Below are 503,304 nucleotides of genomic sequence, written 5' to 3' on the forward strand. Positions count from 1 at the left end.
GGTGTCCTGACTCTCAATGCTATATCCACTGGAACATGCTGCCTCTCAATATACTTACGGCTTCCTTTATATGGGACCGATTTTCTTTAATGGAGTCATGTCAGCAGATCATGTTCCATAATCACATTTGAAAATTGCCAGCAATAGACGGCCTGATTTCTCCAGCGATAGTCTTATTTCCATGAGGACAAGTGATGGATAAAAGACTGTTTATTGAAGGCTCATTTTTTTTTTAACAAAAATTAATGATTTGTGGTTGCAAATGAATCAGGAAACAATTTAAATCTGGCAAATGTGAGCAAAATTGCCCAGAATTATTGCCATAAAAATTCCTATGTGCTAATGTGTATGCTTGCCAGTGGAACCAGTTCTTATCATTCAGGAATATCTGTTCAAAAATTATCAGTTAAAATAACCAAACACAACTGGTGATAATTTTGCATCAAAATAGCCACAGGAATTGAGCTGAAAGATAATCCTCAGTTCCTACAGAATTTGTAAATATAGTCATGCTAGCCTTTTCAAAAGTTGTAGTAAATATTATATTGCTTTCTTTAATCACTAGATCTCAGAACGCTTTTCCAAGGTGGGTGTCCGTTATTTATACACATTTGTTCTCCCTCACCAGCTGGCTAATGCGTGTTCACCTGTAAGACCAACAGGTCCTGATCTGGCCTATCCCACTCACCACAGGAAATCTCAAGGGGGGGTAAGCCTGGCTAGCAGTTTCCTCATGCCTCCCTCTCCACCATTAGCACCAACAATAGTGCAGTGGGGCTTGTATGCCCACCACCTGTGACTCTGAGAAGACTTCCCAATATTGGAGAATGGGGATGTTTCCAGTGGCAGTTGGGGGCAGGGATTTCTGTGGTCCACCATCTATTTTGCAGTGTCTGTGTTCCACATGGTGCTGTTAAAAGGTTGAGAAATGTTTCCAGTTTTGTGAACTAGTGGCCCAGAGATGAGGCTCTTTATCGAGTTTTGAGACACATTCTTGTCTATATTTACAGCAGGGCTAGTTTGAAAACTGAACTATCCGGTGCAGAGATGCCATGGTATTAGTTGACATCCATTATGGTGACACAGTGCAATGGTTGCACTGATAGCTGTTGGCCTGTTTCGCACCCTTTGCCTGGAATAGACTTTTCATCAACTTCCAAATCACACATTATAATTTTGAAGGGGTCAAACACTGGATGTACATATTTTCTTGCCTTTCCTTCCACTTAAACACAGGGATGTGACCTGGGATTTTAAACCCTCTGCCTCCATTGCCATGTACAAACTTTAATTTGTACAAAAGCAGGGATTGCTCACCTTTCAACAGTACCTGTCATTAGAATTGGCACAATTCTCACTGGTTCTTAGTCATTGTGATGCCTGTGGCAATGAACAGCTTTGGATCTGCTTAGAAGTTTCTGCGGTTAGCAACACTGGCACTTGCTCAGGGTGTTCTTAATGTGTGATGTAAAGAGACAGCAAAGCATTTTCCATTTCCTCAGAAAAGATGTTAAGTAAATTCATGGTGAAAGATAAAGAGGCAGCAGGTAGGTTCTACCACTGGAGGAGGAGAACTGTATTTGGCTTTGATCTTGATCAAATTCTGAGGCAAAAATTGTGTGTCAATAATAAAGAAGATTCTTAGGTTTTTAAATACCAGAGATTTTTTTTGAAAGATCCAGATCGGATGAGCAAGATGAAGAATATATACAGCTGTGAGGTAAATGTAAGGGTGGCCTTCATTTTGGTGTGTTTACATATGGAGTCTGTTTCTGCATGGCAGTCCACAAATGTGTAGGACTGAGGCCAGTATTGCAGTATGCTTTGTGCTTCTACAGTAATTTGGTTGTATTAATGTGCATGTAACTTTCAACAAAACCTGAAAGCACTTAACTTTTTTTTTTTTTCAAACTTATTGATGGACCCTATAATAACCCTAGTATTCCTCCTTGTGAACGAGCCATAGGCTAAGCTGGAAGTTGTATACATGAACTGTTTGAGTACAAAAAAAGCTGAATGTGCTTTTTTTCATTTGAAGACACAGCTTTATTCCCCTGCTCATATAACTCGAAAATGGTGCCATGGATTATGCTCAAACTTGCGTGTGCACAGACAAAACCAGTATTTGGCTGAGACCAAGCATTTAAAATTTCAGCTGAAATGATATTTTTAGAAAGTGTTGAAAGCAAGTGAATGCTGGAGTTCTTAAAAGATTTTCCTTTCCTCACAAGGGGAGTTCCACGTAGAATCAGGCCCCATGTATTACATTTATGACAGTAGTGCTGGCAACTGCTACAATTGTTAAGGGGAATCATTTTTGTTACATGTAACTTCATCCAAATCTCGCTGGTAGCTTTAACACTTTTCTCACTCGTTCTGCATTATTTCGAGTTGCTGTCTTCCAAAGTAATCGGAATCAGGTGGACACACTGACACTGTGCTCTAGTTTTGGTGCTTTTCATTAGATTAACAAAATAATATTTAATTCTGTCCTTTGATTTATATAATTATTTTCCTGGGTTGTTGGGGGCTTTGCTGAGGACATTACCTCAGACTGAATTTATAAAGTGGAATGTGTCAAGCCAAGAATACTTTTTCATTAAATTCTGATGGAAAATGGAACATTATTTGTTGGGAAAATTCTAACAAAAAATATTACGGTTTTCAGATCAGATTTAGCGCTAGTCAAATTTTTTCTCAAAAATGGAAAATGCAATCAGAAAATTCTCAGTTTTCCCCCCACCCCCAGTATCCATTTAGGGCTAGGAAGACAGGTCTTCTGAAGCAACTGGCATTAGCAAGGCAGGATACTGGCTGAGAATGGACCGCTGGTTTAATCTCATATGGCAGAATTTGGTGGAAGTTATTACACACCTGCCTGCTTCCACATAAAAGATTCACAGTGACATTACAGTCACTTTGCCATGAGCAGGTGCGTTCAAAGACCACATTGGTTCAGAATGTAACTACCAAGGTTAATCTAGTGCACAGTTAACATTGTCTGAACAATTGAGTAAATGCCATTAGCTGCAGTCACTGCACCATTAATACAAACATGTCTGCTGCTGTCACAGACTTCCCCTGTGCTGTTGAGAACGCAGCCTCATTGTGCCCTGGTGAATGTAGCTGCACGAGGGGAAGGAGAGGGGGACGTCTGCGCTAAGCAAAGCTAAAGTGCTCGTGCATCAGTCATTTGTGCCTCTTCACTTGAATGAACAAGATACTTCTGCGTTAATCAATATTCATGGCAATCAGGAGAAACACAGAGAAGAAGGTTATTTAGCAAATGTCTGATGTCTGCTGGAACAGTTCTGATGAGCTCTCGCAGGGCAGGGACTCTCTCTGTGTGTGGATGATGCCAAGCATTCTCGTGGGAGCTGACAGAATATTTTAGTAGGAAGGGGTTTTTTGTTTTTGTTTTACCTTTTATTCCTTTCTTGAGAAGTCAGTGCTGCGGCTGGGAAGGTAGTTCATTAGATGCTTGTGGGGCTAACCACACCCATAATTAGGTGGTTATACTCAAATATCAGCTGTGCAAGGCTCTCTCAAGCTATGGGGTAGAGCTGGACAAAACATTGAGTGAGAGCAGGTGGGGGGCATGGAAGCACCTCTTGAGCCCCGGTTTCCCCAGGCTGGCTGTCCCCTGTAGCCTCTGTTCCCCAGGAGGAGGACTCACAAGTCACCCTGGTTTCAGTTTGCGTCACTCTCTCTGTAGTTGGCTCAGTCTGCACGGAGAAAGCAGCAAATCCGTCTCATTGCAACCTGTCACGGGTAAGGCTGTTTTAGCTCTGCCTACTTTCCGTATTCTAGCATTTTGTTAGTGGTTGGTCTACATGAATGTTGTCTTAGTTAAGGTGAAGGCCTGAGCTTGTTTACTTTGATGGTAAAACCTTGAGAGCAAGAAGTTATCCCATAAATACCATAGTGTGTATATATAGTGCATGGCTGCCATACTTAGGGTGACCAGACAGCAAGTGTGAAAAATTGGGACAGGGGGTGGGGGTAATAGGCGCCTATATAGGAAAAAGCCCCGAATATTGGGACTGTCCCTATAAAATAGGAACATCTGGTCACCCTAAGCATACTGCCTGGAAAAAACACAAGAAAACATTCTGTAGGACCTAGCCTGTACTAGGAGGGAGATAGACTGGAAGATGTAACAGCTGTTCTCCATCTCTCTAACTTCGTTCATATATTCTATGTACCCAGTTAACCCAGATTCCTCCCGATGGTATTGCAATGCCACCTAAAGCCACATGATGGCAGCACCATACAAATGTACTGAAAAGACAAGGTGGGTTTGAGGGAATATCTTTTAGGGGACCAATTTCTACTGGTGAAAGAGACAAGTATGTCTTTTCCACCAACAGAGGTTGGTCCCATAAGAGATATTGCCTCACCCACCTTGTCTCTCTAATATCCTGTAGCCAACACGGCTACAGCAACACCACAAACATAAATGTATTGAAATAAACCCTGCCAAATTTAACTCAGCAGAAGAAACCTGCCTTTGTCAGGCTGATTTCTCCAAAGCACAATGAGGTTAAAATAGTTATTTTATAGGAGAACTATTTTATTTCTAGCCACAAGATTGAACCTTTTGAATCCATTTTTTTTCCCTCTGCAGTAGGATAAACAAACTGATTCTCTGTCCTGATCTCAGAGACAGCATGTGACATTCAGGGCTCCATTGTGCTCTGACACACACTTGTGCAAAACTGAACTAACTTCACTGCAATTAACCAGGCAGCTACAGATTTTCAGCCTCAGAGCTGAAATGGGCCTAGTGTGTATTAATTAAAACTGACTTAAAGGCCTCAACAATGTCTGCTACAGGTCTTCTTTGTAAGCTTTCCATTTAACAATAAAGACATGATTTTTTTTTTATTCAAGCAGGCTAAACTCTCCCGTTATCTAGTGCCATCCATATCACTATTTTTCATTGTGACAGATTTATATGGGCTAGTAAAGAAGTTACTATACAATTAGTCACTTTTACATTTGGTAATGAAGGTCATCCATTGGGGAAATCTGGGTATTACCCCCCCTGGTTTTGGTGAGAACTAATGTGTTCTTGAGCTCAATATTAATTCCACTTTTTGAACAATTTCACAACTCCCTTTAACATAGTCTCTTTCTTTTTTACTTCGCACTTCAGTATTTCATACCAGATTTATTCATAAGGAGCCATTGGGCCCAGTGATTATACTGTATAGTGAATTCAAGTCATATGAAGACTGGTAGGACCAAATCTGCAGCCTAAGGAATGCCATAACCACTAGAAATGGCCAGTGAAAGAACAGAAATATTAAATATCTGGTCAAGATGTCTGCTTATCAGCTGAGCTGTTAATCATTCTCCGGCAAAAATAAATTATAGATCTATCCCAGTGATGGGAGACCTCCTCTCCTGTATTGGAGCTGTACTAAGGATGATTATGCCCACAGGTAACAAATCTATTGGATGGGAGATGAGAAGTTGCAGTATTAAATGTTGTTTTTCTTATACTTTGTCAACTGTCTGGGGCTGAATCAGTCTTTTTGCTCTGCATTTATACAGCACCTAACACAATGGGTCACAAGCCAGCACCTAGCATAACTGGGTCTCCTAGACATGGATTATTATACAAATACTAAATACACTTTTAAACCAGGTTTAGCTTCCCCTTGCCAGTTTACTGGGTGTTCTCTGGGATACCTAAATGCATGAAGATCCGGCCTATCTCAGCACTTCAACCAGACTTTCCTCTCTCTTTTTTTTTGTACATCTTTGGGTAGGATGCAATGGTTGTGGATGGTGTTGCTTTGCCCATCCTGGTGTCTAAATTTTTCTGTTTATCTGTTAAACAAATTTGACAGGACTAGAGGCAGGGAAAGCTTCCCATCACTGGTTCAGCGGGACTCAGTAGTGACCTGGAGGGAGCAACCAGCTTCAGAGGTGAAATAGGTCAGTCACTGGGTGCGTTGGCTCCGAAGTTTCTGTCCTTACAGACAGACGGCAGCGGTGCCAGTCAGGGCCAGTCATGGCTGTGATCTTTGTGATGTAGATGTGTGGCACTTGAGAACTGGCTAGAGAACATGCTTCAGCCAGACATTAAGCTAACTGTCTGTCCTGGCAGAATAAAGCTCTCTGCTTCCTTCACGGCCATTGATGGGGGGGGCCTAAATGCAGAGACCAAACAAAATAGCAAAGACGAGACACACAGGGCCAGGTGCAAACCACAGAATTTTAAAATCACCTGGGGCTCTAAAATTGCTCCCCCTTGTATTACCATTATTCCTCAGTATTACATTCTGGGGAAGGTTATTTTGGTGCTTGGTTTGTGTTTATAAACAAATAGCCTTCAAAAGATACCAGATCTTTAAACATAAAAACAGGGAAAAAGCTACTGTCTAAAATTTTCCCCGGGAGTTACCAATAAAGCCTGACCACAAACTGACTCCATAGGTCTGGGTAGTCAGGAGTTTTATTAAACCCTCCATGGAATTCCTGCATTTTAAGTGCTCAAATGCACTCGCTCTGCTTCGACTTTCCTTAAAATTCTCAGAGTGTCTAGGAGCGCTGTCTTCTGGAGGTCACTGATCACAATGTCTTGAATTCCTAACGACGTCTTGAGCGGCTCTTTCATATCCTTGGGAATCACTCCAAGTGCTCCTGTCACCACTGGGATCACCTTTGTTCTAGCTTTCCAGAATTCTTCCACTTTGTGGCAGAGTTCTTTCTACTTCATTGTTTTCTCTTCCTCTTTCTTGTTTGTTTCTGTCTGCTGGTCTGGTAATATCAATTACCATAATCTTGTTTGTTTTCTTTTCTACAACTATGGCCAGCCTGTTAGCCTGCACCATTCAGTCTGTGACAATTGTCAGATCCCATACAATCTCAGCTTCTTCTCTAAAGCACTTCCAATTCAGTGACTGTAATACTGCCTGGTGTGTTTAAGTCTCTGCTTGCCCCCGGGGCTCCAATGCTGACACTTGGTGACCTAATGATTATTATTGTTGTGCCCTGAGGCTCTATCTGAGATCAGGACCCGTTGTGCCTGGCTCAAACACACCCTTGGAGACACAACTCCTGCCCCCAAGAGCTGGCAGCCTACATAAACAAGACAAAGGGTGGGAGGGGACAAAGAGTCACAGAGAGAGGTGGTGCCTTGCCCAGGAATTAAACCCTAGGATCAGGTCTCCTGAATCCCACTCCAGTTTCCTATCTGCTGGGCCACACTGCCTCGTGTTTGAGTTTTAGTTGACTTTACCTTTCAGGAACACTGCTAATGACATTCAGATCCCGTTTAGACTTCCTCCAAAGGATGAATTCAGGCATTTCCAGATGTGACTGGGTTTTTTTATTATTATTCTTATTTTTTTATTCTTTCACCTCACAGATCACATGCTTCTCACATCATCGGGTAGGCGATGACAAAATAATTAAGCTCTGAGTCAATCAGGTCTCGGTATCTCCTGAAAATATCTCGCAACATTCGATCTTCTTCAATGGTTTCGTACCGATTTGTGTAAATCCTCACCTGTGCGGATGAAGCAAAATCATATCTGTAAGAAGCGCATTAACTGGCCAAAATTAAGCTCCAAAGTCCACAGGGCTACTGAGCTTTCTAGATAAGCCTAATATCTAATAAGATAGGTCATCACTGGGTCAAATCTTGAAGCCCTTGCTCAGTTTTTGCTCAGGCAAGACTCCCAGGCCTGCCAGTGAAAGTTGTGCCTCATGAAATGCTGAGTGAAAACGAAGAGGCTCACCAATCCCACCTTGGGGTATTTCAATGGTAGGCGATAATGGGGAAGGAAAGACTCAGTAGGCTGAAGAGGGCTTCTCCAGGAGCCATAGATTCCTGGGACCTGTACGTATCTTGGGGGATCTATAGAGGCACAAGCCAGTTCTGCTCCTCCTAGGACCCTGCTGGCTCCCGGGTAGCATAGCTCATTTAGACCAGTGTGAACACTGCTTCCTCTGGCTGCAGTTCGTCACAGGACTGTGCTTTGCATGGGGCTCCCTAGCCATTGTGAAAGAGGTAAGATCAGGGCTGTGTTATTTTGGAATCTGCTTCGTGGACCTGGTCCGCTCCAGGGAGATCCATGCCTGAATGGTCCTCTCTCAAGTGGATCTTGGAAATACATGTATGGTTCTTGCACTTTCTCGCAATCCTGTCCTCCTGTGTGTTAACAGTAATCTTAAACCAACATTCAGAGGAGGGGGTTGCATTACCCTGTTTATAAATCTGTGCTTCTACTTGGGTTTCTTTGGGTGGAATGCAACTTTTGAAACACATGATTTTACCTTCATGGTCCTCAAGGTGCATTTCCCTTCCGCTTGATTTTGTAACAGCCTCTCCACAAATGCGACATGGAGGAAGGCCCAGATTTTTAGGAAGAACAGTTTCTTGCATGATAACACAAGCTGCAGCAGCTCCTCATCCAGTGATTCGTGGCTGTTGTTGAATTCGAGCGTTAATTTCTAGAAAAGACAAATAGTAAATATCTATATCAATGGGCCAGGGGGTGTTACAGTTGCCATGGGATTCAATCAGCAAGCCTTTCCTTGCGCTGATGATAGGGTTGACTTACAGGCAGGTCATTTTTTTGTATCTTGGAGCTTATGTAACTTATAGTTCTAGCATAATAGCACCCAAAGGCCCCAATCAGAATTAAGCCCTGTTGTGCTAGTCACTGTACGTAGATAGCCCCTTCCACAAAGAACTTCCCATAGAGACGGAAAATGCATTAAATAATGCTCAGAGTCCCTGTAATGTGTCATTATATGAGGTTCTTACATGGATTTCCAGAGATCAATTCTGGAGAGTTTATTTTGATCCCCCAAAACATTTGTGTGTGGGGGAATAATTATAATTCGGAGGGCTGAATGTAAATTAAAGGAACATTGTGACAGTGGTTGATGCACCAGAGAAAGTTAACAGCAATCACTACTCACAGATGCAAATGACCATTTTCAATCGTTAGCCACAAAGAATGTCTGTCAAGGGACATACTAGACATCATTTTTTATCTTCCTATAGATTGATTTACATATTAAACCTAGTATAGAAGATGCAAGATTATAAAGTAATAACTTACACTGGTGCATATACTTATGCCTAGGAAGATCTCAAAGCTCTTTACAATCTCATATCCAAATTGTTTGAAAGGAACACTATGTCTTCCTCCCTCCACTAAACCACAGCCACCTCTGTGGTACAAGGTTGCAACTTTTTAAGAGGGCGCAGCAGTTTATGGAGAGGAAGTAATCTTTTAATGGCTGGGACCATGTTTTCTTTGTGTATGTACAATACATAGTTCAGTGGGCCCAATTGGGATCTCTAGGTGCTAGCTCAGTACAGTTAATAATTTAAGAAGAAGTAGAAATAATGTGTCCAACTGAAGCAGATGGAGGAATTTAGATGGGAAGAATGTAATTAGCTAAACTGGACCTTGGTTGGGAAGTTGGTGCTCACATCTCTTGTGGAAAAACTGCCTTGTGGAGCTCTAATGACCTCATGGGTCAGGGTTTCACTTTTACACCGACAGTTTGGTACAATGCCCACACGGCCACCTGGTTAGATTAGTGACAAAACGGTAAAACGTTGCTGTTCCCACCATACCTGCAGAATGTGTTTGTAGGCTGGTAAGAGATTGGTGAGGGTCGGCCTCATCGACCAGTCCGGGTCACTGAAATAGCAGCTCCGTAGACTGATGCTCCTGAGTGGGATCTCTGCTAAGAGTATCCTGGCTAGACTGTCGTGCTTCATGACTCTTTCAAAGAAGAAGTTCACTTTCAGTTTGGGTGCTCTCTTGGCTAGGTTGGCCCAGGACATCCCCCAAACCACCTGCCCATGAGGGTCATGGATGTGGCACTTGATGTTTATTGTCCAGAGAGAATGGGCGTTGTGCTCGCACAGGATTTCCAGCAATTCATCGGAGATGCAGTTGTAATTGAGAGTCAGGATGACCAGGTTGCGGAACGTGGACATAGTCTGATGGAACAAGGGGCTGCTGTAGATAGAAAGATAGTGGCTGAAGAAGTCTTCTATGTTGATTTCAGAGGCAAAACTTTTGTTTTTCAAGTAGCTCAAAGAGCTCAAAAGCTCACAGCCTTCTTCCAGCGTCACTCTTGCTCCTTTCAAGCTGAGATGAACAAGATGTATGCCCATTCTTTTCAGGAAAATAATTAAGTTCTTGATAAACTGGTTCCTAATTATGTTTCTCCAGACCAATCGGTCCAACTCCAGGTGCTGAATAGTCAGGGATACCAGACGGCTGTTACATTTGCCCAAGCGCGAGAGAAGCCCCCTCATAGTCACTTGAAATTTTCGGGTCAAGACAGCATTGTAAGGATTCAGGAACTTGATCTCTAGGTGTTCCAAGTACTTGCCAAATCTCTTGACGTACCACAGAGCGGATTCAAACTCTGATATGTTTGACCTAGATGGCCGTCCACTGAAGGTGATTGTTCTGGTTCTCCAGAGAAAGCCTGAGTACATGGCTTGATTCCATCTCTTACAGACTAAAGCAGCCCGAGATCTGTCCCTGTCATCTAGCCACCAGAAGACATGGCTCAGGCAGACGTTGGGCAAATAAGCCCAGCAACTCTGCTCGGGTTCATTGTCATTCTCCATCAAGGAGACAGTCAGTCAGTTCCTGTTGGGTGCAAACCAAAGCTTAGATGGTCTCTAGATCAGGAAGGCTGTGGCTAGTTTGTTTAATGTTACTTGACAGATCAAACACTTCCAAGTGAATAGCAAAACTCCTGCCTCTTTACATCCAAATGCTGGTGACCACATGAGCTCTTGGGTCTAACCTGAGATCTAACCTAAATAAAAAGAGAAAAGCAATGAGAAGAGTACAATCACATCAACAGCAAAGTGTACAACTTCAGTTCTTTGGCCTCGATAAAGCTTAAACATCACACGGTAAAATGATATAGAGGTTTCAGTATCAATCTGCTACATTTTTTGTCTCTGCAAACCCTAGAAGTTCCTAGAAAATACCAATAAAACTGAAGACATCTCTTGTGGGGGATCAGTTCTTTCTTGAAGCATGCTATGTGCTTGGAGCTGTACAAAGAGTTGCTTTCCTTTGCACTGCAAAGATTAACAGCACTGACTATCTAAATGAACTGTCTACATCTGCTGATCTTAGCTTTTCTGGGTTAACATCACAGCCTATTTCAGGTGGCCCTTTAAAAACCTGCGGAAGATTTTTAAAACATTTTTGAAACTGGTCTAGCTCTGGGATTAGCTCTGGGAGGCATAAGATCTGATGGAGAGTGGTGAAAATAAGAGACAAGAAATGCTTGGGATGCAAGAAGAGGTTAGTTACCCGTTCTGCTTAGGAGGCATTCAGACCCCAGCAGCCTTGCTCCCTACAGGGTTCAATGATCACCTGGCCTGTTCCCCCACCATAGGGAGCTCAGCCATTGTCAGGGAGCAAGAGGTAGCCTTTGTGATGTCATGGGCACTGACTTGACTTCATTGCAGGTGGGAGCAGTGCAGCCGGCTGAGCAGTGTTACACACTGCAAAGTCAAAGGGGAGGGAAAGATTTATTCTTTGGGGGTTCAGTGTGAAAAGGGGATCTCAGGGCTGGCTGCAGTACATATTTCTCCCTCCCTCACCCCCAACAGGTGATGTATCTGGAAGCTAAGTGGCAAACAATAAAGGCAGAAAGTAGTGCTTGCTACAACTTGTGACCTAGGAACTGCAAGCCTCGTGTGTAACGATTTGGGGAATCTATGTACAACTTACTCTAGTTGGATTTTATGAGCTTTCTGTATTCTTATATCTTAGACTGTCTCTTTCTGTGTTCTGCCGCATGCTCCTTGTGCTAAGGAGACCGGAGAGTGGTATCGGCTTGTCTGTCTATGAATAGGTTGGTCAAGACTATCAGCCCCTGAATAGCTCTTGCCTGGGAAGAATAAAGAAGTAACTATATTCTAGATAAAATTTCCTCCAACTTCTCTGTAGGGGGTGCTGGAGTTTGAAGGAATGGAATTTCCTGAGAAGCAGGGCAATTAAAAACTGAGAGGGACTCAAGGAGGCTTGGGGAAAGAGTGGGGCATGTTTTTGTAGCAGAAGGATCCTTTTTTACTGAGCGGCCATCTAAATAAGAAGGAAGCTGGCTGCAGGAGAGAGAGAGGGAGAAATATCCTGTGAATCAGGGGGAAAGCCTTCTGAAGGACGGGGGATACTTGGATGTCCCAGAGGACTCTGGCCAAATCAAGACTGGTGAGGAAACTGAGGCAGGAAGGGAGCGGGGCATAGGTCTTTATTGTTTTGTCTAAGTCTGTACATTTCTTGTGCTAGCTTAAGTCAGGAATAACTGTGTTACAAACTTTGACAAAGCCTGTTCGTTATCCCCGAAGAGGTAAACTCTAACCCAGACTGCCCACAAGGCTGGAGCTCTGGGAAAGGATGTGCTTACGCAACAGACCTGTCTTTGCGGGGAAGGGATCAGCTTTGGTCCTGGGGGCCTGTTGCAACTGCACTGTGACTTCCCTTCTGTGGTCGAATGTGAGCCAGAGAAGCCAAAGTAAAAGATGCTGCTTGAACCCACCCAGAGCAAGGGAAGCTGATGAGCACATAGGTCTAGTGTGGTGTAGGGTTGCCTGTTTTGTTTGTTTGTTTGGATGAATTCCTGGAGATTTCGTCACAGGACATTATCTTTAATTCCTGGAGACTCCAGGGCAACCCTAGTGTGGTGGGACCCAAAACCAGCAGCTGGGTGATTGTGCAGCAGGGGGTCATGACATCGTGCAAGCAATACAGACTGGTTCCCACTGGTAATGATAAAGCCTTGCTTTCATCAGAACTTTAATAGACCAGGATCTAACTTCTCTCCACTCAAGACAAAGGTGTATGCAGAATCCCGTGCTCTGTTAGTAAGTTTGCAGAGAAGCAGATCTGGAGAATAAATGTGCTTCTACCCAAAGCAGCCTCGCAACCTACAAGTCTTAGAAAGTGATTAGCTAAGATGATTAACATGCTTCCAGGAGAGCAGCAGATGGGGGGGGGGGGAGTGATTATTTCCCCAAACTCCACCTAAAACCCAAGCCCCACACACTTGTGACACCAAAATAAGATGCTACTCTCAAGCAGGTTGTGCAGATCTTCCTACTATGACCATCTCTCTTCTTTCCTGCTTTTTATTGTCACAGTTAACAAAACTACATGAATGGGAGCCATTTTCAGGTCTCCAAGCTACATTTTAAAGACTTTTATCTGCAGCCATAAAGGCTAGAAACTTGAGACTTTCATTTCACAAACAGGCTTTGAAATGCAGGTTGGCATTTTGTTTTTAATATCAATAGAACTAAGCCAAAACCCCAGAGTGGATGAGAGGAGAACACCCCTTAGTGTTGGGGAGTTCCAAATACAGATCTGATTGTAGCCTGAACCCATCATTTGTTCTTGTTGTTGTTTGTTTTTTAACAGCTGTCCTTATTACACTCAGAATGATCACTTGCATAGAGGGCAGTCAGATAGAGGACCAAATTCTGCCTTCAGATAGGGAGACTTGAATGCACATCTGTATCTCAAGGATTCTGTAGATAGAGAGATGTAGCACTCAAAAGCTGATTGAAGCAAGACAGATCCAGGTCCCCCTTCTCTTTCCTGTAGAGAAAAGGGGGGAAATCAGTCTGTAGAAATCTGAAGCTAAGGCACACAAAAGGACAGAGAGGAGTTTGAAATAATGCATGTGCGGGTTTTGCTGGGAGTGATGGGAATCGGGATGATATTAAAGGAAACATTTATGCACCTTTATGAACAGAGATGTATTGGACTATCAGATCAGTCTCCTGATTGGAAGTGGATGAAGCGCCATCACTTCAGACTTTTAAAATCAGAGCACACAAAACACTAGAAAATTTCTGTGCAGCCCAGTCCTTGCATGGGCGAGGAGACAGGGCTTTTCCATTTCTGACTTCTGTGGTTCAGAACTCATCGCACTCACTTCTTAAGCTATAGATTCTTCTGTGGTGGTGGTGCTGTGTTGTATAGCATCACTAGATGTCAGCATTGAGTTTGGTGAAGAGAGAAGCAATGCAAAATGGAGTTCACAGTGTGTGTGTGGTGGGGGGGAATTAATAGACAGCTTCGCACCACAATCCACCTTCATTTTTCAAAAGGAGGATAAAGTTCAAAAAAATACCTTGTGGGGAAATGGCTTAACAGTGAGTACTTGAATTATTTTCCTCTGCAGCAGCGTAAACAGCCTGATTCTCTGCACCTGTGTTTTCTGTGCATTAAGCCCTGATATACAGCACATACTGTACTGTATCTGATTTTGATTCAAAGCCTTGCCAGTTGTGGAATATGATGTTAAAATGGGATGTATTTCCCCTTCTGTTCATTATAATGTTCAATAGCCACATGGATTAAAACTCATTTTGAACACCAAATCCAGCTGTTCTTACTCTACAACACTGTTGTGAAGCCAAGGGGAATGCTCTCTGAGGAAGAGATACAGGATTTGGCCCTGGGTGTTAGCAATAGCAACTGTGGCTGGGGTTTTCAAATGGCAACCTAAGGTAGTTAGGCACCCAACCCCCACTGAATTGCAGTGGCATCTATGTGCCTAACTCCCTCAGGGTCCCAGCTTGTGTGTCAGTCTTGGAGCCAAATACTTGAGTTGGGCCAGAGGCGCTGCTTGTGGTTAAATTGTGGACACTTTATTATTCAAAGTGTGCACAAACCTACCAGTGGGTTAGGTCGCTGTCAACCACCAAACCACATCTGTGGGTTTAAATTGCTAAAAAGTTATAGCATCCTCACAGCAACTGAGTTGCAGATGTGTAAATTTTGGTTTGTGTCTCACTGCTCCCACTGCATCATTTCTGTAACTGTTGCTCCTGTCCCCCTGCCTTGCGCCCAGACCACCCAGAATGCAGGTAAATGACACAAAATGCCACCCCACCTCCCTCATATCTCAAGCACAGGTCAGATGCAACTCTTGTCTGCAACAGAACAAAATCTGCATAGAGGAGGTTTGGGGAAGGGGCAGATGAAGATGGCTGTGGTTTTACACGTTATACAAACAGCTTTCAGCCTGATGGATGCCAGTGTGCTTTGCAAGCTGCAAACGGGGATCGCATCCCTAAAACATAGCTTCCTCTGGGGTGAAACAGCGCAAGTATTTAACGGTGCACAGCAATGCTGCACAAAAGATATGAGAGGGTGCAGAGGGGCCAGCAGGCAAAGAGTTAATTCACTGTTCAAGTCTTCTGCAGGTGTAGAAGGGTGGCTAATGAGAGGGGAGCTGGTGGCCTAATTAGGAGGTCTGGTGCAAGCTGGTAGTAGGCTGGTCGTATGAGTGTTTGTAGTTTGAGTAAGGATGTAGCCTTTCTGTGAAAGCTGGTTAATGCTTGGTCTTCTCTTGGTAAGAGACAGCTTCTTTTTGTTTTACATCGATTCTGTGGGTTGGCTCTGTTTCATGGGTAAGAAAAGAACATCTTCCCTAATTGAAAGAGCAGTGGGAGTTTAGGTATGAAGTAGAACAAGCTAAACTGGAGTTTGGCTAGGACACTGGTGTTAATAATCCTGCCCTTATAAAGGGGGGCGGGGGGAGAATTTCATGATCCCTGCATTTAGGAACTGAGTATTTATGCCAGCTTTTGTTCAAAATATGTCCTCCACCCACCCCCCCACTAGTTCTGATCTAAATAGGTGAGGCGCAGAAGGCAGACTGTAACAGTTCATGGTTGTCTTTAATTATTCATAACTGGACCCTGCAGATAATGGGAACTTGTGTCTGTACAATGGGGGAATCCATCCGTTAACCAGTGTTTTGAGCTAGAGCGGGTGCACAAGGGATCAATAAATAGTGGCTAGTGCCATTTGAAAAGGACAGATGCCATTCCCCACTCAGTTGGACCAGGTGAAAGCAGGCAATAGGCCACCCTGCTATAGAATCATAGAATATCGGGGTTGGAAGGGCCCTCAGGAGGTCATCTAGTCTAACCCCCTGCTCAAAGCAGGACCGAATACAATCTGCCAAATAAATTGGTTAGTCTCTAAGGTGCCACAAGTACTCCTTTTCTTCAAAAAAACCAATGTTCCTCTTGTCTCTTACTAAGGTCCAGCACGAGGGGGCCCACCAACAGCCTGGAGGGGAAACCTGGGCACAGGGGTGGGATTTCTTTCACTCACACACACGTTTTCCTGTGTCTTTTTACTTGCAAGACTTGGCCCTTGTATTAAACAGTGAGTGGGGAGGAGGCTTACAAGGCGTGGCAGGATCATTGCACAAAACAGTCCCCTCTTGTGCTCTTCCCCTCTGGCCATTCAAATTGCAGTGCTTGCAAACCCAAACCCAAACCCAAACCCACCCGGACGGGCCCCAGGCCGGGGAGGGTAAATGAGCTAGTTGCTCGCAGACAGGGCTGCATAGCCGCATCCCACCGCCCTCCGCCGCTGCACGCCGCTCCCGCCGCAGCCGATCGCAGAGAGTGCACGGGCTCCCCCCTCTTCGGGGGGCAGGCCAGCGGTGGGGGTGGCTTTTTCCCCCATTGCACGGGAGCGAGCCAATCCTGGAGGAGGAAGGAGACCGCGCGCAATTTAAACCCAAAGGCGATTGAAGAGGCGCTGGGCAGCTGCTGGTGCGAGCGGGGAGCGGTGGGTGAGTCTGCTGCAGAGGGGGCAGCCTTGGGTGGGCACCGGCTCGGGGCGGGGGCTGCTTGGGGACCGCCGGGGGGCGGGGGGGAGGAAGCTGAAGCGGCTACAGTGTTGCAAGCCCGGGGCCCTCCAGGAACAAAGGCAGGGCAGGGCTGGGCTGGGCACGAGCAGGCGCCTCACCCGTGGTCTTCCGCGGCAACGCTTCACGCCCGGGGAGAGGTGGGGGGCGTGGGCCCCACACATGCCCCCTGGGCCCCAGCCATGTCATCAGCCTCTGCATCGTGCCCTGCCTGCCGCAGATTTGCTGGTTGGGCTGTTTGCTCCCTCTCTGCCCCTTCCTCCTGCCCTTAGAATCATAGGATCTCAGGGTTGGAAGGGACCTCAGGAGGTCATCTAGTCCAACCCCCTGCTCAAAGCAGGGCCAGGCCCCAATTTTTGGCCCTGATCCCTAAATGGCCCCCTGGAGGATTGAACTCACAAGCCTGGGTTTAGCAGGCCAATGCTCAAACCACTGAGCTACCCCTCTCTTGTCAGCATCCCCATCCCTTGCTTTCCCCCTGGCCTGCCCCACTGCCACCGTCCCTGCTAACAGGTAGAACAATGCATTTGCTGACCACTGCTCGTGTGGAGTGGGTAGAGACCTGGCCTGGGGCTCAGGAGAGCTGGGTTCCGGAACAATGTGGGGGGTGCTGCGAGCCATTGACCCAAACTGTTAACCCTGTGTATGATAGAAACCACTTCAAGCCAGGGGGTGCGGGAGCACCCCTAGTTCTAGCACCTATGCTGGGTTCTGTTCCTGCATCTGGATGACTGTGGGTGATGTCCCACTCTGTGCCTCAGTTTCCCTATCTATAAAATGTGGAATAATGATACAGACCTACCTTTTATCTGTAGATATCAAAGTACTCTATAAAAGCGAGGAAGCTGTGGTGTAATCTGTGAGTTGATTACAGATTACTTGCCCTGTCTGCTTTTGGTCCTCTATTGCGAGCTCTTCCCGATTTTGTGTGTCTGTACAGGGTCTAGAACAAATTGAGAGAGAGTTTATGAAGGTCCCATAGAACCTCAGAGTTTAAAAATGCCTCAGGCATGGAGGTTGTTCTTAACTCCGAAATGTTTGTAACTCTGAACAAAACGTTGTTGTTGTTCTTTCAAAGGTTTACAGCTGAACATTGACTTAATACAGCTTTGAAACTTTACTGTGCGGAAGAAAAATGCTGCTTTTAACCATCTTAATTTAAAAGAAACAAGCACAGAAACAGTTTCCTTACCGTGTCAAATCTTCTTTTTTTTAAACTTTCCCTTAATTTTTTAGTAGTTTGTCTAACGCAGTACTGTACTACATTTCCTGCTTTTTGTTTTTGTTTGGTCTCTGCTGCTGCCTGATTGCATGCTTCCAGTTTCAAGTGAGGTGTATGGTTGACCTGTCAGTTTGTAACTCTGGTGTTTAAGTCTGAGGCTCTGCTGTAAATGGTGTAATGTAACATGGGTTAACCAGAGGCAGAGCATGCCAGACTAACCTGATTTCCTTCTTTGAGAAAATAGCTGACTTTTTTTTTGTAAGGAAAGTGCAGTAGATATAATACACTTGGACTTCAATAAAGCATTTGACACAGTACCACATGAGAACTAATTAGTTAAATTGGGTACTATTGGGGATTAGTACAAAAATTGTGAGGTGGATGAGGAACTGGGTAAAAGGGAGAAAGCTATAGGTTTTGGAGAAAGGTGAATTGGATTGGAGAGAGGTTAGTCATGGAGTTCCTCAAGGATGGGTTTTTGGGACCAGGGATTCAGCCAGCCATTTGCAGGAGTCAGGAAGGGATTCTCTCCTTCCCCCGCCTCATCGCCCCACATAATGCATTATGGAGGAGTGGGTTTTGATCTCCTTCCTCTGAAGCCTCAGAGATGGCCACAGCTGGAGATAGGACATTGGACAAGGCTCTGAGGTGACACTGAGCATTCTCTCTCTCAGGTGCTTGGCTGCCTGGTTCTTGCTTACGTGCTCAGGGTCTAACTGGTCACCAGATGTGGGGCCAGGAAGGAATTCTCCCCAGGTCAGAGTGGCAGTGACATCAGGATGTTTTATTTTTTTGCCTTCCTCTGCATCATGTGGGTTGCCAAGATTATCTGGGAATATCTCATTTAATCATTTCCCTAGGTCCCTGTGGCATAAATCTAGTCTCCTGTAGGTTGTCATATTTTGGTCTAATTTCAGTTGTTGGGTTTAATGGGCGGGTGCTGGTGGCCTGTGATACATGGGAGATCAGAGTAGATAATCTGCGGGTCCCTTTTGGCCTAAAACTGTGACAGTGGGCCTCTAAGATATTTTTTTTTTCTTTTTTGGACACTACTGTAACATAAACAGGAAATAACTGAAATTATGGAGAGACTGAGCTTGTGTGAGTGCCAAGGAAGAAGCTGTGGGGTTATTTGTTGCCCACATCCAGTGGTGATCATATAGGGTAAGAGAACCCCAGTCAGAGATGGGCATTTGCACCACTTATGTTCACTATGCTTCTGGTGTTTGTTGCAAGACGCTCAGTGAACAATAACAGAAGGATTGATACACAGGGCCACAGCTGTATTAGACAGCTGTCATAAATATAAAGGAAAGGGTAAACCCCTTTAAAATCCCTCCTGGCCAGAGGAAAAATCCTCTTACCTGTAAAGGGTTAAGAAGCTAAAGGTAACCTCGCTGGCACCTGACCAAAATGACCAATGAGGAGACGAGATACTTTCAAAAGCTGGGAGGAGGGAGACAAACAAAGGGTCTGTGTCTGTCTGTATGCTACTTTTGCCAGGGACAGAACAGGAATGGAGTCTTAGAACTTTTAGTAAGTAATCTAGCTAGGTATATGTTAGATTATGATTTCTTTAAATGGCTGAGAAAAGAGCTGTGCTGAATAGAATGACTATTCCTGTCTGTGTGTCTTTTTTGTAACTTAAGGTTTTGCCTAGAGGGATTCTCTATGTTTTGAATCTAGTTACCCTGTAAGGTATCTACCATCCTGATTTTACAGAGGTGATTCCTTTACTTCTATTAAAAGTCTTCTTGTAAGAAAACTGAATGTTTTTTCATTGTTCTAAGATCCAAGGCTTTGGGTCTGTGGTCACCTATGCAAATCGGTGAGGATTTTTATGAAACCTTCCCCAGGAAGTGGGGTGCAAGGGTTGGGAGGATTTTGGGGGGAAAGACATGTCCAAACTACGTTTCCCAGTAAACCCAGTTAGAGTTTGGTGGTGGCAGTGGAAATCCAAGGGTAAAATAATTTTGTACCTTGGGGAAGTTTTAACCTAAGCTGGTGAAAGTAAGCTTAGGAGGTTTTCATGCAGGTCCCCACATCTGTAACCTAGAGTTCAGAGTGGGGAAGGATCCTTGACAACAGCACTGGGTACAGAAGTTTGTATCCTGGAAGAGAGTAGGTAATGAACTTAACAAAGGTGTATATAAAGCTACTGTCGGAAAATCGAAGTTAAATTTTATCAAGTGACTTGAAACTGTCTGTCTGTTGTTTTTTAACACCCAGAAACTGCACCTTTTAGAAGCTGATTACACTTTATTAGTAGCAGGTTATAACTGAACTTGCTGCACTCTCCAGCTACTGTGCAAAGACAATAACATGCAATACCCATTGGGACAATGACTCTTCTATCCCTCTTGAGAATCAGAATATAACAGGAGAGGCCCTTTGATCTGCACTTCACTCATCTTCGCACTCCACTGTGTGAATGCACACAATAAATTGGTCTATCACCGCTTCTCAGCAAAGATTTAATGGCTTGCTGAAGTGAGGTCTCTAAGTAAGGCACGGGTTATCAAACAGGTTTCTGGAGAGCTGATTGATCGCATGGTGCTGGTACATCCTCATTCCAGTGTGCAAAACTGCATTGAAAGAAGCTAAAAATATTAAATGCTTTTCTACTATTCCTGTTTCACGTAACCAAGTGCTGCAGTTGATGAGGGCATGTTAGCTGGAGGGGACGGGGTCCAGAAGACACTGTATGGGTGGGAAAGTATCTGCAAGAAACTCTAAGATGTGCAGCATGTTATTAAAAAATGGAGAACTCCTGCATTAAGACATCATCATGCTTACGCACTACAGTGCATTTATTAATACGCAGTGAGGTATTGAGAAAGCTAGTTCAGTTTTATCTCCGATCACATTTGGATGCAGTCGCCTGGCTTTTCTAAACTGTGTTTATGAATTGACACAGTTCATTAAGTCACCATGGGTGGCTTGCTTATTAGCAAGCGTAAAAGTAATTTTAAAGATTATTTCCCAAATAATTTTGAGCAAGCTACTGTACAGAAATCAGGAATGCATGGTTAACTATAACCTGTAGCAGATCTCTTTTGCTGGTAACACCATTCCTGCTCCATTGTGTGTGCACGCTACTGCAGTTGTGACTTAAGCATGAGCTGGTACCTCAAAAGGGAGTGATCTAATCAGCCCAAGTTCCAAATATAGGACATAATCTCAATATGACGGACATAACAAACTCTTGCCATTATAGGGTATTCATATCTTTAGTCTTTTATAGTAAGCTTCGGTCTTATGATTCACTGGGGCTGATGTCAGTAGCTGGCAATGCAAAGTAGAGGGATAATGGGCCTGTGGGGGGAAATGTAAAATCAGAGTGGTGTGAAAGACTGGAAACTTCACCGAATAGAAACAGAAGCCCAAAATACTGTTTGACTAGTAATGAATCACTTCTGTTGGCTGTCAGAGCTTTTAACCAGTTTCCTCCTCCAATTTCAGTCTTCTACAGAACACCTGGGGAAAAGTTCCTGTTTACATCTCTTTCTCTCCCCCCCACACAAAACCATTGGGAGTTACAGAAATGGACACAGTTTCCTGTTAAACCAATCAAGGATGCTCAGCCTCGTACTTTTTGCTGGTCTCATGTTTTGGAGGGGATTTGGGAAATGAGGGTGGGTCCTTTTCAACAACCTGTTGACTTTTGTGCTGTGCAATATGTTTATCCTTTTATCATCTGGATTGACTTGTGTTGGGGCTGTGTTCTCATTTGGTGCATTATTTTTCACAGCTTTGTCTGATCCCCTTAGAAGCAAGACCACTCCAAGAAGTGAAGAGTGATGGCATCCGTGTTCCAAAGTGTCGGGGCTACAGGTGGCTGGAGGAGCCACCAGCTACTGGCTGACTTTGAGAATGAGAGCCCAGTGCCTGACAAATTTAGAAAGAAGCCTTCTTCAAGCTCTCTCAATACCCTCCGCATGTCTCTGAGAAAGCGAATGCCCTTAAAGCAAGTAGAGATAAACCTCAGTGAGAATCCAACTTGGGAAAGTCTGGAAGCGAAAGAGAAGCGACAAACCCTCCGGGCTATCACAAGAACAGCAAAAAATGCCTTTGGAACAGTGTCCCAGGTAATTACCCTTGTAATGTACTGTGCATGGCAATTCAGTTCATAGCCTGGTGTCCTGTTTCAGGACTAATAATACCTAGCTCTTTTTATACAGCACATGTCAGCCATAGTGCTTTATTGCCGGACAGAGTAGCTGTATTTTATAACTAGTAAATGCTTTATAATATCAAGCTTGCTGGTTGCCATAGCAAAAAGGGAAGTGACAAAAAAAAAAAAAGTCTTGGTCATGTTGTTTTGAGCAAAACCTCCAGCAACTGGAGAACCGCTTTCCCTCTCCCAGACTGCATGACGTGGGACATCCATAGAGAAACACTTTACCAGGACTCCTCCATTTACTATTTTTAAACCAATGGATTTGCTGGGCTCTCAAAAGAACATGCTTTATGGAAACCTTGGAGCTCAGGGGTGAGGGAAATGTGGGACTTTAGTTATACTGTATTTGGAGGCAGAGGGAGGAGGTGCAGTAGAATATCACCCACTTTTATATATAGTCTGAATTTGGACTGACTGGTTTCACAAAGACCTACCTTATGGAAACTCCTAAAGCTCAGGGCTGTTAAAAATGTACAGCCTTATTTAGACTGCACATGGAGAAGAGGTCTAATTTTTAAAGCCTGATCTAAAACCAATTAGCCAGTTGCTGACCCAAGTCAAAGTGTTGCGTCGTTTTCAGACCCAACCATGAACGTGCACCAGTGCTTTGTGCTTGGAGCTCAGCCTGGCGGGGGCTTCACGCTCCGTCCGCCTCCTGCCTGTTGGGTCAGCGTGGCAGTGGCTGCATGCCCCTCTCCTGCCGGCTGCCACAGCCTCATTACGCTCTGTGCTCAGAGTGAAGGACCCTGCAACTCGTCAGCACCTGGGTCCGCATTACATGGTGCTGAGAGGCAGTGGTGGTCAGTGGGAACAGGGCGCACAGCTACCTATGGGCAGACTTGACCCTGAGAGAGCTAGGTTGTTTTCTGACCTGACTCGGACACATGTCCCTTTGGGTTCAGGTCAGGTTTCAGGGCTCTAGTTTGGAGTGGAGAGGGGAAAATATCAAATAGCATCCCTGAAGATCCTGCTGGAATTTAATCCTTTGATCTGTAAAGTCTCAGTTCTTCACCTCCATGTGACCTAGATCGAGAAGACTTCTCCAGCAACATACAGTCTTTGTACCCTTTTAAATTCACTGAGGCAAAGAGAAGCCGTGGAAATCCTGGGAATAGCTTTAGAAATAGCAAAACACTAGCCCCCATATGTTAGCAAGAATACCAAGGTCTTGCCATCTGCTTAACTATGAATTGTTTCTATAGTGGCATGCACATAGGGGGAAGAACCTGGAATAAGTGCTTCCTGCTAATTCTAAGCTTATTTTGCAGATGAAATGCCAAGCACTGGCAGCAAGGAATTTTTGCTTGAGTAAAGGCTGCCAATCAGGCCTGGGCACTTGTCTCATGGGACCAGCAATATTGGAGTTGTAGCAGTGGGGAGTTTTGCTGAATTTTTCATGCAGCCTATGCTAGGTTGCACAAGCTATTTTAGGAAATGCTGCTAGCCAGGAGCACAACCGGCTTGCTGCTACGACTCATAGTTTGCAAGTAGACTTGAAGCCCAGGGGACAGTCCTGCAGGTTGAGGTATGTTAGCAGGGCAGCAAAGGGAAGCTTGTTTGTGCTGCTCTTCTTTCTCTAAATGAAGGCCTTCAGTTTAAAGGCATCTTTAACTGGTTCTAAAGTCAGGGGCCTGATCCTGCTCCACATTGAAATCAATGAGAACTTTGTCCAGGGCTCCTGTGGGAGCAGGATCAATCCCAAAGACTAATGGGTCAAATGAAGCACGCTGCTCTATTTCAGTGCTATCCGAGGGAAGAGGCTTTAGCAGCAATGAGAGACGTGCATCCACCCTAGCCCAGGCCTGGCTCTAAGAACCGTAGCTGGGGTTGAGAGCGATCGTTCACGTGCTGGGATTTTGTTGGGCTGGCATATTGTAGACAGCAATTCATAATCCCAAATATGTCTGCCTTGCAGAAAATACAGAAGTCCTGCCAAAATCGCACGCAGTCTCTAGTCATCTCTCCAGCTAAAGCCCCTGCAAGGAGAAGTGGCGACATTAGCTCTGCCAAGAAGAGAAGCACTTCACCTCGAACTCCTAGTCGGAAGAATAGGCTGGCCACAATGACCACCCCATTGTCTGGTCCCAGTTGCAGCCCCAGGTCCAGCAAGAGAGCCTCCCTTTCATCCAGATCTGCAAAGAGCTTGGTGGGGAAAGAATGGAGGAGTTTCTCTTACTGGCTTGGAAAAGAAGCTGTCCCTCTCCGGAGATCAAGGAGAGCAGCTGCTCTAAAGAGCCCGTACTCATCACCTATGCCTGCCAGCAGAAAGAGGCAAGCTGCAATCATTTGTAATTCCTATTGCTGTTTATTATTGTGACTAGAGTGTCTGACTACCTGAGAGACAGCAGCTGAGCACTTTCCCACTGAAACAATGTGCTGTTGTTATGGTTAGGAAGGTAATAAAGTTGTTACGTGCCCCTGTTTACACAGAGAGAGAGCGCGGCGTAAAACTAGGCCATGGAAACTTAATTTTGCATGATGACGGGTCAATGAGCGCTCCTGCACCATCCCCATCCAGTGGGAGGGTGATAAGTTTATATCCTGTAATTATGCCAGCTCAAGTCTGGCTTGAGTTAAAGAAATGTTAACCTTCTAAACTCTGCATTGATGCTATTTGTTTGATAAATCACTTAGCTATCGATTCATCCTACTCTGCTCTGCTTTTCCCCAAGATTATTTATTTTGTATTGTGGTGGTATCTAGGGTCTTGGCCCAGAACTGGGGCTCCTGTGGCGCTAGGTGCTGTACAAACAGAAATATGGCCCCCTGCCCTGGAGAGTGGACAAAGGGTTGTGGGGAGAAAAAGTATTATTTCATGAAGCCTGGAGATCGTGCCTTGCCCAAGGTATCAGGTGAAGACAGAGTTGGAAGTTCCACATATGCCTCCTGGATCCCAGTCCAGTGCCTTATCTATGAGACCATCTTTTCTAGATGCGATGTGAATGGAGTTAAGGCATGATTAAGGCTGAACATTGGGATGGGGAGATAGAACCCTGTGGCTAGAGGCTTAAAAATTAACCGAACCAAGCACTAGGGTATATACTGTAAAGATGCTTTTGCAGTGGTAGGGAGCTGGGCTAGATCACCTATGTAACATTTGAATCCTCTAATTGCATGCTGCTTTCTCCCTTCAGAGAGTTTGACTGCGAGTTAGAATCAGTCTCTATGGGAATTCGCCGCCTGAAACGTCTTTCTCAGGTGTTCGATGATGTCATTGTGAGAGAGGAGAGGTAAGCAATATTGAGATCGGGGGAGATGTTTGTTTCCCCCCTCTAATGCTACCTGTATCACCAAAGATTCACCTCTCCAAGCCTGAGTCAATGATCACTGCAGCTTATAATCAAGATGAGTGAGAGCGATAGAAACGCCTTAACTGTAATACAGCCTCTCTGCTTTAAGACTCTGTATAGACATCTGCAGACCAGCTCGCAGCTCCACCGAAGCCTGTAACAAACATTCTCCTTGATTACATGCTGCTTGCTGTAAAAATCAGAATCCTCCTCACCACACTCGGCCTCTGATACTGTATCTTGCGTGGTAACTCCTTGCAGCAGTTCTAGGTGGGTTAATAGCCGAGAATGGGCCAATAGAGGCTTCTTAGAATCTTATTGTATAGGCACTTGACTTTCATGTCAATAAAGTTCTTTGAATGTTGCCTGAAAACTTGATTCAGATCCAAGTAACACCTAGGATTAGTTTGGCTTGTGCGTTTGACAAGTGTGTATAGTTATTATCACAATCTTCTCTTCTAGTTGAGGGTCTTCCACACACAATTGTGGGAAAGAAAAACCCTATCAAAAAAGGAAAATAACTTAAAGTGGCAGGATGACCTGGGAGCAGGTGTATTCACTGAAGCTGTTCCTAACTCACTTTGAAATTAACTAGATTTCAGGTTGAAAGGCTTGAAGTGTTGAGGGTCAAATTCGTTTCACAGAGATCATCAAAATGGTAACAAGATAAAGTTATTCTGTAATTATTATTGTCCATCCCCCACATCAAGATTTTTTACTGGGAACCTTTCTTTTGTAAGAGAATTACTGTGCAAGAATTTTAGTTCCTAATGTGAGAAGCTTTTGAAATGTGGGCGATTGCTGTGTTTTTGTAATAATTACCTCCTTTAGAATCAGCATCTTCAAAGTGCAGTGTGGTAAGAGTTTTCAAATTAAAAAGGTTGATGCCACAGTAATCTCCTAAACCTTCACAAGTTCTGCTTAAAGAACTCTTAGAATTAAGCCTAAATCTTGCAGCTTAATTCTACTTGGATCTGGTTACAAATTCTGCATCATCAGGGGACTATATCTAGACTACAGGGCCCTGTCTTGCAGATAACAAAAGCATCTGAATGTAGCTTAGCACTACAGATCTTCTAGATCAGGGGTTCTCAACCTTTTTCTTTGTCCTCCCCACCCGCCCTCAAAAAAAAACCAAAAAACCAAATCTCCATGGCCCACCTGTGCCATAGCTGGTTTTCTGCATATAAAAGCCAGGCCCAGTGTTAGGGGGGTAGCAAGCAGGACGGGGGGCCTGCGAAGCTAAGTTGCTTTGGCTTCAACCTCGGGTGGTAAGGTTTGGGGCCCTGGCTTTCTGCCCTGGGCCCCAGCAAGTCTAATACCAGCCATGCTTGGTTGGCCCCCTGAAAGCTGCTTGCAGCCTCCTGGTTGAGAACAACTGTCCCAGATAACTTGCCCCAGAAAAAGGCTTGTGGAAATCCCTCCAGAATTCCAACTATTTCTCTCTACCCCAATCGTATTTTTTCATATCGGTCACACTTTCAGCTGATCAGGTATGGACGTAAGTTGCCAAAATCCTAAAAGAGCCATGTGTCAATTAAATGATCGTAACCATTTCAAGTTCACTAAAGCCTCACTCCTAATATTCATTCTTCCATCTGTTAGTGATATGACAGTTTCTCTCATTCGTAACTGAAGATAGTACCAACCAGGTAAAGTTGTTATTCTTAAGCTTGCTTTGAATATACTTACTTCACTTGCATGTGGCTGAATGGAGAAAAACTGCTGTTTTCAAGGGAACAAGTACATACAAAACTTTGAGCACCTTTTAAAAAAAAACAAAAACAAACTTACTAATTAATGTACAGAACCACAGGCTGCTTTCTCAAAGTCACCAGTGTTGTGCATGCCTCTCTTAACTGCAGTTGTAATGCGGTGCAGCCATGAAACCCAGCTTCAGCTGGTGGATTATAGGTCACAGAGCCCTGAGTGGGTTTGCACTGAAAAAATAGTTTGACTTCTGTGCAAATAGCTGTTTTTCTCACCCCGGACCAGAAAACATCTAATGTTTTGTCACTTCAGTTCTCACTGGTTACTCACTAACAACGTAAAGCATGTCAGAAAAGTGTTCCTATGACTTGCCTAATTTTGTGTATGTTTTACCATTCTTAATGTCTCACTGTTAAGACAATGCTGCCTCAGTAGCAGCAGTTGACATCTTTCTCGCCGGTGTTTAAATACCGCAATTGCATATAAGTGGCTCTGGAAGAAGCAAGGTTCTCCACTGTAAATTTCTGAGCATTCTGTCTTCAGCATCACTTCTCCGAACCTCCCCATTAACAGATTGGCTATGGGAATTCCTTAAATGCTTAAATTATCTTCACTTAAGCTGCACTATGACATCTTTAAATATTTACACCGTTGTGTTGAAGGCTTTATGTGGGATTTTTTTTATTTAATGGGAAAGGGGCAGTGAGTTGCTGTAGGTGTTTTAATTAGGAACAAATACGCAAATAAGAACACTCTGGGGAGTGAATGCCCGTAGCATGGCATGGTAGAAAGTGTGGGGACTGACCGCTAAATGACAAGTTGATCCAGCATGTTACTTCCCATGGTAATGCATGCTACTTTCACACTAGCAATTCAATTCACTTTACTGCATACTTACACACCTTCACTTGCTGGCTTGAAAATCTTCTTTTTCTGTTGGGAAAAGCCCATTACTTTTACAATTTAATATGTTGGTAAGAGGGTACCATACTTAGCAACTCTAAGATAGAGACTAATTCTACCTTCTGATCTCCAATTGCCATGAGTAGGAGTCTGGAGTTTTTCCTCCAAATAGGTCCTGTGCAGATAAATTTACTTAGACAATGTCTGTTTTGTTTGTTTAAACTTTCCCTCACCCTTCACAAAACAACCACTGATGTAAAAGCTAGGTTAGACACTCCCTTGTTTATATAACATTTGTTAAACATTTAAGCAAAATTAGACCATCCCCATTAATGTTCTTTTTTCCTAATCTATCATGCTGCTTAATCTGTCTGCTGCTATTGCTGACCACACATCATAGCGGATAAAACATGACTGAAGTAAGAATTCTTTTTTTAATGGCCTTCATTAAATCTGCTCAATATACCAGGCACGGTTTCCTGACTTCTGCCCACTTTCCAGCAGCTTGTATATACTGAACTACCAATTACTTAACCTTGCCATTTACTCTGTTGTATTAATTGCACTCCTTTATTCTCCACAGAGAACAAGTGATATCAAATTATCAGCATCTAATGGCACAAAACTTGCGATCTGTGCATCGGTCTCGGAAACTCTCCCAATCTGCTTTCAGACGGCGTGCAAGGAGGCTCCAGCATGCAGTCAGTACTTGGACGGAGATGGCCATAAACAGTATTAACAATGCGTGAGCAAATGAAGGATTAACTGTCTATGGGAGTTGGAGGGGTGTATTGTCTTTTTGGATTTAAGTGACTGTGCTTTGAATAAGCCATTAACTTTTTAAAATACTACCTTTCAATTCAGCTCAGGTCTTTCCTTCTATGGACATCTCCTGCCAGTGGTGCAGGGATGATATTAAAAAGTATATCATATGACAACCCCTATGGTATTGCCCAACAATGGAACAGTAAACTGAACTCACTTAACCAGTACTTACACTAGACGATGCCTGTCTAATTTGAATTGAACTTTAGGGCTAGATTAAATACTACTGAATGATTTTAAGGAAAGACAATAGCATCTGTGTCTGACACCTGATCTGTGAAATTGGAATAATTGCTTCCTATACCTCCCCCAGGAGATGTTGAGGACTTAAATTTCTACAGAGCTTTGAAAACTGAAAAAACACCAAAGCTTATGCTTTTCCAAAGTGCATGAATTTCAGTGGGATTTAGTGGCCTTTGAAGACTTTATGCTGTGTGCCAGAGTATACAAAGTGGTGTCAGGCTCTGACTTCAGTTACTGTGGGTTGACATCGGAATTCTGTAGTTACTCCAGAGTGACACTGGAATTAAAGAAATTACTGCCAAAGTGAATTAAGAGAAATAGAATCAAGGCAACTTTAATTCTGAATGAGCGTGTCCACACAGGAATTTAACTAGTCCATGCCTTTGTTTATTCAGATTAGCTTTCCTGAATGTGCCTGTGTAGATAAATCCTAGGTGATTGAAGTCAGAATGTGTGACCCCATACAGTTCACAGGGTTTGATTGACTAATGTAACTATTCCATTTTAACTGCTAACACTTGGGGCTTCATTTGTCTTTCATGCTACTGCTATAAGACATCAACAGCTGAGGTAAACATTGCTCTTGAAACATGTACACACAACTGAAGACACTAACAATTAATATACTAAAGTTGGAAGTAACACTTGTTGCTTAACATAATTTTGTGCAGTGGCACTAGTTAAGTGTTTCTAATAGCTTTAACATCATTTTTATAGCAAAAGAAGGTCAGGCTCTATAATAGAGGTAATCTTAGTTTAGCAAAAATATTAATTCTCTAACATTTCAACAAAGCAAAGGAGGTGTGTTTTCCATAAACCTCTAGAACTCAGCACCAATGCTGTTCCTTGAGCTATAGCTTTTTTCTAAAGAGAATAAGTAAACGGGGGGGGGGGGAGAGGTGTCTTTAAAGCAATCTGTCAGTGTGCCACTACAAAATATTGACATTTAGAATTTTAAAACTTTATGACTGTGTGTGTGAATTCTGTTGCCACTTAGTGATAGATTTCAGATGGCTACAATATTGTCTTGCTTCATTCTCCCTAAAATATTCTATTGGTATCGAAGTCCAAATTTTGTAAGCAATCTTGCACGAATGCTGCCCCTATCTATATTTAAATTGAGATTAACTCTTTTTTTGCCTGTTGACAAACCAGACTGTTGAAAAGGTAAAACTTTAACAATGGGGTGGAACCCCTTCCTATTTTGGATTTAAAAAGTAGATAAGGTTTATTGTTTTAAACCAGGGGAGGGCTTTTATTTGAAGTTTTACTTGTATGTACTGATCCTTGACAAAATAGACCTTTCATTCTAGTGATGTCTTGCTGAATTCTATTTTCAGACTCCCTTCCCCTTTAAGAAAAACCTCAACCACCATTCACCTCGTAAGTGGGAGAAATGTTTGTTCTTGCTATTTCTTACAAATGCTTTATGTGCATTGAGTATCTATTATAGGTTTTGACTAATTAATTAAAATCAAGGGGACTGCCTGGGGTGTGTGACAAAGATCCCACATTTTGGAATACAGGGTCAAATCCTGCCCATCTCCTTTTTCTTTTTGAAGCTCAGCTGGCAATGCTGCCTTACAGCAGGTGAGGAGCTAGAGTTCTCTATTTTGACTAAGTGCAGGGTAGTTTTGAGCAGCTGTATCTAACTACCTTTTGGTATGTCTTGGAAGTGTACCCATTCTGAACAGGTTGATCAGGTGCATAATGCCTGAGGAACTTTCCCACACCAATGTAAAGAAAAACCCACAATGCTGTCCACTTAAAGGCAAAGAAGGTTTTTATTTAAGTGACTAGCTTTTTATAAGATTTTTAAAAACCAGCTCACATCAAAATCTAGACCAATTGTAAAAATCTTACTCCTTAGTTCATAATATTTTAAGAAATTCATTATTGTACATTTTTTTTAAATTTTTACAAGGCAGCCATAAGAAATATAAACATTTGTCACCATAGATAGAACCTTCCCACTGACACACTATTTAAAAGTATACACTTAGTAAAACTGTAGACTCAGAGACCATGTACAATTTCAAGTCTCCTTACAAGGATTCAGTTATAAGTAGACATTTTGTTTTCCCACATAAATAGAAAAATAAGTATGCATTGGGGTTGGGGTTCTGCTATGAGACTGCCATTCCTGACCCTTCTAGACCCAGAAGTATCTTTTGATATTTAAACTTGCCATTTTCCTTTTTAGTGTTCCATTCTGCATGTAAACCTGCCTGTACTTAGCAGTCAATATGCTCCAAGATCTTGACTACTGGTCCAGTGCTTTTCTGGGTAAGGAGAGGCTAACTCAAATTTTTCCACCTGTCCCAAAAGCAGGCCCAGTTTTAAAGGAATACTGTCAAATTTTAAAATAATTACAGGCCAGATCATCATCCCCTTCCCATGGATCTGAGCCAAAAGGGGAGTGTTAGCTGTGTTGTCATTTTAACCATAAACACCCCCCCCCCCCCCCGGGAGCTCCCTTCCACAGTGTTCCAAGCAGGATCACTGGCTGCTGTGTAGCCTGGGAAATGAGTAAGTTATCATACTCACCCTAGTCTGTATTTAGAACTCACTCCCAATGTCCTGTGGAACAGCTATGGTGGCAGGGTGAAAAGAGGCCACATGCCTAATTTCTCCACTACCTAAATGGAAATTCTGTGACTCCATATTCAGAGTTTTCAGTCCCTTAAATAGGAAAAAGCCAGTGGAGGAGATGATCCTACATAATGTAAACACTTTTCTTTACCTCTGTTACAGGTATCAGTCAATTTACTTTCTCATTTTTGCTTTTAGTGCTGTACTACAGGGAAATCTTGTTCTTTACCAATTGTTTTATATTTAGTCTTGTGCTTAAACTTTTCTTCTACTTGGGAATTTATTTATAAGGAAAAGTGCTCTTGCTATTTGCATATAATCTGGCTTTAAAAGCACACAACTGGATCTGTTTAAAGAGATGCATAGGCACAAAACTTTTGCAAAGTGGAAGCAGGGCATCCTGTTCAATAGAACCAGGTACAAGGGCTGTTTACATGCATTCTGTGCCCCCAAGAGTGTGAGAGTTTAACAGCAGTGTCACCATCTTGGCTAATACTGCTTAATGAAACAAATTAAGCTTTCTTAGCATATGGCTTGTTCTGTCTCCCCACAGCTCCTGAAATATGTCCTAGCTACTTTGAAAGCAGTAGCAAATAAGAGGGGAGCTCTGTATCTTCACTAATACCATCTTCTAAAGTCTGAACTCTCTAGTGTAAAAAAGGCTGCTTTGTGCACTAAATAGTGGAGAATGGAACATAATTTAATGCTTTTCTTCCCATCTAACCATATCAAAATGGCAGCTAACTCTTGAACCCCAGTGAGAGAGAGAGGGACAGTGGATGCTGTGTAGTTCTCACACCTAACAAAATAGTATGCTGGATAGATATAAAACATGCCACAGAATAAACAAGAATACTTTGGTCAAGCAAGAAGATTTTTGTTCCAACAGCACTAGTATAGGCAAACATGTACTTGAACGTTTCTTACGGACATAGTCATCAAATTTGGATTACCATTACTATGCATGTCTGTGGAATATTCTGCACTCTTTACAATGCTACTTTTTCCCCAAAACTTACCTAACAGGACAACAAAATAGACCAAACAGCCATTGTAAAAAATGCATATTGGTTACAAATTTGCTGTGAAAGCTTTACCAAAACTTCACATAAGGTTGTTATGAAGTCAGTAAATATACACACACGCACAACACACACCACAGCTATGACGGTGTCTTTTCACAATAGCTCAGATAAGTCCACCACTGCTAGTTAATCAGATTTTTTTTTTTACAGTAATAAACTGGGTCCATAAACTTGGCAGAGAAATAAGTGTTCCTAGTCACAGCCTACTTTACTTGTGCATTTAACTTTGACTGCTATGACTCCTCACTAAAATATTTTACATTTCCAATTACTCTCTCAGTTTACCTGGGCAGAAGACTGTGCTTTTCCATATCAAGCAGTCAGGAGGCACTAAGGTGCAGAAATTATTTATGTGCTCAAGCTGTGTTCTGTGAGCATCCAAAACTTCCACTGATGTCTTAATTCACAACCAAGATAGTTTTGAGTGTGCAAGGACATCTGGTAGTAATTTGATACATACCCACACCCAATCTGCTAATGAATGAGATTTTAAAAAGCACTGCTAATCCCCTGGGTGAAAGTTTAAGCAAAACTGAACGAAGACTTAAATTGATTTTGAAATTCCACTTTACTCAATGGGCTCTGAATTAGGAAAGTCTGCACCTATGAATCATAGCATGTAAACAATTTGGCAAGAAGCAAATGCTTTAGGATATAACAGGGATTGACAATTTAACATAATTGGGCCTAGGTCAGCCTCCACAAAAGAGCTACCTGGACACAGCGTAAGTTAGGTATGAGTTTTAATATACAGCTGGGTTCCCAAATTTCCAATTACATAATAATTTGTTTGTAGGCCTAGGTAGTTCATTCTTCTTACCATACTGATACTCTCAGCCCCACTGAAATGATGAAATCATTTTAGTGACTAATAATCTAGAGCAGAAAAAAACCCAGTTGCTTTAAATCTGAAATTTTGGAACCCCAGTTTCCAGCTGGTATGAAATATTAACCTCTAACCTGAATATGTTGTGGGATTGTTTGCAAAGGTGCTTAGTTGGAGGACCAGTGAGCAGAGGGTAAAACATTCAATCCCTGAGCAATAAGCAATATTGGAATTATTCTAAGGCCACATGAGTTCCAGTATCTCATGAAACCAAGTAGGGGAGTTAAATTATTCTCAGCTGAATTCTAACACTGTATGTAGTAACATTTAAAATGCTGACATTGTAATCATGTACACAGACTAGCACTTATTTCACTGCTTAAATTATTATACTGTTAGGAGAAGCCAGCACAATGGGTTCTAGTCAAGAGACCCAGGTATTAATGGAAAAATTCAAGTTAAAAAAACACATGGTTAGAACTTTCAGGCTCATTTCCCTTAATGATGGACACACAATTCCAACTAGATCTCATTCTGGAAAGAAATATATATAATAGGAGAATTAGATAAATGTATAGGATAATTGGTTTTGGAGCCTCGTGGCTGATAGAGGTAGACGTTAGCTAAAGCAACAATAGCTTTGAATTGCACAGCAGGCACAATAATTACCAGCATGCCGTAACACACAGCTGCTTTAAAAAATGGAATTTCGAGCTAAACAATCAATGTCCTCTTTAGCTCTGCCCATCGGATGACAGTTAGGAATTCAATAGACAAATCTGAAAAGTCTTATGCTCTCTTACCCGATTAAACTTGGAGTAAGCTGAAAAATACTGTATCACTGAGGTTTTACAGTGAAGAGAGCCTAAAACAATTAGGCCAATCACCATAGCCTCAAGCAAATAAAACTGCTCCAAGGACAATAAAGCAGAGAATCTCTAAACCATTAGTGGTCAGATGTAGATCACTGGAGCAAGCTTTTTACTGTATGTTCTGAGGGCATTATTTTGTTGGTACCTGTTAGTCAGAAGAGGTGCATCAGATAGGGATTGAGCACCAACCACCCATCTTCATTACTTACTTTTGCTTTCCCCTAGAGCAGCAACAGGGAGCCAACTTCATCACTGTGAATAAGCAGCCATGACTCCACTAAAGTCTGTGGAGCCAGGCATGCAGATACTAGTAGTCAGTTTAGGGCAGGGAGCTAGTTTCTGCCCTGCCCTGCTTTGCAGCCGGTGTGATTTCAGTCTGGTTGCAGAGGGTGGAAGAGAGGGACACAGAGGCTAAAGACAGAACACTTAATAACCATTTAAAGTGCTGTGTGTTAGAGGACTTGTGACATTACTCATAAAAAGACATTTGTAAACCTAAAAACTATTAAGTGTTGCTCTTGGAGATCTTACATTTAGCTTTTATATCCAAATGACCTTGCACCAAGGAAACACTGAGCAAAGGACATAAATAAAACAGTTACCTTTAAGTACCCGATCCTAAGTAGTGTGAGCTTGCAAAACATTTAGTGTCTTAATTAAACTGGAGTTTTGAAGTTAAAATTAACAGGGATAAGAGAAACATTAATTTTATTGTGAAATGCTATGAGATCTTTCAGGAAATATGAAGCTAAATTTTTGCATGTGGACTGATTATAAGTGTAATACAAAGGAGCAGGTAACTTTGGCATTCCTCCCTCAGAATAAAATACAGAAATGTACCTAAGGTGCTCCATTAGTAGAGCTAATTTGCTGCTTTCTTGGGTAGGAATCAGCCATCAGAACCTCTCTGGCAGTTTGGGGTCTTCAAATAATGCACGTTTAGGTTTTCCCTCTACTGCCTCATTGTCATTTCCTCAGAGCATTCCTTCTACATACTATATCTCAATAACTAATAGGCTCATTTGAGCCTGCATCTGGCCTGCATTCAAGATGGAGATGACTTGAAAAATGGGTAACTTTATCTAAACTCTCCCAGGCTCATAAACCAGTTTTTAATGCTTAGAGAGGTGGTTTTCCTGAGCACTTACAACACTGATGCAGATTGGAAAACGTGCTTATGTTAGGGCCTAATCCTGAAAAGTTTTAATAGTTCTACTGAATTCAGCTCAGTAGGAGTTACCACTGAGTAAGAATTTGCAGGTTCTGGCTCTTTGCTTCTATCCTAAAATGACTACGATATTTACCTCTGAAATGTGAACATTTAGGGCGATTCCCACACAGCTGCCTCCAGTAGATCCTTCTAACTAAGCTGAGAACATCTAAACGGAATTTTTCGATAATTAGAAAACGAGTACTTTAACTGGCACCTGCAATTTCATAGCATGCATCTAGGTCCTATGAAGCTTAAATGTGGGTATTTTAAATGCAGTAAGATTTTGTTACCAGAAACTGCATCTACAATTTCATAGCATATAGTTTCTTTAAACAGCAGGGGCAAGGGAAAAATTACCAATATAAAATTGGTGATGATTTTATCACTCATTTTCATCCATTGTAAAATTCTGGAGACACTACAGAAGAGGGGTTTTTTAGCTTACCTAAGAAGGATCCATGTCTTGTATCGAAAGGGTCAAACCCATCTTGTTGCTTGGAGCAATTCAAACATTTGTACAGTCACCAATCTCCACGAAAAATGTGTGATCTTTGTATATAGCAACACTATCAGTGCTTCAGACTGCAGTAAAGAGACTTTTTTTTTTTTCAAAAACATCAAGTGTTTATGATTTGGTTCTTAAGTAGATTTCTCCAGTGGGTATTTTAAGTCTAGCTACCTCACTTATAAGATGTATAGAGCAGAACTTGAGCTGATGCACATTCATCAACACCATAAGCCAAAGGAAATTTTCTTGGGTTTAAGGCACCCAAAGAGTTTGCCTTCCACATTCCACTCCACCTGCACTTCCCTTCTGTGTATAACACTTTCTCAGGAGTATAGCAGCAATTGATATTGCCATTAGGGTTTTAAAACATAAGCCTTCTCTTTCACTCATTTTACCTGCTCATGCTTTTTTTAAAGGTACTACTAGTTAACTGATGTCACTCCTTTAAGCATCTTCCATTGAGTAAAACCAACCTGTTACCGCTTTTCTCTTATTGCACATTTTATAATGTGTATTGTAAAAAAAAATTCTAAGACATATTTTTGCAGTTTTGATGTTAAGCACTTGCGATAGTTTTAGATCTGGGATTTTAAGTTTTATAATAGGTATGTTAAGAGGAACAAACAAAGTTCCCTACTTGGTTTAAGAAGGCAGATTCCAGAGCAAGGAAGCCTCTGGTTGTGTCCCACCCCATGCCTACAGGTTGATTGGCCGGCACCCAAGACTTATACCTCAATGCTTCCTAAGGTGCAGACTCAAATTTATGGACCCCACCTCGAACCCAGGCTATGGGGGGCAGGTGCCTGTCGTGATCTTTGTCGGATTCAGGCTGGCTCTGGGCACGCTCTGGTTTGGGGTTCGACGAAGGTGGGTCAGGCTGCTGCACAGACATAGTCCTGCGAAGGTGAGTCCTTTTCCGTAGAAACTCAGGCTGGGAGTGCAGGCCAAAGCTTCCTTTCCTCAAGATCATCCGGGAGTTGTTCTTCTTGGGCCGTGAATGGAGACTGAACTCCAGCAAGGCTAAGTGCGCCGCGTAACCTTCACTGAGGAACTGGAATCGGGGAGGGAAAGAGAAAAACACTATACATTAATGATCCATGTGAGCAGGCTTCCCATCAATGAGCAATCTGCCTGGTTGGAATGGTGGCCAAACAGACTCCCAGCAAACATGATCTTGGGGGCGGGGGTGAAGCATTCAGCATGTGCTGCTTTCATGCCAGCTAATGGACAAGCATTGTGTATTGACTAGGCACAGCTATGTGGTTCCTTCACAACAGCCTCCTTTCTGGAGTGATGTTTCCAACGTCAGTGTAACTAGTTAAGTCAAGGACATGAGAAGCAAGACTCTCTGAGATGGAGGGAACAAAATGGCCTTTCTACCACTTGCACTTATCTCCTCATACTTCGTTTGTAGTACTCTACTGTAATGAGGGCGGGATCCTGCTCCTCTCTGGGACCTGTCCTTTCATACTAAAGCACAAGAAGGGCCCAAATGGGTAACATTCTTTCCCCATGAGTTCAGCAGCAGAGCTGCATGAGAATCAGAGCAAGGGTAGAAAGAAAACTGAGACCCACCCCCCCTTTAGAGTGACTACACTCCTGATGAAAACACATGGATGATTAATTTTGGACCACTACGGCTAGAAGATGCCAATATTGAAGACATTACAGCTGTGTATCTTAACTTGCTCTTTCCATTTGGTCCTATATTGTATGTGCAGCTGTCAAGCAACCGGCACTCCTGAGATGCTAAAAGCCTTTTGCCCCATTCTCCTAAGTGAAAATGCCCTCTCTAGGACTTGTGCTGCCCTGGCCACAGTCAAGATTTATCTTCACTTTTCATCTGCTGTGCATGTCCCAAAAGACACTGACTTTTTAGCAAGAGTTACATACCTGACATTGAGTCTGGTATTTTTTTGTCGGACGTCCAACTATGTAAATCTGGGAAGGCGACAGACCCAAAACATTGTACACAGAAATATCCTTCATTGAGCCATATGCAGCAGAAATTTTGATGTAGCACTGAAAGAACCAAGGCAAATATTGTTTTAATTGCACATGCTCTGAATCGCTGACCCATAAATCTTATAGCAGGCATTTTCTTTGTGATGAAGCTCCGGATAAACTGATGTTACTGACCCAAATTTATAAACTTGCCTTTGTTTAAAAAAAAAACAGCAGAATTCTTGCCAGTAAAAGTGGTAAGATGACTGCGTTTTTAAGTAATTGCTGGGATTAGGGTGAAAGCCAATAGGAGTTGGGTGCTTAACTCCCACAGGCCTATTAGAATAACCCTCCCTTTATTTCTAGAAGCTGAACAAGAATTGCAATAAAAATAATGTTTCCATTTGGAAGGTCCGTATGAGCAGGGGGTACTTGGGAAGTTTGATCTTCAGAGGTGATAAACAACCATAATTTATACGAGTGAAAATGAGCCACATTTTCCCATTGGATGTGAATCCAAACCATAAACATGACTGACCAGGTTCTCAAAAGCAACATAACCCTAGTCTGTCCTCATATCTGCTCCCTACTGAGAAACCAGCATAATTTCCTGTAGCAACTAAGATCCTTAGTTTTGGGGGATTTTATGCAATCACAGCACTAGGAATGGAATTTAGTGTGAATCAAAAGACCTCCATATTTGTCTTATAAAAGTGAAGGTTTTGCTGCCAGATTCAGGTCACTGAAAATTATCAGGCAGAGGTAGCTACATAGCAAATTTAACCCTTCCGTCATCCCTCCAACGTGCTTCAACCATGACCCTGAGGGACCAGAAGCTTATCAAACTCAGCCTGGATTTTTCCTGATTCTTCATAATTAATACTTTTAGCAAACGGAAGGGTGCAGCAATTATCGGACATCATGATGGCTGGATTCTCTTAAATCAGGACAATAGCTTGGCTACACACATTTGACCTTGTACTGTTCATAGCTACTGGATTTATTTATATGAATCATCAAAATGAATAGCCTTGATCCAAGACCCTCAGAAGGCAGAGCAGCCTTCATTGCATCTGAATCTTAGGAAGGAAACCAAGATACAACAAAATACCTTGTAATGGACAATGGTCTTTTCCTTCCAAGGGGGAGAGACCCTCCCCTTGGGCAATGACAATAGAGATCTGACTTTCCAGCAACTGATCATTTGATTCAATATGTGCAAAACAGCCTCTGTTACCTCTTGCATTAGATTCCGGAGGAAAATAGTCTTTTGTCGTAGTGGGTCATGAACAAGCCCATCCGAGAAGAAAATCATCCCTTGAGGAAAGTTGTGCTGAGATAACCACGAGACCACTCTCTGCTTTTGCATATCAGGACGGCCAGTGATATAGATGATCAGGTATCCCAGATCCTGCCAGTGTCTGTTAGAAGCAAAAGCAGCGTGGGAGAGTGGAAAGCGGGGAAGAAGTCACTATCCACTTTAGTTTTAACGAACATCTTTGCTGAACATGGTGACAATTTAAGAAAAGCCAGGCATAATCTCTCACTAGGTAAAAGGCTAGCTGGGATGGGGTCAGGTTTTGATATTAATAGCTAACATCCTGGTGCGTTCATGCAATAATTTGTATGCCTCAAGAGGAACGGGGAAGAGCAATAGGTAGACTTGTGCAAATACTGTTGTATAAAACACCGGGGATATTTCCAAATATATTTTATCTTCAATATTCTGCACCCTGTGGATTCAGTCCTGCTGTCCTTGAAATGGATGGAAATTTTGCCTTTGACCTCAACAAGAGCAAAATCACAGCCTGGGAAGCTGTGATGCTCATCACTCCATTTTCAGGGGGGCTCAAGGGGCTCTGAGTTTAAAATGATAGACACCAATTCTTCGCCCAGTGCAGCATTAACTGACTTCTTAAGTGAAGGAATTAAGTGGTTCTTAGAACTTATTCTCACAGTACTTTACATCCGGAAGGTACAGCAGGCCTCAGGATTAAAATTCATTATAGCATAAAATCCTTCAATAACTCACCACTCTTTTTGATAATCAGAGTAATAAATGGAAAATTATCCATTGGGTCCATGCACTTTTAGGCCATGTTTCCTAGAGGCAGCCTTTTAACTTTAACTTATGATTTGCACGGTAAATTGCACCAAACATCTAAGTGCTATAAAATGTGTAAATTTCTGTGCAAATCAGGTATAGCTAGGTGTCTGAATGGTACAAAAACGTATCTGCAAAGAAGTCCGGGCTTTATGAACAATCTATTATTTCTTGCTTCCAGTTTGATCCCCTTTGTTAAAAAGGGATGAGGCAGGGACTCCAAAAACACTAATGTGTATGTGTCCCTTACCGGACAACGTCAACAGCCCCAGCTCGAACTTTGGGGTCACTACCCATGATTGAGACACTCGCTGCAAAGGAGCCATCAATGCTAAACACCACACACTCCATTCCCGGGGGAAGCACAGTCAGGTAACTGATTGCATTGCTCTGGTCACCCCTGCAGAAGAAAAACAAAGCGAAGCATCAGAACTCAAACTCTGTGAATTACAATGAAAACCAGAAATGATATCTGTCTGGAGCAAGGCATTCAGGGCTCCACAAGCCTAATGGGACTTACTATCCTGTTTCCAGTTTGAACCACAAAGTAAAAATGTTGGGACCCTTTAAGAAGCTAATTTTCCAAGTCCACTGGGCTAAAACAGTGAGACTTGCATAAATCTAATTAAAGCAGTGCAAGGCAAAAAAAATCACTGACAATACAATAAAGCCCTCTAGGCTTTGTCCCTTTTGTGCAACATTAGAAATAAAAATTACCCTGGGTTTTTTAAAGCAACCTAAAAATATCGGGCAGCCAAAAGTGTATGGGGAAAAGCGATGTACACGTCTCTCACTGTGCATACTTGCAAAAAGTCAACCTTACTATGCAACAGAAATGGACAGGAATTGACCATCCCTCTATCCCTGTTTCTTGTGCTGAAAATGCTGGCCCAGAAGAGTAACAAATTCACAAAAGGGGAGAACTCAAACACGAGGTGCCTACTTCCCTACATGGCTTTTCTCATGTAGAGCTCTGGCATCTGCAAGCTTCTACTCATTGAGTATTCTTTCACTGGAGTTTCAGAGTAACAGCCGTGTTAGTCTGTATTCGCAAAAAGAAAAGGAGTACTTGTGGCACCTTAGAGACTAACCAATTTATTTGAGCATGAGCTTTCGTGAGCTACAGCTCACTTCATCGGATGAAGTGAGCTGTAGCTCACGAAAGCTCATGCTCAAATAAATTGGTTAGTCTCTAAGGTGCCACAAGTACTCCTTTTCTTTTCACTGGAGTGCAGCTCTCAGGCCACCCGCAAAAGGCAGGGGCAGAGATCCCACAATTCCCTTACCTTTTCCTGCCATATGAATCGTGTTGCTCTGCAGCTCTGACCCAAGCCCTGCCCAACTTTGTCACAGTGAATGTTACAGCTACAGCGGAAATTATATCTGGTGTTACTGGCAACATCTTGCAGGATGGATTTCTGCTTGGAAATGTGCCCGCATCACATGTCAGGTCCAGGCATGACCATTTAAGGGTGAGGAAGTAATAACTACTTTCATTCTAGCGTGAAGCATATTAAACCTGCAATCTAAGGCCCAGGGAAGCAGGAGATTGGATCCTGAGTCAGCTGCAACGTTTTAAACTGCAGACTTCCCAGAAGAGACATTAATTTGTTTTTAAGCGGCCCTATCTTCTCAAATTGATTGCCTGCTATTCTACAATGGAATTATTATTAATTAAGAGAATATATATGTGGAATTGGAAAGCTGATCTTTCATTTGATTAGCTGCGAGGACACCTTTAATTCCATTTTTCTTTTAGAGGAGACGTTTAGTGGAATCTGCAAGTTATTTCCCAAGTGGGCATGAAGTTTAACTCCAAAGTGGAGTATTAAATTAAAACTTTATGTCAAAGCGTTTAGCAGTTTTCTGACTAAACATAAAAAGCTTTAGAAGCACAGCTGCCCCCATCCATGCACTTAGGCAGATTAATTTTATTTCACACATTTTTCCTCTTTATGCTTGACTCAGCAGAGGGCTTTTCATGAAACTCTTGAGAGCCAGGAGAGAGTCAATTGATTTCACTTCACTGAATTGTTGCTTTAAGGCTTGTGTTTTTCAATTTAAAATAAGCATGGCACTGATTCCAGAATTAAAGTGATTCCTTCAGTCAGACTGACATCAACAGATGAACTGAACTGCAGACTTGGAACAAGGCAATACCTTCACTATTCCTTTCAACAGGAGAAACTGGTCACCACCCAGAGGGATACAGATCATCCCTTCACCCCAGCCCCACCCACAAGCAGGCTCTGGATTACCCAAGCTACACCTTTGCTTGGGCCTTCAGATGGACCTGATCCCCTGCATTTACAAGACTAAACTCTAGTTAGTGGAGGCCCACTGGCTGTTGTTATTTCTATTACTGCTGTGTCTAATACATTGCAGCCGAGATCAGGGCCCCAGTGGGCTGGGCATTGTGTGAGACTCACTGCCCCAAAATGTTTAATAGGCAAAGCATACAAAGGGTTGGGGAAAGGAAGCACTGGGAAATGGACACAAAATGAGATGAAGTGACTTTTCCAAGGTTGCACAGGAAGTCTGTGGCAGAACTACCATGGCCACAAAACCATCCTTCCTCCAGTATCTTATTCAAATCTGTAGTGGTGACTCACGTGATGTGAATGACCATTACGAAGCCCAGGGGAGGCTTCCCTGCTAGTGAGGGCTCTGTGATACCATAAAGCACTTTGACTAGTTTTACTCTTAGCAATTAACCAAGTCTGCCTTCGGTCTAGAAAGCAAAATTAACAGGAGACTCGTCCCTCTAAAAGCACATCATCCCCCTTATGTGGATTAATTAAAAAAACATGGTTTGAGATGGCAGCCAGCGATCACATGTGTAGTTTGTTGCCAGTTATTACTTGTACTGCAGTAGCACCTAGGAGCCCCAGTCATGGACCCCGCTGTACAAAACACAGCAAGGCAGCAATTCCTGCCCCAAGGAGCTTGCCATCTAAGTAACCCCCTTTCCTCTGCTTCCGTCCATCCTCACTAGCTGACTGCTGACTGCCTTGCTCATCTTCAGAACTGCCACCCCTGAGTACATCAAATTAAAACATCTGTTCAGCGGGGCTTTGCCAAGAGGTCCCACCTCCCAGTGTAGATATCCTGATCATAGCCCCACAGTCAATCCCTTTAACTGATATTTTCCCCCATTCCCTCTGTCTATCCACACAGCAGCACCCATTTCCACAGCTGGAACAGATACGTGGCCGAACTCTGAATGCCCTCTCCATCCAGACATTTGGCCCGTATTGTCTAAAAGCACTGTCTCTTTTTCTACATATTGAGCCCACGATGGTGGAATAAACGTCTCCAGAGCAATAACTTTGCTCAGTGTTGTGGACAAACAATAAGTGCCTTTGCTCCGTTTGAAGAATGGCACTCATGCTAAATGCAGGTTTTTGTTTGTTAGTTTGTTCTTTTATGGCATAACTCTCTTTGTACTAGGGAATCCCACACCTTAATTATCCAGCATTCAAATCTGAAAACATTACCTAACCACCATTTTGATGGGATACACGCCAACTCTAAGCCTCTTCTGTTTGGGTATGTTGTAGGATATCCTGCCACTGCTATTGGTGATCTCTGTGTCGAAATACACCCACCTCCCCGAAGAGGGTTCAGTCATAATAAGGATATCAACCTGTAAAAGTAAAAAAAAAATCTATTAAATTTGTTAGACAACACCACACATCAGCTCATAGGACATGCCAGACTGTCTCAGACCAGTGGTCTAAGTAGTTTCATATCCTGTCTCTGACAAGGGCCAGTACCAAATACCTCAGAGAAAGGGGCAAGAAATCCTACAGTAAATGGTTATCGGATAATCTTCCCACTGGACAGTTTCTTACTAACCCCTCTATAGTTAGAGGGTGTTTTATGTCCTGAAGCATGAAGGTCTATTATTTACGACTTTTTTAAATTACTGGGCTCAATCTTGCAATATACGGAGTACTCTGGACTCCATCTTGTACAGCACTTCCTACACTGTGTGCGCTTAAATGCTGTGCAGGATTGGGACCAGAGTGCTCAGCATCTTGCAGAATCGAGTCCCTAACTTCATATATTCCTGTTATCCCTATAAATGTCCAGTTCTCTTGGCCTAAATGATGCCTTGTGGCAATGAGGTCTGAATACAATTAAATGCTAAAAACCTTTTGAAAGCTTACAACAGAAGTGTTACCAAAATCTACCAATGCATTTACACCCCCCCACACCCCCCCACCCCACCCCCACACCCTCCTCCGGCTGCTTTTAGACTTCAGTGTGAAGTCACAGTTCTTATATCGGCACGCAGCAGGATGTTTCTCAGGATTTTGTTTTTCTAAGTTCTGAAACTTTCTATTGTTCATTTTGTACCCTAAGTGGATTCTGTATCTGAATCTTTCAGGTACCCCCTTAGCACAAGGAAGGAATGGGGAAAACATGAGAAAGTTTTGCTAACAGTAAAGTGAGAAGAATCATTTCTCTACAGACAATCTTCAAAGGAGTAGTAGATCTATAAAGAAAGAAGAACTGTATTTTCTTTAGTGAATTACAGCTTGAACTTTCTTTTATTCAACCATTCAGTTCTTCCCTTTTTCTTTTATAAGGATGGGGGGGGGGAATCTTCTGTGGTGTTAAAGTAAAAAGCAATTTCACGGAAAAAGCAAACACTCAAACTGTTCGGTTTGCATCAAGCACACTCAAACAAGTCTCCTCAATCATATCCATTCCAGATCAAGGACTTTATGGAGGGAACATAAAATGCTACTGATTGCTATTTCTAGTCACTGTGCCTCAGTTTCCCCATATAAAATGGAGATAATGATGCTTGCCCTCTGCAAAGTGCTTTGAGACCCTTAAATGAAAGGTGTTATGTATAAGTGAAGAGTGGTACTTTTTCCACTGTGAGATTTGACAGCCCCCCAAATTAGAACGTTAACTACACTTGCATGAGTGAAAATTCCACACCCAAATGAATTCTTCAAGGGAGTCTGAATGCCAAACACTTCTTTTGCACCATCAAAGCCACGAGATTCTAAGGACCTTTACTAACGACAGGATTTTATTACACTCTAACACGTGCTTTGCTTTCCCCATTGCTGAAATGCAGCCCTTTCTGGGACATGAACGCAGCAGCAAGGCAGACCATGGGCACACAGCGCAATGTGGGGGAGGGAAGTATTGTCAAAGGACAAAGCCCCAGACTCATTAAAGCCCTTACAGGGAAAAAAAATCCATAAAATAACAAACACTGGGCCTAACCTCTGCTGGTGTAAATCGGCATACCTCTGCCAAAGTCAATAGGCTGATTTACACCGGCTGAGAATCTGGCTGAGCTTTCAAGGGAGCAGCTGGGGATTCTGTTTCTAAAGTTTTCATTTGAAAGTGCAACATGGGGCTTAGATACTATGGTGGCATGAATTAAGGGCTTAAGCCCTGATTCAGCAAAGCACTTAAACATATGCTTAAAAGAGCTCTGCTGCATTCGGACATTACTATGGTGATGGGCACTCTGGGAACCCCCAGCTTCGACAGAACAGACATGGAACTCCACTTATCTTCCTCGGAACTGGGGTTAAATTGACCTTAATAGGATGGCTGAAATCCTGGAGTCTCCCTTGCAGGAGAAAATAATGGGATTTGGGGTTACATTTAATGGAAGGACAAACTCTCAACATTACCCAAAAACAGTTATATGTTGTGTGGCCAGTCTGAAACTATTTATGTTACAGTGCACTTCCCTATAGAACACTGAGCATGCAGAAACATGCATAATGAAAGAGACACTGGAAACAAACAAAATATTTACAAAGCATGTGAAATGCCTTTCGACCATCCAAATTAAGCATCTCACTGTGATCAGAACAGCATTTCGTTTAACTGCACTACCTTATCCCTCACTCATCATCCTTGCATGAGTTTGTTTCCATACACATCTTTATAGCTTAATAAGTAATCTCTCTCCAAGTTAGTCTTTTTATGTCCTCTTCACACCACTGAATTTTGGGTCATACCAGAGACATACATTTAAATGGCGGTAGTGGGTCTGCAGTCTGAAAGAGGAATAAACTGGAATACGTTTTCAATCTAGTTAGTTTCATACTTGTACCTGTTAGAAGCCAAATGTGTACACTGTTACTGAGATGACAGAAAGTCAATGGGAATACAAATGAGCAGTCTGTAGAAATCCTAAATGGACTCTCTTGAAGAATTCCCTTGGAAAATGGAATATACGTGTAAGCTACAGCACTGTGCCTGACAGCAGCAAAGATATTCTTGCCCTTTTCAAGCATCTCAACCTCAATGTGAGGTCAGTAAATATCCACCCCCATTTTACAGATGGGGAAACCGAGGCACAGAGCCGTTGCATGACTTGCCCCCAAGGTGGCATGGCACTGAGCCAATGGCAGAGCCAAGTTTAGCCTCTTCGTCTCCCAGTTCTGTGCTCTAACTGGGAGGCCTCCCCTTACTAGCATCCAGCACTGATCCTCTAGTGTATTTTTACACAAGAGGCTGAAAGCAATCATAGCTCAAAGAGAATTTTTCTGTTTAATGATGAGAGCAACCTAAAGTGACGCTAACTACATCCGACTCCCAAATCATGCATAAAGTGATGCTTATGGAGTGCTCAAATCAGCACAGGATCCAGCTAATTTAAGAGTTGTCCTCCCCCCCACGGCTCCTTCTTGTGCCTCTATAATCAAAATCAGTATGGATTTCAAGTGATCTTGCATCCTCTGCTTCCCCCAGCTACGAGCCATTAAGAGGAGAGGGGGGATTTGCCACAATAGTATCTCTGCATCATTTCGGTTTGGACACCGTCTGCTTTGTTCTCTTGCATTGCTAGCAGAAGAATCCCAACTCCTGAGTTAGGCGCAGGAAGAGAGGGCAGAACACACGCTTTGGCTAGACTAACTGCTGCTGCAAAAGTGCACCAGGAAGTGGGAGTAGATGGCACGGAGAGCAGACAGCGTGTCAGTGATTCAGTTCTCTAAGCACAAGCAAGGGAACCTCAGGCATTCCACACGTGAAAGGGGCCGGAGCCAGCGTCTCACCCTCCCAGCACAGCCAGTGGCACTACGGGAACACATGCCGCATCATTGTAAAGCCTATATTATTTGCTGCTCCTGAAAACGCTGCCTGCCTGCCTCAGCACTGTGCAGGCAGAATGCCACCTGGGCGGCACACATGCCCCACCTGGAAACATGAGTGTGAGTGCAAATGCCACAATCTAGTCCTTCAGCAGCTCGAAAGGCCGGGTGGTCCAATGGATGGGGCACCTGAGTGGGACTCAGGAGACCTGCATTCTATTCCTGGATCTGACTTGCTGTGTAGTGCTAGGCAAGTCACTTCACGTCTCTGCTTCCTTTTCTCTCCCACCCCATCACTGTCTTGCCTATTTAGACTTTTAAGATCCTTGGGACATGGATTGTCTCTCTGTTTGTACAGCACCTAGCACAACGGGGCCCCTGTCTAACTTGGGGCTCTAGACGCTACTGAAATATAAATAAAAAAATGATGTGGAGGGGGGTGACTTCTTGAGTGGCTGGGAGTTGTAGTCTTCCTGAATGCATAACTGAAGCCTTTTAATACCAAGCAAATATACTCTGAGACTACACTGCTCACTCATATCCACATAGGTTCAAAATGTCAATTAATTCTACATTTGAGGAATGGTATGCATAAGTAGTAATCAAGTTCTGGAGCAATATAACTTATGTGTTTCTCATAATGCCAGCACTGATGCCCCCTCCCAGCTTCCTATTCATCACTACCAAAAGAATCTTCGCTTTTATTTTATATATACATAAAACGTGATCAGAATAAAGAGTGGTTGAAAAATCTAATAAAAGGGCTATGATAAAAATCTGCAATAAAGTTTGAGCAAATCTGTGATCTTATCCCCTATGTCATCTCAAGTAATAGGGCTGTTTTAGAGTTCTTACAAACCAAGAGACCAGATTAAAACAACGATCTTAACTAAATGTGACCTCACCCCACTTTAACAATTAAATTTATGTTGGCACGGGAAAGGCTGAATTCTGCAGAGAGATGGTAGCTGCAGCACATTCTTAGGAACTGTAGAGCAGAACAACCAAGCCCTGTTTAGGACAGAGAAATACTGTTACATGCACTCTACTGGGTTTGGAGTCAACATAAGGAGGCAAATTCATCCCCTGCTGTAGTTTACTTGATTTCAATGGAGTTACTTCCAGGATAAATTTACTCAGCTTCCACCATGTCACTCAACCAAGAGGTCTCTATGGCTGTGTTAGGAAAAGCCATGCAATTTTTGCCTTTTGCAGTAAGTCAGTTGGGAGGGACTTTGCTATTACATTAAAGGCAGAGGTGCAATGAGGTTCCCCAAGTTGTGTTTCCAAATGCAGTGGAATGGGGAACGAACCTGCTTTAAGAAGCCATCGGTGTGTGGGCACGCACACACAATTTTCTTTTGGAAACGTACCTGCCATCTGCCACCACCCCAGACAATAAAGATTGCTGTATTTGAGAGGGTTTGACTATAGGATCTGCATACCTCTTGAAATTAAATGCATTTTAATAGTTCACTCTCCAGACATTTCACCTTTAACGACACTATATTAACCAAAGTTCACTATGCAACCAAGGAACCAGTCCAGCAATGGCAGCAGAAATTCAAGCTTCGTCCTCCTACCCCTGCAATGGTCCTAATTTCTGAGGGGACAACCTTTAGATATGGATATCTGGCACCAAGCAAGCCTTAGCCTGTCTGCTAGGTTTTCAAGAAGGTGGCCAACTGTGCTTTTGAATTCTATAGGGTGGGAATCCAAATACTTACAGGGGAAAAGGAACCACTTCCAGCTCACGGCATTGGAGGGGCGAGCCCATGTCTTAAAGTGCATCAGAAATGCTACCAAAGGGGAGTGACACAGTGACTAAATTAAATAGCCCTGGTACATGCAGGGAGTGGCCCCATCTTCACTACAGTTATGTGACTGCCAGCATTCTATACACATTTGTCACAGCCAGGCTACTGGAACCAAGGTACCAGTAAGCCCCAGAGGTTCTTAGCCTTTTTCATACCAGGATCCCCACCACCTTCCCATCTAGCAATCTGAGAAAGGCAAGGCAGTATGACAGCCAGTTGTGACCCTCACATTGAAAACTGCTGCTGTGGCCAATTCCTATCCAAGGCCACATGCAATAATGGCTGTTTCAGGGGATTGGCACTCCAGGCAAGACGTCTTTTGTACTGTAGTAAGATTCTCACTGTGCCGTGAGGAAGTCATACTATGGACTGATTAGGGCTTATGCCTGATCATTAGTCACGGTTGGCTTCTTCAGCTCACTTTCCCCAGTTTAGCATATGTAGTGCAAGGGATTGTACTGCATCAGGTAAAGGAAAAATGAAATCTGCTCAATGGCTACACTCCATGAAACAAAGGAGGAGCATGGATTTCCTGGTAGCTGAGGTGTGAGCAGTGAGAGCACAAAGCAAGCTTCCTTTATGTAAACCAGTTATTAAGAGTGATTATTTAAGTGCAGATGGTTTCAAGAGCAAGATGCCTGAGGTTAAGAGTACAAACAGTAGATTGTGCACAGAACCCATTATTTCATTTCTAGCCTGTGATTACATTCAGCTCAGCTGTGTCACAACCCTGCTGGCAATGGCAGGGCTAGGGATGCTATCTGTTGCTTTTCAATAATTCAGCTACCACCACCACCAGCTTCATTTTCCTCTGACAAAACAGTGATATTTATGCCATCACAGATTGTAAATGAAGGCTGATAACTCATTTAAGGAAACAACTGCAAGTCATTCTTTTAAGGCTATTTTCATGGTATTAAACTACACACATCTAGAGGGGACACATTTTTGTTTATACAAGCTGATGGTGTAAGTGTAGCAATGTTGGACCTTGTAATTATTTTTGGTTACAGGCATTTGTTACTAAATAAAACTGCACTGATCATGAAATCTAAATATGACAGAGCCACTGTACTGTTGGGCGACTCTACTGAAGCACAAAAAAGTTCACCATTACAGTTTGCAATGAATCTGTGCCCCTCCAATGCTCTGCCCCTCCAGTGCTCATTGCACAATCAGGCCATACACACTAACTGGTATATTGTAGCTTAACGCTTGGCTTTATTAGCCTTAAACACTTCTATTGTATGAGACTTTTAGAACAGCAATGGCCCCAGCTGTGTCACATTACTAATCTGGTGCTAAAATTCATCTTCAGGCTTCCTTGTTTAAGAGAAACAACAACAATGTGAAACCCCCCCGCCCCCGAGTCCCAATTCCTTTATCTGAATGTCTCATCTGGGGTATATCAATTTTTCTTCCATGATTTGCCACTGCTACAGAATGATTTCTTTTAATTCTTGTTTAGTAAGTTAATTCAGTCTCCAGTAGGTGGTGTGATAGGATGGAATACTTAGTAATCACTTCACCCCTGACGCTCAGCATCAAGCTGCTTAGATGGCCAGGAGCGCATAAGAAAGGTGATGGGTAGAAAAGGTCAGATATCAGGAGGGCTCAATTTTTGCACATTTTTGCCAGCGTGACAGGAGATCAGACACTTTCGGCTACACTTCTCTAGTTACAAACTATAGAAACGATCCCTGAAAGTCAAGTCTACTAAACATAGTCCCCATCACTGTGGAGCCATCTATGGTAACACAGACAGTTAAGTGTGTGACTGTGCTCAACTCATGTAACCACTAGCGTTAATTTGGGGGAAATGATCCACAAAAGCTCTAGCTTTACCTTTTCACCCGTTAAAGCGACCATATCCAGGGGGCCATACATAAACCGCCCAACCAGTATCTGAGGACCGTCTTCGGCTGCAATGACATCGTTTGCTCTGTGATTGGCAGTTACGTTCTGAAATGAAAGAAAAAGGTTAGTATTTCCACGTTTTTATGCTTTTGGTAGGCTTTGCATTGGGTTGTTTGTATTATATTAGTGCCTATGCCCCGTCAAGGTCAGAGACTAAGCGGTAGTCTCTGTCCCAAAGAGATTGATTATAATCTAAATAGATGAGGCAGACAAAGGGTAGGAGGAAGGGAATATTATCCCCATTTTACAGATGGGGAACCGAAGCACCAAGAGATGAAGATTGGGATTTTTCAAAAACACATGAATTACTTAGGAGGAGCCCAAGTCACACTGAAAAAACTAGCGGGACATGTGCTCTTCTTAGGCGACTTAGGGTGGCATTTTTCAAAAGCACCTAAGGAAATTGTTCAAGGTCACACAAGGAGTCTGGCAGAGCCAAGAACAGAACCCATTTCTCCTGAGTCTCAGTGCAGCAGCTGAATCACTGGGCCACCCTTCCTCTCTAATGTTCTAGTGTTGTTTATTAGTATTATAATAGCACCCTGAGGCCTCAGCATGCCGGGTGCTGCACAGATCCAGACAACAATTAAACATTAACACTACTCCCTGGGGTTGAAATTCTGCCCCGACCCTTACAGAGGGCTAGGATAAGGCACATGAACCACGGTAGGCATTTGCCCTTGGAGAGCGGAGAATCAAACCCAGCTGTCACAATTCCCAATTCTCCCAAATCTCACCATTGGACCCCATTGCTCTTATAGTAAGATGATGATGGAGGACTAGAAATCACAGTCCCCGTGTTCTCTGATTTAATAGCACAGGGGAGGGATAGTTCCGTGCCTTAGCCACAGAAGAAAGAACCTGAATGTCCTGACTCCTATTCTCAACTCTGCCAAGTATGCACTGGTCACTTTACTTTTCTGTTCGCTCACGCTGAAAAGCAGGGCAGATGACCTACCTCACACCTGTGTTAGAGAGCTCTGACTTGGGAATCTCTGTGTTTGAGAATTAAGAAGCGAGACAAGGGCAAAATATTATGTAACCAATATCCACTATTCACCTGAAGATGCTTTCAGTCTACAGATCAACCTATTGTGCTTGGAATAATGTTGCTTTAATTTTAACACCATTTTTCTTGTTCTATAGCACTCAAGTTTTTGTTGTTGAAGCCTCAGGATTCTGTTCTTTTAGTTCTCATTTCTGTACTCTCGCAGTCAGTAGGATATACATACACACACACTCCCTCTCTCCTTCCCCCTAGCGATACTTAATGCTTTTCAATTCTTTACTAATCTGCAGTTATGCAACAATCACACTTCAGGTGAGAGAACTGCATTCCATTGAAATTGTTGCAAAGAAAGACATAGATCTGTATCTGCTCTGGGATAGTACAGGATACGTACTCTGAGCTTGACGTGTGTCCTCTTGCGTAGCCATTTCTCTCGTGGATTGGAGGGGCTTAGTGTTGCAGGGTCCAAGCTGTCATTTTCCTTGACATTCACATTTTCATACCTCATCACCTGAAATGAGATTAATGTTACAACAAATGATGGGCGGCCACCAGATTCATCGTAGCTATGCTTGGTGCGGGAGGAGGAAGCACGGTGCTGCAACAGTTTAGTTGCATTCCCCAGATCATATGGTAAGAATATGCTAAAGAAATGGGTAATCGGATCAGGAATATTAATGTACCTGCATATCATTCACCTTAAGTGTCAAGCAAGCAGAGGATGTTATTGTATCTGCACAATGCATGTCAGCAGCTTATTGTGTTGTTTTCCATTCCCAATGAAGCAAATTTATTCCTGCTTCAGACTCAAATCCTCAAAACCCACAAAAGCCAGAGTAAACAGTGGGAGTGTTACATAAGGATTGAGGACAGTTGCATCCTCTTCTCCTGGGCTGTGAAGCAATCCACAAAGCAGTCGTATGATCGCTCATGGACCATAGTAGCATTTGCTGCGACTTTCCCCTTTCCTTGATGGGCCTGGTGGCCAGCTCCCTGACCCCACTTGCACTGGCTTTCCGCACCTATCCCCCATGCGAGTGGTTCCACGTATTAGGTCCATATGCAGTAGCATAATGACAAAGATGCCAGCACCAATTCAGTCTAGTGGTTGAGCATGCAAAGCTTGATTAAAATACAAGTCTAGCTGCATTCCCATATGATCTAAATGTCAGCCCCCAACAGGGAGCTATTGTGCTCTCTCTGTGGTTCTAAAGGAACAGTCTACAAACTGCCTCTCCAGGCAGCAGGATGGGCAGGAGGGAGGGTCAGCCATTGAGACTCTATTCTCAGGAGCTGTGGATAGCACACATGCTGCCTGGTAGGTCAGATTAGGGAGACTCAGCTGGCTGAGGAGACTCCAGTGACACCAGCTTGGAGCAGGAAAGGAAGGGAGATAGCCTGTGGAGTTAAGAACAGGAGTACTTGTGGCACCTTAGAGACTAACAAATTTATTAGAGCATAAGCTTTTGTGGGCTACAGCCCACTTCATTGGATGCATAGAATGGAACATATAGTAAGAAGATATATATACACATACAGAGAAGGTGGAAGTTGGCATACAAACTGTAAGAGGCTAATTAATTAAGATGAGCTATGATCAGCAGGAGAAAAAAATCTTTTGTAGTGATAATCATGATGGCCCATTTAGACAGTTGACAAGGTGTGGGGATACTTAACATGGGGAAATAGATTCAATATGTGTAATGACCCAGCCACTCCCAGTCTCTAGTCAAACCCAAGTAATGGTATCTAGTTTGCATATTAATTCAAGATCAGCAGTTTCTCCTTGAAGTCTGTTTTTGAAGCTTTTCTGTTGCAGAATTGCCACCCTTAAGTCTTTTACTGAGTGGCCAGAGAGGTTGAAGTGTTCTCCTACCAGTTTTTGAATGTTATGATTCCTGATGTCAGAAATTTTGTCCATTTATTCTTTTGCATAGAGACTGTCCGGTTTGGCCAATGTACATGGCAGAGGGGCATTGCTGGCATGTGATGGCATATATCACATTGGTAGATGTGCAAGTGAACGAGCCTCTGATAGCGTGGCTGATGTGATTAGGTCCTATGATGGTGTCACTTGAATAGATATGTGGACAGAGTTGGCATCGGGCTTTGTTGCAAGGACAGGTTCCTGGGTTAGTGTTTTTGTTGTGTGGTTGCTGGAGAGTATTTGCTTCATGTTGGGGGGCTGTCTGTAAGCGAGGACTCGTCTGTCTCCCAAGATCTGTGAGAGTGAGGGAACATTTTTCAGGATAGGTTGTAGATCTTTGATGATGCGTTGGAGAGGTTTTAGTTGGGGGCTGAAGGTGATGGCTAGTGGTGTTCTGTTATTTTCTTTTCTGTTTTCACTTCCAATCCTGTGCTCTAGCTACGAAAGCATCCTTCTCTTATAGTATATAACAAACGTACCTCACTGGACTCTAAAGAGGTGACCTCCACCTGAGTTAATAGCAAAACTGAAAACAAAACAGAACAAATGTGAGATGCCGCTGGGAACAGTGGCAGAGGAGGGACTGGAAAGCAAATATTCATGACTCCCGGCCAAGTGCCTAGACACTGTTTCTCGGAAAGGATGAATAACTTTTCATCAAACTAAAGTTGCTGTATAGCTTAACATTCCAAAGGGTCTGATACAGATTATTACTGATTCATACTGAATTTTCCTTTAGAGAGAGATCAAGATAAAATTACCTGTCTTAAAATGAATGCCACAACATCAGTTGATTCCCAGTAGCTTGCGTGGAAGAGATGTGGCAGGGCCACTGTTGGGAATGCAGTTAGAACATCAGGACAGTACAGGGAATAATCTATTCGCTTTGTTCCCCACCATTTGGCAGTAACTGCAAATAACAAACAAGCAGTATGGCACCATGTTTCTAACAGATACCCTGTTAATAATCTCTATCTTTTTGGTTTAGGCAACTTGGTTAAAAAGATTCTCCCAAAATTTTGGTTCCTGTAAAAGACATTATAAAGCCTAACATTAATTGTAATGCTTTCATGAACCAAAAACAGTCTATCATTTGGTTTCAAACAATTGCTTGAGTGTTTTCAATGCAAATTGTACCGTTAATACTATGCTGCTTGGGGCGGGGAGCATCTTCACAGCTCCCAGCATGATGGGACCTTGATTCTAACTGAGGCCTTTGCATGCTACCATCACATAAATGATGATAAATTATAATGTCTTAACACCATAAAATTAAACTAGTCAGTTTCATTGTGTACCACTTTATATTAAGAATTCACTTACAAATAGCTCTTAAAGGGTTAATCATCTCTGAACAACAGATGTTCTCAAAAAGGGTAAATTAATCAATTATAGATTAGTTTTGTCCAATAGGCCAATAGGTTGCTTATAACCAGTGGTGAGCTGGAGCCAGTTCGCACCGGTTCGCTGGAACCGGTTGTTAAGTTTAGAAGCCCTTTTAGAACCGGTTGTTCCTCGAGGGACAACCAGTTCTAAAAGGGCTTCTAAATTTAACAACCGGCCAAAAGTGGCACCTTAGGCGCCAACTCCATGGGTGTTCCGGGGCTGGAGCACCCACAGGGAAAATTTGGTAGGTGCAGAGCACTCACCGTCAGCTTCCCACCCCGCGCCTAGCCCCAGCTCACCTCTGCTCTGCCTCCTCCCCTGAACGCACCATCCCACTCTGCTTCTCCACCCCCACAGTTTCCTGCGAATCAGCTGTTAGCGCGGGAAGCCTGGGAGGGCTGAGAAGCAGGCGGCGGCTTCACACTCAGGCCCAGGGAGGCGGAGGGGAGCTGGGGTGGGGGGGGTGGGCGTGAGGAGGGCTGCCTGTGCCGCAGCAGGTAACCCGGGAGGGGGGCGCAGGGGAACCAACTCCCGCGCTAACAGCTGATTCGTGGGAAGCCGGGGCGGGGGAGAAGCAGAGCGGGGCGGCGCATTCAGGGAAGGAGGCGGAACGGAGGTGAGCTGGGGGCAGGGTGCTGCCGAGCATCCACCAAATTTTCCCCGTGGGTGCTCCAGCCCTGGAGCACCCAGGGAGTCAGTGCCTAAGGCGCCACTTTTGATGTGATCAGTGGGGGCAGCGGCTGCTCCCCCTGCTTCCCCCCAGCTATGCTACCCTGCCCTTAGGAGCCAGAGGGACCTGCCGGATGCTTCCTGGGAGCCGCCCCAGGTAAGCGCCGCTGGGACTCCCCACCTCGCCCCCCAGCAGATCCCTCTGGCTCTTAGGGGCGGGGTGGTCACCCACTACAGTGGCCCATGAGACCCTCCTGCCCGGTTCTGGGGGCAGTCAGGGGACAGGGGAGGGGGGTGGATGGGGCAGGACTCCCGGGGGACAGGGGTGGGTCACGACCCCCTCGTGGGGTGAGGAGGGAACCGGTTGTTAAGATTTTGGCAGCTCATCACTGCTTATAACTATCTACAGCACTTGAAGACACAGGACTTTTGTACATTCTTTGTAAATAAACAAAACTGTATCAAAGAAACACCTGACTATCACCAAATTCTACTCCCAAATGGGACACCCACAGGGACCTGAACTTTGACTAGTTGCTTGGGTCAAAAAAGGGGCAACAGTAGTCATGACTGGAACATGCTCATTATACCTGTTAAAATTTACTCCTTATAAATGACTTAATAAAAAGCATGACCCTAATTTTATTACCTTATCTGAACAAAATGCAAAAAAAAAACCAACGATATAAATGGAGGACACTAACCTGGGTTAATTAAAATTCTAGCTACTTAAGCTCTTAAAAGCACTACCAGTATTCCTGGAAAGGGAAGATTTCCTTTTCAAAATAAACCTCCATAGGCCTGAGGCAAATGGAAGGATTGACACTGTATCAGAAATAAACAGCCCAAAGCCTCACTCACTACTGGAGATGTTTGTTGATGGCAAGCTCTCTGTCGACCCAGAGGTTTCACTGTTCATGCTGACCAAGCTTGTCCTCCTTGTCCTTCCTTGTGACTGACTCAGCGTGTCTGGAGATTCTGGAGTCTCTGGAGAGGAGGGTATGACCCTGGAGATGTTCTCAAGAAGCAGGGCGCTCTGGTTGTGGAGAGTGTCGGCTGCATATTTTAAACATGAAAATCAAAGAGAAGAGCATGGTTTTCTAACAATTTCACTGAGGTCAGTGGGAGTTTGCCTGAATAAAAAGATTATGCGTGAGGTTCACTCTGGAGAGAGCCAGTGCAAGCTAAGGAGCCTATATGAAGGAAGCTACCAACTCCCACAGAAAGTCTATGAGAATTGGTTGTCTTAGGCCTAGATTTTCAAAAGTGACTAAGTGATTTTGGGTGCCGCAATTTTTATGACCAGCTACGTCTTAAAGGGGCCTGATTTTCAGACATTGGTGCTTAGCTCTTAGAAAATCTGCCTTCTCTAAGGCAGGGGTTTCCCAAGCTTTTTCTTTCTGAGCCCTCCCCTCCACACCAACATGCTATAAAAATTCCAGGGCCCACCTGTGCCCCAACAACTGTTTTTCAGTAGATGAAAACGCAGGGCTGGCATTAGAAGGTAGCAAGCAGAGCAATTGCCCAGGGCCCCCCGCCACAGAGGACCCCACGAAGCTAAGTTGCTCGGGCTTCAGCTTCAGCCCTGGGCAGCAGGGCTTGGGATTCGGCTTTTTGCCCTCGGCCGTAGTGAGTTTAACGCCGGCCCTGCTCTCTGGTTTATTTTGCTGGACTCCCTGAAACCTGCTCACAGCCCCCCAGGGACCCTGGACCTCTGGGTGAGAACCGTTTCTTTCAGGTATCTCAGACTGGGCACCAAAAATTGAGGCATCCAAAAACCACTAGTCAGATCTGAATATCTTGGCTTAATTCCCTTAGGCTCCTTTTGCAAAACCTTGCCTAATTCCTTAAAATAAGACTGAAGTGAGTCATATGGTGCATAGGCCTTAGGCTGGCCCATTCCACAGGGGTGAATTTCACCCTGTTGGATGTGGCACATAGTTAATCAATCAGTGTAAGTGTTACATGCCACTTAGGCAATAGTACATTATTATTATTTGCATTGCTATACATGATTCCCTGTAGTTCAGGAAGATAGTAACATTCTCACACTAAGTGAATTTTGGGTTTCCTTCCCCACCCATTTTCCACTCCAATTTTAGTTTTAAAGTTTATTAAATCACAAGGACGCCTTTTTTCAATGGAAAAAATGAAACCCTTGTTATTAAATTAATGGAATCCTGGTAGTCATTCATTGACTGTGAAAGATTCATGTGAGCATCTTTCTTAGAGATTGAATTTTCTGACTCATCTCATATGCTCCAACTTATTGCATTAACGTCCATTAGGTTTGCCCAAATCCTGCCTGCTTTTCCACCAAAAATAAATTATTGCAAATAAAAGGAAGTGCGACTGAAGTAAACAGGTTTAAGGAATCCTCTCTGGGTCCAATAAAAGATCATGAGCAAGGGGTTTTACTGCTGACCTATTCCAACTGAGAAGTAGATGAAGTTACATTTGCAGCCTATACAATAATACTAAAATGTCTGATACCAAAATCGTTACCCTTAAATAAAAGAAGAAACAGGTTTCTTTCTACATATCTCACTACTTTAATTGCTCTGTTTGATTGCTGTATAGTGTGCATCCTAATAGTCCCAGTTGGGAAGCTAAATATATAATAGCCAAAATGTGGTGAAATCTATTAGACATCTGCCTCCCCAATTTGTACAAGTCTGTGCATAAAGACAAGTTTTTCCGCAAATTATTACAGGACTAAAAACGGACAGCAAAATAGGACTGCTTTGAAAATGACGACATATGTTAGCTTTCCGCGCCCTATTGAAGTCAATGGGAGTTTCACCCTCAGATTATCTAGGCAGTACCAATACGTGGAAGATCAAGGTGTAGGAGACTGACATTATTCCTGTGATGTTGATTTCTTTATTCCCCCTGATACTATCAAACCAATTCTGTAACGGCGTGACAGTGATGCTTTAGAGAGAGTGGACTGTAGGCATGTCTTCTACATACCGAATTCTTGCTTCTTTGTAACTCCTGTAAAAGGACTGGCCAACTACCAATGGACAGTTTGCAGCACAGCCGAGTATGGTTAATGTGTATTTATTTAATAAAATAGACCAACTTCCTCCCCCACCATCCCTACCCCACAAATATGAAATATAAAAAAATAAACCAACTCTGATGGTGCATCTCCCCCATCCTTCATATGCTGATTGTCTTCTTAGATCGTAAGCTGTTTGGGGCAGATAACATTTTTCCCTCTATGTGGGCAGTGCTTAATATTGTGGGCATTAGCAGAATACAAATAAGTGATAACAGTCACACTTTAAATTAAGAGTACATTTATAAGTAGCTTATAAAGACAAAATTTATGAAAACATCTACTAATCATGTGTCAAGGATAGTTAAGGCCAACAAGTCAATAGATTGCTTGTCACAATGGCTTATAACCTTGTACAACACCTTCTAGTGATGTTCTTGTAACCATCTATAACACATACTACCCAGGTCTGTAACATGCGCATAACATTTATCAACCATTTATAAATGTGCCATTAATATAAAGCGTGACCAATAACACTTTCTTTAAAGTGGCTTGTCCATCTTGAATTCACATATGAAGGGCAGGCATCTTAAGGTGTTTACAGTACCAGCTGCAAAGTGTTAAAGCACAACTTGTAACCAGTTGGATGGGATGTACGGTAAGGGAGGAACACTGATCAAGAGCAGACAAGGTGGGCAGAACCTGCCTTGTTTTTCAATGGATATCACAAAACCCCTAGTGATATTGGCAAGAGTAGAAAAATGGGACTCGATCCAGAGAACAGAGCAATAGAAGCAGAATGGTCTATTGCAGAGGTTCTCAACCTATTTACCATGGCGGGCCGCATATGTGTTACGTGGGCTGTATCCACGCAATATATACACTATCTGTATGGCTGCAGCTTTGTGCTGATTGGGTCGCAAATGGCTCACGGGCTGCGGGTTGAGAACCACTGATCTATTGCAAAAGGGAACTTGACAGGGATTCAGGAGACCCGAGTTTTGTTCCTGTCTCTGACATGTTGTGACACCTTGGGCACATTACTTCTCCTCCCACTCTGTCTTGTCTATTCAGATTTTCTTTTACCATGTGTTTGTAGAGTCTCTAGCACGGTGGGGCCCTAATCTCATTATTGTCATAGAAATAACACTGACGTGCTGGGTTTGCCTTCCCACATCCGGGTGTCACCACCTTCCATTGCACTGAACAGCACAACTATTTCATCACATCACAGTCACACAGAGGGGAGTGCAATGGGGCCTGCCCATGCAGTCATGATAAGTCCCAGTTTTTAAGGCCATAATAAAACCTCCCTGTAAAAAAAAAATGCACCTGAAGCTTAAATTTTCTGTACATTATTGGAACTGCTGAAACTTGACAAAAACACGGCATAATGGGTTTCCTGTGAACACGCACTGAAGCCATTTGAGAGAGCCTGGCTTATTTTGATTTCAGCCCGAACATCTCAACTGGGAGAGACAGCAACTGAACCCTATTACAATTGAGCCAGGGAAAGCAATTAAAGTCTAGCGCCAAATAATGGAAGATGAGATTCGGAGAGAATATGCTGAATTGTGGTTTCCATGGGAACACACAGTGTTTTGAGTTTTCTCAAACCACTCTGAAAACCTTCTTACAAAAGAATCCTGCTAAAGCAGAAGGGCAGGACAATCTGTGTGTGGCTAAGGGAAGGCTAGAGAATGCTAAAAGATGAATAACTTCCTTGCTGTTACTGTCCCAGTAAGCCATCCTGGTGAACTGGCTATAAAGTGTGACTTCTAACAGAATGCCTCTATAAAAGGATCTCACAAGAAAACTACAAACATTACTTTATGCAGCGTAGCTGTAGCTGTGTTGGTCCCAGGACATTAGAGAAACAAGATGGATGAGATAATATCTTTACCACATAGGCACTTTAGGTGCCTAAGTCCAACAAAGTCCCTTTTTGGATCTAGCTGTAGACGTTTTAGGATAATAGTTGGATTTCGATAGGGATAGGAAGGCTTACTAGGCTTGATCTATCCACCTGCACTTGGGACGTAGTCCACTGGTGGAGGATATAGCAGATATCAGGGTAGATTTGATTTAATCATGGTTTTCTACATAAAAGTGTATTCTTGTTGGTTGTTATAACCTTAATACATATTCTTCATAGGTAGAGGAACTTCATTAAAATATTCCCAAACTGGGTCTCTTTTATGGCCTGCTGCCATTATAGGTTTTCTCTTCTCATGAGAGAATCGTATGGTAGATCTCAGATCAATGAAGGCTACACTCAGAAAGACCTTCAGACTTCTGGAATATGCTGCTCAAACAGTTTCACTTTTGTTTCTACCACCTGTCCCTCCCTTCTACATTTATCTCCAGACTTCTTCTCCATGTCCAGATCTATTCCGCCCCCAACAGTCTTTTGTTCATTGAACTTTTTGAAACTTTGCACTTTCAGAGAGAGGTAAGGGATTGACTCTGGGTACAGAAACGTGCAGAGGGACAATAGGGTTGAGGTCTGCTATTTCTCACTTCTATATATTATTTATTTAAAAACATTTTTGCTGTTAACTAGCATGTTATCTCTGGAAACACAAATCCACAGTTTGAGAACTGCAAAACTAAGCATCTCTGATGATATCTTCTAGACTGAGCACTGAGTCCCATTGGGTAGAAAGAAAGATTAACCTAAATAATCTATACAGAAGCCCCTGGAACCCCATAAAATTGGGTCCCTAATCCATGAGCTATTGGAACTCATTCACAAAACTTTTCTTAAACATTACATAAATATATTGTCTCATACCATAGAATTAGAATTTGTAATCCCTATTCCATGATGAGATATCTTTGAGCTATAATGTATCTTAATTAAAACAATCTTTAGATAGGTTTTTTCCTTAAAACGCATTTTATCCAAAAAATCTGATTTAAATAAAAAAAATCCGATTTCTTTGATTTTTTTTAAATCATTGATTTTTATCCACCCTAGCAGATATTAAACTGATTCTACATTTATTCTCCTACCTTTTTATATATCATGAATGTCATGTTTCCCTACCATTGTCCCATACATTTCAAGTATCTCCATTCCTTTTCTTACTGAAATTTCCCTTGATAAATCAACAGCCTAACAAGGTAATCACATCTACATTAGCAACTGTATTGGTAGTTGCAGTCAGGTGAGTAATCATCAAGAAAAGGAATAGTTCTCAAGGCTAGCCAAGTCCCTGTGATTGTCAAAAAATCATCTGACAAAGGTCAGTCTTGATCACAATTAAATGCAAGGAGACAACTTTGCTTTACTGAAACTCTTAACATAGAATCATAGAATAGAATATCAGGGTTGGAAGGGACCTCAGGAGGACCCCTCAAAGCAGGACCAATCCCCAATTTCTGCCCCAGATCCCTAAATGGCCCCCTCAAGGATTGAACTCACAACCCTGGGTTTAGCAGGCCAATGCTCAAACCACTGAGCTATCCCTCCCCCAATCTCTCTATGCATCCCAGTAGGGACCAGGTCACTAAAACATGTTCTTTGCATGCTGTTTGTGAAACAATGGTGGCTCACTGGACTAATAATAGACACTAGGAACAGATCAATGCGGGCAGAGATTTGATATGCACATAAGCGATGCCATAAATTAACATTGTAAAATGAATTGAATGACCCTTTGAGTGGACTTAGAGATGGATGCTGTTGCCTATTGAAGAGAACGGGAGATCATCTGCATAAACCTGGACCACTTTTCCTTTCATGTTATCTTAATCTAAATGGAAAAAATAAATCAAATCAATAGGTCTGAAAGCTTCAAGCTAAATCCTACACACAGTGCAGTGGGCATTAAGTCTTTATAGTCATCCAGTTAGGAAGAATTGGAAGGTAGCTATAGTAAACTCAGTTTTCACCATGTTCTCCAGCTTGATTCATCTACATCCTTCCTGTGAGTCACATCATGAAGTTCCTTTTCTGGTCACTTCAACTGGGTTTCCAGATTCATTACCTTTTCACATAAAGGCACCAGTTAAGAATGCTAAGCCCACCTACAGTAGAACTGTTCTCATTTTTAACTATGTTCCAACTCTTCTGAAACAGGATCTGAAGAAGAGTCTCTTTTCTAATAGGACTGGTTTCAGAGTAGCAGCCGTGTTAGTCTGTATTCGCAAAAAGAAAAGGAGGACTTGTGGCACTTTAGAGAACTAACAAATAATTTGTTATTCTCTAAGGTGCCACAAGTACTCCTTTTCTTTTTTCTAATATGAAGGATTATCAGGAAAGGGAGTTTTGGACAGCAGTATAAACATCATGAAATGCATGGGATTAGGCTTTTCCATAAGGGCCTTGAAATCTTTCAGTTTTAAGACTTGCACTTTACATAAAGGATATTGCAAGCTGGTCTGCCGCAGGAAGGAAAAATCCATGTAATCAACAGAACGAATCCCATCTTCATATAGCGCCTTTCATTCCAAAAGATGATGCCAAAGCACTTTTATTTTGTTTAAATTAAATGAGAGGATTTCATCCTCCATTGAAATACAGCTCACTTTGGGGTAAAACATGGCAACAGCTTAAGTCTACCTAGATTTAAAGCCAGGAGTTTAAGTTGGCATTTCCAATTATTCTGGGATTAACGCAAAAAGTTCCATGGAATCTGTTATAATCACCAGAGTTCAGAGAGACTGTTTTACAACTCATGCAACAGACAGCACCTCCAGCTGCACACTGGCCTTGTCAGAGCGTTCTGGGGTGTGGGGTCAGCATGATCCCAGAAAAAAGATCTGCTACTATGAAAGCAGCAACACCACACAGTGCAGCACCTGCAAGGTCTCCCTTTCAGGCCTTCACTGTCTGAATCTGTTTCGCTTGAAAGAGCAGATGGGACCACCACGAAAGACAGCAAGGCTGCACTAATGCAATATTCTGTATCTTTGCTACCAGTCCTAGGGAAGTATTCTATGGGCCAGATATTTAAAGGGATCCTGACCCGGTCTCCTTTATTGGAAGGCACAGGTCCTGCCATTTAGATGTCTAGATACCTGATTTGCTAGGACATTTATGTAGAAAGGTGCCTAAATGATAGCATTTGCAGACACTATTCAGGGTTGGTGCAGAAACATGCCTGTAAGAAGGAGTCTGCACTGAGAATCCGGCCCTATATATTAGCCTGGGAATAAGCACTGGTACTTTGGAGTTAGCACATACAGGCTGCAGCTACACTAGACAAATCCAGAGCAGCTTCCAGGGAAGTGCAAAGGATCTTAAGAGAGATGAAGAAATAAATAAAAATGAAGAGAGATGCGCCTTTGAAAAGGGAACTGGATGGGTGAGACAATATTAAACAGCAACTCAAACTACTTGGAGTCTTCTGCAGTAAGTAGTGAAATAAAGCCAACTGCTCACAGTGGGGAAGTGTCTGCAGCAGAACCGATAGTCATTGAAAGGCCTCTCAGTCAGGCTGCTGCATAATTCATAATCTTGCCCACTGAGCATAGGAATGCTTTACAAAACGTAGATCCAATTCGTGTTCCGTTTTATACCGGAGAGAGACAACAGTTGGATAACACAGACTGCCAAAAACCCAAGCAAACACATCACACATATCCTAGGAAGCACATACAATAGACTTTAAAAAATTTCTGAGGCACACAGAGAACGATCTGGAAAAAAGGGGGTAAACGCTGAGGTGGCAAAATGTGCAGATGGTACAAAACTACTCGAGATAGTTAAGGCCCAGGCAGACTGCGAAGAGCTACAAAAGGATCTCACAAAACTGGGTGACTGGGCAACTGAGTGGCAGATAAAATTCAATGTTGATAAATGAAAAGTAATGTACATTGGAAAACATAATCCCAACTATACATATAAAATGATGGGGTCTAAATTAGCTGTTCTCTCTCAAGAAAAAGATCTGGGAGTCATTGTGGATACTTCTCTGAAAACATCCACTCCATGTGCAGCGGCAGTCAAAAAAGCAAACAGAATGTTGGGAATCCTTAAGAAAGGGATTGAAAATACGATAGAAAATATCATATTGCCTCTATATAAATCCATGTACGCCCACACCTTGAATTGTGTGTGCAGATGGATCGCCCCATCTCAAAAAAGCTATACTGGACTTGGAAAAGGTTCAGAAAAGAGCAACAAAAATGATTAGGGGTATGGAACGGCTTCCGTATGAGGAGAGATTAATAAGGCTGGGACTTTTCAGCTTGGAAAAGAGATGACTAAGGGAGGATATGATTGAGGTCTATAAAATCATGACTGGTGTGAAGAAGGTGTTATTTACTCCTCATAACACAAAAAATAGGGGTCACCAAATGAAATTAATAGGCAGGAGGTTTAAAACAAACAAAAGGAAGTATTTTTTTACACAACGTGCAGTATATCTGTGGAATTCCTTGCCTGAGGATGTTGTGAAGGCCAAGACTATAACAGGGTTCAAAAAAGAAATAGGTAAGTTCATGGAGGATAGGTCCATCAGTGGCTATTAGCCAGAATGGGCAGGGATGATGTTCCTAGCCTCTGTTTGCCAGAAGCTGGGAATGGGCGACAGGGGATGGATCACTTGATGATCACCTGTTCTGTTCATTCCCTCTGGGGCACCTGGCATTGGCCACTGTCAGAAGACAGGATACTGGGCTAGGCGGACCTTTGGTCTAACCCAGTATGGCCATTCTTATGTCCTTAGAGGAGCATGATGGGATATATGATTTCATGCCATTCAAGGGGATATATGTTCCCTAGCTTTGGGATTGCCAATGATTGTCTAAGGACAGAGCAGAACCATGGAAGGACGATCTACTATAGAGAAATTAATTTCTACATGCAAAGTATTTGGGAATCTGCTTTTTGTTTTAAACACTTTGACCAGCTCTATACCTGACCTTTGCTATCTTATTTCCATCTGACCAGCATAGTTAGGGGATTGAATAAAAATACACAATAGAGTCATGGTGGATGGACCTCAATTATTAGTCTTGTTCCAAGTGGTAAAATTATTCCATTTGGTTTCTTGTTATAATTCCTTTATCCCTGACTACACTTATGTAGGCATCATTTAACTGTAATGAAAAACATGGCCCAGTTTGACCTTGTTGGGGAAAAGAAATCTATAATTTCAAATGAAAAAACCCTGTCGTGGTTTAACTGAGTTTCTCCATGAAATTACTGAAAATGGACATTAAGCAGTTTGTCAAAGCTACATATTAAGTAATGTTAAGAGAATCAGTATTTTAGCTACTATAAAAAGGTTGACATTAAATCTAGTAACACTTGACTGATACTAGATTTAAGCATTAACCTCTGTGTTATCCATTTAAGTCATTGTGTACATTAAATAACTAATAATGGATAAATGGTAGTGCCCTGTATTAGTACTGTTATTTTGGGTTAATGGATGGAACTCAGTTCATCTGAAGTTCTGTTAAACATATGATTGTTTTCATTGTGAAATGGCATAATTTCAGATTTGCTGTAGCTTCTTAAACATGAAGTTAATCAGCATCAAATCTACCACAGTTTATTTACACGTTGGGCCCAGCACATGGTTTAGCAAACAAGACTGATGTTGGATTTATAGCTATGTTACTGAATGAGGAAAACAGGTTTGCACTGATTTGTGTTCTCATGAATCCAACAGATACAAAACTCTGCCATTTCATTCCTTTACCTTCTGAGTCGCAAATGGCTTTTGAAATATCCTGCTGAGGCTTGAATTTATGTCTGGGGATTTGTAACCAAAAAAAAAAAAAAAAAAAGGAGAATAAATTGTGGGCAATTAATAGAGATTTTGCATCATGTTATCAGTTAGAATGCTTCATCTCTGTGTGACTTTTTCCAACCTTATTTTCCATATAAAATTTTTACAAAGTAAAATATGGCACAATCCCTGCTCTCCACTTTTATTTTCCTCTGGATTCAGACACACAGACACAGGAGATGCATTCTATCCACCCTGGCTAGATCATGGCAAGCTATCTAGGAAAAGAGCAATTGCACAAATTTACACTTTTTTTTTTTTTTTTTTTTTTTTTTTTTTGGTTTAGAGAAGAGATGGAAAATAGACAATCTCTTAGGAGGTATGTGGGATGAGTCAGCTACAAATAATATAGCACAATGACATCTGAAATACCCATGTACATTTAGGTAAGTGTTTACTGGAAATGTACTTAACTGTTCTACCGACATAGGATTAGTGTTTTTAAAAAGGATTTTGCTCTGTTTTCTGTAGCCAACCTAACTATTTTATAAAACTGGCTTTGGAGGACTCTTTCATAGTAAACGAGGCATTGTTCACATGCTATAAGTGAACCTAGGTGTTAATTCACACCACATTCCTCCTACGATGAACCTGAATCTCTGTTATATTTACTGTAGCCATGAGAGTTAGAGAGGAGGTCTGGTCAAAAACATTCAGTCCAAATATTTTCCCTGATGCAAAATTGGGTTTTTAACAAAAAGAAACAAAAACTGTTGCATCTACTCAAAAATTGATTTTTTTCATCAAAACCCCCAAAATGTTTAGTTTTAGTATTTTTTTTCATTTTTTGTCAGCACTTTCCACACTATTAGAAATATTGAAGTAGGCAGACACCTAAGTTGCCGTAAGAGTACATGAAAGAGGGGGCTGTGAAGTGGCACAAAGACCGCAGAAAAGCATACATTTAGGAACCTTATGTCTTTCATTGCGTCCCTTTGGGCTTATAACTACAGAGTAAAGCAATACCCCGCCTGCCCTAAAGTTATCTGACTATCAGTATGCTGGTTGTATCGGTATCTAAAATCCTCTTGAACAGCGTAGCTGAAGAGCTCAAGAGATTAATGGGTGGAATCTCAAGAGATTAATTAGGAGCAGTGAAATCCAAGCAATACAATATGAAATCTTTATCATACCTAACTGGTGTGATCGTCCATCTCCCAGTGGAAATCTCTGGTACCTTGGGACGTTAAATGGAGGCAAGAGGTGGAATTTTTTCTCCAACAATGGCTCAAGCCTGGAGGCAGAGGGATCAGCAGAGTGAAAGAAACTGTACACTTGGCTGCAAGCTGGACGGACTTGGCAAACTGGAATGAAACAGAGAGAGAGAGAGATCAGCATTGCATCTTTATGGGTTGCTCACGTATCTTTCGAGAGATCTAGGTGGGGGTGTGATTAAATATACAGTCCCTTCAACTTCTACAAACAAACAATAGCCCAAACTACACACACAGTCAAAAGGCCGGAGATTCTTCAACTACATTGTTTCATGCTTCTTTGGTGACGAAATGAGCTTTGCTGTGAGATAATTTTGCAAAGGGATAACAGTGAGAAATAGGCAACCTGCTGAGGCTAAGGCCAGCCTTTGAAATCAATGGAAGCCAGAAAGTCAATACAGTTTTAAAACCTTCTAAATATATTATCGAACATTGCACCTACAAAAGCATGAGGCATCCTCTGCTTGGAATATCTGAAGGCAAAACTATTTGATGGGAACATTAAATCAGGAGGATTGAAATGGAGATGAAAGCTGGAGTGGGTATGTGAAGCAAGGCAGCTTCAGAAGTCAATTTCTTGAAGTTAATGCATAAAATGAAACTGCACACATTAAAACAGGAGAGCATGGCTTGTAATATTTGCTAGAGAGAGGCAGCTAATGAGAAATTCAGACAGCAATTGTAAAGGGATGTTTGAAAATCACCCGCTCGCTCAGCTAATGAGGCACTCTTTCAATCTGATATACAGCACTGAGATAGAGACATCTCTTGTACTCAAATGGGTGATCATAGAAGGCTGCTGGGGTCTGTAAACCAGCAGGTGCAGTCACTTCCCAGCTAACCAAACTGTGTTTGGATCACTGTGAATCTCTTCAGTGTGAGCAGATCAATCCATTATGGGCTAATTATGCTAATAGACTTAGTATATTACAGCAGCACAAATATGTTACAACAGTCAATTCATTAACTGTAGGAGTAAAGAACTGATTAAAGTACTTATAAACAGATGTTTGGGAATATTATGCCTGCTCCCATTGAACTCCATATGAGCAGGATCAGTCCCTTAATGTTTTCCAAACTGCTGTGCAATATAATAATCTCTCAAATCTTTTCTATTACAGTTTATTACTGTTCTCTTGCACTGATCCTATAAAACTGATAACCTGCATGGTGCTTTTCTTTAAAGCTCAGTTGTTTGTGCAACATTATTCTTGATCATCATCTAAGTGCTGGTGTTGTAAACACCAATGGGGGGGCGGGAATTGTTTTGGGGCACTCTATCACCCATCATCTTTAATGTATGTATTGTCACAACACACTTGGGAGGTAGGAAGTGCCATTATCTCCATTGGATAGATGGGGAACTGAAGCATAGAGGCAAAGGCCCAGATCCTCAAAGGTATTCAGACCCTTAACTCCCTCAGTGACTTTCCCTAGGTCACACAAGGAGTCTGTAGTGGAGTAGGTACTTAAACCCAGGTCCCCAGATCCCAGGCTAGCATCCTGATCACTGGACCATCTCACCTCACCTCACCTTAATAATCAAGATGAAAGATTCCCACACTCCCCCTTCCTTCTGAAAGGATTCCCAATGAAACAGGGCAGTGGTTTTCAACCTTCTTTGAACTGTGACTCCATCTTACAGCAGAATATGGTTTCCCTCACCCCCCAGTCTGGGACACATCTTCCAGAAAAAGAATGAAATTAGGGCTGAGAAGCCGGCCCCATGTTTCAGAAATAGGCCTTAGGCTGCTTTTACCTGGAGGGGGAAACCCATATGCCAGACTGATTATTAACTTGAGAACTACTCTGACAGAATCCACTTAAACTCAATTACTCCGTGTTGCAGGGTTTTCTGATGGAGTTTGTCTTAGGAGCCCTCTCCTCAGGACAATAGGCTCAAATTAAAGAAGGAAATAAAAACAACACATGGGTTCATTGTCATTCTCCACAGTTTCATATGGTGACAGCTGACGTGTTCAGCCAGCCGCTGGATAAAACGTGATGTACTTTGGTTCAGGCACTGCACATTCCTCAGCCACGTGTGCTCTTTGGGAGAGGAATGGAAGAGTTAAGTTGGAAAACACTGAAGCTTGACAGGCTTTGTAAGCCCCCCTGCTGATATGTGGCTTTGAAAATCCATGCCATATAAGCTGCAAGTCTAATCGGCATTTAGGGCCAAATGATGGTACCAGTGAAGACAATGGCGCCGTGATCTGACCCTTCAAGAATCCCCATGACCATCAATATGATGGCACTGCCCCAGGCAGACTGTAGCAATAGCTTATGGTAATATTCACTTTATACGGGCAGGATGCTGTGCCAGGAACAGCAAGGCAGAATGTTCAGACATACTCAGTGGGCTCCCCATCAGTTCCCAGGGTAATGAGAAAATACATTTTTCAGTGTTCTTACCAAGAACGGGCTGTTAAAAATGATCACTCATGAAGGTTTCAGTTCACGAAGGTGTCTAAGGAAAAGCATGTCCGTTGTTAGGCATTGACCTCCCGGAGCTGGGGCCCAAGTGCTGAAACTACGTCTAAACTGCAAATAGCACCTATCAACTGTACTTCCTACATTAGACCACATTCAGTGTAAACCAGATTTCTGTTCAGTCAGGGCTAACCTGAATTAAACAGCCAAACCACGTGACCTCAAATTAGCTATCAAAGCATCGCCTTTCCAGTTAGCCTCTGTTTAGACAGATGCAGTTGACTGCAGCCCTAAAAGGCAGGCACATATTCAGCCTATGGGGTTGGGCATGCAAGTCAGGTAGGTGGCCACCATTCTATGGCTGCCTCTACATTTGGAATTCACAGAAATGGGTAGGCATCTACTTTACAGGTGAATCCACTGCATGGGCAGAAGCCAGCAGGCAATGGCCACTACTAACAAATTTGCCCCAGACAGGCATCTCCATGAGTGAGAGTGTTGGGTGCAAGGAGTAGTAGCTCATGGATTCATTGACAAATTTCTAAAATACAGTGTCGGCTTTAAGTTCACTCCTTTCTTTTAATGACCTCTCTAGTTCATCTGGAGGAAAAAACCCTATTCTCCTGAGTTGTATGTCATGGAGATGCAGATACTGTGCTCTGGGACTATCCTTCCCTCAATGTTTGATCAAGGTCTGGCAAGCTGGGATCTTTTCTGTCACTGTGAATTGCATTATGCATCACATTCCACATTCACTGACTCACTCTGGGGGTGGTGGAACATTTGTTTCATTCAGGTGGTTTCTTGTCATTAAATTAAAAGTCTTCTTTGGGGTCTTTCAGTCAAACTTTGGCCCTTCCCCGGGCCCACTTTGTGACGTGTCTGGTTTATGATCTGTGTCTAATGCCATGTTTCCCAGCTATGGGGAGACCAAAACCTGCTCTGATGTCTGCTGCATGTTGTTTATTCTAGCAGGAAGTTATCTGAGCATCAAACAATTGGGGGGTGGGAGGAGATAATCAGAGTGTTTGCTTAAGACACTCTTTCTCCCTTCCCATTAGCACCTGAATATGGGCTACTCATTAGCCTATCCGGTGTTTTATGTATTATTCATTGCATATCATTTGCCTATATTACTAAAATGTAACTGAATTTGTAACCTTATCTGACATGTTCTAGGTCTCTTTCCTCTGTCCATTTTTTATGCCCCCTGTGTGAACGTTTGAGGGCGTATAACTGGATTGTAAGGACTAATAAGTACTTACAAAATGGCTGCTGTGTTTCTATAATTGCCATTTTTGGGTCTTTTTTTAAAAAATTGTAGTTCTTTGAACATTTTCAAAGCTAAAACTCACTGCAAAGCTTTCACTGTTCTTAAGAGATTGTCTGGAGTGCTCCAAATAGAGGATCCAGTAGCAAACTATGCTAGTCCTTACTGAGTTTCTGGTCACTGGCATTATTTTGGGAAGACCATGAGATGTATCCATTTCAGCAGTTCTGTGGACTGAGATCCAAATACTTAACTAGCTAAAATAATTGGTCAGGTTTAGATGAAAAAAGTTACCCATAAAGCTCTGAGGCCAGGGTCTGCATGCTCAGAAGAGTGTGAGTGCTAGAGAATATCAAACTTTGGGAAAGCTTTGATGGACTAGAAAACCATGAATGAGGAACATAGAAGGTGGAAGAGTGTGAAATTGAGCTGTAAATGATTAGTGATTTATAGGACGAGAATTGCGACTAGACAACTGGAAGAGCAAAGAAAGAACTGCAGGAGAGGACATTAAAAATTGCCATGGAGTGTCAGGGGAATGTTGGATGAGGGGGAAAATAGAATACCCCTCGAAAGGACAGCAAAATATGGAACCTAGGTTCACTTTTTAGCTAGATTCCTACTACCACAGAAGAAAAATCAACATTCAAAGCTATGATGCCTAAGCATATGACAGATGTTATATATATTCTGTATGTCTACATTATACAGCAGCCCACTACACCATGCGGTCCTATTTGCAGCAGGAACCCACAATCCATTGGGCAAATTTTACTTTGCCTGTAGACTCATAAAACGTTTCATTTTAGTAATTAGTAAAAACACAAAATAAAACTTTACATCAAAAACAAAAGGACATCTAGCCTTATATTTCTCACGTTTTCTGCTCTCTACCTCTCATCTCAATGAGGAGTGACCGACTCCACCACCTTACTAACTTCAGTCATATGTATGACAGGAGCCTTCTGGTCACACATTTTCCTTTTGGCAGCACGATTCAATTTTTTTTCCCCCTTATGGAATTCTCCTAACCAGAACCTCCCTCTGAGGACTGACAACACTTCACGTTGCACATAGACTGCTCGTGCTGGAAATGTCTTTGAAATACTGGTCAGAAAGGTTGCTCTCAAAAGCAGCTCCCTGCAGGATATTTGAGGGAGGACGGAAGTGAGGGCTAATGGGAAGAAATAATGTGCAATAGTTCAGAATGCTGTTAATTTAGCAGCATGTTGCTGCTCAGTATCGTAGAGTGCCTGAAGCGATGAAGGTTGCACTCTTCCAGCATTGTACTCAGATAGTGAGGAGAGAAGGACTGAAGGCAAGAGAGATTAGAAGACTATGCCCCCGATCCAGAAAAGCATCTAAGCACCCGGTGTAGCCCCCCTGAAGACAATAGGACGACTCATGGGCTTCAAGTTAAGCAGCATCTTAAGTACATTGCTGGATTGGGCCTTCACCAATAAAAACTGGGGCATTGTAAGAGATTTGAAAGTACAAATATCAGATTGGTAGTAAACATGCAGGTTGCAATAGAAAGATCTTTGTGGTTTCTATATTTTGCTACTGCAATAGCTCGGTAGGTAGTAAGGGTGGCCAGAAAACAACTCCATTTCATGAAACATGGAGGTTTTGAAATTTGTTTTCATTCTGATGAAGAAAAAAACCAAGACCTTTGGAAAATTGTTGTGAAAAAAACACAAAAAGAGAAAGAGAGGGCGAGGCCCACCCCAGAGTAGCCAATAGCCGGATAGTCAAGGCACTGACTTGGAATGTAGCATGTGCTCTCTCTCTCTCTAAATTCCATCTTTCACCTGGGAAACTTTCCCAATGAAATTTTCATTTTAAATTACACATTACTGCAAAACATTTCGCTGTGGCTGAAACTACAGTTTTTGATGGCAAAAGGTTCAACTGGAAACTTTTTGAGCAGCTGTAATGGACAGTCAATAGGAGCTTCTTTTATGTATCTCAGCTATTTGTTGTAGGTTTAAACAAAACCAGAAATTAACCCTGAAGACCATCTAGCTATACATTCATCTACCACATATTACTGCATGTTCTCACATTTGTCACCTGCCACAGAGCTCGGACACATTATTTCCCACATCACAGCACAGAGGTGTTATAGTAACAGAACCTGGCACAGCATGAAGATTCAAAGGATACAACTTGTCTCTTAGGAGAATGGGGTGAGTCACCAGAAATAGTATAAATATCCCAGTGTGCATTAAAAAAAATTGTGGGGTTTTTTTTTTTTTTTTTTTTTACTTTACTGGGCATTAAGCCATCACTAAAGAGGAAAAAGAGGTTTGTGACTGTTAAAAAAAGACCCAGATTCATCCAAATGCCACCTGGAATAATGGGTACGAATCACATGGAAGTCTCTGGGCCAGATTCAGAGGTGATTTTTGGGGCACTTTTTCAGGGACTGTTCCTACAATTATACTTACGTACTTGCTTGTAGCAGTATGACATTGAAATGCGTAGCCAGCAGTGATGTGAGTTACACATGAGGTGTGAATGGGTCAGAAAACAGGTGTAAATGGTGTAGGACCCTAACACGCCCCAGTTGTACAAAATGAGTGCAGCTTACATGCCAAGAAAACAAAAACAGGTGTGTACACTCCAAAAAGCAAATCGAGAGGAGGGTGTAAGATTAAGCAAGGTGGCTACAATTTATACTTGCACCATTTCTCAGTACTTCTGGGCCCAGTCAGTTTGAGCCCACTTATACCAGGGGCTGAATTTGCTCCCCATGGAAAGCTAAAATGATGTTAGTTATATTTTAAAGCCACATTCTGCTTAGTTGCACTGGGTTCATTAAAATGACTCTGAATTTACATTGGTATATAGTAGAGCAGCATATGGACCATTGGTTACAAATACTGTATACCAAAACAGTGCAAGTTTCACTGCTTAAGATGGCATTTACATGAGGTTGCCAAGCCTCCAGGATTGTCCTGGGGTCTCCAGGAATTAAAAATTAATCTTTAATTTAAAATTATGTCATGTGATGAAACCTCCAGGAATACATCCAACCAAAATTGGCAACCCTACATTTACATCACTGCTGAATTGGGACCGTTAGCATGCTGGTCCATTACAGGTAGGAATTCATCAGCTGTCTCATCTCTAATTTTGCTTAACGGAACAGTGTGTACCTCTCTTTGCCCGTATTAGGCATTAAGCAGCCAGTATTCTAACCTCGAAGAGCACTTACCATCCAGTCCAGGCAGAACAGTACTCCTCATGGCCAGTACTAAACCAAGAGGTGATCCAAACAGGAAGAAATCTGAAACTTCAAATTCAAACCGTCCCAGGTTTACTTCCGAGAGACTGGAGCTGCTCATAGGAGGAAAGTCTGCATCGTTCTTCATAACACTCGCGTGGATACTGAACAAGGAAAATGGATTGACTTAACAACAATAAACCAGGGGTCCCTTTCCATCTTGCTGTGCAAAGGCTCTACTTCAAAGAGGGGCTGCTTAGAAAACTCCAGTCTTGGTCTGTAGGTCCAAACTTTCTGCTTTAATAATGAGACACTCATACAGCAGAGCCAAACCCTAACCATAATGGCTTCCCATTCTCTCTGTTACAGTCATCTGGAATATTTTATTTTCTGATGCAGATACATAATAAATTTGCTACCGTTAAAGATCAGTAATTCCCTGCAGTTAAAATACTTGGCATAGAAGACAGCTGTGTGGGCATTGTATGACTCAGGACTACTCCTCCCCCCCCCACCCCGAAAATAATAATTAAAGCAGGAATTCACTGAAAAAGTGTTTGCTGCAAATTGTAATGGACCCAAGTTGTGTAAGAATATGACTCAACAATGTCATTGTACATGAGAGTTTTTGGTGTTACAAGGATCTTCATGTCCATGAGGGTTTCTCTGACTTTTCACCCCCACTTTGCAGCTATCTACTTAATAATAAGCAGCAGTCTAGCTTCTCATCTGCACTGCAAAGTGATTTACAAACTTTATATTAACCCTCAAACCACCAACAGTTGAGGTTGGTAGGTATCATTATCCCTTTTTTAGAGAAAATGGATTCTCTACTGACTAGCATCTTACTTCACTATTCACGTCTGTGCAAAGCTGGTGTAAAATGCTTCCAAATCAGAATGGTGGTGTGCTAGGCCCAGAGAAGTGAAGAGTTTAATTTTAAGAGATGCAGGACGTTCTGACTTCCCATGAAGTTCTGGGTGCTTATCAACTTTTGAAAATCAGGCCTCAAATTATTTACCATAGACCTCACACCATGTCAGAGGCTCAGCCAGGATTAGAAGTCAGGAGTCCCGGGCTCACAGTCCTGTGTTCAGAGAATAAGACCAGGCCTTTCTGACAACCTGACAACTTAATGGTACTGTCTTGAGCCCTTCAATGTTGTACCTGATCTTCTCGCTTAGACGAGATAAGACACTTTGAACCCAAACCACTAGGGACAGAGTTTAGCCCCTACAGTGCCCCCGAGTTTACAGTCATGCAGAATAGAATGAATCCAGGAGTCAAACTCATCTTCTGTTTGGGCATTGCAGAGTTACCACTCCATCCCTACGTTGCATTATTGGCCCCATGTCGCGTCATTGCTACACTACAAGATAAGAGAAGCTAGCACAAAGTAGCCAAGACAAACATGTCAAAGCACACAGAACAAGTTTCCATGCTTAGGAGGTATCGTAGTCATATCATTATCCAAAATGGGATAAGATCTCTAAATTAAAAAACAACAATTGTTAATAATCCTACATGGAACTGATATGTAAAAAACTGAAACTTTTTAAATTGCTGTACATGCTGGGGAACACAGATCTCAGAATATTTTTCATCCTCAATCTGTGCATTTCCAGCTATTTCCATGCTACCTTGCAATAGATTTGTGCAAACCTGGTGGTTGAAGAGTCAGAAATCTGAGTGGGGTGTAAAATTTTCAGGGGGAGGTTAAGCATAGGCAAAAATGTATTTGTAAGTGTAGCAGTTTTCAGTTTAAAACAATTGTAAATACCTAGAAACTGAAACGCGGAAGGTTTAAGGAGGGTTGTTGTGCTGCTTTTTTTATTATCTTGTTTTCCCCATGAGTATGAAATACATTTCTCTTAAGAAGCTTTCTCTTTACTACACTTCTGCCAATACCCACCTCTCCATCCAAGCTAAAATATATCCAGATTCTACTATTTAAATCAACCAGATTAGGCAAAAATTATAAAAAAAGATCATTCAGAACTACTTGCTCACTTAACATTATTAATGCTAATCAAATGAGTCTCTATCTTCACATTTCAAACTCTATTATGTTCCCTTTCCTATTTCTCTGAACTAATAAATCTCTAGGAGTGTAGCATTGTCTGCTTTTGATGAACAAAGACTGAAGTTCAAATGCTTGTCATTAGAACACAGGCATACACTGTTATTTCTATCTCGATTTTTTTAAAATAAAAAGATGGGCTTTTTTTTTCTTTTGTGAAAACATAAATAATGTACTTTGGGGGGGTGAGGGGGATTTTCTTTTATATATTTATTTTGCAACTAACATGCACCTGTAGTCTATAGGTATTAGGAAAAGAAGAGTGCCAATATTTTGATGTGTCAATTTGTAAGCAAGAGAGATCAGACGCCAAAACCTGATAAATTAGTTCAGTTGAGCCAGATTGTATAATAAATGGGTTGAATGGAGAGTTCAGATTAGATAGCCTGGGAGTTTCTTGCTGCTACACAGGGAGCTAAAAGTGATGGACTAGAATTCTTGACAAATTCTCTGACACAGACAAATGGAAAAAAAGACACATTGTTTTCTTGAAGCAGGAAGGTACTTTAAAATGTAAGGACCTGGTATCCAAAAAGGAACAGCAGCACATTGATGTGAAAACCAAATAGAATAATCAAGGAACCCAAAGCAAAGAATGCATTGACTGCAGCCAAAGAGATAGAATAAAATTACCTTGAGCTATTACTGACAAAACAGGCAGGCTGGAGTACAGCACTGTGGCAAGTCTGCACTGTACCTGAGCTCTCACAGAACTGAAACTTGGGAGCACACAATGGGGCTTTTCTCTCTATCGGCATCACCCCCAACGAAATAAAGGAAGAAAGAACAAACAGAAAGAAAAAATAAAGCACAAAGGATACAGATACTCAAGCAAGCAGTCAAACTAGGTAGGTAAAGACAGAGAGAGAGAGACAGACAAAGGAAATGATGAACCTCCCATGCTAGATATATTGTTAAAAGGTTTCCTTTTTAGGATTTAGGGAAGCTAAGTAAGCTTCCTTTAAAAAGATTACTTTTTATTAATTTAAATTGAAGATTTATGGAGGTTTTCAAAAAAGCCTGAATAGTTTGTAGACAGCTGAGAGCACCAAAAATCAATTTCCTAATTCTCTGGAGAATCATGCAAAGCCTCTAATGAAAGTCAGATGGGGCTAAATAATAGTAATAAAAAAAAAACTTCCAAAAAAATGCCAAGTCTATTTGATTTGACTTGTGAGAGGTGCATTATAAAAACTGGGATTTTTTGCATTCAGTTTCTGCATTCAAAATTCACACCAGTCAACAAAAGTTGAATTAAAAAATACAGTTGAGTGGGTCCAGATCAATGCCCCACACCCCAAAAATTAAATATCTACATTTTTCCGGAGTAGCTTGCAAAGGCTTAAACTAAGTCTGCAGCAACATATTATGTGGGTTATATAAATGATGCCATTACTCTCACATTGCCTGTATTAATACTCCACATTCAATTGTAATCCTATTGCTTTTACTGAATTAAGGACTAGTTACCTCGACAGAAAAGCATGGTGTTGGGAAATAGTGTCACAGTCATAAGTGGACGAGTCGCTCTGTTTCCTTGGCAATGGTTGCCTCGGTGCCTCATCCTCCATGATTCCCGAAATGTCAATATTACTTTTGCTTAGGCGTTTGCTGCCACCCAGACTGGAATCCTCTGCTAAAAGGGGATTATCCTTCAAAGAATGAACAAAGCAAAAAGGAGGTTAAAAAAGCGACCAAAATAAAACACAGCTAATATGAAGCAGTTCTATTTGTATAGTTGTCTTGTATTAACCAACAGAGGGTGGAATTGTTAGCTGTCATCTCTACCAAGGTAAGAATAAGGAGGCTGAGAAACGGCCTGATGTCTGTCTTAGCTGTGTGTCATGCAAACTGGGGGGAGGGTCACTTGTATGACAACTTTAACCCTGGTAACCCCCTTCTGGGCTTGGGGCCGGATCCAAAGTCCAGATCCCATTGACTTCAGTGGTCCTTTGAGTGCCCTTTAAATAATAGACAGACATAAGCAGCCTTGATCCAAGTGTACAGAATGCATTGAAATACATTAACGGAATAGGCCTTCATGCCCCATGGATGTGATAGGTAGATGTAAAGTTAAAATAAAAACTTTTTTGCTTAACATGAGCTTTTTGTGTGTTAATGTGGAGAACAATAGGGTCTCCGCTCAATTCTTATTACGCAACTCATCCTATTTTTAAATTTGCCTTTGAATCTCTTATCTGCATTGCAAATCAACATACAATCTTACAGTGAAACTCTCAGTTTCATAAGAATTATCAACAATCTTAACAGAAAAACAGTGAACTTCTCGAAGTCAAAATGCCTTTTGCCAAAATGCTTCCTGGCTGGATTTCTTTTACAGGTCCCTTTTGCAGCACTTTTTAACAAAGCAGCAATTCTGAACAGCAAAGGAATTATTGCTGTGGATAGCTCCTGAGTACTCCGTGAATCTCTCTTATTTCTGTTCATAAGATTTTTGTGAACAGACCATGATTATCTCAAATTGATTAGTTATTCAAAATTATTTGACTAATAACTTCTATGAAGAGATCTTGCGCTGTAGCTTGTCTACAAGCAACCGAGTTGTGAACAGACAACGTATTTGTGATATAATAATTTGAAATTTGCTTTCCACAAATATGTTGCAATCTTTGCTTTGATTAACTGTTCCTTCCTGTAAATTAATTTATAAGAATGTTTATGGCTACCACACACAAAAGGTGCTTAGGGTACAGTGCGCGCGCACACACACACACACACACACACACAGCAAAATCATTTATACCTCCTGCAATTCATTAACTTCAACAAGTTTTGGATAAAGCACTTAAACATCTGATTGAATAATAAGCTTTTTTATAATTCTCATTGTCACATTATCTAAGCACTGTGAATATCATCAGAGAATATCAGGTTGCCAACTTTCAAAATTTTATCATGAGCCTTGTAATATTTTGTGTTAAAGCCCAAGACCCTAGAGTCAAGTGAATACACAAAAATCTCAAATTTTGTTTGTTTAAAAATAAGTTTCTAGTCCTCCTGGGTGCAGAGCGGCTTCAAAACATGCAGCCTAAAATCTCCAAAATAGCTAAATTAATTTTAAAAAAAAAAAGCCAGAAGGCCAATCAATCCAATTTTTAAAAAACTCCTTATTTTTATGCCAATATCACATTTTTTCTTAAGGGCTAGGCTCAATTTTTGAATATATGGAGTTGGCAACACTGCAACACAAACGCACTTATTTCTATTTAATCCCACATCTGTTTTGCTGGTCTGGTTCTCAGCAATATTTAGACACTACCTCGTGCTACCACTGAACTAGGTCAACAGAATGTTCAATAAAAGAATGACCAGTGGCACTGGAAGTTACGGGTCTCTTCAGTCTGTAGGAAATTGGCAGCAGTTCATGGTTGCCCACGGAGCATCATTAACACCTGTGTCCAGGTTTCTTCCGCTGGGTCACAAGGCAACCACTGCGAGATTACTATTGGCACAGTTTGATGATCTTAGAACAATACTGAGTGGGAAAAACATCCAAACTCCTGCTGCAGGGCTGCCACCACCCTGGTTAAGTTGACATTTCCATGTGTGTGTTTATTTACTGGATATGATGCTGCTGTTTGAGCTGGATCCTGTTCAGATGTGGTAGCTGTTTTCTTTAGTGACAAAAACTAATCTAAGTTAATAGGGTACTGCAATTTTTGTTTTTTGTTTGTTTTTGTTACTCTACAGATTAGGAGGAAAAACCCCAGATCACCTAGTTTTTGGATTACATTGTATGTAGCTGCCAAAGCCCAGGCACTTCAGATGAGGTTTTGAAGAGGGAGGGGATTGTATGGAAGGAATGAACAAGTCTGGATGGAGAAGGGATTAACTACTTAGTAACTTTCTTCTCTCTTATCTTCCACAAGTCAGTGAAGTTTTTACTAGTGACCTCACTGAGGGCGCAATCCTACCCTGTCTCTACACAACTCTCCCCTGCCCCTGATTTCCGTTCTCTGTCACACTGTTCCCCTCAGGGTCCTCCTGGGAACATAATGGGATAATGTTGAAATGTTTTCAGAATCATTGTTTATGGTTTATTACAGTAGAGGCCCCTGCTGAGATCAAGGCTACATTGTGCTGGGTGCTGTACTAACACAGTGACAGTAGTCCTTCTGCAAAGCATTTACAATCTCAGTAGACAAGACAGACAAGGGGTGGGAGAGAGGAAGTGCTACTATCGCTGTTTTCCAGATGCAGAACTGAGGCTCAGAGAGATTAAGCCCTGGTCTAAACTACGGGGTTAGGTTGAATTTAGCCGCGTTAGGTCGATTTTAAAATGAATGCGTCTACACAACCCACCCCGTTCCGTCGACCTAAAGGGCTCTTAAAATCGACTTCTATACTCCTCCCCGGCGAGGGGAGTAGCGCTAAAATCGACAATTGCTAGGTCGAATTTGGGGTAGTGCAGGCGCAATTCGAGAGTATTGGCCTCTGGGAGCTATCCCAGAGTGCTCCAATGCGACTGCTCTGGACAGCGCTTTGAACTCCGATGCAGTAGCCAGGTACACAGGAAAAGCCCCGGGAAATTTTGAATTTCATTTCCTGTTTGGTCAGCGTGGCGAGCTCAGCAGCACAGGTGACCATGCAGTTCCCCCAGAATCGCAAACAAGCTCCAGCATGGACCGAAAGGGAGACACTGGATCTGCTGTATGGGGAGAAGAACCTGTGCAGGACAAATGCCGATCAAAAAGAAGAAATGCTAATATATATGCCAAAATCGCACAGGGCATGGTGGAGAGAGGCTACACCAGGACACACAGCAGTGCCGCGTGACAGTTAAGGAGCTCAGGCAAGCCTACCAAAAGACAAACGAGGCAAACGGTTGCTCCGGGTCAGAGCCCCATACATGCCGCTTCTATGATCAGCTGCATGGCATTCTCGGGGGGGACCCTACCACTACCTCACCACTGTCCGTGGACATTTGCAAGGGGGGAGTCTCACACAACAGGGAAGATTTTGTGGATGAGGAAGAGGAGGAGGAGAATGCGCAGCAGGCAAGCAGTGAATCCGTTCTCCCCGGCAGCCAGGACCTTTTCATCACCCTGCAGCCAATACCCTCCCAAGGCGGGATCCCCGACCCTGAAGCCGAAGAAGGCAGCTCTGGTGAGTGCACATTTGTAACTACAGTAGAGGGTTTAAAAGCAATAGTGTTTAATGTTTGATTTGCCCTGAAGAATTGGGATGCATTTGTGGCCAGTACAGCTACTGGAAAAGTCTGTTAACGTGTCTGGGGATGGAGCGGGAATCCTCCAGGGACATCTCCATGAAGCTCTCATAGAGGTACTCTGAAAGCCTTTGCAGAAGGTTTCTGGGGTGGGCTGCCTTATTTCATCCTCCACAGTAGGCCCCGTTACCACGCCAAGCCAATAGCAAGTAGTCTGGAATCACTGCAGCACAAAGCATGGCAGCGAATGGTCCTGGGTTTTGGTCGCATTCAAGCAACATTCAGTCTTTATCTTTCTGTGTTAGCCTCAGGAGAGTGATATAATTCATGGTCACCTGGTTGAAATAGGAGAATTTTTGTAAGGGAACAATAAAAGGACCCCGTTCATGCTGGGTTGTTTGCGCTTGGCTAAAAGGGATCATACCAGAGAATAGCCATGCGGTGGTGGGAGGGGTGAAGGGCTCATCCCAGAGAATAGCCATGCAGTGGGGTATGGGGAGGTGTATGCTGCACATCCACCCGAAAACCGCAGCCCCTCCTTTTAAATGTGAAACCCAACCGGCATTGCTTGCTATGGGAAAGGATGGCGCTGGAGTTTGAAATCATTCCCACATGTTATGAAGGCAGAAGAAGCCAACCCCGCATACCAAAAGGCTTACCATGGCAGCCTGGAAACCAAATTCTGTTGCCCAGCTGTGTGTGATGTATCACCATACCGGCAGGCACTCACCATAAAAGGCAAAATGCAACCTTGTACCTAAAGCACATGTGCTGTCTGCTGTGAATTGCTTGATTCACTGTGAAAGAGTCTCCCTTTTGTTCTCAGAAATGTATCATCCTAAATTTTACTCTCCCTTTTATCTCCCCCAGGTGCAAATGTTTCTATGCTCCCCCTATCATCTCCGTTCCTGAGGTTATTGCAGATTAGAAGATGAAAAAAAACGCACTCGCGATGACATGTTTTCCGAGCTCATGCAGTCCTCCTGCACTGATAGGGCACAGCTTATTGCATGAAGGCATTCAGTGGCAGAGGCCAGGAAAGCATTAAGTGAGTGCGAAGAGCAGAGGCAGGAGGCAATGCTGAGGCTAATGCGGGAGCAAATGGACATGATGAAGCGTCTATTGGAGCTGCAGGAAAGCCAACAAGAGCACAGCCCCCCGCTGCATCCATTGCATAACCGCCTGCCCTCCTCCCCAAGTTCCATATCCTCCTTACCCAGATGCCCAAGAATGCGGAGGGGTGGGGAGGGGAGGCTCTGGGCACCCAGCCACTCCACTCCAGAGGATGGCCCAAGCAACAGAAGGCTGTCATTCAAACTGTTTTGATTTGTAGTGTGGCTACAATAAGCAATGTGGCCTTGTCCTTCCCTCCTTCCAAACCCCACCCCACCCCATCCGGGCTACCTTGTCAGTTATCTCACTTTTTTTTTTTAATTAATAAAGAAAGAATGCATGGTTTCAAAACAATAGTTACTTTATTTCCTTTGCCAGCTGTGATCAAAGGGGAGAGAGTGGTTGGCTTACAGGGAATTAAAATCAACAAAGGGGGCAGGTTTGCAGCAAGGAGAAACACACACCGCTGTCACACTATAGCCTGGCCAGTCATGAAACTGGTTTTCAAAGCCTCTCTGATGCGCAGCGCGCCCAGCTGTGCTCTTCTAATTGCCCTGGTGTCTGGCTGCTCAAAATCAGCTGCCAGGCGATTTGCCTCAACCTCCCACCCCACCATAAACGTCTCCCCCTTACTCTCACAGATATTATGGAGCACCCAGCAAGCAGCAATAACAATGGGAATGTTGGTTGTGCTGAGGTCTAACCTAGTCCACAAACAGCGCCAGTGAGCTTTTAAACGTCCAAAGGCACATTCTACCACCATTCTGCACTTGTTCAGCCTATCGTTGAACTGCTCCTTACTACTGTCCAGGCTGCCTGTGTATGGCTTCATAAGCCATGGGAGCAAGGAGTAGGCTGGGTCCCCAAGGATAACTAGTGGCATTTCAACATCCCCAACGGTAATTTTCTGGTCTGGGAAGTAAGTCCCTTCTTGCAACTGCTTGAACAGCCTGGAGTTCCTAAAGATGTGAGCGTCATGCACCTTTCCCGGCCACCCCACGTTGATGTCAGTGAAACATCCCTTGTGATCCACCAGTGCTTGCAGCACCATTGAGAAGTACCCCTTGCGGTTTACATACTGGTTGGCAAGGTGGTTCAGTGCCAAGATAGGGATATGTGTTCTGTCTATCGCCCCACCACAGTTAGGGAACCCACTGCAGCAAAACCATCCAGTATGACCTACACATTTCCCAGAATCACTACCCTTGATAGCAGAACGTCAGTGATTGCATTGGCTACTTGGATCACAGCAGTCCCCGCAGTAGACTTGCCCATTCCAAATTGATTCCCGACTGACCGGTAGCAGTCAGGCATTGCAAGCTTCCACAGAGCTATCGCCACTCGCTTCTCAACTGTCAGGGCAGCTCCCATCTTGGAATTCCTGCGCTTCAGGGTTGGGGGAAAGCAACTCACAAAACTCAAGGAAAGTGGCCTTACGCATGCGAAAGTTTCGCAGCCACTGTAAATCATCCCAAACCTGCAACACTATGCGGTCCCACCAGTCTGTGCTTGTTTGCCGTGCCGAGAATCGGCGTTCCACTGTATCAACCAGCCCCACTGCCGCCATGATGTCCCAATTGCCAGAGTCCGTGTTTTCAGGAACGTCTGTGTCCGTGTCCTCATCACAATCGTCCTCGTGCTGGCGTCTCTTAGCCTGGTTCTCCACATACTCCAGGATCATAAGTGAGGTGTTTACAACGCTCACAACAGCAGCTGCTGAGCTGAGCGGGCTCCATGCTTGCCGTGGTATGGCGTATGCATGGGTAACCCAGGAAAAAAGGCGCAAAACGATTGTCTGCCATTGCTTTCACAGACAGAGGGAGGGAGGGGTGACTGACGACACGTCCCCAAAACCACCCTCGATAATGTTTTTGCCTCATCAGGCATTGGGAGCTTAACCCAGAATTCCAATGGGCAGTGGAGACTGCGGGAACTCTGGGATAGCTACCCACAGTGCACCACTCCATAAGTCGATGCTAGCCACACTATTGAGGACGCACTCCGCCGACTTAATGTGGGGACATACACAACTGACTGTATAAAATCGATTTCTAAAAATCGACTTCTGTAAAATTGACCTAATTTCGTAGTGTAGACATATCCTAAGAGACTTGCCACAATCTCTGTGGCAGAACTGGGAATTTGCCTCTAAATTTCTTGAACCACAAAGAGAAAGAAATTTAGAGTTAAGGAGTTCATAGTACTGAAGTCAAAACCTCTCTGATAAGGCAGTGCAGCTAAAATGGACCACAAAGCTGAGGCCATTATACGCCACAAGGAAAATGCTTTTCAGCAAGCATGTGGATAGGCCTATTATTGTTTCAAATCGGTATGTGAATCCATTGCGGGTGAATTATGCCAGATGCACAACCCCGCAGTGAACTCCTGTTTATCCCCAGAACATATACCACATGGTTAGCTTCATTGTAAACTTGCCCACACTCTCAAAAAAAGAGACTTCAACTCTGTCCTGGAAGGACTGCTAAGAGGGCAGCTTTGTCAACGTGTGCATTCAATAACTGGCCCTTCTGCTGAGATAGGCAAGCAAGGAAGCCCGGTAATACCCATTAGAAGGTTGGCTTTCATCATGTGGACAACCTGCCCAATGGGATTTGAACTGGGACCAAATTCAGCTCATGTATGTTACTAAATAGCCATTAGACAGGAAAGGCTTTTTGGTACTACTGACCCAAGCTAGATATTAACTGGTAACCTACAGGTTCTGTTACTCTGGAATGGATCCACTTAAGTCATCCAGTCATTTGCAGTTGTAATTGTGTTCTGTATCATTTGTGCCACAATATCTCCATCCATTTGTCAAGAAGGGCAGAAACATGTAACATCACCAGTATTTATGTGATGTTGTGCCAAAATGTCTAAACACACTGAGGCTAAGGCAAAGATGACTTGTTACATTTAATCCCATTCTAATACATGGGTTGTTTTCTTTTTAAATTTAAAACAACATAAATTCACACCTCCAAAGATTTCTGAAAAGATTTGCTGGAGTTCAAATCTCATTAGTTTAATTACTTGGGGTCAGATTCATAGCCATTTGTCTCTCCTACACTGCATGGGAACATTGTGTCACATTGATACATTTATTTTAACTGTACTTGGAAACTATTCTGAGAAACAAATTAAACTATTGTTGGGGGGAGAGGGGAAAAATCACCAAACATTCGCTGTTAAAAGAAAGCTGAGATGATTGCTGAAGAGACTATTTAGTTATTTCAACTTAATTAATAATTAAAACACCATTCTCCAAAGCTCTAGGCGCCCTAACATGCCGGTAATACAATTAAATCTCATTAAAATAATCAATTCAACAGAAGCTGAACCAGCCACCTACAAAAACTCCTTTCCACCCCTTTACTGCTACTGTAAGCAAACCCTAAGCCTCCTCCTAAAATCCTGTCAAACGTCTTTCAATAAGATCTTGAATGATATTTTAACAGCATCAGCAAGAGAGAACAAAATTCTCCTCTTCTAAGAGACAGTGTGTTCCAGTGGGGGAGGGTCCTGGCATGGGACTCTGGATAACCGAGCTGTATTCCCAGTTCTGCCATTGGTCTGAATCACTTCCCCGCTCTGAGCTTCAGTTTCCCCAACTGTAAAATGGGAATAATGATACAGACCTCCTTTGTAAAGCACCTTGATATTTACAGATGTACACTGCTGTACAAGAGCTAGGTATTATTACTACTATTAATCCGGTCAAAGCAGAATGTATTTATTTCCCTATACTCCCTTAGAATGTATAGTGAACTCCTTAAACACTTGTCTAGTAAGGCTTATACATGATAGGCAATGGGAACACATATTTTTCTCTGTGTATGATGAGAACTCATACTGTAATTCTCCACTGGTTATTCTGGGCATATTGGAACCCAAAATACAGCCGAGAAATTACAGTGGCCTATTCCAATGCCTCTGCAGGTGAATTTTGATTGGTATTTCTATTATAATCCCCTACTTACATTGCTATAACATATTAGCATACCCTTCTATAGTACAAGTTTCTAATGCTTAAGGCTGTGCGCTATTCAGAGAACATAACGGTCTCTGCAGTACCCTTTCTCTAACTTATTGTTATAAGGCACTTTGGAATAACGGGAGTATGAAGGGAGCTATATAAACCTAATTTTATGCTATTTTCAGGCTTCATAATCAGACCATAAAATTCTTCCCTGGTTACGATTCAGAACAGAGGATTCCCATACCCAATTAATTTCATTTCACAAATACCCTTGGGATTGACAAAACAAACAAATCCCCCCTCTCGCCCCCTGCAAACTCCTCCTTAAGGTCCATTTCTACTGAAACTCCAATTAATTGCTAGGCAGGGGCAGCTGAGGGTAGCAGATAGTTATTCAAAGGAAGAATATCTGGAATTCGTATTTCATCTTCTCTACCTGACTGTCTGATTAGACTGTAAGATCCTGGGGCAAAGACTGTGTCCTGTTTTGTGTTTGGAAGGCACCTAACACATTGTGAGGACTGCCACAGTACGAATAATTATGTAAACTTGTTATGATACCTTTTGCAAGCACTGAGAACCTGGGAAACTGACTTCTTCTATTTATCCCAAGAAGAGGTAAAAAACACAGGCATTATCATCAACAAACATTTATAGAAAGGTAACACCCAAAGGTCTTAGTGGGATGGGGAGCTGAGTGCAATACAAACAGACGAGACAACCCCTCTCCTGGAGATCTTACAAAAACAAAAATCATCTCCTCTCCACCAGAATCCGCACCTATTTGATCCTTGGCCTCTCTTCTCTCCACTCTGGGCTAGGCCTCCCAACAAGGGTACCAGTTGGTATGAATGTTAATGGCTGCTTTTATGATGTAGAAGAGTAGTGTTGTTTTTTAAAACAATTTTGCATATATTTACATATATTTGCACGTATTTAATTTCTTTCACAGTTGCTTCGGCCCGCGAAACCCCTTCAAAAATTAATATGGCCCTCGTCTCAAAGTTTGGAGACCCCTGATGTAGATTAAGGGCCACTAAACTCATATTCCGCCCAGGCCAGCAAACCAACATCAGTACCAACTCTCGGTCACAAGCAACAGAGATATCATTTACAACTATCTCCTCCTCACATGCCCCAGTCCTGAGAGGTACTCAAGCACCTGGCAACAGCTTCTGAGCATCTTTCGGTACCAAGTGCTAAATTCAACCGAATAAGCTCGAAAGGTTCCTTACAATTGCTTTCAGTTGATCTTACACAAGTCTGCTTTGTAGGTGAAATATAATAAAAATAAATGCTGCACAGATAAAGTAGCATCTTTTCCTCTCACATAAGGACATTGTGCTCCTACCAGCACTGCTCAGATTGCCAAAATTCAGACAAATGCCATGTCCCTCTGCCTGTAGGCTGACTGTTTTGCTCAACTGTACTCTGCATTCAGCGAAGTCGCTTTGACCTTCTACTCCAGGAAACAAATTGGTCTCCTAGTTAAGTGCTCTCAATCTGTCTGTGTAAGAGAAGGGAAAAGTTCAAAGCAACCCAAGTCACCCATGAAGACTGGATAGATGTATAGACCAGGCACAAATTCCAATCGATGATGATGATATACCAAGGATGAAACTGCCTTTGACTTCAATAGGACCAGGATTTCATCCAAGTGTTTTGTTTTGTTTGTTTGTTTAATATTTCCTGCTGTGGGGGGGAAATAGATGAATAGGTGTGGTGAGAGAGGATGAAAAGGAAAGGGGGAATAAAAAGAAAAAAGTGTGGGCAGGGGGAGAGGAAAGTGGGGATCATGACAAGAAGTAAATACAGAGAAGAGAAAAGGGAAATAAAGGAGGAGAGGAGGAGGAAGAAGAGAACACAGTGAAGCGAACGATGAGAGTCAAGCTACATGGCCAAGCCAAAAGGGTGATTGTTATGCTGAAAATATGTCAGTTTTTTAAAAAAGTATCAATAACTTGCACTTCCAAGATCCAATCCTGCAGTAGGATTCATGATGGTCCCTGCGGAATCCCACTGAAGCTCTTGGGCATCCAATTGCAGGATAGGGACCTATGATTTTCAATTCTTAACGGTGTTGAGTGACATGACAATGTTCAGTGCTAGAATGGCTAGCTGCAGAGAAATTTCAGCAATGTAGCTATGGGGTAATTTGTTTTAGGAATATTTCCTTTCCCACAAGTATTAGGAGGCGGTCTTTTTTTCTTAATAAAAATACCATTTAGCTTTTATATTGCACTTTTCATCCATAGATCTCAGAGTGCTGAACAAAAGAAGTCAGTCTCGTTATCCACGTTGTAGAGATAGGGAAACTGAGGAGCCAAAAGATGAAGTATCTGGCTCAGAGTCTCATAATAGGCCCATGGCAGAGCCAGGAATAAAACCCACATCTCTTGAACCCTACCTAGTCCACTACCTTGTCAACTGGTCACGTCTACGCTGCATTGTAAACCAGGGTCTGTGAGACCTGGGCTTGTGGACTCGGTATTTTCAAGCCTGCACTTAAGTGTCCACACTGCTTTGTAAACCTGGGTTTACAATTGCTGGATCAGGCCTCACAGCCATGCTAGCACGTCCATATTGCACTATGCAGACCTTCCGACTTGAGTCTGGGGCTTGAGCTGTGTCCGCACGACAAAACAACAGGGCTTGGATCCGAGTCACACTGTGACTTGGGCCCTGACCAACCCCACTAGCAGGGTCCTAGCATCCAGGGCCTGAGAGCTTGCTGACCTGAATCAGACTGATTTGCATGTGGACAAAAGGGGGAGCTTGGGCTTAAACCAGAGTGACAACCCAGGCTTAGTGTGAAGTGAAGACATACCCACTGCCTCTCAAGGCCTGAGAAACTTTGTTCAGACTACATAAGATTAGTTAAATTTATCTTTGATCTTTTTTTCTGAAATGGTACATCAATAATGCAACGTAAATATTAACATAATAGTAATAAAAAACCTAATTCTGCTTTTTTCTATCACAAACTACTTTCTAAAGCAGATTTATGTCTCAAAAATTATCTGAATTTAGAGTTTCTCATTAGAATAGGATTCATTTAGAGACTCCAGAGTGTGCTTAGTGCTCCATTCACAAGACCCTCAGCTGACTGGCATTCCCCAGTGTAACCAAGGCGTGCTTTCCATGAGCCATTAAAGCATGTCTTAATGCGACATTAGCCTCTAGCAGCAGCATTAAGAATTCCAGACTCTATGGGGAAAATGAAAAACAGTAGATTTTAGCAATAGACAGGAGCTGACAGATTATTGGGAGAGGGTGCCTTAAAATCACAATTAGGGATACACTGAAAGGTACTCCATGACCTCACCCCATGGATTTGCCAAAAAAGCATTTGTTAACGACTTGCAAGCATCATAAACCCAAAGTTGGAAAGTTTTCCTATACATCAATGACTTTTTACTTGAAAATAACAGCTGAAATATTCAGCACTACTGCAATTTACCAACGCTTTGTATTTGTTCTCGCAGACAGCTGCTTCATAGTGTCAGTTGGCTTCCGTACAGGGAATTAACCCATGGGAGTTTTACCTGCATGCTGCCGAGGCTCCCTCTCCTGCTACTGTTCTGACTCTCACCCGCAGGGCCAGCACTGTAGCAGATGGCATCAAACCCCAAAATTCCTCCAACACAGTCACCGATGAGGCACACCTGCCCATAATAAGAGATTTCATGTGAGTCCTACATAGTGATATTTATCCAGCCAGAGTCACTGACTCAAAACAGGAGGCAAAGGGGGGTGGCATCATGAAGCCTGATAACAGCTCCCTGATCCTGGGGACTAGTCTGCAGCAGCCAAGGGTTGCAAAGTTTCTGGTGGATCTCATTATAGCCACTTTGCCACTCCTCCTCTCCCCACCAACATGCTCCCTATGCCAAAGGCTGGCACAGGGGCTGCCTCCATCAGCTTTACACCAGAAGGGAACTAGTTTTGTTTGTTTTGTCATGCATCATGAAATCTGTCCATAGGTCCATGGCTGGAGCACAGCTGGGGCTGCACAGCCCTCCTCTCCCCAAATGCTGATGAGGTCCAGCAGCTCGACATTGCCCCAAACAGGGGATCGCCTGGTGCGTGGAGCTGGCATGGTCACCTGGAAAGATGCGCTGAGACCCACTGCCCGTGTCACCGAGAAAACAGGACGGGGACTTTCAAAATTCCCAAGGAATTTAAGAGGTGGGGCTCACGGTTGGTCACCTGAGGGCAGGGCAGTAGAATTCAAACCGATGACCAGAGGCAAGAACAGGCATTGAGGGACACCTCCTCGAGGCCAATCGCGGCGCTGTAGTCGACCAGGGTGTCTACACTGGCACCACGGCGCTGTACCCCCGGCGCAGAAAGCTCTACGCCTCTCATCGAGGTGGGTTTTTCGCAGCGCTGCTACTGCGCACTTAGTGGCTTGGCAGGGTGTACGCCTCGGGAGTTACACCGCAGGACGCTGCTTTACTGGGCAGAAACTTGCCAGTGTAGACAAGGCCTCAGATTCAAGTCACTGCTCTTATCCAAGCAACGCAGGGTTCTCCCACATCTCAGGTGAGTTGTTAATTTAATAATAGCATCCCCTCCAATGCACCCCACAAAGAACTGAAAATCCACCTGGCTACACAGAACCTGTAACCCTACACGAACGGCACATTTTGTGAGGGATTAATGGCATCTCCTTGCACTTACCATGACAACTCTCATTTTAATAAGAAAAAAGAAAAGGAGTACTTGTGGCACCTTAGAGACTAACCAGTTTATTTGAGCATGAGCTTTCGTGAGCTACAGCTCACTTCAGCTGTAGCTCACGAAAGCTCATGCTCAAATAAACTGGTTAGTCTCTAAGGTGCCACAAGTACTCCTTTTCTTTTTTCTTTTTACGAATACAGACTAACACGGCTGTTACTCTGAAACCTCTCATTTTAATGATGATGATGATGATCAGGGTTAGAGTAGCAGGATGTGATTCCCACCTCAGAGAGACATACCTGCATTACCTCGATGACAGCTAGTGTGCTACAAACAGAACGTCACTACGGTGGCAGGTGGGGCTAGCCACCCTGAGACATGCCTGTAGTCTGAGACGGGCACATAGTCTGGATAGCTAGCCCCTCCTGCTGTAAGAGCAAGGCAGTCCTTTGCCCCAAAGATTTTGTAAAGTAAGTAAACAAGAGAGGAAAGGGTGGGAGAGGAAACTGAGGCACAGACACATGAAGTGACTTGCTCAGGTCACACAGCAGGTCAGTGGCAGACCTGGGAATAGAACTGAAGGCCCAACTCCCAGTCCAGTTTCACTTAAATTATACTGTACCTATTTTGTAACTAGAGACCTATATATTTAGAGGTGAATTGGATGTTTTTATCCAGTTGCCAAAATGGAGGAGCATGAACAATACAGAGAATGACATCACATTTTCGTTCTAATGATATCAGCACTTCTCCTGTGTGGTGGAAACATGCAAAATATACTGAGATTGTTTACACCCTCCCAGGTGAATTTCCAATAGACGTTTTTCAAAAAGAGCCTTTTTTGTAGCTTTGGCCTAAAGAAAAACAAACCTCTTAACATTCAATTTCTACTGGAAGAGATCTGTTTTATAATTATCTCTGTAATTGGTATAATTTTTCTTTGTATAATCTCACCTTTCATAATGTTCTGTCATAGTAGCCAGGGTTTTTATTTTTTAAAAGCTCCAAGCGAGAACATTTTTACTATGGATATTAAACTGGCTCCAAACCAAATTTTAGCTTAAAAAACTGATATGCCACAGCATAATCCTATTATTGTTATGAAAAAAACCAATTTGTTTGTGTAATAAAACTCATGCTTTCCTCAGAAGATTACACTGTACCCTCAGATTAAAAATCTTTTCTTCTTTCAGAGCCTTTGAAACCTCACTGTACTTAAAACAACTGTATCTATCTAGACCTTTAAAGGCTCCCCCACACAAGTGTTTATAAGCACTTCACACTCAGTAATAAATGTATCTTCAAATAAGGTAGAGAAGTATTAGTAACCCCATTTAGAGACCAGGTAGCTACAGGAGAGTGGTGATCCCAAACCCAATAAATTCCATGCAAGTCTTTCAGCTGATTTAATTGGGATTTGTATCGGGCCCAGTGATACTGAGTGATTTGCCCATGGTCACACAAGGGAATGTGTGGCAGAGCCAAAATCTGAACCCAGATCTCCCCAGTCCTCAAGCATAAGATCATGCTTCCTCCCTGTGTTTTACTGACACTGTGACAAGAGAGGGGGATACCAGTACTTAAATGTTCGATTCCCTATGGCCTAATCAGAGACGTGCTGAGGTCCCTCAACTCCCATCATCTGCAATGGGGTTATACAAACTTGGGAACTGGACTGTCTGGGAGAGAAGGTACAGCTAGAGTGGAGTAAATTTTTCAGCTGAAACTTTTTCCAGTGAGAACTGCAGATTCAGCCACACCAAAACATTTCATGAATGTGTGTTGGTTTCGATTAATTGTTCACTTTGGAGTGGTTGTGGAGGGGGGAGAGAACAAGTCAGAAAAAAAAAAAACGTTTTGTTTTGACATTTGCAACATGAAGTGTTTCAAATTTTGTTCAACCCACAACAAAAATTTTCTTCAGCTTTTCAATTTGCTGACAAATTTCTATATTTTAGTTTTTGGTCTGACCTCAAATATTGATTTTAAAATGTTTAAAATTGCCAATGAACCAAAAATTCCAATATTCTCACACCTTTTGGTCCAGTCTTTCTATTAACTGCATGAGTTACCAGCTCAAACTGACACTGCTCAGGTTTCAGGAAGCTTCTAGTTCACCCTGGACTTGCTCAGAGGGTTAACAGAGAGAGAGTGTGGGTGAGGAACTTTTATTGAACCAACTTCTGTTGGCGAAGAGAGCCTTTGAGCTTACACAGAGCTCTTCTTCAGGTCTGGGAAAGGTACACAGAGGCTTAACAGACATTTTGCACTCCCATGCTAACACTGCTTCATCTTATTTGCTGTGTCATCCCCATACTAGTAACTTGATACACTCAACACAATGGCTTAAAATAATGGAAACTCAGCCTTGCCCAAAGCATTTTTCTTTGATATAAGAGGAAACAGTCTTACCTGTCCATTAAAACCAGTCCCATCTGGAGACTTGAGAAATTCATTGTAAACTTGGTTGGCTCTGCTAATCACCATGGCAACTGCATCCTGGTACTGAGGGGAGGAAATGGCCAGCAAGGGCAAGGCAGCCAGCGGGATGTGGTCTTCACTACTGCTCAGGCAGTTCTCATCATAGCTGTAGGGATTCAGGCTGAAGAAGAAGATACTGTCATCAGGAAAATGCAACAAAAGGAAGCGCACAGTATTACAGCCCTTATGTCAGTGTATTAAACTGAAATGATCCTGGGCTAGTCAGGTTTGGTACAAAACACCATCACCTTAAAAAATCATCTCTTTAAAAGCTAGGCTTTCCTTATCTGTGTTATTGACACTGCTTTAGATTGTTAGAGTGGAAGGAATTTTTATAAATCTGATTTATTCTTCACCATTTATGCTCCTTATTTTTACTAAAGAAGCCAAGACAAATGCAAGAAGGAAACAGATTCAGTTTCTGGTTTTCATACATTAGCACAATACAACGGTTGATAGGATGCAGCTGCTGCACTGGAATATGATAGCCTTCCAAATGAATGGTTCCCATTGAAATTTTTTTTAAAAATACAGAAACATTTCTGTCAATGAGATTTTGTAAAAGTTTGTATAAATTTTGGAGAAAATCTGACTTGACAATATTCCTTCCAAAAGGCAGAACAAGATCAGCCTATTATCTGATCAATTACATAAAAGTATGCCCCAAAACAACATTTAAACATTCATCTATTAGCATTATACAAAAGAATGTGACTGGCTTGAAAACTGATGTTTAGATTTACTAGGATACCAGTTTTATCTGAGGGCTTGTCTACATGTGAGGTAATGTGCTCTACAGAGGTTTGATTTCTAAAGCGCACAAACATACTGTGTATTAATTGGTCTGTGTAGAACCTGCTGGAATGCACTAAAGGTTCCTTAGTACATTTTAACGTAGTACGGTTTTAAACCCTCTATGTCTAGTCTAGATTTTCGCTCTGCACGTTTCCCCATACCAACCTGTCAGTCATGCTTTGGATGATCTTTAAAAGTGAAGGGGAAAAACAATTTCCAGAGAGCAGAAATTGCAAGTCATATCACCTCATGCCAGGTTCTCAGAATATATTTATGTACCTTTTGAGACTAAGATAAGGTCAGAAGTACTTTGAAAATTAGGCTGGATTTCAGCCAAGGCTGCAGAGGTAGAAAACAAAGACTTCATAAATAATAGTAGTTGGAGTGCAAAATACTCCAAAGATCTCAGAGCACTTTAATTAAACCTCACAACAAGGCAGGTAAGCATCACCATTTCACACATGGGGAAACAAGCACAGAGACGTGTAGGGTCAGATTTTGAAGTGAATGAGTTTAGACATTAAAAACAAACAGTATTTGCAATCTAGATGGTCAATCCCTGAAGTCTGCTATGATTAATGAACAAACAACTAAGAGGAAGGGAACAAAAGAAGCCCCGCACCTGAGAAACAGAAGGCTACAGTGGTTGGGTAATCTACATCTGGTAATCAGAGAGAAAAAGCAACCAGATCTCAGAGTAGAAAGATATGGAGAAGATATTTCTTAAAGTTACCTGCAGTCTTTTCCAATAACGAAAGTATAAAACACTAACTGGCCAAGATTACTGGGGTTCCTTCAGTATAATAATTTTTATACTACTGAGTATGTCTAAATCAGGGAAAGATAGCAAAAACCAAAACAAAAACCAAAAAACCAAAAACATCAAACAACCCCAGCGATTTCCTGTATAAACTTTAAGTAACACCATTAATAATGCAGTGTTGTTGTAGCCATGTCACAGTCAGGGTATAAGAGAGACAAGGTGGGTGAGGTAATATCTTTTATTGCACCAACTTCTGTTGGGGAGGGAGACAAGTTTCAAGCTTACACAGAGCTCTTCAGGTCCGGGAAAGGTACTCTGAGTGTCCCAGCTAAATACAAGGTGGAACAGATTGTTTAGCGTAAGTTGTTAACACATATTTCAAGGGACCATTCAAGGTGAAGTGGCCAACTAGCAACCCCAACCCTCCCCGCACCCGATGCGTTCCATCCTCTCCGTCGCCCGCACTTTCCCCCACTATGACCAGAGGGGTGTTAATGGACAACTTCACCTTAAATGACCCCTTGAAATGAAATGAGGCTGAGATTTTCAAAGCAGCCTAAGGGCTTTAGACATGCATCTTCTATTAATTGTAAGTGGCAGATGTGTGTGTAAATCTCCTAGACTATTTTGGAAACTTCAACCATTCAATCCGACAAAAAACTCTTTCCCTCTCTAGTAGTTCTCTCTCAGGTTGGGTTGACCTATGTAATTCTTTATAAGATACACTGATAATACCATCACACTTATGCAGCAGTACATACCCTTACCCCTGCAGATCTCAAAGTGCTCACCCCCATTAACCATGCATTGCATATTCAATTTTAGCCCATTTTAGCCACTTGAACGCAGAATCGTATTCACCCTGGTGGCGGGGGGGCGGGGCTGCACATCTCATAAATGCCACAGCTTAGACAGACGGAGAGAGCTGCCAGCAACACAGAAACATGACCTTATGGGCTAACAATGCATGGAAATGCTGCAGAGGATCCTGAAGGCTGAACAAACGAATGCTGGAGTGGGTCAGTTGTACAGGAACAGGAGCATAGGAATTGTCAGACTCAAGGTCCCTCTAGTCCAATATCCTTTCTCTGACCGTTGCCAGGACTAGATTCTTTGGGAGAAAGTATAAGAACCCTACAGCAGGCAGATGCGGGATGATTTGCTGCAGTTGGTCTCCACCTAATCTCTCATAGTAAGAGATTAGTCTAAACCCTGAAGCATGAGCTTCACTATCCCTTCCAAGCTTCTGTTAGCATAATCTATTTTAATTCTGCATTTTCTTGTGATCCATATAAATGTCCAAACCCTTTTTTGACTCTTCCTAAATTCTTAACCTCAATGACCTCCTACAGCAATGAGTTCAACAGCCCAATTATCCATTGTGTGAAAAAATATTTTGCTTTATCACTTTGTACCTTGGCCTCTGTTTGAGATTTGTGGGACTGGATCTCACCGCACTGCACAAAGCCCAAAGAGTAAGGTTTTGTGGGGGAGGAGGGGAGTGAAGGTGAAGGAAATTTCACTCAGATACGGTAAATGACTGGCCTCCAAACTCAAATAGTGAGGCAGTTGCTGAGTCAGTCATAGAACCCAGGAGTCCTGGGTTGAAATCCTTTGCTCAGCCTTAAGCCAACACAAACTTTTCAGATGAAATGGGGAGTAGCAAACATCGGGTTTTATTTAGCTGTTATTATTTATTTTTTATTGCATCAGTGCCTAGGAGCCACAGCAATCGTCCGGGACCTCATTGTGCTAGGCACCGTACAGATAACAAAGAGACTGTTCCTGCTTCAAAGAGTTTACAGCTGAAGTGATTAGTAGGTTGTATGTTCTGTTTCTGAAATGCAAATACATCACAGGTACATAATACTGTATTTTGTTTATGTTCCTCTCCCCATACCTTTCTTCTGTTGCTCATCCTGGGGGGCAAAAACCTCCAACAACACACACCAAAATGAACTAGCCAGACACATGCATATCACCATCTGTCCACTTGGCTGTATGTAGCACCCCTTTTCTTTGTCTGTCCCTTCTCTTTTTTAGAATATATTCTCCTCAGGGCAGGGACTCCCTGTTACTATGTGCTTGCCCTGGACTTAGTACAATGGGTTCCAGATTCTGACAGGAACCTCTGTGCTATAACAATATTAAACAGTGTGCCGTTTGAGATGGGATTAGCTCTATGGAACTATTATCACCACCACAGATGATACCAATTTAAAAAAACCAAAACTACTTACAGTTCTGAAATGCAGTGGTTGGTCTGTATTTTCCTCTAAGCCTCATGCAAAGTTCCATGTTTAGCCTGTGCTAAAGCACTCAAGTGACAGATATTTTACATCTTAAGAAGTTCAAAATTTTTAAAGACCCGGAGCTCAGCTGCTCTGCCAGGTAGCATCAATTTATCAATTAACATGACTTCACTCTGCCAGCGGATTAGACCATCCAAATGCAAAGCAGACAGATTGCTGAATACCAGTGCCAAAATAAAATAAAATAAAAACAAACTTTAAAAATATAAAATAAAAAGGCCTCCCTAGCTATATAACTCTCACTTAAAAAACAAAAATAAGCATTTAGAATGGGAATTTTCAAAAGAGAAAAAAGATCACATCTACATAATAAAAGCAAGATACAAAAGGAAATCCAGAAGAGAAATATACAGAAGCAGAGGGTAAAAAAAAATTAATAGCCAGCAACATTTCTCATGAGTGAGCAAAGAAATCAGGATCAAGCTGCAGTTCAGCAATTAATTCCTGCTAAATTAATTACAAATAATTACCTGGTTGGAAAAGAACAGTTTATTTTTCTTTTATTGCAAAGGTCACGGAAGGGGAGATTTTTGTTGTTATCATAAACACAATGAAAACGAAAAAGCAGCACTTGAAAAGGACACCCTGGAAAAGAGGAAGCTCTTTATCACAAGAGATAGGCAGGATGTCAGAGACAAACACAAAGCCTTGTTAGCTTGGTGCCTTGACAGAGCACTGCAGGAGGCCCTAACATGCAGCAGTTTGGAAGTGCTGCATTCAGGAGTGGTGGGGTGAGGAGGAGAGGAAATCACCAGGGGGCAGGTGAATCCATTAATTGTAATAATGTTGCAGATGCAGACAGTATCCCCTTCATTGCTGGCGCTGTATCCAAAACAGCCGGCGCTGTATCCAAAACAGATCCAGGACCCCGGAGAGCTAGGTGTTTGTATCATTTGTGCCCAGTCAACAGATGCCACCATGTCACAGAGCCAGCTGCTTGCAGGGGTAACAGACTGTATAATGGGGGCTGAGAGAGAGAGAATATTCAACATCCAACGCAGGGGATTAGCAAAATAGTTTCCAAACACTAGCTGATGCAGATCACAACCCCATGCTGGTCCCTTCTGACTGACTTCTTTGGGGAGGGGTGCTGGAGGCTTAACACTTGGGAAAGGAAAAGGCAGAGAGACCAATTTATGCGCCAATGCTTGTGCTAACCTGCCTGCTAGAGCTTCCCTCAAGTTATTGTTGCTTGTGGGAAAATTAGAAGTTTAGGGTCTGATTTGCTTGTAGAAGTGGCCTGCAGCTCCTATTGGCTTCACTAGGGAGTTGAGGTTGGTTTCAAAATCCAAGCCGTGTGTGTGTGGAGTTCCCTTTCTAGCGGAAAGGAGGGTGAGGGACCGATCGCAGGCCATGAATACTAGAGCTTTACGTGTGCTGGATAGTGTAATTTTAAAATTAGTTTTAAAATGGATTATGAACCCAAGAACTCATTTTAACTTCCAAGTTACGCATGTTGGGGCCCAATCCTGTGCGGTGCTGCGGTGAGGTGCTCCCTACCTCACCAGTAAAACAGGTCTAGAACAGGATTCCCCCTTCTTTTAAGAATCAGTTGTGCAAAGCGCTGACCGCCCTGACTCTGATCCAGCAAAGCACATGGACAGCGAAATGGGACAACTTACATTCTGAAAGTGCATTGCTGGATCAGGGCCAGAGAGTGCTTAGCACCTTCCAGGATTGAGCCCTGACACTAGAGGAAGCTAACAGCGTTTCTCTTTGAGAGTGTGAAGCTGCATAAGTAAAACAATAAAAAAAAAGAGGAAAGACCAGTAAGGTCTTGTCTGCGCTACAAAATTAAGTCAACCTCTGGTAGATCGATGTTCAGCCACCACAGTGATTACTGCAGTTTTTCATGTCCACATTACCCTCCTTCTGTCAGTGGGGTGTCTTCTCACCAGAAGCGCTTCTGTGAGTGGTGTGTCTCCTCACCAGACTTAAGAGCCCCACATGGAGCTGACAGCCAACAGACAATGTAAGTAACAGACACTGCGTTGCCCTAACTACGTCGACCTAAGTGCTACACCTCTCACAGAGCTGGAGTTATTAGGTTGATGAAGTGGGCAAATTACTTTGGTGGGAGCAACTTTGTAGTGTAGATGCTTATAGAGTTAGGTCGATGTAAGACGCCTTACATCAACCAAACTCTGTAATATAGACCAGGCCTAAAGAGAGGAGAATCAGGCCATTAGATTACAGTTCCAATAGAAGACCCAGATCCTCAGCTGGTGTAAAATGATGCAGCTACACTGATCTGACCCAAGTTCAGCCAAGTACCTGAAAGTAAAGCTATGTTCTTCCTAATGCAGACACTTCACAGTGGCTTCCCCAGCAACATTAGCACTCCATAGAGGAGTGCAGGAAACATTTGTTTTTAAATCAGTAAACTAAATGGATGTGATGCATAAGAAACTTAGGAAGCAAAGAGCAGTAAGAGGATAGCATTTTTAACAGTCTTTTTTTTTTTTTTTTTTTTTTTTTACTGTAACCCCATTCTAAACTCCCAATCGGTCAACCTCTGGGCAACACACAAATGAATTTGTCCATAGATGTTTGGGGGCTTTCTTAGGTAAAATTAGGAAGTAGGAGGATTGTAAACTTCCACCAAGAGTGCTGAAAATATGCAATTCAGTACCACTGCCTACAACCACATAACTAGGGAAACTCACAAGCCTGTTGGAAACTGGTGCCATTAAACTCAATGGAACTATTTTTTGTGTGTCAGTCATAGGACCAAATCTCAGCTGATGTAAATGAGCTATGTCCATTTACACCAGCCAAAGGTCTAGCCTTCAGTATGTGAAGTAAAGCATCAGCTTTTCATCCTGAGAGAGAGAGAGAGAGAGAGAGAGATTTGTCTCAGAGGACCTTTAGATTGATGGTTAGAAAAGAAATAGTACCTTTTGTCATTTGGTATTTTCTAGAGAAAAGGGGGGAAATGAGAAAATACATCCTAGATACTCTGAAAATTAAATTAATTACTTAATATCTACGGCTCCTTCAGAATGTCAGATATGGTCCATTAGACACATTGTCATTTCACTAAGTGCTATGGTATGCTTCCCCTCCCCACTTTTGCTTTTGTTGTTTCTCAAGAACTGTGTGCCCCTTTTACCAAGGTTAATTTGGACAGCATCCCATCCATTTCAGTAATTATTTTCATAAGTAAACCTCAAAGAAGTTCATACTTGTCAGGCATTACATTTTAATGGAGTACTTCATCTTGAACTGGCTTGTCACTTAAATCAATGCTGCTAAGGACTCTGGGTTAAACATCGAAAGTCTAGGAGGCTTTTCTGCACATCACTCACTAGATGAGTAGTATCAGACACTGAACCTAATAGCATTTTAAAAATTTCCCATAGACAATGTCCTGCAGTCCTTAGCTATGTGAATAAACCAATGCGAGCAATTCCATAAGGGCTGGATTCTGCAACACTGGAGACAATGGAGGTTTTGCCACAGGCCTCATCAGGAGGTTTTTATTTGCTTAAAAATAAGAAGTTTTATTAATTTTAGTACACAATTTTCAGAGCTGATGCATGCTTAGCGTTTGTTTGTGCCTTATAACCCCTTGAAGATTGCAGCCTCTTCTGAGATTTGCAAGACCATCCTTATCAGGGCAACCTTGCAGACCAGGAGTTGGGATTGCATTGATACCAATAGGCCATAAAAATCACAATCCAACTATGTCATGAACTGCAATGTCCCATCAGCAGGCCAGGTCTCCGAGTGATAAAGTTTTTGATGTCAGGTGACGATGGTGGGTATCAAAGTGTGCATGGGGAGGGTTAATCTCCTTTTCCTTATGCCATGGAACAGAGAGTAGTATCTTATTCCACCCACAGCTCTACTGAAATCAGAATTGGACCCTGGGTAATTGGCAGGGACATATCCCTGTACAGTTGTCTTATAGCCTCTGCTATGCAATTAGATTGTACAGTAGAATCCTGGATTATTTGGCATCATTCGAGCTGGTCTGTACTTTGTTCGTACCTGTGAAGTGTGTCAGCATTAGTATCGGCTAGTCGTTCAATTCCCCCTCCCACAAACAATCTATTATAGTTTTATAAAGGAAGAAACACTGGATGTTCTCCCCTTAAGTTCTGCAGGCATCTTACTTCAAACACTGTGTGATACAAAAAGAACATGAAGGCCATTGGTGGAAATAGTAGCGCAAAAAGCATAATGATGGAAGGATAAAACATTAGAGCCAAATGAGAAGCAGAGACTCTTTCACCTCAGACAGAAAAGGCTTTTCTCCTATTCATTCTCTAAACGCCACAAGATATAGGGAAAGGGCAGGCTTCAAAGTTGGTAGCAATATCCCATCAGTAATTTTGTTCAGTTTCCAGATCCCTGCAGAGCCTCATTCTGCTTTGATATACAAAAAATTAAACCTCTTTATAAAATACTGGCATCAGCCAACTATGGTCTCAGACAAAAACAATGCAGAGCTCCACATCGACTGCAAACTACCATTTGAGTTTAGAACATAACAACATAAGAATGGCCATACTGGGTCAGACCAAAGGACCATCCAGCCCAGTATCCTGTCTACCAACAGTGGCCAATGCCAGGTGCCCCAGAAGGAGTGAATCTAACAGGTAATGATCAAGTGATCTCTCTCCTGCCATCCATCTGCACCCTCTGACAAACAGAGGCTAGGGACACCATTCCTTACCCATCCTGGCTAATAGTCATTAATGTACTTAGCCTCCATGAATTTATCCAGTTCTCTTTTAAAGTTTCTAGGCTAAATGGGATGTTTAGGCTGTAAGAAGGGTGAAGAGGCAGGATGATCCAGTGGTTAGGACTAGGAGACCAGGGTTCAATCCCTGTTCTGCCACAGGCTTCCTGTCTGACCTTGGGAAACTCACTTAACCTTTCTATGCCTCAGCTCCCCCATCTGTAGAACTGGGATCATAGCTCCTTCCTGCCTCACAGAGATGTTGCAAAGATCAAGTGCTCAGATATTACTGTGATGAGGGCCACATAAGTACCAGACAAAGGAAGAGAACTTCAATCCTTTTGAAATTCATTACACGGTGGGTTGTGGCCAGTTTTACAAACAGGTTCAAATAACTCTAATTTGCAATTTAGAAATACCCGCACGGAGACAATGCCGTGGAGAGATTTCTATTTTTACTATAAAGCACACCTGGAAAACCATTCGAGACTGAGTGTGTCAATGTACGTTCAAACAACGTTGTCACTACTTGGGGTTTTTGCTCGATAGACATCTGTACATTTGAAAGCAGAACAGATTTTACAGACAAACTAAGAAAGTGGCTGAATCTTAAAGCCAATTACAAGTAATAAATGCCACCCCCCTGGAGCCCACTCACAGTCTCATCAACCTACCCTCTTCTCAAAAGCCTGGGAGAACAGACAGGCCTTGCAAAACAACTGGACTTGGACTCTGATAGACCAAGGAAGGAAACCAACTCTAAAGTCAATGTCTCTTCCCATAAAATAACCTGGCCACTAACCCACCTATGCTTAAACCAGGACACAGTGCACTCAAATGCCAACACTGGTCATCATTGCCACTGTATTACAAAGTAGAGATGATCCTAATGCAAGCAGGCCTCAAATTGTGTCAGAATACTGGTCCCAGTTCAGCAAAGCACTTAAGCACATGCTTAACTTTACACACATGCTTAAATTCCATTGATTTCAATGAGACTTAAGCATGTGCTCAAGGTGCTTTACTGAATAGGACTGGACTTAAGAACATGCTTAAGTGCTCTGCAGAATCAAGGTCTTAGAATTCAAAACCAGCTCCCTGAACAGCAACCAGAAATCACTTCATACTAAGCTCCAATCACTGCAGTACAATAATTGCGCAACTGTCTTCTAAAATTAACAACCATTATTTACTTGTAATAAATATTTTCCAGTTTACACAACAGCCTGTCTACTTGAAATTCTAGTCTGAGATTGGGAGCCTTGTACTGATGTGTGTATAAATGTACATTCCTGAAATTAATCTATCAAAAACATGATGGCTGATCTACATTCTGACAGTCTTCCTGAGAAGGAGAGAGATTAGCCACAAGTAGTATAGCTAGGGTAAGTGTGTGTTATCCTTGTCTCTCCTCACCAGTGAAGGCTGGAGGTGAATGTCACAGGAGATCAGTCATGCATTACAAATACATGAAGGTAACAAATACATGCGTGTATATATGCAGCCACTTTCTGATTTATGACAAGTGTGGGGAACTTTAAGTGAGTCATGTAAACGGAAGCAGACTATTCTAAACAACCTTGAGCATTTAACAGCTTGTGAAACTTTGCAGTGTAAATTCCCAGTTCCCTGCCCTTGCATCAGCAGCCACACTGACTTCCAGTGGTCTAATTGAGCAAGCAAGGGACTGCAGGATGAGAACTGTCTGTGTGTGTTAAAAATGAAAACCAAAGTATAATTCCTTCAAGTGCATATACACAGCATATGTGCATACAAGACAAGACCTCTTCTGATTCCATTGACAGTATGGTAGGACAATTCTTCTGCTTACCTGACCACTAATTATTCCTCCACATTCAGAAAATGCAAGATAACAGTATTTAAAATCAGATCTAACGCTGCTGGTAGAGCAGTCATCTGGCACCTCATGGCTGGAATACTGTGGTAATCAAAACACACCTCCTTCCCCTACAATTTACTAAATAAGATGTTTATCCACAAGTTATGCTGCTTAATTGCATCCTGGAGTTCTAAGCTCTGAACGTTCCAGGTGCAAAGCCGCACAAATTCAAAAAAAATCTGTCTGACAGTCCCAAATGTGCACATGACAGGCTACTCCACGCTACAAAGCATCAAGGCAGTGCTGGTATCACGCCAGATGCAGAAATTAGCTGCAGGAAGTCATTCAAACTTCTAGTTCAGCTCCTTTTGATATGGCTAAACACTTCTGGTGCCGTCTGCTTTGGTTAAGGGAAGGCAAAACAGAAAACTGCAGGAGCTTAGCTTATTTGCATCTTACTTCCACTGCCAATTTACTGGTCTTCCCTGCAGCCACTAGCATGGCTTTTCCTTTACCCTTCCAGATGGCTGAGCATGGATCAGACATCAGGGCACAGCTAGAGAGAAAGAGGAATGGGCCGTGGCATCCCATGCTTAGTGCACATGCTGCTGGCTTGCATGTGTGACTAACCAGACAAAATGAGCAAGCAGCGGGCAAAATAAGCAAGCAACTCCTTTGATCAATTGTCGATTCCTCCCCAACTTCCACCAGCAATCCTCTTCCCCAGCACAGCACCACCTTGTTCACACACACTCTTGCCCACCAACTCCATAACACAGCTCTCCCCCACACACATAGCCAGCCGCCACTCCCACCTGCAAAGCCCTAACCTCCTTTCCCATAGCCATCATACAGCTAGAGTCCAGATCACCTCCCAGAAATGTCATGTCTCCCCTCCCTCTGCTGCAACCTCACCTTACAGGCTGATGGACCTGGAGACAGGCACTTTATAGCAGAAGGCTCAGTCTGCTCACTTGCTCAACACAGAGAGAGAAGCATGCAAAGAAAAGACCTCATCTCATCTAGGGTTTTCTGCTCTGGTGATAAGTCCATGCATGCGGTCAGGCTTACCCCATTCATGAACAATGTGACTATTCCAAACTCAACCTATATACCACCCACACCAGCATGTATTCTCTCAACACGAATTTGTACATGTTTTGTTGGTGGTGGTGTGGTCCAGTGGGAAGAGCACTGAACTGGGAGTCAGGAGACCTGGGTTTTACTCCCACCTCTGCCAGTGACCTACTATGTGACTCCAGACAAGTTTCCCCAGCTGTACGTGCCTCAGTTTCCCCATCAACAAAATAAGGATTACAATACCTTCCTGCTTTTGTAAAATACTTCGATATTGATAGACGAAAGAGTTCTCTCCATAAGAGCAAAGTGTCTATTATTCGATATCCAAGCACTTTACAAACAACTGCCAATCCTTACAACCATCCTGTGGGTTTTTCTAGTCTACGAAAAGGCTAGTTAACCCTGACCTTCTCCCTACTGTAGGCACAGGTTCATGCCATTTACCTAGATAGACTTAGCGGTCCCACCTGGGCGACTAAATTGAGGTAAAAGGTGTTAAACCTTTATCTAACCTAGGGGAAAGATCCAGATTAGGTCAGGTTAGGTAAAATGTTAGTAAACCTGACCTCAGCTACTTTTCCTAGTCTAGATTAACCTGGAGAGGGATGGATTATCTCCATTTGACAAGTGGGGAAACTCAGGCAAAGAAAACCTACCAAGGCCACACAGGGATTCAGCATAATGGCTGAGATTAGACTGCAGGTCAAAGACCTTTGTTTAAATCACTAATTTGTTCCCATCCTCCTCTCTCGTTATTTTTAAGGGCCTAGCTAGCCCCATTATATAGTGCCTCAGAATCAGAAGGTGACGTACCTCTTTGGAAAGGACATTGGGATGATCAACTGGATGCAAATCAAGGGAATGCTTCTAAATGATGTGGCAATGGGAAGTCACAACCATTCCATGAAAATAGATTATGAGGAGGCACCACATTCCAGCAAACAGAACACTGGACTCCAGAGACCTGGATTCGAATGCCTGACTCCTGACAGAGTGACCTTGGGCAAGTCACTTCACCTCTCTGTGCCTCCATTTCCCCATCTGTAAAATGGAGAATATGATCTCCATGTAAGGAGCTACAGGATCTATAGATCAAAAACACTATGTAAGAGCTTGGCGGTATTATTATTGTCATCAGACTCCTTCTATGCCTACAATATGTTTTCACACAAATACAAGCGAAGACTGCTAATATGGATAGATTATAGAATCATAGAAGTGTAGGACCGGAAGGGACCTCGAGAGGTCTTCTAGTCCAGTCCCTGCACTCAAGGCAGGACTATGTATTATCTAGACCATCCATGACAGGTGTTTGTCTAACCTGCTATTAAAAATCTCAGATGACTGAGAGTCCACAAACTCCATAGGCAATTTATTCCAGTGCTTGACCACCCTGACAGTTAGGAATTTTTCCCTAATGTCCAACCTAAACCTTCCTTGCTGCAATTTAAGCCCATTGCTTCTTGTCCTATTCTGAGAGGTTAAAGAGACCAAATTTTCTCCCTCCTCCTTGTAACAATTTTATGTACTTGAAAACTTAAGTACCCCTTCAGCCTTCTCTTTTCCAGACTAAAGAAACCCAATTTTTTTCAATTTTCCCTCATAGATCTTGTTTTCTAGACCACTGATCATTTTTGTTGCTCTTCTCTGGACTTTCTCCAATTGGTCCACATCTTTCATGAAATGTGGTGCCCAGAACTGGGCACAATACTCCAGTTGAGACCTAATTAGTGCAGAATAGAGCAGAAGAATTACTTCATGTCCTGCTCACAACACTCCTAATAATACATCCCTGAATGATGTTCGCTTTTTTTGCCAACAGTGTTACACTGTTGACTCATATTTAGCTTGTGATCCAATATTAACCCCAGATCCCTTTCCACAGTATTCCTTCCTAGGCAGTCATTTCCCATTTTGTGTGTGCACAACTGATTGTTCCTTCCTAAGTGGAGTACTTTGCATTTGTCCTTATTTAATTTCATCCTATTTACTTCAGACCATTTCGCCAGTTTGTCCAGATCATTTGGAATTTTAATCCTGTCCTCCATCATACTTAAATGCATAGTTTGGAGCAACATACTGTATTACTTTTTACAAAGAGACCAAATCTGTGGCATGCTGTAAAAGCAACCATTTCTTAAATCGAAGTGCTGGAGGAAACCAACAAAAATGAGTTCTCAAACTTTGCTGAGAAACAGAAGAAAGAAAGAAACCCAACATAAAGTTTGATTCTCCTCTCACTATCACCAGTGTAACTCCAGGTATGTCTATACTACCCGCTGGATCGGCAAGCAGTGATCAATCTAGCAGGGGTCAATTTAGCGTGTCTAGTCTAGACATGATAAATCGACCCCTGAGAGCTCTCCCGTCGACTCCTGTACTCCAGCGCCACGAAAGGCTCAGGCAGAGTCGATGGGGGAGCAGAAGCAGTCAGCTCACTGCGGTGAAGACACTGCAGTGAGTAGGTCTAAGTACATCGACTTCAGCTATGTTACTCACGTAGCTGAAGTTGCGTAACTTAGATCGATCCCCCCCCCCCCCGCAGTGTAGACCACGCCTCCATTGAATTCAATGTAGTTATTCAAGATTTACACAGAAGTGACAGGTTTCAGAGAGGTAGCCGTGTTAGTTTGTATCAGCAAAAACAATGAGGAGCCCTTGTGGCACCTTAGAGACTAACAAATGTATTTGGGCATGAGCTTTCATGGGCTAGAACCCACTTCATCAGATGCATGGAGTGGAGGGGAATCAGGCCCATAATATGTATCCATCTTCCACCCTCCCACAAGCTTAAATACATTACTGCACTATTGTTTAAAATATTCATATCAGGGATGAAACAGTGAAAGAGAAAAATAAATGTTTACTACTAAGTAAGAATAGAATGGCTATCGCCCTGTCTCTGCAGAGACAGCCTGCAATTGAAATTTAGAATAGGGAAAGGCAAACATATGCTCACGCAGCAAGGGAGGATGATTTCATTAACCAAAGCCAGTCTCTAGAGAGGAAAGGGATAATACTGAAGTAACTCTGTTGCGCAGGAGTCTATCATGGCCTTTGATGCTTTGCTAATTTCTCATTAATGCTGCCAATGATGAAGTTTGCAGCCCATGCAGTTGAAGATGTAACAACAATCTGAAGACACGAACCAGAAGAACCCAGTGTTTGGTGTTGGAGGAAGAGTTATTTTAATTAAAAGTGGTTTGTGGCAGGTTACAGCCCCAAACAACTCACTTCGTACAAGAAGAAAGCCAACTTCTCAGTTGGATTCTCTCAAGAGCTCTGTTTCCAAGTGCCAAGTTGTGTATTTACAGAGGCAATCTTTGAAGCCTGGGAGCGCTATCTCTGGTGTTCCACAGGAGTGCTAGATGCCTTGGGAAATTGCTGATGATATAATGCCCAAGGGTCCCATTGAGATGGCCCATAAGAAAACAGGGGAGGCATCCAAGACTGGCCATAACAGGGAGGATGTTGAACTCATCAAGGTCGTGGAGGTCGCAAAGAGTTCGTGGGCTGAATAATTTCAGGAGAGTCTGAAGAGCTCTCATCCATGTAGAATAATGGTGGAGCAGATGTTGGATCTGCCTATCAGACTGTGTGGGTACTGGGGAACCATGCAGTGCCAGTGCTAATGCAGGCTGTGGTACTGGGAGTCTAACTGAACTCAGTAGAGGAGACTCCGGCTCATCAGAGACAAATAATAGGTCCCTGGAGAATCTGAACTCCTGTGGTACTGGGTGGGCTCATGCCTAGACCTGGTGAGCTCCAGAGGAAGAAGGCTGCAGTACCAAGAGTGGCATCAACATCAGATGAATTGTCAATGCGGGTGGTACTGACTTCTTAGGTGCAGGGTCCTTACCTCTAGTATTCTGCTCATGTTTTGATGGTACCGGGGGGAGGTACAACTGCAAGCGAATGCAGCTGTACACTCCATCTCTGGCTGAGGCAGTCGAGAATGAACTGAGGAGATTTGTCTGTTCCAACCCTGTATATCTTTAGCACTTGGGGGGCATCAGGATAGCTTCGGTGCATGCGCAGCCCCAACAGACACTGCTGACAAAAATCTCCAATTGAAGACATGCACACCTGAAGCAGAGCACCCATAGGGACACTACTCAAAGAAGACTGACTCTTCTCTTTTTAAAAATTAAATTCCTATTATACAAACTTAGGGTCCAATCCTGCAAACATATGGGCATAAGGGGTTGCAGAATCGGGACTTAATACAATATGACAATATTTTGCTGAAGCAGCTTTTGATCACCACTAACACTACCCTGGAAAACAAGCTTCCCCCAACAAACCAGCTGAGAAAGTCCTCACAGATCAGCCACTTTCATCCAAAATCCTAAATCTCAAGACTCATCTCTTCCTAACAAAACAATACATAATAATATGGTTGAAAAGTGCTAGGTAAGGGCTTAATTCAACTCCCACTGAAGTCAACAGGAGGCTTTCCATAGATTTAAATGCATGCTGAATTGAACTATATGTGAAAGGAGCTCCAGCTCCTACAGCTCTCAATATACATTAAAACCACCCATAAGCAACGTGAAGCACCCAGGAGAGAGAGGAATTCCCTCCCTTTTTTCCAACAGACTGTGGAACTCACTCCTACAATGAGACAAACCATGGACGTCGGGGAAAGTGGGGCATAGCAGAAAACAAAACAAAACAACCATGCCCACTCGTGGCCATGGCACCACCTGCAAACATGGAGAAGGGAGGATCTGCCCTAGGAACGAGACCCTCCTATGCCACCCAGGGTCCTTCGTTACCTTGGCCAGTCCTGGGTCTAGACCGCCTTCCCAGGATCCTCCTCTTCTTCCGCTATGGCGTTCGCTCTCTCTGCCTCTTCCTCCTGCCCCGCCTGGCAAGGCCTTGTCCAGCAGCTCTGCTGCCTTCACACAGCCATAGCCAGCGGAGTCCCAGAGAGGGAGCGAGAACCTGCTGCCCAACCCGGTCGTAGTGCCTGCCACTTCCCTGACCCGCCCTAGGGGAGCACTCTATTTCTACAGTCACTGTACCCTGTAGCTTGGGCAGTAAGTCCAGTGCCCTGAGCCCCATTGAAGATCACTGTGGCTTTGTTTCCTGTCAGACCTTGACTTCGTGGTCCACACATGGGGCTGTGGCGAATGCCCTGCTACTAAACACAAATTGCAGCACAGCAAATCTATAGCTTCCTGCTACAGCTTTGCTGTATTTGTGGTATGTATTTAGTCTCTCTCACACACACCTGGGTGGGGTATTGCCTCAATACCCTCTATACATGAGCCACCCCTGGACTTCACTACTTGTCTGAATTCAGAGTTCAATTCAGCCAAACACTTAAGCACATGCATAAAGGACATTGACTTCAATGGGCTTTGGATCCAGCCCTCTTTTTTCAAACTTACATGGACACAGGACAGAGTGAACCACACAGCACAAACAAATCAACCATGTGAACTAAACAGAACTAATCAAACTATTCAGAGGGAAAATGTTATTTGTGTTTTCGAAGACTAAGGATGCCATCATATATGCTAGTAGCTAGTTAATTAGAGAGATTCCCTTGGTAGACTGTGCTTAACTTTATAATAGCCACCATTAGGATGACCAGATGTCCCGATATTTGGGGCTTTTTCTTATATAGGTTCCTATTAACCCCCCACCCCCGTCCTGATTTTTTACATTTGCTGTCTGGTCACCCTAGCCACCATGTACAACTGGGTCACAGTGTGTACTTGAGAGCTACAGGAAAAGAAAATCTGATGACTGACCTTTAGCTGGAAATGGAACTGCCATAAAAATAGTCGGTTTGCAGAAGGCAATAGTAGCCCAAGTCATTAGGTGCTTTGTTACATGAATCTTATTTGCACCTTTCATTTAAAAGTACATATTGGCTCACATCTTCAGGCTCAGAGAATTCAAGTGACACATTATGATGGAGGTAACAACACTGTGGGAATAAGTGTATTACATAATATCCCCTCTATTGAATTTAAAGCAAGGCTAAGGGCTATCGATTGACAAGTAAGAACAGGTGTTCTCAATTCCTTTGTCACTTTCTCTCACTGTTGGTAATTTAAAAGGCTTACAGATATTTTAAACCATGAAAGTACTGAGCATTAGAAAACAAGTCTATCTTTTAGGTAGGCCATTATACTTCTAGGTCTTAGATGTCTTAGACCAAACACAGACCACTGATATAGCCACAAATGCCCATACTTCCTCATCTAAAATTTCACGAGTGTGTTTGGGTTAGTTTAGCTGGACCTAGATGCATAGAAGTTTAATACAATAGAGGCTGGGCAATATATTCATCAGCTGATGTAAAGCAGTGTAGCTCTAATGATTTCAACAGAGTTATGCCTATTTATATCAACTTAGTCACAAAGGGCCAGAGCCTTGCTATTAATTAATTAATTAATTAATGTATTTGTAATACCATACCACCTAGAAACCCAGTCACGGACCAGGATCCCCTTGTGCTAGGTGCTATAGAAACACAGAACAAAAAGATGATCCCTGCCCCCAGAGATGATCCCTGCCCCCAGAGAGTTTAGATTGATTGATTATATTTACAGGAGAAAACTAATTGGCTAGAAAGCAACATGAAACACTTTTTATTTGAAAGGCACCATTGAAACATAGCATTATATCAGATCTCTGATTGCATGTACTGGAACTATCCTAAATTGGCCTGCTTGGTATCAAACAATAACCATGACAATTCAGCATCAATGGATTGCAATATCTGAAAACCCCTACCCAGTGTAGATCCTTGGTAGTGTCCCTTGAAAACAGGGCAAAGATCTTTGGAAGGTTTATCATTTCCTGAGGGTATGTCCTATGATATGGCTGAGTAGTTACCAACTATCTGCTCACTGTCGAGAATATGCAGTAATGTGGCTGCATTTCTCCCAGGATATTAGAAAGGCAAGGTGCATGAGCTAATATATTTTATTGGACCAGCATCTATTGGTGAGAGAGACAAGCTTTTGAGCCTACACAGAGCTCTTATTCAGGTTAACTGTATGCAATGGCAGGAGTCCTATTTACTAATGTAGAGTTTACCTTAAATGCATGAGGGAATCAAATGGGCCATTGTTTTGCAAAATGATTGTTGTATTATTTGTTTAGATCATGTTACAGTATATTGCAATAATGATGCCTTTCCATTTTTATTGGGTATCGCTTTAATAGGGCGTAATGTGGCTACAGCCTTCTTAGCAGAACAGCTGCCGAGTGTTTGAGTTACAACGACCTGCGACAACTTGGGATACAGATTGCAGCATTGCTCTGGAATGCCAGAACTGTAGGTATTTATAAAAAGCATCCTATCACCATGCAGAAAAATATTACTCCTTGCAATGCAGTTAAGGGCTTGAAATATCTCATCTCTCTTTATTGCATTACTGGCTGCTGTGCTGACAAAGCACGCTCCTCAACTAAGAGCATATTAAAAATTTTATCCTCATAATAAACGTCAGAGAACTTTTACAAGGCATGAAAAAAAAGACATAATGGAGCTTACATCCATTTGCCATCTACAAGAAAGTCTCTATCTTATTAAAGGGAATAAATTAGGACAGTGTGTGTGTGTGGGGGGGGGGAATCTAGCACTCAATGGGAAGATGGGAAATCTTTCACATGGGGGATGGGAAATCTATCACATGGGGGATGGGAAAAAAATCAAACACCTCCTTTATTTGGTTGAAAGAGGAAAGAAATGTCTTGAAACTAATGAGAGTTAGTAATTTGAAGTTATTAACACACATCATGGATCGTGGCATTCAACCTTGTACTTCACTGAGCTACAATGTACTTGCACTGTAATCACTGGATTTGTGGCTTTTTTGAATGTATACCACCTGCTGGATGCAGTTTGCATTGTGCCTGTAGTTTGGGTCACCCTTCTAACAGGGAGGATAACTCAGGGCACTGGACTCCTAGAGAAAAGAGTTCACATTAAACACTAATGTGCTTGAGTGCAGAGCACTCATTAGAGGACCTCAAAGTGCTTTTAAAAATATAAATCAAACCTTATGGTTTTATTTTTAGGACCCATCATTGTAGCATGTAAGTGCAGCACAAGTAAATTACCTCTGCAGAGTGAACTCCATGGTGGACTTCATAGAATATTGGGCTCTTCTCTCTCTTTTTTAATCATTCCAGTTATGGTGGGGAATCTTTATTAAAGAATGGGGCCTGCAGCTAGCTTAAAATGGCTAGATGCTGGATCACTCTAATCTATTCTTCTCTGGAGCCCTCTCAACCAAGAAAGCTTTCTCTCTGCTTCTCATATGGTTTCTTCTGAGTTTTATTAATGGCACTGTCTCACAGGACTGCAGCCATATTTGCAGGGCATGGAGGGCATGCATATTTGCAGGACAAAGCGCGGGTCCTGCCATGTGATAGACACTCTGAAAGCTAGTCCCCGCATTTCAGAGTGCATTTCCAACTTTTCAATTTAGTGTTCACCATATGAATAAAGTGGTGTGTCTAATTTTGGCTTTCCAGCTAAATTACACAGGTTGAGGCATCATCTTAAAATTCTGCTGACCAATAAAGCAATTCCTGCACTGTAGGGAAAATTCCTAGAATTCCAAGACTTCATGCTTAGTCCGTTGGCGATAAGCGATGCAGAAGGCAGCAGGCAGAATTTCAGGAAAGAGATCTTTACTGAACGTGCTGGGAGACCTGGGTTTGGCTGGTTGTAGCCTGCGCTTGGCCACCAGCTCACGTTCCTGAGCTCCACCTGTCACACCTAATGAGGTCCATCCTGAAACCTGATCTCCTTTTTCCAGTCCCACCATGGCATCATACCACCATGACAGTAAGTACAAATATACTTCTCAACTTGCCAAGGCCCAAATGCGGATGCCATGTTTGACGAAGACCCAAAACAAGGGACACAAAAAACCGAGTCATGCAGGAAACCTAAGATGCTGTGGGATCTATTGCTTTAGTTTAAACAATCCTTTCTGTAGCCTCAGTTTCACGATTCTTTACTTTTGATGTAAATAATTTTCAGTAATAAAACTGAAAGGACGTCAAATATGCGTGGCACACTGATAACTTTGGGAGTTAAAATGAGTATCGTCCCTTCAAATGGGGGACAGTGGAAAGGCAGGATTATGAAGTGCTCTCAGAAAATAACTCCTGAGTTTTAGACAAACAAAGGGAAAACTAATCTGTCGTTTCTACAAATGAGCAACCATATGCAACAGATGATCAGCAGGGAGACGAATTTCTGTAAAAAAAAGATACTGAAGACCAAATCTGGCTGCTAATACAGCACTGATCATTCAGTTGATATGGACTTTGGTCTCAGCAATGGCATTACCAATACCACACATGGGGATGTGCAAAATACATATAATTTTTCCCTAGCTGACTGATCTTAAATGAGTTTTAGGACCATAATGCAGCTAGTTGATTACTGCAAAGTAATCCATAATCCATCTCAGTCACCATTAAAATACAGATGTGTTTTATAAGGATCATCCTAGTTGAATGGCTTTATATGGTCAGCACAAAAACGGAATGCCCATTTGACATCAAGTTGTCAGGTACTCTGATAGTTTGAAGAAAAATGTGCTTTTGTTAAAGAGGCAATACAACAGATTGATTCAATACAATCAGGAGCTAATGGAGTGAGAAACACCAAGGGCTAAAAGAACCACCTGCTTTTACAATGCAGTGAATGCCTTCAGCCAGTATCATACCTCTGCACATTATACAACACAGCAACCACCAAATAATCTACAGCTGGAATTCCATCTAAATAGCCTCCAATAGCAGCGGTATGGTAAGGTTACAAAGTCAGGCACTCAAAAGCCAGCAAGGGAGAGGGGTGCTTGTACAATCTTCATGCTTCCCCCTTGGTTTGTACACATGATGATACCATTGTTAATGATACATGCAGGGAAAAATCAGAGTGGCTACGATGCACAAGTCCTTTAACGATTTGAAAGCAAAAACTACTTTATTTCCAAATATCAGAAAAGACGCAACTTCCAAGGTATCAATAAGGGAAGAACAGTTCCCATTAAGATATTTAATCCAATACTTTTCTATTCTGTAAAAAGAAAAGGAGTACTCGTGGCACATTAGAGACTAACCAATTTATTTGAGCATAAGCTTTCGTGAGCTACAGCTCACTTCATCTGAGCTGTAGCTCACGAAAGCTTATGCTCAAATAAATTGGTTAGTCTCTAAGGTGCCACGAGTACTCCTTTTCTTTTTGCAAATACAGACTAACACGGCTGCTACTCTGAAACCTTTCTATTCTGTAAAAGCTAACTGCTTTTTCGAGTCTTGGATTAGGTAGAAGGACTGTAACTGACTAAACTAACAGAAAACTGAGAAAAATGAAGCAGAGGAGAGGTATGGGAATATTGATGGCGGACCTGTTCTTGAGCTATTGATTACCGTTAGGTATTCTTTGGTATTTTGCCATCATATATGTCTTAAAGTAGAAATGTGCTGTCAATGCAAGTGAGTGGTTTATATCTTTCATTGTAAGGAAAGCCGGCAAATAACTAGGTTTTGGGATGACAAGAGATTTGTGATTTTAACTGTGCCAATGAACCATTTTTTAACTATCTTTTGGAATAAATTCCTTTTGTCTTTTCAGCACCAGGATGATTAATCCTTCTATAACTTGCACTCATTCTTCAGGAAATTTGGGAAGTGGGGGGGGAGGGGGCGGAGAAAACAATATGGGCTCATAGCAGAAATAAAAAGGGACAATAGAAGCTGCCTTTGAATCCATTAAAGAAATTTGTCAAGATGAGTGGACACATCTAAAGAGTGCAAGATTCATTTTTACAAGGGTTTCATTGAAACAATTCCATTAGTCCATTATTTTGGCATACACACTGTGGATTGCTTTGTAACTTATAAGTAAATTTTCCCACGACTCTGTTAAATTGACGTATACACCAGTTTATTATGAATATCTGTACTGGACAACCTACATTTAAATCAACTGGTTTTCATTTTATTATTAGAAAAGCTAATTTCTGAAAATCAGTCATATCTTATTATTTCAGGTAGTTAGTTTTATGTTCCCCATTACCATAGTATCTGAGCAACTCGCCATATTTACAGTATTTATTCTCATGACCCCCTGTGAGGTAGGGAGATGCTATTATCCCCATTGTACAGATGGGGAACTGAGGCATAGAGAAGAGAAACTAAATAGCTTGCCCAAGGTCAAACAGCAGCCTGTGGCAGAGGAGTAAATTGAAGATGGGTCCCCCCCAGTCCCAAACTAGTGCCCTAAGCACTGGGCCTCATTCCTCTCCAGTTGTGATTGCCATATTAAGTATGTCATTATTGTTCAAAACAATGAGGTATAAATTAGAACAGAAACCATTTTCACTTTTCTTTGTGCATTTTACACAGTATTATGTTTATACAGATTGAAGGGCTTGTCTCCAGGGCCCTGCAGTTCAGACTATGAGGGTGTGAACTGCAGTGTGCTATGCTGTAACCCCCCTCGCCCCCCCAATGTGGATACTGCTAGCGTGAACTAAAAGGCAGCTAGTTCACACTAACCACAAACTATGCTCGCATCAGCAACATCTGCGCAAGGGAGTTAGAAAGCACAGCAGCCAGCGTGCACTACAACTCTCATCCTCACGATGCAGACTGCAGGGCCGTGGAGACATAGCCAATATCTACTAAACTGTAATGTTATGATCAGCCTTTTCATCTGGATTAGTCTCATGTATACAGGCATGCTCGAAAACCCTCCACTGTTTTTACTCTTTGGTGGAAGAAACAACTGAGTGCAGAAGTTCTAGGTGCTTTCTATCAGATTCCATTCAATTTCACATTCTCTGTGGAGATCTTACAGAACCAAACGGAGCCCAACATGGTTACATGTATGGATGTCCTGTCCTTTCAATATATTCACAACACTGTTCCATCATCCAGAACCCAAGTCCTTTGTGAGTCCATTGAGATGCATCAAAGATAGCATCTGGCTGGTTAGCTGCTCAGAAATGCTGGCTTAGAAAAGACACTTAAGGGTGCCATAAAAGGCATTTAAAATCACCAGGCCATATCATTCTATGAGCTTTTTCCAGCGCTACAGAACTCCACTCTGTACATTAATAAAAGATATGCTTTAATCCAGATTCTGGGGAAAATTCTATGGGTGGTCGGACTAGATGATCATAGTGGTCCCCCTCTGGCCTTCGTCTATGAATATACAGATCTAATGTTTGGGCCAGAAGCTGTGCTTTGCAAAGACCACCAACAAATGAATGTTTTCCACAATCTGTTAAGAGATCTATAGAGTCTGATTCACCACTGTCCTTGTTCAGTCATTTGCACCTGTACAGAGAGAGTATGGAATGCTAGCTATCCAATATGGTAGCATTTTTACACCCACTTTGCCCTGGTGTAAGCAACACATGCAAGATGCAGCACAAATAAGAATCAGCCCCCATAGTGCTTAAGTACCTATGGACTAGAATTGTCCCTGGAGGCTTAGCCTTGAATAGGGTTGCCAACTTTCTGATTGCAGAAAACCAAACACCCTTATCTTGCCCCTTCTCTCCCCAACCCTTGCTCACTTTCACCAAGCTGGGGGTTGGGGTATGGAAGGGGGTGAGGGCTCTGACTGGGGTTGTGGGCTTTGGGGATGAAGGGTGCGGGGTGCAGGAGGGGGCTCTGGGAGGGGGTGGGGCCCAAGGGGTTCAGAATGTGGGAGGGGCTTTGGGCTGGGCTAGGGGGTTGGGATTCAGTAGGGGGTGTGGGATGCAGGCTTTGGGAGGGAGTTTGGGTGCAGGGCGTTGGGGTGTGGGAGGTGGTGGGGGCCCCGGGATGAGAAGTTTGAGGTACAGGAAGGGGCTCCGAGCTGGGGCCGAGAGGTTCAGCATGCAGGAGGGGGTGCGGGCTCTGGGCATCACTTACCTTTGGCAGCTCCCAGAAGTGGCCGGTATGTTCCTGCGTCCCCTAGGTGGAGGCGTGGCCAGGTGGCTCTGCGCCGCTCCCACAGTTCCCATTGGCCCAGGTTCCCAGCCAATGAGAGCTGCGGAGCCAACACTTGGGTGGGGGCAGCATGCAGAACCTCCCTGGCTGCCCCTGCGCCTATGGGCCGTATGGACATGCCGGCTGCTTCTGGGAGCCACAGTGAGCCTGCCTTAGCCAACTGGACTTTTAAGGGCCCAGTCAGCAGTACTGACCGGAGCCTCCACAGTCCCTTTTTTCGAATGGGCATTCCGACTGAAAACCGGATGCCTGGCAACCCTAGCCTTGAACAGTGGGCGGAGTATAAGTGCTTTAAACCAGGGGCAGCTCGGGGGAGGAATTATGACTCAGAATCTTACTCTGCATCTTGAAAGGGTTCCGTTTTCTATATTCCTCATGTCTGGCCAGTTATTCTGTTTCTCCCTCCTTTCTCCACCCTCTTGCTCACAGGAGGGAGAAACTGAAGAGTAGGGACTGTGCTTCACAATGGATCTAATAGAGTAAAGAAGTTGGTGGGCATCTTTACTTTCCTGCAGGGCCAAGACAGACAAGGACACAGTCTAGCCCTACCTCTACAAGACCACAAAGACTGGGGAAAAGCACTCAATATAGGAAAATAGTAAGAATTTGCAAGCAGTGATGCAATGCATAGGGATCAATTTGTAGCAGTTCGGTGGAAACGAGAATATACTTTACTTACACTGTTACATTTTAATACTCACTCCTATCAGAGCAATAAGACTGAAGCATGTCACATAATTCAGGCTTCAGAAATGGGTTGATAGTGCTGCACTTAAAATAAAAATGCAGACTATGAGAAGATGTGTTGTTATAAGTGTGTTAATCCCAGGCTATGAGAGAGACAAGGTGGGTGAGGTAATATCTTTTATTGGATTGACTTCTGTTGGTGAGAGAAACAAGCTTTCGGACTTACACAGAGTGTCTTCTTTCGAATATCAGAGGAAGCATTTGAATGGGAGATTAGAATGCGAAAGCAAGACAGAATGAAATATTCAGCACTACCAACCTTCCACTTGCTTGCCTTCATCTAAACTTATTCCATCATGGTTTAGCATCTTCAGGAACATAAGAACAAGCCATTTTTTCCCATCCAACACTGACAACCTTTATTCATTCAGATACTTCGGTGTCTGTATCCATCTGTTGTCTCTTGTATTATACTTAGACTGTAAGCTCCTTAGAGGGGAGAAAGTCTTGTCAAAAACCTTCCTCAGCTTTATTGAGTACAATTGAAATTAATTTTTAGTGGAATCTCTCTACTGTGGTAACATTCTGTTAGGATTCTGGTTTTCAACAGGGAAGGTTTTTACAAAGTAAGAACATAGCTCAATATCAAAGAGATACTGGCATACACTACCCACTTCAACTCACTTCCATTTAGAGTTAGTTGAAAATTTCTCGGTGGAACAGTTTTCTACTGGAAAAAATCTGCTTTTGTCAAAATTGAAATTTATTGTGGGGATGTATCGATTCTGGTAAAATTTTCAATGGAGAAGTGTCAAAAGGAAACAGTTTGCTTTGATAGGTTTGAAACATTCCATTTTGACTTACATTTATATTTATTATTTTATACTATATGATAATGTTTTGACATTACCAAAACAAAACACTGTGATGTTTCTGAATCAGCAATTTTGGGAGCTTCTGTTCCACAAGAAATTTTGCCTTTTCATTCCAATTCATAGTGAAAACCAGTTTTTACATGTCAGAATTTCCCGTAGGATGGAAATTCCACTGTCCAGTCAGCTCTAGTTCCCATTTCATCTTTTCCAAGGACCAATGGGACTCTCATGATCTGCTTACAACACCACAGGACAGCTATACATAGTGGGTTGCTAACTAGTCACCAGCATCTATTCAAACAAAGGTCTGTAGGCATTAATGCCTTGATCAGGCACAGAGTATGCCCTTGACTTTGTGCACGCAAGCAGTCACACCAATTTCAAGCATAGTTGTACGCAGAAAGCTAACCATATGCTTGTGTGTTTTTGCAGGATGGAAGCCTAAACCTGGATTTACAGGTGGTTCAATTAGATAACTACTCCTCATTTAGGGACAACAGATTTTCAAAGGCACAAATGACATCTTGGCATCCAACTCCTATTGGCTCTCCCTTTATTCTTAAAATGACACTGGCACAAGTCTTTAATACCAATCTAGCCCCTCCATACAGAGTTCTATAAGATATCATTTTCATCCACAATATATTAATTGTTTCCCAGAGCGATGCTCCCCCCCCCCCCCCCGCAATAACTTATGAGGAAAATATATCTTCCACAACAGAACCATCTCAAAATTATTACTTTAAGTTCATTAAAAATAAAATTAACATTTCAAGAACAGGTTCCAATATGCTATCAGCTGAATAAATAATGAACAGTTCTGGCAAGCTAAATATCTCTGTTTTCAATACAAATCAACTATAAAAAATGCATCTTTATCCCTTTGCTCATTTATAGCATTTATTGTATAAACTGCTGTGACACAGATTATCTTGGATGGATAGAAAATGGTCCATCCATTACGTTGATTGCTGACTTAGAGCATGGCAATAATCAGAAACAAACTCTAAAAGGAAATATTTAAATAATTACATTTCGCTTTTTTACAGTCTAATGCCCACTGAAGTCAGTTGGAGTTTTTCTACTGACTACAAAAGGGCGTTGGATCAGCCCCTTAGTTGCTAAAGGTTGACAGGTACGTTTCTGGACTTTTAGATCCCGTTGATACAACTGCATACGTGTCAGAGATTCAGGCAGGACAGCATAAGAGCTTAAATAGTTGCAAGACACTCAGCAGCACTGGCTTTGTGGCTATGAATGATGATGTCCCCGGTGGCTAGCTAACATCATGGGTAAGAGACCGAATACCAGCAGCTACTAAAAGAAATCTCCTGTGACTTAAGTGGTAGTAGTCAGTGTTTTGAGGATTAAAGAATCAAGATTCTAGTATCTCCTTGCTGTATGTGTAAGTTATATAGAAACGGCATCTGTTTACCGTAGGTAAATCATTACATCATATGCCTTTTTAAAAATAGCCTTATTCTTATGTTTGGCCAATCTGTGCTTCGCCAAAGAGGGCTTTCTGCCACTTACTACTCTCTGATTCGGAGGTCGGCCAGTCTGACCTCCACTTTAAGTTAGAGCAGACTCAGGAGCAATTCTACCTGGCACCCTTGCCTATGGTCCCAAGGGCTCTTCCAGCACTGGTGAACAGAATTTCAGCCCGGCCCCCACAGTAGGGCCTGTGAGGCCAGGTGGTATAAAGCTAATATCCCAGCTGTCAAGGTTGCCACCTGCCCAAATTTTCCCAGGATCATCCCTTTATTGAGGTTGCTGTCCCATGAAATCTGTAAGGATGTTCAGTACACACTGCCAGCTGTCCAGTTACATGGGCCCAGGATCATCCTGGATGTTCCATTTTTTTTATACCTCAGAAGTGCCAATTTATGCCAACTATATTTCACCCAGGGATTCCCCCTTTATGGTGGAATTTCCCAGCTGGCCTGCTACGCTGGGTTTCTAGCCATTGTGTCTGCAGAGTGACACAAAAGGACCATAGCAGAATAAAAAATTTGGCCCATGGTTTGCACCTCTGATTTAATAGTATTAGTGGGGTATTTCCTATACTATCTACTTCCCCTCTGCCTTCTACTGATACTGGATTAACCTATCATCAAAAAGGCCAGGTCCCCCCGCAAATTTGCATTCCTTTTGTCTTGTATCAAACACAAATTTTCTTTTCTTAAAGGGAACAGAACATGGTTCTCAGTGTTTAGAGTCAAATTGGCCTAGAAAATACTGTTTACTGAATACAAAAGCTATGAGCACAGAAGAGGGAAAAAGGAAAAACATAAGGAAAAACCTAATTATTTACTTGAAAAGTTTCTGTCGTTTAATAAAAGAATTCCAGTGCTGCAAAAATAATGAGCAAAAAAAGGGCAATTAGGGAAGTGGATATGTTTTGACATGAGTCCCAGGCCAATAACTGCAAAGCAATTTTGTGGATGAAACCAAAAAAAAGCCACATCATTTATTTCTGAATTCATTTCACCCAACCATGAGAAAACAGGGAGGAGGTTGTTAAAGGTTTTAATTAAACCCATTACTGAACATTCTATATTTACACAGCTAGCCTACTTTTTGGAATGCTGCCTGGTCTAATGTCACAGGCAAACAGAATTATATGAATATAATTGGGGAGAAAAATCAACTACCATTACAATGATAGGAGAGCCAACCTTACTAAAGTCAATGGCAATTTTTCTACCAGATGCTAAGGAGGCAGGATTGGCCCCCTTTGCCTTAGTTTGCTTGGTGTGGGCATGCCACGTGGGAGGATGGTTTTGGCAGAGAGGGAAATCAAATCTGTTACATGGTTGCTATTAGAGCCCCAGTCCTACAAGGGGACTGTTACTCCTTCACCAAGTCCCATTAACTTCCCTTTGCAGAATCAGGGCCTAAGGTTAGGACCTGAAGTCCACTGAAGTCTTTCTGTTGATTTCTATAGGCTTTGTAACAGGTAAGTTAGTAGTAGAAGAGTTCCTTTTCTAATGCAGTTGCTTTATGTCACTGTTAATCAAACTTGTGGGGAAATGAGGCACAAAGAGATGAACTGACTTGCACAAGGCGCTACAGGGAGTCTGTGGCAGATCCAGGAATTGAACCCAGATCATCTGATCCCAGGCCAGTACGAAGGCCAGTGCCTTAACTACAAAGGCCAGCTTTCCTCTCCAGAAGGAGCTGCTGGATGTCATCTCTCACATCATACAGCTGTGCTGAAAGGAACACACATCTGGAATTATTACTACTACGATGATGATAAATGCTGAAGTTAATAGTCATGATAAACTAATTCAAGGGGAAGACATTTTTATATGAGCACACAGAATAGGCACTTTAGGATGTGTCCATTTTTAATGTCTAGTTAGCAGCTTAAAGTTATGAAGATTGGTTTTTGCTTTAAGAGTGCAGTAAATATTAAACTAAGCCTGTCTCTGAGGTGTAATTGCTAAATATCATCTCACTGAAAATTGCATTTAATTTTTCATGGTGACTTGTTTTTCTTCTGAAATATTATGCGTGTGTTTTATAGCACAACAATTTTCACTGTCCAGAAGAATTCCCACAAGAAATCTCAGAAAGCTACTGGCTTTAACGACAATATGATCTGATAGATTAGATGTACAAACCAGGCATAATATATTGCCCTGCAGAAAGATGGGCAGGAACTAAACTATCTTTGTGAAAGATTCTTTTAAAAAAATATGAACTAATGTTTTATTTCAGTCACTTTATAAACTGAAAGCACTGTCATTGCTAACTATACAAAGTAATGTGGTTCTCCTTTAGAACACTGCCTCAGACTGGACCTAGCAGCTAGAAATTTAAGGGGAATAACAAAATGCTCTCTGCTTTACACCCAATCTTTAAAATGGACACTACTTTATGTCATGCAGTGTTCACAAATAATTTGGGTTTGTGCATAGTTTATACTGACAGATGACTGTGTGGCATACTTCCAAGGATGGAGTTGAGCTAAAAATTATCTATTTTTAAGACATGAGTTTCCTAATCTATGTTACTAACAACATTTGGTTAACAAAATTGATTTTTAAAGAACAAAACTGCTTTTCTCTACTTGGGCTTTTTGTTTATCTTTTGTGTTTTTCTCAACATAAACAATGAAAAAAGAACCTCAAAGTGACTAGATACAAAAGTGAAACTGGTTAATCTATCTATCCATCATTCCCTGGAGTAGAGATAACCTAATTCCTGATTGAAACTTCTCTAGTTGCAGCAATCATGCTAGCCTCTCCTTGACATGCCCATTCCCCTTATCACCTCCAACACACCCCCTACGCAGAGGGCAGAGTGAACAGATGGCCAGGATTAGGGCAGCGCAACAGCCATCCATGAGACCAAGACGCCAGCCCACGTGTTCTTGCATAGCAAAGCCATTTTAATGTGTTTGGAATGGAGTTTTGCAAAGTAGTTAGGCATTCCCGCTGGTCAAAGAAATAAACCAGCTCAAGATTCCAGCATACTGTGCTCATGGCCACAATATTTGAATACCCTAATGCTGTGTCAATGGAAGCTTTGCTACCTTGTTGTTGCTGATTAGTCCATTCTAATTCAATGAATTCATTGGAGCTATGGGCCGGATCCAGTATCCATTGAAATCAGTCAGAGTCTTTTGCTATTATTCTCAACAAGTGCTGGATTAGGCTTTACATGCATTCCATTAACTAAAAATAGACTAGGAAAGAACATCCTTCATTTCAGCACACTAATTCCTTTCACAACAAGGAAATAATCCACTGAAAAAGTCTAAACCCTCCTGGACTGTGGTATTTCCATCACACCACTCCATCAGGACTATACCCAAACAAGGAAGAAATAGATATCAAAAGCAAATGTTTGTTCTATAAACAATTAAGTGACTTTATAATCTATTCCCATGATGTTCAAAGGTTAACTTTATTGGCCTAAGAGTTGAGCTTCATATTCATAATCAGGAATCAGAAACCACTTACTGCAGATTCATAGCTATATAGACCAAGAAGCGATCAACATGAGAAGCACCCTCTCTAATATAAATACAGGCACAAAGCACCATATCCATTTATATCCTCTAGCAAGAGCATCTGTTAAGAAAAATCCATCAGACCCAAAGTACCGCTCATGCTACCAAATCCTCCTTTGTAAGGCCAGTACCTTCATCATCCAAAGTCAATAGGTGTTCTAAAAAGCATCTTAATAGCTCATTCAAACCCTTGCTTTATCTTGCATTCTCAAAAGTTAATTATGATAAATGAATGCTGTACTGCAAAACACTACAGCATTTTGAGGTTACATTAACTGCCATTAGCAGGTGAATAGACACTATAATGCTTGTGTGTTTTAGTTGTGTTAGAGAGTTAAAAAAAAATGTTCAGACTTAATTTCTACCCTAGCAGCAAGGCTGATCACAAGCCACTAATACATGTTAAAGGCTTCTTCCTTCCTGCTTTTCCAGTGCTAAGGAGAGTTCATCAAAACTAATCATAATTTCTGTTTTAACTCCTCAGAATTCTCTTTCCACTTTATTCCTAAACCAATTTAAGCAATAAACCATCTTAGTTGTTTAAACAATGAAAATTATCTACCAGATTCTTCTATCGTGTCCAGCACTGCAACATCTAAACAACGAGCATGCGAGGTTAGATTTGTCAATGCCCGTTGGGACATTGGCATGCAGATCTAGCTGTCATAGCTTTTAAAGCAAGATAAATGGTGACTGCGGATTATTCACAGCAGTTGTCAGATATTAGAGAAAAGGAACATCAATGCTCATCCAACCTGTTTTCTTCTCCACTTATGGGATGTGGGAGTTTATTTTTAAAAGCAATTTGTACATCTTAAATTTCTTTTAAGTGTCAAAGGATGTATGGGTAATATTATATTTCTGGACATAGATGCTGGTAAACATTTTTTACTGATATTATTGACCATAAAGTAGATTTTAAAAGCCAAGGGATTTAGGAGCACAATACCTGTTAAAAGTCAATGGTATTTGTGCACCTTAATTGCTTACATGATTTCAAGTTTCCCCTGCCCACACTGATAGATATTATAGCTACAGAGCAGTTACATGGCTTTGGAGTTACTTTTTGAGCCTCCTTAAGGAAAGACTTTGGGATTGGGCTCTGTGGGTCTGAAACTGGTCATGATGTAATCCACACTCAAGTGTAAACACAGCAAGCAATAATCCATTGTTTACATCATAACTGCTAGTCACACAGTATAAGCTGAATCCCTATTTAAATCCCCAGGAGCTGAACAACTATTGAGGGTGGGAGCTGGGGACACATCAGTCACTGGAATTATCTTACCAACCCAACGTAGGATGGATGTGGGCAGCCAAGGGGTGTGGAGACAACATACGTTAGGTGTACCTAATGGTACCTGCACATCACAGTCCATGTACTAGACCAAGGACCTGACCAACTTCTTGAGCCAGCAGTGTGCACCTTCCCATGGGAGCCACAGTATTTCGGCACCAGTGGAAAGCCTAGCACAAAGCTGCAGTCACCACTGAGTGCTGAATGGGAAGGCAGAGTCACCCTCTTTTCTACTACTGCATCCATCCAGAAAAGGACAGGACCCTGTCCTTACTAATGAAATGGGCAAGAGGGTAAGGCGGACTTGCAGGAGTCCATGCCTGGCCAATTAAAGCACTATAACCACATCAAAAAGCTTGCGAATAGCATAGACCTTGAAGGGCCACACTTGACAAAGCTGTGCCTTAGAATGCAAATTAACTTACTTGGAAACAAGAGAGAAAGCCTCCAAACAAATGGCTGGGCAGTGGACAAGCCTGATTAAGATGTGGCCCAGTGCAGCAGGGAAATGGGCTCGGGTCACCTTCTCAAACACGGAACTGAAGGTGTTGATGTCAGCCATCTTGCAGTTCTGGTCCCCTCCTCCTGTATCTAAGATGTTGCCCCCATGTAGGACAAGAATAAGGACATGAGTTTTACAGTTCCTGTGTGGAGTTCCTTCCTGAAGAAAAGAAATAGTCATTTGAATAGGCTTTTGTTAGAACAGGCTTTGCAAGAGCAATGTTGGTGCACTTGGTGTCAATCTCCATAGACAATTAGTGATGTATTTTCAGGCTCAGAGTGATCTTTTGTATATTTTACTTTGAAAAAAAATCAATTTCATGCAAGTATCCCCGAGTTAGATACAGCACACTATACTCTAGTGTAGAAGCTTTTATGCCTGAGGCTTAGATGTAGAAGTCAGATCCAAAGAAGATTATGAATGGTTTTATGCACAACAAATGCTATTGGCAGTGTATCCAGATGGGAAGATGTCCAAAATCTTGAGGCAGCCTAAATGTCTAGTATCAAGAGCTAAACTAATTTCATTTTGTTGGATCTGTCAGAAAGATTTAAACTGAAACCCTCACCTTTTCTAGAAAAGAAAAATAATTCTGTGTCAGCAACATTCTACGTCAGCAGGGGTTAGAGTGCAGCCTTTCTCAACGTTTTTAGGTCAGGGACCTCTTGTTCAAAGTCAAAAACATTCATGACATGCTTCCATTGACGGGAAAGGAATGAAAAACCTACCAGTGAAACAGCGATAGACCTATATGTTGATGTGTCTGCTTTGAGAAGCTGACAGAGAATGTTTTGCCTTAGAACATAAGAACGGCCATACTGGGTCAGACCAAAGGTCCGTCTAGCCCAGTATCCTGTCTTCCAACAGTGGCCAGTGCCAGATGCCCCAGAGGGAATGAACAGCCAACATGTAATCATCAAGTGATCCATCCCATCACCCATTCCTAGCTTCTGGCAAACAGAGGCTAGGGACATCATCATCATCCCTGCCCATCCTGGCTAATAGCCATTGACGGATCTGTCCTCCATGAAATTATCTAGTTCCTTTTTTGAAACCTGTTATAGTCTTGGCCTCCACAGCATCCTCTGGCAAGGAGTTCCGCAGGTTGACTGTGTGTTGTGTGAAAAAATACTCTTTTGTTTGTTTTAAACCTGCTGCCCATTAATTTAATTTGGTGACCCCTGGTTCTTATATTATGAGAAAGAGTAAATAACACTTCGTTATTTATTTTCTCTACACCAGGCATGATTTCATAGACCTCTATCATGTTCACCCTTAGTTGTCTCTTTTCCAAGCTGAAAAGTCCCAGTCTTATTAATCTCTTCACATATGGCAGCTGTTCCATACCCCTAATAATTTTGTTGCCCTTTTCTGAACCTTTTCCAATTCCAATTAGGGCTATCGATTAATCGCAGTAAACGCACATGATTAACACAAAAAAATTAATCGTGATTAAAAAAGTAATCACGATTAATCACAGTTTTAATCACACTGTTAAACAATAGAATACCAATTGAAATTTATTAAATATTTTGGATGTTTTTTCTACATTTTCAAATATAATTATTTCAACTACAACACAGAATACAAAGTGTATAGTGCTCACTTTATATTATTTTTATTACAAGTATTTGCACTGTAAAAATGATAAAGAAATAGTATTTTTCAATTCACCTCATACAGATACTGTAGTGCAATCTCTATCGTGAAAGTGCAATTTACAAATGTAGATTTTTGTTACATAACTGCATTCAAAAACAAAATTTAAAACTTTACAGCTTACAAGTCCACTCAGTCCTACTTCTTGTTCAGCCAATCGCTAAGAGAAATAAGTTTGTTTACATTTAAGGGAGATAATGCTGTCCGCTTCTTATTTACAATGTCAACTGAAAGTGAAAACAGGCATTCGCATGGCAGTTTTGTAGCCAGCATTGCAAGGTATGTACATGCCAGATATACTAAACATTTGTATGCCCCTTCATGCTTATGTAGATGCAATGATATTTTCTGTCTAATTATCTATCCCTTTCCTAATGATTCCCAACATTCTGTTTGCTTTTTTGACTGCCCCTGCACATTGAGTGAATGTTTTCAGAGAACTATCCACAATGACTCCAAGATCTCTTTTTGAGTGGTAACATAAAATGATGGGGTCTAAATTAGCTATGTATAGTTGGGATTATGTTTCCCAATGTGCATTACTTTGCATTCATCAACACTGAATTTCATCTGCCATTTTGTTGCCCAGTCACCCAGTTTTGAGAGATCCTTTTGCAGATCGCCTGGGACTTACCTATCTTGAGTAGTTTTGTATCATCTGCAAATTTTACCACCTCACTGTTTACCCCTTTTTCCAGATCACTTACGAATATATTGAGTAAGACTGGTCCCAGTACAGACCCCTGGGAGACACCACTATTTACCTCTCTCCATTCTGAAAACTGACCATTTCTTCCAATCCTTTGTTTCCTATCTTTTAACCAGTTATTCATGAGAGGACCTTCCCCTTTATCCCACGACAGCTTACTTTGCTTAAGAGCCTTTGGTGAGGGACCTTGTCAAAGGCTTTCTGAAAATCTAAGTACGCTATATCCACTGAATCCCCCTTGTCCACATGCTTGTTGACCCCCTCAAAGAATCCTAGTAGATTGGTGAGGCATGATTTCCCTTTACAAAACCCAACAAATTAGGTTCATCTAGGCATCTGACAATTTTATTATTTACTATTGTTTCAACCAGTTTGCCCGATACTGAAGTCAGGTTTACCAGCCTGTAATTGCTGGGATCACCTCTACTTAAATGGAGTACATCATATTTTTTTTTAAAAGAAATGAGATTTTAGTAATGACAGACCCACTAAATGCTCTGCTGCAGAATCTTCGCTGAGAAGTAGAGCAATTACTGCCATGTTTGTTGTAAGAATTTGCTGATCAGCAAAGTGAACTTTAATAAGGTTCTATTCTTTTTCTAATTCATAGGTTTCCCGCCCCCCTCCCCAAATGTTCTTTACGTGATTTACTAATATAGAAACTCAATTTTGCTCAAAGGACAGGGTTACCTCCTTCCACAGCCAACACTAAATTCTCTCTCTTTGATCAGCTGGCACTGCAGAAGGCTGTTTGGGGGATTGGAAGGCTCAAGGAATCGGTTGCAGCATCTAGGTTACCAGTTAAAATTAGTAGGGACAGAAAGTCACTGTCATCAGATGGAATATGAGAAGCGAGTTAATGGACTCAGTCCCATTTCTATCATCACAAAAGCAACTTACAAGTCAATTTAAACTGGCATACTTGGCCGTCTCAGAATGAGCTTCATTCATGCCTAGAGGTGGTCCTTCTAAAGTTACAGAGAGACAACAAAAACACACTGAAGTCAGTGGAATGACGGACTTCAATGAGCTTTGGACCAGGCTGGGTAAGAGTGCGAAAGCTTGCACTGTTGACACCTGTACTATAACTACTGTGTGAATGGATAGACTCTGGCTAGCTAAAAACTGCTAGGGACAGTTGTGCATTTGCTTGGTTTCTGTTCTTTCTTCTAGAAACTAAATTTATTTTCTATTACTGCTACTGAGACTTTTACTAAATCTGCATTTCAACATAGGTCTTTACAATGTGGCACTAAATAGACTTGGTAATCTCTCTTTGGAAAATGTGTGTTTTTCAGCCAAACTAGTTATGCAACATCTCTGAAAGGCCACTAATCATTTCCAGTGACTGCACATGAACCTATTAGACAGGGGAAAGGATGCACTGAGCCATCAAAAGCGCTTATAATTCCATCAATATATTCTCAGAGCTCAGACAATTTGGAACTTTGGGGCAGGTTTGGACAAAGTGCTTTGAAAATGGAATTCTCTAGATGGGGTCATGGTGATAGAAAGATGAGCTGTTGCAATTAGCAGAATCCTAGAGTTACAAGGGGCTAGTTTCTGATACTTTTACTATGTTAGGTGGTACTTGATTTTTGCAAGCAGACCCAATATCAGCAAGGCCACTCGTAGAATGAAGAGCTACCTAGTATTAAGTAGAGGTGGCAGAGTTTGACCCAGGTACTGCTCAACACACTGATGCTGTTATACTCTGATTTTCTACTCCCAAAATTCATCTGGATATAAAGACAGCATTATATCACCTTGACAAAGTCTTGGCAGACCTAAGGACCTGCCTTCATGAGAGACTCCCTCCCCTCATTTGATTGTCTCATAGCTGCAAGAGCAGAAGCATGTGCTCTGGACCACCCTTGGTTTACAAGACCATCCGGCAGGACATTTTCCAGCAGGGTCCCTCACCTTTGACACTCACTCCCTTTTGTCCCCAAATAACCTGGACATGTTGACCTTCATGGCATGTTGCAAAGCAGACAGACTTTTGGGGAAGAAAGTGTGACGTGTCAATGTTTGTGGGAAAGATTGATTTTAGTTGGTATAGTAAGTTGTGGGATGGGTACAGGTGGCTCCATTTGGGGATACTGATGGATTTTATATTTGTGCCAAAAGCACCTAAAGGGTGTGGAGAGGCAATTGTTAATGAATGTATAAAGTGTAATAAACAAATAAAACAGCTGAAATAGAATATGGTTCTCAGGAACATTCAGATAAAAGTATTGATGTAACTGGGTTACCTAGACTTTTGTAATCAACACTTATTTCCGCATCTAGTCTTCAGATTCAGGAAATCAGCAAAGCTATTTATTGCAGGAAAGAATCTCACCTCATTGTCTTCATGTATTTCAATGCTGCCTTGTGCAGGGAATCTTTGTTTTCTCAAAGAGGCTCTATACAATTCACCTGAAAGGGAGAAAAAAATAGAAACTTAGCACTTTAGCATTTGGCTATCTGATTGTTTAAAGAGATCTGTAGAGATGAGTCACTAAGAGCTTGTCTACACTTACAAGTTAATTCAGATTTAAAGTGCAATAGCTATTCCTCAGTAGCTCCATGTGTAGACAAGACATTTAGTCTGGTTTTAAATTAGATACATTTCTGTTGGGAATCCTGTGATCAGCCAGGAGCATGGACTAGGTGTCTTGCAGTTCCACATGCAACAGAATCTTTCATTCTTATAAGAACGCTTAGCTCTCATTTAGGGCATGATCCAATACTCTCTGAAGTCAGAGAGAAAGGATGATCTTTTGGTTAAGGCACTGGATTAGGACTCAGGAGAGCTGGGTTTGGTTCCAGAGTGTGCCATAGATTTCAGAGATGCCAAGGCCGGAATGGACCATTGTGATCAGGTAGGCTGATCTCCTTTTTAACACAGGCCATAAACATCCCCACAATAATTTCTAAATAAGACCTTTTAGAATAGCCAATCTTGGTTTAAAAATTTTCAGTGATGTAGAATCCTCCATGACACTTGGTAAGTTGTTCTAATGGTTTATTACTGTCACTATTAAAAATGTACACTTTATTTTCAGTCTGAATGTGACTAGCTTTAAATTCCAGCCATTGGATTGTGTTACACTTTTCTCTGCTAGACTAAAGAGCCCACTAGACCCCCACCCCATTTGACCTTGGGCAAGTCACGTAATCTTTCCATGCCTCAGTTTCCCATATAATATTACTGCCTTTCTCCCACCATGTTTGTCTCTTGTCAATTCAGCTTGTAAGCTTCATAGGGAAGGGACTGTCTCTCCTTATGTGTTTCTATAGCACCTAGCCCAATAGGGCCCTGAATTCTGTTGGAGAACTACCTAGGCACTACTGTGTTGTAAACAATAATAATGGGAAGCCTCTCCACTGGCTTCAGAATAGGCTCATAGTGCCACTAACTTCAACAAGCACAGATTATTGATAGCAACCATGCCATGTTTTATAGAAGATGGTTTCTCTCATGTCTTATTTAACCTACAGGGATAAAGACAATTATTTATACTAAAAGCACTTGTTACATTTGTTAGCAAAGGGGTTGAGTCCAAACATCCCTGGAATATTTGTTCCCCTAATTTGCATAAATATACAGCTTTAACACTCACTACATAACAAACAACAGAAGAGCAGTGAATCCAGTTATAGTCTAGTCTCAGAGTTAGATATCAAAAAACCATCCAATCACAAAGGGAAAACCATCAATTTAATGTACTTTTTGACACAATATATAAACGTATCTGAATGTGATTAGGAGCCTAGAGGTTTAATAATAGATATTTATCTAAATACTTATTCACCATCCAATTTATAAAAAAATGAAATTTCAGAGTTTTCTGGTTTGTTTTCAGTGTAAACCTTCATGCTTCAGGGCATAAGCCAATCACTAACTTGCTGTGGTCAGGAAGAAACTTCCCTTGTGGCAAGTTATTCCATAAATGTCAATTACTGGATTTCTTGTAGCTTCCTCTATATACTTACTGCTTTCAAAGAGAGAGAACACTAGATGGACCACTGGTGTGATCTTATACAGCAACACTTTTGTTCATACATTCCACAAGTGACAGACCAGTAGGTAAGCTGCATTATGCAATATATCCTCCATCCATGCCCTAATGACCGTGTCTGCTGCAGATGTGCTGAAATTATTATTGAAATGGTGCTGAAGTTTTGCCGCAAAGTTGCACTATTTCTGTTCATCTTCTCTTCTCAGAAATTGAGGGATGAAACTTGTAAATCTCCAGGATCAAAACAGATTCTCAGAAAATGTAAATTGGTAGTATTAGATGGGTTTCCTGTAATGATCCTGTCATCTCTCTCTACTGCAGCCAGGTAGATTAAGTGTAGATTTACCCATACCAATGTCATAATCTTCATTTTTTCTCCTCCGTAATAGAGGAAATCCTTGCTGATCATGTGCAAATCAATTTCTTTCTTAGCTTAATAAAATGCTTCAGGTTAAGAAACAGATCTCATAAGCTGTTGTCACAGAGTGTGGGGGAGTCCAGGCCCTGCACCCCTCTTCCTGGGATTCACTGAGACTCTCAGCCAGCCAGTAAAACAGAAGGTTTATTGGACAACAGGAACACAGTCCAAAACAGAGCTTGTGGGTACACCCAGGACCCCTCAGTCAAGTCCTTCTGGGGGAGCAGGGAGCTTAGACCCCAGCCCTGGAGTTCCCTGTGTTCCTCCACCCAGCCCCAAACTGAAACTAAACCCACCCAGCAGGTTCCCTGCTGCAGCCTCCGTCCACATTCCTGGGCAGAGGTGTTACCTCCCCCTCCCCCTCCTGGCTCAGGTGACAGGCTCTCAGGTCTCCCATCCCCAGGGCACATTCCCAGGTCAACACTCCCCCCTCCCTGCTGCGTCACATCGTCACAGCTACATTAACAGACCCTGTGCTTTAATCAAAGTAATTGAGAGCACAAAAGTCTATAGAAATGCGGTTTTCTACATATTATTGACTCAACCTAAATTTAAATCTGCTCAACTTTCCATTTTTAGAGGAGCCCCAAATGCATGTTCTAAAAGAAAGGGAACCTATCTATTTTGGTGGTCAGGCAAGCAGGACACAAATCTGAAGATACCCTACAGCTTCACATCATGGATTGGAGAAACTGTTCCCACTGTCCCTATGGCTAAGGAAAGGGCGAGATTCTCCAGTCTGAACATTTCAGGGGGAGTGGGGGGAGACAACCGGATTGTGAAGCGTTGCTGAGGAAGAGAAAAAAAAATCTCACACACTGCTCAGAGCATCAAGAAATGTCTTTCCATTTATCAACCACAATGGAAGGAGGAAAAGGAGAGAAAAGACAGACAAATATATACCAAGGGTCTCAATGAGTATTACATTCATCCTCACCTCCTGAAGGATGGCTGGCTCTATCAAAACAGGTTGCCTGGGTAGCAATATACTAAGGATGGCAGAACTTACACATACTAGGGATGTGACAGTAACAATCGGTGGACATGAATGGGTCTCTCCTGATAAGCCTAGGGGAAACAAACCCCTCAAGCCTACGTGAAAAGAGTGCCTCACATTAAGAATTCCTTCCCCATGAGCAAACCCGGTAAGGGTCAATGGAATATCACATTGTCCATTTTGGGGGCTGCTTTTCTGAAGTATTCTTAAAAGCATTTAAAAGTAGATCTAGCAAGGCACTGTCTGGTCTCCACGCACAGTGTTCCGCACCTTTGCTCTGGCTATGTGTGTTGGTTACCTAGGAAACAGTTGTAGGATGGTATTTGATTAGCTCAGTTGTCAGCTTGATTGTCACATTTATACCTGGGGCCAACCACTTGCTGACATTAAGGGACACTCCACCCTACTGTGTTGTATGGAAGTTAGGAGACATCTGCATCAGAAGTGATCAAAGTCAAGCTTTGTGCAGGAAAGATCCACCTGTTCCAATCCTGATCTCCTCTTCCCCGGCCCCCGCACACAGTGGAATCTCAGATCCCTTCCCCACTGCCTTGTAAGCTTGGGATAAAACTGCAGAGAGCAACCAGCCAGAGACTTCAGCTGTTAAGGTGCAGCTGCAGAAGTAGCCAAAGCGGGGACCTTCAGACACTCTGAGAACTTTACGTAGTTCTGACTAGACTTTCTCTGCCCTGTGCTGATTGCCTGTTTGCTCCAACGGAAAGAAGGAAAAGAAACCACCAGGGCAGTCCCTACCGAAATGCAAAGTATGCAGCTGTGTAAGGCACCAGGAAATTTGGGGCACCACATTTCCTGGTGCCCTGTGCAGCTGTGTGCTGAGCCAGCCCCTGCCCCGCCTCTTCCTCAGAGCCCCGCCTCTTCCCCAGGGCCCCACCCCTGCTCTGCTGCAGCCCCGCCTCTTCCCAACCCTGCTCTGCCCCCGCCCTGCCCTCACGCCACCCCTTCCCAAAGCCCCTGCTCAGGCCTGCACTCAGCACGTGGAAAGTGGAGTGACCTGGCCCCAGCCTGCTCCGCTCCCCTGGCTCCCAGCCGCACTGCAGGCGAATGCTGGGGGACAGTTCCCCCCTGCCCTCCCAGCTTCCCCCGCCACATGGAGGCCTGGGGCTAGCCCCGCCCCTCCACAGAGGCCTGGCGGGTTGCGTAGGGCACCAAAATGGCTAGGGACAGCCCTGGAAACAGCACCCATTTCTTAAAGTACTTTGGAGAACAAATAATTAAAATTATCTTGACTCACTGTTTTCTCTACTTGGTGAATTCTACTGACTGTTTGCCCCGACATTAATATACTGGGATGTACTATATTGGTTTCTATTGCAAGACCGGCAGTTCTCCTAAAAGCATCCAGAGATTACGACACCCTAAAAGTCCATTTTATGTCCATATTTGCTACTATGTTCTTAGAGCTTCCAACAAAGGGAGCTTCTGAAGTTATTAAAACAGCACATTAACTTTACCTAACACAAAATTTTGCTGAAAGCCATTTAAAAGCAGTTAGAGGACAGAAACTAAGGTCTGACGGTAGTCCATGTAGAATCTAAAGAGCTTGTACGGTGGTCCCTTTTTCATTAGCAAAGAGTGAGGCTGAATACAGCTCAAGTTGAACAAGTGGAACTTTATTAAAACCTGTGCACGGCCACATCCACGTGGGTGAGTTGCATCCAGCCTAACTCCTCACCATATCCTGTTTTCCTGATGTGAACAACAGTCCCTTCAGGGAGCATGGGCCAACTCACTCCACTGATCATGACACATCTTCCCTATTTTACAAATATTTTAATATAAATATGACTAACAAATAACTGATGCCCAGACCCCCATCCCATGTCCCTTCAGCCAGAGTCCGCCGGCACAGCCAAGTTGGTGTCTCATCTTTACCACAGACTCAGGAGGTTACAGAGCCTTTGAGACAGTTCAGTCTCTTCAACACGCAGCCACATCAGGAGGGATGTATTTCTATCTCTGAGTCTAGAAAACAATCTGATACAGCCTCTTATCCTGCCTCCTCACACTTTTCCAGCAACAGATATTTACCTGACTTGAAGACAAATAATCCAGACAGTGAAAAATGAATTTAACCCTCAAGACCTGAAACCTTAATAAGTAGAGTTTGCTATTTGTCTAGTGACTTAATCTATAGAACCAACCAGGCATTGAACTAAGGGTGAAAAATCCATTTCCTTTGGTATATGCCTGAACATAAGCTTCAGAGAACTCTGGTACAAGAACAGTCATTCTGCTTTATCTCCTAAACCTGTTCATTTCCTCCTACAGTCTACTCCTCTCATGACCCTTGCTTCTATCACCCAAACTCTCATTACTCTCCAGCATTGCCCAAGATGGTTGTTCCACATCCTGCTAACCAGTAAAGCCTCCACATGCTGAAAGGGAACTTTGATTTAGAGTATTGGAAGCCCCAGATCAGTCACAACGCATGATGGGAGGGGAAGTTATGATTTCACCACAGGGCTCTGCAGCTCATCCTCATGATATCTCTTCTCCATTCTGCTGCTAGTAAGGTAAGTTCTTTTTAAGATTATAGACATTGTAAATTATAGCAGACTTGTGATTAAGAAGACTATGTTGCAATACAATCAAAGCATAATAAAGTTAAAAGACCATTTGGCTCTGGCATAGCACCTTTCATTTCAGGTTCTCAAGGGACTTTATAAACTTATTAAGCACCACAACACCCACGCAAGAGAGGATTATTTCAGTTTGAGGTGCGAGTACTCAGCATCCCTGGGGGGAAAAAAACCACAACAAGCTAACTATGTTACCTTCTTTTTCTTGTACAGGAAGGCTGTTAAACCCTGGGAGAGCAGAAATGTATAATCTCTAGTCTCTCTAACACTTTCTTCTCTGTCTCAGAGGGAAAGGAGACCATGAAACCCTTTTGAAAGTCAATGACAGAAAATGTGTACTTTATAACTTCACACATAGCACAGTGTTGCAGCCCCACCTGTTCTGCGGGGATTTGCTGCTTTGAAAGGTGAGCAGTGCCTCCTTCCTGTAAAAGTGGTAGAAGTTAAGGATCCATGAGTGTTTGGGAGCAATACTAAAAAAACCCAAGCAAACCCATAGGCTGATATTATTGAGAAAGTAACAAACCCAGTCACTGTTTAAGGTAGGTTCTCATTTTCTGCTGCTGCTGCGGGTTTCTGGTGGTTGTTCTACTGTTTCTGGAGAGTTTTAAGTGGCTATGAGAGCAAAGGGGAAATGTAACTTGCCAATTCTAAACAGAAAACATTTCCTCTGATCTGTCTCACCATGACGACAGAGAATGAACGCATCACATAATGCCTCAGGCACAAGGCTTGCTTTCATGTGTATATAAAAGCAAGCGCATACATAACACACATAGGTTTCAGAGTAACAACCGTGTTAGTCTGTATTCGCAAAAAGAAAAGGAGGACTTGTGGCACCTTAGAGACTAACCAATTTATTGAGCATAAGCTTTCGTGAGCTACAGCTCACTTCATCGGATGCATACTGTGGAAACTGCAGAAGACATTATATACATATATATACAATTATATGCACATTGTAGGGAGAGTGGTCACTTTGGATAAGCTATTACCAGCAGGAGAGTGAGTTTGTGTGTGTGTGTTTTTTGGAAAAAAGGGGAGGGGGTGAGAACCTGTATTTGTGCTGGAAATGGCCCACCTTGATTTTCATGCACGTTGTAAGGAGAGTGGTCACTTTGGATAGGCTATTACCAGCAGGAGAGTGATTTTGTGTGTGTGGTTTTTGGAGGGGGGTGAGGGGGTGAGAGAACCTGGATTTGTGCAGGAAATGGCCCACCTTGATTATCATACACATTGTGAAGAGTGTGGTCACTTTGGATGGGCTATTACCAGCAAGAGAGTGAGTTGGGGGCGGGGGGGGGGAGAGGGTGAGAAAACCTGGATTTGTGCTGGAAATGGCCCAACTTGATGATCACTTTAGATAAGCTATTACCAGCAGGAGAGTGGGGTGGGAGGAGGTATTGTTTCATGGTCTCTGTGTATATAATGTCTTCCGCAGTTTCCACAGTATGCATCCAATGAAGTGAGCTGTAGCTCACGAAAGCTCATGCTCAAATAAATTGGTTAGTCTCTAAGGTGCCACAAGTACTCCTTTTCTTATAACACACATAGAATGCCCTCATGAACTGGTATTGGACTTGAAACTAGACCACCAATAAAGGACTGACAGACACTGAAAGAATTAACTGTAGGTCTCATCTTCACCCGGAAGTAGCACAAATGATCTGTTCCCCGTGCCAGAACCACACATGGGTCTCTGCACTCTTTATACCCATCAGTATGACAGCACACCGCTAATCCATTTCCAGATTATGCCATTGCCATGCTGAGCGGCCACTGGCAAATCAAAGACATTTATTCTCTGTATCTCAGTTTCTTTATATGTAAAAATGGGATAATTATGCTTGCTTTCTTTCTAGGGTTGTTGTCAGGATTAGCCAATTAATGTTTGTACCAAAACCCCCCTGCCCCCCCCCAAAACAAACAAACAAACAAACAAAAAAACCCAGCAACCCTGAAACATCCAGCACACTTAGAACATAAGAACGGCCAGACTGGGTCATACCAAAGGTCCTAGTATCCTGTCTAGCCCGGTATCCTGTCTTCTGACAGTGGCCAATGCCAGGTGCCCCAGAGGGAATGAACAGAACAGGTAATCATCAAGTGATCCATCCCCTGTTGCCCATTCCCAGGACTAGCTGCTCCGAGAAGCAGTCATTTAAGGTGTCAAGGAACTTTATCTCTGTATCCTGACTGGGCACATATCACCTCAGGACAATATGGGGATAGTTGAAATCATAGAATCATAGAATATCTAGTCTAACCCCCTGCTCAAAGCAGGACCAATCCCCAGTTTTTGCCCCAGATCCCTAAATGGCCCCTTCAAGGATTGAACTCACAACCCTGGGCTTAGCAGGCCAATGCTCAAACCACTGAGCTATCTCTCTCCACAAATACAAATTTGCAAGGTCATAGAATATCAGGGTTGGAAGGGACCTCAGGAGGTCATCTAGTCCAACCCCCCGCTCAAAAGCAGGGCCAATCCCCAATTTTTGCCCCAGATCCCTAAATGGCCCCCTCAAGGATTGAACTGGCAACCCTGGGTTTAGCAGGCCAATGCTCAAACCACTGAGCTAAGGTCACACTTTATTATTGAGTTTTTTATTTTAATAGCCTCTCTAATCTCCCTGAGCATTTCACAGTCACTATCACAATCCTGGTCAGATGGTCGGTAATATATCCCTACTGCTATATCCTTATTATTCAAGCATGGAATTACTACCCACAGAGATTCAATGGTGCAGTTTGGTTCATTTAAGATTTTTACTTCATTTGATTCTACATTTTTTTTTCCACATATAGTGCCACTACCCCCCCCCCCCCAGCACGACCCGTTCTGTCTTTCCGATATATTTTGTACCCTGGTATTAATGTGTCCCATTGATTATTCTCATTCCACCAAGTTTCTGGGATGACTATTATATCAATATCCTCATTTAATACAAGGCACTCTAGTTCACCCATCTTATTATTTAGACTTCTAGCATTGGTATATAAGCACTTTAAAAACTTGTCAATTTTAGCTAAATATAAGTGCTTTCTGGAAACCCTAACAACATAAAAAGCAGCCATGGATTTCAAAAACTGGCTAAACTCCTAACAAAGCCAACTACTGCATGAATGTGAGCGGTGTGCAAGCCAAAAAGGATTATAAAAGGCCACTAGACATGTCAGATAAATTTTAGCTCAGTATCTATTTCATTTTATCTTAAACCTAAAACTGGAACAGGAAAACGATGGGTTAGACCATGCCAGGGGCAAGGAGTTGTGGAATCTTTACTGATAACTGGACAAGGTCTTGGGTTTACGTTTCACCTTTCTCTAGCACAGTAACACCAGTTGGCTTCGATGGGAATTGGGAGCGACCAGCATTTGGCAGGATTAGGGTCAATCTGAAGAATTCTCCCATTCCTGTCAATTCCTACTATTACTGTATGATAGCCTAATTAGTTCACACTATAGTGCTTGGATAATTAGCATGAAATAATTTTTCTTCAAGGTGTTTGTCACCATCAAACCCATCTCCACCTCTGTCTCCTGTTTGATCTTTCAACATCTCCCCCTTCGACACTAGCCAATCATAGCATCACATTTCACTGGGGTCTATACAGGCTGTTTGACAGGAGTGTTAAGTGGTTTCAGAACACTTTACCCTGTAGGGTCCCTCTCTAGGAGGCTGTCTGAATGTTTCTTCTCCTCGGAGCATGAAAATCCTACTGAACAGCTGAACTCTTTATAACACAAGATTTATTAAAAGGTAGAGAGAAAAGGATTTAAAACTACAGTAAATGGTTGTCTCGACATACCTAGATTTAGCAAAAAGTTAAACTAGAGAAGGTATTCTCACTAAGTTTCACAAAAGAAAGCATGCATGCTTCAGAGAGCTAACTCTGGGGTTTGATTCCCTTGTCAAAAATCCCAGCATCCAACCCCCCCACACTTTGACATAGTCTTCTTAAGTAGACCACTCTTCCTGCTATCCCAGTGTTTCTCAGAGGATAATCCATAAATATATTCACAAGGTACTCTTTGTCCATAGTTCAATTCCTGGGAGGAGATCTCCCTCCCCTTAAACCAGGTCATCAAGTATCCTAGGCTGCTTTTCCACGCATGGCCTGTGAGATCTCAGCTTAGCTACTGTATTTGAATAGTCCTATTCAGTGTCTTTAGGGTTCCATCCTCTGTTCTGGGAGGAGATGTATAAAGTGGTCAACATCCACTAGGTGGGGAGGGGGAAATCACACTCCAGACAACTGTGTTATTTTAGTTCCTTTGCTCTGGGCTTTTCTTTACTAACAAAGTTTGAAAACACCACCCAAACCACCTCCCTGTCCCCTCAGGGTCTTGTCTTAGCTGTTGTCTCCAGGTTCTACAGCCCTCCATCTGCAGGTGTGCCCCTCTGGGTATGTCGACACTGCAAAAAAACAAACAAAACAAAACCCAACAACCCCACACTGCAGCAGCAAGTCTCAGAGCCTGGATCAACAGACCCTGGTTCATGGGGCTCATGCTGCGGGTCTCGAAATAGCAACGTAAACATGCCCAGTTGGGCTGGATTCTGGGCTTGGAGACACACCCCCTAGCTGGGTTTCAGAGCCCAGGATCCAGCCCAAGAGGCAAACATCTACACTGGTATTTTTTTTAGACCCATAGTGTGCGCCTAAGTCAGTTAACCCAGGCTCTTAGACTCGCTGCTGTGGGTTGCAGTTCCCCCCCCCCCCCCGCAGTGTTAGCTGTACCCATTCAGGCCTTCTGCCTGACCAATGCACAGAACCTCCCTTGGCCCTAACTCTCTCATCTGCTTTCCAGCTAAGGAGGCAGGAAACTCAAAATGCAATTTCCTATTGGGCCTCAGACTAGGAGAAAGCATGTGACTTGCAACTACAGCTCCCAGTCTGGAAGGGAGCAAGGACCATAATGGGCCACTAGGAGGTACACATGTGCCCAAGGCTCAGTATCCTGGTATGAGGTGCATACCCATTGTCTGGGTGTATGTGCTTTACAAAAAACAACCTCCTTTCTCTCCCTGCCCCTCCTAGTCATAAAATATTACTGATAAATTAACAGAGGTTTATATAGGGGCAGAGTTTTATTCAAGCTCTGGATTCAATTGCATCTTTGATTCTTTAAGAGAAGCTGCTGGGTGCAGTGTTCTTTTGAAAACCCAGACAACAAAATACTGTGTTTTAATGGCATGGAAAATGTGCAGACTTTAAATAAGAGGAAGATGCTTGTTTGCAGCACTGATGAATGATTTTAGATGGAGCTGGGTGGAATTTTTTTATTTTTTCCAAACAGTAATTTTGCAGGAAAATGCATTTTTTTTTTCCAAACTCTTCACAAATTTGCATTGAATTCAGTTAATTGGGGTTTTTTGGGTGGGAGGAGTGAAGGAAATTTTTTCTTGAAAAAGTTGAACATTAAGTGAAACATTTCAACTTTTCATGACAGTTCATTGAGAAATTTAGCTATTTTTTTATTTTAAGCTCCTCTCTCCCCCATGGAATAAAACACACCTGAAAGTGATCCAAAACAAAAAGAAAAAACAACAACAAAAGTTTGTTTTGGGTCCACTGAGACATTTTGTTTGACCTAAAACTAAATCTTTTGAGAGGCTTCAAGTTGGGTCCCTGAACTGGAAAAAAAAATAAAATAAAAATCAATTATTCATTCAGCTCTAGTTTTAGCAGATAAATATTTCACATTTTGCTACCCAAACACGTAAATAAACTCTTCTGAATCCAAACATACCTACAGAAAAGTATAGAAAGAAAGGGTTTAAAAATCCAGCTCATCGGAAGGGACTTTTTGTTCCTGAGTTCTAAACGAGCAACAGATCTCAGGACCACACAGGCTTTATTGTACAGGCTAAATTATGGAGGCTTACATAATTGGAGGCCTTCTTTGTTATGATGGCAATATAACACAATGGTACTCCTGAAGAGTTACAGCTCTGTGGGAGAGAGGATTGTACAGCATGACCTACTAGAGAAAATGCCAGAGAAATTTCATTAGCCATTGAAATGAAGCTGATTACGGGGAAATTGTGTGTTTTATTATTTACTGAAAGCGTTTTAATGAGGTAAAATAATAACAAGGCTTAGCAGGACTGAACCTCTCTGATGAGATATCAACGTGTCACAGATTTTTTCTGGCATTCTTTATTTATACCATCATTATAGCAATTTATGCTAATTACATCATTATGTAAATTATAGTAACAAAAAAGATAATCAGATCCCATACAGAGGCAGAAACCAATGGACTGTAATGGCTTACATTCTAATTGCAAGTGATGGGGGAAGGTTAGAGATGAGATTACATTAACAATGATTTTTTTTCAAATTTAAACCTGAAAATGAACTAGCTACAGACTGCCCTAGGTCTCTCAAATCTTGGAACAAGCAGAGAAGTCACAAGGATGGGAGAAGATCCTGAATACTAGATTTTCAAGAAATCTCAGCTCCTATTTTGACATCTATAAGAGTGGCCAGATTTTCAAGAGATCAGTAGCCAGCAGTTACCAATGTGACCCTTCAGCACCTAACGTGCATGGAACATGCTGAGCTCTTTTGAAAACCTGGCTATGGATTTTGGTGCCTAAATGGGAGCTGTGCTCTTGAAAATATGGCCCCAGCTATGGGTGCTGAGCCTTTTGAAAGTTTGATCCACTCACCTGGCCCAATGCCTGGTGAAGTCAATGGAAAGTCTCCCACTGACTTCAGCGGGTGTTGGATCAGACCCTACTTCATACCAATGAGACACCTTGTCCTCCACTCTCTAAAAGTGGCTTCCCATAGAATATCCAATCAAGTTCAAAATCTATGTCCTCATCTTCAAGGCACACCCAAGATATCTAAAAGACAACCTGAAGCACCAGGATGAGGGCCAAGGTCAAGAACTCCTCAGGCACAATGGAACTTTCTACCATACGGTAAAGCTCATTTGTACAGCAGACAGAGCTTTCTAGGGGTCGGGTCAGAGTGTGGAACCAACTCCCACAGCAAGAAAAGACCATCACAAGCCTCAGCACCTTCTGCCTTCTTCAACCTGCCTTCTCTAACAAATATAGAACAGCCTGGACATTTATAAAAACAAAGTCCTACCACAACAAAACATTACAACATGCACATAATGTCCTCCTGCAGAGTATGAAAACAAAAACAATCCTCATAACAGATGTTAGTCATGTCACTTAATGCACTATTGGAAGAGGCTCAGATACAATGGAAATGAGGGTTATATAAGAATCGAGATGAATAGAATAATGATAGAGAAAGAAGGATGGTCCAGTGGTCAGGGAACTCTCTTGGGACACCTGGGTTCAAGTTCCTGTTCTACCACAGACACTGTGTGACACTGAGCAAGTCACTCACTGTCTCTGTGCTTCAGTTCCCCATGAGTAAAATGGGTATGATAGCACTGCCACACCTCACTGGGGTGTAGTGATAATAAATACATAATAAGACTGTGAGGCTCTCAGATACTATGCATTATGCAGGCCACATAAACACTTCAAAACCCATTGTGAATCACTGAATTCTGAGAATCAGTAAAGAAGAGAACACGTAATAAAAAGAGCAAAAATAAAAGCAGTATAAAAATGGACCTGGTCACTTATTCTGCAAACTGTAGATGAATAAATATTTCTAATAATTCTCCACTATTTTTCAGGATTACCCTACAGCGCATTTACTAGTAATCACTCGTATGCGTCTCACTACAACACTAGCTATGGAACCTTTGCTGAGTAGCTGGGAAAGAGCTGACATGTTTATGCATATTATGAAGTATGTGGGATTAACGAGCTTACAACATCTAGGTCAGAAGCAATTTAAAGAGTGGAAATATGTTGTTTTTTTTAAAGCTCACATTTCAAACAAAGATTTCAGACCACCTATACAGTCTTTGACACGTTATGCCTCCTGTACTCATCTCACTGACAGAAATCTGTTCTCCCCTTCACCACTCACACATGAATTTAATATATACCAAATAAAATCAAACGTTAAAAAATGCATTATTCAGTAAAGCATGAACCAGGTTGTCTTGCAGGCTGTTGTATTCCCTTTGCTTCAATCTGATCCTCTAAAAGCAATAAGTACGTAGTATTACTGAACTACATTCAATGACCAGCAGAGAATTCGGTCCATTGTATCAAATTCTAAGTGCAATCACTATTAGCCCAGTCCAGCAGAGGTAAGAGGAGATATACAAGCACTCTTGGAGCCTGTGTCATCACGAGTGTTTTTCTACCAATGTTTCTCTAATTGTGATCCGCTGGATCTAATATGGATACACTTCAGTGTGCCTCAAACTTACGTCTACCAGTGCCATGAGAGATATCAAAAGTCCAGTACGTCAACACTTAAACAAAAAAAAAGCCACCACCTTTGAGCACTACACAATTTGAAAGAAACTGAGCGTATTCAGTCCATTGTAAAGGGTAGGAGTCCATTTGCAAATTTCAAATCCAGGTTTAGGTTTTGGACACTTACTGAAGTTCAGAAGTAATCAGATTTAGCGTGGCACTTTGGGGTAGTCTCTAGTTTATTCAACATTAATAATCAATTATGATGTAACCTACCCTCAAATAGGCCCATTTCCAGCCTAGATTACGGACACCAACAACAATCACCAATCTCACCCATCCACTATATTAGATTAGAACAAGTGTCTTGGTTTTGGAGCAACATCGCCAAGATAGCAAATACTAACAGAATTAACATAAGACCAAGGGCTCAATTTAACTGACATAGCCCTGTAAAGAACAATCTATGCATAACAGGTGCTAATGTGATTCCAGAGACATGTTAGCTGCATGTTTAACACACTTATGATCCAATATTCCCTCCTCAATCCATACAGAACATGGATAATGAAACAGTAGGAGGTTTTAGTTCTACATGTCAGTAATTTATATACTCCAGTCAAACAAAGGCAAGCTGTGCCATGATTCATTAATATCAGGATATTTCTGGAATAAACAGCACACAGGAGCCTCCTCAGATGGGAAGTCAATAGAGAGTTTAAATGCCTTCCTGAAATTTTGCACATTTTTTCAGCCAAGATAGAGATCAGAGGTCAGAAAAAAAAATTTTCCCGATAGTCCAATTTGGTATATTTAAAAGAATTGTATGTCTTCCTCTGTAGCATCCAGCTAGAGAACATATTGGACTATGTGGACCATTAATCTATTCTGACATAGCAATTGTTAAACTCACATGCTGTAATGGTAAGAATCAGCACAAACTCTTCAAGTGGATTTGTAATATTATTTATTATGATGGCTTCCAGGGGCCCATCACAGAACCCAGTTAGTCTCTGCCCCAAAGAATTAATAATCTAAGTATAGATTAAGATTGTCATGAAATAAATCATATATAGGGAGACTAGGAGTACTCTAAAAACATGTTATACTCTGTTTGCGAGTGATATGAGATATCTATATCTAGCTCTCCCCCACATGTAAAACCAGGTGCCTTTACTACCAACTGTACAGGTTTAAAAGACAACAATATGAATGTCTAAAAATGCCCCAAGAAACTTTTCTTCCCCTGAAAATGTCACAACTGGAGAGTAAAGTCATTTCTTGGACCCTTCCAGAGTTACAAATGAGTACTGGGTCTGGTTATAAAGACGGGACCAACCCATTTTTCAGTGGCAGAAAGCTCATTTGTTTTTCTGCAGGGCTGTGATATATCAGAGTTTACAGCTGTGAAATGTGCCTAGAAAAGCTGTATCGGGCATATGGCTGCATGCCACTCATCCTGTGGCCCTGTGGGGGATGGAAGGGGGGACTTTCCACACTAGAAAGAAAGAAAGAAAGAAAGAAAAAGAAAGAAAGAAAGAAAGAAAGATGCAGTTTTGTTTGAAACTGGCAGAGAGGCGCAGCTGGCGGTGAAGGCTGCAGCAGAATCCCACGGAGAGGTGTAGCAATCGGCCGTTGACTCGAGCAGCGGCGCATGTAAGGTGGCCTCATATCTTCCCCCCTTCCACTCAGGCTGAGAGGTAAACTCTGCAAATGAGCTTCTGAACTCTGGGGCTGCGCTGGCCAAGGACAGAAACTGTGGGAGCGGTGACTTTTGGGTTGCTGGACTCCAGCACTGCCCCAGGGCTGCACTGACCAAGGACAGAAACCATGGGGGGGGGGCGGGGTGACTGTTGGGTTGCTGGACTTAAGACCCTGAGGGGAAAAGGACACTGCCCAACTTACTTGGGGGTGGGTCTTTTGCCCATGGTTTGTGCTGTGAATCCTGTTTGTGGTGTTTCCCCACATAATGCCGCATTGTTTCCCTCCTTTATTAAAAGGCTTTTGCTACACTCGGACTCTGTGCTTGTGAGAGGGGAAGTATTGCCTCTTAGAGGCGCCCGGGGGGGTAGTATGTAATTGTCCCATGTCACTGGGTGGGGGCTCGAGCCGGTTTTGCATTGTGTTATTGAAAAGGAACCCCTAGACACTGAACCCGGCCCTTGTTGCTGCCAACTCTGAGGGGCAGAAGGGTTTAAAATGTCAGAGTAAGTGCCAGACATGATGGATTAGTGGGCAGAGAGGTGATAAGACAGTCAAAAGTGTATGACAAATTATCACATGGCTCTGCAATTTATCATACAATCCCATAATTTATCACATGGTTTTCTCTCTCTCTCTCTCTCACACACTTTTTCCATCTCTATAAATGTAATATTAACATTCTACCTGGCCTAATTCAGTAAATTCAATGAAAATTACTAATGCAGATTAGAAATATTCTCCATTGCATTTAACTGTTTTCCCATCATATTGCCTGATAGAAAACAGTAAAACAAATTACTTAGAAAAGAATGAGGAGACTTCACCATTTTGTGATGCTTGGATCAGCTTTGTCAAGTGAATGGCCTGTCATATTTTAGTTGGTCAATTTTGGCATGTCACCGCCCCAGAGACAACTTATGCTATGCCTTTTGCTTCCCTGAGAAGTGTGATGCAGACCATAAAGTGCTGCAAGACAACCTGAAAAATGCTGATAAAATATCTGTAACTGATAAGGTATATACAGCAGTATTGCTTAACTATATTCCCATTTGTGATTGAAACAGTCATATAGGATATAACAAAACAGTGGCAAGTTTTATATTAGTACTAAATAAGTACATTCTTTCTGATCATATGTACAGACATACTCAGTTTCACTTAGGTAACCAATATCTGTGTGTATGATGTTCTGCTCAGCCCTGTCAGCAAAGTGGTTTCCAGTCTGCAGTTTCAGTGAATTTATCATATCATGTTAATCTCAGTCATTGTGCTGGTCCTGTGCATAAATGGCTAGGAAACCTGGATTGGATTAGAAAGACAGAACAAGCCATGTAGAAGCCAACAAGGGCCAGATTCCACAGAATGTAATGTGAGTCACCCCAGGGCTAATTTGGCCCAAGATGCACAGACACACTCATATGCTCGGGAAAGTAGAGGCAGAATACTAGCTATATTTGGCAGGAGCACAGCTATGGAAACCCTAACCCACAAGTTAATACAGTTTTGCCAGGACAAAAATTCACAGCTTGTAGCTTGAGTTGTGTTACCTTCTCCAGCTATTCCTTTGCTCTTTAAAGAAGCACATAAGTGAGCTTTAAAAAGCATGTACTGCCCACAACGTGCAAGTTCTCAAAACTGCTGTATAACAGGGTTATTCTTTGATTGCTTAACATAACCTTAATGACATCAGTGCTGTCACATTCATTTCATGCCTCCCATCTAGGTGAACTCTAGGATAAAGAGAGAAAACGGGATTCTAATAAAGACTGGCATGAATAACATGAATTAGTTTCCTTCTAAAATATTTTGGAAAGACCCCATATTTCACGCCAACTACTAGCTTGACTCACAATAGTCTCTGCTGATCCAATTTCTTTTATGGTAAAGACCACTGAGAATAAATCAGTTTTAAGTGCTGTTTTGAGAAAGCAGAGCACTGGACGCTTAGGGATCTATCACAGTTGAGACAGTCTGGAAACTTTTAGGGTACAAGTTATGAAGCCTTTACAATGAATGCTTGGAGAAGAAATGGTAACTGAAGCTCACGTCCCCTCTGCTAACGCTCCAATGCTGGAGGCAGTCATAATGGGGCTGTATATGCTCCTAGATCACAGGTTTGGAAGGCCACTAACGCTACTGGTAGTGTTATGGGGGCCAAAAATATATATATTGCAGGGTGGCCAGGGCTGCTCCTACTCACCATGCTCCAGTAAGCTCTTAGAGGCTGGTGCTGTTGTGGGAAGGAATGCTTTTGTAGAATTTTCCTCAGGTGTTATTATGTCTGCTGCTTTCCTCTTCAGACAGCTACTGCCAGACAGGTAGGGCACCCTCCCTCCACCCCATCGTAGCCCAAACCGTAGCAGCTTTAATTTGGTCCTTAGCCATCTTCCCACCCTGCATAAGAGGCAAACCTTCGCCTTTTGCAATAGTTTACAACCTCTCAGAGAATTAAGGCCCTGAAGAACTTAAGCATGTGCTTAACTTTTAAGCATGTGAGTAAGCCTATTGAAGTGACTGCTCTTATGCTTAATGTTAAATACATGCTTAAGTGCTTCACTGGATCGGGACTAAGAGAACAACACCATTATTAGATTCCTAGGGCACAAGGGAATTGTAAATATCTGCTGGTTTATCTTCTTTTGATGTGAAATATTGTTCCACAACCTCCCTCTACCTTTGTTTTATTTTAGGCTTTTAAAGTTATTTTTTTCTTTAAAGAAACCTCTTCCATGGCAAGTCATTCAAGCCAACATTAGTTCAAATAAGAATTGGTCAGAGACATTTTGAAAGAACCATTTTCCATTAGAATATGCAGTTCCATCAAAAGTGAAACACTTCACAAAATTGGGTTGATTTACCAGAATTTCATTTTGGAAGAAAACCAGAAGAAAAAAGTTCCAACCATGTCAAAACCTAACATTTTGACATTTTCAGAATGAACTGTTTCCATTTTTCATTTGAAATGATCTTTTGTTTCAAAGTTTTTTTATTTTGTATTATCTATTGATACATATAATAATAAATAAATAATAATAATAATATATATTATAGTACAAAATAAAGAAGTCAAAATAAAAATGTTTCAAACTACCCAAAACATTTTTTTAAAAAAATTTCTTTCCAAGAAGTTTGAAACGTTCAGTTTTTGTTCATTTGGAATGAAGTCAAAATTCAAAATCTTTAACCCCTTCACAAAATAGAACTTCCATCCTCTCCACAGCACTAGTTCAAATAGTTTTGTCTCCCCCCAACTTTAATTTCTTCAAGCTGCACATTCACGTGGCCAAACACAACACTAACCCTTCAGAAAAAGAGAACTCTTATAAGATGTCAATCTTAGCATAAATGTCAATTTCATACCTACTAAACAATTCTTAAAGTTTCTTTTTAACATACATTAATTGTGCCTTCCATTTTCCTTACACATAATCAAAGGGTGTCATGTCTCCTAAAGTTAAACTGTCATTCAAAGCTTTTAGGTCATTTACATTTTGTTCAAACATCTTTAAAATTCTCATGATGCTTCGTGTCACAGGTATCAAACTTTTTCCGAAGAGTGGATGAGAGATTGTCTCAGACTCTTTCCCTTTTCTTTTATTATTTCACGAACCACCTCAATTTCCTTTCACAATCAAATAGCATCCCTCTGGCAACATTAGCAATAATAAGCAAGAAATGTGAAGGAACATAAGAATGGCCACACTGGGTCAGACCAAAGGTCCATCTAGTCCAGTATTCTGTTTTCCATCAGCGGCCAATGCCAGGTGCTTCAGAGGGAACGAACACAACAGGAAATTATCAAGTGATCCACCCCTGGTGCCCATTCCCAGTTTCCCTTTTCTTTCCACTTCTTTATAATGCAGTTTAGCAGTTGGGAATGAAGAGGAGAGCCAATAACATGTGACCAGCCTGCTCTCCACAGATTATCAGCAAGTGCTCCATGGACCACACTTTGGGAACTGCTGCTCTAGGTTATGCTACAAGTTATAGATGGCCCCGACTCAAGATCCCGAATCCAACCATCACCATGGTTTGGGGAAACTTTGGGATCTGAACTCAACAGCTCAGATGCACATCTACTTTAACAGTAAGCATTGAACTAAATGTCTATTCTTTGGGTCCAGTCCTGAAGTTGTTTTCTCCAACTTCAATAAAAGTTCTTTCTATGGTCATTAACCTGAGCTGACACCACCACACAATACAAATCATTATTAACACGTCAAGGTCAGAACCTTTATCTTTGCACTTCCTCCATCTTTCCATAAAACAAGCAAATTGAGACTAAGTAGAATGCCCTTAACCTTTTTTTTTTAAATGCAAGATTTTCAATAGAAACTAGTGATTTGGTATTCCTGAGATGCCTAAAAAGGGGTCTGATTTTCAGAGAGTTGGTGCTCATCGTTTTCTGAAAAAATCAATCCTCTTTAAGGTGTCTCCAGTTGGAACCCAAACTGAGGCACCCAAAATAACTAGCTGCTCTTGAAAAGCATGGCTTCAATAACATTTTTTAAAATAGTAAGAGATATGCTTTTATAAAATAAACAAATAAAAGAATGCTGCATTCTGAATTTCATAGGCATCATGTCTAGATAATACTTAGTCCTGCCTTGAGTGCAGTGGACTGGACTAGATGACCTCTCAAGGTCCCTTCCAGTTCTATGATTCTATGTTCACGGAGTCAAACTCAGACAAAGTCCTCTAGGTTCATGAAGCAAGTTCACAAACTCTTTAACATTCACCTCTTCACAATGAAGGGAAATTAAAAACAGTGTCAATAAACCACCAGGTCACCGGAACATTTTGACCACTTTAATAGAAGGAGCTAGTGAAAGCACTGAAAGAGAGAGATAATATTCAGAATGATCTCAGTCCTGCTCTCATTCTGAAAAGAGAAGTAGGGGTAGGAAAATCTGAGACTTATCCTTTCTTTGTGTTGGTAATGCTCACAACCCACTACTCTGACGTGAAATAATCTCAGAGCTCTTAAGTGTATGGTCAGCCTTAAACAGGCCATGGTTTCCCCTCTCCATATGTATGTCTTTCCTTTAAATAAAAAATTCTCAAGGCTTGTGAACTAAACAACTGTTTTCTCTTTTCACATAAATCTGGCTCTCTCAAAATGTTTTCCTGAGCCTCCGTGGCACTAGCCTGGAAATCTCTGCATAGACAACACTGAAGAGGGTACATGTCTCAAAAGGAAAGATGCGGGTTACCACAATTACTGAATTACACATTTCCAGATCAGTTTCACTTGCAGCAACAGAATCACAAAAGGAGGCCTATCGAAACAGACAACAAAAGATGTCTCAAAACACACCCTATCTTCCAAACTCTAGCAATAATTCAGCGTATTCATCTTGCTGGTAATTTATTCTATTAATTTTTTAAGAATCAATACAGTAATTCACAGAAGTGCAATATGGAAAATAAATCAATGAACCCATAAAGAGTATTCCAGTAACATAATATTACATGGCTGAGATTGTCAACCCCATTTAAACAATCTTAATACTTAATACTCATTGAAATGAAAGGGAATTTGGTGCCTAAATCCCCTAAGTAGCTTTGAAAGTCTCAGCCTATAAGATCCATAAGGACCCTTGCAGGAATAATAGGAACTCAAGATTACAGGGCAAAGCCAACAAAAAAGCATGACCAAGCCACATCCCCTTAACAGTTACTGAAGGAAATAATGAAAAACAGAAAAATTTTAAAAACCCAAATCACAGCATAACCCTAATCCAATAAAGTACTTAAGCATGTGCTCAATTTTAAACACTTGAGCAGTTCTATGAGTGACCTTTCACTAGTCTATAATGTATTTGAGAAGTATATAACTGCTTCAGAGGTAACAAGACAAAAGACACTTTAGTAAAAAGTCACCCGAACTACTCAGGTCCTACAAGTTAAGCATTTAAGTACTTGGCTGGATCAAGGTCTTAAAATCTCCACTAGAGACTGAGTAAGAGAAACAAAGAAAGAAAGCCAAACTCAGACTGGAAATAGAGCATACATTTTTTCCAGTGAGGGTAATTAATCATTGCAATTTTTAAACTGAGATTGGATGTTTTTCTAAAAGATCTGCTCTAGTTCTAACGAGTTATTTCTGAGAGGTTCTCCAGCCTGTGTTATGCAGAAGGTCAGACTAGATGACCACACTGTTTCCTTCTGGCCTTAGGATCTATGAATCCAGTGGGAGCGCATTCAGCCTTTTCTATTTTATCCGATGAGATGCTCAAAAGCGTTAACCCAAATTTAAGATATCTGAGGTCCATTTTCTTTTCAGTAAACAACTTTTTTTAAAAAAACACTCATAACAAACCTTCTATTTTGTTTACTTTCATTAGAAGAGGTCTCATCATCTGACTGACAGAACATTCTGCTCCCGCTTTCTCAAAGGCTGCCCACCCCAGCACTGTCACAGAATGAAAACGTTATGGCAATTCTGGAGACTTCACTTCTCCTCCAACTTCCTGTCACTTCTCCCAGCTACTGACATTTGCAGGAGAGGTCAAGGACATAAGTAGAGGCACTCATCTGGTAATTTAAACAGCGCTACATCAATTTACAGCAGCAGTGAATCGGACTCCCCCCTCTCGCCCCCCCGACTCTCCATGCCACTAATATGTTAAAGTTTTTAACCTTTCTCAAAGGCTGCCCACCCCAGCACTGTCACAGAATGAAAACGTTATGGCAATTCTGGAGACTTCACTTCTCCTCCAACTTCCTGTCACTTCTCCCAGCTACTGACATTTGCAGGAGAGGTCAAGGACATAAGTAGAGGCACTCATCTGGTAATTTAAACAGCGCTACATCAATTTACAGCAGCAGTGAATCGGACTCCCCCCTCTCGCCCCCCCGACTCTCCATGCCACTAATATGTTAAAGTTTTTAACCTGGATCTATTTATTAATCTCAATTTAAATAATGACTAAAAAGATGATTATCCAAAGCTTTAGGTGCCCTATCACATCATTAACAATACAATGTAAATTTGCTGCACCAATAAAATCATCAGATGCTGAGCCAGCCAGTTGTCTAGTAAAACTCCTTTCCACCCCCTTCAGTGTTTAGGAAGCATACCCTTAGCCCTCTCCAAAAACCCTACTGCAGCGTGTCCAGGAGACCACCAAATCGGGAGTACAGTGAACCAAAACGGAGAGCAAGTCCCAGAGTCTTGGAGCATCACAGAGAAAGCCCTGCTGGCCACCTCCTCTCTTTTATAATGAGGAGGATTCAACTCACGCATCCCTGCTGACTGCAGCTGTAGCAGTGCGGCACGGGGTGAGAGGTGATCCCTTATGTAGACCAGTTAAGAACTGACATTTACTTAAGAACAGATATTTGTGTTGAATATTTACCAACAAAGGACTGTTTTTTCTTAACAGGCTGTTTCTTTTATTGCCAACACAAGAGACTAGCAAACATACCCCCGTCCTTGTGATGAAGTAATAATTCCCCTTTGAAGCAGTTATGTCCTCCTCTCTGATACTTTCTAGACTAGTGGAAAGGTCACCTGCCAAAATAATAAAGCAACAAGGCTGGCTAATCAGTAAGATCCTGGCCTTCAGCTTTCTGAATTGCTTGGAAGCGGGATGAGGATTCTTGAGACCAGAGTGCAAAGGACACAGACACCTTGAGGAAACAGCCAGGTTGTTTAACCAACAGAGATTGATGTTTAATCAATACTAGTTGCTCTTTAATAAGGCTCAGTGGCATCTTACAGAAAGGAATGTAGATTTTTAGGTCTTCAAGTAAAAGAGTGTATTGTCTGAGACGGCGGCTCTTGTTAATTTGGTCTCAGACAAAATGCTTTTTATGTATTTGCCCCCAGCAACTGTATAAATGCTTTTCTGAATACATCATTTTTTCTATCCACTACTTTGTTTTCCTGCGTGTATTCAAAAGCAGACATCAGAAGAGTTTATCCGCAAACACTCTTTGGACCTGTATGTTTTAGTGTGTTCATTCAAATAATAAAAACACACAGTAGAGCACTGAATATTTACACAGTAAATATAAGTAAATCTCTTGCACCAAGAGGGACATTTTCAAAAATGACTTCGGAGTCTAGTGTCAAGCTGTCTGGAGTGACTCATGACCATGAGTGCCAACCTCAGGGCAGACTGTCACAAAGCAGGGCACAAACTGGTTGTGAGTTCTATGCTTAGATTTCTCCAAAGTATCAAGTGTGAACTTCTCAAGCACTACAATAGCCTAACCATGGAGTCACATACAATCCCCTTGGGTACTCAGTCTATTTTGCCACCCAGGCAAACTTGCCTTTGTGATAGATGATCCCTTACCCCCCAAAAAATCACAATAATATTCAGGTTTCAGAGTAGCAGCCGTGTTAGTCTGTATTTGCAAAAAGAAAAGGAGGACTTGTGGCACCTTAGAGACTAACATTTATTTGAGCATAAGCTTTCGTGAGCTACAGCTCACTTCATCGGATGCATTCAGCGGAAAATACAGTGGGGAGATTTATATACATAGAGAACATGGAACAATGGGTGTTACCATACACACTGTATTTTCCGCTGAATGCATCCGATGAAGTGAGTTGTAGCTCACGAAAGCTTATGCTCAAATAAATTTGTTAGTCAATAATATTCAGGTCACTCTCTCCCCCAAAAGGACCAGTCACTTATCCCAGGTTAATTGTACCTTAGGTCTCTCACCAAAGATAATCCTCATAGTCAATCCTATATTGAATTAACTAAAGGTTTATTAACTAGTAAATAACTCATTTCTTTTTCCAAAGTTAAAGCAGGTTAACATATACGCACAAATGAGTTACAGTCTTAGGTTTCAAAAAGTAATAGAAGCTGCTGTAATTTCCTTTAGGGCTAACCCAAGCTATGCATCTTGGGTGTCCCTTGCTTATGCTTAGAAATATTGCCCTCTCCAAATTCCAAGCAGCACAGTAATGCAGTTCCTTCTGGTCAGGCATTTTTATTCCCTTCCCCCAGCATTCAAACTGTGATGGGACGAGGGTTTGTGCCCATCCCCATCCCCTCTTCACAGATGTTGCGGAAACAATCAACAAAGACTTTTGTCCACTGATATTCGTCTGCAGTCGACAGGCCTTCTTTTGTTGGGCAAGAGATGATGCCTCTTGTGGCAAACTAACATTTCACATTTGGTGATGCTTCTTTCCTGACGGTGGGGGTTTCCAGTTACAAAGCAAACACTTCAATATTACCTCATAACATGTGATACAGATATTATCAGTAAGGCTGCGAGTCTATCACAGAGGTCATGGGAGTCACGGATTCCGTGACTTTCTGGGACCTCCAGGACTTCTGCAATAGCCGCTGCGGCTGGCCCGGGGGCCACCTGAGCAGCTTGGGAAGCCCCCGGGCCAGCTGCACCAGTCTCTGGCCACCGTGCCCCGCCCCCGCAAGCAGCAGCAGGAGTTTGGGTGCGGGAGGGGGCTCAGGGATAGGGCAGGGGGTTGGGGCACGGAAGGGGGTGAGAGCTCAAGGCGGTGCTTACCTCGGGGGGCTCCTCAGAAGTGGCGATATGTTCCTCAGCTCCTAGATGGAGGCGTGGCCAGGTGGCCATTGCAGAGCTGGCACTTAGGGTGGGGCAGCATGTGGAGCCTCCCTGGCTGTACCTCTACCTAGGAGCCGAGGGACATGTCTCTGCTTCCAGGGAGCCACACAGAACTAGATAGGGAGCCTGCCAGCCCTGCCAACTCCTCCCCATCAGCAGCAGAGGGCCCACGCTGCCAGCCTGTGCGCTGCTGGGCTGCCCCGTGCCCTAGCGCACCCAAGATTTAGTCAGGGGTATATAGTAAAAGTCATGGATAGGTCCCAGCCATGAATTTTTGTTTACTGCTCGTGACCTGTCCATAACTTTTACTAAAAATACCTGTGACTAAAACGTAGCCTTCATCATCATAGAATCATAGAACTGGAAGGGACCTTGAGAGGTCATCTAGTCTAGTCTCCTGCACCCATGGCAAGACTAAGTATTATCTAGACCATCCCTGACAGGTGTTTGTCTAACCTGCTCTTAATAATCTCCAATGATAGAGAGTCCACAACCTCCCTGAACAAATTTATTCCAGTGATTAATCATGAAGTCCAAACATTAACACACATCTCTATAAATTTAGTATCTATTTTAACAAGACTAACATGCAGGTGAGTCTGACTGGTTTCCAGCTATGTATTTGACTGTGTTCAGTGAGGCTTAGGGACCTTGGAATGAGCTGGCAGCTGGTCTGCCAGCATCACACCTAGCTCTCACTTGAACTCAATGGGACTTAGGAGCCTATTTCCAAAAGTGACTTAGGCACTTAGGAGCTCAAGCCACTTTGACCCAGATCCTCAAAGGTATTTAGGTGCCAGACCTCCATTGAAATCACTTTTGAAAAAATTTACCACAAATCCTGGAACTCTTCAGAACAACAGGCCAAATCATGAAGATCTTACACAAAACTCTCATTGGGGTTTTACCTGAGCAAGGATTAGGGGAGGGGAGAAATGGAATTACACGTCGCTGCACACACACACACACACACACACACACACACGGTATGACTTTAGAGTTTTAAGGTATCAGTGCTATAGAAAAATACTTTTTTGATAATAAAAATATAGGACAGTGTGCAGCGGAGAAACTAGCTGGGCAGATGGGTTCAGACAGACAGTCTCTGAGCTCTGCCAATCCACCTAAAGATCACTCGGGTAGAGAGTGAACAGTACACACTGGTTCCGCAACAATGCGGATATTTCTCTCTTCCATGAAGAGCAGGTATTTCTGGTGACTTCTGATCATGTCAGTTGAGATTTTAATCACATGGCCCCAACATAACTGGACTGCAGGATAAAACAACACACATGTACCTGACAGAAATGGATTTTTTCCATTCACAGTAACAATGTAAAGTGCTTAGCCAAATTTTCAGTTGAAAAAACATTTTTCATGTCCCAGATCAATAAGCCACAACTGCACTAGTCATTTGGGGGGGTTTTCTTTGATGATTAGGCACTGGTTTTGTGAGGAAAGTTTTCTATTGTTAAGATATCCTGATTCAAGGAATACACTTCTGAAGAGAAAAATGGTCTCTCCCCCGTCCTCTCCAGTCAAACAAACATTTCAGGTGCCCTGCTTTTCACTGCAGTACATAGCTACACTGTTGCCACTGTAGTCAGGGCCTAAGATAGCAATCTCTGGCGTTGTTACTGTGTACACACACGCCACAGTCATCACCAGCTACACACATCATAAAAAGATGAGGCATCAGAACCTGACCTCTACATATTTGGCTACTCTTCGTGCTAAGCAAAAGGAGCAGATCTCAGAGCTCATCTTCTAAGGAAAATTGTTATAAATGAGCGAGCCGGTCACATCCCCTGTACAAAATAACACACTGAAGGGAGGCAATATCTCTCTCGTAATCCCAGCTGCAAGTGAACACCTGAAATTATGGCCTGCTGGAGGCGATCGCATAAGAAGGAGCAGAAAGTTGGCATAGGAAAAAACCCAGCTTCCAGCCAACATCAACATTAGAAAGTTAGGGTGAGCTTTTCAAAGCTGTCCAAGGCCTGGGCTACACACAGTTTTTGTACCAGGTGTGATTTTTTTTTAACTGAAATAATTAGACCACTACCACCCGTAACGTGGACACAGTTATACCAGTTGAAAAGTACTTATGTTGGTATAGCTTGTGGGAGGGATAACTCAGTGGTTTGAGTATTGGCCTGCTAAACCCAGGGTTGAGAGTTCAATCCTTGAGGGGGCCATTTAGGGATCTGGGGCAAAAGTTGGGGATTGGCCCTTCTTTGAACAGGGGGTTGGACTCTATGTTCTCCTGAGGTCCTTCCAACCCTGATATTCTATGATTCTGTACACCTTCCTGTACAGGAATAAACTATGCATAAACTCGTTTAGACTGGTACAACTGCATCTGCAATAAAAGGCAGTTGTACCAGTTTAACTATGATTACAATGGTGAAATTTGTGTGTGTAGAACAGACCTTACAAATTTTAGATGCCCAGATAGAAATGAATGGGAAGTGGCTGTCCAAATTCCTGAAGGCAGCTTTGGAAATCCCACCCAGAATTGCTATGTTCATTTCTTTCACAATATTTTAAGCGACCTGAAAAACTGAAAGGGATTTTTATAGCATTGCATTTCTCTCTTGAGTAAAATTGTCATCAATTCTGAAGCTGGAATCATCTTGTCTCTGTTCCCAACAGCCCAGCTATTCACCAATAATCCAGAATCCAAGCCATTTTAAAATTAAAAACATATTTATTCCATAGAATTGGATTTAGTGAAGAACAGCCTGCAGTAGACATAGAAAATAAGAAGGCATTATACATCTCCCAGTCCTTTGGACTATAAATTGCTGTATAATGGAGTCTGAGAAGAAACCTTGCTGATAAAGAGGGTGGGATGACACTAGCTTTTATGTAACTGAAATTCATGGTTTGATAATGGGGAACAACAGATAAAGCAGCACTGTTAATAAAAATGTAAATGAAATAGAAACTCCATACCCAATGCTCTGAATTTTTCATACCATTTGAGCCAGAGTGTATCCAGAAACCCACTCATGCTTTGCTTTAAAATTTAACGCTGAACCAGAAATGCTTCATTGGTCAATGAACCTGTTGTTTACTGTGAATGTCAGCAAGCATGCTGCAGCTGGGTGTGTATATGACATACAGAAGCACAAAGCCAGCTGCTGGGAGACAGTGAAGAACACAACAAAAACAACAGGATTTTAATGCTAGGACATAACTGCCTCAAACAATCATCATCAATACTTCCAGTATTCTGATTGTCATCACCTCCTCTCATTCTGTGATGGGCATTCGGAGTAGCTCTAGGAGGCAAAGAGACAAAAAAGCTGCACCCCTACAGAGGTGACGCAAGGTGTGTGGGGGAATCTCATCCCCCCCCCCCCCCGCCTGCTCCCGATTTGCTGCTTGGCTTGTACTGCCCTCCTTCTGTCCCCCCTCCCTACTATTGGTAGGTATGCGTCATCTCTGCACCATTATCTGTAGAAAACCAGATGGTCCCCTCTTCCCTCCAGTTGCAGAGCTACATACAGAGAAGTAAAAAGAAAAAGGAGGACTTGTGGCACCTTAGAGACTAACAAATAAGGTTGAGAGCAAAAGGAAGAACAGGATAGCAGTGCCACCCTGTCTCAGAAGTAAAATGGGCAGGATTACAGAGTACAACAATTACAAGTGAGTAACGTTCCCTTGTTATACTTCTCTCTTCTCCCATCCTCTGACAGGCAGCTTGGACAGTGACCATATGTAGCAAATTCCCCTGGAAGTTCTCTTGCTGGAAAGACTCTGTGCCCAAAGAAGGCATCCTAAGATGCAGAAAAGTCCAGCCAGTAATATGTATAAAGGTGGTAGGAGATGACCAGGCCATTATCTTACACTTACAGAGATGTATGCCTTGGTCTTCGCTACCCATAGAGTGAAACTCCTGCCTTATCAGCACAGCTATTCATCAGCTTTACTGTAAACTACAAGGATACAAGTGGGTAGCCAGCTAGCCATGGTAGTCTTTGATTCCTCTTTATCTGTTTTGAGAGTTGCAGTGAAGATAAACTAGTGTTTGTTTTCCTAAAACCTAGAGAGTAATGCAGCTAAAATATCAAAACTTCTTATGCTGGGGGTATATCAGGCTAGAGCAAAATGTAAGTAGAACAGTGGTCTCATGGAGATGAGACACTGTGATCATCTTGAGAATTGTGTCCAGAGAGGGACGCAAAGCTAACTTCTCAAGGAAAAAATAGAGGGTGGTGAAGAAAGGCTAGAGAACTTATGTAACCAACCCTCCTAACAAAAATGATGGCAGCTGGGAATGCTCTTTTAGAAGAAAGTAGTTTTCATAGATTCATAGATATTTAGGTCAGAAGGGACCATTATGATCATCTAGTCTGACCTCCTGCACAACGCAGGCCACAGAATTTCACCCACCACTCCTACAAAAAAAACCTCACACCTGTGCTATTGAAGTCCTCAAATCGTAGTTTCAAGACTTCAAGGAGCAGAGAATCCTCCAGCAAGTGACCCATGCCCCATGCTACAGAGGAAGGTGAAAAACCTCCAGGGCCTCTTCCAATCTGCACTGGAGGAAAATTCCTTCCCGACCCCAAATATGGCGATCAGCTAAACCCTGAGCATATGGGCAAGATTCATCAGCCAGATACTACAGAAAATTCTTTCCTGGGTAACTCGGATCTCACCCCATCTAATAGCCCATCACAGGCCATTAGGCCTATTTATGAATATTTAATTACCAAAACCATGTTATCCCATCATACCATCTCCTCCATAAACTTATCGAGTTTAATCCTAAAGCCAGACAGATCTTTTGCCCCCACTGCTTCCCTTGGAAGGCTATTCCAAAACTTCACTCCTCTGATGGTTAAAAACCTTCGTCTAATTTCTAGTCTAAATTTCCTAGTGGCCAGTTTATATCCATTTGTTCTTGTGTCCACATTGGTACTGAGCTTAAATAATTCCTCTCCCTCTCTGGTATTTATCCCTCTGATATATTTATAGAGAGCAATCATATCTCCCCTCAACCTTCTTTTAGTTAGGCTAAACAAGCGAAGCTCCTTGAGTCTCCTTTCATAAGACAAGTTTTCCATTCCTCGGATCATCCTAGTAGCCCTTCTCCGTACCTGTTCCAGTTTGAATTCATCCTTCTTAAACATGGGAGACCAGAACTGCACACAGTATTCCAGGTGAGGTCTCACCAGTACCTTGTATAATTGTACTAAAACCTCCTAATTCCTACTGGAAATACCTCTCCTGATGCATCCCAAGACCGCATTAGCTTTTTTCACAGCCATATCACATTGGCGGCTCATAGTCATCCTATGATCAACCAATACTCCAAGGTCCTTTTCCTCCTCCGTTACTTCTAATTGATGCGTCCCTAGCTTATAACTAAAATTCTTGTTATTAATCCCTAAATGCATGACCTTACACTTCTCACTATTAAATTTCATCCTATTACTATTACTCCAGTTTACAAGATCATCCAGATCCTCCTGTAGGGTATCTCTGTCCTTCTCTAAATTGGCAATACCTCCCAGCTTTGTATCATCCGCAAACTATTAGCACACTCCCACTTTTTGTGCCAAGGTCAGTAATAAAAAGATTAAATAAGATTGGTCCCAAAACTGATCCTTGAGGAACTCCACTGGTAACCTCCCTCCAGCCTGACAGTTCACCTTTCAGTAGGACCCGTTGTAGTCTCCCCTTTAACCAATTCCTTACCCACCTTTCAATTTTCCTATTGATCCCCATCTTATCCAACTTAACTAATAATTCCCCATGTGTCACGGTATCAAATGCCTTACTAAAATCCAGGTAAATTAGATCCACTGTGTTTCCTTTGTCTAAAAAATCTGTTACTTTCTCAAAGAAGGAGATCAGGTTGGTTTGGCACGATCTACCTTTTGTAAAACCATGTTGTATTTTGTCCCATTTACCATTGACTTCAATGTCCTTAACTACCTTCTCCTTCAAAATTTTTTCCAAGACCTTGCATACTACAGATGTCAAACTAACAGGCCTATAATTACCCGGATCACTTTTTTCCCCTTTCTTAAAAATAGGAACTATGTTAGCAATTCTCCAATCATACGGTACAACCCCTGAGTTTACAGATTCATTAAAAATTCTTGCTTATGGGCTTGCAATTTCTTGTGCCAATTCCTTTAATATTCTTGGATGAAGATTATCTGGGCCCCCCGATTTAGTCCCATTAAGCTGTTTGAGTTTCGCTTCTACCTCAGATATGGTAATATCTACCTCCATATCCTCATTCCCATTTGTCATGCTACCATTATCCCTAAGATCCTCTTTAGTCTTATTAAAGACTGAGGCAAAGTATTTGTTTAGATATTGGGCCATGCCTAGATTATCCTTGACCTCCACTCCATCCTCAGTGTTTAGCGGTCCCACTTCTTTCTTTGTTTTCTTCTTATTTATATGACTATAGAACCTTTTACAATTGGTTTTAATTCCCTTTGCAAGGTCCAACTCTACTTGATTTTTAGCCTGTCTCACTTTATCCCTACATGTTCTGACCTCAATAAGGTAGCTTTCCTTGCTGATCCCTCCCTTCTTCCACTCCCTGTATGCTTTCTGCTTTTTCTTAATCACCTCTCTGAGATGCTTGCTCATCCAACTTGGTCTACAACTCCTGCCTATGATTTTTTTCCCCTTACTTGGGATGCAGGCTTCCGATAGCTTCTGCAGCTTTGATTTAAAATAATCCCAGGCCTCCTCTACCTTTAGATCCATAAATTCTTCAGTCCAATCCACTTCCTTAACTAATTTCCTTAATTTTTGAAAGTCAGCCCTTTTGAAATCAAAAACCCTAGCTGCAGATTTATTTTTATTAATCCTTCCGTTCAGCTTGAACTGAATTAGCTCATGATCACTGGAGCCAAGATTATCCTCTACAACCATTTCTTCTATGAGGTCCTCACTACTCACCAAAACCAAATCTAAAATGGCATCCCCTCTAGTCGGTTCAGCAACTACTTGCTGAAGGAATCCATCAGCTATCGCATCTAGGAAAATCTGAGCCCTATTATTATTACTAGCACTTGTCCTCCAGTCTATATCTGGGAAGTTAAAGTCTCCCACGATCACACAGTTTCCATTAGTATTTACTTTATTAAAAAGATTAAAAAGGGCTCTATCCATATCCAAATTAGATCCCGGCGGTCTATAGCACACCCAAGCACTATCCCAGGGGAGGCTCTAATAGTTTTCTTCCCCAATTTAATTTTTGCCCAGACGGACTCAGTCATATCCATTTCATCGTTTCCTATTTCTTTACATTCTATCTCATCATTGATATACAGTGCTACTCCACCACGTTTACCTTTATTTCGGTCTTTCCTAAACAGCACATACCCTTCAATACTGTAGCCCAGTCATGACTACTATTCCACCATGTTTCTGTTATCCCTATAATATCTGGTTTCACTTCCTGCACCAGTAGCTCTAGTTCCTCCATTTTGTTACCTAGGCTCCTCGCATTAGTGTACAAACATCTTAATTTTTGCTGTTTGGCCTCACTCACATTCTGTACCCTATTAGGCACGGTCATTTTACTACCAGTTGTAAAGAGTCATGAAGGAAGGTCACATTAGGACCTGAAGAGTGAAGGATAGAGCCTACTGTGGGACTGTCTAACTAATAGCAGACCTCAGCAATAGAGATTAATGAAAGAACCTCTTGATTTAGGGGTTCTCAACCTTTCCAGGCTTCTGTACCCCTTTCAGGAGTGTGATTGGTCTTGCATACCCCCAAGTTTCACCTCACTTAAAACTACTTTCTTTAAAAAAATCAGACATAAAATACAAAAAAGTGTCACAGCACACTATCACTGAAAAATTACTTTCTCATTTTTACCATATAATTACAAAATAAATCAATTGGAATATAAATATTGTACTTACAGTTCAGCATACAGTATATAGAGCAGTATAAAAATGTCTTTGTTCGTATGAAGTTTTAGTTTGTACTGATTTAGCTTTTCATGTAGCCTGTTGTAAATCTACGCAAATATCTAGATGAATTGATGTACCTCATGGAAGACCTCTGCATACCCCCAGGGGTATGTGTACTCCTGGTTGAGAACCACTGCTCTAAATATCCCAACCCCCATATTCTCCTTGGATTGTAGAAGTAGCATACCTTCTACCTTAAGCATACTGACATCAATGCTCTTCTTACATCTCAATAGTAGAAAGTCCAAAATATTCTGGATTGTGCAGGAAAGGAATGGTGTTTCTGGTGGTGCAATATCTAACCAAGAGCTTTCAAAGGCAGAAGCAGAAGTGTGAAGTTGACTGTTTCTTGTTGCTTATGAGCCACTTCAGTTGAACCACTTTTGTTTGAAACTGTTCTGTTCAACTTCCAAGCAGCCAACTTACAGGGGTGGAAATGACTGCAGAATGCATGACTCTGGGGCAGAATCGAGAACCACAAGTACCTCAGAAACATTAATAATTTTTGCCCCTCAATACCCCTGTGAGGTAGGAGCTGATGAGCACTGTCCTCTCTGATTTAGAGACATGAACTGAGGCAGAAAGTGACTGGCCCAAAGTCACACAAGAATGTGTGGAAAAGCCAAAAATTAAACACAGATCTACAGAGTCACAGTCCAGTGCCTTAACCACAAGATTATCCTTCCAAGTCCCCTGCTTTGAGCACTAGACCACTTGGACACTACTTCTGGAAATAACGCACCTTAGCTGTCTGAAAGACCTTCCACAAAAGTGAGTGTTTGGGGTTATCAACAGGTAGAAACCACTTAGGTAAAAATAAAATCAGGACAGAAACTATTTATTTCCCATCTTAGAATTAATTTGATTCAGTTAACTTAGTTCTTTTAAACTCCCAAGAGCAACTCTATTTCTCAAGAGCTGAAGTCATTGCATCAAGTGTATTCACCTGTACGTCATTCATCCTAGTTTATTCAGAGACACCGAATTAATTATATAACAACATATAGCACTTTTCACCAGTAGGTCTTGAAATGCTTTACAAAGGACATCGCTATCATTATTCCCACTTTACAGAGGGAGAAACTGAGGCACAGAGAGGCAAAGTGACTTGCTCAAGCTCAAGGCAGACCTGGGAGTAGAACCCATGACTCCTCAGTCCCAGTCCAGTGCTCCACCAACTTGACCGCATTGCCTCTTCACCCTCCATTTTGCCCCTGCACATTCCCATTCCACAATAGTCCTAACTGATTGACCTCCAGTTACGAAGCAAGCTCTGTTTTCCTCCCTTACTGTGAGGGATTAGGACTATGTTAATGGGAAATGTTACACATAGTTTTGTCTAGGTTACTACATAGGTTAATGTTTTGTCAAAGGAGGTTAGTGGGGGAGCCTATTTTTATAACTATTTTTATACAGCATTAGGAGCATTTAAAGCAAAGGACAGGTGCTCCTCTGTGCGGAACGAGTGCACAAATCAAAATCAATAAGTAATTAAATACAATTATGTTATTTTTAAAGGAAACTGATAGATGGGAATTACAGTATTTCTGTCCTCTTTGTGAGACAAGGTGAGTGAGGCAATGTCTTGTAAGCTTGTCTCTCTCACCAACAGAAGTCAGTCCAATAAAAGATACTATCTCACCCACCTTGTCTCTCTAACATCCTGGGACCGACACAGCTACAACACTACAAATCCTTTTTGTGTAATTTCTAAATACTTTATTTCCCAGAACTGAGTCACCCATAGTCCAGTAAAGGAGACTGATGTATTACAAACATCATTAAACAGATACGCATATTTCCAAAATCTCTTTCCAGATTCCTGGAGGTCAGGTAACACATTGTATTGGTGATAATGAACCTGATTCAGTGCTCATGGAAATTAATGGAAGGACTCCCACTGAATTTCATGGGCATTGTATCCATTTTGCATTAGAATGAAGGGATCTGTATATTAAAAAGGGAGGTATTAAAAGAAGAAAATGCACCACATTCAGCCAAGAATAGCGTTCCAAATAGTCCTGTGTACTGTCTCTCAATGAAACACACATACACAGAGCCAGATCCTCATCTGGTGTAAATCATTCTAACTCTACTGAAGTCAATGGAGCTAAGCAAATTTACACCAGTCGATGATCCGGCCTTCTACAGGTATCTCTGAACAGGCGGAGTAGTTCATCTACACCACAATTGCTTGAATGACAAGGGTAAGACCTCCTGGCCTCAGTCGTTCAACTCACCTGTCATTAACCATCAGGAAAATAAATGGATACATTGAGCAGCCTTCTACTGAACTGCGATTAGTCTGTTAATCTGAAATGGCAGACCTAATTTTGAATTCCATGCAGCCAGCGTCAAGTTGTTTCTAATACACTGACTGATACATCAGAGTGATGTGTCAGCTTCATTTTATCGGAAATGGCACACATTGCCAACGTGAATTCAACCTATGTTGTTTATGCCAAAAGACAACAGTGTTGCCTTTTAATCTCTCATCACTCAAAAGGCCCTCCTGCATTGAGCCTGATGAAGCTGTTTAACTAACACACACACACACACACACACACACACCAGTATTTCTGCATCAATAAACCATACTTTTATATATTGTGAAGGAAAACAGGCAGAGATAATAATGCACTAGGGGAATCAGAGGAAGAACAGGTGACAGATTGCAACTATCAGATTTAACACACTTCATTTTTTCTGCAAGTGATTGAAATCATAAAGCAAATTCTAATTATTAAGAATGGAGTTGTGGAATTTACAGTGTTGTGCCAATCAAAATATTTTTATGAAATGAGGCTGGGGGGGAAAAAAACAAAACCCACTTTAGCAACAACTTACTAATGACCACAACGTTCTAAGGGACAGATTAAATTACTGCTACTCTGGAGATTTGAAAGCTTTAATACATAAGGCTGATAGAAAGTTAGCTTGTCAGGTGTCTATGAGAAACGAACAAAAATCTCACACAATAAGCCACTTAGATATTATTTATTAATCATGTTGCACGAGTTCTGCTGATTAAAAACACCGACAAAGAACTTTAAATTTCTCCTTTTAAAGTATTGATAAAACAAACTCATTAAGAAACAGGGAACTTTTTATAGGAATTAGCATGGCAATTACAGCCAAGAGAACAAACTTGCCAAGTAAGGGCAGCTTAAGAGCACTCAGAAGGGTCTGAACAAGGAGAATGGGTTGTGATTGCCGTATGGGAAGGGCTTTCCACGTGGGAGGCAGATTACAGTGCAACCAAGTGGCTGCGGCTTCTCCTTGTAAGCAAAGGACCAGCACTGACAGGGGAAATGGCTCTGTCAGGGCAACCTGGGAGTGAGGCAGTTTAGCATCTCCTTTGGAAGAACCATGGCAGCAGTTAAAGCTGCTCTGTCCTCCCCCCAGTGGAAACCACTAGAGATGATGGCAGAGGAAACACAGCCAACCCTTTACCAAGGTGACTCCCTAACTCCAGCTCAGAGGATTGGTGCAGCAATGTGGAATTTACTGAAGCTCATCCAATGGACTTCATGATAATAAGGAATGAGGGAAAGGAGTTGCGGAAAGTTATAAAAACAGAATGGTTTCTAAAGAAAAACGTTTTCTAGAGTTTTACTATCAGCTGCACTTGAATTCTGTGCTTTCACGGATACTAAGCCCAATGCTGATCTCATATTGTATAGAACTGTGTAACTACTGATTTCAACGAAATTCCTTCCGAGGGCACATCTACGCTTAAAACACTGCATCGGCTCTCCCATTGGCATATCTCCCTGATAAGCACTAGCTATGTCGGTGGGATAAGCTCTCTCACAGGGGGGATTAGGTCAATTTAACTATGTCATTCAGAGATGCGGATTTTCACACCTCTGAGCGATGTAGTTATAACAAAGTAATTCTGTAGTGTAGACCAGGGCTCAGAATGTCTGTTATGCTCCTCTGCAAACTGCAGCAACTACCTGACGATCCATGCTACTGCTATCACACTATCCCTGGATTGTTATGCAAACATCTCATGTTGCCACTGTAGAAGTCAGTTATGATTAAGGAGAAGATGAATTGTTTTATCTCGAAGAAACTTACAAAGGGAAGGATAGGTGGAGAAAATTCTTTGGGGCAATTATTAGCGAGGCAATTTGTATTGAAATGCTGTTTGGATTGGGGGAACCATGCTAGGGGAAAATGACAAAAGGGACAAAAAGGCATTCTTGGAAAAAGATGAAAGCGAAAGATTATGAAGACCTGAAAAATGTACAGCCTTTCAAGGGAAGGAAAGACAGTCAAACTGTCTAAACAACTATCTAGTAAAAGCTTTCAATAGCAGCTTTCCAGAGAAGCGAGATACTTTGGATTTAGTCTCCAGCTGACTCTATTCAAGGCTGACCTAAATATAAATAGGTATTGTCTGCCACCAGCAGCTAAGACGGTGACTGGGTGTAATATCATATCTGTAAAAGCACGTCAGATGCAGCTCAACAATAGAATGGGGGGCTTTATGAAAGAATAAAGTACACTTGTAAGGCAGCAAAATCACACTTTCTTTTTTGTTTAACAACACCAAAAGCTTGAATCTGTCAATTATTGGGCTGGAGTTTTTTATATCTATATCTATATATATAAAAAAAACTCCAGCCCATATATTTCTCCAAAGAAAATAACTGTTACTTTGATTTTACCTATGTTAGGTACCCTAATGGCTCCCCATTATCATAGTACCTAAGCACCTCACAATCTTCTAATGTATTTACCCTCACAACACTCCTGTGAGGTATGGCAGTGCTATTATCCCCAGTTTACAAGTAGGGAACTAAGGCACTGACTGACTAAGACCTTGTTTTCACTGGGAGGGAGGGGGAAAAGGTGTGTTCTTAATTCATGTTACCTAACATGTGGTAACTAACATGAGGTACAATCTTAGTGAAGACAAAGCAATTTATAGTTTTAACATGAGTTAGTAGGGGAAGGTAAAGTTTATTGGAGGAGCCTAGTGTTTAGCTCAACCTGCTAACATGTGAAAATGACAAACTGCCTTGTCTCCACTAGGATTTTAGCTCATGTTAGTCACCACGTGTTAAACACACACCCTCCTTTCCTAGTAAAGATGCACTGTAAGTAACTTGTCCACTGTCACACAGGAAGTTTATGGCTGAGCAGGGAACTAAATCCAGCTCTTCTGAGTGCCAGGATAGTACCTTAGTGATTGAACCATCCTCCCTTTTAATCATTAGCTCATGTGCATTTTCTGTGCATAGTCTCCCAAAAGGGATCAAGCCATCTTTCATCCAAGTCAAGTATCAGTTACAGGCCAACTTTTTCTATACTGAGAGAATATATCCTATACAGCCTCAAGGCATGCAGCAGTGATTCCCACCAGTTGTTACTAAGTTGTGTAACACTTCATTTCCTTTTATTAGTTCTAAACTTACTGCTTTGTAATTTTAATCAAGCAACAGTTTGGGGTTGAGGGGTGTCTTTTAGAATTTATTATGATGAAGAAGTGGTCATTTTTCATCATAGATTTCATGATTTTAAACAGCTCAGTCAAGTGCTCCCTATTTCTCTCTTTTTGTAGGTTTAAAAATCCTTAGGGGGTTGTTTGGTTTTAAGTGCCCTTAAATAAGAAATTTAAAATGGAATATCAATGCATCCTTTCATAACAGGATAAAAATGTAGCTTTCTAAACTTGCAAATCTAACATTTAACTCAATGATTTTCATTCCAAGCTGTGTAAAGATACTACTGATTCCATAGGTCATACTGTTCCTGGTTTGTGAAGTATCTGAAAGGTGCATTATCTGTGCAATGCACAAAGCCACTTCTGCAGTACAGCAAATCCAGAGTGGTGATTTACTGCATTATTGTAATTCCAAACCTGAAGAAGAGCTCTGTGGTAAACCTGAAAGCTCGTCTCTCTCACCAACAGAAGCTGGTCCAATAAAAGATACTATCTCACCCATCTTGCCTCTCTAATATCCCGGGACCGACACGCGTACAAAAACACCGCATACAACATTATTGTTGGAACACTGCTAGTATGCTTTAGTCTAAAGCAGCAAAATGCCAGAAGCACCAAGAATCCCATTTGCTTGGGATGTTTATGTATGTTCCACTCGAGAGTTTTCACTTGAAAACTGCTGAGACATAACATAGATAACGTAACATATTGGTCCTGGCAAGGAGCTGAGTTCATCCACTCCTCTGGACTTCAGTGGGAAGTACTGACCACCTCATTAATCTGATAAAGAGGAGTATCCAGCAGTTAAGGTGCTGGTCTAGGCTGTGGGAGACCCACAGTCCATTCCTGCTCTACCATAGACTTTAAGGTCAGAAGGGACGATTGTGATCCGACTTCCCGTGTGATTTTGGGCAAGTCTCTCCGTGCCTCGGTTCCCCATCTTTAAAATGGGGACAATAGCACTGCCCTACCTCACAGGGTGTTGTTGGGATAAATGCATTAAAGATTGTGATAATCTTGGATGCCAAGGTGATGGGGGCCATCTAAGTACTTCAAATGGACACAAAACAGGGCCACAGATCCCATCACACTTATGTATAATACAGCAAGGAAAGTGGGGGAAAATAGGACTTAGACTCTGTCTAATCTCAAAAGCTTATTTCTCTCTCCAGCAGAAGTTGGTCCAATAATAGATATTACCTCCCTACCGTGTCTCACCAATACACAATGTGAGATGGGTCACCTCAATTAAACAAGCTAAAACTCCTACAGAAGAGTAGATTCACAAAGGTCACCTTAAAATCTTGCCAACTCTGCCTTATATAGATTCATTTACCTCTGTTTTCCCCATAAATCCAGAATAGGGAATACTTACTGAAGGGAATGTTAATTATGTAAGGCAATCAGCAACTTTTAAAAGGGCCATTGTACAACCTGAATCATTAATGGGACTATTCCTATGAGTAAAGTTATGCATATTCAGCCACCTCTTCAGGATAGGGGCAATTGTTGCCCATCAGTGATAACATGGATATAAATTGTGACCAGAAGAGTTGGCAAACAGGCAGTTAACAGATGATTTGCCCAGGAACTTAAGTCTCCTGATCATTTTCAGTGAGAGTCTTGCTACATTTTCACATCTTAAATATGGGTATAATAGAAGAGGACATGATCTGCTACTGGCAGCAAGATGAGGAAGGAAAAGAACCAGGGAACAAATTCTGACTCTCAGAGATGTAATTAATTCTCTGGCCTAGGTCCTCAGGGGTTGTAGCTATGCTATGCCGCTTGCTTACTCAGGGCAGATTGTTTTGTCATGCTCTAGCTGTAAAGAATGGCAAAAAAAACCTGCCTGACACCAGAGCCTCATGAACTTATTCAAATTCTGACTTCTATCGAGCTGGTTGCAAAATATATTTTCTCTTTTCTCCACAACAGTTTTTCATGAAAATGAATTTTGTTCAGTTTTGTTAATATCTTTCTTTGATTTTTTTCACATTTTTGTCAAAAAAAGAAGCTAATTCCCCTTCCCCTCAATGTTCAGCAGCTAAAACCTGGTCTTTTTTTTTTTTTTTTTTGCGGGGTGGGGGGAGGGAACGGACAAAAGTTGCTATTACGTCATTCAAAAATATTGGTGAAAAATTCATAACCAGCTTTAACTCTATAGACAGCATGCTCATGACAGGTCATCAGTCCTTGCAGCTTCCCCAACAGACAGTGAGTCAGTAGGCTCGTGTTATTTCACTTGATGCTAATAGGGAACTCCTAAAACACAGGAAAGGGAATTTTCATTAGTATTTAGGCAGTTCTGCATCAACAACATCTACAGCTTGACTCAATCAAAGCTGGGGATTCAGAGAAATAAAATATCGCCAGCTTTTATAAATGTTACATGTGTTACTGGGGGATTTTTTCTGCAACTGACTTTGTTGAACAAATATTCATTATTTTCCATCACTTTTTAAAATATAAGCCAAAATAGAAATAGTCCTTTTACTCCCTCTTTAATGGCACTTAAGTGTGAATGAGTGAAGGTAAAAGTCAGCAGTTCTTCTGACCATTTCCTTATTTCTTAGTTTCAGAGATGATTTTTCTGCCTGTTTTTGTTCCAATGTTACAGTCTTTTCTCTGGAGAGCTTCATATTACTGGGAAAGAATACTGCTGCAGGCTAGTACCCTGTTGACTAAAAACAACAGTCCATTGCCTATTACAGAAAACAATGTGAAGAACTGATTTCTTTATCAACATCAACAAAAAAATTATGAGTTCTCAAAGCATCCCCTTTCTCCACTAGACCTAAGAAATGTCCACGAACTCAAGTAACAGTACCAAAATAAAAGCCCCCCAAATCATTACTGTGGATGATACCGCATCACCGAACCACATGACCCTTGTATACTTGCCAGAAAAGACCTGTCTGGCTACACAGATGCCCCAGCCATCTCAGATCTGATCTGCCATGTGGAATAAGGCCAGTAAACCTATCTAGGCCCGTCTTATAGAAGATCTGATCTGATAATTATCGTCAGGGTTTTTAAACAGCCTTGAGAGATGGCTCCAGCTGTTTCAAGCTGCCAATTTCCAATCTGTGTGCTAGAATCCCATACCAAGCAAAGGATCAATAGCAGACCAATAAGCAGAAATAAAAAATAAGTGGGCAGGACAGCAGATACCAGCTATTACACAATTCTGTACGTTTCTCATATCATCTGCAATGCTGGAATGTCAAGTGTGCTCAGGGCTTGATAACTTTTTTCATTGTCTTGTTAGGGTATGAATATACTCGGTGGAAAAGATGCATTGTAACACATTTTACAATCCTAGCCTAGACAGGGGAAACTGCACCTTTAATACATATTAGCTGGTCGAGGTCCATTGATTCCATGGCCAGAAGGGACCACTGTGCTCATCTAGTCTGACCTCCTGTATAAACAGGCTACACAACTTCCCTCAAATAATTCCTAGAGCGTATCTTTTAGAGAAACAGCCAATCTTGATTTAAAAATGGTCAGTGATGGAGAATCCACCGTGACCCTTGGTAAATTGTTCCAATGGTTAATTACCCTCACTGTTAAAAATACTGGCCTTATTTCCAGTCTGAATTCATCTAGCTTCAAATTCCAGCCATTGAATTGTGTTGTACATTTCTCTGCCAGACCAAAGAGCCCATTATTAAACATTTATTCCCCCATGTATACACTTATACACTGTAATCGAGTGACCACTTAACCTCTTTTTATTAAGCTAAAAAAAAAAAAAAAGCTTTTTGAGCTATCACTATAAGGCATGTTTTCTCAGAGCACCTTTTTTCCTAATGTAGATTGGTCCTTAAAACTTAATATGTTGCATAAACTCAGTTTAGTACCAAGTAACATTACCACGTGCTACAATAATGACTATGCATGCCAAGATCATTACCATTTAGCTTTATAAAGCGTCACCAGTTTGCATGTTTAACTCGTGCCTGGCTAGTAAAACTGGTTAGAAACACAGCTAATGTGCCACTTTCAGCGGCCATATATTCTTGGTTTCAGAGTAACAGCCGTGTTAGTCTGTATTCGCAAAAAGAAAAGGAGTACTTGTGGCACCTTAGAGACTAACCAATTTATTTGAGCATGAGCTTTCGTGAGCTACAGCTCACTTATTCTTGTGTATTCTCCCAGCCACAAATGTGCAAAGCTTAACTCCTGATCTCTGCTTCATTACCAACAGAACTACTGAAAGATACGTGTTGGGGACAATGAGGACAAATTCTGCTCTCGGATCCACTGGTGCAGCTTCACTGAAGACCTTGGTGACGAATTCAGGTAATTACATTGAGTTTCGGGACTATAGAGAAACAGAACCACCCTTGATGCACTGAGCAACAACAGCCTGATATATAGCATTGAACAGTTTAGCTCTGCAGTGTGAGCACAGGACTATACAGCCAAGACCTCTGGAGTAGGGCAGTTTGAAAAATGGAATTTTTTTTTCATGAAAACATTCAAGAAACATTTTTTTTCCTTTTTGCCGAGCGGAAAAATTTTGAAATTAGATTTTTTTCAAACCAGCTCTATTCTGGATCTGTAATCCAAGTGTTGTAGCTTTCTGGCCTCTGCTTCCCAATCAGAAAAAGGAGGACAATTATACTTATCTAATTCAAAGGGCTGTTGCAAAGCTGAAGTAGCGACTGGGACACAGGATTATTCCCATTATAGTGTGCCATGGATTTTAAAATTTGGATAGACAAAACAGATGAGGAGAAGGGCCCTTGGTGCTGCATCTCATCAAAAAGGATGGCACTTTCCAGTACACTCTGCTGAAACTCCAGCACACACAGACTAATGTACAGGGCCATTGTTAGATCTGGATTTAGGGTCTTGGACCTCCTGGGTCAGAGGCAAGATTGCTATCAAGATTGTTAACCATCTACTTTGTTTCTCTGTTATGTTATAAGGCATACGGTGAGTGGCACTGGACTTACTCGTCAGAGATTCAGGAGTAATTATGACCACTGTGTATCACCCACAGTGCTGCAGCATCCTCTTATTTCTGATGCCCTAGTGCCCATACCTTTTCATTTCCATTTTGAGGAATTGCAGGTGGGTAGTACTACTGCTATTCACGGAGATGTAGAAATGCTACAAGCCCATCAAGTTATGAGACCAGTCCCATGGAGTACAGAGAAAGCGTCAAGGTGCCAATTAAAGTCAATGGACAGACTGTCATCGAGTTGAATGGGACACTGGATCAGACTCGATCTATGGATAGAGCCTAAGCCTGCTATCTGTCCAGTGCCAGCAGCAGCGGTACCTGGGAGGGACCACGTCCATTTATACGGACTAGAAGCAGCAAAATAACCAAAAACTAGCACCAGTGAAGCTATTCACGCTATCACAGCAACGGAGGACTGAAAGCTGCAGTTGGAGGAGCAATCAGACAGAACCAGCCTGACACCGACATGCCCAAAAGGTCTGAGAACCACTGAGTCACCAAAAGGAACCCCAATTAGGGAGAATTACCATCTGCTTAAGCAGCAGACATTGCTAGTAACAGTCACTGGCTTAAATCAGCTCCCTGGGAGACTTCCCAGTTAAGCAGATTTCCCGAGTAAATGGAGTGCGCTCTATCCTGGAACAGCAAAGCAATTCAATTAAAAAACTTTAATGTGAAAGAAAAAAAAAACAACTTTGCCAAGACCTGCATGTTCAGTGTTTTGGGGGGTTGTTTTATTTTACTTTCAACAACTCTGTTTATTCCAAGTTTAAGATTCACAACTTTTGATCAACGTGTTCATTGTCCCTTCTCATCAACACTATGGCTTTTTATTCGCCTGTCGTTTACACTGGTTTTACATCCATTTGCTTCCTGACTGATACCAAGGGGAGAATCAGCGCCATCATCTTAAATACGAAGATTATAGTCACAGATTATCCAGAAAATTAAGTTTAATAAAAAAAAAGGCAAGTCACAGGAGGATTCTTACTCTTTTCTATGAACTTGTGGCAATAACTACGTTTTAAAGATCGATGCAGGAATTGCGGTTGCTGCTTTGGAGTCAGTCTGCACTGGTAAAATCAAGCTGATTTCAAGCTGCAAATATCATGGAATCTTAGCTAGACTTTGGTCAAATTAGTTGTTTCTGCTTTGAAAGCAGATGTTAATGATAAGTGTATTTGCAGAACAGTGAGAGACTTTCCGCATAGGTCATTAGCAGCATTTGAACTGTAGCCATTCAGAAAAGATTTTACCACTTGAGCTCAAGAAGTAACTCTATTAGTTAACAGCAGTAGTAGAGTGTTACCACCTTATATCCATGGTCAGCATCCTATGGAGGAATAGAGGTTATACATATTCAGGCCCTAATTCTGCAATGACTTGAATGATAAATAGGACTACTCACATACATAAAAGTTAATCACATGTCTTTGCAGGATTGTGGCCTTCCATAGTTTCTAAAGGTAGAATAAGGTGTACAGCACCAATTCAGAATAGATCCCTTGGCTGAGATTTAAATAGCTTGCTGAATCTAGGTCAGATAATTGTATTAACAGCAGCAAATTAAAAGAAGTTCAATCCATTTTAAGATAAAAAGATTTTCTTGTTTAAAAGATATAAGGTCTCATTATAAAAATCAGCAGGAACTAGTAAGCATCATTTGGCAGGACAACTGCTGGACTGCGTACCAGTTCATTAAAAACTATGCTAATACTTCTGCAATTGTTAGCAAAATTCAAGACCAACAACAATTAAAATGAAGTAGGGTTGACACAAAAGTATCAAATAGTTATCCATGGCTGAGAAAAGGAATTGGCAAATTATGAAGTTGCCAACTCACAGAAGTACATCAAATGTGACATGATAAATTAACTGTTAAGAAACTATTATACATTGTAGCCTAACAGTCAATATCAGGGCTTGATGGCTGCCATCTTGACCAACACACTGGGGGTTGACTAGGGACTTCCAAAGATAAGAGCAGGAGCTTCTACAGCTGGAGCTAAGAGGAATCAGGCTCTCTTGATGGCGCTGTAACAGATTCGTATCCTCTGTGGCTTGGGGACAGAGAGGGACTTGTAATACATTCACCAGTGGTTTACAAAGGTCTCTGAGAAAGCTGTTTCTAAGGAGTTTCATGGTCAGGCTGGGGATACAGCCAAACTGATCACTGCACTCAAAGTGCATCAGATTGGAAGATGACACTGTAGTAAAAAGAAGGATCTGAATGGGAAACAGAACAAGTATTTACACAGCAAGGTCAAGATTTTCAAAGCCATTTCAGGAATTTGGGGAACGGGGCATCCAAATCCCACAGGCAGCTTTGAAAGTACCAGCTCAAGTCTTAACATAATTAAATAAAATAAATAAATAACCCATAAGGGGGAAAAATAACTTAGCTGTTCCTTAGCTCCTTAAAGTTCAGATTCAGTTCAAGTTTGGATCAAAATTTAGGTCAGTTCTTATTTTATCCAGACCATCCCTAATTTCTTGATACATTTATTCAAGAGAAATTTAGAGTAAAACTGTCACAGAGAAAACTAACTATACATAAAAAAAAGTGTAAGATGGTCTCAATCCCTAAGAAAACTGTATTTCCATTGCCACACTCCCATAAGAAATCATGCGGTTCTTTGCCATCTGCTGCACTGTTACTAGCTGTTTATAACAACAAATCTGTCAAGAGAAATATGTTCACATAAAGCCGATGACATATGTTTTCTATTAACCAATGTAAAGAATATTTTAATATACTGGAGATTCTCACAGACTGCAATGTTTAGGGGAAAACAATGAAACAAAATGGACCAGATCCTTTGTTGGAAACTTCAAGGGCTGGCAGAGTAGGGCTGCACCATACCAGCTCTATGTTGCTCCCTGCATCAGAAGAATTCTCTCAAGTGCCACTGAAGCTTCCTTACAGACCCTATATGCTACCAATGTGGACTACAGGAGATGGAGCAATGCCCAGATTCTGGTTTTCTGTGAGCAGCCTTCTCCACTGGGACCAGCCCCAGACACCTATGCTGGGTGAGATACTACTGTCAAGGTGGAAGCGTTAGTTAATATGTCCAGACCTGCAGTGTGCATTGGTGGACAGAGTTAGAGAGATTTCCTAGTGAACGGAAAGAGGGGAAAACCTACAACATTTCCCAGCCAGGGCTCTGACAGAAGGTCAGACCATCCCAGTTCTCCAAGGAACTCAGAGCTCTCCATCATAACTCACTCTTCACAGCTAGCACCACCAGAGGATGAGCAATAAACACCAGGCTGGTATTTAAACCTATCCCTGGTGGGGTGGGGCACCAGGAAATGAAGATGCCTCTCAATTGCAGGTTTGGCACCATTGTCTGACCCACCCCTGTCTCCAGCAGGAACCCACATCTAGAACAGCAACATGTCTTGCATCTCTATAAGACATAAGAGTCAGCAGAGCCTGGAATACTTAATAGGGATCATTCCGAACTGTATGATCATTCTGAACAGAATCAAGCTGTGTTGTCCCAACAAAGACATGCCTTGAAACATGGCAACACCCCAACTTTCCAATTACTCTAGAGCCTCACAACTCTAACCATGGCTACAAAACATTGCTTAACACATGAAAAAATTAAAAGCTGCAGTAACTTGATTGATAAAATTTATCATTCTAATTAAATGTCAGACAAAAACAACTCCGATTTTCCCAGACCTAACATTTCAACAGAGCATAAAAATAGACTTAAAACTGGTCAACGTTTAATGTAGCCCGGTTTTCTGTATCTCTAGTTTCCTGTACAGCATGGAATACAAAAAAAAGGAAAGAACCTTGACTCACGTTGCTTTTCCTGGAGAAAGCCAGATGAGCAAACCGCAGACTCTTCACCTGCTAAGAAAATAAGACAAAGTGAAATGAGCCTCGTTTACATGAGTCAAGGTCTTTAACTTTTTCTCAGATACTGTGGTGTGCATATCACAATGGGCCACAATTTGACACTGGTTTACACAGTTCCCATTGACTTCAATGGGGATAGCTCAGCATGCAGAATGATGCTGGGAAATGACTAGCTTTTCATCAAATGCTCCTCGCCCGATTTTTTTTTTTTTTTTTGTAAAAAGGGATCACAGGTAGCTTTCCTACCCAGCAGTTTATTTAGTTTGTTTGTAACATCACCCCCTGGGATTTTTTCTTTCTATCTGCCACACAAATTGTAACCAATTTAGTGATATTATAAACCATCAGTCTCCATTTACAGGCTGAAAGTTGTAGACAAAGGGTTTTTTCCTTTAAGTCTAAATGGTGCAAAACTGGGACATGGAAATATTAATGACAGCAATAATCTGCTAGGCTCCAGTACTGCAACTGCTTCTACATAGACAGACCCCTGACCCCACAAGAGCCCCACTGATTTAACTGGTGCTTTGCATTGACTTTAGTGGGGCTCCATTTCGGTGGAGGGGTCCACACATGTAGTTTTCATTGCAGGATTGGGGCATTATGAGACACTTTGCATCCATGGATCTCAAAGCACTTCACAAAGGAAAAACAGTATCATCACCACCATTTTACCAATAAGAACAACTAAAGGTATGTCTACACTGCAGCTGAAGGTGCAATTTCCCGCTTGGGTAGACGTACAGGCACTAGCTTTGATCGAGCCAGTGGGCTAAAAATAACATTGTAGCTGGGGCAACATGGGCGGTGGTGTGGGCTAGCCACCAGAGGACAGTCCTGTCCAAGACACTAGGTAGGCTCATGCAACTAGCCTGTGCCACCATGGCTACGCTATAGTGCATGTACATCTACCCAAGCTGGACATTACATCCTGCAGCTCCATGGTAGATGTACCTTAAGGCACAAAGAGGGGAACTGACTTGTCCATGGTTAGTGGTAGAGCTGGGACTAGAACTCAGGTCTCCCATCCCTGCCCCACGGTCCCTATGAACCATACTGCCTCATTGTATTAACCTTTCTAACTAAGACACACACACACACACACACACACACACACACACACACACACACACGTTAGTAAACCTAACCTCAGTGCTGTGTACAATGCAATATATAGTTTTTAATGTTTCAAATAGTCTTCTGGAAATAATAAACCACAGAGGCCTATGTCCCTGGAAACTCTAATATCCTCGTAATGTCAGGTGTCATTTCCATTTCCTGTTATATGAACTTCAAGCATAGTCTCAGTTTATATCTAGTACAACCTTTACCAGGGGACAACAACATGCTCTTGAACAAAGATGGACTCAGTCTAGGCGTCTTTTCTATCTCTAACTTCTATGATCCTTTGAAGAAAAATAGCCAACGAACCAAACCCCTTCCAGCCATTCTGATCATAATTGAAGTTGCAAAGTCTCGCTCACATAAGAAGTCCTTGTTTCCACAATAACTTCAGTGTCTCAGCTACCACTTTGTGGTAACAATAAATATTTGCAAATAAAACTGACCACTGCAGAGTACTTCTATGCAGAGTTTTTGTTTTTGCAGCATTTTGCAGTCTACAGTTTTTTGGGCATTTACTGGACACTTTTCTGCTTGATTCAACTTATGGATTCTGCACATTAGATTTCTCACCATTTTATACCTTTATAAAACTCCCCGTTTGAAGAGTAACAGCAAATGTCAACTTATGGATGCACATGACTTTTTTTTTTTTTTTTTTTAAATAATAGCTGTAGGCACTACTCTGGAGAGACAGACCTGGCTTCAGTCAGAGACAGGATCATCGTATATGGACCTGTTAAATAGCATTTTAAAAGAAAAATCCACCGTTTAAATAGCTGCATATGGCAGAAACAAATTCACTCTTCAATAAGTGACAAAGCGCTTTGACCTTATCTGCATACTGGTATAGTCGAAGCAGTATAGAATAAGCTATACTGGTAGAAGGCATCTTTATCATGGTACAATTCTGTTCACGATAGGGCGCATACCGGCATAAGCCCTACCAGTTTGAAAAAAAAAAATCACACCGTAACGAACATAGTTGTATCGGTACAAAAACTGTGAGTGGACCTTCAAGAATACAAACCTGAATCTTTCATATTCCTTTTATCCTTCAGCATGGGAATGGATTATTTATTTATTTGTTTGTTTGTTTTAAAAGAAACTCAGTCTTACTCAATGGAATTATTCATCATGTAGTACCAAAAGCTTTTGAAGGGCCAGGAATGTATATTCCTGAATTTGGTTACTTGTGCCATCAACTTGTCAGTCTAGGGTCTAATTAATGCTCCTCTGTGTCTGTCTGACTTGCGAAAGTTACTAAATACACATCACTAAAGTCCACAAGTATAAGCATACCAGGAGCACCTGTTAAAAACTTAACAGTACAACTGTGCAGCGCAGACCTGCCCCAATGAAGCTAATGGAAAGGTTCCTGTTGACTTTGCTGGGAGTTCGATCAGGGCCTAAGATGAGAAAATCTCTAGCTGAAATTTCCTGAGTGTCAGGATTAGCAGGGTTGGTAATTTGATTCATAGCTTCCCTGACCAAGAACTGAACCTGTGCTGCAGCAGTGACTATACTGAATCCAGACCAGTAGGGAGGTGACACCAGATCTAACATGGAACCATAGACCATGAACTACTATGAAGCCCTTCAAATCTCACTGTCTCAAATTTAAATCCTGCTGATCGACTCCAGCTGGTTTATCACCATATCACTTTTTCAGCTTAGTACAGATTAAATGCTTCACCAGTCTGCCTTATCCGGTCTTTAACTACAAAGGTGACCTCCACTATCAAAAACTGCTAATTTATCAAGCATCAAACCAACCAAAAACAATTATGAGTACCAACACCCAACAAGCATCAATTACAGATAAATATTTTAACCGTCACAGGCCAAGAAAAATGTATGTCAGCGATATAAACCACATCTTGCATCTAAAGCTAGTGGAAAATCGTGGATGAGATCCCAGAGACAAGAGCAATTACAGTTTCTCTTTTACATAATCTGGTACTTTTTCCTAGGACCTATAGACTTTTTGGTGATTACCCATTTGGCAGACCTAATATTCTATAGCCTGTAGAAGGGAAAGAGCCATTTCTGGAACAGCTGTCAACTGCACATTATAATTTCAAAAAGCAGTTTGAAAATTTTTCTTTTGTCGGAATTATGACTTTTTGAAAACTTTTGACAATGCTACAAAAAAATTTCAATTGGGGTTTCAAAAAATTCCGACCAGCTCTAATAATTACTATTTATTGTTTGTACTGTAGTAATGCTTAGAGATCCAGTTGAAATACATACATATATAATGAGAAGGAGTCCCTCTTATATTACAATGATATTTCCAAACACAAACCAGCTTCCCCACATGCTTCTAGAGAAGGGCAGGGTAGTATCAGCATCAGACCTACCTACTTCTGCCTTCCTTCAGGCTCCCTACTCTCCTCCAGCCCTTCCTTCTTGTTTGCTCATAGGGTCTTGGCTGCTAGGGATAATGCTACCCAATTAGCCCCTCAGCTTTATCTCCATTCAGTTAATTGGCCTCCTCTGCTGACTGCCTGTCTTTCAATGAGAGTTCAATTAATATAAACTGGTGGGGCGTTGAGTGACAGGGTGCTGAGTTAGCTCCCAGCAGGTACTCTTCTTCAGCTAACATATTTTAAATAGATTTTGCTGTTACACTAGCATAATTAGAGAGCGGAGAGAGTGAACACCTTGAGAATCAGCCCCATAACGAAAAGGAATCCATGCCTTTTACCACTGATGGATGGACCAATTGAGGACAGCAAACTCAGTCACAGCTTTCTTTTTTGTCACAGGTCCTCAAGTTACCACAGCCAGCACCTCAGCTTTTAAATAGCCCTGCAGCATGGAGCATGCTGCAAAGAACAAGTGCCAGGCCCTCTAATTTACAGCAACAAAAAGCTGCCACTCTGCATTTTTCATGCTGAAATAGCAAGCAATGAAAGTCTCTTGGCATCTGACATTTGAGGCAAGAAAATTGTTTGAATTAACCTCTTTTCAATCTTCATATTCAATCTCTTTCACTTATCAGCGCCTCGTCGGGGCATTTGGCGGATTGCAGCACCGCCAAAGAGCTTGGTTGTAAATGTTATCTATTTTTAGCTTATTGGGGAGAAAGTGCTATCTGCAGTAGCTCGTAGACAGAGGAGTAATGGTTGAGGTGAGCCATCCGTCACTATCTGTGGAAGGGCTTCTGAAGTCTTCAGGAACGTGACTGTTAAAAACTAGGTCATCACTCACTTTGTGGCTTGCGTAGGCCATGCTTGTTATTCACACCAGGGGCTCCTTGAATAACTCCACTTTCCCTCTCACAACCTCTGTGTGCCATGCTCCCATCCCCCTGTATTTCGGGGACTCCCTGCAACTCTCCCCAGCCATCCCCCTGCCCATTCTCCATCCCATACTAATGGCTCTGTGTGCATACCACCCCCACTTCCCCCATGCCCTCATTCCCCCCACACCAAGGGCTCTATGTATTCTCTGATCCCCCGGCCTCCAGGTCCCCTTCACCGGGATTCCTCACGTCCCTCCCACCATGGCAGGGGTTTTATCTCCTACCCCCGTCCACACACACACAGCAGGGTCGTGTCTGCTCCCCTTTCCCATCTCCCCCCACCATGACTTAAGGGGAGGCAGACACACAGAGCCCCCACCAGCATCCCCCAATTCTTCCCTCAACCAGGGGTTATGTACACTCTATTCACTCCTTCCCCCATAGCAGGCTCCCCCATTCCCCACCCCATCCCATGCCAGAGGTTGTGTGTTCGCCCCCCATTTCACTATCTTTCTCCTCCTGCCACCTTATTTTTCTGTCTGGGAGTTAAATTGTTCAAGATGCCAATATGTTAAACTCTAGGAGAACAGGCGGAAATGAGATGGGGTATTGTTATGCAGGAAGACATTAATGGATGCCATCACCCAGTTTGATCTACAGACAACTGAAGAGGTGTTCGAGGCTGAGGCTGTCCTAAAGAGCTGGCAGAGGCTTAATGGGTTCCATTCCCCCCTGCTTTGCAGTTCCCCAACTTTCCCAGAAATCAATAGGGTTCTGGCCATTGCTGTATAGAACATTTTCTGAAATTTTGGAATCGATCAGATGCAGTGTTCAAAAGTTATCACATTACGGAGACAGAAATTGAGTCATGTTGAGCGTAAGGCCTTCAAAAGCTCAGCCAACAAGGACTGAGGCTCCATATCGTGAGCAAAGTGAAATGTTTCAAATCACTTGAGTCCAAAATGCACCAAAAATACATGAGGCAGAAGGAGGTGAGGTAATATTGTTTAATGGACCAGCTTCCCAAGCTTGTCTCTCTTACCAACTCATACAATAATGTTGTATGCAGTGTTGTTGTAGCCGTGTTGGTCCCAGGATATTAGAGAGGCAAGATGGGTGAGATTAATATCTTTTATTGGACCAGCTTCTGTTGGCGAGAGAAACAAGCTTGTGAAGTTGGATCAGTAAAAGGTATTACTTCACCCACTTGTCTCTCTAATATCCTGGGACCCGACTCAGACACGACTACAACAATACTGCGTACAAAAATACAAGATGTCCATTAAACAACAAAGGAATTCAGGAACAGAACTTTCCTCTAACAGCTATAGCTCACGGTGTGTGTAACTCTGCTCACCAGGTTCTTATATTCCCAAATACTGGTTTACTAAATATTAATCATGGAGGGAGGATAAAGATGCCTTAAAATTACACTGCATATAAGAAGTTGTCCAACCCTGAACAAGAGAGCTGGATGAATAATAGAAAATAGCTTTCACAAAGGCTTTCAAGCTCATTTTTGTTCTGCAGCTTTCAAAAAGGAACTTTTTTTTTTAATTCAAAATTTTGTATCAAAAATTTTCACTTTTGAAAACTTTTTTTTTTTAAACCAATGCTTTTGTTTTCCTTTCGCCTGCCTTTTTAAAAACTATATCCATTTTGCCAATGAACTAGAGGGAGGGGAGAGAAAAGGAAAAGGGGGGGGGAATTACAAATTGAAAACTGAAAAACAGACTAAAAATTGGCTGCTCACTCCAAGGGTGCTGAAACAATTTGTACAGTGGGGGTGCTAAGAGCCATTGAACCAAACTGTAAACACTGTATATAATGGAAACCACTTCAAGCCAGGGGGTGCAGAAGCACCATCATCACCCCTAGTTCCAGCACCTGTGGCTCACTCTCAAGTCACTAGATTTAGTCAACTCAAAACCTGCATCCTGTTTCCATTCAGTGTTATTTCTTGACAGGAGAGTCCTCCATGTATTTACGTAAAAAAGTATGAACTTGTGAATGAAAAGCACTTTGTCAGCTTAGCGTGTATAACAACGGAACACCACAAATGAAAAGAAAATAGAGAACGGTAGGAAAATTGTATTTAGCCAGCAGAGCTGGGATGAAGCTACAATCTGAACGCCAAGTCATTTCCTGGGATCTAAACTAATTTTTCTTTTTACAAAAAAGACATTTTCTCAGGAGCCACTAACCTTGCCTTAGGCTACAGTATCATCTGCAATGAAGACAAACGCTAAGAATGTGTCATCCCGTTATACCTTCCACTCCCAAAGTTCCAGTCAGTGCCTGCTCTAATACAGATTCCAGACACATCCTTGATGTTTAATCCTTTCGTAGGGGGAGGAGAGGTGAGAAGAGTTCTGAATGAGAAGCCTGTCACACTTTCATCCAGGCTATGAATATTTTTAAGCAGCACTGTAATTTTCTCATTTATAGCAAACTACTCCACAGAGCAGAGATATTTTGATGGAGTCACACATTCCAGCAGCAATGATCTATAATAAACATAAAGCATCCCTGATGCTGACTTGTAACACACTCACCAGCGGGTTACATGTGCACATAAAGGTGAGAGAGAGAGAAGGGGGTTCTCTTATTGGAAGTACAATTCTATTTCCACCAAAGGAAGTTAGGAGAAATGGCATATTTAACTGCGTCCTTTCATTTCACTTCACAGCCTTTGATCAAAGATCTACATAATTTATAAATCTAATTTAAAAATAATTACATTTACATACAAAAATAATCCGCACAACAGGCTTGACTTCATGGTGGTTCAAGGAATTTAATTTTATGCTGATGGGGTCTGTTTAAAATTCTAAAAGCTCATGTCAGTTCACATGGGGGCGGGGGGGGGGGGACGGACACAGACATGTATTAGAATGAAGATAACTGGCCATGCACAAATTTGCTACTGGGCAACGCATGCTGAGCACCGTTCGTTTTCCCCTGGGCTGAACTGCTAAAATGGGGGTTGCTGGGGGCTGAATGCTTTTGAAAGTCCGGCCCATATTCAGAAGCCTACAAGGGAGCTGGGATCTTTTGAAAACCTGGCCCCTGATTATGGGTGCGGAGCTCTTACAAATCTGGCCCAGTGCTCTTCTGAAAATCTGGTCTTAGAGATTTAGGGTCCAATCCAAAACCTACTTAAATCAATGGGATTCTTATCTTTAGCCCTTTGGAATGGGACCGCAGGTCTTGTCTTCACTGAAGATTTAACCACAGATTTCCCATTAACGCTCTCCATGTTCACACATGCACACACCTCTGTCAGTGCTGCGCAGTGTGGCTATATTGCAGACCCCAAGTTAGCTGAACTGAAAACATGCAGCCACTGGCAATCACAACAATCTAGATGCAATGGTCCTCCAAATCCTTTCTTCTTAACCCCCTGGGCACCCATTCCTGCATACTATCTTGCCATCTACCTGTGCTCAGACCCCTGACTGGAAGTAGATTATTCAATCAGTCTCTGCTCAGCACCTGCACTCTTGAGTTTGTCTGCTTGAAGTTTCTTCAGCCTCCTATATCTCCACTGTTTGATACAGCAGAACAATGCCCACAGTGAAACTCACAGGTATGCCTACCCATGTTACAATTACACCTTCTCTTGCCACATAGACATACCCTTTAGATTTCAGACCCTGCACGCCAAGTCTTCTTCCCTCCTTCCACCCATTTGCAGATTACTCTCAGTGAGTGACACGGTGAGTGACACAGTTGTACCGATCAAACTCCCGGTGTAGACAGCACTATGTTGACAGGAGGGCTTCTCCCACTGACATAATTACCACCTCTCAGGAGATGGAGTACCTACGCTGATGGGAGAAGCTCTCCCGTTGGCCTAGGTAGCGTCTTCACTACCTACTCTGCCTGTCCACACCGGTGCTATGTCCCTGGCACCAGGGAGCTGGACTTGCTTTAAACACAGGGGCCAGCCACCCTGTGACAGCTATTCAGTGAGTTGTTGTACTATGAATCTTGGCATACACTCCCAGATAGCTGTAATGCTGGTCCCGGCCTGACACAAGACCAGCGTAGACGCAGGGAGTGACAGTACAGTAAGCGTGGTTGTGCTCTTGTGGGCCAGGCTACCACAGGTTGACTGACCCATGGTGTCTTACCCTGTGGTTAGCATGAAGCTGAAGACAAGGCCCCAGTTAGCTCGAGACTGGACAGCACTTAAAATCATGAGGCATAAAAGTACAGCCAATTGTTCACAACTCCTTAAGGTTCAGTTATATCACAGAAAGCTACCATTACTCTGCTTTACTGTGATTATAAAGTAACCTAAGGCAGCTGTGAAAGTCTAGATGTTCCTAACAGATTTATAGGTCTCAAAAACATCATTCGGTTGCACAACAGAGCTGGAAATTTTATCCTCCACGTAAAGTTTGTTGCCCAAAAGGATGTGACAACATAAAAAAAGTCTTAAAAGTCTTACAACTGAAACCTGGTGCTACCGTAGTTACCTTCTTACCCAGAGCGCTGCTGGGGGATGCTTTGCAAGAAAGTGATATATAGGCTCAATCAGATCTGGTCAGTCATAGATTCACAGGGGTAGACTGTATAACCCATGCGCAAGGGACTATACACATGAGCGCAGTGCTCAACAACATGAATCCAGGTTGCACAACGTAGTCCACAGAGACTCCAAAAACTACGAGGTCACATAGTCCTTCCCCCGCCATCTCATTTCAAAGAGTTCAAGGAAAATCCCTTTGGAGTCCTTTCTGGTTTACATCTTATGTTCCTAGAATCTCATGCCTCAGGGCTTCAGCTGGTCACTTGCAGGAGTTAAGAATGGATTTTTTTTTTCTCCAGGGTATTCTGAGGTGATGGTGGGTTGGGTTTTTTGTTTGTGTGTTTGTTTAGGGATTTTTTCCCCTCCTTCCCCTGAAGCATTAGAGATGGCCACAGCTAGAGATGGGACGCTGGACAGGGAGGGCCAGCGTCTCGAGGTGGCACCGAGCAGTCTCTCTCAGGTGCTTGGCTGGCTGGTTCTTGCTCAGGTGCTGAGGGTCTAACCAATCACCATATGTGGGGTCAAGAAGGAATTTCCCCCCAGGGCAGATTGGCAGTGGCTCCTTCCTCTGCAGTGGAGGGATGCAGGTAGGGTTTGCCACCCATCCAGTTTTCACCTGGACAGTTCAGGTTTTAGCCTCTGTGCCCGAGTGCTATTTGACAAGTCCTGATGTCCATATTCTTTTTATTGTGGGGGAAAAGGTGGGGCAGGGTTTGGGAGGAAGAGGTGGAGAAGGGGACGGGGCCTCGAGGCGGAGAAGGGGGTGGGGCCTCGAGGGAAGACACGGAGTAGGGGCAGAGCTGGGGGAAGAGGCAGAGCAGAGGGCGGGGCCTCAGGAGTCCAGTACCAGCCATTAGAAAGGTGGCAACCATGGGGCAGGTCACTTGCCAGGATTATTCGGGTATATCTCACTTAATCATTTGCCTGCCATTGCAGGGGCCTTCGACACTGGTGCACCTCAGTTCCTCCTATTCTCTGCCTCTGGCACATAACCGTTTAATGTCTTAAGGTCTATAATACTTTAGTCCAATTTTGGTTGTTAGATTTAGTGCATGGGTGCTGGGAAGTGTTGGCAGCCTGTGATATACAGGAAGTCAGACTAGATGATCTGGTGGCCCACTTTCCTGAGCCCAGATGGATCCAAGGACTCTGGACAACCCAAGGGACTCAGACTCCAGCCCAAAGAATTCCCCTGTGGCAGGGACATTAATTTAGTGTTTATTGTTTTGTATGATCTGTACTCTCCTGTGCTTTACAAGCTCAAGTACAAAGAAGCACAAAGGTGTTAGGGTGTGTGTGGGGGCAGGTGAGCGGAGGAGCCCCATTTCTGAGAAGAGGGAGCTGGTGCTGAGGAAATGTGCCAGAGAGTGCCATGGGAGAAACCAGGGCTGCACCCTGCTGAGGCTCTAGGAAGCATAACACACACAGAGGCTTGGATTCCCCTCAGAGCCATCCTAGTGCATGGTCAGCAAGATGCGCTTCTTCAGATCTGTGACAAAGACTAGACTAGTGAAGTGACTGAAATTTATGCTACATTTAAAGAGCCTGATTCTGAAAGCTACTTTAGCATATAAGTAATCTCACTAAACTCAATAGGACTGCTCACTTGGTGAAAATTTGGCACATGCTTAAGTACTTTCCCAAATCAAAGGCCACTGAGATTTATGCTCTGAAAAGTAACTAAAAATAGCATCCTGGGTTCCCATGTTTATTTGTTTGGCAGTAATTTCCACATGATGTCTGCTGGTGCTGCCTACCCAGCTCTACATCTGAAAAGACGAGCTGGAATCTTTCTGGGTCACACCACCAACCACAGAGATTCTGCAGTCAAAACTTACAATACATCTATCTCACTCTCCCAGCACTGCATTGGCTCTGCAGCGCTAGCAAAGGTAAAGACTATTTAGTCACTTAAGTAAGCAGATAGGACTCAGAAAATACACAGGGGAAGGGTGCAATTTTTACATAGTCACTTTTCAGAGCAGAGTTACATTTTAATATGTAGTCATTATGCATGCAGCAACCTTTGCAGAAACCGTACTCCAGGACTCTGTACTCTGGTCTCTTGTGCTTACATTTTGCTATTCCCTGAGATTACATGAGTCTTGTGAGTAGCTTCAAAGGACAGAGCAGAGTATGAAAAGCCTCAGAATTGAGGGTCAAACAACAGACTTTTTCTGGCCTCGGGACATCAGCTTCTGGGGTGACAATCAGTTTCGCAGTCCGTTTGTGCTAGTGATCTGACTCTAGTTTACATTTTAAATCAAAATAAAATTGGGGTAAAACTATTTATTTTGCATTTCAGAATTCAGGTTTTTTCCCTCCTGGTAAGAATACTGAGAGATGTTGTGGTTAGATTAGAGATTAATTTAAACTTTGTTTTTAAGGTCTAAGTTTTGTTTTCTCATCTGTCCATGACAAATGTTAAACTGATAGGAATAGAATTGCATCAAAGCTTGAAGGAGAAGAGGCAAAAGAACCTAAGTGTGGAGGCAGCATGGTCCAAGGAGATAGGAAACTGGGTTGGGAGTCAGAGAACCCAGATTCTATTTCAAGCTCTGCCACTGATGTGTTATGTGACCTTGGGCAAGTCACTCATGTGCTTCCATTTCCCCGTCTGTGATATCAGGATAATAATACTGACTTTCCTTTGTAAAGCCTTTTGATCTCTAACGATGAAAAATCCTATATGGAACTGATTTCAGTGGGTGCTGAATTAGCCTTGAACTGCGCAAAAAGAAGAGGGGAACCAGCTGAGGGATTCATTGCAGGGTCAGGGCCTCAGGGACCATTTTCAAAATCATAAGATGTAACATTTTCTCATGTGCCAATCAAGTTAAGCTTTTTACATTTCCTATGCATTTGCTGATCTCTACTTTAGAACATAAATAAAACAATATTTAAAAATATAAGAAGATAGCAGTTGCAGAACAGCACCAGTAACCTGCACTGAGGTAAGCTGCCGTCAATTATGATCTGCACGTAAAGGACAGCAGGAATCTAATTCATTATTTATCTCTAGAACCTGCTGGTATAAGTAAGTCTGTTGTTTACATCAGCCATCTGATAATTTAATAGGCAGTAGCATTCCAAAATGTATCTGTCCTCTCCCTTCCCTACTTGCTGCACTAAGCCAAATATTCTGTTTGCTGTTCTTCACATCATTTGGCAACAGCAGATGCTATGTCAATAAAATTAATAGCAGCATAAACTGCACCGTCAGTTATATACAAACACCCTTTAAATATTTGACTCTGGGAAAAGATAAGGGGAGTGGGGGAGAGTCACATACCACCTGAAGGAAAAAAAAAATCAAGGGGCTTTTTTATACCAAATACTGATTCACTGTAGGCACAATTAATGTGAAGAGGGAAATAGGGGGCATGTGGGGAAAGGGAGAAATAAGCAAAAGCCATTGTGTTAAAAATAAAGTGCCATAAGGCTTCTATACTATAAACATACATCAGTATAACTACGTTGCTCAGGGTGTAAAAGCCCTGAGCAAAGTAGTTACATCGACCTAACCCCCGGTATAAACAGCGCTATGTCGATGGGACAGCTTCTCCTGTCGACATAATCCACCTCTGCAAGAGAGAGTAGCTAACTACGCTGATGGGAGAAGCTCATAAGCCACCGAAGAATTCTTAATGCACTGACAGACACAGCAAGAGAGGTGACACAAGTTTGCAAAAGCAAGTCTTTGCACAGCAGAGCTCCAGAAAAATACCAGGGCGTGAGCCATAACACTGGGGGGAAATGTGTTTGTTTTAAGTGATCTGCCTCAGGAATGGAGGGCAAGTCTACATGACAGCGCTACCTCAGCGCAGCGTCTCTGCCACAGCTGCACCGCTGAAGCGCATCTGGTGAAGACACACAATGCCGATGGGGGAGCACTCTCCCGTCGGTATAATTACTCCACCTCTGTGAGAAGCAGAACAATATGTTGGCGGGAGACCATCTCCCGCCAATATAGTGCCAGTGTGAACAGTGCAAAACCTGCATGGCTCAGGGGGTCCCTTTTCACACCCCTGAGTGACGTAAGTTATATTGACTTAGGCTGCAGTGCAGACCGGCCCTCAGTGGCTCCAATTAATTGTAGAATGGGTAGTGACCAAAATTAATTGGCATCAAATAGCTTCCCTCTGGCCTAGGTGAAATGAGATGGTGGTTTGGCTTCGGGTCCTGCTGGGCTAGTATTGCAACTGGCACCTGTCTTCGCAGAGGGGCTATGGACTGAGTTACACACCCCTAGAAGTGATCCCTCCAGAGAGGTTACATTGCTAATGTGACAATTAAGTAGGGAGGAAGCACAGAGTCATAGAGTTTAAAGCCAGAAGGGACCGCCAAATAGATCATCTAGTCTGACCCCCTGTGTATCACAGGCCACCAATATCACCCAGAACCACAGGTGCCAACTTTCCAAAGTGCCAGGGGGTGCTCGACCCCCAGTTCGGCCCCAGGCCCCGACCCCACTCCATCCCTTCCCCTGAAGTTCCACCCCTGCCCCACCTCTTCCCGCCCCACCTCTTCCTGCCCAGTTCTGCCCCCTCCCCAGAGCGGGCCACGTACTCCCCACTGGCCCCCAGAGCCTCCTGAACACCACAAATCAGCTGATCGCGGGAGGCGTGGGCAGAGAGGTGGAGGCGCGGGCAGAGAGGTGGAGGCGCTGATCCGCAGGGCCTGCTGGAGGACGGGAGGTGCTGGGGGGAGGTAGAGCTGATAGGCAACCACCAAATGATATCAAAGTATTACAGCCCACAGGAGACTAGACTGTCATGAGCCACAGCTGGAGAATAGGAGGGACCAAGGTGCATCAGTGCTCGAGGCCCCCTGCAATGGCAGCAAAGGATTAAGTGAGATACACCCAGTTAATCCTAGCAGGTCTATGTTACAACTTTAACCTTTTCCGTTTGCTCACTAGTTTCCAGATCTGTCAGTCCAACACTTTTCACAAACACAGAAGGCTTGTGTGGTATCCGATGAAGTGCATCCGATGAAGTGAGCTGTAGCTCACGAAAGCTTATGCTCAAATAAATTGGTTAGTCTCTAAGGTGCCACAAGTCCTCCTTTTCTCTTTTTACAGAAGGCTTTGTCTACATGCTGCCCCACCGTTTGTACTGGGGGGAGGAGGGGAGTTTAAATAGCAGTGATGTGTTGTAATTCCGCCGTGGGGACACTGCAGCCACAAATCAAAAGGTTCCTAGCTGGCGGCATATGCTGCTATTCACACCCTCGTAGTCCGAACTATGAGACAGGATAGTAGACATAACCTAAGGCTTCCAATTCACCATGTGCTTAGGAGCCTTGCTGAAGTGCCTGGCTGTACAGGGCTGGAACTGACTCATCTCCAAACTCACTGGAAATATTTCCTGGAAAATAAACACTCCTGTAATAATGATTTATTTGGCCTGCTGTGAGAAACAACTAATGGCCTAACTCGGACAGATTTCATACACTAGTAGAAATTGACTGCAAAATGAGAGAGGGGGAGAAAATATTCATTATACACTCAAGATGATGAGTGTATAATGTTAGAAAATCTGGCCCTAAATCTGGTTCTACTGTGCTACTGTACTTTGCAATTAACAAATTGCTGCCTGTCAGCTCCTTGGGGATTTTCCTCACCAAGGCATAATTCACCTCTGTACAAAGGGCAAGCACTACCCTGGTGCACCACTGAAACCCTTAAAAGGAGTGCTTAAGTAGGAATGAAAAAGTATGTGGGCCTTATTCTGGCCCTTAAGTACAGGTGAATTTCACCCCAAGAGACACAATAGAAGGTTTAATTGTTAAAAGGAGCTTCCTCTTTGTCTTTAGCTCAGTCAGTCTTTAGCTCATGAAAGCTTATGCTCAAATAAATTTGTTAGTCTCTAAGGTGCCACAAGTACTCCTTTTCTTTTTGCGAATACAGACTAACACGGCTGCTACTCTGAAACCTGTATTTTATATAAACATCTCTTGTGCTATACTTAAGATTCATATTTAACAGCAATCTAGTTGAAAAGTTGAGAAACACCTAGAAAGGCCAGTATTCAAAGTTCTCCTGTAGCCTTCCACTTCCTACTCTCTTATTCTTTTCAGAACACTTAATTGGATAGGCTCTTAAATTGGTGGAAAGCTAAAGCAAAATTGCCACCCAGTAGACAGTTAAAAAGTGCTGATGTTCTATTAACAACCAAATATTGAATATTCTGTCTTGTGCATCCACTTCTGAACCTTCATCTACAGTGAATCCGTTAACACCTCAATCATTTATTTTGTAGCATATTTTCCCTCCTTGCCTGATGTCATTTCTCCCTGCATCATGTCACATAATAGAAAACTAAAATCCTAATCTGGGGCAGAGAGTTGTGGCAAAATTTTTTTTAAAATGACTAGTGATTTTGGACACCCAACACGAGACAACTTAAAGGGGCCTAATTTTTCTGGGTGGTCTGAAAAACCAGGGCCCTGAAATATGTCTCCAGCTGGGCACCCAAAAGCTGTAGCGTCTAAAATCTCTAGTGACTTTTGGAAAACTTGTTCCCAGTTTCTTTATTCTGTCTGTAATGTGCTATGTGCACACACAACACTATTGACAACAGGAATTCCAAGCATTACAACAAACACCATCCTAAATCCCAGTGCTGTTAGGTTGCAATTTAAGTACTGAATAGGAGCTCATGAATGTTACCCTTTTGTAAGTGTACTGAATGTATTTTCATTTCCACAGAATCCAGAGTCCCAAATTCTGCCTTGGTTTACACCCTGTGAAACTCTACTGAAGTGACTAGGCCAGATTCCACTCTCAGTTACACTGCTGTAAATCCAGTGAGTTCAATGGAGCAACTCCAAATTTGCACTGTTACAACAAAGACCAGAATTTTCCCCGCTGGTGGTGAGAGTGAGGACCCACTGATTATGTGCTGCAATTGCAAGCAGATTGCTTTTCCTGGGGGCCTATATAAAACAGGCTTGTTTTGAACTGGAGGGAAATAGAAAAAAGTCTAATTAGCTCACTCCACAGATGCAATTCAAAATCAATCTCGTTCAAGAAAAATTACCTTAGTCTTCTGATTTTGTTCAGTGCCTTGCAGATATCATCCCTGGCAGGGAACCAGATGTGGCAGCTTGGAAAGTCAATTGGAAATTGTCCCTGTCATCACTTATAACTGCACCAGTCCACACATAAAACAGGCTCTTTTTATACAGTGGTGGGAAAAAACTGAGATCCAAAGATAGGACAATGGAGGGGAAGAAATCACAGCTCAATGGAACCATCATACCTTTGATCAAAAAGCATGCAAAAAAAGGGCAGAGGGAGGGAGTTACAAAGATCACCCTTTTTTAAAATCACAGCATATGGCAGGGATTCGGCACAATTTTATTCTCCACCTGCCGTAATCCCGTTTTTGGAGAGCAATCCCTCTGCGTTTTATTTAAAAGAGCATAATGGAATTTGTTCTATAAAAGGTCAGTGGGAATTGCATAACTGAGGCTACGTTTACAATACGAGTGCCATGGTGGCACATCTAGGCTGCTGTAGTACAATACCCATGGCACTGTTCTGTAGACACTTCCTAGAGTGACATAAGGAGTTTTCCCATCGCTGTAGAAACCGGAACAACAGACGTGCAACTGTAATGACAAATATGCGAAACAGAGCATTAAATTAACCCCAGCCCCACCCTATTGCATTATGGTAGCACCTACAGGCCTCAGATGAAGTCAGGAACCCATTGCCCGAGGCTTTGTACAAACCTTAAGGACAATCCCTCCCTTCAAGAGAGTTTAATCTCAATAGACAAGATATGCAAAGGGTACAGAGAAGGGAATATCATCATTTTACAGATAGGGAAGAAAGGCTCGGAGAGATTCAGGCTATGTCCTCGCTGCCCCACAGTTTGGACTGTGGCGGGTGAATAGCAGCGCGCACCTCCCCTGTCTGGATGTTGCCTGGGAGAACGACAGGGTTTCTAGTTCACATCATGTAATCCTGTTTGAAGAGGACTCCATTAATGAGAACTAGGAGCCTTTTAGGTTACGGCTACACTAGAGAGTTTACAGCAGCACAGCTGCACCGCGGTAAACTCTCTAACGTAGCCGCAAGAAGACATAGCCTGAGCTCACGCCCACAGTGTCCACATGGTGGGAATTACAGCACTGCACTTCTGTGCACGGTGCTATTCCTACCCGTTGTCTGAGCTGCTGGGCAGCGTAGACAAGGTCTAATGGACTTGCCCAAGGTGACAAAGGAAGTCTGTGGCAGAGACACCAATTGAACCAGACCTCCTGAATCCCAGTGCAGTGCCTCAACCACAAGACCAGCCTTCCACTTACAACATTGTTCAAGGAAGCAGCCAAGACCATATCTTTCAGAGTGATGGTGTGTAAATACACTGGTGCTCTGATACCACGGAGATGGGCACATAAAAAAAAGTTAGATATACTGTTCAAGAATACAATTAATTACCTGATCAGACTCCGCCAATTGCTTATTGCAGTTTCAGTAATGCTGTAAATGAATGGAGTGAAGCCTGATCATGCTTTTTCTCAGTATACAAAATACTCTCTCCAGAAGATTCCATGAGGCATTAAGACTTAGAGATTCCAGCATGATTCATTGTATACCCTTGTCTAGTTTCTTCTCCAGTACAGCCAGTTTTGTTTCATGCTATTTCAAATCTACTAGCCCAGAAAACCACAAAGTTTGGGAGTTCTGCCTCAGTATTCATGGTGGGGAAAAAACCTTCAGGATGATAGGTAGATAGTCTTTAAGTGGTCTTGACCCAAAGCTGACAGAATGACAGATGTCTCAATTAATAGGGACCTAGGGAGGTGACAGGTTAATGAAGCTCACACATACAGACTGCATGTAAGTATTCCTTAAATCATAGCATCATAGACTTTAAGGTCAGAAGGGACCATTATGATCATCTAGTCTGACCTCCTGCACAATGCAGGCCACAGAATCTCACCCACCAACTCCTGTAACAAACCCCTAACTTATGTCTGAGCTACTGAAGTCCTCAAATCGTGGTTTAAAGACTTCAAGGTGTAGAGAATCCTCCAGCAAGTGACCCGTGCCCCACGCTGCAGAGGAAGGTGAAAAACCCCCTGGGCCTCTGCCAATCTGCCCTGGGGGAAAATTGAAAATGAGACCTTCGAGCTAAAAATATAAATTAGTTCCATTGACTTTTCAAAAAAACAGTCATGATAAAATCATTGTGAAAATTTAGAATGACGAATTTTCACAATTTAATCTTGAGGTATTGCTCAGCCATATTTCAAAAACACCCCAACCACCAGACAACTAATATACAGCCCAAAGGATTAATAGATAACCACACACAGTAATGAAGACGATCTGGGCCTGGGTGCAACATAAAACTCACCCTCAAGCCAGCTAGACACCAGGGGTTTTACAGTGTCGTTAACATATATTAATTCCAATGCCTTTCTTGTAGGATGCAGCTACTGAGCAGCCTGCAGTGCCTGAATCCCCTTTGAAGGTCACTAGAGAAGGAACAACTTTAGTCAAAGACTTTGGTCTAATGTCTGACAGTTTGCCTACCTACAGAACTTTTGCTGATATAACTATGCCAGCTCAGCCTCCTAGTGGAGACACACAATACAGCTCAAGTCAATATAACTGATGCTGCCCAGCAGAGCTGTCGGTCCTGTTTTCGGCACTCTCCATTGTGAGCCACATATCAGACAATGTGACAGTAACTTATGTCACTCAGGGGTGTGAATAAGCCACCCCCTGAGTGATTTAAGTTACACCAACCTAAGTGCCAGCATGCACAGTGCTATGTTGGCAGGCGAGCTTCTCCCATTGACATAGCTACTGCCGCTCATTGGGGGTGGATTAATTAAGTCGACGGGAGAGCTCTCTCCCATTGGCTTAGAGCATCTGCACTAACTCACTAGTGTAGTTATAGCCACAGTGTATGCTGGCAAAAGGAATAGCTCTGCTGGTATAGCTACGCCATCTCCCTGAACGACAGCAACTATACGGACAAAAGCCCTCTTCTGTCAGCACAGCTGCATTTACACCAGGGGCTTTGCCAGCGTAACTATCAGCTAGGGCATGTGATTTGTTTTCCTCCGCACTCCTGCTTGACATAGCTAAACCAGCAAAACTTTGTAGTGTAGACTGAGCCTTAGTGTAAATACTGGGCTAAAAGTCCTTGGATATCCCAGAAGGAGAACGCTGGATGGATGGCCTAAGACAGTATTTCCCACCAATAGGGAGACAGGGACGGGCAGGCACCAGGTTTATCAAGAGTGGGAGGCAGAGGAGAGCAATAAAGAAGTGAAGAAAGATGCAGGACCCAGGATCTCTCTCCTGCTGACCATGGCATAAACACAGGGAATAAAGCAGTGGCTAGCCCCTCAGAAACCTTTCTTCCCTCCCTGTCTCACAGAAATAACCATATGAGATTGAGCCATCTCTAACCCCCAGCATCCTGTGTCCAAGAGTGGCTAATACAAGACACTTCAGAGGAGGGTGTGTGTGTGTGTGTGTGTGTGTGTGTGTGTGTGTGTGTGTGTGTGTGTGTGTGTGTGTGTGTGTGTGTGTGTGTGTGTGTGTGTGTGTGTGTGTGTGTGTGTGTGTGTGTGTGTACACGCACGCACGTCTCTGAAAGGACATAGTATTCTATTTTCTCTGTGCCAAAGCATCATGTAGCTTTCTGGTCAGTAGGGTGGAAGAGCCACTGAGGAAGGAAAATTGGAAGAGAATGCAAGAAAAAGAAGAAATAGAAAGCAAATATGGCATTAGGAAAACATATTACTGGAGCTTGATGAGATTTCTGTCCCTTGCCTGTAGCACTCAGTGAGGCTCCCCATTGTGAAGACTGGATTCCATATAATTTGAAAGAAAAGGGAAAGCAGAAATATGATGTTTTTTGCTTGAACAACGCTCAGCTGCAGGTACAGTGTGTTACCGGTTGTGCAAGTGCCAATTACAGCTAAGCATGATTTAGCCAACCTGCCTTTGTATTAAATGCCTAACGTATAATTTGCTGTCGTGGCGAGATGGAGATTTTGCTTCTATTTTCACGGCTTCACTTCTAGTTATTGTTGACCATAATGACCACAAGAGGAGATATCAAAAAGGATGATTCCAGTATATACCACCCACACCACATTTATCAGTGGACTCCAACAGTCTATCGCATGTCTCCATTTTTTCCCTGATCATGCAGAGACTTTGGGCTCAGTCATGACACAGGCAAAACCTCCCCAGCAGTCAGGAGTAGTTTTGCCTGAGCACCCATAATCAAGGCCAGATTTTCAAAGAAGCTCACTGCATTGAGTGCTGAGCACTTTTTGAAATCTACCTGCAGGTTTGGGCTCTGAGCACAGGACAATGCAGTTCTGAGCTCTGTCAAAAATCTAGCCCCACCAGTGCAACAAAACTTGCCATGTGCCAAAGCCTGAAAAGCGTTTGAGACGTCCGTGGTGTTGTTAAAGGCATTGGTGTCTTGGAACAACTCAAACAGCAAAGCTCCCAGGGACAGACGGTCAGATCCTAGCCCAGGGTACTCAGCCTCAGCATTTTAAACTATTTTTTAACCCGATACAGTTATTGGGAGTTTTTTTTTTTAAATCCGGCGGTCAGACAAACTCATCCTTCCTTAATGTGCTAAAACTTTGCTATATGTTTCGGTGGACATGATGTGTGGCTGCAATTTAAAGAAGTCGGAGCTGATCTGGAATAAATCAACTGGTGCAGTGAGACAAGTCCAAATGCTTCGCTCAGATGGTGTGAAAATTCCCAGGAGCAACAGCTGGACACCTCAGTCTATCTTACGGGTCATTGGGAAGACAACACATCAGTCTGCATTTGTAGCATACGGAGCACAGAAAAGGTGAATTTCACAGGCCTTTTACAGTCAGTTATATTTTAAATTACTAATAATTACATTTTGTCGTCAATTACCTAGCTGAGAATTCATCATCCTCTGCAGAATGTTAATTGAATTAGCTGCAATATTCAGAGTAAAACTTTAGTGTATTGCTGGCAAAATTGACTAATGGCTCTTCAAATTTAATTAGGGTGTATTGAATCAATAGGCAACCTCCGTGGCAGGCTGCGCTGCAGAAATCAAATTGCCATTTGTTTGCCTGTTTACTTTTTGTACTGCAAAAAGAATAATAAATGCTGGCCTCTATTTTGAGACTTCATACAGTAACAATGATTAGGTTGCAGTCCCATGGTATGCCGTGGCCTTTAGAATTTATTACCTTTGTGGCTTATGAGCATGGGAAGCATATTGAAAACCCCAACCCTATCAAGTCTCTAATGTTGTTCTGCTAAGGAATCAGAAGGGACTATCGTAAAGCAGTAGAGCTCCGCTTCAGCTAGATAAATGGCTTAGGAAAGGGTCATGGGCCGAACATGGGGATTGTATCCTCAAAACAATGGATGGCTGAGGGATTTGGGTAATGGAATGCACCGCCCCCTTGGGTGGTAGTTCCAATCCAGCTCATGTCAATAGCAACCCAATATGATTAGCTTTTAGTGGATATTTAGAAGCCTACATTAAAATGAGATAGTGGTCTGAATCTGCTCCTCATTACAAACACACCGCTGCATTTAGCATTAACTGGCTGCCTTATTCGCAATCTCAGCTGAGAAGACAAGGAGTGAATGGGCTTCGGAGAATGAATTTCTTTTACTCCTAGAGGTGGCTGATCCAGATGAGGTACATGGGTGGGGTTGTACAGCCCAATGCCCTGCTTCTGCAAATCAGTTCACTCTTTAGAGATGTGAGCCCAACACCTTCAGCCTGCATCACCAGTTCTCACACCCACAAAATCATCATAACAAAAATCCAACCCCAAAATTAATAAGCTTGTTTCCTTCAAAGTTCTCTCACTCACACACACACCACCAAAGCACCATCCAGCCAAACGTACTTTGTTATAAAGGTAGGTTATAATTGGGTAATCACTCATGTGGAAGACAGGGGAAGCTGTGAACAGAGGACCTTAGCTGCAGTTACATTATGTGCTATGACCAAGATTTTCCAAAAGTGACTAGTGATTTTGCACACTCAACCTGAGACACCTTAAAGGGGCCTTATTTTCACAGGGATGATGCTTAGCACCTTTTGAAAAATCAAGCAAGCCCCTTTAAGATGTGCCAGGACACCCAAAAATGGGCACCCATGATTGTTAGCCACTTTTGAAAATCTTAGCCTGTGATCAAGATTTGCTTGGGGAACTAAGCAGAGGCCGAATGAGATGGAATTCACCCTTCCGCCTCTAGCTAGGCTTAAAATTTGAAAGCACAGAGTCGCAACTGAAAATTTTATTAAAGTGAAGCAACAGGAGGCAGTATGGTCTAGTAGACAAAGCAGTGGACTAGAAGCTGGAAAACCTGTTAATTGCAAAATATATTTACTCTGAAATATTTTAATGGACTAAGGGAGTTAGGCACCTAGCTCGCATTCAAGGTGAATTAGAATGGTCTTAAAGTATAAAGAGATTGTAATTAAGGTTGGAATTTTCAAGAATGTAGGTACCTATCTCCCACTGTCAATGGGAGATGTATACCTAACACCCTTTGGACTCTTTAAAAATGCCAGTCGATACTTTTAAAAAGTCTTAACAAACCTGATTTTAGTTACACATAAAAACCTAAAAATTTTTTTTTTAAATGGAGCGGTCAGAGCAAAGAAATCATAGTAAGTGATTAAACTGAGCACATGAAGCATCAAGACTATAATTACAGAGGACTCTAGATTCATTTTTCTGAGCCAGAGAAGTCTGGAAAGAAAATATCGTACTAAAAGGACTACAATGATAAATAGACTAAATGGCAGTTTCCTGACCTAGCATGGCAGAAATCCATCCAAACATAATGTGTGTCTAGACAGAGACCTAATCAGCCACTGATGAATTGCAGCGCCATTGTTTTCAAGGAACTAAACTTGGTTACATTTGATGTGATCTTGAAATATCAATTGATGATTGCTATATACTTCAGATTATCCTTTGCTGCTAAAAATGGGTTATGACTAAGAAACTAGGCTGAGCCTATGTAACCCAGAGAAAACTTAATTGAGAAGAGATTATTTAAAAGTGGAGTTAATTATCACCCAATCTGGGAAACTGTATCTTCAAACAAGGAATGCATTTAAGACAAACTCATTACCCTCACTGGAGAGGATGCAAAGTTGAATGCAATTAAATGCCAGAGTAAAATGAAATTTACAAAAGTGTGTTTGACATTTCAGAAAGTAAGATTTTGAAGTGTAAGTGAGAGAATGAAAACAGCACAGAATGAGTCAGAGGAGGGTAAGTAAATGGAGGTATTTAACTAACAGCAGCTAAGTCTATTATGCACTGAAAGATAAATGTATTACCTGGAACAGTGAAAAGAAAAGGAGTACTTGTGGCACCTTAGAGACTAACCAATTTATTTGAGCATAAGCTTTCGTGAGCTACAGCACACTTCATCGGATGCATACTGTGGAAAGTGTAGAAGATCTTTTTATACACACAAAGCATGAAAAAATACCTCCCCCCACAAACCCACTCTCCTGCTGGTAATAGCTTATCTAAAGTGATCACTCTCCTTACAATGTGTATGATAATCAAGGTGGGCCACTTCCAGCACAAATCCAGGTTTTCTCCCCCCCCGCTCCCCCCACAAACCCACTCTCCTGTTGGTAATAGCTTATCTAAAGTGATCACTCTCCTTACAATGTGTATGATAATCAAGGTGGGCCATTTCCAGCACAAATCCAGGGTTTAACAGGAACATCTGGGGGGGGGGGAGGAAAAAACAAGGGGAAATAGGTTACCTTGCGTAATGACTTAGCCACTCCCAGTCTCTATTCAAGCCTAAGTTAATCGTATCCAATTTGCAAATGAATTCCAATTCAGCAGTTTCTCGCTGGAGTCTGGTTTTGAAGTTTTTTTGTTGTAATATCGCAACTTTCATGTCTGTAATCGCGTGACCAGAGAGATTGAAGTGTTCTCCGACTGGTTTATGAATGTTATAATTCTTGATATCTGATTTGTGTCCATTTATTCTTTTACGTAGAGACTGTCCAGTTTGACCAAGGTACACGGCAGAGGGGCATTGCTGGCACATGATGGCATATATCACATTGGTGGATGTGCAGGTGAACGAGCCTCTGATAGTGTGGCTGATGTTACAGGGCCTGTATTCTTTTCTTTTTGCGAATACAGACTAACACGGCTGTTACTCTGAAACCTGGAACAGTGAGTTAAATCAATGGAATTGTAACTATTCAATAGAAATGATCATGCATGGGTGCGGGGGGAAGAAAGGAGTTCACACAAGGCCCAACTATTGAAAAATCTCATGAGCCAGGTTTCTGCACACTCAGCACCCTGCAGCTTTTATTGCTTACATCTACACTGCAATAAAAAGCCGGCTTCACCGAGTCTCAAAGCCCGGGTCAATTAACTCAGGTTTGCACGACTCGGACTGCAGAGCTAAAAATGCAGTGTAGGCATTTGAACTTGGACAGCAGCCCAGGCTCTGAGACTCTCCCCCTTATCATGGGGTTTCAGAGCCTGGGCTCCAGCCCGAGCCTGAACATCTACACTGCAATTCTTAGCCCCACAGCCCAAGCCAGCTGACCTGGGCCAGCTGCAGCTATGCCACAGGTCTTTAACTGCAGAGTACACATACCCATTGTGCCCACATTTTCCAAACAGCTCAGCATCAAACATCCTACACTCTGAGAATCTGGCCCCAATTGTAGAGATCTTGCAGAGGTCTTTTGAAAATCTGCCCATAAGTATACATATAAAACCTTTCATCAGCTCTAGGTAAAGTTACAAGGTTAAAAGGTGCCAGGGCCATTCAAAACAGAAGAGTTGTCTTGAAAGGCTGGTTTGGAGAAAGAGAAAAGGTTCACCATGCTGCGTGTGTTGGGGGTCAGTCTCATTCCGAGTAGGGTCTTGGGTTCCACTGGACTGAACCTCCAGACTACTGAGGAGTTCCTCCTACAGGAGGTTCGACCAGCCTCACTAGCATCCTATCAAAGTCATAGCTGAGAGCATTGCTCAATACTGAGCAAGATCAGACTAAGAAGAACTATTTTACTGAACCCTGGCTCTGGGTTTTACTTCCAAACAGGTTTGTGCAAAGCAATTCCTGCATCCATACATTAAATTTTACTAGCCTGGTTCTTAATGTTAGGTCAAATCCGTTGCAAAATGTGTTTGCTTTGGAAGCCAATAGTCTCATAACCATTTTGTTGCCTAAAGATTGATTCCCACTGTTAAGTTGAATTGGAAACTGCTCCCGCTTGTTTTAAAATTAGATTTCTTTGGATGGGAATCCTTCCAACATAGTTTTCTTCTGCCCAGCTCTGGGCTTGGGCTGATTTACTAAAGCCAACAGCTTAAAAAAACAGATGGCATCAGTGCAAACTGTATACACAGGGGCCACAGGAAGAGAAGTGCTGCTATGAAAAAGGCACCAAAAAGGAAAAGGCACCATTAAAAAAAGAAGTGGGCCATTCCTCTTCCCATTAAGTGTTTGAGCTTCTCTTCACAACAACTTAAAATTTATGGAGCAAGTCTCTACAGATTCTGACTGTATTTAAGGACTCTAATTGAAGGAACAGCACCATCTGTTCAAGCGTGCACGGAGGTGCACGTTGGAAGGAAAGGAATTACTGTCTTGTGGTTACAACACAGCACTGCGAGCCAGGAGATCTAGGTATTCCTTGCTCCATAGCATACTTTCCACATCTCTAAAATGGGGATACTAATATATACATACCTCTCAGGAGGGCTTTGATGCTTAATTCATTTACATTTGTAAAGCGCTCAAATAATTACATGGAAAATGCAAATTCAGAGATTCATAGATTAGAAAGACAGAAAGGGTCATTGTGGTCATCCAGTCTGACCTCCTGTATAACAGAGGCCATAGGACTTGACTGAATTAATTCCAATTTGAACTAGAGAATATCTTTCAGAAAAACATCCAATATTGATTTTTAAATTGTAGTGTTGTATTCTCCATCACTGAGAACCCTTGGTAAAATTATTCCAATGCACAACTGTCCTCACTATTAAAAAGTTTCATCATATTTCATTTCTGAATTTGTCTAGCTTCAACTTCCAGCCATTACGTCTTGGTAGACTGGTCTTGTTTACTAGATTTATCTACTAGACTGAAGAGCCCTCTATTGAAGAGCACAGATTTCCGTTCCCCACATTAGTTCTTATAGACTGTGATCAAGTCACCCCTGAACCTTCTCTTTGATTAATTAAACCGACTGAGCTCCCTGAGTCTTCACTATTTGTTCATATGAATTTTGAGAAGAGCTGGAATTACCAGTTCAAGTCTCTACTGTAGGGCCAGTGTATCCCTTGATATCACTCCACTGGTGGTCTATCAGGATGGAAATGATCTAGCTCCAGTGCATATGTGCGCCCATGTTTGGAATCCATATAGAGACCATCACTCTAAGAAGAGCATAATCTTATCAGGAAAATAATCCCATAGCATCTGTTTTCAAACCAGCATCTTCATGCTTTCTCCCTTACTTCCACTCATGCTTTTGAGGCGCTCCGGATAAACATCTGCAAACCGAGCTCATCATAAACCTTCAAAACCCTTAGAACTCTGTTACCAAGGTGCCTACAAAAAAACCCCTTTATAACAGTTACACAGGTGGTGTGCTAAGATGACAGCCCATCATGCTGAACAATATTGTGTCAGTGTTTCCTTGTACTCTTCCATCTGTCTGTATTCATCATTTATCTCCAGTCTTATTCTTAGATTGTAAGCTGTTTGGTACAGGGACTATCTTTTTTGTTTGGTTTTATACAGCGCCTAGCACAATGGGATCCTATTCCATGACTAGGACTTCTATGAGCTATGGTAATATAAATAATAATAATCTAGAGTATCACTTCCTTCCCCACCCCGTGCTGTCTCACCAGCTGTGTGACATTTTTGTACTACAAATCCTAGTCCATTGTCCTGTTAGGTTTTGCTAGGTAGGGGCGGGGTTTCATCTTTATGCTGGGATTTTCAAAGAGCCTTTAAAGGAAGCAGGCAACCAACTCCCTTTGAATTCAAATTCCTGCAAGGCTTCTTTGAAAATCCCAACCTCAAAGACCAAAACAATACTTTGGCCTTAAAAAAATTCCTTACATCCAAAGCCCTTAAAGTGCTTCACAAATCACTGATGAATAAATACTCACATGTGAGGCACAGAAAAGTTAAAACAAGTTTCAGAAACATCCAATTATTTTCAGAATAACTGAAAATCAGGATTTGGATGTCTAAAGTTGGCCATTCAAAATAAGGTGGAACTTTGGAATATTTGAGTTGCTTAAGAGACCACAGCAAGTTTGAGAAGAAAACCCAGAATTCCTGACTCGTAGTTTCTTGTCCTAACTACTTCACAACCCTCCCCCAGGTATATAGATGTTCATGTCTCATTCACCTTCTATGGTAGAAAAACCCACATACAAATGATCTGACAACCAGGCATCTATACAAGAATGAAGAACATCAAATAAAAGATGATGTGCCATTAACAACACTGTACCAGAGCAAAAAAAAGTAAGCTTAATTTAAAAAACTCAGAGAAAAGAAACCAAGTAGTCATCTAATTTTCATTAGGTCTTCAATTAAGCCCTGTTTTAAGACGGAAAATAATGCACTTTTGTTACACTTTTGCCTACGCGGTAATTACCACATTTGTGAGTCATGTCAAATGAACAGAAGCATTATATCCAACATAAATAAAATAAAATAAAATAACAGCCAGAGTAACCTGGTTTGTCAGTCACTGTCCACTTTGCTCTCAGATCCTGTAATAGATGACACACCATGTTTAGGAGGACCTGTAAGTGTTTTACCTCAACACAATTAAATCAAAAGGCAAGGACGGATATTCTGTCCTTATAACCACTCATATGCCCCAGTGACCTCATTTGGGTCCCATAAGGTAACCAAGAGCAGGATTTGACCCACTGTTAAACCAGCACCTGGGGATTGCCATGGGAACAGAAAACTGATGGGCCATACTGCTCTACCAGAGCCCTTAAAACACACTCATGCACAAGTGCGGCACGAGCAGCCACAGTGCCAGCTTTCCCATTAGCCCCAACAACGTCCACTTGGGCCTATAGGGACTGCCACTAAAGGTGGAAGGGCAGCTTAGACTCCACAAGCCATTGAGTCTTTAGTCTCTCTGCTAAGACACCCAATAAGGAGCCAATTAGTGCCAAAGGAGGTGAGTTGTTTAAGGGTTGGTTTATTTTTGGTAACGTGAAGACTTCTCCACTAGCAATTCCACCAGACAGGCCACTGGTCAGTTTCTCACAGATCTCTGAACAGCCTCAGACATCAATGGCTGTCGGAACTCACATGGTCTACTTTTGAATTGGCGATCTAGAGGTTAAATTCTCTGCACCGCATTACCAATCCTCTGAACTATCCAGGCACCTTGGGTATCATTAAATAAAAAACGTTTTCATCTCAAGCTGCAACGGAGCCCCATTAGTGAGCAAATTCTTCCATGTACTCCAGTACGTTCTTTGCAAACAAGAATAAGGCATTAACTTGAATGCTTTCTATCTAAGCTATTAATTATCTTCTGCTATTTAAACAGGCAGAGGTCAATGCACCGTCTGTCACAGAACATGGCCCTTTGAGACAAGAGCACAAAAACAGATTCCTTTTCTTGTGTGTGCCACACTGACGTCAAGATTCATTTCTTTTGCTCCCAAGTAATGTGGGTAAACAGCTTCATTACCTCCCTGCAATAATAATATACCTTTGGGAAGGTTCAGAATGAGAAAAAAAAAAGTCACCTATTGCCACTTTAATCCACATTAAAATAATACACAAATGCACCTTCCTCCCGTTCAAATTTAGTGCATCTTTGGATAAAACATACCAGAAAAAAAATGTACTTGTGTTCACGAGGAGCAGGAGAAATGAAAGAGGGGGCAGCTGGCTCAAATAAACACATTAAACCTGTAGAAATGGTTCGTAGCCTTCCTGAGATGCCAGTTTCTTTGTACATCTTACAAGGGTCCACATAAAAGAGAAACCATTTCCATAGGAAACAACGTCAAGACATGACCACCACAGCTAGTTATTGCCCAGTAACTGTTCCAGGAATTCATGTCACTTCTGTATTCTGTTTGGTTCGTATAATCTACAATAAAGCTGCCCTAAACCTGTTCTCAGTCTCTCTCTCTCTCTCTCTTATGATCACCTTAAGGTCTCTCTAATCCTCACAGCATTACAAAGGCCACATTTATATTCTCACAGGGAAAAACTGTTAAACGGTATGAGCCCAAAATATCCACCTTTAAATCCAATGCAAGTTTTCCCTAAGGAAGACCACTGAAGTCAAAGGCAGTCTTTCCACTGACTTCAGCACTTGCGTGTGTGAATTTGTTTCCAGGAACACTGAATGATGCTGGATTAATAATCAGTTCACCATTCTATATTTGGATCTTGTATGGACATAAGGTACTTAGATAGTTAAATGATCCTTGATATGAATACTGCAAAGGTTGCCCTTATTGGCCTACTCTGGTCCTGATTCAGCAAAGTGCTTAAGCACTTTAAGTTTATATGTGTGAGCAGTCTTATTGACTTCAGTGGGACTGCCCAGACGCTTAAAGTTAAGCATGTGTTTAAGTGCTTTGCTGAAATCAGGCTCTTTATGTCCAATATTAGAGGCAGGGGTGGTAACTGTGTACTGAATGAGGCCCTGTGGGGGAAAAATACTATGTGATTGTGTAATTAAAGAGTGTATCATAATGCACACACACACAAGGGGACTGAAGTAGGTTTGCACAGATACCCAGAAGTCTGGTATTTCCTAACTCTTGAGTACTTGACTTTGCAACCTTAATGTAAGGGAGGAAGGGGCAGTTATGTAATTAAAAGCAAGTCAGTAACAGTACTGTCAACCCAAAATGTTCAAACACCATGAATCATGAGATTATTTAAAAATAATAGATTTGGTATTCTTTTTATTTGCCTTTTGCTTTTTTGAGCCTTTAGGGTGAACTAGGGTCACATTTTGAAGCTCTCTCCACAGCCACAAGGCCTAGAAGCTTACTTTTTCTTTAAGAACGAAGACTGAAATCATCACATATCCTCCAGGACTCCAGGAACTGGAGCTTTAAGCAGAAAAATTATCATGAGACTCATGACAAAATCCTGAGAGTTGGTAACACTGCAATAAGCCTTATTCAAAAGGAAAACTATTTTCCTGATGGAGTGCAGATAATTGTGAGAACAAGTAGCCAGAATAAGCCATTGAAAGGGTAATGAGGACAGTGGTTTAAAGATTATATTTGTACGATGACTTCTGTAAGCAAGTAACAAAACTGTGAAGTCCTTGAAATTTGTTTTTGATAACTCCCGTTGAAGTGACAGTAATTTCTTTCTATAAAGCTATCCTTTAATTTGGCATGTACGCACACTTTTCATGCTTGGTTGCAGAAGACACACTATGAGTAGTAAGAGGGTACTGTAGAGTTTGGCAAATAGAAAATCTCTACCAATTAACTGCAACATGTAGAGATAATGCATCCTAATCCATTCAGAGCCTGCAAGGGAATTCCTTCAAAGTTCAGAAGAGTTTTGTTTTGGTGAGAATAAACCGAGGACATTTCACACGACAAAACACATCTGCTTCTCTTTTGTCCTGGTGTGACCAGCCAGCCCTGTTCATGGGAGGTAGCTGTGCTGGGCTCCTGAAGAACAGGGCGTGACAAATTGTGGGTTCAGTCTTCTGAAATGCAGATGATTTTATGAAATTGTATCATGAAATTATTGAACCTGTAATGGATCCACCCAGAGTTGTGTGTCATGTCTCTGCCAGACCAAAGTGATCAGCTCTCAACGATGGTTTATTCAAAGACCACCACCTTGGGAAAATGGGTTTGCTGTAGCTGGGAGGAGACACTTCCTCCTATCTGAAGGGAAGCTTGGAATATAATGGAAAGTTATCAGGGCAGAACAAAAGAAGCAGGTGACCCAGCAGGAATTTTTAAATGGACTCATGGGAGGGGGAAAAGGGTGAGGAGATGGGGAGCCATTTTACAGAAGATCAAGATGAGGGAGGCTGCTGAAAGGGTAGGACAGGCAAGAAGGATGGAGGACCCTGCCTGACTGACAGAATGCAGATGATCTTCAAGGGAAGGATGAGCTAGAGAGGGACACTACACGTTCTATGGTTTTGTCTGATCTGTACTCTGTTGTGCTTTACACGGCTAACTGTAAAAGAACAGAACATTATTGAGGGGGCCATTTAGGGATCTGGGGCAAATTTGGGGATTGGTCCTGCTTTGAGCAGGGGGTTGGACTAGATGACCTCCTGAGGTCCCTTCCAACCCTGATATTCTATGATTCTATAGAATCATAGACCACCGGACCAGGGGTCTGCTGCTTGCCAGGGGCTAAGATTGCCAGGGACTGCTATAGACCACCGGACCAGGGGTTTGCTGCTTGCCAGGGGCTAAGATTCGCGATGTGACGGAGAGACTGCCGAGACTCATCAAGCCCTCGGATCGCTACCCCTTCCTGCTTCTCCACGTGGGCACCAATGATACTGCCAAGAATGACCTTGAGCAGATCACTGCGGACTACGTGGCCCTGGGAAGAAGGATAAAGGAGTTTGAGGCGCAAGTGGTGTTCTCGTCCATCCTCCCCGTGGAAGGAAAAGGCCGGGGTAGGGACCGTCGAATCGTGGAAGTCAATGAATGGCTACGCAGGTGGTGTCGGAGAGAAGGCTTTGGATTTTTTGACCATGGGATGGTGTTCCATGAAGGAGGAGTGCTGGGCAGAGACGGGCTCCACCTTACGAAGAGAGGGAAGAGCATCTTTGCGAGCAGGCTGGCTATCCTAGTGAGGAGGGCTTTAAACTAGGTTCACCGGGGGAAGGAGACCAAAGCCCTGAGGTATGTGGGAAAGCGGGATACCAGGAGGAAACACAGGCAGGAACGTCTGTGAGGGGAGGGCTCCTGCCTCATACTGAGAATGAGGGGCGATCAGCAGGTTATCTCAAGTGCTTATATACGAATGCACAAAGCCTTGGAAACAAGCAGGGAGAACTGGAGGTCCTGGTGATGTCAAGGAATTATGACGTGATTGGAATAACAGAGACTTGGTGGGATAACTCACATGACTGGAGTACTGTCATGGATGGTTATAAACTGTTCAGGAAGGACAGGCAGGGCAGAAAAGGTGGGGGAGTAGCACTGTATGTAAGGGAGCAGTATGAATGCTCTGAGCTCCGGTACGAAACTGCAGAAAAACCTGAGTGTCTATGGATTAGGTTTAGAAGTGTGAGCAACAAGAGTGATGTAGTGGTGGGAGTCTGCTATAGACCACCGGACCAGGGGGATGAGGTGGATGAGGCTTTCTTCCGGCAACTCTCAGAAGCTACTAGATCGCACGCCCTGGTTCTCATGGGTGACTTTAATTTTCCTGATATCTGCTGGGAGAGCAATACAGCGGTGCATAGACAATCCAGGAAGTTTTTGGAAAGCGTAGGGGACAATTTCCTGGTGCAAGTGCTAGAGAAGCCAACTAGGGGGGGAGTTTTTCTTGACCTGCTGCTCACAAACCGGGAAGAATTAGTGGGGGGAGCAAAAGTGGATGGGAATCTGGGGGGCAGTGACCATGAGTTGGTCGAGTTCAGGATCCTGACGCAGGGAAGAAAGGCAAGCACCAGGATACGGACCCTGGACTTCAGGAAAGCAGACTTCGACTCCCTCAGGGAACGGATGGGTAGGATCCCCTGGGGGACTAACATGAAGGGGAAAGGAGTCCAGGAGAGCTGGCTGTATTTCAAGGAATCCCTGTGGAGGTTACAGGGACAAACCATCCCGATGAGTTGAAAGAATAGTAAATATGGCAGGCGACCAGCTTGGCTTAACGGTGAAATCCTTGCGGATCTTAAACATAAAAAAGAAGCTTACAAGAAGTGGAAGGTTGGACATATGACCAGGGATGAGTATAAAAATATTGCTCGGGCATGTAGGAATGAAATCAGGAGGGCCAAATCGCACCTGGAGCTGCAGCTAGCAAGAGATGTCAAGAGTAACAAGAAGGGTTTCTTCAGGTATGTTGGCAACAAGAAGAAAGCCAAGGAAAGTGTGGGCCCCTTACTGAATGAGGGAGGCAACCTAGTGACAGAGGATGTGGAAAAAGCTAATGTACTCAATGCTTTTTTTGCCTCTGTCTTCACGAACAAGGTCAACTCCCAGACTGCTGCGCTGGGCGTCACAGTATGGGGAGTAGATGGCCAGCCCTCAGTGGAGAAAGAGGTGGTGAGGGACTATTTAGAAAAGCTGGACATGCACAAGTCCATGGGGCCGGACGAGTTGCATCCGAGAGTGCTAAAGGAATTGGCGGATGTGATTGCAGAGCCATTGGCCATTATCTTTGAAAACTCGTGGCGAACGGGGGAAGTCCCAGATGACTGGAAAAAGGCTAATGTAGTGCCAATCTTTAAAAAAGCGAAGAAGGAGGATCCTGGGAACTACAGGCCAGTCAGCCTCACCTCAGTCCCCGGAAAAATCATGGAGCAGGTCCTCAAGGAATCAATCCTGAAGCACTTACACGAGAGGAAAGTGATCAGGAACAGTCAGCATGGATTCACCAAGGGTAGGTCATGCCTGACTAATCTAATCGCCTTCTATGATGAGATTACTGGTTCTTTGGATGAAGGGAAAGCTGTGGATGTATTGTTTCTTGACTTTAGCAAAGCTTTTGACACGGTCTCCCACAATATTCTTGTCAGCAAGTTAAAGAAGTATGGGCTGGATGAATGCACTATAAGGTGGGTAGAAAGTTGGCTAGATTGTCGGGCTCAACGGGTAGTGATCAATGGCTCCATGTCTAGTTGGCAGCCGGTGTCAAGTGGAGTGCCCCAGGGGTCGGTCCTGGGGCCGGTTTTGTTCAATATCTTCATAAATGATCTGGAGGATGGTGTGGATTGCACTCTCAGCAAATCTGCGGATGATACTAAACTGGGAGGAGTGGTAGATACGCTGGAGGGCAGGGATAGGATACAGAGGGACCTAGACAAATTGGAGGATTGGGCCAAAAGAAACCTGATGAGGTTCAATAAGGATAAGTGCAGGGTCCTGCACTTAGGACGGAAGAACCCAATGCACAGCTACAGACTAGGGACCGAATGGCTAGGCAGCAGTTCTGCGGAAAAGGACCTAGGGGTTACAGTGGACAAGAAGCTGGATATGAGTCAGCAGTGTGCCCTTGTTGCCAAGAAGGCCAATGGCATTTTGGGATGTATAAGTAGGGGCATAGTGAGCAGATCGAGGGACGTGATCGTTCCCCTCTATTCGACATTGGTGAGGCCTCATCTGGAGTACTGTGTCCAGTTTTGGGCCCCACACTACAAGAAGGATGTGGATAAATTGGAGAGAGTCCAGCGGAGGGCAACAAAAATGATTAGGGGTCTGGAACACATGACTTATGAGGAGAGGCTGAGGGAACTGGGAATGTTTAGTCTACAGAAGAGAAGAATGAGGGGGGATTTGATAGCTGCTTTCAACTACCTGAGTGGTGGTTCCAGAGAGGATGGTTCTAGACTATTCTCAGTGGTAGAAGAGGACAGGACAAGGAGTAATGGTCTCAAGTTGCAGTGGGGGAGGTTTAGGTTGGATATTAGGAAAAACTTTTTCACTAGGAGGGTGGTGAAACACTGGAATGCGTTACCTAGGGAGGTGGTAGAATCTCCTTCCTTGGAAGTTTTTAAGGTCAGGCTTGACAAAGCCCTGGCTGGGATGATTTGATTGGGGATTGGTCCTGCTTTGAGCAGGGGATTGGACTAGATGACCTCCTGAGGTCCCTTCCAACCCTGATATTCTATGATTCTATGATTGTTAGACTGGGCCACGTGTGTGTGGACCACTTCACAATTACTACATGCCCCTGAAAGACAAACGGTCAATCAGGACTTTCATGCCATTTGGATGGAGTCCTGGGAGAGCAGTGTGTTCAAGTACTGAGAAGGGGGTCTTGAAGAGCACACTGCACCCAGAGGGGCTAGGCAGCAGGACAGTATGTTCTGACATTCAAGGAGGATGCCAGATAGAAGGTCCGTGCCCAGAGAGTGTGCCTAGGGATCCCGAGATTGGGTCAGTGGTTGGAGTCCATTTAGGCTCTAGAAGCTTAACACACACCCCAGGGGATCCATAGCACAAAGGCTTGGATTCTCCTAACAGCCATCCTAGTGGGTGGCCAGATAGGGATGCTTGCTAGGATCTGTGACACAGGGCAGTGTCTAGACATACCCCCCCCCAGAGCCACTGTTGCTAGCTAGCACAGATTAGAACAGCACCCAGGCTGTTCTAACCTGCGCTGAAGATGGGGACAAGCAGAATATTGGGGACCCTTAACCAAAGCAGAAACTCAGCACAGCAGAGAATCTAGTTCATAACTAGAACTGGATCAAAGTATGCAGATGAAGGCTTTTTTCACTGAAGATTACAGATTCAGGTCATCTGAAACATTTCACAAACTTGGGTTGAATTTGCCGAACTGTTTTGATCAAAATATTCCCCCGGCCCCCCAAAAAACACACAGAAAAAATACAATATGTTTCATTTTGACATATTCTAAATGAAATGTTTCAATTTTGATTCAAAACAACTGGTCATTTTGAAACTGATTCCCATTTTAAAAAATTTAACCCCCTCCCCCAAATTTTGTTTTGGGTCAAACAAAATGTTTAGTTTTATTTTATTTTGTTTTACTTTTTCAATTTGCTGAAAAAAAATTTAAAAAAGTGTTTCATGCTGAACTGAAACAATTTAAAATTTTTGTTTGCCTGGTTCAGCCACCAAACCATTAAAAAAAATTCAGTTCTTTGCACAGCTCTAACCTCTTTTTGTGCACGTTATCCTAAGTACTGTATTTGGTATATTTGCTTGCTGGAAAAAATAAGATCAAGCCACAGCATTTGGCTGACCCTAGTCTTTTCAGAACAGTTGGATCAGTCTGAATAAATACTTCCTGAACTCAGTCCAAAGTGTATTCTGTTCACAACAGCCTACATCTTGCCAACCTGATGAGAAGGGTGTCAGCCGGTCTCTGCGGCAGCTATAAACATTAACGCCTGAATTATTTTCAAAATATATAGGGAAGAGGAACAGAGTGGGAGGGGGGGCGCAAAGAACAGCCTTTTTGAGGTTGCAGGGGGAAGGTTACTCTGGAGAGAAGTTGGCTGGATTGTGGAGTATTCGTGAAGCAGCAACAGGTGGACAAGAGGAACGAAATGGCAGAGACAATATCAGGAAACCAAGGTCATAATCCAGCAAAGCACTTACACCATGTGTAAGTTGAAGTATGAAGGTACTGCTAATGGGGAGTATTCTCCGGCTTAACGCTATGCCTGTGCTTACGTGCTTTGCTGGATCTATGCCCAAGATCAAGATCTAGATGGACAAAGTTAGCCCCTGCCTGTATCTACGGATGAAACGGCAACTATTGCTGGCTAGCACTGCCTACCAACCAGCAGGGGGATGAAGAGGCATACCTGAAGGATAAATAGCAGAAGAGCCAGCCAGGTAGGGGTTGTTTGGTCTAAAAGGGTTGAAGTGCAATGGGAATATCATAACCCTTTCATTTTTGCAGTTTGATGTGGGTGAAACTTGTTCAGGCTCGTGGCTCTGTGTCATATACAGTTAGCTAGCAACAATGAGTGATGCTGGGGTGAATTGTGCAGGCCAGTCATTTCCCCTTAACCAGGGGATTTTTGCACTGGATGGTGGAGTTCTGAGACTCCAGGATTTCTCACTCTTGGAAAAATTAAAAAGGTGTTTCCAAAACCCAGAGCAAGGACATCCATCCCCTGCGGAGCCTGAATCCCAGCATGACTGCTAATCTCTAAATGCAATGGCAAGTATTTATTATCTCCCCACGAAGCTCTGTTTCTCTTTATCCAGCTCCAGATGTTTCTAGAGTCCTTGCTACTTTAATTTGGGCATCAGAGGGAGAGGGAAGTAATGCCATGTTAAGCTCTCCCGTTATGCTTTCCAGCTTGCGAGTACACATTTAATATAGAGCTTCTCACTAATGACTGCCTAATTTAAATAGCTGGACAAGAAAATGCTTGCTCTTTGGGGGAGCTTCCATAGAAGGTGCTATTAACAACCAAGCCAGATCTGCAGCTATACAAACCTACACATACATATCTGGCCCACTATTTACAGCAGAGCCTTGCTGATATGCATTGGTTACTGGGAGACCTATTGCTCATTAGCAAGGAGGGACCCAGTATCCTGCTCCTATTGAAGCCAATGGGAGTTCGTCATTTGACTCCACGGATCCTACGTGAACCATTTTAAAAGAAAAGTGAAGACTGAGTGAAATGCGATTTGATGACACTCACTTTGACAAGGATAGTTACATTTCAATAATATAATAACTCACCATGTCCTCGTGAAGTGTTTGGAAAAATAATTAAGTCTGAGCAGTAGGAGAGCAAGCCAGGTTTATGCCTAATCAAACATGGAGAAGATTTTTGCCATTAGACAAATTACCGAAAAAGCTCAAGAGTTTCAACACAGGAAGGATGAGGTGTATAAAGCCTTTATTGATTTAAAAGCTGCCTTTGACTCTGTTGATAGTTGCTCCCTTTGGCTCAGCTTGCAAGCAGCTGGTGTGCCTGGCAAGCTCCTCTACTGTCTCATAGAAATGCTTCACTAAAGTGAGAACTGTGTCCACTTAGGTACTAGGATGTCAAACCGGCCTGAGTACAACAGTGGCATCTATCTAGGGTGCATGGCTGCTCCTGATCTATTCCGCTCTATTACTGAGCGAATTATAGAAGCTGTCACTAGTCACATACCCGGGATGGTGATTCATGATTTCTGCATAACTGACCTGCAATATGCAGATGACAAGACCGTACTCACGTCCTCACAAACTAATGTCATCAATGACCTGAATATGTTTGTGGAAAAAGCAGTAAGCTTGCTTTTCAAGTCAACTGGAAGAAGCTCAAACTGATATAAGTGGGTTATGAATCTCTGCCCCCACACATCATAATCATCAACTCATTTCAGTACCTTGGCTCTGCTGTCACCAAGGAGGAAGGTTGCCTTGCTGACGTGAAACATCAAATCAACCAGTCTATAGTATTATGCACACTCTTTGAAAGGCTTTGTGGTGCCAATGCCACATAACTTAGACGAAGATGGGTGTCTATTAAGCAGCAGTGGTTTCTGTCCTTTTGTATGGCTCTGAAACCTGGGCCAACCCAGAGATTCAAATGTGCCAGCTGGACTCTTTGACCTGAAACAGCAACGGCTTATTGAAGGTATATGGTGGTTACTTTATGTTTCGAATTAGGTGATTAGGCATCAGACCAACCGGCTTCCAATGTTTTCTGAGGGACTCAGCACCCTCTCAGGTGGCTTGGCCATGTGTTCCATGTACCAGAGTCCATACCAGCTTTGATTCAACAAAAGCTGGTTGGAGAAGACCTCTCGGACTGCCTCACACACACTGTCGGGATGTTGTGGCTTTTGACCCAGCTGCCTCAGCCTTAATATAGAGCAGGACTCAATATTGACCGGAGACCGAGCTTTCTGGATGTGGATGATCCAAAGTTTTCACTCTATATTCTATGAGTAGGAGAATTAATGAATGAAGTGAATAGGAGAGCTCACTACAGGACTCTAACGTTACATTTTTGCTAAGAAGAACGTTAGCACCAAGAATGGGGAGGGATTATTTAGCAAGATGCACGGAAGCATAACTAGAAACAGGATGAGAGGAACAAACAGACTTAGTATCAGAGAAAACCTGACCATCAAGCTATCCACTGTAAGCCCCAATATGTAGAACATTTTCTCCATTCTAGTTTTAAAAAGGCAGCAAATGTTTTGTAGGGCCATAGTCCTGCACTGGCTGGGAGATGGACTGGATGATCTACCCCAGGTCTCTTCCAACTCTGACTTTTGGGATTCTCCTATGAAGTGAGGAAACGGTCATTCCCAAATTAAAATTACAAGGAGTGCAAATCAATAGAGAGAAGGAGGCCCGTTTATACTGTACAAGGGCTGAGATTCCACATGCCTCCAACATTAGCCAATCCCAAGCCACAGCCAGGAAAATTTTCCAACCATGATAGAGCACTGCAAAGGTAAATGCATTAGGTGAGAAGGGTTAAAAACATTATACTTTCTTCTGAAGTACTGTGTATTGGTTACCATCAGTGCAACGGCACTGGACCTGCTGTCCTGGGCTTATAAATATTTAGGGTAGTGGGGCAATAAGCTTGTCAGTTTTCCTGGCAGTAAACAGATTCCTAGTTTGGCCAAGCTGGTTGCTCCAGGAATGCAGTTCAGGATTTGCAACAATAAAGTCTGGCTTGTTCCTAATTCTTAAATCTCTCTGCTCCAGATATATATTATATTAGACAGTCATGTTCACTTGGCATCTCAAGGCAAAAGCTGAATAGATGAGCCATGCTCTGCAGACAGCTTAAACTAGCTCCTCTTTGACTTCATGATAACTAAACTATTCAAGACAAGTTGAGAGTCACATGAAATATCTATCATGGTTTGAGTCATTCCCTGACATTTTAGTTCAGCTTCACCTTCAGATTGATCAAACCTGAAAAGAACCTGATAGACAAGTCTGACAGCAGTTAAGTTTCTTGCAGAGTTTGATAAGAAATCATTTTAATGGTGATGGCATTGCGTAATTGTGTGATAATCCCATGGCCCAAAAATTGAGATAATGGGCGCGACATTACGCTGCATAAAATATTAAAAAAGGGGGAAAAATTGTTTCTGTTTCACTGTGTCATCCATCTCTGTCACTTGTGGGTGGAATGAGAAATTATCCACCACAGCTCAGACTAAGGCAGAACTAGCAGAAGAGATAAAATGGTGTGTGTTCCTATAGATATCTGAATATAAAATTGAAGTTCATTTGCCTTCTCTGTACCTCAGTTTTCCCACTTGGAAAATGGGGATAATGATCCCTCCTTTATACAGCACACAGATACTGATGAAAGCGCTAGATAAGAGCTAGGTATTATTAATTATTATTATTATTTATTAAACCAAGGCCCTGATCTTGCATGTACTTACGACTATTGCCAACCCCAAGCCTTTCAAAATTATGCATCGGGGCTCCCTTCTGCCTGCTTACTCCAGCTGGGTACCAGCAGGACAACCAGCATCTTAGCCAACACACTGGGGACTTCACGCAGGACATTCAGAACTAAAGAGACAAAGTCTCTGCAGCTTGTGACCAGCTTGTGTAGTTGGTGTTAGAGGTGCAGTTGTTGCTAAATACAAATCTGAAGCTATTTTCACCTGGTCAAAACATAAGCAAGATGAATGAGTGAAGAATAGAGGGCAAATTTTGCTGAAGTTTTGGCACTGTTTTTACCAATGGGAAAATGCTTATGTGCAGTTCCCACAACCCACTATTGAATATGGCTCATTGTTTTCACCTGCATTCTTTAAATTGCTGGTTTTCGGGTCTTGCAAAGACCTGGAAGTCCAGAAGTATAGCCATTATTATAGATAAACTCCAACACTGTGACAGCCCTGGGGAGGATTAAAAAAGGACTTAGCTTGTCAGCTCTTTTGGGGCAGGGACTGTGTTTTTGCTCTGTGTTTGTACAGCACCTAGCGCAATCAGGTCCCGGTCCATAACTACGGATCCTAAGCACTATCTCAATTCAAAACAGCATCTGAAACCTTCAGAAAATATGTGGGTTCACAAAATCATATTTTACTTTCAGCACTAATTACAGACTTTGAGCCAGGTATGAAGTTCTGCTCACAAGAGGTTCAGGTTCCAAAAGACCATGGTTTACGTGTGCCGAGTTTTTTCCCTCCCTGTTCTGCCACTTTTCTATAGAAGCACATGTCATAAAAATAAAGGGAAGGGTAACCACCTTTCTGTATACAGCGCTCTAAAATCCCTCCTGGCCAGAGGAAAAACCCTTTCACCTGTAAAGGGTTAAGAAGCTAAGATAACCTCGCTGGCACCTGACCAAAATGACCAATGAGGAGACAAGATACTTTCAAAGCTGGAACTGGGGGAAACAAAGGGTCTGTCTGTCTGTGTGATGCTTCTGCTGGGAACAGATCAGGAATGCAGTCTCAGAACTTCTGTTAGTAAGTAATCTAGCTAGAAATGCATTAGATTTCCTTTTGTTTAATGGCTGGTAAAATAAGCTGTGCTGGAGGGAATGTATATTCCTGTTCTTGTGTCTTTTTGTAACTTAAGGTTTTGCCTAGAGGGATTGTGTTTTGAATCGGATTACCCTGTAAGGTATTTACCATCCTGATTTTACAGAGTGATTCTTTTACCTTTTCTTTAATTAAAATTCTTCTTTTAAGAACCTGATTGATTTTTCATTGTTCTTAAGATCTAAGGGTTTGGGTTTGTGTTCACTTGTACAAATTGGTGAGGATTTTTAATCAAGCCTTCCCCAGGAAAGGGGGTGTAGGGCTTGGGGGGGATATTTTGGGGGAAGACATCTCCAAGTGGGCTCTTTCCCTGTTCTTTGTTTAACACGCTTGGTGGTGGCAGCATAGTGTTCAAGGTCAAGGCAAAGTTTGTATCTTGGGGAAGTTTTTAACCTAAGCTGGTAAGAATAAGCTTAGGGGGTCCTTCATGCAGGTCCCCACATCTGTACCCTAGAGTTCAGAGTGGGGAAGGAACCTTGACAGCACATTTGGACCCACAGCTGCCTATTGCACAAACCACTGTTCTTCTGAAATTACTTTTGACAGTTTCACCATGCAAGCTAAACAATGGTCTGCCCCGAGAGGCTATTGTTTATACACCCTACCTGCCATGTAAAGCACAAAGAAAATTAGTTTCTTTCCAGCTGAGAAGTCTAGGTGGGAGTCAACAGGCAAACAAATACTTACCTTGGTGGCACAATTTACAAGGTTTCACATTCTGAATCTCCGTGCTCACTGCAAGGGGCATAGATTTACTGCTGTCTCACCCCAAAAGCTAAGCATGGTAGCTGCACTGTCATCTAACTTAAGTAAATGTCTTTTTCCAAAGCTTCTCACAAAGCAGAGTTTCATTTACCTCTAGGTAGTAAGTGAACAGTAATGTCATGGGTATACAGTGTATTTTGTGTTCAAAACAACCACAAAAATACCCCTGCAATTTCTGTCATCATACTTTCTAGCACAGGCATGGTGAACAGCCTGTGGTTATGGTATCACATTTATGTCACTCATTACAGTACAGGGAGTATCCATATTTTCCAGTGACAATATCTATGTTGATTTTAATAATGGGAGCCGGGTATCCAAATTCCTTAGGCAGCTTGAAAATCCCAACTTAAAAAAAAAAGAAAAAAAAAAAAGGGAAATAATTTGCTCCAAGCAAAAACGTGACATCTTGGTTGCAATGGTTTTTCAAAAATATTAATGACATCAGTGTCACCACTATTAAGCTGACAAATATATGACAATATGGGTAGTAGATGCTTTGATTTTCACTTTTTAAAAGTTTCATTTTACTACAGTGTTTACAGAAAATTATGCAAACAAACTTCAGAAACATAAAAGTAATAATGTTATAATAAATAAATAATAAGTAATAATACTTACAAAGGAGGTCATCATCATCATATCTATTTTACAGATTGGGAAACTGAGGCAAAAAGAGGTGAAGTGGCATGCTGAAGGCCACCTAGCAGGTCACTGGCAGAGACCGGAATCAGACCCAGGTCTCCTAAGTCCCAGTCCAATGCTCTACATACTATGACACACTGCTTAACACGTGCCACAAACCCATTCTCATTCTAGATTGTTACATTCATGGTACTCTCATCTTTATGTATAGTAAACACTGTAAACACATTTTCAATATCGTCTTCTCGGGGCAGATGGTCCCATATAAAGATAAGAGAGAAGACAGCTTTTCTAAGGGAAAATAGCCTTATTTTCTTTAAGCTTGGTAATTACTGGCCTAACTTAATAAACGTGCTACATTTCAGAAGAAAGGAGGGCAGGGGTAATGGCAGAGTAGATAGCCAGGGTAAGTGTCTTTGCGGGTTGCACTTGAGAACATGAAGCTACCTATGAAATTCTTGTTGGTGAACGTTATTATTTTTGTTTATTAGTGTGATGGCAGGCCCCAATGAAACAGGGCCCCATTGTGCTAGGTGCAGTACAAACCTGCAGCAAGAGTGTCTCTGTTCTGAAAAGCTTACAGTCTAAACAGACAAGACAGACAAATGGTGGGAGGGGGAAACACACAGCAGGTCAGTGGCAGAACCACGAAAAGGAACAGGTCACTGACTCCTAGGCCAGGGCCCTATCCACTAACTAGCACTGCTTTTCATCACACAGTTTAGCCCAAGTCATCAGTAGGTTTCTATGACAAGACATATACTTTGATGTCTTGGAGGATATCTGTCCTAATCAATAGGAGTGAAATATAGACACATCCTTAAATCTGTGATGTCCCACTGGTAAATCTGGAGAAGGGAAGATACTTTTTATAAAAATTCTTCAGTTTGCTATAAAGTTAAAAATGAGAATACTGTGCATTTATCTATAGTAAACAAATCAAATTACAAATCAAGTATGTATGCATAGACATTATAATTGCATTGGAAATAAAGGTATCTGGACACAATACTGTTAGGGGTCAAAGATTTTATTTTACTATATCTCATCAAGAGTATGTCTACACTGAGCCACAGTGCAGACTGAGTGTGTGTGTTGCAGACCACACCAAAGAGCTGCACTCTTATCTGCCTCATGTGGATGCCTCAGGCGTGAACTAACAGGTACATAGTTTGTGTTAACTTAGTCCTCTTTCAAACCTTTTCGTTCATGCCAGCAGTACACACACCCTGTATTCTGCACTGCAGTACAAGCCCCAAAACTAAAACACAAACAAAGACCCTGATCTTACAAACACTTACATAGTAGCTTAAGCATGTGCTTTAAGTTCTTGCAGGATCAGGACCAAAGGTAGGGGGGTGGAGGAACAGAAAAAAATAAAATCTAATAAGCCAAATTAATTCCTGGTATCAAGCAGGTGCAATTCCACTGATACCATAGGTATCTGCTCAGCACCAGTCATGAATTTGGCCCTGAGAGTATATTTAATACAGTGCTTTGATTCTGCCACAGGAAAAGCAGCTCCCCATCAAGATAATTTATGCAGCTCTACAGGTTTTTAATTCAGCTTGATCGCTGTTTGTGTTATTCTCTGTTTAACTATATTAAGTCGGCATTACTGGATTCCAGATTTTCCCCTGAAGAAGTATTTCTAGCATTGATGCGGAAGTCTGTATTGGTCAAGTGCTCTCAGGTCTACTTACTGAGAAACAGCGACTGAATTAATTTATATACCTACTATTTATAAGGGTGCTAATAAGCTTGTCTCTCTCTCAGTGGAATTGTGACTATGCTGTTTCTTAAAGTTGTAGTGAGTGCCCAGTGTGCCTTTAATTCTGCCCAGAGCATACTGCAGCTTCCCATACATCTTCATTTGTTGAAAGAGCTCTTAATTGTGTGCTTTACTAGTCAATCTATTAAACCATTAAAAAAAAAAACAATGCACACAAACTTCAAAATTGCTGCAAAGGCAACTAGCAGAATCACTGGTCCTGGAAGCTGGTTTAACTACAACAAAGTGCAACACAACCACTTCCTTCTCAGCTGAATGCGTCGTTCATAACCATGGGTCAGATTCTGTGGTTTGGTCAGTCAACAGGAGTTTTCTGCACTTAATGCCTGGAGGATTTGTTCCTGTATTTTTAAAGACCCAGTGCAAATATGAGTGTTCATGAAAGCAGCTGGACTGATAGCACTAAACAAAGATGACAACCCTTGATTTAGGCCCAAAAAACAGGTGCACCAGAGGCAACAGCACTGCGCGCTGCCCCCCAGCATTCCCACTGTTTTCTGATCCTGTGTTGAAGGGTACAACCACAAAGGGAATTAAATGACACCCTCACTACCAACAAGAGGCGTCGGAAAGGGACTGAATCAGGGACCTTCAGAACCAACCCACAAGCCTCTATCACTTGAGCTAAAAAGAGCCAATATACACTAGACCCTCACCTCTTATGGGAACAATCCATTAGAAGGGCACATGGCACATTTGAGCTGGGATTTTCAGAAGCACCTAGGGGATTTGTGCATCCAGGTCCCAGTAAAAGTCACCTTACTCCCTTAGGCTCCTCTGAAAATCATAATTTAGGGAATAACCTTGCATCCGTCAATGTCAGTGGAAAGAGAGCCATTGACTTCAATAGGTACTGGATCATAAGAACAGCAATACTGGGTCAACCCAATGAGCCATCTAGCCCAGTTTCCTGTCTTCCAACAGTGCTGAATGCTTCCGAGAGAATGAACAGAACAGGCCGTCATTCAGCAATCCATAATCAGGCCATTAGCCAGTGGGTTTCAACCATAAGGGTAGTTTGTACACATTGTCAGCCAAGAGGATATGATTAGACAAGGTGCCAGTCACAGTTCTAGTTTGTGTCATACAGATATTAGCCTGAGATCAGCTATTCATTTCTCACAAACCACAGTACGGCTCTCAAATGGTAAAGGCTACACACTAGGGCTGGAGTTAACAGAGAAAATCTGGAGGCTATCCAGATTTTGAACTATGAACTATCCAGCCCCCTCAGGGCATGTCTTTAATGAAGACACATGGGCTTTAAAAATGCAACCTTATTTTGGCAAACACTGATGAGTTCTCCAAATAGTCTCTGAAAAGGTAATAAATCAATGCAGCTGTTTAAAAGGGTTTAAGTGGTAACAATGGGCCTGATTCCACAGTTTAGTAGCACCTTACTCCAAAAGCAGTTCCACTGACTTCAGTGGGACTACGTGTTCACTCTGAGTAAAGGTATCAGAATCCAGCCCTCTATTTTTACGGCTGAAATGATTCCGTTAAAAAAATTTGCCAGCTTTTTTGGGGTAAAGCTTTGAATGTAAACGGTTGCATTAACATTTAAATGCTTTTTTACTGCAGCGTTTTCAGAAAATAATATAGTTCCCCATCAAATAGATCTTGCATGCTCTTCGCCTTCATTATTTGTGTTTTGCAGTTGCCAATCACAGAGTGGAGTTCTAAAATTCCCGAACACGATTCATTCTCCAACAGAAGCCCTGCATAATTCGCTGCAGTAAACACACAACAATAGGATCTATATGCATTTGGCAGGTAATTTCACAGCAGGGAAATATCAATAGGTAGCTAATCAATAGAACTGAACCTTGCAGTATAATGTGGTGGAGTTCAAGAGGAGAAGAGGCATTGAGATGTGTGGCCTAGTTTAATCAGATGAATTTAGCAGGGGGCCAACCGAGTGAAACACCTAACGGGCAGCATGCATTACAGCTGTTGCTCTAGGTTTTTTTTACATTATTGATATAACAAAATACGAAATCTCATTCTGGCATGAGCTGCCTTGTGTGGACATACCGTAAGGTCTGATTTTCAGAGGTGCTTATTGCCCACAGCTCCTATTGACTTCAGCCGAAGTTACAGTTGCTCAGCACCTCTGAAAATAGACCCATAGTGTGCAAAGTCATACACCCCAGCACAGTGAACATTGACTTGAAGCAGGCTACCGTGTTGTGAAAAGCCATTAAAATGTAACTAGATGTTATAAGTAGGCCCGCTCTCAAACTATGGTCCAAGTAGACCAGTAATCCTCTAAGCCCTGCCTAGTATTCTCCAGAAGAAAGCAAGGTGAGCACCAAGCAATGTGAGACAAGAGGGCTAAGAAGGAGAGGTAACCATGGTGGTTTACTGTCTTACAAAGTAGTCCACAAAACAAAACAAAAAAGATAGGACACCACTGAAATAAGGGAGGGAAGGTCTCATGGTTAAAATGCTGGACTGGGGTTCAACTCCTGGCTTTGTACCACAGCCTTTCTGCGTGGCCTTGGGTAGGGCACTTATGCTCTCTGGGTCTTTGTTCCCCATCTGTAAAATGGAGAGAATAATAACCCTCCATTTATCTGTCTTCCCTGCTTAGATTGAAAGCTCTTAGGGGCAGGGACTGTCCCTTGCTTTTTTTTTTTTTTTTTTTTTTGTGCCTTAAACAATGGTGCCATGATCTTAGTGGGAACCTCTGGAAACTATCAAAACAATAAGACACAAAATCTAACATCATAATATTGAAGTAAATATATTAAAACTTTGCAGTCAGTGAAGAAAGTCCAGGAATAGTGGCAAATAGTCCAGAGTAACCTGCCTTTATGTGGTCATTAAAAAAAAAGTTATCTTAGTTGTGGTGCAACATTGGATCAATTTCTCTCAATAGTCTAACAGCAGAGAGAGGAGGCACATTTACAATTCAGTAAGCATCTCCTACGAATCCCCATTGAATCCCTGACTCCAACTGAAATAAATTGCCAAGCAACATGAAGGAGCACTGTATGTCACTGTCAAGGGCAGATGTAAGACAAACTTCTTCCCTCTCTAATTATCCACTTAATAATCTTTAACAACATGCCTTTTGGATTGGTTGGTCAACATGCTACTTAACCACTAGCAAAGGAAACACCCAGAAGATAAAGAGAAGAGAAGAGAGTCACTAAACAAAGATAATTAATAAATTAATTCCTTCCACAAGCAATTGCTGAAAATATGTATAGTTATAGAGAAATATCCCTTTCTTTTCCTACAGATGAACACACTCCAGTCCATACTGATCTTTCAGGACAGCTATTTGTAGTAAGAAACGGGGAAAGTCTTTTTAAAACAAGCAGCCTAAAAACACAAACACTCATGGCTCAGAATACATTAAATAAATTGTCTTTGTCGGGGGGAATCAGAGAAAAACCAAATAAATACCATTTAACTAACAATAAAAATTCTTTAAACCACTTGATAACATTCAACTAATCATCTGAAAACCCCCATACTTCATTGGACAAATTTACCAAGTTACTTAAAGGCAAGACTGACACCATTACTTACACTGAATCGTATCTTATGGTGGGATATTGCCTGACGAAGGTAACTCCTGTTTAAAGTCAGTGGGAGTTCAGGGATAACCTTTTTGAAAAACCTGTGTATTTGGGAGCCTAAGTCTCATTGAAATTCAAGGCTCCTAAGTTACTTAGGCACTTGAAAATTTTAGCATGGAGGCTTAACACCTTTATGTCCCTTTGAAAAAAAAAATCACACACTTACTACACAAATGGTTCCACTGACTTCAGCAGAACTACTTGTAGAGTACAGTGCTACTCACCTGTAGCAAAGATACCAGAGTCAGGCCCTGAGTAGCGACCTGGCCTGGGAGACAGTGACCCTAAAGCCCTTAATGTGTGTCATGGCCATGACAGATATACAACCATAGGCCTTGGTCATGCAAGCTATTGTGTGTGGATGGAGTCTTGTACCCAAGCAGAGCCCCAGGTGAGTATACCGTCTACCCACAGGGTGCATCTTGCAGAAATAGGGCCTGAATTATTTTAATAAAGGGAAATAGTGAACAGATGTATAACAATGTTAATTGTAATACCAGTTATGCTTTGTGACATTGTAAATGCCTTTTGTATCAGGAGTCTCAACAAAATCAGACAGCTTAAGTGTCAGCTTAAGTTTCCTTGTTAACCTAAATATATACATATAGCAAGTTAAATTTTACCTTGATTTTCTTCCAGCTTCCCAATTGTTTCGATCTGCTCTACCAAGTCATTGGAGTTCCACTGGCTCATTCCTATGAGAATGGCACTTTTCCCTTCCACCACCTCCTCTGCAGCAAGAAAACAGAGAAGAGGGTAAACTGCAGTCACAGGCTGGAGAATAAAGACAGGATTACCTTGTTACCAACTGTCAGAGAAATATGCAGCTCATTACGATCCCTAAAAGGGAATACACAGCACAGAGCATACGCAGGATTCTCTGAGAAGGCTTCCTGCTTACACATCCACAGCAGTTTGTGTTTGCATGCCAAATTCATTGCAGACTGGAAAACCACAGAGGGAAAGGGAATTTAGCAAATCTTTGCTGCTTACTTCTGCAGAATTATTAGCTGACTGAAATAAATATTCATAAGAGGTGGAAACCACTTGGCACTTTATACGTTCAAAGCCCTTTATAAATATTGATTGACTAATTCACATTGATTATCTAATTAACAGATCTGATTGGAAATATTTTCCCTCCCCCATGAAACAGTTCATTAGGAACTAGGGCTGTCAAGCTATTAAAAAAATTAATCACAATTAATCACACTGTTAAACAATAATAGAATACCATTTATTTCAATTTTTTGATGTTTTCTACATTTTCAAATATATTTATTTCAATTACAACACAGAATACAAAGTGTACAGTGCTCACTTTATATTTATTTTTGATTACAAATATTTGCACTGTAAAAAACCAAAATAAATAGTATTTTTCAATTCACCTAATAAAAAGTACTGAAGTGCAATCTCTTTACCATGAAAGTTGAACTTACAAATGTAGAATTATGTACAAAAAAAATGCATTCAAAAATAAAACAATGTAAAATTTTAGAGCCTGCTAGTCCTCTCAGTCCTACTTCAGCCAATCGCTCAGACAAACGAGTTTGGTTACAATTTGCAGGAGATAATGCTGTCCACTTCTTGTTTACAGTGTCACCTGAAAGTGAGAAAAGGCATTCAGACAGCACTGTTGTAGCTGGCATCTCAAGATATTTATGTGCCAGATGCACTAAAGATTCATATATCCCTTCATGCTTCAACCACCATTCCAGAGGACATGCATCCATGCTGATGACGGGTTCTGCTCGATAATGACCCAAAGCAGAGCGGACCGACGCATGTTCATTTTCATGAGTCTGATGCCACCAGCAGAAGGTTAATTTTCTTTTTTGGTGGTTCGGGTTCTGTAGTTTCCGTATCTGAGTGTTGCTCTTTTAAGTCTTCTTAAAGCATGCTCCACACCTCATCCCTCTCAGATTTTGGAAGGCACTTCAGATGCTTAAACCTTGGGTCAGGTGCTGTAGCCATTTTTAGAAATCTCACATTGGTACCTTCTTTGTGTTTTTGTCAAATCTGCTGTGAAAGTATTCTTAAAACGAACATGTGCTGAGTCATCATCTGAGACTGCTATGACACGAAATATATGGCAGAATGCAGGTAAAACAGAACAGGAGACATACAATTCTCCCCCAAGGAGTACAGTCACAAATGTAATGAATGTGGCAGGGCGGGGGGGGGGGGGCCCGGGCCCTTTTAAATCACCCAGGCCCCTGAGCAATTGCCCTCCCTTCCCCTGTCGGCGAGCCAGAGACTAGGGTTTCTCAAACCTCATTGCACCGTGACCCCCTTCTGACAACAAAAATTACTACATGACTCCAGAAGGAGTGACCAAAGCCTGAGCCCCATCGCCCCAGATGAGGGAGGGGGGGTCCAAAGCCCAAGGGCTTCAGCCCCAGGCAGGGGGCCTGTAACCTAGCCCTGCTGCCCAGAGTTGAAGCCCTTGGGCTACGGCCCCGGGCGATTGGGCTTGGGCTTTGGCTCCGAGTCCCAGCAACTCTAAGCCAGCCCTGGCAACCCACTTTGGGGTCCCAACCCACAGTTTGAGAACTGCTGCTGTAGACCATGATGCACTCCTTGGCAGACTTTTTTACTCAACTTTGATGGCTTGATGAGATTTAATTGTATTCCTTTGGGCAGGCAATGTGTTTTTTATTCTAGATTTGTAAAGGGCCATGTAAAATTATGATGTCACATAAGCAATAATAGAAATAATTTATCTAGGTCCATAATGTGTGCCATAGTGTTTTATCTCGTTAGACCGACCTAACACTTGGTAAAGCAACCCACATCTTTTCATGTATTTACACCTGCTCCTGTATCTTTTACTTCATACATCTGATGAAGTGGGTTCTAGCCCATGAAAGCTTATGCCCAAATAAATCTGTTAGTCTCTAAGGTGCCACAAGGGCTCCTCTTCTTTTTTTTTTTTTTTTTTAAAACAGTGTTTTGTAGTTGCTCTTCGTGCTTATACAGAAGAACATAATCCCTGCTCCAAGAAGAGCACTGGCTAATGATAGGAATGGGAACAGACCATGTGAAAGAGCCTTACAGAAAGTGTCTAGTCATTATAGCTGAAATGGGTTTTCGGAAGCTCCTTGAAAAGAGGAGGAGCTGCAAGCCTAGCCAAGAACAAGGAGAGTCCTGAAGGAGTACATGTAGGTGAGCGATAGGAGGCAATCAGGATAGAGGTTTGTACAGACCTGCAGGAGTGGGGTGTTGTGTGTAAAAGGAATCATTCAGAGAACCTTGAAACTAAATAGAATCTTGGACGTTATGAAGTAAGAGGGGGATGCAGTGCAGGGATTTGGGGAGTGGCGAGGGGAAGGAGAAGCCAGACCTGGGTGGAGTTGTGGTACAAGACGATCGTCATCCTGGCTGGAATAGAGGACAGACAAGAAAGAAGAGGGGAGAGCTCAAGCTCGGTCTACACTTAAAAACTAAGGTTTGCCATAGCTATGGCAATCAGGGATGTGAAGAATTCACATCCCTGAGCACTATTGCTATGCCGACCTAACCCGCCAGTGTAGACATGGCTAGGTCAATGGGAGAATGCTTCCATGAGCTTAGCTATCACCACTTGAGGAAGTGGAGTTGCTACAGCAACTGTAGCTGGGCAACTATAGCCACTAGCCCCCATAGTGTAGACAAGCCCTAAAGTAAGAAGGTGTAAAAGTCTAGGGAGGAGAGGACTAGAGCCTGGCCTAAAGTGCTGTTAGTAAGGGTTTTTGTTCTGTATCCATATTACAGCATTGGAGATTTACAAAGTGCTTCACAGACATTAGTTAATCCTCATAATAGCCCTGTGAGGTAGGCCATTGCAAGTATGATTATCCCGACTTTGCAATTGGAATGGATGAATTCTGCAGACATTTTACAGGAAGAAAAGGGGGGATTTGGCAACGGCCTGGATGAGAAGGGAGAAGAGAAGATGCCCCCAAGGTTTAAGTCCTGGGACACAGAAAGGATGTGTGTGTTGTGAACTTTTCCCTGTTGAACTGACATTAACCTTTGAATGGCTCCCTCCTCTGACAAAGTTGTCAGTAATTAATGAGAGATCTAAGTGCTCTTCAGTTATTTTATATGAAGACTGTGGTCAGGTTCTGCTCTTGGTTCCACCACTGTAAATCTGGGATAATTCCACTGAAGTCAGCTGGATTTACACCAGTCTAACTCCGGTTATGTTCCCTGCCTGACTCTGAATTCTCTATCTAGGTTCTTTTTTTTAACCCCAATTAATGTAGCATCTTACATATACATTTATTCTTACAAAACACCCTTGTGAAGTTTAATCCCATTTTACAGATGGGAAAATGAGACACAGAGAGATTAAGTAACCTGCCAAAGGTCACACTAAGACTGTGGAAAAGCCACACATTGAAAGCGGATTTTTCAAGACCTAATTAAGTGCCTTAACTACAAGACCATTCTTCAGATCATATAATCACCAGTATACTTGAATATACAACAGGTGTACTAGTCAAACACATGTTAACACATTAAGGGCTATGCTAGAAAATTTTGCTGCTTTAAATACACTGGCACAGGTAAAGCAGAACACAGCCCCCAGTGTGGATGCAGTTATACTGGTATATTACTACTATTTACGGTATAAAATGCTTTTACCAGTATAAACTTATTCCAGTTCAGGAAAGAAAATAAGCTATATTGGTATAATACCCTTTATTCGGGTATATCTGAATCCACACTAGGGCTTATACTGGTATGATTTTGTTATGCCGCTAATTGATATTATACCCAGGTATAAACTTTTCTAGTGTAGAAAAATCCTAAGTAAAATTCTCTCTCTAAAGTTTTTAACCCAGCATGAAAATTCAGGCATTTCAATACTAAAAAAACATAGAAACTGTACTTCAGATTTCACTGTTCTGGAATTTTGATGTTAGAACATTAATTTCTAGAAAAAAAAAAGGTGTGTGGGGGGGGGGGAGGAAATGGGCCCACCAGACCAGTTCTCATACAAATTTCAAGCATGTTTTATCCTTTCATCAAAAACCATCTGTGCTACATGAGCTATTAAACTTTTATCTGACAGCACGGAAGAGATTATGGAATCGCACAGCCCTGCCGCACAGCGAATGAGTTCCGTTAGAGGATTTGTTCTTTTATCAGGAGCTCATCTCAAAAGGGGGCTGGGAAGCACAGACAAAAATGGAATGTTGCAGATGTTCTCCTTTAATAGGCTTAGAAATCTGTAGGAAAACATTTCCATTCGGTTTACCAGCTGTTGAGGAAGTGGGGTGTATTAGTCCCTTCTGAACAAACTTATTTAAAAGCATTTCACTGTGGATTTATACAGGCTGCCAATGTAGACTATGTGCTGAGTATGAGTACAGGAGAATGCAAATGTAAAATGGAGGATTGGGAGTTCCTTCTTTGTCAAGATGATGATTCAGATAATGGGCCCTGGGTAGTACTGTGGATTACAAATAAAGGGTCAGCAAGAGTAACCAGAGCAGAATTGGGCCAGGAGATTCCAGGATACACAATCTAAATGTAAACCAACTTCAGCTTTACATTTCAAACATTTTTAAAAGGAAACTCATTCCCTGGCTCTTCAAACGCAAACACAGATAGCATCTTGTAGCTGATCTGTTTGATAGTGGTAGGTCTATTTGGAAGAAAAGCATTTAAAAAAATTTTTTTTGGAGTAACAAAGAAAAAAAAAATCCATCTATTAAGGTTTCATCACCATAGTCATTCATCACCATAGTATCTGATCTCCTACTGACCAAGAGGTCACCCAGACCTAACCTCTTTGTACATACCGATGGCCAGCCTTCAAACATCAGCAGAACCGATACTAATCATGATGTCTTTAGTGGACTTCATGAAATCTCTGGCAGTCTTTCACGGGTAAAAATTCTACTTGGGCTAGCTTTTGTTTGGTTTTAGTTTTATTAAATTTACCCTTTTCTCTAAAGGTTGTTTTGTTTCGGGAGTTTTTCTTTAGTTGTTTGGTTGGGGGAGTTTAGGGTGGGAGGCATTGGTTGGGGTGGGGGGGGTTGGGTAGAAGGGGCTGTCAACATAGCGAGTTTGCAGTGTTGTTGCTGTAGATGTGTTGGTCCCAGGACATGTAGGACATTGCGAGTTTGCAGTGTTGTGGTGTTAGATGTGTTGGTCCCAGAGACAAGGTGAGTGAGGGAATCTCTTTTTTTGGACCAACTTCTGTTCGTGAAAAAGACAAGCTTTTGAGTTGACGCAGCTTACTCTGTGTAAGCTTGAAAGTTTGTCTTGGTGGATTGCCCTTAGGCTGACTAGAACTATCTGAATCAAAAACTTCAGATTCTTAAGAACATAAAAACGGCCATGTTGGGTCAGACCAAAGGTCCACCTAGCCCAGTACCCTGTCTTCCAACAGTGGCAAATCCCAGGTGCTGCAGACAGAACGAACAGAACAGGCAATCAGCAAGTGATCCATCCCTTATTCCCAGCTTCTGGCAAACAGAGGCTAGGGACACCATCCCTCCCAATCCTTAGCTTAGGCTGTGAGTAGCTGGAAATGTCTAGGGACGGATGTCCAAGCCACCCTTGTGGTTGGGGGGTCAAAAGTTGGTTGGGTTGCATAGAAATCACTATAGGAACTCTATGTCACCTGAGGAATTCCCTTTATTGGGTCAATCTGCAAGTATCTCTTTAAGCTGGGTTTAAATCCTTCTTTGCACTGCCTGAACTGTGGTGTGGCATTATCATTTCACGAATGTGTCAGAAAGATGCTAAGAAGCAGTGTGCTGAAGAGAAAATAGAGAGTTGTAAAACTATTTGAGCATTAGAGCTAATATTATTTTATCATTCTTCCTGTTACGTAATCCACTAAGCCAACCATTCCAGATGGCCCTAATGTTTAATATTGAGATAAAGTAAGATGAAGCGGTCACAGACTTTCATACTTATTTTTATTGGATTTTGCAATGGACAGAAAGCATTTATTGCAGTCTGGAATATGATGGAATTTAACAAGATGCACTGGCTCTCAACATGAGCCATACTGTGACCCTATATCACAGCACAAAGTAGTTTTGAGACACATGCCCTTCCCATAAGTGTTGGGATCCTGACTCCTATCTAGCTGTAAAGGAAAGGGGGAGGCATGCACCCTGAAAGATATTTCCAAGCCCCAGGTTGAAAGTTCATGAACTGGTTAAATGTGAAATCCCAATATAAATATTGGATTTACTTTTTCCAACCTGGAGTCCTGATGGCCCTGCTACTCCACTGGAAGTTTTTGCACATTGAGAGTGGAAAATTCCCTGGTCTGGGACACATTTCAGTCATGACTCAATTCTTTAACTCAGTTCTTTTCATCCCATTTACTAGATGAACAATATCACAGAGAACAGAGGGGGGACAAGCACAGGGGAGGGAAAGAAAGCGAACATTCTCTATAGGCACAGTTTCAACAAGTCTATGGACCTGATTCTCCACCTCACATCAGTTTTATACGACGGCAATTCCACTGACTCCAACAGAGTTATCTATCTCCCATTCACGCTTTGAGCTGGGGTGTAATTCCCAGCTCAAGATGACATACCTTTGGTATAAAGCATATCCACGGCAGCACAAGGGACCAGTCAGCCTGAGTAACATACCCCTCCAAGACACTAGGCATGCACTCTGGGCAGCTAGCCCTGCCTGGCTCTTATACCACATGGCTACACTCTATTTTTAGCATGCTAGCTCGATCAAAGCTAGCAGGGGTATGTCTCCTTGACCTGGGAATCAAAGTGTAGATACACCCACTGGCACAAGTGAGAGAAAAGTCAGGCCTTTGCTGTTTGTACAGGCTGAATAGCAACAAAGGGCACGCTTCACACTCATCAGCAAGAGCATGTAGCACCATCACGAGAATATTAAAATTGTCCACAGAGAATGAAGACTTACAAGGTGATTTAGAGAAGTCCCATGTCAAGGGATACGTCTATGCTGCAAATCAAGGTGTGACTGCACCTTGGGTAAACATACCCTGGCTAGCTTCACCCAAACTAGCATTACTAAAAATAGCTAGATTGATGTGTCAGCGCAGGCTTCAGCATGGGCTGTACATGCTCACCGGGGACCCTAGAGACACCCTCACATCACTAGCATGTGCTGAAGCTTGTGCCACTCTGTCTACACTGCTGGTTTTAGCAATGCTAGCACACGTAAAGCTAGTGCAAGTACATCAGTCCAAGCTGCAAATACACCTCAGACTGCAGTGTACGCCTACCCAAAGAGGCTTTGGCCCCATTTCCAAAGGTTACTCAGCAACTACAATGTCCATCAGTGTCAGTGGAGCTGTGGGTGGCTGGCACTTCCGAAAACCAAACCACTCCTCTTTCCCCCTTACCTTCTCTTTGCACTTTGGACCAAAAGGCATTTAAAGTGGAGATTTTCCAAAGGTGGCCGAGTGCTGCTCACTGCAGAAATACCGAGATATACTCTCTTCTCCACTGTTCCAAATAAAACTTGGAACTGCATGAACGACAACCTAATTTACAACACTGATTTTGTTTCACTGCGTAGGAGCTTGCTGTTTAGAACCACTTCCCCTGGCCAGTGAACTATGTGCAGTCGGTCCTGGGGGAATTTATATGACAGGACATGAACGACGATATAAAGCAGCTCTGCCCCTTCCATAGGATTCAATTTGTCCTTTCGCTTTTATTGTTTCTTCCAACAGCTTCTCAGATTCCTTGAACATTCATTCTTTCGTGACAAACTTTCTCCATGATCCACAGCAGGGATGTAGCAGCAGATGGCTATGCACTTTTCTGATGTTATGTACAATCAGCTGTGTATAAGGAGCTCATTGCAGGTTCAGGGACTGGAGTTTAATGATACATGTATGAAAAGACTCATCCAAATAGACATCTACATGGAAAGGATACTCCATATGTGAACAAAGTGGATACAAACAAGATAGTTACACAAACTTATCATTTCAAAATGAGACATGAAAATAGAATATAGCTACCCCTTTGTGTTCCATCCCAATGAGCTGTGATATCATTTCAAAAAGTGTGAAAAGAATACATGTCAGGATGACCTGACTTGAATGCAACATCAAGAATACAAAAGAAAAACATATATCCTAGGACACGTTACTGGCAACAGTTAGGGTCCAAACTCGGGCCCCAGGTCAGAAGTCCATCCCTATGCAGCAAAGCACTTTACCATATGCTTAAAATGTTAGGCACATGCTGCTTCTCTGAATAGGGATGGACAAAAGCACAGGCTTAAATGTTTTGCTGTCATGGGATAAGAGGGAAGGTCCTCCCATGGATTGTTAACTAGTTAAAAGATAGGAAACAAAGGGTAGGAAACAAAGGGTAGGAATAAATGGTCAGTTTTCAGAATAGAGAGCTAAATAGTGGTATCTCCCAGGGGTCTGTACTGGAACCAGTCCTATTCAACATATTCATAAATACTGGAAAAAGGGGTCAACGGAGAGGTGGCAAAATTTGCAGATATTTGCAGATATACTCGAGATAGTTAAGTCCCAGGCAGACTGCGAAAACTGGGTGACTGGGCAACAAAATGGCAGATGAAATTCAATGTTGATAAATGCAAAGTAATGCACATTGGAAAACATAAATCCCAACTATACATATAAAATGATGGGGTCTAAATTAGCTGTTACCACTCAAGAAAGATCTGGGAGTCATTGTGGATCGTTCTCTGAAAACATCCAACCCCTCATCTTGCAATGTCTATCGCTCTCAAGGAAGCTAGATGGACCTTTGGTCTGATCCAGTATGGCTGTTCTTATGTTCTTAAGCATTATGCATTACATTTTGTTTTGGGGTAGGATGGGAACAGTTCCAAAAGTAAACCAGTTAGGCCCAAACCTGTAAATACATAAGCATAAGTATAGATTTGCTTACACAAGCAGTCTCACTGAAGTCAACGGGACTGCACACCTGATTATGTGCTTGCAGGCATAGGGCCGTTGAGATCAGAGGTTGCTAGACAGAAAACTCTTGCTTTTGCAACTGGCTTCTGCCAGCTAGGTTTTGAACACCGCTCTGTTTATATCTGAGCAGCTTCACTTGAGGCAACTCCGCAGTACACAGCTATATGAAGGACTAAACTGGCAAGGATATAGATAATTATATATTTTGAGTCAAGGAATATCCAGGAAGTGGAACATCAGTAATTGAACATATATTTGGAAAGTGCCCGACATCAATGGAAATCTACATAATAGTTTCCTGCACTCTGAGACATCTAGAACAGCAGAATAAACAGACACAAAAACATTTCAGATTCTGTAAGCAGAAAACAATGGCTGCAGAAACAACAGTGATTAAAAATGCATTTAATCTCTTTGGTGAATGTGTTACATTTGCAGGTGGTTAGATACTACAGCTATCAGCACTCATCCGATAGGTGCAGGTCACACAAAATTTCTACTGGCTTTAGTGATTTGTCTCTGCACCTCCTGGGATCAATTCTGTAGCATTCATAGGGACTTGAAAATAGGGAGATAATAAAGAGAGTTCAAAGATGTAATACACAGTATTCCAAACTCCGGTTGTTAAAAAAAAATCACGAGTCAGGCCTCAAAATCATGAGGTTTTTAAAAAATACGTTTGGGGCTTATTTTAATCTGTCTTCTAGAACTGGGTGAATAACTGCTTTTTGATTCCTTGGAAATTTTGAAAAATAGGGGAAAAGTGTTTCAGGTTGGACAAAAAAAGTTCGTGATTTTCAGTAGATCGAAAAGCTGGAAAAGAAAGTAGTTTGGGGTCAAATTAAACATTCCATTTCGACGTCAAGCATCTGTTGTGGTTTTTATTTTTGAAAAATAAAATTAAAAGAAATTTCGAAACAAAAGGTTATTTTGAACCAAAAATTAAATATTTTGATTTTTTCCCCCTCATTTTTTCCCAGGACAAACAAATCAGCAAAATTGACACAAATTCACATAACATTGAGGTGTCACCAAATCTTCACGTGTCTCCAGAAAAGAGTTTTGGTCAAAAAATTTCACCCAGCTCTATTTAAGATACACTTGGGTCACGTTTTGAAGCTTTTCTCTGGATTCAGAAGGGAAGGAAACTTACTTTTTAAAAAAATTAAAGCTGAGATTCTCTTCTAATCATGAGAGTTCAAGTGCACAGGCTTTAAGAAAAATACCAACTATCATGAAACTCACAATTAAGACACAAGGTATGAAAACACTGGATACAATATAGTCTCGCTCATTTAATTGTGCTCATGATATGTAAACTCTATAAGGATTAAAGAATTTTGTGAATTATCAACAAAAAAAAATAAAAGGTTACCATACCACAAAATGGACATTGTTCACCTGACAAGTTTAGTTCAGATTCCTTTTTGATTCTTCATAGTACAGCCATGATTTTGTAGTAATGAAGAAGTCTCAGGGTATATGAACACTGGAGCTCACGTACACACGTCCGACCTAGCTCTGATCTAGCTAGCTCAGGTACTGGTAGCAGTGAAGCTGATTCCGCCTGGAACCCTGGGTAATTACTCAGCCACGTAGTCCACTCTGAGACCCGTGTTGCCACGGCTTCACTGCTATCGGTATCCGAGCTAGCTAGACTAAAGCTAGCTCAGGAGAGATACGTCCACACGAGCTGCCATCATAGCCCATAATTGCAACACAGACATTCCTCAGTAACTTGAGACTTCTCTACTACACTATGCTATCAAATTAGGATTTCGGTAACTATTCCCAACTTTGCAAAAGTGAGGTTCAACGTTTTATAGTCAAAAATCAAATTACATCAAAGGAGATCAAGTGAAGATCTCAATAGAATAGGAATGAAAATTACTATGTAGCCTAAATATTTCCGGTTTCTTTTCATAATTTTCATCGTTCCCCCCCCCCCCGCCCGCCCCGCTCCATGCTTTTCAAAGAGTACTGCGCTCAACCCATATAACTGTAAAGGAACACTGAAAACTACTGGATATTTCGGTGAGCAGTACATTGATGGCATAGCCTGACATAAAAGAAAGGAGACAATGCAAACTGAGAGGTATCTATTTTTTAAATAAACGCAGCCCAGTTCAACCTTATACAGCACAGTGCTCCAACTCTCTGCGACAATCCATTAAATACTCTTTTCTACCTTACAACAACATTTCACAACGTATTTCAGAAAGCAATCAACGTGCTAAAAATAAATTGTGGCAGTGGAAAGGTGGACTAGCTGATCTCTAACTGTCTGCTGTCTCCTCCTTTGAGAATTACAGCCTTGCCTTTGTTTGAAATAGGCAATTTGTACAGCTGCCTGCTTGCTGTCTGTTCCTGGGACAGAGTGACAGGAATCTGTCCATAATTTAGATTTGATGTATAGTAGAATAAAGCTAAAGGGGAACTATGAGAAAACAAGAGCCCCATTTCTTTAGAGGCCGATAGTACAGTGGATTCAAGGTGGAGATGAGCAAAGTTTGGAATTTCCTACAATAAACATTTCATTATTTGTTTTTGCCCCAAATCAGGACAAAACATTAAAATTTGAAAATGTTCATGGAATGGTAATTCCAGAAATGTCAAAATGTTTTGTTTCAATATTTTTTAATAGAAACATTTCAAGATTCCTAAAATTGCAATATTTCATATCAGTTGATTGAACTGACCCAAAACACTTCATTTCGAGTCAGTTCAGTATTAAACTGCATTTTCCCCAAACTGCCATATGGGAATAGTTTCACCTCAAATTTTTCATTGAAAATAAAGTTTCAAACTACATGAAAAATATTAGAAAAATGACCGCTGTAGTTCAAAAAGCAGCTTTTACTTTAAAAAAATATGTTGATGCAGAAATTTCAAACAGCCTTTTAAGGGACGTGGATTTACATGCCATGCTTATACACCTTATATTAGGTGCTAGCATTCCACCTAAAGCTGAGTAACTTTTTTCAGACAGAAGATTTTCAGAGAAAATTACAGATTTGGCAATTTGTGTTTCGCTTTTGCCAAATTGTTTTAGTTACGAAAAAAACCCTTAAAATGTAAAATACTTCATTTTGACACTTCAAAATGAAACATTAATTTTTCAGTCAAAAGAACTTTTTATGTCAGAATTTCCTTTAATTAATCATTAAAAACAACCAAAAACCATTTTAAATGGCCAAAGCCAAAATGTTTTGTTCTACCCCAAACACTTTTTCGGAATTGCCAACAAAGTGAAAAATCCATCATTTGTACAGCTCTAGTTCCACCCCATAACCAGAGGAGACACCAAAAGGAAACCAATGAAACCACAAAATTGCATATAATGCATCCAGCTGAGGTTAGAACAGATAAAAAGCCAATTGAACAAAAAGCAATTCTCTTTCAGCTTTACTTTAAAACACACCTCTTTAGTTGGCAAATAGTATAGTCTTATCAAAGTCAAGGTCACTGTTATACATTGTGTGCAAAATGGATTCAAAATAAAACTAATTAAGATAAAACGATGATGCGCTACAGAGGCTTTCAGCATCAACTTGTTCAATGCTGCCCTGGCTTGATGTGGAATTCTAGCTTCCCTCACCTCATGTGTTCCAAATACAATACACAGAGTTCTTCAGGGCAGCAAAAACAGCTACTGACCTAAGATTATTGCCGATAATGGGCTTAAATCCAATGCTTGAAGTCAATAAAAAGATTCTCCCATTGACTTCAATGGGCATGTGATCAGGCAAAAATAACATTTGGTGTCTTAATTTTGTAAGTCCATCATTGCTGCAACAACAACAACATAAACCAACCTATGGTCTGGCCTAACAAAATGGCTACCATTTGGAGCTGTGATGCTTTCGTCTTGCAAGAGTCTTCATCTCTCAGAGTTATTGTTTCAGGCTCTTTTCAAACTCAGGCATATTCTGCTGCATTGGTTAAACTCATGTCAGGATTCCAAGGTTTTCTTTGTGTCTAGAACAACTGGAGGCTTATTCCGTTTTTATTTTTAAATGCATAAACTGAAAGCTCTGAAATACAACTAGGAGTTCTGTCTATGCATTCTCATCTAGCCCTTCTTACTCCCTTGGGATGAGTGTCCTACACTTTGGGAAACATTGTCATAGCATTTATTATTAGAGCTATGAGAAGAACTGAATTTTCAGTTTGCTGGCTGAACCAAAGAAAAAATTGTTTGTTCAAATTTTGGGCAAACTTAAAACGGTTTTTAAAAAACTTATTTTTGGTCAAATGAAATATTTAGCTTTTTTTTTTTTGAGGGTTTGGATTTGGATTTTTTGTTTTTACCTTTTTAAAATTAAAATTGAAGTAAAATTAGAAATGAAAAGTCTTTTCAAATAGAAAATTCAAAATTTTGTTTCGAAAATATCAAAACAAGATGTTTGGATTTTTTCCACAGTTTTGTTGGGGTTTTTTGTTTTGTTTTGTTTCTTGAGAGAAAGATTCCAGCAAATTCAATACAAATTCACAAAATGTTTCGGTCAACCTGAACCTGCATTTTTTGTTGAAAAAAGTTTCAGTCAAAACATTTCACCCAGCTCTATTTATATTACCAAAATAAAAATTCATTATAGTTTACAGGACAGGCAGGTCATTTTAAAAAATGGCTTTCATTTCTGTATGAAAAATAAAAAACAAAAGTATCTTGAAACCCTGCCAGGTTTACCCAGGGGCAATAAAATCTTTATAAAGATTCCTTTGGTTCAGGAAAGGATAAATCCTAGGCAACTCGCTGAGTTCAATCAGTTCAGTCCTCACAAAGCATTCAGCACAGCCAACCAATTAAAATGGTCACGGAAAGCATTTCAAGATGACATGGAGATATCTAAAGCCAGCCAGCAAGACCAGATTTTAAAAAATATAAACGAAAGTTGCATGCACAAGAAAATAATTATACAGTAAGGTAAAAATCAGATGAAAAATAATCTGGGTTTAAAACAATAAATGCATAGAGTATCATCGATATTGATATTGAAATGCATTCGTTTACAACACCAGACAGACAATCTGGACCGCGACGTGAGCATAGGAATTACAATTTCAGGGAGGGGAGCTGTTTAGCAGAAGGATAGTTTTATACACTCATGATTACCAAGAAGCTGCTGTTCACCAGACTGAAAAACCTAGCTCAAATTCTGTTCCATTGTTCAAGTGTAATTTGTCTCCATGCAAAGTAAAATATGCATCATTTTTATGTGCTTAGAATATAAATGTGTGATTTTCCAAATTCGGAAGACACTGAGGATTGATTTTTTTTTTTTTTGGTGCAGTTATCATGGACTTGTCTGCCTCATGAATATTGATTTGCACTTTACATTTAAATGTTTAGAAAAGGTTAAAGGGGGGGATTTTAAATCAAATCAAATGAATTTTAACTAATGAACAACACTGCTTGCTTTGTTTTACTTTACAGTAAACACTAGCATTTTTGCCGAATAAGATGGGTCCAGTTCTATTAGTCCCACTCCAGATTGGGGAAATTAACATAGAGGGTCAAACTCATCTCTACCAGTACCATTAGCAGGGGTATTTTTCAGCACTGGGAGTTTGTGGCTGCATAACTCACCAGTGAATTTGTGTAACAGCCCCCCCTCCATTCCCAATCTGCAGAGGATAGGAGTCTGTTACAGCCCCAGGCAGGGCTAAATTTCATCCTGTGAAATTAAGTGACTTGCTCGAGGAATCAACAGCAAGGCCAGAATTAGTGCTTTGTGGTTCTCGTTCCCATGCTTAGGCCACTAAAGCATGTTGGGTTGAAGCTCAGTAACTAGGAGATAAGGAAAGAAAATGCAAGCTATGGTATGTCTCCATTTTAATACAACCTTTCTAACAGCACTGGTTCAGTTCAGTTGGGAAGCTGTTAATGTGGGCTTCAGACCAGGAGTAGTAGTATCAAGAGAACAACCAAAAAGATGGTTTGCCAAGAATGCAACAAATAATCAGCTCAAAGGAAAAAGAAAGAGAAAGATTCTAGGAGGTAGACAGTGACTACAGGAGGGCAAGTAGATTCCTAGCTGCTGCACTTACTCTTGGAGTGACCAGCCTGGCCTCCTGACCATCCTTAGGAAGGAACTTTGGACTCACCCCACACCACTGTCACATAACTCTACCAAGAAGGTGGTTTAGATGCATCTACACTCCTTTCCTGAAGCGGGGGGGGGGGGGGGAGGGGGGAGGCGGGGAAAGGGGGGGCTGGCATGCATAAGGACCATCGCCTGGTTGGTCGCCATGGATTGAATACTGGATTTCCAGATCTAAAACATGATCCTCTCCAGTTTGAAGAGAAGGACTAAGTCTTCTGGCTGGGAGATACTAGCAGACCTGTATCCTCTGTGGACCAACCACTGGAGCAGAATGCATAACCCACACTGAACACATACAAGCGTATCAGTTGTAAGGGAAGATGAAAGCTTATTGGTGATGAAAACACAGAGACTGTGTCTTATAAAGAGGTAGCGATGAATTTAAATTGTCCCAAAACACTCAAGTAACGAGAGAGTCATCCTCTAGCTGTAGAGATTCCTCCATCCTGTCACATTAAGGGCATTACTGAGAGAAAGGGTAGCGTTATGTTTAAGGCACTGGATTGGGAATCAAGAGACCAGGATTCAATTCCTAGCTCTGCCCCCGATTACCTTTGTGATCTTGGACAAGTTAATTCATTTCTCTGTGCTTCAGTTCCCCATCTGTCAAACAGGAATGCTCAGACCTCTCTCTCATCTCTTAAGAGACTGCAAGCTCTTGGGGCAAGGACTGCCTCTTACTATGGTGTACACAGAGCATCTAATTCAATGGGGGTGCTGATCTCAGCATCTGTAGATTACGGGGCTACAGATGTTTTTACTAACAGTAGTAACAGTAACAATGATAAATAATTTGTTTAGGAGACTGTCTACTGGCCTTGGGGTAAAGAAAAATTAATCCAAAAATTTCTAACATATAAGGAGCATCATCCCAACCTGAAACCCTGCGAAGGACTGAGAATTGTGTGTCTGTAGTATTCAGTATCACTTTCAGAGAAGGAAGGGAAGCGTAACATACAGGAGGGACCAAAAGAGATCAGTGAGAAGGAAAAAAAAAAGAATAACCTCTCCATTTTTTTCTGCGGATTTCCCTAAACCAAGCAGCTGGCAAGGGCAGATAGATCAGTAGCCAATACACGTACAGCTGTTTCTATCCAAAACACAGGTGCATGATTTTGTGTTGACCAGGTAATCACTGGGAAACTGGATTAGTTGAGCAGGTGAGGTTTGCCATCAGCTGTTTTTCAGAAAGCACAAGTAGCTCACCACTGTTAAGATTTAATTGTGTCTACTGCCTCCTTGTTCAGATTAAACCTCACATGGTTAAATTAGACAGGGGCAGATGTACCATATAGGATGCTACACTAAGCAGGGTCCTTCCAGCCACAAGAGTGCCACAACAGGACAGAAGAGATGCTCCAAACACATGCTGGAAAATGCGTGGGAGACACAGGTAAGAAGTGGGTTACAGAAAACAAACGAGTTGGTTGCTGAACTCGAAGTGATAGAGTCAGGCAATGACCGGTATTTTGGGGGTGGAATTGCAAAACTGCTCATTGCAAACTTTCCAGACCCCAGGATAGGTCTTCCCTGACATCTGTAGTTCTTTCCATTGGCTAATGAGCCAATTAGGTTTGCTTGAATGATGGTTCTCACCTCTAAATGAAAATGCAGGCTTTCTATCACTCAGATCACTGGTACATCTAGCCAAGTATCACATTATGGCTTCGGAGGAAGGTGCAAGAAACCATGCAGTAGGCAGTTATGGGAAAGTTTCCTCCTGACCCCCAATAGTCAGGGATTGTCTTATGTCCTGAAGCATGAGGATTTATATCCCTTCCAAAAATCCTGTGTACAGCATCATTTCCCTCAATGGCAATTAATCAAAAATTCCAGGCTATGCATCATCTTCCCTTTCAAACATTTTGCAGATTCTGAACTTTGTCAACAGACTTGCAGCTAGATTGACCACTGGGACTCTACCTTGGCTTCAAAAGGACTGTTGCATATGGGTGAAATTTATCCCTGTACAGGAGTCCAGCACATAGATCTATGCATCGCTTAATTTTTTCAAGCTCTCTTCAGTAAGAAGTGCAAAGGCAGCTTATGGATCATTTGTTGGCTCCAGTGACCAGTTTTTATGAACAGAGGATGTTAATTAATGAAGAGGCAGGGTAATATTGTCCTTTTCACCCTTCCGCTTTCAAATAAGCATGTGCTTTTTTCTTGATGTCCCATAAGATTCTTACCAATACAGGACACAGAGCAAGGTGGATAAAACTCAATGATTTAAAAAAAAATCAAATTGTTTTATTTAAATCAGATTTTTTTGATAAAATAGGTTTTTCCCCTCAAAAACCTATCTAAAGATAGTTTTAATTAAGATTCATTATAGCTCAAAGATATCTCATCATGGAATAGGGATTATAAATTCTAATTCTATAGTATGAGACAATATATTCATGTCATGTTTAAGAAAAGTTTTGTAAATGAGTTCCAATAGTTTATGGATTAGGAACCCAATTTTATGGGGTCCCAGGGGCTTCTGTATAGATTATTTAGGTTAATCTTTCTTTCTACCCCATGGGACTCAGTGCTCAGTCTAGAAGATACCATCAGAGATGCTTAGTTTTGCAGTTCTCAAACTGTGGATTTGTTTCTCCAGAGATAGCATGCTTGCTAACAGCAAAAAAATGTTTTAAAATAAATAAATAATATATAGAGGTGAGAAATAACAGACCTCAACCCTACTGTCCCTCTGCAAATTTGTGTACACAGAGTCAATCCCTTACCTCTCTCTAAAAGTGCAAAGTTTCAAAAAGTTCAATGAATAGAAAAGATTGTTGGGGGCGGAATAGATCTGGACAAGGAGAAGAAGTCCGGAGATAAATGTGAGAAGGGAGGGACAGGCAGTAGAAACAAAAGTGAAACTGTTGGAGCAGCACATTCCAGAATGCATTTTTATGTAGAAATCTAGGATTAAATAAATAGTCTTCCCGATTTAAATCAAATCCACCCTGACACTGAGTTCTGAAAAAGAAGATCTAATGCTGTTGATATTAATCATAGAGTGAGAGCCGACTGTGTGCTTAGTGCTGTATAAATACACACTATGACATGGCTATACCACGACATGGTCCCTGGTCCAAAGTGCTTTCCATGCTGCAGAGAAGGTCTCTGTGCCGGCTCAAACAAGCTCAGTGTGAAGCGAGTGTATTAGTACCAGAGTAGAGTCGTGAAAGGAGAAGAGAGCATGGGATTGTCGCTTATTTAGATTTTTAAAATAGAAGAGATGCCTATCCAAGGCTTTAGACACCAAATAGCATTAACACCACAACAAATGAAATCCCGGCAGCATTAAATAATCACTTCACAAAAACTCAGGCAGACCAACAGACCCCTTCAGAGGCCCCCTTTCACTTCTTCATTCTTATAGGACACATACTTGCAGCCTTCTTGAAAATCCCAATTAAACTAGGTGGCCCAGGATCCTTTTACAGGGAGTACAGATGTACAGCAGCTGTCCACTCCAAAGCAGCCTACACAATGACATAGTCTAGAGAATAGCACAGCCTGGGTGTTCCCCATATCCTGGAAGAGCAGCATCAAAGGGGCTGCAACAGAATCCCATGGGCCACCAATAGGGTCCTAAAGGTGAGACTGCAGCCTGAGCGCCTACACCGCAATTAAAAAGCCCCTTAGCCGGAGCCACCTGGCACATGCCAGCCATGGGTGTCTAATTGCAGTGTAGACATGAAACGCCTCTGGGCCCCTGCACTCTGTGCTGGTCAGGGGAATAGCTTTCTACAGTTCCTTTGGGGATGAATTCTCTCCCCTGCCCCATCTAGTTTGCTGTGCAAACCTTAATTACTGAGGTTTATAAGCCAGTAGGTCAAATTGACACCCTAAATGCAGAATAGTGCATGTTACCTATGAAGCTTGTCTGGAAGCAAGATAGGACAGCGTATCAAACAGGACCATTTTTCAACATGCTGCACCTGCCAAGTCATCAATTGTTTGACTACCAAGGTTCTAGATAAAATACCAGATCACTTCAACCCTTCAGGAACTGAGCCGGACTAAATGCATCCAGGCTCTTCATCTATGGCTGGATTGTAAATGAATTATTTTGCTCTCATTTCTTTTTCTTCTTTGAGGGCAGGGGGTGACACCTTAATGTTATTGAATCTCACAATGAATCTGCCATGTGAATAAAGCAATAATAGCCACGCCACGGGGAATTTCCTGGGGATTAAATCACTGACTGGGAGAGAGGATAGTCTGAGGCTTTACCTTTGGGCCATTAATACCCTAAGAACTAGCCTGTGACAAAGCTCATCTCCCATTCATTTCAACAGGACTTTAATGGGTGTTTTCTACCTAGGGGCTTAGAGGGTTCCCCTTACTGAACCCAAAGCATTGCAGATTCAATGTCATTTGCAGCAAATTAAGGGTCTTGAGGTTCTCCAGTATTGTACCATCTGCACAGCTCTAATTCTGACAAAAGTAAAAATGAATCCGCCTCAGTTTTCAAAGCCTAAACTGATTTTGGTCTGTTATTCCCCTTTGTTTCAATTCCAGATGATTGCATTGGCTCCATATACACTGAAGAGCTTAACAGAATCGTGGCCAGGATGAGAGTAGGCATGCATGGAGCCCATACTTTGTCCAAGAAAAATCAGACACTATATATCCAAGTGGATATCAGAGTGGAGCTGGGCAGGAATGAGGTTTTCCTATTTCATGGGAAATTCCATCGTTTCAAAAAAAATTTCCATTCCAAAAATGGAATAAAAATCAAGACGTTTTGAAATTTCCCATGAAACAAAAATTCTTTTTAAAAAATACCATTTCAGATCAAAACATTTTGTTTCCATTTCAATGGCATTTTTAAAAATAATAAAATTGATAATATAAAATAATCTAAACAAAAAGTCTTTAAAAAAATAAAAACCACCTTATTCTAAAAATGTCAAAATGGAACATTTCAACCCTTTCACGGCACTTTTTTCATTCCCCTACCCCCATACCTTGAATCAAAATTTTTGAAATCTACACACTTCCAGGAAACATTTTGCTCCCAACTAACACACATTTTCGGATGGAAAAACATTCCATCAGAAAACTTCCAACCTGCTCTACCCCCGAGATATGTACACAGCTTTCTTACAGAATTATTTACAAAGTGAGTAAAGATTTCATCCAGGATTAAATCTTTGCCTGGGGAACTCAAACAATAATTAATGTAGGTTGTTCAAAAGTAGTTGAATGAAAAGAGGTCTTTGTATGTTTAACATTGTCCATAAATACACAAATAAATTAGAATCATTAAAGTAAAGTGAAGTGGCAAGGGAGAGCTGTCTAGTGAGAGCAGAAAAGAAACTAGATTTAAGAACATCTGGTTACAGTCATCGCATTCTATCCAATGCACATAACAGCTTCCATCATGCTTTAAGAAAGGTTATGCCCTGGATCAAAAAGATCATCATGTGGGTCCTTGCGTGGGTTAACAGCTCATACGTGCAGGCCCCCTGGACTACATCTATCCCTAACAGTCTACCAGTCTATATTAAACACATACCTACCTGCCATGTCTCTTTCTAGGGATACGGCTACTCCATTGCCATTTTAGAATCAGACCCTAGAAGTTTATGTAGTGTTCTGTTTAGAATGAGAATTGGTCAAAATTATCCCTGGGATGCAACACAATCAAGTGGATGGAGAACTGGACTGGAATTGAGGAGATCTAGGTGCTATTCCTAGCTCTGCCACTGACCTGCTGGGTGACCTTGGGCAAGTTACTTCACCTCTGTGCCTGTTTTTTGCACCCTTTGTCCAACTGTCTGTAAGGTCTGAAGTGCTGAGACTGTCTCATCTCTTAGGCTCTGTATATACACATAATATGTCATGAGACCCTGATCTTGGTTTGAGCCTCCAGGTGCAACTATTGTACAAATAATTAAGACCATCGTACCTAAAGCTGAAGAATGTTGGCCAACATTTTTATTTAAAAAGAGCAGTGAAACCTTCTGTAGAAATGACTGAGTAAAGTAGAGTAAAGAAGCAGTTTTGAAAGCTAGCTGCAACGGTTTCACAACAACAAACCATTCTGGTGTATTAACCCCCTTCCCAACATTTTAGTCTTTTACAGCCTGTAATGTTATGTTGGTTTCTTTACCACTTTAGCCTTAAATACCAAGATCACATTCAACTGTCTCCGAACACAGTTTCTCCTCTCCTTGCTTTATGATGAATGTCTTGACAGCTTGAAAAAAACCAGTTGCTAGGCTGACCTTTAAAGTGTTCTTTGCACAGTAAGCTCAGACAGAGCACAGGCGTATTCCCTAGTTAAATACAGTTCATGGTCATATTCCCAAAGCTGGTGTCTAATAATAACACACTGCCTTTCACAGAAACTACCTCATCCACATGCTGGAATCACCAAGTCCTTTTTAATCCTCCATTTAGATGGAGATTTCGTTTTAATAAGAGGAGTGGAAATTCAAACTCTATTCGAAATTTGGAAACATTGCTGAGTACCTCAAGACACCAGTGGCAAGACAGTGGTTTCAAACACACAAAGGAGACGTTTTCAAAGGCACAAAGGGGGCAGGCAGGTGGAAAAAAAAAATCAGTGGGACTTCGGCTCCTAACGTCCATTTATTCCTTCTGAAAATATCCCCCTCAATGAAGGTTGAGATTTCAAAGGACCCTATAGAAGTTAGGCGATGAATTGCCATTACATTTCAATAGAAGTTCAGGGCCTAATGCCTATAGGCTCCTTGGAAAATTCCGGCCTAAAATATCTCATTTAATTTTGATTCTTAGAAGCAGTTTATTAAATATTAATTAAATTATAATCTCTTATTACAAGCCTATGATTAGAGGATTAACAATTACGCGACAGATGTCATCAATTATCTATACGCCACAACAGATTATGAAAAAGAACTTGCTGTTAGAGGCACCTCTTTCAGCAGACGTACCTAAAGCAGACTAATCCCAATATTAAACAATGGATTATTAAAAAGTAGCTATTGAATAAATGCTATGTAAAAGCAATGCACCCGATATATAGCTGTCAGCATGCAATAGTTGGGTGTATTATGGAATTTCTCTCAATTATATCTAATATATAGTTATGCAAAACACGTACACATCTCCCAACTATTTAAAATTTCCCATGTTAATTCAGGTTTCAGAGTCGCAGCCGTGTTAGTCTGTATCCGCAAAAAGAAAAGGAGGACTTGTGGCACCTTAGAGACTAACACATTTATTAGAGCATAAACTTTTGTGGGCTACAGCCCACTTCATCTATGCATCCGAAGAAGCGGGCCGTAGCCCACGAAAGCTTATGCTCTAATAAATTTGTTAGTCTCTAAAGTGCCACAAGTACTCCTGTTCTTCATGTTAATTCAGTGCTTATGAAAGATGCTGGATTCGCTAACTTGAGAAATAAGGGCCTTTACATAGGCATAGAACAGCCACTTTGATACTCATTTTAATTTCAGTGGGGGTCAGGATTTCACCTATGTTGTTCAATCTAAATATCACAGAAGAAACCTACATCTCAAAGTAATTTAGCAACTTAAATTAAAAAAAAAATTAGCATTTACTGCAAGTTTATAGAAACCTTCTCAGTTACAAGATAAGATTCTATGTATTAATCTAACAGGAGCAAATATTGATGCTCCACACTGAAAACTTACATGAGTATAGCTATATCTTGAGTGTGAAAGATCCACACCTAGACCTAGCTATGTGGACTTCACGCCCAGTGTAGACAGTGCCAGGTCAACGGAAGAATTCTTGCGATGAGAAAATCCCTCCCATTGCTGCAGTGAGTATCTACACTGAAGCGCTTAGAGAGGAACAGACAGTTTTAGCATTTTAGGTGTAGATGTACCCGTACTAATATAGGGCCTGAGATCTAAAGGTTTTTGAGGTCTTTCCATTGACTTCAGTGGGCTCACTAACAACAGTTGCCCTGGTACTATAGCTATGGGCATCAAGAAAGAAAATGACTAGACAGATGAGACAAAACTGGGTCGATACTACCGACAGAGAATAAAGAGAAAGCAATAAATGCTAGAGAAACATGTGCTATTAGCAATCCTGGCCAGATTCTGTATTATTTAGGGCACAAGAATTTTCAAGAGTTCAATGAAATATTTTATTAGAGTTATACTCATCGATGCTTGACTTTTATTTCCTTCTTCTTTTAGATGGATGCACACATACTTTGGGCATCTTATGATCTGCTTTAGCTCTGAGGTTTAGGTTGGTTATACATACCAAAAGGATAAAATTGCAGTCCTGATGGAGCCAATGGCAAAAACTCTGTTGGTGTTAAAAAAACATCTGATGTTGGTTCTCAAAGCCAGCAGAAAAATCCAAGTAGCAGCCTGCAGGGTTTTTAAAAAGAAAATTTGCTTGTGTGTTTTACTGCCAATTATTATACACCTTTATTTGAAACCATCGTTAATCTTGAATGAAATTATGGATCAGTTCCTTCAGTCATAACATAGGCAAAACGCCCACTAATGTCAATAGGAATTTTGCCAATGTAGGAACCCCAAGAATAGTCACATAGATATTAAAGTTCCCTGTTTTCCTTTACTTATTCAGAACATCAGTGGCAGATCTGGGACTAGAACCCAGGACTCCACTGTGGTAGGGGTTGTACAAACAAAACAAAAAGGAGAGGGTAATGTTTATAACCCACTTTTATACAGAGATATGAGGTCTAGTCTATATATAAACATCTGTAATTTTAGTCTTCGATTTACACTATTCTTGTATCAGTTACTCAAGCCAACTGTGGTTCTATCACAGTGGAATAATATGGGAGAATTTAAAAAAAAAATTAGAACACCTGCCACCCCCCCACCCACAAATTAAAATCCCAAACACTGAAATTTAAATTATAATCAGGATAGTTCTTCACACAAAAGCAACAGATACTGCCCGAAGACCAAATATACATAGTCCTCTACATTATTTTTCCTATTGATTATGCAGAACAGTACAGAATTCTGATGTAACCCAACAATAAGCTATCGTTTTCTCTAAAAGGTTGTATAAATACACAACATGAGCACCACCACCACTTAGAACTTTCATAGTTCCATAGAAATCTGTAGCAAATTTGGAAACAGCACCCAGACATCCTAGTCTTGTACTTTAGCCACACAACCACCCATGCCTCTCCCTGAACAAGTTCCTGGCACTGTGATCTTTGCATTACCCCTTAGACCTTTTGTCTCCAGGTCTAAGAGTTCCTTGCCATGCATGAAACATCCAAAATGAGTGGCACAATAGCAAGAGCAAGCTATAAGCATAGCTCATAATATGGACCAATGATTGCAGAGAAGTTTACACAATATGCCTCGGATTGCCGCCAGGCATTTAAATAAAATAAGCCAACACACAAATGCCAGCCTAACCACAGCTCACAACTGGTGGCTTTGGAAATAATCATGCCTCAAACAGCTGAGTCAGTGGGGAATAAGCGGCATCCGCAGCAGATGAACTTGCTCAAGAAGATACTATTTTAAAGGCGATTTCCTTAAATAAGAATGAGGGATTGGGAAAGATGGCCTTGCGATTAAGGCACCAGACTAGGATTCAGGAGATAAGGGCTCATCATCTGACACATGTGAATTCTAGCACAATACATATATGGTCGTAACCAATCCAACATTCAGCCGGAAGCAGCCACTGCCATAAGGTGAGACAGGTCTCTAGAGATTCTTGGTGAGATCACTGGCCTCCTGAAGTCAGTGGCAGAACTTCCATTGACTTTAAAGGGCCCGGCACTTCACCCTCTACATTCCATAGTGTGGAACCACAAAGAGTTTGACAGAGGTGACACAAAGAAAAGACAAATGCTGCTTCAAGGGTTTGACTGACATAAGGGAAACACTACTTGATGCTTGCGTAGGGAGGCAAGCTGGCCTTGTTGGAGCCTGGAACTGACTGAGACAATGTTCAAAAATCAGTAGTGAGATTTTTGAGAACTCCGCTTTTTGGATGCCCGTCTAGAAACACTTTCAATGAGCTTGGTTTTCAGTAGGCGGGTGCTCAGCACTTCCTGAAAACCAGCCATCTTTAAAAGGTGCCTCCAATTGGGCACCCAAAAAGTTAGGCACTTTAAAATCACTAGCAACTTTCAAAAACGTAGAAGTCTTTCCATTTGTTTGATTGGATAGTTTTCCCCATCAATAGTCTAGTAGCTCCAGTCAGTCATCAGGTTCTTTTAAGCAATTGTAAGCTCTTCAGGGCAGGGAATGCATCCACCCCTTAGGTTTGTGGTGCGTTGTGTAGACTGATGGTGCTATATAAATTATCAATACGTTAACATCATCTGCACTAAATTGAATGGGATGTGCGTGTTATACCATCCAAGAATAGATAAAGTGACTATTGTCTGTGTAAACTCACTGCGCTGCTCACTGATGAACTGTAAAAATATTTTTAATTTTAGATCTTTTAGCATCAAAATATTGAAACTGTTATTGTCACGGTGTATTTTAGTTGCTATGGAGCAGCTCAATTCCAGTGTTAAAGCCACCGTCTGATGAAAGATGCTGTACCGGCTTTCATTTATATAGCTAACTATGGGAGACCAGACTGCACCTGATAAACACAAATCCTCATGTGGCATGTGCTGTCTGTAATTATGCGACAAACATACATTGGGAGTTTTACCATTTTCTTCTTTCTTAAGACTCAAGAACTAACGTAAAATGAAACAAAAATGTTGTATTTATAGAAATTGGTTCCAATAATACAAAGTAACTCATTATCTGGAAAAAATAATCATCCTCCAGGATGGCGAAGATTTATCCCTTGGCATTAAGAGACTCATGCAGCATCACTGCAACATAACCTATCAACATTTCAGGAAAAGTCTAACTAAAGCGAATGCCATTTACATACATGGCAGGATCCATACTGGGACTGGTATCAGTTTACCCCTTCCACCTCTACCTTAAAAACACGAACACGGAGTTACCTAAAAATTAGAGGAAAGGCGGTAAGGTGATTCTGTCCCCGCAACCAACAATCAAAACATAGATGGTATCCTGGACCTGGATTTCAGTTGGTGCCTTTAAGCATTACGATAATACAAAGAAGAATCATCTTGCTCCTAAAACCACCTTCTGGAACACTAACTGAAGTTCATGAAAAATGTGAAAGTTCTCAACCTGAAATGTTAATGAAAGGAGCAGTGCTCCCAAGGAGAAGAGCTTTTGGGGCAAATGTCACACACACTTCAACATAATAGTTTGAGATTCTTATGTGTGACAAGTGTCCCAAGTGCTGTCTCTTTAAGGCTTGCCAGGAGACTGGGAAGTTGCCGGATTAAATATGACCATGTAGATCATTGTTGCTACCACTGTTATATAATTGCAACAAATCTTGTACAAATAATGTCAAGTAAGGTGTCTATGGAAAGGTTATGATTTGCTGAATATGATTATGTTATTTGTAGTTATGAGAATTGGCTCTATCCTTGTATTTCAAATATGTTTGCTCCTGTGGTAACACTCACAAGGTATTTTGCCTGCATATCTTGAAGGGACTATTCAAATTAAGTGGCCCATCAAAAGAATACTTAGCTCACAACGGAAGGTGCCCATCTACACTGAATGAACTTTCCTGTGAACATTCCAGCTGAAGTGTAGGTAATGGCCTCTCCTGTGACTAATTGAAATCATGCATGGACATGTGACTTGCCCATGTGACTCCAAACACCATCTTGCTACCTGTAATTTTTCACTAGCTGTGCTGAGGGCTTTGTTTGAAACAATGGATTTCCCTCCACATGGCAGAAGCTATAAAAGGCTCTGGAAACATCTGCATTTTGCCTCTTTCCTGCTCAAACCTCTGGACTATGAGGAACTTGTAGTAATGGGAGCATTCTAACCAAAGGACTGAGGACCTTCCAAGGATTTGGAAGCAACCAGAGACTTAACAAGCCAGCAGTTTATTCCATCACTGCTACAAGCCTGAACCAAGAACTTTGCAATTGTTGTACATATTTGATTCCTTTAACCAATTTTTAACTCTCACCTTTCTTTCTTTTTATAAATGAACCTTTAGATTTTAGATACTAAAAAATTGGCAACAGTGTGATTATTGGATACGATCTGAGTTGTATATTGACCTGGGTGTGTGGCTGGTCCTTTGGGATCAGAAGAACATTTTATTTGATTAAACTGGTTTTTAAAAAACCACTCATCTTTAAGTCTAGTGTTTTTGGTGGTGATACAAGGACTGGAATACCTAAGGAAACTACTTTTCTGACTTCTTGCTAGCCAGTGTGGTGAAACAGAAGTTTATTTTTGTTGCTGGTTTGGTATATCTTACGGGAGAATAACCACCAGTTTTGGGGTGTGTCTGTCCTATTTCTCAGGGGTTTGTCCTGAATTTGGTATTCTCAGTTGTGACCCATGGAGGCACGGTGACAGAGACATTTTGAAGAAGCAGTTGCAATGAGTAAATCAGCTCTTTGCTCAAGAAGTGAAACAAAAGGGGAAGAGGGCCTGGGCATCAGAGGCCAAGGGAGGCCTAGCCTAGGCCATGGCCCCACCCACATTCTGCCCCGAGGCCCCTCCCTTGCTCCCCCTCTACCCTGAAGCCAGCAGGGGCTCAACTCCAGCTGGCAGCCTGAAGCTCGGCCACCAGCAGCCAGGAGTGGCTCGGGCCACCTGGCGGCCTGCGGGGGAGGGATTCTTGGCTCTGGCTACCGGAGGAAGGGGAGACCCTCAGGCAGAAGGGACAGAGTTGGAAGGATAGCCTCCCCGAAGGGGAGAGGGGGTTCACCCACCACCCATGGAAGAGGGATTCACATCCAGGATCTGTTGGGAGTATTTGAAGGAAGCAGGGGAGTTGAACAATTTTTATGGGGGGGTGAGGGGCGCTAAAAGTGGCAAGCATATATGTGGTTATTACTACTTCAAGCCAGGGGGTGCTGCTGCACACGCAGCACCTCAGTAGGAACGATATATGATGGCAGTGGCAAAAGGTGACTCACGTAGCAAGTCCAGCAGCAAGATTAGAAGAGGGTCTCGAGCAGAGAGAGGAAAGCATATAACTATGGGAAAGGATTGAAGAGGAGACAAATACCTGGCAGCTATGGGGAGGAGACACAGAGCTGGGACTTTTGAAGTATAACTAAGAGAGAGACAATGACTGCAGCAAAGAATTAATTCCCCAGGCAACGTGGATCTCTGCCATGAGATTATGCAGCCAAGATTCACAGCCACTGATGGATCACTTTGAGGCACTGCTGTGAGAGACAAGAGGATGATGCAGTGTCAGCCCCAAAGTTATTTTGGGACGTAGAAGCATCTCTGCATGGGAGAGAAGTCAATCCTCCGTTTATGAAAATAGGAGTCTAAACACAGAGACAGGAAAAGTTCCTTAGAAGATGAGACAAAGGGCCTGGAAAGCAGACAGTTTGCCCAGAGACAGAAGCCCGGAAAAGCAAGCAGACCAGCAACTGTAGAAGTCCTAAGAATTTTTTCTGTTGTGAATATAAAAACATATGTAGACTGGTACACAGGACCTTGTATATTCGCTATGCTGCATAAAGAAGATGACATTACTGAATATGGTGTGATGTCTCATATTAATGCAGCTTCTTATACTGACATAAAAATAACCCAGTTATTCAAGGTTTCAGAGTAATAGCCGTGTTAGTCTGTATTCGTAAAAAGAAAAAAGAAAAGGAGTACTTGTGGCACCTTAGAGACTAACCAGTTTATTTGAGCATGAGCTTTCGTGAGCTACAGCTCACTTCATCGGATGCATAGCATATTGTGGAAACTGCAGAAGACATTATATACACACAGAGACCATGAAACAAAACTTCCTCCCACCCCACTGTCCTGCTCGTAACAGCTTATCTAAAGTGATCATCAAGGGAGGGCCATTTCCAGCACAAATCCAGGTTTTCTCACCCTTCCCCCCGCCCCCCCCACAGACACACATACAAACTCACTTATTAATAGTAAAATTAATAGTATCCAATTTGCAAATGAATTCCAATTCAGCAGTTTCTCGCTGGAGTCTGGATTTGAAGTTTTTTTGCTTTAAGATAGCGACCCTCATGTCTGTGATTGCGTGATCAGAGAGATTGAAGTGTTCTCCGACTGGTTTATGAATGTTATAATTCTTAACATCTGATTTGTGTCCATTTATTCTTTTACGTAGAGACTGTCCAGTTTGACCAATGTACATGGCAGAGGGGCATTGCTGGCACATGATGGCATATATCACATTGGTGGATGTGACTTCCCAGAAGTCACCTACTACAGGACAGGCCTAACAAAGAAAATAACAGAACGCCACTAGCCGTCACCTTCAGCCCCCAACTAAAACCCCTCCAACGCATTATTAAGGATCTACAACCTATCCTGAAGGATGACCCAACACTCTCACAAATCTTGGGTGAAAGGCCAGTCCTTGCCTACAGACAGCCCCCCAACCTGAAGCGAATACTCACCAACAACCACATACCACACAACAGAACCACTAACCCAGGAACCTATCCTTGCAACAAAGCCCGTTGCCAACTGTGCCCACATATCTATTCAGGGAACACCATCACAGGGCCTAATAACATCAGCCACACTATCAGAGGCTCGTTCACCTGCACATCCAGACTCCAGCGAGAAACTGCTGAATTGGAATTCATTTGCAAATTGGATACTATTAATTTGGGCTTGAATAGAGACTGGGAGTGGCTAAGTCATTATGCAAGGTAGCCTAACCCCCCCCCCCCCCAAGACGTTCTGGTTAAACTTGGATTATTGCTGTGCACATTGTAAGATGAGCTATTGCCAGCAGGAGAATGAGTTTGTGTGTGTGGTTTTTGGAAGGGGGATGTGTGTGTGGGGGAGGGGGGTGGCGGTGGTGAGAAAACCTGGATTAGTGCTGGAAATGACCCACCTTGATTATCATGCGTATTATAAAGAGAGGTTTCAAAGAGGGATGGGCTATTACCAGCAGGAGAGTGAGTTTGTATGTGTGTCTGTGGGGGGGGCGGGGGGAAGGGTGAGAAAACCTGGATTTGTGCTGGAAATGGCCCTCCCTTGATGATCACTTTAGATAAGCTGTTACGAGCAGGACAGTGGGGTGGGAGGAAGTTTTGTTTCATGGTCTCTGTGTGTATATAATGTCTTCTGCAGTTTCCACAATATGCTATGCATCCGATGAGCTGTAGCTCACGAAAGCTCATGCTCAAATAAACTGGTTAGTCTCTAAGGTGCCACAAGTACTCCTTTTCTTTTTTCCAGTTATTCAAGAATCTAGGTTACGATTTTCAAAGGAGCTTAACTGCCTTTAGACTGCTTTGGAAATCCTTGTTTCAGCCTTTGTAATGGCACAGAAAAATGGTAATTTCCACCCAATTTATTGTCTCAATATCAATAACATTTTGAAGTACCATATATACTCGTTAATTAGCCTGTTAGTTTATAAGCCGATCTCCGAAGATGGTTAGGTAAAAATAGCAAAAACTGTATGACCCTTTCATAAGCCGATCCTATATTTCAGGGGTTGGCAAACTTTGGCTCCTGGCCCGTTAGGGTAAGCTGCTAGCAGGCCTGGATGTTTTGTTTACCTGAAGCGTTCACAGGCACGGAGCCCCTCAGCTCACAGTGGCCGCGGTTTACCATTGCCAGCCAATGGGAGCTGCGGGAAGTGGCGCCACCTCCCGCAGCTCCCATTGGCTGGGAACAGCAAACCGCAGCCACACGCAACTGAGGGGCTCCGTGCCTGCAGATGCTCCAGGTAAACAAAACGACAATATATTAGATATTCAATTCAATGATTCCATAGAGTTTAAAATCATCAAATTTTGGTGTAGACCGGTTTATAAGCCGACCCCCGCTCTTTGATGCGTCACTTTTTTTTTACCAAAAATATTCGGCTTATGAACGAGTATATACAGTACATAGTTTTCTCACCTAATGCCCCAAACCAAAGCCCTTTGAAGTCAGTGGGAATCTTTCCATTGACTTAATGACTTTGGCTCAGGCCACAAATGCACACCAGTGTGGAAACGCTCTAGACAAAACGAGCATATACGTTAAGATGTGTAACCAAGGAAACTAAGAAGCCGAGATGGGACCTGGAGCCCAGTTCTACCCTCAGTTATGTGCATACAATTCCACTTTTTCTTCAATGGGATCCGTGCTTGCACATCAGACAACTAAGTTTGGTTCAGAGTCTATAGCCTCCGGCTGGTACTGAAGAGGTAAAAGTTATGTGTGCAACTTGAGATATTACCATACAGAGCTATCAGGCCACTGATACAGTACTGTATATTAATGGAAAAGAAGCTATTGAAGGGACATACCATAAAGAAAAATCAATAAGGGCTCTGTGATTACCAAATGGGAGTTACCACTTCCACTCAAAAGCAGCCAATGGAAGGCAGTGGGTTTAGTTTCTTGACCCCAAATATCTTCTGAAAATAGGTCATTAGAGCTGGGCAAGAACTGGATTTTCCATTTTGTGGGGAATGCCACAGGTCTGAAAAAAAAGATTCCATTCTGAAACCAAACAAAAGCAAAAAAATGGAAGATTCCCACTAAACACTTACATTTCATTTTGGGTGGACTGAAACATTTCATTTGTATGAAATCAAAATGTTTCCTTCCAGTTTTGACTTTATTATATTGTATAATAATTTTTTTTTAAATTGAAGTGAAAAGTTGTGTCAAAATGAAAAACTGAAATGTTTTGTTTCAACCTTATTGAAACACTTCTTTTCCCCCAACTTTTCTATCAAAACTAAGATTTTTTAATCAAAATCTACATGTTTCTGCAAAAAATGTTGCTTTTGACAAACTGGCATTTTCTGATGGAAAAAAGTTCAACTGGAAAGTTTCCCACCAGCTCTACAGGTAATTTTGGAGGATTCCTGCAACTGTTGACATTGATTTTCAGTAAGTCTGGGAACATCATGGAAGTGCCAGAGGACTGGAAGAAAGCTAATATTGTGCTAATATTTTTAAAAGGGTAAAAATGGGATGACCCAGGTAATTACAGGTCTGTCAGCCTATCAATAATCCAGGGCAAAATAACGGAACACTGATAGGGAACTCAATTAAAAAAAGAATGAAAGAGGACTAATACCTTACGCCATCAACATGGGTTTATAGAAAATAGATCTTATCAAACTACATGACACCTTGATTAGTGAACTAGAATGATACAAAATCAATATGGCACACATTAAATAGATTAAAAACTGGGGAACTCATAGGTCTCAAAATGTAGTTGTAAATGAGGAATCATGATAGAGCAGGTATGTTTCTAGTGGGTCCTACGCTATTTAACATTTCTATCAATGACCTAGAAGAAAACAAAACCATTACTGGTAGTTTCCCGGCAACACAAAGATTGGAGGAGTGATAAATAACGAAGTAGACAGGTCACAGATACAGAGTTATCCCGGCATTGTTTGGTAAGCTGGGCACAAGCAAATTATATGCATTTCAATATGGTCAAGTCAAGTCACACTTCGAGGAACAAAGAACGTTAAATAGGAGGGGGACTGAATCCTGGGAAGCGGTAACCCTGAAAAGAGATTGGGGGTCACGGTGTCTCAGGTGGACATTGCTACAGCACACTGAAAGTTGTGGAGAGCAGCTACAGCACAGTCCACATGGAACATTACTGTGCAGCTGGCACAAATCATACCCTGGCATACCATCCTCTACATACTGAGATTGTGAGCTGATGCATTGTCCTTCTCTTATATCTGCGCTTTCCCATTATAAAACACGATTCCTCACCAAGTTTTCAGAGGATTGTCAAACTATGCTTTTTTTTGTTTTGTTTTCAACACAGCTTGCTTGGGGATACGTATTTCTATTTTAAAATATCCAGGGACACTGGAGCAAGCTACTGTATTGTCAACAAATTCTACAAGCGTTCTAAATATTTCAAGGTACTTGAAAATGAATTTATTCTTTTGGAGATCTGTAACTAATTGCCTAAGGTACAGCTTGAAAACTGAAACAAACTGAATTATACCCTTCCGTAAAAGGCTTTTCTTGTTTTCTAAATTACACAGCTTGATTTCCAACTAACGAGGATTATTTTGCAGCAGGGAAGAAAGGAAAAAAAAAAAGACCCTAAACAGTCTGTGTCAAATAAGATTCTGAAAGTAATTTAATCAGCTTCTATAAAAGTATGACGACAATATAGCATTACTGGTATGTGCTCAATGGAATAATTAACTGCACATTTATCCCTTTGTTTTGTCATTTTGTGGGTTCTCTTTGAAATTTAACAACAAAATATTACTTTAAAAGGTTTGCATAAAATCACTTGCTCTGAAGCATCTCCTGTTAAAAAATAATTTTAGTGCCATCTATACTGCTGTCACAATGATAGTATGAAGTAATGTACTGGGCCTGATCCTGTCAGCTCCCTTCAGATGAACTCACACTGACTTCAATGGGCACTTCATAGTCAGAGCTGGCAAGGTCAGAGAACTCCTAGTGTGTAAACAAGTCTAGATGTTAATTCCCAGGTTCATGTTCATAATTCACATGCTCCTTTCCGCATCAAGCTTATTTCTTGTATACAAAGAGCTCTAGCAACTTCCATAATTATTTATTTCAGAGGCAACTCCAGGGGTACTGTGTTGACCAATTTTCTATCATGCCAATGGTTTGATCCCCTGCTGGAAAGGTCAAATTATGCTTTAGGTATGATTTCATGTGACTGTATTATAAACCATACAAAATTTAGAGCGATAAACATGCCACATTTTAATCAATATGTTCTAATGGCAAAGATCACCAGTCGTCATGGGATTTGTATAACATTCATTATTATTGCACTCATCATTCCAGGATAACTAATCACACAGAGCATTAGGTATCAGCAAATACCAGTAAATATCAGTAAATACCGGAGAGGGAGAGGAATTATTTAAGCTCAGTACCAATGTGGACACAAGAACAAATGGATATAAACTGGCCACCAGGAAATTTAGACTAGAAATTAGACGAAGGTTTCTAACCATCAGAGGAGTGAAGTTTTGGAACAGCCTTCCAAGGGAAGCAGTGGGGGCAAAAGATCTATCTGGCTTTAAGATTTAACTCGATAAGTTTATGGAGGAGATGGTATGATGGGATAACATGATTTTGGTCATTAAATATTCATGGTAAATAGGCCCAATGGCCTGTGATGGGATATTAGATGGGATGGAATCTGAGTTACCCAGGAAAGAATTTTCTGTAGTATCTGGCTGATGAATCTTGCCCATATGCTCAGGGTTTAGCTGATCGCCATATTTGGGGTCGGGAAGGAATTTTCCTCCAGTGCAGATTGGAAGAGGCCCTGGAGGTTTTTCACCTTCCTCTGTAGCATGGGGCATGGGTCACTTGCTGGAGGATTCTCTGCTCCCTGAAGTCTTTAAACTATGATTTGAGGACTTCAATAGCATAGACATAGGTGAGAGGTTTTTTGCAGGAGTGGGTGGGTGAAATTCTGTGGCCTGCGTTGTGCAGGAGGTCAGACTAGATGATCATAATGGTCCCTTCTGACCTAAATATCTATGAATCTATAAGAAAGAAGAATCACAATGACGACTATCATCTAAAGAGGATTTCTAGGATTAAAAGGCATCCTAGTAAAGCATGTTCATTAAAGAAACATTGTGCATTCTATTCTACTCTCTGTAGGTTCTTATCCCATGCTCATGACTGTAGTATCTGAGTGCTTTCCAGCAGTGTATTAAGCAATGTGACTACACATCTGTCACATGGTGTTTATTCTCACATCTTAAATTTTTTTGTTCTCAGATCTCCCCTATTTCTGAGGATTACAATAGCGTATAGGTGCTTCCTCCCAGACCAGCTCCTGTGTCCATCTATTCCTGTAGGAAAGTCATAACCCTAGGTGTTTGACTGCACAGTTTGTTATCATATGATCATTTCTGTGGCAAGTGCCATCACAGCCCCAATTAGTAAAGCACTTAAGCATATGCTTAAGCCCATTTCTACTTAGGAATATGTGATATCAGTGGGACTTCAGCACACACTGAAGTGCTTTCCCAAGTAGGAATGTGCTTAAACCCATTCCTAAGTGCTTCCTAAATCTCACCACAGCTTACTGATGACTCTGCACTCTGCCAAACCCCGCCCCTGCCTACCTGTTCTCCACCCATAAGAGGCTGGTGGTTGCTCTCCACCCCACACAAGCTCTGGCAACATGGATAGCTCATGCGGGGTTCATACTCCCCTAAATGTCACAGGCCTTATAACTGAGGCCCAAGTAACCTATTAAAGGATTTCAAACTCAATACAGTCTTCGTCCCGCTAATAAAACACACCAGGAAAAATGGGTGAGTAGCACAATAATTGTTCTCTTCCACTTTTGCTGTGTTGCTGCTTAGTTTATATAAGCCATTTGGTTCTTTTAACAGAACAACTTGAGGCAGAATGACTTATGGGGCTGCCCAAAGGCAAAAACAGCATTCCATTTATATGCTTCGCTGTGGCACTGAGCAGCAAGTGCCAGACAACTCCTGGTTTAGCAGCGTTCTTCAGAAGCTCGAGTTCTCCCCTTGCCATCCAGCCACGGCTCAATGCAGTTTTTCCAAGCCATGATGAATGAGGAAATTGGTAATGTAGAACCATTCACTTGTGCAGAACTCAAAGCACAGTCGTGCACCAAGCCCAAAGTAGTAGAGCACCGAGGAACTTTACGAGCGCTTTAAACAATGGCAAATTATGAACAGTAAATGGACATTTGTCCTTCATGATTCCCTTCAGTTGTTGCTACTGATAGGCATTAAATATAATTTATCCACTGCACCTTTGCTTGTTGTGGCTGCCCAAGCTATAATTTTCCTAAAATAACTACTCTACTTCAGTGAAAAATCCCAGAGTGGGAGGGAAAGGCAGAAAGAGAACAAGATTATTCAATATGCAGGTCACGCTAACATTTTTTAGCCTCTCTCTGCATCAATACCTTTAGCTCCCAAGATATTTGTCTATAACTATCTAGTTTGAAGCCACTCTGCCAAGATCATAGGCTTCTGGAAGAGTTTGCATCTAAAATTCTGTATTGCATTGGGAGGGTCTAAATATAGATTTACTTGGTTAAAAAAAATCTGAATTAAAAGAGTGCATGTGTTTGTGGGGGTAGAGGGTGGGGTTTAGTTGGCATCACCTCATTAGCTAAGAGAACAGTACAAGAGCCTTGAAATTATCCTTCAAATCTTGGTGTTTTTGAGGGGAATGTCCAGAATTTCCCTAAGATAGCCATACTATTTCAACCTTCTACTTTACATGGGACATCAGTGGTACATAGGACCTGAGCTGGCTCTGTGCACAGAAGAAAATTTCACCCTCTGTGACCAAGGCATGTAGCCCCAGAAGTTTAGAAGTATTTGGGCACCTATAGATGCAGATAAGTGCCTAATGGGATTTTCAGACATGCCTAACTCACACTGCACGAAGGTGCTTTTGAAAATCCCACTGGGTGCTTATCTACACTTTTATGTGCCCAAGTACCTTTAAAAATCTGGTTCACAGTTACTTTCCACTTATTCTATGAACAGACCATGCCAATTCCTGCTCCCCTGACTTGCCACAAGCTCTGAGTAAGAAGCAACCTGTAGAGAGGTGCTGGCCCCATTAGCAGACCAGGAATCAGCATGTATCAGAATTACACTCTGGCCTCTGGCTCCCCCTTGCTCCAATGGGAAAGAAGCAACCTGCACCAACACGATAACTATGCTAACAAGTGCACTGGGAGAGGTGGAGCCACGGTTCTACCCACCACCCATGCAGGAAAGGGAGTAGCAGCCCCATGAAGGTTGCTCTCCTGCCTCATTGCAACCGATGAAGATGAGGCAGGGGTGTAACAGCAGCCATAGATCACTGTACTCACCCGTGCCACCCTGAGGTCAGTTGCTGATTAGAGCTGTGCAAAAGAAAAAAAAAAACAAAACACAAGTTCTTTCTGTACACGTGCCGGTAATACACACCAGGGGAATTTATACAGGCACCAAGGCACCCAAAGCCAACGGAGAGCCAACGGGAGTTGGGTGACTAACTCCCATTTGTGCTTTTGAAAATCTCCCCCCGACCCTACTCTACCCCACTCCCCATGTGCATGCTTGCGCACGCACACACACACACACGCTCTGTTTTGGAAAGTTCACAGCAAAGTGTGACCACTACATTTCACGCTGACCGCTTTAGTTTCATCAGTATCTTGTGCTCCCCATCTATATGCCGTATTCATCGTTTGTATCACCTTAGATTGTAAGCTCCTTGGGGTAGGAACCGTCTATCTCTTCGCTATGGTGTTTGTACAGGGCCTAACACAATGCCAGACTGGTGTATAACAGAGTCCTTAGTTACTACCGCAGTACCAATAGCAATCACCATTTCTTTTTACTCACCAGAATGTGTGTGTGGAAATGAAAGGCAACCACCAGTGAATAGCTTTCATTTAAGCTGCAAAATATGTTTTTGCTGTTTCTACAACCTTTCCATACACACACACACACACACACACACACACACACACACACTTGCTTTAGCTGTGTCACAATAGTGTTTGAAAGGACACTTCATTTATTCACTACTCTGTGGCTCTGTATACTGTACCAAGGCCAGGAGATTGAAAAATATGTTTCTGCTTCCCCCGGCCATGATAAATGAGCCTGAGTGCTGCTCCCAGCTAAAAGGGTATGTTCTGTACACGAGCAATTCTAACTACTTCTCTCACCCTCTAGATACTTCAATCTCACTTCAACTTATTCCTTTGTCAACTCTCTGAAAGAATCTATCAGCAGCTGATGTTACTGCAAGAAGCGCTAAGGGCAAAGAACACTAATAGTAACCTTTTGAGGATGACTCAAAAGCAGAAATTCGAGACATTCAAGGACTTTTTAAAAAACTCATTACTATCCTTCTAATCATAAAAAGTTATGGAAGCTCATAGTAGAAATGATGCCCAACCAAAGGCCTTTGGCTTTTAGGGAATGAAACACCAGTTGTATGTGTATTCAGAACCAATACCTAGCTCCCGATTCATCAACATCACTCGAGGTATTCTCTTTCCAGTGCAGCATCAGAACCCCCTCTCCTTTTCAACTTTGGCCGTAGGCTTAACCAAAAGCAATTTTAAACAACAAGTATAATGAAGCGCCTGTCTCTACTACAAACAGCAGAAACAACCCATTCAAAGGTTTGACACAATAAGTGGATCTGCTCTGAGGCTGTGGCCTTGTGTAACAGAGAGTGTTCTGTCCCTTTAAGACTGGGGGGGCCTGCAGCCAACCCAGTTTGGAGGGAGAGCCTTCCCCCTCCCCCAAACAAGCAATTAAGCCTAGAAGACACATTCAGACCCAGCTGGGAAGGGGTCAGATGATTCTTATCAAGGCCTGAAAGAGTTCACTTACAGAAGAGCTGCAGAAAGTTAAATGGATCCTGTGCCAGGACCCGACACAACAGAAAGACACACCAGGGGAAAGACCACTGTGCCCCTGCAGAAGACCCCAAGTCAGGAGGAGAGCCCAGGTTTATATGTGGAACTGTTTTATTGTGTTAGAAGACCGGTGCCCTGAAGGAAGGGCCTGAACAGACTTTGGGCCTGGGGTTAGTCTTTCCTGGGCTGAAGGAGACAAGCCAGTAGCCCTCGCAGTGTGTGGCAGTCTGGACCTCTTTCCATCAGCTCTGGAGAGAGTGGTTTGAACTGGGACAGTGACAGATTTGAAATGTTTTTTTCAGGTTGCATAACCTGAATTCTAGCACATCAATGACATCAATCATAAATAGAAGCTGATCACAAGGACAGAGGTCTTCCCATCGCCAAACCCACGGCAACTGCAGGGGATGGATATCATGGGATATGCCCACCCAATCCTAAGAGCTGGATGTTCATTCTTATTACATTTTCACAGTGTCCGCATGCTTCTCCCTCGGTCCCCACCCTCCAACCCTGTTGCTGCTTAGTTCAAAAAGATCCTTACATATGTTTCTATGAGCCTGTCTTGGCATTTCTATATGAAAATGAGACCTCCCACTCACGTAGCTTCCCTCTTCTCCATTCTAGAGCTTGGGTGTCCTTGGATGAGATGACCTATCTAAATTCCACCTCTCTCTCTCGTTTATTTATAGGGTGCCAGCCACTGCAGTATCTACAGTGTATGGCACCATTATAGTTACACAATTCAGTTATCACCAACTTATTCAAGACCCTCTATCTTTAATCAGTTTGGTGGTCCTGCTCTGGACCTTCCCCAGGATATGCACATCCTGCTTTATCTTGTAAGCTATCCCAAACTGAACAGTATGTCCTGTGCTGGGTCCAATTAGAGCTTTGTACATTGGTATGAAATGATTTCACCTTTAGTTGATTACAAAACCCTGTTTGATGCCATCTGAATCCACTAACCTGGGCCTTCTTTGTTTCAGTTCAACTGTCAGCGACACCTGCCAGTTACAAAAGGATATTGGTTAAGATTTTCATAGCTGCCTAGGGGACCTATTGGCTATGGGTTACCTATGCAGCGACTAGTCAGTTTGTGTTACATGTCCCCCTGCGTATCCACTCCACAGAAGATGAGAGTCTGTTACAGCCACAGCTACAGAGGCTGATTCTTTAGCTCAGGCTCTTGAGACTCTTGCTTTTAGCACGAGAGGTCCACGGTTGAATCCCTGGTGTCAGCCAAGATGGTGGCTGTCATACCTATATATAAACACCATACAACTTTAAGAAAGCGGTCCAAGCTTTTCAAAGGTGGCTAGTGATTTTTTGGATGTGTTTGTATTTGGGTGTCCTATGCGCTAACACCCCTTAGAAAGGCCTGATTTTCTCGCAATGCGGGGTTCCCACCGTCCCATGATCAGGCACCTCAAGCTGTGCACTCAAAATCTGTCTGTAGCCCTATGACCCTATGCCCAGGTTTCAGAGTAGCAGCGGTGTTAGTCTGTATCCGCAAAAAGAACAGGAGTACTTGTGGCACCTTAGAGACTAACACATAGAATCATAGAATATCAGGGTTGGAAGGGACCTCAGGAGGTCATCTAGTCCAACCCCTGCTCAAAGCAGGACCAATCCCCAATTAAATCATCCCAGCCAGGGCTTTGTCAAGCCTGACCTTAAAAACTTCTAAGGAAGGAGATTCTACCACCTCCCTAGGTAACACATTCCAGTGTTTCATCACATTTATTAGAGCATAAGCTTTTGTGGGCTACAGCCCACTTCATTGGATGCATAAAATGGAACATATAGTAAGAAGATATATGTATACATACAGAGAAGGTGGAAGTTGCGATACAAACTGTGAGAGGCTAATTAATTAAGATGAGCTATTATCAGTAAGAGAAAAAAAACTTTTGTAGTGATAATCAAGATGGCCCATTTAGATAGTTGACAAGAAGGTGTGAGGATACTTAACTCGGGGAAAGAGATTCAATATGTGTAATGACCCTATGCCCAGACTGCCTGGTATGAATTGCACCTGCTATAGGATACCAGTGATTTTCGTCTTTGGTATTCTGAATCCATACTTCTCAAAAAATATATATTTCCTTGTCTTTAGGCTGCATACTGCTTCCATTTTCATGGTAATGTACTACTAATCAAAGTATTGTGCAGAGTCATTAACTTTACAAAAGAGCAGCTAATGGGACCTGTACGCAAGCTGTGGGGGAAATGAATGCATCTGCTCATAGGAGATGTGTATAACAGGAAGAGACATCATTTAGCTAAACGGGTGTCATAAGCAAAATCAAAGAAGCTATGCAGGGTTAAGGAACAGGATCTCACACCAGTGATGTCCCCCTCCCCTCTTCTCCAAAGGCAGAGGTTTCCAACTGAAAGAGGGAGGTTTTTGTAAGGAAATGAGAGGACTGCAATACAATTTCTCTATGGGCTCCTCTCCCAGAAGCCTGTCACACTGGATGTAAGCTTCTACCATGCTGTGAATCCAGGTCATCTTGCCAGATTCTGTAACTGAGGCAAGTGTGTCAATCTAGCAATGGCTTTCCAGGAATAGTCATCTAGGCACGTGTGTGTTTAACTGTAGATTTGACTGCACTGCAACCGGGAGTGCGATTGCAGAACATGTCGACACACTCGAGCTAGCTTACGGTACCCAGCTCGGGTACCAACAGCAGTGAAGCCACGACACCATGGACTTCAGTGCAGGCTAGCTGATCGAATAATTATCAAAGGACCCAGGAAGATTTGTACGGCCTGTTTGGAAGCCTGGACTGCCATGGCTGCACTGCTCTGGTACCCAAGCTGGGTTAAAGGCTGCTGGGGTGGGGTATGTTTACACATGCTGCAGTTACAGTCCCTGACTGCAGTATAAACATAGCCTCGGTCTCCTCTCAAATTGACAATGAAAAGTAACTGTAGCTAAGCCAAACTGAACATCTAGGTGCTCGTATGGCCCCATCACATCAGTGTCTAAGTATCTGCCAAGTATTTACAAATAGGTTTATTTTAAAAGGTATATTGAAATGCCCCATCTTGAGACAGTTGCTGCATGATGCACTGACTGCTGACCTCAAAGCAGAGAGACGAGATCGTGTCTCTGCCAGCATCCATGTTCATACAGGCATGGAGAAAGTGCAGCTACCAATTCTGTGCAAAGACTATTACGGCCACAGACCTAAGGAGCATGAAGCAAGCATAACATGACACCCCTGTGGAGGTTGTCAGCAGCAGGCAATGAACCAGTGACTTCTGGGTCTAAAACGATGAGCGTCTATTGCCCAAGCTAAAAGTCCCGCATGTGTGAGCTCAAAGGCCATAACTGCCTCTTAAAGCTTCAGATGGCCCTTCCACTTGAGGGAGACAGAGAGCCACACTAAGGATGGGTTACCCAACCATTACAGAATGCTATACAGAAAATCTCACATATGGAGATTAGCTTCTGCACCATGAACCTAAGGAAGAGCAAGGCTACCTGGAGTTGCAGTTGTATTTGCAGAGTAAAATTATCCAAGACTGGCACACAGGGAAAAAGCAGCAGCACCACTGTATTATGCATCAGCATAAAATGGTAGGAGGAAATAACATATCCTATTTAGTGCCAGCAAAAAGGGAAGAATTTTTAAAGAGAACTTATTTGATTTCCCTGGAAATCAAAGATCTCATGCACACACAAAAAAATATGCTCCCTTGTCATGGGTTTTTAAAATCCAAACATTGAAATAGAACTTTTAAACGCAACTGTACATGTATATTTCATATAAGATTATTTATTTCCAGGGAAAGTCAAATAAGTTCTTGACACCTCTTAAAAAAGTGCTTTCCCCTTATTTCTAGCACTAAATAACTATCCTATTTCCTCCTATCCTTTTATGCCGGTGCAGTTGGCTCCAACACAATAGCACTGAAACAACTTCTTGGATGTGCCAGTCTCTGTTACTTTTATTCTGAAAATACAACTGCAACTCCAGACAGCCTTGCTCTTCCTTAGGTTAATGGTGCTTAATAGATATGGATTATGGAAGCATAGTGAGACTGGGTCTCAAGTTCAAATCTCAGATGGCCACATCCATTGCTACATGGATTGAGCATCACTCCTGTGATTTATCTTCTGCTTAATTGGTATCACATTCCTCGGCTGAGCCTATTTAGACTTAAAATGAAACCACTGAAAAATAAACCATGTGTTTTCGGTGCACTAAAAGGAAAGACCTACTAAGGGAAAACCTATCGCCGCAAAAATATGCTAGGTGAAAATAGCACATTCAGGAAAGTCAATAAGTCATTTTCAACTGTTAAAAGCTATGCAGGAAGCCTGGCGATTCTTCTCTTAGGGCTCGTCTACACCTAAAACGCTACAGTGGTGCCAACATAAGTAGTAAATCAGGCTCACTCTTTTGACAGTTAAATGTGTATTTTTACACTCTCCTCACCTATAAGTGAAAAAAATACACACAGTTAAACAATATAGGTCAGGTCCCTCAGCTGGTTTGAATTGGCATATCATCATTTACATCAACAGAACTATGCTGATATACATCAGCGGAAGATCTGGCCCTACACTTCCACTGAACATTCAGAATCCTCCTCTTCCTCTTTCATCCACATCACTCTGTCCCAAGAAATAACTCCTTCTTTGCGTTAGTGAGCTCGTGGGAAGAGAGATTTGAGAAAATATATCTCAAATATATATTTGAGAAAAGTTTGAGATACACATTTTGATTGTTTTCCATTTCCTTATGGGATAAGACTTTCCCTGCTCTGAAATCTGCATTAGTCAGGAATTATTCCTTCTAAAATCCATCCTCAACAGCCTGAGCTATACAAGCCACCCACCCAAGTACCCTGCAGCACTCTTTTAATCATGTTCTAACACAACTGTTAGCATGGTTTCCCTGACAAATATGTACAGGGATTTTATGGCTAATATTTTTCTAGCAACAACCTTGTTTAAACATGATTGTTGCTGGTACAGCTCTGATCCACTACATTACTCATATACTGCCAAAAAGTCAGCCGCGTATACTCATGAAAGCACCAAGTCAACACTCTAGTTGGAAAAATGTTTTTCCAAGTTAGCAAAATCACTCTGGCTAAGAAAACATGCCACTTCCAAGAAGCACCAAGATCTTTCATGCTTTTAGGGCCAAATATTCAAACATGCATAACGCAGCTTGGGTAGATGCATACCAACCACCATGCAGGTCAGGTTGGCATGGGTACAAAGTTTCATGTATGAACATACCTCAACTTCAGTAGCTAAGGGCATGATCCAAAGCACATTGAAGACTGAAATCACTGGAACTTCAATTGATTTTAACGGGCTCGGAGTCAGGCCCAAAGTGGATTGTGTGGAAGTGTGCATGCAAATTTCTGTCAACTTGGCTGTAGCTTTTTAGCTAACCCTGCCACTCTTGTTTGTCACTGGACAAAGCATGGGGAAAGAGGAAACGCATCACAGTGAGCCATAAGAGAAATCATCTACTCTGCCTAACATATAGCGTTCCTACTGCTTTGCACAATGCAAATTGCTTTGGTCCCACCTCATGCAGCTATTACGCTGAGGAATGTTTTAGTCACTTGAGTTGGTTTTTCATATGCTAGCAGTGACCTGCTCTGTACAATGTCCCACTGCAGCAGTTGAGATCTTGTAGTTAACCTCTGTACAAAATACTGCAACCGTGCAGGGCTCTTCCTTACAGAAAACATTCCACCTGAGGAGCCAAGCGAGCTCAAGTCCGGTAACCTAAAGGGCAAAATGCAAATGCTTTTTTGTAGAATGGAGATTTCAACTAATTTACTGTTTACGAGTTACCAGGGTGTCTCCCCACACACACAGCAGATTTTAAAGAGGTGCCCGATGGGGTGATTCACATTTTAAAAAAACAAACAGAGTGAGTGGCTGAGCTGCCATGCTTACAGGCTCGGTCTAAATTTCTAGTTGTATCATATAGACTAAAGGCTGAAACTCCTCTCATAGCCATCCTTTTGTGCCTAAGTACTGGTATTAAACGAGGAAAAAGAGGGAGGGGAATAACACTGAGGTACACAAGGTCATTAGGCAACTGATGTCCACGTATATTAAATATTCTCTCAGATTTATATCCAGTGGCACTAACCCACCCAATGCATAACAATCATCACCACCACCCATGAGGAAAAAGCAACTGCGTGCTCTTTCAACTGCAATCTGTTTGTCAAGCCATTTATCTTCTGAAAAATGCAAAAACCAGTTCTTGATTAATAACCCTCAGATTTCTTTTTAATAGTTGTGCAACTAAAGCACAGCTCTATGCCAGGAGATCTGAATTCTATCCCCAGCTCTGGCAGCGATGTGCAGTGTGACCTCAGGCAAGTCACACATCAGTCTGTGCCTCAGTTTACCCATATATAAAAGGGGGTAAATAATATTTATCTACCTTTCAGGGGTGTTGTGGGACATAATCCATTAATTATTTGTAAACTACTTGAAGATTTGCAGATGGAAGGCCCTATAGAACAGCCAAGTAAATATTTTAAGTCTAATTTACAGAAGCACAGAAGAAACCTGCAACACTATGTACTTTTCTGAGAGTCAGAAAAGACCCTAAACAGAGTGCTCTCATTAGCACTACATAATACTAATACTATGCAGAGACCAGGAATAAGAACATTTTGTTCTATAGACTGCGCTTACAAATAAATGAAGGGGGAGGACATAGACGTGTCCCTCTGGATGAAATTGCAGAGATCATCATCAAAACCTTGCCTGAGCTATAGCTGTAACTTTACTGGGAGCCCATTTCTATCTTCTGTGATTCCATATGATGTGAGAAAGTTTCATTTGAGAGTCATGGAAACAGATTCCCAGGCCAATTTCATTCAGCCCAATAACTTATATTTAGTTAACACACATCTTCCAGAAAGGCATCCTGAAGAAGAGCTCTATGTAAGCTCGAAAGCTTGTCTCTTGCACCAACAGAAGTTGGTCCAATGAAAGATATTACCTCACCCACCCTGTCTCTCTAATATCCTGGGACCAAACACAGCTACAGCACTGCACAGAAAGACATCCATTCAAATACCCTTGCAAACTCCTTTGCAGTCTTCTGCTGCCCCACATACCCCATGGTTAGCAAGCGTCCGAACAAGAATCAAATTTTGTCCCAAATTTCACTATGAAATTTTATTTTAAACCCATTTTTAATTTATTTGATTTAGAAACCAAGGGTTTGCCATTCAACCCTGGAATAAATATAGGTCTTAGGCAGGCACCTTGTCTTCCAAGTATCAAGTTGGCATTAATTTTACAGCTACCGTAAGTGATTCACAGGAAAGGAAAATGGAAAGGGAGAAGCTAAGCAATTTGTTCGAAGCCATAGAGGAGCCAATGTCAGAGCCAGGGAGAGAATTCAAAAGTTCCTGGCTCTCAGGCCTGTGCTCAGACCACACTTCTCCCCAGGTAATATGTCAACTGTACTAATCGTACATATATAATGAAACAGCCAGTGTTAGGGGGAAGGATATTTCTGATTTATGTTCAAGTAATTGAGATCAGAATAGCTGCACTGAGGTCAGTTCAGCTATTCTGGATTTAACGCCTGTGGACCTGGGGCCAGAATCTAAAGCAGTGGCTGTATCTCCTCTGAAGTTACGCTACTGATCATGCAAACAAAAAGTGCTTGGATTTTCCTCTTCCTACGTTTGCCAAACTGCCTACCCCATTACACTACTTTACTCATGTTTATGACAGATTTTCATATTTGCACTGTCATCTTCTTTGCAGCAGCTTTTTCATCTTCTCCCCCTCCCTTACATTTTGCAAGCAACCAAAAAAACCTGACCAAATGTCTCCTTCATACTGACTTTCAACTCAAACATATGTCAATGTGAAAACCCACAAAGTGGTTCTCTAATGAATGCAGGCTGGTTCTCCAATAATCCCACCAACGGAAAAGAAAAACCATTTTAAGCTATGAAATTGTATTGCAAGACAGCAGACAAAGCAGTCAAACATGCATGCCTGGATACTACCTAAAAACACCAATTACCTTTTGTAGCACCATCAAGCATCCCCCAGACATCCAACAGACACACAATAATGAGGCAAGAACCTAGAAAGTTCAGAAAATTAATTCTATCTGCTCAAGAGAAGCCATGTTCAAATGGAGAGTGGAAACATTTGGAAAATGTCAGCTCTTGTACTATAAATATCGACAGATGGGGAAATTTAACAATCTCAACCATTAGAAATAAAATATCCATCTTCTTTGTTAAGCATTGAATGTTTTTTTTTCAAGTAGTCATCAGAAGAAACCTGCTGAATATGCCATTACCCAAAACAATCACATGGAAAAAATTGCATGTGTTTTCAAACCAGCACTTGGACATTTTAGCTTTGGCCTGTGGGGTGGTTGTTTCTTCATTATTTCAAACACACACGCACACATGTGCGTACACACACTATAATCAACCAACTTGGGGGGGGGGGGAAATCCTCTTGCTTCTGACCAGACAGATTGCTCTGCCCTTTAAAATTATCACGTGCTAAAAATCCAGTAAGCTCACTGAACCATTTTTCTACTCCTCTTAACTCCTGGAATTCAGGCACCAGTGCAACTTGAGGTTGCATCATCTATTGGTGTGTAAAAGAATCTTATTCCACCTCAACAGCCCACGTTACAAAACTGTTACAAGTAGATTTCTCAACATTGACAGACTCTGTCATCTCCTGTGGGAAAAGGCCCAAGGGAAGCCTGCAGTTTAGCTGTTCACATTTTTAATTTCCTGTAGACAAAACCACATTGGTCCCAATCCAAAAACTCCCCAGTATGTTACAGAAGAGAACCCAGTATTCCATAGTAAAAGTTGTTCATGGTCTGTCTAAGCGCCCCAGGAGGTTACAGGAGGAAGTTAGCCCTTCAGATTAACCAGTTGAGTACGTTCATTGTGGCTCATCTCCGGAAACTCTATTTATGAAGTTTTCACTCATCCACAAAACTCTAATCAACGTCAGTGGAAGTTTTGCCAGAGTAAAGCTGGAGGGACTGATTTTCAAAGGTGCTGAGCACTTGCAACTCCCATGGACTTCATTAGGAGCTGTGTGTGCAAAGTACTTCCGATGCTCTGGGGATGGGTGACATATGAAGGGATGATTAGTTGATAGGCTAAATAATCAGGTCCCTCAGGATTTGGCTTTTAGGTTCCAATCCTGCAAAGATTCAAATGTATGCTTCACTTTACACACTGAGTGGCCTCATTGACGCCAATGGGAATATATGCAGTGTGCAATTTAAGCACACGCATAAGACTTTGCAGGAGAGAGGGCCTAAAGTCTATAAAACTTGACCTGGCAGGTAGAAGATTAAAAAGCAAATCCAAATGTAGTTACTTATGTTACTGCCGTAAAATTCTGGAGGGAAGAAAAAAAACTGTACATACCTCGGGCATCAAAGAATTCATCGTCTGAGCTCTCCACAGAGTCATTAATGATGTTCTGCATGTGCCACTTAGTGCCACTGAATCTGCGTGAACCAGCTGGAAGTAAAGACAGACTCACATTAACAAAATGAAATGATGATCTGCTCGCCAAGCTAAAAAAGAAAAAGTCTAATTAAGTCCTCATAAATTGTGCGAGATGCTCATTTTAGCCAATTCATGTTTTTTAACCTAATGAGAGGGCCACTCAGAACATGTGGGATGACAGCAAAAATTATACCTTCTGCAAAATCTGAGTTAGAATGATTAAAGCAAACCCTTTGTTCAGGTTCAGTGTGCAATGCTCTCCCCAAATGGAGTGACTTAAGAGACAAAGAAAAATTCCACTCATTTGAACTTGTCAGACCATTACATTCCAAGCTCGCCCTCAAGCTGTGCAAATACGTCTAAAGGCAGAAAGAAGCATTTCTTAGGGACAGCGGAGCAGCTCACATTAGAACTGAATTTCTTCCATAGCTCTTATGAAGATGCACCCTTCTGTTTGGCTTGCAGATTTGCATGCAGACTACTGAATTTCCTCAAATGAACATCAAAGAGCTTTGGTTTTCTTTATTATTAACATAAATGTTCCTGTAGCTTTTGACAGAAGCTTGACATTTGAAGATAAGAAGGCCAAAGCATTTTGGGAGAGCTAAATAACAGTGTCACATTAATATAGCTCAGACACATTATATAACCTTACACTGATATGAAAACATGAAGCTATCTGCGCAGTTTGCATCATCCATTCCTCATATGTGATGGTGTGTGGTACCTGTGTATGACAGAACTACACCACACTTTCAGATAGGATGTAAGAAATGTCTATAAGAACTGAACCATGCAGAGATACACATAACTAGGGAGAAAGCTAGAATTTGGCCAGCATTCTCCTGGGCTAATATTGCCACAATTTTCATTCCATTTAGTGCATTCATATACACAGGCTGTATTTTATTTCTGCAAATGAGAGGCTGTATCACAAGACATGTACACTTGCAACCCCGCTTCAAGCCAATGGGAAGGCCAAGGGGAAAAGGTCCATCATTAACATTTTAGAACTAAATTAATCTTTTCATGAGCATCTACTTGCCATATCAAAACAGCCCCCTAAGTTTTAGTCACTTAGTGAGCCCTGAGAAGAGGTGGATTCAAACTATGATGGCCCAATTGGCCCATCTTAATTTGAGGGCCTTCTGGCAAACCTTATGATTACCTAGTAGTAATACTTCACTCTTGTAATAGGGCTCTTCATGCTTAGACCTCAAAGTGTGTTACAAAGGAGGTCAGGATCACAACCCCCATTTTTACAAATAGCAAAATGGAGGCACCGATTGGTGAATCAACTCACCCAAGGTCACCCAGTGTCAGAGCTGGGAAAAGAACCCACCTTTCTCCAAGTCCTAGTCGAGCACCCTGTCCAATGGACCATGCTGCCTCTCAATCTTTATAACCCTCTCTCTCTCCCTGGCTGTTCCCCCCCACCCCCACCCAACTCAGAGTGCCACAGAGAAGAGGAGACACCATCCTGGCATTAACTAACATGGTGGGGATTTAATAGCCAAACCAAATCTTTTCCCCATCTAGCATTTTGGTATAGTCCTTGATAAAGAGATTGGGCCAACCACAGCATTTGGCTTTTGATCTGAACTCTGTCCATCTTCTAGTTGACATCACCTTTCTGGTACTCATTAGCGACAACTGACGTACCTTGTTAATGCGGAAGGTTTTGGACTCCTCAGAGAAATCCACAGTCACCAAGATATGTGATTTCGTTGTATGATAATGTAAGTGCAGAGCTACCCACTTAGCAAATGCCTAGGCAACAAGCAAGCATGGTAAGCTTTTTAGCAATCTTCATTTCTATGTGGCCAGAATCAATAATGCACCGTGCTGTAATCAAACCCTCCCAGAAAAAGCCTTTGTCCATTTCACTTTAATATAAGTCAGTAACATCACTGCCACTGACCAACAGAAGTGTTTCAAAGCAAGAGGAATGATTCAGTACTGTAGTCTCACTGCAGGACTTTTGCGGGGAGTTTACTTTATGAATGCTATAAAGGAATTTATATTAGTACATATTTTAAACCCCCCCCCTTTCTTCACTCACACACAGAGTAGAACCCATATTTTACAAATTAACAGGACTGAGGGGTTCATAAAAATTGAAAAGCTCATACAATTGAACATGTCAAAATTACAGTAGATACAGTGCAAAGGTAGCAGTACGCTGCACTGCGTCACTTTCTCAGTGTCCTTCAAACCACTGCGAAACAATTTCCAATTCATTGGGATGTGCAAGGATGAGAACTTGTTCTTCATCAACTATCTTTTTGAAGACAATGTACCTCAGAGCCTTAATAGTTCCCTCCATCCCTTTTAGGGAAGTTGTCATTCAACAGCAAGTTTTCAATCACACTTAAGTTTTGTATACACTACATACTTACTTCGGTATAACTACATCACTCAGGGATGTGAAAAATGCACACCCCTGAACAACGTTGTTATATTGACCTTATAGAACTGTCTACACAGGAGGTTATCGGCAGAAGAGCTTCTCCCAACAACATAGTTACCACCTCCTATCTGCTTAGAGTGTCTTCACCAGATACGCTACAGTGGCATGCAGCTGCACCAATGTAAACTTGTAGTGTAAACCTGCCCTCAGTCAGTGAATAAGTCACAATTAACACAAATGCTTCAGCTACCAGAGGAGTTGTGCAGCAATACTCCATTCCAGAGATGCTAGTCTCAATCTCTCTCATCTGCATACAAACCTCCTTTCCTTCAGTGATAGTTAAAGTGCCATGCCAGGCAACCACCCTATTACTAGGGACATTATCAAGTTAAAAATCATTTGAGCTGGCCAGAAGACAGAATCCCTTCCTGCCTCCACCCGCATAGAAAATTTCAACAAGAAGTTTTTTTGGTTTATTTTTATAATGGAAAAGTTTTTGGCCAAACCCCCACCCCCCACACACATTTGGGCCAAAAAACAAATAGTTTCAATTTGGAAATGCTGTCATAGTGCCTCACGGGAGCTGTAGTTCAAGTGGTTTATGCTCCTATTCTATTCTATAGGCAGAGCTCCCTGGTCTGACTACATTTCCCATGATGCAAGACAGTGATGTGAGGCAGTTGCATCATGGGAGTCTTTGGTCACGGTGCATCATGGGAGATGTAGTCCACTGCCAACAATGAAGACACCCTTACCCACCTTACTAATAACTGGAGAGAAGGGCCTGTGCTGAAGTTCTGATCCAAACATGAATCTGAATTGTGCCAAAAGGCCAGGAGCAGGAAGGAGAGTTCAGATCCAGCACCTAAGATCAATGTTTTTTAACCTTTCTAGATTGGTGATGCCTTAATTTGAAGTCAAAAATCTTCATGACCCACCCTCCCTTACATTTACTATAAAGATAAGAATAAAAAAGTATCAGTGATAAAAATGATAAACCTATACAATGTAATTGTGTGTTTCAAGAGATTGACAGAGAATACTTGACCTTGAAGGACAGGGGACTATGGGAAGTGAGATTTTCTTTGCTTTAGCTTGTAATAAGATTTTCAGCACCTCACAATCTCCAATTATCTTTAATGACGCTCCCGGGGGGTTGCAACTTACCTATTGAGAAACACTGCCTTCGATCATCAAACGTGGATATGAGGGTACTTCATGCTATATATGCCATCTGTAGTTATTTTTGTATCTCTATAAAGTTGGGAAAGGGAAATAGACAAACAAGGAGCACTCTGGTGAAGTAGCCCAAGGCTATGGTTACCATCGCTGAGGGAGAATGTTTATTTGTTTTTAAAACTACTTTTCCCAGTGGAATAAAAATAAATGATTCAAACATTTCTAAAAGGCTTCGGCTTTAGACAAACTTGTTTTGTGAAACCAAAGGGCTAGATCCTTATTCCCTTATCCATGCCGAGTAGTAGAGCTGGGCAAAACTTTTCTCAGTTAAATAACTTTATTTGTTGAAAAATGCAGTTTCAGGTGGACTGAAACAATCCACAAATTTGACATGAATTCACGGAATAGTTTCAAACAACCCCCTCCCCCCCCCGCCCCTTTTCAGGTTAAATTTACGAGGGGACTCAAGTGCCATCCACAGAAAGGAAGGAGGAGGAGATGGTGATATCCTCATATCTGAAAGCCTATGCTGTCTCCTGGGTGTAATTTGTAAAGTCATATGTAAAAAAGCCAAAAATGGCTCAGAACTTAAAAAATTGGATGGTAACTGACCATGAAACCCAGTGATGATTCAGCCTGGTGATATTCTGAACAAAGATCTCTCACTGTGCTTTTAGCTGCTTCCTGTGCTTCACATTGACTCAACAGAAACTGTAGACTTAAGAGTGACACACAGAGTGACATTCCTGGACTCTTAATATACAGATAGCTCAGTGCTTAGGGCACCCACCTGCATTGGGGAAGACCCAGTTTCAAATCCCTGCTCTGGAGCAAGGATCTGAACCTCAGTCTCCCACATCCCACGTGAGTGTGCTAACCACTGGGCTAATGGGTAAAAGGGGGACACTGCCTGCTCATTTCCATTTACTTTTGTTTATAAAAGATTAAAATGCCCAGAAATAAAAATTTTCTTTTGGATCAAAATGTTTCATTTGACCTGAAATGAAATTTTTGTTTGCTTTTTGAATTTGTTAAAAATTCTGAATTTTTTTAAATTTTGGTTTGAGTCAAACTGATTTTTATTTTTCAGAACTGCCAGCAAACTGGAAAATCAACTATTTGCCCAGTTCTACTCAGAAGCACCTGATTGCACAGGTAAACCCATTGGTTTCAACACTATTGCTTGTGGAGGAAGTAGTAGAATCTGGCCCTAATATTTGACCTGACCACCCCTTATTTAAACAAAGGAGCTTCCCATGTACATTGATGCTCAGATTGCAGAATCTGGTATGACACGGAGAGCTCTAAAGATGTTTTACCTTCTGGTTTCCTGTTTATCTCACATAGAGAAGGCTGAATTGGAAGAGATACTGTAATGATTTTACTAGAAAGTGGCAAGTCTTCCTTCCCCAAAGGGAAAAAAACATGTCTGTACCAAGGGGATATGCTGATGTTATCTGAACTGCTCTTTCATTAAGGAGCTGCCTAATAGCTGTGTAAACCTCTCATTGAGGTCCACAAAGGGATTAGGAGTGCTAAAAGATTTGCTTTAAATGACAACGTTTATTACAGTAGTTCATTCGCACCTGGTTGTGTCAGCACTCCCATTGTAAGCCTTTATCTACAGGGGGTTTATATCTTGGCTGTAAGAAGTCTCTCTGGGCTGAATCTTGGCAAAAGAGGGGTTTTTTGGACTTGAATTTCAAAAATATCAGCCTGGCTTTTGCACCAGAACAAAGGTTTTAATATACATTTTGCTGAGTCTGGAAAACACCTGTGACTGCCAAGTTAAGTAACCACATATGACACTACCATTCCATTTTCCTCCTTTAGACAACACAGCACCGATTAATGAATCCTAGACTGCAAGTTCTCTGGGGCAGGGACCGTCTTTGTATAATGCATTCATACATTGCTCAGTACAACAGGGCTTGGATCCACAACTACAATGAAAATATAAAATGGAAGGGGTTGTAGAGTTGTACAGGATGATATTTATTATGACCCCAGAGGGCTTTCACACAGCTGAAATAGTGTATGTTTGGTTTTACAGCTGAGTGAAGTCATTTATTTTTCCCACTGATGAGAATTTTGCGAAAACATTTTAATCTGTGAAAAATATCAAGAAGCAAAGTAAAATTTTGCTATTGTAGACAGCCCTTTCAGGACAAGCCTACAGGGGACTGGGATTCTTTGTCTCAGGTCTGAACCAACTAAACCTACGTTGCATACAGGGCAGTGTTTCTCAACCAGTGGGTCACGACCCCCAGATCACGATCCCAGGAGTTGTGGGGCATCAAAAATGTTATTACAGTCTAATGCAAAGAAATCCTTACTCCACCACACCTTTACCCTTTAAGTTTAAGTACTCTGCCAACCTCTCAAAACACACATACCTGCATATAAATTGTACAGACTTACCACTGTTCTCACTGACACTTTTTTACTCCTATTTATTTTTTAAACTCAAGTTTATACTATATGTAAGAGAGCTGTCAACATATTTTTATTTAGACTAAGGAGTCTCCAGCTCCTTGACAGCGTATAGCTTCTAGGTCTGTTCAAGTTCAGGCTGCTTTGTGCCAGACTCCAGGCGCCAGGCTACTTGAAGGGGAATCCTGCACAGGGAATCCTCCTGTAGCCCAGAACAATCATAGCAGTTCCTATGACATCCCCACCTATCCTCCTTCTCTTGTGGCAGTGTCTGGGGAAAAGAGGTATCCCTACAACCTAACAGTCCCTGGCTGTTGGCATTTGGGTTCTGCTGAGGACGTAGCCCTTAGTTTTTAACCTTGGTGATTCTCAAAATATCATACTTCGAAACAGTGACTTGTCCTTCAGAGCATGAAAAAAATATAAGGCTGTTTATACCAGGCAAGGATACTTTCAACACCCTAAAAAGTCCTGGACCACTATGACCCTAAAAATATGGTGTTTTACAGCAAACCCATAATGAGGGGGTGCTCTACAGACTCCTTCAGCCAAGTCTGCTACCCTCTAACAAAGAAGGAGAAAAAACCTCCACGGAAGTACAGATCTCGGAGGAATGGATGATCTAACAGAATCACAAAAATTAGTCATGGAAGAGACCAACATATTTCCTATGATTCACCTTGTCCATGTCGGGGGGAAAACAGTGATTAATTAATGGTAAAGGCAAATTTAACCTTGTAGCTAAACAATATTCAGTCTGTCACTGGTCACAGTACTATTATTACTTTAATCAATCCCATCTGACACAACAGGCGGTGTTCTTAATGTAATGTGCATAAACGTATTGTGTCCCATTATTGCTAATGAAAATGGCACCCATGGAGTAACACCTTGATAATGTAGACTAATACGCATGAACACAAGGAATACTAATGTTGTTTCCTATTAAATAGCACCCACTTATGCTGAAGTGCTCCCAAACTCCCAGTGCTCCCTTTAATTTAAACTGGAAAACCTCCAAAGCAGGAGTTAATTGAGTGCTGCATCTGATTAGTAAAAATGTTTATGACTTGCTTTGACTCCCTCTGCTGCATATAGCAAGATGCCTGAAGGACAAGTTATTTTCCATCTCATTTTAGGGTAAGGACTGTTTAAAGCCTTTACATTTAAAATGTGAAAGTTGTTATAATTAATTCAGACACCAGAATCTCTAACATCACTGCTGCAGTTTATTTTATTACCTAAATGGGATGTTACATGTTGATTTAAGAAACACATAAGCAATGAGCTAATCCTGAGCCTGTCGGAGACCAACCATGCCCAAAATTTGAATCTTCACATTACACTTCTTTTCAGCGACCCCCTAAACCATAACTGCTTCAAAAAGGGAATTTCCATCCCACAGGAAATTCTGATTTAAAAAAAAAGTTCCAAACTGGGATGAAAAGTCAAAATATAGCACAGAACAGAAAATTCAAAAAAAGAAGGCAGAAACACTTTGCACATTTCCAGTTGAAACATTTCAGCATTTCCAATTTAAATATCTTGTTTCGTTTATTGAACTAATTGAAATATTTCGTTTTGGCTTGGTTTAACATGAATCTCCATCTTCCTGAGCTGCCGCAGCACTTTATAGGAATCTGATGGGGCCTTGAAGCAACACTCCTACAACTTCATGAGCTGGGCTCTCTTGACCAACTACATTTCCCATGATGGACCACGGTCACATGCCTCCCATCACACATCACATGAATTCAACAAGAAGGGAACCTACATTGCTTCTTGGGAGATGTAGTCCAGCCACAGAGCCCGGTCCATACAGGAGAAGGCAGTGGGGGGACGGAAAGAGACTCCCAAACTCTAGTTCCCATGAGCTACCATGGCAGCTCAGGCTAACACAGATTAATGCCAAACTGATGCCCAACGAAATCAGAGACACAAGGTGGGTGAGGCACTATCTTTTATTGGACCAACTTCTGGTTAGTGAGAGAGACTAACAAGCTCAGAAGCTTAAATTTTTCCCCCAAACAGAAAAAGTGAAATACTTTGGCATATTGAAATTTTTCACCACAGAAAGTTTTAATTGTGGAAACTGCACAGTGTCCTATTGAAAAGGACACTGATGGAAAGTTCCTGTCCATTCTCCGTATTCCATCCCTCCCCCACCATTCAACACAAACCATGAGTTCACTAAACCCAGACCGCCTATATCCCCTGCACATCCTGTACCCACCCAGCCTCCCACTTCTCCACCAAGCAACATCCTTCAAATCCTTCCTTTTAACTCATTCCTTCTAGGAACGTTTCCCAACTTCTTCTCAAGTTATGTCCAGACTACAGTTTATCTCGGCATAATTTATGTCAATCAGAGGGGTAAATAAATCACCCTCTGGAGCGATAAAAGTTACACTGACATAAACGCCGGTGTGGACAGCGCTATGTTGGTGGGAGAGCTTCTCCTGATGACATAGCTGCCACCACTAGCAGGAGCAGGAGGAGTTAAACTGACAAGAGACCTCTCTCCCTTCCGTTTAGATCGGCTACATTAGAGAGCTTACAGCTGCACCACTGTAAACTCTCTAATCTGCTCTCAGCTAAACCCTACACACCCTTCCTTTTCCTGAACTATTGTCCTACATTTCATCTTGTCTAGCATATCCTCAGCTCCTTAGAGAGGTATTATGCCTGCATCGAGGGGTCCAATCCTGCAAACGCCTACTGCCATGTGCTAGCATGCAATAGAATCATTTAAAAGAATAAGACTACAATTAGTAAGTAGTAATCAATATTGTGTCAAATTCTCTGCTGATCTATATTGGCAAACAGCTCCAATGAAGTCAGTGGCGCTGCACCAATTTACCCTAGGAGATGATTTGACCCAACATCAGGTTGTAAGTGCTTGCAAGATCAGGCCTTACGTTTATCAGCATTAGGCTCTAGGTCAAGAGCTCTGTGAATTGATGGGGCTGTACTGAGATTGTGGCCATTCATTTTACTTATGTTAGGCTCTTGCATTGCAGGGTAACACTGCATCAGAGAAGAACAGTACCTTGCTTTTAATACAAGTGAAAAATTAAAAACTATCCAAGCCCAGTATCTTGTCAACTCATTAAATACCACCAGAGCCTCTTTCAACATTTTCCTTTATTACCCTGGCTTTAGAGCAGGGGTTCTCAAACTTCATTGCACCGCGACCCCCTTCTGACAACAAAAATTACTACATGACCCCAGGAGGGGGGACCGAAGCCTGAACCTGCCCGAGACCCATCACCCCGGATGGCGGGGCCAAAACTGAAGCTCAAAGGCTGCAGCCCCAGGCAGGGGGCCTGTAACCTGAGCCACGCCAGCCAGGGATGAAGCCCTCGGGCTTCAGCTCCAAACCCCAGCAAGTCTAACAACAGCCCTAGCAACCCCATTAAAACAGGGTCGCAATCCACTTTGGGGTCCCAACCCACAGTCTGAGAACCGCTGCTTTAGAGCAAAAGTGTTTACCAACATAAAAGTACTCAGCTGGGATCATGAACCAAAATAGTCTATTTCTCAAACCCCAGCCTTTGCACAATCATAAAGTGGTTGGTGTCTTTTCATTCACACAGACACAAGCCCCAAAGTATAATTAGATGTCTGCTCAGCCACTCAGAAATGGAAGCAAGACAGATTTTTTCCCTCCCTTTCTTTTCAGTATCTGTGCATTTCTGCAATTCATCCTGTTAATTGCTGTCAGAGCTACCCATCTAGCTCATCAACATTAACAGCATGCAGTGATAACCCTTTCTCCTACTATAAATAGGAGGACAGTGTGACAAGTGTGGGACCAGAGGAGAAAGCCTGGGATATAATCAATGGCTCATACGGTAAAGCAGCAGTTAGTCACTTCCATTGCTACTGTATTGTTTACAGATACAGACCTGGCTGAAAATCTAATTTCTGTCTTTAACCCTCTTGTGGTTCTTTCCAATACCAGCACTCTCTCCTGCTTTTGAAATGGGCTAAAGTGGATTAATATCAATATTTTTATCCCAGCAGCAAAGCACAAATTTTCAATATGAATTAACAGGTTGTCAGTAAACACTGCCTGTTTCTTATTTTCCGTCCTTATTCTGAAAGCTATCCCCTCCTTCCCACTATGTCATTCGGATTACTTGGAGCTCCAACAGGATCAGTGCTGGTGGCCCAATTTAAATTGCCTGAATATGGATTACTTGCTGTAGTAAATATAATGATCATTAGTAAAAAGTCAGCACTTGCCCACCACAGGTTTCCATAGTTACTGGTATGCATGGGGGGGAAGGGAGGGCGATGAGTGGAAATATGGTATCTCAAACACACTGTGCAGTAATTCTTAACAAGAGGCGGCTCCTTTTTCCTAGTTTCATATTGAAGAATATCAGCTTGCCCCTACATTATAGCTAATACCAATGAGTAGAATTCTCCTGATAAAGTCTCTTTCTGCTTTGGCTTCCATTAACAATCATGGAAAATAATCTTTCCATCCAAATGTCCCATCTAGAATAATTTAGCAAACCTAAGTAATTTTGTAAATGAACCAAATATTAATTATGGCTACAGGGGAGGTCCTTTTGTAACTAACTTCTCTAATCTGAGAGGTTTCAGAGTAGCAGCCTTGTTAGTCTGTATCCGCAAAAAGAACAGGAGGTACTTGTGGCACCTCAGCGACTCTAATAAATTTGTTAGTCTCTAAGGTGCCACAAGTACTCCTGTTCTTTTTTCTAATCCGATACAACCTTTTAGAATTTACATTCACTTCCTAAATGAAATGTTTGCAGGTGTGCACATTTCATGTAAATAGAAGTCCACTGTCATTACATTTCATTCTAGAAATAAACCGGAAGCAACGCTCTGGCTCTGAACTCATCCCAAGCCCCATAGGAGGGGTAGGAGGAGAGGAAAGGGGAGGCATTTGACTGCAGATCCAGAATTTGCAGCTTTGGTCCCGCCTCTAATTTATTCCTTTTGTCTAGCTTTTAAGGGAAAATTAGAAAGAAAAGATTTGATTAAGTCTCTCCTTTAAGAGCACAGAGGAAAACTTTGCTCAATTTCAGCTTTTTTCTACGTAGTGACACCAATCAATGTAAAAATGCAGTGTATTGTAAGCTAGATGACTGTTCTCTCTGTTTCTGCTTTGCACCGAGAGAGATCTGGGCCAAATCAATAGGCACCAAGAGAAAGACAAGTGTTAATTTTCAGCTCTTATGGGAAGACAGGCAAAATACCTTCAATTATAAGGGAATCTCTTTATAAGAGCTGTTACAGCACTGCTTCTTCTCCCAAAAACTGCAGTGCTGTATTGCTCACAAACGGCAATCCCAGAGGATAGGGACAATAAATGATTCTAGGGTGACACTAAGATGGACCTAAGCAGGAAAAATTCAGGTCCAGATTTCTGAACATCCTAAATTTCAAGCGTGTTTGGAATTCAGGATTTTGATTCGGACCACTTGGAAGATTAGGTCCAGTTGCTAAAGATTCAGTTTAAAGATCTAAGAGTCTGGATCTTGCACATCTGTAGGACAATTCAGTTTATTGAAAGAAACAAAAAGTTTGCCAAGGTATTTAAGTGGAGCTTACTGGAAAACGGGCTATTCCCCCACCCCCGCAATGAAAACTTTGACAAAAAAATTGCCATTGAAAAATTCAAGATTAAAAAAAAAAAACCACTGAAATATTCCAATTAAGAAATGTTGCTATAGTGCCTCACAGGAGTTGTCGTTTGGGTGCCTCATACTCCCTTTCTCCTCTATAGGTTGGACGCCTTAGCTGAATTACATCATCCATGATGAACCACTGTGTTCCCTCATTGTGATGGGACGTGTTTTCATCCTGAGAATCCCTGGCTGTGTTTCATCACAGGAGACGTGGTGCAGCCCCAAGAGAAGAACTGAAACATGAGGAAAGCAAATCCCAGCTCCCATGAAGCGCTGCAGGGAGATGTCCAAATCAAAATTTTCACATGCATTTTTTTAAATGAAAAAAAGTCAACAATTTCCATAAGAAGCTGACTCAATTTTAGACTAAAGTGTGTTCTCTCAAAAAAAAGGAGAACAATTGATTTTTTTGGTGTGGGGGTCAAAATCAGTTTCAATCCAACCTTTTTTGACTGGCCTTACATTTAAGAGCCAAGGAACTGAACACCAGCACCAAGAGATTGCTGAAGAGTTCGCAATTAAGTTGTGCTAATCAACAGGATAGAGCAAATCTGACTGCAGAGACATCAATTCAGGCATCAGCTGCTTGTTCATTTTGTCTGCACGTTGCTGAAAAAAAAAAACACATGCAAGCTGACTTTTTTTTTTTTTTTTTTTTTTTTTTAAAGTGGCATGTTTACAACTCTACTGCACACCCCCAACAACGGGTGCAGTCTAGCAGCAAATTATATAATAAGCTCCTGTTTAGAAACATTACATAAAATACATATGGTGCAAAAAGTTTTATATTTAAAGATGCGCTCTCTTTTGATCAACAATACATTAAAAAAAACCAGTGGTGACTGACACCTCGCTGGTACTCAGGCTAAATTCAAACGTAAGGAACAATCCTGCAGCACTGCGGAGTCTTCTGCAAGGTGTCTCCGAATCCCAGTGAGGCCACAGAATTCAGGGCGTTCAGCACCTGGCAGATAAGGCCCTTATGGAGAGAACTAATGAAGCTGGAAAAATGCACTGTGGAGGCATTCACATCTAGGTCACCACTTCAGATCTGCTACAGACTAGCAATTCTCAAGAGAGTTGCTGAAACAAATTGGTGATTGTCTCTATCCCTAAACCACCACCCTCAGTTGGCACTGGCTGGCAAAATGCAAAAAGACTATGAATGGCCCTTGAAGGCAGAACTCCCTTCTAGCCCATACAGATGCTCTTTCCAGAGGCATGTTGACAGGGCGATATAAGAAAAGCTTACACTTACTACTGCTAGCTGTGCTAAACCTATCCCACGGAGGAGTTCTGGGCCAAATCCTCAGCAGGCATAAAATCAGCTGACTTCAGTGGAGCCATGCCAATTTACACCAGCTAAGGATCTGGCCTTCACTTTGCCGGGGTGTCAGTCCGGAACCTCCTTCTAGCCCCACATGTTCAAAATTATAAGATAAACTCATAATGGGTTGAGGTAGGAAGGCTGGAGTATGCATCAATACAAAAAGTGCTATTCTAAAGAACCTGGCATGTCCCAGAGTCTTGAAAATGCTGCTTTAAAAAGATTGTAATTTCTGGCTCCACCACAGGCTTTTCCAAGACTGAACTACAGCAGCAGACTGAGTAAGAGCAGACCACAAGGGACATGAAACAACCATCCATCACTTCTCCCATCCCTTTCCCAACAGTTCAGTTCTGGAGGCAGTGCATGCCTTTTACTTCATTAACTCACATGACCAGTCACATGTGTTCAGCTGCCAGGTGTCACACACTTGAAAGGAAGGAAATGCTCTCCTTTTAAAACGTTAAAGATTTTAAAACATGCCTTAAGTAGTAAAAATCTCCCCCTTGTGCTGAAAGATTCTGCTGTGCACATTTTGCAATGAGATTTAAAATCTCACTCTGGTTTCAGCAATCTCCCTCATTCAAATGGTCCCAGCTCAACAATAGATTGAGCAAATCACTGATGGATATATATATATATATATATATATATATACACACACACACACACACACACACACACACACACACACACCCCAGTATTTACAGCCTTTTTGTTAAGAATGCCACTTATGGGCCTAATTTTTAAATACACCAGGTACTGCTGAAGCCAAGAGCTTAGCAGGATTCAGACCAGGTTAGACATTTAGATGAGTAACGAGAACATCCACAGCTACATAATACAGGATGATAACTGATATGAGTATGCCATTAGGATTCAGGGCATAAACCAATCAGTATCTAATTGGGATCGGAAGAAATTTAGCTTTGGGAAGGATATTCCACAGTTGTCCATTATAGGATTTCCTGCACTGTTCTCTAAGCCTCTAGTATTGGTCATTGTCAGAGACGAGACAGGTCACCTCACTAGATAAACCATTGTGCAACAATTCCTGTGTTCCTAATTATTCATAGAAAATGTATATACACTGAACACAGTACACACCCTTTCTAAACATAGTGCATGACTGGTCAAAATAAGTATCATTATTTATTCTGTGGTCTTAATATCAATTCTCCACTGGACAAATGACAGGCAGAGCATACGAGTTACACAGATGATTAATGGCTGTCGCTTCCTCTCTCTTGCAGAAATGCTTTTCTGATATGACAAATTGCTTTCTTCCTTGCTTTTGATCTCAGCCTCAGTAAGGAACAGCGAGGTCTGTACTAAGCCAACATCAAGCCCCCTCTGATCTGAGAGAACCAAGACAACATAATACTCTTCAGGTCACGATTCAGGCTATCCTACAACATACTATAAATGGTAACTTGCACGGTCTGCAGAAGGACTACATCGGCTTTGTGATCTTGCTGTTCTAACTGGCAGAAGATTTTATAGCGGACTCAGCCATTGAATTCAGGCCATCATTAGAGATGAAGAAGTTTCCGTCTAATATAAAAATGATCAAGGTATTGTTTAGAGACCTATTAACAATAACTCTCTATGTACATTGTGTATCCCCCTACACACACACACACACACACACACACACACACACTCTTAATGTGACAGGGTGGAGGGTATGTTGCTGAAGCCAAGGGGAGGGAAGGGCCTTTCTGTTGCTTTGATTTCCTGGCTGGCTGCATTAATTTGTTAAATATATATGAGTACTGAATGCTGCTGGCTGGGTTATCATTATGACCCTGATTCAGAAGCCCATTCCTATTCAGTAAAGTGCTTATTTAAAAGTTAAGCATGTGCTTTAGTCCCATTGACTTCAAATGGGAGATTCTAGATTGACTCAGTCAGTCAAAGTTAAGCATGTACTTAAAATGCTTTTACTGGCAGATTAATTAAGAGTTAATACTTTTCATTAACTTTTATATTGTTTAAATCTGAGGAACAAACAACGCAATATTATACATACACACACACACACACACACACTATCAGAAGAGACAAGCAAGTAAACTTTACTACAGACATTACCAGCAGCTGTACCTATAAGAGTCATCATATTTCTTGCCAAATGGCTATCCATCCAGGAATCTTGCCCTGGCTCCTATTAAATCAGAAAGGGCTCTTGCATACCATCCAAGCAGTGCATCAGATTTCAATTGTTGAGAAATATAATGAGCTCAGAAACTCCCCTCTTGAAAGAGAGAGTCATTAATTTAATGACTTTCTGCATGGCTTTCCGTATCCCAGAACAATTTAGCCCACAGACTTTTGGTGCATTTAGAAGGAGCATGTCAAAATAAGGCAACAACTCGCACATCAGTGTCAAATTTAAAGGCTTCCAAAAATCACTTGGAGTCAGACACTACAGCAAGCCAACTCTTCCCAGAAAGATGACCAGCAATCACAGCAAAAGGAGACAAGTAGGCATAAACTATATTCCAATGAACTCTTCGTACAAAATAACTTCTAGGATCACAGTTATGTCTGTGGATGACTTAAGTTTCATTAAGAATACCTCTGAGAGGGAACATTTGTTTAAATGGAATCTAAAAAGGGCCAGTTTTGGGGAGAGGAAACCCAGATGCCTCAAGTAACTATGTTGGCAATTCAGTAGACAGCGCTCGTCCTTGGGAGTCAGTATTGAAACCAGTATTGAAACTGTGCCCCAGCATGGTGCTCATGAGCACAGCGCTGCTGCAGGTGCAATCCGTTGAATGAAATGTAAAACAGATCCTGACCTCTTGCATTTATTGAAGCTGCCTCATCTACCTTTATAAGAACCAAAATATTAGCTACAGTCCCTGTCAGAGCCCCTGTCCCATCCTAGTCTACCTAAATTTCCCTGCAGTTTCGGTTGAATACAATATTCTTTTCCCCCCACTTCCTGTCCTAAGTCATTCTGTGGCGTCACTGTTCATTATTCAACAGCTAAGGTCAGTTCTAGAGGTGTCTGTATTCCAGCAAGAGATAAAGAGATAATTTTCTGTATGTACTTTGTAAAGCTCTTTGGCGTCCTTCAAAATGAAGAAGATTACAAACGTAAACTAGGATCATCCTCATACACTTGTATGATCCCTGAATATATTTTAACTGCATTCTTAGTGCTCACATAGTAAGATCAAACAAAATTTGAAAAATTGCAGCTTCCTGTAATGGGGTGATCATCGCTTCTTGAACGGGAGGGGGGAACCCTAAAACAAAACCATTGTTCACAATATCAAGCCACAAGCCTTTGGCAGTAACTGAAAGTCCATCAGATGAAGATGCTAGGTCAGAAACAAAGAACCACACTGGCAACCTACATTAGCCAAAATGCTTATAGTAGTACTGGTTGTCTAGTTACTGACCACAAGCACCCATTTGGATTTTCTTACCCAATTCTATCATTTATTAAATGACCCAGAAAGTTTCATCACGGAGAGAGAAATCAAAAGCTGCAGCCTCCATTCATCCATTTTGGTATTAAGAATGCACATTCTTAGAAGAGTGTAAGTTATTAGCAAATATGGACTTCATAGCATCTTCAATGACCATTGTCTAGCATTTCTCAGTGGAAAAAGTGACGTTCTGTATACATGGATTTTAACTACAGGAACCATGGAACAAGCCACTTCACCTAGAAACCAAGGCTCTTTATTTGCTAATTTAAATAACTCTCTAATATTAAATATCATAGATTTTAAGGCCAGAAGGGACCATTCTAATAATCTAGTTTCACTTCCTGCGTAACACTGGCCATAGAACCTCACTCAGTCATTTGTACATCATGAGAACTGGACACAGTAGCCAACAATGGTCTCTCTAGCAATGCACTGTATTCGGTGGTAACTCCATTTCCCTACTTCTGCTTGACATTCCCCTCCTTAGATGGCCACGGATCACATCAGCCCTCTTAGCGAGAGGGAACTGCACTGCAAGCTCATGTTCACTGGTTACCTAACACAACACCAAAGTCCTTTTCAGAATTACTGCATTCCAGAATGTAGTCCCTCCAGTCATCTACCAGTGTAAGTACTTATAGACCATGCTCATATCATCTCAATCTTCTCTTCCCTAAAGTGCCACATCTTGACCCAGAAGAGACTGCATCTTGGTGGCAGGCAAAGTTATTCCTATATGTGGCTTGTGATTTTTGGGATTCTACTGGAAGAAACTCTTTAGAGAAATGTAGAATCAATGGGCCAGATCCTCAGCTAGTGTACATCAGCATAGCTCTGTTGAAGTCAATGGAGCCACACAGATATACACCAGGTGGGGATCAGGCCCAACTGTTGCATTAATCACTTAAGATAAATGATTTTCTTAAACATCAGATCAAACCAAGGACTAATATTTTAAATAAAAATAGTTTTCCATTGAACAAGTGGTGATGATCTACAACTAATTTTGCTTTATTTTAGGAAGATAACATGGGGAAACATCTAAAAAGCTCATAATGTATCTTAAAACTCAAGTGTTCCCCCCAGCCCTAAACTTGTTTTTACTCAAATTCCTACACTTCCTTCAACATCCATTCTGAGATAATTACTCACTTAGTAATTAACGACTAGTGCTGCTATACTTCCAGGCACCTCAGAATCCAAGGCCATACAAGGTAAATGTTTATTTCAAATCAGTGACCAATAATTCAAAATAGAAAAAATAACACTCCTTTCTCTTGTTATTTTGAATGTCCGCATCTGTTTTCACAATGACGGTCTATAAGCCTTTCTTATTAGACTAACAATTCACAGCCCAGACCCTTTGACAACTCTAAGGTCTTGTCAACACTACCAGGGTAAGTAAGTCGATCTAAATTATGCTACTCCAGCTATGTGAACTAAGCTATATGTAGCTTAGGTCAACTTTACTGTGGTGTCCATACTGTGTCGACGGGAGATGCTCTCCCGTCGATTTACCTTACTCCTCTCATTCCAGTGGAGTACCAGAGTCTATCAGACAGCACTCTGCGGTCGATTTAGTGGGTCTTTACTAGACCCGCTAAATCAACCCCTGCTGCATCAATCGCAACAAAGTCGATCACCGATAAGCGTAGACATGGCCAAAGGCACAAAACTTCCTGACCTTGAATGTGCTAAGTTACCTCATAACTTGGAGCCAAATATATAAATTCTTTATGAAGGGCAGAACCTGTCTAAACTTGGCTGCCATTCTGTCCCCACATATCTGTAGTTTTACATAACGTTTAATGTGCTTCTCAAGGACAAGCTTTTGTTTAACTTGCCTGCATAAGTCTTCAGACAAATCCAGTATCAGCTCTTTGAAATGGAACAGGAGTGCACTTGAGGCCAGCTATCCTCCGCTTTTCAACTATTGCTTTATCTTGAAAGAGCAGATTCTGCCACCAGTTACTCACAAGAAGTGCCTCACTCCACAAAGAGTCCCACTGATTTCAGGTAGGATGCAATTTTGCATTAATCCAATCGAACCACTCCCATAGTGTGCATTACTCAGTGTGAGTAAAGGTGGCAGAATCAGGCTCTAAGTACCATATGTACTTGAACAAAGCTTAATTTTTTAAAAGAAGGTGCTGGAATTAGGTAATTAACCCTATTTCCATGATTTCCAAGGCTTTGTCTAATTTGAGAAAATTGTACCAATTAAATCAGTACAGAAACTGATTTAACTAAATCAGGTGCAAACCCCTTGCACTCTTATTTCTCTTCAAGGAAGTCCATACAAGCACCTTGACTAACGTAACTAAACTGATTTAGTTTAATCAGTATGATTTTTCTTGTGTAGACAAGGCCTAAGAAAACAACACCCTGAAGCATTCTATGGCATTTTGGGCCTGATCCTAAGTCTATTGAAGCCACAGGAAAGATTCCCAAATGACGTCGATAGCTTAGCTTTGGATCAAGCCCCATATGAGATAAAGAAAGAATTACTGTTAATTATTTGTATTATAATAGTGCCTACAGTCCCTAATAGGGTTCTCAACTTCCTAATCGCACAAAACCGAACACCCTAGCTCCTCCCCTTCCCCAAGGCCCCGCCCCCCGCTCACTACTTTTCCCCCTCCCTCGGTGGCTCACTCTCCCCACCCTCACTGGGCTGGGACAAGGGTTTGGGGTGCAGGAGAGGGTGAGGGCTCCAACTGGGAGTGCAGGCTCTGGGGATGAGGCCAACGGATTTGGAATGCAGGATGGGGCTGCAGGTTGAGGCAGGGGGTTGGGGTGCAGGAGGGGGTATAGGCTCTGGGCTGGGGGTGCAGGCTCTGGGGTAGGGCCAGGGATGAGGGGTTTAGGGTACCGGAGGGGGCTCCAGGTTGGGTGGGCTCAGGGCTGGGGTTTGGGGTTGGGTGCGGGCTTACCTCGGGCAGCTCTCGGTCAGCAGCACAACACGGCTAAGGCAGGCTCCCTGCCTATCCTGGCACCATGCTGCACCCCAGCAGTTCCCGGCCAATGGGAGTTTGGAGCCGGTGCACGGGGTGGGGACAGTATGCGGAGCCCCGTGGCCTCCTCCCCCCAACCTAGGAGCCAGAACTGCTGGCCACTTCCAGGGCACAGCACGGTGCCAGGACAGGTAGGGACTAGCCTTCCTTAGACCCGCAGCGCCGCTGCCCAGACTTTTAACGGCCCAGTCAGCAGTGCTGACCGGAGCCACCAGGGTCCCTTTTCGACCAGGTGTTCCAGTTGAAACCTGGACACCTGGTCACCCTAGTCCTTAAAGATTGAGCTCCATTGTGCTAAGTATTTTATAGGCAAGAGAGAGGTTCTCAAACGAATTGCTCCAAGACCTCCTTCTGACAACAAAAATTATTGCATGACCCCAGGAGGGGGGCCTGAAGCCTGAGCCCACATGAGCCCCACCACCCCAGGCAGGGGGGCCAAAGCCCAAGCCCCACTATCCAGGGCCGAAGGCCTTGGGCTTTGGCCCTGAGCGGTGGGGCTCGGGCTTCGGCCCCGGCCCCCAGCAAGTCGAACGCCAGTCCTGGTGACCCCGTTAAAATGGGGTCACTACCTGCTTTGGGGTCCCGACCCACAATTTGAGAACCGCTGTTAAATCTAAATAGACAAGACAAAGGGAGGAGTATTATCATCATCTCCTTTTTACAGATGGGGAACTAAGACACAGACATGAAGTGTCACAGAGGGGAACTGGAAATTTAACCCAAATCTTCTGAGTCCCAGGCCACAACAGCATCCTGTCTTCACTAATAATATAAGGATCATTCAGAAAGAACTTGCAGTATCCTGGGGAGAAAAATCCCAACATCCTTTTGTTCTTCTTTCATGTTATTTATCGATGAAACAAAAAACCAACATGAATGAGAGGTAGAAAGAGGAAGCAGATTTTAGTGGGCTATACAGCAGAAAGTTCAGCTTTTTAAAAAAAAAATACAGATGTAATGGTTATCAAGGAGTCATTGTTCATTACTACAGTACAGTGTGTATTACGAAAGCATCAAGGGAAATTTATGCTTCTAGCAAAATATGCCCAGAGATCATTACATTTATTAGCACGTCAAGCTAATGAGAGGGAATTGCAAACTGGACGGAATTGGTCAGCCTTGGAATTTTTTGCCAATGACTGGGGTATCTCCCCAAATACCCACCCACATCTAAGAGTTATCACACCAGCGGAGGAGAGAAAATGTTGCTAATAATGTGGGAAAAGCAGGGTCAGCATATGGCAAGGACCTGGATCAGAGGGGAGGAGACCAGGAATTTTTAAGGAGGTGTATTCCAAGCTGTAAGCTTGAAGAATGGGAAGGATAATGGAATTTTCAATCATGACAGAAGAGGAGAAGGGATAAAGTTGATTTGGGACATATGACAAATTTTGCCTTTGGTAACAGCCGAGCCATCTTTCAAAAAGGTGGGAAAGGGGGAGGGGGAATCTGCCCCACATTTGGAGATGGTGATGAGACAGAGAAGAGCAGAGGGGAAAAACATGATGCAATTATGCTATCAGATTTGATGCAGGAATTACTGCGTAGAATTCTCTGGTCTGTGTTATGCAAACTAGATGTTCGAAATGGTCGCTTCTGGCCTTCACAATCTATGAATAGGCAGAGGGAAAAGGTAAAAGGAGTGGGGAGGTATATTTCGCATGGTAGGTGACAGCTCAACTCATAGGAGCATATGAGATCAGAGAGAGAAATGTCATAAGAAGGCCAAGGACTCAGCCCAGACAATCTCCAGGGTTTTCTGTAGGTTTCCTCATAGTGAGCAGCAGTCCATGGTTCAGCTGCCCTGGTAATCAAATAACTGATGGAAGCTGAATGTTTGTGCTATGGCTACTCATAAAAAAGCTGTAGTATTCAAACTGACAGGCTTTGTTATTAGCACACTGACATTTTGCAAACAGGCTGTCATACACCCCCTTATAGCTTTGGGGGCCTGGGGATTCAGAAGCTCCCACATTTAGCACAAAACACACTTAGAAGTCTCAGTCAAGATTTTCAAACACAGGTGCTTAAAGTTAGGCACTTAACTATGGACTTAAGACTATGTAATGGTGCTCAGACACAGAATCCAAAAACCGGACTGTCTGGGTAAAACCTGGACGGGTGGCAACCCTAAAGGAGTCTGATTTTCAGAAGTGTTGAGCATTGTAAAGTACTAGAAAAGCCAATGGCCTACATTTTCAAAAGAGACTAGCAATTCTGGGTATCTAACTTTGAGATGCCTTGGCGGTGCCAGATTTTCAGCACTTCTGAAAAGGACACTTTAAATAGGTCTACAGTTCGGCATTAGAATACTGAGGTATCCAAAGTCACACGACATTTTAGAAAACGTAGGTCACTAGGAGCTACTGAGTGCTTGACATTTTGGAAAAAAAAAAAATCAAGCTACTCACTTACGAGCCTACATATGTACTTCAGAGGCTAGATTTCAGTTCTTATTGTTTTTTAATCTCAGCCTTAAATTCCAGCATCAAGGGAAGAAGGTTTAAGACCAGCTTGCGTTTGAAGATTATGGTGCAGTAGATAACAAAACAAACAGCATTGTTTTGTTTTATTTTATTTTATTTTTAAAAAAGTAGTATTTTGGGGACATGCTTGTTAATCCCTTATTTTGGCCAGAAGCAATTTCTTTCCACATAACCAAGGAAAAGATCTATCATGACATCCTAATGGGCTCACCATTTTTAATTATATTAGTCAAGACCAATATGATAGGATGGCCTCAGCCAGTTGTTATATCGCCAATGGATTTGTCCAATGCTAGTAATTGCTACCAATTGGGATTCTTAATTGTTCAGTAAAACAGTCCAAGAATTGAAGCAAGTGGCATATCCACACATCAAGTACTCCTTTCTACCTTCCCACTTCCCCCCACCCTTCACACTACATTCCCTTGTCTTTCCATTTAGCAAATCCCCTCCATAGAGAATCCCCAGGCCCCCAAACAATCCCCAACTTAAAGAATCTTTTTTAAAAATCATGGCACTAATGACATTTGCACTCTGTTCACTCTGCTTGAATGCCCCCCCCAACCTCATCTGCTTAAACTGTAAGATCTTCAGGGCAGCTTTAAATCTAGCTAGCTGGGGTGCCGACAGCAGTGAAGCTAAGGCAGTGCAGGCTGTATAGGCAGCAAGCCGGCCTGGAACCCTGGGTAGTTACTTGAGCGGCGAACCCAGGCTGAAGTTCACAGCTGCTGCAGCTTCACTTCTATCAGCACCCGAGCTAGCTAGGCTAAAGTTAACTCAAGTACATCATCATCTACAGAAGATGCAATTACACCCTCCTATTGCAGCATCAACCTAGCCTTAGGCTGCCTTGCTTGTTCTGCTCAAGTGTACAGCTGCTACCAACTCTTTAGTTGCTTGCTCCATAACAGACAACCACAAGAACATTTCTCCAAAATTCTAACCCTTACTACAAACACAGAAGGTGACATTAAAAACAGCAGACCTGATCTTCCACTTCATTACAACAGTTTTACTGATGCCAGGGGAGTTACTCCCTATTTATACCTCTGAGAGTGGAAATCCAGGCCCACTATAGATCTCTCCACTGTGACGGAGGCTCCCGGTTCCCAGTACAGAAGCACCCATAGGAACCTGAGCCTGCAAGTGCTGAACTTTTAACATCCTCTCTATGCCTACAGAAAATGTCTCGCTGCTTAAGAGCTATAATAGTCTAACAAAATATTATCTTCCAGTATGAACAGCAAATCAAAAGGGCAAGAACAGCCCAGATTGGGGCAACGACTCAGACTGTTTTAATTGATTCTCACCACGACAGCTGAGTGTCCCCAGTGAGAAGGCTGGCCAACTCTGCTTGAGTATGGACTTCAAGGGGCAGCTATGAAACTGAAAACAGAAGAGAGTCTGTTTTTGGTGTACTTCACCTTAAAATGTAGGAGTCGTCCCACATCCTGTATGAGAGGCAGCAGATATCTGCAGGAGAGTCCTATTTAGCGTCTCTTTCCCACTGGTGAAACGCCGTTAAATTGAGGGCCTGATGCTCTGTTCCTTTTTGCCAGTGCAGCTAGTGTAACTGCACTGGCACAAGGAATGGAGAGTCTGGTCCGTCAGTTCAGCAGCAGAATGCCGCTCTGCATCCCTGCCACTTTCCTGGAAATTCTGTGTTGGTTCTTCTTCTGTTGTTTTTTGAATCTGAAATGAAAAGTCATCCAAGACTGAGAACTACACAGCTTTGCTCTTTGTGCAAAAGGAAAGCCTAACTGAACTGAGCTAAATATAGAACATGTTTCTCAATGAAGCCTCCTGGCAACACAACGAAATCAATGTTCCATTCAAGAAATCACTCGGTGGTGTTCGCAGAAATAATCGGACTTGCGTGAAGGAAGCCAAAAGTCACTACCAGCTGCCAATGGCCTTTTCTAAAACACTGAATCCAGCCTAGCAATTTTGCACTGAAACACAATATCCTGCAAAACGTCCAGGGCCTTAGAGTCCAAGTGATCGTTTAAAATATTAGCTGCCTGTGTAGCTTGCTATATCTGCTTGTGAGACAAGCTTCTCCCATTGAAATACATACATCAGACCTACAGTTCAGTACCAGCAACATCTTATGGCAATGCGAGCCGCATATATGAACCATACATCTTGAATGGATGTATCCACACAATCCTGAGGCAGAGTAGCACTAATAGCCCCATTTTACAGATGTGAAACTAAGGCACAGAGAGTCTAAGTGGATTGCCCAAGCACACAAGAGCAGGGACTTGAGCCCAAGTCTTCCAAATCTGAGGCTAGTGCCTAACCACTGGACCATCCTTCCTCTGCTTGAAAACCGACCACCATAAGCAGCAAAGAACCATAGCTTTTCCTAGTTTAAAAACAAAAAACCCCACAATTGTTTCTCTTTAGGAAAATGTTTTTTCTTATATTGTTTATAGAGGAGCGTTAGTTAAGGAACAAGAGCAAACCAATTAATTCAAGTGTTCTACACAGAAATAAAGGTATTTGACAGATGAAGGTTAATGTTTTAGTGCTTTAGCACCTAAAGTTCAACAATGATCCTTGGGAACAGTTTTATACCAAATCAATAATCTGCAGTGTGCGCTGCTATCCAATTACAGCGCTCAAAAATGTCAACGCTGGAAAGAAACCCCCACAGGAACAGTTTTTCAATGGAGTAGCTCTTCCATCTTTGCTGGGGCTGTGTAGCTGCACTGAAAACAGTAGTTAAGGATGGCAAGGAAAGAGCTATCACAGTCCCCCCTGTGCCTTTGTGGCACCCCATGGGTGATAATTGAATGATGGAAAATCAATAGTCAAAAATCAGCTCATACAGAAGTGGTGGTGCAACCAATGAAAATCACACTGATCTGCAAACAGGTAATTAAAATGTAGGTAATAAAGTGAGAGACCATGGAGGTAGCAAGCAAGGCGGTATTTCAGGTTATATCTACATTTAGCAACAGGTAAACTAAAAAGATACACAGGTATACGTTCTTAAAAGTGCCATGGTGTTGGGTGCCCATCTTAAAAAGGTGTTCCATTTTCAGAACATGCTGAGCACTCAAGTCCTGAAAATCAGGCCTCTTTTATGGTGTCACCAAATTAGATACACATAAACTTGAATATCCATAATTCCTAATCGCTTTTAGGAAGGGGGGAAAAAAAAACCACACATAGGCCACAGCATTCAGGAATTAAATAGCAAAAATCAAGAAAAAGCCAGAGATGGGATGCAGCAAGAGGTTCGTGACCTGTTCTTCGTGCACTTGCATTCTTTATTCCTTTGGAACATGATCAATTTTTCATCTTCCTAAATCAGTACCCTATGCTTGGAAAACCACTCATCTGGAAATGAACTTAATAATGCCACCACCTAGCTCTCATACAGCACTTTTCATAAGGAGATCTTAAAGCACAGTCACAAAAGGAGAGAGGTAGCGTCACTCTCCTCATTTAACAGATGTGGGAAATGAGACAGAGAGAGTTCAAGCGATTTGTTGAAGGTCACCCAACAGGAATGTAGAACAGAAGTCAGTCCCAGTGTAGCGCTCTATCCACTAAACCACTCTGCCTCAAGCTATATTTAAAATGTTTAAGGTTTAGGGCAGAATTTTCAAGAGCACCTATGGTACTTAGGCACCTTTAAAATTTTTACCTGTTGACTTAGGCTTTCACATTGAAATGATCAATCCAAGCCAGAAAATTCCTGGTATTGTTTTTAATACACTTAATTCATCCAGGTTTATAGATTGATTGTGCTATCTTAAATATATGACTTGCAGCGGTGAAACAGATCCTGTGCTGAGTAATGTCTCCTGCCAAAAAAAAAAAAAAAAAGTTACAGTCTGCTGGCTGGCAGATATTGCTGGTGAGATACAGGTCTGTAGATAGAATGAGAACAAGCCGCGTACAGCATCCATTTTACTGCTGATAACTGGCCCTTTCAACTCCTAGTCACGGCAATTATATTAAATATTCTGAGGCGGACAAAAGCATCAATCAGTGATGCACTCTGTCAAGGAGGTTTCACTATTTTCTAATTATTAAGGAGGCAGCGGGGGAGGAGAAAGGGTGATTTCATTCATCTGTTGCAGAATAAAAATTTATAAAAAATAAATAAATAAATAAAAATAAAAATTTAAGGCAAAATATGATGTTTACATTCATAAAGTTATAAACAATGGCAAATTGACAGATTATTTTTTTTAATCACACAGAACCCAGGCTGGCATCATTTCCAAGCACCAAAACACACATCCGCCACTGCCTATTAATTCATGGAAATTAATCAGCTGCAAAAGACCTTTTAAAAAAAAGAGAGAGAGACCGAAGAAACAGACTCTGATTTTAATTAAGCTGGAGAAACCATTTCACTGGGAAGAACTGAGAGAGAAAAGGGAGGGCAATATTTATTTTTAAAAGTCCAAAGAAATAGGAGAGGATGGCGGGAAAGAGGCCAAGGGGCATTAAAGCAAACCATTTAAATGGACATGGAAGAAAGAGGAAAATGGTGAAGAACAGTACAGAGAAGGGATGGGGAAGCCCCCAAAAGAGGACATATTAAGAAAAAATTCCTGAGTGCCCAGATTAAAATTCTTCATTCTGAGCAGCTCTGTGCAAGGAGGAGAGGCAGATCTATGTGGCAGAACACAAGGACCAGAGGTTCACGTGGCACAATGGAGGGATTTTGAGAGCCAAGGGGAGCGTAGCCATCAGACTGTATCAGAGCAACAGGCCAGAGAGGCTTAGCATAACAGAAAGAACATTTGGGGTGGGGTGAAGGAAGACACTAATTGTTAAAGAACCGATTAAGCACGGAAAACACACAGCTTTCATCAGGCTCAAGGCGGTGGGGAGGAATTGATACAAACCAAGGAAAGTTGCGGATTAAAAGGCAAACAGAACTAGTGGGCATAAGCTTTCAAACGGGAGGCCCCTCCACTGATCGATTTCTGCTGTAATCTTTACTGGAGATAATTCCAAGGCAGCTGCAATCTCTTGCTATCATGCTGCAGAGGGAAAAAGGAATAGGGGATGCCATCTGGCATTTACTTAGCTGCCTTGCTCTCTATGAGTTGTGTCAGCTGCCAGGAGCAACACAGAAACACCCATTTGCCAGACTTCTAGCGGCCAAGCTGGTCAAAAAACGGTGTCATTTTCCCCAAGAAAGATGCATTATTGTTGCCATTACAAGAAGCATGCAGGGCCCAATTCAGAGTCTAGCAAAGTGGATGGACAGGATCGGGCCCACTGAGAGCAATTCCGGGCCCCGGGACAGAACAGTCAATGGGCCCCCATGCACGCACAAGCCACGCCCGTGGTCCACCTGACATTTGGGTGGTGCTGCTCTGGCGCTGGCTGGTGCCCAGTGAACTGCTGGGCGCACTCTTCCGGCACGGGCTAGGGCTTACACATGCCCCCCAGTAGGGTTGCCAACTGTCTAATCGTGCAAATCCAAAGACCTTTGCCCTGCCCCTTCCCTGAGACCACGCCCATCCCTTCTCCCATCCCCCGCATTGCTCGCTATCCCCCAGCTTCACTCACTTTCACCAGGCTGGGGCAGGGGATTGGGGTTCAGGAGGGGGTGCAGGCTCTGGGATGGAGTTTGGGTGCGGGAGGGGTGCGGGCTCTGGGCTGGGGCGGGGTCCAGGAGGGGGATCAGCACTTACTTCAGGCAGCTCCTGAAAGCAACCGGCACACCCCTCTGGCAGTGGCTCCTAGGTGGGGGGGCCTGGGGCACCGCAGGCATCACCCCCACAGCTCCCATCGGTGCTCAGGGCGGGGCAGCAGCGCACAGAGATCCCTTCCCCAGGGACATGCCAGCCGCGTCCAGGAGCGGTGCAAAGTGAGGGCAGGCAGGATGTCTGCCTTTAGTGCCTTAGTCGTGCTGCACTGCTCAGGTCCCCAGGCCCTTTTAAGTCACCCAGGCCCCTGGGCAATTGCCCCCTTTCCTCCTCTTTACCGCCTGTCGGCAGACCTGGGTGGGATTCCCACTGACCTCAGTGGGCGTTGGATCAGGGCTATAAGCATTTTGACCCTATTTCTTCCTCCCATGGAGCATAGACAGTTTTGAGAATTTTCAAGAAAGACCTACTGGATCAAGAGATTGTTTTTCTCTTTGTTTACTTAGTTTTTAAAGACGTAACTAAAGTTGTTATTATTGCAAAGCTGGTAGCAACACTTAAAGGTAAGGTCGCCTAATGCTTTCCATTATAAGACCCTGTTTTCAATTGCTTATAAATTTGCCAAATTTTAACTTTGTGGCTGAAATTTTCCATGAGGTGTGTTGGCCCCTGATGTTGCTCTCAGGTTAAAGGTGCAGATGCAAACTTAATTCTCGCAATTCTTAGCTTTTAAGGCTTGACTTTGCAACCTCAAGGCTCTTTTAATGTAATATTTTGGTAAGTAATATTTTTATTACAGTAGTGCTTGGAAGCTCCAGTCAAGATGTGCTAGGTCTGAACACACAAGTAGGCAGAAACACCAAAGAGTTGATCATTTGCAGGACTATTGATTGCCTGAATTGGATCCATGCAGGCAGACCTTTATACCTGCACAGACCACCCTCGATGGGGCTCTGCAAGGGTACATTCACACAGATCTGATTGCAAGGTTGAGGCTTGAAATGACAAGCAGCAGACAAATGACATTGGAGTGGGAGACAAACAGAAAAGCTTCAGAAACCATAAATCACCATTTTGAGTGGCTGAACACATTTTAGACTATGCGGTTCATTTACAAACAGTTTGATCCCTTCTAGAACATGCCATTGTTCTCATCAATTCTACTCCTTCAATTCCATGAGAGATGATTTTAGTGAATTGATTTCAGAGTAACAGCCGTGTTAGTCTGTATTCGCAAAAAGAAAAGGAGTACTTGTGGCACCTTAGAGACTAACCAATTTATTTGAGCATAAGCTTTCGTGAGCTACAGCTCTCTTCATCGGATGCATACTGTGGAAAGTATAGTATACAGTATATGCATCCGATGAAGTGAACTGTAGCTCACGAAAGCTTATGCTCAAATAAATTGGTTAGTCTCTAAGGTGCCACAAGTACTCCTTTTCTTTTATTGAATTGGTTTCGGTTGTCCCTATGGCGATGCCTCAGATTCTTTTCTGGCTTTGAAATGAATCAGGAAAACAGTCAGCAATTACCAGACGGTCACTAATCAGAAGGGACATTTGTCCAACCTAGCCTCACAGCAGTAGTTCCTGAAAGCAGTCTTCACTACTGTTTGCATCTCACCAGTGAGTTAGTGTCAAACAGCATGGGTTAGCTCCTCAGCTGGTATAAGTCAGTGACTTCGGTGGAACTAGGCCAGTTTATGCCAGATGAAAACCTGGCCCTTTGCCTCTTAGAAAAGATCAAGCAATGCTCAACAGATTGCCAAGTGTAAAATCCAATTTAAAACAAAAATAAATAAAACTGACCCACTAAGTTTATTCTCAAACCATAAGGAGTTTGCTCCTTCCCATGCATTCCCTCTAGGAATTCTGGTAAAGTCTGCCACACAGTACCTAGGGAATGGCTACCATCAGAACAACAGACTGCAAGAAGCAGGATTTTGATCTTCACGCAAGAAGCCTTTCAAAGCTTCAGACCTTCAACAGCAAAAGGGTGAAAATAAAAATGTATTCTTAGTATCTCAGCTTGCCAGAAACTTGTAGGCAGGGGCAGGCATTTGGTTTGTCTGATGTTCCTAGCCCTCTCCACACCAACTCTACTCTTGTTCAAGCCATGAAATCTAAGGAGCTCTGTAGTCAAACTACACATCTTCATTGACTACTGCCTTCTGGATCTTGAGTGGTCAGCATGAATACAGATCATCTCATTTTATGATCCTTGTCTTGGTCAGATTGCAACAATCTAAGAAGAGCCAGAAACAACAAAAGCATCTTTCAAATCTTCAGAATACTCTTTCAATTTTAGTTTTCTTAAAAAAAGCAGGTCGCTTCTAATTAATGCAAAACCATGTTTGCCCTTTGAATTATTCATCAAAGTTCCCTTGCTTCCTTACTCTGGAGGCCATAAAACGCCTGCTGGGATGGATAGACAAGGACACGGAGGCATTACTCTCGCTCATCTATCTTAACTAGTCACGTCATTTCTTCCTTCCAAGCACTGCAGTAACCTAATTCAGATTCGCAAAACAATTAAATCATCGGTTTCCTGCTGTTTCTCAACTCTCCTGGCTCAGCGACTCACCTTCACTTCACTTGCAATTATTCTAGATACTGCCAAGCTTATCACTATGGTTCACTAGAAGTTAGATAGCCCATGGGGTTTTGCTGTCCCAAAGAACTTAGGATGGTAAGTCTGACTCCCTACCTGAACTTGGAGGCATGATTTTCATACCTAAAGGATTTTCTCTCCTTATGATAAAAGGGAAAGTTCTCCCAGGTGTCATTACAATTCCATTGGGGGTGTTCTGATCACACAAAGAAACTGATAGTCACCCACTAAGGGTGAAATTCCCCACTGTGCAGTGGAACAGCACACGGTCCAGGCTCCACTTAAGCTGTGATGCATATAACTTAAGCTGGCCTTCTGCACTGGGTGGAATCCATCTTTTTTAGTACATTCAAATGTATTAAACATTTTAAAAGAATAAAAATTATTGAATTTTAAGATCCATACACTCATTTATTCCCACTCCCTTTATTTGTTTATATTTCTGCATTTCACTCATCTCTAGTAGAGCTGATATGGCGAAAAAAATAAGAATGCTGTCCCCGACCAAAAAAGTTACATTTTTTTTTTAAAAAATAAGTGTATAAGGGAGGGAAAGAATCTGTTTTCCCCACACTTTTACTCACTATTCCCACAGAAAAAGAAGTGGGCAGGAAAAACGAGAGAGGGTAGATAAAGGAATACAAAAATTTAAAGAAAAAAATTGATGACCATTTTTTCATTAAAAAAATGAAATGGATTTAAAAAATCATTTAGTTTCATTTCAGTTTTGTTGAAAAATTGAAGTTGAAAAATTTCATGAAAACCAAAGCTGTTTCAGCTGAACAGAATTTCAGTGGAACTATATTTTTCACTGTAAAATTTTTCAGGCAAAAAACTTCAGCAACAACTAATGCTGTCCAATCAGTTAGACATTTGGTTTTCTAGCAGGTTTCATTTCCCAGTTCCTGGGCACTAACATAATATAGTATGGGTTCACAAAACTTTATGGAAATATCTATTTAAAGTTATTGTACTTATCAAATCACACCTACACACACACACCACAATATTTCTAATCATGTTCCAATAGTTTTTGTTAAACCAAATCTAAACATTTGGCCTTAAACTAGTTGACAAAGTCCCTTCAGTTGTGTAAACTGCCACAGTAATGATATCATAGGCTACATATTCCAGAGACCATATTTACTTTGTCTGATCGGTACCTGCTTTAGACACGCAACTTTACACAATCAGTCTTCAAAAGGAATGGTCATGCATACAATGAGCGAGGTGCATCAGGTTATGTGGTTTTAGATTCTTTTTTAAATGGTTTTGGATTCTTTTTAAAAATTAAATTAAAGGAAATTTTGAAGCAAGAAGTCATTTCAACCTGAAAAAACTGAAAACTTTGTTTTGAAAATGTCAACATTAAAAACACATTTCAGTTTTTCAGGCTTTCCCCCTCCTCCGAAGTGAACAATTTGGAAAAAAAAATCATCCTGAATTCACAAAATGTTGAAGTGTCACCACATGTGCATTTTTTACAGAAAAACATGTTTCAGCCAAAAAATTTCACGGAGCTCTACCCAGGAACGCCGGTGCATAATCTTGAGCACCATCTACTGGCATCGATCTATCTATCATCTAGAGATCAAAATAGAGGTCTGTTTTGTAGACCACTTTCAAACACACTTCATTTTCATGAAGACAGACTAGTCTAGTCAAATGCGTCCCTGTTGTAACTCTACCAAACACAACGGAGTTACACTAGAGAGAAGGTCTATTTGTAATGTCTGCCGGGAAGTACCTTGCTTTACGGAATCGTGATTCCAGATTAATTTAAGAGCTCTGTAAATGAGGAATGAGCAGCCAGGACCCAATTCTGCAAGACACTGTATGCTCCTCTGAATGTCCATAGGCTTCACTGGGAGTTGAGGACATTTGGGCCCACTCAGGATCAGGTTCTGTATACTCCTGCAAATACACTGGTCAGCATGTATTACATATCTCACTCTGTGTCTGACCCACAGAGAATAAGTGTCCATTACAGCTTCTAGCTACACGGTCTAGTTCTTTAGCTTATATTGTAGAGACTCATGCATCTAGCCCTGGGGCCGTTGGTTCAATTCCCGATGGTGGCCACCACACTCAGTTTGCCCATTTTGCCTCTCTTATACTCTCAAATCCTACTGAGGATTCTACCTGGTCAAAGCTGAAGTACATTACCAACATGCAAAACAAAGTCTACTGTACAGACACCAGTTCTTAGTTCTATCCTTCTTATTCAGACTAAGGACACCATGGGTGAACCTTCTACCTCAGGAATGACATATCCCCATCAAGTCTGTGAGGTCAAGCATCCATCCCCAACCAGGGTAGAGGCTTTTGGGACTGATGGTGCCAGGATCACATATTTATCAGTAGTGGCCTGAGAGTTGTTCTCCTGTTCCAAGGAATGAAAAATATGAAAAACCTGATCTAAAGCCCATTAGAGTCAGTGGAAAGAGGTCCATTGACTCCTATGGGCTTAGGAGCAGCCCTAAGATACAGTGATACCGTACTAAAAGGGAAATTTAATCATGATTCCTGTGCACAAGAAAGCATTACATTGAAACTTAGTAGAAACAGCCATCAAAGGGACTGTTGGGTAGATGGCAGTATAACACAATGCAATTGATATGAAGCAACTCCAGGACTGAGATCTTAGTGACCATTAAGAATAGGTAGCATTTTTCAGAACTTTAGAAAGGAGAAGGAAACTCCATTTGACAGGTAGGGGAACAGGTTAAGTGACCTGACCAAGATCATACATCAAATCAATAGGCAGAGCGAGGAATAGACCCCAGGTCTTCTAACTCACAGTCTAGTGCCCTATCCAGTCATGTGACGACAGCATGACTGTAATACATTTCACCACACTTGCTAATTTGCAAAATTCCATAATGCAACGCGTCTCCCAGTAGTCAGTAAGCATTAGTGCATCTCTATTGCATTTAATGTGGACTCCACTTACACAATGCCTTGGTAAACAAAAACGCTTCTTTCCCATTATATCAAAACTGACAGCCACCATGGTGATTTCAGCACTGAAAACCCCTGCAATTATATGCTACATATAATTAGCAACCATGCTATTTTTTCTCCCCGCTAAGCTTGTCTCTTTTAGACTCCTCTATGTTGCCATCGTAGCTCCTAATATCACAAAATGTTAATTTACGTTTTCAAATTATGGAGCCTCCAACAGAATTTCAAGGGCTAATTTGCATTTTCAGATAGCAATTTTCTAAGAGGAAAAAAACAGTTTTTCTGGTTAATTGTTTTGCAACAGATGCTGTTCACAAATTTTACTTTCAGCTCACCTTGCTAAAGCTCTTCTTTTCCCTTGGATACAAGTCATTCAGCTTTGTACATCCTCAGTTACAGCCCTCCTAGAAATCCTTCAATGGAATGTGGAATAGGAATTCTAGCAACTGGAGCAGTGAAAAATTATTCATGTCTGTGGTGTAAAGGGCTTTTTTTTTAAAAAGCTAAGAATAATTTGCAGTTTTCCACTGCATCATTCAGATTTTGAACATAAGAATGGCCATACTGGGTCAGACAAACGGTCCATCTAGCCCAGTATCCCGTCTTCCGACATTGGCCGGTAACAGATGCCTCCGAGGGAGTGAATAGAGCAGAGCAATTATCAAGTGACCCATCTCCTGTCATCCAGACCCAGCTACTTTCAGTCAGAGGTTCAGGGATACCCAGACCATGGGACTGCAATCCCGACCATCTGGTCTAATAGCCATTGATGGACCTATCCTCCATGAACTTATCAAATTCTTTTTTTGAACCTGGCCATCACAACATCCCCTGGCACCAAGTTCCATAGGTTAGCTGTGTGTTGTATGAAGGAGTACTTCCTTTTGTGCCTATTAATTTCATTGGGTGACCCCTAGTTCGTGTGTCATGTGAAGGGATAAATCCCTGTTCACTTTCTCCACACTATTTATGATTTTATATTCCTCTGTCATATCCACACTTCATCATCTCTTTTCTCAACTGAACAGTCCCAGTCCTTTTAATCTCTCCTCCTGCAGAAATTATTCATTACCCCAAATGATTTTTGTTGTCCTTTTCTGTACCTTTTCCATTTCTAATATATCTTTGAGATGGGCTAACAGAACTGCATGCAGTAGAAAAGATGTGGGCATACAGTGGATTTCTATAGTGTCATTACATTTTCTGTCTTCTTATCTATCCCTTTTCTACTGATTCCTAACGCTCTGTTAGCTTTTTTGACTACCACTGCACATTAAGTAGATGTTTTCAGAGAACTGTGAATATTTTTATTCAGAAACTATCTTAGTTTCTTTCATGGCCCTCACAATCTTCAATGCATTTATCCTCACAACACCGCTATGAAGTAAAGAAGTGCTATTATCCCCATTTTTACAGCGAAGGAACTGAGGCAGAGAGAGACTTAGGGTAGGTCTACATCGCAATCAGGAGGTGTGATTACAGCATGTGTAGACATACCCAAACTAGCTTTGATCAAAACCTGTGATGCCACCACAGCTTCACTGCTACGGTTACTTGAGCTAGCGTCGATCAAGCTAGGTTAAAGCTAGCCTAGGTATGTCTGCATGTTCTGCAATCACATCTCCTGATTTCAGTGTAGGCATACCCCATGTGACCCACCCAGTGTCACACAACATCTGTGGCAGAGCAAGGCAGTAAACGCAGGTGTCCCACGGCCCAGGTCAGTGCCTTAACCACAAGACCTTCCTTCCCTCAGTGCAGCACCCTGGTGCGGACACTCAAACTGAAATAAGAGAGCATCCACACAAGGAGGTTGCATCAGTTTAACTCAGGGGTTCTCAAACGTCATTGCACTGTGACCCCCTTCTGACAACAAAGATTACTACATGACCCCAGGAAGAAGGACCAAAGCCTGAGCCTGCCTGACCCTCGCTGCCCCAGGAGGGGGGAAGCCAGAGCCCGAGCCCCACCGCCCCGGGTGGGGGGGCCAAAGCCAAAGGGCTTCATTCCAGGCGGAGGGCCTGTAACCTGAAGCTGAAGACTGATCCGCAGGCAGTGGGGCACAGTCTTTGGCCCCAGGTCCTAGCCACTCTAATGCCAGCCCTGGCGACCCCATTAAAACAGGCTTGCGACCCACTTTGGGGTCCCAAGCCACAGTTTGAGAACTGCTAACTTAACCAAATAAGCTTCTGACCAGACTTAGTTAAATTGGTACAATTTTCTCATGTGTGCAAGACCTCAGTGTCCCTAATGACTCCACTTCTCCTTGTCTCAGTTAAACAGGGGGTCCCAGTTTTCAAACACACATGTACCCACACCCTGCACTTGAAAGCCTACAGTTAAGCAGAGGTTAAAGTGCTTTACTGCACTGGGCCGAAAGGCATGGGAGATGAGACCTCACTTGCTCAAGTGCCTCTCTGAGCATGGTCATTATTCAGGTTTCTCCTGATGACATATGTATCATGAGCTACAACACATTACTGGAGCTGCTTTCTACCAAGGGGAGGTGGGGCTAAAAAGCAGAGCAAGAACATGTTTAGTTGTAAAGGTGAATGCAAGAATCTTTAGAGAACCCCACAAAATCCTAGAGTGCATAACCAAGTCACAAGAAGTGTGTTTGGATGGCATTGTTCACCCACCTCTACTGACTTATTAGCATCTTCCCACTGCCCCAGGACTAGAGAGCACCACGTTAGTCAGCTGCAAATTACCATAAGTGAGGGCCTGCCTGGCTGATATCTATTATTAAATTTGTTAGATGCTACAAGTGTACTCATCTTCACAAAGCAGAGAACAGCCTTCCTCTTTGAATGACGCACAGCTCCAAGGCCACCCCACTCAGAGTAATTATAGAATACGGATGATTGCACTTCAATCCCTGCAGGATACATATAATGCAGGGTCTACACTGTTAGAGAAGTCATGTTTGAGTCTCATTAGAGAGGCTACACGCTCGCAAAAGCCCAAGAAATTGGCTCCTGCCACTGAGGTGATGGTATTTAGGAAGTGTTTATGTCAGTTATTGATCCATTGCCTATTTTTCTGTGTATGTGGTGCACAAAGGAAAGAACTTTCTTTGCATTATTTTTTTTTTCAATTTAAATCTGTGTAACAGTCTAAAATTATTTTAAAAGCCTCATGTTTTTGAGTCAGTGTCACTATGATGGGAGAGTTATTTCCAGCTTTAAAGATAACACAATGACGTATAGCTTTAAGTTGTCTGTCAAGAAAATGAAGACGTAGTTTACCAGTTAAAATGCGATACACATTTACACAGATACAAGAGGAGTATCTGCTGAAAAGGGCACTTTATAACAAAATGGTCTCAAGCGGCTGCTTTGAGAGACACACTCATGTGAATATACAGTACCCGTGCATCCTCCTCCTCCATTGTAATTAATGGCAATTGAGTTTGATCATTATGATACCAGTCAGACAAAAATAAATAGAATATGCTTACAATGTATTTCAGATTTTTGGAAACTTACCATGAAGAATGTAATCCTACCACTGAGTGTGGCTTGTTGCCTTCACCCCCATTCTTTAAGTTTTGGGGTTACAGTGATCATCTCAAAGACCTGATAGCCCAAAGTGCAGACATTATTATTATATAATATATCCTCACATTATGAAAGCCCTGGGGAGGGGAGGAAATTACTTAGATTTAAGATGTTTGGGGCAGGGACTGTGTTTTTGTTCTGTGATTGTACAGAACCTAGCACAACGGGGCCCTGGACCATGATTAGGGCTCCAGGGTGCTACTCCAAAGCAAACTCATATACAATAATTCTGCAGACCAATTGAAATCAATGAGTAAGTGCTACGTCAAGTGTTTAAAAATAATTCTGAGATTGGGACCTTCATCACAGAGAGGGTGGGTAAGGGAACTAAAAAGGGTGCTACAGTCCACAAGTGATGGCTGCATTTGAAGCCATGACAACTAGATAGGCCAAAAAGCCCTACTCAATCAGTGCAATTTTTTGCTCACTCAATGCTGAATCTTTCCTCCATATTTTGTCGAGCATCCACTTGAATAATTGCCCAATTATTCATTCACCCCAATAGAGTAAGTATGATTCATTGAGGACTCATTCTTGATTAGGATGATCATTCATTTGCTATGATTCATTGATACAGTAAATAAAGCACTTAAGACTTCCTAACTGCTAGTATTTCTTCCCCTCTCCCCACCTCCACAGGAGGTGAGCCTAGCCTTCTTAGTTAGCTGGACCCCTTCTCTTCCTAGCAGCCCTTATTCCTGGAGCAGCAACTCAGTCAAGGAAGGCATGCATTCATCTCCAGGATGCGCATGGGCCCTTACCCTCAACCGGGAAAATGGACACAAACACAACCTCTGACTCACAATCAGTTTGCACAAGCACTTGTGATAGAGCCACCAGAAAGGAAGCTGTATAGCTTCAGTTTCAAGATTACATACAAACTAAAGTCACTGGGGAAGTTCTGCCCTGCTTACTGATGCAACTCCAGGGCACAGATGGACAGAATGCAAGTCACTTTCCTCTGGAGAGGAGCTTGAACCAAAGCCTGAGTGAAGTAAACAGTTCAGACCTCCCTCTGTAAACGGGCTGAGTTAGAGACCCTATGAATTTGGGAAACCTAGGTCATCTGGTGAAGTCAGATATCATTCTGGGATGTATTAGCAGGAATGATGTAAGCAAGATACAAGACGCAATTCTTCTGCTCTACTCCACACTGATTAGGCCTCAACTGGAGTATTGTGTCCAGTTCTGGGCACCATATTTCAGGAAAGTTGTGGACAAACTGGAGAAAAAGTCCAGAGAAGAGCAACAAAAATGATTAAAAGTCTAGAAAATATGACCTATGAGGGAAGATTAAAACAAACCCAATTTTTTCAGTCTGGAGAAGAGAAGTTTGAAAAAAAAAAAATGGGTTTGTTTAGTCTGGAGAAGAGTGAGAGGGGCCATGATAACAGTTTTCAAGGTTGTTACAAGGAGGAGGGAGAAAAATTGTTCTCCTTAACCTCTGAGGATAGGACAAGCAGCAATAGGCTTAAATTGCAGTGGGGGGTGGGGAGGCAGGGTGTTAGGAAGTTTTTCCTAATGTCCAACCTAACTGTCAGGGCAATTAAGGACCAAAATAAATTGCCTAGGGAGGCTGAGGAATCCCCATCACTGGAGATTTTTAAGAGCAGGTTAGACAAATACCTGTCAGGGATGGCCTAGAGAATACTTAGTCCTTCCATAAGTGCAGGGGACTGGACTAGATGACCTCTCGAGGTGCCTTCCAGTCCTACGGTTCTCTGAAAACATCTGCTCAATGTGCAGTGGCAGTCAAAAAAGCTAACAATATTAGAAGCCACTAAGAAAGGGATAGATAATAAGACAGCAAATATCATACTGCCGCTATATAAATCCATGGTATGCCCACGACTTGAATAGTGCATGCAGTTCTGGTCAACCCATCTCCAAAAAGATATATTAGAAATGGAAAAGGTTCAGAAAAGGGCAACAAGAATGATTACGGCAATGGAACAGCTTCCACAGGAGGAGAGATTAAAAAGTCTGGGACTGCTCAGCTTGGGGAAGAGATGACTAAGGGGGGGGGGGGGGATATGATAGAGGTCTATAAAATCATGACTGGTGTGGAGAAAGTAAAAAAGGAAGTGTTATTTACTCCTTCTCATAACACAAGAATCAGGGGCCACCCAATGAAATTAATAGGCAGCAGGTTTAAAAACATACATAAAGAAGCACTTCTTCACACAATGCGCAGTCAACCTATGGAACTTGTTGCCAGGGTATGCTGTGATGGCTGAAGGGTTAAAAAAAGAATTAGATAATTTCATGGAGGATAGGTCCACCTAGGACTATTAGCCAAGAGGTCATTGAGGCAACACTATGCTCTGTGTGTCCTTAAGACTCTGACTGCCAGACGATGGGAGCGGACGACGGGGATGGATCACACAACAATTGCCGTGTTCAGTTCATTCCTTCTGAAGCATCTGGCACTGGCCACTGTCGGAAGACAGGATACTGGGCTAGATGGACCGTTGGTCTTGCCCAGTATGGCCATTCTTATGTAGGATCAGTAACCAATACGTCTTGAGTAGCCAAAACAAACTGTCAATAAGATAGATAGCCACATTTTCTGACACTTCCCCCTTACTTTAAATCAGAGACACAGCATTTTTCATCCAAATCTTAAAGTTTTTTCTTTCTTTTTTTCTTTAAAGGAATCATTTCTCACATTCTATCATTATGGGATCCCACACTCAGGTCTTTAGCTGAGACTAAAGAACTAAAACCTCAGGGAAATTTGTGAACCAATCCTCTTAAAAGGTGATGGTTTCAGTGTTTCTTTCTCTATGACTCATTTCAAACGGATGTCTCTCTTCCCAAATAAAATGCAAGAAATTAGATATTTTGTTGGACCTGAGCCCCCACAGAGGGGCAGCACAAGCTGAAATAGACAGTAATTTACATCCAAAGGGCACCTAATTATAGCCTTTTTAAGACAGCAGATAAGAGATTAGAGAGTCAAAACTATTCTGTCACCGGTAATTGAACTGTTTATGCTCTAATGTGAATTTCACTTCAATCCATTCCAACTGCTGTTTCTATAGGCCTATAAAGTGCATGCAGGTCAACTCCAATTTCAAAAGGCGGCTTTGGACAATATTTAAGTCTGTATAAAAATGGGGTTTTGGCTAAACAGACAATTCGGACCTTCAAAGCACCTCCATTCCTACTGTGTTTTTACTCACTTATCATTACTATTTATATTCTAGTCTCAGCTGAAATCAGGGCCGCATTGAGCTAGGCACTATAAAGATACGTACATACAGTCCCTTCCCCAAAACAACTTCTAGTTTAAGGGCCTGATCCAAAGCCCAGGGAAGTCAGTGGGAGTTTTACCACTGATTTCAATGGGCTCTGGCTCAGACGCTAAACGTATAAGGCAGACAAAAGACTGGAAGCAAGAAAGTATTATCAACTCCATTTTACCGATGGGAAACTCAGGAACAAAGAAATGAGGGGACTTGTCCAAGGTCCCAAGCAGAGTCTGGTCAAGCTAGGAGTTGTTGATCCTAGACCCGAGTAACACCTCAGCCACAAGACCATCCTTCCCTTTTCCATACAGTTCTCTCATAAGGAAGCTACAGCATATTTACCTCCAGTGTAATCGATAATAGCTCACTGGGACAAAGTTAAACAGGATTTTGATTGAAAAAAGCAAAAGGATAGAAATCAGACACTGCATATAAATGTAGACCAAAGTTTCTCGACGTGGGTTGCCTAGATCCCCCTTCCACTTTTGATACCTGTTATTGATCCTCTGATCAGAAACAGATACAATTCATTTTCAGATTGCAAGAGGAGACAGGGTGTTATTTTCTGACGACGCATTTGAAAGCTGCACCCCGGAAATACATGACAAAGGAGAGGCTGATACATGGGCAATGCAAACAGGTAGCTGGAAAAGCTGCAACTTAAACTTAGGTTTTCAAAGCCAGATGAAAGATTTGGATGCCCAAGTCTCATTAAATGGGAAAAGGGTGTCTAAATCCCCTCATCAGCTTTGAGAAATCTTATCCTTAAGCTATACACGCAAAACTTACAAACATGAGTCAAATAAGAAACAAGTCACGGTGTGATTCTAAATGGGTCTCCGATAAGACCACAAGCCGTAAATCTCAGGGTCTGGAAGCTGACAGGAGTCATCAATGGACATGCACACTGCATCCCAGCACGCATCAAAGTGATAGAATACTCAGGGAACACGTGCGTGCCTTTCATTCTCAAGTCTCTTTGGCAAGGAAGAAAGGCACAACTCTTACAAATTTGTCTAGAAAGCTGACAGAACTTTGATTGACTGCTGAAGCCGTGGGGATGTAACAAAATTCCAGCCATTCAGAATGTAAATCACATTGTTGGCTTCTTCAGGCTTCCACTCAGTTCTTCACCAACGTGGTCTACAGAAACAAGACCCCTTTGCCCCACTCAAAAAGGAACGTCAAAGTCATTACAACGAAGAGTTTTGAAACAAGCTACTTTTCAGGGTTACGCCATATGTCATGGGAAGAACAAATCACAACTACTAAGTATTAAGGGCTTCTGACCCCTGCACTAGAGGGGAAATGGATCTTTTCTCAGAGGGCAGAACTGACATCTGATCTCATGGAGGAAGGATGCCGTTCTAATCATCATTCCCCTTGGCTATGTTCCAAGACACTAATTATCGAAGGAAGCTTTGACAGAACAGCACAAGAGGCGGCAGGTATTTCGCATGAGCGGCAGCAATGGACAACTCCCTTTGGCAGCGCCTACTCCAGCTGGAGCATGTGCAGTTTTGAGAGCTGAGCTGCCAGCATGGGAAGGAGGAAGCCCCTAGCAGTGTTGATCAGTGGCTAAAAGAAGAGCATCTTCTCTGCTCGATGGTGCTGTTCTGCAGAAGCAGCACCTACCGCTGGCAACTCTTCCTCAGACTCTGCCCGGTCTCCGAACAACAGCTGGGTTCTCGTCCTTCTTTCTCCAAAAGGCGGACATGAGACATGGGTCGGGGGAGGGTGATCTCTGCCCTTCCCGGATTGACTGCATGGGGGAGTAACAGCCTGGATAGCTCGCCAGACTGGGAATCAGGGAGAGTTGGGTGCTTCACCTAACATTAAGTATTAAGAACTGATCCAAAGCCCAGGGAAGTCCGTGGAAGTTTTGCCATTGACTTCAATGGGCTCTGGATCAGACACTAAACAGATAAGACAGACAAAAGGTGGAATCAAGAAAGTATTATCCGCTCCATTGCACAGGTGGGGAATTCAGAAACAAAGAAATGAGGTGACTTGTCCAGGGTCGCAGAGAGAGTCTGGTCAAGCTAGGAGCTGATCCTAGAGTAGAGTACCAGTCCAACACCTTACCCACAAGGCCATCCTTTCTCTTCCACATTGCTCAGACAACTTATACCTCCTGCAGCTAGGCACCAACATCCTTGGCCCCAAGCGAAGAAGCAGAATTAAGGGCCTTGACAGGCAGATGCAAAATTCCATACAAAGCTAAACACATACAAAAACAATTAGGCCAGTACCATGACTAGGTGTGGTGTATTTTTGAAAAACTGCTGGGGATCACAGAAAGACCCACATGCTGGCACAGAGCGAAGCATGTCTTTTAAATGTTAGGCATATTCTGTGCCCATTAGTGAAGATAACATTACCCAGACAGGGCTAAGGGAGAACAAATGGAAGCACAAACCCATCTCTGGCCCATGCTAGCCTCGGCTTGCACATGTCCTTCTGCACGGGGCCAGAGCCCAAGGCAGGATCAAATGGCACAGTTTAATGCTGCTTACATCATCAGCCGATGCAATGGTGCAGCAGGTACATGGTACAAACCTGCTGCCTTCATATGCAGCTAACCCATTCCTTCTAACCCTACATTGTTGAGCTCCTGTCGCACCAGTACCTGCATTCCTGGCACAACACGGAGACTGAACTAGAAGCTATGGTTCAACGTGAGAGAGGAAAGGCCAGTGCAGAGCTTGGTATGAAGGAAGGAATGGAGATGACTGTTGGTGACCATACCATTATATACAGTGACTAGAGATTTTAAGAAACGCTTTTGCTTCATTAGTGCCACCAAAGCAGTTGTGAAAGAAAAGAAATTTTAAGTAATTAGAACAAATGCCTCAAGCTCTATGGTGGATATTTTCAAAGATGCCTAAAGGATTTGGATGCCCAATTGCCATCCAAATCCACTAGGCCGCTTTGAAGATCTCAACTTAGGAACAGCGAAGGTGTGTAGGGCCTGGGAGAGAGTAGAATTACTGTCTGAACAAAGGGGATTCATCAGTAAGGGTAGAACTGTGAGTGCTAGAAAGGGTAGAAATGGGAAAGCTCTTCAGAGCAGCAAGAGAAAAAGCTTTTTTTTTTTTTTTTTTTGGGGGGGGGGGGGGACACAACCTCCATAAAGAGAGAAAGACTGTGTGTGTCTTAGACAGGTTCACAGAATGCTCAGATGTGCTTAAAATGGACCTGGATGTGCAGCATATATTTGTAAAGACTGAAAGGATTAAGAACTACAGCAGGATGACTGATATTTGCACACAGTGTCCCAATGCTAGTTTTCAAGCAAATGCTAGACTGGTCCTGAATATGGGCAGGGTGAGGTGGCGGGACAGGGGGAGAAACACCATCATTGCTCCATATCCAAGTAGATTATGGCAGCCTGAAAAACCCCTCTTCCTACCATGCAGCCAATGTGCATCAACTAAACTGCTGAGAGCTTCCCAAAACATTTTAATTATCCACACTCTTAACCCCGGGATTTCTCAAAGCTGGTACTGCATAATTACTCACACGTTGTGCTGCTTTACAGGGAGAGACTGCAGATTTCACCTAGGCCATTTGAATTGGTTTTGCTCCTGACTTTCTAATCCCTTTGGACTTTATGCACCTCAGTATTCAGATATCTGAATCTACCCTTTGCAAAAGGTCTTATAAAGCCACTTGCCCTTCAAAATACAAGTCACCCCCCTAGACATACCCTGAATGAAATGAAAAATCTCAGCTGATCTAGCATATTGAAAATCTGAAATCCCCTTTGGGCTGAAGCCTCCTCAAGGAGGATTGCAAAGAAAATTTACAGGTGGAGATTTTTCATTTCATTTTGCAATTTTTAATTTCAAATCCCTTTGGAAATTTTGAAAACTCTCAGCTTAAAAGGTATTCAGGATTATAAAATGAATGGAATCCAGAGAGATGAGTCAAGCCCTGTCTGGCTAGGATACATGCCAGATTGTGACCCTCTTATTCAAACAAGCAGGCCCACAGACTAACAACATAACAAAGCTAAATCACAAGCTTTAAGTCAGTGAGTTTGCACCTGCAAGTGAGCAAGACTGTCACAACCTAGGCATTAAGTCTTAAGGAATGACCCATGTATGCAAAAGGAATGGGTCTTATTCCAGTGCCACTGCAGCCTGAAATAATTAAGGCCATCATTACTAAAAAAGGTACTCCCAAATGTCCAATGTGACAAAGGCCTATATATTATACATAAGCACTGGCCATTATCTTGGTGGGCAGGAACCCGGGGATGCAGCAGATGGAGAATGCATGTCAAGAAGATCAAAGTTGCGGTGTGGCAGAAAGTTAAAAGGAATACATTTTTCCCATCCTCTTGACAGAAGAATAACGTGCTATTTCGCTGCTTTTCAGGGCCTTCTGCGAGAAGGTCCTGAACTTCCAGAAGAAAAGAAAGAGGCACCTGGATGAGCTGCTGCAGGAGTGCAGGACTTTGCCAGCAAGTTGGCACCAGTTCATGAAAGTGCAGAGGGAGATGTTGGAGCAGGACCAGCACAACCAGGCTGCAGCACATGCCGTGCTGAAGAAAAAGACGGCAGCAGCCTACGATCACGCACAGCTGGACAATGAGGGACCAGGACCACCAGCAGCAGAGGAAACTGTTGGGGCCACATGATGGCTAGCAGAGCATGCCAGCCCAGACTCTAGACCCTGACTCAGCCCTGGAGCAGCCTGCTCCATGGCCTCCACTCCAATCTACTGCATCCTGCAGCCACTAGACAATTCCAGTGGAGAATGAGCCAATCAATTCAGTCCATGAATGGACGTGCACGTGGGCAGATGGATCAAATGCGCTCTACCCCTGTGCATCCACAAGAGAAGGAGAAGAGGTGCACTGATGCTGTGCGATTCCATTACATGGGACATTGCACTTTAGCTTTATTTTTTGTTGTTGTGATTTCTTGGCACTTGGGTTTTGTTTGCAGCTGTTGCTTTTCCTGTCCAGTCCCTTGGCGTGAAGTACTTGGGGAGTGAGAGAGAGATGAATTTGAAAGCAAAAGCTTTCGATAAGGTATTTTGATAACAATACATAAAATCCATGATCTCACAGTTAAGTGGATACAGAGCACAGATATGCTCAAACCATCCATTATCACAATCACATTATTCCATTTTAACCACATTCTCCTCCAGACAAAGGATGGGGCCACTCAAGGCATCAATTCCCTCACCCTCCAAGACCAGTCCCCAGTTATTAGAGATGAAATGTCAGGATGCCTGTTCTGGGTCCAGAATAGGCATTGACCCACTCCCGGTCAAAGTACTCTCTCTTATCCTTACAGTAGTTGTGCAGTGTGAAACATGACCCAATAACACAAATGGCATTGGGCAAACTGGTGTCTAAATAGCTTTGCAGGCAGTACCATCTTCCCTTCAGTTGGCAAATGCTTATTCTATCACCACCCTGCAACCCATCGGCGCATAATTACATCTTCTACCATGTGCTCTCATATAGGATACAGCTTCATGAGCCAAGGCAGTAACATATTTTAGGGGACCCAGACTAACTGTGGGCACAGACACCGCATTGACATACATATTGGTGAATGGGAACAAAGTCCCAGCTTGACCAAATTTGAAACCACCAGATCTCCAGAATAACTTGGCATCATGCATCCTGTTGGTGCATCCCACATTGGTGCCCTCTAGTGTTTCATGCCCCATATCTGCCTCCTAAATCAGAAATGAGAGAGTTTCACCAAGGCCAACAGTTGGAACAGGTAAATCCTCCTGAATAGGATCCCTGAGGACGGGGGACAAAAGTTTTTCAGCAAAAACATATCCCTTTCCTAGCCAGCTATAGTTTCCCTCCATTTTTTGTTTTTTAATAGCAGTACCAACACTAATGGTCACCATTTAAAAAGTCTGCACCCTTCAGCAGTTTTCACACTACAGTATCGGAGAGGATTATTTGTACTACAGTAGCCCCAAATCAAGGAGTAGATCCATTGTGCTAGGTGCTGTACAAACACACACACACACACACACACACACACACAGTATGACTACACAGCTGCTAGGAGGGTGCTTCCCAGCACGGGCAGACACATGCTAGGGTTAGCGGGTGCTAAAAGTAGCAGTGTGGCTATGGCAGCACAGGCCGCAGCTTGGGCTAGCTACCCAAGGACGTACCGGGGGCGAGTGGGGGTAGGCAGATTTGTCCTTGGGCAGCTAATCTAAGGCACCAATGGCCACACTGCTATTTTTAGCGCACTGTCTACCCACACAGGGAAGCGTTGTCCCAGCTGCAGTGTAGAGACAGACAGACAGACCCTGACCCCAAGAGTTTATAATCTGTGCAAGCGTAAGAGGGCGGGCAGTTTCATTGGCCAGAGAAGGGAAATAAAGCTCCAAACCTGAATTCATTTTAAGGCCTTTTCCTCAGCGCTTGTTTTATTATCCACAAAACAAAAGCAAATCAACTGAACGCACAAGGTAATAATTACCATCGGCTTTCCCTGCTTCAGCCAGCCAGGAAGAGAGAGAGGCAACACCCTTCTGACCCAACTTCCCTTTCCTTTCAGTCTCTGCTTCAAGCAGCCATGCAACTAGCCAGGGTCTGAGAAAGGTGCTGCAGCCTGGAGAGAGTTATCTTGTCACAAAGTTAACTAAATCACATAATCCCGTTCTGCAGATTTAAAAAAAATGTTATTACACAGCAAGGTTAAGTCCTTGCCCACGCTTACACCGGCAGCCTGAGGAAGAGCTAGATTTGGCTACCAGGAGCTCCTGGCTCCCAGTCCTGTGCTCAAACTACCAAGCTATTTTTTCACTATTCACACTACTGGATTGACTTGGGGCAATAAAACTCGATGGAACAGTTTTGCTATCTGAGTCTCCTGTGCTACCACAGTCCCCTTGCTTTTGGCTGTAAAGTGTTTAAAACCAAAAATAACTTGACACTGAGTTTGCCTTTTAAAAAAAAAAAAACTTCTATTCATCTAACTTAAAGGGGTCAGCCCTTTGGGGCAGGGTTTGTACAGCACCTTGGTCCATGACTGGGTCTCTTAGGATGCAATACTAATGCAATACAAACAAGAGTACGTTCATTAGGGATTTTCCACCTTTAAAACACACACACACACACACACACACACACACACCACTAAACTTGGAACTTAAAACAATCACGACAGTTAGGAATGAGCCCATTCCTGTTTCCACTGAAGACACTGGAAGTTTTGCCATCACCTTCAATGGAAGCAGGACTGGACCCTTTATGCATGGCTGGGCTGCATTTGCCATGTAGCAGATGGGGCAGAAGTCTCCATTATTGGCACAGCTCTACACAGCACTTCCCACATCAGACCATGTGGCTGACACCTGGAACTTATTTTATATTGAAGAAATTTAAAAAGGATTGCAATCAAACAAACACAAAGCATTTTGATGGACCCAAAGCTTTTTAGAATTTTGTGAAATTCCATTTTGTGAAAAGTTTCAAAAGCTTGGCTTTTCATCCCAATTTGGGACCAAAAAAACAAAAACAAACCTCAGTTGTTTGCAGTATGGACAAATCCACTTTCTGAACAGCTCTCATTATTATCCTCATTTTATAGATGGGAAAATGAGACCCTAAGGGTAAGTCTACACTGCAGCTTGAAGTGAGCTTCCCAGCCCGAGCAGACAGACCCATGTTAGCCAGGCTCGAGGTAATGGGCTAAAAGTATCTGTGTCGATGTTGCTACTTGGGCTGGAGCTTGGTCTCTCAAGCCCCCTGGACCTGCTAGGCTTGAGAGCTCAAGCCCCCACTAGCGTGAGTCTGTCTACCCAGGCTGGGCGGCTTGCTCCCAGCTACTGCGTAGACATCCCCAGAGAGATTTAGTGACTTGCCCATGGTCACACAGCATGTCTGTGACACAGCCAAGAATCAAAACCAGACCTTGCAAGTCCTTGTCCAGTGCCTTCCCCACAACAGCATCTTTCTTTTCTATACTATTCATGTTTAGTACATCACTTTTTAAATGTGTTTTTAGGTCTAAGTGGGTTAACTTGTTCATGCCCAGGATCAAGCCTGACTGGTTTCACCATCAGCCCAATGATAAGCCATAAAGGGTGGAAATTTTATTAAGTTATGCCACCCTGAAAACATGGGAGGATTATTTTCCCACACACAGAGAATGACAATTTAGCTGATCACTGTATATTCAATTATTAGACCACCAGATTAAGTTAGGCTCATTATTTAGGCAACCATGCAGATCTCTTGTTATTCATCACCTAAAATGCTAGCTCTCCCTAGTGAAAGGCTTTAATGTTGCTATATCATCTCAGTTTCACACAAGCTACAGAACTGGATTAGGATGCATCTAAAGGAGAACTGTAAGAACAGCAGAAAAATCACTAAAATCAAGGGAAACAGACCCTTTCCCCAGGTAAATCAACATTCACGTCATGTCAAGCAGGGCCTACATTTGTTTTGGAAAAGAAGGCTTTGCCCAAGTGCAGTAGACAGGCAGCTGATGATGCTAAAGCTGGGATTCTTGAAGTTCTTATTTTCTAGTGCTTAATTTAGCAACAGGAGTATATGCTGCCTGGGCCACAAGGAGTCAGTTCAAAAGCAAACACTTCCTTGGACTCATTGCTTTTAGAGAGTGGACCCATTTAAATGCTAATATTCTGAGGTCAAATTATGCACCGGATGCATGTGTTCTTTAGGAGACTGTCGTACAATAGATAGGGGTACTGGGCTGGGAGTCAGTAGACCACCATTCCATTCCTGACTCTGCTTCTGACTCATTGCGTGATCTTGGGCAAGTCCCAGCTGCTCTGTGGGTCACAGGAACAAAGATATAACAAACAAACAAACAAACGAGATACTTCAAAGGTATCAGAAACAGGAAACCTGCAAGAGAAAAAGTGGATCCGAGCCAAAGAATACATTAAAGATCAACAAACCCCTGGGACTGGACGTGCCCATCCAAGAGTATCCAATGGATCTGAGAACCAAGTGACTGAGCACCTGCATGCTCTGAGCATCCCTAGCTTCTGTTGTCAGAAGCTGAGCGTGAATGACACAGGATGGATCACTTGATTACCTGTTCTGTTCATTCTCTCTGAAGCATCTGGCATTGGCCACTGTCAGAAGACAGGATACTGGGTTAGATGGACCATTGGTTTGACCCAATACGCCCGTTCTTATGTAGCTGTTAACAAAATGAGAAACTACCTCCACTTAAAAGGAACCACATTTGGCTTTTTAATTATTATTAATCACGCTAATTACATTAGTGCACAGGGACCAACAAAGATCCGGGGGCCCCTGTGCCAGGCACGGTGCAGAAGTGCAGACAAACTCTATCCCAAAGAGTTTACAAATCTAACTATCAAGACTGAATCTGTTCCAAATTTCCCTAACCATCATAACTGAGGAAGGGAGGGTCTGCTGCTCTGGCTCAGGTCCATTCTTATGGAGATTGTTTACAAAGCTGGCTTTTATTTGGAATATATGATTCACTCTGGACCTGATAGGGCACCAGTCTGAGTGACAGAAGACCTGAATTCTACTCCGAACTCTACCACCATACTTGCTGTAGGAGCCGGGACAAGTCACTCTACTTCTACATGCTTCTGTCTCAACCGGTATAGAATGGGGATAACGGAAATACCTTCGTAAGGCGCTTTGATAGGTATTAATTAGAAGTTCTCTGTAAACGCAGGGTGTCATCAGCTCTCAGTATTGCACTGTAACTTCATAATCCATTAAAATGCTACTAGCATACTACTACTTGGGATTCATTAGCTATGGGGGCGGTGTCTTAAGACAATGGAAATTAAATGTTTCTAAGTATTAGAGCTGTTCTAATCAATTCCTCAGCCAGTTTTCATTCCTGCATCTCTGGTGAAGATTAAACACACACAAGCTCATAATTTTATTGGAGACACTACCTTTACTAGTGTGCCCCTTACACTTACACACACACATGCACACACGCCATATAGAGAGATAATAAGAGAATAATTTAACAAAACAAAAACCAAACAAAACCACAGCAAGATTTAAAATAGTTTCTTTGGAACACAAGTTAGAATTAATAGACTAAGATTCCATTATGATATGATTATTATATACAGCATGTAGGAACCCCAGTCAAGCCCCATTTTGCTAAAACAAGTAACAAAGATTATGTTCCCTGCATCAGGGAACTGTCAATCTGCACGGTGCAACTGGTGAGTGAAACAGAAACTGAGTGGAGGTAGGTTGAAATATATCTTACTGAGAGCAGCATGTGGAGAAATAGTTTTGCTATGCTTTAAGCGTATGTAAATCATATTAGGAACAGGTAGGTCTTTGTCGTCCCCCTCCTGGTTCACGTAAGAGGATAAATGTCTACTACAGCTGACAGCTAGTGGAATTAATCCTTTGGTTCATGCAATACAGGCTCAAGATCCTGAGTTCAACCCCAGCCCAGGTTGGGTCAGTCATACTTCTAATCAAGAGCTTTTAGATTCAACTGCTAGAGTTCTTGGTTGCAGGTCTTTCAGAAATTCCAAGTACACACACCAAAATATGATTACACTGGCCATCTAAAAACTCTTTTCCATGGAAGGACTAGTGTAACCTTAGACTTCACATGCACACACATCCCCTAGTGGCTAAGAAACTGAGGCACAGGGATGAGTTGGCATATTAAAAGGTTTAAATTGCAAAAGTGAGCATTTCCTTGATGGAATTTATAATGCAATCAGCTTCATCCTATTCAGGTTAGGGCTTTAAAAAAAAAAAAAAATCTACAGCGCAACAAGATTAGGGACTCTTACTAAATCAGTTTCCTTCCCCCGCAATCAATCATTTTTACCTCAGTGTACTTACAACTTTACATTGAAAGTTTAACTTGCAGAAATCTGAATGAACGCAAGGTTTTAAACAAAAAAAATCTCTACAAGCAGTAAAGAGCACGGTACAGAAAAGAAATGCGCTATCTTCCTAGGCATTGCACTATCACATCCAATCAGCATGCCAGAGGTGAAGGTGAACTAGGCACCAGCAATGGAGGGGCCCTCAAAAAGGTTTAGGGGTTCAGCTGGGATGCTTACTTGAATCTCCTGGGGTCTGCAAACACTGGCCGGTAAGTCACCCAAGAATAGGTTTCTCAGTCCATTTGGTTTGCAACACTGTCACTAGTACATTCCTGTGGAGGAGGGCTCCTTAAAGTGACAGAGGATTGGGCAACCCTGGTGCGTGATGTGGGAATACAGAAGCCCTTGGGAAGAAGCACATACCGGTTTAGTGACCTTGGTATTTCAGATTTGAATTGTGGTGAGTTAAGAAAAAAACTGTGGAGGTTTAGATTTTGTGTAAGGAGTTTACTACCAGTCCACTGGTCTAGCTTAGGATCTTCTCATTAGCATATAGTGGTAGAGAGACAGTTCTTCAATCCAAACAAGGAACATTCGCACATAATCATGGGAGAAGCCTCTGATTTGGCACACACAACCGACAAATGGCTGGGCAGCTCTGCAGATGCCTCGTATCAGATACTCCAGTCACCCTAACTAGGATGTGGTTAAGGGTGATGGTGGCTGCAACCGATGTAAGTCATACGAGATCTCCCACCTGCCCCAAGACGATATAGCTGTGGATAGGCCTTGGATGCAAGCACCAGGATGGAGTTAAAATGGCAAACAGGCCACCCTATTGCACCACAAAGCCCCTGCTGGAGTTAACAAGATCCCTTTCCCCAGAGAGCTGCGCTAGAATTGCTGTGTGACTTCAGAACCCATACCAAGGGGAGGCTTATCCAGGTTGGCACATGACGTAGGCAGTTTTCTGGCTCAATGCAAATGGCTGGACAAGCTCGCTGGATCCTGGTTTGGGGCTGGGATTGCAGATGTGCGTAGCTGAAGCGGTAGCAGACTCAGGCCTGGTCTATGGTTCCACCGGTATAGGTATGCTATGGCAGTTAGGGGGTGATGTGTTTTACCACCATATCTATGCCAGTGAAAGTCCAAGTGTGGATAGTTACACCAGCATAACTGTTTAAACCTGTGTCTCTTATGTTCCTCAAACCAACATAGGCTACACCAGGATAAAGGACCTTTATACCAATATATCTGGATCCACACTAGGGGGATTTGCAGGTTTAACTACACCAGTATAACTATATTGGCAAAACCCTCTTAGCGTAGACAAAACTTCACTGCAGATGAAAGGAAGAGATAAAACTGTGTTGCACAAAATTGCTCCTTCTAATGGATACCAGCATTGGATATTTTACATTAGTGAATAAATGAGAGGAAAGACCAAGTGGAAGTGGGGAAGGTACAAGCACATTCTTGACACAAACAAAACGCAGTGAGTAAGTCATAACAGAGGAATCATCTTCAAATCAAATGATGAATGTCTTCACAGCTTTTTAAATCCCCAAGGTTAGAATTGTTGCATGTATTAAATGCTGACTTTTAAGACCAATTAACCAACGTCAATAGCTTGTTTCAGACAAGTTCCCTCTCCCATTCCGATTGCTTCTATTGCTACAAGGAAGCCAATTTATCGTTCAGTGATCTTAGAAAGCATGTTTTAATGCGAAATCTTGATTTTGTTTTGTATTGACCAGAGTTCCACTTGAGGCTGTTATCCATAATAAATGCATGCTAATATTTACGCTACCACACATCCAATTGTTTGTCTTCAGTTAAGCCACGGCCTTCAAAATAAACCAACTCCCTAGCTAATAGGTTTGCCATTCAATAAGGTTTGAACTATATCTAAAAATGTGGTTTAAAGTACAAACCTTGCAAATGCTTTTGCAATGCATCCCAAGATACAAGGTGTAGCCTTGCAATTTTACAATGCTCAGTGAAGATCTTTTGCAACATATCACAAGGCTAACTGTCACTTTCAAAACAGACAGGTAAGTGCAAGCAACAATTGTATCAAGTTGAATTAGGTCCCATTGCTTTGGCTTTTCTATCTGTTGCCAACCTATGAAAATTCACCCTGTGAATCTAGGACAGTCTACTTAGTGCCACATGAATCCAAGGACATGCACCTAGGAAGAAATAATAGAAGAAAGAAAACAAAAGGCAGTTAAGTTTTATAACATAGGTAACATTGTAATCAGAACTAAACTGAACATACCATGCTGAATTGATTACTACTACCTGTATTTATTGTTTCTATAGCCTAGAGGTGCCTGCTGAGAACAGGGACCAACACATAGGCTATGTCTACTGCAATCTGGGGGGGGACACTCCCAGCTCAGGTAGACACACACTCTAACTCTGCTTGCGATAGCACCTAAAAACAACAGCATGGCTGTAGCAGCACGGGAAGGGGCTCAGGTTAGCCATCCAAGTACATACGCAGAGGGTCAGGCAGGATTGTACTTGGGCGACCTAGCCGAAGCCACTGTGGCCACACTCCGATAGTATTTTTAGGTGCAAGACAGTTCCTGCCTCTAAAAGCTTCCATTCTAAAAAGACAAGACAGAATAGCAAATAGGCAGCATAAGTGAACTTGTTTACATAGCTAACAAGTTTTAGCTACTCATCACCTTTGCCTTCCCTTCCCGTGTCCTCAAGCCAGAACCAGCATGCAGTGACATTGATCACCACAGACCCAATTGATCTGTGTCCACAGTATCTATATCAGGGTGGGCAAACTTTTTGGCCCCAGGGCCACATTTGGGTATGGAAATTGTATGGCAGGCCATGAATGCTCATGAAATTGGGGGCTGGGATGCAGGATAGGGTGAAAGCTCCAACTGGGGGTGCGGGCTCGGGGGGGGGGGGGGGCTGAAGGGTTAGGGGTGCAGGAGGATGCTCCAGGCTGGGACCGAGGGGTTCAGAGGGAGGGAGGGGGAATCAGGGCTGGGGCGCAAGAGGGGGCCAGGGGTGTAAGCTCTGCACAGTGCTTGCCTCTGTTTCTGGGAGCTGCTTGAGGTATGTCCCCGCTCTGGCTCCTACACAGAGGTGTGGCTAGGCAGCTCTGCCCCATCTGCAGGCACCGCCCCTGTAGCTCCCATTGGCCATGGTTCCCGGCAAATGGGAGCTGTGGGGGCAGCGCTTGGGGTGGGGGCAGCGTGCGGAGTCCCCTGGCTGCCCCTACACATAGGAGCCGGAGGAGGGACATGCCGCTGCTTCCAGGAGCAACGTGGAGCGGGGCAAGCCCCTGACCCCGCTCACTGGCTGGAGCGCCAGAGCAGGGCAAGCTCCGGACCCCACTCTCTTGCAGGAGCTCGAGGGCCAGATTAAAACTTCTGGAGGGCCAGATGAGGCCCCTGGGCCATAGTTTGCTTACACCTGATCTCTATACTAGAAAGAAGGACTCTGCATTGGTGCTGCAGACAGAACTAAACTCCATTAGACTTCAGTTCAGTTATTTCAGGTTTGTGCTCCTGTGATGGATGTCAGAATCTGGCTCTAGGCAAGACCACAAAGCAGCAGCATATATCCTGGCACCATGTCTTTCTGAGGAGACCCTTTAATCATTTCATTGACTTTATCAAAGCATGGACGGCTTTTTAGATAACTGGGAAATCTGAAGATAAAACAAGAAGGGGGAATAAGGGAATTCCTTAACAATGGATGGGGCAATGAGTCTGGAATTGGGGAAATCAAGAAGCTGGTATAGAAACAGTCTGCAAAAGAGGTGGCTTTCGGAGGAGAGAAAAGCAGGTCACTGCAATGTCAGCTTCAGCCCAGAGGCGGTGGCTGGATTTCACGGTGTTCCACGGGGTCCCTAGAGTAAACATTACATCTAACAGAGGCTTTGCTTTTACAGCACACCGGAGGAAGCAAATTGCAACTCCAAAAAGGACAAAGCTGTAGGATGTTATACCAGGGTCTCAAAGCGAATTCAAGCTATAAAAAGACAGTGTGGGCTTCAGTTCATCTTCACAACCAAAATCCTAGAACTTTTAGGCCTATTGGTTCAATCAGGGTCAATATTTAGAAGCTTTCAGAACAAGTATATTTGTGGACATTTGAGAATCACATCTCTACTTCTTATCTGTTTCTTGGAATATATTCCCTAGGAAGAATTATCCCAAGCAAAAATCCAAGCAATTTTAAAAAAACTGAGTTCATGGCACCAAATTCTTCCCTGGTGTAACATCCCTGGAATCAATGCTGTATCGCCTCCAAGGATTTATCTGTATGCATGGGACCAGTTTTTCAAAAGAAGAGCTCAAGGCCAGGTTTTGAAGCACCCAGCAGTTCCCATAGTGATGCCTATGGCCAAATATTGCCATTTATTAAGGTGCCTCAATAGGCATTTGAAAATGTTGCCCCAGTTTCAAGCACTGAGCTCTTTTGAAAAATTTGGCCCTAAATGGGAACATGTAGCGAGCTTTCTGATACATTCACTGAGCCTATGAAACGCTCCCCAGCACCTGTTACTCAGCTTCCTAACACCTACCAGGAAAACAAGCTGGTCAGTCTAGTTATTGATCTTTTCAACAAGAGCAAATTCTCCTAAATGTTTTGCAGCAGAAAGGACGGACATGAACGAATATGATCATTAACGAAGATCAAGCCTGAATCTGAAGCGATCTGCTGGCTCAACAATCCGTATGTTCACAGCAGATTTATGTTAGCTTTATAAGGCTACACGGAAGCTCCAGGAAAACAAGGGACAGCTGTGGTAAATCCTAATTAAATTTCAGCAACACGTTTTAAAAAATACACTTCATCTGTTTCCATCCAAGGTGGAGAGCATCAGAGCTGCAGTGCCCCTCTGCACGGCCCTTTTTTGCCAATGGAAATTTGACCATTTAGCTTGCAATACAGGAACCAATTAAAAATTATTCATCAGCAGCCTTTGTTTTCTCACTGTCCAGCCTAAATGCAACTGGTATTTTAAAAAGTGGAGCGTATAAAAAATAATCATCACGATGGAGACACAATTCTGCTAAAACTTGAAGGATAAAAATACTTGCCGAGGTGACACATGGTGCATGTTGATCAAGGGAACGCATAGAAGAGAATGCCAATAAGCTGCTATTGACGCAATTGAGCGGACTGCATTTCTAAGCAGGCCAAGTTTCTGCATGACGTCAGCCTCTAATTTAGGGGCAGAACGTGTAACTTTGCTCCATCTCAGAAAGGGGCAGGGAAGGTCACAAGAGACTGATGCACAGTGAAGACAGGGTACCAGAAAAGAAATGTACATAGGATAGGTAGAAAGCATTTACTCCTCCTTCACAGGAAAGGCATTACACTTCAGATCCCTGCTTCTGGATTCCAGACCGCATCTGCATGTAAATTAAACTTCTTTGCCTCCAGTGCAAAAGGGTTAATACCTACAATAACGGGAACCAGTTAGGAGACTGATAATCTACAGTAGTGGGATAGAGTTCCTATTCCACTTCTCAGTGAGCCAATCACCTTACTCAAGGACAAGTCATTTTAAAAGCCCAAAAAGGTGTATGGGGCTGAGGGGAAAGAGAGAGCTCCTCAGTCATGTTGGCTTCCGCACAAATGAGACAGGCTTATTACAGTGCTGGTGCAGGGGGGGTCCCATGTGCTAGTAAAGCCATTTCAAAACTGACTGCACCACAGAGGAGCAGAAAGACATGGCTGCTCAAAGGTGAAGCTGCCTAACTGCATCATTAACATTTCCTTGTGCCTGTCTATTTCCATTTTTCACTTTTATTGCCACTTTGAATGTATTCTCTAAAAATAGACTGCATTTTCTCGACTTCCTGCCAGTTTATTCTTAGGTTTTTAAACCTCTAACACGCAGCTCTCATGTCAGGTTCCAAGGCACTTGGGGTATGTCAATTAAACACCCACGGCTGGCCAGTGTCAGCTGACTATGGCTTGGGCTACAGGGCTATGAAACTGCAGTGTAGACATTCCGGCTAGGGCTAAAGCCCAGGCTCTAAGACCCTCCCCATCATGGAGTTTCAGAGCCCAGGCTCTAACCTGAGCCCGAACGTTCGCATTGCACTTTTACAGCCTGGCAGCTACACAGACCAGTTGCAGGTGTTTAATTTCAGTGCAGATATACCCATAGCCTGTCAGGATATCCCAACCGATTAACCCATCACATAGGGAGGCAAAAGTGAAGAATAAGTACGTGACTCTGCTTAAATTGTTAATCACAAAGCAATCTGCATTGTCTGGAAAGTCACAGGTGGAAGCCAGAGTTGCAGTCCTGTCATATTAAAACCAAAGGCCAGGGCAAATGCTTAAATATAGGAGAGAACAATCAGAGTTGTACATTCTACCCATTACATGGAAAATTAGGCACGAACTCCCACTAACAATAATGGGAACAAAGAGTGCGCTGCTTCCCTATGTCCAAAGCTGAAAACCAACCTTCCTCTTGACGCCAACATCTGCTTCCTCTGACAGACCAGCTTAGGCTTTATCTATACTAGTTTTGTTGACAAAAAAGTCAGATTTCATCAACAAAACACTGCAGTGCTTCTTCTGCCAACAAAACTCTCCTGTATAAGAGAAGAAAGATTACCTTGAGCCGGGGGGGTGGGAACGTTTGCATCAAGAAACTGAAAACAGTTCCTAGGGAACAATGTTTTACTGCAATATTAACAGCAGCTTAGCCAGCCTGTTCTAAGGAAAATAAACTAGTTTGGTAGAAAATTGGGGTGATACCAATTTCACTCAAACACTAGGAGCCTGATTCTCATTCACATCAAGCTCCGGGAGTTTGACAGTGGGTGTAAAGTAGGTGTTAACCATAAAGGCCCTTTTACAAAGCAGCACAAGATTCTCATTTACCTCAAGGCCCCTGGTCTTCTGTTTAAAAATGTATTTTATTTATACAGATGTGTTAATTCAGATCTCTAGCTGGCAATCATTACCCTTATTTTCAGAAATGTTGCTGAAGACTTTTCCTACTTATATGCCATTTTATTGGTCGCTATTGAGTGACAATGGTTCTTTGTGCCAGTGGCACTAAGGAATTGTTTTAGGTTTAGTTCCCTCCTTGATTTCCATTTCTGTTTCCATGAAAAAACAGGCATAAAGGAGTATTCTAGAACTCGGCAGCAAATAGAAGGAACGCTGAAAGACTTCAAATTACAGTAGCTGTTATGTCAAGCACTTGTTATTCAGTAATTAAAAAAAGGTTTCTTAATACAAATTATAGAATTAGAGCTTTCTTTTGCTAAATGTAGGACTTAAAATACAGTTCATCCTTCTGTTTGAAAGATCTCTTCCAAGGGTCCCAAATGTTGCTGTTTCAGAGTTATGCTGGACTTTGAGATTTGGTTTGGATTTTCCATAATAGCAACAGGGAACAAAATCTCCATCAGCAGAACATCACATTTCACCTTTGCTTGCAGAGGATGTGATGGAAATGCATAAAATCAAAACCTGACTGATTAAAGTAGGTTATAAAGGGGGTAACTAAACATGGTCTTCAATCAACTCCCTTACCAATGCTACTACACCAAACATAGGCAACTAACAGTGTTAGGAGGGGTATGCAGTGTCGTTGTAGCCATGTTATTCCCAGGACATTAGAAAAAACAAGGTAGATGAGGTAATCTGTTGGGGAGAGACAAGCTTTCAAATTTATACAGAGCTCTTCTTCAGGTTGTTAAGAGGGAGAGCTTAGCAAACGGGCAAGAGTAGAAATGCAGATGAGAAGGGAAGAGTTAAGACTCCGGTGTATATGTTGCCAACTCTTGCAATTTTAAATTGACTCAAACAACTTCATCAAAAGTACAATTTTCAGTTGAAAAGCTATTCTGGATGGACAATTTTGATCAACACTACTATGACTTGTGTCTCTATGTGCTCTGGAAGCCGCTATCTGCTGCAATAGAAGTTCTCATATATCCTACCACCACTTTATGTTACCCTAGAAGTGTAAGGAGGGGGCTAGCTGTGGGTGGAAATGTAATGTAATGGCAGTTTGACACTGCCAGAGAGGTGGAAAAGAGAATCAGGCCTGCTTTTAAATAAATCAAAAAAATCAACACCCTCTGATTTCACATCCCACTGCACAGTAACTGTTGGCAAATGTTGTAGGTTTCTTTTTAAACTTGTATATTTTGTATGCGTGCTGCTTTATAAAAAGAAAATAATTACAGGAAAGTGAATTCATTGTGTTTAATACGTCTCTATTCTGTTGCATTTCACCTATGGTAAAATCAGATAATTTTTTTTCCTTTCATCTCTGATGCAGATATTAATTGAGGACACTAACAATGCCCATCCATAAGCACAGTGTAAAAAGTCCTTTTTCACTTGAACTCCTTTTGTGGTGGCATTCTTTGGTCTAGACATAATTGGGAAATAGAATTGTTCCATTTCAAACAGCTGCCACCAATATTCAGTTAGATGTAGGTATGATATATTTAACAAAAGGTCGTCATTCGATACATGAGCCAAAACAAACAGAGTTTGTTTTTATTACACTGGTTGTTGCTTCAAGAATCCTCAAACTGGGAAGGGAACTAAAAAACAAAACTCCGTATGATCAATGAAAATATTCAACCATATTTGGTCTATTTTTCTTGGTAGCTGTTGTGGTAATTCAAATGATAGAGTGAGTATTATAAAGGTGTTAAAGATTAAATCTTGACCTTTTTAAACAGGGAGTTGACTGTAAGATGTTGGACTTTTTTCTTACATACCTAGTTTTTAATTCAAGAAAGCATCCCTATTCAGATAGCACTTAAGCATGTGCTTAACTGCTTTGCTAAATTTGGCCTCGGATTAGTAACTTTCCATGTCGAAATGGCTTGTTTTAGCTCTTGCCTCTCAGAACATTCTGAACCCTGTTTTCTCCAAAGCTAGGATAATGCACTGTTTGAGTCAGTCAGTTATTAACATTAGTCAGGAATAAATATTTACATAGTTAACTTTAATTTGTAGAGAGAATTGAATGAAGGAGCCTCTAAGTAGTACCAGTGCCAACAGTGTGTGAGAGAACCACTAGCCTAGCCAAAAAACTAAGAGATTTAAGCAATACAATCATCTTGTGCAGCAAACATCTTACCACACTTATTACTGCAGTAGCATCAAGAGGCCCCAGCCAGGGGTTGTGCTCTGCATTGTAAATACACAATACAGTTGTGCTAAAAAGCAAAGAACCAAGAAAATAAGCCACCTAACAATACATCCCTTCTACTCCTCCATCTCTGGATATTGGGGGGAGGGATAGCTCAGTGGTTTGAGCATTGGCCTGAGCATTGGCCTGCTAAACCCAAGGTTGTCATTTTAATCCTTGAGGGGACCATTTAGGGATCTGGGGTAAAAATTGGGGGGTTTGAGCAGGGGCTTGGACTAGATGACCTCCTGAGGTTCTATGATTCTATGATATGCCCCTCACCATAACCCTACACAGTACTACCAATTTTCCACAGAAAATTGTGATTTTTCATAGCCCCTTCCCCAACCCAAATAGCTAAGCTGCAAAATATTTTGCAGCTTGGAAAAGCTGCTGGGGTGCCCCCTGGAAGCTCTACTTCATTTACCTCACATCCCCATTCTCCTTTCAGGGCTGGGATCCCCAGCAGTATATTTCCCGTAATGCGCCCCAACCAAGGACTCCCATGAGGCATTGCCTCCCCTCCCAAAAGAGGAGCTGGTGAACTCTCATGGAAGATGTAATCCAACCAAGGGCTATCAGGTGTAAAGGGGTCGGCACCACTACCATCACATCCTCCTCCATTTTGTGAATGGTGCCTAAGTCCTCTTGGGAAACTAGCCCTTTTTCTAAAATTTCCCTACCCCCCCCCCCCAAGCAAACAGTTAAAAGTGCCTGAAATTGAAATTAAACACCAAAAATTCAGAAAAATGTTGGTTTGGGGTTGACCCAAAATGATTCCCCTCCTCCCACAATTTTGCAGAACTGCCAATGGACCAGAAAGAAGTTATTTGCATGGTGTTGCATAAACTCACTGTCTTAGCTTAAAATTGTTCCATGCCTATAAATAGTAAACAGCATATACTAAGTCTGCACAACATCTTCCTGCATTGATAAGCTTCCCCTTCCCTTCGATTTCTCTGTGGATGCCTCTCTTCTTCTTGGCAGTGATGAGGTGGGTCTGTGTTTCATCTGATCTTATTAGCCTTGGTTTTTTGGGACTTGATTGTGGCGGTATTTTTCCCCTAACACACTCAAGAATGAGATTTTAAAATGGTTAAATAAAATAGCCTCTTAAATCATGCAAACCTCAAAGTAAATTAATCCAGCCAGGAAGAAAATATGCCTGTATCTATGGCTGTGTGCCACAGTGATATATGTGCTGATTTTCTCGTAGTCTGTAATAGCCTAATATAGGCAACAATGGGAAATGCATCTGTGTATCTGGAAGACAAAGTTGGTCCCTTATGCCCTGGTTCAGCCAAGCACATAGTTAAGCCCATCCCTATTCAGCAGAGCTCTGAAGCAGATGTTTATGTGCTTGTCTGAACTGGGGGCAATAGCGGAGATCCTCTCTTAGTGGCTAGACTCATTGTTCAAGAGTTTCGTTCTTTGCTACAGTTGAACCAGGGCTCTCATTGTCCGCTGATAGCAACTCAACGGGAGCCAAGAGAAAGCCTGAGCTGTACAGAGGTTCCCTTAGCTGGAAGTTGCTCTCTCCAGATCTTCCTGCTGAAGTAACACTAGTGACTGCCTTGCAAATTGCCTGACCTTTCTACTTTGGCTACTTGGAGCTTGAGCCAAGAACCACTGAAGTTAGAGTGTATTGACTTCAGTGAGCTTTGAATCAGCCCATGAAGAGCTCCGGGCCAACACAGTCATGAAACCTAGTTCCTCCAGCTGTTCATCGATACAGTGGACAAGAGCTGCAAGGTCATTACTATGGCAATTATCTGCCTTTGAAACAAAAAAAGAATCTGTTTATTAGAATATAAACCCACATGTAGCACAAATGCTGTTACCAAAACAGGGAGAAAGGAGTAGAAATGTAATTTCCATGGCCAGCACTCAGGTTACATCTGAGCTAAGGACACTTTTAAAAACAAACACTGGAGAGCTAAAGAGAAAAAAGAATCTTTAACATGCATATCACTAACCGAAAAAAAAAAAAAAAAGGGTCAGTCAACAATTTCTAGACATCCTAGTATTGCTTGAATAAGCTGAATCAAGATTCTCAGTTTCCACTTGCATTTTAGTCTATTTCCCAGCTTAAAAAGTTATAATATGCTCAATAGCATGGCACGCGTTCAGAGTCTTGTGACCAGTGATTTCTTAGACATAGCTAAACTGAGGATTTTAAGCACCTGTTCTCTCCATTGCTATGTCTGATCTGAGACAAGCGAACGTTTGTGTTTGAAATGTTCCAAGGAATATCCCATGAACACGAGAGAGCTACTGGGCTAATCCAGATCAAAACCTTAGAGCACACGGAGGATGGTACGGGGCTTGCATCCATTCACTAAGGGGATAATACATTCAGGTATTTGATAGACTCAGAACTAGTCCCAGTTATGAACCTTCCATAGGCCAAGCCACATCTACAGATTTAGTACTACAGAGAATTCATGTTGACCTATAGTTGCCATACACTCCATAACAGCTCCATAACAGCTTTCAAACTGCAGTACACACCAGTAACTGAAGCCACAAATGCAGGCTAATATACATTCAGGTTGTATTTTCACCAGAGTTCTATAAGAAAGCGTCATACAAAGGCAGCCCATCTTCTAGCTTTGTGGAAAAATCCCCAATTGACTTCAGCAGGAGCAGGTGCACACCCCTGGAAATTTTTAAAAGTATTTAGGTGCCTAAAGATGGAGACAAGTGCCAAAGAGGGATTTTCAAAAGCACTTAACTCTCACCAAGGGATTGTGAAAACCCCACCAGGCAGCAAATCTGCAGCCGTAGGCACTTAAATACCTTTGTAAATTTGGCCCCTGGAGTTTCCTAATTGCACAATTTAAAAAAAACCCTCAGCTTTCTATTTCTGGTATTGCTTGAAACAGCAGGGGAAAAAATGTGACTAGCATCTTCCTAAGGACACTGCTCATGAGACTGAAGTTACCCACATGCAGAACGTAAGTTCCCATGTGTATCACACAGATGCAGTAGTACTACAGCTCGCAGAGTATGTATCTCAAGTAGATTTTCATTCATGAAATTCTAAGATTCTACCAACCCTAAAATATAGTCTTAACACTCATAGCAGAGAGGGAGGTCACAGACATTGGTCAATACTTCATTGTTTTACTATGCTTCATAAAAAGCATGAAAAATTTTCATTCACATTCTCCTTCTCCCTGCCTTGCTTTGCCTTCTTACCCTTGTGCATGTTAAGATTTGCAGGGAACAGGAGCTGGCCTTCAAAAGCAAACTGGAAATACAATATATTCTGTACGAGTCCCAAAGAGCAATTGAACTCAACCATGCATTCTCCTTTTTTGGATCCATACCACAATAAAGTTTAATTATTTTAGGTGTAGAACCCATTTTGTGTTTCCTCTCAGTAAAAAAGTAATTATGTCTTCAAAAAAAGAAGAACACACTAGTCTCTCCCCATTTATGTTCAAGTTAATAACTGTCTACTGTAGAAACAGCTTCTTCATAAGAACCATGAGATGCCTCCTTGTTATATCATACTATACCTGCTGGTCTTCAGGATGATGCTTTGAATTTTCAAATTCCAGAATTTATTTTGATGCATTTAAAATTTAGTTTTAAGAAATAACAACATTCTGTCCACAGCAGTGGAACTAGGGATGAATAACTTTCTGAGAGTTAGACTGAGCCATGCATCTATGCTGTTGCCTAGACTAGGATAAAGTGTGCTATTGGCACGTGTAAGCTAACATGGGCCAGCACCACACCTTTTATCCTAGTCTAGACAGGGCCCAAAAGTTCAGATGCTGATGTGTATTAAAATAAACCAGGTCCAACTGTGATCATGGTCCCATTTTGCTAGGTGTTGTACAGATACATGCAAAGCTGCACCAGTATAACTTAAGATGTGATTTAGTTAAACCAGTGCAAAATGCTGTGTGGAAGTTCTTATTTTGGTTTAAATCAGGCTCATTTCAATTTATCTTAAATCAGTTAGGAACCTAGTTTAAACTACACTGAAATAAGCTATTCTTAAAATCAAAGCAAGAGTGTTTGCACTGACTTTATTAAGCCAGTTTTAATTAAATTGATCCAAGTTTGTGTGTAGACAAGAAGCCAGTGTCTGATTATATATGCACCTCCCTAGCTGTCCCCTTCCAAGTGTAAGATACTTTTGAAATACACAAAACACACAATCCCAGGCTATTCATTCAATTGCAGGGGAAAATAGTCCCTTCTACGCCTTAAAAACACAAGGAGAGCCATACCGGTCCATATAACCCAGTTTCCAGTCTCGGATGGTGGCCAGTACCAGATGCTTCTGACAGTTGGAGATTTAGGGACACCTGGAGCATGGGGTTGTGTCCCTGACCATCTCAGCTAATAGCCATTGATGGACCTATCCTCCGTGAACTCATCTAATTCTTTTTTGAGCCCAATTATACTTTTGCCTTCACAACACCTCCTGGCAACAAGTTCCACAGATTGACTGTGTATTGTGTGAAGAAGTACTTCCCTATGTTTGTTCCAGGACAAGCTGATACAAGAAACAGTCATTCATGGTGTCTGGAAATTTTAATTTTACATCCCTTTCCGTTGGTGACATACACCCAGTCAATATGAGGATCGTTGAAATCCCCCATTATTATTGTGTTTTCTGCCTTTGCAGCCTCTCTAATCTCACTGAGCGTTTCACAACAGTCACCACCATGGTCAGTAGTATATTCCTCCTGCTACACTCATTATAGATAGAATCTCTGTTCAAGCATGGAATATCTATGATACAGTTCGATTTAAATATTTTACTACATTTGACTATCCTCTCTTTCACATATAGTGCCACCGCCTCACCAGAGCAACCTACTCTGTCATTCCTATATATTTTGTATCCTCATATTAACATGTTCCACTGACCATCCCTTATTCCACCAAGTTTCCATAATGCCTATTATATCAATATACTCATTTAATGCCTGGCACTCTAGTTCACCCATTTAGACTTCTAGCACTTGTTTTCAATAGTTTCCACATTCTACCAGTTACAGCATTAGTCAGTCAGGATGCAGTCATTGTTTAACGCAAACAACCAGAATTTTAGCTACATCTTTGTGTCTTTATCACTCCTATTCAAGCAAACGTGTACCACCTCATTGAGTGACTGATAGCCTTGACTTGCCATTTGATTTCTTCATTTACTCAGCCAATTAGCATTTTATACAGTTATGAATTAATTAGTAAAGCAAACCCAATGTTGCTTTATCTAGACAGACAGACAACTCACATGTTTAGCGTCTTTCTTAAGGTCCCAGCTTCTAGAATCATACTATTGCATGACAATCTCCATTTTTATTTTTTTTTAAATAGTAAGTTTCTAGCTCTTGTGGTTACAGAGAAATGGTTTAAAACATGAAGCAAGTGCACCGTAAAGGCTCAGAAACAAGCAGACAAATAGAAAGAACGCAGTGTGTGACTTAAACAAAAAAATAAGAACTCATTTTTAAAATCCATCTCATGACTGAGGGCGGGGGGAGGACCAGACTCTTGGTTTTTCATTATTTGGAGATGGTAATACTGTAGCCTAGGTATCCAGATTATGTAAAAGTCAATGCTCTGCAATCAAGGGGAAAAAAAAAAAAAGCAAGCCACAAACTAGGCCACATTAAAAAATTCTAGGATAGGAATGGATGGGGAAACAGTATCTAGAAAGCGTGAAGCCATCACAGTGAAGGATGACGATTCCCAAAGTTCTAGAACTTTGAAAGTGCTCATTACAGCCAGAAGTCATAAGAGTCAGAGCGTTGCTGGCCCCCATGCTATTAGAACAAATATACAGTGCTAACCTCATAACAGGAAGCAGCAGCAACAAAGGGTAGTGAAGCTTTATTGAATGGTTACATAATATGCCATTTACATAAAAGAAAACACAGATACACTAACTCTGTGTAATTGTGCTACATATTTTATGCCTGAAGATGATTAAGTAAAGAGATTGGAGGGCACACGAGAATTAGGAATGAGATTCAGACTCTCCCCTACAGGCCGAGGTCAGCAGTTGTTGAAAGTAAATTACCATCTACCCAGAGAATCAGTTCATGTTTGTAAAGCACTAAGTAAGTGAAGCAAGCAGGTAGGCTCAGTTTAGCTATTAGCTTTACCAGTTTCTACATTATAATTTCCATCCACCCAAGCCAGCCCCTGGGGCCCGATCCCCCCACCTAGATGTCAGCTGCATTGATGGCAACCAAGGTGTGTGAACACAAAATTAAAGTCTCAATGATTTCTTGCCCACTAATGGTTCTCTGTGAATTGTGAGATTCCTACCTTGGAAACTTACAAGAGAGGAGGCACCATTTACTTGGCTATACAATAGAAAGTTCTCTCAACTATGAAAAGAGCCAACCTAGGGAATTGTTGGAGAAAAAACAAAGACAAAATGGGCAGGTGTCTGGAGAGCGTGAAATATTCATGAGATTGCACAAATGAAAGCAAAAAGAACTACATTATTACAACCAGCACTGAAAGCAATCAAGGTCCAGACAGGTGGTTCACAGACAGTAAAGCTGTCTAACTAACGAGACTGTCACGCCTTTTGGCGTTACGTGAAATCAGCACGACGGACTCTGCAGCCTGAAGCAAAAGTTCACACTGAAAAGCCTGGAGACATTTTAGGAAAGCTTTGGGGAAAGGGCAGTGACGCTTTGCATGGGAAGTTATAAAAGATGCATTGGGTCCAGCTTTCTAATTCATGTGCTGTTTAACACCGGCTGCCAATAAAAATCCCTGAAGATCACACACATTATATTCACTGCTTTGCCTTGCAGTCTAGACAAAAATGTTTACAAATCTGCATATAAAGGCATACGTGAAAGTTGCTTTGTACAGAGCTTTCAGACTGTTTGCTACCAAATTTTGAAGACCCAATTCAGCAAAGCACTTAAACATGTGAAAAGGATTGGATTGAAGTTGCCAGCTGTAGTACCAATTTAAAAACCAGCATTATACAACACCATTGAAAATTCTTACCCTGTAACCCACAGCTGCAACGAGTCTAAGGACTTGCAAGCCAGAGCATACATATCATTTGCCACCTGGGAGAATATTCTCTTGTGTACCCATAAGCACTAATGAGATGTTCGGTGGTTCAAAGCTTCCATTTAAGCCATCATAAATATTAATAAAGATTAAAATGTATGGGCTGTGCTTGAAGAACAAGGAAGACTGATCATTTCATATTTACTCTGTGTTGGATACAACAGCCTTTGTAAATATGGCACAAAAGGAACCTGGACAGTATTACACAGAGGCCTGAAAAAACTTTGAACAACAAACCTCTTGCTGTGGCTAGTAAGTCTCCAAATGTGCTCTGACAATGGTAAAACACCAAGTCAGCTAAAACAAAGTAATAGTTCCCTTGGAAAGCAATGCCATTAGAAGGGCTGGAAACGAGTAAGAACATTGGCACAAAACGAAGGAGTTGGCACGTCCAGCAGGATTGGAATTCTGATGCAGGAACTGGGTGGGAAAAGTTATCCCTGGGTGGGAAAAAGTTAAACCCCTTGCAGAAATTCCTACGGGATGATATTGGATTTCTTTTCCATAAGAAGAACAGCCAAAAAAACCCTTGGGACCATCACTTATATTATATTCCATTAGGAATGCTACTGGTTTTAGAAATAGCTTAAACAAAGTTGCAATCTGCAGAACAAATCTCTGTATACTCGTTGCAGCAGTTCATAACATCAGGGTTTATTTGCTGGCTGAGTTTTTTAGCATCCCCCTCAGTGCCTTTGTTTCATTCCACGTCAATGAATTATCCATCCTAACAGGGCTCTATTAGTCATTGGAGATGCCTGGATTCCCTGATTCAATTTAGGCTGTCGACTGGCTCATATTTTATTTCATTCCTTTCATTTCATTTCCAAGATCAAAAGACCAGATTTTCCCCAAACGTGGGCAAACCCCATGGAAATCATATGTGCTGTTGCTCATGAATCAGTGAGCTCTCCTTTAAATTATCAGATTTACTGACCAGTTAGCAATCAGATTAGGGCAACAACTGTGCAACAAAATTCATGTCTGACATTAATGTCTCTCTCCATTTATTCAAAACCATGACCAACATGGATATTATCAGAGCATGACCTGTAGGTGCCAATCACTTGTGTGACACTAGCAACTGTTATGAGCATGTGTCAGAATTTCATAGAGCAAAACTGTTGCTGATACACTATAGACTCTCAAAATTGGACATAAGAAGGCCCATAACTCCCACTGAAGTACGAGTGTGTGGTCCGTGTCAGAATCAGGCCCCAAATTCCTGGGGTGAAATCTCTGCTCCATAGAAGTCAATGGGAATTTTGTTATGGACTTCAATGGACTCAAAATTTCTCCCATGCTTTTGAAAAAAATAAATCTACTTTTCATTTCTTCCTGCCTAAGAGCAGCAGCTGTGAGGGTACGGATAGGCCAGTGTAATGCATCTCATTTAACTGCAGACAAATTCCAGTTTGATCTGAACTTTACTGGGTTTGCATTCTGCTTAGGAGAAACTAGAGGGAAATGGGGGCACGGAAGGGGTAAATTCGTGTCACTATTTTCATGGCTCCGTAGCTCAAATTAAAGCTTTCTGCTCAGTCATTTATTAGCAAAAGTCCAAGCAGCCAAGTGAAGCAACACATTAGGTCTTGAAGTTGCAGGCTTAAGTAAATAATTTGTCACAATGTATTAAGCTAGTAGTATTGCAAACCACCGGGAGCAGGGGGTAGATTTCCTAGCTGGAAAGTCTTTACAGATTTTTAAATTAAAGAGGAGAGTTTCTGAAAGAAAAATCTCTTTAGATTCCCTCATCAACAAGCAAACATTACCGCTGCATGGCAGAGGAAGAAAGGCAGTCCAGCGCTCTACGATCTCAAAAGGACTCCTGGTCGTTCTGCTGCAGCCTGCATGCCAATTCTGTGTGCCATTCACAGCTGGTGAAGGAGCACATCATATTTTCTTGATGCAGAATCTGCATGGGGCAGCTGTTCCATCACCACAGACTGTTCAGTCCGAGTTCCGGTAGAGGGCTCCAAAGCAGCAGCATCAAGTCTACTGAACAGCTTGACAGGCACTGCAAAGGCACTTCAAGCCGAGCAGGCCAGAAGACAATCAATCAGTTTTATAAAAAAAGATTTCAAGGGCTCGAAATTTCATTTTGTTCCACACCAGGACAAAACTAAGACCTTTCAATACATTTTCATGGGGAAAAAAAAAAAAGAAAAATGCCTGCGTGATTTGAACCAGGGACTTGAATCCGGGTCTCCCACACACCCGGTGAGTGCTCTAACCCCCAGGTTATTGGCTATTCTGGGGTGTCTCTCTCAGCCTCCCTCCTTCCTTCCCACGCTGGACCAGAGAACGCTTTCCCAACAAGAATGTCATCAAAAACTGAAACGTCTCCACAAAGGTGTTTTGAGGAAATCAGCATCTACTTTTAAGCATACCTTTAGATAGCGAGAACACCTGCTGCGGAGACAACACAAAGGATCCCCTCTAACTTAAAGCCATCACTATAGGGCCTTGCCCTTGCTCTTGGCATTAACGAGGGAGCTGCAGTTACCTCCACTCTCTCCTAAATTTAACTCCTGCACGGAGGGTGGCACATATATGAATAGATGGGGACGGGGCAAGCAGTGTAGAGAGTAGCTGAGAGCTAAGCAGAAGTATGGAAGGAGGCAGGTAGGAAATTGGGCGTGGGGGAGGAAGCATGGAACTACACCAATGCACACACTCAGGCAGAAATTAATTCTGTAATGTCTCCAATTTAAAAACTGCCCAAAAAAACCCCCCACACCACCACCTAATATCAAGTCACTAGCATGGTTCATCCAGTCACATGGTTTTACAATAAAACGCTTCTCACAGCCACTATTTGTCATCTGACACCACCTGTCACAGACACACACCTAAGCAAAGCCAGGCAGAGCTACCGATGCTGTAAATGTATGCAAGCCCCCAGCAACCCTCTCTGAATCATCTCTGAATCATCACAGCACATGAACATATAACCGGGCGAAGGCTGTGCACAGAAGCTATGTAGGTAATGGGTGGAGGAAGGGATGAAGTGGAAGCGGAGAGCAGTGACTGGAGTGATGGTGCAGGTTTTTGGATGTCTTAACTGCTTGCTTCTTACTTGGACTGTAAGCTCTTTGGGGCAGGGACTGCCTTCATGCCCTGTGTTTGTACAGTACCTAGCAAAATGGGGTCCTGACCAATAACTGGGGCTCCTAGCACTACCACAGTGCAAACTGAAGTATAGGTTCTGCGTGATGGTGGGTTATACCATCTAGCAGCCTTGGCTAGATGCTCACAAAGGTTCTCTGTGTGGGAATAGAAGTCAATGGTGGGCACTGGCACCAACATCTCAGTTTAATCTTCACTGCCAAGTCAGGGAAAGAGCAGCAAACCATGAGAAAGTTCTTACAATCCCTTCCCAAAGCAACTGAAAATATTTGTCTGAGCGCCAAAAAAAAGTCGTATTTTGATTACTGAAGTAGTGTTGTTACTGTACTTGCAATCAATGCTATTCAATACACCCCTATTTGCCTTAACAGCACAGGAACCATATCCCAGAATCTGTCAACAGATCTATGAACGGTGATACTTCTGCTTTCAACCACTGGGCCATTCCAGAGACACTGTCTCTATTCTGGATTTTGCAAGCTATAATGAGTTAAACATATGATGTGGTTCCCTTCCACCTCATCTCTCCACTTCCCACAAAAAAAAATAAAATAAAATAAAATAAAAAAAACTCAACACTTTCAGGTACTTTGACAAGCCTTAATTTGATTAGATAATATACTAGCACTGAATAATTTAGAGTAACTCTGTCAGAGGAAAACATTGAACAGTCTAACATGAAACGCGAATACACAAGTCAATTATTTCCACTCCATTATTAAAAACAGACAAATTTGAAAATTAATGTACCATTTACAAAAAAAATACCACCCTGACATTGCTTACCGTAATGAATTACAAAGGGAACACCTGACCCAAGGCAGGCTCACATGGTCTCTCAAAGAGAAATGCTGACATTTGCGTATGATTGAAATGTGCCTCCCACACATACCCCAGGACACAGGCTAGAACCAAAATCCCAAAGCCAAACCAACCTGAACTCTTTTGCAAAGTTTGGATCCAAACTCGGTGGCACAGATGCATCTCAGATACACATATACTGAGATTTTTTCAAAGGGGCATAAAGGAGTCAAGTGCCTAAGCACCTTTGAAAGTTCCAGCCAGATACAGAAGTTAAGTGGATTTCATTAGGAATAGTACACTATTGGCAATGACAGGACAAGGCCCAGAAGATTTCCAGGATCCTAGCAAAAGAAATGGACAAATGAAAGATCTGTGGACTCTAAAATGAATAGGCTAGAGCCTCAGCTGGCATAGACCTATTGACATCAATAGAGTTACACAGATTTGCACTAGCCCAGGGTCTGTCTCAATGGTTCTAGAAGGGGCAGATGATATTTTAGGAAGGGGAGGGTGCTTGAAGTTCAGGGTTGGAAACCAGTGAACATGAAAAGGTCATATATGGCAAAAAGGTCTCCTAAAGCAGCACGCAAAAGCTTCTGAGGAACTGCCACAAGCTTGTTTGCAATTTGAAGATTGAGCTTAAATACACAAAACAGTCTTTTTAAATACCCTTTTTCTCTTATCCCACATATGGGATAGGTTCCAAAACGCTGAAGGATGTAAAAATCTACTACCCTCATTTTTCAAGTGGTGAAATCCTGGATCCATTTTTAAATGAAGAGGAATCAGTCAGTTCAAAGAACAACAACTAGATAACCAATCAATTAAAAGGGATGGCTGCAAAACAAAAAATATGGTTAATTTAATTTAAAAAATAATCTAACTTGTATTGTCATCGAAGCAATTAGCTGGTAGTAACCAGACACACGTATGCCAGGGTTAAGTAGAGTGGAAGAGGTAGAGGTTACATCATACATGAGTTTGATTGGTCAGCTCAAATTAAAATGAAATTCAAATACTCCTTCGATCCACCCTCGATGAAATCCAGGTAACTTGCTAGGGTGATTAATGCTACTTCGCCTTAATATGCATAAAGCCATGAAGTTCTCAATGCCTTCCAGAGAAGTTGTGAGTTGTAACAACATACATAAAATTTGAAGGGAGGAGGGCAGGTTGCAGGAGGGATGAGTTTGGAGCAGGTATCAGAAAGTCAGAGCGTGCACGTGGCTAGAATGCTAGCTGCAGCATTTCTGTTCCTAGTTGCTTTAATAAAGAGGCAGTTTAGTTTTAAAAGCATGGAGTCCTCATGTTATGCTGGAAGTAGGATTCTTTTTTATTTTTTTAAAAAACAAAAACTCCTCAAACTGACTCTGAAAGAAGCAAGAGTTTGATATGCACTGGTACTAATTATGGTCCTCAATGCTAGAAATATTTAGCCCCTTCCTTGCCTTCACTATGGCAGTCTTCAACCACAGTGAGCAAACTTAGGTGAGGGATAAGCATTTGCAGGACTGGGGCCAACAACATAACATATATAAACTTAATGTACTACCTCAGCTCAACAGGTGACTGCTGACTACTAGAGGCAGGAATTACCACAGCAGTGAGGAGAATTCTGAGGGGCTGGGTAAATACATATGTGCAGGGTGGCTACACCTTTAAAAAGCATCTTTAAGCAGCTGCCAAGGTAATACCCCATTTTATTTGATGCTGTTTCTGTCATAATTTGGTGCAAGCAGTAACATTTGTCATAGTCTCCCACCTGCTGGGTAATACCTTAATGCTAAGAGGTGGACATTTATCTTAGCATGCGCTTTTAAGATTGCCCAAGCAGGGAAATTACATTTTGAAAACTTGCATTCCAATAGATCTATAATAAATGGCAGGCAAAAACCAGGAAATTTGCTTAACTACAGAAGAGAATACACTAAAATTCCTTCCTTTCCAGCAACAGGAACAGATTGTCTAATAAAAAGTTACTGGGGCATGTAAGTTGTACAGAAATTAAAATGGACTTAAATGCATAATATACATGTTCAAAAGTAATTAGTCTTATAATTCTGTAAGTGAACTTTAAATAAGTAGGGGTTTTTTTAAAAAAAAAACTTATTTTTATTCAATTTAAATTTAGGATCATCATCATAATATACAAAACTTCTAATGTGATAGATTAATTTATTTCTGGTTATTTGGGCTGAACCCTGCAAGTCAATGGAAGTTTTGCCATTGACTTCACTGGATACAGGATTAGGTTCTCAGATAATAGACACTTTAATAAAAGTAGTCAAGGACTGAAAAAGACAATTGGGGGGGTGGGCTTTTTTGTTTGTTTGTTTGAGGGTGGGGTTTCCTTCCTCTGTCAGAAGCAGCAAGATTTTGTTACAGGGAGACAACTTCACTCAGCTCCCTTTATAAATCATAGGGGATTAGGGTTGGAAGAGGCTTCAGGCGGTCACCTAGTCCAACCCCAACTAAATCATCCCAGCCAGGGCTTTGTCAATCCAGGCCTTAAAAACCTCTAAGGATGGAGATTCCACCACCTACCTAGGTAACCCCTTCCAGTGCTTCACCACCCTCCTACTGAAATAGTTTTTCCTAATATCCAACCTAGACCTCCCCACCACTGCAACTTGAGACCATTATTCCTTGTTCAGTAATCTGCCACCACAGAGAACAGCCGAGCTCCATCCTCTTTGGAACCCTACTTCAGGTAGTTGAAGGCTGCTATCAAATCCCCCCTCGCTCTTCTGCAGACTAAATAAGCCCAGTTCCCACAGCCTCTTCTCATAAGTCATGTGCCTCAGCCCCCTAATCATTTTCGTTGTCCTCCACTGGACTCTCTCCAATTTTTCCACATCCTTCCTGTAGTGGGGGGCCCAAAACTGGACGTAATACTCCAGATGTGGCCTCGCCTGTGCCAAATAGAGGGGAATAATCACTTCCCTCAATCTGCTGGCCATGCTCCTACTAACGCAGTCCAATATGCCATTAGCCTTCTTGGCAACGAAGGCACACTGTTGACTCATATCCAGCTTCTTGTCCACTGTAATCCCTAGATCCTTTTCTGCAGAACTGCTGCTTAGCCAGTCAGTCCCCAGCCTGTAGCAGTGCATGGGATTCTTCCTTCCTAAGAGCAGGACTCTGCACTTGTCCTTGTTGAACCTCATCAGATTTCTTTTGGCCCAATACTCCAAATTTGTCTAAGTCACTATGGACCCTACCTCTCCCCTGAGCTTAGTGTCATCCGCAAACTTGCTGAGGGTGCAATCCATCCCATCATCCAGATCATTAATGAAGATGTTGAACAAAACCAGCCTTAGGACCAACCTCTGGGGCACTCCGCTTGATACTGGCTGCCAACTAGATATCGAGCCTTTGATCACTACTCGATCTAGCCAGCTTTCTATCCACCTTATAATCCATTCAGCCAATCCTTACTACTTTAACTGGCTGGCAAGAATACTGTGAGAGACTGTATCAAAAGCTTTGCTAACATCAAGGTATATCATGTCCACCACTTTCCTCATATCCACAGAGCCAGTTATCTCATGATAGAAAATTCATTTGGCCTGGAAACTACCAGATTTATTCTAAAGGCCAAGAAAGTGTTTCTGCAAAGTATGATGAAAAGTGCATCAAACAATTTGTGTACTGTAGCCTGCCAGGTCCCTAAATAAGGCCATGGTCAATGAAGTAGGTTAAAGCAGATCCGATTCGGGTCAAACTTGGTAGACTGGTCTACTTCACTCTCTGCTCCCAAGAAATCGACTATTATTGCATAGCTGTAGTGAGACAAGAGACACACGACAGTTCTATTGATATGAAAAAATATCACCTCCTTGAACAGTTCTGGATGTATTTCCGAGCATACTAGGAGGTAACAATTGTTAGTTATTCGGTCTTTCAAAGCAGAGTTCCCCGGAAGCATGAAATACTGGAAGTGTGACATAGCCAGTCACTATTCTTTAATCAAATTTCAGGTTGTAGGGTCTCTCTACAGCTACATATATAGTGGCCAGAGCGACAACATTGGTATGCTACAGTCCAGTATTTAGTATGAAACTTAAATCACTTCATTGACAATCCAGCACGCTCATCTAAATATACATCCATGTCCCTTTGCTTCCTGAGGCGTGCTATGTTGCACCACCTCAGCCTAGGTGCATGCTTAATGATAAGCATCACATTACCAGCATGGGAGTGTCTATGCTAATGGCACCATTTAATGCTAGTGTCAGAGCAAGTATTGTTATACCCGTGCTAAGCTTCCATCCTTGCCACCTGTGAGCTAGTTTCCAGAAGCCTGAGAAGAGCCAGACTGAGCCAACTACTGATGCAGTCAATAAAAGTGCTGATATCGGCTTTCCCGGGAAGACAACCCATGAGTGGTTTTAAACAGTGCAGAGGTTTGGTCTCAAAGTTCCATAGGCTGATCACTGGATTTAGAATTTTCGTATTTATGCACACACACACACACACACACACACACACCCCTCCGACTTGAAAACAGACATGAAATTTCTCAGACACACAAGGTGGGTGAGGTAATATATTTTGTTGGACCAGCTTCTGTTGGTGGCACAGATATAAGGATTACCTCACCCACTTTGTCGCTCTAATATCCCGGAACCGACATGGCTACAAATACACTGCATGCATGGAACTTCTCAAACAGGCAGGGAAACAAGAGCTGAAGTCATCCAACAGACATCAGTCAATAGTAAAGCATCAAGAAACGAAGAACTAAATCGCAAGCATTCTCGACAAAGCGTCAGTAGTCTTTCCTATCTAAAGCCTATTCAGAAGGCCACACCTTAGTTACCTGTATAACTCATCCATCACGCTCATTATACTGCATACAAAAGGATCTCTCTCAACCTCACACTGTTTGAAACATGGGCTAGCGTGGGAGGCTGCTGTCAGCCAGGAATCAGCACAAGAAGTGCAGCCAAAAGAGATGCACTTCGAAAGGACTGGGCTGCTCTCCCGCTGGTCGGACTAATCTGAGCTGGAGCTAGAGGGAGGAAGGAATGAAGAACAGACCTGACATGTAATGGATTGTCAGCTCCCAATGCTTTTCTAGAGTCAACTGCGTCTGTTATTTCAAAAGGATCTATGTCTCGGGGGAAACAGCTTCAGGACTCATTTGATCACACAACATGTATGCCTTTGGATGCAAACAGACGGAGGATGGTATGCACTGACCTACCTTGGCTTTGGAGCTCTAGGGTATAATTTTCAAGAGCTCATAAGTGACTTAGGAGCCAAAGTCCTATCAAAAGTCAACAGGACTTAGGAGCTTTTGGAAGTTTTACCCCAAGTCTCTTTCCATTTGTTTCCACGTTGCAGTTATATTATATTTAAGCTCCCCCTGCCACACATACACTGACCAGACTGAGGCTTTCATTCCCTTTCTAACAGTTAATAAGAAACCTCCAAAAATTTCAAGTAAGCAGAGACTGCACATTAGTTTCAGGCTCCCATGGTGGGCCTTACTGAAGGTATGAAAAGGAATTACTAGTGCAGCTTATTGGTACTCATTTAAAGCGTACAATAACACTGGGTTGAGAGAAGTAGGCCAGACACAAAAACCTCCAACCCAGCTGTCCCACTCCAAGTCATCCCATCCATCCATCCATCACTCTCCCAGGAATACTTTGGAAAAGATGTGAGTATTGCAGTGTGACCTGGCAGTGAAATCTGGACTCTTGCAGCGCAAGGAAGCAAGAGTTCCAAAGCAACATCCCAACTCCATCTGAGGTACTTGTATGGCCCCCCATTACGGCAGTATTTGAGCGCCTCACAATCTGATGTATTTATCCTCACATCACCCCTGTGAAGACAGGTGTGATGCAGCTCCACTCACCACACTGGCACCTCCTGCTGGCTGTCTTGGGGATTAGCTCTGCAGGTCAGCATGCGCTCTCCTGAGGGTGCCTCACCCGCTATCATTTCTGCTCCTGGACTCACGTCACTCCAAGGCCCGCAGCATCCTCTTCATGACACAGCCCTCTGGCCATTTCACAATCTGTAATCCCCGCTTCCGGAGGCAAGTGTTGCAGTCCAACTGTCCCACCACTTCCGCAGTGGTGAATGGGGGAAAGGAGGGAAAGAACCTGGCCTGCCCACTGCTCCGCCACCCGATCCAGGGATCCTGTAGATGGCAGCCATGTGCTGTGTCCCCTTTAACTCCTCAGTACCTCTCCCTGGCCCACTTCCCCACTTTGCCCTTACCTCAGGGCATCAGCCTGCAAATCCTAGCAGACAGCCAAGAGTTCTCTCTAGCTCCCCCAGTCCTTGCTAGCAGCAAGGTTCTGTCCAGGGTGCCAGCTTCCTTCTGCCTGCCAGGCACCCAGTTCTCCCTCCTTGAGCTCCAGGGAGTAACTGACTCTGCTCTGCCCTACAGCTCTTCTTATAGGGGCCTGCTGGGCCCTGATTGGCTGCTTCTCTCAGCCCCTCTCTCATTGGCTGCCTCCTGTGCAGCCTTCCTCGGGCTCTATTCGCCCCTAAGAGGCCACTGTGGGGCCAACATCCCATCACAGTAGGGAAGTATTATTTCCCAGTCTGTACAATGGGGATAATGAGGCATAGACAGATTAAGTGGCTTGCCTTAGGTCACACAGGAAGTATGTTGGCAGAGCCAAAAACAACCCAGATTTCCCATGTTCAGGGCATAACTCCAAAACTGCCTTTCCTTTCTAATTCATCCATAAGACAACCAGCATTTAGGTTATAGCTTTGGCTTCACTCAAATAATATACAAGCTGATTAATATTGAAAAACAAGTCAATATAGTGCAAAACCCATCCTCCTACTTTCCACAATACACCGAGGCTTTCTGCAATACACTCCAAAGAGTGGTAGTACTTGCCCACAAAGTCCCACACCACTTTCTCCAGCACATTGCAACTGTGCATTTCATGTGGGAGCAGTAGAAATGTTGCCTTTAAATGAGTGAGATTTTGTACAGCACTTTGAAATATGCAACATGAATGTTGTTGCAGCCGTGAAGATTATACTGAGATTTGGCAAAACAAGCAGCTTTTGACTTGACATTTGTTTACCAAGGTTCAGCCTGTGGCAAGTTTCCAGTGGTTTGTTATGCACCCCTGAAGAGAAGTGTTTAATAATAGAAGTCTAGGCAGATGAAAACACGTCCATTCCCCCCTTCATCTTGATGCCATTTAAGTCAACAGCAAAATGTTCCACTTACATCAGTGGAAGCAGGATTGTGTCACAAAAATAAAGAACATTCAAGTTGAGGGTGAGGGCTATTCATCAGCTTCCTATTCCCAATCCTCACCCAATGCCAGCTCCATCATTTTCCACAGCTTGGGAGCCAGGCAAGTCCCATCACCTCTCAGGGAGCAGCCACATTGCTAAACTGGTTCAACCTTCTACTGAATCAAGCCCTTGAGCTGTTCGACATTCCTTGCATATTTGATCTAAAGTAACTTCGGAAGGAACTTCAGCACAAGTTTTTACATGTCCCTTGACTAACCAAAAAAACAAAACAAAACAAAAAAACACGACCAAACTCGTTTCCTTTTGTTAAGGAAATTACAGTTCCACTTGCAGAGAGTACTAATGGTAGGAGAGTGTTAGCCAGCTTGCAGGGAGGAAAATGGCCTGAAAATTGCGTCTCACAGTTTAGCACCTTTAGCTAAAAATTAAACACACAGATATATCAGTACATTTATTCTTACAAGAAAGAACTACATTCATCAGAACAGAAAGATTCAGAGATTTTTTTCCCCCCCAACTTTTGTGCTTTTGACACACTATGTGTCCAGTCAGTTTCTCCCTCTGTAGCCTATTTCCCCTGTTTGTGTAAGTCTCTTCCTCAGCTGCAGGGCACAGAAATACATTTTTTGGAACAGAGAGAAAAACATGTCTGTACAAACCACAAAACATAGCTGGGGGGAGGGGCTCAAAGGCATGTGTAGCATTGGGAACTACTTTTAGCTTCTTTAATTTCGTAATTGATTAGACCATGTGGATACATGTTCACTTAAAGATTTGAGACTATTTGAAAGTTTCTGATGAAGGTTGCACCTTGAGTGGTTTGGTGAATAAAGAAAATATAAATTATTTCATGGGCTTGACTTCACACTGGGCAATCTAACAGGATTAATGGGACAGACCTTTTGGTTTTGGGGAGGAAATAAGCAGATATGAGCAAATGTTTGGCTATTCCCCTCCGCCCTCCCCCCCCCATGCTCTCCAGTCTCTTGAATGGTGCCGGAAGCTTAATGTTTGCTTCCTACACTTGCTAGATTAATCTGTATCTCACCAAAGGCCATAACCCAAACCTTTCTTTTGTTGTGAAGATAGCTCCGTTGTGTGTGTGAATAGATTTGACTTGGCGCCATTGATGATCAAATTCTATTCAAGGGTTGTCTCTAGATCACTGAAAATTCAGTTTATTTTAGCATTGTGTGCTTTTGAGTCACAAAAACCGCTTTGAAGATTGAAGGGGTACTTTTGCTAATTTAGTCCTCGCAACCTTCCAAACATGTAAAGTGTTCAGTTTCCATTATTGCATCGTACTACTTTCTTCTTGTACGGGCATATGCTGTAGATTTTGATTTAAAAAACCACACACATACTGGCTTCAATTGTATCTCATGAGGTATGTCTCCTTTAGAACGGTTTGGGGTTGTTTAGATCTCTGTCACCACAGTCTTGGAGAATAGATACAAGAAGAGTACAGCCATCCTTTGCTTTCCAGTTAAAAAAAGAAGAAAAAGAAGAGAGAAGGGATATAATGGAACCTGCCAAATCAACATCTGTTGGAAGCAATATAAGATGAGCCCATAGTGTTGTTAAAAAAAAACAAAAAGCTCCCCCTCACCCCCAAACACACGCATCTTCAGGCCAGGCGTAAGAGGGCAGAACTAGCAGTTATGGTTGAATTTGGTCCAAAAACCTAGGAACTGGTGGAATAGGCTGAATGCAGAGAGGTAATGAGAAAAAAAATAATTTCTGAAATATGAAAAAAAAGTTCACAGATCAAATTAGTGTAGCTTTGGCAAATGCAGTTTATCAGCTTTCAGACTCCTCTAGATTTTAAATGTGTGGAAAAACAAAAATCCCTCTTTCAGAGGTATGCATCATTCTTTCTTCACAGTAACTCTCTATTTTCAAAGTATTCTTTACATCCTAAAGATTTTCAAGAGAGACTACACCTGCTGAAGTTAAGAAACAGATTGACAGAGCCAGAACAGTACCCAGAAGTTACCTACTACAAAACAGGTCCAGCAAAGAAAATAACAGAACGCCACTAGCCATCACCTTCAGCCCCCAACTAAAACCTCTCCAACGCATCATCAAGGATCTACAACCTATCCTGAAGGATGACCCATCACTCTCACAGATCTTGGGAGACAGGCCAGTCCTTGCTTACAGACAGCCCCTCAACCTGAAGCAAATACTCACCAGCAACCACACAACAGAACCACTAACCCAGGAACCTATCCTTGCAACAAAGCCCGTTGCCAACTGTGTCCACATATCTATTCAGGGGACACCATCATAGGGCCTAATCACATCAGCCACACTATCAGAGGCTCGTTCACCTGTACATCTACCAATGTGATATGTGCCAGCAATGCCCCTCTGCCACGTACGTTGGTCAAACTGGACAGTCTCTACGTAAAAGAATAAATGGACACAAATCAGATGTCAAGAACTATAACATTCAAAAACCAGTCGGAGAACACTTCAATCTCTTTGGTCAGTCAATTACAGACCTAAAAGTGGCAATTCTTCAACAAAAAAATTTCAAAAACAGACTCCAAGGAGAGACTGCTGAATTGGAATTAATTTGCAAACTGGATACAATTAACTTAGGCTTGAATAAAGACTGGGAGTGGATGGGTCATTACACAGAGTAAAACTATTTCCCCATGTTTATTCCCCCCACACACACTGTTCCTCAGACGTTCTTGTCAACTGCTGGAAATGGCCCACCTTGATTATCACTAGAAAAGTCCCCCTCCCCCCGCCCTCCTGCTGGTAATAGCTCACCTTACCCGATCACTCTCATTACACTGTGTATGGTAACACCCATTGTTTCATGTTCTCTGTGTGTATAAATCTCCCCACTGTATTTTCCACTGAATGCATCTGATGAAGTGAGCTATATCTCACGAAAGCTTATGCTCAAATAAATTTGTTAGTCTCTAAGGTGCACAAGTCCTCATTTTCTTTTTACTGGTTTCAGGTTCCACAACAGTTGGAGCCAGTTTTGAGATGCTTTGAAAGGCCCCAATCTTAAGAAAGCACTAAGCATACACCCGCTGGGGTGGTGGACACAATAGGCCTCTTAGTGTCTCTAGTAATTGAGACACCCAAAACAACAAATTACTTATGAAAATTTGAGCCTATCTATAGGTGTCTTCCCCCCCCCCACCCCCCCGGTCAATTCAGCCTTGTATTTTCCCAAATGCTTTTGAATAGCTGCTAATTGCACAACAGGGACTCAAAAAGGATTGATTGTTTATTTGTTTTTTTTTTAAAGCCACGTATTGTTGAATGTAAGGAAAATAAAAGCCTCTAAAACCTATGTACAATAGCCAGCTAAAAAACAGCTAAGGAGAGCAGTCTAAGAAAACTTGCTGGTATTTAATCAAATCAAAAGTGAACTTGCTATCTGTCCACCACTGAATCAGTAACTTTATAGGTCTGACTTTTTTTTATTATTGCTATTGGATGCCTACGTTCATGGTGCCTATGAAAGTTCTATGCCTATGAAAGTTGCATCTATGATAGTCACTTCCCTGCACCTTCATCTGTTTACACCATTGCCCATCTGATGGCTGATCACATTCCTTCCATCACAGCTCCTCTGACCTTCAAAATATTTGACACACAAGGTGGGCGAGGTAATCTCTTTTATCGGATCAACTTCTATTGGTGAAAGAGACAAGCTTTTGAGTGACACGCAGTTCCTCTTCAGGTCTGTTATTACTTGCTATTTCTCAGTCTGCTGCATTATGCATCAGCTCTGCTTCTTGCATAGAAAAGTAACCTAAAGGGGCCTGTTTTACCATATATTTCTTTGAACAGTTAAGGTTATAGTTCCACTGGCCCTCTCCAGCACTTTAATCTTTCAGAAATTAAATAGTAGGGTTTGACTTTTAAATAGTTCACCCAGAGTCAAGCTACCTTTTCATTTAAATTCTCAGGAGCAGGTCCTCGGTTGATGTAAATCAGTGTAACTCTATTCAGCCACACTGATTTACACCAGCTGAGGATCTAGCTCTCATGCAGTGTTTTTGCTGCAGCACAAAACTTTTACAATGCAGAACGCAAATATTTATTTTCTGGTCTTTGCCAGTGAACGTTTATTTTATCACGCAAAAGTAATTCAGTCAATAGACTTTTGATATAGAGTCAGCCCTGTTCTCTCAGTTGGATACAATCAAATGTTTGGTGAATCAATTACTGAATCCAATAGGGTTGAAAATCATCTATCAGGTACGACAGATACCAAAGGCTTGAAAATTTAATACAAATTCTCAAGGAAAGCTGACAAAATTCATTAACATGAGTAGAAACTATTAAAATCAACCAACCAGCCCATGAAATCTCTGTGTACATTAAAATAAGCAAACAGATAGATGCATGCCTTCCTTTCAGCAATCAGAAGTGCCTGTACCAGACTCAGCATGAACTTAATATCTGCTTCTTTTCAATTTACTTCATCTGCTCAACATCCACCCGTTTGTACAGCTATGAGAACATCATACTTTGGAGGCTCTTGGGGCAAAAAAGTGTCATAGGGTACGTCTACTCTGCAATCAAAAATACGATTGCAACATGTGTAGACACACCACAGCTAGCTTCGAACAATGGTTATGAAGCATGGCAGTACAAGCTATCACCGTGAGTGCATACCCAGGGGGTCATACTGCCCATGCTGCCATGACTTCGTTGCTATTGTTATGAGCCTGGTAGATCAAAACTAGATTGAGCAGGTCTACACATGCTCCAGTCACATACTCTGCAATGTAGACCAACCCTGTGTGAGATAAAGCAAGGACTATGTTGTGCTTTTCAATTCGAAACAAAAGTGCAACATTTCAACCAAAAGTTAATTTTACTAATTCTTGGATGACATCAAAATGAGGATACTCACACCTCCTTTGTAAAGCACTTTTTGATCGATGGATGAAAAGTGCTAGAAGAACTAGGTATTGTTTATTATTTTTAAACATTCAAAACAAATCAGCATTATGAATTTAGAAGCACTGAGAGCAGGAGAATTATGAGCCCTTTTGTTGGCCATGACAGAAAATGTTTTTCCCGTTACCCTCTTCTTCCCCTGAGTGGCCAAGCCAAAAACCAAACAAACAGAGCCAACCAGAGAGGAGCAAAAATCACCCCAAAACCCACAGCTAAGCAGAACAGTGGTACAGCACCCCTGGAAGAAGATACTTACAGCAATGCAGGGCCACTCCTAGAACCAGCCCTACATTGGAGGCTAACACTTCCTAAAGTAAAGGCTTTGTAAATAGCAAAGCCAAGGCTAAGCTACAAATCTGAAGATCCTAGTTAATGCTTTTTTTTTTTTTTTTGGGGGGGGGGGGGGAATGACATGTAACAATAATATTCTATTTGTTACTATAAACAGATTTACCAGTTCACGGGGGGCCTGATCCCTAGCCCATCTAAGTTAACTGGAGTCTTCCTATTCACTTTTATGAGCTTTAGATCGGGCCCTCAAAGTTTCGCTTTTCGACTGACAATCCGACATGCCTCCCAAAACACTAAGTGTTAATGAAACATTAAAGATATGAAATCAAGAATTCAAGGATGAGACTAAATAAAGCTAGGACTAGAATTTCAATTTTAACGATGTCCCTGTCTCCTTACATCTAGTCTTTTTAGACAATTAAAAATAATGAACTAACATACTTTCTGCAAACCTCAAATACATTAAGGTGCAGTTCTCAGTCTTGACTAGGCTTGATTTTCAGAACTCAGCAAGATCTACAAACAAGCCAAGTTGCAAGAAGAAAATTACTTGGAGAGAATTGTAATGTGGATCCTCTTAAAGAAACAAACCAGAATTAAAATGTCCTACTGATGCTCAGCTAATGGAACCTACTGCATATGAATATGCCTGTCTCCTGACTAATTCTCCTTTGTATAGGAGACACAGATTTGTGGCCTTAGATTTAAGCAGCTAACTACACAGAAACCAAATTGTAAGTGACAAAATTCTCTCTACATATTGCAGTGTTTTGAGAAGAAAATGTTAAATACTGATGTCAGGTTTTCCTTATGTTGTTTTGTATGGATTTGCAAGAGAGGGGCTCCAGTAGAACTAGATTTATGCACTTTTCTTTGCCCTTTAAAATACTTTATGATAATCAAGATTACAGTCAGCTATTTTCTTCTGTTAACAAAATTTCAGTTGTCACTTCAGTTGTCAAAACAGGGAAGCACAAGCGTGCGTGGCTGCTGCTCGATTAGGATTCTACTGCAGACACATTGTACTGTTAGCGTTAAAATGCTAGTTCCCAAAAACACACTCTGGATTTCCTTTATGCAAGTCCAGTTTTTACCTCCACTTTGCCACTCCCATTGTCACATGTGTGCACAAACACAACTCATTCAGGAACCAAGCAAGGTTATTTCTCTTTACATATTTTGGATAATAGCGTCCACATAGTAAATTAATGGAGTTCTTAGGATAAAGCTATCATGCCTGTGAAATATGGCTACATTTCTTGCATATCTTCAGTTTTCATCCTTCTGAACATAGCATGAATGAACCGTGTCATTCAGGATTTTAAACTAGCAATGTATAATGACGACTCCCCCATCCCTTAGCATTTAAATGTACTTCTAAAATATTATCAATCTCATGCAGCCACGAAGAAAATCCAACGGCCTCATTTTGGTTGTAGTCCTCAGGCTACGTCTACACTACTAGCACTGCTGCAACTGTACCGCTGTAGCGCCATAGCATAGACGTTAAAGGGGTTTTTCCATTGCTGTGGTAAATTCGCCTCTCCAAGAGGCAGTAGACAGGTCAACGGGAAAATCCCTCCATCAACCTAGCCGTGTCTTCAGCAGGGGATTAGGTCCACCTAACTATGGCACTTGTGGCACAAGATTTTTCACAGCCCTGAGTGACATAACTTGGTCAGTCTCATTTTTAAGTGTTTACCAGGACTCGGAGTTATTTTCACAATTACAAGCAGCAAATATTTGTCCAATCCTAGACTCGCTGGTTGGCATTATGCTTCCCTCTCCCAACAAAAGCTATTAAAAAAAACAAACAGGATTTTTCTGCAAAATATTTGCCAATTTATTAACTTAATCCTGCAAAACCTTATTATATCACCAGTCCTACTGACTCCAGTTTGAGAAAAGGAGGGCTTTGTGGTTAAGGCACTGGACTGGTCAGGAGACCTGTATTCAGTTCCAAGCTCTGTCAGACTCTGTGTGACCTTGTGCAGGTCACTCAGGCTACAGCTACATTTGAGAGCTTAGCAGCTGCACCACTGTAAAGCTCTCTAATGTAGCCACTTTAAGCCAACGGGAAAGCTCTCTCCCGTCAGCTTAAACTACTCCATCCCTTGCGAGTGGTGGTAGCTATGTCAGCGGGAGAAGCTCTCTCACCGACATAAGCAACGGTGTGGACAGCACGATGTCAGTGTAACTTATGTCGCTTAGGAGGGTGATTTATTCACACCTCTGAGCAACATAAATTATGCCGACGTAAACCATAGTGTAGATATAGCACAGTCTCTGTGGGCCTCAATTCCACATCTGTAAGACTGAGATAATAAACAAGATAGGCAGCTTTGTTTAGATTGCACAGCAGGGACTGTCTCTTAATAGGTGCATACACAGTGCCTAGCATAACGGGGCCCAGTTCTCAGTTAAGACCTCAAAGCATTGCTTTAATAGCAATAATAAAGTAGTAATCATCTCTCACACACACACATATAAAGGCTATTCACGAGAGCAAGGCTTGCATAACAGGGCCCCTCAAAGTTGTTTGATTCAAAACACTGGAAGAGATCCCTAGATCTTAATGATGTAAGATGGCTCGGGGGAGGGAGGAGCGATATGACCTGATTCTTTGTGCAGATCGTGTAGTTAGAGATGAATTTGGCCCTGTTGATTAGAATTTGCAAGAGATCAAGAGTAAAGTGGTTGGACAAGGATGCTGTATCTGCTAATTAAAGCTAGAAAGGAAGTTCTCTCTCCTCTCAGCTTGCACTGCTCCTGAAAAATATGATACTTGAGCTCTTCACAAATTCTATGGCAAGAGGTTGGATATCATCAGATCAGATATTGTGAAACTTTAACAGAATTATAGAAAAAGGGAGAGATAGGGGCATTCCCTTCCCAGACTGTTTTATTCTTGTTGCTACTGAAACGAGATCACAATTTACAATACAAGGGATGTGTGACCGAATGCACCCCTGTATTCACATGCTACATACTATTGTAATCTTTGTGCAAAACACACCTTATGAGATATCATTTGAAAACTAATAACTCACTGGTCAGTAATAGTATGGTGACATGTATGCAGCAACATAAGTTATGAAATCCCCCCCTTTGATGTGAAAAGCACGTGTTCAAACTCAAGTAACCCCAATTGGGTAGGTCAAAACACACCTGTCTTAAACAAAGGGCTGTAAGATGTAAACAGAGTCCTCAGACAACAAGAGGGGGAAGAGAGAAGATTAAAAAAATATATATGCATTTCAGCATACCCGTGTGAAAAGAAACAGCACAAGACCTCCTGCCTCCACCAGGCTCCAGGTCCCCTTACTCTCGGCTGGAAAGAACTAAGGGTCATGCTCTGGAAGATGCTTTTCGAAGTGTGACTGAGCTATAAAAGTGAGGGACAAAAAACACCTCAAGGCATCTCTCCCTTCCCATCTTTCTTGACAAAAGAAACAGCCGTTAGACCTTGGGAGCAGATCCTGACCTGAAACTTGGTCAGCAATGCTGCTGAAAACCCATGGTAAGAATTTCACCTTGAACCAAGTCTAGTTTGATAAGTTCAGTACTAGGAAGCATTTTATCTGTATTTTTCATGTAACCATTTCTGACTTTAAATTCCTTAATAGCTGTACTCACTTAAAATCCTACCTTCTTTTGTTAAATAAACTTATTTTGGGTCTTTAATCAAAGCTAAGCCAGTGTTGTGGTCAAACTGGGCTGTGTGGTATCTCCTTTAAAAGAAACAATTTTTTGTATATTGTTCCATCACAGGGACCACACACCTAAAATATCTGAACTGTCCAGGAGAGGGCTGGACAGTACAGAACACATTTTGGGGGGAGAAAATTCAAGATTGGGAAGGTGTTGGGGTCACACTGCAAGCAGTAACCAACGCTGGTGGAGGCCAGGGTGTGACTGGTGGGTGCTGCTGGGGTCAGAGTTGCTGAACCAAGGCTGCAGCGACACACAGACGTTCAGGATGTGACCTACATGCTTGCAGGCTGTTTGTGAGCAGCCAGGTGGGAACTACACCAGCAAGGCATTGAGAGGCACCCACAACTGCAGGCGTGACAGCCCCTCACTGGTCTGGATTGCACCCCAGAATATCATAGGATGGATGATCTGTATAATAATCAGTGCATTAGATAAGGCATCTGATTTACTTGTTGCTGTGTTTTCTGAAGCAATGCAACCAGGAAATATAACTATTAGCAGCTTTCATGAAAACAGGTGTCTTTCAGAATTGTAAAGTAATTACTAAGTGTACTAATTTATCATGTTGCTCCGTCCCCTCCCCTAAAAAACACACACTTCACGGCTGCTCTCCTAGTGTAAACTGGTAATTAAAAAGAAAGTCACTCCTGAGCAGTGTTAAAATCAGTTAAAGTAAGATTTCCAGTGTATAATAAGCTCATTAACCAAATTTACCCATACTAGACTTTAATTTCCTTAGCATTAAGATGATTAAGTTCACAGCTGAAGTCTATAACCTATAACCATAAGGCAGAGCACCATACACAGCCAGTTGCATTCTCTCATGACTCACTGGCAACGAAATGGCTTCACATGGCTCAAGGATACACAGAGCCAGTTCCAATCTTCTTGTCCCTGGGAGAATACCGTTGCACCCTGCAGTTGGGTCAGGCAGTAGATTGCATTCAGTGGAGGCCCATAATTTTTTGGCTCAACATCTGAATATCTCCTTCTCATACTCAAAAAGACAATTCTTGTCTCTCTCTTTCCAAGGCACTGGCTGGCAGAGGATTGTTGAAGATCTCGATCCACACCTGCTAGCAGGTCATTATTAGAATCCAGTCCCTCAAAGTCAGGCCTGGTGTAATTAGACACAACTCTGCTGCTGCTGCCAAACAGAACACACACCAGGGCTAAGTTTCATCCCAGATATTTGGGGGCCATAAATAGCTCTCACCTAACTGCTTATATGAAATAAGTTCGCGGTCTCAGCCCAGTTCCTGTGCGTATTAACCCCACAAAAGTTACCGCCATGGTGGTCCACGTCACTGCCAGTCTCAGCAGATGAGGACTGGAATGTCCAGGTAGACTAAATTCCCCTTTCTTCCACAAACTAGCAGGCCACATTCTGCTTTCAGTTACAAATCACAAAAATGGAGCGCCACCCATCCACGTGAATGGAAGCTGCAACTTGTGTTACAGAGCAGCATTTGATCTGGTTTCTCCAGGTCACGGCTGAGGCACATTGGCAGGGCAGCATGAGATGCTAGATAGAGGGCTTCAAGGGACATCAATTCAGTTTCTTTCTCTGTCTTTTAACATACATTAAAAAAAATTGGCATTTAATAACAATGCACCATTAAAGTTGTGAAATCAAGTACACAGATACTCAGCCTCATAGGACTGACATTTTATATATATATATATATGTCAGTCCTATCAGCACACGTCCAATGTGCCAAATTGCTCTGGATTAAGGGAACAGACACCCAAAAAACTACAGGGTTTTGTTTTGGTGGGAGGGGGGCAAGGATTGAGGCTGTGAAAGTCACCAAGTACCTTAGAGACCAAGCCCTTCCCCTGAAGTCAGTTGGAACATCAGACATGTTCCCCTTTACCTCAAGTTGTGCACAAATAACAGAACCACTTCTGCTCAAGCTTTCCTAAAAGAAAAGAAAATAGTTACCTTCAGGCAATAAACAACGCACCTGCAACTGTGCTCTCTCTGCATTTTCATGAAACCAATTTTCTCCACAATTTAAAAACAACCCCCCGCCCACCCGCAAAAAACCCAACCCCAAACATTCACCTCCACACTAACGCTGAAGGGCCCTAATTTACTATGGCATGCTATTGTTATTCAAGAACTATATGGTCTTAGCTAATGACACCTAGAAATATTGTTTTAATAAGTTACTTGTTATGCAGCAAGCTTGTTTATGATGTAAATTAATTCAAGTAATGAAATTCATTCCCCTCAGGTAAGCTATTACCTTCCAACTAGAATAAACAGAGGAGAGAAGTGATGGAACCTCACCTTTAAAAAAAGAATAAATCTGAGGTGGTATTAGGTTTGTGTTTGGTGCACAAAAAACTTCCTGCAAAACAGGAAGCATGTTTGCCTGGGGAGGCAATGTTGCCTAGTGAATGCAGCACTGGACTGGGATGCAAACCTGGGTTCTGTTTCTGGCTTTGCTACTGGAGTGGGAGAAGTCATTTCACCTCCCTGTGCCTCGGTTTTCCCCCCATCTGTAAAATGGGATGATACTTGCTCTCCTTTGTAAAGATCGATGGATAGAAAGTGGGGAATCATTGAGATTGATGGATAGAAAGCGGGGAATCATTATTTGCTAGCAAGGTTTCTGTTCTTAATCCAAGTTTGACCTCAGTCAAATTCTCCAATAAGCATCCCCTCTCAATCACCAGTCTCCAAAGCGGAGGCTGAAATATACCTCAAAAAGGCATTATTGGGTGTTTTAAGACAAGGTCTTAAGGAAATGTCTGTGGCAAATCACTTGGTGTAGTAGGAAAGACCTACAGGTGCCTAAAGTTGTTAAAGCTTTACTCACACATCTTTGCATTTCTCTTTAAGAGGCACATGCTTCTGTCACATGCATTGGCTTGTTTGAATACAAGGTGCTCATGTACCCTAACACAAATTGTATTTTGCCCACCAGATTTGTGTAAAATAAATGGCTGGCTTATACAATATGACAGCAAAAAAAATAAAAAAAATTGGGAAGAGAGCATGGCGTAGTGCTCAAACCTCGGAACGAAGGTACATCTACAAAGCAAATAAGGAAAACCCCACAGCAGCACATCTCAGAGCCCGGGTCAACTGATGCAGGCTCACACTATGGCACTAAAAATAGCAGTGCAGATGTTCCCACGCAGACTCTTACTCTGCCACTGAGATGCTGTGGAACCTTTTTAGATCTCCTGTGATGCTACCTGCCCAGCTGAAAAAAAGCTTCTACAAAAATTGCTCTTTCCAGTGGAGTTACTCAAACAACGTACATCATGATTGTTTGTTACAACAGTATTGGGCAAGTGAAATGAAGGTTGACGTAACGGAAGTGCAAGGAACACAGTATTTTCACGACTGTTTATTTTGTATTCTATACTTACCTTGAAAATGACAAAGAGGATTTACACATTTAGGGGAAAACCTGCACATACTACTGAACATAAGGCTTACCACAGTGGAACTCCCCAACGGCTAGATTTTAAATCATCGAAATGTAGGGCTGGGTGGGACCTTGAGAGGTCACCTAGTCCAGCCCCCTGCACTGAGGCACGGTTAAGAATATTTAATATGTATCGAAGTCAACAGAGGGACTTGCATTGACTTCTAGGTGCTCTGGATCAGTACTAAACCCTATGCTTGGCTTTGTTTGCAGAACTGGATCCTTACGTATACCTGTATCACACAGAGAAGATTATAGAAAATGCAGTGAGGCACATTACTTCTTTACCAAGCTAGATAATGGAGATAAATCAACTGACAATGTTTCCAAAGCTGCCGAAAACACTACCATGTTCATAATAGAATTATTGAAGAGCATGAATTAGTCTCAGTAGAAATTAACTGAAAATAGATGCCATTGCAGCCTTTCCCCTTGTTAGAAATTCAAACAAAACTATGATCAGTTTGAATTCAGGAGGCTTTTTCCACTATAAAAAAAAGGGCAAGTTGCTTTTTCATTTGGAAACAGACTTGGGATGAAAGCAGTGACCTTTGCAGTTAGAACATAAGAACGGCCATACTGGGTCAGACCAAAGGTCCATCTAGCCCAGTATCCTGTCTTCCGACAGTGGCCAATGCCAGGTGCCCCAGAGGGAATGAACAGAACAGGTAATCATCAAGTGATCCATCCCCTATCACCCATTCCCAACTTCCGGCAAACAGAGGCTAGGGACACCATCCCTATCCATCCTGGCTAATAGCCATTGATGGACCTATCCTCCATGAATTTATCTAGTTCTTTTTTTAACCCTGTTATAGTCTTGGCCTTCACAACATCCTCTGGTAAGGATTTCCACAGGTAGACTGTGCATTGTGTGAAAAAATACTTCCTTTTGTTTGTTTTAAACCTGCTGCTTATTAATTTCATTTGGTGACCCCTAGTTCTTGTGTTATGAGAAGGAATAAACAACATTTCCTTATTCGGGGCAGCAAGTTATATGGGCCTGTGGTGTCTGTGCTCCAGGAATATTCAGGGCCGGGTGCCCGGCTCCACAAATGTTCGGGGCCGGGTCTCTCCCCCGGCCCCGCCTTAAAAGGGCCCGGGGGGCCCCAGCTGCCACCGGCAGCACAGCAGAGCTAAGGTAGGCTTTCTGCCCAGTCTCACTCCGTGCCGCTCCCGGAAGTGGCCGGCACATCCCGGCAGCCCCAGGGGGCGAGGGTGTCTCTGCACGCTGCCCCCGCTCTGAGCGCCGACTCCTCAGCTCCCATTGGCCGGGAACTGTGGCCAATGGGAGCTACGGGGGCATGCCTGCAGGCACCAGTGCGCGGAGACTCCCCGGCCCCCCCTGCCTAGGAGCTACTACCAGAGGGGTGTGCCAGTCACTTTTGGGAGCCACCTGAGGTAAAGGCGGCACCCCTCACCCTCTCCTGCACCCCAACCACTCCCTGCCCCAGCCTAGACCCCGCACCCAAATTCCCTCCCAGAGCCTGCACCCCGCAGCCCCTCCTGCACCCAAACTCCTTCCCAGAGCCTTAGGCAGGTGGGTGGGAGAGATTCTGTTGCCTGCGTTGTGCAGAAGGTCCCTTCTGACCTTAAAGTCCATGATTCTAGGTGTGCTGGGGGGTGGGACTTGGACCCGTTCTGGGCACCACCAAAAATTATACAAACCTGCCGCCCCGTCCTTATTTACTTTCTCCACATGAGTCATGATTTTATAGACCTCAATCATATCCCCCACCTTACTTGTCTCTCTTCCAAGCTGAAACGTCCCAGCTTTATTAATCTCTCCTCATATGGCAGCCGTTCCATACCCCTAATTTTTGTTGCCCTATTCTGAACCTTTTCTAATTCCAAAATATCTTTTTTGAGATAGGGTGACCACATCTGCACACCGTATTCAAGATGTGGGCGTACCATGGATTTATATAGAGGCAATATGACATTTTCTGTCTTATCTATCCCTTTCTTAAGGGTTCCCAAAATTCTGTTCGCTTGTTTGACCGCCCCGCTGCATATTGACGGGATGTTTTCAGCGAACTATCCACAATGACTCCAAGATCTCTTCCTGGAGTGGTAATAGCTAACTTAGACCCCCATCATTTTATATGTATAGTTGGGATTATGTTTCCCAATGTGCATTACTTTGCATTTATCAACTTTGAATTTCATCTGCCGTTTTCTTGCCCAGTCACCCAGTTTTGTGAGATCCTTTTGTAGCTCTTTGCAGTCTGCCTGGGACTTAACTATCTTGAGTAGTTTTTTTTATCATCTGCAAATTTTGCCACCTCACTGTTTACCCCTTTTTCCAGATCATTTATGAATATGTTGAATAGGACTGGGTCCAGAACAGACCCCTGGGGGACACCACTATTTACCTCTCTCCATTCTGAAAACTGACCATTTCTTCCTACCCTTTGTTTCCTACCTGTTAAGCAGTTACCGATCCATGAGAGGACCTTCCCTCTTATCCCATGCCAGTTGCCACTGAATGCTGTTACATAATATTCTTTTTCTAGTCTGCTTTTCTGAAGCTACAAGAGCCTTCCTGACTACCCACTAAGTTACCTAACAGAGCTGTCTGCATAGCGCTATTTAGCAGCTATGCTACTAAATCTTACTAGAGGCCAAAGTAATACATTGTTATTTTCCAGTGGCTTCATTTTAAATTTGCCAGATTACATGTATAAATACTAAACAGTCACTTTAAAATATACCTTTACAGTTGGGATGTCCCAGCTGAGATCAAGACCTCCATGAAGGAAGGCACCATTCAAACATATAGTAAGAGACAGTCACTGCCCCAAAAAGCTTAGATAAAGCAAAGGGAAAAAATAATATTCTCTCCCTTTTTTGCAGATGGGGAACCCAGACAGAGAGAGATTAAGGCCTCAGTCCTGCAAAGAGCTGCATGCAGGTCGACCTACTGATTTAAGTGCAGCTATGTGGGACCCAGCCACATAGACCTCATTGAAGGATAAGGATTTACACGACTTGCCCAAGGTCACACAACAAAATCTGTGGCAGAGATTGGGATTGAACCCAGATCTCCCAACTCCCAGTCACAAGGCCAACAGCCATAATGGTGGCACCGTACGAACCTAAGGAGTTGGGATTTATTTCTCATTTGAGAATCTCTCTGATCTAACATATTGTGATGAAATAAATAAATATATCTATGTTCTTAAAAGTTAACTCTGAGGCCAGGTCAACACTTCAAAGTTAGGTCAACCCACCTACATCACTTAGGCGGGGGGGGGGGGGGTGGGAATCCATGCCCCTGAGCAACTTAGTTAAGCCTAACCACTGGTGTAGATGCAGCTAGGTCAACAGAAGAATTCTTCCACTCACCAAGCTACCACCTCTCTGGATTAACTACAACCCATCGCTACAGTAAGTGTCTACACTGAAGCACTACACTGTACCACTGATATGTCTTCACTAGGCATTTCTAGTGAAGACATATCAGCTCAGAGGGCCCAAGTATTCCTGTGTGGCTTCATCTAGCACAGGGCTGTGCTTAAGCTACCACAAAGTATGTTGTGGGTTGCTCAGACACACTGCCATGTGTTTTTAATATCGTGTCAGCAGCTTTTCCTTTTAAGTAATAAAAGATCTACTACACGGCGAAGAGCACAAGGGAACTAATTATAAGATACATTGAACAAACAGTTATTTGCTGTCAGAAAAAACCCTCAAGGTCTTGTACAGCTCAGAGACATTTGATTCAGCTTTTAGCTGTTAAGCAATAAATCAGCTGAGGTGCTCTGTGCATCAAGCAGGGGACAGGCATAGCTCATCTTTACTAAGCAAGCTGCAGACCTTCCACTGGTTGCAGCTCTCAGCCCCAGAGGGAGGACTGAACTGAAATTGTAAACCACTCTATAGTTATGTTAGTGAGAGAAGGGGAGGGAATAGTCTTTAGGACCAGAATTTTCTAAAGAGCACAGCTCCTATATTTAGGCATCAGAGTAAGCAGCCAGACTTTCAAAAGACTCTAGCACATTGGGCAAGAAAGTCTGGCATTGAGTATCACAATGGGAACTACTGAGTTCTAAGTGCTCCTGAAAAGCTGGCCTTTATTTCAGGCTTTCATTGGGAGCTGAGCTCTCTGGAAAAATCTGGCCCCATCTCTGGGTGCTGACTGCTGAGCACCTGAAAGTCTGGCCAGGAGCTCTTTGGAAAGTCTGATCCAACCGGCCCAGGGGTGGCCAACCTGTGGCTCCGGAGCCAGATGCGGCTCTTCAGAAGTTAATATGCGGCTCCTTGTCTAGGCACCGACTCCGGGGCTGGAGCTATAGGCGCCAACTTTCCACTGTGTCAGGGGGTGCTCACTGCTCAACCCCTGGCTCTGCCACAGGCCCGGCCTCCCATTCCACCCCTTCCTGCCCCCTCCCCTGAGCCTGCCATGCCCTCACTCCTCCCCCGAGCCTCCTGCACACCACAAAACAGCTGATCGGGAGGTGCGAGGAGGGAGGGGGAGGCGCTGGTCAGCAGGGCTGCTGGTGGGTGGGAGGCACTGGGGGCTGCTGACGTATTACTGTGGCTCTTTGGCAATGCACACTGGTAAGTTCTGGCTCCTTCTCAGGCTCAGGTTGGCCACCCCTGTGCTAGATAAAAAACCACAGTTCCAACAGCAGTTGCTCTCTGCTCTGCTGTGCTCAAGATTAAGGTTCCAGAGTGATGGACAATATCCTTGACTAGGGCTTTGTAGCAGGAAAGTCTGGTGACCAGCTGGCCTAGAGGTCAGCTCACGGTCTTACAGTTTCTGCCGGCCTAGTCATCCCACAGGGGGCCCTGGCTGTGGCCTCAATCATCCCCTCATGCTCCGACTGCTCCCCCAAGAGACTGGTCACTACAAAGAAGCAGTGAGGCAAGGTAGGGGAACCAGGGCCCACCCACTGCACCGGGTCCCAGCCCGGGGCCTGAGGCATATATCAGAGCATCCAGCCAAGTTATGTTTCCCTTGGGTCATTTCCTACCAGTCGGAGTGCCTCAGTTTGGGGGGCAGTTGCTGTCTTAGATTCTCAATGTCCTGTTCAGTCCGTCACTCTCTCTGGGCTTTCAACTCCCAAAGAAGGCCAGGGGGGAGTGGGGAGCAGAAGGGAGGATACAAGTCCTTGCTACTAGAGTAACCTTCACAAAGCTGTTACACCTTCTTGGCACAGCTCTCAGCCTGGCTTCCTGGTGCCACATGCAGCTCATTGCCTTTCTCCTGGGCTACCAGCTTCTTTTTAATCGGTTCCTCCACTGGGAGCATGCCTTGAGGGGCAGCACCTCCCTAGCCCAGTATTGCTCTGTTCCCTGCCCTGGTTCAGTGTGGGGCCCGTAGATCCCATCACAGACTTGATTCCCCCACATTTGAAGTCAGTGGAGATTTGCCGTGGAGAGCGGGATCGACCTGGAAAGAACAGCAAGTGGTACTGAGCAGCTGGACTTGGTACACTACATGAGCAAGAGAAAATTAACTGAAGAACAGACTTGGTTCAAAACAGTTGTTTACTCTCTTCTGCTTCACATCAAGGGGGTCATCTGCTAGTCATGACTCGTTCCCAGGCTTGTGGAGTTAAGAATGAAAACCAGATTGCTTCAAAATGAGTTCCCACCAGACAGATGCCCATATCACAAAAAGCAATCACAATGGGTTATCTTGGTGGCAGTCTCTGCAGACAGAGGCCAAAAAGATTAAAATGGGCACGGTGAATTATCTTCTTGCCTCCTTTGGAAGGGGCAGCTAGATCAGGATTTCAGCACGCTAGCATGGGGAAGCTTGGACAATGGCTAGAGGATCTCACTCTGTGGTCAAGTGCAAAATTCACATGACCCATCTAAAAATATTAGTCATTACTCCAAGGCAGCACCCGGCTAGAGTTGCTGGGGTTTCTCCTTATGGTAACAGAGTATGATCAGTTAGAGCAGGGGATGGGGCATTAGGACTCCTGGGTTAAATTCCTGGCCCTCTCATCCATAAGTGCTCCTGTAGGCAAGCCTGCATTTCAGCTGCCCCTCTAAAATGAGACAACTCCTGAGATTGCTGCATATGAAGACACCATCATAAAGTGATGACTAACTAGTCATCCGCTGAGCATCACGGGGCGGGAGGGAGGGGGGCGGGGGGAGAGAAAAATCATTGGATCAGTCCATTATACTAGGTGGCTTTAAATTTGCACCAGATTCTTCCCCTATTTTATTCTTCATCAGCCTCCTAGTCATACGTTGTCTCCTCTCCGTGTTTTGTGCCATAACAGTGCTAACTAATAGCCTCATTTACTTCAAGGACTAGGTGACAAGAGGAATTCATTTCCAATGGCATTATTGGTATATGCCATGCTGTAAATTTGCACTGCACTTCGCAAACAGAGCAGTCTTTTCAGGAGGGACAGGGAACATATTATTTCAGTAGCACCCAGGACTGCCGATCATGGACTAGGACCCCATCATATGAGATACTGTATAAAATACCTCTTCCAGGCCAGTCCCTCAGCAGGTGTAAGTCAGCACAGCTCTTTAGCCCTACAGTCTAAGGTCCCAATCTTGCAATACACTGCACGGAAGCCAATGGCTGCACCCCACTGAAGTCAAAGGTGTGCCCATGAGCAGTGATTTGCAGGCTGAGGGGCCAAGTCAAACATTAGGGGTTCATAAAAGGGTGAAGGGAGGACACAAGGAAGGAAGCATCTCCTGGAAGTAGGGGTTTACAAAGAAGAAATTTTAAAAGGACAAGAGGGAGTGGGAGCTTGGCAGACAAGAGGTGGGAGAATGTTCCTAGCATAGCAGGCAACAGAATGAAGGATAAGAAGCCAAGTGTATTAAAGAGACAAAAAGGAGCAGTGAGGCAAGGCTGAATGGGGAAAGGGGAGGAAGCCAGAAAGGATCCATTGTGCAATATCACGTAAGGCTTTAAAGGTTAGGACAAGGAGCCTGTATGCAACACAGTGACTGACAAATTTAGGCAGATGATTAGAGGAGGACATGGCCACAGTGACAGAAGAGGATGTGGACCATAACCATGGCAGATAGGGAAAACCAGAAAGGAAGTTACAGTAATCCAGCCAAGAGATGGTCAAAGTCCAGACAAGGGGGTGAGGGGTGGTGTAAAGACAGATGCGTGGGTTTGGGGGATGCTGAGGCAGTGTTTGGAAAGAGAGACTGGATATTGGGGGAGATGGGAGAAGAAGGGAAGAGGGAAGAGTCAAAGAGGACACTGAGTCCAGAAGACTAGCAGAGTTGTCAGCAATGAGAGAGAAGGAAACCAGAGGGAAGGGGGTTATGGCAAAAGTAAGGAGTCCCATTTTTGAAAGACTGAGCTCAAGAAAGCCTTGGGACACACAACGGAGACATCAGGGGATGTGATACCAGACAGAGGAGGAGATGTCAGGGACAGGAGTTGACTTTGGAACCATCTTCTGGACAGAAGTAGAAGTTGAAGCCAAGGGAGCAGATTAAGAAAATCAAGGACCAAGCCTTGACAGCCATCAGATTGGGAAGGGGAACTGAAGAGGAAGAGGAAGAGCAGCAGCAGCAGCATCTGAAGAAAGTCATCAAACTAAGAGGAGAACCAGGGGAGCCCACTGCTGCTGAAGCCAAGAGTATGGTTGGCTCTGTCAAAGGCGGTAGAGAGCATAAGACAAATTAAGATAGTCAGACTCAGCCAGAAGGGCTACCCTGTAGAGCAGTGGCTCTCAACCTTTCCAGACTACTGTATCCCTTTCAGGAGTCTGATTTGTCTTGCATACCCCCAAGTTCTACCTCACTTAAAAACTAGTTGCTTATAAAATCAGACGTAACATACAAGTGTCACAGCACACTATTACTGACAAATTGCATGCTCTCTCATGTTTACATGTAATTAATGAAATAAACCAATTAGAATATAAAATATCGTACTTCTATTTCAGCATATAGTATATAGAGCAGAACAAAACAAGCCAGTGTCTGTATGAAATTTTAGTTTGTACAGACTTTGCCAGTGCTTTTTATGTAGCCTGTCATAAAACTAAGCAAATATCTTGATGTACCCCTGGTTGAGAACCACTGATGTAGAGGGATGGTGACAAAACACTACCTAGGGCTCGAAAGAGTGCAAGATGCAACTGTTCCTCATCACCACCACCCTCAGTATTTTGGGCTATCACAGTCTTTTCCCATTGGACCCAATGTTTTCCCTCTAATAACATTTCAACAATGACTTGTCCCTGGCTATCTCCCATACTTCCTTCGACTGGCAATTTTGCAGCAGATGGTGTAAACAGGCCAGCATACATTTGCTGAACAAGTACAGAAAACAAAAACATCCACATCTGCCTGTGAGCTACTATTTTAAGCAACAATTGACATTTTTGCTCTTGCACCCTATGGTGTCTAGTGGCACTGGGGGGGGTGGGAGGGAGGAGAGAGACGACAAGCTAAGCTGCGAATCACAGACTGAACTTTTCCACAGTTTCTCTCAAATGTGGTATATGTCCTAGATCTGCTTCTTGAATCCTTAGACAGTGACTCCCCCACAGTAGAATTCATTTCACCATCCTCTCAGCCAGCACCACCGCCTCCTCTGACTCTCTCTCCCCAAATCCATAGAAGATATGAAAAGGTCAGAGAATATTCAACAGGTTGGGCTGCCTGCGCCGTCTTTAAAGTACCCAGCTTTCACCACAAAGTACCTGTATTTGGCTTTCTGGGTAGGAGTGAACATTGGAGTCACGGCAGCATGCTGTAAAGTGATGCAGAAAGGGAAGACGACAGGTAGTATGCTGCAATTGCTGTAGTGCTATCTGCACTCATGGGCCCGGATCCTGAAAATCCTAGGCTCCAATCTGCACATGCTTAAGCACATGCCCCCGGGGAGACACATGCCTGAGTATTTGTAGGATTAGGGCCTCACTCCAATTGCTCAGCATCTGAAGAACCCACCCCTAAGTCAGACCTCCCGATCAATTTAAAAAAAAAAAAAAAAAAAATCAAGTCACACCTTTTACTGATGCAGCCTAGGCAAGCAACAGACTGAGTCTGCCCCTCCAAAACTCATTCTCCCTCCCACCATGATCTCACATGTAATTTGATATTCTGATCAAATGCATGAGTGGGTGGACCTGAACCCCTACCATGCTAGGAATTGAAAGCAGTGGCCTTGGAAAGGTCATTTCCCCTGTGTTTGCAATGAAGTCTCAGATCTGAGATGGCTCGACACCAGGAAACAGCGATTGCCATGCAGGTAAGGTACAAGCAAGTCACACACACATTTCGGTACATTTGCATAATTTCTGTTCATACCGATAGGCTCAGCAAGATTTCTAAAATGTAGCTCATTTCCATTGCTCCTCACACAGGTAGCTCTGGAACAGTCCCTATAGATAGGTTATTGATTTTTTTAATGCCTCTTTAAAATAAAAAAAGGGGGGGGGGCACCAGCCTCTTAAATTTGGCATAAAAGTTATATTTTGTTTAAACTCCAAGATCAATAAAAATGTAACCTTCATTTATAATCTTTTAAAATTCTGTGCAAACCTAGCTGAGTTTAAACAAATAAGCAAATCCCTGCAGTGAATGCAGCCCAAACATCAGTGAAAGACTTTCCCAATTTTCATTGTGAAAGGGGAAAGAAATGCAAATCAACGTATGAGAAGGTCAACTGGATTTTTTTTCCACTCTTTCAAACAATTATCTCCTTTTGGTTTAATAAGTTTGTTTTGTTTAATAGCATGTTTGCATTTTGGTTGATTATTACTGTTCTCTATTTCAAGGGCATCATTTCTCAGGGGCTGCCATCTGCCCAATGTGATTTTTCTCCTGCAAGCTAAAGACTTTTGCTTTTGTTTATAAAGATGACAGTGTCCCTTTGAAATCTGAGATGGAGAAAGGTGTCCTCCCCTCTGTAACGAATCCATTTGCAGACAACAGTGGTCACAAATACCAGACAAGTCTGGCACACACAGACATTGCTGCAAGCCTGGTTTTTAGCCCAAGTGAAGTCAGGCCTTTTGCCTTCAAAAACACAGGCCTCTCTGCACAGGAGCTAGAAGAAATCACCTTTTCCTGGTAATCCTCATAGGTTCCTTATCTTCTCCGCTGGCAAACCACTAGAAGGCAGCATCATCATCAAGTGCATTGCACCACCTGCCTTGTCTCATTTCAGTGCTCTTTCCCAATGCATTTTCAGCAGCTGATACCTAGTGGAGCATTCCTAAATCGATCCCTGCAACACACAATCTAATGGTACATGCATGTTTCTAAATCCATTCGATGGGTAATCCAATCCAATGGGATGTGCGGGGGAGGAAGAAAGATAAAATTTACAAGATGAACCAAAACAAAAACCCCAGCGCCTGCCCCATCTCTTTGCCTCTTGGCAGATAAAGAATCAGCACTTCGTCCTGCAAGCCTTTTCTGAACACATGGGTTAGCTTAGTAAGTCTACGTGGGGAGAGGCACCAGTTTCACTGAGGAAAGAAAATGTATAAAGTGGTGTTATTCTCAAAAAGCAGGGTTTCCTTCCAGATCTCTTAAAAACCCATTTCAAAAAGCTGCTTCTACTTTCTAGTTCACTCACTCTTTCCCCCTTTTCAGCAAGGGGGTAGAAAATAAATAAAGGAAGTCATGGTGGAGCAGAAATCATTTAGGAAGCCAGTCTAAATTAAAAGTGAATCTCAAGCGATATAGCCGTTGATCCTTGCACTCCCTCTCAGATTCTTCCCCCTCCCATCCCCCAAAAGAAGCCGTACTCAAGATTTTCAACAATGAAGTGTAAAGATGAATGAAAACCACATGCGAGGCTTTCAGCTAAATACTAAAGGCACCGATCAAGAGGAAACAGCCTCTTGGGAGCCCAAATAAACTTTGCTGGGAAAAACAGGAGCTACTTAAGCGGCGTTTCCATTCAAGGAAAAGTTTGTGTGTGTCTTTGCACCTAGGAAAAGGGCTTCATAGCTCTATGTATACAAGAGAATGGTCAGGCTAGCTGCCTGTGGAAGTAATGGCTGGCTAGATCCCAGGAGAAGGTGCATGCTACCAGAAACCATGCAAGTTAACACTACGTGACTTGCAAGAGATTTCTGTCCTGGTGGGGCAATATGACAAGGCAAAACCGGAGGGGGGAATGCTACAAAGGGAGCTAATCGTGCAATAAAACTCTGCCTGGAGCCCTGACTCCTGCAAAACCACGGCTAGGAATCAGATGGCCGAGCACCGCAATTTGGAGACGTGCATTGGGGAAAATGGACACGCAGCTGCCCCCACCCCACAGCCGGGAGCAATGCGATCCATTCAAACGCCCGCTTCAGGAGACGAAACCAGAAGCTCCCCTCAAGCGAGCCCGCCGTCTGGCGAACTAACAAGGAGCTCGCACCCTGGAGGCATGTGCCCAAACCATCCCCCGCCGCGAGCGCCAGAGCGAGCAGGAGCGCTGCACCGGAGTCACACACCCCGGCCCCGAGCGCCCACCCAGGTGCGGGCCCCTGGCATGCAGACCGCGCCCCCTGCGCCCCCAAAGGGGCAGCGGTCCCATGCGCTTGGGCGCACAGAGCGCCCCGGCGCTGCAGCCTCCCGCAGCACCCAGGCGTTCCCTGAGTTTGGCGCTTCCTTCTCCCCCCACCCCGCCAGCACCTGCGCCTCCTCGCTCGGCCAAACCCGCCCCCACCTCCTCGGGCAGCTCACCTGGGCGTGAGGCTTTCGCCATCTCCCCGGGGCTCCTGCCGCCGAGCCGCGAGTCCCGCACCTGCCCGAGGCCGCCGCTCTCCAAGCCCGCTGCGCCCCGGCGGCTGGAGCTCTCCTAGCGCGCAGGGGAGACGCGGCGCCTTGGCCACATTGGTTTCCTTCGGCTGCCTCTAGCGGCACCTCTCCCGGGGCTCAGGCTGCAGCGCCGGGAGCCGGAGGGGAGCCGCCGCCAGGGCACCAAGCGCGGCGGCGGCGGCTGTTTCTTCCTGCAGCTCAACCCCCGGTGTAACGACACCCGTTAAAGGCGCAGCGGACAATTCCTGCCCCGGGAGGGAGAGGTTAGCAGCCGGCGCTGCCCTCGCCCAGCGGCTGGGACAGTTTGGGATGCGGGGGACTCTGTGTGCGTGTCTCTCGCCAAATCAAGATGCTCACGAACTGCGGTCCTGAGAGACAAATACATACAACTCCCTCTCCCACCGCAGCCTTCCCTCTCCAGCGGAGGGGACTCTCAGGAGCGCCCCTCAGCCACCCCGTCCCACCCCACAGGCTGGGGAAAGGCAATTGCTAAGGACAGCGTTTGGAAGCATGCGGCTGCGACACTGTCCCCCCCCGGGCCCAGCCCTCCCTCCAAGAGCGATCATGCCAGGGTCTCACACTGAAACAGAGCGGGAGCCTTCCTCACCAAGAGAGGCTTTTACGAGCCTCTCCACAGGAGAGAGACCGGTAAAGCCTGCTCTTCCCTCCCCGAGACACGGTGATCTGTCTCCCTAGTTCGGATTAGGTCAGCAAACGGGTTTCGCCCCTGCGTCTCTTTAAAGCAGAGCCGATTCCTCCCCTAAGGAATTCAGCAGATCTGCGACGATCCCCTTCCCACACACTCCCGTCAGAAATAAGCAATTCCTCCCCCCCACACCCCAAAAGTCACTCAACGCCGAATTGGGATTTGATTCCCTTAGTCCCCACCACCAACTCCTTCCCGGCGTGGCTGGGCAGTAGATTTGTATGGAGGAGCCGATGCAGAAGAGCCCCCCATCCTCGAGTAATTTTTCTTCATTCCCAACAAATGGATAGCACAGAAATGACAGGAAGCAGCCAGCCAGTGGTTTGTGGTCCTTTTTAAAAAAAGCTTTCTGAATTAACAGTGCTATTCCTCATGATGATTCAGGGGAGGATCATGTACCTGAGGATCTGGTGCAGAGCCTCAGAAGAGGAGTACTCAAGACGTAGGAACTTTCACATTTTGGTTTATTTAGGGCTGAAATGTCTTTCCGTTTGACCAAGCTATCCCCTCCACCGCGCCGTCCCCCATAAGCCTCCCATACATTCCCCCCCCCCCCTGAATTCACACGCATCACTAGCTGTCCCTAGGTGATGGTACAGTTCCCAAGTCCCAGCAAGGGACCCTAACTGCCCCTCTGTTGCTCTGGGAAGATGACACAAGTCCCCACTTGAATACCAATAGAGAGACTCAGCCAGTTTCCTCCAGTCTGACGTCAATGGCCAGAAGAGAGAACTGGGAAGCTCTGACTGATCAGCTGCTGAAGAAAATAAAAGACCACATGGGCTAAACCCTGTCCCTCAGATTCCAGTGAGAGTTTTGCCCTGGTAAGGATGGCAGGATTTGGCCCAAGTATTTATGAGCAACAAAAATAGAACAAAGCTAAAGCTCATTCTGCTGCAGCATAAAAAAAACCCCTACCCTGAGAGGAAGTGACAAAGCAAAGAGGCGGCAGCATTTTGGAAGAGTTAAGGATATAACAAAACCAATAAGCCAGATCCTCTAATTGCCTCTTTGATCACCTTTTAATCGAAAGTCTTCAGGTTACATGGATCTCCAAAGGCAGCCAGTGCCCATGCAAAGGAAGAGGATGCCAGAGTCATTTAGGCAAACAAAAGGAATGAAGCTCTCTTATAAATAAAATCTGAGGTTTTTTTTTAAATGTACAACACCACACACACACAGAGTGACCATCACACCCACAAAGAGCAGAATGAAAAAAATCATGCATTTTCCTCTGCTTGACGTGTGTCAACACACCAACACACAAAAAGAGGAAATTGCTTTCCTCCCCCCATTATGCTTTTTGCGGGTGCGATGTGGGGTTGAATATTTTGGAGTAAAAAAGGGGGCCCACTCCACAACTGGGAGAACTCCTACTTAATGTGGATTAGGAGAGGATGTAGGTCCAGAGCTGGAAGCAGGCTCAGTGACAGGTAAAGGATTGCTCTATGGATCCAAGAGGATGAGGTGCCTGCAGCCAACACTTGAAATCTTGCAGCTCCTCCTACCTCTTCTCCTGCAGCTGTGAGGGATCAGGTGTATCCTATGTGTGCCCCACTCCCAACTGTAAGGATCTGCCCTTAATCCACTACAGCTCCCAGTGATTTCTGGGACAGGATGGGCACCCCAGTAAACATTGCATCTTGATGTCTGCACTTATATGTACTTGCTAGTGTACTGGCCTAGTGGATAGGGAAGAAGCACTAAGTGTGATAGATCTTGATTTTATTAAGGCTTTTAGCAGTCCCACAGGACGTTCTCATAAGCAAACCAGGGAAATGTGTTCTAGATGAAATTACTATAAAGTGGGTGCATAACTGGTTGAAAGACTGTACTCAATAGTTCACTGTCAAACTGGGATGGTGTTTCTAGCAGGGTTCTGCAGGGGATCAGTCCTGGGTCCGATACTATTCAATATTTTCATTATTGACTTGGATAATAGAGTGAAGAGCATGCTTATAAAATTTTCAGGCGACAACAAGCTGAGAGGGGCTGCAACCACTTTGGAGGACAAGATTAGAATTCAGAACGACTGAGAAATTGGAGAATTGCTCTGAAATCAACAAGATGAAATTCAATAACTATAAATGCAAAATACTACACTTAGGAAGGAAAAAAAAAATCAAAAGCACAACTCCAAAGTGAGGAATCACTGGCTAGGCGGTAGTCCTGCTGAAGAGGATCTGGGAGTTAGAGTGGATCACAAATTGAATGAGGGTCAACATTGTGAGTCTTTGCCCTAGGGAGCTCACAACATAAAGGCACAGGCAGTCCCAAGGCAGGCAAGTTGTTTGGAAAGTCTTCCAGCGACTGACCAAGCTAGTCTTGGCACAAAGCCTGTAGATGCAAAATGAAGTGTGCAATCACACAGTCACTCACAATAAATGCCACTGAGATCAATATTTAAAAGCCCAGAGAGGTAGAGTGACTTGTCTAAGGTCAGAAGGCAGAGCTGGGAAAGAGACACACTCCAGGAATTCTGAACACCAAATCCCTGACTAAGCTAAGCCTACGATTTACCTTCATTCACCGATGGGTGATAGTGCTCACCTGGACAGTTGGCCCAAAGCCACCGGTTCCCCCCTGCTGTTTTGCATGAAGTCCTGGTTAAGAGATCTGACCAAATGACTATTTCTTGAGGACATTCCAGCATCACTATGACACAGGCCAAAAGAATTCTAAAAGATGACTAGACAAGCAGATGGGTCTATGGGGCTGTGTTACCGGGGGGGAAAGGGGCATTCAGATAAATAGCTAGCTACAAGGTCTGTGCCACTACTAGGTTTGGAAGTTATGCAAGTGACCCCTGTACCAATTTAAAACAAACCACCTCCTAGGGAAGAAGGCTTCAGTAACTGACAGGCTAGCTCTTTAGGATATCATCTGATCAGAATTGATAGTGCTTGACCAGCACTAGTTAAACAGGGCAAAAAGGAACAAAAATAAGTGTAAACACTGGCTGATTTTAAGAAGTGCTTGAAAATGCATGAAGCAGCTGAGGGATAAATCATGCATGACAAATCTGTCTACTGGAAGAGTCGATTTATCATAAAGATGATCATGAAGGCAGATAGCATGCAAAACAATATGGACCCACAGCGATCGTCCTCTTCCTCCTTTTCACCAAGAACAAGCATGAGCGCCAGGCTTTGCCTTCTTTTATGCCCATCCAACCTCTCTGAAGTCAGCAGGGGTGTAAGCGAAGGCAGAATTTGACCCACTGCCTTCTAGTTTTACCCCACCACTTTTAACCCACAAAAACTCATTGGCTGGCATTCATCCCTGTGCAGAAGGCCAGCACAAAATATATGCTCCACTTAAACCCTGTTTTGATGATTAAATTGGGACTTATTTCTGAGGAAGTCTCCACTGCAGGCTAAACCTTAGTCTGCTTGAATAGTCTTTGATCCTCCCCTAATTCTACTGATCAGCAGCTTTTTATTGTTCAGTTTTCTCCTGTATTTTTTTTAAAATCTCTCTTTTGATTCACTTGTGCATCAACTTTTCATTATACATCAACATCAGGATTTAAACAGACTAGCCTCTCTCTAGTTGAGTCCTTTATACAGAGGGGAGGATAATTTAGTATCCTGCCACGGGCCAGGTTTTCTTAGCAATCTTAGAAGGCTTAAAGAAGTTTGTTTAAAAGAAAAACAAAACAGCTTTTGCCTTCTCTCCCTCCACCCCCAGGAAAATAGATCAAAATTATTATTACTCAAATTAAATGTAACTGTTCCGTCAAATGACCTGGCTCATATGTGGTAGAAATACTAATGGCATTACTGAATTCACAAATCTATTGATTTTCTATAAGGGATTCCCCCAGATCCATCCTAATCCATACACAAGATCATGTGCTGGTTGAACAGCAGTGAATGTGTTGCCGATAATAAATTTGCACTTAGATAAGGACTTTTCATTTGTAGAACTCAAAGGCAGATGGAGAAATTGGTGCGCAAAGAGGCTACAGTGAATCATTCCAGGTTACACAGTGAGTCAGAGTCCAGGTTTCCCAACTTCCAATCCTGTCCCTATCCACTGGACCATACTGCCACTCACTTCATCTATATATGCTGCTGTTCTTACTTTGTAACCAATTTGCCGGGTCATTGTCTTAAGAGGTTCTAGGATTTCTCTGACCACAGAAATTTTAACACTGAACAGCTCAAGTTCAGTGTAGAGCACAGCATATAAAATTTCCCATCAGCCATGTGTGTCCTTTCAGCTCTATGCTGTTTGCGGTGTTCATGCAGTGGTGTTGGTCCCAGCACATGAGAGAAGACAGCTCCGGCAGCTGCTGTTGCAGGGGGAGATGGGGACTGGAAATGTAATAGAAATGGGTGAAGGCAGAGTTGGAATAATAATGAAATCAGAGGATCTAAGTGGGGCCTTGTGAATCATCACTTGAATTCCTTTGTTGCCATGCAAGTTTGCTGCAGAATCCTTCTATTTTAATCAGGATTGTGGTTGTCCTCCCCATTGTTTACAAAGGCACTCAGTAAAACAAAAAAAGCCTTAGCCTCTAAAGAAGAGAGAGGAACAGGCTCAGCTCAGGTAGAATCACTAGTCTGCAGACACAAATAGGATCATACCACAGACCTGTCCCACACAAAAGAAAGTCATGACTATAAACGCATAAGCTCTGTGCATGTTCCTTTAAGGTTTGGGAGTCCCACAGACAGATTTTAAAGAGCAAGAGGTCCAGTCCCCTGTTCAGATCCGGACAGCAAGGGCAACTTAAACATGCTAAGAAACTGCTTGGAAGACCCATTCTGGGGATGCCCTTATGAAAGGGAGGACGCTGTAGAGAAAACACTCTGCAGAAACTTTGTTATATAGACACCATCTTTCCAACCCCACGCCTTCAAAAATTCATGAATCAGGACACCTGCTTCCCCCCCCCCCCCCAAAAAAAAAAAAAGGTTTTTATTTCTTTGTTTTAAGTCTCAGGATTTTTAACCCAAATATTACACTTATTTTTAACCAGGGTCAAAAACCAAATATCTAGGTGGTTGTTGCTGTTTTTTTAAACAAAAGCTGAAAATTTCAAAGCAAGAAAGCCCAAGCTGGGATCATAAACAACAATAAAAAAACCCCAAGTACTGAGAGCCTCACTGTGAAATCCAGAGGGTTGGCAACACTGTTTAAAAAACTAAAGAGACATTGATCACAGTTCTAAATTATACCAATGTATAGAAAATCCAGCAGAATCAATCCATCCATCCCTTCCTACACCAATGTAAAAAAAAATAAAATAAAACAAAAAAAAAAAAATCAGGGACCCAAACCTTTGGAGCAATTTACAGGTTTGTTTGCTCTTACAGTCACCCGGCCTGATGTCTCTCATTGCCTCATCTTTCAATAAGGAAGAACCCCAGTTTCCCTTCCCCATTGTGATGAAGCATAACCTGGATATCATAACCTCCAATATTACTACCATTAGTTCTGCTTTATCAAGCCCTTTCTGACTTTTCCATTAAAAGAGAGGAAGACAAAGATAAATGGCAGAGCCCCTTGATTTCACTTAAGGAACCCAAGGCATCTATTCTTTCCACCTGGCAAAGCTTGACAGCTTCCCAATGTTATTTTCTATGAAGGCAGCCTGATTTTCCAAAACATTGCTTTCGTGCCTTAAAAGCGTTGCTAGGAAGCCTTCCTTCCAGAGCTGGGTTGTGTCCCCATAATAAAAATGGGATGTCGGGAAAGATCAGTGACAGAACAGATCATAATAAGTGCATGCAGAGTCATTTAAGAAAATCAGAGAAGGCTAGTTAATATTTAACAGGCCTGATTACAGGAGGGAAAGAATGGGTGCCAAAGGAATAATCAGTTGGTCTGACCTTCCTGGTATTTTATACATTAGCCTATTTTCGTCTTTGAAAATTGATGTGCTGAGAAAAGTTGTGGCTGAGATTTTTCAAAGCGCCCAAGTCTACTGAGAATCAATGGTTTTGAAAATCATCCCCCAGATGAATTGTGAACATATGACATAAGCTCAGAGGGGATTATTCATTCAATGAATTTCACCTTTGTTTTTGCAGCCTGTAAGTGATCCCCAAACACCTGATGAAATTCTTCAGTGCATTCAAATTTGAAGAATGTCTTTAACAAACAGTTCTTGGTTTGGTGATCATTTGCAAGTTACAAACATTCACCATTCATACTGTGTTGGTTTCTCACCCATGTAAAGAATTTAAGAGGAGGGTTCTCATAATTCATTCCCTGTTCTGGAGGTAGGATTGTCTAATGGCTTCAGATTGGATCTCAGGAGACCAGGATTCTATTCCCAGCTCTGTCACTGGTTTACTGGGTGAACTTGGGCAAGTTGTTTCACCACCTCATGCCTCAGTTTCTCCATCTGTAAAATGGGTATAATGCTACTTTCCTCCTTACAAAAGCACTTGGACAACTAAGGATGAAAGCCAGTGTATAAGAGCCAGGTAGTATTAATTTCCACAAGATCTTACAGTAATTTCCATAGGACCTTCCTGGTTTCACCCTATTATATTCTAAGGACTTTTTCCTCTTAGAGGGGGAGAGTTTATCTGATCCCCACTTTGAGCCTTTAGGAAACAGTCCCGCCCCCCCAACCCATTCACACTCTCCTCCTATAATAGGTAATTATCATTGTAACGCTTGTATATGCTGAGGCACACTGGAGGAAGAACACATCCTGTAGTTATCCTTTTGTCAAGCAGCTCTGATTCCCAGTTTACACTGGTTCCTTTCATGTTATCAGGAGGTATTTAGGCTTAATGGTTATTTCAATACCCGTTCTGTTCATCTTTGGGAAGGGAGTTAAAAAAAAAAATCATAGCTATGAGCACAGTCAAAGAGAGCCGCACAAGGGAGAGAAAAATCTCACCCTTAATTAAAAACTTCCCTGGGTGCCAAGTCTGATGTAACAGACTGTGTGAGTTTTGAGTAAGTTAGCATTCTAGCTGCAGAATTCTGGCTAAATATGCTGTAATTTGTAAAGTAAATTGTCTAGAGGGTCTGTTAAACAAGCTGATGCAATAGTGCTGCAGAGATACAATTAAGACATGATTAATGACTCAGCCTCCTCACGAGACACCATTGTTTGCAGTGTCACTAGCTTCCAGAGATGACATTCTGCTTCCACAGTGTTGAGGCTATAGATTAGGAGTGACATGCACATGCCTGTCCCACTTAGAGGGCATGGCCAGCAGTACATCACTCCCATTAAAGAGGAAGCACATAGCAAGAAGCGCCATTGAGAAGGAGATGAAAGTGACCAAAGCAGCAGCACTGTTTGCTCAGCAAGACATAAGGAAATTTCAAACCAAGCAAGAGTGAACACCCTATCAAGTTAGGCACCCTATCAAGCTAGCAGTTGTTTTCATGGGTATTTGCCAAGATGGAGAAGCAAAGCAAAAATCAAACCATTATAACTGAAGGACAAAAGCACTTTAAAGTGCTTTGAAGTCTAAAAGCACAACATCAGACATCAACTAATCCTCACTGTATGCCTGTGGAGTAGTTAATGTAATACTGTTCCCATTTTACGGATAGGGAAATTGGCGAAGGGAGATTAAGAGTCTTTTTGTGCAGCACCTAGCACAAAGGGATGCTGATCCATGACAGCTGTGTCAGCACTACAATAATAATTTTCCAAAACCACAGAAGGAAGTGAAAGGTCGGGTTGGCATTCAGGAGACTTGTGCTCAGAACACTCTGCAACATGGAAAGGCAAGTAATGTAGAATAGCATAGTAATAGTGATGTAAATGTAGAATAGCATGTTAAGAATCCATATCAGATGGTCACAGGATGACAGTTCACATTCAGCCAGAGTGAAATTCAGCCCCAGGCAGGTTGTCAGTATAAGGCCTATGTATCATTTAAGTCCTCAAAATAATGTTGCATAGGCCTCATACTGGTCCACTGCCCATGGGCAAATTTCACCCCCAGTGTATTTTATCTTAAAGGGTCCCAAAGCACTTCACTGATTAATGTTAAATGGTAAAGATAGATGGTTCTAGAACCAGCTATATAATACAGGCAAGAAGTCACACATTAACACACTAGTATTACCAACCACAAACATTCAAAAATCACGAGCAAGGCCCCCATGTAGCTGGTAAAGTTTACCTGATCAAACCAAATAGTGCATCAGACGCTGTTTTCTCACTTAGTCCCACATAAAATTTATAAGCAGAGAGAGTCGTGAAACAAAATTACAACTTTACTTATTGCTTCCATTGAAGTTTGGCTCAGGCCCTTAATGACTAAAATAAGAGCCAGAAACATTTTAATAACATCTGGGAACTGGAAATCAAGGAGTTCTGAGTTCCTGCTTGCTTTTGTACTGCATATTCTTTACACTTATTTCTGAATGTATAAACATTCTTTTCCTTCCCCTGGCATTCAATAATGGCACCACACACATGTTTAAGGTTATGTATGAATGTAAGTGGTGGCAAAATCAGAGCCTTAGTCACTTGAATATGTTCTTGGTGAGGACCAGCTCCTGTACCTTTGCTGGGAATGAAGGGTGCTCAGAACCTTGCCATGAGATTAGCTTATAACTCATGAGATTTAAAAAAAAAAAAAAAAAACATACTAAAATTTCAGGGGGGCAGGGGAGAGGTTATGTGCCTCCTTGTTTTTGACCCATTAGGGGTCACATTGTCATGCTTTTCTCAAGCCCTGGGGCCAGCAGGGGCCACTGGATTTTCAGAAGTGGCAGTTTGGGAAGTTCTCTGTCTCTGGCCCCTTGCCAGAATCCAGTTTTTGCTGACTTTCAGCCCCAAAAGCAACTCTGTTGGTCAAAGTATTTGTTGGACTTTGGGGGGCTGCTGCACAGCTTTTTATGGTGAGTTGGGGTAGCGTAGAGAGGGATGTCATCTGTGCTCTCTTGTGGGCAGCATAACCCATCACTTAATGTATAGATGACATGATGGGCACACTGAGAGAAAAACGAATCTGCTGCACCCTTCTTACTCAGCTGAGATGTGCTGATTGATAAATGCCTGCCTCAGGGTTTGTGCCACAATAGCATGCTAGCTCTGATATTGGAGGGCAGACCTTTGCTAGTCTTACACTGGTAATTATGCACAGGCACTGCTGCCAAGAAGGATTATGCATCACAGTGCAGAAAAATCTCTTACAGCTAGCATCTCCAGTTCTCACATTGCTCTTATCAGATGTCCTTCTGGACAGCCAAGTTCATTTGTTCTCAAGTAATACATACGGGATTGCCAAAATGAGGATTTGATCAAAATGGGCCTGGCCCCACTGCTATCTGAACATTTAAGTTGTATTAGAGGACAATGAATGGCAAAAGACTGCAGCATGAAAATCTCTTATACAATCTACCTCAGGCTTTGATCCCCTTTTTGCTTAAATCAGTGGGAGCTTTGCCATGGTCTTCAAAGGGAGCAAGTCAGGGTGCTCAGTGTACTGTGAATTTATTCTCGCTGATCTTTTGTAAGAGCCTTGGCTTGCTGATTGCAAATAGAAACTGTAGGGTGTTTTCAAGTAATACCCACTCTCCTCTTCTCTGCTTCCTCCACGAGGGGCCAAGAGCTACCAACTCTCACTGGGACCTTTAGAGCCTGCATTTCATGCACACCCAACACCCATTCTCTCTCCCCCGCCCCCATTGACTTCAATGAGAGTTTACAGCAGAACCCAGGTTCCTCATTCATTATTTTCTGATTGTTCTCCTGGAATTTCTGACCCAGGTTCAGTTCTATTCCAAATAGCTTGTTCCAAGGTGTTCTTGCAGATAGTGCTTAGATACTAAGATAGGCGCCCAGGACAGCTACAGATACTGACTTGTTATATTGGTGCCTAACTGTGCTAAGTGCTTTGTGAAAACAAAGTTTAAGAAAAACAAAAATCCCTACCCCAGTGAGCTTACAATCTAGAGCCACCATACAGATAAGCATTGCGATAGAACACTACCGCCATGAGTGGTGACTGGTGAAGTCTAGCAAAGGAATCAAGTGTGCGCTAATGGCTTGTGCGTCTTGTATGGTTTGCATAGTTCTTTGGAGAGTTTTCATCTCCTTTGTCTGGCCTTCTCTATGAAGAGATTTCAGGACATGAGAAGATCAGAATCAGCACAAGTCTCAAGCAGATTAGACAAGGGACAGCCCAGTTCCTTCCCCTAGAGCAGGGGTAGGCAACCTATGGCAAGCGAGCGAAAGGTGGCACGCGAGCTGATTTTCAGTGGCACTCACACTGCCCAGGTCCTGGCCACCGCTCCGGGGGGCTCTGCATTTTAATTTAATTTTAAATGAAGCTTCTTAAACATTTTAAAAACCTTATTTACTTTACAAACAACAATAGTTACATATTATAGACGTATAGAAAGAGACCTTCTAAAAATGTTAATATGTATGACTGGCACGCAAAACCTTAAATTAGAGCGAATAAATGAAGACTCTGCACACTACTTCTGAAAGTTTGCCGACCCCTGCCCTCGAGTCTAGAAATCTTGGCTCAGAGGCATTTTCCTCTCCTTCCCAGCATCAGCTTAATGCTATTCTATTTAGTTAATAGTGCAGATTTTTGCACTCTGTCAACTCTAGAAGGGATGCAGACTGCACTGCAAGTTACTACCAAAAAGACACCAATCAGGGTATGGATTTTTAAGAGTTTTACTAATAATCAGCATTGGTGGCACCATATCCTGCTGACCTAAATCAAGGTCAACAGTAATGTGTGCTTCCATGGGATGGTTAGAATTGCAGTCTGGAATGCTAACAATAGCCATTGCCTTAAAGAAAATGGAAAGGTTATTCTTTTAAATAAAGTTACATTGCCCCACCCTAGTTCCATCAGCTGTGTTCATCTCAGCTCTGTATAGTCAAGTCAGTTGCAGCAGGGCGGGGGGAGAGGAGGGAGCGTATTAGGCCTGTTTAGTATTAATCAATTGATGCTAGTTAATTTCTTTATTCAAAAGAGCTCTTTAATTGGGAAAAGAAACAACATGCAATTTGGAAAGTGCAACTTCTGTCACTGGATTTCAGCAGCTTTTATAAGCTCAAGAGACATGGGGTGAAAAAAAATCCATAGAAAACACCTTGATTGTTAATACTGCTCTGACTGCCTATGTTCACACATCACAAAAATAAATCCAAACTGGTTTCTTCTATCTATACTGCCACTCCATAGACTGGCAGAAACCAAGGCTTGCAAACCTGCAAGGTCCTGAGCACTCTTCATTCCCAGTAAAGGTACAGGAGCTGGTCCTCACCAAGAATGTATTCAAGTGAGTAAGGCTCTGATAGTGCCACCACTTACATTCATACATAACCTTGAACATGTGTGTAGTGCCATTTTTGAATGCCAGGGGAAGGAAAAGAATGTTTATACATTCAGAAATAAGTGTAAAGAATATGCAGTACAAAAGCAAGCAGGAACTCAGAACTCCTCGATTTCCAGTTCCCAGATGTCATTAAAATGTTTCTGGCTCTTATTTTAGTCATTAAGGGCCTGAGCCAAACTTCAATGAAGATAGTGGAAGCGATAAGTTACGTTGTAATTGTGTTTCACAACTCTGTCTCTGCTTATAAATATGTGGGACTAAGTGAAAAAACAGCATCTGATGCACTGTTTAGTTTGATCAGGTAAACTTTACCAGCTACATAGACTTATAGAGACAATGCCTTGTAGAAAAGGTATTTAGCTATATTAGTAAATTGAAAAGTGATCAGTGCTCTCTGCATTTCATTTGGGAAGGGGACTTCAAATGCATTGTCGTTAGCCTTTGAGATTAACCTTCACTCACCACATAAACTAGCATATCAAGATTCAGACCTTCTGAAGAACACTATCAAAAAAGAAGCAACATTATAGAATTTTGGGGACATATTACTGGAGGCATTAGCCACTAACAGACATTTCAAAGCAGAGAGTTATTTTTCCCTCCAATTCCTACTGTGACTTTCCATAACACTTCTTCTTTCAGACTTTACAGGGTTGTTGTTTTTTTTTTTAAACTTTCCATCTGGGATTCAAACATAGCACGGTATTTGAGGGAGTAACAAAACAGGCAGCAGTTGACTGGAGAGTAGATTAAGCCAAGTACAGCACCTCACTTATCTCCAGGTACCGCCATAGTTTTACTGAGTACAGAAAGATTGGCCCACATCCTTAAATGCATTTAGGCTCCTAAATTAAAAGGAAGTTAGGAGCCTAAATACTGCGGATCCTCAAAGGTAAGAAGTAGTGAACAGAGGACAGTGAGTCCTGCCTTAAGAATACTACACCTATTAATGAAGCCAGTGGTATTGATTTTTATTTTGCAGCAGCAGCTTCTCTAGTTTCTATTCCTAATGCTGATGCCCAAGGTCAAACGCAGGCGGCAAGTCACTCAGTTTGCCTGCCGCAGTTTCCCCAATCTTGTCAAACCGCTCCAATAATACTTACTCAGCTCTGGAGTATGTTGTGCGTCTTAACATTAGTTTGTCAAGCACTTGGCTATGCCCAGATGAAGGGCACTCTATGAATATTCTAAGTGATCCTCTGTCAAGGTCAAGAAGCAATGAAGGAGAGTGGCCTTGTGATTGAGGCAGCAGACTCGGACTCAGGAGATCTGGGTCCAGCTCTTAGCTCTGCCACAGACTTCCTGAGTGACCTTGCCCAAGGACACTTTAATCTCTGCCTTGGTTTCCCCATCTGTAGATATCCCAGTGTCTCCTTTTTCTATTTAGGCTGTGAGCAGTTTGGGGAAAGAGTCTGTCTCTTTCTAGGTGTTTGTACAGTGCCTAGCACAATGGGGCAACGAAGGAACACGAAACAACACACAAGGTTTCCCCTGTTCCAAGGGCAGCCTGTGAGCAGAGCTACCATAGCAGGAACGGGTTAAGAATCCATCTGAAACTGTGTGTTCATTTGCTGTGCAATCACAATCCTTTTACTTGGAGCTGGAGATCTCAGCAACCGTCAGCCCAAACCTACCTACTTTCTTTGGGCTAAGTCTGGCAAAGTTCTCCCTCCTTCAAGCAGCAAGTTTCAATTTCCTCGTTAGAGCCTGCACAGATTACTCAGAGGATGCAGCCAGCATCTGAATGCTCCCCGAGCATAGGGGTTGATGCTTTAGTCATCCAAGGTTTATGAAAGAGAATTGACTCCACTTATTAAAGAGGCACTGGATTATGTTCTCACTGACAGCATACTCCTGGGAGCCTGGCACTCAGCTCAGCTATTCCACACTGAGGAAACATCCCACTGTGGCTACTCTTGACATGCCAGATCCCTGTTCAGTATCACGGAGGAGGTGGCAAGGACCATACTTCAGCTTCCTGAGGCAGGAGAGGGGAGGACTGGGAAACTCTAGGAGATGTTTTCTAAAGTTTTTGATCAATATTCCTTGGTGTGCGCTTGCAAAGGCGGGGGGAAGGGGGGGAGGCAGGAAGGCAGGTGGAAAATACATCCTCCAAATCCCATGGGGAGATGGAGCTCCAGCCTCTATCTCCTGGCACCTTCTGCTGCACTCCCCAACCTTCCCCCTCTGCCTAGGCGGCATGGTCCCCAAAGGAGACGTGCCACTGTTGGCTCTTCTGTCCCGAGCTGCATAATACCCTCCTCTCCAAGGGACAGCAGGAATGGCATGGAAGGGAATGCTACTTCTCATTCCCAAGCAGATAGGCCATAGACCAGTGGTTCTCAACTTTTCTAGACTATATTCAGGAGTCTGATTTGTCTTGCGTACCCCCAAGTGTCACCTCACTTAAAACTACCAGTACTTGCTTACAAATCAGACATAAAAATACAAAAAAGTGTCACACTATTACTGGAAAATTGCTCTCTCTCATTCTTACTATAGAACTATAAAATAAATGAATTGGAATATAAATATTGTTCTTGCATTGCAGTGTATAATATATAAAGCAGTATAAAGAAGCAATTATATGAAAGTTTTAGTTTGTACTGACTTTGCTAGTGCTTTTTATGTAGCCTGTTGTAAAACTAGGCAAATATCTAGATGTTGATGTACCCCCAGAAGACCTCTGCATATCCCTGGTTGAGAACCCCTGCATTGACAGCAACTATTCCCTAGCCTAACTCCAGCTTCCTAACTCAGACACACATAGCTTGAATAAACATGAGTCATGCTCCTCAGCCAGACAATCACTAGAATCTAGAAGACAGGAGGACCAGAATAAAGCAATTCTGACCAGTTACTATACACCAGAATAAGCCTTTATGCAGAATTTTTTTTTATAAGATACAACATCTCCTTCCTGAAGTCTTGTCAAGCATATAAAGAATCTTAGATTTATAGTTGGAAACAACTTCAATGTAGCAAGCTCTAGTGTTGACTAGAAACCAGCCTATGGAGTTACTGTACAACAACAAAAGACTATTTTGAAATGGAGAATAAAGGGTTCAAGGCCAAGATGTTCAAAGGTGCTGAGGGGATTTGAATGCTTGATCTCCACTGAAGTTAATGGGAATCCAAAAATCTAACAGACAGCTTTCACAGTGTCACCCCACACTCTACTCCAGCAAAGTTACAGGTGCTCAGCACCTCTCAGGATCAGGCCCTTAACAACAGGTATTTAGCAGTGATTGTTATTCCCAGAGCATCAGCTTTACAGAGAGTCATTAATGAAAAATTAATCTAAGTTATTACACAAACCCAGAGACCTGCTCCCCTTTCTGCTAATAGGCTGGCTGTAGAAGGTTTGACACTGGATTACACTTCTTTTGTAGTCTCTTCACTTACATCCAGTGCCCCTTAATTTATTTTGCAAACATTTTTTAGTCAAGCCTTTCCCTCACCCAGAGACACACTACTCGAGGACACCCATTGGTGGGCTAGCCCTTGTCATGGAGTGCTGCTTCACGAATAGCGAATGTGAGCTATATCTCAGCACAGGGATTGTTCATAGAACTATAGCTGTAACTGGCACATGCCCAGTTTTCTGTATGAGGTCAGGCGAGCAAGCAGCTTTCCCAGATCTCAGACAAAACAAACAAGTGAAAGCAATGGCTCTCATTGACAAAGGTTTAAACTGAAAGTTCAAAGAGGGCCCCAGGTCTTCAAACAAAGTCAATCCATGGATGGTTTTTTACAGTCCACACACACTGGTAATTCACAAAGGCAGCTTTACCCCCAGATTACTTTCTTCCACAAAAAAAGTCTAGCTCCTACTGCACACTAAGCTTTTAAAAGGGACAAATTAACTCCAGCTGGGCCCAGCCAGATCTCCCATGGACTGATAGCTCCATTCCTTTAGTAAGGGCATGCAGCTGTGATCCTTCTAGTCCTTGGGGAGAGTTAACCCTCTCCCTGCCAGCCTCTAGATAGGAGTTTATACACCCTGATACCTTCTGCAAATCATAGACAGTCACGCTAAAAAAAACCCACAAAAAACATCCTGGCAAGGATAGTCCTTGGCTTAGTTATTCTTGAACACATTGGTTTTAGCTTGTAAGCTTTTCAGGGCTGGGGCTGTCCCTTCTCTTGTGTTTGTACAGCACCTAGAACTAGCAGAAACAGATGCAAATAGTCATAAATGCAGAAAGAATTAAGAGAATATGGAATCTTATAGATTCATTCAAAAATAGAGACAGCTGCCTTTTCAAGACTGAATTTTTAAAAAAGCAAAACAAAAAACTTAGACATGTTACAGTTGAAACTTCACTGTTAAAGGAAAATTCCAGTGTTGCATATGAAAGATTGACCAGGTAAATTAAGTCCCAGCAAGATACTTAAACATGTGCCTAACCACAAGTACATCAGTACTCCCAGGACTATACATGTGCTTGGAGCTATGGACATGCTTAAGTATCTTGCTGAATCGGGGGAATAAGTATGCAAAAAAGCAATATATTAAAAAGTTAACAAATTACTTCAGAAATACCCCTTGAAGGGTCAAATTCTCTGTGACTGTGGAGGTGCCTAAGTTTATTATTTATTCCTTAGCAGCAACCATCTTCCTGCCAACAGCCAGGCAGAAACTATCTGCACTGAAATCAACTTGAGAAGACCATGAACTTTGAGCACCACATACTATATATATAGTGATTAATATGGCAATTTTCTACAATATCCTTGAAAGACCTTCTTGTATTAAGTGTATGTGTGTTATTGGGAGCTGGGAGCCTAAGGGGATGCCCTTGGCGGAGCACAGAAGGAGAATAAAGGTGCAGTTACCCTGAAACTGTGACATATACAGTGGCAGCGTGCGTGGGATCTGTGACAGTGTGAATTGCCGTAAGTGCTAACAGCAGTGAAAGCAAGTAATGTAAGGGGGGGGAAAAGCACAGAGAAAAATCTCATAGTTAGGCTTGGAAGCATTAGAGTTTTATTACAAAATGTCAGTAACTAGCAATTTCACTGTCGGCACACAAACTGACAAAAATATATTTCCACTGATCATAACCCAAATGCACAGAGGCAAAGTCAGAAAAATGCTGCTTGAGAACTTATTAGAGTTTGATTTAAGGATATTTACCTTATATATTTTGCATGTGATGTTGACAATGTGTGTTTTAACAGTTATAAAGCTTTCCCTTTTTGAATCGCCACATCTACTGTCATTAAATAATTACTGCCTGATTTCCACTGTTGTCTGACTGCTCCCTCTTAATTTCCTCCAAATGGGAAAATTTAAATGGATAAAAGTAAAAAAAAGTTTTAAAACATCTATATTATTGGTCAAAATTATAAAAATAAAAATTTAATTCTACACTCATAGCGTTTTCGGGAAAGGAATAGTGAAACGAGAGACAGGAGAAAATGAGTTATAAACAGTTGATGGGAAGTCAGCTAGTTGAGCTATGCAGAGAATGGCAGCTGCACATTGAGGAGTGGACAAAGACACAGCTAGTCAACTTGTATTCTCATGACCAGGAGAGAACTGATGGTCCAGGTTCTCAGGGAAAGTCCAGCAGGTGAGGGAAATCTTAGAGCCAATGCCCTAGAGAGAAGCAGGGAAGATGCTGACAAAGGCAACATCCATGCTCCGTCTAGACCAAACACATCACTGCAACAGAGATCGCGGACAGGTCTACAGGTACACCAAAGTGGATACCGCTGGAAACGGACAGGCTGCATGTAGAAACCCAGCTGCTTGCAGACCAGGAGAGCCAGCACAAGAAAGAAAAGAAGTATAAGGATCGTCAACATCAGTTCAAGATGGGGAATCTGTGCCAGCAAAACCTTAATCCAGAAGGCCGATCCAGACTCCATATACCTGTCCCAATAGGTGACATAGACTCCAAATTATTTCTTCACTTTAAGGAGGTGGATGAGATGGATGTGTTTCTAAAAGCTTTTGAAATGAGGTATGAATTGAACAAAGTGGGGCAGGAGGATATGATCTGGTGTCTGGCCCCACTGCTGTCAGGGACAAAAGCCTTAGACATTTTTCACCCTAACGGACAGAGAACTATAGAGATTATGGGCACTGCAAACGAGCTTTGGTGCAAAAGTTTAAACTGATCCTGAAGTGTATAAGGCAAGGTTTTGGGGAGTTCAGAAAAAATGGGGACATGACCTATGCTGAGGTTTCAACTCAAATTAGGGGTTACAAAAGAAAATGGAGAACTGGTTGGGAGGTTACCACAGGTGATGAGGCCTACAAATTAGTGGGTTTAGAATAGGGTTGCCAACACTGTATTTCAAAAACAAGAGACTATTTTCTTAGTACCCCCATTGCACCCCTCCTTCCAATATCATCATCGTCAGTAATAATGATACTAAGCCGTACTCACCTACATTCACCAGGGGTATTTCTTGCTGCTTTTCACAGCACTCAGCAACTCCCAATCTTGTTGTACAGAGGTGAAAATTAAGGGACGTCCCTTGTAATAAAGGACTGTTGGCAACCTGAGTTTAGAATAAAATTCTATAAACTCTGCCACCCTGACCTACAATCTCAGTTAATACATAAAGATCCTAGAGATGTCGTTATGGCTGGGAAATTGGCAGACCACTATGTAGATGGTTGGTTGGGTTTGATAGAAAACCTATTAGGGAAGGAAAAGGGTCAGGGGAAAGGGACTGGGCCCAAGCACAGACCCGTGCCCAGGGGGAAGGGAAGCCAGCTCCGAGAAACCCCAGGACAGGTGGGGCAAAGTGGTGTTCCATACGTGGCCAGCAGGGCCACTTTGCCCACTCAGTCCCAGCGCGGTGCTGGAAAGATCAACTGCACCTCAACCTCATAGAGGGAGTCACACAGCCAGCCTGCCGACGGTGTAATATGTTCCCCCAAAACACCGCTCACATGTCCGGCTGCACCATGCTGGGTGCAGATCCAGCAGAACTCCAGTGGGAGCAGCCGGTGGTAGTCAGTGAGGAGACATTCATTGGCTGGAGAGATACTGGGACTCCTCAGACTATAGTTAAGCCTCATGTTGTGAAACCCCCATCAAATGCTCTGCAGGTGTGAAATTGGAGTTAAAGTTTCTGGTGTAGATGCCTTCGCTCTACCTACAGCACAGATTTCTACACAGAAAAGCTCAGGGGTTCCGGCTGTAGCTGTGGCCTGGCCTGAAAAGAGGGCGCAATTGGTGCCCACTGCCCAACTAATAGCTAAGCAACAAGCAATTGAGGATAATATTGTTCAGGCAGTAGAAATATGATGGTGGGCTGTATCAGAGGACGTGAGCTTACACCACCTGGTTCATGCTTTAAGCCTAATATTAATAGTGGCTCAGATGAGAACCCCCCACTGTACTCTTGAAAATGCACTGCTGGGTAATAAACTTGAAAAAGAAAGCACAGAAAGACAGAAATATAATGCAAATGAAACAAATGCTAATATAAAAAGCAGGGGAAGGTAGGTGAAGCCTGGGCCTGACGTGAGTAATTAACACCTAGAGCGTGGCCTCATTTTTTGGAAGAGAGGATTAGGGGAGGAAATAAATCATTAGGTTGAAAACAAAATGTTTGTGCTAAATAAGGTAAGTGAACAGATCAGCAGGCTAAGACGACAGAATGGCTGAGCCAGCTAAGATAAGGGAGAATACACAGGGAAATATTTATAATGAACTAGATAAACAAGGGATAAATAAGAAAGGAAAGATGAGGTAAAGAGGAAGTCGAAATCATGGACAGTGCATGGTCAGCATATGCTGCACGGGGATTGGCTCCTGCAAAACCAATCCAAAAATGTGTAATGCAATGTATAGTAAATGCAATAAAATGTGTAATGTATTTAAAGGGAAAGGGTTTTTGTATAACTTTGGAGTGGTGGTGTACCCTGCATCCACTCCTCACCCCCCGTGTAAAAGTCTGATCAGCTCAGGGTAGCACTGCTGTATGCCAAATAAAGATACCTGAGTGGCCAAGACTGAAGACAAATTGCGTTCTTGGAAAGCCAAGTGGAAAGAGGTCTCGGAGGGAATCCCAACAGGTGTGTTGTCAGATATTTCATATTCTTTGCTTTTGGGGAGTGATATTATGGCTTTAAAAGCGTACGGGGTAAATCAGACCCGCAGTTAGTCCCTTGAAGGTCTGGACCTGTGTTAGCCAAAATGCAATGGGGCAGCTGAGAGGGAGGAGGGGAGATACAAGTGCAGTTACCCTGAAACTGTGACATATATATAGCAGAACTTGCCATTTCAAATTTAATGTTTTAAAACTTTTAGAGTCAACTCTTGCCCAGGAGTTCCAGCTAAATAAGACAGATAAACATGGGCCAGCCTTCCTGATGGCTGGTGGCTCCTTATTATAGTGCTGCCATAGTGCAGAAGAGCCCCACTCCTGAATCAGGATCCTATTGTGCTAGGCGCTGTACAAAGACAAAAAGCCCCAGCCCCAAAGAGTTTAGAATGTAAGATAACAGATGGATACAGACAAACAGGGGAGTACAAGGAAACAATGAGATCCTCTGATCTCAGCCCCCCCACACTTGCTTCTTTAGCCCCATACTCTCAGAACAGATCATTACTCTAGAATGTAAGTGGAATCTAGTCCTCAGGACTGGTTGCAGGGAGGAAGGCTGGTTTTGTGGGAGGAACATTTATGTAACTATTCAGTAACTACTTCAAGGAAAGCAATCAAAAGGAGCAAAAGAAAGAGAAGTGGGCTGTCCAAAAAGGCATGATCCTGGAGTAATATAGTGACAGATCAATGAATCCAATCTTGCTCCCAGAGCCATCAAGGCAATGCTCTTATTGGCTTTAATGGAAACAGAACTGGACCCAGCATCTGTGGGAAGCACTGGCAGAACACACACAGTTGCGACCTCACTCCCAGAAGCCCACTGACTTAATTTCTACAGATAAATATTTACAGAGTGAATTGTATTTATTTTCACAAGGGGTGGAGGAGCCACTTAGAGAACACGAATGAGTAGTAACATCTTTGGGGGCCTCTTTCCAGGTTTCTCAGGAGTAGCCCCTTTGCTCACTTCAAGCCATATGACGGCTAGCAAACTCCCCCTCTCGGCCCTCTGCCTAGGGCTGCCCCCTGTCCAGGTTTTCCCAGAATTGTCCCTTCTTTTGAGATAACCGTCCCAGGCAATCTCTAAGAGGGCTCAGGACACACTGCAAGCTGTCCAGTTTTATGGACTCGGGATCATCCTGGACATCTTAGATTTGTTTTGTACCTCAGAGATGGCAAACCTACTGCCATACTGCCCCTCTCTCCCTTCGAGTTGCTCCTCTGATGTTCCCATTTCTCTGACAGGGCCTGTAAATCTGAGTCCTCCCTCAACCACATAGTAACTAAACAACAAATATGTGTCAAGGGGCAACCCACTGGTGAGGGAACCCCCTACCACCCAGGCGTGACGAAGCAGCGTTTCTACCTCTCGGTTGCTCCTGCTGGATGTCCAGGAGTCCCCTTCCTCTTCTGACAATGTAGGCCTCCAGGCAGGTCACGCACTGTGGTTCTCCTGCTTCAGGGTATCAAACTCCTACATTCAAAATGGATAAATCAACCACCACAGTCGCACAGACGTGGGGCCCTCGTTCCTGGCCCTCCCCCGAGGATCCCTGCGACACAGGCCACTCAGTCAATACTAGCGCAGATATTTCCCGCTCTGACTGACTCCCCAGCCCAGTGCTGTTCCAGTCTCTTAGTCCCTTATTTCAGGCTCCTCACGGCACGTCTCAGCTCCGTGCTGGCTCATTTTCAGGCTCTGTTCCAGGTTTTCCTCCTGTCACCTCAGGTTGTGTAGGCTTCCCAGCCTCCCACAGGCTTCCCACTAAGCCCAGAGCTTCAGCCACCTACCACCTGGGCCTCTCTGCTTCGGGCCTGGCCTTGGGACTCCCTCACCTTCAGGCCCCTCTGCTTCGGGGCTGGCCTTGAGACTCCCTCGCCTTCAGGCCTCTCTGCTTCGGGGCTGGCGCTCTCACTCTCATAGCCCTGAGGGTTTCCTTGGTACAGGCCTGCCCTCACACACCCCTCCTCAGGTGTACCACAGCAATCCCAATTAAGACCACACACTCGCCCCTCTCATTGCCAGGTGTCGCCCGGCTGTTCTAATTAAGACCCTCTTCCTTTCATTAACCCTTTCCTGAGTCCTGTTCCTTCTACCTAAATTCCCTGGCAGGGGGAGGCCTGTGCTGAGACATTTTTTTTTAAATAGCACTGTTCTCACACATCCTTAATGCCACTGCTCTGTCACTTGCTTTTGCCTGCATTCTGTCTCTAGCCCTGCCCCTGCCGACTTACGCACATGCTTAGCTTTAAAGGTAGCGTGTATAGTCCCCTGGACAGCAATAGGGCTACTCACCAGGTACAAAGTGAAGCACATGCCTAAGTCTCTGCAGAACCGGGAACCATTTAGGACCCACTTACATCAATGGGATTTCCTCATGCAGAGTGGCGACAGGTTGAGGGGCTTAGATTAAGTGTTTCTCAGCAGAGGCCTCTTGAGTCTATCATGTTTAGCATGCACGGTACTATATTAATAAAAATCATATGGACAGTAAACATCCCTCAGTTCTTGTATGAGGAAAGGCAGGAGGATGCTACCTTTCAAGGCCTTACTCCTGTGTGGATCCCAGGTTGAAGGCAGCACTCTTAGTCTGGGATCAGAGCTCAATGAAGCATCATCGAATTAAAGATGCAGTTAGTGGCACAAAGCCTAGTGGGAATTTGTGCAGTGAGAAAATGAAGCTACGTTTGGACAGACTGCATCAAGTTAGTAAGGGCCAAATCGTGGCCCGGCCAAATCGTGGCCCAGCCATAACGATGGCACAAGCTACTCTCTCAAATCCCTCTGCTGGCAACCCACCTCACAGATAGCAGTGTGAGAGGAGAAGCAGCGTCCATGTGCAGGTGGCTTGGCCCCACATCCCCAAGGCACCTAGATGTTATGACAGATATAGACCTAGCACTACTTGACTCCTTCTCTGGAACAGGGGGAGACTGGTCTTGGAGGTACAATCTCCTGACCAAGCTGCTCTAGAGGTAGTGTAATAATGCTGTTCCTATATGTGGTATAAGGCCATAATGGGATGATTCAGCCCTCTGTTAGCATCTCTTCTTCTGACTGTAAAGATTAGGATGGCAGAAATGAAGAGCATTTTCTTAGCAGGGAATGCAAACAGGTCTTACTGATTATTTACAATAAACATGGGATTTAGATCCAAATTATTCTAAATTTAAAAAAATCCTCAAAAATCAATATAGTTTATTTGAAAACAATTCAAATATTTGAAAATACTGTTGCACATATACACTGCTGTTTTAATGAACCCAGAATTTTTTAAAATAAATCTCTCTATACATTTTGAAAAAGGTACCAGTTTGATGTATTTTGTTTTAAATTAAAAAACCACACGGAATCCACCAAATAAAGCGTACATTGATATAAATAAATGTTATCAAAACAAATCACAAAACACAAATTACAAACTTTAATAAAAACAATTTGGGGGTTGGGTTTTTGTTTGATTTATTTTTACAAAAATGTGTTTTGACTTACAGAAAATAAAAACTTTGATATACTGAAAATGATGCTATAATGGGTTAAACATTATTGCACAAAAGGAATTTGTCACAGTAAATAACGTGTAAAAAGAAATGTGAATGCTAATTTAAGGAATGGACCCATGTTTTGGCCCATAAGTTTTATCATATACCCTTTTTTCTTGTTTGTCCTCCGGACATATATTAGCAAAACTCAACCTAGGACACTGATTATTTGAAACTAACAAATGAGGCCAATATAAAAGAACCAGGGATGTCGGTTATTCTATTTATTTTTTATTGTGCAATAAGACAATTCTGTGCAATACCGTCTCAACACAAATCAATAAAATCAAGGACATTTTACAAGTCTCCCATTCCATCCCTAACCTGCTACTGAGTCTAGAGTATTCAGGTACATATCATACACACCATACCCCCAAAAAACTAAGAACATCTCTGAAAAGTAAGAAAGACGCTAGAATGCCCTAGATGGTTTGATGTCACAATTTTGGGGCTGAATCCTGCATTCCTTGTTCACCCATAATTCTTATGGACTTTAATGGGCATTTTAAGTGAGTAAAGAATGCAGGATTGGGTCTTTAAATGGAGCTGGTGCTAGAAGAATGGTATTGTTTTAGGCTAGTATTGAAAAAAAAGGGGGGGGGGAACCTGTGCCAGTAATTTTTTTCTAAAAAAGAAAAAAAAAAGTCTTGTTTGTCTGGACTGTTAAATCGTAATGCAGATATGCATACTGCTGTAAAACATTCAGAAAACAATGTTACAACCATAAGGGGGTTGCAATAGTACAGCAGTACAAGCTTTCTTGCAAATAGATCAAGCCACTTCTAGCTATTGTTCAAAATACCCACTTAATGCTGTGACATAAGGATCACCCCTCTGGATTATTGCATCTAGTCCAAAAAACAGCTAACAAGACTGTGAAGAATGTTAATGCAGTTGGTCAGACAAAATAAACAGTATCTTTCTTGTGTGATACTGGAAACACTGAAGGCAAATCAAACAGCATTTACTCTTTTGCATCAGCATTTTCAATTTGGGTTTCAGACGCATATGAAATAATACTTTGTATTTCCAGCGCACCTTTCAGAGGAGCTCAAAGTGCATTCTGAACAATAATTTATTGATTAAGCCCCACAACAACCCAGTGAGGTAAGTAAGAAGCATTACAAAGGAGGAAAGTAAGGCACAGAGTGGTTAAGTGACTTGCCCAAATCGTTAACAGATCTGGGGATGGAATCCAGAACTCTCAACTCCCAGTGCTTTGCTCGTACCACTAGATCACACACAAAAGAGTGAAAAACTAATCACAGATATAGAGAAGGATTGATAATGGCTCTGCACACATATGTAAACTTTACTGTTAAGTGTTTACTTCTGTTATAGTAAACACTTTTTCAGCACCTTTATTACACTGAAATCTGAAAAGGAAAGCATCTGTATTGTGGTTTTTAAAAACCACAAGATGAATCCCTTCCGAATTTCATCCACACATTGAGCAGTTTCTTCCACGTGTTCAGTAAGAACAAAGATACTGAAGAAAACCTAAACACCCAATATGCTCGGTAGGCTGGGATTTGACATTCCATTAGCTGATGGCACAGATTTAAAAGTGTTTACTCTGTGGGCTGCAAGAACTCAGAAGTGAACACGGCTTCTGCATAATCCTCACATACATCCTGCAGCTCTGCTGCCACATCACATAAGGCTTCTTCGGTCAGTTCTTCTGCAAGGCTAAAGGAGAGAAAAGCAAGTTTAAAAGCCAAGGATAGAATCCTGGGGTTTGTACAAACAAACCCAAATATGCACCAATCATTTCATCCATTTATATCAAAGCTCTGATCTCAAAAGAGAAATGTTTGTATTTCTTTTCACATTATTTACTATAGGGAAAACTCTTGTACTATAGAACCATCCTGTTTATACCTCAGTTTTGTGGAGCATCTGAAATTTTTGCATCTATCAGCTTTCTGATAAAACAGGGGTGAATATACGGTGGCCATGGAGGATTGGGGAATGTGACCAACCTTCTGTTAACTGGTATATTTTTTTCCTTTTTAAAAATGTTAGATGCAAACAGGCTAGTGAAGGAGAAATAGAGCTCAAGAACAGGTTTGCAGAGTTGGAAAATGAAGAAGGGGCTCAGCAGGCAGTCACTGAAGGTGGAAGGGCAAGGAAGAAGAGAAGAGCGGCTAGTCCTATAGGAAAAGGGGAAGAGTCAATGGAGACTACACCAAATATGAGCCCCAGGAGGATACAGGATGAGTTGAACAGGATTACAAGGGAGAATAGGAATGGAAAGAACTTGCAGGGAACAGGGGATAGACTGGAGAATAGCACTGTCACCAGGAAAAGGCAGGTCTATGTGATCGGGGACTCTTTACTGAGAATAGACAGGCCTGTAACCAGAGCTGATCCAGAGCACAGAAGGGTATGCTGTCTTCCAGGTGCTAAGATACGGGATGTAGACCTGAGGTTGAAAAGGATCCTAAAGGGAGCAGGAAAGAATCCCCTAATTATCCTTCATGTGGGAACAAATGATACGGCTAGATTCTTGCTGGAAAGTATTAAGGGAGACTATGCTAGGCTGGGGAAGACGCTTAAGGAAATCAAGGCTCAGGTAATCTTTAGTGGGATTCTGCCTGTTGCTAGAGAAGGGCAACAAAGATGTGACAAGATTATGACTATCAACATATGGCTTAGGCAGTGGTGCTATAAGGAGGGCTTTGGGATGTATGTCCACTGGGAGGCATTCATGGACAGAGGACAGTTCTCTCGGGATGGACTTCATCTGAGTAGCGAAGGAAATAGACTTCTAGGATGAAGGCTGGCACAATTGATAAAGAGAGCTTTAAACTAGGTGTTTGGGTGAGATGTCCAGGTAATCTCCACGCCGGATTTTAGCATTGAGAGGGAAGAAAACAAAGTAAGAAAGGATACAGCCGTGGGTAGGAGAATGTATATCAGGAGGAAGGGCAGTGTGGATACCAGTTTAATAGGTTATGCTGGCTGTAGAATGACCGTGCCTAATAGGGTACAGAATGCGAGCGAGGCCAAACAGCAAAAATTAAGATGTTTGTACACCAATGCGAGGAGTCTAGGTAACAAAATGGAGGAACTAGAGCTACAGGTGCAGGAAGTGAAACCAGATATAGGGATAACAGAAACATGGTGGAATAGTAGTCATGACTGGATTACAGGTATTGAGGGGCATGTGCTGTTTAGGAAAGACCGAAATAAAGGTAAAGGTGGTGGAGTAGCATTGTATATCAATGATGAGGTACAATATAAAGAAATAAGAAGCGATGGAATGGATCAGACAGAGTCCGTCTGGGCAAAAATTACATTGGGGAAGAAAACTATTAGAGCCTCCCCTGGGATAGTGCTTGGGGTGTGCTATAGACCGCTGGGATCTAATTTGGGTATGGATAGAGCCCTCTTTAATGTTTTTAATAAAGTAAATACTAATGGAAACTGCATGATCATGGGAGACTTTAACTTCCCAGATATAGACTGGAGGACAAGTGCTAGTAATAATAATAGGGCTCAGATTTTCCTAGATGCGATAGCTGATGAATTCCTTCATCAAGTAGTTGCTGAACCGACTAGAGGGGATGCCATTTTAGATTTGGTTTTGGTGAGTAGTAAGGACCTCATAGAAGAAATGGTTGTAGGGGATAATCTTGGTTCAAGTGATCATGAGCTAATTCAGTTCAAACTGAACGGAAGGATTAACAAAAATAAATCTGCAACTAGGGTTTTTGATTTTAAAAGGGCTGACTTTCAAAAATTAAGGAAATTAGTTAGGGAAGTGGATGGGACTGAAGAACTTATCGATCTAAAGGTAGATGAGGCCTGGGATTACTTTAAATCAAAGCTACAGAAGCTATCGGAAGCCTGCATCCCAAGAAAGGGGAAAAAATTCATAGGCAGGAGTTGTAGACCAAGCTGGATGAGCAAACATCTCAGAGAGGTGATTAAGAAAAAGCAGAAAGCATACAGGGAGTGGAAGATGGGAGGGATCAGCAAGGAAAGCTACCTTATTGAGGTCAGAACATGTAGGGATAAAGTGAGACAGGCTAAAAATCAAGTAGAGTTGGACCTTGCAAAGGGAATTAAAACAAATAGTAAAAGGTTCTATAGCCATATAAATAAGAAGAAAACAAAGAAAGAAGAAGTGGGACCGCTAAACTGAGGATGGAGCGGAGGTCAAGGATAATCTAGGCATGGCTCAATATCTAAACAAATACTTTGCCTCAGTCTTTAATAAGGCTAAAAAGGATCTTAGGGATAATGGTAGCATGACAAATGGGAATGAGGATATGGAGGTAGAGATTACCATATCTGAGGTAGAAGCGAAACTCAAACAGCTTAATGAGACTAAATCGGGGGGCCCAGATAATCTTCATCCAAGAATATTAAAGGAATTGGCACCCGAAATTGCAAGCCCCTTAGCAAGAATTTTTAATGAATCTGTAAACTCAGGGGTTGTACCGTATGATTGGAGAGTTGCTAACACAATTCCTATTTTTAAGAAAGGGAAAATAAGTGATCCGGGTAACTACGGGCCTGTTAGTTTGACATCTGTAGCATGCAAAGTCTTGGAAAAAATTTTGAAGGAGAAAGTAAAGACATTCAAGTCAATGTGAAATGGGACAAAATACAACATGGTTTTACAAAAGGTAGATCGTGCCAAACCAACCTGATCTCCTTCTTTGAGAAAGTAACAGATTTTTTAGACAAAGGAAATGCAGTGGATCTAATTTACCTAGATTTCAGTAAGGCGTTTGATACCGTGCCACATGGGGAATTAGTTAAATTGAAAAAGATGGGGATCAATATGAAAATTGAAAGGTGGATAAGGAATTGGTTAAAGGGGAGACTACAACGGGTCCTACTGAAAGGTGAACTGTCAGGCTGGAGGGAGGTTACCAGTGGAGTTCCTCAAGGATCAGTTTTGGGACCAATCTTATTTAATCTTTTTATTACTGACCTCGGCACAAAAAGTGGGAGCATGCTACTAAAGTTTGCGGATGATACAAAGCTGGGAGGTATTGCCAATTTAGAGAAGGACCGGGACATCATATAGGAGGATCTGGATGACCTTGTAAACTGGAGTAATAGTAATAGGATGAAATTTAATAGTGAGAAGTGTAAGGTTATGCATTTAGGGATTAACAACAAGAATTTTAGTTATAAGCTGCTGGGGACGCATCAATTACAAGTAACGGAGGAGGAGAAGGACCTTGGAGTACTGGTTGATCATAGGATGACTATGAGCCGCCAATGTGGTATGGCCGTGAAAAAAGCTAATGCGGTCTTGGGATGCATCAGGAGAGGTATTTCCAGTAGAGATAAGGAGGTTTTAGTACCATTATACAAGGCACTGGTGAGACCTCACCTGGAATACTGTGTGCAGTTCTGGTCTCCCGTGTTTAAGAAGGATGAATTCAAACTGGAACAGATACAGAGAAGGGCTACTAGGATGATCCGAGGAATGGAAAACTTCTCTTATGAAAGGAGACTCAAGGAGCTTCGCTTGTTTAATCTAACTAAAAGAAGGTTGAGGGGAGAAATGATTGCTCTCTATAAATATATCAGAGGGATAAATACTGGAGAGGGAGAGGAATTATTTAAGTTCAGTACCAATGTGGACACAAGAACAAATGGATATAAACTGGTCATTGGGAAGTTTAGACTTGAAATTAGACGAAGGTTTCTAACCATCAGAGGAGTGAAGTTTTGGAATAGCCTTCCAAGGGAAGCAGTGGGGGCAAAAGATCTATCTGACTTTAAGATTTAACTCGATAAGTTTATGGAGGAGATGGTATGATGGGATAACATGGTTTTGGTAATTAATTGATCTTTAAATATTCATGCTAAATAGGTAATGGTTGACAAGTTTTATATGGCCCTCTGATGGTAAAACATTCACCAAACAGTGCTGTGAATTGGATTACATTTTTAGTTTGATTTCAAATCATATGTATCATATCATACATAAGAAGAGCTGCAATTCAGCTGCAAGAAGGAAGGGCTCATTTCCATTTTGGCCTTTTGGCAATCATGAAGGGGGGCCAGTGTTTGAGCTGCTGAGGCTCACACCAATGCCAATTATGAACACTGTATTGGAGTTTATAAGGATAGTGCTGAAACATGCCCAGGGATGTTTTAGCGGTCTATTCTAACCTTCCTCGGGTTATAGTGACCAGTCCAAGGTCATTCAGCTCTTGCTCACGTAGGCCCCGCTCCAGCAAAGCACAGAAGCATATCTGAACTTTAAGCACGTGAGTGGTCCTATTAAAATCAAAGGCACTGATCCGGCAGACACCGGTGTTGATGCTTAATTTTACTACAGTAAGCCCATTGATTTCAATAGGACTAGTAGAGATAATAATATGAAGCATTTGCTTAAGTGTCTGTAGGATCAGGGCCATAGAGACTACACACATGCTTAGAAAGTTAATCCCATGTTTACGCGCTTTGCTGGAGTAGTGCCCTAACCACAACACCAAGACTTCTTGGTAGTTAATTTCTGAATGATGCTATTCAAATACTGAAAATAAATTCTGGGGAGAAATGGCAGAACTTTTTGCTGGACATTCATTGAGCCATGCTTGGGAAATGATAACAGATAACGTTATGCTGCACCTGTTACTTAGCAAACCAAAAATGCTTATTCAAACTTTGCTGGTGAGACGGCTATTTTTTATTTATATTGTAATCTTTCAGCCTCCACCTCCCTCCTCGTTTAGCAGACTTGGAAAAAATGAATAAACATTTTTTCTTTGCTAAGGAATGAGCAGCAAATAGACATTTATTACTTTACCTCTCTTGTTTGCATTGCAGAGGACTAAGTGGTGACCCAGCTATGCCATACACTATTTATATACCTCGCTCTGTACTCTGCAAAATATTTCCTTTTTCGAATCTCCTGTTCAGTGAAATTTACAACAAGGCCAGCTGCCATTTTAAAGTATTTCTGTTGTTATTCCAAAAACAGCAACATCCAGCCCCTGCTTTGTGAAAATTAAAGGTTGCCAATGTGTTCTCTGCTACTTTGAATACCTTGATTGACTTTTTATTAATAAAATTTATAAAAAGCTTGTTCATTCCTTCCACCCATCATTGGCCTGGCTGTTCTTTTACAGTTAGCCGGGCAATGTTTTCTTTTTAATCAAATGGCAAAAGACAATCATGTTGTTAAATAGTCTCAGTTGAATGGATCAAGGCTCTCCAGAGCAGGTTCTCCAGCCTTACCACTGGAACTTGCATAAAGACAGAAGTGGATAAGGAAAGCAGAAGGTGTAAACTTCCACATACAGTTTTCTAGAGCAATAAGAGCAGATTGTCACAAAACGATGTGGAGCGGAAACGGAGAATTACACGCCCCTCTGGCTTAGACTCCTTTTGATAGTCTAACCCAAACTGTATTTCACACAGATGACAGAGCTGGCTCTGTGGTACCACTGTATGCTATGGAACAGAGATGGGCAAACTATGGCCCTCCCACCCGGCCCCTGAGCTCCTGGCCCGGGAGACTAGTCCCCGGCTCCTCCCCCGCCGTTCCCCCTCCCCTGTAGCCTCAGCGCGCCATGCGGCCAGTGCAGTGTATTAAACTGCTCTGTGAAGGAATGTGCTATTGGTAGCAGTTGCGGAGAGCAATTTACACACCGGTGCAACTGTAGCGCCGCCAGCCAGCGTGGTAAGAGGGCAGGGAGCGGGGGCGGTTGGATAGAGGGCAGGGGTATGGATGGGGTCGGGGAACGGGGGGGAAGACAGTCAGGAAAGAGGGGGGGTTGGATGGGGCAGTGGAGGGCCGTCAGGGAACAGGGGCGGGCCGGGCCGGAGGCACAGACTCCCCTAACCGGCCCTCCATACAATTTCCGAAACCCAATGTGGCCCTCAGGCCAAAAAGTTTGCCCGCCCCTGCTATAGAAAGACATGAAAAATAATTGCTCTTCCAAGATATTCTGCTATCACTCCCTTTAGTTTTCTGTGAACACTTTAAAAGGTCCACAAGCATCAAGGATCATTGAGAAACAACCCAGTAGCTACTGTCATACGCTTTCTGGCTTTCAATTCGGAATTTAAACCATCCATTTCTCCCGTGTGTTTCTAAGAAAGCACAGAAAGACAGGTCTGGAACAGACATTTAATTCACAAAATCAAACACAACAATAGTTCGCGTACCTCTCAGCAATGTGCCATGGATTGAAGTGCCCTACTGCCTCATGAGAAATAAGTTTCAGGTGCTGCTCATATCTATTGTTATAATCAAGGATGTCCTGGAGCATGTGCTTTGGAACAGAGAGAAAAATACAGTGCTCCTTCTGCTGAGATATACTGCGAGTCAAGGGCTGCCAAACGTCATTTCCAGTCTCCAATTTCTCTTCCACCTCCCCATCTTCTTCTTCAATAGCACTGGAAGCACAAAACAGTCAATATACCAGAACTTCTTGGTTTTAATGTCCTTTTCCACATGACCTAAAGCCACAAAGCCTCTTTAAATAATACTCACTCGGGCATTTACTCTTAATGGAAAACATATTATATATCCACAGTAAAAGCACATGAGCATTTTAGTTCATGACCAAATTCTCTACTCACTTTCCACTGAAAGGTCTTTCGAATACAATATCCACTTGTGACTCTTTGTGTCCTATCAATTTGGTTATTTGGAGTGGGTGAGGAGACACAGGCCTTTTCTCTATTGATGCACTCTCTCTTTCTAGAAGGAAGAAAACAACATTAAAATATGTTTCTTTGGGAGCCAAAATCCAACAATATAGAGAAGTCCCCACTCTAAGCATAGCTCCCTTCCAAAATTAAGTCCTTTGGAGAAATGAAGAAAAATGTTACCAATGATGAGCCTCTAAGCTACAAATTTAAGGGGGGTACTTTCAAAAGAACCAAATGTTTCAAACGCGAGCACTTTAGAATATGTCACTTTTAGTACAACTCATTGAGTATTTCTAAAGAGGTGATAGGAAACATTACATTACTATGGCAACCAATCTATTGAGATTGTCAGTAAAAGGAAAAGGGAAATAAAACTAAAACAATTGAGCCCAGATCCTCACCTGGTGTAAAATGGCATCGCTCCCATGAAGTCACCATGGGCCCGAGCCTCCTCCCCAGAAAATTCAAGGGCAAATCTCCCATTGTTTTCACTGGTGCACGATCAACCTCTATATGGTCAGGTGCTTAGCTGCTGTAAATTGGCATAGCTCCACAGATTTACATCAGCTGAAGACCTGGCCCTATATTGAGACTAAAGCGGGGAGAGAAATCACAGGCCAAATTCCTTCCTATTGCCACTTGGCTGAGGCAAGTGGGGCTACAACAGGATCAAGGTGTGTGGGAAATGGTAGGAGAGGTTGTTTGGAAAGCTGACTTTCTTTAGCAAACAGCTTCCTGCTAACATCCCTCAGGTTCTCTCTTCATCCAGTTAAAAAGCTCTTCTGATATGAAGAGATACAGTAAAACCTCAGAGTTACGAACTGACCAGTCAACTATACACCTCATTTGGAACTGGAAGTACACAATCAGGCAGCAGAGACCCCCCACCACCCAAAAAAAGAGCAAATACAGCACAGTGCTGTGTTAAACTACTGAAAAAAATAAATGAAAGCAGCATTTTTCTTCTGCATAGTAAAGTTTCAAAGCTGTATTAAGTAAATGCTCAGTTGTAAACCTTTGAAAGAACAACCATAACGTTTCGTTCAGAATTACAAACATCCATTCCCGAGGTTTTCACAACTCTGAGGTTCTACTGTACAATATCAGTCTGGGCAATTAGATTATTTTTCTTTACTCTCTATTACTGAAAAGTAAGGAGGAAAATATTTGTGAATTTTGAATTAAAATCTTCAAGGTGATTTTTTTTAAAAGCAAGATTAAGAACTCCTGATAGCCGCACATTGGGCAGTATACTCTGATGTAAAGAAAACGTAGCAATTCAGGGAGTTCAGGGTCTAACCACAGATCTATGGACAAGAACTGAAAATTCGCCTTTTTCCTTAACAAATCTAACTCCATTGTTTTTATAACTTTTCCATCATTTGATTTACATGAAAGGTGGAATGGGGCAAAAAACCTGTACACTTAATGATTAAATTTAACAGTGTTCTTTGCGTGGACAGAAAACCTACACTGGCAACCAATGCATCGTCTTGTTCACTGAGGCATGGACATGACATATACCTGACAGATCTATGGAATCTGTGCCATTTAAATTGCTTCATTTAAAATAAAATAAAATAAAATAAAGAGGGAAGAAAAGAGCCAATATGACAATAAATATTCATTTGTTCTTTCCTAGGGAAAACTCATTAGATAAATCAAGTGAGAGTGTTTTGCTGTGTTTTACAGATAGTGTCTCAGCCTGTGAACTCTGAACTTTTCTACTACTAGAAATAATCTTTTATATGCTGGAGTGGAGTGAGAAGGATTATTGCTAGGTTATATAGAGGGAACTGGATTCTCTCTCGCTCCAGTTTTGGCTTTGTTCTCTAAAGTGCAGGGGGATTTAAAGGCTTTGAAATTGATTTCTCAATCACAGTGGCAACAGATGGGTCTTCGAGAGGTGTCAAAAGAGGTTTAATGAAGTAGCTCTAGTAATTGCTCAGTCTGAAGATGAAGAGGTGTTACACATGGATCTAACAGAACTGTTATTCTACAAATCACTCTAAACAACTCTAGCTTGTGCGTAGCCCTCTCAGAAGTGGACTCCTTTCCCTGTCAGAATCCAACTGGCTTTAACTAATCAAATCAGAGCCAGGAACTGTATTTGTTCACAAAGTGGGTGGCTTCAGAGAAGTTCAAGATAAAGTTTATCCACTCCAAGAGCACGTTGCATAATATATGGCCTGGGTCAGGATCCTCATTCTTTCTCCCCAATGTTTGAAACTACTGAAACAATAAAGTCAAGTGTTGGCGCATTCAGAAGTTAAGCACGCTTTGAGAAGGCAAACTAGATCCTTCTGGAGTATGACTAAGAACGTCTGAGCTAAAATGTGAACTTGAACATTTGACAGGTTGCCTTCTTGGAGGATCACAGAAAACATCACTTGATAAAAGAGAGTGCCGACAACTCATTCTCCATCACTTGAAGTCTTTAAATCAAGACTGGATCTCTTTCGATGTGAAGTGCTATAGCTCACACAAAAGTCATGGGCTTGGCGGAGAAATTATTGGGTGAGGTTCTTTGGCCTGTGTTATGCATGAGGTGAGACTAGATGATCATAATGGTCCCTTCTGACCTTGAAATGTGTGAATCATTGAGAATTCTGAAACAGATTAGCAAAGGGGAAAGAAGAGAGGAAAAAGTGATTTATACAGGTCTGTGTTTTTAATTCTTTTTAAAAAAACCTTGTGTGTTTACTTGCATCTATATGTTATTTTCATTTTTTCCTTGTCCTTTCTGGCAATGGTGTATGAAAAAGGAGGCCAAAAGAATAAAAGAAAATCCACCAATTAAAGCTTCAGAAAAGGGAGGTAGACTCAGTTACACATGGATCAATAGAAAAGAAGTGAAAATAATTAGAAATAAGCAAGCAGAAGTCGGCAAAGACAGAGAGAAATAAAGTTGAAGGTGGTCAGTAAATCCATTATATCTTATTTTTGGAGAGATCCAATGGAAAAACTGCAAGGCTCACATTTACAAAGAAGGGATGAGGTCACAGAACATACCAAAATGTTGAGAACCAACATTTAAGTACAACATTCTCTCTGGTTTGGGACTGAATGTGAGACGTTTTAGGCCGACTGAATTTCTGGTAAATTAGAAGGAGGTCAAAACCAAGGTTTAGAATGGAAAGAGTACCTCAGTTATGAAGTCATTATCACGACTCCATAGTGGAGCAGTGCTAACCAGACTTATCTTGAAGCCCACGCTGCCACCTCCTCCTCCTCCCCGCCCACCTAGCTTAACTGATATGGGCTATAACAGGGATGGGCAATCTTTGGCATGCGGCCCGCCAGGGTAAGCCCCCTGGCAGGCCGGGCCAGTTTGTTTACCTGCCATGTCAGCAGGTTCAGCCGATTGCAGCTCCCACTGGCCGCGGTTCACCACTCCAGGCCAATGCAGATGTGGCAGGTAAACAAACTGGCCCGGCCCGCCAGGGGCCTTACCCTGGCGGGCCGCATGCCAAAGGTTGCCGATCCCTGTGCTATAACAGGGTAAATTCCTATCTTCCGTGCCATGTTAGCACAATAGTACATGGTGTAGGAGGGGTTGGGAAAGAGTGCTTGGAGAAACCATCACATAATGGGGATGTCCACACCTTTTACACACTGGAGAGATGGGCTCTGTTCTCGTTCAAATTAGGCTGGAATGAAGAGAGTGTTAGGGCCAGGACCTGAGACAAAACACATGCTATTGTAGCCCATAGGTGGTGGTTGCTATTGCTGAGTTGGGGGAGGACTGGAGGAACCCATTTCCTAAGATTTTGTGCATGGCAAATTGCAAGTTTCACCCACACTCAGAAGAAGAAAGGGAAAGAATATCGGTGCTACTAAGAAAAAAAAAAGATGAATTACATTTTTGTCAAAGAATAACTGGAAGAAAGAAGAAACCAAACTTCACTTAAATCAACATCAAATATCCCCTGTTAAGACTCAGGCCCTAGTCCTGCAACTGGATCATACAGGCAGACTCTTGCATCCAAATGCTGCTTCAGTGACTTAAATCAGATCTATTCAAATCAATCCAATTGTAGCACTGGTACTTTAGCTTGCAAGCTTCTCAGTAAGCCTCTCCTGCTTTTAGATATTAATTTTTAAAGCAACAGTTTGTAAACATTCCTTTTGATATAGTGTTTGTAACATACTTAAGTCCAAATGGGTGCTATGTGATTAATATTATCAAATCTAATCTATTAATTTTGTTTAGGAGATGTTAACATCTGAAGATGGAGACTGCAGCAAAAAGAAATTGTATTAAAAAAAGAAAAGAAAAAAAAGCCAACACTTACCCCTTTTCTCTTCCTGTGCCCAGAACTCTGAATCAGCATAGACAATCTGACTAAATCTCCTGCAAACTGCATCTTGGTATCTCTTAAAAATTTACAAAATTAAAATCAACCAACAGATATTTAATCAGTTCAACCGTGCTGGTGATAGCTTGATGGAGAAGCAAACAATGACTCATTTTGATCACGATATAAATCTTCCACCCCCACCTCCCCCACTACCATTCCTAAATATAATAGAGACAGAAAAAATAATCGTTATGAAAATATCATGATTGAAGTACAGCACTGTAAGTCTCAAAAAGCACACTGCCAGTATGGAGATTGATTGCAGATTGTACATCCTATGGCTCAGATCCTACAAACATTTAATACAATGAATAGTCCCACTGAAATCAACGGGGCTACTCACTGCACTAAATTTTACCAAGTGCATAAGTGTTTGCAGGATCAGGGCCTATGCCCAGTCTATAAGTCCCCTTACTTTTACTTGTAATATAGCTGTATTTTTAATGTAGCTATATTTACAGATATTCTTCTTCAATTGCTTTGACTAGCTTCTGGTTCCAGGCTCATTTCTACTTTCTTTGCTATGTGAAATTGACCATAAGTTGGAGATCCATATAGTGTGTAAGCTAAACTGCTGTAACATCTTGTAAACCCTTACTCTCACTGGTGAGCAGTTACTCAGAAGAGTTGTTCCATTGACTTCAATAAGTCATCTCATTCTAAAGGAGACACCTCAGGGAGCACCACTAGCACCATTCTTGGACTTTCTCTCTCTTATGTAGTTAGATAGCCCCTGTATCTGTTGTATCTGAGACCTCACAATTATTGAGTTATTATCCTCACTGTACAGATGAGGAACTGAGGCACAGAAACACAGGAAGTGTGATGAAGCAGGAAACCCATGTCTTCCAACTCCAAAGTTAGCCCCTTAATCACTGGACTATCCTTACTCTTATTCCATGATCACTGGTCCAGTACTGACTCAGACGGAAAGTGTCACATATAGAATCAACGGTTCTACTTTCTGCTACATGTAGACACTCCTTCAAGGCCTTCCGTCCAAGTTCTGGCCCAGTAAGACCTTGCTTAAAAAAAACAATGTACCGGCTCAGGTTGTAAGGTATGGACAGATACACAAGGTGACAATGTTGCAAACAACCAACACTTAGACACATGCTTACTTCGATTTCTTCCATTCTTTGCAGCATTGTTTCCAGACTAGGACTGTCATGCATGGCTACAGCCTCAGCTTGCATCTTCTTGTGTTGCTCCATATTCCAGAGTTCCTGAGCTGTATCTTCCAAAAGATCATCCAATAACTTCTCACTCAGCATATCTGCATTGGATGCAGCCTACAGATACAAAACCCCCAAAACATATATTACACACACACACACACACACACTTTAATTATAGATATACATTTGAACTGGCTTTGTGTGTGCGGTTCAAATGTATGTCTATAATTAAAATTTCTAAAAGCAGTTATTAGCTTTGATAAATGGGCTGTCATTTCTTTCAACTGCTTCCTTTAATGCAAATCTAATTACATTCTTAATACTTTTCTTTCACACATATAGTAAGCCAAGCTAGTAAAATTAATTCAGCATGTACAGGACCCTATGAAAAGGGTATCACGCAAGCCAATGGGAGTTGAGGGAGATCAGCATGCTGAAGGATCAGGCCCTCAAATTTAGGACAGTTGATCCACTCACTCCCCAAATTCAGGAATCCCGTAGGAATTCACAGAACTTGAACTAAAACACAATCATGCAAACACTTACAGACATGCTTAACTTTACTCGTGTGTGTTTGTAGGATCAGAGCCAAAGTAAATCTCAATTATGTCTTCTTAGCTTGACCATTTAGCTGGATAACTTTGCTCTAACAGGACTATTTTCCTAGCTATACCTTTCTATATTTCAATTACTTTTTCTAACATATCCTTAGAGTGTGAAATATTTTGGGTCAAATACTATACATAGTAAGGATGTCTATAACAGCCTTATATACTAATTTTCTGAAAATGATTTTGCTTTTTTTAAAAAATACTTAATATCTATTTTCTCCATGTTTAATGAATTCACACTTTGTATATTTAAAACACGATAGCTCGTCAACCGACAAAAACGTTTCTATAATCAACATCCTAATTAAAGAGGTCATTCTATTTAGTTTCCACTGACATAAGCTACAGTTTAGGAAATCAAATCTAATGTCCTATCCTTTTCACGTCACATACAAGAGAAAACATCATCATGCATTTTGAACAGCTTTACTCCATTATATCCAAAACAGAACATACTTTTTCAGCAGCCTGGGATGACAGTTTGTTTATAAATGAAGAATCCTTCAAACAAGTGTTTGTTTCCAAAGAAAGATTGACCTTCTAATGAAACAGAAATAGGTTAATGTTTACAAAATACTTTTTATACTGTATTAGCACAAATTCATTATGTTATTAAGGAAAGCTATAACATGAATTCCTAATATACTCTGAGCAACACCAGTAATATTGAACATGGAATGCTCATAGTTATTCAAAACTATGTTCCAGTTTATCTGCTTGGCCACAAGATAGCAGGAAAAACATTAATTTACTGCAGATATGGCAAATTTATTCCAAATTTATTCCAGTCAAGGACCACACTGAGAAGAAAAATATTCTGCAAATGAATGTCTAAAATTGCTTGGATTGGGTGAAAAATTTTGGACATGTTTTTCGCTAATCAAATTAAGGCAACCTGCCATTTGCTTTCCCCATTACAAATGTTTTATAAATCTAAGAGAGACTCTTCAAAATGTCAGCATAAGCTTTGATTGCATTACCTGAGCTTTATCCAAGAGAGGTTCTAAACGCTCCCGAACTGCTTTCTCCACCTTGTCTGCCAGCTGTGTAGGAGAAGCACCTTCTGACCTATTTAAACAAACAAAAAAAAGTGATGATGCATTTTAGTGAAAATCTGATGTGACAAAAGAACATAAACCCACTTTAAGAAAACAGGGCCACGTGAGAGATCTGCTACCAAATCTGCTTCTGTGCATCACACTTTTAAACTGGATAATTACCTCAATTTTTGTATTTTCTCCATTTCTTCTCTACTGAATTCCGTTAGTTCCTTCGTTCTTCTTGAAGTTTCTGCATCAAGCCACGCTAGTCTTCAGATATGAAATAGCAAGACAGAGAAGTTAAGAAAATAAAACGTATGTTTGCATAGACTAGCTAATGAAATGATGTAAATTCAAGGTAAATGAAAACCACAAAGAATCAACAATGAGAAGTTAAATATGTTAAATTTAAGGCAAGGAAAATCTTTGTTCTGTCTCCCAGAACATCTTTAAGTGAAACTTTGTTTCAGAGGCAGAGTTGTCTAGTGGATACAGCACAGATGTGGAAGTTGAGAAACCTGGATTCTAAACCCTGCTCTAACATTGACAGTGTATTACCCCGGTTGTGGCTCTGGTCCACCCTAAAAGATGAACAACATTTATGTACCCCAGAGGAGTGTTAAGAGCCTTAATCAATTCATATTTGTGGAACATGATGGCATGAAAGTGGGAGGTATTATTATTACTTTCAGATACACAATGATGGGCCTTCTTTTGACCCTGTAATGCCTCAGCTTTCCTAACACACTCTACTCATTAAATATTATAGTAGACATGGTACAGAAGATTCTGACATATGTACCACCAACTAGGTATGTTAAGAACAGATTAGAAATTTTTATCCTTAGGCCAAGATTTTCAAAAGGGATAAGTGATTTTAGGTGCCTCAACTGTTGAGTGCTAAAGTTGACTCCCCTTAAAAGCAGCCTTAATGTCAGAAAGTGCTGCATACCAGCCCCCTGAAAATCCTTTAAGGTGTCTTATATTGGGCAACCAAAAAAAAAATCGTTAGGCATATTTGAAAATCTTGACCTTAATTTCCTTATTGTGGTGGGCTAAATTCACATATTCAAGATTACTTTAGCCTAGTTGGTATGTTATTGCAAAACCCAGTCTGGATTTCTTCCATGCTTATTTAAAGTTTAAAGGATGTTTGCGCCATGATACGAAGCAAGCTGCGGTCTCCGTATACCAAACCCCAAACCTTTTTTAACACTGTTTAATGTTGGACTGTGACTGGGTTATATTAAAAACACCTTTGGCCCATATATTCCATCTAATACAACATTTTTGGCACTGCAACATAGGGCCTCAAGGGTTAATACATGCTCCGAAACTTGCATCTTGGCAAACAAGCAATTTCAAAGTTAGTTTAAAACAAAAGGTTTTTTAAAATTCTTTAACGTGTTGCGCTTCTTTGAGGTAAGCATGAAAAACAAACTATTAATATTTTAGCTTAAAAAAGAGCTTAATTGTTTTAAAGTTTTTAATTGTTCAATAATCTTTTTAACAAATGCTTTTGATTTCTTTTTATTCTTTTATTCTGAGGTGTCATGACCATACAGCTAAGGGTAGCCTAGAATTCCTCCTGACCTGTAAGGGGTTAAGAAGCTCAAATAAACTGGTTGGCACCTGACCAAAAGGACCAATGGGGAAAGAAGATACTTTCAAATCGGGGCAGGGGGGAGAAGAGAGAGGCTTAGTGTGCACACCCAAAGTTTTTCCTTGGGATGTAGGTGGGGCCTTGCCTTATTTACTTACTCTTTTTGCGATACTGAGACTCATTTTAAGATGATTTTAGGAGGAGGAGTTTTCTGACCTGATGCTTCTCTGCTTCCCCAGAGAACACACAAAAACAAAAAGCACACACAAAGCCTCCCCCCTCAGATTTGAAAGTATCTTCTTTCCCCATTGGTCCTTTTGGTCAGGCGCCAACCAGGTTATTTGAGCTTCTTAACCCCGTACAGGTAAGGAGGAATTCTAGGCTACCCTTAGCTGTATGGTTATGACATGAGGTTTGCAGTTTGTGTGATTGGTAATAATTTTGCTGATTTAATGAAAAGGTATTTTTAAGAGAAAGCAAAAAAGAGGTAAAATTAAGTGTTTTAAATTGTTGAAGGTTAAATTGCTATAGAAGACATTTACTGAAATAACATTTTAGATAATCCTCTTATTCACAAAATGCTAGCTTAATTCAGGACTGCTACTGCATTGACTATGAATATAATCTCAAACCAACAGAGCCAAGGGCTGCTGCAACACCAAACTGTGATTTTTGTTGTCGTTTTATGTTTTTCCACCTGTTTTGTTTTTGAAGTGTTTTTCCTTTTTTTTTTTTTTTTTTTGGCGCAGTTTTATGGTGGTTTTGTTTGTCACTGATTTTTGTTGTTGTTCTCTGCATGTAAGACAGCACTGTGCTAGCGTTGTAAGTTAGACTCCCAGAATGGGTTAAGCTGCCACAATAGCAATGTTGTCCTCACAAATATTAATAGTAAAACAGGTGGGCAATGTCTGTCAGACTAAAAATGCCTGTGAATTTAATGCCTTTGTGTGTTGCAAGCGTTGCAGGAATGCAAAAGTGGCTCCAAAACAACATAATTTTGTTGCTTCTTTTTAAAGGAGGCAACACACCTGGGTAAGAACTCCATCAGGGCTGAACTCCCTCCCCTCCCCCCCCACCGCGCAAGCAAGCTTAACCACTAGTGCATAAAATTTTCATGGTTTGTATAAATGAACAGCTTTAATTGTGTAAGTGGCAAAAGAGGGGGGAGTTTTGCCATACTTACCCATTCTGGGCCTACAGCCAAAGAAAAGATAAGAGATGGCTTGTTTCTAAACATCTTACAAACACATAATTGCAGCAGTTTTAAGTTTTCTTTTAGCTACAAATGAAATGAGTTGTAAATTCTTAAGCTTGGTTAATATCTGAAAGGTTAAATTGTAATCTTTGTAATATCTGCTCAAGTAAGATTTGTAAATCCCAATTTTGGGATAAGGAATTTGCAAACCTTAAATTATAACCAAGCACCTTTTTCTTTTCTTTTTTTTTTTATGCTTAAACTTTGTAACTGATTTTATGAACAAGCTTCCAACCCTAGGTGGAATTGTTTCATAAAGAGAGCGTTATGTTCTGATAATTAGGTCTATAAATTTACCCTAATTGTGAGCTCAACTGTAAAAAGTATGTGAAAGTTCATAAGATGTCACAATAATCTATAACAACAAATGTTGATGGGAAAAGGTACAAAAGAGACAGAAAAACTGAATCAATCCAAACAAAAAGGCCTACTGAGGTAACTCAAGGACTGTGTTAAGATCATGCTTGGTAAGCAAGAAAATGTGAATCTGGAAATTAATGAATCAGTATTGGTGTGTCAAATATTACGCCTAATTGGCCAATGAAATAATGACTGGACAGGCTATTCAACGCATCACTCCCTTTTTGGGGAAAAGATGGAAGAACAGATTGAGGCTACTGAAGCAAGCTTCGCCATTATGGCTGCCACCCACCATCTCTTGGATCACCAGACCCTCTTTGTCCTAATCCCAGGTGATGTCCTGATCAGACAGGGCCAGAGATAGAGACCAAGGCCTTGTCTACACTACAAGGAAAAGTCGATCTAAGCTAGGCAATTTGAGTTACGTGAATAGCGTAACTCAAGTCGACATAGCTTAGATCTACTTATCATGGGGTTCACACTACACGATGTTGACGGGAGACACTCTCCCATCGACTCCCCCTACTCTTCTTGATCCAGTGGAGTACAGGAGTCAACGAGAGAGCGATCTGCGGTCAATTTAGCTAAATCGACCGCTGGTGCATCAATTGCCACACGTGGATCCCCCGGTAAATGTAGTTCCCGATGAAACCTAAACACCAACTGGGAAGATACAGGATCAAACTTTAACAGGAGCTCCAGCCCATCTCAATTAGTGTCTTCTGTTTTCCCCAAAAGTACAGTTATTACCATCTTTGATATCATCAAAGAGACTGTCAAACAAGGGGGCCCTTTTCCTTTTAAAATCTCTCCAGCAATAAGGAAAGGGAACAAGAGATGTTGTTAAAGTGAAAACCTTACTTACTATTTTACATTTCAAATGCTTTAACTATTTTTCCTTCTTTTCTTTATATTTAAGAACAGGTTAAAAACATGATTAATGGTGTTTGTGCCATGCTACTAAGCAAGCTGAGGTCTCTGTTCGCCAAACTCTGGACCTTATTTAACACTGGTTAATGTTGGACAATGACTGAGTTATGTTAACATTTTTGGCACATATATTCCATTTAACACAACATTGCTTATCTCTGTATCCCTGTACTCAGGGAAAGTGAGCCTAGTGCTAACTGTGGAGCAGTCCTCAGAGTGGGGCAACTATTGGAGGTGCTGGATAGGAATTAGCAGGTTCCCTCCACCCTGTGGGAGAAGAGGAAGGGAAAAAAAATGAAAAGTCTCCTGACAGCCAGGAGGGGCTCAAAGGAGAACAAATGAGAGTGTAAGACCCTTTACCTCCAATCAGTCAGGTGGAGAGTGAGCTGCAAGCCTAACTTGATTCCTTCCTGGGGTGGCAGGAGAAGGAGAGCAGAGAGGCTCCTCCCATTTCCTCACAAGAAGATGACTCCCTGGTTCCATAGGACAGTTTAAAAAAGTGGTGTGGTTTAGCCCTTTGTACGAAGAAGTGGCCTTAATTCAGTTTTGGCCTGACTAAAAAGTGTTAACTGTTTTACCCTAAAAATGTAATTAAATTCCGTAAAGTGAAAAGAAAAAGATATTTAGAAAAATAATATATTATTGTTTGCGTTTCTGGATAAAGATATCCAGGCCAACCTGACAGCTTCTTTTTCAATGGCTCCCAATCTTCCTTCTTCAGTTCCCTCTTTTTGCAAAGCTGACTGTTCTCTGCTGGAAGCTCTGGGACTAGCATTCATGTATCCCCAAGGAGCACTGTAAAGGAGGAATATATATATTTGACTGAGATCCCTTTCCCACTTCTGTTCATAGCAGGCAAAATTATTATATCAAAAACGACTCAGTTAGGCCTCAGTCCTGCAAGAACTTGCACACATTTCACTTTACTCACTTCAGTAACCCCACTGAAGTGAAGGGGTGTAGGCGTGCTCTCAAACTTAAGCATGTGTGAAAGTGTTTACAGGACCGGACTGGAGTTAAAAAAAATGGACATTAACATGAGAAGTCTGGTAACATTAACCTTGAATTTCCTCCCTTTTGTCAACATAGGGCCTGCAATGGGCTCCATGCAGAAGCAGAGTTACGCCCATATGGAACCCACTGCAGGATCAGGGTCCTAGTTACTTTAACGTGTTGGAGCTATCACTTGTTCTACAGGAGTCTAGCTAACATTTTTTAAATAGTGGAGAAGGGAAATAAATTCAAAGAACCACATTTAAGTTGTAACAGAACTTGCCCTGCCATCTTAGGATCTACTTTTTCAAAAGTTTATCTCATATTCATTTTGTTATCACATTCTGAATTAAACTTCAAATAATTTATATCAATTAAAAATATAACGACTATTTAAAACATGCATTCAAAAAAAAAAATTCTATATTAAATCAATTCACGCATTTATTCCTGGATCCCGCAATGAATCAACAAACACTGCTTGTTAATCTGTAATGTGTAAGAACATGAGAATGGCCATATTGGGTCAGACCAATGGTCCATCCAGCCCAGTATCCTGTCTTCCAACAGGGGCCGGTGCCAAATGCTTCAGAGGGAATGAAAAGAACAGGGCTATTATCGAGTGATCCATTCCTTGTTGTCCAGTCCCTGCTTCTGGCAGTCACAGGCTGCTTCCTATCTTGTAATCAATTATTGATCCATGAGAGGACCTTCCCTCTAATCTCATGACTGCTTAGTTTGCTTAAGACTCTTTGGTTAGGAACCTTGTCAAAAGCTTTATGAAAGTCTAAGTATACTATATCCACTGGATCACTCTTGTCCACATGTTTCTTGACCCCCTTCAGAAAATTCTAGTAGATTGGTGAAGCATGATTTCCCTTTAGAAAAGCTGTTTTGGACTCTCCTCCCCACCCCCCCAACACATTGTGTTCATCTATGTATCTGATAATTCTGTTCTTTACCATAGTTTCAATCAATCTGCCCGATACTGAAGTTAGATTTACCGACCTACAATTACAAGGATGGCCTTTGGACCTTTTTTAAAAAAATTGTCATTACATTAGCTATCCTCCAGTCCTCTGACAGAAAGGCTGATTTAAGTGATAGGTTACATACCACTGTTAGTAGTTCTACAATTTCGTATCTGAGTGCCTTCAGAACTCTTGGAAGAATATCATCTGGTCCTGGTGTCTTATTACTGTTTAATTAATCAATTTATTCCAAAATATCCTCTACCAACATCTCAATCTGGGACCGTTCCTTAGATCTGTCACCTAAAAAGAACGGCTCAGATCCTCTGCGGTGAAGACTAATACCAAGAATTCATTTAGCTTCTTCACAATGGTCTTGTCTTGTGTGTTTCTTTAGCAGTTCAGTCATCCAGTGGCCCCCGACTGCTTGGCAGGCTTCCTGCTTCTGATGTACTTAAATTTTTACTGTTAGTTTGTGTGCCTTTGGCTAGTTGCTCTTCAAATTCTTTTTTGGCTTTCCTAATTATATTTTTACATTTGACTTGGCAGTTTATGCTCCTTGCTATCTTCTTCACTAAGATTTGACTTCCAAATTGTAAAGAATGTCTTTTTGCCTCTAGCTGCCTCTTTTACTTTATTATTTAGCCGTGGGGGCATTTTTTTGGACCACTTACTGTTTTGTTTTATTTGGGATATACAATTAGTTTGAGCCTCTATTATGGTGTTTTTAAATAGTTTCCATGAAGCTTGCAGGCATTTCATTCATGACTGTTCTTTTTAATTCCCATTTAACTAGCTTCCTCATCTTTGTGTAGGTCCCCTTTTGAAGTTAAATGCTACTGTGGTAGGTTTCTTGGATATATCCCCCCACAAGGATGTTACATTTAATTACATTATGGTCACTATTACTGAGCAGTCCAGTTATATTCACCTTGTAGACCAGATCCTGTACTCCATTTAGGATTAAATCCAGAATTGACTCTCCCCTTGGAGCAGCCAGTCCTGGAACCTACAAGAAGCAGCCATTAAATGGTGTCTAGAAAATTATTTCCATGCCGTCCTGAGGTGACATGTACCCATTCCATATAGACATATCTGAAATACCCCATTATTACTGATTTTCTGTTTTTGTAGCCCCTCTATTTCACAATCACCATCCTGGTCAGGTAATCGATAGTATATTCCTACTGCTATACTCTTGTTTGAGCATGGAATTTCCTATTCATAGAGATTCTATGGTACAATTTGATTCATTTTAAGATTTTTACTATATTTGACTCTATGCTTTCTTTCACATATAGTGCCATTCCCCCACCAGCACAACCTAATCTGTCATTCCTATATATTTAGTACCTTGCTATTTCCGTGTCCCATTGATTAACATTGTTCCAGCAAGTTTCTGTGATGCCTATTATATCAATGTCCTCATTTAATACCAGGCACTGAAAGTCAGCCATTTTAGTATTTAGACTTCTAGTATCTGTATACAAACACTTATAAAATGTGTCAATATTTAGTTATTACAATATAGTTGTGCATTACAAACATAAAAAGCCTGTCCCACTTGAATGTTAACGTACCGTTTAGGTGAAGCAGATGGGGATGTAGGATTTGGAGGTACCCAAGTTATTCTACTCTCCTTAACAAGTGGTTTGCTCTCTTTTAGCCTGAAAGCTACAGTGGTCTCTTGAAACCGGGCATGCTTTGCCTGAGGCTGCACAGGTCTTGATCTTGGAAGCTTACGGATTCCCTTTAAGACATGTTAACATTCAAAAGATGTTCAGAGTTTAAAAAATACATATTCCACACTGTGGATCAGAATTTCTTCTCTTAGGGTCAGGTCTAAGGGATTGATTCTGCAGAGTTGAAGCCACTGGAGGTTTTAATACTGACTTTAATGAGAGTATGACTGCACCCAAATAGAGTGTGGGGCCAATCCTGAATCCCTTACTCATGCAAACAATCCGATTATTTCAGTGGCAGTATTCACATGAGTAAGGGCTTTTTACATTTGGGATATTTGTAGTACTGGTCCTGCTCATGAGCAGAGCTATTTAGAGATTTATTAGGACTTCTGCAGAAGGGAGTGGCACAACTGCTAAATTTATATTTACTAGGCTAAGAAACTAGACAATTGTTCTACAGGGGGTAAATTCTGAAAGCTTCTTTTCACTCACAGGTATGAACTATCCTGAGGTCTCGTTGAAACACATGGACTGAGTCATGTTATGGATTATTAAAATACTTAACCTAGCTGTTCACAGGCCCCACTGATATTAATATGGCACAAATATATATATATTATATAAAAATAAATAAATAAATAAATATATAATTACACCAAATCTCCTGATTTTCCAGGCTGAGGTGAGTGAGAAAAAAATCCATCCATAAGTGCCCAAAAATTGAAAATAGATATTTTTGGATGCATTTCAGAAGATTTTTAAAGAAGGACATGCCAGTAACATGCAAAAAGAATGAATGAGTTTTCTTGCACCAAGGAGGCCATCTGCTGGTTGCAAATGGCATTTACTAAAACACAAGTGGTTATATAATTACAAATAATTATTTTAATAAATACATCATTAATGTCATGGGATGAAATATTTCAACTTTAAGTCCAAGATGAAAAACAGCAGTCCAAATCAAATACCGTACAAACACTTACTTGCACGCTAATTTTCTATAGAATTGTTATATGTTATTTCCAGTTATGCAATTTATTTCCAACTGGTGGTAATGCTGCTTTTTTAGGGATATGTTTTTTTAAGTGATCACAAGAGCAGAACTAACCAAGAAGCAAGGAAATGCAGAACACTCAGACTCAGGGGTGGCCATTCAGGTCCCATGGAGTAATAAGGTCATTTTTTCAGTGTTTGGAGTGAGGGAGAGCATTTAAGACCTGATCCAATGGCCACAGAAATCAACAGAAAGCCTCCCAGTGACTCCAACCAGCTTCCCCATGAAACATGCCAAGTGTTCTCCATTCCCCCTGAAATGAATGGAACTTTACAATAGTGCAGCTGAAAGCAGTTGGCTTTAATTAGTTTTAATTGAATGTACCTATCTCAAGGGCAATGTTAAAGCCCTTCCCTTTCCTCCATATAAACTACATTTATTAAGGATGCTAAAGGGACACCACTGACTGAAAAAAAGACAACAATGCTTCTGTCTGAAAATGTGCTACCTACTACTATTGCCAACATGAAACAGAATTCTCTGTTTTCCCCAATGCATTTACTAAAAGCATTTGATAATACTTTGTAGATAGTCAGTTTCGCATTTCTGGCAGTCAGTTAGCTTTTTCTACGTGCATTGTGAAAGAACCATGGAACAGAGGACAGAGAAAACTATTTTTAAAAACAGGAACATGTGGTTATAAAGAGAAAATCTGGCAGGGACACCAAGAGGCAGATATAGAGTCTGAAACCGCTTTTAACTTAGTTTTTGAAAGTTACTTGGTTTCATGCTGATTTAACAGTGCCTTACATTAAGTTAAAGCTCCCATAAGAGAAGAGGAAAGGGTACATTTTAAGTGTCATATTTGTACCTGTTTGGCAGGTAATAATACACCTTTCTTCTTCAAAGGTCCACTTTCAAGCACAGGGACTTTTTTCACAGCTCCAGCTCTCATCAATGCATCCTGACTTGTTTTTAAAACTGCATCTCTGTCTGAGGTGTGAGAGTCATGCTCTTGCTGGAATTCTTGATCTGATAAATCAGCATGACTGCTTAGCTTCTGTGCCAATGGCATATTTGCAACATGTTGATCTTCATCTACATAAATAGTTAAAAATAAACCTTAGATTGGAAGCTCTTTGGAGCAGGGACTATCTTTCTGTCCTGTGTTTGTACAGAGACTAGCACAATGGAGTCCCGGTCCATGACTGGGACTCCTAGGCACTACTGCACTACAAATAAACAACCACCACCATACTGGTAAACTCCAAACGTTTCCGTTGCCAAATAATACACAAGCTGAGTCTCTGCTCTGCTTCAGTAAGCAGTTATATGCTTGAAAGCAGTTTATATGCCTATATTCAAGGCCACTTGAGGACTAGAAAGAGACGACCACACACACTACTAGCAGCAGGAGACATGAAATTCAGTAGATAACTAGGGACATGCTCTCTCTTTAAGTTCATGAAAAACAGGATCATCACACAGATTATACTCTCAGTAAGAAAGGAAAGGAAGTTAGCATATGCTACTCTAAGAAACAACCCTTTGAGGAAGACACTACACATTATAATACTAATGTTATACTTTGGACTGCTTTCAGGATGCATCAAACTGTTTTAATGAAACCTCACAATATAGAAAGAAAGTGTTATTAAGCCTGTATACAGAGGTTAAATGATTAGCCCAAGGTCACACAGCAAACCAGAGGCAAAGAGAAATAAATCCCAGAACTTCAGATTGCCAGTCTTCTGTTCTACCCATAAGCCAATGCTTCTTCTCTATGCCTTGAAACTCGGAGGAAGGAAAAGGATAAAGTTATTGTGCGAGGGGAAAACAGTCTAGAATTAAGAGATAGGCAAAAAACCCAAGAACCTACACAAAACTAAGGAAATTCTGAGCTAAAGCTTTGACACCACCTTTCATTCAATCCAACTGTGTACCGACATTGCTGCATCTATGGTGCAGATTCCCCAACAGTGGGTAATCCTATATTCCACTAGAATGTATTTCATAATTAGCTATGTAGATAGTTAGATGTATTTTATATACATCATTACAATCAACTAGTAAAGAACCACCTCAGCTATATGCTGCAATATAGACATTTGAGGGTCTCTTTAGATGAAAATCTAACTGTGCTCCAAAAGCAAAAAGTTAACAGCATGGCGAAGATATGTTTAAAAGAAAGTCAAATAATGAGGTTTAAGTTGGTACATGAAGCTGGAGGACCCTCTTATGGCAACAAGTTGTCATTTCATGTGAAGCACTGAAGGAATTGTGTACAAAAGCTGCAGGGTTCTGGCAAGCACACGATGAGCAAGACAACACTCTTGTACCACGAATGGGCCATTCTGCACCTCAGACATAAAAAATGTATTATGACATGTCATTGCTGATCACTATGCTGCTTACACATTAACCAATGAAATCATTTTAATTAAGTATTCAGAACACATACCAGTCAGGAGTTTCCTAGCTACCGAAAGTTTTTTCTGTTCTTGTCCAAGTCGCTCCTTTGAGACGGGTGGTTTCTTCTCTTTCTTTGAAGATGCAATCTGCTCTCTGGTTGGAAACATCTCACTGCTCACTGGAGATTTACCCTGAGATGCCGAGAGACATTTCTTCACTTTTCTGGGTGATCGTTTCTTCTCCAGCAGAGAATCCAAGTCCTGCCACAATTTTTTTTTTCATTTAAGTTAATCTCTCATTAAACTTGGTTTGTTAATGTTGGCAGACTGATGAGATCCAAAGCTCAAGGCTACTGATTTTTTTTTTTAAATTATCACTCAAAAAGCTTTGTCATTATAATTACTGTAACAACTGTACATAAAATGCCTGTATCATTTACATCGTTATTTTTTATTGACTAAGCTCTCAAAAAGCATTTAAATGTAATAAACATTTGAAGAATATAAACTAGTTTTCACAACAGATATTAGAGCTCCACTGTGAAAAGAAAAGTATTTTATCAGATTTTAAAAAGCAGACAAGTCCTAAAAACTGCTGTTATAAAATGTGCCCAGACACATAATCCTAGCACAACTACTCGATTTTTGATGGTCAATACGTGGACACCAGTTCATATCACAAAAACAAACCATCACAACTGGCATTAACTGACACCTTTGTTGGCAAGTACTGAACGGGCTACGGAGACTGAATTACTGTTGCTACTACAGGTAGACCTTCAGGGCCATTTGGGAGAATAGTACAGGGGAAGCTTGTACTTCTGCTGCCATGTTATACCCACCTTGTTGCTAAAGAACAGAGAACAAAGTCCCCTGGGAGGTCAAGCCAGCACCTTTCACTAACACTGAATTCGTTATTTTATTGAAGTCCATTTTCAGACTGTGCCCAATCACCTTCAGAAGCTAGATCAACCAAGTGGGGTCTTCAAACCTGAGAAGGACTCTGAAAAGCTTCCGATAGGAGGTAAGCAAGAAAACTACCTGACCTAACAAGCAGCTCTGACCATTTTGGTGGGCATCATCAGTTCTTATTTCGAGTGTCCAGAAATCATTCCAAAATGTTTGAACGTTATAAAATCCTTCTTATCTGATCAATAAACAAGGTAGCCTACAACAGGTTAAGTATTTGTGACATTTACAGACACATTACTGGTGTTCAGATACTACGGTGATGGAGCCGTACAAGTACTCAGATAGAGTATTAGATAAATGGTATAGTCTTAGCCTAACATATCTCTTGCTTGCATAACTCATCTGTAATAAGCACTGAAATGGTAGTATCAATGAGACTTCTCTGGCCTCAAATCCAACATGGGCAAAAAACAAATATCCATGATTGTGAGGGGAATCACAGGATAAAACTTTTGTGCCTTATTCTTGGTTTTCTCAGAACCTACAATTCATGCTTCATAAGTCTTCTGTGCTGAAGCCACAGAGGGGCATTCCAGGATGAGGCTTGGCATCAGGAGACGTGGTTTTAACACGCATTCCCCATAACCAGGCCACTACACTTCTGGTATAGATTATTCTTGCCAGAACCAGACTTGAAATGTATGTCCTTGCTAAATGCATTTAGGGCCTGAAATTGGCCCTTCAGACAGACAATTTGATATTCATCTAGAATCTACCTAACAAATAATGCCCTATAGTTAAGTCGATTTAAAAATCGCTCTTAAAAAGTGGACTCATGGGCAACAGATTAAAAGCCTTCACCTTCCTTCCAGAGGGAAGGAAGAAAGACTTTCCAGTATGATGTCATAAGTAGCCCACTGTTTTTTCCCCTCCTGAAGCAACAACGACTATCACTGCTTTCTGTAGGCAGTCTATAGCACTTTAAATAAAATTATAGCCATTGTAATCATTATAATACATTAAGGTGGTTAAGATATTTTCAGAAAAATCTCTCACGGCTGCAGTGTCAGTTCAACACCTAAAATAAGCAACAACAAATAATCCACTTTTTTACATGGCCCACAGAATCTTGATCAGTTTAAAAAAAAAAAATCACTTGGGGTTAAAAGGTTACAACCGTAAGGCTGATTCTGAGAACTTCTGTATTGTATCAACTGGAATAAATAAGTATTTAAAAAATTTAGAGCTGCTCTTTTCCCACCGCACACACTCCTAGTGAACTTCTACTTGATATTCATATACATGGCAGAAATATCTCCAACCAAAGTGGTTATGGAACATAGTGCTGAAGTAAATTTTGCAGCTATATCTTTATCTTCAAACTAGGTTCTTATATTACCACCATTACAGCAGCATCTGAAAGCCATATAGCCACAAACCCTGGCAACTGCAACATGCACTTATTAAGCCATATTTTTACTGGTAATATTTTATCCCCCCCCCGTGATATAGTTTGCACCCAGAAGTTAAATATTTCATCCAGCCTCTTCTACATCAGCTTCGAAGAAAAATTAAGCACTTTCCACACCTCAATTTGTAGCAGAATGTCTATGATGATGTCAGGAACAGAAGAATCCATTTCTAATTTGGCAGAACAGAGAGATAGTTGTCGAATGAGATTGCCCAACTCCTTGTAATGAACAGGAACCTGCTGCTCTGATTGATCAGTAAATTGTGTAGCAAACACCTGCAAGGCACGAATGGCTCCTCTGTGGGCAGCTGCCACTCTGGACATCGCTCGAGACTGTGGCACAAAGGAAAGACATGGGTGATTAAATATCCAGCACTTTTCAAGTGATGTTATTCAGAAAACCGTTAGAAGAATTTCATTGATCATTTAAGTAACTATATTTTGCCCTCAGTTAATTGTGATGGAGACGTATCCACCCTTGTGATGAAATTTGGCAGCTGCTTAAGCAGTGCAGAAAAGTTTAATAGATTCTAAGGCTAGAAGGGACCACTATGATCATCTAGTCTGACTTCCTGTATAACACACGCCATAGAACTTCCCCAAAATAATTCCTAAAACATATCAATTTTGATTTAAAAATTGTCAGTGACAGAGACTCCACCATTATCCTTGGTAAACTGTCCCAGTGGTTAATAACTCCCACCATTAAAAATGTATGTCTTATTTCCAGTCTGAATTTTCAACTTTCAGCTGTTGAATTTCTCTGCTAGACTGAAGAGCCCATTATTAAATATTTGTTCCCCATGCATATCCTGATACACCATAAGTCAGCCAGCCCTTAACCTTCTCTTTGTTAAACGAAATAGATTGTGCTCCTTGAGTCTATCACTGTAAAGGCATGTTTTCTAATCCTTTAATCATTCTTCTGGCTCTTCTCTGAACTCTCCTGAATTGTGGGCACCAAAACTGGACACAGTATTCCAGCAGCAGTCCCACCAGGGCCAAATGTAGAAGTAAAATAACCTCTCTACTCCAACTCCAGGTTCCTCTGGCTATGCATCCTAGGATCACATTAGCTCTTTTGGCCACAATATCGCATTATCCACTGACACACCCAAATCTTTTCCAGAATCACTGCTTCCCAGGATAAAGTCCCCCATCCTGTAAGTTTGGCCTATATTCTTTGTTCATAGATGTGTACATTTACATTTAGCTGTATTAAAATGCATATAGTTTGTTTGCTCTGAATCAGTGACCTGTCCTCATTTTTTGTGTCATCTCCAAACTTTATCAGTGATTATTTTACATTTTCTTCTAGGTCATTGATAAAGATATTAATAGCATAGGGCCAGGAACTGATCCCTGCAGGACCCTACTGGAAACATCCATTCAAGAATGATTCCTGGTTTACAGTTACATTTTTAGAACTGTCAGCCAGTTTTTAATTCATTTAATGTCTACCATGTTAATTTTATTAGACAGACAAGATGGGTGAGGTAATCTCTTTTATTGGACCAACTTCTGTTGGAGAGAGACAAGCTTTCGAACTTACATCGAGTTCCAATAAAAGATATTAGCTCACCCACCTTGTCTCTCTAATATCCTGGAACCAACATGGCTAAAACAATTCTGCATATCACTATGTTAATTTTATATCATTTTAGTTTTTTAAAGCAAAATGTCATGTGGCAACAAGTCGAACACCTTACAGAAGTCTAAGTATATTAGGTCAACACTATTACATTTATCAACCAAGCTTGTAATCTCAAAAAAAAATATATATATATATATTATATGAAAGTTAGTTTGACAGGACATATTTTCCAAAAATCCATGCTGACTTGCATTAATTACATCATCTGCCTTTAGTTTTTATTAATCAAAGTTATACAGTCAATATACCAAATACTATGCTAGCCTGAACTAAAGCAGCTGAGTTATAGATATAAATCCAAGACGGAGGGTTGATGGAAACATTTAAAGTCTCAGAATACTTCTCCAATAATGTTGTACTTAAGGAGCCTTTGTAATGGATACCTAGAAACTGAATTAACCAAAAGTTCATTCAAGATCCCAAAAACTTGTTTTCAGAAAGATTCAATCCAAGTTCAATACATCTTACCTTCTTCGTGTGTTTGATTTTATGAGGACTCAGCTTCTCCAAGTCTTCCTGAATTTCTTTTACCTGTTTTTTCAGAAAACAAAAATCACAGTCAGAACCAGCTGTGTGTATGTATAGATTAAAGACAGGCCTGTGTTGTAAAGTCTAGGTTCAGATTCCAACTTTCCAATTCAGAGGTGTTTCGATGGCATTTTGGTTCATCCTATTATAATGGTAGGGCTCAGCCATGAAATTCAGATCCAGATTAGAACTTCCCTGAAGTTCAAAGGCTTTTGTTTCAGGCCAGTTCTATTGCATACAAAATAGATCATATTTTATATACACCCTTTTAAAAAATGATCTGTTCCTACCTGTTGCTGGAGGACATACAGCATCCGAGCAGACCGTGCAGCTTGCTCCTGCCTCCTAATGCGAACTCGTCGCTCTTCATCAGGATCCAAAATTTCTTCACATCTCTCTAAAAAGTGTTATTTTTGCAAAATGCAGAGTTATAGGTCTTGACAACCCAGTTAATCTGAGGAAATCCTGATTTAAGCAAGGGAGCTTCCTTCATGCAGGACCAATTCACAGTGCACCTTTACCTTGGCAAGGCATTATCTTGAACTAATACAGAAACTATTTTATCTACACATTCTGTATCATTTTAGGATGTTTTTACATATTCTTATCCAATATTGATCAGGTAAATCTTGCCAGCCCCATTATGATCTCCCAAATCAAATCATAAAGTTGTGGCAGGAATGTACAGAAAGTTATAACTCTTTAAACCTCTTGCTAAATATTACAAACAAGTCAATATAGTGTCAAAACTAAAAAAAATTAACCACTCCACCTCCCATGTGTCTCAACCCTGATGTAAGTGAGTCACTTCTAACAAGCAAGAGTTCTGACAGCCATTGGTCTCTTTCCTGAAACTGCTAAGAATGGTTCTAGCTGTGATACTGTTTTTTGTAATCTGCAGATCTATCCAATAGGAACAGGACTAACAGCATCACCAATGCATTTCACACAAGCCATTAAATGGCAACAGTGTTTTATTTACTATCAACATGGCTTGGATTTGAACCCATGTTACAAAGGTGAAAGGCTCCATACCACCTTACTAATACCCTGAATGGATCATCCATTTAATTTTGTCTTTAAAAAAAAAAAAAAAAAAAAAAAGGCTTTAAAAAATAATTATTGTGTCTTTCACCTTTTTTAGCCATTTCTTCTATTTTCTGGATGCAACATCTCAGTTCTTTTTGCAGTCGTCTGACTTCCTGTGTACTTTTATCTTCAATTTTTTTCAGTCTTGGCTTGGGCCCTGGTCCTGGATCATGGGTGGGCGGAGAATCTGAAACAGGTGGCTTTAACTTGCCCTGATTTGGAGTATAGAGATACACTTTTGCACCAGAGTTGGTAATCTCCATTTTGGAGGGTTGACCAAGTTGCTGATGATATTTCAAGCATGTCCGAGACTTTGATGCACTCCTCTCTGCAGGATTTTCAGATACTACACTCTTGCACTGCTCCGATGTCTGGGGGAACACTGATTTATTTTCAGCTTCTTTCACTTGTTCTTCCAGGTGTCTTCGTTTTACATCCCTTTTAGCTAACTGGATGGCCAGTTTTAGTTTCTCTTCAGATATGACTGAAAATGTGACAGAACTTCTTAAATTGGTGTCATCACCACCACCTAGATCTCTCTGACCATCAGGTGGCTTCAGCTTTTCTATTATAATCGGACGAGGGCTGGAGAATCTGACAGCCAAGTTCTCTGGAGCTGCAGGAACGTTCCTGTTAAACTGGAGCTGTTCCACAGATTAAATAAAAAGTCCACATTATATAGCATATTGCACAAATGATGCACCTCGAACATAAAATAAGAAGGACAAATGTAATTCCCTTCACATTACAATTTATCATATCGCCACGCAGGTAATAGCTATTTTAGTCCTAAAGCATCCTTCCCACTCAAACAAAGGGCCAGATATTTAAAGGTTATTAGACACCTAAAGGTGCAGCTAAATGCCTAGTGAGGTTTTCAGAAGCATTTAGGTGCCCAGTTCCAACTGAAATAACAAGAAACCTTTAAAAATCTAGCCCAAAGAGCTTTGGCACAGGACCATGTCATAATAAATATTTAAAACATTATAAAAGCAAAATAATCACAGGCAGAACTTACAAGTGAGAAGGAAAGGGTGAAGACAGATATTTACATTTATACATTTTCATCTGCAGATTTCAAAGCACTTTACAAAACAAGAATAAATATCATGCCAATGGATGCTGGTGACACATGAAAGAAGGCAGGCAAACTTGACACTATAGCTGTGCACAGAACCAGCGTCAGGAAGTAGGTTAAGTTTATCATATTATAAAACAGGATGGCAAACCCAACCCTGAGATGTCATCACTGCAGAAGTCAAATAATACCTGTGTCTGGAGAATCCTCGCTTCATTCTTTTCTGCTTGGATATTGGATGCAAATGGATCATACGACGTGTCTGGTTTGCTTGGTCCCATCACATTGAATAGAATATAAGGATTCTAAAAATCCACAGTCATCTGTAAACTGGCCTCTGCTAAAATTATAACAAGTAGACAAGATTTTTGGGTGTGAGGTTTTGTGTTTAAAAATAAGACAACGCCTAACAAATGTAATAGCTTAACAGGCAAAACACTCACTTGTGGAAGTAATTTTGAGAACATGCTCTTTGTAGTGGTACAGGCTGGAAGCAAAGTGAGGGATATATTCACATTTTCTGATGCACTAGATACAGCTTACATTCTTCTTTCACACACTGAAGCAGCTGACTGTAAAGCAGCATTACAGACTGTGAAGGGAATGCTCACATTAGCAGCCATAAGGAGAATACAGGGTTAAGGAAGAACTTTTGCAGCTCTTATTACTAGAGCAAGGAAACCGTGGTCTACTGAAAAGAGGTGGGTGGAAAAAAAACCCTTTGTTTTCTCAAACTTGCCCCAAATCATTAACCACAAGAGAGAGATGGCATAAAGTACAGAATATATTGTTGTCAGAAGGAGATAGACCAATGGAGAGCACACATCCGGATATCTTACATTTCTTCAGTGGAAAGGGAAATAAAATAAAAATAATGGCTCAGGAAGCCCTGATATATAAACTCACCAGCAATTAATTTCAGCGAGAGCCGAGGGCTCCTGAGGGGCCCCTAAATTCAAACAATTTCAAGATCAGGTATAATGACTTTGCTGCTTTCTCTCCAGTTTAAATCACAGACTGCCTCGCTCTGCTCCCCAGCTCCTCTGGACATTACTTCTTCTCTATTTCTCCCAACCGTGCTGCCCACGGTTGGAGCAAGTGCCAGTTCCTCTGCAGCTCCTGCCAGGATTACTCTGCTCACCTGAATCTTTATAGTGCTCCATCTATCATGTGAAAACAAATATTTCTCCCTTGCCTGTAACAGTTAATTCCACTCTACCTCTACTACCATTTATAACCAAACTAGATAAAGATAGAGACTTCTGAATCAACTTCAATTTCCCTCCTTCTCTATTTCAAAGCCCTGTACAAATCCACCCTGCTCCATTTCACAGCAATCCTGGGCTGGAGAGGTCATCTAGTCCAGCTCCTAAATTTCAACTCCTCCTAGTCCCTATTTCCTATTCAAGAGTCTCCTGGTTGTTCTCTGCCTCATTCCACCCACTCCCAACGCGGCGCCCTTTCGCACCTTGGAGAGCTTCCCAACTAGGATTTGCCAAGCCCCCCTCCCACTCACAACTCCGGAAGGCCCACAGGTGCTCGGAAGCGTCCCGGCTATAGGGCCCACACCTCAGCTGTGGAAGGCGCGGGACCCACTGGGGGCTGCAGGCCGCAGTCTCGGGGCGGCCGGGCGCGATCCCGGCAGTGGGGGAGCAGCCACGCGAAGGGGGTGAGAGCGCACGGCGCGTGAGGGGGGGGCTGAGGGGCCGCGGGGAGGGGGGCGCTGAGGGGCCGGAGCCCTGCCCCAGAGCAAAGGAGAGGACATGGGGCCCTGGTGCTGTGGGAGGCAGGGGGGAAACAGGGTCCGGGGACCCGCAGCCCTGAAAGGAAAGCGGGAAGGGCGGGAGCGGACGTCCCGGGGCGTTGGCCAGCGAGGCCACCCAGGGGCTCCCCTTGCTCCCTGCCGCCCCGCTCCGAGCCCAGGCGCGGGATGGCCCGGGGCGCACCGGACCCCGGCTTCCCACAGTGGGGCGGGGGGGACACCCACCGCAGAGGGGGGCGGGGGACTTGGCGAAGCGCTGCGGTTCAAACCCGCCCCATGACAACCGCCGCCGCTATCGCGGGGGCTGCCGGGAATGGAGGAAAAGGTACGGGTGCCCGGGGTGGCCAATCCGAGCCGCGCGTGTCCTTTCACGGCCGCCGTAGGCGGGGCCTGTCCCCTTCAAGCCCCGCCCCGGGAGGTGGCGCTTCGTGCGCAAGTGCGCTGCCGCCCCGGAAGCAGACGTTAGGGCTGCGGCGGGGCCATGGGCTGGGAAGAGAAGGCGGCGCGGGGCTATGGCGAGTTCGTGCAGGCGGCGCAGCAGAGCCGCGGCCGGCCCGTCTTCGCCTTGTTCTGCGGGGACAAGGATACCCAGGGCAGGAGCTGGTGCCCGGACTGCGTCACTGGTGAGCCTGGAGGGGACCCCTCCCCCCGCTTTCTAGGGCCTGGGCGGGGCTCCCGCTGTCCTGCCCCCTCCTCTACAGCGAGCCGGTGTAGAGGAGGGGGCATCTGCTCCGCGCCCTCGCCCCCCACGGGTATCTGGCAGCTGTATGGAATCACTCTGCCTGGGGGTGGCTGACCCTCTTTTTCTGTTTCTCACTCGGTGTGGTCTCCTAAGGCGATCTGTAGTTGTTGCCTTGGGTGGGGGATTCAAAACACCGCTTCTCTCTTTCTCTCCTGTGCCCGCCTCCGATCAGTGCCCCAACTCTGGTCCCCAGCCACCAGTTATTGCTGCCAGCAGTGTTACACACACCCTTGTCAAATCTTCGACTTGAATGGTGAATCTCTGCTGCTGAGATTACATCATACCCGTGAATGGGAGTTTAGTTAGCAAACTTGCCCTGCAGCGTGAGCTACTTCAGCCGCCTACCTTGGCACTTGAACTGGCCAGATGCCAGTTTATGAGCAGTTAGTTGAGCCCTAATATACCAAGGCATTGCAACATACTGACTTCCACTAGGAGTCCTTAGCAGTAGAAAACCGACCTGGCTCGGTGGCAATTATGGACTCGTACATCCCGATGAATTCATGTACAGTTGATGTATGTATGTGTGGTAGTACTTACTAAGCTAAGTATGTTGCTGCTTGGAGGAGTTTATATTCCCAGGTCATACAGACAAGGAGACAAAGGTTTGGGGAAAACACTAGCCAGTTTTATACCTCAGTCATCTCTGGTCACTGAGTGATACTGCAGTAGCAGGACTTCAGATGCAACTTAAATAGGTGCTGAGTGAGTCCAAGTAAGTTGTACCATACACAGGAGGCTGAGTAGAGGAAAGCATGTTGACTAGTGCATGAAGCAGACAAATGAACAGGAATATCTGGAAGAATGAGCAGCAGAGGTGACAGCATAAGATGCCACAACTGTAAAATATTAATACTGTTATGTAAACTTAACTAGAAAACTCTATTCTTTAGCTGAACCAGTTGTGCGGAGTGAATTAAATAGCCTGCCTGATGGATCTGTATTCATCTACTGCCAAGTAGGAGAACGAGCCTAGTAAGTGCTAAAAAAGTTACATGTTTTAATGGCTTCTTGTGCTATTTATGTTGAAATAATTCTTTAGTTCTAATATATGTACACACTGTCCCATAAAGCAAATCTTAAGTCATATGTTCAAATTGTTCTCAGTGAGCTGGTCCAGGCAGTGGGAAGCCATATCCATCTCAAATGTGTAGTCTCTAAGTCTGATTACCCTTATGCTCATCCAGAGGACTTGTAAAAGCTTGTTACCTTTATGCCTAGGGTCATCCCTCATCACAGTAATGTAACAGTTGAACGGAACATTTAAGCCTCCTAATCTAAATGCAGCCATTTTGTGCTTGTTAAACAAAATACTTTAAATCCAAAGTTTGGACTTCAAGTGGTATTTAGAATGCAGAGAATTAGCCACCTGAAAGTTGCAGAATACCTCACTGCTAATGTTGCAGCAGTTAATACTGATTTGATCCAGAATTCCTTGCAATGTATATTTCTACTTATTTTGGTGGTAGCTGTATGCATTAAGAATACAGAATCAGATTTCCCCTTGGGCTTTCAATAGTACTGATTATGCATGAAATAGTAAAAGCTATCTTACCCTCCAAACAGAATGTAGAACTTTTGCATAAACTTAACTAACTCTTTCAAAACAGCTGGAAAGACCCCAACAATGAGTTCAGAAAGAATCTGAAACTAACTGGAGTGCCAACGCTACTTAAATATGGAACAGTAAGTATTTTATTTGAATGTGTGTACGCTAAAGTGAGATGGAAAAACAAGCTTGAGCCTGGCAGAGTGAACCAGGTGCCCTGCACTCCACTACTCTGCTGAAGTATTCAGGAAAATTTATTCCTGACCTACAATAGCCTGGCAATTCCATTCTGGAAACTCTAAAGACACAAACCATTGGAGGCTGTGTGTTGAAAATGGAACCACCACAAAAGCATAGTATTTGGCATTCTTAACCTTTGTACTTTATGCTGTTTTACTACTATTTGGGAAAAGGTGAGCAAGAAAGCTGGGGGGGTGCGGGAGGGTAGAATAAATCAATCTTAACTGGACATCATAAATTTCTGCAGCAGTTTCAAACACCATTTTCACTTGTGTATGACATCTGGAAAAACCCTACAAATTAAAACTAGTTTATTAGTCTCTAGTTTATAGAGTTAAATACCATTATGCTGAGCAAGGAACTCTGTAAAAGACTTGACACTTTGAACTCTCTTCTTGAAACCACTTTTTTTTTCTTTCAGCCTCAGAAATTGGTAGAAGAAGAATGTCTTAACAGAGAGCTTGTGCACATGTTGTTTACTGAAGATTAAGTTTTCTCTCTTCTTTAGTCAATCATTTAGCTAGAAAGTAGATACCCATATCTTCAAGCTGCTGGTCATTTTCATTTAAAGGAGCCATCATGTATTGCCTTATCTCCATTCAGACTTTTTAAACTGTCAAGTGCATTGGCTGAGTGGCCAGAATAAATGCCATGAAACTGCTGGTACAGAGCATGGGAAGGGATCTTGCAACACTAGAAAACAGTAATTGACCCTTGTGCTGAATTAAACTCCTACTTGCAACGAATTGTGTTTTAGCAATCTTTTCAACAGGCTGAACGTTCTCTATATTGATCAATAGAGGAACTGAAGTGTTTAAGAAACAAGCAGAGTCTGTAAGATGTAGTTGCACACTCAACCACAGGATGGGCAAGGGCTATCTAACTTATTGAAGGCTACTTGCAAGAAAATACTAGCTTACTACTTAACTACCCTGTAGAAGTAAAGGTCTATAGTTGTAGCTCAACACTACCCACTACTGTGATGTAAAAAGGCCTCTTTTTAGTCTGCCCTTATTTCTGCTTTCTGTGTGTGTTTTTTATAAACCCCACTATGTGATTGTTTGTTAAATTCTATATTATTTTACTATTTACCTTATATACCACATTACAATGTCCTCTTTTGATTCTCTACTTATAGGAATGACTTATTCTCTCTCTATAAAGGCATGTAGTCAGAATGTATAGCAGGCTACTCATGGGGAAATAGTGCAAACCCAGCCTTTGGAAAGTCTTTTTACTCTAGCAAGAATGACACTGTACCAGCCTCCCTCAACTGTCCTGTTTCTTAAAACACCTACCCCACCTGAAAATTTTAATTAAAAGTGGAAGAACCACCAGAGACTGTCCATTTGACTTATGTGCAAGGGGCACAATATAAAACTTTTATAGTTCTAGTTTCACGCTTTAGTAGATTTTACTTAGAGCTTAGCCATAGCTGTTTCATTTAGGTACAGGTTCAGTACTAAAATAAGTAAATTTTGACTAAACTTCTCTAAATGTTACACCTGGGGTAATTCTGTGCCAAAAAAAGCTGCACACAATATTTTAAAATTTTATGTCAAAAACAACACTACATAATCATGCCAGTTTCAATTATTCTGGTAATTTATTTCAAAATACCTGTCAGCAAGTATGTCTAACAATAGACAGACAAAAATCCCCCCAATAATGGAGAGTTAAACTCCTGTGAGAGCCCAGTTCCTGTTTCTCTTTCCCCCTCTGCCCAGCCTAGCTCAGGGGCCAGATATCCACAACTCTTCCCTTCCAGAGCCCAGCCATGGGCCTCTCCGGCCAATACACCTGAATCCCCTATCCTCAAGAGCCTAGCCATGGGCCCTCCACCTGAGATAGTTGTATTCCCCTCTCCTAAAGAGCCCACCTCTGGGGCCGCTCAGCTCTGGGGCCACCCAGCCTGGATATCTGCACTCAGAGCTCATCCGCATGCCCCCCCCCCCCTTTGCCCAAATGCCCACCCCTCAGAGCCCAGGGATCCACAGCCTGATGCTTAGTCCCAGGCTTGGGTGGATTTTCCTATGTGCCACTGCCTCTTTCCCTCAGGGCATGTGGGGAACTGCAGCTGCTAGGAACCCTCCCCCTGGCTGTGTCTTCAGTAGGTGCAAGCTGGGCTCTGCCTGGTTCAGTGGCCCCTTGTGGCAGCCAGCAACATTGCAGCCCATTTCTGTGGAGTGGGAAAAGGAAAGTCTGTACAAAACCCATTAATTTTTGCAAAATTGTGCAATGGCACAGAATTCCCCCGGAAGTAAGATGTGGTAGAGAATTAAATGGGATATGCTTAACTCAGTACCAATTGCCAAGATGGTAATCTCTCTCTACTCTTCCTGTCTCCCATTTCACTGCTGTAATGCAGTCACCTCTCTATAGTGTGCTTTGCAGATGCATGGCCTACTAACAACTGTTGACTTATGTTTTAAAAAGTTTGTCTCTCTCATTCACTCCTCAAAGGTGTGCACAGAGAAGGACTGATATACAGACTGTATACAGATTTTAAACATTAACTTAAAGGCCAACAGTGTTTAGAGGGTTTGGTCACTACAGCAGTCTCTAAACCTTACCAATCTTTTGAAAGATTAAATAGGGAGAATATACTCCCTGATGTGGAATAAAGGGAGAGCTACATGAAGTAGAGTTAAGCACTGTAGATGTGAGGATGAAATTCAGATGTATCAGTTTTGATTTTTCATAAGTCAACTTAACAGAGTTATTCTAGAAGTCCTTAACAGAAGGAACATGCAATATCGCGCACATACTGTAGAAACATTTCCAACTTTCTGCTTACATAACTAATTCAAAAGCTGGCGGGCAATATTTGCTGTGCTCTTATAGGCGCTTGTTACATCCAAGTTATTTTTTTCTATCTAAAAGCATAAGTGTTAGTCTGGCCAACTGCTTACAAATTGCCTTTTACAGTGGAAAATAGCCAATCTAAGTTTAACCCTTTTAGAAGACAGCTACATTAGTTCTACAGGGCATAAGCCCATTAAAACTTCAGGCAGGACAAAGCTTTGTTATTTTTTATTAAATATAGTTTCAACAACAGCCACAGTCTTGCTGAAAAGTAACATCAAAGTCCATGAAAAATAAAAACCACTTCACTTTCTACTTCTAGTGTCAGAACTTTACTCTTTATAACTGACATTCACCTCAATTAATGGCCAGGAAGAAAAAGTATAATCCCTACCTTTCTTCTACAATTAGGGATAACTTACAACAACTGTGTAATAACCTATTTCTTTTTTATTAAGGCTTTAATTGATGTCTGTAGGGGTTGTCACCTTCTTGTAATAAAAACAGTCATATTAAAGATAAATATTTCTCTACCTATGACCTTTCATATACAAGCCTTAAAAACATTTACAACTACCTGAAATATACTTACTCCCTTTAAGCTTTCCTAGCAGCAACTGGTCAAGCTTGCTGACACTGAAGAGACAAGATAACTGAATGGGTACAACTGTCACAGTTTATCTCCCCTGTTTTGTGTCTGCACTGGTTATTTCCCACTGAAGGGCTTCTCAGTTGTTAGTACTAATCTCCCCTCATCAGCTGCAACCTCTGTTATTCTCACCACTTTGGTTTATGCTTCAAATTTTGGTATCAGCAAATCTGCATTAAGTTTACAGCAAGGGCAGTAAACAACAAATCGTTAACAGACAAACAGAAGTGCAGCCATAGGACAGCTCTGCTTCAATATGGATATGTGCACAATTAAGGTTTTCTGTAACAGATCTCATTTCAATTGTGCATACCTTGCCCTTGTGACAGAAATATCTCTCTGCATCACATGGGGACTCTTAGCCCGGCTTGTAGAGTCACCTTATACAATGCCACTGTCCTCCACACGCTGCAGTTCAGAGAATATGCCTTCAAACACAGGCTTTTCAACTACAAATTCTTTCAGTAACTCCATGGTTAGATATGAAGGTAACAGGGACCTTAGACAACCACATTTAGTTTTCAAAATAGATACATGCATGAAGGCCAAAAGTGATCTTAAGACTGTACTCTTTCTTCGGAAAAAGACAAAACCACCACTGAAGGTTCAACAAAGTATACATCGGCTACATCACGTTAACGTGGATACTACTTGTTGATAGGAAAACAGTCACTTGATAAACCAAAAACGTTCTCTGTCTACATTAGCACATGAGGTTATGTATATCACTAATGCCAAAGCTACAAAAATAAGTCAAATTTTCCCTTGCAAATACATGTATTGACATGAAGTAAATGTTGCCACTGTGTCAAACGCTCTCATTTTACAGAAGTATTGTTCTGTTGCTGCTGCTCTGCCAGTGTTTGCTGGAGACGCATTCTTTTCCGTGAATAATGCTGCCAGTGAAGGATCTGTTGCTCATCAATAAATTTAGCACACTGAGCATTTACCAGTTCTTTACGGAAGTGTTCATATTGGAGCAGCTCTAACATGTGCAAACACTGAGGATACCTAGATTAAAAACAAACAATATATTTTAATACAAACTTTTACAGGGTTTACCCAGATTAGATTTAATATACTGCCACTTTCTGTATTAAAAATCCCATATTCTTAGTTTATTATTTTACAATATTTATATGCAAGATATTCATGTTTTGAGAAGCTCTGCTACTTATAATTCAAATAATTAATTATGGTAATGCATTCTTTAAGATAACGTGGACAATATTAGAGAAGGAAAACAGCCCCAAAATCTAAATGAGGCTGTCTAGATCAGTGGTTCCCAAACTCGTTCCTCCGCTTGTGCAGGGAAAGCCCCTGGCGGGCCGGGCTGGTTTGTTTACCTGCCACGTCCGCAGGTTTGGATGATCGCGGCTCCCAGTGGCCATGGTTCGCTGCTCCAGGCCAGTGGGAGCTGCTGTAAGAGGCACGGGCCGAGGGACGTACTGGCCATTGCTTCCAGCAGCTCCCATTGGCCCGGAGCAGCAAACCGCGGCCACTGGGAGCCGCGATCGGCCGAACCTGCGGACACGGCAGGTAAACAAACCAGCCAGCCTGCCAGGGGCTTTTCCTGCACAAGCGGTGGAACAAGCCTGGGAACCACTGCTCTAGATTATCCACTTATTTAAACATTCTTATATACAGTAATGTACTCAGATGATCTCAATCATGTTGCTGATAATTTCAATCTGAGAAACACACACCCATACCCCCCTCACCCTTCTCTTGGAGTGACTTTTCTGAGGTCACAGATTTCCATTAAAGCTTCTGTGTATCAGCTGTAATAGTTATCAGTTTCAGAACCTCATGTGGAGAAACAGAAGAAGAAAGAAACTCCTTACACAAAATGTGAAACAAGTCTGCAAAATTAAGAAGTGTTCAAAACCATGCTGTACTTTATACCATTTCTTTTCTGTGTTGCAAAATAACTCTGAGTGTTCTTTCTGTGCCTGACTCAGGCTTTGTAGTACCAGAGCGTTCAAGAATATTTACTATCAGCAAACAGTGAAGCTTCTGTGCGGGCTACCAAATCACGATTTACTTGCATAATTGAGGGAAGGTAAGTGCCACCCTCTTATCTAGGTAATTAAATAGAAGGTCTTCTCATGAGGCCTGGACTGTGTATGTATCAAACTTTGTAATACAAATCAGCAGACTGGAAACAAATCAAGTACTGGTACACAGTTATATAACGCACAATATAAGGTCCGTATTACATTATTACAACGCAGAACACAAAATAATTTAACACTTACTTTAGGTATTTGGCATATTCAGGTTCTTTCCAGTAAAGTAAATATTTAAGATAATTTACAAAAGATTTGTCTTTGAAGTACCCTCTCTGTGCAAGAACTGAAACAAAACAAGAGTATCAACTGCACTTGCAAGAAAGCAAATTACATTTAAAACTTTAGAAAAGCACATACAAAAGCTTCTTTCTGTGTGGCTTAGTATATATTATTAAAGAGCACTTCTATTTTTAAAATGTTTTAAACCAACAACTGTTACAAATCACTCCCAAGAGTCCTATAATTGAGAGATGAAAAATCCTCCTCTTTTCAGTATGTTTATTTTGCATTTGATAGCACTGTGTTTATAGCAACTTAGTCACCTTTCCCCTTTTGTATAGGTCTATCACAGAGCAACAAGGCAGAGAACAGACTTTTAAAAATAGGATATTGTGTTTGTAACATCATAAAAATTGTCAAAAAGGTTGAGGGGCAAGGATAGGGGTAGCACCTTAAAATTACTTGAATTCTCTTTTGTTTTTAATTGCCTAATCTTTAAATTGATGGTGTCCCTTTAAATAACTTAAAAATATTTTAATATGCCCTTTAGCTGCTTCTGCTATTTATTTAGGAATTTATATTGGCATCCAAGGAGTTTCATCAATGAAAACAATTACACAAAATAGAACTTATTACTTAAAAAAAAAGCTATTCCTGCTATAAAGCTTGTCCGAACAAGAAGCGTTACAGACTGAGCAACTTTTATATATCAATAACTTAAATGATCCAACCCCCTTATTGTATTAGATCCTTTTTCAATATTTAGCAATCCAGAAACAGTAAATATTGGTAACTAATATTCGTTACTCAGGTCCCTGATGTTTCACTTCAAGTACTTACAGTTTAGGTAATTGGGGTTTGCCAGACACTGAACAAATTCCAACTCCAGTTGGAACCGAAGTCGATTTCCAGTATCATCTGATGTTGGGGGGGAAAAAGTAGGTCAGTACAAAAAAACCCCATGCATTCTATGCAAATGAAAGCAAGAAAAACATTAATAAGGATCTGAGCTATACATAGAATACAGAAGGTTTGTTTCTCAATCCCAGCCATATAGGCAGAAGCACTCCATCTGGAGTTAGGAGGAGATAAAGCAATATATCCCTCCAATCAAATCGTAATATTGATTCATTTTGCAAGATAGTTCTTTCCAAACCTGAGATACTTTGTCAAATTAATCAATATTTGGCACATCAGTAAATATTATAGCACCAAACCCATAACTTCAATAGGCTACCTTTTAGAAAGATCCAGCCTTGGGAAATCTACCACATGCCTATGTCAGTTATACCAACAATCATTTACCTTCACTGTTAAAAATGTGTACCTTATTTCTAGTTTGGATTTCCCTAGTTTCAATCACAGGATCTCATTATCCCTTTTCCTGCTACATCAAAACGTCATTACTATCAGGAATATCTTCCCCGTGTAGATACTTAAAGACTGCAATCAAATCACCTCTTAATCTTCTCTTACATAAATTAAATAGATTGAGCTTCCCTAGTCTGTCACTATAAAGTGTTTCAGAGTAGCAGCTGTGTTAGTCTGTATTCGCAAAAACAAAAAGAGTACTAGTACTAGCACCTTAGAGACTAACCAATTTATTTGAGCATGAGCTTTTGTGAGCTACAGCTCACTTGTCTTTCAGGTCTTGAATCACTCTTATTGCCCTTTTCTGAACGCTTTCCAATTTTTTAACATCCTTTTTGAGGCACCAACACCAAACTGAACACAAGTCTTTATTTACCACCTCACCAATCTGTCATCTGCAAATTTTACCTGCAATAATTTTATATTTTCTCTCAGATCACAAAGAAATTGAATAGTATTTGCAAGGAACATATCCCAGCAGGACCTCACTAACCACTCATCCCCCCACTCCCCAGACAATTCCCCATTTACAATTTTTTTTTGTGATTTATCAGTTGAAAAGCTTTTAATCCATTTAATATGGGTGCATGCACTTTGTATATTTGGGGGAGGGGGGGTTATATGTTAGATGAGGATTAAATCAAATGCGTTACAGAAGTCTACATGTATTAGTTCTCTCTATCAATCAAATTTATGATCATATAAAAAAATATAAAGGTTTCAGAGTAACAGCCGTGTTAGAGGAGCGGGCACAGAGGGGGCCTCATAACACCCAGGCCCTGCTGGGTGCTATGAGGAGGGGCGAGGAGCGCTCCCCTTCGGGGAAAGAGCAGGGGGAGGGTGGGATTGAGACACGGATGCTCCTGGGCAGGCGCTGGTGAGAAAGGGGCGTTCACTCCCCCCCCCCGCCACAGCTCCGAGCCCTTCCCAGCGAAGCGGAGAGAAGCAGGGTCGCCAGCCGGGGGCTCGGTGGCCAGGAGCCGAGGGGAGGCTCCCCTAGCTGGGGGTGGGGTGACTAGGGCACGGGAGTGGAGGAAGCCGCCCCCGGCTCTCACCTGTCTCCATGGCTGGCGGCCCCGCTCACGCGCCGAGACACCCCGAACACAAGATGGCGGCGGCCCCCTGCCGGACGGAAGGCAGCACTGGTGCATTCTGGGAAGCCCGGCGGAGCGTGGGGGTGTTGCTAGGGTAACGAATACGCCAGTGAGCCCAAGAAGGGGGACAGTGATTGGCCCTTTGTGTCCTGAGTGCGGGAGAACTCAGCTCCCGAGCAGGGCTGCGGTATCACGACATCACCGTGCGCCAAGTGGATGACGTCACAACCCGGGGGCGTGCTGGGCTGCTCAGGACATAAAAGCCAAGGAATGCTGCGTCGATCATGACATCACAGTGCACTAAGTGAATGACATCACAGAATGGGGGGGGGGTACTGTGCTCCCTGTTCATGACCTCACACTGGGGAAATGCTGCACTGAGCATGACCCTGCACCATGGCAGTGCTGTGGTGTGCATGACACCACAGTGCCAGGGTGCCATGCTGTACATGATATCACGCTGTGTAGGTGCCGCATTGTGTCTGACATCACAATCAAGGACACCGCATTGTGACATCACAATGCAGGATGTGTTAGGAACAGCCCGGATGGAACTCATTGCAGCATGAGACACTAAGATGGGACATGATAACTGTCTACAGCTTGCAAACACCAAGCAAGAGGAAGAATTATTTAGTGTGGTTCACAGAGAAACAACTAAAAGTGATTAGGTGAAATTAAGAGGGATAACTTAGGCTGAATATCAGGAAACACTTCCTGACAGTGAGATGTACTGGGTTGTGGAATAGTCTCCCAAAGGAAGTGATGAAAGCCTCATTGCTCTGGACTTTTAAAATTGGGTCATACAAACGTGCTACAGTATCAGAGAAAGAGTGAGATCAGATGCCCTAACAATTCTTTCTCTTCTCTGATATAATACTATGATGATGATGATAATAATCAGTCTCATATACAGTGATTTTCATCCATAGATCTCAGAGCAAATTGTGTATATGATTTAACAAGTGGGTTTTTTTACCCGTGAAAGCTTATGCCCAAATAAATCTGTTACTCTTTAAGGTTCCACTGGACTCCTTAATATTAGTTTTAAAACCTCAAATTACAAACCCTTTGTAAAAAAGGTTGATAATTTTTATTCATGATGTTGGGGACACTGGGGCATGGCCACTAGGTAACTCGAGGGGATGGAAGACCACGAGTGTCGATGAAGCCCCCTCGCACTAGGCCCAAGTGTCCTTGGCCCCCCCTGCCTGGAGGCACTCGCAGCAGTTATGCTGAGGATCTGCAACAATATGTTGCCGAGTCAGACTGCCTGAAACTAAACAAGGCCAAACAGGGCAGATATGGAAGAACAATGCTGAATAAAGCAGCTTTATGTATAGTTTAACAAATGATACAAAAAACAAGGGAATTAGCTGGTAACTGGATTGGCTGGCTATATGGATACTTAGGGCAGCTTGCTATTGGATAAGTATGCTGAAGAAAGGATGTATAAAAGCCTGTGTAACTTCCTGCTCTGTGTGCAGGATTTGAGATTCTATTCTCCCTGTACCTTCTTGCAGCTGCAAATAAACTTTCCTGCTTCTCCACCCCGTTGTGATTATTGGGTGACGCACACTGGGCAACGAACCTTGCTGTTGTTTTGCCTCTCGGCACTGGGTGCCGGCAACAACGAGTTTTCAATAAGTAAGCAAAACTACAGCACCCAGAAGGGAAAATGATCTCTCTTCAGAAACAGCTCAGAAAATAAAGGTAGAACATGACACGGGAAAAATAACACAGAAAAAGTTTTAAAAATCCCAAATTTTGGAGATAAAAGGCTTCATACTGCTCCCAATGAAATCAACAGCAAGGAGCAGGATTGGGTCCATAGTCCACCATGTTGGTTATGGGGAAGAATAGATATACTAATGTATTTTAATAACAAATTCAGCTGTATACATAAAAATAAATCAAAAATCAAAACAGCAGTTAAATGTTTCCTACCGTTTGTACCTAGTCTCATATCCCTTGCTCACTCATAGCTGCCTATAATTTTAAAGTTTGCATTGGGCTGCTAAAACTAAAGCACAAACTCTAGAATCAAAGGACTCAAAGTTCAGTTTTGTATCAGTAAGCTCCCTTTCCAATCGGTGGCCTTTACTTGCACTCGTTTTCAGGTGGTGCTTGCCAAAAACTGTGAGCTTTTGCTTTTTGAAAAACAGTGCTATATAATGACAGGTTTCAGAGTAACAGCCGTGTTAGTCTGTATTCGTAAAAAGAAAAAAGAAAAGGAGTACTTGTGGCACCTTAGAGACTAACCAGTTTATTTGAGCATGAGCTTTCGTGAGCTACAGCTCACTTCATCGGATGCGCTGTAGCTCACGAAAGCTCATGCTCAAATAAACTGGTTAGTCTCTAAAGTGCCACAAGTACTCCTTTTCTTTTTAGTGCTATATAAGACATTTGTTTTTGTAGTGCTTAATTATAAGGACAAATAAGAATTTTTTATGTCTACATTTTTGAAGTTTGTTCCCTAAGAAATTATAAGTTTTTCCTTTTTTTGCCACTAATGTAATTGACTATAAGAGTTAAAATTCTGTTAATTTACCAAATGAATACTAACCATGTGACCTGCTACCTAGATAAGGAAGTAGGAAGTCTTTAGAGACCATATTCTTCACAGTTCTTTGCAACCGCCAAGATAATGGCAACACAATTTCTGCAGAAGATGGACAATTTGAATATAAGTGACCACAAAGAAATGATGAGTTTAGCCATAAAGCGGGTACAGAAGACATTTCCAAATGTGGAATCAGTTACCACAGAGACATTGCAATGCTGGATGGAAGAGAAGCCAGAGGAATTAATCATTCTTGTAAGTGATTTATTACCTATGAATTAAAGCAAGTACTCTGTAATTAAAATCAGTCTTGGTCTCCTGACTACCCAATTTAAGAGGGTAACATTTTTCTGTGTTCAACAAGTATTTTGTGTAACCTGGCTGTTCAGGTAGAATTTTTTTTAACTTATGATCTTATGTCAGACCTCTCTTTTTTCTCTTCTCCCTTCACGTCTTATCCTTTCCACATTGTACAAGTAGGGCCTCTTAGAGCCAGGGTGCAGGAGAGGACACTAATAACACTTTTCCCCTTTATAGTCTGGTGTACCCAAGGATCTCAAAGCATGCCTGGCTCAGTCCTCTATGGAGTTGCTTTTTATCATTCTTTCTTGACCTGATTGTGATGCATGCATGACCGTGACAAATTAAATAAAAAGAAAGTTATAATCAAGCTTACTCATAGGGTTAGCTCTTCAGCTGCAGTAAAGTGAGGTAGCACTGTTGAAGTCACCATGGCAGATGTACACCAACTGAGGATCTGGAGGAAAATTGAAACCCACAGCCTTGCACATGGGATTCTTCAAGAAAGGAAATAAACAAAATCTCCCGCCCCATTATTTATTTACAGGCATTGTTATAGTGTTTCTGGTAGGATCTGAGTGTCATTTACTTATGTTAGGCTCAGTTTATTCCTTTAAACCCACTGTATGGGCACCTACACTAGGACTTTCCACACTGCCTATCTAGCACTGGTACTGCTCCTAGTGTAAGGGGCGCTGTAGCCAGGGTGAGGTTGTTTGTGCAACTGTGCTATCTAACCCTACGTTAGTGCTTCTACCCTTGCTAGCGCTGGGGAATCATTAACACCACTTTTTTGCAACACCCGGATTTTCCACTGAGGTCTCCCGTCCCAACCTAGAACCTCACCATGCCAGCTTTAGTGTCTGAGATTTCCTGATGCCCAGTATAAGCACATGATGGTGCAGGAAAAAGGAATGTTGTAGAGGCAGCATACTCTGCCCCTGGAAAGGAACCGCTGCCAGGGAAGAGAGCTCTGTTTGACGAGGCCTGTGTTTTGGATTGGGGTTTTAGTTCTGGTTCCCCAGTTGTGTAGATCAGCTGGTGGGGTGAGAAGTATATATATCTAGTAATTGTATCTGCAATCCGTTGATTCATCATAACTCCATATTGCACCAGATGTTGCCAGGTTCTAGATTCCAACTGAGGGAACTGAATGGAGAGAAAAGGTGGGGGGCCAACAAGCCTCTCAAAGAAAGGAAACTATAGTTTTGGCAGGTTATGCTGTTAACCTATTGGACAGGCAGTTTACATTTTAATTTGAAATCAGTTGCAAACCCCACTTCAAAACCAGCCAAGTTCTTCAGCCATTTCCTAAGGGAACACGAACTATAAAGGTCAGTCAGGCTCTACAGGGAAAGTTTCATTCATCCAAGTTATGTCACAGCGAGAGCCAGAGCTGGATTTAGGCGCAGGCGACCAAGGTGAGGGCCTGGCTCCGTGGGGCACTGGGCTCAGGGTCCTGTAAGGGGGCACTGAAGATGCTCCTTGCCTGGGGCACCATTTGGTCTAGGGTCAGCCCTGGCTAAAGCACTTAACAAATGGAACTCTCTGAAAGAGCAGAGCAGAGCTGCATTGTTGCATCAGCACCCTGGGCAGGAACTCCGTTTCTGAAGTTGCATATTTATTCCAAATATTACATTTCTGCCTAGTTCAGCCTTTCAGATCTAGACTAAAACAAACCTCTATGGTCTAATGCTGCCAAGCTAGCTAGGTTTTACTGCTCCTGCTGTTGTTACATTGCAGTAACAATGGTACAGATTTGCCTGGAATTTGATTTTTTTTGTAAGCACTTTGCTATTTTTATAAGTTAAAATATTTTAAAATGTCAGCTAGGAATCGCCTATAAATGTATCTGTTACAAACTAACATGCAACATGGATTTTTTTTTCTGGGAATTGGGTTATAAAAACATCTAAAGACGACTTGTTCTTAGCTTTTGTTAATATAATAGGGTTGCTTTTTTCAGACAGGATCTTAGTGGTTGTGGAATACTACCATTATCATGTTGAAAAGTAAAAAGTCACTCCCTGGTAAACACAGACTTGAGGCTAAAAGGAGAGATCAGACAGATCCAATGTGTCTGCTTTTCTATTCTGGAATGCGATTTCGCTCCCAATAGTGACTTCAGAGGAGAGGATCCTATGGAAAGGTTGACTCACAGGAATCAAATTAGCATGTAGGTTTGCCAAAATCAAGTCAAGAATCTCAATTCTTGGCCATCAATATCAGGAACAAATTGAAAATTGAGGATAAGAAATAAAGGCCTGGAACATTCTCTGGGGAAATATTAAAAAAACCCAACACTAGTTAGTTTGTATGGGAGACGCCTGAACTTGTGACTATGAGCCCAGAACTCTCAGCTCTGACACTGGCCTTGAGCAAATAACAACCTCCCTGCTTCAGTTTCTTCATCTATAGAGCAGGAGTGATCGTACAGACTTACCTACTTGATCTCAGCCCTAAGGCTGTTTATTAGCTGAGATCCAGTGATGCAGTCTTTACTCCTGTGAGTTCAATGGCACGACTCATGTAAGCAAAGATTGCAGACATAGATCCTGATTGTTTCTAAAGCACATTGAAGGCATATGCTAAATACTGTTTGCTTTAAATTGTTATTCATTTTTATAAAATTGCATTTGTGTGGATTGCAATTAACAAATGTAGGAAGATGAGTTCCCTGCCATAGAGAAATTAAAAACTGTGTAAGTGAAAGCTGTGTTGTAAAAATGAGACATTGCTACGTATGTAATTACCACCACACCTAAGTGGCAATAAAGTTAAGCTCTTCCCATGTTATTATAACTATTCTGTTTAGTGACACGTAAAGATAGCAGGTACCAAGAGATATTGCCAGGGTAAAAACCTAGCCCCCGTAAAGCCAGGCAATGGGTGTTTTGCGATTGACTTCAACAGGGTCAGAATTTCACCACCTAATTTCATCCACCACAAATGGATTCAGACTCCGTTGATACTGTCTATTTATGTAGCCTCTCTGTTGATTGGAAAAGGCTTCCCTTTAAAATCTGAGATATTACATAAGGTACTTGTTCCTTTGCAGGACTTGGTGGGTAAGTTTCATGTTAAAAACAAGGTGCTTTCTGTGCGAACAGTGGAATATCACACAAACAACTTTACACAGTGCTTGCGCTTTTCAAAGTAATTTCTCAGTAGTTCTCAGGAATTAGAGGTGGAAATAACATCCTTACAAGCTTTATAAAAGTAGACTGTATGAGACAACTGTACCATTTTGCACACTGAAGAGTAGTTGTGACTAACAAAATAAGGATAATTTTGTAATAAGGATTCTATAAAACCCTTTTTTTTCCCACTCAGACCTTACATTCATGGAGTTTATACACAACATTATCTGTCAATTTGCTCATGCTGAGTTGTACTTGACTATGAATAATCCCATTGAAGAAAATGGATCTACTCATGGAGTAAGCTACTACATAATGTCAGTAAGGGTGACAGAATCTGGCCCTATATAGTTATAGCACCACTAAATGCAGCCCCTTCTGGGGTGTGAAGCCAGCACCCCATCATCCAGCATACACTGGAGAAAAGGGATACGTTGGGCAAGGATAAAACCTTATTCTTATACAAAGTGCCATTAGATAGTCAAATTCTACCTAGAGGAAAGAGTATGTTGCTTAAGATCTCATCTACAAGATCTTAGCATATTTAAATCTGTTTATTTACCTCAGAATTATAATGGGCTGAAGCAACACTGCCATGATTCAAACCAGAGGTCCCAAGAATTGTTAGTATTTCTTACCCACTGCTTAGGCCCGTATAAGTCATCTTCCCCAGCCTATGCACCTTCAACGTCTCTCCCCACCTAGAAGGCAGTCCTGTCACTATCTCCATCAGTAGGTCTTGAAAAATTGTATCCATAGTAGGTCAGACAGAACTTGCGCAGACTCTAGAAGATCCTGTTTCAAATATGGTTAAATAATAGAGAACAGGGTGCACATTATGTTATATTTATAACAAGCCTGTACAAAGTCTGCAATTTTTTACTCCAACTCTATAATTGTAGCTCAATAGCAGCGAGATCATAGTTATCGCTGACTGAAACGATTGTTAGAACATATTTAATTAAAGGCTTGAGTTTTATTTTTGAGGTCAAGGGACTGGCAGGTGATGTGCATTTCACAAAGCCCATCCTGTGATAGTCTTTGCTGAAACAGTCTTCATCTGGATTTTATTAGACACAGATGAAATTTTAATGAAGCCGTAAGTTTGGCTGTCCCAAGACTCAAGTTTTTGTGGCTTTTTGGGAACATAGTCACATGAGCACATGTCCCTATAGTTCATTCCAGTTTCAGACAACTAAGAGATAGCATAAATAGATCTGACATTAAACATCATGCTGCATATTTTAAACAGTCATCAGATATTGTAGGTTTTATTTGAATGAGTTAAAATTGGTCAATGTTCTGTTCTTAGGACATCCGGAGTGCAGCTGAATTTGAAGTCAGCCATCTGCCAGGGGCAATACTCATTGACCCTCAGAGTGATACACTGCAAGAATTTCTGCAGAAACAGCTCCTTCCAGGTACAGTAAAGATCTCAGTAGAACTCATTCTTTGTTGTTGCAAACAGCTTTCAAGCTGTTCTAAGGTGAGAATTTTCAAAAGAGCGCAGTGAGCACACCTGGGGCCAGAGTTTCAGAAGTGCTTAGCCCGTGGGGTGCTGGAGACGACTGGAGAATGGCTTGGCACACAGCCAGCTGAGAACTGGGGAAGTGCAAAGGTCACCTTTCCACCACCCTCCTGAGCTACTTCTCAGCCATAGCCAAGAATCTGGGCCGTAATATTAAAAAAAAAAAAAAAAGCCTTACCTGGATTATTAACAACACTCAAGACTATGAAGACTAAACCAATGAAAAACCTAATTTACTTTTCATCACATATTCTGGATTATTATTTTACTCTCTCTTTGGCACTCAGCCTAGATGGTATAACTGGACTGGGCAATTTCTGCTCAGTGTTACGTTCAGGTTCTTATACACTGGCACAGAGCTGAAGAGCCTGGGTAAAGAAGTGCTGTGGGGCATTTCAAACTGAAACAACCATTTTCAATTACATTAAAAAACATGAACATGTATAATCATCATTAATATTAGATTTTGTTATATAAAAAGAGACAAACTAAATTTTGTGTCTAAATGGCTTGACAAAGGTGCTGGGATATGCCCTGTGCTGAGGGCATTATTGCTGAAATCATCATCATAATAACAGACTAGAAGTATTGCCAACTCTCATAAAAATGTAACTTTTTTTTAAAAACCCCAGCTTCTGGAGTCAAGTAAATATGTGAGACTCTCAGCTTCAAAAAAAAGTAAGTTCTCAGCACTTATGGATGCAAAGCTTGAAAATGTGACACCAGCCACCCCTATATCCTCAAGGTTCAGAAACTAAACGTTGAATAAAAAGGACCCTAAATCCATTATTTATTTATTTAAATCGCATGATTTTTGAGGGCCGGAGTTACCACTGTTTGGAGTTGGCAATACTGGATTAGTGAGAAAAACCTTGTAGTTGTACATAGCTTTTAACTCCCTCCTTGGTTTTTTTCCATTCTATTTCAGAGAGTAAAAATAAAAACATCATTTGCTATTGCACTGTGGGGTACAGGGCTTCCAGGACTGCCCAGAGCATGAATGAGTTCTTGTCAAGTGAAGCCGGCCAAACCCGCAAAACTTCCCTGAAGGTTTATAATGCAGAAGGAGGACTGGTGAAATGGGCCAGTGAAAGAAGGCTGATGGTGGACAAGCAGGAGCATCCCATTCACCTCGTTCACCCCTACAATGCAGAATGGGCAAAACTACTGGAACCAGAGCTGCAAGCACAGATCTAAAGCATTTCTGCAAGTCTGATCTAACTGGGGCCTCTAGGTGAAATACAAATTAATAATAAGAATAAAAATCAATGGGGGCCCCAACCTCAACTGTGTCTTGTAGGCATAACTATAATGCTACTAATAGAGGATTACAATATGTATTGTAGTTGTTTTAATTGGTGGGCAGAACTGGCTAAAGATACTAAGCTAGCTTTTCAGCTGGTCTAAAGTGGAGTAGGAACTGAAGTCAAGTCAGATATGACAATTTACACCAGTTAGACTGAAATCTAGATTAACAAAGAGCACAGGACAATACAGAATCCATCTGCAGTCTGGTGAAAAGGGAGAAGTCCTGGCAAATGCTGGGAACAAGGTTATTGTGTATAAACAGATAGAATCCCACGGTCCAAATCATGACAAATGGAAAAGCAAAGCACTGCATTTTTAGCATCTCTGTTACTGTTTAAATTTGCTGGTGGAGTCCTGTATTCACCAGATAGCTTGTCTAGATGCATCTAATCTTTCTGGGAATAACAGTTGGGCCAGTCACATAGGTAAAGAGAAAGAGTGCCGGCTGGAGATGCACAGTAACCAGTAAATAAAATCCTATGATTAAGTAAGATTATTTCCTGCTAGTGAGTTAGGTTCTAAACATATATAAGCTCACCCACATACGATGAAAATAACTTTAATTCTTGGTCCTTGCAAAGGTGATGCACAAATAGTTACAGTTTCATGGAGGCCTAAATAAATATTTGGGAAGAGGTATAAACCCGCTCTTTAACTGCAATCTAACCAACCTGTCAGTGCTTATTATTTGCTCAATTGCTGTATAATCTTGCTGGCAGCTCTGAAATCCTTAGGAATTTCTAAATATACACACCTCTCACCTTGGTTACTGGACTTTTTAGGCGAGTGAAAATAGCGCATCACTGTTTGAACCTCTGTCTTTTCCTAGACCACTTTATTTTAAAAGTAGCTGTTGACTTATTTTAAATAGTCGAACATGGAGTACTACAGTCAAAAGAAATCTGAAACTGTTATTATAATTTCTGAGGTGCCTGATCTTGTAGTTTTACTCTGGCAAAAAAAAAAATTGTTCCAATTGCAAGAGTGGTTTGGGGGGTTGTTTTTTGTTTGTTTGGTCTTAACATTCAAACCTGACAGCTCTAGGGCCTAATCCAAAGCCCCTTAATGTCAATATGAGCCTTTCCATTTACTTCAATGGGCTTTGGATCAGACCCAGAGTCACCAGCCCAGCTACAGGATTCACGATGAGCGCTAGGGCAATGGAACTGAAAAGAGCTGGAGAAAGAGGCTGGGGATTCTGGAGAATAAGTCAATCAATAACTCGACTGCATGACACTTGTCTGACTGTGACTGAAGATGGAGCAGTCAGCATTTGGAATGATCAGATTTAGGAACAAAAAATACAATGAACTATCTAAAGCCACACAGCCCGAGCAGCCGAGACAAGGGTTGGTATTTGGTGAATGAGGTATAGAAGAAGCGCAGCTAGAGCTGTTACAAAAGGGAGGCCTAGTGAGAAGTGCCAGTACTTCCTGCACACAGAGAACCAGTTCAGAGCCTGCTGGTGTCTCTGAGTGGCAGAGGCCTCCTGCTGACCATATAACACAGGGGACAGTGTCATCTTAAGTGTGCACTTCGGGCTCCTTCTGGAACTTATAGGCAGCATGACTGTCAAGCTTCTTGTATCCGATGGCTTCAGGCTGCCCCTGCAAGCAGCTGAGGACACCAAGGAACCAGAGGAACTCCAGAGCTGTCCTGAAGCACAAGCAAGGAGTTGGGGCCCCATCAAGCCCCTGATCTGAAGCCACTCACAGGGTGGCGGAGATCTCATTGATAGGGCTGGTGATGGTGCCGATCCTGTCAATGAAGGCCATAAGAACTGTGAGCCGGGAAAGGGAATAGGCTGACGTTGCCCTTTAAGGAATGGACAACGGGAGCACTCAGCGCTTTCTCCCCCCTTGTGTTCCCACTGTCTTGTGGGGCTCCCCCATCCCTTCTCTGGAGCACCCCCTCCTGACCCTCTCTCAGCCTTTGCCTCAGGACCTTTGAAGTGGGACTAAGGGAATACTTTCATCCCTCTCACCAGCCCTCTGTCTCAGGACGGGGAGCAGCACATAAAGTCCAGTTTCTTCCCAGCACTCCTACATGTCAGAGAGGGCAGGGCCCAATTGCTTCCTTGGGATTAATCAGAGATCAAGACCTATTCCAGGGTTAAAATCATTAACAACAACTGTAAACGCTCAAAAGCTGATTCTTCTTGAAGTAATGAGCTGCTGGCAGTTCTCCTAAGGAAACTACAAACCACATCATTTACCCACATTGACTAAGGGGGAGACAGTTGAGGGATTTTAACTTCACAGCCCCAATGTTCCATGTTCTGCTAATTATTTCCAAAATTTTAACATAAAAATACAGTCAGCAGAAATAAAAAATGCAGAGAAAAGCCAGTCCTTTTGCCAGGTGGAGAGAATCTATTCTTCTGGGAAATTTGGATCCATATTCAGTATCTACAAAGTTCAGGGTATTTGGATCTGGGCTTTTGGTTTGGGCCCATCCCTTCTAACAACAGAGATAACGGTGGAAATTAGCAAAGGATGCTATATGAACCCACTCACATGGGGAAGGGTTTAACTCCTGGGGGGAGGTTATTATAAGTGGAGAAAAAAGAACAAGAAAAAGACTTATCCAGAGAATTAAAATAAGCAAGAAGGAGCAGATTCCTTCTCTCTCCCAGCCCCCTGAGAGGGCAAACTCTGTTCTCCCCATCTCCCCTCAGGGTCAGCACTTGTCTGAATTACTTCAGGGTGCAGAGACGTAGGTATGAAGTTCACTCACTCCTCTCCTAGACCAGCCTGGGGCATCCAGCTCTGTGGCACAGTTCCCATCTCTAATTCATAGATAGTGGGATTGAGTGGTTCTAATTAGGGACTGTTCTTAAACCAATATTCATGTCAAACTGATAATTTTGTTGCAGCTAAATGTAATCTTTAATGTGTCTATTCTAGGAAAGGTACAGTAGAGGGAATAGGTCCATATACAGAATGAGATCAGTTTTCATTTTGGGTGCATGCATTTTTTTTGGCAGATGTCTGCACTGGGAAATGGTAAGAAAAGAGAAGCGCATGGGTTGTGGTGGTTAAAGCAGCAGGACTGGGCATCAGAGTTCTTGAATTCTATTCCCAACTCTGGAAGGGCAGTGTTGTCTAGCAGTCAAAGCAACAGACAATCTAGAAGTTCCTGCATTCTCGCTGTGAGTTTATAATAAACAAGCTGCAGTAAAGACTGCCATAAAAGGGCCCCACCACCATGCAGATCCTTTTAATATCTTAATGAGTTAACAATTTGCCAGATTCAGTTATCTCAGCTGTAATAGGCTCTCTGCAGATGGACTTTATTCAAACATTGTCATGACCCAAAAAGAAGTTGATTTCTGTGCAATCTGCTAGTTACAGAATGACCCAACTAAATATGCTCTATAAATAGTTTACAAAAAGTAAGCGGACCTAGAGATTCTCATCTACATAATGCGAATAAGGGTGGCCTAAAGGTGGTTGACATGTGTATCCCAATACTGTTTAGGGACCTCATCCGATACTTTGCCTTCTGTAGCAATGGGACTTCAAACTATGGTTTGGTTTCCTCACATCAATCTTCTGTAATTTCCACTTTTTGTATGTTCCTCAAAAAGATGAGAACGGTGACAATCTACACAGACCTCACTAGCTGCTGTAAAATTTCAGGCCAGTTTTTAAATAGAGATGCATTTCTGTGATGGAGTTCTGCAGAGCTAGATTTAAATTCACCTGTGTGCCAGCAAGATCTTGAGAGGTGTGTCAAAATGGAGCCATCCAAAATCAGTTGCCACTTTTGAAAATATTGGCCTTTGCAACTTGGTCACACAGGAATGACAGAGCAAAGAATCACACCCGGATAATCTGCCTACTTGACTTGTTCTTGTCACATGGCCATCCATCCTTCAAAAGACCTTGAGTCAGTTCCAAATTTCGATCACTATTTTGTATCTTCTAGGGTGAGATTTTCAAAAGCACTCAGCGCTGACCTAACTCATGTCAACGAGCCACTGATTTCAGTAAGAACAGGATTAGGCTAAAGATGAACAATTTTGAAAATCCCCCCTCGTTCTGACTTAAATATTAGAACTGGTTAGAAAATGCAGAGAGGGAAGATTTCAACCACAGTGAAAATAATTGTTTTCTACTGAAAAGTTTGACTTCTAATCAAAAACCTGAAAGCCATTTTTTAAAAGTTTTTGTAAGTGGGAAAAAACAAAATATGTCCAGATGAAAAAAAATCAAACTTTTTTTGGTTTTCGCTCAGATCAGTATGGCTTTTGGTTCCCAATGAATAATCAGAAATGTTCAGCGAAAACAGTCACCTTCTACACCAAAAAGAGTAACAACACTAAACAATACAAAGTAATAACTTGACTGAAAACTCAATTTCCCATCACATTTAAATTGACAGAAAACGTTCAACCAGCCTCACTAAATATTAATTAAGTCACTGCAACCCATTATTTCTCAATACTCGGCACAGGAGGGTTGTTTTGTTATAAGGAACATTCAGTCTCTCCTGACTTTTCAAGAATCTGGTTGTCTACAGAATCACTGCTCTTTAGAAGCTGCACGTCACATTTCTGGCATGAGGTATTATTTGAAAACCTCTTGCTGTCTGACTCATTGAAAAGCTACATTGCAAAGAAGGCCAAGCAGCAATTTTTCATGGTTAAATAAAGTGAATAGACACGGGGAAGATAACATCTTCTTACTTGTAAAAGAAATGGTCAGCTGCTTATGACAAGGATCTATATAAGGGACCTTATTGAGTAATGAATGGCCACTATTCACTTATTGCAGCAAAGAAACCCAGATGAACAAAAATAGATTTAATACTGAAATTATGACACAATCACCAACTAAATTTAAAAAAATTACAGTATTATTGCTAGGGATAGTTTTATTTATTTTATCAGGCGTGTTATGTCCGTTATCATTCCTTCCCCGCCTCCCCCATTTTCATGTGGTTATAACTTTCTTACACAGTGGTGGTAAACTTTTATGGCTGCCTAAAACATTTTAGGAAATTTTTAGCAGCCATTTGAGTCAATTTGGAAAATAAAGTGCCTGAATATGTGTAGAGTGGCTGTGTTACTGAGGGATTTTTCACGTCTGCATTTCCAGACACTGAAAAAAAGTTAACTGAGTAACTTTAACTTTTCATTAATATTGTGTTTCTCCCTAATGCGATGTGGAAATGGTTAGAGCAGTGGATTGGCAGCCAGGACACCTGGATTCAATTCTTGGCTCTGCCACTGACTTGCCGAATACCCTTGGCTTAATCACTTCATCTTTCTCTACAGTCTCCTATTCACAAGTAAAACAGAGGTAATAATAATACTTACCTACCACAGAGGTATCCTGAGGCTTTATTAAGGATTGCAACGTACTTCAAGAGTCTTGGATAAAAAGATTCCATATAAAAGTAATATAGAGTAATTGGATATAGTCACTGATTTTTATTTGTATATAAATCTAAACTTTAAAGAAACAATATCAGTAAACAGCACCTTGCATTAATGATGAGCAGCAAAAAGAATATTAGAAAGAGGCTGGGTCAGATTGTGTATTAGGGTTCCGCTTATACAAAGGTTACTAAACAGTTAACGTTATACTCATGTTCCAGCCATGAGCAGTGTGTGTTATCGATGGTTATAAGCACATCAGTAGAAGGTGTTATGAGTGGTTTTAAGTTATGGGTTTATAACCTATAGACCTGTTGGGCTCTATAACAATCTATTAATCCTTCATTAATCCTTTAGAAATGGAACTAACACCAAGCAGGATCAGATTCCATTAGAATGTGATGTAACAGGGCAGTGGAGTTTCCAGGACCTTACAATTGAAATAGGGAAAAATGTAACTGAGGCAGGCCACAATCCCCAATTATTTTGTGCAGTTATTCTCACTGCGTGATGCCCTGTGGTCCATTGCATGGGCTTCTACAAACAATGCTTTGAACAGGGAAAGCAGCCAAACCGTCAGGCACACACTGTGCTGCTGCTACTGATACTCTGGGAGAGTTTTCAATCTCTCCAGCACGTTGGTGCTTATTGCTCTGCTGGTGTGTTATACCAGTAGCTGCAGGAGTGGCCGTTGTCCGGTAATGAGCCGGAGATTGGATTGTTCTAGTACATCAAGGTGCCACAATGGCACGGATCAGATTGAACAATGTAGGAAAGTCACATTTATTGACACACGCTAGAGTACATTACAAAACAATCCACCCCCACCTTTAGGGAACCCACAGTGCAGGTTTCACAGAGGATTTGCTACTGCACGCCTCTTTCCGTAGATTTCAGAGTAGCAGCCGTATTAGTCTGTATTCGCAAAAAGAAAAGGAGGACTTGTGGCACCTTAGAGACTAACATTTATTTGAGCATAAGCTTTCGTGAGCTACCGCTCACTTCATCGGATGCATAAAGTGGAAAATACAGTGAGATTTATATACACGCAGACCATGAAAAAATGGGTGTTTATCATACACATTGTAAGGAGAGTGATCACTTAAGATGAGCTATTACCAGCAGGAGAGTGGGGTGGGGGGAGAGAAAACCTTTTGAAGTGATCATCAAGGTGGGTCATTTCCAGGAGTTAACAAGAATGTCTGAGGAACAGTGGGGTAGGGGAGGAATAAACAACGGGAAATAGTTTTACTTTGTATAATGACTCAACCACTCCCAGTCTCTATTCAAGCCTAAGTTAATTGTATCCAATTTGCAAATTAATTCCAATTCAGCAGTCTCTCGTTGGAGTCTGTTTTCAAAGTTTTTTTTGTTGAAGAATAGTCACTTTTAGATCAGAAATCGAGTGGCCAGAGAGATTGAAATAGTCTCCGACTGGTTTTTGAATGTTATAATTCTTGACATCTGATTTGTGTCCATTTATTCTTTTTCGTAGAGACTGTCCAGTTTGACCAATGTACATGGCAGAGGGGCATTGCTGGCACATATCACATTGGTAGATGTGCAGGTGAATGAGCCTCTGATAGTGTGGCTGATGTGATTAGGCCCCATGATGGTGTCTCCTGAATAGATATGTGAGCACAGTTGGCAACGGGCTTTGTTGCAAGGATAGGTTCCTGGGTTAGTGGTTCTGTTGTGTGGTGTGTGGTTGCTGGTGAGTATTTGCTTCAGGTTGGGGGGCTGTCTGTAAGCAAGGACTGGCCTGTCTCCCAAGATCTGTGAGAGTGATGGGTCGTCCTTCAGGATAGGTTGTAGATCCTTGATAATGCGTTGGAGAGGTTTTAGTTGGGGGCTGAAGGTGACGGATTATCAAGGATCTACAGCCTATCCTGAAGGACGACCCATCACTCTCACAAATCTTGGGAGACAGGCCAGTCCTTGCTTACAGTCCTTGCGTTCACCTGCACATCTACCAATGTGATATATGCCATCGTGTGCCAGCAATGCCCCTCTGCCATGTACATTGGTCAAACTGGACAGTCTCTATGTAAAAGAATAAATGGACACAAATCAGATGTCAAGAATTATAACATTCAAAAACCAGTCGGAGACTATTTCAATCTCGCTGGCCACTCGATTTCTGATCTAAAAGTGACTATTCTTCAACAAAAAAAAAAAAAAACTTTGAAAACAGACTCCAACGAGAGACTGCTGAATTGGAATTAATTTGCAAATTGGATACAATTAACTTAGGCTTGAATAGAGACTGGGAGTGGTTGAGTCATTACACAAAGTAAAACGATTTCCCCTTGTTTATTCCTCCCCCACCCCACTGTTCCTCAGACGTTCTTGTTAACTCCTGGAAATGACCCACCTTGATTATCACTTCAAAAAGTTTTCTCTCCCCCCACCCCATTCTCCTGCTGGTAATAGCTCATCTTAAGTGATCACTCTCCTTACAACGTGTATGGTAAACACCCATTTTTTCCATGGTCTGTGTATATAAATCTCACTGTATTTTCCACTTTATGTGTCCGATGAAGTGAGCTGTAGCTCACGAAAGCTTATGCTCAAATAAATTGGTTAGTCTCTAAGGTGCCACAAGTACTCCTTTTCTTCTTTCCATAGCGAACACGAATGTTCAAAAACCAACAGTTAATCTGTTAAAGATGCAATTTGTCTGCAATTATTTTAACAAAAAAAAGACACACTCTGGCTGGTTTGATTTTAGGACTTGGTCTTGCATTTACATGAGACTCTCGAGCCAATTCAGTAGGCTTTTCCCCCCAGCAACTGATTCCCACCCCCCATCCCTGATGCAAAAAATCTTTAGCAAATGCTTTTGCCATATTCTGAGGTTTCGCTCTTTAGAGCGGAGATGAGCCTATGCTGGAACACAAGATCTGAAACTGCCAAAACTTGACCAAGAGTGATCCAGCTCTGGATTCATAGATTCTTTTGGGGCCAGATCCTCATTGGTGTGAATCAGCATTGCTCTGAATTCAAGGGCACTATGCTGATTCATACCAGCTGAGGAGCTGGCCCATACTTTTTAAGACCAGAAAGGCCCATTCTGATGATTTAGTCAGACTTCCTCCATAACACAGGCCCTAGAATTTCATCCAAAGCTCATGGCTCAAACCTATCTGCTATCTCAGTAGTCAAAGAAGAATTCTTCTCTGTTCTGGAGGGAAATCAGTTTCAGCCCTGAATCCATATTCCACTCCCATCTGTTTCTACTGGAATGCTTTTTTTCTTCACTTGTGCATCCTCTACAGTGATTTATTTGCAGAGAGAAAGACAAACTGTCCTACTCCTTTCCCTAGCTGTAAACAAACAACCACCACCCAACCAGGAAAGACATTTTCTCTTCCTTCATAGAGTCTCCTGTGGGTTGAATGCTCATTTGCTAACTAAGGGCTCCATCCTGCATACCATCTATAGTCATTCCCACACAGAGTCTGACTGAAGTCAGTGGGGCTGTATGGGAAGCATATTCACCTAGAGATAATTGTTTGCAGGCGCAAGCCCTATATGACAGCAAGCTATTTACCATGGTCCTGCACCGTTAGGACTTTTGCAGACTTCCTCCCCCATTCAAGGGTTCCACACCAAAAACCCCACTGATCTCCTAGACCGTAGGAAGCAATATTAGCTAGTCAGTGTCCAGCAAAGAGAACCTTGAACTACTGCAGCTCCATGAGCATAAAAGCACGGTAGGGCCAAGGCTGTACTAGAAGATGGATTTCAAACAACAGAGCACTGGATTTGCTCCTGAGAAGGAACAGCAAAAGTTGTGTGCCGGCTGGTCATCTGACATCACACTGAGCCCCAAAGAATCAGGCTCTGTCAGCATGTGGTAAACAGGAACTGGGGTTGGTGTTCGAGCCCAGGTGAGAGAACTACTCTCTGTCTGCACAACCCAGTCAGGCTGAAAACCCTGAGGCTGCCACGTCTGAATGCTGCTCCTTCCACATCCTCTGTTGAGGTCACTGGCAAACATTTTGGGCTGCATGGGGAAAAGGCTGGTTTCCGTACCCAGCACGGCAACCAGAAACATCAGGCCATCAACTCCGATTGCAGCACTTGATCTAAAGCATTGACACTGTAAGAAGGAAGAAAGAAGAAATGTTCCCAACATGGATTTCTGTAACAATTTGTACCTGGGAATGCTAGCAGCAGACATAACCTAGCACTGACATAAACAGAGTGCAATTCTCCTTGCTTTGCCAATATATATTTACTCAAGGCACTGGAACAAGACGATACGCATGCTTGAGGCTGAAGAAAAGCCTGTTTGTGCCTATTACACTGGAGACATTGTACAAGGCCAGATTCTGACACCTATACTTGGATTAGATAGTACCTTACTGTACGGGGTCATCGCATTGAAATGAATGGCATTTCTTGTCAAACAAGGTACTACTCAACACAAATATGGGTGTCAGAGAGGCACAAAATAAAAATTCCTTTCCCATATGGCTGCTCAGAGCAGTATAAATGTGGATTATCAGCCACTAATTTTGCCATCTGGGGAAGAGGGGGCAGCCTTGACATATGTACCGGAGAGTAAGCCAAGCCTTCATGTAAGGTTTGCATTCAGCAATTAAGGGTACTCATGTGTCTGAGGCAATTCCTCCCATTTTAAGCCCCATCTTGGGGCTAGGCTTCAACATGACCAGTTTAGCATGTGTTGAAGTCTACACTGCTTTTTAGCGGGTGTCAGCTAACACACTAACACCACATCTTGAAATCCTAGTCCAGGCGAGGCCTGGAATTCCTCTTCTGGCCCCCCTTCCCACAAACCAGATCATCAGCCCTGGGGCGGATTCTCGCCCATATTTACCTCCACTGATTTCAGTGCCCTGACACAACATACAGTGTAACGCAATGGAGTGTAATGCAATGTCATCAAGCCCTGTGCTGGGTAACAAGAAAAAACAGCCATGCTGGAAAGAAGATGGAGTTCACCCACTTGTTATTTGGCAAGTTCAAATCCTGTGACTTTTCCATTTAAGTTGCCTTAGAAAGAAAGAGTTGATATTTAAAAGGACCATGACATGTATGAAGAGGACTCCATGATTACAATAAAAAGGGTTCAAACCCTTTGAAACCAGGTTCTCTCTTTTCAAATCTATATGTTCCTCCTGCCCCTCGCTCCCCCCTCCCCCCGGATAAAAAAAGTCTTATATGCCCATATAGGAAAATAAAGTTTAATTTCAACTTTGCAGCAATATAGGAAAAAGATGCCCTGACTGACATGAGAACTCAAGTAACAACTTCATTTCCTCTTCTTATGAAAATTCCCCGCAGCTCACTCCCGCACACAGAGTTGGGGAATGACTAAGTTAAGGCCCTTCCCAGAAACCTACATTTCAGAGCAAAGTTTTTAATTCAGTTAATTTAGACAGGAAAACTAAGAACTAGCCCTAGCATTCTAGTGCTACCAGATTTTACATCCCAGCTACAGCAGGATGAATAAAATGATTATTTTCAGCTCACGGGCAAATTTTGAAGAGTCATGAAAAATATTCTAGGTCACAGGAAAGGTTTTGTTTTGATTTTGTCCATTTGCAAACTCTTCCCAATTTTATTTGATTTTTTTAAATAAAAGAAAGGAAAGTTTGGAAAGGAAAAGTTGTTTCAAACTGAAAACTTGAAATGCTTCATTTTGAAAATGTTGAAATGAATCTGCTTCAAGTTTTGGTGTCACCAAATTGACTGGAAAGTCTCACCCAGCTCTCATCCCACCAGTCAAAAATGAGAGTTGTGAGTTAATACTCTCCAGCAAAAAGGTCCTTGGACCAGCTCCTGTGAAGTCACTGTGAGTTGAGGGCAATCAGCATCTCAGGGGAGGCACATTGGGCCAGATTTACAAAGGGATTTAGGCACCAAAAGATGCAGACAGGTACAAAGTGGGATTTACAAAAGCACCTGAGCAAGGTAAGTGCCAAACACCCATTGATTTAATTGAGTTTACGTATCTGTTTAGACAAGTGTTGATCAGACGCCCACAATCATAATATTTCTTGCTTGGGCTGGGATCTTCCTTAACAGATTGACAGATATTGCTTGTTTAGTGACGTTCACCAGCCACAGAACCCCACAGATAATCTGCTTTGTCCTCACCCTGCAGTTATAGGGAGAGGGCCACCCAGGTTGCATTGGGCCCATGGCCACACTACGGACTCTTTAAGCCTAGGGTTGCCAATTCTGGTTGGACGTATTTCTGTAGGTTTGATCCCATGACATAACCTTTCATTAAAGATTCATCTTTAATTCCTGGAAACTCCAGGACAATCTTGGAGGGTTGGCAACCCTACCTGAGATGCTGAGCGTGTCCTTTGGAGAGGCCATGTGCAACTCTCACTGCAGTCAGTGGGGTCAAGGGTGCTCAGCACCTTAAAGGATCAGACCCTTAGACAATGAATTTAAATTATTATTAAAGTGTTTTCCCTTCAGGACATGCCTCTTGCTCCCACACCGGAGGTTTTTGTGGATAAATATTTTCCTTGTTTTTAAAGACAAAGCAATAATTAATTATTTTTTCCAGTTCTATAAAGAAAGTCAAAATAAGAACAACATTTAATATCTTACATACATTAACTCATTAGGGGCCAAATCCTGAAGCCCTTATTCAGGCTGATCTCCCAGGGCTGCAGGAATTGGGCTCTTAAGCCTCACAACACCCCTGTGAGGTAGGTAAGTATCATTATCCTCATTGTGCAGCTGGGGAAACTGAGGCACAGAGCAGTGAAGTGATGTGGTCAAGGCCACATAGTGAGTCTGGGAGCAGAACTCAGGAGGCGCCTGGCAGCCAGCCCTGTGGCCATTCCACTAGACCACGTGGCCATGGCTTCCAGTAATTTAGTCTCCAAATACTAAATTAAAACCTTCCCCATGACACTGGCATAGAAGTAGGGCCAGACACATCTGTAGCTGTCTGCCACCAGCTGCTTCAGAAAAATTGAGAGATATCATAGAGCTATTCCAGTTATAAACCAGGTGCTACAAAACACTTTATACACAGGACCTTAGTCAGACAAAACTGCTATTGAAGCCCCTGGGCCCAGTCCTACAGGGATCCATGCTTCAGGATTTCAGGACTCAGTCCACAAATAGCTTTAAATTCACTCTCTGGTTATTGCTATGCTTTGATACAAGTTGGAAGCGTGTTCCTACTTAAAAGCTGGTCTTTGCGGCCTTGTCTTCACCCCAGAATTAAAGAGTTAACTAGCGCTCTGCCGGTAGGCACTTAAAGGGTTAATCCAGGAGGTTTGACCACACCTGGAAGTCTTGCTGCCCATCTTGATCACTTCCACATTGTCTAAGAAAAGTACTTGCCCTGCTGAAACCACACATACTTCTGAGTGCAACTTGCACCAACACGAAGCTGACCATGACTCAGCCTTGCCTGATGCCAAGTCATGGTCAGTCAGCCCGGTATTAGTCAACCCGACTCTTCACTGCGAGCATTTGGGAGTGATGACAAGGCCTCAGGGAACATTGCTGGCTCTGTACTCGGAAGGAATAGTTCTCACTGCACTGCTGAGCCCAGTCTAAATGAACCATTCCTGCATTAGCCTGCCAGTGACAGCCGGGACGCTTGGCGTGGTTACGGACTGGCGGACACTGGAGGACATTAAGGAACGGCAGCAGGCCTCAGACTGTACGCGGCGTCCGATGCTAATGATTTCCAAACGCACACTAGTTACATGGAGGTTCAATTCATTTTTTTTTTTTTTTTTAGCAGCACAGCCTCTCTTCCATTTAATAAAGTTAAGTAAAATCTTGAGCTACATCCCCATCTTGCACCCAGAGATCACAGGCATGACACGGACACAGCTCCTCAGACTGCTGAGTGGAAGCAGTGCTTATGGCTCAGTCACAGCTGGAAGGAGTTGATTTGCATTTGACCTGAAATTTAGACCTCAGAAGGTTGCATTCATCCTAACCCAGCATCCGAGGTGCTGATAAGGCTCTAGACAGGACGTGGGGCAAGGAGGAAACAGTACTAGGGTTCCTTTGGGTTTTCTGATAAATTCTTCACTGCTCACTTTCCAGCTGTGGCATTGGCCCAGGATGGGAACGTGTCCAAGCTGAACATGGGACGTCCCCAGGTATTGATGGCCAAAGTGATGCAGAGGATTCCAATAATGTTCATCACTATTCCAGATCTAGCCTGGAGGGGAACAAAAACAAAAAAAAGCCAGCACAAATGAGTCTCAAAAGACCTGAGCATAAACTCATGAGCATAAACACAATGAAGAAACTTGAAGGTGTTCTTAGACCCTTCATCCTAGTAAAGCAGAAAGAGAACCATTGTGCTGGCTGTTTGGTGTTCTTCCGTAAACGGAACTGCCATGGAACACGGTGCAAACTCTTAGCTCTGTAATTAGTTTGGACTCTTGAAAAACTGTGAAACGAGATAGCATCCATTGTTGTATGCAACGTAGGTCCCAGGATATTAGAGAGACAAGGTGGGTGAGGTCATATATTTTACTGGATTAACTCGGAAACTTGTTTCTCTCTCACCAACAGGAGCTGGTCCAACAAAAGATATTACCTCACCCACCTTGTTGTCAAACAAGATGCATTTATTGGCTAAAGGCCGGATTCTGCCACAATGAGGCCATGGCTACGCTACAGCTTAAGTTGACATGTTATGTTGCTCAGAGGTGTGAATTAGCCACTCCGGCTAAGTGACATAATTTATGCCGATTTAAGTGCTGGTGTGGACAGTGCTATGTTAGCGGGCAAGCTTCTCCCACTGACATAGCGACGGTCACTTGCAGGGGCTGGAGGAATGAAGCCAATGGTAGAGCGGCTACACGAGCGAGCTTAGAGTGGCGCAGCTGCATCGGTGCAGATTAGACTCCAATCCAGCACATGGGTGGACTGCAGAGAGCCCCATTGACTTCAGTGTATCTCTGCCTGGTGCAGCAGTTCGCCTGCACCCTATCAATTGCAGGATCAATCTTACTCACGTTGGAGGAGGATGTTTTGCTATTGGCCACAATGGGCACAGGATCAGGCCCCTTGTGACGCTGACGCAAACCTATTGAAGGCACCGAGGTTGCAGTGAGCACAGTTTTACCCTGTATGTATAAAAGGCCAAACGACAGACTGCAGAATCAGCAATTTTATCCCGCATGGCAATTACTTGGAGCGAAGCGCCACTGCTTTTTACATGCGGGTTCCTATTACAACGCGACCACAAAACGGGGCGGTAGCATGAGAGGCTGAGGTTGTTTACACGTATCTCTCGACAGCCAAGGGAGCTTTGGAAATGCAGGACCATAAAACTAGGCGACATCCATGATATTTACGGAAGAGGGCAACGGAAAGCTTAGGCAAATTACCAGGGAATCGTCGTCATCACCTTACCATGTCCAAAACCCGGAGGTGACCATAGGAAAACACTATCGCATTTGGAGGGGTCGCCACAGGTAGCATGAAGGCAAAAGAGGCGCTGAGAGTGCAAGGGATCATGATGTACAAGGGATTGACCTCGATTGATTGCGACTGGGGGGGAAACAGACCAGACGTAGAGTTAGTGCTGTTCAGAAATAGAAGCAGGCGGAAAGCCTGTGAGATCCCACAGACACAACAGGTCTGTTCATCCCCCCCGCCCCCGTATGAGTCACTTCTGAACAGTATATTCATGACGCGCTGGACTCCTCTCGTAGCAAAGGACTGCTTCGCTAAACAGAAAAGTCATTCTAACCAGACCTGCGTATTGCACTCTGCACGTTATCCATGTGGGTCAAGGCTCCCATCCTATTTCCAGAGAGAGGGACATGGGTTAATGGTTTGAATGCAAGACTAGATGATAGGAAGTATTCAGGTCTAATCCTGGATCTGGCACAGACTCTGTGTCTTTGGGCAAGTCATTTGGAGTGGGATTTAAAGACGTGCTCAGCATTGGCCTAGCTCAGTTCCCATTGAAGGCAATGGGCATTTCACCACTGACTTCAAGGGGGGTGGTTCTAGGCCAGCACTGATCTCTTCTGAAAATCCCACCCTGAAGGCCTGATTTTCAGACCTGCTGAGCACCCACCACTTCAGCTGGAGTCATGGGCGCTCTAGGTGCTCAGCACCTTTGAAAAATCAGGCCCTCCAGAACTCTGTCTCAATTCCCTATCTGTAAAATGGGGATACCATTGTAAAATGTAAACCAAACACTTATTTACCTCACGGGGTATTTATGAGGTTTAGGGTAAAGGATTAGGGCTAAATTTTCTTGGTCTACGTTTTAACAGCACCTACCACAATGGGGCCCTAGTTCACGACTGGGGCTCCTAGGCACTAAAATAATAATAAATTTTGCCCTTAGTGGGGCACCCAATTCCCCATCCAACCCAAAGGCGACTGCACAGGCATATCTGAGGGCAGAATTTGGCTCCATAACATTTTCAAAGCCCTTTGAAGGTGCTCTATCTATGTATCTGAGGTACTTATAGGGCCCTCATTAGCATAGTATCTGAGAGCCTCAGTCACAGAATCTTAGGAATGTAGGGCTGGAAGGGACTTTTAAAGGTCTCAGCCCCCTGCACTGAGGCAGGATGAAGTAAACCTAGACCATCCCTGACAGGTGTTTGTCCATGTTCTTAAAACCCTCCTATGATGGAGATTCCACAGCCTCCCTTGCAACCCTATTCCAGATCTTAGCTACACTGACAGTCAGAAAGTTTTCCCTACTATCTAACCTAAATCTCCCTCGCTGCAGATTAAGCCCATTACTTCTTGTCCTACCTTCAGTCAACATGGAGGACAATTGGTGACAGTCCGCTTTATAACAGCCCTTAACATGTATTTATCCTCAACGACCTCCCTGTGAGGTTTGGAAAGAAGGTCGGAGGTCCAGACCTTCAGCTGGTATAATGTGTGTAACTTCACAGACTCCAGTGAAGCTGCTTTAATTTATGCCAGAAGAGGATCTGGTCCAAAGAGTGCCAAATTTCATTATTACTTCACTATACACTGAATCGCACTCTATATGAATTCTGAAAAGGCAGGTTTCACTTGTCCTGAAATTGCATTCAACTAAGTATCTCCAGAGTCGCCATTTAATATCTGTTGTATTTTAAAAACCTGTTTATGCATTTGATGAATCATATTCCTCATGCTGGCTTTACATTCTTATTTTATTACTGTCCACCTCTTCTAAATAAAATATATACAATGCCTGTCCCAGGCCCATAACCAGTGCAGGGTGAGCAGGGCAGCTGCCCAGGGTGCAAAGCTGTGCGGGTGGAGAAATGCCGGAAAAAACCCCAGGGGGGCATAGATATGCTTGCTCGCCCTGGACGCTAAAATTCCTAGTTATAGCTCTGCTCTGTCCTCTTGGATCTTCTAGGTATTCTCTCCAGTTTTGTATTTACAGAGCTGACCACACTGGATAGGTTCCATTAACTTCTACATTCCCACACATGGAATTTTTTCTCCTAAACGCGACTTTCTACATGGCTGCTTTATTTCACTTCACAATTCACTTTTGACTGCAGATGCAGATACTTGATGCTTTTTTTCCCCTCTGCATGGTATAATTTGGGGTTCTGGTCAAATGTACATGGAGTTCTTTTGTTTGATCTCTACCAACACTTTGAGAGGGTTTGTCAGAGCGACACAGGGACTTGATTGTAATTACTAGGCTCACAGAGCAAAACTTTTAAACATTATGCCTGTTTTGTGGGATTCTCCAGTCCCCAGAACTTGCGTGTCAATTTAAGTCACTGCCAGCTAAGCAGCCTGGGTCAGGATAATTTTACTTAAAAGAAAAGACAAACTCTTTACAAATAAAGACAAAGCTATCTATTTGCTGTGGTGCCAACTCTGCTCAAAAAAGGCTGTGACCATTTTTATTCCTCTCCTTGTGTGTCTTCTTAGAGTTTAAAAATATTCTGTTCTGCAGAAATGGCACAATGAACCCTATAAGGATGCTCTTGTCTTCAGTGCTCTAGCAAAAGAAACAGAGATGGCTGAAACATCCAAGAAAATGAATGAAGAGTGTTGGATTTTAACAAAGGAGAACAAAAATCTAGGCAAAAAAAAAATCTAGAGCCCTGCAGGAAGACTGTCACAGCAGAGAAAAAATAACATTTTACATGTACACGGCATTTGTAATCCCAAGAGATCCTAAAGTGTTTCACCAACTATATACAGTCGAGGTTCAAGGCCCCATTGCCCTACACCTTGGGTCATCATTTACACCTGTGCGAAGTGGGGGTAAAATGTTAAACTCAGAATAGTGGGGCTTTACACACATTTTATACTCACTTTGCACTGGGGTAAATGAGCACACAAGGTGCAAGGCAATGGAAAACCCAAGCCCTCAGTACTAAACGTGCCCCTCTCTAAGGCAGAAATACATTTATGCACATGCTTAAGTCTATCCCTATTGGCTTCAATGGCACTTAAGCATATGCATACGGTTACGTACTTCACATGTGCTTAATTTTAAGCTTGTGTTTAGGGTCTATTGACTTCAGTGATGCGCCCCTGAATGAGAGACTAAAGAAGTGAAATGTTTTTGGTGGGGACTCCCGAGCGCATAGGGGGGATGCAAGATAGGACTTTTAACCTCCAAGCTGCTGGTTGAATACAGCTCGAGTGCCCAAAAATCCTCACCAGCTGACTGGTGTTGGGTAAGCTATTTTAAATGAGTTGGTGGCTCAGTCCACTTTCCCGTGGACAAGTGCCCGCATCACACAAACCACCATCGCAGTTGGCATTAACTGGCCTCCTGATAGGCAATCTCAGGAGAGGGGCCAAGGAGGCTGAATTACTTTCTCGTTCCAAGAGTTGGACCATCAAGGTTGATGCACAGTGGCAGGGCAGTGCCAGGGAAGTTTGCAGTGCCGCTGCCTGTTTGATACCTATCCTGTGGATAAATAAAGGACTCCAGGGCTGCAAGTCTGGCCTTTTTTTTCCCCAGCACTAGAGCCAGCTTTGCTATCTGATGGGTTGTTTGCTAGATGCTTTCTGGAGTAACCCTATTTGCATACAAAGTCCCTTGGCTTATGGCACTAAATGTGGTATTGCTCCATTTTTAAAGACTTTATCAATTTTTCCTTGATTTTTAAATCAATTTTCCAGATCAGCAGTGAGAAAACCCAATAAGAAAAAAATCTTACCAAGGACGCAAAGACAGGTAGAAAAAGGGTGGCCGTAGCTACATTACTGGTGCATTCGGTGAAGACAGCAATAACAAGTGAAAGTATCACTGCAATGGCCCATGGTGGGACAGCGTGCAATGGGGTCATCTGATCACCCAGCCATTTCGACAGACCAGAAGCCTGACAAAAATCAAGAGGAGCATTTCAGGAAGACACAGAACTCTAGGCCATCCATAGTAGCTCCTACTGCATGGAATGTATTGCCAAATCCAAATACACATATGAAAACACGCCATCGACATTAGTGGTTAGATCATTCAAGAGCAAACAAACCAGGTCATTTATAGAACAAGTATTGTGATCTTTCTTAAATAATAATAAATAATAATAATAATGAAGGAGATTCCCTGCCAGTTGGAAATTATGTCGGATTTATTCTCTCATATTCTGGTCAGAAAGTACTCACATTTTTGCCACATAGAAGTTCAATACTGAGTTATACCAGAGACCAAGGAAGCCACACAACTGCAAACATTTAATGAATTGCTCAGAGGAATCACTGAAAGAATCGCTAAGGCTTCTGAAGGCACTGAATTGATTGACTGTGTTTTCCTTCATGAATACTATCAGAGATTAACTCCAGTGGCTTACAAATGTTTTCTGCTATGCAGTCCAAAACCACCATACTTTGGATCCTCCTGTTTCAATGCCTGGGCAATGTTCCAATCTAGGGCTTTGGTCTGGCCCATCATTTAAGGGCAGCCCAGCCACAAAGTTTGGGATCGGGATGTGAACTTCCTCAAAGCTTGGCAGTTTGAGGATCTGGGATTCTGATTCAGACCCATCTCAACAGGGATGTGTGGAACAGGTTTCATGGAGTCAGGGTTCTTGCAAATCCTTGCCTATTTCTAGAGCGGAATTGAATGTTTTCTGAAGTTTGGAACATTGGATCAGAGCAGTGGCCCAGCGAGTCCTGTGTCCTCTCTCTGATGGCAGTCACTACCACACACTTCAAAGAAAGGGTCAAGAAACCCCCTTGCGCAGCGTTTCTCAAACTGGGGTCCGCGATAAGCGCTGTCTGACTGGAGCCTGCACCGTTCACCCCCTTCCGCACCCCAGCTTCAGCCCAGAGCACACACCCCCTCCCACATCAAAACTCCCTCCCAGAAAGCACAGCCTGCACCCCATCCGCACCCAAACTCCCTCCCAGAACGCGCAGCCCACACCCCTTCCCACACCCAAACTCCCTCCCAGAGCCCGCACCCCTTCCCACACCCAAACTCCTTCCCAGAGCCCGCACCCCGCATCCCCTCATGCGCCCAAACTCCCTCCCCGAATGCGCAGCCCACACCCCTTCCCACACCCAAACTCCCTCCCAGAGCCCGCACCCCTTCCCACACCCAAACTCCCTCCCAGTCAGAGCCCGCACCCCTCACTCCCTCCTGCACCCAAACTCCCTCCCAGAGCCCACACCCCTTCCTGCACCCAACCCCCTACCCCAGCCTGGTGAAAGTGAGTGAGGGTGGGGAAGAGCGAGCAATGGAGGGAGGGGGGATGGAGTGAGTGGGGGGGGTGGGAAGAGGTGGGCAGGAGTGAGGCCTTGGGGCTGAGCAGGGGGCTTTGGGGTCCCCAGAAAAATGTAAATCAAAATGGGGGTCCTCAGGTTGCTAAAGTTTGAGAACCACTGCCCTAGTGGATGATTATGGAGTAACCTGCCCCTAAAGAGAGAGTTGCTTCCTTAATCCCTTCAGTAAGTGTTTGGTTTATGCCCTGAAGTATGAAGATTTACATCCCTTCTAAACAAATCCAAAACAGCTCTGAAACTCTTAGATGCATTGCTGCACTTCTGTTGTCTGGCCAGGAGTAGAACTGGGGGTGACAACAGACAACAAGGAAGGCCGCTCTCCTGCTATTTGTGCTAAGGAAACCTCAAGGAAGATTTCCTATCAATATTGCAGATTCTGGAGGCTCAGGTGTTTTGGAGAAGCACTTGAACTCCTGGAGTTCAATCCCTGAGGCGCACCCATCCTAACCAGAGAACAATTATGCTAATAAATAGAGAACGGGCTGAGCTGCTAAATTGTTCAAGTTACTGTCCAGATCAGTGCTTAATTTGTAATGAAAGAGATGCCGTCTCTCAAGCAATTTTGTTTGCATTCATAACTGATGCAGCAAGCCCAGCGGTGCTGGGGCTATGAAGTGCCAAGCCCAGAGGTGGCGGGGCTCAGCCCTGGCAAGCCCTGGCACAAATTAAGCACTGGTTCAGATGCCGCTTTGGTTTGGACCTGTTACTACTAACAAGGGACCAAAAAGCAGAGCAGAAAGGTCACCCTTAGACTCAATGGCACCTAGAGGTGAGGACATACATCACTTCCATTGGCCAAGGCAAATCCTCCTCCTAGCAGCAGCACGATGTTCCAGGGCATCTTCCTCTGAACCACCTTCCAGTTTAGCAACGGGGCTGGGAAAAAGGGCTCTTTCATCACTAAAAAGATAAAAGCAGAGCAAAGAATGCTGTGAGAAGATGAAGACACCTACATTTTCCAAGGCTATACACTCGGATGTGCACTTACTACCACCCCAGTGCAAAGGAAGCGCTAGAACCCAATGACACACAGTGTATGTGATAGCCCAGGACAGGCATGCTAGTGAGAAAACTGCCCATTTCAGGTGAACAGTGATATACAAGGGTTATGGTCAAATGCCAGCAGTAACTAAGTGGGATTAGCTCCCAGGAACTGCGCGCACTAAGGGCTTATCTATACAAACACTTAGTTCGCAGCAAGCTGGAGTGTGAATGTGCCTTGCACTAGTCTTTTGCACACTCACTGTCCCCAGGCTCCATGCGGACACACACTGAAAGTTCCGCAGCGCACTCTGATCTACCCTGCTTTGAAACAGGAGTAGGACAGTGTATACTAGGGAACATTTAGCATGCAGCAGCAGGGTCTGCACAGACAGCACATGGCAGGCTGGCCTAGGGTAGATTTACACCCCAGTCTGCAGTACGCTCATGGTTCCTGTGGACAAGCCCTAAGTCACAAAGGAGCGCTTCTTCTAGCGCCATCAGCGGGAGCTGAGAAATGGCTTCACAATCTCAGCACGGTGAGTTGTGATCTCACCACAGAATCACAAAGCTAGGCTGGCTAGGGGGGAAGCTCCAAGACAAGCATCAATATTGTCAATTTCTCCTTCCATTACCTTCTCCGTTCTGGTCAGGGCTAAAGCTGTTTTGACTACAGCAGTTGAATTTGGGTTTAGTGGCAGGAACTATGAACAGTAGTAGTGCAACAAAGAGAGCTACACTGGCATCAGTAACGTACCTAAAAGAAAAAGCAGAGGGCAGGTTAGCAGGATATGGTACACCATTGTCTCAAGACATGGCATGCCTCCAGCATGTGTACTATTGTCTCAGTACAGGGCATCCATCCAGCACACACCCATACCATTGTCCTAGTACATGGTAACCTGTAAGTCCTTTTTGCTTTTGTCTATACAATCTCTCTAATCGGTCTTTAAGAATTTAGCAACGTTTTGTACCCTGATATTGCAGATTCTGATATCCAGACTTGCAAAACTCCACATTTGTATCATCTTACTTAATATCACTTTGCAATTCCGTTATGCCTTCCATTGAAAGATCTCAAAGTGTCTTCTCTACCACCCTTCTGTTAAGTAGGGAAGTATTATCATCCTCCTAGTATCCAGGGGAAACTGAGGCACGGAATGCTAATTAACTTGTCAAAGGTTGAATGAATGCCAGGACTAGAACCCTGCTTGGATTTAGGCCCTTTGAAAATATTTCCTTTGCAGACTAAGTGGCTAAGGAGCTGAAGTCCCATTTTCAAGAGTGACTTGGGCACTAACAAGTCTAAGGGAAGGTCTACACTGCGGGTTTAAGTCGACCTAAGTTATGCAACTCCAGCTACATGAATAATGTATCTGGAGTTGACATAGCTTAGGTCGACTTACTGTGGTATCTAGAGTATTGCAAGTTTCTCCCGTCGACTTACCTAATGCTTCTTTTTCCGGTGGACTCCCAGAGTCGATGGGAGAGCAATCAGCGGTCGATTTAGCAAGTCTTCACTAGACCCATTAAATCGACGCCCGGTGGATCGATCGCTGCAGCATCGATCCATGGTAAGTATAGACAAGCCCTAAGTCTCACTAAAAGTCAATGGGATTTAGTGTGCATCCGCACTGCAATCAGAGGTGTGACTGAAACACATGTTGTACATGGGTACTTTCTCAGGTAGCTAGGCTATGCCCAAGTCCAAGCTATTTTGGCTTCACTGCTATTGGTACCCAAGCTAGTTAGATTAAAGTTGGCTCACGTATATCTACCCATAGTGCAATCACACCTCCGACTACAGTGTAGACCTACCCTTAGGTGTCTAAGCTGGGAGGTCCTAAATCACTTTTGAAAATGGATTTAGGCTCCAAAGTCACTTATGTACTTTTGAAAAATGTTCTACCGTAGCAAATACCAAGTCCTCAAAACAACACCCAGGGCATAGATATTTAACATGTTTCTTTCATATTTCAAAGAAAAGAGAGTCTCACTTATGCATATATTTTCTTTAGTGTAGTTGGTGCATTTTTAACAAACAATAATAAACAAGCAGTTTAATAAACAAATCATCATCATAAACATCAGGTCGCAAGTGAGACTGGTGCATGTGAGATGAGTAAAGACACTTCGACAGGCAGCCAAATGAATTCAAACACTGCAGCACGGGTGGGGTGTGGCAAGAAATGGTCTTAATTATGTTTCCCTTTAAAACTAGGGTGCAAGGTTAGGAGCATAGGAGGAAGATGGAGAAGCCTTTCAAATCTCTGAATCAATTTCCTTGTGGGTGCCGGATAGATTTCCTTCGCACATGACATTTACTGCATATTAAAATGATGTTCAATCTGATCTTAACTCATAAAATTGAAGGGCTAATAGAAATGAATAAACAAATTGGATTGAGACAGAAACAGCATGAATTCCCCTCACATTGGCTGTGCTAGTCTTAGGCTGTGGCCCGCTTGCTAGGTGTGCCTCTTCAGAGCAGAGATTGTCAATTATCTGGTGGTTTGGTGCTATGCAACAAATGAGAACTAGAAATCAGACCCATCAAACAACTTCCATGTGTGACTTGAGACAGGATCTGAATTAAATGCCCCTATGGATCAAACGGGAGTAGAGCCAAATAAAGTATAACTAAGTCAGCCAAAACACTGTAGGATTCAAACTTACTCTTCATCTTTATTGAAGAGGAAGGTGGCCCAGCCAGGAATGAAGCCTGGGTCTCTGCTAAACCACAGGAGAATCAGTAGAATGAAGAGCATGAGGACATTGAATTCAGCAAAGGAGATGGAGCCTAGTTTCCGGTGCTCTGCCTTGAGCACATTGAAAGCAGCTTTCTCTTTGTCAGTTCTTTCCATCCCGCAGCCCCACATTTCCCTAAAACTTAAAAAAAAAAAAAAAAAAAGTTGTAAATATTTGCTTGCAAGAGAAAATTACCAGTGAATCCACTTTGACACTTGCCACGTAGGGTGCAGAACCATGTTACCTATCGCCTAGAATGGCTACAGCTGCAGTGTGCGATAAAGTGAACCCCTGTCTTATCCTTTGCACATAGCTGCCACTGGTTACCATCTCTTGCTGAGATGTGTGGTCTGGGGGCCAGGCCCTGCACTGGGAGTGAGGAGAGCTAGATTTTTTCTTGGCTCTGCCACAGATCTACTGTGTGACCTTAGGCAAATCACTTCACCTCTCTTTGCCTCTGTTTTCCCTCCCCTAGTTAGATTATAAACTCTTTGGGGTAGAGACTGTCTCTCACTAAGTGTGTGTACAGTGCCTGGCACAATGGGGCCTCGATCTCAGTTATGGACTCTAGGTTCTACTAGAAAATAAACACTAATTACAAATGTGGTTGTAACAAGCACAGTTCAATCTCACCACAGACGGTTGTACATATGTGAAGTTTCTACTAAGATACAATGTTATGTGACGTATGTCATTCCTTGTCTATACAGTACTTTGCTTCCAGATTGTAGACCTAGGCATCATGTAATCTCAGGAACATGTACCTGATGATAAAAAGACAAACCAAGAGGGCCAGATTCACAGCGGATTTACACCTGCTGAGGATCTGGCCCATAACATTATATTTTTATACTTACTTGAACCCCATGAATGAAAACTGGAGCCAAAACCAAGATAACATCAACATCAGAAGCATATTTGGAAATGCAAATCCAAACCAGGAAGCAAAATTCAAGACATCACCATTTTCAGGGAACAGTCTGAAGAGAGAAAACAATGGTTTCTGTACCCAGGTCAAACCGTTTGAGTATATTCTCCCGTCTATATGTGCTAATTGGAATAATATAAGAGCCTCAGGGCTCATCCATCGCTCACCCATAAGGGCCTCATCCAAAGCCAACTGAAGTCAGTGGAAAGACTCTCATGGACTTCAGACTGTAAATGCCATGACTGAATTTTCCACTGTACTTTATAGAATGTTTTACATTAATTGAATTATGAAAAATAGCAACATGGTCTGCTGTGTGCATAGAGCTTAAAGCTACAGGGGACCATTAGATCATCTAGTCTGAATACCTGCATATCACACCTCATTGCATTTCATCCAGCTACCCATTTATTGAGCCCAAATAACTTGTGTTTGACTGTTTTGGACCCGTATGACATAAACCCAGTTTAAAGACCCACAGGTGCCCTATCAAAAACTTTGGGAAATATTCTGCTTGCAACAAATCTGCTCAACCACCTATGCTTTCAGCATTCCCTTCTCCTAACTCTTTAGGACTAAGGGGATCTTCAAGAAGACAGGAATTTAAAGCATGATCCTGCTTCTGTTGAAACCAACAACAAAACTTCCATTCACTTTGATGGGACCTAGGTTTGGCTCTTAGTTTCTAAAGAGTTAGGACACATTTTTAAAAACAGTCTCTAACTTTGTGCCTGGAATTTTGCATTCAGAGTCAGTAATGGATGTGACTATTGTAAATATCAGTTGCACATTTTCTACTGGTTCCATTTGGGCCAGATGGATTTTTGAAACCTAGTGGTCTACTGACTGCTGGGGCTACTGATTCTCCAGCAGAAATCAGCTGAAGAAGAATAGCAGTGAAGTCTACTGGAATTTCCCCTACAGAGACTGTAGCATTAAGATCAGGGGTTCCCAAACTATTGCATAGTCAAGACAACATCTTAATAGAGAAAGAGCATCTTGTAGATACCGCCTCTCCTCTTCCATAACTTTCCTGTGGCTTCTACAGCAACAGCTTACATGGAGAAATCATATTACAGAAATATTGACTGTATTTTAGCTGTCTTTTTTATGTGTTGTCTATTATGAAAAGAGTTAATCACAGTCACCTGTTTCTCATTGCATTTTCCCTTTCCATTCCTTCCGTTAGAGATGGAAACAAGGAGGAGCCAGCATCATGTGACCAACTTGTTCTCTGCAATCCACCAGCAACCACTCCAAAGACTCCCAGGGTATGTCTAAACTGCACATTAAGCCTGGGCTCTGACTCAGGTTTGAGCCCAAGTTCCCCTTCCATCCACACATAAATCAGTTTGACTCGGGTCAGCAAGCACTCAGGACCCAAGTCCTAGGACCCTGCTAGGGGGATAGGTCAGAGCCCGAGTTCCACTGTGACTTGGATCCAAACCCTGTTATTTTGCAGTATGGACGCAGCTCAAGCTGCAGACCCAAGTCAGAAGGTGTGCGTAGAGCAATATGAATGCGTTAGCACAGCTGAGAGACCTGGGTGCAGGAATTGCGAGCTCAGCTTTACAATGCAGTGTGGACACTTCAAGCACAGACCTGGAAACACCTGGTCCACAAGCCCGGGTCCCACAGACCTGGGTTTACAATGCAATGTAGACTTAAACCCAGTGGGCTACAATGACAGACTGGGAAACTGATTTAGATATCAAACTACTCACTTGTGGTGGAGCAGAAGATGATTAGGCAAAGCACATCACATACATTATTCATTATGACATACACACAGGTAACTCTTAGAGCCAACATCAGCAGCCACCAACTAAGACGTTCAGTTGTGCTGGTCAAAAAGCGGAGTGAGACCATTTAAGAGGCTGAAGGAGAAATGGTAAGAACAACTTACTGATTCATCTGGCCTTTCAGAACCAGGTTTGGCCCCGTTCCGGTGAGTGTTGCAGTTCCTCCAATACTAGCCGCATAGCACACACATAGGGTCATCCCCTTACTGACGCGTTTCCTCACTTCCCGATCCCCAGGAGCTTTGGGTTCATCAGGAACGTGGCCGTTACCTATGACTGGAAATAACAAACGTGAACTTGCCTTTCGTAAAACAGTGGCGACAAAAAACTCAGAACAGGGGCAATGTTCTTGGTGCTGCAATTTGTCTATGCCTCTTATTTTAATTAATGCCAAGCTATGTTGATTATAGCCTCATATCATCTTATAATAATGCTCATGGCAAAGAGAAGGGAGGATGGTCCTGTGGCTATGGCACTGAATCGGGACTCTAGAGATTAGGGTCTGCCACAGACTTTCTGTGAGACCTTAGGAAAGTTGTTTTGCCTCTCTGGGTATGTCTACACTGCATGATAAACCTGGGCTCCGACTCAGGTTTGAGCCCAAACGCCCCTTCCGTCTACACACAAATCAATCTGACTCGGGTCGGCAAGTGCTCAAGACCCAGGTCCTAGGACCCTGCTAGTGGGGGTAGGTCAAAGGCCAAGTTCCACTGTGACTCTGGTCCAAGACCTGCCATTCTACAGTGTGGACACAGGTCAAGCCGCAGACCCAAGTCAGAAGGTCTGTGTAGTGGAGAATGGATGTGTTAGTGTGGCTGTGCGACCTGGGTCCAGCAATTGTAAACCTATGTTTACAATGCAGTGTGGACCCTCAAGCATGGGCTTGGAAACTCTGAGTCCACAAGCCCGGGTCACACAGACCTGGGTTTACAATACAGTGTAGACATACCCTCTGTGCCTCCGTTTCCTGCTCTGTATAATGAGGGTAACAACACTTCCCTACCATAGAGAGGAGTTGTGAGGTGAATTCATTAATATCTGGGAGCTGCTCAGATATTACAGTGATGGTGCTATTCATATACCAGGGCAGAAACCCACAACTAACATTGGAGGCTTCCAATAGATCCAGAGAAAACATAGGATCCAATTCAGTATTGGTAGAATCGCTAAGATCGATGGAGTTGTGTCTGCTTACATCAGGCCTGTATTTGCTCTAGTAATATTGGGTCCATCCTGTTGCTTCTTGTGGATGAGGACCTCATCTGGAAACACACATTATGTTGTTGGACTGCGTAAAATCACCATGGAAACTGAGACCAGTTGACCCCACTTTTTTTTTTATTAAGCACCCATATTAATAGTGTATCACTGAATACAAAAATAAAATCTATTGCCATTACAACAGCTCTGAAGTTAGAAATAGGTAGCATTATTACAAAGCACCAAGTGAAATCTGTGTAGGCATTTATATGTCCTGCGTCATCACAGTACCTGAGCACCTCACAATCATTCATGGATTTTATCCTCCCAACTCTTCCCTGGGAGGCAGGGAAGTACTAACCCCATTTTGCAGATGAGAAACTGAGGCACAGGGGAGATAAAGTGATTTACCCGAAGTCGGACAGAATCTGGGGCCGATTCACTTTCTGATTAATTAAATTCAGGTTTCTTGAGTCCCAATCTACTGCCATACCCCCTAAAGTAGACTGTCCTTCCTCCCCTGAAAAGCACTTTAGGTCTTCATCCTACAATGAGCTCTGCATGGGTGATCCTCTGTGCCTGCGAAGACATTAGGACTCAGTAAGGGTGCAGGGTTCTGCCTATGCAGAAAAAAATCCTGCCTATTGCAGGATCAGGGTCTCAGAAATTCCCAAAATACAAAGAAAGACTGTCAAATGTGGAGAGGCAAAGAATCCCCAGGAGGAGGGAGAATACATTTCATGGGGGTGCAAGTACCAGCTCAGCTTCATTGAGAAGCTGCAGCTCCTGTTCAATCAACACTCTACCAGTTTCTCATTATTTAATCATTTCCCCTGCAACTTGCTTCATAAAGAAACAGCCACTGATCAAGGACAAAACAAAAAGGGAGTGGATAAAGTTTTCAGATGTGCCTCAATGACTTGATAGCCTAAATCCCATTGCCTCTCAATGACACTTAGGTTCCTCAGTGCCAAAATCACTTTTGAAAATGGGACTTTGGCTCCTAAGTCATTTAGGTGCTTTTGAAAATGTTATCCATTGGTTGTAATTGTCAGAGGCACTGAACACTCACTGAGGTCGAAGGGGTGTTTGGCACAGTTGAAAATTAAGCCCCAGGTGTCGAGAGCTGAGCACCCAAAGCTGGGAGGCACCCAGAACTGGGGGCCATTTTTGAAAATTTGGGCCTTAATGTATTTAATGGGTTTCTTTCTGGATACCGCTCCTGGCTTTCTTAGGGCCTGGGCCAAAGCCCAGTGACATCGGTATGAGATTTTTCATTGAGTCAGCAGGCTTTGAATCAGGCTTTTATACAGCAATTGAAACAGACTCTGATTAAGCCCGCTCGGAGGCCCCTTACCCTGCACCGACGTCAGGCTCATAACGTTCTTCTCCTCCAGCTCGATCGCTGAATTCACTTGCCCGTCAGGCTGGTCCGTAATCGTCCGGTCTTGCTCTGTACTGTTCATCTGATCCAAAACAGCCTGGACGATAGGGACCATCATGGCGGTAGTGGCTGTGTTGCTTATCCACATGGACAAGAAGGCGGTGACTCCCATAAAGCCCAGCATCAGGCTGCACATGGAGAAACAGAAGGAAGGAAAGAAAAATAACCATGAAAGCTTTTCTGGGCTTTTCAGCCAGCGCAATCTACTTCCAGGCAACCCTGTATAGCAGGCCCCACTCTGGCATGTACTACCTGTTCCAGGAAAGGAAACCATTGCCCAATTTTTGGCTGGTGCAGCTGCATTGCTTTCATTGGACTCACTCCAGCAGAGTAGTTAGCCCCACGCAGCTCCCTGTGAGAAACTCCATTGTCATGTAAGCCCTAGCGAGAAGCACTTATCATTTAGCCAGCGTAAAAGCAGCCATTTCACAATAGCGAACCACAAGCAAGGGTGCCTTTCTCTCTTCTGATTACTGTTGGAAATCTGGAAAATTGCACTCTCTGATATTGTGAGCTCGACTTGGGAGGTGGATCCTGGATAACATGGAACAGCTGTGGTGTCGGCTGCTCCCTCACTAACGTCAGCACCAGGGTAAATAAGACATAGAACGGGCGCCACGTACGTCTTCCACTCGGCTAATAATTGGCTGGAGCAGGGTGCGGGTTTTTGGCATTCATGAAAATGGCGACAGGGATCTCGGCATCACGGATATGCTGATTAAATACGGGGGCCAAATCCTGGTGTCTTGAGCACAGGGGATTTGCGCAGACGATCTCTGCCGGTGTCATGGGGAATAAAACCATCCCTGCAACCCCCGGACTGAGCAGCACCGCCACAGCCACTTTATAGCCACTATTACTACCCATGGCTGTAGTAGCAGCTGTTACCCCTGCACTCCTCCTATGCTGTGCTGGTCCCACTGGGCATGTCCTTGCTCCTTCTGGGGCTTATGCATTTGCCCTCTGCTCGCTCTGTGCAGATGAAGAAGGAGCTTCCCTGGAAGTCAGCTCCCCAGCTTACAGGCTGAGCTCAGTCCCCCTGGGTGATCTCTCCATTGCCTGCCTCCCACGCACAACAATTCTGTGGGACTTAAGAGCCATGGGGGGTGGGAGGTGGGCAGGATCTGAGCCTTAACAGGCTATCAGGGCATTCAGCCTCACACTTACAAGCTCTGTTCTAGAGCCCTTCACAACCTGAACCCGCTGGGACCGGACCACCAGTGTCGGGTCTGGGGCAGGGCAGGTGGGAAAACTCCTGGACCCGCTCAGGCTTGGGTCAGCTCTTCTCCTCCTGCCTGTGGGGCTGGCATGGCGGTGGCTGCGCGGCCTGCTCCTCTCAGCTGCCCCAGGAGCGGAGGAGTCCAGCACCTCTTACTCTGCAGCACACCGGCAGGAGCAGGGCGTTCAGCCGCTGGTGCATGCAGCTACCACCCTGCTGACCCATGGCGGCACTGCCTCAGGTTTGTGGGAAGGATCAGTCAGGTTGAAAATGACTTAGCCCCCTCAGGGTGGGTTTGGGTGGGCTTGGGTCTGGTTCAGGCCCAGGTGGGGCCTAGAGGAGACCTCTAGTCTATTGCTTGTGGTGGTTTTACTCTGGCTCCCCAAAGAGTCAGACTCAAACAGGAACCGAACATCCAATCCAAGGGCACCGTGTCCCCAAATGGGAAACGCGAACACCTAGCATTAGGAGCTTCACTGGGCACTTGAAACCCACACTGACCAAGGCACTAAGGGCCTGAGCAGATACTATAGTGATGAGTGTAATAAAAGAACCTGTACAGATTAGAGCAGAACAGAACCATGCTCCCATTAATTCAACAGAAAGACTCCCATTGACGTCAATGGAAGCTGAATGATGAGCGTCTTCCTTTGCAGCCATCCTGGGCTTTCAAACATTGCATCATTCCTGCGGTCATACACAACCTCTGGAAGCCCGTCCTAGAGCAAGTGAAACATCTGAGGCTTTTGTCGCCTTCATTCTGCGTGACTCAGTTCTCACACTCTCCCCCTCGTCTCCTGGCATCTGAAGATGCTTCTGCTAAGCTTGGTTGCTCCGGATAACAGACAGATAGAAAGGCAGGTGTAACATGGCCTCTTACAGTGGGGGCTTCACTCCGACGATCAGCAGGACCCTCAGTGCAATGCGTTTATGCAAATTCCAGTGTTCCACGGCTACTGCCACAACCAGCCCCCCGACAAACAGCATGTTGGTGTCCTTCAAGTACTGCATACACACCTGCAATGAGAGGAACTGCCTATCAGTGTCTGATTCACAAGTGGGTGCCTGGATTTGTCAACAGCCAAGGTATTCTGGCCCTTTTTCCACTCCCACTGACTTCAGTGGGAGCAGGAGCAAGCCCTGTACATTTCCTCAATTCCATTCATCTATTTAGATGCTGAGCTGCTTTGGGCAGGGGCTGTCTCTTATCTGGTTTGCACAGTGCCTACTGCAAAGGGGCCTCTGATGGTTGGGGCCACTAGATGCTAATGAAATATAAATAACTGTTCACATGTACTATAAGAAGTATAGTAGCTTTAAGTATTGCACGTATGCTGTCTGATTCTCAGAGATGTTAAGGCTCAGAAGGTCACTCAGTACCTCTAAAAATCAGCCCCATAATCCTACCCCAACAGGTCATTAGAAAGGACTGAACCCGGCACTTTCAGAAGCAAAACACAGACTTCCACCACTCCAGCTCAAGTAGTATGCCCATTTGCTGGCAAAAGTAGTGGGCTGTTATCCTCTATGACAATCAGCTACTAAAGGAAGACACAGCACACTCTTTGGCAGCATGTTACATACATCCCCTGCTAAAAGTATCTTGTCTCAAGCACCTAAGATCTCCCAAAGTATGAGTCCCTGATCGGGAGTCACTTTTGAAATGATCCCTTGGCTTTTCAGAAGTCTGAACTCAGGAGTTTCAGCACCAAAGCACAGATCTCTACCACTGAAAGAATAACTCCATGGGTGGCAGCAGTAGTAGGTTATTCTCCTATGTTTGGACCAGGTACTACAGAAGGACACAATCCACACCATGTAGTTGGTTTTGTATCTTTTTGTAGAATTTCACCATCAAGTTTGTTTGCTGAATATTGAGGTTGGCATGCGAAAGAGCTTTAGGGGATGGATGTTAAGGTGGGAGAGTCCAATATGTGTCCAGCAGCACACCTATTTCACTATGAAAGGCAACAATTCCTTACAAAATGCAGTAGAGCTTGTTCTAAAAAAGACAGTGTCTCCAGGGGATAGAGCACTGAGTCCCAGCCCAGGAGGCCTGGGTTCTGGTCTAGGCTCTGCCAGGAACTGCCTGTGTGACCTTGGGCAAGTCACTTCACCTCTCTGTGCTTCTGTTTCCCCATCCATCTTGGGTGTTTAGACTGGAAGCCCCTCAGATATAGGACTACCACTTACCATGTGTTTATACAGCACCTGGCACAATGGTTCCCCAAATTTGGTGGGTGCCTTCAGGTGCTATTGTAATATAGATAATAATTTGCAGAAAGCAATCAGACTTATGTTGTACATTTCATCTCAAAGGATCCCAAAGCACTTTACAAACTATATACAGAGGAATCCCTTCACTCACCACAAAGTGCAGCCACCTCTAGGGTAGAGCACAGTGCTCATTTAACAGCACACAGCAACACCACATGACCATAAAGAGTAGGAAGTGAAAAAGAATCCTATGTCCAATATATACAGATGAGGGGATGTTAATAGCTAGAACAACAAGGCGGGTGAGGTAATATCTTTTATTGGACCAACTTCTGTCGGTGAAAGAGACAAGCTTTCGAGCCACATGTCTGGCTGGCAAGCTTGTCTCTCTCACCAGCAGAAGTTGGTCCAATAAAAGATATTACCTCACCCACCTTGTATCTCTAGTATCCTGGGACCGAGACAGCTACACTGCATACGATTGCTAAAATGTCATTTTAAAAACTTGCTTCCAGGATTTGACTCACTCCAGCTCAAATCTTCTCAATGAAACCAGTACGCAGATGAAATCTATCCAGATCCTGACCTGCACCAGAACTCAGGGGTAGCAGTGTAACCCACACAAGGTGATATTATCAGTGCTACCTTCATGATGAAAAGCAACTCAGCCAATGTGATAGGCTGCGAAACATTGGTGCATTGGAGTATGCTGGTCTAAGCTGGTCTGGGCCCCTGAAGTTTATGAGTAAACCTAGGCTGACCTAGAATCAATCCTTACCTTTTTAGACTCCAGGATTCCAAACATCGGAAATAATATAGCAGGCAGGAGAGCTGTGACAGCCAATGGGATGACCTCTGTGCACCAGTACACAGCCATAAGGATGATGACATAGCCACACTTGGCCTCCTGGAATACAAGCAAACAAGGGTTTAAGCGACAGGAAATCAAGTGAGTAGCTGAATGCAGCGGGTCTCCCAGTAGATCCCAGGATATAAATGGCAGCGCTCTAATCAAGTGGTCTCTTAGGGGAGGGAAAAGAGCTTTTTAATAGAAGTGTTGTTTTCTTCTCCAAGAAAATAGTCTTAGACACCCAGCTGATACAATCTGCTAAATTGTAAAGGCAAAAATGTACTCAATCGAAGTTTTGCCACAGACTTCAATGGGGCCAGGATTTCACTCCTGAAGTGAATTTTGGGCCTGATCCTAAGTGGTGCCAAATACCTGTAATTCCCCATTGGATTTAATTGGATCCAGGCCCATCTCCATAAGAAGCCAAATCCTGAAAGAGACATTTGATCTTTACAGCTCAATCGGTTATTCAGAAACTAGCTTAAGTGAACATTCACATCACATCCTAAAGCCTGGCCTGGAAAACAATGCATGGGCAAAGCTAGGGGCATTTTAAATGCACAAGGACTGCAGGCCAAAGCTGAGCGGGTGGAAAATCCAGAATTTCCATAGATATGCAAACATATGGCTAACTTAAATGTTCAGCTGTCAAACTGGCATTTGATTCAAGCAGGAGCTTCCATGCCTACGGGCCAAGATGTGTAGAAGCAATTCATGATTTTGGATGTCTCCGTTTTCAAGTGCTCATCTTAAGACACTTAAAAGAGGCCTGATTTTCACAGGACCGACGCTGCCTTTCTGAACATAAGGCCTCCTTAAGGGTCTCAGGTTGGACACCTGACAACTGAGATACCAAAAATCACTAGTAGTCCCTTGAAAAATCTTTCATCTGACTGAAGGTCATTATATTATAGGTATTAAATTATTTCTCTGAAATGATAATGTTTTCTTAACATGGGGGTTGTCTGGATTAGAAATCTCTGAACATGTCCAGTTAAACTGTTGTTGAGACATTTTTATAGCCTAGTGATGCTAGGGTTTGTAAATTCAATTTTCTTATGAGAAGTAAGTATTCATAAACTGACTGTAAACATTTTGGTTCAGGTGTAAATGCTCCATAGTTCACAGTTTGCTTGTGTTTATAATAACAGTTTGTAGGGTCTTAAGGATTTGGGGGGAGGGCAAAACAAACAGGCAGGAAGTTGATATTCACAAATGTGCTGTAAGGTGTTTTTACAAGCAGGCATGTGTTGCTTATTTTTGCTGAGAAGCTCTTTATATGAGCAGAAAATGTTATTTACAAGCAATTGGAAATGTTTATCAACTTAGAAGGAGGTTATTTACTGAGTATGCTCTGTAAGGAACAATTCTGCATAGGCTACAGTACAGGAGAGATATCAAGGAAAGAGACTTAATTAGGGTTTCTAGGACTTTATAATGTGATTCTAGGTTTTGCAGCAGTAGCTAAGTGTTAGAATTTATCACATGTGATTGCATTTGGCCACTGTGTGAAAAATAGAAACAGCTGTGAGGGTCTGAAAGAAAATATTACTCTTGAACAAATTTCACAATAGAAGCACTAGAATGTGGAGTAAATAATTTACTTAAAGTTCAGAAAGACAACAATGCTTATAAATTAACTCTTATAGACCCAGCCAATTCAAGCACAGTCCGGTTTAGAAAGCTGAAAAGCAAGCGCTAAGGTTAGAAAAATATAGTCATGATTACCACTAACAACTGTAGAATGTTGATTTTGCTTCTTTGAACAGGGACAGAAAACAATCTGTCCTCTTGGAGGGCAGTTGTGAAAGTGATCATTGATGAATTCTAGTAAACTGTTATGCAATCCTGTAAGCTCCTGTTAAGATGACATGTTTCAGAGGAATACAAATACCTGAATACAAAATACCTCACTGGACACTCATTAAACCTGTCATTAAATTATAAATTTTATAAATTACAAACTTCTTTACTGAAGTCTGTATTGCTACTCTTGCACACCACAGCCCTATCACAAGCTTTGGCATTGATCCTACAATATTTACCATCTATCTAGAGCTTTTAATCTTTAAACCACATCAGTGAAGTCCCCCCCAACTCATAGGAATTTCTCTTCCACTGGATTCAGACTAGCAGCCATGTAGTCTGTATCCACTAAAAGAAAAGGAGGACGTGTGGCACCTTAGAGACTAACAAATTTATTTGAGCATAAGCTTTCGTGAGCTACAGCTCACTTGCATCCGATGGAGTGAGTTGTAGCTCACGAAAGCTTATGCTCAAATAAATTTGTTAGTCTCTAAGGTGCCACACGTCCTCCTTTTCTTCCACTGGAGTCTCTCGAGCTGACCAAAAGGCAGGGCTGTTATTAGACAGGTAAACCAGAAGGGGTGGCATTTTTTGTTGACAAACATGCCTGAGGTTTTTCTGAAGTTTAAAATATGTCGAGCAATGTAGGTCAATCAAAAATGAATAGTTGTCACATTATAATTAGAACAGACCCTAAAAGCTATGCCAGACTATAATATTTGCTGCAAACATGGGTTTCAGATTTTACCAAAAAGACAAAAAAGATAAAAGGCACTAGCATGATTCCACTGAAATCAAGTTACACCAGGGTACACAGCGGTGAATCATCGGGCACAATGTTTTACTTCTCACAAGTTAATAATAATGGTGTGCACCTACATAGCTTTTCATGCTAGGATCTCAACGCGCTTTACAAATATCAAACCTCATAACATGCCTGTGTTATGCCCGTTTCACAGATGGGAAAACCGAGGCACAGAGATGTCAACACAGCAAGTCAGCGGTAAAGCCAGGTCTAACCACGAGAGGAGGCGGATGCTTCTGACAAAAACCAACATACATGGGCCAGAACTTGAAACAATGTCTTTGTGGATCAAAAACTTGGTATCAAAGTTGTAAGACAACAAAGATAAAAATGGCATGTTTCATGTTTGAGTCTGTGGGTGAGCCAGATCCTGGCACTGCAGGGTTTCTTATAACTAGTTTGTGTCTGCATTCATTCTACTTCAGAGGCTCTTTTTGTAACATTTACTACCTAGACTGAGCTATAGCCTGGGACATAAATACCATTTTTGTTTGTGTTTGTTTGAGGGCTACCCTGCAAGTGATCCTAATCTAGTCCTTAAAACTTGACATTTACTAACCTGATCACCCAAAGAGGAATTACATTTCAGGAAGTAAAAGGTGAAAAAACACCACCACTAATCTTTCCCCCCCACCATTTGAACTGTTTGAGTCAACTGATTGGATTTATTTAAACAACCCCCTCTCCGGATTTCTCGACAGAAATCCATCCATTGTCCTTCCAGTGAATGAAAGGTTGTAGTGACACAGGGACTGGGAGATAACTTGGGAGCTGGCATGCCCTCAGTGAGGACACCCCCGGCCAGATGGCCAGAAGTCCCAGCTGGTGGTGGAAGGGATGCAGCTTGTTCCCCTGGACTGATGCTGGGCGCTTGTGAAAACGTGGCCCCAACCGGGCTGTGGTCCTGGCTCGGTCTGAAGTCCCTGCCAGTCCTGCGGGCATGGGCAAGGAGCAGCAACAGGGGGAGCCCCCATAGCGCTAGCGAGCTGAAATGGGGGGGGGGGCGCAAGCAGGAGATGTTCAGCCCTAGACTCCAGCATCCCCTTGGGCATCGCTGGTGCAATTAACAAAGGGGGAGGGGGGTCCCTCTCCCGGAGGGAAACCCGGAGAAATCTGGGCTATGCTAGCAGCGAAAAGTGATCTATGCATTGAACCACATGCCCCCCCCCCACCCCCGGGCTGGCCGGTCCCGAGGCGGCCGCTCCTAGCGATCCGGACCCCCCCAGCCGCTTACCTTGGTGGGGACGAGCAGGGGCAGCGCCAGCAGCAGCAGCGGCGTGCAGAAGAGGACGGCGAAGGACTTGAACCTCAGCAGGGGTCTCAGGCACGGCGGGGCCATGGTCCGGCGCGGGGGAGGGGGGGGGTCCGAGCCCAGCGCAGCGGCAGGCGGCGGTGGAGGAGGAGGGCAGCCAGCGAGTGAGAGGGACCTGGCTGCAGAGGGTGGTTTAAATACACCGGCCGGCCCGCCCCCCCCCCGCCGGACTGCGCCGCGGCGACCTCAGTGCCGGCGGCCGCTGCCACCAGAGGGAGCCCCCCGCTGCCCCACGTCCAGCCCCCCCCCCCCAACGTGAGCCAGACAGCCTCCCTCTACCCCCCCCGAGCCACTCACAGCCCCCCGCTGCCCCACGTCCAGCCCCCCTCCCCCCAACGTGAGCCAGACAGCCTCCCTCTACCCCCCCCGAGCCACTCACAGCCCCCCGCTGCCCCACGTCCAGCCCCCCTCCCCCCCAACGTGAGCCAGACAGCCTCCCTCTACCCCCCCCGAGCCACTCACAGCCCCCCGCTGCCCCACGTCCGCCAGACAGCCTCCCTCTACCCCCCCGAGCCACTCACAGCCCCCCCGCTGCCCCACGTCCAGCCCCCCTCCCCCCCAACGTGAGCCAGACAGCCTCCCTCTACCCCCCCCCGAGCCCCTCACAGCCCCCCCGCTGCCCCACGTCCGCCAGACAGCCTCCCTCTACCCCCCCGAGCCACTCACAGCCCCCCCGCTGCCCCACGTCCAGCCCCCCCCCACGTGAGCCAGACAGCCTCCCTCTATCCCCCCCCGAGCCACTCACAGCCCCCCCGCTGCCCCACGTCCAGCCCCCCCCACGTGAACCAGACAGCCTCCCTCTACCCCCCGAGCCACTCACAGCCCCCCCGCTGCCCCACGTCCAACCTCCTCCCACACGTGAGCCAGACAGCCTCCCTCTACCTCCCCCAGCTGCCCCATGTCCAACCCCCCAGTGAGCCACTCACAGCCCCCCCGCTGCCCCATGTCCACCCCCCGAGCCACTCACAGCCCCCACCGCTTCCCCATGTCCACCCCCCCGTGAGCCAGACAGCCTCCTTCTACCCCCCGTGAGCCACTCACAGCCCCCCCCGCTGCCCCATGTCCACCCCCCGTGAGCCACTCACAGACCCCCGCTGCCCCATGTCCACCCCCCCCGAGCCATTGACAGCCCCCCTATACCACCCTCCCTGTGAGCCACTCACGGTCCCCGGGGGGAGTGGCAGGATCAGGTGTCAAACGCCAACACGGCCCCCAGCTCCCCCCTTCCCGCCCAGCACCATCCTGTGCCCGTGGGGCGGGGATCATGTGCCAGACTCCCCCCCCATACACACCCACACCCCCGCCCCGTGCCAATGGCAGCGTGTGGGGCGGGGAATCATGTACTCTACCAACCAGGCACCCAGCTAGTCCCCGCCAGCCCCTATCCCACACATCCCCCCTGTGCCCCTGGCCGTCCCGGGACGGGGGGGCGGGATCCTGAGCCAGGCCTCCCCCCCGCCCAGCCCCAGCTCTCTCTCACACATACACACACACACACCCGGGTAACCCTGGGGCGGTGGGACTTGGGAGCAGGGGAAATGCAGCCACCAGCAGAGAGTGCTGCATGAAGGAAACTTGCACCGGCCTCATTTCCCAGCCCAGTAATGGGTGGGGGGGGGGAATCTCTGCCCAGCCTAGTGGCTGCTGGGGGGGTGGGGTGGAGAATCTCTGCCCAGGCTGGTTGACTGCTGGGGGGGGGGGAGGGGGAATCTCTGCCCAGCCTAGTGGCTGCTGGGGCGGGAGAGGTGTCTCTGCCCAGGCTGGTTGGCTGCCCTCTGGCTCCTGCGGAGAAGAATCCAGAGTTGTCTTGGTCGCTCCTAAATGTTCCGCTGGGGAATGATCAGGGACTGGGATCAAACTCCTCCGAGCAAGTTACTAGTACAAAGCATTGATTGCCCAGCATGGCAACCCTAAGCCCCCTCCCTACCAGCCCCATCCTCTCTTCTGACCACCCTTCCCAGCCCTCTCCTCCTCCTGCAGCCAGGCATCCCCCGCTCCATATTCTCCTTTCCTCTGCTCCCCACTCCCCCCCTTCACTTTTCCTGCTTCCCTTCCCTACAGGGACACTGGTAAGAAGGAGCCAGGGCCCCCTCCTGGCTGCACAGCAGAAACTCTGTATGCAGTGGTGGTGTCCTGTTGGTCCCAGGCTATTAGAGGGACAAAGTGGATGAGATAATCTCTTTTATTGGGCCACCTTCTGTTGCAGAGAGAGAAAAGCTTTCCAGTTTACACCCAGCTCTTCTTCAGGTCAGAACAGAAGTTGGTCCAGTAAAAGAGATTAGCTCATACACCTTGTCTTTGTGGCAGAAACTCTCTGTACTTGCACGACCGCCCACTGAAACCTCTGGAGTACAATCACGTTACCCCTGTTAGCGGCCTGACAAGAGGAGTTACGTTGTGTATCCCAGCTCATGTTATAAAGCCATGCTCTCTAGCCGCTCTCTGCATGGTTCATCGGGGGCTGTCATTTATAGCACAGTTATAAGAAAAACCTTCTCCACGTTGCTCATGGAAACTGGGCTACAATCTGCAAGCAAGAACGGTGCTTAAACATGCTTCCAGTTAGCATGAGCTCTACTCCAGTATGGGCAAGGCCCAACTGCGCTGAAACACGGCTCTGCTAGGGCCATGCCAGATCCTCTTCACTTGGAGCGGAGCGTTGCTCAAGTGAAGACCAAGGGGTCTGATTCTCCACTGCTTTGCACCTTGACGTGTAAATCACACCTGGGCAAAGTGGGCATTAAAACGCTGCCACTGGCATGAGACAGTGGGGAATTCTGGAGGAGTGGCATTTTTCCTGCTTCGCACACAGGTGTCAACAACCAATCTGAAGTGCATTGCTGTGGGGGGCAAGGACTTGTGGATCTGATCCTGCAAACCGTGATGCAGGTCCAGTGAAGTCACTGGGGCTGCTCATGTGAGTAACGGTTTGCACGACCTGTGTAAGGGCTGTGCTGATGACTTAAGGTACCGTTGGCAGGTTTTGGCCTCTAGTGACCAGGCACTCCAGGCTCAGAGTCACAAAAGGAGACGCTCTGTTCTGTTGGCTAACACGATGAATGCCCACAAAGGAAATGAGTAGCAGGCTGGAGCCCCTCTGGGTAACATAATGAGCCCAGAAAAGATTCCACAAAGGTGGAGAGGCTGAAAGGGAGCTGGAATCAGCTCAAACCTGCATTCATGTGTCCAGGTTCCAGCAGCAGATGAAAGTGTCAGAAGCTCTCAAGTAAGTAACTGCAAAGAGGTAACTCCTTATAGAAGCTGTACTGTTTGCTGTACCCAAGCAACTAATGCAAACATATTTAATTGGTTTGTGGCTTCAGTGGAGAGACAGCAATTGTGCTCACCCAGTAAACACAGAATAAAAAGACAAAATCAACCAAGCAGTGGGAGATGCCTTTTAATGGACTAGCTAAATCAATACAGGGAAAAATCTTGGTTGAGGAGGCTGCTCCCATGCCTTGTTCTGACACTGAGTCATCATGTGGCCTTGGGCAAGTCACTTAGCCAGCCCGTGCCTCAGTTTCCCCATCTACTACAGAAGGGTGTTGAGGCTTCATTCAAACCCTTCTTCAACATGCCTTAGATAATTTAACTGCGTGTATTCTATGAAAAGGATCAAAAATCCCAAGTAATTGAGACTTGGGCTCTTCATTGATTGACCAATGGAAGATCAGAGCAAGAGGTACAAGATATGCAAAAGGAGACATACGGACAATGGAATGATCCTCTCATCTGAAGTGGTTTGACTAGCAAATGGAGTGTTATGTCTTTAACAGGATAGGAAGGGAAGGAATGTTGGAAGCACAAAGTTCCCTGCGGTGTTGGATCGCAGTTGGTCTTGGGCAGTTCCAGAGAGGGGAAAAAATTAAGAAGAGAGGCAGTAGCATCCCTGTGGGGAGAAACAGATGAGGAGGAAAAGAGATGAAAAGAAGAAACTGGCAGAGAGTAATCTAGACAGATGGATTCACCTGCAAAGATGTGACCTTACCAGAACTCTCTTGGACTTTATGAAGGGGCTGAATTGCTGCCTGACCAGATGCAGCTGAATGAGAGAGAGAGCTTAGAACCAAACCCCTGAGTCCAGACACTACTGAATTTGGGGGAAGAGAGAGGCCAGCTATAAAATTCAGACCCAATCTCCCACAGGCCAGAACAAAAACACAGATCTGCCTTAATACCATTTTAACAGGCAGGTAGTATCAGGTTTGCAGTATTGCCAGGAGCCAGCCAGACACACAATCTAACAAGGCAGGCACCCACAGCAGAACTAAGGTTTGTGTTTGCAAACTTAGATGCCTAAAATTAGGCTCCAAAGTCAGGGTTAGGCACATCACTAAACGCTTTGACCTGCAGGAGTGATGAGCACCCACCAACTTCACTGAAGCCCCTGGGAGCTGGAAAACCAGGCCTCTTCTATTCAGGTGCCTGGACATTGACTTTAGGCACCCAGCTTGCAGAATTCTGACTGACAATCTTGCCTATACACAAAAATAAATTAGACTTTTTGGTAATTAAAGCCATTGGGAGTTGACTTTGCCAGCCTCCAAAAAACAGATCACAGCTTCCTTCCTGGAGTTACTACTCCCTCTAGGGCCGGATCCTCAGCTGGAGGAAACCAGCAGAAATCCATTGAAGTCAATGGAGCTATGCCAATTTACACCAGTGGAGGATGTGGCTCACTTTACTTTGTTTCGTAAACTCCGTTCAGTGGTGGTTAAAGTTTGTACAGGCAGTGAGTAAGCTTCCCCAAACAGCCCCAGGGCTGACCCGGCTCAGGCCACTTACAGGGGCCCATCCACTGCTTGACCTCTCTGCTGAGGCTGCCAACAAGGATGCTAAGTAGCGCCAACTGTGATGTGGATCTCTCTCCACTAGGAACTGCACAGAAACCGAACAAGTCTTGCACATGAGCCTCCAAGCCGCTGCTGGGCTGAACCAGCCTTCAATCACTTAGTGGGCTGCTGAATTAGGAACTCCACAACTCAGAGAGGTAAAAAAGCTCCCTATCCAATCACTGCTAGATAACCCCAGCAAGCCAGTCCCTCCTCCCTTTCCCATTTAAATTAGATCCTCCATGCCTTTAAACACCTCCCCAGAGAATGTTTTATTTCAGTGTCAGTTAATTCTCTGTGTAAGAGGCAATGGGCCAAGTTCACCCAGCTGTCACGTGGGTCAGTCTAGCCCATCAGGATTGTACCTGGTGTTGAAATTTATCTATATAAAAACAGATTAGAGAGGATGTGGGCGGGGGGTAGGTAGATCTAATTAAAATAAAGGAGACAGCTGTGGCCAGATAAGGGGAACTTCCAGCCTACTGAAGTGCTTAGCAAGGGGAGAGGGCAGGGGGCGTGTGATTGGGCAGAATGGGGAAGGACAGCGGCTTACAATGGCTGCTCTTGGGAGTTTGCTTGCGCTTCTGGCTGAGAGGAACATGTTTGATTTGGCAGCTCCCCCTCCTGTCCCTGTCCCCATCCCCATCCCCGTCCCCCTCAGCCTGTGCATGCATAGTGACGCCAGCCTTGGCCGGATCCCATGGTTCTGTGAGAATGGCAGCTCTTTCACATGGGCCACACGAGCCTGGCCTCTGGCTGCTCGCAGACTAAGGGGCACCCATAACTGTTCACATTGCTGCAGAGACACGGCTGCCCTCGCAAAGCCAAAGCGCCTGGAGTTGGGTAGGTTTCAAAATGGGCTTTAGTCAGACCCTCCCACAGACCTGAAACCCGTGGCAGGGTGAATGACTCCACCATGCAAGCATGTAAAGAGCTGCTTCCCGCAAGTCAGCACCACTAAGGGCAGGGCAGGGTTTCCAAAGCTGAACCATGTGCTTCCCCAGCCTTTAACAGCCGCCAAAGGATTGTTTGGAAACTGGAGACTATTCAGGCTAGATGGGGATGTCCTTCTATAGACTAGCATGGCTCCTAACAAGAGTCAATAAAGCAAAAACTGGAAATTCAGTGCAAAAGCAAATATAGGGGCCTGATCCAAAGCCTTTGGACTAAACAGCTCGGCTTCCATTAATGGGTGTTGGATTAGGCCAGTGGTGCACCGTGTTTCTACAGAGCCACCTTTCTGGAGTCTTTCAAAGCATTTTACAACCATTAATGAATGAAGCCTCATAAAACCCTTGCTACTCTTATCCCCACTTTACAGATGGGCAAACTGAGGCACGGGGAGGTTACGGGACGTGCCCAAGCTAACACAGAATCTGTAGCAGGGCTGGTAAGAGAACTCCAGCCTCCTGAGCCCTGTAATTTAACAAGTCCATCCTTTCCCATATAAATACAACCATGAATGTCCGTTTCATTTGATCTGAATACTCTTCAGAACCATGGCACAACACAGGTCCACCAGCGAATGGGACATTACAGCAAAATATCTGTCAAAGGGTAAGACAATTGCAGTGTTTGAATTAAGTAACGTGGAGAATAAGGGGTAAACTTGGGAGGTAAGAGTTCCAGGTGGGGAAATTAGAAAATAAAGATTATTTGGTGTAATCTGACTCATTCCAAAGAAATTACTTTTCAGAGATATCTTGTCCTCCTCCTAACCCACGGATCCCAGTGGCTGCTGTTATCACTAGACAGGGCTGGCCACTGGCACGGACGACTTACAGGTAGAAGTGGGTGTATTTGGAGACAGAAATTTCTCCCACCCCCTGTCCACCTGTATAGTTCAAACACCCGCCAACCACATAAGCACACCTTCTGCAAGCACAACGTCCTGGTGTCAAAGCAATCAGTTTGTCTCACGCAAAATACAACCATTTTTTAAAACAATTAAAATGTCGCAGCTTCAACACAGCATTTAGAAGTGCAAAACCTTAATGAAATTAAAGTCACTGAGACTTGCAAGAGCTCTGATACTTGAGGGGGGCGGGGAGGGGGAATCTGACGCTTAAATGTACTACTAGGTTTTAGCAGAAAACTTCTACTACCCTGTCTTTTGACATTGAAAAAAAAAAACTTGTTCAGAACTTACCTCTCTGTGTGATGCTTAATTTGATCAGATGCGTAAAACATGTCTTGTATCATTACCTTATGCACTAGAAGGTTTACACACAAGCCTTAAACTGAAAGAAAGTTATTACTGGCATTCAGGGGACATCGCTGCTCGTTACCTTCTGTTTCTCCTCCCCCCACTAAGTACTTTTTGCAGCCTCTGCCAGTCCACAGTGTTCCTTTAGGAATATCTTTCGACTGGGTTCCTAATTCAGCGTCTGATATTTTTCCAAGAAGAGCTTTTGTAACTCTGAACTTACAGTTCTTTCAGTACAATCCCTGTGCCCAATAACTTTCTACATAAAAGCCTTCATTATGAACCTCTCGGTCACCGTCCCTTGCTGACCAGACTTCTGAGCCCTGGATGGTACTTCCAGTACAGTTTAGTCAAACCCCGGGGAGAGTTTCAAATACTGTACAGAGTAAACACTGGGGGTGGGGGAGGAGAATTTGAATTGTAATTGGCATCATTGTAGTCTGCCTGTCCTTCCATTACTTCCTGATGGCTGCCATCTCATTTACATATTTTTTCAAAAGCCTTTTCTTTGCTGTGTTACATAATTTGTGTTTATCCAAATAAACATTAATTATTTCCAGGTCTGGGCAATAGTGGATTTTTGTTTTGTTTTGTTTTTTGGTATAGGCAGAAAATTAACCAGAGCGAAATGAACTCTGATTTAACAACAACACTTAGCCCATGTGTGGCATTCTGGAGAAGCTCTGCAAACGTTAGCTAAGGATTCTTCCCAACCCCCCAGTAAGGTAGAGGAATGAACATTATCCCATATTACAGACAGAGGTGAAGGCTCAACATTTTCAAAGTATCCAGTGATTTTGGGTATTCAACTTGAGACACTAGGGGCCTGATTCACCAGGGTCCTGCACCTTGTAGTCAATTACACCACTGCAAAAGGGGTGCAAAGACATTCACTTTGCACTGGTATAAATGACCCGGGGCAAAGCAATGAAGAATCTGAACCTTAAGACCTAATTTTCATAAGTATTGATTTGCCTGGGCCTAACTGATGAGTAAAGATAAGCACACGTGAAATAGGGTGACCATCTGTCCTGAATTGGGTGGGACAGTCCCGAAACGCAGAGTTCAAGCCCTGGTCACAGACTGAATGACTCCTGCAGCTCTTGTGCTGTGGGGCTGGCTTGGCATGGCTCTCCACTCCTGGTGTTGCAACCTCTGGGGTTGCAGTGTCCTTCAGTTTTGGCTCTGCCCCCCTGCCTGGATCAAATTTGTGAGAGTGGAGTTGTGACCTGGCTCATAGGGTTGCAGGGCCACTCACTCAAATTTGGCCTCCCCTGCCTCCCCTCACCATGACAGCTGGGTTAAACCTGAGTGGTGCTGGGACCCCAGAGGTTGCAGTGCCTGGACCAGGGAGGTGAGCCCAGCCACCCCCAT

The 503,304-nt window shown here is 42.6% G+C and overlaps 8 protein-coding genes across 19 annotated transcripts; 3 read left to right on the forward strand and 5 right to left on the reverse strand.

Annotated features, from left to right (window-relative positions):
* Positions 1–7,215: 7,215 nt before the first annotated feature.
* FBXO39 (F-box protein 39) lies at positions 7,216–10,624 on the reverse strand. Its single transcript, XM_074974755.1, has 3 exons — positions 9,611–10,624; positions 8,293–8,469; positions 7,216–7,522 (listed from the first exon to the last, which is right to left on the reverse strand). The coding sequence occupies exons 1-3, from the start codon at positions 10,622–10,624 to the stop codon at positions 7,394–7,396; spliced, it is 1,320 nt and encodes a 439-aa protein (XP_074830856.1). The 3' UTR covers positions 7,216–7,393.
* A 5,947-nt stretch (positions 10,625–16,571) lies between these two features.
* Positions 16,572–30,316, forward strand: PIMREG (PICALM interacting mitotic regulator). Of its 3 annotated transcripts, XM_074974360.1 has the most exons (6): positions 16,572–16,620; positions 21,669–22,005; positions 24,013–24,368; positions 25,232–25,327; positions 26,993–27,039; positions 28,584–28,721. In XM_074974360.1, exons 2-5 carry the CDS (start codon positions 21,718–21,720, stop codon positions 27,021–27,023), a joined length of 771 nt encoding a protein of 256 aa, XP_074830461.1. In that variant the 5' UTR covers positions 16,572–16,620; positions 21,669–21,717; the 3' UTR covers positions 27,024–27,039; positions 28,584–28,721. The 3 variants fall into 3 exon arrangements, with proteins under 3 accessions (XP_074830461.1, XP_074830459.1, XP_074830460.1); XM_074974358.1 differs by lacking the exon at positions 26,993–27,039 and having other exon boundaries at positions 28,584–30,316; XM_074974359.1 differs by lacking the exon at positions 26,993–27,039 and having other exon boundaries at positions 16,604–16,620; positions 21,688–22,005; positions 28,584–30,316.
* Positions 30,317–31,985: 1,669 nt separating this feature from the next.
* Positions 31,986–379,941, reverse strand: PITPNM3 (PITPNM family member 3). 7 transcript variants are annotated; one of them, XM_074974515.1, is made up of 20 exons: positions 379,871–379,941; positions 276,345–276,440; positions 228,083–228,190; positions 179,479–179,529; positions 132,008–132,084; positions 127,219–127,454; positions 94,373–94,562; positions 90,823–90,942; positions 78,468–78,649; positions 74,909–75,081; positions 67,905–68,075; positions 56,878–57,072; positions 54,723–54,871; positions 52,429–52,545; positions 50,954–51,070; positions 43,710–43,858; positions 40,463–40,612; positions 39,346–39,529; positions 38,058–38,186; positions 31,986–37,215 (listed from the first exon to the last, which is right to left on the reverse strand). In XM_074974515.1, exons 2-20 carry the CDS (start codon positions 276,403–276,405, stop codon positions 36,907–36,909), a joined length of 2,868 nt encoding a protein of 955 aa, XP_074830616.1. In that variant the 5' UTR covers positions 276,406–276,440; positions 379,871–379,941; the 3' UTR covers positions 31,986–36,906. The 7 variants fall into 7 exon arrangements, with proteins under 7 accessions (XP_074830616.1, XP_074830617.1, XP_074830614.1 ...); XM_074974516.1 differs by lacking the exon at positions 379,871–379,941 and adding an exon at positions 378,691–379,113 and having other exon boundaries at positions 228,083–228,185; XM_074974513.1 differs by lacking the exon at positions 379,871–379,941 and adding an exon at positions 378,691–379,113 and having other exon boundaries at positions 179,479–179,526.
* Positions 379,942–402,227: 22,286 nt separating this feature from the next.
* KIAA0753 (KIAA0753 ortholog) lies at positions 402,228–438,236 on the reverse strand. Of its 3 annotated transcripts, none has more exons than XM_074974860.1 (19): positions 438,137–438,236; positions 436,593–436,741; positions 436,341–436,486; positions 435,118–435,715; positions 434,273–434,379; positions 433,923–433,985; positions 431,918–432,133; positions 429,468–429,678; positions 427,878–428,104; positions 425,908–426,077; positions 423,042–423,158; positions 418,396–418,485; positions 418,156–418,243; positions 417,632–417,715; positions 416,508–416,678; positions 415,321–415,402; positions 410,954–411,074; positions 410,537–410,767; positions 402,228–404,077 (listed from the first exon to the last, which is right to left on the reverse strand). In XM_074974860.1, exons 3-19 carry the CDS (start codon positions 436,428–436,430, stop codon positions 403,960–403,962), a joined length of 2,784 nt encoding a protein of 927 aa, XP_074830961.1. In that variant the 5' UTR covers positions 436,431–436,486; positions 436,593–436,741; positions 438,137–438,236; the 3' UTR covers positions 402,228–403,959. The 3 variants fall into 3 exon arrangements, with proteins under 3 accessions (XP_074830961.1, XP_074830960.1, XP_074830962.1); XM_074974859.1 differs by having other exon boundaries at positions 436,341–436,489; XM_074974861.1 differs by lacking the exons at positions 436,341–436,486; positions 436,593–436,741; positions 438,137–438,236 and having other exon boundaries at positions 402,230–404,077; positions 434,273–434,381; positions 435,119–435,235.
* An 83-nt stretch (positions 438,237–438,319) lies between these two features.
* Positions 438,320–441,182, forward strand: TXNDC17 (thioredoxin domain containing 17). Its single transcript, XM_074974862.1, has 4 exons — positions 438,320–438,534; positions 439,547–439,628; positions 440,264–440,339; positions 440,864–441,182. Exons 1-4 carry the CDS (start codon positions 438,393–438,395, stop codon positions 440,930–440,932), a joined length of 369 nt encoding a protein of 122 aa, XP_074830963.1. The 5' UTR covers positions 438,320–438,392; the 3' UTR covers positions 440,933–441,182.
* Positions 441,183–443,490: 2,308 nt separating this feature from the next.
* MED31 (mediator complex subunit 31) lies at positions 443,491–448,721 on the reverse strand. The gene is made up of 4 exons (XM_074974863.1): positions 448,614–448,721; positions 447,028–447,105; positions 446,155–446,251; positions 443,491–444,907 (listed from the first exon to the last, which is right to left on the reverse strand). Exons 1-4 carry the CDS (start codon positions 448,621–448,623, stop codon positions 444,715–444,717), a joined length of 378 nt encoding a protein of 125 aa, XP_074830964.1. The 5' UTR covers positions 448,624–448,721; the 3' UTR covers positions 443,491–444,714.
* Positions 448,722–451,386: 2,665 nt separating this feature from the next.
* On the forward strand, positions 451,387–457,406 carry LOC142000460 (tRNA uridine(34) hydroxylase-like). The gene is made up of 3 exons (XM_074974754.1): positions 451,387–451,470; positions 455,968–456,076; positions 457,112–457,406. The coding sequence occupies exons 1-3, from the start codon at positions 451,438–451,440 to the stop codon at positions 457,378–457,380; spliced, it is 411 nt and encodes a 136-aa protein (XP_074830855.1). The 5' UTR covers positions 451,387–451,437; the 3' UTR covers positions 457,381–457,406.
* Positions 457,407–470,592: 13,186 nt separating this feature from the next.
* On the reverse strand, positions 470,593–494,921 carry SLC13A5 (solute carrier family 13 member 5). Of its 2 annotated transcripts, none has more exons than XM_074974487.1 (12): positions 494,812–494,921; positions 490,895–491,023; positions 488,780–488,916; positions 486,594–486,808; positions 484,141–484,312; positions 482,164–482,286; positions 481,235–481,447; positions 479,194–479,315; positions 478,359–478,477; positions 476,011–476,172; positions 472,262–472,399; positions 470,593–471,056 (listed from the first exon to the last, which is right to left on the reverse strand). In XM_074974487.1, the coding sequence occupies exons 1-12, from the start codon at positions 494,914–494,916 to the stop codon at positions 470,928–470,930; spliced, it is 1,764 nt and encodes a 587-aa protein (XP_074830588.1). In that variant the 5' UTR covers positions 494,917–494,921; the 3' UTR covers positions 470,593–470,927. The 2 variants fall into 2 exon arrangements, with proteins under 2 accessions (XP_074830588.1, XP_074830589.1); XM_074974488.1 differs by having other exon boundaries at positions 470,921–471,056; positions 472,237–472,399.
* Positions 494,922–503,304: the final 8,383 nt, after the last annotated feature.

This window comes from Natator depressus, chromosome 17 (assembly GCF_965152275.1).
Source record: "Natator depressus isolate rNatDep1 chromosome 17, rNatDep2.hap1, whole genome shotgun sequence".
Classification (NCBI taxonomy): Eukaryota; Metazoa; Chordata; order Testudines; family Cheloniidae; genus Natator; species Natator depressus.

What these genes read in the sequence shown, in the direction of transcription:
- KIAA0753 (XM_074974860.1), bottom strand. Translation starts at nt 436,430, where the DNA reads ATGGGACCAAGCAAACCAGACACGTCGTATGATCCATTTGCATCCAAT. An exon ending in CTCTCTTGGATAAAGCTCAG is followed by an intron (nt 417,716 to 418,155) that starts GTAATGCAATCA and finishes CTGTTTCATTAG; the next exon opens with AAGGTCAATCTTTCTTTGGA. An exon ending in GGCACAGGAAGAGAAAAGGG is followed by an intron (nt 411,075 to 415,320) that starts GTAAGTGTTGGC and finishes TCTTCCTTCTAG; the next exon opens with AAAGAGAGAGTGCATCAATA.
- SLC13A5 (XM_074974487.1), bottom strand. Translation starts at nt 494,916, where the DNA reads ATGGCCCCGCCGTGCCTGAGACCCCTGCTGAGGTTCAAGTCCTTCGCC. An exon ending in CTGAAAGGCCAGATGAATCA is followed by an intron (nt 482,287 to 484,140) that starts GTAAGTTGTTCT and finishes TTCTCTCTTCAG; the next exon opens with ACTGTTCCCTGAAAATGGTG. An exon ending in CCCTGACCAGAACGGAGAAG is followed by an intron (nt 478,478 to 479,193) that starts GTAATGGAAGGA and finishes TTATCTTTTTAG; the next exon opens with TGATGAAAGAGCCCTTTTTC.
- TXNDC17 (XM_074974862.1), top strand. Translation starts at nt 438,393, where the DNA reads ATGGGCTGGGAAGAGAAGGCGGCGCGGGGCTATGGCGAGTTCGTGCAG. An exon ending in GTGCCCGGACTGCGTCACTG is followed by an intron (nt 438,535 to 439,546) that starts GTGAGCCTGGAG and finishes TCTATTCTTTAG; the next exon opens with CTGAACCAGTTGTGCGGAGT. An exon ending in CGCTACTTAAATATGGAACA is followed by an intron (nt 440,340 to 440,863) that starts GTAAGTATTTTA and finishes TTTTTCTTTCAG; the next exon opens with CCTCAGAAATTGGTAGAAGA.
- PITPNM3 (XM_074974512.1), bottom strand. Translation starts at nt 378,712, where the DNA reads ATGGCGAAAGCCTCACGCCCAG. An exon ending in AAATACATGAAGACAATGAG is followed by an intron (nt 127,455 to 132,007) that starts GTGAGATTCTTT and finishes TCTTTTCTTCAG; the next exon opens with GAAGGAACTCCACACAGGAA. An exon ending in TGGACGATCACACCAGTTAG is followed by an intron (nt 57,073 to 67,904) that starts GTATGATAAAGA and finishes TAAAATATGCAG; the next exon opens with CCGACACTCTCCACAACCAG.
- PIMREG (XM_074974358.1), top strand. Translation starts at nt 21,718, where the DNA reads ATGGCATCCGTGTTCCAAAGTGTCGGGGCTACAGGTGGCTGGAGGAGC. An exon ending in CCTTTGGAACAGTGTCCCAG is followed by an intron (nt 22,006 to 24,012) that starts GTAATTACCCTT and finishes TCTGCCTTGCAG; the next exon opens with AAAATACAGAAGTCCTGCCA. An exon ending in GTCATTGTGAGAGAGGAGAG is followed by an intron (nt 25,328 to 28,583) that starts GTAAGCAATATT and finishes TATTCTCCACAG; the next exon opens with AGAACAAGTGATATCAAATT.
- FBXO39 (XM_074974755.1), bottom strand. Translation starts at nt 10,624, where the DNA reads ATGGAGAATGACAATGAACCCGAGCAGAGTTGCTGGGCTTATTTGCCC. An exon ending in CCTACAAACACATTCTGCAG is followed by an intron (nt 8,470 to 9,610) that starts GTATGGTGGGAA and finishes TGTCTTTTCTAG; the next exon opens with AAATTAACGCTCGAATTCAA. An exon ending in GCACCTTGAGGACCATGAAG is followed by an intron (nt 7,523 to 8,292) that starts GTAAAATCATGT and finishes TCATCCGCACAG; the next exon opens with GTGAGGATTTACACAAATCG.
- MED31 (XM_074974863.1), bottom strand. An exon ending in AAACCCCAATTACCTAAACT is followed by an intron (nt 446,252 to 447,027) that starts GTAAGTACTTGA and finishes GTTTTGTTTCAG; the next exon opens with TTCTTGCACAGAGAGGGTAC. An exon ending in GAATATGCCAAATACCTAAA is followed by an intron (nt 444,908 to 446,154) that starts GTAAGTGTTAAA and finishes TTTTTAATCTAG; the next exon opens with GTATCCTCAGTGTTTGCACA.
- LOC142000460 (XM_074974754.1), top strand. Translation starts at nt 451,438, where the DNA reads ATGGAAGAGAAGCCAGAGGAATTAATCATTCTT. An exon ending in CAGAGGAATTAATCATTCTT is followed by an intron (nt 451,471 to 455,967) that starts GTAAGTGATTTA and finishes TTCTGTTCTTAG; the next exon opens with GACATCCGGAGTGCAGCTGA. An exon ending in GCAGAAACAGCTCCTTCCAG is followed by an intron (nt 456,077 to 457,111) that starts GTACAGTAAAGA and finishes ATTCTATTTCAG; the next exon opens with AGAGTAAAAATAAAAACATC.